Raw genomic sequence first — 576,716 nt, 5'->3', positions numbered from 1 at the left:
AAAATGCTATGAAATTAAAAATAAATACAAATGCTGCCTGATTAGCCCAGTTTAGATCTCTAAATTAAATAACAATGCACTTCAACTGGGAAAAGGTCATATTTGACTCTCCACTGTCATTATAGACTATTATCATTCTTATCCCTTTTCCTTTTAGAAAGTTATCTTAATTTTATTTCTCTCATACACTTTTTTATTTTATATATCTTTTTACACTTTTTTTATTTTATATATCTTTTCATCATTTAATTCACAATGAAACATGAGTGAATTAGACTTAAGAAAGATAATGGTAGGGAATACTCATATACACAATAGTATAGTAAGAGTGGTTAAATGCTTTTTTAGCTCAATTATCTTCTATCATCTAATTTTAGATTTTCCACCCTTACTCCAAAGTAAACCTCAAGGAAAGTACAGATTCCTTCTGTCTCCTGTTAACTGAATAGAACTAAAGATCAGTGCTCCATCACTCCCACTAAGAAGGCAATTCAAACCCCTAATATATCTCAGTAAAACTAGAAACACAAAATATACACATACAAATATATATATAGACACAACCCTCAGGATATCAGTTGAAAAACATTTGAATTCTTATCTTTTCTATCATTCAAAACCTATATATAGACATTCACAAATCTGATCTATGGATTACATGTCTAAGATGCCCAGATATCAATCCACTTTGCTCAGCAGTCCTTTCTGCCACCAGACAAGACAATGGGTGGAAGGAGAGTGGGCCCCCTAATAAATGCTCAGGATTTTGATTACAAAGAATAAGGATATCTTCCTGATAAGAAAAGAGTCAAACACAGTGGAAGAATTAATTATTTTGTTATAATAAAAGAATTAGTAAATAATTTGGATCACATTGTGAACTTTCTATAACACATGCAATCGAACTGGTTGGCTTAAGAAAAACCTTTTATCTTTGGTTGGGGAGTCACAGGATAATGGCGTTACGAGACACAACAATTAAGAGACACAAAAACAAATCAATCACTAACCAAGAGAAAGAGGTGAACGTGCTGCCCCCAGGTCAGTTCAGTTCAGTCGCTCATTCGTGACCGACTCTTTGCGACCCCATGAACTGCAGCATGCCAGGACTCCCTGTCCATCACCAACTCCCAGAGTCCATCCAAACCCATGTCTATTGAGTCAGTGATCCAACCATCTCATCCACTGTTTCCCCATCTATTTGCCATGAAGTGATGGGACCAGATGCCATGATCTTAGTTTTCTGAATGTTGAGCTTTAAGCCAACTTTTTCACTCTCCTCTTTCACTTTCAACAAGAGGCTCTTTAGTTCTTCTTCATTTTCTGCCGTAAGGGTGGTGTCATCTGCATATCTGAGGTTATTGATATTTCTCCCAGCAATCTTGATTCCAGCTTGTGCTTCCTCCAGCCCAGCATTTCTCATGATGTACTCTGCTTATAAGTTAAATAAGTAAGGTGACAATATATAGCCTTGACTTACTCCTTTTCCTATTTGGAACCAGTCTGTTGTTCCATGTCCAGTTCTAACTGTTGCTTCCTGACCTGCATACAGATTTCTCAAGACACACCCCAATATAATTAAGAGATAGTATACAATATTCTCTAGTTGGACCTGACACTATATAAGAACTTAGTAAGGAATTATTGATTCATAAGAACAGAAAATTACAGACTAACAGCTTTTACCAACATAGATACAAACATTCCTGGCTAATTTTTAATGAATTTAATTCAATAATCAATAAAAAGATTTACATATCATGGCAAAATATAGTTTACCGCAAGAATGCAACATTTATTTAATACTAGAAAACCAATGTAATTCACCATACTAACAGGAAAAAAAAGAAATGACACCTCAAACAATCAGAAAATGCATTTAATAAAGCTCAATACTCATTCTGTTAAGCATTCTTAGAATAAAAAGAATAGAAAAAAACTTTCTTCAGCATGATAAAAGGCAACTGTTATGACAATATTTATAATTGATACTATTACCTAATAATATTAGAAACAACCTAAATGCTCATCCATGGGGTTTGATTGAATAAATATGTTATATTCAAAAAAGCAACCACTCCCTTGTGAACATTAGCTGGATATAGAAACTAACTTCCAAAGGATAGAATAAAGGAAGGAAAAAAGAGACTGTTAAGCACTGCCTTAATCAAGTAATCAAATTAACTAGTGATAAATCAGGTTGCTAACAAGTCCCTCACTATGATGCGATGAGAGGGGAACCTCATCTTTGTGGTATTCTTCCCCCAAACCTATAACCTCAGTCTAATCATTAGACAAACCCAACACAATGGATATCCCATCAAATACTTAACCAACACATCTCAAAAGTGCCAAGGTCAGGAAAAACTAAGAAATTGCCACAGAGCAGATGAGACTAAAGAGACATGATAACTAAAAGCAATGTAGTGTTTTTTTTCCATGGGATCCTAGAACCAAAAAACGACATTAGTGGGAAAACCAGTAAAATTCTAGTAAAGTCTAAAGTTTAGTTAACAGTAAGGCACTAACATTGGTTTCTTGGTTTTGAAAAATGTACCACAGTATTGTGAGATTTTAACCTTAGGGGAAACTGAATGATAGGAGAAATGGTAGGTATATGGAAACCCTGTACTATTTTTGCAGATCTTCTATAAATCTATATTTTGTCAAAATGAAAATTAGTTTTTTTTAATTGAAGCAGATAAGTGTGTGTAATATAATAGCTTTGTGAGGAAATAAGAACATAAATATATTTTTTCTTATTTACAAAAATGTAAAAATAACTAGAATTTGATAACAATAGCTTCTTATAGAAATGGGTAGCACTAGAGTGGATGGATATGCAAGGGAGCAAGATTTCCTGAATATATCACTTTCTATTGTTTTGATTTTTTGAAGCACATAAATGTCTTGCATATCTAAAACACAGAATTAAAATGAAAAGAATAAAAACATTGAATACAAAGAGAAACACATGATCCTAAGGTATCCTTCCTGGATCACTTTGCATTAAATCCTGAAGAAACAAAAGAATTCAGAATGTAGGTATCCTGCTAGACAACTGAACTCTAAAGGATCAGATATCAAGAGGAACAGAGTGGGAGGGTAGGGGAAGAACAGAGGTAGTGTGGCTGTTCCAAGGGACATTTGAGAGACATAAGTATCAATCATAATGTGAAACCCTAATCGGATCCTGAATCAAAAGGAAAAATCAGCTATATGAAATATTTTGAAGAAATAGGAAAATTTAGTATTTAGTGTGGTCTGTAGGGTGTTCTATAAGTAATGGTGATGTTCTTGGGTGTGATGAGCATGTGTGTTTGCCAGAAGATGTCCCTGTTCTTGGCAGATACATGATGAAGTTTTAGGCATGAGGTATCATGATGGCTGGAATCTACTTCCGAATGATTTGGCAAAAGGGAATTGTATATCTATTTATAGAGAGAGGGGGATCAGACTTGGCAAGATGCTAACAGTTGGTAAATCTAGGTGTGGGATACACTGGTGTTCATTATACTGTTTTTTTCTAACGTTCCCATAGACTTGTCATTTTTAAAATACAAATTAAATTTCAGAGTCAGATTACTGTTTTTACCTTCTTTTTCCTTCTGATGAGCATGCTCCATCAGGCACTTTGCAATTTTGTCAATTATTTTATACTCATTTTATCTATACTTTTTTACCTACTCATGTTTTCTATGTCTCTTATTAATTTTGCTTATTTGAATTCTTCGGAGTTCATCTATGTATGTCACCCATATTTTCAAATTCTTTAGCACCTTTCAAATCTTAAAAGCACATACATGGAGTGTTGTGTAAGTTATTGACATGCCACCCAAAGAATGTCTCAGTTCCTTTCATATTTGTCATTTTATTGTTTGATTCTCATACAAAAGCTAACTTCAGTAAGACAGACATGAGCAATAGTGGCCCAACATAGTCAGTTTCAGTTAATATACTATATATGGACTATAGTGGTACCAGTTAGGAAAAAGTAGTGGTCATAACTCTGACTTATGAAAGGAAAAGTGGAGTCTAATATCGTTAACCGTTAAATATACTAATGAATACTTACGATTTTAACCTCTCTTTTTCTTGCATGCTTTTCTTTCTCATGTATTCAGAACTACAGGATACAGAGTCAAACCCATACACACTGGTCGCAGGCCAGTGACACTGCTGGGATATCTGGCAGAACCAAAGGCTCATCACACAGCAGGAAAAGATTTCCTCAAGAGACTTTTTCTAACCAGGACTTTCTTATTTTTAAGTTCATTCTCTATACAGTAAATGTTGAAGACTTGCTCTCTGAGTTATAAAGAAATTGAAGACAATGTTTTTTTGTTCTTTTAACTTCTTAGCCTTGAAATATTAAAACTGAAAACTTTGCCAAATATGTACTTTAAGGCCAGCTCATGTGCCCATACATAATACAAAATGAATATTCACCTGGACTTTTTAATGTCTTTGATGTGATTCCCTAGAAGTCATTTCAAGATTATTCATTTAGAGAGCTAAATGTTTCTCCTATATTTTAGCTCTTTTTAGTTTTACTAGAAGAGGATGATAATTTAAAGGGTTCTCAAGGTGAAGTTGGGGGACTGAAATCTCATGCTAGGGTGAGTGGCTAACTGCATGGACTCTCTGAGCTAAACTCTTGACTTTGCCACTTCATAGCCACGTGGTGGTGTGGGTGTCACTTTTTGGCCTGATTTCCTCATCTCTAGAACAGAGTGAGCAAACCTTCCAACATGGGACTGTAATAGAATAACCTGAAAACTGGAAACAAGGTGGACTAAGCAGAACATAAACTGATACTGGATAAAATATAACAAACATATTTTAAAATGAATCTCCCAGGAGAAAAAAGGGAAAAAGCTCAAAAGACAGAAACAAAAGGGAAAATAAAGCCATAGCAATAAGGCCATGTCTGCTTCTGCCATGGCTCCTTTTATTTAATTTTTAAAGGTTACTTTCCATTTGCAGTTATTATAAAACATTGGCTATATTCCCTGCGCTGTACATTACATCCTTGAGCTTATCTTACAGCCAATAATTTGTTATCTCCCACTTCCTCACCCCTATATTGCCCTCCCTCCACTCCCTGCTGGTAAGCGCTAGTTTATTCTCTATTTCTATGCATCAGTTTCTTTTTTTATATATTCACTAATTTGTTGTATTTTTTTTAATTTCACATATAAGTGATACCATACAGTATTTTTCTTTCTCTTGTCTTTTTTCGCTTAGCATAGTATACCATATCTCCTCAGTGGGGAAATGAGATTATCAAAATTGCTTATAAATAAGAGTTCAGATTAACTATAATTTTGAGAAAGGATTGGGGCTATAAGAGGCATGAAATTAGAAAGAGCACACCTTAATTCCTGAAACCTTCAAAAGACTCTGTCTTCAGTAAAAAGATCTTGGAGGGGAAGAAAATCTGTCTACCTGCTAAGGGGAAATGAAGTTTGTTTCTATCTAAACTTTAGGTGAGAAAAAAAGTCCCACACTGAGAATATGAAAACACAGATTTTACCTTTCAGAGGTTTAGAACCTAAATATCTAGTATATGCACGGTATAGTCAAACTTATGTTGAATATTTAGAATAAAAATTGAGAAAGGCAAAATTTGGACTTCCTCAGTGGCTCAGTGGTAAGGAATCTATCTGCAATGCAGGAGGTGCAGGAGATGCAGTTTTGATCCCTGGGTCAGGAAGATCCCCTGGAGAAGGGCATGGCAACCCATTCAAGTATTCTTGGCTAGAAATCACATGGACAGAGTAGCCTGGCAAGCTACAGTCTATAGGGCTGCAAGGAATTGGACATAACTGAAGCAACTTAGCACACACACAAGCAAGGCAAAATTTAGGAACACAAACTGATACGAGGTACTGATTGATGCTAACAGCTCTCAGAGCAGATCGGTGCATGACTGTACTAATCCAACAAGGAACATTTACATACAGAAGGACATACATGGAAGAGTAGAAATTGAGGTATTGGAAAGAAAGGAATTCAGCTAAGAAGCTGGAAAGTGAAACTATTTGTGTGATGCTAAGAAAGTGAAGTTGCTCAATCGTGTCCAACTCTTTGTGACCACATGGACTGTAGCCTACCAGGCTCCTTCCTCCATGGGATTTTCCAGGCAAGAATACTGGAGTGGATTGCCATTTCCTTCTCCAGGGGATCTTCCCAACCCAGGGATCGAACCTGGGTTTCTTGCATTGCAAGCAGACACTTTACCGTCTAAGCCACCAGGGAAGCCAAGAGATAGGAAGCGATAAGATGGGCACAAAAGCTCTGGGCATCATGATGATTTCAAAACAGGTGTAGTGGGGAAAACAGCGAGATATCTGAAAGGTTATGTGGCTCCAAGTCACAAGCAGAATGGAAGGAGGAAGAGAGAGTTGTGACATGACCTGACTTTCCTTACCAGGTAGGAAAAGTAGAGAAGAGACCAATTCCTTCTGTAACAATTCTTGAAGCAGATAAAAATAAGAGAGGGAGGGAAGTGGATGGAGACAGAAGGGAGGGAAGGGAGAAGAATGATGGGAGGGAGAATAGAACATAACATAAGAGGGATGGGAGAGAGAAAGGGTGAGCTCCACTGCCCATTTTGGGGATCGATAAGAACACCCAGCAGAAAAGCAAAACTTTGTCAGTAAATATCAAGGTCTTCTCAATTTTACCGATATATTAGGTATTCCTTCTCATTTAGGAAGACACAAGCAGGAGAAGATTCTCTCTACAACTGCCCCAACCCCAATAGAAGGGAGAGCACAAATCCCACCAAAATTTACACATCTTCCTAGTGATTGAGACAGTGTGTGGGTCATCTGCATGTATACCATTGTTATTCATGGTGCAGGTATAGTTTAAAGAAATATGGTAAGGCTGTGTATTTGCAGATTTTATCATGTGTCAAAGAAATTTTATTTGCCAGATTATAATTCTAGACTATGCACTTCCAAGTCTTTCAGTAGATCAAAATCCTAAAGTAAATGGTTTCCTTGGGCTACTCTATGGCTTTCTTACCTTAGCAATGGTCGTGGGAAGAGACAGATGAAGATGAAGCCTAGTTGTTGCCTGTGGCTGGAACCTAAGAAGGTCAGTGTTGTTCACTGTTACACTTAAATTCCTAATCTATCATATTACCATAAACATATTTTGCAAGTTTCTACCTATGTAAGTTTACACACATACCACTCTTTTTTCAAATATGTTGAACTTTCTAGTCAAACTAAAACAGTTATGATCATTTCTCCACATTACCTATGTATTTAAAATGTACAATAAAAGATTCTTATTCCAACACATCCATTAAAGTACCATAAGCTATGTTTTAAATTCCATTGCCTGTTCATACTTAGTCTCCAACTCAGCTACTCTACTATCTGGCATCTATCCTTGTTACCCAAATCTGTCATTCAACTGCCTGATTGATTTTTGTGTTGCAGGTTCTTGCCTCTTCATCCATTACCAATCTCTCACCTTATCTCCTCAACCTGACCCACAGCCCAGTGAGATAGAACAGGCAAATTGCATGGGCATTGGATTGGACTCAGACAAAACAAATGGTTCAAATTCCGGTTTTACCAGCCACCAGATGTATTGTTGTTGTTCAGTTGCCAAGTCATGTCCAACTCTCCAACCCCATGGACTGAAGCGCGCCAGGCTTCCCTACCTTTCACTACCTCTCAAGAGTTTGCTCAAATTTATGTCTATTTAGTCAGTGATGGCATCCAACCATCTTATCCTCTGCCCTCCCCTTCTCCTCCTGCCCTCAATTTTTCCCAGCGAGTTGGCTCTTCACATCAGGTGGCCAAAGTATTGGAGCTTCAGCTATTACAGATGTATAAAACATCTAGTCTATGTTTAAGTCTCCTTCAATATTAAATGTATTCAATAAAACTGCTACATAGGCTTATATAGAATCAATGAAATAATGTAAGAAATATTAAAATATCCAACCAGTGCCTGGGACAGAGTATACACTGAATAAATGTTAGTTCACCTTTCAACAAAATGTGGGTACCATTTATGAAAAATTGTCAGCTCCTGTCACCACATCTGAAAGTCATTTCATGCTGGCCTTGCCAGTTATTTTGCTTTTGGGACAAAAAATATATATATATTTCCTAGATTTCCACTGCAAACTTCATTTCCCAGGTGCCATCACCTACTAGCTCACAGCTAAATTCAGCCCATAAAAGACATTGACCAGACATAGAGGGCAGAAGGAAAGGAGAAGCCAGAGTATAGCTCACCTGTTCTCTCTCTTCCTCACATGGCATTTCAAGCAGCAGCAGCCCCCCTGGACAGGCTCTCCCTCCATGTCCCAGCTTTCTCTTATGAGGGTTGTGAGGAAGAATCTGTCCATTCCTTCCACAGATCCTGGCAGCTTGGTGGCAATCTTTGACATTCCTTAGCTTGTAGAAGCATCACCCCAATGTCTGCCTTTATCTTCACTTTATGTTCTCTCTTTCTTCATGTCTTCAGTATAAAACTTTCCCCTTTTTATCTGGACACCAGTGGTTAGATTACTGGACCACACTCCTCCAGTATGACTTCAGGTTAACTTAACTAGCTGCATCTGCAATGACCATATTTCTAAATAAGGTCACATTCTTAGGGACTGAGGGTAATGACTTCAATATAATCATTTTTTGAGGTAGACACAATCCAACTCATAAACATAGGCTAAGTGCACATTGGGAGAACATAATCTTTTAAAGGTTGCTGCAAAATCTAATCACCTTTTTGAACATAATCTTCACTCTATAAACACAGAAAATCTGAAAGCATCTTCCTTTCTTTACAGATCATTTCAACAGAAAAGGGAGATCATTCAAATGTAATCAAGTCTTTTCTATATTCATAATTTTAGGTACCATGTGATTTGTGAAGATATCAGTTTATGTTTCACTTACATTACAGTATTGAATGACGTAACTGTATATAATTTATGATGGGTCTTCCAATTAGTTGCGTTCCTTAAAAGTCAGGTCACCCAGAGAGGGTCTGGAAGCGTATTAATTAGAATCAAGTAAGACAGATTGGCATTACATGTCACCACTATAAAAGGCACAGTAGAATCAGAGAAAGAAGAGATTTGCTACAAGCTGTTACAGAAAGAGAAGGATACCATACCAGGAGAAGAAGACAGGATAGAAATAAACTGAAACTGATGCCCTACAATCCAAGAAAGCAGCAAAACCAAATATTGCTTAAGACAGCCTAGTAAGTAGAAAGAAATAAAATGTTATTAACAGAGAAATAAAGCTTAAATCAAGAGGAAATGATCTGATATGAAAACCTTAAAAGCAAAATTGCTAAAGAAGTATTTTTAATTTTTGCTTGCATTTTGCTTGCAGTAAAGAAAGTGCTGGCTTTATATTTGGGAAGGGTAAGGCAGGTTGCCTTCTACCATCCTTTCAAGACTAAACTCTTATTTATTATATCGGTGCTTGAGAGAAACAGTTTTATGGAAAAGACTTCTTGGGGAGAAAAAGCACAAATTTCTTGAACTCTAACCAAATTTGCTCCCCAAATCTTTGAATTTTGAATGGAGATAGTGGAAGTTAAAAGATAATCATATTCAAAGGCTAAGAAAGAAGGGGAGACTTGAAATCACCTAAGAACCATGCTTTCTTTGATTTTTAAAAACTACTGTAGTAAGTATTTCTAGTCAAGAAAATGCGAAACAGTTACTCTTGTGAAATGAAGGAACTTGCTGTGCTCTATGAAAATAATCTGCTCTGTATGATTATGTGAAATAGCGGGATTTTTTTGTGGGAAATAATGCTTCTCTAGGTCCAGTATCGTTCTGAAAAATACTTAGAATAATGCAGAGGCTGAGATGGTTGGATAGCATCACCGACTCAATGGACATGAGTTTGAGCAGACTCTGGGAGATAGTGAATGACTTAGGGAATCCTGGTGTCCTGTAGTCCATGGGGTCGCGAAGAGTTGGATATGGCCTAGTGACTGAACAAGAGCAACAACGATGATCTATAGTGCAGTTCCAGAAAATTTTGCTTGTTAGTATGTGTGAGTTTGTGTGCATGCACACCCTATTTTTTGAGAAATTGACGTCAAGAGATTAAGAATTAAGACTTTGATGACTACAAAATCTCATGCAATCTTTAAGTTAGAGGACAATCTATAAGAACAAATAGGTCTTCATTTGATCAGGCTCAGTTTAACAAGAATGGTTTGTGGTCAAATGAGGCTTACCACCAAGCAAAATAGCTCAGATCTTGGGCAATACACTAATGTCAGATTATGCATTCTGAGTGCATTGCTGTTGTTTTTGTTGTTGTTCAGTTGCTAAGCTGTGTCTGACTTTTCATGACCTCATGGACTATAGCATGCCAGTCTCCTCTGTGTCCCCGAGTTTGCTCAGATGCATGTGCACTGAGACAGTGATGCTATCTAACTAACCATCTCATCTTCTGCCCCTTCTCCTTTTGCTGACAATCTTTCTCCAAATCAGAATCTTTTCCAAAGAGTCGGTCCTTTGATATGAGTGAGCCATTGGATATTAAGGATTAGCACAGTTTCTTTGGATCGGGGATGGGTAGTTAGTGAATATCCTTAAATGAAGATCATTTCAATTTCAGAAACTGAGAACTTGATCTTAGACTGAAGTTGAGAAAGCACCCTCCCACTTTGGAGGCTTTAGATGTGTGCAGAGGGCTGGCACTACTCAGTGCATGGATATATACTCAAGACTTCCTAAAGTGTTGGTTTAATAAATATTTCTCTTTAAGATGCACACAAGACCTTAAGGAGTCATCTGTTGTGTTATCATTGTCTAGTCACTAAGTCGTTTCAACTCTTTGTGACCCCATGGACTTTAACTTGCCAGACTCCTCTGTCCACGAGATTTCCCAGGCAAGAATACTGGAGTGGTTGCACTTCTCCAGGGGATCTTCCTGACCCTGGAATTGAACCCGCATTTCTTACATCTCCTGCACTGGCAGGCAGATTCCTTAACACTGAGTGACCTGGAAAGCCCAGCCTAATACTTAATCCAGTTTGTGGCGTCCCTAAATTGGGTAGTCTTCTGTTATCCCTAAGTATTAAAAACAATTTGTTAAATGCTATAGTCTGGTCTCATATGTGTTTTGGAGAATTAAGAGCAGAACCTATGTCCATGTTTGGGACGAAATAGTAAAGAGGGAATGGCACCCCATTCCAGTATTCTTACCTGGAAAACCTCAGACAGAGAAGCCTTGCAGGCTACAGTCCATGGGCTCACAAAGAGTTGAACATGACTGAGTGACTGAGCATGCACACAAGCAGTAATGAGGAGAGCATCCTTATCCTTCCTCCTAAAGGCTGAACATTGACAATAGCATCTTCCCAAGGGATGGTCAACCTAGATAGCATATTGAAAAGCAGAGACATTACTTTGCCAACAAAGGTCCGTCTAGTCAAGGCTATGGTTTTTCCAGTGGTCATGTATGGATGTGAGAGTTGGACTGTGAAGAAAGCTGAGTGCCAAAGGATTGATGCTTTTGAACTGTGGTGTCGGAGAAGACTCTTGAGAGTCCCTTGGATTGCAAGGAGATCCAACCAGTCCATCCTAAAGAAGATCAGTCCTGGGTGTTCATTGGAAGGACTGATGCTTAAGCTGAAACTCCAGTACTTTGGCCATCTCATGAGAAGAGTTGACTCATTGGAAAAGACCTGATGCTGGGAGGGATTGGGGGCAGGAGGAGAAGGGGATGACAGAGGATGGCTGGATGGCATCACCGACTCGATGGATGTGAGTTTGAGTGAACTCCGGGAGTTGGTGATGGACACGGAGGCCTGGCATGCTGCAGTTCATGGGGTTACAAAGAGTCATACATGACTGAGAGATTGAACTGAACTGAAAGGACAGTCAGTTTTTCCAGAACTACAAGAAGTGATGAACAGTGAAGCAAACAGAAGGTCTTACCAGCCAAATACCAGAGTAAAATCAGGTCTAGAAAGAGCTTTATTGGAAATTATCAGAGGGGCTAATTCATCTACTATCCAGAAGGAAAAGAGTATCTAAGGAAGATGGGAGTTTGGGGATAAAAGGCCTATTACTACTTGTAAGGTAGGAACTAAGTGAACAACAGGTATTTCAAGCTATGTGCACTTAGAAGACTCTCTGCTTTGTATTTCATTTTCTGAATAATGCTATTTGACTCAACTTTGATAAATAAGCTAATGTATGCTGTTCTTATAAAAACATGTTTTTTAAAAGTAAAGGTAGCAGTACATTCATCTTTCCTTTCAATTCCTCTCAATTTCACTTGAGATGAAATTTCTGAGTAGTAAAAAAGAAGACCTCATTTCCATTTATAGTTTTCCTTTCTTTCGTCTTAACTACCATTCCTCCCACACTTAAAACTTTTAACCAGTCCTGGAAAATGGTAGAAAATGCTGATTTTCACCTCTTCTGCCTGCCCACTCTTTGATAAGCTTGTTAATGAGTAACAAACTAACTAAAAGGTGAGGAGAAGAAGGAAAAAGAGGAGAGGTTATGAGGCCTGAATAATCAACACACTAATTAATCTCCTCTGACTAATCCTTGATTCATAAAGGAACATGGAAAATGTTCCCAAATATTAACATCATTCTGACCAGATAGACTACTGATGGTCTCTCAAGGGAAAGAGAGAAAAAACACCTGTGCTGAAATTATTGAAGAGGAAATGTGCAGAGAATATATTTCAGACATAAAGAATAAAAAAAATTCGAATTTCTTCAGGGAGTTATCTAGTCATAACATAAATAGGTGGCTTCACAGATGGCACTAGTGTTAAAGAACCTGCCTGCCAATGCAGGAGACTCAAGAGATGCAGGTTCAATCCCTGGGTCAGGAAGATACCCTGGAGGAGGGCATGCAACTCACTCCAGTATTCTTACCTAGAGAATCGCATAGACAGAGAAGTCTGATGGGCTACAGTCCATGGGTCACAAAGAGTTGGACATGATTGAAGCGACTTAGTACACACGCAAAACATAAATAGCAATAAATCTGGAAAGGGTGAATAAAGGGTCATTTAGTTCATGGTTCTGTCTCCGGACAGAATAACACTTGCATTTCCAGCCTGACAATTGGCAAGTCTATCAAAAAACAGAAAAATCAACTTTGTTTGGTAAATATAAGCAGGTACCACATTCTTTCCAATAAATGAACTCTTGTACATCTTGTTTAAACAGATTGTATAAGTTTTTATAAATGTCATTTAGGATTTAATAATTACTTTATATTTTTAGAAATTAAGGTTTTTTCAGTGATTTACCAAATAAGTTAGTGTAAAGTATTTCTTCTATCTATACTCCAAAAAAGAAAAGAAAAGGCTAACTAGAAATTTTGTGGGCTGATAAACTTGAGGTATTTTCTAATAAGATAATTTACCATCTTGGATAAAAAATTTCAGTCTCCTTCAAACACTTGTGCTTTCCATGCTTTCCTAAAAGAAAATACTTTTTCTCACTTAAATGTTCCTCCTTGTCTGAGGCCACAGCTAATTGGTGGTCAGGGAGTTGCCTTTGGTTCCTTACCCACTATTTTCTCAATTGCACTATATTGTTTGTATTCAACACTGTTTTGTTTTGAACCCTGAGCTCTGAGTACTCCCTGTCCCCATTCTTTTGCTTTTTTACCTTCTGCTCTGGTTCTTCGCATCCTCCCCGTTTGTTATTATCCAGGATGCAGCCTGATAACATCTTCACACCAGTGACCTTCAAGAGAAGTGGTTAAGGTTATACCAAAATGAATACTGGTAACCAATCTTAATTTCTCATTTCTTGAGGAAACAAATGTAATTTCTTTTATTATCAATAGGTCCAGCTCTTTAGGAGAAACAATATTGTCATCAGTACCAAAGGCCAGAAACCCCAGGAAGAAAAATCTTTCCTGAAGAAAAACTCAAAATTAACTTAAAAAATTGGTATAATACAGAGATGTAACTTTTCTTTTTTGTGCCTTTTGTTGGTTTGCATTTTCCTATGTCAAGTGGAGAAATTCAGGTTAAATTATGTGCACCCACTAAGAACTGAACTGACTAGTCTACATATGTTAGAAAGAAATTTTTATTTCAAATGAGTAAAAATCTTCTATTATTAACTCTGTTTTCTTTATCAAGAGAAAAAGAAAGAGAGGGAGGAGGGAAAGAGGGGATAGGAAGGAAGGGAAGAAGAGAGGGAGGAAGATAAAGTGATACCAAATAGAGATCTCAGAATTTATATGGACTTTACTATTAAAAAGTGGAATATTATATATAGCTTTACAAAGAAACCTTATTATTAGACTTTTATTGCATTTTAATTTTTTATATGTCTGAGAGAATAAAAATATTCAGATAGCAAGATGAGATGTGAGCACAAGCTTCAAGATAAAACAGGTTCCATTTGACTAAGGAGAACTAGATGCTCTGGTTCTTTTGTGGAAAAGATATTTAGTTCTCCCAAACCAATCAAGAAACCAAATTATTTCTCTTGTTAAGAGGAATGGAAGGACAGAAGAAAATGAGAAATCATTTGTCATACAAGCCCTATTTTAATGCTTTCTGGGACCTATTTCTCTCTTGCTTATTATGCAGTCGGTATAGAAAATACAGTGTCTAAAAGCTGTCCAGCAGCTCTGGGAAATAGCAAAATGTTGTATTCCATGGACCTCACAGAGACATCAGTCTCCCCCTTGGAATCAGGTATGGCTCCCATGGCTACTCAACCTTAGAAATTCGTGAAGTGTCTACGGTCCAGGAACTACCAAGGTAATTGTGCTCTGGATAGAGCTCAGAGAGGAGCTGTTCTTCACATGCTATTGATCACAGATGGAAATATATCTTCCTTAACTGGGTATGCTGCCCTTTAAAGTCTCCCACTTCAATGTAATGGGACAGATTGAATATTTTTCTATGTTAGTGGGTGGAAGTTTTTCCGATGCCACCCAGTTGCTCTTTTCTTACAGAAAGCAAAATACAGATTTTCTTTGGGTGAAACAGACATCAAGAAATAAAAAATAACTGTTTCACATGCAATGCAAAATGACATCCAAAGAAATCACACATCAGAAATCACACATGGCAGGAGTAAGCTTCCTTTTTGAAATATTTTGGCACCTGACACATGAGTAAAAGAATTGCATACACCACCTGAAAAAAAAATTGTTATAAAAAATAAATTAAGTAATATATTCCTTACAGGCTTGTCCTGAAAATACAGATTGCAAACTACCTGTTCAAACATGATACTTTGAGAAATATGTTTAACAAACTAAGAAATAGTAGTCAGACCTGTAAGAACAAATTGTAACTGGTTTGCGTGTCTCCATAATACAGAATCTGATTTAGTTACTATAACCTAAGCAAATCACATATACAAAGAGATTCAAACCATTATGGAAGTTTTCTGGTTGAAATAGTCAAATCAGTTCCTAAGGGTTAAAAAAAGACTCCCAAACAGAGAAAGATTCTGTTAAGTTCTAATTCAAAAGTACTCTAATTCATTTTTTAGATATAAACCCTAATATAAAATTGCAATGGCTAATCATTTTTATTTTTATTATTATTTTTTTTTGCTGGATAATGCGGTAGTTCAATTTTTTTTAACTTTATTTTACTTTACAATACTGTATTGGTTTTGCCATACATTGACATGAATCCACCACAGGTGTACATGCGTTCCCAAACATGAACCCCCCTCCCACCTCCCTCCCCACAACATCCCTCTGGGTCATTCCCATGCACCAGCCCCAAGCATGCTGTATCCTGCATCAGACATAGACTGGCGATTCGATTCTTACATGATAGTATACATGTTTCAATGCCATTCTCCCAAATCATCCCACCCTCTCCCTCTCCCAGAGTCCAAAAGTCTGTTCTAAACATCTGTGTCTCTTTTGCTGTCTCGCATACAGGGTTATCATTACCATTCTAAATTCCATATATATGTGTTAGTATACTGTATTGGTGTTTTTCTTTCTGGCTTACTTCACTCTGTATAATCGGCTCCAGTTTCATCCATCTCATCAGAACTGATTCAAATGTATAAAGCCATTAGTTCCTTTTGAAAATTTCTCAATGTTTCTTCCAAATATAATAAACTTCTTGCCGAAATAAATTAGAAGGTAACGCCTGGAAGCAGAATCAGGAAAAGCATGCGTCTCATTCCTTGAAAAGGTGCACTGTTATATGTCTGCAAATACTAAATACCACAAAGCTTAAGAACTGAAAGTCATACAGTATACCTGTGGGAAATATTAATGAGACAAGTTCCCAACCTGTGTGTTACTCAGTGAAAGACTTACCTACACAGGGAAACTGGCTTAGGAACATCTAATATATTGGTTGAAATGTTAGAGGTGATGTTTGAAGTTTGTAGTCTGTCAATGCAAGTAAGAATATGAGCTAGTTCACTTGCTGCAATAGCTTACATCTTTTTCTAGATTTCTGTTGATAGCTGGACAACTAAAATAATTTCAGCATGTAAAGTTCTCTAAATTATACACTGGTGTCATTGTATGCTTCTTGGGTTTTCTTCTAAGGTGAGTTTGCAAGGAAGGTACAAAATAAGCAAATTCCCTTCTGATTCTTTGCTTTTATTCTGACTATAATATGACCTGAGCCCTAGGCTTTTAGGTAACCCATTGTTATGTGTACTCATACAACTTTTTAAATTCTATACTGAAAATTTTCACATGGATATTAATGTGAATTTTAAAATACCACAACACAGACGAGAAAGCATAATTCTGCCCAGAGAGATTTAGAAGACTTCACTAAAGAGATGATGACATTTGCGTTCTAAAGCATGCCTAGGAATTTTCCAGGTGGGAAAAAAAAAGAAAGGAAAAGACTCTCAAGTTTGAGAAATGCCATTTGGTCCTACAAGAGTCTAACGCGGTGAGGAAATGACAAGCCTTTCTGACCAGCTATGGAATAGCATACACGAGGACAAATAGTGAATAGTGTGAGCATGATTACAAGCCAATATGAATTTATTGTATTTTAATTTTCCAAATGACAGCATTATGAAAATCTCCATTTTTAAGGTGATCCTGTTTATGCCTACCTTCATCTTACTCTGCCTGATAATCTTTCTCAGAATGGCACAAAACATATGCTGACAGAGACTACTAGCTGAATTGACAAAGAAAACTGATAGAATACACATTCTTAAAGAGAGGCACTGTATCTTAGTTAGAAAGGAATAAGAAGAAAATTCTTAAAATGGAATAAAATAAAACAAATTTTATAGCCACAAAAATAAAGCATTATAGAGAAAAGATATATAGAAAAAGAAATATTACCTGGAAATAGCATTGGATGAATTAGATTGAGTTGATTAAACTATGTTGAAGTAAGAAGATGGACACAATAGCAGGTATTAATATTAAAAAGGGAGGGATAAGAATATAAATGATAATTTTCTTCTGTATCTTGAACTTAAATACAAAGGCTATTGGCTGTTTTTCCCATTGCTTAGGAGGGCTGATATAAAACTATATAAAATCTTTGATAGACTCCAGGATTTTATTCTAAGATTTGATTATTCACTCAGTTAGGCTCAGTCATTGGATAATTTTTCTGCAGATGAGAAATTCCCACCCTACATGAGACATCATGGGAAGCTTTTAAACATTGGGGTAGTATGACCAGATTCATTTCTTAGAAGGTAAACACTGGTGACAATTTAAAAAAGGACGTACACTGGAGAGAATCACTAGACTCTATGAACATAGAGGATGAATGAAAATTGGCATGATTTAGATAGCAGTTTATACAAGAAACAAAATCGTGAGTGAGAAAGTAATAACTGGTTCTGCCTCAAGCTTGACCAAAGCCAGTGAAAATGGATAATAAACTAACAACAGCCAATACAAACTACTCTATCAGTCTGAATTACTCCTTCACAACATCTGCCAGGATATGATGGAGTTTGTGAGGGGTCCTAGAAGAAGCTGAGTTTGGTTAGAGTGAGATTTAATTGTATAATTCTGTAGGAAGTGTTTGGAAAGAAAGGAGAGCAAAGCATTGACTTATGGAAGGAGAGATGAATTTCAAATAGCCCTTTGAAAAACAGATGTAGTAGAATACAATTTAGAAAATTATCATACCAGAAGAAAAATAAAGGGAGTTTGGGTGAGAAAGTATTTGAAGAGAAATACTTTTAGAGAAAATTTTTGAAGAAACATCATATTGGATTGATGACTAGCCTTTCAAATTCTTCCTCAATTGGTAATGATTAACAGTTGTAGCATAAATCAAGATCATTAAGGCCTTCTAAAATCATGTACCTAGACCTATGCCTTTTATAACAGGTATGCTTTTTAGATATTTCTTGAACATCATAAATGTTAAATCTAGTACTCTTAAATGTCATAAAAGGAAGCTCGTTATTTAAAGATATCCTGTGATAGATGTTTGGTAAAGAAAGGATCCTTTGGTAACATGAATAATTCCCCCATATTTATAGGTTAGTCACTTTGAATTTTCATGTACTGAATTATGCTTCCTTAAAGGGAGTATATCCTGACTGGCAAAGATTTTATGTTACAAAGTATATATCTTATACTAATTTCAAATTTCAGTGCAAAATGAATGCAAATATAATTCCAATCACCTTTACACCATAAATATGCCAAAATATCTTAGCCAATGAAAAACTCCCCACTGCTAAATACATGTTTTCATGAAAAACAAATTAGATACATTTTCCTAAGGAAAAAAATTTAAATGTATTCTTTGAATCATGCTCTACATTTTTTTCCAACACAGCTTATGCTGTTCCTTACAAAGTCAATGTTTACCAGTATATTTATATGATTTTCTTTCTTTTGTTTTCCCTCTATTTGGCAGAACACACAGTACTATATAGGCATGTGTCTGAATATTTAGCCATACTATGCCAGGAGTCCACACAATGCTTAGGACTGTTTAGTTTAACAAAGAATGTGTGGCTTTTGCATGTGCTGGCACATTTGTATGAATGGGTCCAAAAACTCTATTAATGGCAGAACATACTTGTCATTTAAAATTTACAAAAGTGCAGTGAGTTTAAACAAACCACCACCATCTTTATAAATATTTCTTTTTTTGACTTTATGCTAAAAAGAAGGAAGAAACAAACAGACCAAAAAAAAAAAACAAAAAACAAAAAACTACATTCTTACAAGTATTGGAAGTATAGGGCACTACATCAGAATTCAGGGAAATAAATTTTGGGGTTACCTCATTGTGGTTGCCTTTTTCCTTTTTCTGTCTTTGGATTTTTATGGATAATAAGGAGAATTTCTAATATTGAAGCAGCTGTTTGAACCATTCACCGGCAGAAAGAGTTTTGTAAATGCCAAACAAGCTATTTTACCTGTGCAGAGAGATTTGCTTTGTCATCTATACTAGTGCTTCTCAAATTTTAATGAAACATCTGTGATGTTGTTAAAGATGCAAATTCTGATTTAGTAAATCTGGTTTTGTGGCCAGAGAATCTACATTTCCAAAGATCTCACAAGTTATATATATTTCTGAGAATTGTACTTTGGAAGCAAGGATATAGATGGGGGTTGAAATTTGGGGATTTAGTCTGAATCTAACACTTGCTGACAGGTCAGTTGTCTTTTTTGAACTTTACTTTTACCCAACTTACTCAGTAGTTTTTTTGCAAACTTGCAAGGAGGGAGCATAAAGATAACATAGTAGTATGCATATACATAAGATATATTCCAAAGGTCTGTATTCGAGTTACAATTCCTCTGTATAGAATTGTACAGCATTCCCAGGTAGCTCAGTGGTCAAGAATTCACATGCCAATGCAGGAGATGCAGGTTTGATCCTTGGGTCAGGAAGATCCCCTGAAGAGAAAATGGCAATCCACTCTGGTATTCTTGCCTGGGAAACCCCATGGACAGAGGAGCCTGGTGAACCACAGTGCATGGGGTCACAAAAGAGTTAGAGATGACTTAGTGGCTAAACAACAACATACAGAGCTGTATAGTCTGCTTAGCTGACCTCTCTGAGTCACAGTGCCTTCTGTAATTTGGAAGTACATCAGCTATTTCATAAGGATGTTGGAAAATAAGTGAGACAATATATATGAAAACTATATACTTTAAAGCAATAACCTTTTAGTTGATGAAATTATTATTGTTACATCACTGAGTTCTTGGTCAACATCAACAATCAATGTTAATTATTATTCTGTGTTTTACAAAGTGTTGTGATGTATTTTGTACTTCTCCTAGTCACCATTCTGAGCCTTCTAACTTTCTTTCAAATTTCAATTTAAAAAAATTATGAGTTCACAGTTACAACATTGCTGAGTCAGACACGACTGAGCAACTTCCCTTTCACTTTTCACTTTCATGCATTGGAGAAGGAAATGGCAACCCACTCCAGTGTTCTTGCCTGGAGAATCCCAGGGACAGGGGAGCCTGGTGGGCTGCTGTCTATGGGGTTGTGCAGATTCGGACACGAATGAAGTGACTCAGCAGCAGCACAGCAGCAATGTATATTTAGTAACCCTTCCCCACGTGCAGATGTTATTTAGGGGTAAAAACAAAAACAAAACATGAATTCCAGAATCACCACTTTGTGTTCCTGGGAATTTTAAAAGCAGGCAGATAGATTTTAAGAAAGAACGCGCGTTGAAAATCAGAAATTTTGTTTCTTTCTAAATATCCATATCTGAATACCTCTTGAAAATTATTTGTGCACCTTCAGGGGAGCTCAAAGGCCTTCCTATTTGACATGGATTACCCTTCTCCCTTAATTTATTTCCACATGTAATATGTCTTCTGCTTTCAAGACTTAAGTCCAGAAGTATCACTTTGATGAAGTTTTCCTCAACTATGTCTTATCCAATGATCCTACCATACAAACACATAGCTAGATATAAACTTTTCCTCTTTTGAAACCTTATAATAAGATTTATTTGAAAGATTCTTTCAACAGAACATGCCTGTGGTATAGATATGTTTCATTTTCTAAATTCCTCTAATAAGTAGTAAACTTGTTTCTGTTGTCATTTAGTCACTTAGTGTCTGACTCTTTTGTGATCTGATAGACTGTCACTCAACAGGCTCCTCTGTCCATGGGATTTCCCAGGAAAGAATACTGAAATGGGTTGCCATTTCCTTCTCCAGGAGATCTTCCTGATCTAGGGATCGAATCTGTATCTCCTGCATTGGTAGATGGATGCTTGACCACTGAGCCACCAGGGAAGCCACAGTAGTCATGTATGACCACAGATATTCTGTGACCCTGAAATATTTAGCACACTGTTTTGTATATATCAGGTATTCATATAGTTTTAAGCATCCATTTTAAAAACATATTTATTTATATATATATATACTTAGTATTGCATTGATATAACATGCATGTGAATTGAAACATTGGAATTGACACATATACACTGTTGATACTACGCATAAAATAGATAACTAATGAGAACTTCTTGTATAGCTCAGGGAATTCTACTCAGTGCTTTGTGGTGACCTAAATCAGAAGAAACTCCAAAAATCAGGTTATATATGTGTAGCTGATTCGTTTTGTTGTACAGTAGGAACTAATACAACATTGTAAAGCAACTATACATTAATAAAAATTCATTTTAAAAATATGCACATATAAAATATGACCAAAATTAAAAGGTGTAAAGGATAATATCATCCAAATACAAAACAGAAGCTCTAACATTCTCATTCCGTACCCTAAATTCACTCACTGAAGTTTGAAACTTTCTGCCTCAAAGAACATAAAAAATTGACTTTTATGTTGTATGACTGAACAATTGTCCCTCTGTACCCTTGGGTGACTGCGTCCAGGACTGACCACAGAGACAAAAATCCGCAGATGCCTAGTTCCCATAATCAACCTTCTTTATCAGTGAATGTGGAGGACTGGCTGTATACCTAGTGTCACTATACTTTATTGAGATGCTGTTCTGTGTATGTTCTCTGTGATTTTTCTCCTGAGTTTAGGAGGCAGAAAGAGGAAAAGAATCTGAATTGGGATCTCTTCTTATTTTCTTTGAACCTGAAGTTCAGGGAATAAAATGATGTCTGATGCTTGGAAAAGAGATAGGTAGGAAAGAAGGCAGAGATAGGAAAGGAAGAGAGGGGAGGAGAGATCAAGGAAGAAAGAGAAGGGGGCATTCTGGTAGATTTCTGGTTGGAGAAGAATGGGAAAATCAGCTGGTCCCAAGATTGCTAAGGACCTGAACCTCACTCCCTCTATGTCAGATAGATGAGTTAGCAGTTTTCAGAAAGGAAACCTAAATAGTGAAAGCAATATTCCCAAACCTGGCAAAAACCCTCCTAACCCTTGTCTGGGATCAAAGCAAGGAACTTTCGGATTTCAAGGGACCACCAACAATTGGACCCGAGTATACCATCAATCCTGTAACAGTCTGTTGGTTCTGGGCACTGCACAGTGCCCTCCAGTGCTTAAGGTTTTGATGGAAAACAGGAGCCCTAATAATTACTGAGATGAAATTTCATGCCATTCAGACTGGATGGGATTTTAGGATCAAAACAGAGGTGATTTTGAAAAAGAAGAAAAATCATTCTTGCACTCCTGAGTATATGTGTTCTGATGTGTATACCCACTTCACATGCTATCTTGAACCTACTACTGCTTTGAATCATTTTTCTGCTCTTTTGATGATACTTCTTATTTCTCCCATTAAGAAGTGTAGCCTTTTATATGTATTATGTTATGAACAAAAATGTTTAAGGGATGAATTCACTTTGTATAGAGTGCTATTAGTCATGCAAATTATAGGTGTTTATCTTTTTTGTAATTATACAACATTTAATTGATTTTTATTACAATTTTTGTTTGTTTCATAGACACCAAAAATGATAGTGATGCCAACTCATGGTGACTAAAAGTAACAAGCACTATCCCATAATGGCTAAATACCAAGTGGTTAAAGTAATTACTGTACAAGTAATTACCATGGAAATAGGATCCTATTTTATAATTACAAGGTTATTTTTTTTTTCCTTCTAGAGAAGTTCTGATGTGCTCTCCATGCTGCCAAATGTCTTTGCTAATAATAACACTAAATGTGTCTTTCAGTTTATCATTAAGCAAAATCATCTTTCGAGGTGAGACTAACACTAATGAAACTAATTACTATTTTAATAGGAATGAGATTGGAAGGACTAATGCTGAAGCTGAAACTCCAATACTTTGGCTACCTCATGAGGAGAGTTGACTCATTGGAAAAGACCCTGATGCTGGGAGGGATTAGGGGCAGGAGGAGAAGGGGACGACGGAGGATGAGATGGCTGGATGGCATCAATGACTCAATGGACATGAATTTGGGTAAACTCCAGGAGTTGGTGATAGCGCGCTGTGATTCATGGAGTCGCAAAGAGTCAGACACGACTGAGCGACTGAACTGAACTGAACTGAGAATAGTTATGGTGCACTTTGAAAACTTTGAAAATAAATTGATTATTGAATAATCATCACACTCCATATAAAGTTTTGGTCATTCACACAGGTAACTCCTATCTAACCCAGTAATTAAATCCTTTGATGCAACTTAAGTCTGAATCTAGTCACTGCATACATACCCTTTAGTATATTTTTTAGTATGGTCCACTACTCCAGAATGCTCAACACAATTAAATCTTCCCATATGAAATCTAGTTCTTCTGCTCCAAGGACAGTGGAATACTAATCTGGAATATCGTTATCTCTGATAAGATACAATTACTATCTGCTTCTCCCAGTCAATAGTCATTCTAATCCTACTTAGATATTTAATAGAAATGAAATGACACACCTTGTGTATGTCTATTAAAATCTACTTGAGTTTTTAATTACCCAGAAAGCCAGATACATTTTATAAAAATGTCTTATAGGAAAAAAATGTAGAAACCACAGATCTGGAAAAAATAGATACTAGTTGTCACAAAAGCAGTGAAAAGAGAGCTCATGGATTGTGGAGAAGATTAGGAACAATTGAAACATGTATCTTATCTTCATTTTTATCACCATCTTTGTAGGACTCAGTTCTGGCAGATCTGTGTCTTCTCTTCCCCTCCAAAGTTTCTCCTATCTTGTTTACAAAGCCTTAACTATTAAGAGGAAAGAAGAGAAAAATGGGATGGTTCATTCTAAGAAAAGATCTTTATAACTATTGTTTTCCTAAGTGTTGAAAATATTTGAATTTGTGTGAAGTATGTTTTTTATAGTCAAGGCACAATAAATAAAGAACACTGAGTCACTCATGAAATGATTAATAACCCATAATCCTTTTCTAAGTTTTACCAGGAACTGGGTGATAATTTAATTTCATACTCTACTTCATTAGAAAAGTACATCATTTCCTACCACATGAGCTCACTGGATCACAAAAATGTTCATTTTTGAGGCTTTGTTAGAAACCCAATATACAAAGAAATTGTTTGTCACATGTATTCCCAAAAGCCATGTTTTATTCAGACAATTAAATTTTAGGGGGAAAATAACTTCTCATAACCTTGATCACCTTTTCTCTCTGTTGGAGAGCAGCATATTTTACCCACAGCACATCTAGGAATCACGATGAGAAAATTTTAACCAAACATGGGAAAAAAGTTGGTCATGCTAAGATTAAAGTGGGTCAAAAACAAGCTCATGGTAGAGTATTGGGCTCAAGCTAATAAAGACATTCCTCTCATGGACTGCTTGATCCTGTACTGCAGAAGCTAAAGCCTAAAGAAGAGACTTAATTTCTTTGCCACATTGGAATATGTTAAAACCAGCTCCACTCTGATTCCAGTGGGTAATGGGAATATTTACCTGGCCCGTTCCATAGTTGATCTGGTTAACCACCAATCATTGTCACTGAGAAGGATAACATAAAAACCTGTTTCAAAGAATTCAGTTGTCTGAGTTTCATACATTGGAGGTTCACTCTGTTTGCAGATTCCTAGAGGATTAGAACCTGCATTATCTACAGCTAGGCTTGCATCAAATAATATGACCAAAATCATGTAAAGAGTTAAATGCTTAGAATATTAAGTAAAAATCTTTTTTGTTGCCTATTTTCTACCAGAAGAATTCATCTGTAATTCAGTATTATTAGCCAGTTATAATGATTAAAACCACATTGTTTATTTGTTGCCTGAAACTCTTACAAATAGCAACTATATCCCTTTTTGAATATTATACATAATTAAACATATACTTTAAAAAATCTAGTATCTTACTATATTTATTAAGTGTTCTAAAGGAGTTTTTAATAAGACATAAGACATACCACTTCTAAAGACTGTGAATCCTTAAAAGAATGCTTGCAATTTTCTAAGGCTTCATACAGAAATAACACTTTTATGTGAAAATAATACAGCACTGTCACAAGACATGGTCAGTCTAGTGATACTTTTTGAAGTCCACAGCACTGTTAGCTATAATCATGTTTTATATTACATTACTAGTATTTATTTATCTTATAACTGGAAGTTTATACCTTGACCACCTTCCTCCAACTTCCTATCCACTCACTCTTTGCCTCTGATAACCACAAATATTCTCTCTCTATTCATCAATTTTACCATTTTGTTTTTTAGATTCCACATTTATATGAGATCATACAGCATTTATCTTTCTCAGTTAAGTTTATTTTACTTAACATAATGCTCTCAGGTCTATCCATGTTGTTGCAGGTGATAGGATTTCTTAATGTTTGCAGCAAAATTTTATCCCACTGTGTATATATCTTGTATATATCCACTGTGGCCTGCTGAAGGGTTGGGGGCACTGAGTGTGGCACTGTGTACCCAGGACCTTTTGAAGAAGGTCCCCATTTTATTCATTATCTTCATGATAGTTTGGTCTCAGGTCAAACAACAGGGAGGTAACAGAGCCCTGCCCATCAACAAAAAATTGGATTAAAGATTTACTGAACATGGTCCCAATTCAGACTCAAATTGAAGAAAGTAGGGAAAACTGCTAGATCATTCAGGTATGACCTAAATCAAATCCCCTATGATAATACAGTGGAAGTGAGAAATAGATTTAAGGGCCTAGATCTGATAGATAGAGTGCCTGATGAACTATGGAATGAGGTTCATGACATTGTACAGGAGACAGGGATCAAGACCATCCCCATGGAAAAAAAATGCAAAAAAGCAAAATGGCTGTCTGGGGAGGCCTTACAAACAGCTGTGAAGAGAAGAGAGGCGAAAAGCAAAGGAGGAAAGGAAAGATATAAGCATCTGAATGCAGAGTACCAAAGAATAGCAAGAAGAGATAAGAAAGCCTTCTTCAGCAATCAATGCAAAGAAAAAGAAAAAAACAAAAGAATGGGAAAGACTAGAGATCTCTTCAAGAAAATTAGAGATACCAAGGGAACATTTCATGCAAAGATGGGCTCAATAAAGGACAGAAATGGTCTAGACCTAACATAAGCAGAAGATATTAAGAAGAGGTGGCAAGAATACACAGAAGAACTGTACAGAAAAGATCTTCACTACCAAGATAATCATGATGATGTGATCACTAATCTAGAGCCAGACATCTTGGAATGTGAAGTCAAGTGGGCCTTAGAAAGCATCACTATGAACAAAGCTAGTGGAGTTTTTTCAGTTGAGCTATTTCAAATCCTAAAAGATGATGCTGTGAAAATGCTGCACTCAATATGCCAGCAAATTTGGAAAACTCAGCGGTGGCCACAGGACTGGAAAAGGTCAGTATCGTTCCAATCCCAAACAAAGGCAATGCCAAAGAATGCTCAAACTACCGCACAATTGCACTCATCTCACAGGCTAGTAAAGTAATGCTCAAAATTCTCTAAGCCAGGCTTCAGCAATACGTGAACCGTGAAGTCCCTGGTGTTCAAGCTGGTTTTAGAAAAGGCAGAGAAACCAGAGATCAAATTGCCAACATTCGCTGGATCATGGAAAAAGCAAGAGAGTTCCAGAAAAACATCTATTTCTGCTTTATTGACTATGCCAAAGCCTTTGACTGTGTGGATCACAATCAACTGTGGAAAATTCTGAAAGAGATGGGAATACCAGACCACCTGACCTGCCTCTTGAGAAACCTATATGCAGGTCAGGAAGCAACAGTCAGAACTGGACATGGAAAAACAGACCGGTTCCAAATAGGAGAAGGAGTACATCAAGACTATATATTGTCACCCTGCTTATTTAACTTCTATGCAGAGTACATCATGAGAAATGCTGGACTGGAAGAAACACAAGCTGGAATCAAGATTGCCGGGAGAAATATCAATAACCTCAGATATGCAGATAACACCACTCTTATGGCAGAAAGTGAAGAGGAACTCAAAAACCTCTTGATGAAAGTGAAAGAGGAGAGTGAAAAAGTTGGCTTAAAGCTCAACATTCAAAAAATGAAGATCATGGCATCTGGTCCCATTTCCCCATGGGAAATAGATGGGGAAACAGTGGAAACAGTGTCAGACTTTATTTTGAGGGGCTCCAAAATCACTGCAGATGGTGATTGCAGCCATGAAATTTAAAGACGCTTACTCCTTGGAAGCAAAGTTATGACCAACCTAGATAGCATATTCAAAAGCAGAGATATTACTTTGCCGACTAAGGTCCATCTAGTCAAGGCTATGGTTTTTCCTGTGGTCATGTATGGATGTGGTTGAGAGCCAAATAATTGATGCTTTTGAACTGTGGTGTTGGAGAAGACTCTTGAGAGTCCCTTGGCCTGCAAGGAGATCCAACCAGTCCATTCTGAAGGAGATCAGCCCTGGAATTTCTTTGGAAGGAATGATGCTACAGCTGACACTCCAGTACTTTGGCCACCTCATGTGAAGAGTTGACTCACTGGAAAAGACTCTGATGCTGGGAGGGATTGGGAGCAGGAGGAGAATGGGACAACAGAGGATGAGATGGGTGGATGGCATCACTGACTCGATGGACATGAGTCTGAGTGAACTCTGGGAGTTGGTGATGGACAGGGAGGCCTGGCGTGCTGCAATTCATGGGGTCGCAAAGAGTCAGAAACGACTGAGAGACTGAACTGAACTGAACTGAACATGGCCCTGCCCATCAAAACAAGACCCAGTTTCCCCCACAGTCAGTCTCTTCCATCAAGAAGCTTCCATAAGCCTCTTATCCTTAACCATCAGAGTGCAGACAGAATGAAAACCACAATCACAGAAAACTAATCAAACTGATCACATGGACCACAGTCTTGTCTAATTCAATGAAACTATGAGCCATGCTGTGTAGGGCAATCCAAGACAGATGGGTCATGGTGGAGAGTTTTGACAAAATGTGGTCCACTAGAGAAGAGAATGGGTTTCCCTGGTGGCTCAGAGAAGGGAATGGAAAACCACTTCAACATTCATGCCTTGAGAACTCCATGAACAGTATGAAAAGGCAAAAGACAGGATACTGAAAGATGAACTCCCCAGGTCAGTAGGTGCCCAGTATGCTACTAGAGAAGAGTGGAGAAATAGCTTCAGAAAAAATGAACAGATGGAGCCAAAGAAAAACAACACCCAGTTATGGATGTGACTGGTGATGGACATAAAGTTTGATGCTGTGAAGAACAATATTGCACAGGAACCTGGAATGCTGGGTCATGAATCAAGGTAAATTGGAAGTGCTCAAACAGGAGATGGCAAGAGTGAACATCGACATTTTAGGAATCAGTGAACTAAAATGAACTGGAATGGGCAAATTTAACTCAGATGACCATTATATCTACTACTGTGGCAAGAATCCCTTAGATGAAATGGAGTAGCCCTCATAGTTAACAAAAGAGTGGCAAGTACAGTACTTGGATGGAATCTCAAAAATGGCAGAATGATCTCTGTTTGTTTCCAAGGCAAACCATTCAATATCACAGTAATCCAAGTCTGTGTCCCAACCAATAATGCTGATGAAGTGGAAGTTTAATGGCTCTATGAAGTCACAAGATCTTCTAGAACTAACAGCTAAAAAAGAGGTCATTTCATTATTGGGGACTGGAATGCAAAAGTAGGATGTCAAGAGATACCTGGAGTAACAGGCAAATTTGGCCTTGGAGTACAAAATGAAGCAGGGAAAAAGCTAACATAGCATACGCCATCTTCCAGCAACACAATTGAAAACTCCACACACGGACATCACCAGATGGACAATAGTGAAATCAGACTGATTATATTATTTGAAGCAAAAAATGGAGAAGATCTATACAGTCAGCAAAACAAAATGGGGAGCTAACAGTGGCTCAGATATGAACTCCTTATTGCCAAATTCAGACTTAATTAAAGAAAGTAGGGAAAACCACTAGACCATTCAGGTATGACCTAAATCAAATCCCTAATGATTATACAGTGGAAGCGAGAAATAGATTCAAGGAATTAGATCTGATAGACAGAGACCCTGAAGAACTATGGATGGAGGTTCATGACATTGTACAGGAAACATGAAGCAAGACCATCCCCATGGAAAAGAAATGCAAAAAGTAAAATGGCTTTCTGAGGAGGCTTTACCAATAGCTGTGAAAATCGAGAATCCAAAAGAAAACGAGAAAAGGAAAGATATAAACATCTGAATGCAGAGTTCCAAAGAATAGCAAAGAGATAAGAGCATTCCTCAGCAATCAATGCAAAGAAATAGAGGAAAACAATAGAATGGGAAGATTAGAGATCTCCTCAAGAAAATTAGAGATACCAAGGGAACATTTCATGCAAAGATGGGCTCAATAAAGGACAGAAATGGTATGGACCTAACAGAAGCAGAAGATATTAAGAAGAGGTGGCAAGAATACACAGAAGAACTGTACAAAAAAGATCTTTACGACTCAGAAAATCACGATGGTGTGATCACTCACCTAGAGCCAGATATCCTGAAATGTGACTCAAGTGGGCCTTAGAAAGCATCACTATGAACAAAGCTAGTGGAGGTGATGAAATTCCAGTTGAGCTATTTCAAATCCTGAAAGATGATGCTGTGAAAGTGCTATACTCAATATGCCAGCAAATTTGGAAAACTCAGCAGTGACCACAGGACTGGAAATGGTCAGTTTTCATTCCAATCCCAATGAAAGGCAATGCCAAAGAATGCTCAAACTATCACACAATTGCACTCATCTCACACTCTAGTAAAGTTCAAAATTCTCCAAGCCAGGCTTACCAATATGTGAACCATGAAATTTCAGATGTTCAAGCTGATTTTAAAAAAGGCAGAGGAACCAGAGATCAAATTGCCAACATCCGCTGGATCATTGAAAAGCAAGAGAGTTCCAGAAAAACATCTATTTCTACTTTACTGACTATGCCAAAGCCTTTGACTGTGTGGATCATAATAAACTATGGAAAATTCTGAAAGAGATGGGAATACCAGACCACCTGACCTGACTCTTGAGAAACCTATATGCAGGTCAGGAAGCAACAGTTAAAACTGGACATGCAACAACAGACTGGTTCTAAATAGGAAAAGGAGTATGTCAAGGCTGTATATTGTCACCCTGCTTATTTAACTTCTATGCAGGGTACATCATGAGAAATACTGGGCTGGATGAAGCACAAGCTGGAATCAAAATGCTGGGAGATATATCAATAACCTCAGATATGCAGATGATACCACCCTTATGGCAGAAAATGAAGAAGAACTAAAGAGCCTCTTGATGAAAGTGAAAGAGGAGAGTGAAAAAGTTGGCTTAAACTCAACATTCAGAAAACGAAGATCATGGCATCTGGTCTCATCACTTCATGGCAAATAGATGGAGAAACAGTGAAAACAGTGACAGACTTTATTGGGGGGGGGGGGCTCCAGGATCACTACAAATGGTGACTGCAGCCATGAAATAAAAAGACACATACTCCTTGGAAGAAAAGTTATGACCAACCTAGACAGCATATTAAAAAGCAGAGACATTACTTTGCCAACAAAGGTCCGTCTAGTCAAAGCTATGGTTTTTCTAGTAGTCATGTATGGATGTGAGACTTGGACTATAAAGAAAACTGAGCGCTGAAGAATTGATGCTTTTAAACTGTGGTGTTGGAGAAAACTCGAGAGTCCCTTGGACTGCAAGGAGATCCAGCCAGTCCATCCTAAAGGAAATCAGTCCTGAATATTCTGTAGAAACTACAATACTTTGGCCACCTGATGCAAATAACTGACTCAATGGAAAAGACCCTGATCCTAGGAAAGATTGAAGGCAGGATGACAAGGGGATGACATAGGATGAGATGGTCGGATGGCATCACTGACTCAATGGACATGAGTTTGAGCAAGTTCAGTAGTTGGTGAAGGACAGTACAGCCTGGCGTGCTGCATTCCATAGGGTCCCAAAGAGTAGGACACAACTGAGCGACTGAACTGTACTGAACTTTTTATATATCTATAAACACACACAGAGTATATGTGTATGCCATAACGTCCTTATCCATTTATCCATCGTGGACACTGAAGTTGTTTCCTTGTCTTTGATATTGTGAATAATTCTGTTATGAACCTGAGAGTGAGGATTTTTTTGTTTGTTTGACCACACTGCACAGCTTGTGGGATCTTAGTTTCCTGACCAGGGATTGAACCTAAGACCCCAGCAGTGACAGTGTGGAGTACTAACCACTGAACTCTCAGCATATTCCCCAAATATCTTTTGGAGTTATGGTTTTCATTTCCTTTGGATATATTCTCAGAGGTGAAATTGCTGATTCACATGGTAATTCTATTTTTAATTTCCTGAGGATCTTCAAAACTGTTTTGCACAGTCGTTGTACCAATTTACAATCCCACAAATAGTGCTAAAGGGATCCTTTCCTCCACATTGATGCCAGCATTTGTTTTCTCTAGTCTTTCTCATGATGACCATTGTAAAAGATTTGAAGTAGTTTCTCACTGTGGGTTAGGTTTACGTTTTCATAATGACCAGTGAGATAAGAGAATCCCAGGGACAGGGGAGCCTGGTGGGCTGCCGTCTATGGGGTCGCAAAGAGTCAGACTCAACTGAAGCGACTTAGCAGCAGCAGCAGCAGTGCAATAAGAAAGCCTTCCTCAGCAATCAATGCAAAGAAATAGAGGAAAACAACAGAATGGGGAAGACTAGAGATCTCTTCAAGAAAATTGGAGCTACCAAAGGAACATTTCATTCAAAGATGGGCTCAATAAAGGACAGAAATGGTATGGACCTAACAGAAGCAGAAGATATTAAGAAGAGGTGGCAAGAATACACAGAAGAACTGTACAAAAAAAGATCTTCGTGACTCAGATAATCACAATGGTGTAATCACTCACCTAGAGCCAGATATCCTGGAATGTGAAGTCAAGTAGGCCTTAGAAAGCATCACTATGAACAAAGCTAGTGGAGGTGATGGAATTCCAGTGGAGCTATTTCAAATCCTAAAAGATGATGCTGTGAAAGTGCTGCACTCAATATGCCAGCAAATTTGGAAAACTCAGCAGTGGCCACACGACTGGAAAAGGTCAGTTTCATTCCAATCCCAAAGAAAGGCAATGCCAAAGAATGCTCAAAATACCACACAATTGCACTCATTTCACACACTAGCCAAGTAATGCTCAAAATTCTCCAAGCCAGGCTTCAGTGATACATGAATTGTGAACTTCCAGATGTACAAGCTGATTTTAGAAAAAGCAGAGGAACCAGAGATCAAATTGCCAACATCCGCTGGATCATTGAAAAATCAAGAGAGTTCCAGAAAAACATCTACTTCTGCTTTATTAACTATGCCACAGCCTTTGACTGTGTGGATCACAGTCAACTGTGGAAAATTCTGAAAGAGATGGGAATACCAGACCACCTGACCTGCCTCTTGAGAAACCTATATGTAGGTCAGGAAGCAACAGTTAGAACTGGATATGGAACAATAGACCGGTTTCAAATAGGAAAAGGAGTATGTCAAGGCTGTATATTGTCACCCTACTTATTTAACTTCTATGCAGAGTACATCATGAGAAACGCTGAACTGGAAGAAACACAAGCTGGAATCAAGATAGCTGGGAGAAATATCAATAACCTTAGATATGCAGATGACACCACCCTTATGGCAGAAAGTGAAGAGGAACTCAAAAGCCTCTTGATGAAAGTGAAAGAGGAGAGTGAAAAAGTTGGCTTAAAGCTCAACATTCAGAAAACGAAGATCATGGTATCTGGTCCCATCACTTCATGGGAAATAGATGGGGAAACAGTGGAAACAGTGTCAGACTTTATTTTTCTGGACTCCAAAATCACTGCAGATGGTGATTGCAGCCATGAAATTAAAAGACACTTACTCCTTGGAAGAAAAGTTATGACCAACCCACATGGCATATTGAAAAGCAGACATTACTTTGCCAACAAAGGTCCGTCTAGTCAAGGCTATGGTTTTTCCAGTAGTCATGTATGGATGTGAGAGTTGGACTGTGAAGAAAGCTGAGCACTGAAGAAATGGTGCTTTTGAACTGTGGTGTTGGAGAAGACTCTTCAGAGTCCCTTGGACTTAAGGAGGTCCAACCAGTCCATCCTAAAGGAGATCAGTCCTGGGTGTTCTTTGGAAGGAATGATGCTAAAGCTGAAACTCCAGTACTTTGGCCACCTCATGCGAAGGGTTGACTCATTGGAAAAGACTCTGATGCTGGGAGGGATTGGGTGCAGATGAAGGGGACGACAGAGGATGAGATGTCTGGATGGCATCACCAACTCGATGGATGTGAGTCTGAATGAACTCCAGGAGTTGGCGATGGACAGGGAGCCCTGGCATGATGCAATTTCTGGGGTCGCAAAGAGTCGGACACGAATGAGCAGCTGAACTGAACTGAACTAATGACTAGTGATGTTGAGCATCTTTTCAAGTACCTGTTGGTCTTTCAAATATCTTCTGTGGAGAAATATCTATTCAGGTCCTTTGTGTATTTATCAATTAAATTGGGGTTTATTTTACTGTTGAACTTTATGATTTCTTTATATATTTGGGAGATTAAACTCTCATAAGATATATTGTTTAATATTTTCCCCACCCCATAGGTTGTCTTTTCACTTTGCTGATTTCTTTTGCTATGTAGAAACTTTTTAGTTTGATGTCATTCTCAGTTGGTAAAGAATCTGCCTGCAATGTGGAGACCTGGGTTCAATCCCTGGGTTTGGGAAGATCCCCAGGAGAAGGGAAAGGCTACCCACTCCAGTATTCTCGCCTGGAGAATTACATGGACTGTACGTATAGTCCATGGGGTTGCAAAGAATCAGACATGACTGAGTGAATTTCACTTTCAGTTTCATCCTACTTAATTTTTTTTTCATTTTGTTGGTAAGGATTTTGGAGTCATATTCAAAAACCATTATTACCAAGACTCATGCTAAAGAGTTTTATTTTTATGTTTTTTTCCAGGAGCTTCATTGCTTCAGGTGTTAAATTTAAAAATTTAATCCATTGTGAGTTAATTTCTGTGAGCAGTGTAAGTTATGGGTCAAGTTTTATTCTTTTACATATGAAAATCTAATTATCTTAGCTCCATTTATTGAAAAGACCCTTTTCACACTGAATATTTTTGAACCCTTGTGAAATATTATATGACTATATATGCTTGTGTTTATTTCTGGATTCTCAATTATGTTCCATTACTCTATTTGTCTCTTTTTATGCAATACCATACTGTTTTGATAACCATAGCTTTATAGTATACCTCAAAATCAGAAGTTTGTGGCCACCTACTTTGTTCTTTCTTATGGTTAATTTGGCTATTCTAGGTCGTTTGGGGGAGCGTTTTTTCCTACATCTGTAAAATAATGGCATTGGAATCTTGACTGGCTTTGCATTGAATCTATATATGGCTTTTCATAGTAATGATATATAAAGAATAGTAATTCTTCCAATTCATGAACATGGACTACCTTTCCATTTATTTCTGTTTTCTTCAATTTTGTTCCTCAATGTCTTGAATTTTCAGCGGACAGCTCTTCCACCTTCTCAGATAAATTTATTCTTACTATTTTATTGTTTTTAATGCTATTATGAGATTGATTTATTTCTTTTTTAGAAAATATATTATTATTGTACAGAAATGCTAATTTTTGTGTGTTAATTTTGTATCCTGCTATTAATATTTAGCTCTGTATTGATTAGTTCTAACCATTTATTGCTTGAGTCTTTAGGACTTTCTATATATAAAATCATATCGTCTGAAAACAGATACAAATTTTATAACTTCCTTTTTAATTCTTATACCTTTTATTTTATCTTTTTGCCTGATTGCTTCTTGTACTATGTTAGATAGGAATAGGGAGAATGGCACATTTGTCTTGTTCCTGATCTTAAAGAACAAACTTTCAGACTTTCATTGTTATATAATGTTAGCACTGAGCTTGTCATATATGGCTTTTATCATTTTGAGATATGTTCCTTATTTGCCTGATTTGTTGGGTTTTTACCATGAGTGAAAGCTGAATTTTGTCAAATGATTTTTCTGCTTCTACTGGAATTATGATTCTTTTCTTTCATTATCGTAATGTGTCACATTTATTGAAATCCATTTGTTGAACCATTCTTGTGTCCCCGGGATTAAGCTCACTTGATTATAGTGCGTGAACCTTTAATGTGCTTGCTGAATTTAGTTTGTTACTATTTTACTGAGGAATTTTGCCTCTATATTCATCAAAGTTAAGTGGTAAATTCACCAGTGAAGCCATCTCGTACTGGGCTTTTCTTCATTGAAACAAAATTGGTCTTTTCAGAATTTTATTTCTTCCTCATTTAGTATTGGTGAATTGTTTGTTTCTTAGAACTTTTCCATTTCCTCTAGGTTGTCTAGGTTGTTGATATTTAGTTGTCCATAGTAGCCTCTTATAATCTTTGAGTTTCTGTTGTATTAGTTGCAATGTCCCCTTTTCATTTATAATTTTGTTGATTTGGGTTCTTTTGGTTTTTTCTCTCAGCTATTCTAGCTAAGGATTTGTCAGTTTTGTTCCTCTTTCCAAAGAACTAACACTAGACTTTTTGTTGTTGTTGTTCTCTATTTCATTTATTTCTAATTTGATCTTTACTATTTCTTTTTTTTTCCCCTAACTTTGGGCTCAATTTGTTCTTTCTCTAGTTTCTTAAGGTGAAGAGATAGGTTGTTTATTTGATATCTTTCTTGCTTATTAATGTAGACATTTTTGGCTATAAACTTCTCTCTTGAAACCGTTTTTACTGCTTTCCACAAGTTCTGCTCTGTTGTATTTCCATCTTTATTATTTCAAGCAACCTTTTAATTTCCCCTTTAATTAATTTCTTCCTTAATCCTTTGGTTTTTCAGAAGAGTATTGTTTAATTTTTTTGTGTCTATGAATTCTCCAGTTTTCCCCTTGCTATTGATTTATAATTTTATGCCATTTGGTAAGAGGAGATACTTAATATGATTTCAGTCTTCTTGAATTTACTAAGATTTGCCTTGTGGCCTAACATATGGTGTACCATAGAAAATGTTCCATGAACACTTGAGAAGATGTGCATTCTACTGTTGTTGGACAGAATGCTCTGTATATATTTGTTCACTTCATTTGTGTTATAGTGTTCTTCATATCAACTATTTCCTTATTGATTCTCTGTCTAGATGATCTATTCATTATTGAAAGTAAGGTATTAAAGTCTCCAACTATTAGGGTATTACTGTTTACTTTTCCTTTTAGCTCTATTTGTATTTAGGTGTTCTGATGTTGGGAGCATAAATATATACAATTGTTATATCTCCTTGATGTATTGATCCCTTTATTATTACATATATTTTTGTAATTTTTTAAAGTCTACTTTGTCTGAAACAAATATAGCTATCCTTGCTTTTTCTTTTTCTTTCTTTCTTTTTTTTTTTTTTTTTTTTTGGTTATCATTTGCTGGAAATATCTTTTCCCATCTCTTCACGTTTCTACTATGTGTGTCACACTTAGTCTTGCAGGGATTGTATAGTTCGATCTCTCTCTCTCTTTTTTTTCAATCTATTCAACAATTCTGTTTTCTAATGAAACAACTTAATTTATGTGTAAAGTAATTATTGATAAGTAAAGACTTCCTTTTGCCAATTTGTTAAGTGTTTTCTGGTTGCTTTGTAGATCTATTCTTCCATGTTTCTTATCCTGCTGTCATCTTTTGTAACTAACAACAGATTTTTGTAGCTATGGTTAGTTTTATTACATTCATTTTTTAAGTTTTAAACTAAAAGTTGTAAGTAAGTGAGGCATTAGTATTATTATATTGCAGAATATAGCTCTGACTATGTTTACCACTGCCACTAAGATTTATGCTACCTTTTTCTGCTTTTATGATATTAATTAATATTCTTTTCAGTTAAGTTCAGTTCAGTTCAGTTCAGTCGCTCAGTCATGTCCGACTCTTTGCGACCCCATGAATCACAGCATGCCAGGCCTCCCTGTCCATCACCAACTCCCGGAGTTCACTCAGATTCACGTCCATCGAGTCCATGATGCCATCCAGCCATCTCATCCTCAGTCGTCCCCTTCTCCTCCTGTCCCCAATCCTTCCCAGCATCAGAGTCTTTTCCAATGAGTCAACTCTTCGCACGAGGTGGCCAGAGTACTGGATTTCAGCTTTAGCATCATTCCTTCCAAAGAAATCCCAGGGCTGACTTCCACTCAAATAATTCTATATAGCTTTTCATCTAAGACAGGTTTGATGGTAATGAACTCCCTCAGGTATTTTTTGTTTGTAAAAGTACTTATCTTTCTGGCTTACTTCACTCTGTATAATCGGCTCCAGGTTCATCCATCTCATTAGAACTGATTCAAATGTATTCTTTTTAATGGCTAAGTAATACTCCATTGTGTATATGTACCACTGCTTTCTTATCCATTCATCTGCTGATGGACATCTAGGTTGTTTCCATGTCCTGGCTATTATAAATAGTGCTGCAGTGAACATTGGGGTACATGTGTCTCTTTCAATTCTGGTTTCCTCAGTGTGTATGCCCAGCAGTGGGATTGCTGGGTCATAACACAGTTCTATTTGCAATTTTTTAAGGAATCTCCACACTGTTTTCCATAGTGGGTGTACTAGTTTGCATTCCCACCAACAGTGTAAGAGGGTTCCCTTTTCTCCACATCCTCTCTAGCATTTATTGCTTGTAGACTTTTGGATCGCAGCCATTCTGACTGGTGTGAAATGGTACCTCATTGTGGTCTTGATTTGCATTTCTCTGATAATGAGTGATGTTGGGCATCTTTTCATGTGTTTGTTAGCCATCCATATGTTTTCTTTGGAGAAATGCCTATTTAGTTCTTTGGCCCATTTTTTGATTGGGTCGTTTATTTTTCTGGAGTTGAGCTGCATAAGTTGCTTGTATATTTTTGAGATTAGTTGTTTGTCAGATATATACAGAATTTAGAAAGATGGTAGTGATGACCCTGTATGAGAGACAGCAAAAGAGACACAGATGTATAGAATGGACTTTTGGACTCTGAGGGAGAGGAAGAGGGTGGGATGATTTGGGAGAATGGCATTGAAATATGTATACTATCATGTAAGAAAAAAAGCGCCAGTCTATGTTCGATACAGGATACAGGATGCTTGGGGCTGGTGCATGGGAATGATCCAGAGAGATGATATGGGGTGGGAGGTGGGAGGGGGATTCAGCATTGGGAGCTCATATACACCCATGGCAGATTCATGTCAATGTATGGCAAAAACAATACAGTATTGTAAAGTAAAATAAAGTAAAAATAAAATTGAAAATAAAAGTACTTATCACTTTATTTCTGTCTTGCCAAGTATTAGAAATTTTGGTTAACAGTTACTTTCTTTCAATATTGATCTTGGTCTCTGTCATGACGGAGTGCTTCAGCCTCACCCTGAAGTTCTAAAATTCTCTAGGTTGTATCTTATTCTTGAATAGTTGTTAATTCTTTTTCTTGTGACGGGGAGAGAACACAGGAGCAACTGTTGTTAACATCTTTGTGATGTCACTCCTTCATTAGATTTTTTTTTTTTTTAGATACATGATTATGTGCAAAACTGTGTGGAAAAAACTACAAATGGTGTGGAATCCTGAGTATGGAGATGAAAGTTAACTGGGAAAGCCAAAGAAGAATTTAAGAAGTAAAATTTTACCTGGCCCTCAAAGATTGGTTAAGATTTGGATGAAGGAAATTATGAAGATCACGCTCATTAAAATGAATTGGTCTTTGCAATTCCTATTTGCTGTCTGGAACAAAGAGCCTCATCAAGAAGCCCTAAAATTCCAGGAATGGGTAAGGAAATTATATTCTCCATATTAGGGAACTTTTCCTTCAAAAAAGAATTGTATCTAAATACTTTGCTTAGCAAGAAAGGAAGACTAGATAAGTTTCATTAAAAATAAAAGTATAAAGGGACTCCCTTGGTCATCCAGTAGTTAAGACTCTGTACTTCCAGTGCAGGGCATGTGGGTTTGATTCTTGATTAGGGAACTAAGATCTTGCATGCCATGTGGCCCCCACAAAAAAAAATAAAAATAAAGTAATAAATTTTAAAATAAATAAATGTATCATAGTGGTTTAGTCTCTAAGTCATGTCCAACTCTTGCAATCCCATGGTCTGTAGCCTGCCAGGCTCCTCTATCCATAGAATTCTCTAGGCAAAAATACTGAAATGGGTTGTGATTTCCTTCTCCAGGCGATCTTCCCAACCCAGGAATCAAACCCCCGTCTCCTGTATTGCAGGCAGTTTCTTTACGAACTGAGCTACCAGAGAAGCCCCCAAAAAGTGAGAGTCGCTCAGTCCTTTCCGACTCTTTGTGACCCCATGGACTATAGATCCATGGAGTTCTCCAGGCCAGAATACTCAAGTGGGTAGCTTTTTCCCTTCAACAGTGGATCTTTCCAACCCAGGAATTGAACTGGAGTCTCCTGCATTGCAGGCGGATTCTTTACCAACTGAACTATCAAGGAAGCCCATATATGTATAAATAAATGTATGTATAAATATATATATGCATAAATAAATGTAAAAAGACATGTCTATACCAAAGGCATAATCAAGCATGGATGGAAAGCATATTGCATCTGTTTATTTTATTTTTTAATTTTACTTTATTTTACTTTACAATACTGTATTGGTTTTGCCAAAACACGTGTAGAACAAAAATTTACTTCTAAGAAAAGGTTAAAAATCCAGGCAACAGGTATCATAATACGTGTTAGCTAACTGTGAAAACAGAAATACAAAATAACCATTTTTAAATGCCAGCAAAGATTAAAAATCATTAAAAGTTATTTTTTTAAATAAATCTTCTACTTCCTTCTACATTTCCTTTTTATTATTTTTACACAGTTTAGATAAGAATTATGAAGGCAATAACTTGTTGGAATTTTGATACAGATGTTTTATATGTTCCTGACAAGGCACACAAAGTAACTCTCTATTGTTTATAATTTTTTTCTTTTTATGACTCATATGCTCAATGAGTAGTTTAATTTTTTGTTTTGGAGTCTTAGACGATGGCAAGTTTTATTAAAGTTAAATATGACACAGCATTCTCTTTAACCAAACATGAACACAGACCCCTCAGTGAGAACGAGGTATGAATAAGCATTAAAGGCTCTTAAAATAGAGCATAAGGATGTGAAGGTATGAATTGTAGTATGTTTCTAGTACAATGTAACAGCAAAGCCTGGATAATTTATTTTTTTTTCTCCACTATTGTAAACCAACAGCATTGATGACAAATGACATTTATCAAATTCTAATAACTGAAAAACATCATGTTTTTTTGAAACAGTCTCCTACATTTAATGCCATTGGATACATGCGAAATGCTTTTTGGTAGGACTTTCAAAATATCTTCCATATTCAAAAAAAGAGGCAAAATCATTGTCATATATATGCAGTAAAATCTGACTAGAAAGTTTCTTGTAACCTTCATAATAGGTTGGTATTTTCTTGCATTTCTTCTCATGGTACATTTCAACAGCTCTCCTTACCCTTCTCTCTCTCTTTCAGCAATAAAAGCTACTCATTTTTCTTTATGTAAGAGAATTTATTTGAAGATTTGAGCTGAGTACTTTACCTAAACCCCACAGATGTATGCCATACAATTGTTGCCACATTCTTGATTATCTATAAGATACATTGCACGGATAACTTGAAATCCTTGACAAATTTCATGGACATTTTATATAGTGTTTGTTGACTGGAAAATGTCAAGCAAAAAAAGTCAAAGCAACATAGTCTATATAAGCTCTCCACTCAATATGAAGGGCTGCCTAAGACACGTAGCTCTGATGGCCAGGTTTCTAACTACAAAGCTAAATGACTCTGGTGTTATCAAATGTATTTCTTCCAAATACTCAAGTACTAAAATGACAAATCATAGCGGTGGCTGTTAGCCTGAAGACACTCCTGTTCTATTATTTAAAGTCTGTTTTTTTTTTAATGTCTGAGATTTCTATATGGGAAAAATAATGAACTTTAAGAAATGTCATTTTTACTAACAGAAATTATGGCTTGAACACCTGAATATGAATATTAAATACAAAAAAGTACATTTAAATGATGTTAAGGTTGTGACACAAACTGACAAAAGCAGCAAAATTCAAAGTTAAGGATGACACTCTACCTTAACTCACCCTGTTATGAGGGGGAAAAGGGCACCAGAGTGGACAGCTGGAAATGCTATCTTGGCCTTCATTCTCCATTGCCTGATGGAGTCACATAGTGTGTTACTCTTCATATTATTTAATTGGTTTTTGGCATTTGGTTCTCTCTCTTTAGCTTGAGAGAATTTTTGGTGCCCATTTATAAAATGTTACTTGCAAACCTACACATATTGATATGTGCATTTTGCTGTCACTCAGGAGAGAGATCATTTGAGTTATTTAGAGAATGTGTTTATGTGTGTGTCTGTTGGGAGAGAGGCATTTATCAAACAATATGAGTACTTTATGTAAGACAGAAAATACAAACTAACAATTTGGGGGCATTGAATCTGTACCAAGCATTATTCTAACTGTTTACAGGTATGAACTTCTTCAATACACACACACACACACACACACACACACACACATCTATGAGAAAATTATCATTTTCATCATCGTCATCACCATTATATTCATTTTACAGGTAAGGAAACTGAGACTCAATGACTCTAGCTGAGACCACATAGCTAATACCCACCAAAGTCAACATTCAAACCTGGACTCCAAGCAGTCAAGTTCTTAATCACTATGACCAAAAGATATGAAAGCAACAAGAATGTCACAAATACCCTTCTACAGCAACTAGTACACAGCTATAGCCAAAGAAGAATTTCTAGGTCCCATCAAGTAAGCATCTGTTTTGTTTAAGCACCTGTTATACAGAAAGCATTAGAATATGTGCTTTGGATGAACAGAAGGAGGCAAGAGGAGCTAACAATTATAAGGAATCTGCCATGTGCTAGATGTTTCACTGAGGAGCATTCAAGTGCTGTATCTTCTAATTGCTTTATGTGTGTGCGCACTCAGTCATGTCCGGCTCTGCAGCTTCATGGGCTGTAGCTCCCCAGGCTCCCATGTCCATGGAGTTTTCCAGGCAAGAACACAAGAGTGGTTTGCCATTTATTACTCTGGAGCATCTTCCGAACGCAGGAATTGAACCTGTGTCTCTTTGCATTTCCTCTGTTGGCAGGCAGATTCTTTATCACGGTGCCACCTGGGAAGATGCTTGTTTTAAAAACCACTCTAACTGTATTCTAATTCTGGCTTTAAAGATGAGTAAACTGACACTAAAAAAGATTAAATAATTGGATAAAACCACTCACAAATTCTGGTGTTGCTGAAGCTATGCACACTTTTTCAAGACACCTAACTTTTCTGATGCTTGCTTTTCTTTGTATAAACAACCTTCATAGGATTATTGTAGTTTACTCTCTTGCATTTTCCAAGGGAATTCTATTACCAGTCTATAAGTTAACAAATATTTGCTTGAAACCAACATGTCAACTATGTTTTCTTGGGATTGAAATATTTAAGGATAAATTCACATTGGCCACAGTATAACACCTAGGCTTTGTTGGTAAAAAAAAGAGAAAAATGGGGATTAACAGCAGACAACTCTATCTCATTTCCACTTCTACAAATGTTCATCTAATAATTAAGCAAATGAGACATAAAAGTTTTGCATTACATTACTAAAAAGAATCCTAAAGAGTATCTCAACCAAACTTCTTATTGAAGTGTAAACTGAGTTCTCCCCACAATTGAATAACCTATACTAGACCTAGGGTTAGAATTATGGTCCCTGACTCCCAAGTGAATACATTTGTACTTTGCCATTCTTTCAGTCATCGACGGTAGAAGCTATCTTTGCTTTAGAAATTGGGCTCTATTTTCTGATAGTTTTCATCCAAATATATTGAGGCAAAGTTGACTGACACTGATGAAAACGGTATTCAGTTATACTAAAGTGACTGAGAAATAAACACTCATATAATTCAAGATAATCAGAATTATTTTAACTCAGAAGGACATCAAGTTTTTATCAGTTCAGTTCAGTTGCTTAGTCATGTCCAACTCTTTGCAACCCCATGAATCGCAGCATGCCAGGCCTCCCTGTCCATCACCAACTCCCGGAGTTCACTCAGATTCACGTCCATAGAGTCAGTGATGTCATCTAGCCATCTCATCCTCTGTCATCCCCTTCTCCTCCTGCCCCCAATCCCTCCCAGCATCAGAGTCTTTTCTAATGAGTCAACTCTTCACATGAGGTGGCCAAAGTACTGGAGTTTCAACTTCAGCATCATTCCTTCCAAAGAAATCCCAGGGCTGATCTCCTTCAGAATGGACTGGTTGGATCTCCTTGCAGTCCAAGGGACTCTCAACAGTCTTCTCCAACACCACAGTTCAAAAGGTCAATTTTTTGGTGCTTAGCTTTCTTCACAGACCAACTCTCACATCCATACATGACCACTGGAAACAACATAGCCTTGACTAGACGGACCTTTGTTGGCAAAGTAATGTCTCTGCTTTTCAATATGCTATCTATGTTGGTCATAACTTTTCTTCCAAGGAGTAAGTGTCTTTTAATTTCATGGCTGCAGTCACCATCTGCAGTGATTTTGGAGTCCAGAAAAATAAAGTCTGACACTGTTTCCACTGTTTCCCCATCTATTTGCCATGAGGTGATGGGACCAGATGCCATGATCTTCATTTTCTGAATCTTGAGCTTTAAGCCAACTTTTTCACTCTCCTCTTTCACTTTAATCAAGAGGCTCTTTAGTTCCTCTTCATTTTCTGCCATAAGGGTGGTGTCATCTGCATATCTGAGGTTATTGATATTTCTCACAGCAATCTTGATTCCAGCTTGTGCTTCTTCCCACCCAGTGTTTCTCATGATGTACTCTACATGTAAGTTAAATAAGCAGGGTGACAATATACAGCCTTGACGTACTTATTTTCTTATTTGGAGCCAGTCTGTTGTTCCACGTTCAGTTCTAACTGTTCCTTCCTGACCTGCAAGTTTTTATAAAGGAATACAAAAAAGTTTATAAAGTTGAGCATGACAATACAACTGAATGAGGCCTATACAAAACACAATGACCTGTGTTACTTCTCAGCCGGCCTCTATTATGTTCTCTTTCCCCTCTGCTATGGTGACAAGTAATGTCATCAGCAGGCAACAGGCATCGCATCATCAGCCTGAGTCCTATAAAAAAGAGAACTGCAACTCATCCACAGTAAGTATGTCTAAAATGGACATGCAGCATGACCTGGAAATAAATATTTTGGGATTCTTTTATTTGAAGTCATTTATTACCATGGAATAACCTAGCCCAGTGATTATCAATTTTTAGCATCTACCAGAATCACCTAGTCCCACACCCAGAGTTTCTCATTCATAAAATGTTAGTTGCTCAGTCATGTCTGACTCTTTGTGGCCCCATGGACTGTAACCCACCAGGCTCCTCTGTCCATGGGATTTCCCAGGCAAGAGTGCTGGAGTGGGTTTCCCTTCTCTTCTCCAGGGGAGCTTCCCAACCCAGGAATTGAACCTAGGTCTTCCACATTGCCGGCAAATTCTTTACCATCTGAGCCACGAGGGAAGTCTTTCTCATTCATACATCTGGAGTAAAACTTGAGAATTTGCATTTTTAACAGATGATACTGATGCTGCTAGTCGAGAAAGCAAACATTAAGAATCACTGAGCTAGTCCATCTGAGTGATACAAGTGTAATGTTTTTATGTTATTGTTAGTCTCTTGTAGCTTTCATCACCTTTTATTGCTTCTCTGACCTTACTAATACCTCTGTACAGACTGATTTGGTTAAATTCTCTTCAGTTGAAACCATCTAACTGGAAATTCTCTTTCATGTTAGAAACCTGACTGATACATCCTGTATAAAATTGCACTTGACATTATCGAAAACTTATCAATGTATCTTATCTCATTATCCACATAACTACCCTGAAAATTGATGTGGTTTAAAAAAAAAAAACACGTCTAATGAGGTGGTTGAACCTAGAGCCTATTACACAGAGTGAAGTAAGTCAGAAAGAGAAAAACAAATATTGTATACTATTGCATACATATGGAATCTAGAACGATGGTACTGATGAAATTATTTTCAGGACAGCAATGGAGACACAGATATAGATAACAGACTTATGGACACAGGGGCGGGGAGGAAGGAGAGGGTAAGATGCATGAAGAGAGTATCATGGAAACTTATGTTACTATATGTAGAATAGATACTCAATGGGAATTTGCTGTCTCATTCAAGGAACTCAAAGCGGGCCTCTGTAACATTCTAGAGGGGTGAGATGGGGAGGGAGGTTCAAGAGGGAAGGATCATATGTATATCTATGGCAGATTCATGTTCTGTTTGGCAGAACCCAGCACAATTCTGTAAAGCTTTTATCCTTCAATTAAAAAAAAAAATTCTTATTTTCAGAAGGATACACACAAAAAAAGAAAAACAACAACTTAGTGTGTAAGGAAACTGAGTTTTAGACAAAGTGAACCCAGACCTTCCTTTATGGCTAATTTGTTTCAAATCTCAAGCTCTTATTTCATATATTTTTCCATGATGGTATGTTATAGTGTTGGGATATATTCTATGAGTTTCTTTTTGGTTTTCCTCATAATAGTATGTTGCATTCTTAATTACATTACTGCAAAATGACAGAAATTAGTTTCCATTTCCAGAGAGGACAATAGCCACATTATAAGCTTTCTGAAAGATGCACAAAATAACATATGTTCTAGGAACAAAGTCTATTAACCAATAGTGATTCATCAAAGAATAGAAAGGCACTTAGTAATGGAATTTAACTATACCTGAATTTTTTTTCGGTTTCAGATCATTAAAAACTAGAAAAATGCAGTACTTTTCCTAGTGCTTAACACTGAATTAGATGTTTCAATAATAATCCTGAGTTCCTCCCATCGGGAGCACTATTCAAATAAACAAAAACAGTAAATTATAAACTTGAAAAGGAAACCCTGAAACATTTCACTTTTATGGGAGAATATTTAAAGAAGCTTTCTAAGTTTACTAGATTTCTTTTATCGTATTTTTTTTAATTTTTATTTTTACTTTATTGTACTTTACAATACTGTATTGGTTTTGCCATACATCGACATGAATCCACCATGGGTGTACATGCGATCCCAAACATGAACCCCCCTCCCACCTCCCTCCCCACAACATCCCTCTGGGTCATCCCCGTGCACCAGCTCCAAGCATGCTGTATCCTGCATCGGACATAGACTGGTGATTTGATTCTTACATGATAGTATACATGTTTCAATGCCATTCTCCCAAATCATCCCACCCTCGCCCTCTCCCTCTGAGTCCAAAAGTCCACTATACATATCTGTGTCTTTTTTGCTGTCTTGCATACAGGGTCATCATTGCCATCTTTCTAAATTCCATATATATGTGTTAGTATACTGTATTGGTGTTTTTCTTTCTGGCTTACTTCACTCTGTATAATCGGCTCCAGCTTCATCAATCTCATCAGAACTGATTCAAATATATTCTTTTTAAGGGCTGAGTAATACTCCATTATGTATATGTACCACAGCTTTCTTATCCATTCATCTGCTGATGGACATCTAGGTTGTTTCCATGTCCTGGCTATTATAAACAGTGCTGCGATGAACATTGGGGTACATGTGTCTCTTTCAATTCTGGTTTCCTTGGTGTGTATGCCCAGCAGTGGGATTACTGGGTCATATGGCAGTTCTATTTGCAATTTTTTAAGGAATCACCACACTGTTTTCCATAGTGGTTGTACTGGTTTGCATTCCCACCAACAGTATAGGAGGGTTCCCTTTTCTCCACACCCTCTCCAGCATTTATTGCTTGCAGATTTTTGGATCGCAGACATTCTGACTGGTGTGAAGTGGTACCTCATTTCGGTCTTGATTTGCATTTCTCTAATAATGAGTGAAAATATAAACAAGGTGAAAAGATAGCCTTCTGAATGGGAGAAAATAATAGCAAATGAAACAACTGACAAACAACTAATCTCAAAAATATACAAGCAATTTATGCAACTCAATTCCAGAAAAATAAACGACCCAATCAAAAACTGGGCCAAAGAACTAAATAGACATTTCTCCAAAGAAGACATATGGATGGCTAACAAACACATGAAAAGATGCTGTTTTACCATATTTTTGTTAAAAGTTTCAAATACAAAGAATTTTTATACAAATATTAAAAGTGTATATAAAAAACATCCAATAAAAAAAGTGCAATGAAAAATGAAGATAATCTAAATGCTTGTCAATAACAGATTAAGTAAATTATGGTATATCCATTCAATAAATGTGCATACTATAAACTTAAATAGAAGAAAAAATTGAATAATAGTGCACAAGGTATGCCTTATTTTTTTTCCAAAACAGTGTGTGTGTAGCATGTGTGTATATACATAATTATAGAGTAAATATTTAGAGAAAATCCTAGTATCTATAACAAGATCATGTTTGGATAATTATAGGTTATATTCATTTTCTGTATTATAATTACATTTTTCATTTGTGCTTTTCTACATTTATAAATTTTCTGAAATTTTGGCAATAATAAAAATTACCTTTATAATATTTATATAATAGTGTTTGAGGAGATATAATATTGCTATTTCAAAATACAAAATAGTATAAGAGATACAAATATTATGAGGAGCTAAAAGAAACAATACAGAATTAATTTGTGGTCCACAACTTTAGAGAAGACCCTAAGATAAGGAAAAATAGTAATGATAATCATCATACATAAATCATCATTAAAATTTATGAAGTATATTTTTCATTATGTCATAACTCTCACTGCAGAAATTGCAAATTATATACAAGCTCAAAAAGAAAATGAAAATTAAAACCTTTAATAAGTTCTGTTTTATTTTTTAAGCATATACTTTTAATTAATATTTTAAAATTAAGCTATCAGATTAAAATATTTAACTATAGATTTCAGAATTTTATTGTTGAATAAATATTCCTTTTGTCAAGGTCAAATAGAACATGTTGAAAAATAAAGATACTAATAATACAGTTGCTTGTACTAAAGTAGAGAGAATGCCAACAACACAAGAGACAACTCTATACATATACGTCACCAGGTGGTCAATACTGAAATCAGATTGATTATATTCTTTGCAGCCAAAGATGGAGAAGCTCTATACTGTTGGCAAAAACAACACTGGAAGCTGACTGTGGCTCAGATCATGAACTCCTTATTGCAAAATTCAGACTTAATTGAAGAAAGCAGGGAAAACTACTAGACCACCCAGGTATGACCTAAATCAAATCCCTTACAATTATACAGTGGAAGTGACAAATAGATTCAAGGGATTAGATCTGATAGACAAGAGTCCCTGAAGAACTATGGACAGAGGTTTGAGACATTGTATAGGAGGCAGTGATCAAGATCATACCCAAGAAAAAGAAATGCAAAAAGGCAAAATGAGGAGGCCTTACAAATAGCTCTGAAAAGAAGAGAAGTGAAAGGCAAAGGAGAAAAGGAAAGTTATACCCCATTTGAATGCAGAGTTCCAAAGAAGAACAAGGAGAGATAAGAAAGCCTTCCTCAGGGATTAACGCAAAGAAATAAAGGAAAACAATAGAATGGGAAAGGCTAGAGATGTCTTCAAGAAAATTAAAGATATCAAGGGAACATTTCATGCAAAGATGGGCACAATAAAGGAAAGAAATGGTATGGACCTAACAGAAGCAGAAGATAATAAGAAGAGATGGCAAGAATACACAAAGAGCTATACCAAAAAAAAAAAATCTTCATGACAGATAACCATGCTGCTGTGATCACTGTACTAGAGCCAGACATTCTGGAATGTGACGCCAAGTGAGCCTTAGGAAGCATCACTATGAACAAAGCTAGTGGAGGTGATGGAATTCCAGTTGAGCTATTTCAAAAGCTAAAAGATGATGCTGTGAAAGTGCTGCACTCAATATGCCAGAAAATTTGGAAAACTCAGCAGTGGCCACAGGACTGGAAAAGGTCAGTTTTCATGCCAATCCCAAGGAAAGACAATGTCAAAGAATGTTCAAACTACCACACAATTGCACTCATCTCACATGCTAACAAAGTAACGCTCAAGATTTTCCAAGCTAGGCTTCGACAGTACATGAACCATGAACATCCAGATGTTCAAATTCGTTTTAGAAAAGGCAGAGGAACCAGGGATCAAATAGCCAACATCTGTTACAGCATAGAAAAAGTAAGAGAATTCCAGAAAAACATCTACCTCTCCTTTATTGACTATGCCAAAGCCTTTGACTGTGTAGAGCACAACAAATTATGGAAAATTATTCAAGAGATGGGAATACCAGACCACCTTACCTCTCGCCTGAGAAATCTGTAAGCATGTCAAGAAGCAACAGTAGAAACCAGACATGGAACAACAGACTGTTCCAAACTGGGAAAGGAGCACATCAAGGCTGTATATTGTCACTACTTATTTAACTTATATGCAGAGTATATCATACGAAATGCCAGGCTGGATGAAACACAAGCTGGAATCAAGATTACTGGGAAAAATATCAATAATCTCAGATATTCAAATGACAACACTATGGCAGAAAGCAAAGAGGAAGTAAAGAACCTCTTAATAAAAGTGAAAGGGGAGAAAAAAACATTCAGAAAACTAAAATTATTGCATCCAGTCCCATCACTTCATGGCAAATAGATGGGGAAACAGTGGAAACAGTGACAGACTTTTTATTTTGGGGGGCTTCAAAATCACTCCAGATGGTGACTGCAGCCATGAAATTAAGACGCTTACTCCTTGGAAGAAAAGCTATGACCAACTTAGACAGCATATTATAAAGCAGAGACATTACCTTGCTGACAAGGTCCGTCTAGTCAAGGCTATGGTTTTTCCAGTAGTCATGTATGGATGTGAGAGGTGGACCATAAAGAAAGCTGAGCACCGAATAATTGATGCTTTTGAACTGTGGTGTTGGAGAAGACTGCTGAGAGTGCCTTGGACTACAAGGAGATCAAACCAGTTCATCCTAAAGGAAATCAGTCCTGAATATTCATTGGAAGGACTGATGCTGAAGCTGTAACTCCAATACTTTGACCACCTGATGTGAAGAACTGACCCAATGGAAAAGACCCTGATGCTGGGAAAGATGGAAGGCAGGAGAAGAGGATGACAGAGGATGAAATCGTTGGATGACATCACAGACTCAATGGGCATGAGTTTGAGCAAGCTCCAGGAGTTGGTGATGGACAGGGAACTGAGGGGTGCTGTAGTCCAGGGGGCTGCAAAGAGTCGGACACGATTGAATGACTGAACTGAACTGAGAGAGAATTACAGAGCTTCCCAGGTGGTGCCGGTGGTATAGAACCTGCCTGCTAATGCAGTAGAAATAAGAGACACACATTTGATCCCTGGGTCATGAAGATCTCATGAAAGAGGGCATGACAACCCACTTCAGTGTTTTTGCCCCAAATCCCATGAACAGAGGGCTATAGCCCATAGGGTCGCAAAGTGTTGAACACACCTTAAGTAACTTAGTATGCATGCATAGAGAAATATACTTTCAGATTGCCAGGGAAGAAGTGACTGGGGCATCCCTTGAGCTTTCTTTTTGGTTATTAAAAAACTATGAGGTTTTTTTCTTTTTAATGTAAAAGCAAAAGAAATGAGTCAATACACAAAAATTGTTTTTCACTTAGAATTTGGCTGACTACTTTATATGTGGAAGACCAAAAGCTGCCATCATCCAATTAACCAAAGAAGCAGAGGCATCATTGAAAAGGACAAAAGTAAAGCAATGTGCAGAGAACTTCTAAATAAGACTGACTTTTTGATTTTTTCCTATGTACTAAGCCCCCTTCCAGGGTGCTCTAGGAAGCAACTGGCTTGTTCATGCAGAAGGATTATCAGTGGTGGACACAGCTGTGTACATCTGGCATACAGTGCGTGTGTGTGAGTGTGTGTGTTTCCCCAGTCTTGCCAGCTCTCTAACCTCCCTCACCCCACAGTTGTTGCTCAGAGTCCTCCAATCCTCCTCTGAGAACACATGATTTAAGCCTGAACCCTGCCTCTCCCACCCTGGCTCCCATAGAGAACCTGCCATTACATTCAGTTAAGAGCGTTTTCTCTCTGCTGTTTTCAAACAACATTTGGGGGGAAATGGAGAAAATAAATAGTAACAAAACTTATTTAGTTTCCTTTTGTATGAAACCCATGTCCCCTGCTGCCTTTTGAAACCTTGGCCTCTATTATGACTTTTATAGGCTAATGCAATATTGGAGAAAATATCTGCAGCCCATTGAGAAGGAACAATATTGGTTTCAAGAGCCTACGGCATTTATCTAGATGAGCTTAAAGAGTCCCACTCAAAAACAGCAACAAATACCCAAGTAATGTTTAACTATACAAGGACTTGACCTGTGAGGAATTTCATAACTTGCCTCTTTAAAGAAAAGCTAATGAAATAAATAGCTGGGTTAAAGCTACATTTTTCTATCTTGTAAATCACTCATTTGTTTATTTAAAAATGATCTAGGTTGATGAATTTTGTCTTCAAACAAGTGGGAAATCTTTTTCTTTGACTATCTTATCCATTCATGTACTCGTTTGGCCAACAAATATTTCTTGACCATCTGCTATGTGTCAGCAATGTTCTAGGTGTTCAGAATACAGCAACGAACAAATGATGCCAAACCCTACACAGACGTATAAAAATCCTGGACCTCACGAAATTTAAATTCTAGCAGAGGAGACAGATTATAAACAAGAAACATAATAAATATGTAAATGTGTGGTATTTTAGAAAATGATATATGCTGTGGACAAAAATAAAGCAGGATAAGGAGGACTGGAAGTTCTCGGGGGAGCTGCAACTTTAAATAGCTGGTCAGGGTAGGTAATACTGTGAAACTAATACTTGAGCAATGACTTTAAAGAAGTGAGGGAGTTAGCCATGCATTATTTTGAAGGAAGATTGTGTCATTTGGGGAGACTGTGAGACAACAAGGTTAGTGTGACTGGATAAGGAGAGTAAAGGGGAGAGTGGTAAGAAGTGAGAGGGAATGAAGATGTAAAGTACTGTGTGTGGCCACTCAGTCATGTCTGACTCTGTGACCCCGTGGAGTGCAGCTCACCAGGCTCCTTTGTCCATGGGGATTCTCCAGGAAAGAATACTGGAGTGAACTGCCATGCCCTCTTCCAGGGGATCTTCCCAACCCAGGGATTGAACCCAGGTCTCCCACATTGCAGGTGGATTTTTACCATCTAAGCCACCAGGGATAATTCTGGTGAAGATATAATAAGGAATAACAAATTTGATTTCTATATAGACCTGCTTCTTTTACTTTAATCTTTGTATTTTATTGTTTTTGCTAAACGGCGTTGCCTATAGCTTAAACTATACATAACGGCCTATCTCAGAGAACCCTGCATCACCCCCTCCCATGCCTGAATGTAAGACTAAACTACCTCCGTTTAGCTCACAGCAAACATCCTGACCCAGCCCACCTGTGATGGGTGCAACAAAGAAGAAATTAAGACATTACCTTCAGGAGCCTGGCCAAAACCAGGAAATATTTGCAACAACCTATGTCCTTTTTACTTTACCTCCTCACTTCCCATCACCCCCTACCCCCACCCCCCACTTTGTTCTATAAAAGAAACTAGCATCCAGACCCCAGTAAAATGATTCTCTAGGACAGATGCTGGTAGTCCACCACCATCTCAGACTCCTGGCTCTCCCAATAAAGCCATTACTCCTTGCCCCAACACTCTGTCTTTGGATTTACTGGCCTGTTGTGCGGTGAGCAGAATGAGCTTGGAATCAGTAACAAAGGTACCAGGCTGTGTAGGGCCTGGTTGAACATGTGAGAATTTTGGTCTTTTTCTCTGAAATGGGGAGGCATGTAAGGGTTGTGGGAGAAGGAAATGGCAACCCACTCCAGTATTCTTGCCTAGAGAATCCCTTGGACAGGGGAGCCTCGTGGGCTGCTGTCCATGGGGTCACACAAAGTCGGACATGGCTGAAGCAACTTTGCATGCATGCATGCATTGGAGAAGGAACTGGCAACCCACTCCAGTATTCTTCCCAGGAACAGAAGAGCCTGGTGGGCTGCTGTCTATGAGGTCGCACAGAGTCGGACACGACTGAAGTGACTTAGTAGCAGCAGCATAAGGGTTGTGAATAGAAGAGCAAGTCACCTATTTTACAAGGGTCCCTTTAGCTGTGAAAGCCCTTTAGAGATGGGAATATGGGTGGATACATGGAAAACAGTTATGAGACGTTTGTAGTCATTTTAATGACAGATAATAGATACTCTTACCATCCAGCCTGAAAGCAATTTAAGTATTTTTGCTGAAAGAAAAATGTTTGTTCTGTTTTATGCCTACTTGATAAAATACTGCTAATTAAAATTTCTGCAGTCATGGTCCTCAAAGCAGGGTAAGCTGATGATTTAGGCTAAGTTGTGAACGACATGAATCTTGGTATTGTAGTTCTGAAATGCCTCTTCCTCCTCCAGGTCTCTAATGGTTTGTGATGGTCACTTGGTGACCCTACAAAGTCACTATGAATATGCTCAGTACCTGGGAGGGAAGATAGAAACTTGCTAATAATGTAAATTCCATCTGTTTACTTGATAGTATTTCAAACTGTTTAGTCAGAATCTTCTAAATGAGAAATATGAGGAAAAGCAATGCATCCACTTTGGTTATAAGGAGGTAAGTAAACAAAGCTCCAATTGTTAGCTTTGGCTGTTGACATGTAAGTCAAGGAGATCCTGCCTTGAGGTATCTGTTTAACTAGGCCTGTACATAGGAGATGGGAGGTGTGGGGGGTGGGAAGAGGTGGTTTGAACTAATGTTATTGTAGCCTAGGATTTCCTAAAGTCTGTCAAATAGAGGTTGCTGGAGAAACTAACAGTTGGGTTCTTTTTGTTTTGTTTTTACCAAAGAAGAGTCCTTGGGAATTTCTATCTTCAAGTTAAACAAACACATTGCCATCAGAGCTTGCTACAACCTTTAATATGCTACCTTTCATCATAAATCTGCAAGAATGTAATGCAATATGCTTAGTTTCCCAATGCTTTTTTGAGACCCAATCTACACTAAAAATTTTTTTCTTTCTTCCTTGTATCTTTTGTCATCCTAACACCTAGCACAATGCTTTGAGTAGAAAATTTAAAAAGTAAATTCATCTGCCTAATTCCTCAGATAAGTTACATTTCATGAAGGCTAAAAGATGCATGGCTTTACCTTAATATCAGAAAAAGATAGCATCCTCTGTCTTTAGACGTTAAGTGTGCTCTAGTCATTCCACTTTCTTTTTCTTTATAGACTCCAGATTGCGTAATATATGAAATCATTTTCAGTAGTTAGTCCATGAATACTAAATACTAATGTATGCATATATATGTATACATGTACACATATACACACACATTCTTAGAATTATGACGTACCTTTTAGAAATGTGCTCTTAACTTCAAGGTCTACCATATACTAATATACTGTGATTGCTTTAACATATCCCTCTTCTGAATAACAGGTAATTTTTGAAGCAATTAGAATACTTGTTCTCTGTCATCCACTCTGCAAGGTAAAATGAGTAGGAATTTAACCCAGCATATGCTAAGTCAAAGCCAATGTTTTATCTACTTTTTAAAAATATAGAATGAAGACAGAATATGAAACAGGCTAGGTACTAAACTATTTTTACAACACACTTACAACAAGTGACCTGAAATTCCTATTACCATACATTTTTAGTCCATTAAGTAGTTTTGTTTCAAATAACTGAATAACTATAGATATCATTAAAAATCTTAGAGCCAATCATTTGGAAGCTTCTGCATGCCAGTAATTCTGTTCTTCAAGAACACACATAGGTGCTTGTCATTGCAACTAATGAATTTATATATATATATATATATATATATATATATATATATATATATATCTGCAAGGGGTGTTAAGACCTTGTACACATACATACTACAAAAGTAGGGTTTTCTTCCTGAATATCCTTCCTCTGGTATGAAGATTGCAATAAACATATAGGAAATCTTTTTCTTTGTATAAAACAACAGCAAAAGTTTCCCATTGTACACAATAAGAGCCATCATCCTTCCACCTATTATGTCATGTTCATTCTAAAATGAACAGTAAAAATATCTTTTACTATGTAATTAGAAACAGATTCTTTGAACAGGTAAAATAATTTTTAAATTAAAAACATCTACCCAAAATCTTGCCTTCTAAGAAGAAAAAGAGTTCTTGAAACTTTTTGAAACCTTAGCCAGCCAGGTGGCCAATATACTGGTCACATGAGGACTTAAAAAATTACATGAGACTCTATACAGGAAAGGTCCTAGAAAACCCTCCTGCAAAAGAATGCCCCTTCTCCACTGTGGCAAGAGCGTCTTCCTCTAATACACAGTGCATTATTTCATCAATGGGAGACACCCAATCACATAAGCTTGAATGTGCACAAAGAAAAAGCAGTGACTTTTGATATTTAATGACCCTTTATATTACTACAGTTGACAGTATTTTGTACCTTATGGCTACAGCTTATGGAATTTAAGAACATTATGAGTCACTTATAACAATTTCCCAAACTCCTTAAGGTGAAAAATACTTTAATTAAAAAAAAAAAAGAAAGAAAATGAAAGCCCTTCTTTTCTCCTGATTTTGAACAGATGCACTTTGGAAAAATGTTGATGTCCTTTTAGTACATCAGAATGTCAGCTGAGCAAAGAAATATAAATGCCTGGACTTCTTCTGTAAGTTAAAATGATTTAAGTAAATTTAGTCAAAGTAAATGACATCTAGTGAGGAATACAAGAAAACTGTATTTATTTATAAATACATTCACTTAAATTCTAAACAAGTAATTTTACTAAGCTATAATTTGAGAAATTATAATGCAATTCTGACCAAAAAATATCAAGAATTTCAAGTGGTGAAAAGGTGAGGGTGGATAAAAGAATATAAATTGTTAAAAAGATTAACCCACAAGCCCATACATCTTAACGTTACAATCTATGGTTATGAGTAATCATTTGGAAACAAAACCTCCTCTAAGTGTCTCTTATCTTTATTTCTGCCTTCATGACAGCTAACCAGCTATGGCTGACATCAGTTTAGGATTAAGTCACATTTCTACAAATCTGAGGTTGTAAAAAGAGATATACGTTATCAGCCAGTCAACTAGATTTTGATGGAGTTTTGAGAAGACAGCATTATTACCTAACAGAGACTAAAGTTAGTTTAATTATAGTTTTAAACAATTATTGAATTTAGCAGATCTTTGTTGGTTAGTCACTAAGTCGTGTCTGACTCTTTTGTGACCCCGTGGATTGTAACCCACCAGGCTCCTCTATTCCTGGGATTTCCCAGGCAAGCATACTGGAGTGGGTTGCCACTTCCTTCTCCAGGGGATCTTCCCAACCCAGGGGTCGAATCTACATCTCCTGCATCAACAGGTGGATGTTTTACATTTGAGAAGCATATTTTTAAATAAAAATAAATAAAAGTAAAATGAATATGAAATACAAAAAGGAAAAATCACAATGTTAAGTAAGTTATTAAGAATTAAAACTAAATGCACCCAAACCAGTTTGTTCCCAAACAACTCTGACATCAGAGTTTACCAAGATTAATCAGTGGTCATGGATATTAATGTCATAGATAGAGGAAGTCTGATCTGGTACCAGACACATAATTCATAACTTTTCAGCATTTTGTTTTAAGATTAAGTTTGATTGCTTGGTTATAGTTCTTCATTTCTTTAAAACTTGAGGAAAGATTCTTTGCCTTTGAATGTCATCTTAATAATACTCAAGATTCAGGTATTTAGGATACTTGTTTGTTGTAAAGAAAAAAGATTGTTCTATCATACATTTATGAAGCCATTTACTAACACCAGATTCACTTCCTTCACTCTTTAAACTCTAGAGCACAAGGTCCATTGTCACTTTCCCCAACATTACTTTTATGGGTCTGAGTTAAGTTAGTATCCACACTAATGGCTCTTTCAACACTCAGGCTCTCCATTCCTTGATTTCCTCTCCTTTCAATAGTCTTGTATTCCATCCTACTTCAGTGACTCAGGCTCATGGACATACTACAGACCAGCGGATGGCAAATTATGGACTTGGGCCAGGCCAGTCACTTGTTTTTTTTTTAATATGTTTTATTTTAAAAAGTAATTTCAGGTTCACAGAAGAATAATTTAAAAATATAGAAATTTTTCATATGTTCACATCCTGTCCACATATACAGAAACTCCTACTAGCAACTTTACTCATCAGAGTGGTACATTTTTTACAGTCAATGAACCTACAATGACATTAGAGTTTACTCTAGGTGTTTTGCATTATGAGTTTTGACAAATGCCTAGTGACATGCATCCACCATTGTAGTACTGTGCAGAATTCCTTCACTGCTGGAAGGCTTGTGTGCTTTGCCTATCCATCCCTCCCTCCCTGCTAATCCCTGGAAACCACTCTTCATAATTTTGCCTTTTCCAAAATGTCATATAGTTAGAATCATATAGTTTACTATTGATTACTATATCATATATATTGATTACAATGCAGAGCCCATGCAGATTTGGTTCTTTCACTTAGTAACACACACTTAAGTTCCCTCTGTCTTTATATTACAAGATAACTCATTTTTTAATACTGAATACTATTGCATTGTTTTGATGTACCACAGTTTATTTACTCATTCATCTATTGAAGGATAAGGGCCTCCCAGGTGTCTCAGTGATAAAGAATCCATCTGCAATGCAGGAGATGTGGGTTTGACCCCCAGGTTGGGAAAATCCCCTAGAGAAGGAAATTAGCAACTCACTCCAGTATGCTTACCTCCCAGAGGAGAAGCCTGGCAGGCTACAGTCCGTGGAGTCACACAGAATTGGACACAACTTAGTGACTAACAACAACAACAAAAATTGAACGATATCTGTGTTGCTTCTAAATTTTGGCAATTATGAATAAAACTGCTCTAAGCATCTATGTGCAGGCTTTTTTTTTCTGTAGACATAGTATCAACTCATTTGAATAAATATCAATGAGTGTAATTATTGAATAGAATCATATGGTAAGAGTATGATTAATTTTGTAAAAAATTACCAAACTGTCTTCTAAAGTGGTACCATTTTGTATTGCACCAGAGATAAATGGGAGTTATGGTTGCTTCACATTCTTGCCAGAATTTAGTGTTGTCAGTCTTCTGAATGTTGGTCATTCCAATAGATATACATTGATATCTCGTTGTTTAAACCTGAAATTCCCTGATGACATATGATGCTGAACATCTTTACATATGCTTATTTGCCCTGTGTATCTTCTGTGGTGAGGTATCTGTTCAGGTTTTTGGTCTGTTTTGTAATCGAGTTGCTTGCTTTCTTATTATTGAGTTTTAAGCATTCTTTATATATATTGGATAACAGTCTTTCATTAGACATGTATTTTGCAAATATTTTCTCCCTGTCTGTGGCTTGTCTTCTTATTCCCTTGACATAGTCTTTCACAGAGAAGTTTTTCTGTTTAATGAATTTCAGATAATCTATTATTTATTTCATGGATCCTGCTTTGGAGTAGAAGTTAGTCTCTTCCAAATTCAAGGTCATCTAGTTTTTCTCCTATGTTAACCTCTAGCGTTTTATACTTAGATCTATGAACTATATTGAGCTAATTCTGATAAAGGGTGTAAGGTGTGTGTCTAGATTCATCTTGTTACATATGAATGTCCATTTGCTCTAGTACCATTTGTTGGAACCAAGACCATCTTTGTTCCATTTTATTTGCCTTTGCTCCTTTGTCAAAGAGAGTTGACTAGGTGTATATTGACTTGGTCCTTTATTCTCTTCCATAGATCTATTTTTCCTTTCCTTTGCCAATATCACATTATCTTAATTACTACAGCTTTATAGTAAGTCTTGAGATTGGGTATCATCAGTCCTCCAACTTTGTTCTTTATCTTCAATATCGTGTTGGCAATTCTGGGTCTTTTGCATCCTTATGTAAACCTTAGAGTCAGTTTGTTGATATTCACAAAATAAGTTGCTGGGCTTTTCATTGGGGTTGCATTGAATCTGTAGCTAAGGTAGAAAAGAACTGACATCTTGATGATATTATCTTCTTATCCATGAACATGAAATATCTCTTTTATTTAATTCCACCTTTCTTTCATTGGAGTTTTTAATTTTTCCTCTTACATATCTTGTACATACTTCATTAGACTTATACCTAGTATTACATTTTGGGGATTGCCAATGTAAATTGTATTTCTTTTTTATTGCTTTTTTCTTTTTTACTGATAAATTTTAATTTGTTAATAAATTTATTCATTTTAATTGGAGGCTAATTACTTTACAATATTGTAGTGGTTTTGCCATACATTGACATGAATCAGCCATGGGTGTACATGTGTTTCCTATCCTGAACTCCCCTCCCACAGCCCTCCCCATCCCATCCCTCTGGGTCATCCCAGTGCACCAGCCCTGAGCACCCTGTCTCGTGCATAGAATCTGGCCTGGCAATCTGTTTCACTTATGATAATATACATGTTTCAATGCCATTCTCCCAAATCATCTCCCCCTCGCCCTCTCCCACAGAGTCCAAAAGACTGTTCTATACATCTGTGTCTCTTTTGCTGTCTCTCATACAGGGTTATCATTACTATCTTTCTAAATTCTATATATATGCATTAGTATACTGTATTGATGTTTTTCTTTCTGACTTACTTCACTCTGTATAATCGGCTCCAGTTTCATCCACCTCATTAGAATTGATTCAAATGTATTCTTTTTAATGGCTGAGTAATACTCCATTGTGTATATGTACTACAGCTTTCTTATCCATCCGTCTGCTGATGGACATCTAGGTTGCTTCCATGTCATGGCTATTATAAGCAGTGCTGCGATGAACACTGGAGTACACATGTCTCTTTCAGTTCTGGTTTCCTTGGTGTGTATGCCCAGCAGTGGGATTACTGGGTCATATGGCAGTTCTATTTCCAGTTTTTTAAGGACTCTCCACACTCTTCTACATAGTGGCTGTACTAGTTTGCATTCCCACCAACAGTATAAGAGGATTCCGTTTTTTCCACAGTCTGCTTAGTTCTTTGGCCCTTTTTTGATTGGCCATTTATTTTTCTGGTATTGACCTGCAGGAGTTGCTTGTATATTTTTGAAATTCACTCTTTGTCAATTGTTTCGGTTGCTATTATTTTCTCCCATTCTGAAGGCTGTCTTTTCACCTTGCTTATAGTTTCCTTCATTGTGCAAAAGCTTTTAAGTTTAATTAGGTCCCATTTTTTTTCTTTTATTTCCATTACTCTTGAAAATGGGTCATAGAGGATCCAGCTGTGATTTATGCTGGAGAGTGTTTTGCTTATGTTTTCCTCTAGGAGTTGTATAGTTTCTGGTTTTACATTTAGATCTTTAATCCATTTTGGCTTTATTTTTGGTATAGTGTTAGAAAGTGTTCTAGTTTCATTTTTTTACTCGTGGTTGACCAGTTTTCCCAGCACCACAATCTCTTTAACAAGTGGTGCTGGGAAAACTGGTCAACCACTTCTAAAAGAATGAAACTAGATCACTTCCTAACACCGCACACAAAAATAAACTCAAAATGGATTAAAGATCTAAATGTAAGATCAGAAACTATAAAACTCCTAGAGGAGAACATAGGCAAAACACTCTCAGACATAAATCACAGCAGGATCCTCTATGATCCACCTCCCAGAATTCTGGAAATAAAAGCAAAAATAAACAAATGGGATCTAATTAAAATTAAAAGCTTCTGCACAACAAAGGAAAATATAAGCAAGGTGAAAAGACAGCCTTCTGAATGGGAGAAAATAATAGCAAATGAAGCAACTGACAAACAACTAATCTCAAAAATATACAAGCAACACCTGCAGCTCAATTCCAGAAAAATAAACGACCCAATCAAAAAATGGGCCAAAGAACTAAATAGACATTTCTCCAAAGAAGACACACAGATGGCTAACAAACACATGAAAAGATGCTCAACATCACTCATTATTAGAGAAATGCAAATCAAAACCACAATGAGGTACCACTTCACACCAGTCAGAATGGCTGCAATCCAAAAATCTGCAAGCAATAAATGCTGGAGAGGGTGTGGAGAAAAGGGAACCCTCCTACACTGTTGGTGGGAATGCAAACTAGTACAGCCACTATGGAGAACAGTGTGGAGATTCCTTAAAAAATTGCAAATAGAACTACTGTATGACCCAGCAATCCCACTGCTGGGCATACACACCAAGGAAACCAGAATTGAAAGAGACACATGTACCCCAATGTTCATCACAGCACTGTTTATAATAGCCAGGACATGGAAACAACCTAGATGTCCATCAGCAGATGACTGGATAAGAAAGCTGTGGTACATATACACAATGGAGTATTACTCAGCCGTAAAAAAGAATTCATTTGAATCAGTTCTGATGAGATGGATGAAACTGGAGCCGATTATACAGAGTGAAGTAAGCCAGAAAGAAAAACACCAATACAGTATACTAACACATATATATGGAATTTAGGAAGATGGCAATGACAACCCTGTATGCAAGACAGGGAAAGAGACACAGATGTGTATAACGGACTTTTGGACTCAGAGGGAGAGGGAGAGGGTGGGATGATTTGGGAGAATGACATTCTAACATGTATACTATCATGTGAATTGAATCGCCAGTCTATGTCTGACGCAGGATGCAGCATGCTTGGGGCTGGTGCATGGGGATGACCCAGAGAGATGTTATAGGGAGGGAGGTGGGAGGGGGGTTCATGTTTGGGAACGCATGTAAGAATTAAAGATTTTAAAATTTAAAAAATAAAAAACTAAAAAAAAATAAAATAAAATAAAAGAGGGAGAGTTGTTTAAAAAAAATAAATAAATAAAGAGATTGTCTTTTCTCTTTTGTATATTCTTGCCTCCTTTGTCAAAGATAAGGTGTCGTAGGTGTGTGGATTTATTTCTGGGTTTTCTATTTTGTTCCATTGATCTATATTTCTGTCTTTATGCCAGTACCATACTGTCTTGATGAGTATAGCTTTGTAGTATAGTCAGAAGTAAGGCAGGTTGATTCCTCCAGTTCCATTCTTCTTTCTCAAGATTGTTTTGGCTATTCGAGGTTTTTCATATTTCCATACAAATTGTGAAATTATTTGTTCTGGCTCTCAGAAAAATACCTTTGGTAGCTTGATAGAGATTACATTTAATTTATAGATTGCTTTGGGTAGTATACTCATTTTCACTGTAATGATTCTTCCAATCCATGAACATGGTATATTTCTCCATCTATTAGTGTCCTCTTTGATTTCTTCATCAGTGTTTTATAGTTTTCTATATATAGGATTTTTGGCTTTTTAGGTAGATATATTCCTAAGTATTTTATTCTTTTCATTGCAATGGTGAATGGAATTGTTTCCTTAATTTCTCTTTCTGTTTTGTCATTGTTAGTGTATAGGAATGCAAGGGATTTCTGTGTGTTAATTTTATATCCAGCAACTTTACTATATTCATTGATTAGCTCTAGCAATTTTCTGGTGGAGTCTTTAGGGTTTTCTATATAGAGGATCATGTCATCTGCAAGCAGTGAGAATTTTACTTCTTCTTTTCCAATCTGGATTCCTTTTATTTCTTTTTCTGCTCTTATTGCTGTGGCCAAAATTTCCAAAACTATGTTGAATAGTAGTGATGAGAGTGGGCATCCTTGTCTTGTTCCTGACTCTAGGGTAAATGCTTTCAATTATTCACCACTGAGGATAATGTTTGCTGTGGGTTTGTCATATATAGCTTTTATTATGTTGAGGTATGTTCTTTCTATTCCTGCTTTCTGGAGAGTTTTTATCATAAATGGATGTTGAATTTTGTCAAAGGCTTTCTCTGCATCTATTGAGATAATCATATTGCTTTTATTTTTCAATTTGTTAATGTGGTGTATTACATTGATTGATTTGCAGATGCTGAAGAATCCTTGCATCCTTGGGATAAAGCCCACTTGGTGATGCTGTATGATCTTTTTATTGTGTTGTTAGATTCTGATTGCTAGAATTTTGTTAAGGAGTTTTGCATCTATGTTCATCAGTGATATTGGCCTGTAGATTTTTTTTATGGCATCTTTGTCAGGTTTTGGTATTAGGGTGATGGTGGCCTCCTAGAATGAGTTTGGAAGTTTACCTTCCTCTGCAATTTTCTGGAAGAGTTTGAGTAGGATAGGTGTTAGCTCTTCTTTAAATTTTTGGTAGGATTTAGCTGTGAAGCCATCTGGACCTGGGTTTTTGTTTTCTGGAAGTTTTCTGATTACAGTTTCAATTTCAGTGCTTGTGATGGGTCTGTTAAGATTTCCTATTTCTTCCTGGTTTAGTTTTGGAAAGTTGTACTTTTCTAAGAATTTGTCCATTTCTTCCATATTGTCCATTTTATTGGCATATAGTTGCTGATATTAGTCTCTTATGATCCTTTGTATTTCTGTGTTGTCTGTTGTGATTTCTCCATTTTCATTTATAATTTTATTGATTTTATTCTCCTCCCTTTGTTTCTTGATGAGTCTGGCTAATGGTTTGTCAATTTTACTTATCTTTTCAAAGAACCAGATTTAGCTTTTTGATTTTTGCTATGGTTGCTTTTGTTTGTTTTGCATTTATTTTTGCCCTAATTTTTAAAATTTCTTTCCTTCTACTAACCCTGGGGTTCTTCATTTTTTCCTTTTCTATTGCTTTAGGTGTAGAGTTAGGTTATTTCTTTGACTTTTTTCTTGTTTCTTGAGGTAAGCCTGTATTGCTCTGAACCTTCCCCTTAGCACTGCTTTTACAGTGTCCCATAGGTTTGGGGTTGTTGTGTTTTCATTTTCATTTGTTTCTATTCATATTTTGATTTCTTCTGTGATTTGTTGGTGATTCAGCAGTGTGTTGTTCAGCCTCCATATTTTGGAATTTTTAATAGTTTTTCTCCTGTAATCAACATCTAATCTTACTTCATTGTAGTCAGAGAATATGCTTGGAATGATTTCAATTTTTTTGAATTTACCAAGGCTAGATTATGGCCCAGGATGTGATCTATCCTGGAGAAGGTTCAATATGCACCTGCGAAAAAGATGAAATTCATTGTTTTGGGATGAAATGTCCTATAGATATCAATTAGATCTAACTGGTCTACTGTATCATTTAAAGTTTGTGTTTCTTTGTTAATTTTCTGCTAGTTGATCTATCCATATGTGTGAGTGGGGTATTAAAGTCTCCCACTATATTATGTGTTATTGTTAATTTCCCCTTCATACTTGTTAGCATTCTACTTATTCTTTGCTAGTATATAGGAAAGCAATTGACTATTGCATATTCATCTTGAATTCTTCAATCCTATATATTCTGCTTTCTTAATAAATAAGTTTTACTGGAACACAACCATGCCCACTAATTTATATATTGTCTGTGACTGTTCTTCAGCCACAACAGCAGAGTTGATTACATGTGACACAAACTTTATGGCCTGAAAGCCTGAAATATTTATATTGCTAACAATAATTGTACCCTTTGCTCATAATCTCAATGTAGGCATTCACTGTCCTGACCTCTGTCTCCTAAATTTTCAGTTTACTTCCTGTAGACTTCTGACTCCAAAAATTACATGACTTTTGGGAACTTTCAATCCATTGATATATCACATCATTTTTTTCTTTCTTTCCTCATCTACCTTATATTCTATGTTCCAGTATTTTAATCATCCTTTTTCATACTTCTTTTTCTTTTGAACACATTTATTGAAAACAACATCAAATCTCAGTTCAGTTCAGTTCAGTCATGTCCGACTCTGCTACCACATGAATTGCAGCACACCAGGCCTCCCTGTCCATTACCAACTCCCAGAGTTCACTCAAACTCATGCCCATCGAGTGGGTGATGCCATCCAGCCACTTTTGGATGGCATCCTCTGTCATCCCCTTCTCCTCCTGCCCCCAATCCCTCCCAGCATCAGAGTCTTTTCCAATGAGTCAACCCTCAACATGAGGTAGCCAAAGTATTCAAGTTTCAGCTTCAGCATCAGTCCTTCCAATGAACAACCAGGACTGATCTCCTTTAGAATGGACTGGTTGGATCTTCTTGCAGTCCAAGGGACTCTCAAGAGTCTTCTCCAACACCACAGTTCAAAAGCATCAATTCTTTGGTGCTCAGCTTTCTTCACAGTCTAACTCTCACATCCATACATGACTACTGGAAAAACCATAGCCTTGACTAGACAGACAGGAGCTCACAAAACTACAATTCAAATTCTCTCCTGTAGGGTGGAAGCATCACCTGGTACCCTTTCCCAACTATGATTCAAGATTGCTGTTAACATGGGACTTTCCCCAGCTATTCAAATCTGGATGTAGGTTGTCAATTCAATGCAGTGATATATACACTGTTACTTCTCTCTGTTGTTAATGGCAACCCACTCCAGTACTCTTGCCTGGAAAATCCCATGGGCAGATTATCCTGGTAGGCTACAGTCTATGGGGTCACAAAGAGTCAGAGATGACTGAGTGACTTCACTTTCACTTTAATGACTGTATATTGAAATGAAGTCAAATAATCTTCTATAAACATTGAAATTATTTATTTGTGTGTAACAAGGGGTTTCTTTCGTTAATGAATCCTTTGACCCTAAAACAAATGTAAAACTTTCAGCGAAACTGTAATCAGAAAAGGAATTTCACAAACTCCTACCACATCTACTCACTTATCCAAACAAGTCCTTGTTCTATTTTTACTTTGGTTTCCATAGATAACTGTCCATGTTCCTGCCAGCTTGTCCCCTTATTCTCTGCCCTTCTAGATAAGTGTATTATTCTAGAAATTACCTCTTCTTTTTCATACATTATTTCACACTGCCTACTGGATCAGTCCCATCAATACAGACATGCTATAATTCTTATCATGTTAAAATAAAACAAGAAACTCTCTTGATTCTATATTAGTTTCCAACTACCTTCCTGTTTCCCTTTACTATAAAACTCCCTTAAATAAGTAGAGTATAATTGATATTTCCACTTTATTTCCTTCCTTTCTTCTTTGAAGGTAATTTACTAAAACTTTGAATCTACAACTTTGAATCTATTCTCAAGGCCACTAATTCTAACTCCAAGGATAAAACACTGTTCTCATCTTCCTTAACTTTTCAGCAACAATAGTTTGGATTTTTCCTGATGCAGACCCTGAGAGAAGGGTGCAAATGAAAGTATTCTTTTAGAAATTTCAAGGAACACTAATAGGTTAGTAGAAAGTGGCACAGGAAAGGAAATCTAGCCAATGAAAGGTAATTATTTAAACAGCCACCAGTGAAATTTATTTCATTGGGGAAACTCATAGAAACATTACAAACATTCACATATCAGTTATCACTTATCAGTTTAGAGCTGGTTTATACACTGACTCCCTCTAGTCATTGATTAAGGGCATCTGAGTAGGAGGATTGTATTAATTACTCATCATTTCTGGCTCCTGCTCGTGCAGAGTTAATTTTCCTTTGTTTTAGAAATAATTCTTAGATATGGAGATGTTGTTATCAATAGCTACAAGTTGGCAGGAACATTCAAAATAGGAAGGTCCAAATGATGTGAATGAGGCCGCAACAGCTTCTATTAAAGCACACACTCCTTCTTCCAATACTTCTTCAGTTGGCCTTAGAAATAGCATAGATGGTTTTTCTGTTATCTTTCTGGGCTCACTTTTCAGTCTTCCCTACCTCTTTTCCTCATCCTTAACCACTAAATATTCTCCTTGTTAGTTACACACACTCCCAAAATAATCTTATCCAGTATATGTTATTTCCAAAATAGATAACTTTAAGCTAGATTTTTTTTCCTTGAAATTCAAACTTATAGATCAAACCATCTAGTTGACATCACCATTTAGTTGTCCAAGAAGTATCTCAAACATATTATGCCTAAGACCTGATCTCCCTGTAGTCTTCCTTATCTTAATGGAATTTCCTTTTTTCAAATTCCTCAAACCCATAGGAAACAAGTTTAAGTCATTTCTCTCTCTCTCAAATTCATATACAATCCATCAGTGAATTCTATATAATCAGCATATGATATATATCTAGAATCCAATTACTTCTTACCACTTCCTTCATTAATAACCTGGTCCCATATTTTGTCATATGTCATATGTCCCATATTTTTCATGTAACTCATTTGAAAAGACCCTGATGCTGGGAAAGACTGAAGGTGTGAGCAGAAGGGGATGACAGAGGATGAGATGGTTGGATGGTATCACTGACTCAATGGGCATGAGTTTGAGTAAACTCCAGGAGTTGGTGATGGACATGGAGGCCTGGCATGCTACAGTCTGTGGTGTCACAAAGAGTTGGACATGACTGAGTGAATGAACTGAACTGATATTTTGTCAACAAATTAATTACAGTAGCCTTGTATTGTGGCTCCGTCTTTTCACCCTTACCACTCTCTCTCTACACACATATGCAAACAAACAAGTCTATAATAAATACAGCAGCTAAAGTGATCTTTATAAAACAATAGATCATGTGACTCCTCTCACAAGTCATATGACTTCAACTCATGAATGGTTTTCTATCAGATGTAAATAGTACATGTCACAAGATTGGTGCTCAATAGAGGAAAATGTATAAAGGAATTAAGGAAGAACAATTAAAATTTAACAATTAACATTTTGCTATAGTACTTACTCATATTACCCCATTATAACTTGTGCTGCAAGAAGATCAAACCAGTCAATCCTAAAGGAAATCAACCCTGAATATTCTTTGGAAGGACTGATGCTGAAGCTCTAATACTTTGGCCACCTGATGCAAAGAGCCGACTCATTGGAAAAGATCCTGATGCTGGGAAATGCTCAAAGCAGGAGGGGAAGGGGACAACAGAGGATGAGATGGTTGGATGGCATCACCAACTCAATGGACAGCTCTTGAGCAAACTCCAAAAGACGGTGAAGGACAGGGAGACCTGGCATGCTGAAGTCCATGGACATGACTAAGCAACTGAACAACAATAACAAAAGAAAAGCAGATGAAAAGGAAAAGTACAACCCTGTTTGAATCTCTTCATTTTTTATATATATAATTTTTTTTTAGTGGAAGTTCTCTTTTATGAAAAAAAACAGATCTAACCAAAATACAAGATGTGAATGTTTGCAAACATTTTATGAATTTTTCATCAAATTTATATATTTTTATAATTTATAAATTGGGAAGTAAAATATAAGCAGATGACAAGCTTTATAACCTGTAATTATGTATGTAGAAATGTTTTAAATAAAGTTCCTAGAGCTTTAATCTTCTGTTCATTACTGCTTCATAAATTTTGCAATTTCTGAGTATTGTGAATATCATGCTTTGGTATGTGATGAACATGTAATTTCTATTCCTTGGATTTTTTTCATCACTTACACTACTTTGCAAACAATGTTGGCTAGAGTTAAATTAACAGAGGGCAATATGACAAAATTAAATAATAATTCCTTCGCTCTTTAAATTGTCCAATTCTTTTTTCTTTGTGTTTCACACATGTGATATCTTGTTCATGACTACAAACATGGGAATGTTTTAGTTTGGCACTTATCATCTCTTCCGCACGCACTCTGATATCTACTCTCTGTATGTTCCAATCCCCCAGACACATACCAGAACAATGTGTTTTCTATCTTGTTAACTTCTACAGGTCATTTAATGCCTATGTTAAACCTCAGATGTATATTGGCCTGCTTCACTTATTTTGATGTTTCATATTAAAAACACTGATTTCACATATTAAAAACTAAAGGAACACATTCACATCTTTCTTTTTCTATTACCATGTTCTCTTAACATCCGCACCAATGTGTCTTCTTCCTTTATAGTACTTTGCCTAATTTCATTCTTTTTTTTTTTTTTCTGTTAAACTACTGCCTAACTATGACGGTCTATGAAAGGGCTGCCCTTTCTTATTTTATGCTTATTTGTGTGCTAAGTCACTTCAGTAATGTCCAACTCTATGTGACTTATGGACTGCAGACTTCCAGGCTCCTCTGTCATGGGATTCTACAGGCAGGAATACTGGAGTGGGTTGCCATACCCTTCTCCAGGGGATCTTCCTGACCCAGAGAATGAACCCAAATCTCCTGCATTGTCAGGTGGGTTCTTCTTTTTTTTTTTTTTTTTAGTTTTTTATTTTTTTAATTTTAAAATCTTTAATTCTTACAGGCGTTCCCAAACATGAACCCCCCTCCCACCTCCCTCCCCATAACATCTCTGTGGGTCATCCCCATGCACCAGCCCCAAGCATGCTGTATCCTGCGTCAGACATAGACTGGCGATTCAATTCTTACATGATAGTATACTTAAGCCTGCTCAATTTTGTTAACTGGAAATAAAGTGAAACATTAACACAATTTTCAAAGTAAATATCTTAAGATACACAGATTTTTCTTTTTAAAAAGTAGTGTTTAAGCAACTTGGTTCAAAATCTATCAAAGTATTTCTTGGACAAACTCTATCATCACTAAAAAATTGATGTAAATATAGTTAACCATTTGTTGGCTTTCAAGTATGCTTAGTATTTCTGGAGGATGAAACACACAGTCTCACTGAAAAAAAACAGATTCAACAGAGCAATAAGATACACTTCATGAAGACTCTTAAAAGAGTATCCTCATTTAAAAAAAAGAAAAGAAAAAGAATATCTTCTAGCAGGAAACTATGTGTTAATGGAGAATCTGCTGCTAATTCTCATATGTATATAGAATACGAGAAAAACTCTATTTCTGCAATCACTCAGTAGTCATATAAGTTATGAATAAACACCAAAGAGTATTTCATAATCATTGAAAGGAAAAAATTAAAAAATTAATCCCACTTCTCTATATATATTATTTACTTTGCAATACTTACAGCACATTCAAAATGGACCAAACACTTTCATAATACTGTATTTTAAAATTCTTATAAAACAGCTCCATGAAATTGGTACTTTTGTTGTTGTCATTTTACAAAGAGGAAAATAAGGCACAAAATGTTTAAGTAACTTTCCGAAGATCACAAATCTTAACCACTCTGTCATAAAGACTCTCTCATAACCTCTTTCTATACGTCTATTCTTGCTCTTTTATTAAAGTACATCTATTCTGTCTTTAAGGCTTCCCCGGTGATGCTAGCGGTAAAGAACCTGCTTGCCAATGCAAGAGACAAAAGAGACACAGGTTCAATCCCTGAGTCAGAAAGATCCCCTTGAAAAAGGCGTGGCAACCCACTGCAGTATTCTTGCCTGGAGAATCCCATAGAGACTGTCAGGCTACAGTCCATGGGGTCACAAAGAGTTGGACACAACCCACGCAGCACACATTCTGTCTTTATCAAGTTCTTCCATGATTACATCATCTGCTACAAATTTAATAAAATTCAGAAACTTTATCAACACCTCCCAAACAAACACATCACAAAAGTAGACATATGGATAGCCAATAAGCACGTGAAAAAGTGCTCAAAATCACTCAGTTCAATTCAGTTCAGTTGCTCAGTCATGTCCGACTCTGCAGTCCATGGACTGCAACATGCCAGGCCTCCCTGTGCATCACCAACTCCCAGAATTTACCCAAACTATTGCACGTTGAGTCGGTGATGCCATCCAACCATCTTATCATCTGTAGTCCCCTTCTCCTCCTGCCCTCAGTCTTTCCCAGCACCAGGGTCTTCTCATCAGGGTCTTCTCATCAGGGTCAAATGAGTCAACTTTTCGCAAGAGGTGGCCAAAGTACTGGAGTTTCAACTTTAACATCAGTCCTTCCAGTGAATACCCAGGACTGATCTTCTTTAGGATGGACTAGTTGGATCTCCTAGCAGTCCAAGGGACTCAAGAATCTTCTCCAACACCACAGTTCAAAGGCATCAGTTCTTTGGTGTTCAGCTCTCTTTACAGTCCAAATCTCACATCTATACATAACTATTGGAAAAACCACACCTTTGACTAGACAGACCTTTGTTGACAAAGCAATGTCTCAGCTTTTGAATATGCTGTCTAGGTTGGTAAAAACTTTTCTCCAAGGAGTAAGTGTTTTTTTATTTCGCAGCTGCAGTCATCTGCAGTGATTTTGGAGCCCAAAAAAATAAAGTCTGACACTGTTTCCACTGTTTCCCCATCTATTTCCCGTGAAGTGATGGGACCAGATGCCATGATCTTCGTTTTCTGAATGTTGAGTTTAAGTCAACTTTTTTACTCTCTTCTTTCACTTTCATCAAGAGGCTCTTTAGTTCTTCTTCACTTTCTGCCATAAGGGTAGGGTCATCTTCATATCTGAGGTTATTGATATTTCTTCCAGCAATCTTGATTCCAGTTTGTGCTTCATTTAGCCAGCATTTCTCATGATGTACTCTGCATAGAAGTTAAATAAGCATGGTGACAATATACAGGCTTGACGTACTCCTTTTCCTATTTGGAGCTGGTCTGTTGTTCCATGTCAAGTTCTAACTGTTGCTTTCTAACCTGCATACAGATTTCTCAAGAGGAAGGTCAGGTAGTCTGGTATTCCCATCTCTTTCAGAATTTTCCACAGTTTATTGTGATCCACACAAAGGCTTTGTCATAGTCAATAAAGCAGAAATAGATGTTTTTTCCTGGAACTCTCTTGTTTCTTCAATGATCCAGCAGATGTTGGCAAATTGATCTCTGGCTCCTCTGCCTTTTCTAAAACCAGCTTGAACATCTGAAAGTTCACAGTCTATGTATTGCTGAAGCCTGGCTTGGAAAATTTTAAGCATTAATTTAATAGCCTGTGAGACGAGTGCAATTGTGTGGTAGTTTGAGCATTCTTTGGCATTGCCTTTCTTTAGGATTGGATGAAAACTGACCTTTTCCAGTCCTGTGGCCACTGTTGAGTTTTCCAAATTTGCTGGCATATTGAGTGCAGCACTTTCACAGCATCATCTTTCAGGATTTGAAATAGCTCAACTGGAATTCCATCACCTCCACTAACTTTGTTCGTAGGGATTCTTCCTAAGGCCCACTTGACTTCACATTCCAGGATGTCTGGCTCTAGGTGAGTGATCACATCATCATGATTATCTTGGTCATGAAGATCTTTTTTGTACAATTCTTCTATGTATTTTTGCAACCTCTTCTTAATATCTTCTGCTTCTGTTAGGTCCATACCATTTCTGACCTTTATTGAGCCCATCTTTGCATGAAATATTCCCTTGCTATCTCTAATTTTCTTGAAGAGATCTCTAGTCTTTCCCATTCCATTATTTTCTTCTATTTCTTTGCACTGATCACTGAGGAAGGCTTTCTTATTTCTCCCTGCTATTCTTTGGAACTCTGAATTCAAATGGGTATATCTTTCCTTTTCTCCTTTACTTTTTGCTTCTCTTCTTTTCACAGTTATTTGTAAGGCCTCCTCAAACAGCCATTTTGCTTTTTTGCATTTCTTTTTCTTAGGGATGGTCTTGCTCCCTGTCTCCTGTACAATGTCACCAACCTCCATCCCTAATTCATCAGGTACTCTGTCTATCAGACCTAGTCCCTTAAATCTATTTCTCACTTCCATTGTATAATCATAAGGGATTTGATATAGGTCATACCTGAATGGTCTAGGAGTTTTCCCTACTTTCTTCAATTTAAGTCTGAATTTGGCAATAAGTAGTTCATGATCTGAGCCACAGTCAGCTCCCAGTCTTGTTTTTGCTGACTGTATAGAGTTTCTCCATCTTTGGCTGCAAATAATATAGTCAATCTGATTTCAGTGTTGGCCATCTGGTGATCTCCATGTATAGAGTCTTCTCTTGTGTGTTGGAAGAGGGTATTTGCTATGACCAGTATGTTCTCTTGGCAAAACTCTATTAGCCTTTGCCCTGCTTCATTCTGTCTTTCAAGGCCAAATTTGCCTGTTACTCCAGGTGTTTCTTGACTTCCTACTTTTGCATTCCAGTCCCCTATAATGAAAAGGATGTCTTCTTTTGGGTGTTAGTCCTAAAAGGTCTTGTAGGTCTTCATAGACCCATTCAGCTTCAGCTTCTTCAGCATTACTGGTCGGGGAATAGACTGGGATTACCATGGTATTGAATAGTTTGCCTTGGAAACGAACAGAGATCATTCTGTCGTTTTTTTGTTTTTTTGTTTTTTTTTTTTTTTTTTTTAATTTTTAGTTTTTTATTTTTTAAATTTTAAAATATTTAATTCTTACATGCATTCCCAAACATGAACCCCCCTCCCACCTCCCTCCCCAGAACATCTTTCTGGGTCATCCCCAAGCACCAGCCCCAAGCATGCTGCATCCTGCGTCAGACATAGACTGGCGATTCAATTCACATGATAGTATACATGTTAGAATGTCATTCTCCCAAATCATCCCACCCTCTCCCTCTCCCTCTGAGTCCAAAAGTCCATTATACACATCTGTGTCTCTTTCCCTGTCTTGCATACAGGGTCATCATTGCCATCTTCCTAAATTCCATATATATGTGTTAGTATACTGTATTGGTGTTTTTCTTTCTGGCTTACTTCACTCTGTATAATCGGCTCCAGTTTCATCCATCTCATCAGAACTGATTCAAATGAATTCTTTTTAACGGCTGAGTAATACTCCATTGTGTATATGTACCACAGCTTTCTTATCCATTCATCTGCTGATGGACATCTAGGTTGTTTCCATGTCCTGGCTATTATAAACAGTGCTGCGATGAACATTGGGGTACATGTGTCTCTTTCAATTCTGGTTTCCTCGGTGTGTATGCCCAGAAGTGGGATTGCTGGGTCATAAGGTAGTTCTATTTGCAATTTTTTAAGGAATCTCCACACTGTTCTCCATAGTGGCTGTACTAGTTTGCATTCCCACCAACAGTGTAGGAGGGTTCCCTTTTCTCCACACCCTCTCCAGCATTTATTGCTTGCAGATTTTTGGATCGCAGCCATTCTGACTGGTGTGAAGTGGTACCTCATTGTGGTTTTGATTTGCATTTCTCTAATAATGAGTGATGTTGAGCATCTTTTCATGTGTTTGTTAGCCATCCGTATGTCTTCTTTGGAGAAATGTCTATTTAGTTCTTTGGCCCATTTTTTGATTGGGTCGTTTATTTTTCTGGAGTTGAGCTGCAGAAGTTGCTTGTATATTTTTGAGATTAGTTGTTTGTCAGTTGCTTCATTTGCTATTATTTTCTCCCATTCAGAAGGCTGTCTTTTCACCTTGCTTATATTTTCCTTTGTTGTGCAGAAGCTTTTAATTTTAATTAGATCCCATTTGTTTATTTTTGCTTTTATTTCCAGCATTCTGGGAGGTGGATCATAGAGGATCCTGCTGTGATTTATGTCTGAGAGTGTTTTGCCTATGTTCTCCTCTAGGAGTTTTATAGTTTCTGATCTTACATTTAGATCTTTAATCCATTTTGAGTTTATTTTTGTGTGCGGTGTTAGAAAGTGATCTAGTTTCATTCTTTTACAAGTGGTTGACCAGTTTTCCCAGCACCACTTGTTAAAGAGATTGTCTTTACTCCATTGTATATTCTTGCCTCCTTTGTCAAAGATAAGGTGTCCATATGTGTGTGGATTTATCTCTGGGCTTTCTATTTTGTTCCATTGATCTATATGTCTGTCTTTGTGCCAGTACCATACTGTCTTGATGACTGTGGCTTTGTAGTAGAGCCTGAAGTCAGGCAAGTTGATTCCTCCAGCTCCATTCTTCTTTCTCAAGATTGCTTTGGCTATTCGAGGTTTTTTGTATTTCCATACAAAGCTTGAAATTATTTGTTCTAGTTCTGTGAAAAATGTGGCTGGTAGCTTGATAGGGATTGCATTGAATTTGTAAATTGCTTTGGGTAGTATACTCATTTTCACTATATTGATTCTTCCAATCCATGAACATGGTATATTTCTCCATCTATTAGTGTCCTCTTTGATTTCTTTCATCAGTGTTTTATAGTTTTCTATATATAGGTCTTTAGTTTCTTTAGGTAGATATATTCCTAAGTATTTTATTCTTTTCGTTGCAATGGTGAATGGAATTGTTTCCTTAATTTCTTTTTCTACTTTCTCATTATTCGTGTATAGGAATGCAAGGGATTTCTGTGTGTTGATTTTATATCCTGCAACTTTACTATATTCATTGATGAGCTCTAGTAATTTTCTGGTGGAGTCTTTAGGGTTTTCCATGTAGAGGATCATGTCATCTGCAAACAGTGAGAGTTTTACTTCTTCTTTTCCAATTTGGATTCCTTTTATTTCTTTTTCTGCTCTGATTGCTGTGGCCAAAACTTCCAGAACTATGTTGAATAGTAGCGGTGAAAGTGGACACCCTTGTCTTGTTCCTGACTTTAGGGGAAATGCTTTCAATTTTTCACCATTGAGGATAATGTTTGCTGTGGGTTTGTCATAGATAGCTTTTATTATGTTGAGATATGTTCCTTCTATTCCTGCTTTCTGGAGAGTTTTTATCATAAATGGATGTTGAATTTTGTCAAAGGCCTTCTCTGCATCTATTGAGATAATCATATGGTTTTTATTTTTCAATTTGTTAATGTGGTGAATTACATTGATTGATTTGCGGATATTGAAGAATCCTTGCATCCCTGGGATAAAGCCCACTTGGTCATGATGTATGATCTTTTTAATGTGTTGTTGGATTCTGATTGCTAGAATTTTGTTGAGGATTTTTGCATCTATGTTCATCAGAGATATTGGCCTGTAGTTTTCTTTTTTTGTGACATCTTTGTCAGGTTTTGGTATTAGGGTGATGGTGGCCTCATAGAATGAGTTTGGAAGTTTACCTTCCTCTGCAATTTTCTGGAAGAGTTTGAGTAGGATAGGTGTTAGCTCTTCTCGAAATTTTTGGTAGAATTCAGCTGTGAAGCCATCTGGACCTGGGCTTTTGTTTGCTGGAAGATTTCTGATTACAGTATCAATTTCCGTGCTTGTGATGGGTCTGTTAAGATTTTCTATTTCTTCCTGGTTCAGTTTTGGAAAATTGTACTTTTCTAAGAATTTGTCCATTTCTTCCACGTTGTGCATTTTATTGGCATACAACTGCTGATAGTAGTCTCTTATGATCCTTTGTATTTCTGTGTTGTCTGTTGTGATCTCTCCATTTTCATTTCTAATTTTATTGATTTGATTTTTCTCTCTTTGCTTCTTGATGAGTCTGGCTAATGGTTTGTCAATTTTATTTATCCTTTCAAAGAACCAGCTTTTGGCTTTGTTGATTTTTGCTATGGTCTCTTTTGTTTCTTTTGCATTTATTTCTGCCCTAATTTTTAAGATTTCTTTCCTTCTACTCACTCTGGGGTTCTCCAACTCTTCCTTTTCTAGTTGATTTAGTTGTAGAGTTAGGTTATTTATTTGACTTTTTTCTTGTTTCTTGAGGTATGCCTGTATTGCTATGAACTTTCCTCTTAGCACTGCTTTTATAGTGTCCCACAGGTTTTGGGTTGTTGTGTTTTCATTTTCATTAGTTTCTATGCATATTTTGATTTCTTTTTTGATTTCTTCTGTGATTTGTTGGTTATTCAGAAGTGTGTTGTTCAACCTCCATATGTTGGAATTTTTAATAGTTTTTCTCCTGTAATTGAGATCTAATCTTAATGCATTATGGTCAGAAAAGATGCTTGGAATGATTTCGATTTTTTTGAATTTATCAAGTTTAGATTTATGGCCCAGGATGTGATCTATCCTGGAGAAGGTTCCATGAGCACTTGAAAAAAAGGTGAAATTCGTTGTTTTGGGGTGAAATGTCCTATAGATATCAATTAGGTCTAACTGATCTAATGTATCATTTAAAGTTTGCGTTTCTTTGTTAATTTTCTGTTTAGTTGATCTGTCCATAGGTGTGAGTGGGGTATTAAAGTCTCCCACTATTATTGTGTTATTGTTGATTTCCCCTTTCATACTTGTTAGCATTTGTCTTACATATTGCGGTGCTCCTATATTGGGTGCATATATATTTATAATTGTTATATCTTCTTCTTGGATTGTTCCTTTGATCATTATGTAGTGGCCTTCTTTGTCTCTTTTCACAGCCTTTGTTTTAAAGTCTATTTTATCGGATATGAGTATTGCCACTCCTGCTTTCTTTTGGTCTCTATTCGCGTGGTATATCTTTTTCCAGCCCTTCACTTTCAGTCTGTATGTGTCCCTTGTTTTGAGGTGGGTCTCTTGTAAGCAGCATATGGAGGGGTCTTGTTTTTGTATCCATTCGGCCAGTCTTTGTCTTTTGGTTGGGGCGTTCAACCCATTTACATTTAAGGTAATTATTGATAAGTATGATCCCGTTGCCATTTACTTTATTGTTTTGGGTTCGGGTTTATACACCCTTTTCGTGTTTCCTGTCTAGAGGATATCCTTTAGAATTTGTTGGAGAGCTGGTTTGGTGGTGCTGAATTCTCTCAGCTTTTGCTTGTCTGTAAAGCTTTTGATTTCTCCTTCGTATTTGAATGAGATCCTTGCTGGGTACAGTAATCTGGGCTGTAGGTTATTGTCTTTCATCACTTTAAGTATGTCTTGCCATTCCCTCCTGGCCTGAAGAGTTTCTATTGACAGATCAGCTGTTATCCTTATGGGAATCCCCTTGTGTGTTATTTGTTGTTTTTCCCTTGCTGCTTTTAATATTTGTTCTTTGTGTTTGATCTTTGTTAATTTGATTAATATGTGTCTTGGGGTGTTTCGCCTTGGGTTTATCCTATTTGGGACTCTCTGTGTTTCTTGGACTTGGGTGATTATTTCCTTCCCCATTTTAGGGAAGTTTTCAACTATTATCTCCTCAAGGATTTTCTCATGATCTTTCTTTCTGTCTTCTTCTTCTGGGACTCCTATAATTCGAATGTTGGAGCGTTTCATATTGTCCTGGAGGTCTCTGAGATTGTCCTCGTTTCTTTTAATTCGTTTTTCTTGTTTCCTCTCTGATTCATTTATTTCTACCATTCTATCTTCTATTTCACTAATCCTATCTTCTGCCTCCGTTATTCTACTATTTGTTGCCTCCAGAGTGTTTCTGATCTCATTTATTGTGTTATTCATTATATTTTGACTCTTTTTTATTTCTTCTAGGTCCTTGTTAAACCTTTCTTGCATCTTCTCAATCCTTGTCTCTAGGCTATTTATCTGTGTTTCCATTTTGATTTCAAGATTTTGGATCATTTTCACTATCAATATTCGGAATTCCTTCTCCGGTAGATTCCCTACTTCTTCCTCTTTTGTTTGGTTTGGTGGGCAACTCTCCTGTTCCTTTACCTGCTGAGTATTCCTCTGTCTCTTCATCTTGGTTATATTGCTGCGTTTGGGGTGGCCTTTTTATATTCTGATAATTTGTGGAGTTCTCTTTATTATGGAGCTTCCTCACTTTGGGTGGGGTTCTATCAGTGGCTTGTCAAGGTTTCCTGGTTAGGGAGGCTTGTGTTGGAGTTTTGGTGGGTGGAGCTGGGTTTCTTCTCTCTGGAGTGCAATGGAGTGACCCGTAATGGGTTATGAGACATCAAAGGTTTTGGGATAATTTTGAGCTGCCTGTATATTGAGGCTCAGGGGAGTGTTCTGTGTTGCTGGAGAATTTGCGTGGTATGTCTTGTTTTGGAACTTGTTGGCCCTTGGGTGGAGCTTGGTTTCAGTGTAGGTATGAAGGCATTTGATGAGCTCCTATTGCTTAATGTTCCCTGAATTCAAGAGTTCTCTAATGTTTTCAGGCTTTGGGTTTAAGCTTCCTGCTTCTGGTTTTCAGTTTTATTTTCACAGTAGCCTCTAGACTTCTCCATCTATACAGCACCGATGATAAAACATCTAGGTTAAAGATGAAAAGTTTCTCCACCTTGAGGGACACTCAGAGAGGTTCACTGAGTTACAAGGAGAAGAGAAGATGGAGGGGGTAGTTAGAGGTAACTGGAATGAGATGCGGTGAGATCAAGAGAGGAGAGAGCAGGCTAGCCAGTAGTCACTTCCTTATGTGCGCTCTATAGTCTGGACCGCTCAGAGGTATTTACAGAGTTATACGGGGAAGAGGAGAGGGAGGAAGTAGACAGAGGTGACCAGGAGGATAAGAGAGAGGAATGAGTAGGAGAGAGACAAATCCTGCCAGTAACCAGTTCCTTAGGTGTTCTCTACCGTCTGGAACACACAGAGATTCACAGAGTTGGATAGAGAAGAGATGGGGGAGAAAAGAGACAGAGGCCACCTGGTGGAGAAAGAGGAGAGGCCAGAGGAGGAGAGAGTGGACAAGTCAGTAATCTCGCTCTCAGGTAAACTTGGGTAGTGAAGTTTGGGTTTTTAAATGTACAAAATTGACAACAAAGATTAAAAATCTGGAGTAGAGGTTGGATTTTCAAAGATACAATATTAAGGAAAAGCAGAAGGAAAAAGGAAGAAAGAAAAAAAAAGAATTATTAAAAAACAAACAAACAAAAAAAAACAAAACAAAACACCAACAACCATCCAAAGAGTATATATGGTGTTTGCCTTAAAAAAAAAAAAGTCTTTTTTTTTAAAAAAATAGTAATACTAGGTTATAGAAATAAAAATTAGAGGAGAAATAGAAGACTTAACAATTAAAAAAAAGCTCGGAAAAAAAAGAAAAAAAAAAGCAAAAGGCAAAAAAAAAAAAGAATGATTTTAAAAATATTAAAAAATTAAAAATATATCTGGCTCTTCTCTGATGTTATGGGCCGTGTGGGCTCACTTCCAAGGTGGTTCCCTCTGTTTAACTTCTTCTGTTTGCTGGTTTTTAGACTCACTAGTTCAGTCGCGCTGTGGGGAGGGGGGATGCTGCAAACAAATAGCACTGTCGTGTGTACACAGTATCTCTGCCCCGCTTGACCTGTCCTTTCTCCCGGCGTACAAACCGCTCCGGCTCTACGATGCTCAGCCGGGAACCGTCTGGGGCCGGCCCTAGGCTGCGTGCACTTCCCCGGTCCAAGCCGCTCAGGTTCGGCCCTCAGGCAGCCCTCAGAGGCACAAATGCGGCTGGGACTGCGCTTTGTGCCCTTCCCAGGTCCGAGTAGCTCAGGAGTTTGGCGAGCGCGATCGCCGGGGCTTGTCACCTTTTCCGCCGCTACCGCTCAGCTCTCTGGGTGGACCGCTGGCGCACCCCGTGAGGCAGACTGTGACTGTCCAGCACCCCCAGAAGTCTTAGCAAAGGAGCCTGCTTGCAGTTAGGTAAGTAAAGTCTCTCCGGGTCTGCAATTGCCCCTTTCCAGTCTTTACGGCTCTGGCTGCCTGTCCCCGGCGGGGAATGGTCTGCAGCCGGCTTTTTCCGCTCCGTCCTTTGTTCTGTGCTCAGTCCTGGCGGTGTCTTATGTTCGAGCTTTTCGCGTGGTAGCTATCCCACAGTCTGGTTTGCTAGCCCAAGTTAGATCGTTCTGGTTGCGCGTGGGGCGTTCCTGCCCGATTCTTACAAAGCTCTGCAGCCCGCGCCTCCCGCGCGTCCCTGCCCTGCCCCCACTTCCCAATGGCGGATGCAGGCGTCTGTGCTGCTTTTCCGCTGGGGGAGTTACTGGTGGGCTTGTAATCTCTTGGTTTTAATTATTTATCTATTTTTCCTTCCTGTTATGTTGCCCTCTGTGTTTCCAAGGCTCGCCACAGACTCGGCAGGGAGAGTGTTTCCTGGTGTTTGGAAACCTCTCTTCTTAAAATTCCCTTCCCGGGACGGAGCTCCCTCCCCACCTCCTTTGTCTCCTTTTTCGTCTTTTATATTTTTTCCTACCTGTTTTTGAAGACAATGGTCTGCTTTTCTGGTTGCCTGATGTCCTCTGCCAGCCTACAGAAGTTGTTTTGTGGAGTTTGCTCGGCGTTGAAATGTTCTTTTGAGGAATTTGTGAGGGAGAACGTGATCTTCCCGTCCTATTCCTTCGCCATCTTTTTCTGTCTCCATTCTGTCGTTTTTGAGACTGCATCCAAGTACTGCATTTCGGACTCTTTTGTTGACCATGATGGCTACGCTATTTCTTATAAGGGATTCCTGCCCACAATAGTGATATAATGGTCATCTGAGTTAAATTCACTCATTCCAGTCCATTTTAGTTTGCTGATTCCTAGAATGTTGACATTCACTCTTGCCATCTCGTTTGACCACTTCCAACTTGCCTTGATTCATGGATCTAACATTCCAGGTTCCTATGCAATATTGCTCTTTACAGCATCGGACCTTGCTTCTATCACCAGTCACATCCACAGCTGAATGTTGTTTTTGCTTTGACTCCATCCTTTCATTCTTTCTGGAGTTATTTCTCCATTGATCTCCAATAGCGTATTGGGCATCTGCTGACCTGGGGAGTTCCTCTTTCGGAGTCCTATGTTTTTGCCTTTTCATGCTGTTCATGAGGGTCTCAAGGCAAGAATACTGAAGTGGTTTGTCATTCCCTTCTCCAATGGACTACATTTTGTCAGAACTCTCCACCATGACCCATCCATCTTGCGTGGCCCTACACAGCATGCTTAGTTTCATCGAGTTAGACAAGGCTGTGGTCCATGTGATCAGATTGGGTAGTTGTCTGTGATTGTGGTTTCAGTCCATCTGCCCTTGATGCCCTCTCTCAGCACCTACTGTCTTACTTGGGTTTCTCTTACCCTGGAAGTGGGGTATCTCTTCATGGTTGCTCCAGCAAAGCGCAGCCACTGATCCTTACTTTGGACGTGGGGTATCTCCTCTCGGCTTCCACTCCTGACCTTTGACATGGGGTAGCTCCTCTTAGTCGCGGCTCCTGACCTTGGATGTGGGGTATCTCGTCTCGGCCACTCTCCGCATCAGCACCACGCACCCTCCACTCGCCAGCATCAATGAAATTAAAATTCTGTTGAGGAGACACTTCCACTAGGAAGGCTAAAATTAAAACAGATAACAATATCAAATTTTGTTGGACAGCTCATATAAACTAGACCACCCATATAAAACTGGTCCATGTGTAAAATGCTTTCAGTTACATTGCAGAAGTGTTTGGTGGTTTTTTAGTAAAGTTAAACCTGAGCCAATCTCACAATATTTCAGTGAAACTATCCCCTGGTATACTTTCCCAGGTACCCTGCCCACTCATGGATAACTGCTAGGAAAAGTGACCCTGCTCTGCCTCAGCCCCTCCCTCACTTTGTGTGTTACAAACTGAAGGGTTTTAGAGCAATTTCCAGTTTTCAGAGTATTTTACTGAAACTATTTCTATGAACTTGTTAGCAAGTTCCAGTTCCAGTCAAGGAGGAATAAACAATTCCACTGTTTCTCCTCCCTGACTATAACTAAAAACAGCAGAAGTAAACAGTTGAGGGAATAAGGGAAGGAAACTATTAATAGAAACTGAATGCCACTGAACTGATAGTGAATTTAACATAGATTTTCCACCAGTATCCCATATTCTGGACTTAGAAATAGCATCAAATCTGAACCTGTGAGCTAAATATGAACAGAAAATGTGCCAAGAGACAATACATATTTTGGCGCACACTGTAAGAAAGGAGGCTTCAATGGGTTAGAGACAGTGTGGGGAATATCATGGGGTTTTTCATTTGTTTTTGCAATTCTCCCTTCCTCTAGTCTCCAGGAAATCCAGTAGCTGTAGTGGTGTTGATGACAGCAATAGTGGGCAGGTGTCTAAAGTCTAAAGGAGAGAATCTTTCTCACTGACCAGAGAAAGTGTTCTTCTAAGAGCATGGGGGGAATCCTGTTATGTTTTTTTCTCTCCCTCCAACTTCTCCATTCCTGTACCATTTTCTTTTCTCTGTCTCCTTACTGCTTAGCCCCAGAAACAGACATAATCACATCAGATGCATGTAAAAGCAGGGAAACTAAAACCTAAGATTTCCAGCTGAAGAGGAGAAATGTGTTAGAGAAATCACAGAGAGTTGGAAGTTCAAGAAAGTGATTCCATAAAGCTGTGTATGAACTACTGGTTCACCACTAAGCTGAGCAAGCATCGATCTGACTGGGCTAAAACAAACAAAAGCAAGTGACATTCTCCATAGGAGTAAGTAAGACCTAGTGTCCTATAGGCAGGGAGGCCTGGTATGCTGCATCCCAAGGGGTCGCAAAAGAGGCAGACATGACTGGGTGACTGAACAAAAACAGAGTCATATAACATAATATTAAAATATAAAGATACAAAGATACAATCCAAAATACCCTGACAGATAATACTGAAAATTTTTAACTTCTCACATGTAAGATAATCAATACATGCCAAACTTAAGATGACATCAATTTTGGAAATAACAAAGCAAAATTTTAAATCAGCTATTAAAACCATGCTGTAAGAAAAAACTTGCAAAAAGTTGTTTTCAAAGCAAACTGTTTTCACTGTTGATTTCTACCAAACATGTAAAGAAAAAATTATAACAATTCTGAACAATTTCACCAGCAAAATAGAAGAGGATAGATTGCATCCCAACTCATTATATGTAGCCAACATTACCAACAAAACAGACCAGAACAGAAAAGGAAACTTAACTACTAGCCAATAATCCTTATGGATATTTATCTACAAAAGTTACCAACAAAATATTATCATATCAAATCCAGCAATAAATTTAAAAAATACTTCATCATGACCAAATGGCTTTTATCACAAGAATGCAAGGCTAGTTCAATACTGAATATCAATTTAATAATGCATTAAATATCATTAATATCCATTAAAATCCATTAAATATCATTAAAATCCATTAATATCAATTTATAATCCATTATATTAACTGATTAAAGAAAACAAACTATGCAATTATATTAACCAGTACAGAGAGAAATCTGACAAATTTTAACATCTATTCATGATTTCTAAAAAACTCTCAACAAATGAGGAATAGAACTATATTTCTTTAGCCTTATGAAAGAAATTTTAAGACAAAAATAAAACAAGACATACATCACAAAAATTATTTGTAATGGTAAAGAATAATTGCTTTTACCTTAAAATCAGGTATAGGGTAAGAATATCATCCTCATCACTCCTATTCAATTTTTTATTGGAAATTCTAGCCAGTGCAGTAAGATAAATGAAAATGAATATAGTTCAGAAAAAAAGGAAATAAAACTACTCCTATTGGTTGATAACATGATTATCTATGCAAAAATTCCACAAAATGAAGAATAAGTTCCTATAACTACTAAGTTTAGCAAGTTCATAGCAGGATAAAAGACTAACATTAAAAAAATGAAAATTTATGCTCACACAAAAACCTGTACCTGAATATTTATAGCAACTCTGTTAATATTATCCTAAGACAGTTAAACTGTCTTTCAAAGTATGAGTGAAAAACAAACCAGTACAGCCATACAATGATGTTACAGCTGTAGAGTGAAGTATTATTAAGCAATAAAGAGGAATATTTATAGTTGCACACAACAAGGATGAATCTCAAAAGCAGTATGCTGAGTGAAAGAAGCCAGTCTCAAAAGATTATGAAAGTGAAAGTGAAGTCATGTCTGACTTTTTGAGATCCCATGGACTGTAACCTACCAGGCTCCTCCATCTATGGGATTTTCCTGGCAAGAATACTGAAGCAGGTTGCCGTTTCCTTCTCCAGATCTTTCCAACCCAGGAACTGAACTCAGGTCTCTGCATTGTTTAGTTAAGTTCAGTTCAGTTCAGGCACTCAGTTGTGTCCGACTCTTTGCGACCCCATGATTCTCAGCATGTCAGGCCTCCCTGTCCATCACCAACTCCCAGAGTCCACTCAAACTCATGTCCATCGAGTCAGTGATGCCATCCAGCCATCTCATTCTCTGTCGTCCCCTTCTCCTCCTGCCCCCAATCCCTCCCAGCATCAGGGTCTTTTCCAATGAGTCAGCTCTGCGCATGAGGTGGCCAAAGTATTGGAGTTTCAGCTTTAGCATCAGCCCTTCCAAAGAACACCCAGGACTGATCTCCTCCAGAATGGACTGGTTGGATCTCCTTGAAGTCCAAGGGACTCCCAAGAGTCTTCTCCAACACCACAGTTCAAAAGCATCAATTCTTTGGCACTCAGCTTTCTTCACAGTCTAACTCTCACATGCATACATGATCGCTGGAAAAACCATAGCCTTGACTAGATGGACCTTTGTTAGCAAAGTAATGTCTCTGCTTTTCAATATGCTCTCTAGGTTGGTCATTACTTTCCTTCCAACGAATAAGCGTCTTTTCATTTCATGGCTGCAATCACCATCTGCAGTGATTCTGGAGCCCAAAAAAACAAAGTCTAACACTGTTTCCACTATTTCCCCATCTATTTCCCATGAAGTAATGGGACTGGATGCCATGCTCTTCATTTTCTGAATGTTGAGCTTTAAGCCAACTTTTTCACTCTCTTCTTTCACTTTCATCAAGAAGCTTTTTAGTTTCTCTTCACTTTCTGCCATAAGGGTGGTTGTCATCTGCATATCTGAGGTAATTGATATTTCTCCCAGCAATCTTGATTCCAGCTTGTGCTTCTTCCAGCCCAGCGTTTCTCATGATGTACTCTGCATATAAGTTAAATAAGCAGGGTGACAATACACAGGCTTGAAGCACTCCTTTTCCTATTTGGAAGCAGTCTGTTGCTCCATGTCCAGTTCTAACTGATGCTTCTTGACCTGCTTATAGATAGGCAGATGCTTTACAGTCTGAGCTACCAGGGAAGTCTCAAAAGATTATGAACTAAATAATTACATTTGTATGACATCTGTAAAAGGCAAAACCACAAGAATGGAGAATATCAGTGGTTGCCAGAGATTAGAAAAGAGGGAAGTGCTTGACAAAATGTAGGCATTGCAAAGGAACAAAGGAACTATTCTTTATCCTGAATGCTGTCGTGATCACACAGATCTGTATACATGTGGACATTCATAGACCTGTACACAGAAAAGCAAAAAGTTAATATAGTGTGTACTAGAACATTTAAGTGTGTAAAGTATATAAACTTTCAAATAATTTTAAAACAAATTATACATCTAACCTGTGACCCAACAATTTCACTCATAAGTATTTACCAAGATAAGTGAAAACATGTGTCCACAAAAGGCTTGCATTTAATTGCCTTATTCATAGTAACCAGAAATTGGAAACAGCCCAAATACACTATAATAGAATGAATAAACAAGTTGTGGTGCTTTTACATAATGAAGTACTACTCTGAAGTAAAAAGGAGCAACACAAATGAATCTTAAAAATATTATTTTCAGTAAGAGGAGCTAAATACAAAGTAGAACATATACACGCTATATTATTCCATTTATAAGAAGTCCAAAGACAAGTACACACACGTACGTATGTATATATATATTTTTTTCTTTTTAAACCATATTCCATTACCTATATACACATATTGATATTAGAAATCAAAACATTGCCTATGGACATCAGGGAGGAGTCTGGAGTTAATTAATTAAAAGAAGACTGAGGAAACTTTCAGCATTGATAGATATGCTCTATATCTTGTTTGGGTTATGGTTACATAGGTGTATATAATTCTGAAAATCCATCAAACTGAACATGTGAAGTATAATTCAGTATAAAATAAAATAACACATAAATTTTGAAATTAAACTGGGGTGCCATAATTATTTCATTCCCACAAGACCACAAACATAAAATGGAGCACCTGTGGGGGAAGGAGGATCAAAAGGTCAGCCTTAGACATGAATTCCCTGCAAAGTCATTCATTCTCAAATGTAGCTTACTAAAGTAAAATCACCCTTGATTAGTTTCAACATCTTGCACTAATAAGAGCTGAATTGTATTTTAGACATCTGATAGTACCTTCTAAATTATGTCTTTGATAAAGATAAACATCTCTCACTTTATTGGCTTTAAAAGGGCAATTCTGTCTGGATTCTAAACAAAATATTTCCTTTTTTCCCCTCCTAAATTTAAGGGTGTAAAATGTTTACATCCTTAGGCATGAGATTTTAATTTCCTTTATGTTACCACAGTTTGTCCAGGTACTTTTAATTCCTTGGTTCACAAAGGAAATGAAAATTATTTGGAAATAATAAATCTTTGTAGTGTCAGTGCTTTCAGTAAATGGACACCTGCTCCATAGTACCACTACCCTGTTTGCTCCCAGTGGTCTTAACTTGCCAACACCACTGCTGTGCCAGTGGGGTCAATGCAGACCTGGCACCTCTAGTGATCAGGCTTCCTCAATACCACTCCTCTTGCCCATCAGAAATCTCCCTGAACTATGTAAAGTTCTGGTAAGACAAACATGTAGAAGAGAAAATTCAAAGAAGAGCAAAGACAAGTTACAGAAAAAATTAATATAACAGATAAATATGAAATCTATTTGGGGGAAAAACTATAGAGGGCATTTAAAAAATTGGTCCTCATGTATCTGGGTTTAAAAAAAAAGATGTGCTCTCTGCAAAAACCCAGATGGCATCAATTTTAAATTTGAAACTTGAGTGTCATGAAAGGATTTATCAGACTTTGTTATATTAATAATAATGAAACCACTCTCCACCTTTCACCCCACAATCAAACCACAAACCTCACCCCAGGATCTCTAACCCAGTATTCTTCAAGTCAACACACTAAAACAATGTGGAATACATTGTGGTCTCCAAAGTCCCCAAAAGTGAGTATTAATGAAACAGTTCATTTAAAAGCATACTTCAGCTACTAGAAAATGTTAGTCACTAAGTCTTGTCTGACTCTTTTGAGCCTCTATGGACTATAGCACAGGTGCCTCTATTTGTGAAATTCTCCAGGAAAGAATATGGAAGTAGGTAACCATTCCCTCTCTAGGGAATCTTCCCAACCCAGGGATAGAACCTGGGTCTCCCACTTTGCAGACAGATTCTTTATCATCTGAGTCACCAGGGAAGAAGTTGTTCCCAATTGCCAATGGAGCCATTCCCATTGTCAGTAATGGAAGCTTTTCATATAATCAAACAGCTTTGATTATATGTAAACTGTACATATAATCAAAATGAGCATCCTTAGGTCTAAAGACATTAATCAAGACTCAAATGGATCCATTAAGTCAACATTTAAAATTATACGACTCTTCCAGTTCTACAAACAAAATGTCCACTATGGTTTATGTATTTAGGCTTCTCGGGAAAATTCAGATTGATATTATTTGTTAATTTACAAAATACTCTGATTTCAAGAAAATATAAAAGATATCCATTGGATGTGATGTGAGAAAGCAAAGGTTCAACGGAAGATACACAAATTATAGTTTTAATTTCCAAACCACCACAAATTCATCGTGCAGCATTTTCATCTCAAATACATCAGGAAATTAAAGATTATTTGGCTCACAGCAATTAAACAAAAGCACAGCCATTATGGAGGCATTGCTTTTCACGCACGTAGACTATTTTTAAAGATTTGTTTATTTTGTTTTGTTTCTAAAGCAAAGGCATTATCTTGCTCAATTGCCCAGCAAGAAGGTTTTACAAATTTTCTCTCAAGTTTCCATAGAAATGCATTGATTAGAGCATAATTTCTGTTAATATCTTCTTCTTCTTCAGACTCCTCTGCTCGCTTAAACTAACGGCGCACCTGCCCCTTGCAGTCGTTTTCATCTTTTGTTCAGCTCAGTAGGTTACCTAACTGGTGGATTTTATTGAGTTAAATCAAGCTGTCACTTCATCTGCCTGAAGGATGACTCAAATACTACACATAATAATAAAAGAAAAGTAGGATAAAATAATCTTGTCAAGCCAGAAAAACTGATTGCTTGAAGTTGTAGCCTTCAATCAATACCCTAATTCCACAATTTATACCTTTTTCAATTGAAGAGGAAAGAAACTCTGATATGGTATTTCTTGGCTCACTGACCAACTTTGACCTTCTATCTATGTGAATGTAGGATTAACAAGGGCTTCTGCTTAGTGAAATCATCTATGAAAATAAGAAAACAAATGTGGGCATTTGTGGCTCCAAGTAACTATTAATTTCAGAAATGCAAGGAACAGGTAATATTTATTTAGCATGTCCACTAAAATTAAGATTTTATTTAGCTTGAGGTAGATGGTCTTTCCAATTTAGAAATAATTTGAGACTAGAATTGGAACATAAAATGTTTCAGAATATGGCATAGTATAATCCTCTAAAGATTTTTTTCTGTTTGATCTATCCATTAAAAGCTTATGCAAAAGAATAGGTAACTAAGCAATATACCACTCTTTCTTTCAAATTGTATAGTTAGTTGCCTTTTATGAAATCTGTCATCTATGATAAAACAGAGTTACATGCTTCTATTGAGCTAGAGCTATGATTTCTTATAAAGTATAATGAACTATTTTTTCACCTGTTATTATTATTTTAAAATAATCTATCATTTTCAAACGCTTAGGTTTGTTTGTAAATTGTAATTAATTTGCATACCTTTTAAAATCAATAAAAACACTTCATTTCAAAACTCTGGACTCTCTTTAGCTGTCAGATTTCTGCTTTCCCTTCATAATTTCTCCCCTGCAGGCACCAACCAGGAAATAAAATTCTTTGTTTAGCAATCCTTTTATGTTTCACTAGGCCACCTGCTTACCTTGAATTGTGACATGCAATCAAGCAGGGTCTCCACAACTAGTACTCTTCTCCTACCCCATATCTCAAATGTATGTGGGCTTGTGCATACTACAAAGCAACCTATAAACTGGGTCATTAAATTTTTGGTTAAAAACATTTTCAATTACAAAAGCTAACATGCAATTTTTCAAATAGTTTTGGCTTTAAATAAGTCATCTTCTTACATTATTAAGCAGTAACATTTTCATCAAAATGAGAGCTATTTAAACATATCATATATACTAATATATATACTTATGTATTTCTGAAATAAACTTCCTTAGATGTTTAAGGAATGCTGGCTGCTGTGGAAGCACTAGACTATCTTTATCCTTCTGATATGTTTAGTCACATCTTGCTTCCAGTTTCGGCTTCTTAAGTCCATATTTGAACTTTTAAAACACTGGGTGAGACCATTCTGTCATATAAAGCATCTGAACAGACTGAGATCATTGAATGAAGTAGAACAGAGATCTCCAAATGCCGCTAGCCTTTAAGAGCAATAAATCAGAGTCAGAGATGGGTAAACAAAAAACAAGGGGCTTGTTTGTTTTCTTTCAGAGCAAGAATATTCTTTCCTAACCCAACACGTACCCCTCAAACAAGACCATGTGCTGTGCTCTTCTGTGTGCTGTGTCTCTCAGTCGTACCCAACTTTTGGAGACCTCTTAGACTATAACCCTGGAGAAGGCAATGGCACCCCACTCCAGTACTCTTGCCTGGAAAATCCCATGGACGGAGGAGCCTGGTAGGCTGCAGCCCATGGGGTCGCTAAGAGGCGGACACAACTGAGCGACTCCACTTTCACTTTTCACTTTCATGCATTGGAGAAGAAAATGGCAACCCACTCCAGTGTTCTTGCCTGGAGAATCCCAGGGATGAGGGAGCCTGGTGGGCTGCCGTCTATGGGGTCGCACAAAGTCAGACATAACTGAAGTGACTTAGCAGCAGTAGCAGCAGCATACGGTCAGCAGTGGGCTAAGTCACTTCAGTCATGTCCAACTCTGTGCGACCCCATAGGCGGCAGCCCACCAGGCTCCTCTGTCCATAGGATTCTCCAGGCAAGACTACTGGAGTAGGTTGCCATTTCCTCCTCTAGGGGATTTTCCCAACCCAAGGATCGAACCCATATCTCCTGGGTCTCCTACACTGCAGGCAAATTCTTTACCTGCCTCCTACTGCTATATCATTTGGATTTGTTATAAGAGATGCAAAGGGGGAAATAAAGACAAAGAAAAAAAAAAGATTTTTAAAAATCTTAAAAGCTTCTCCTCTCTACCCATCAATGACACACATATACTATACCACAAGTGCACACACACACACACATACAAACCACTTCTTATCTTCAATAAGAATTAAATCATCTCTTAGAAAAGTTTACATTTACACATACAGAAACATATATTCATTTTTTAATGGGGAAGAAGCACATTCAAATCAGTACCAAAATTATCCAGCAAGTAAATTCCAGGACTCAATTAAAGGCCATCAATGGCTTTCTGTTTGCACAATCCAATGAACTTGACTCACTGTTATTCTCTATGGTGTTTATGTAGAATATCATTCAGTTAACTAATCTCTTCTTCATGATAATATTTATTCCCCTTTATACTCTTCCACCTTTCTTGTGTCTTGTATTCCTTTTTTTATTCTCTTCCTTTCCTCTACTTTGAGCATTTCACAAGGTTTGACTCAGAGACTTATATTAGTACATATTCTCCTCTCTTTGATAATTCATTTATTTTAAAGGCTTCCATCTTCTGACTGAACTGTGGACAGCAGTCAATCTAGGATTCAGGCTTTAGTTCCTAAGAGTCACAGAGAGGTCAAGCATTAAGCACAGGGTCAGCTAAGCAGACAGTCTGGAACCAAGTAGAAACAGAAATCAGCTGTCAAAGGCCAATTGGAAGATCAAGGCAGAGTGAAATGAAAAGAAAGGGATCATGCCTCAGCCAGATGTCAAGCTAGCAGAGTGGGTTTTAAACTGGGACAGGTGGCAGGGTCCAGAAACACACATAGTTTCATATACCAAGCACCTTAAAGAGGAAAATCCTACCTGTTCTACCTTCATGCCAGGCTGAAACCAGGGACCAGCTTTCCCAGAGCTTCAACATCCAGAATCTGGATATCCTCACTGTTGTTAAGTCATCTGAAACAATGGAAAGATCCCAATAATTCTATCGTCTGTACAAATAGCTCCCAAGTTTCTATACCTTTTTCTTTCTTTTGGTCACACCACGCAGCGTACAGGACAGTTCCCCGACCAAGGATTGAATCCTCACCACCAGCAGTGGAAGCATGGAGTCTTAATCACTGGACTTCCAGGTAAGTCCTCCAAATCTCAATATCTTATCTGACTTCGCTACAGTCTCATATTTTCAAAAAGCAGTTCTCCCTGGAAGCTGTCTTGTCCCTTCAATTTGGCAGAAGCCAATTACCTTTTCCCTCACATTTCTGTCCACTCATTCATTTATTCAACAACATGTATCAAGTGACTACATTGTAATAAGCAGCATTCTGGGACACAGCAGAGTATTCTAGGAAACTGCAGAGAACAAAAATAACAAAAATGTCATCCTTTATGGAGCTTGCCTTTTAGGGGTTAAGGGAAAGAAACAAAAACAAAATGAATGGGGAAATTGCATAATATCTTCTATTTGAATATGATGCATAAACAAGAGAACATGGATATAGCATTAAGACAGACAAACAGATCAGTGGAAGAAAATAGGAATTCCAAAGATAGATCCATATATAGAGAGGCAATTGATTTTTGACAAAGAGGAGAAAGCAGTTTGGTAGAAAAATAATAGCATTCTCAATAAATAGAGCTGGAATAATTGAATATTCATATTATTCAATTATTCAAAAAAAATCAACATCAATTCATACCTCATGTCATACATAAAAGTGATCCTCAAAAAGGATCATAGACCTAAGTGTAAGCCCTAGAACTGTAAGATATTTGAAAGAAAAACACAGGAAAAATATTTATGATTTTATTTAAGCAAAGATTTCTTAGATACAACACCAAAAATAAAATCTGAAAGAAAGTGGTAGATTGGATTTCATCAAAATTTAATACTTCCGCTTTCCAAAAGGTACCATGAAAATACAAGCCACAAATCAGGAGAAAATATTTGCAAATGATATATCTGATAAAAATACTGTATCTAAAAAAAAATACTGTATCTAAAATATGCTTTTTAAAAATTTCTCACAACTAAACAATAATAGAATAACCCAATAAGAAAATGGGAAAGATTTTAAAGATGATTCATCAAAGAAGATATAGAGGTGACAAATAAGCATATGAAAAGAAGCAAATTAAAATCACACTGATATACCACCACAGACATGTTAGAATGGCTAAAATGACTGTCCACTCCAGGTGTTACTAAGAATGTGAAGGAACTGGAGCACTCATATGCTGCTGGTGGGTAAGTGAAGTGGTGCAAACATTTGGGAAAATGGAAGGCTATATCCATGAAAAGACTTGCACATGAATATTCAGAGCAGCTTTATTCACCAGTACCAAAAATTGAAAAGAACTCAAATATTTATTAACAGACAAATGGAAAAATAAACCATGGCATATTCATATGATAGTTGAACCACATAGCCTAGAAATACTGAAAAAATTAAGAAAAACTTAAATATGTCATGAATAAATAAAATATATGCAGATACTAATATATCTTTACATAGGCAAAAGGTGAGTGATATTTAAGATAAAATTAATACTGTGTTAGTTTATTTACTGTTTTATCATTTTACTTTCAAAAAATTACATTATTGCACCAGCCTATTATCACAGCTAAGTGGTTTTTTTAAGTAACAATTTTTCCAATACTGTATTATAAATATGACTGCTATTTGTATGCTGTAAAAATTTATAATGATTCATTTATTAGTGTATAGTCTAGACTACCATGAAATAAGAGTATTGATAGCAGTAGGCTCCCTTAAAGCAATCATAATATGGATTCTTTATTATCAATGCATTAACTATTATATCTGTAAATAAGTATGAATTTTTTTCACATTATATTTTCACCTTTCATGTCTATGTTAGGATAATATGTATAATATCCATAGTTTTGTACCACAGAAGACAGTATCAATAATATCTATGTAAGTATTGACAGAGACAATTCATCTTATAAACAAATGTAATTTTTTTATATCGATAAATGCTGCTAAGTCCCATCAGTCATGTCCGACTCTGTGCGATCCCATAGACGGCAGCACACCACGCTCCCCCGTCCCTGGGATTCTCCAGGCAAAAACACTGGAGTGGGTTGCCATTTCCTCTCCAATGCATGAAAGTGAAAAGTGAAAATGGAATCGCTCAGTCGTGTCCGACTCTTCGCGACCCCATGGACTGCAGTCCACCAGGCTCCTCTGCGCATGGGATTTTCCAGGCAAGAGTACTGGAGTGGGGTGCCATTTCCTTCTCCGATTGATAAATACAGTACTATAAATGTATTTTCTTCCTTATGATCGTCCTAATAACATTTCCTTTCCTCCAGCTTACTTTATTGGAAGAATATAGTATATAATACTTATACAAAATATGTGCTAGTCGGCTGCTTATGTTATTGATAAAGCTTCCAGTCAACAATAGACTTTTAGCAATTAAGTTCAAGGGGAGTCAAAAATTAAATCCAGATTTTCCACTCTGTGGGGGTTGGAACCCCTAACCCCTGGGTTGTTTAAGGTACAACTGTTACAGGAAAGGAATAACAAGTGATAAGAAGATGGAGAAAAATGAAGACTAAGTGACCGAGCTAAAAATATGCAAGCAATGCATATAGTTTTACTAGATTGCAAAGGCACAGAACCACTAAGATAATTCTATGAGCAATTTTAAACCTGTATCTAGTACCAAAATGTCAGGTATTGAGCTATGTCCTGGATGATACAAAAAATATACAGCAGAAAAAGTCCCTGAAATTGGAAATTGGACCTTTCAGTGGGTGGGGAAAGAAAAGGGTAAAGAGCAAAAAAAAAAAAAACAAAAAAAAAAAAACAAAAAACAAAAACAATACAGAGCTGTCGTTTACCTCAAATTGCTAAAAAATGTTAAAATAAAAAGAAATAGATACTCAAAGGCAAATGTGACAAGAGGTATGTAAGTAAAAGTGAAAGTTGCTCAGTCATGTCCAACTCTTTGCAACCCCATGGACTGTCCATGGAATTCTCCATGCTAGAATACTGGAGTGGTTAGCCTTTCCCTTCACCAGGAGATCATCCCAACCCAGGGATCAAACCCAGATCTCCCTCATTGCAGGCAGATTCCTTACCAGCTGAGCCATATGTGCACACAAACGCAGATTCCATGAAAGTGCATTTTTTGGAACTGGGGAACGTGGCGGGGATGTGCTGGAAAGGAAGGCAGAATTCTACTCATATTCTCTCACAGAACACTTATTAAGCACATAATATACACAGAGGATACAAATATATAGCTGGCTTCTGTCATGCCATAGCAACATACTGTGTGCGTTCAGTCGCTTCAGTTGTGTCCGCTTCTTTGCAACCCTAGAGACTACACCCCATAGTTTCCTCTTTCCATGCAATTCTCCAGGCAAGAATATTGGAGTGGGTTGCCACGCCCTCCTCCAGGGGATCTTCCCGACCCAGAGATCGAACCCGCATCTCCTGTGTCTCCTGCACTGAAGCTGGACTCTTTACCTCTGAGCCACCGGGAAAGCCCTGGCAGCATACTACACTCCTATACTTTCTTCTTTTATTAAGTCACTTAAAAAAATAGGGATTTTCATTTTAGCTTTAAATCATTGACATAAATTAAAACCAGTAACATTTGTCAGTATACAAAACACAAATTCAAATAATGCATATCACAAAATAAGTTCCTTGATGAAAAGAGTAGAATTATTTATGACCAGCTGCTAATTAGTGACTATTAACCACCATGTCCACACAGTAAAGGCTTTGGCATAGTCAATAAAGCAGAAATAGATGTTTTTCTGGAACTCTCTTCCTTTTTCCATGATCCAGTGGATGTTGGCAATTTGATCTTTGGTTCCTCTGCCTTTTCTAAAACCAGCTTGAACATCTGGAAGTTCACGGTTCACGTATTGCTGAAGCCTGGCTTGGAGAATTTTGAGCATTACTTGGCTAGCGTGTGAAATGAGTGCAATTTTGCAGTAGTTTGAGCATTTTTGGCACTGCCTTTCTTTGGGAATGGAATGAAAACTGACCTTTTCCAGTCGTGTGGCCGCTGCTGAGTTTTCCCAATTTGCTGGCATATTGAGTGCAGCACTTTCACAGCATCATCTTTCAGAATTTGAAATAGCTCAACTGGAATTCCATCACCTCCACTAACTTTTTCATAAGGATTCTTCCTAAGGCCCACTTGACTTCACATTCCAGGATGTCTGGCTCTAGGTGAGTGATCACACCATCATGATTATCTGGGTCGTGAAGATCTTTTTTGTACCGTTCTTCTGTGTATCCTTGCCAGCTCTACTTACTATCTTCTGCTTCTGTTAGTTCCATACCATTTTTATCCTCTATCGAGCCCATCTTCGTATGAAATGTTCCCTTGGTATCTCTAATTTTCTGGAAGAGATCTCTAGTCTTTCCCATTCTATTATTTTCCTCTATTTCTTTGCATTGATCGCTGAGGAAAGCTTTCTTATCTCTCCTTGCTATTCTTTGGAACTCTGCATTCAGATGCTTATATCTTTCCTTTTCTCCCTTACTTTTCACTTCTCTTCTTTTCACAGCTATTTGTAAGGCCTCCCCAGACAGCCATTTGGCTTTTTTGCATTTCTTTTCCATGTGGATGGTCTTGATCCCTGTCCCCTGCAAAATGTCAGGAATCTCCATCCATAGTTCATTAGGCACTCTATCTATCAGATCTTGCCCCTTAAATCTATTTCTCACTTTCACTGTATACTCATAAAGAATTTGACAGTGTGAATCACAATAAACTGTGGAAACTTCTGAAAGAGATGGGAATACTAGACCACCTGACTTGCCTCTTGAGAAACCTATATGCAGGTCAGGAAGCAACAGTTAGAACTGGACAGGGAACAACAGACTGGATCCAAACAGGAAAAGGAGTATGTCAAGCCTGTATATTGTCACCCTGCTTATTTAACATATATCCAGAGTACATCATGAGAAATGATGGGCTAGAAGAAGCACAAGCTGGAATCAAGATTGCCGGGAGAAATATCAATAAACTCAGATATGCAGATGACAACCACCATTATGGCAGAAAGTGAAGAGGAACTAAAAAGCTTCTTGATGAAAGTGAAAGAAGAAAGTGAAAAAGTTGGCTTAAAGCTCAACATTCAGAAAACAAAGAGCATGGCATCTGGTCCCATCACTTCATGGGAAATAGATGGGGAAACAGTGGGAGCAGTGTCAGACTTTATTTTGGGGGGCTCCAAAATCACTGCAGATGGTGATTGCAGCCATGAAATTAAAAGATGCTTACTCCTTGGAAAGAAATTTATGACCAACCTAGACACCATATTGAAAAACAGAGATTTACCTTGTCAACAAAGGTCTATCTAGTCAAGGCTATTGCTTTTCCAGTGGTCATGTATGGATGTGAAAGTTGGACTGTGAAGAAAGCGGAGCGCCAAAGAATTGATGCTTTTGAACTGTGATGTTGGAGAAGACTCTTGAGAGTCCCTTGGACTTCAAGGAGATCCAACCAGTCCATTCTGGAGGAGATCAGTCCTGGGTGTTCTTTGGATGGAGTGATGCTAAAGCTGAAATTCCAATACTTTGGCCACCTCATGTGAAGAGTTGACTCACTGGAAAAGACTCTGATGCTGGGAGGGATTGGGGGCAGAAGGAGAAGGGGACGACAGAGGATGAGATGGCTGAATGGTGTCATGGACTCGATGGACGTGAGTTTTGGTGAACTCCAGGAGTTGGTGATGGACAGGGATGCCTGGCGTGCTGTGATTCCTGGGGTAGCAAAGAGCTGGACACGACTGAGCAACTGAACTGAACTGAACCGAACCACCGTGTCACCTAATTTGGTACACCATGAAATGCTATGTCAATAAGATTATTCACTCTTTTAGGTTCACTTTTAATCAGTGCTAAGAAATATCAAATACCTGTGGGTATATAAGAGAAAAGTTTAAAAACTTTTCTTCCTTCTCTGAAAAGTAAAATGCTGAGAATTAATTCCTAGTCAAATCGTGTGGCCTTGCTCAGTAAATAAAGAAGCTATGTAAAGTGATCTCCAGCATTTGTTCTTCTGAAAATGTTAAATACCTTGAAACAGTCCAAAAAGTGGTGGGAAATGGTTTATTATTCATTCACAGCTGTCATTTCATTTGAAAAATTACTACAGTTAGCTTTTATCAAGTCTTTCAAAACATTTCTACTGAATATTCCAGATGTCTGTATACTCCTGATGTTAAGATGACCAAAAGTTTTTAACATCTGTGTGTGGCTTAATATGGAAAATGAGGTTAGGAGTCTCAGTGCCCCAGATGTGTGATGTCTGAACATAATAATGAAAATAGCTATCATATCATATACTGCTAATTATGTATCAGACACTATTCTTATTTAATAATATTATTATTAATTGTGAGAATTACTGTTATTCTCACAATAACCATAGAAGGTAGATATTACTATTATCACCAATTACAATTAAAGCAAATTGGTTTCAGAGGAGCAGACTGAAATGCCCAAATTCATACAGCTGGTATGGGCTACCCTGGTAGCTCAGCTGGTAAAGAATCTGCCTGCAATGCAGGAGATTACTGGGTCAATTTCTTGGTCAGGAAGATCCGCTGGAGAAGGGATAGGCTATTCCACTTCAGTATTCTTGGGCTTCCCTGATAGCTCAGTTGGTAGAAGAATCTGCCCAGACCTGGGTTCGATCCCTGGGTTAGGAAGATCCCTTGGAGAAAGGAACAGCTACCCACTCCAGTATTCTGGCCTGAAGAATCTTGTGGACTGTACAGTCCATGGGATAAAGAGTCGGACATGACTGAGCAACTTTCACTTTCACTTCATTTAGCCCGTAGGTTGTAGAGATATGATTTGAATAGAGAATTGCTTCCAGGCTGTCTCTTTTCAGGTACTTGATCACTGTGGTCCTTAAGAGCATTCCTGGGAAGTCCCATGTCCATTCTCTATATCTACATCTCTACTCCTGCCCTGCAAATAGGTTTGTATCATTTTGCAAGATTCTACATATATGTATTAATATGAATGTGAAAGTGTTAGTTGCTCAGTTGTGTCTGACTCTTTAGGACCCCATGGACTGTGGCCCACCAGACCTCTCTGTCCATAGAATTTTCCAGGCAGGAATACTGGATTTCCATTTCCTTCTCCAGGGGTCCTTCCCCACCCAGGAATCAAACCCGGGTCTCCTGCATTGCAAGGAGATTCTTTACCATTTGAGCCACCAGAGAAGCCCTGTGTATTAATATACAGTATTTGTTTTTCTCTTTCTGACTTACTTCACTCTGTGTGATAGACTCTAAGTCCATCCATATCTCTACAGATACCCGATTTCATTTATTTTATGGCTGAGCTAAGTAATAACAGGCATAGTGCTATGTCCTGGATGATAAGCCTATTGGACTTTGGGAGCAATGAGCTAAGAGAAGCTGTCTCTCAGCAGGAGAGTATTCCACATGTTTATGAACTGAAAAAAATACATCCTTTAATACATTTTTTAAAACTAGTTATCCTAAGTGATAAATCTAGGGATTTATCTAAGGATTGCACTGTAGAAGGTAAACAAAAAGAAAACATAAACAATAAAATGTGGAGAAACTATCCAGGAAAGTATTCTGGGGTTGGGGAGGTTTGGTACTAGGTAGGGTTGACATGCTGGCATTAACACATTTTATGTTACAACATAAATATCTGTATTCTAAGACATATACAATTCATCCATTTAAACTATATGATTTAAGGGTTTTGGGTATAGTCACACAGATACACAGCCATAACCACAATCAACTGTAGAACAGTTGATTTTCATCATCTCAGAAAGAAACTCTGTACAACATAGTGCCTATAGTTAACAGCAACACAATACAATTTAAGACCTGTTTAAGCAGGAAATAGATGGCGAAACAGTGGAAACAGTGTCAGACTTTATTTTTGGGGCTCCAAAATCACTGCAGATGGTGACTACAGCCATGAAATTAAAAGACATGCATTCCTTGGAAGAAAAGTTATGACCAACCTAGATAGCATATTCAAAAGCAGAGATATTACTTTGCCGACTAAGGTCCGTCTAGCCAAGGCTATGGTTTTTCCAGTAGTCATGTATGGATGTGAGAGTTGGACTGTGAAGAAGGTTGAGCACCGAAGAATTGATGCTTTTGAACTGTGGTGTTGGAGAAGACTCTTGAGAGTCCCTTGGACTGCAAGGAGATCCAACTGGCCCATTCTGAAGGAGATCAGCCCTGGGATTTCTTTGGAAGGAATGATGCTAAAGCTGAAACTCCAGTACTTTGGCCACCTCATGCGAAGAGTTGACTCATTGGAAAAGACTCTGATGCTGGGAGGGATTGGGGGCAGGAGGAGAAGGGGACGACAGAGGATGAGATGGCTGGATGGCATCACTGACTCGATGGACATGAGTCTGAGTGAACTCCAGGAGTTGATGATGGACAAGGAGGCCTGGCGTGCTGCGATTCAGGGGGTCGCAAAGAGTCGGACACGACTGAGCGACTGAACTGAACTGAAATGAGTAAACAATAACAACAAATGTAAATTTTACTTTTTTCTTAATTATGTGTAATAGTTATCTATAGCTGTGAAAGAAAAAATTATTCCAAAATAAGTAGCTTAGGAAGACAAGAAATATTTTATTTTTTTAAGGCTTAATTCTTATTTTATTTTATTTTTTTAATATAAATTTATTTATTTTTAAAATATAAATTTATCTATTAAAAAATATAAATTTATTTATTTTAATTGGAGGCTAATTACTTTACAATATTGTATTGGTTTTGTCATACATCTACATGAATCTGCCACAGGTATACACGTGTTCCCCATCCTGAACCCCCCTCTCACCTCCCTCCCCGTACCATCCCTCTGGATCGTCCAGTGCACTAGCCCCAAGCATCCAGTATTGTGCATCGAAACTGGACTGGTGATTTGTTTCATATATGATATTATACATGTTTCAATTGCCATTCTCCCAAATCATCCTACCCTCTCCCTCTCCCACAGAGTCCAAAAGACTGTTCTACTCATCTGTGTCTCTTTCACTGTCTCTCATACAGGGTTATCATTACCATCTTTCTAAATTCCATATATATGTGTTAGTATACTGTATTGGTGTTTTTCTTTCTGGCTTACTTCACTCTGTATAATCGGCTTCAGTTTCATCCACCTCATTAGAACTGATTCAAATGTATTCTCTTTAATGGCTGAGTAATACTCCATTGTGTATATGTACCACAGCTTTCTTATCCATTCATCTGCTGATGGACATCTAGGTTGTTTCCATGTCCTGGCTATTATAAACATTGCTGCGATGAACATTGGGGTACATGTGTCTCTTTCAATTCTGATTTCCTTGGTGTGTATGCCCAGCAGTGGGATTGCTGGGTCATAAGGCAATTCTATTTCCAGTTTTTTAAGGACTCTCCACACTGTTCTCCATAATGGCTGTATTAGTTTGCATTCCCACCAACAGTGTAAGAGGGTTCCCTTTTCTCCCACCTTCTCCAGCATTTATTGCTTGTAGACTTTTGGATAGCAGCCATTCTTACTGGTGTGAAATGGTACCTCATTGTGGTTTTGATTTGCATTTCTCTGATAATGAGTGATGTTGAGCATCTTTTCATATGTTTGTTAGCCATCTGTATGTCTTCTTTGGAGAAATGTCTGTTTAGTTCTTTGGCCCGTTTTTTGATTGGGTCATTTAGTTTTAAATCTTGGATTTTCTCAAGGCTGAAAATTCAAAAGCAGCTCAGCTGGGTCCCTCATATTGCAGTCAAGATGTTGACTTCGGATATGGCCTTGGACTTGAGCTGGAGAATCATCTTCTGAAGTAACTCACTCATGTGGCTGATGATTTGGTGCTGGTTGATGGTGTGAAACAGTTACTAGGCAGGTGGGCCTATCCATAGGACTGCTTAATTGTCCTCATGTTTGTTGATCTCCAGAATGAATGATCCAAGAGAGAGAGAACCAAGTAGAAATTCTATCCTTTCAATGGTCTAGCTTCAGAAGTCACTTGGCGTCCCTTCTGCTACCATCTAATCATAGAAACAAATCATTAAGTCTGAAATTTTTCAATTGAACAGAAAGCATATATTGCTTCATATAGTGGCCTAATAAACAGACTAATTATTTAGAACTAGTTAGTTAGAACATGGCTTCCACCTTTTAAAGGAAGAGGGGAGTCAGAGATTTTATAAACATATTCTAAAATCACCATCTTATATATTCAGCTTTCAAGGTGAAATACTTTATTTGAACAATCAAAAAGTCTTGATACTGAGTACAGTTTCATTTCTCAAAGTATTTATATATAATTCAACTGGCTCTAAGCCTACTTATTTGGATAACAGATGAAATGGAAGATAACGGAAAATGATGTTTGCAGGAATCTAAAGTAACCAGGATTTGCAGATAGTTTTGTGATTAAAATGAAGCAGAAAAAGACCCTTGCAAAATAATCTTCACAAAATCACCAACCTCATTGACTTTTGAGGCTTTTCCAACCTGGTCTCATCCTTGTATAATTTCTCTAGTCATTATGTCAGACATCACATTTTATAGTTGAATTTTAATTATGCAAACATTAGTTCATGGCATATCAATCAGCTTTTGCTAGTGACTTAAAACAAAAACAATTTATTGCTTCTCATTTTTCTGTGGGAGGTTAGCACTTCTGGTCTGGGGTGGTTAAAATGAGGACTGGCTGATCTAGCTTGGCTTTACTCCAGTGGCTGGAACTGGAGCATGGATGGCTGGAATGTTTGTGCTTCTCTCTAACCACTGTTTTTGTAGGGAGAATAGAACATTTGAGCCCCTCCCTCTGGTTTCTCTCCTGGACACTAGCCCATGCTTTTCACTTGATGCTCTAAGTGTTCTTAGCAATAAGAGAGAATAAGCCCCAATATTAAGTCAGGATTCTCCAGAGGAAAAGAACCAATAGGATATATATACATAGATTTGCATAAAGAAAATTTATTATAGAAATTGACATGAGGTTATGGAGGCTGAGAAGTCCCACCATCTGCCCTCTGCAAGATGTAAAATTAGGAACGCTAACAGTGTAAGTCAGTTGGCATGAAAAGGCCCGAGAAGGGAGATGGAGAAAGGAGTTGATGTAATTTCCAATTAGCCTGAAAGCTAGAAGTAGAAGAAGATGGATGTCTCAACTCAAGCAGAGAAAAAGATGGGGAATTTGCCCTTATTCCCCCTCTTTCTTCGATTTGGTCCTTTAAGGTATTGGTGATGCTAACCTACATTGGGGTGGCATCAATTTCCTCTCACCAATTCAAATGCTAATCCCTTGTGGACACACCCAGAAATAATGTTTTCCTAGCTATCTGATCAACCCACTCCAGTATTCTTGTCTGGAAAATTCCATGGACAGAGAGCCCTGGCAGGCTATAGTTCATGGGGTCACAGAGTCAGACACAACTGAGCACATGGCACACTGGGCATCCCTTAGCCCAGTCAGTTCAGTTCAGTCGCTCAGTCATGTCTGACTCTTCGCAACCCCATGAACAGCAGCACCCCAGGCCTTCCTGTCCATCACCAACTCCTGGAGTCCACCAAAACCAAAGCCCATTGAGTCAGTGATGCCATCAAACCATCTCCTCCTCTGTCGTCCCATTCTCCTCCTGCCCTCAATCCTTCCCAGCATCAGGGTCTTTTCAAATTACACATAAAATTAACCATCACTGGCACCAGTGTACAAAGACTTTTCAAGCCTATGCTTGAATTGTTTGCTAATGTTCCATTGACCAACGGAGAAGGGAATGGTAACCCACTCCAGTACTCTTGCCTCGAAAATCCCATGGATGGAGGAGCCTGGTAGGCTACAGTCCATGGGGTCATGAAGAGTCAGACATGACTGAGCGACTTCACTTCCACTTTTCACTTTCATGTATTGGAGAAGGAAATGGCAACCCACTCCAGTGTTCTTGCCTGGAGAATCCCAGGGATGGCGGAGTTTAGTGGGCTGCCGTCTATGGGATCACACAGAGTCGGACACAACTGAAGCGACTTAGCAGCACAGCAGTAGCATTGACCAAAGCAAGTTACATGGGCCAGATACAGTGGGTGAAGAAATAAAGTTCACTGCTTAAGATGACCAGCAAAGTCACATTTCAGATGAATATACATACAGGAATAAGAAGAGTTTTTAATTGTCTACCACATGTTATTTCTAACAGTGATTATTACAATTTTTTATATTTTCTATTATTATATTTATTATAATATACATCTATTATTACATATTATTATATTTCTATTCTATTATTACAATATTTTTATATTTTATATTGCAGTATAGTCAATTAACAACGTTGTAATAGTTTCAGACTGACAGCAAAGGGACTCAGTCATACATATATCCATTCTCCTCTAAACTCTTCTCCCATCTGGGCTGCCACATAACATTGAACAGTTCCTGTACTATACCTTACAACTTCGTTGGTTATCTTTTTTAAACATAGCAGTGTGTACATGTTGATCCCAAACTCCCTAACTATCCTTTCTCCACATTCTTCTCCCTTGACAACCATAAACTTGTTCTTGAAGTGGGTGAGTCTGTTTCTCTTTTGCAGATAAGTTCATTTGTATCATTTCTTTCTATATTCTGCATATAAGAAATATATGATATTTCTCCATCTGTGTCTCACTTATTTCACTCAGAATAACAATCCTTAGGTCCATCCATGTTGCTGAATATGGCATTATTTCATTCTTTTTAATGCCTGAGTAATATTCTATTCTATATGTACCGCATAGTCTTTATCCATTCTTCTGTCAATGGACATTTAGGTGCTTCCACATCTTAGCTACTATAAATAGTGCTACAATTAACACTGAGGTACTTGGATAGTTTCAGACCATGTTTTTCTCTGTATATATGCCCAGGAGTGGAATTACTGAATCATATGGTAGTTCTATTTTTAGTTTTTAAGGAACCTCCATACTGTTCTTCACAGTGGCTATACCAGTTTACATTCCCACCAACAGTGTAGGAGTGTTCCCTTCTCTCTACACCCTCTCTAGTGTATATTTTTGTGGATTTTTTGATGGGTGTGAGGAGTTATCTCATTATATTAATTTCTATTTGCATTTCTCTAATGATGTTCAAGCTGGTTTTAGAAAAGGCAGAGGAACCAGAGATCAAATTGCCAACATCTGCTGGATCATAGAAAAAGCAAGAGAGTTCCATAAAAACATCTACTTCTGCTTTATTGACTATGCCAAAGCCTTTGACTGTGTGGATCACAATAAACTGTGGAAAATCCTGAAAGAGATGGGAATACCAGACCACCTGACCTGCCTCTTGAGAAACCTATATGCAGATCAGGAGGCAACAGTTAGAACTGGACATGGAACAACAGACTGGTTCCAAATAAGAACAGGAGTACGTCAAGGCTGTGTGCTGTCACCCTGCTTATTTAACTTATATGCAGAGTACATCATGAGAAAGGCTGGGCTGGAAGAAGCACAAGCTGGAATCAAGATTGCCGGGAGAAATATCAGTCACCTCAGATATGCAGATGACACCACCCTTCTGGCAGAAAGTGAAGAGGAGCTAAAAAGCCTCTTGATGAGAGTGAAAGAGGAGAGTGAAAAAGTTGGCTTAAAGCTCAACATTCAGAAAACAAAGAGCATGGCATCTGGTCCCATCACTTCATGGCAAATAGATGGGGAAACAATGGAAACAGTGTCAGAATTTATTTTGGGGGGGCTCCAAAATCACTGCAGATGGTGACTGCAGCCATGAAATAAAAAGACGCTTACTCCTTGGAAGAAAAGTTATGACCAACCTAGATAGCATATTGAAAAGCAGAGACATTACTTTGCCAACAAAGGTCCGTCTAGTCAAGGCTATGGTTTTTCCTGTGGTCATGTATGGATGTGAGAGTTGGACTGTGAAGAAAGCTGAGTGCCAAAGAATTGATGCTTTTGAACTGTGGTGTTGGAGAAGACTCTTGAGAGTCCCTTGGACTGCAAGGAGGTCCAACCAGTCCATTCTAAAGGAGATCAGCCCTGAGTGTTCTTTGGAGGGAATGATGCTGAAGCTGAAATTCCAGTACTTTGGCCACCTCATGCAAAGGGTTGACTCACTGGAAAAGACTCTGATGCTGGGAGGGATTGGGGGCAGGAGGAGAAGGGGACGACAGAGGATGAGATGGCTGGATGGCATCACCGACTCAATTCACATGAGTTTTGGTGAACTCCGGGAGTTGGTGATGGACAGGAAGGACTGGCATGGTGCGATTCATGGGGTCGCAAAGAGCAGTACACAACTAAGCGACTGAACTGACTGACTGACTGACAGCTGCTTCAGATTAACCATTCCTTCTATGGGGGCAACCATATGGAATTCTTAGAACTGGTGCATGGGACTTGACCAGCTTCATAGGTTTAAATGAGTTTGACCATTGGCACTTGGTGTTGGAGCACCAACCTACAGATGTGTTTGCAAAAATTGGGAAATTGCCTCTCATATTACAACAGCACTGTTAAAGAACTTTTGCTTCCATGTAAGAATTTTCTTAGTTGATGTGAGACCACAACGTAGTAAACTTGGAATTGTTGATAATATTCAAACTGAATAAGGGTGAAAAAAAAACTCTCAATTTCCTCAGTTCTCATATTTCCATAACATTGTTTATGTTACCATCAACCAAAGAGTTGGGAACAGAATTATTATTGTCCATGAAAGCCTGCAGTAATGAATTTTTACACCCTTAAAAGAGGCCATTGGAGGAACTGGAGATTATCCAAAAAAAGGTAATTAGAGAAAAAAAAATTAATGCTGGGAGTTTTCTGAGAAGTTAAGACTACTTAACCTAGAGGGGAAAAGAAGTCTGAAAGGTTTCTACATTAATGAATTGAAATTATGAAAAAGGTGTTGAGCAGCTGTTCTCTGATGCTATAGAGCACTGGCCTAAAGAAAAATATTCTTGACAGGTAACATTAGATGTATCAGCTGAAATGTAATTCCAAAAATCTTGACTCTAAGTGTTGTTAATCAGTGAATGGTACTAAATCTGCTTAGGATGTCTCAAAGAATAAAACCGAAAATCAACTTTCTGAGTTTCATAGCTTGTAATTCTGCCCCAAGGATGGTGGCTGGACTCTGTTTCTTCATTTATCAATCAAAATAGCAATTGTTGAGCCTCTGCTACATGTCAGACAGTGTTTGTGTGAGCATATAAAGAAGATGTTGTCCCATTCCTCGGGCTTCTTCCTAGAGCTAGGATGTCTCCTACACCCAGCTCTGTGCTCTGCATTCAGTGATTTCTAAACTACTTCTGGGTCAAACATTTTTCTGACTTCTTGGCTGGAATATAATTTCAGGAATTTGTGCCTTGATGGTCAAATGAAAAGTATGCGTAGAATTACCTGCAAGGCTCTGGCCTGTGGGCATGTTACAATTTATTTTTCTGTCAAAAAATACAGAGGGAAATTGGTGGGTTTGTTTTCTTCCCCATGAAATACCAATGAATTGGAATAGACTACCTTATATCTTTGGCTGCTCATTTCAGTTAATTTAAAACCCTGAGCTTTGGTGATCAAAACTGATGATTTTTTTGCCCAGCAAGGTCACTTGTTTTCTAACTCTGGCCAGCAGACCTGTAGGTATTCCTGATACCAGCAAGATTGAGTGAGAGAGAAGGAATGAGCTCAGGCACAGCCAAAATCTTTCATTTAGGCTGAATTTCCTAGGCAGAAATACAAGCCAAAATATAAGGATACTGATAGAAAATCATTAGGATTACATTAATCTACAAATCTAAAAATACAGCATTTCTGTTCAAGTAATAGAACCACCCTCTATTTTTTAGTTAATATACACCAAAGAAAAACTCAAAGTTATAAATTCAGTAGAGCTATTTCAATAATCCCAGCCTTATGCAAAGGAGGCAAATTTTACCATACTCCTTAACAGACTTTTATTCAAATTCTAGTGTAATTTATATATTATTAATAGATTATAGTATAAAGTGTTAGTCAAAATATGTTTTGAAATAGTTGAACTTTATCCTTTTAAAGAACACTAAAAAGTGGACTTAACTGAAAACATTTTGTTCAGGAATATCAATATCTTTCTTCAAAATATCATGTAAGAAATTCTATTTCTGACTTTCAAATAGAACATGCAGTCTCATTTTAATTCAGCAACTGTTTATCAAATATTTTACTAATGGACTACAGGAAATCAGTGGATTAATACCATGTGAAAGGTAAACATGAGTATAAGGCACAGTCGCTACCCTCCAATAGCTTATAGTACAACAGATTAAAATTTTCCAAGATTAAAATATGATAAACGCCATGTATTGCAAATGATACAATACATACTCAACATTGATACTCAACATTGCCAATGATTAAAACTGGCCTAAGAGGGGCAAATGGTTTTGGGAAAGGAAGACTATATTGCTTCACAAACTGCAAATTTTGCAAACATTAATAAGTCCAGACCCAACTGGATCCAGATATTCAAACCATGCTGATAAAAATCTATCTTTGGCTAATTCTTAGCTCCCCTTGATTCAGGATTGACTCAGGCAGGCTCTCTGATGTGTTAGTAAAATAACCACTAATAGTTTCAGTTTGTATTCCACCAGATTATCAAACTGAGAGATAGGCAATTTTCCCTGTAAGTTTTTATAGGCCAGTGCCACTGATTTATTCAGTCGTTTAATGAATATTAAGTGCATACTAAATATTAGGCAGTATTGCGGGTTTAAGGGCTTGACTAATGAACAAAATAGATGAAGCTTCTGCCCTCATGTACCTCATATTCTAGTAGGGGAAAATATACATTAGACATACAGACATAAACATGTAAAATTATTATGCTAATGGCTGTAATGAAAAGTAAAGTGGGGCAAGTGATACAAAGTGATTCACCTGCCAAGTTTGTGTTCCCTGTTCATCCCTGAAGCATTTAAGGGGCTGTTTCGGCAGGCCTAGAATCTGTAACCATCTCTGTTAACAAGATGAAGCCCTCAACACCACCCAGATCATCTGGAGAATATGGGATAAATGGTCCCCCAAGAGAAATTCAAGCTGTTGTTACTAGAAGACATAGCTTCTCAACTGACAAAACTAACTCCTCCTCTTACAAACCTTATCTCAGCAAATACCAGCTTCGTTTTTCCAGTTTTTCAGACCAAAAATTTTGAATCATTCCTCACTCTTCTTTCTTAAGATAGAGTACATAACCCATCATCAAGTCTATCGCCTATGCTATAGCCTATTCTGGATGTTGCATATAAATTGAACTATACAATATATGGTCTTTTGTGCTGTTTCTTTCACTTAGTATAATAGTTTTCATAGTTATCCCATATTAGCATGTATTGATATTTCATTCCATTTAGAGGCACCACATTTTCTTTATCCATTTACCCATTAAGGGACATTTGTGTCACTTCAACCTTTTGGCTATTGTAAGTAGTCATGCTCTGAACATCCACGGACAAGCATAGTTTGAATACCTGTTTTCAATTCTTTTGCATATATACCTAAGAAGAGAGTTGCTGGATCATACAGTAATTCTATACTTAATGTTTTGAGGAACTGCCAGTTTTCCACAGTGGCTTCACAATTTTACATTCACGGTGGCACTAGTGGTAGAGAACCCACCTGCAGTGCAGGAGATATTAGAGACCCAGGGTCAACCCCTGGGTCAGCAAGATGCCCTGGAGAAGGGCATGGCAACCCACTCCAGTATTCTTGCTTGGAGAATCCCATGGACAGAGGAGCCTAGTGGGCTATAGCCCATGGGGTTGCAAACAGTTGGACACAACTGAAGTGACTTAGCACATCAGCAATACAAGAGTATCACTTTATTCATGTCCTGGCCAAAGTTTCTTATTTGGGGGGTTTTGTTTTATCTTTTAACCATCCCTAGTGAGTATGAAGTGGTATCTCATTGTGGGTTTTATTTGCATTTTTCTAATGACTAATTGCTTCCCGGGTGGCTCAGAGGTTAAAGCGTCTGCCTGCAATGAGGGAGACCTGGGTTTGATGACTAATTATGTTTAGCATCTTTTCATATGTTTTTTGGTCATCTGTTTATCTTCTCTGGAAAAATGTCTACTGAAGTGCTTTGCCCATTTTTTGACTGAGATGTCGGTGTTTTTCTTGTTAAATTACAATTTTTTATTCTACTATGCATACTCGACCTTATCAGATACATGATTTACAAATATTTCTCCCATTCTTTTGATTGTCTTTTCACTTTCCTGACAGTGTCCTTTGATGTGTGAGAAGTTTTAATTTTTATGAAATCCAATTATCTAATTTTCTTTTATCACTTGTGCTTTTGGTGTCATATATAAGAGTCCCTTGCCTGCACCAAGATTCTGAAATTTTAATGTGATTTCTTCTAAGTTTTACAGTTTCAACTCTCACATTTTAGTTCTTTGATCCATTTTGAGTTAATGCTTGTACATAGTTTGGGGTAGATATATCATATTTTGTAATTTATTTATTTATTCTGCTTATTGTCGATGCTTCCCACTAGAATGTAAGATTCACCAGGGCGGAAAAGCATTTTGTTCACTACTCATACACATTAGCTAGCATAGCTAATAGTGACTTTCACATAGTAGAGGTACATTATTTGTGAAATTAATAAATTAATTGGCCAAAAGTATTCCATAAGAAAGGCAGCTAAAATGCTCTTACATCAATACATGCGTGTGTGCTAAGTTGCTTCAGTCATGTCCGACTCTTTGCAAACCTGTGGGCTGTAGCCCGCCAGGCCCCTCTCCTGTCCAGGGGATTTTCCAGGCAAGGGCACTGGAGTGGGTTGACATAATCTCCCTCAGGGGATCTTCCTGACCCAGGGACTGAAGCCATGTCTCATGTTTCCTGCATTGGCAGGCAGGTTCTTTACCACTAGCAACACCTGGAAGCCCTATATATTACTATTTAAAAGGTTATCTCTGATGAGAAAAAAAGTTCAAAAAATTTTACCAGTCCTTCAAAAACCTACTGTAAACACAATAGCTCATTTGATTTTTGTTCTGTAATGATCTAAGTCACTTGAAGTTTTTTAAAGTTTCTTTTCCTTTATAATTTTAAAACCTCATGCAATATTTGGAGATTGCTATTAAAAAGATATACATCAAATTACAATTACATTTTGATCATCTTGAACACCTTGAATCTTAAAATCCCCTAGAGGAATCAACTGGCCAATAACTAAATGAAAATCTGATGTTCAGAATCATGAAAGACAAATATGTAATTCTGGAATTTTACCTACTCTAATTTGTTCATTTACTGAGAATGTGTCAGATACTACACTAGGTGCTGGTAGGAAAATAAAATTATAATAAGTTCTCAACTTTTCACCATAGGAAAATGAAATGCCCACAAAATATTGTTACACCCTTAATATTAGAAAGAATAAAAACACAGTCCTGTATACAAAAGCATTACTATTGGAGAAGCAAGCAAAGTGTCCAAGAACTGATGGAAAATATACAATTGTGCCAGCAGTTGCCTGTCAGCCATCTTGAGTCTGTTTCCTATGAACATTAAGGGACAATTTCTCTCTGACCTCTCCTCTCCAATTCTCCAAAATTTCCTTGCACTTTATTCCCTCTGAGGTCTGACAAGTTTCTGAATCTCTCTACACTGCGCTTTTGGCCCATGTAATCTTTCCTCTAGCAAGTTGAGGTGAAAGGATGATCTGATGTCCAGATTCTGTGGAAGATAAAGGAAAATTGTCCTTCCAAGTTTAGCCTCCATGAAAATAATTTATAAAATAAATAAATTCCTTTCCTGCTGATTTTCTTCATTGCCTAACTAAGAGGAGTGCTGTGAAAATATCTTTCTCTTTCATCTTCATCCCCACATGAAATACAGAACTAATAAGTAAAATAACTCTAACCTAGTTGTACATGGCCCAGGACCTCAGAAGTGGTGTGGTTACCTGCTTTCTTCCTAAAAAATGAAGACAGAGTGTATTACTAAGCTATTTTTTATAATATCACCTTTTAATATTACTAGTATAACTATAATAAATGAAAAATCAAGCTCCCTATAAAGGCAAACTTTTGGATTTTTGGATGTCATTTTCTTTCTCAACAAAGCTTGGTTTTTAATATTCTTGTCTCTTTAACTTAAAGAGACTTACTTAAAGTCTCTTTAACTTAAAGTCACTTAAGCCTGAAAAGCTTCTTTATTTTTTCTGAGTAGCAGATGGTCCCTGGGGATGGTAGACTCACAGTCCAAAATGATTGCTGGGATATAAAAAATAAATAAGGTATATTTTTAAAAAATAATGTGTTTTAAAAATATTTTTATATTAGACTTTAAACTTCTTAAGGATACTGTCCATGACAAGTTCATTTTGGTATTACCCTAATTATATATATATATAATTATATATATTACCCTCAATTAGTGTTTGAGTGAATTAAAGAAGCATGTCTTTTCTTAATCAAGTTCAGATTCCAACTTAATAAAGACTGAATATAGAAAGAAGTTACTTCTCAGTCAAATGCTGTGGAACCTTAGTGTTGTGCATTTGGATATGAACCTTGAGCAAGAGAGAGAAATTCCATGTGAAATCCAAGAAAGAAAAGACACTCTGGTACCCAAGACATGCTGATTCCAGAGAGAATGAACAATAAGAATAGAACTTAAAAACCAACTATTTGTTCTTCCTCTGATCTTGCTAGATCTCTAAGTAGACTAGACCTTTGCAGCTGAAGGACTGCTCTTGAGACATGGCTAACAGGAGTTCCCTTTTATTTTCATCAAACAAACCAAGCTTATTTGTACTAGTGTTTTCATAGCTCATTGATACTCATCCTACAGGTCTTCTCTCAAATGTCACCTCCTCCCAAATCCTGCCCTAACAACCTGATTGACACATTATAATCTCTATCCTCCTGCACCGCTCAGTCACATCACCTATGTTGATTTTTTTAACATGGACTAATTTTTCATGTACTTGTTAACTGTGCTTCAACCCTCAACTCCTACCCACATCATTTACTAACTATATGACCTTGCTGATTTAATGTTTATGCTAGTCTCTTCATTCTGTAAAATGTGCATAAAAATAGTACTTGTCTCAGAGGGTAGTTTAGAAGACTTAAGTGAGATAATAATAATACATGTAATATAATTAGGATAATATCTGGCATACAATAAACTTAAAAAACAGCTTCTGTTAAATGAAAGAATAAACATATGAGCAAACAAACTCTTTGAAGCAAAAAACCATATCTTGCAAAATTCTATGTATTAAGTATTGTGTAAAATCTTTAAATCTCAAGCCAATTTATTAATAATATCTCACCTTAGAGTCTAATCTACACAAAATGATTAAGAAGGCAAAACTGTGAAGTTATTTCTTTTTTCAGCAATTAAACAGGTTCTTCCTTTGCATACCACAGGGCTTAAGACCCTGTCCTTCACCAGTTTTCTCCCCAGCCCCCATACCTTTGCTGACTTCAAATGTTAATGCCTCTGTTAATGACCATATATGTTATCCTCACAGGGCCTTCTAGGAATAATGAGCTAATGATAAGGTGGCTCACTTGATGGGAATTATGGTACTTGTTTCAAGAGACTCTGTGATAAAGGAAGTTTTAGTAGGTCCAGAGGGCCTTTTGGCTGCCCCTCAACGATTACACGCAGACACCTGCTCATAAAGTCAGTCCAGATTAAACTGCCTGGGAAATGTGAAAATAATTCACAATAAGCTGAAATATAATACCTTATCTAAAACTCAACACTAATCTTATAATATCATCTTAGTTCCATATATAAGATATTCCAAATGCGAATAAATTTTGACCTGAGATAATTTAGAAAATTAAAAAGTGCAGTACACTACCAGGTTTGGCACAATTTAGAAAAACCCAATGACTTGCAAAAGAGAAATGCTATATATTTGTAATAGTAGATCAAGAAGGAATTAAGGAGAATCATTTAAAAGCCAGATTTATAATTCTGAGTATGTTCAATCATACCAAGATCACAGGGATTTAACTGTTGTCCCAAAATCTAGAATTTTGAAATTCTGGTAAAATAGTGCTTAAAATTGTGATGAAAGACTATCTTATTTTTGTTAGAAACAATGTTATAAATTCTTTATCAGTTGAGCCACAAGGGAAGCCCGGAATATAAATATAAAGATAATTTCTTTTTTCAGTAGTAGGTTCCAAAAGACAAAGCAAATTTAAACAAGGCAAAGTTTCTAAACAAAAGTATAAAACAAAAGATTTTATTCACAAATTATGTTAAATGTAAATGAATTTATTCTAGATGTCAAAATTTTCAGATGCTATTTTTATATCCATTAAGTCATGTTAAGAGTCTAAAATAAATACTGCTTGATGTTACTGATGAGATCTTATACTTGACTATTATTTTAGCTAGCCTACTGAACCTCGTCTATGTAATCAGTTTTCTCCATTTTCCATTCTCACTCAATAATGTAATCTTATTCTTCATGTTAAAAATAATGTCCTCTGGGGGTAGGGGGACTCAATGTGGTATGAGCAATAAACATATGCCCCCAGCTAAAACATCTCTTCTGTAGAGAAAATGTGCTACCTCCGCTCATCCCCAGCTTTGACTCTCGGTTCCTTCAAAACCAAAGTCCAGATGTAATTAAAAATAGGAAAGCCTGTATATGCTGGTTCCTCTCCTAGTCTGACCAGCATCAAAAATAATGTGTTAACCACATTTCTCAACTACAGGACGAAATATATTCTAAAATATTTTGGTACACCTAGATCTTTAGTAACACTCTACAGTTTTTGGTATAATAACTGGATATAGCCTTTGAGAAAAACTTCAGTTATTTAATAGATATGATTTCAGAGTTTTCCTAGGTTTTCATTCTTTGTAATTCTTTTCATTCTTCCATTTTTGTCTGCACTTCTTACAATGTCATCTATTATTCCTGTCACCCCAAGAGCCATTTTTTCTTTTAGCAATATAATTTAGTTTCCTAGATAGCCATCTTTTTTTCCACTCAATTCTTGCGATTCAGCTTATATTAATCCTACTCCTGACTCCAAGCATTAGACAGAGGACCCAAGACTTCACATCCCCCTGGCAACATGAATTAAGAAAGGGCATGTGATCTGGACATTACAAATATATATTCCATTTATCTGGTCAAAGTGTTTGGGTGAAAAATAGGCACAAGACCCAAGCAAGTCAAGGAAACTTCAACTCCAGAACCTTGGGTGAATATTGGAATGAAGATTCTCTTTCCATTAGATTGAGTTTAGTAATAAAGAAGCTTTGAGTTGCTGAGAGCCATTTAATCTTCCTGTGGAAAGAGCTACTTGAGTAGGAAACCAACACAGAGGAAATCATAGCCAAAATATAAAATCTGAATTCTGATGCAGTTATTTTGAGCTCTTGTATCTAGCTATGTTTGAAGATCTTCTACCAAATTTTTAATTATGTTAGTATATGTAAACTAATATTTTTTTCTGTAGTCTATTCCAGTTGAGTTTTATATTACATGGAACTGAAATAGTTCTCTCAATATATTTCCCTTTACTTTTCCAGGATGTCAGAATCTCTTGTCATAATAGTCAAGCAGATAAAAACAAAGATTACTAAATTATTTTAACAGAAAGTTAGGTCAGCTATTTTACCTGTTAATCTAAAAAGATTGTTGAGAAAGCAAGTACTTCAAGTGTCTCATGGCTCCAGAGGAAGACTATTACCTACAATGTTTCTGGGTAAAATGATGTATATTAGTGACATTAATACAATTAAATAAGTAGTCATGTGTGATTAAACTACATGCTTGTTCTTCAAAGATAGTCTCTCTATAAAGCAAACCAATGTATTGCAGCAAGTTTTGAGAATTATAATAATTTCCAGATTTTAAAAATGCATAGTTGAGTCAGTCCATAATTCAGTTATATTTTCAATTCTTTGTTTATTCATTCTTAAAAATATTTGTTGAGAATCAACTCTAGGCCAGTCATTTTGCTTCTTGCTGGGTACACAATATGAACATAGACTAATAAGGACTTATTTTGCCTCTTGACCCTAACCAGTTATTTTAGTATTCATTGGTACTTCTTTTACAAGATGGATAAGAAGGGGAAAAAAAGAGATGAAAATCTTTTCAGTTAAATGTCATCACTTGTAAATGATTTTACTGGTGGCTGAGTCGAAATGCAGTTTTATAAATGAATGAACAATGTGAAATTTGGAGATTATTTGTCATTTCCATTTTCTTCTAATTTCCTTTCACCTATTCTAATAAATCGTTGATAATTGACCATATTCCAAGTGAATAGATTTGTCAGGAAGCCCAGGTTATAATGTTCATTATAAATAATTCAAAAATTGTCATCTCTCAAATATTTTTGTCTACACAGGATTGGAAAATGGACAACTTTATAAAACTGTCTGCATAATTCAAGTCAAGTGTTCTAATTATTGGTGCCCTGTGAAGATTTGATGATAATAACATCATAACAAGTTTAACTTTGGGAAATTCAATAAGATCAAGTAGTTTGAACATCACGTTATGAGCCATGGGTCCAGGAATCCAAAATTTGAATTTCCACAACTTTGTCCCCAACCATTTAAGAGAGGGAGTCATTCAGTGCTAATAGTTGTAATCATTATGTTTAAAGGCAAAGGAAAAATACTGTAAACAAAGCAGGAAAATATTTTTGGTGTGTAGCATAAACACGCAAACAATTATCTTAAAATGTAATCTTCATGTGACTTATTAAAGTAGATTACATTTTAATGTGCATTGCAATTTGCACATTATAGAGAGCACTCTATATGCAGTGTTAACTGTGTGACCAGCCTGACAACCTGCACAACTGAAGATATAAAAAAAGAAAAAAACCCTCTGCTATCTTTCTCTAAATGGATGTATTTGGTGTTGATAGTCAGATACAGTTTTCACCTTTATCCCAGCTTGTTTCTGACCCAGTGGGTTAGTGTTAATCACCACTGTGGGCACCAATAATTTCCCCATATGTGGAATTTGATAAGTTAGAGCACCCACTTCAATTCAAGAAGATTCCAGCTGACTATCCAGTTATCGCTATGGACAGCTTCAAGCACATCCATGGCTGGCCTTGTATTCTTAGCTTTATCAAGCGCTTTGCACTTTTTGTCTTTTATCTCTTAATTGAGACCTGACTGCAAGAAATGCCTATCTCTTCAACTGGGTTGCATTAAGTATTAACTTTAACTGCTTTGGGTACTTGAGGTACAGAAGAGGGAAAAAAAAAAGCCTTAAGAAGCAGTGTAGAGTGGAAAATCTTCCCAAATCTCTATTTATAAATTGTGTAAATGCTATAGCTTTTTTTTTAAGTAAATAAATCTTTATCTCTTTTCCAGATTTAGAAAAAAAAAAGTGTTTATATTACCCACTGGAGGAAAGTTTATGAATCTTCCGTCATATTTAGCAGTAATAATAATCCTACAATTCTGGACAAAAGAGATAATATTTAGGAAAAGTAAATAATTCAGTAATAATAAATGAGGAATGGCTTTGTCCTTCATGTCTCTGGAAGGTCAGTGGATTGACTCTAAAGGATATGGAAATAGGTTTTTGTTTGTGCCTATCGTGTACCAATCAAAGCATTCAAGATAGCTTGTGTAGGTTCCATGGCTTGCAATTTCTTTTTCTAAATATTTCCCATTTCTAAATATTACACAATATTTACTATTTGGGGAATTCCTTAAGGGCTCTGTGCCTTTTTCATTCCAGTTTCCTGCACATAGTAAACATTCAACTAACACTCATTAACTTAAGTGACATTCACATGAGGTCTAACTCAGCATTTACAAAACCTCCCCATGACGCTTCTTTGTTTTCCTCTGTAAGAGTCTAATTCTGCCAGGACAGTAGCACTTATGACAGGTGTTCCTCCAAGAATAATATAGAAGCAATATTTGGAAATGTATGCCATAAAGAAAACAATAGCTTTAGATAAAAGCACTGAAAACCAAAATTCTAGAAAAATGGCAATTTACTAACGGGAGAGGGCCCTGATCATCACTAGTTGAAATGGCACTGCTTAATTTTTATACCAATATCTAAAAACTCAGAATAAATGCTACATGCTAGTATTTAGATATCCCTTCAGTCAGAATATCTCCAACTAAATCCAAGTACAGACAAAAAATCTCTCCATAAGAATCAGATGAAAGATAAAGTTCTAAAATAAATTCAAAGCTAGGAAGATTCAATACAACATAGACTAACAAATAAGACTACTAACAAACTCATAGTGGTTATTGTAAAACAAATTAATGTTCCGAATAATGAAAATAAAGTTTCCCTCTTGTATGTAATTTCAATTAAAAGTTCAGCAATGAACCATAAATTGAAAGGCATGTATACTAGCAGACATTATGTCTGAGATTTTGATATGTAGCAAAATAGTACTCAAGTCCATGTTCCAAGACAAAGTTTGGTTACCAAAGAGTTATCTAGATCTGAGAAGAGAATGAAAAAGAAAAGAGAATCATAATTCTAAAGGCAAACAGAATATTACGTCCAAATGGGAAGAAATTCTACCCCCTACAACTCATGTGGTACCAGAGCACCACCAGATAAGCTAATGTGTCAATCATTCTTTCACTCATTTCACAAATTTTGGAGGACTTTCTAAATGGAGACACCAGAGTCGCAAAACAGTTTTTTTTTTACTGTCCCCTGGGCATGGTTGGCAGAGCACACAGCTTTATAAGTACAACTGTGAATCATTAAAATGTGCATCAAAAAGGCTTTATAAACAGCATTTGTTGACAGCAAATAACACAGTCTATTCATCACCTCTACCACCTATAATGGAATTGAGATTTTCCTGCAAGAACCCTACTTCACTTGTTGGTCAGGTGCATTCATCCTCCTTGAACCCAGGCCAAGTCCCAATCTCTGCAAGAATTACAGTGTAATATCCTAATGTTCACTAGTAAAACCTGTACTTGTTATGAGGAGAAATAGTAACATTGATAAGCATTTAATACTTAACTTTTCTGTAATCATGGGGAATATACAAAAAGAATTTTTGATTAGTTTTGATTGGAGTTTTTGTTGTCATTGTTCAGTTGCTAAGTCATGTGCGACAGGAAGGCAGGCTTCACCTGGATTTTGCTCAAACTCATGTCCATTGAGTTGGCATAGTTTCTTTACAATGTTGTGTTAGAGTCTACTGTTCAGCAAAGTGAATCAGTTATATGTATACATCAGTTCAGTTCAGTTCAGTCACTCAGTCGTGTCTGACTCTGCTGCTGCTGCTGCTGCTAAATCGCTTCAGTCGTGTCCGACTCTGTGTGATCCCATAGACAGCAGCCCACCAGGCTCCCCGGTCCCTGGGATTCTCCAGGCAAGAAACTGGAGTGGGTTGCCATTTCCTTCTCCAACGTATGAAAGTGAAAAAAGAAAGTGAAGTCACTCAGTCATGTCTGACTCTAGCGTGGGCATCATCAAAAAACCTACAAGGAATATATGCTGGAGAAGGTGTGGAGAAAAGGGACTGACTCTTTGCGACCCCATGAATCACAGCACACCAGCCCTCCCCGTCCATCACCAACTCCCAGAGTTCACCCAAACTCATGTGCATTGAGTTGGTGATGCCATCCAGCCATCTCATCCTCTTTCGTCCCCTTCTCCTCCATCCCATCCCCATCCCATTGTCGTCCCCAATCCCTCCCAGCATCAGGGTCTTTTCCTATGAGTCAGCTCTTCACATGAGGTGGCCAAAGTATTGGAGTTTCAGCCTCAGCATCATTCTTTACAAAGAACACCCAGGGCTGATCTCCTTTAGGATGGACTGGTTGGACCTTCTTGCAGTCCAAGGGACTCTCAAGAGCCTTCTCCAACACCACAGTTCGAAAGCATCAATTCTTCGGCGTTCAGCTTTCTTCACAGTCCAACTCTCACATCCATACATGACCACTGGAAAATGTATGGACTTCCCTGGTGGCTCAGTGATAAAGAATCCACCTGCAATGCAGAGATGCAGGAGATGCAGTTTTGATCCCTATGTCGGGAAGATCCCCTGGAGGAGGGCATGGAAACCCACTCCAGTAGTCTTCACTGAGAAGATCCCATGGAGAGAGGAGCCTAGCGGGCTGCCACTGGACATGACTGAGCACACGTGCACATAGCTTGTATATGTCAATCCCAATCTCCCAATGCATTCCACCCTCCTCTCCCCGTTGGTATTCATGTTTGTTTGCTATGTCTGTGTCTCTATTTTTGCTTTGCAAATAAGATCATCTATACCGCTTTTCTAGATTCCACATCTGTGCATTAATACACAATATTTGTTTTTCTCTTTCTGACTCGTTTCATTCTGTATGACAGTCTCTAAGAGGTCTATTCACTTCTCTGCAAATGGCACTATCTCACTCCATTTTATGGCTGACTAAAATGTCATTGTATATATGTACAATATCTTCTTTATCCATTCCTTTGTTGCTGGACATTTAGGTTGCTTTATGCAGGACATAACTTGTTCTGGTTATTGTAAATAGTGCTGCAGTGAACATTGGGGTACATATATCTTGATGAAATATGTTTTTCTCCTGATAAAGGCCCAGGAGTGGGATTGCTGGGTCATAGGGTAGCTCTATTTTTAGCTTTTAAGGAACCTCCATACTATTTTCCATAGAGGCTGTACCAATTTGCATTCATATCAACAGTGTAAGAGGGTTCCCTTTTCTCCACATCCTCTCCAGCATTTATCATTTGTACACATTTTGATGATGGCCATTCTGACTAGTGTGAGGTAATACACCATTGCAGTTTTGATTTGTATTTCTCTAATAATTACTGATGCAGAGCATCTTTTCTTTTTTTTTTTTTTGGCCATCTATATGCCTTCTTTGGAGAAATGTCCATTTAGGTCTTCAGTTCACTTATTGATTGGGTTGTTAAGAATTTTTTCTTTTATTCTCTTAACTTCTAAAAATCCCCCTTCCCACTTAAAAAGAAAGAGAAAATACCCACATTTTATTGTTTTCTTATAGGCTCATAAAATTTTAGCTTTGTGTTAGTTTTTCAAAGACTCTATTAAACTTGATACATGAGATGGGTAGACTGCCACAAACTCATAAAAATCTTTTCAAAGAATTGCTGCCTAGCAGTGGAAATTGAATAGCAATTTCTAAGAATCAAGCTAATGGCTTAAACTATAGAAAATGTGAAGCCTACTAATAGATAATTTAGGATTTCTCCCCCCTCTTCCCCACCACTGGCGAGAACAGAACATGAGCTTGAATAAAATTGTACCAAGATCTTATTAATCTTCTGTCTGTAAAAGCTCAATTTTCCTCCACAATGGGCTGTGTTACACATAGCACATTTAAATCTATGCTTAAAATGTTCTTCATATTTTGGAGCTAAAAATTCTGCACCTTTTGACTATATGGACACGTGTATTATGGTTAGTTTCAAGAGTTAAATATTCCAGCAGGATTTTGTTACTACACAACTGTACATAATGCCTGAAAACCCCCTGCACCAATATTGCTCTCAAATTGGCAGCAAGTGAACAAGGGACATGAAGGATGCTTCAGCACAGTAACCTATCCTTCCTTCTCTCCTGGGAGCCACTTGGCCAGCTTTCATCCTCATAATTATAATAAATTTGACATTTCATAGATAATATTGATTTCTGTATTTTAGCATTTCACCATAGGTGACAGTCTAGCGTCAAGAATGAAATTTCTATTGATCTCCTGCGCATTAATCTCTCATGTGTATGTGATCATTTTTATAAGACCTTTTACTGCACATAAATCAATATTTCATATTTCCAGCTATGCCAGAGGAGATGTCATATTTGTAAACTGTGAGTTGACACCTGCAATTCCTTCCTGTTCAGCTTCAACTGTTCAGTAACAGTCGATTCAGGGTTGGGAAAGGATCAAGCTCAAGAAACAAGGTAGATGAAAGGCATGAATGTAGACTAGAGTAATTAGCTTAATGAACAAAGAAACCAAGTAAGTGAAATAAAGTGAAATAATGTTCTTTTCTATAAAAGTTGCTTCTATGACATAAGAATCTGCAAAATAGTTTGGCTTTCCATGCTTGCTAGGGACCTGATGCTAGATTTAAATGTCTATACTAATAAAGAGCATTGAAATACTTTTAAATTACTGCTTTAAAAGAACTAACAAATCTTTTTGGATATGCAAGTCACTATAATTTCAACAATATTTAGCATATAAGTATATGAACTTCTTACCCATGACTCCAACAGGGTGCCAATACTGCTGAAATAGTTTTCAGGACTGTGATCTCTTTGCTAATTTAGCAAGCATTTTGGAAAATAAGTAAGCCATTTTGATAGTTTAATATTTAATGATTTTTCATATTTCAACAATAAGATCTTGGAAATACAAATGAATATTCTAATGAATCAAAATTTGATTATATTATGAACAGGATATGAGGTTTTCTTTATATAAATTATAATGCAGAATGGGAACTAGCAGGTATTTTTATTAGGTAAATTCTTCACTCTGAAGAGATACTACTCTTATAGCTACTTAGGGATCCACTAAAGTATTCACTTTGCCAATTTCAATGACATGTAAAAATTAGTGTTCATTTGTATATAATCTTATTGAATTTGTCTATGCTTTATTGTTTCAAAAATGTTCCTTACCTATTAAATAATTAGAACTTATCCAGGACATTTTTTAGAAGCTTTTGAAATAAACCAATGGACACAGCTGATCTACATGGATGTTTATGTTTCTATCTATAAATTTTCCCTGACTATTCTTACACTTTTCAATATAGGTTGTTAAATGCCAAAGTCAGTTTGGACAAGGTCTAATATAAATAAAAAGATACTGAGAGTAGAATGCTACCTCGAACAGCATTAACATTTATTCTTTACAAAATTGCTATTTCACATATTTAGAGATGTTCAGAACTCCAAATCTTTTACAATAAACATTTTCAGAATATAACAAAGATGCTTTTAATTCAATAAGATGTTTCTCTGGTTTAAGAAGAACTACATTTTCCCAGATAAAAGTAGACTTGGAAATGTCCACTTTCTAGCAATTTCCTATAGTCACTATTGACACACTATTATTTCAAATTATATGTCGTTTCACTAGAAGGAAACGCTACTCTTGCTTATTTTTTAAAGGCCAATCCTTTTTGCTGGTTTCTGAAACATGTTCATGGCCATAAAATATGTCAGCAAATGACTGTTTTAACATGATGACAGACACATTATCGGAGTGTGACTGACTAGTGTATGAGTGACTATATTTTGACAGTCGTGTCAGCTTTTGACTGAAAGAGCACAATTAAAAAAAAAAAAAAAAAAGGCCTAGACTGAATAGTAGGGTATTACTGAAGAAAAATCAGCAGGTGAAATGTATCTGTACAATACTTTCGTTTTCTTGAGTGTCAAAAGAATTAGTAGTGAGCTTTAAGCATTATAAAATTTATTTTGTTTGAGAACAAATTAACATTACAAAGAGCTGAACAGCAGGACTTTGTGTACTCAAAGCTTGAGAACTCTGACTTTCAATGTCCAGGTTCACTGGATCTAATGCTCTCATTTTGACTTCGTTAACTTTCATTGTACCTTCTGACATTTTATTTCTCTAAGGTAAAAATTTCTGAGCCCTGAAATCCCAAAGTTTAAATAACCACCGACATTCCTTACTAATATCTATTTTTAAGCAATGTAAAAAAATTAGGGGAAAACCTTCCTCTAATTTTGTGAGCAAAAACTTTTAGCAATAACAGAATATAAGGTTAGTGCTCTCAAAGTTATGGGAGGCATGTTTCAATGGTGTTTTAATTTACACTTGATTATTTTGCTATTTCTTTGTGTTTCTTTCCCTCTTCCCAAATAAAAATAGTAATATTCTTGGTAAGGCCAGATTGCATTATATCCTTGGTTCCTATGGGTCCCATAGATGCTTTTGTCATCATACTCAAGTATTATTTTAAGCATTTGTATTTCTTTTCCACAAGTGAAAAAACTGTTTTTCTTGTCAATATTCCCGCTGTCTTGTATGTAGTATATGTTGAGTAACAGTTAGATACATAAGCAAACCATTGGGTAATGAATAGTTGAATGAATAACTGGTGGTGCATTTAAAAAACATTTCGCAATGAAAGGAGTCATTAATACAGTCATGTGGATTATACAAAGAATCTACTTCCTTATCTTAGCAATACTGTAAATTTAAACTCATTAATACTTTTTTCCTTAAATCAAAAGGTACTTAGCATCTAGTATGGACTTAGTAAATAACTTGGACAATGTAATACAAAGATGTTTTAAACTTTTATCTCTTATATAAACAACATTTTAACTTTAAATGCACAAAATGTTGCCCCATAGCTTCAATATTTGAAAAATAAGCATGCTATTAGTATTTTACTATGATAAGAAATAAAGACTATGATGATTATGTTTCAAATGTATTTCTAGGATCTTCTTAATTCTAAAAGAGAAATTATTTTCAGGCTAGGATATCAAAAAAAATCTTATCAACAATTAATTGCTTAAATGTAAATATTGACTGAACATTATACATTTTTAGAAATAGTTTGGTTTAACTTTTCAAACAAATTATCTATTTCTTAAAATTGTATAAAATATAAGCCAAAATTTCAAATTCTAACTAAAAAAATTTAAGAGGAAAGTACATACAGAAATTAAATTTATGTTAAATCTCAAATTATATTAAATTGGAAATGCTTATAAAACAAACATATATTACAGAGTTTTAGAGCTGGAATGATTTTGTTATTTGGAACCAATTAGTTGCCTCTGTATATATTAAGCATTTGAAGGGATTAATAACAGACCAAACAATCCAATTTTTAAAATAAATTTGCTATTTTAGAATTAAGAGATTGGCAATGAAAATATGAACACTGAGTTAAAAATGCTTTCTAGAATAAAATTAGGAAAGGTGAAATTAATATTATGATATGTTTCATAATACATAAAATCAATTAAAGAATTCAATGAAATTCAAGAAGTTGAATGTTGAAACAGTAAAAATTCTCATGATATTAAATGACAAGTTATTGGGAATTTCTTCATTAACATAAAAAGGAGTTTATTAAATAAGTGCATTAAATAAATTGAAATATATATTTGCTATATAAATATTTTTACTAAGGATTCTTACAGGGTACATTACTTTCAAATTTACTGATTATTAAGTAATTAATACCAACCACACAAAAAAAATTAAATTCAGATTTTCAAAGGGTTTTTTTTAAGTGCTTTAAAATTAAAATATTGAAGCATGTTAGGATTAAAAAAAATTGATAAAGTGACAACTATATATAAATTAAGGGTTCAGTGGATATGTTTGTTGTATTACCAAGAATAATATGGAAATTTTCATAGTGCATAGAAATGAAGAAAAAGAAAATGATTTATTTACTTCATTTGCTCATACAGAACTAAAATTATAAGTAACAGGAAGAACATTTATTTTAATTCTAATTAATGCACAGTGTGGATTTTGTTCATGTTTTATAGAATCTTTAAGAAATCCTCTCATTAATTCTGGTTTCCCAAAATTTTAAAGTTAGAAAGATAATCAAAGAACATGAAAAATTTACCTAGTGAGCTCTGAGCTGAAAATACAATAACGGTTCTAGAGAGAACATGACAAAGTATGTATTACCATATAAATCTTGTGCCAAAATATAATTAAAAGTGATACTCAAATTTAAAATATAGAAGACTACCAAAAAGAATTACCATGTAATAAAGATCTCCTTTCTTCAGTTTAGCTTATGTCCTTCTTATTGACTATAGTTTCTTAGGAATGTTTTAAATATAAGTCTCCTTATAAAGTATTCTTTGATAAACATTTTTTATAAGATTTTTTTTTAGATTAGAGTATAATTGTTTTACAATGTTGCGTTAAACTTCTGCTGTACAACAGTGTGAATCAGCTATAAGTGCACATATATCCCCTCCCTCTTGGACCTTCTTCCCACCTCTCTAGAAAACTTTTGAGCAAAATTTTCTATAAAGAGTTAGGAATAACATTAACTGTTCCATTTTACAGAACTACTTAACAGAATTCCTTATTGTAAGACCAAAATTATAACCAAGCATGTTTTGTATTAGGAAAAAAATTATAGAATGCTCACATAAATCAGTAAGATAATACAACACAATGAAAATGGCAAAAAAAATTTGCAGTAAGAGAAAAATAATAAACATACGAGATGTTCAAACTCACTCACAATGAAACAATTAAAACAGAATACTAATTTTTGCCCATCAAATAGGCAATGTAATTTAGGTTTGTTGATAACTAGGAGAGAGAAAGGGAGAATCCCATATGCTACTGAACAAGTTAGTGTTACCTTTTAAGAGTAATTTGGCAATATCTTTCAAAATTAAAAATGTATATACAACTAGACTAAGAAAATCTACACAAATTTGCAGGATATTTATATAAAAATGTGCATACATGGGCACACACACCAGTTAATTTTGTAAAATCAAACTACTAAAACAACTGAAATAACAATCAATAAAAGACTGGACAACTAATATGTGATACATTCATACAATGAAATATTCTTTGTTTTCTTAAGAGTAAAATTTTAAAATGTACAATATACTGTCTTGATGACTGTGGCTTTGTAGTAGAGCCTGAAGTCAGGCAAGTTGATTCCTCCAGTTCCATTCTTCTTTCTCAAGATTGCTTTGGCTATTTGAGGTTTTTTGTATTTCCATACAAATCTTGAAATTATTTGTTCTAGTTCTGTGAAAAATGTGGCTGGTAGCTTGATAGGGATTGCATTGAATTTGTAAATTGCTTTGGGTAGTATACAAGACAGTATGGTACTGGCACAAAGACAGACATATAGATCAATGGAACAAAATAGAAAGCCCAGAGATAAATCCACACACATATGGACACCTTATCTTTGACAAAGGAGGCAAGAATATACAATGGAGTAAAGACAATCTCTTTAACAAGTGGTGCTGGGAAAACTGGTCAACCACTTGTAGAAGAATGAAACTAGATCACTTTCTAACACTGCACACAAAAATAAACTCAAAATGGATTAAAGATCTAAATGTAAGATCAGAAACTATAAAACTCCTAGAGGAGAACATAGGCAAAACACTCTCAGACATAAATCACAGCAGGATCCTCTATGATCCACCTCCCAGAATTCTGGAAATAAAAGCAAAAATAAACAAATGGGATCTAATTAAAATTAAAAGCTTCTGCACAACAAAGGAAAATATAAGCAAGGTGAAAAGACAGCCATCTGAATGGGAGAAAATAATAGCAAATGAAGCAACTGACAAACAACTAATCTCAAAAATATACAAGCAACTTATGCAGCTCAATTCCAGAAAAATAAACGACCCAATCAAAAAATGGGCCAAAGAACTAAATAGACATTTCTCCAAAGAAGACATACGGATGGCTAACAAACACATGAAAAGATGCTCAACATCACTCATTATTAGAGAAATGCAAATCAAAACCACAATGAGGTACCACTTCACACCAGTCAGAATGGCTGCAATCCAAAAATCTGCAAGCAATAAATGCTGGAGAGGGTGTGGAGAAAAGGGAACCCTCCTACACTGTTGGTGGGAATGCAAACTAGTACAGCCACTATGGAAAACAGTGTGGAGATTCCTTAAAAAATTGCAAATAGAACTGCCTTATGACCCAGCAATCCCACTTCTGGGCATACACACCGAGGAAACCAGAATTGAAAGAGACACATGTACCCCAATGTTCATCGCAGCACTGTTTATAATAGCCAGGACATGGAAACAACCTAGATGTCCATCAGCAGATGAATGGATAAGAAAGCTGTGGTACATATACACAATGGAGTATTACTCAGCCGTTAAAAAGAATTCATTTGAATCAGTTCTGATGAGATGGATGAAACTGGAGCCGATTATACAGAGTGAAGTAAGCCAGAAAGAAAAACACCAATACAGTATACTAACACATATATATGGAATTTAGGAAGATGGCAATGACGACCCTGTATGCAAGACAGGGAAAGAGACACAGATGTGTATAACGGACTTTTGGACTCAGAGGGAGAGGGAGAGGGTGGGATGATTTGGGAGAATGACATTCTAACATGTATACTATCATGTGAATTGAATCGCCAGTCTATGTCTGATGCAGGATGCAGCATGCTTGGGGCTGGTGCATGGGGATGACCCAGAAAGATGTTCTGGGGAGGGAGGTGGGAGGGGGGTTCATGTTTGGGAATGCATGTAAGAATTAAAGATTTTAAAATTTAAAAAATAAAAAACTAAAATTAAAAAAATAAAAAATAAAAAAATAAAAATAAATAAATAAAAAATAAAATAAAATAAAATGTACAATATATACATGCAAATTTGCATCTATTTAGTGATTTTTTTCCTGAAAAATTTTAAATTTTGTTTAAGAAAATCTCTTTTGTTTACAAAAAATTGGCAACATTTGATTAAAGTGAATTAACAAGTCTTTTTTAAGGAGAATAAATTTGGGATCTGTGGTGAAGGGAAAGGAATTTTTCATTTTACTTTTTTATCAATGAATGGTTTTATTTCTCTAAGCAGATTCAATTATTACTTTCAGAATTTTTCATAAAGCAACTGATTATTTAGAAAAGGTAACTATAGCTTCTCTTTTCCTTTCTTCTTAAAATTTGCGTCTAAAAGCTTATTTAAAACTAATAAATAATATACATAGACATACACAGATACACAAAGAATAAATAAGAATCAAAAAGATCATATATATAGTCAAATATTTAATCGATACAAAATTGTAATTTTGTATGTGTGGGTAAACGTAGATGTGTGTATATTCATCATGTCTGGGTTAACAGGCATGAAAGTAATGAAACAGCATCATCACAAATTTATATTTTCTCTTATTTAAAAATGCCTGTAATTAGCATTCCCCTCTTTATCTTGGGGCTCAAAATATGTCCGCTTCTCTTTTAATATTTAAGTTAACATATTTCCAAACCCCTATTCTTCAAACTCACTATAGCACAGTGAATTAAGAATGCAGGTTTTAAGGAATCTTACGAGGAGGTAGGAGGGAGGGGTGTTCAGGATGGGGAACAAGTGTATACCTGTGGCGGATACATGTTGATGTATGGCAAAATCAATACAATATTGTAAAGTAATTAACCTCCAATTAAAATAAATAAATTTATTTTCTAAAAAAAGAATGCAGGTTTTAGAGCCCACTTCTGCCCCTTAGTAGATATGGGACATGGCAAGTTACTTAGTTTCTTTGTGTTTTGGCTTCTCTTCTGTAAGGTGAAGAATATATCTTACCTCTAGTTTTCTGTGTTGCAAGGATGACATATGTTAATATAAGTAAAGCCCCAGAAAGATTAGCATTCTTCCTCCAGATGTTCCCAAAAATTCCCGGGTTGTTTATTTAGTCCAGTTTGATCATATCAAGTTATCAAAGGAAAGTCTGGTCAGTTAGCTAAAGAAACTCGTTTTCTCAATTTTGTTGATGTCATTATTGCACAGTATCTCTAACAAATATAGACAGCCCAGGTAATAGAACAGAATGCATTCCTTCAGTACATTTGTTGAGTGCTTTTTATCTACTAAAAATTGTATTCATAAATGAGAATACAGTAGTGAAAAAAAAAAAAAAGCCACTTCTCCAGATGAATAAAACAAAGCCACTGCCCTAGGGGAATGTAAGCCAAGCTAATATTCAAACCTCCACAATTTAGCAGTCTAAACTGAAATCACCAAGTAAGTTGACTTTTTCCTGAACTAGTCTCAATTTTCAATGATGTTGTGATGCAAAGCAAAAGAAAGAAGCTCTAAACAGTCTTCTGACAGCGCTTCCCCCAAAAAAGTGCCTGAAATTACTTTAACTTCACTTGAACATGTTCAGGTTACAAAACGAAGAAAAGACTATTACATATAAGACTGTGTATATTTGGGTATGTATGTATGATAAAACATATGTCCGCAGCACATGTTAAATGAAATTATACCTGCAGGCAACAATGTGAAGGAGGTTTCATTTAATTTTTCTTGCATTTAGAATTTAAATTCAAATCCTCTAATTCTCTATTTCCACTCATAAGAAACATCTTGAGAAACAAAAACACTTAAATACAACCAGGTAATAGTGGAACATTTTAATCACAGTCAATATTTTGTAATTGACGCTAAAACCTTAAGCCTAAGCACAAAAGTATACTATACATTTCCAGGACTTTTCCCTCAGGAAATGTAAACATATTGTACTCTGTCCATGACAACTATCCTTGAAAAACTGATTCTACATGCCAGTGAAGTAATTTCACACAATTCAAGGAACAATGCAAACCCACTAGCAAAACTCTAACCAGGCCAAGTTGTTACATAATTTCATCACCATAGAAAAATGAGGAATACAAAATGTCAGTGCATAGCTATACTTAATCAACTTTGCATTCCTTGGAAAGAAAATCTCAGTTCCATGAGAGAGAAAATTCCAAGCAGTGCAAAAAGAGATATCTATCTATCTCCTAAGTTGAAAATTCTCTATGAGCACAACCAGACAGAGATTACTCATATGCTTACAGACTCTTGCAATCTTTTCCCAAGTGGGATCACATTTCCCATTTAAAAAAGAAAGAAACACAAACCTGCATTCATCTGGAAAACAGTATACTATGATTCAGTACATTCTACTACCCCAAATGAAAGTTAGTCCAACATCCATTTCTGTATTCTACATATTTCAAAGCAAGTGTTTTCATATTCTACACTCAATGTTTTAGGAATTATTGGTTCTTACATGAGAAATATTAGCACCTGAAATCTGAAATCATGCAAAGTTCACTACTTTTAACTTCAAATTTGCATGTCAATATAGTATATATTTATTTATTTAAAATATTATTGAATATATCATGGGGTAGACATGAGACTACATATAGCAGCATATAAAACACATGTGGTCTTACTCTCATGTAGCTTAAAGTATTATAGGGTGAAAAGTAAATGCACTAATAAATATCTAACTACAAATTCTGATGGATACATATAAATAATAATGAATCATGAAAAAAGAGGACCTCTTCAGATTATGTGATCAGGAAAAGTCTCTAGAAGGAAGAGTGTTTTTGAAAGTGAGACCAGAAAGATGAGCTTTTTAGCAAATAGCTTGCGTGAAGGTCTTACTGAGAGATTTTTTCATTTATTTATGGAACTAAAAGATCAATAATTTGAAGTTTGGTGAGAAATGGAGAGAACAATTCCAGGAGAAAATGGAGAAGAAGTCATTGGATGGAGGTCCTTAAGGTCACTTGTTTTAATTAGAGGAATAACATTTTCAATTTACAATGTTAAACAATCATACCAGAGAGAATTCTGAGTAGGGCAAGAGCAGAAGGATAGAGAACAGTGGAAACAATACCAGGGTACAGCTCAGTTCAGTTCAGGCGCTCAGTCGTGTCCGACTCTTTGCGACCCCATGAATCGCAGCACGCCAGGCCTCCCCGTCCATCACCAATTCCCGGAGTTCACTCAGACTCAGTCCATCAAGTCCGTGATGCCATCCAGCCATCTCATCTCTGTCGTCCCCTTCTCCTCCTGCCCCCAATCCCTCCCAGCATCAGAGTCTTTTCCAATGAGTCAACTCTTTGCATGAGGTGGCCAAAGTACTGGAGTTTCAGCTTTAGCATCATTCCTTCCAAAGAAATCCCAGGGCTGATCTCCTTCAGAATGGACTGGTTGGATCTCCTTGCAGTCCAAGGCACTCTCAAGGGTCTTCTCCAACACCACAGTTCAAAAGCATCAATTCTTCGGCGCTCAGCTTTCTTCACAGTCCAACTCTCACATCCATACATGACCACTGGAAAAACCATAGCCTTGACTAGATGGACCTTAGTCGGCAAAGTAATGTCTCTGCTTTTCAATATGCTATCTAGGTTGGTCCTTTTCTTCCAAGGAGTAAGCGTCTTTTAATTTCATGGCTGCAGTCACCATCTGCAGTGATTTTGGAGCCCAAAAGAATAAAGTCTGACACTGTTTCCACTGTTTCCCCATTTATTTCTCATGAAGTGATGGGACCAGATGCCATGATCTTCATTTTCTGAATGTTGAGCTTTAAGCCAACTTTTTCACTCTCCTCTTTCACTTTCATCAAGAGGCTTTTTAGTTCCTCTTTACTTTCTGCCATAAGGGTGGTGTCATCTGCATATCTGAGGTTATTGATATTTCTCCCGACAATCACAAAATACTATAAGTCTTGGTTTGGGTATTGGCAACTCTGGACACTGACTTGGATTGATTTCTAGACAATTGTTGTTGTTGATCTTGAATCACTAAGTCCTGTCTGACTTTTTGCAATTTCATAGACTGCAGCACATGAGGCTTCCCTGTCCTTCACTATCTCCTGGAGTTTGCTCAAATTCAAGTCCACTGAGTCAGTGGTGCCTTCCGTCTCATCCTCTGTCATCCTATTCTCCTCCTGCCCTCCGGCTTTCCCAGCATCAGGGTCTTTTACAATGAGTTGGCTCTTCACATCAGGTAGTCCAACTATTGGAGATTCAGCTACAGCATCAGTCCTTCCAATGAATATTCAGGGTTGATTTCCTTTAGGGTTGACTGGTTTGATCTCCTTGCTATCTAAGGACTCTCAAGGGTGTTCTCCAGCACCACAGTTTGAAGGCATCAGTTTTACAGCACTCAGCCTTCTTTATGGTCCAGCTCTCACATCCGTACATGACTACTGGAAAAAACATAATTTTGACTAAACAGAGCTTTGTTGCCAAGTGATATCTCTGCTTTTTAATATGCTGCCTGGGTTGGTCATAGCTTTTCTTCCAAGGAGCAAGCATATTTTTAAGTTCATGGCTGCAGTCACTGTCCACAGTGATTTTGAAGCCTAAGCAAATAAAATCTGTCTCTGTTTCCACTTTTTTCCCATCTATTTGCCATGAAGTGATGGGACCAAATGCCATGATCTTAGTTTTTTGAATGCTGTGTTTCAAGACAGCTTTTTCAGTCTCCTCCTTCACCCTTATCAAAAGTCTCTTTAGTTCATCTTTGTTTTCTGCCATTAGAGTGATGTCCTCTGCATATCTGAGGTTGTTGATATTTCTCCTGGCAATCTTGATTCCAGCTTGTGCTTCATCCAGCCTGGCATTTCACATCATGTATTCTGCATAGAAGTTAAATAAGCAAAGTGGCAATATACAACCTTGACATACTCCTTTCCTAATTTTGAACCAGTCCATTGGTCCATGTCTGGTTTTAACTTGCTTCTTTACCTGTATACAGGTTTCTTAGGAGACAGGTAAGGTGGTCTGGTAGTCCCATTTCTCTAAGAATTTTCTACAGTTTGTTGTTATCCACACAGTCAAAAGCTTTAGCATAGTCAATGAAGCAGAAGTGGATGTTTTTCTGAAATTCCCTGGTTTTCTCTATGATTCAGGGAATACTGGCAATTTGATCTCTGATTCTTCTACCTTTTCTAAATACAGCTTGTACATCTGGAAGTTCTTGGCTCACATACTGCTGAAGCCTCACTTGAAGGACTTTGAGCATTACCTTGCTAGCATGTGAAATGAGCACAATTGTATGATAGTTTGAACATTCTCTGGCATTGCCCTTCTTTGGGATAGGAATAAAAAGTGACTTTTTCCAGTCCTGTGGCCACTGCTGAATTTTTAGAAATAAGAAAAAATTTTCTTTGGAAAACCTATTCTGAATTTTCTATGTATATTATGGGTTTATATGGGTTGTCATAGACCCCTAACTGACATCTGTCACATTTTCATATGGGAGATATATGTCCAGTGAATGTATCCAAAGACTCTATCCAAAGCAGGAATCCATTCTTCATCTTTGTTATAAAGAAATGAAGGTTCAGAGTTGATAAATTTCTAATTTTGCAAGATAAGCTAGAAATCTGAATTGTGATGTGAAATCTTTCAATGTTTGATACTGGATGAATTTTTTTAAAAATAAAATAAAATTTATATTAACTTCCAGACCTTGTTATGATTTAAACTCTTTATCATTATAAGGCTGTCTGGCTTGAATGGTGAGGTATAAAATGATGATTTCATAATATAAAAGGAGAAATCTGATTAAGCAACAACATAATGCATAAAATCCCTTTCTAATTCTAAATTACTCTAAGAAATCCTCAAAAGTTAATAGTTTCCTTCAAATGCAAAAATATGTCTTTTCTACAATTGAATTCTATGAAAAATTTTGACATTTTCACAAATGTCCACTGTATTCAACCTCTTGGAATAGAGATTAAATGATTTTAGTACACTCAAATAATCATTAATTTATTCATTCCTTTATTCAACAAATTCAGTGGGTCAACCATTGTGTTTGGCATTGGCACAGAGTGGATTCAAGATAAAATTTTTGTTCTCATGAGACCTGAAGTCAGCGAACAGGGAAGAAAGTCAATAGATAGCTATAGTAGTGTGTTGAGTAGTGTGTTGAGTGCTTATTTAACTTATATGCTGAGTACATAATGCAAAATGCCAGGCTGGATGAGGCACAACCTGGAATCAAGATTGCTGAGAGAAATATGAATAACCTCACATACAGGAGAGTGAAAAAGTTGGCTTAAAACTCAACATTCAGAAAATTAAGATCATGGAATCCGGTCACATCACTTCACGGCAAATACATGGGAAAACAATAGAAACAGTGAGAGACTTTATTTTGGGGGGCTCCAAAATCACTGCAGATGGTGATTGCAGCAATGAAATTAAAAGACGCTTGCTTCTTGGAAGATAAGCTATGACCAATCTAGACAGCATATGAAAAAGCAGACACATTACTTTGCTAACAAATGTCTGTCCAGTCAAAGCTGTGGTTTTTCCAGTAGTCATGTATGGATGTGATAGTTGGACTATACAGAAAATTGAGCATTGAAGAATTGATACTTTTGAACTGTGGTGTTGGAGAAAATTCTTGAGAGTCCCTTGGACTGCAAGGAGATCCAACCAGTGAATCCTAAAGGAAATCAGTCCTGAATATTCATTGGAAGGACTGATGCTTAAACACTTTGGCCAACTAATGCAAAGAATGGACTCCTTGGAAAAGACTTTGATGCTGGGAAAGATTGAAGGTAGGTGGAGGGTACAACAGAGGATGAGGTGGTTGGATGGCAATGCCGACTAGATGGACATGAGTTTGAGCAAGCTCTGGGAGTTGGTGATGAACAGGGAAGCCTGGCTTCTATGGGGTCACAAAGACTCAGACACAACTGAGCGACTGAACTGAACTGAACTGAACTGAATGCTTTACTATGGGAGGGCACAGGATGATGTGGGATAGTACAGAAAGAGATCACAACCCACACTGGAAAGTGGGGGATGGAAGAATGGGCCAGAGAGAGATGTTCCTTACAGAAATGCCTTATAGCAGAAGGGTGAGTATGATTTACTTGTGTGTGTATGAATAATCATATTTAGAGAACCAGTAACTACAAATAGTATAATGCTTTCAACAAGTAATCAAAGGACAAATGGAAATAAGCAAACTATAAGAAAGAGGGAATCAGAGCATAAGCCATACACAAAAGTAATAGCTTCAGACAACATGGCATTTGCTGAACTTTTGGAGCAAATAACAGCACAAAGATCTTTAAGATAAGTAGCTATGAGAAATGGAGAAGTTCTTTTTATACCATCACTCTAGGCAACAACACATTTTAGAGTTAAGACAGTATGAAACAGAAGATTCTTCAGTCCTGAAACTGAGCACCAGTTTCTCATGTATAATGTGTAATAAGAAATACTCACTTTTTCACTGAAACCTTGCACAAAAAACCCCAAAGCATCTTCAAAGGAAATGGACCAGAATTTACATCAAAAAGGAAAGGCCTTTAGGTAATCACCACTACCTCAGAGATACTCAACCATAGTAAACCAGCATCCATTTTTTACTGAAAATCTGAAGAACTCAAATCTCCCCAGTAGAAATGCCCATAACTTCTGTGACTGGTTAAACAATGTTACGAAATTTTTGTCTTCAAATGTTCTATGAACCCCCTTCTTGGCATTTAGGCAAGAACACTTAATATGCAAAGGAAAAAATGTCAGACATAAATTTTGAAAAGGGTATTCATTCTTTGTTTATTTCTAGTGGGGAGATGTCATAAAGGAAAAGATGATATGAAAGCATGGTTGGATAGAGAACAAAGCAGAGGACTAGAATGCCAACTGCAGAAACGTTCTGGTGAGGAAGGGAGTAAAGGACTCCCTAGTCCTGGGGAAGACAGTCCAGAGAGGCAAGAAATGAAGAAAGAAAGAAAAGTTAAGATGGAGTTGTGAAATTAACTTGCTCTATATACAGTGATTTAGATATCTACCAGGATATATCCGTTGAGTCTTTTTATTTATAAAACTCAATTTAAACTTTTTTACCAAAAATTATCTACTGATTCACGTAACCAAAAGTTCCAATAAGTATACTGGGCTTCAGGCACAGTAGAAGTCCAAACGATGTCCTTGAAACCAGTTTCTTCTCTTTTCCTTGCCTTCTAGCTTGCTCACCTTAATAACTAGGCACAACGTGTGACTATTGACAGTTTCAAATTGCTGTCTTGTGATAGTAAGATATTTAATTTGTTTTTCAGTTTTTTTGCCTTTATAACAGTACTTGATTTTACAATCTCATTTGACTTCATCTTTTCCAATGTTTTTTAATTGTGGTAAAATACATATAAATTTACCATCTTCACCATGTGTACAAAGCCAGAGCTGTTAAATATATGATGCTGTACTATCATCACCACCATCCATCTCCAAAATCCAAAATCTTGTAAAACTTAAATTCTACACCCAATAAACTATAATCTCCCTTTCTCCATTTTCCCCAGCCCCTGGTAACCATCACTATATTTTCTGTCTCTATGGATTTAAATACTCTAGGTGGTGGTTTAGTGACTAAGTCATGTCTGACACTTGCGACCCCATGGACTGCAGACTACCAGACTCCTCTGTCCCTGGGATTCTCCAGGCAAGAATATTGGAGTATGTTGCCATTTCCTTCTCCAGGGGATCCTCCTGACCCAGGAATCAAACCCCAGTCTCCTGCATTGCAGGCAGATTCTTTACCAACTGAGCTATGAGGGAGGCCCAGAAATACTCTTAGCACCTATATAAGTGGAATAATGCAGTATAGTTTTGTGTGACTGGTCCACATTTAGCATAATGCCATCAATGTTCATTCGTGCTATAGTATATACCAGGATTTTTCCTTTTCAAGGCTAAATAATATTCCATTATATTTATTTGTACATATAAACCACATTTTGCTTATCTGTTTATCCATGGATGACTTGGGTTGTTTCCACATTTTACTTATTGTGAAAATGCTACTATCAACATAAATACACAAATATCACTTCAAGATATCGCTTTCAATTCTTTGGGTCTATACCCCAAAGTGGAATTGCTGGATCATATGATAATTATATACCTATTTTTTTAAGGAAAATATACTGTTTTCCATAGCAGTTGTACTATTTTCCAGTTTTGCATTTCCACCAACAGTTCACAAGAGTTCCAGTTCCTCCATGTTCTCACCAACACTTGCTTTCTGTTTGTTTTTGATAGTAGCCATCATAAAGGGTGTTGTAGGTATCTCATTGTTTTGATTTTCATTCCTCTAATGATTAGTATTGTTGCACATTTTTTCATGTGCTTGTTGGTCATCTATATATCTTCTTTGGAGAAATGTCTATTGAAATCCTTTGCCCATTTTTAAATCAGATTGGTTGTTTTTGTTGTTGTTGAGTTTTAAGAGTCTTATATTCTGGATATTAAACCTTGATCAGTATATGATTTGCAAACATTGTTTCCCATTCTGTGGGTTGCCTTTTCATTCTGTTCATAGTGTCTTTTAATGTACAAAATTTTTAAATTTTTGTGAAATCATATTTGTCAATTTTTTTATTTTGCTATCTGTTGTCTGTGCCTTTGGTATCATAAGGTGTTTAATTTTGAAAGAAAAAATACAAGAGACTCTTTCCTAACATTTTCAAGAAATGCTTCATTGTCTCCCTGCCTCTGATTAGGTGTCATGCACATATCTAGAGTAATCACTGTGACCAGATCTATATTAAAATTTATACAGAAATAGGAAGCATTGAAAGAAAAAAAGGCTTGGGGAAATGTCCTTTATCTGAAAAGTTCTGAAATAATAATGCATACAACCCACCCTATTTCACAAGTTTATTTCAAATAAGAGTTTCAGGCTATTTTTTGTACAAGACCTGTAAATATTTAACCAAAAAAAAAAAAATCCCAATGATGAAAACTTCCTCTGCTACAATCTAAAACATAGTGGAGTATCTACTGTGCTACACTTTGATCAACTGACCAGTAGACATCAAGAGATACTAAAACAAAACACAAACATTTAAAATAATTCAGTTATACTGAATATTCTTCTAGAACACTATCTTTCCACCTCAAGAATGATGTTGTGGAACCAAAATATTTTCAGAGACCAATTAAAGCACAAATTGAAAAGGGGGAAAGAAATATGTTTTAGTCTATTCAGATGGTTATGACAGAATACCATATAGTGGGTAGGTTATATACAACAGAAATTTATTTTTCACAGTTCTAGAGTCTGGGAAGTCCAAGATCTGGTGCCAGTGTGGAGAGATCCACTTCCTGGTTCATAGATGGCTATCTTCTCACCAAGTACTCACATGACAGAAGGGATAAGAGAGGTCTCTCAGGTCTTTTTAATAGGGCACTAATTCCATTAGTAAAAGCCTCACTTTTATGACTTACTCATTTGTCAAAGGCCTCACCTCCATCACAATCAGAGTGGGGATTAGGTTTCAACATTTGAATTTGTGGTGGCAGGTAGGGTGTACAAACAATATGTCTATAACAAAATCAAGCTTAAAAAGTTATATATTTTTGTTTAGATTAGTGGTGACTAAAGGAATGCACTAATAAAATCTGTTAACTCATAAAATATATAAAGATAAAAATAAATTTAGACTTATTAAGTGTAAACTGTAGGGTTTGTTGAAAATAGTTATGAACTCTCCTCTAGTTGGTAGTCAAGATTTCTGTATAATTCAGAAATAATAGGGCAAAGGATATCCATTGACATTCCAGCCCAATAAATTTAGAATAAAATAAAACGAAATTGTACTTATCCCCAGTAACTACTAAATATAAAGAGCTTAGCCCACCAGGCTCCTCTGTCCATGGGATTCTCCAGGCAAGAATACTGGAGTGGGTTGCCATTCCCTTCTCCAATTAGAAGCTCAAGAAGTGGTAAATCTGAAAATCTACATGAATCAGAAAGTATTTTCCTTAATTATGAATTACAGAACCTTTAAATGAAACTGGTATGAACAGAAATATAAAGACATCAGAGACAGTAGTAATCATATGTCCTCTTAATTTCATGCCCATCTAGGTCTGTATTATTCACAAGGCAGCATGCTGCTGCTGCTGCTGCTGCTAAGTCGCTTCAGTTGTGTCTAACTCTATGCGACCCCATAGACGGCAGCCCACCAGGCTCCCTCCTCCCTGGGATTCTCCAGGCAAGAACACTGGAGTAGGTTGCCATTTCCTTCTCCAATGGATCCATTACAAAATGACTCAAGGTTAGAAAGTTCTTCTTCTATTTCAACTAAAAGTACTGGTTACTTCCATCCTACCTTAGAATGACTCAGAAATAAAAGAAATTTTGAAGTGTTACACTTGGAATTAGAATCACTGATCTTTAAGTGCTCCGACGAATACAAACTACAACAGAAATATGGTTTTCTTTTTTAGGACACATATCTTCTGTTAATGCCCCAAAGTCAAAATCCATTAACTTTATTGACAACTTAGTGTTACTGAATCTGTACCGGATACAAATTACATCATAAGTAAGTAAGTAGGTGACGTCGCTCTGTCGTGTCCGACTCTTTGCGACCCCATGGACTGTAGCCTACCAGGCTCCTCTGTCCATGGGATTTTCCAGGCAATAGTACTGGAGGGGATTTCCATTTCCTCCTCCAGCGGATCTTCCCGACTCAGGGATCGAACCCAGATCTCCCGCGTTGTAGACAGACGCTTTACCGTCTGAGCCACCAGGGAAGTCCAAATTACTTCATAGCCCTTATTTAGTTTCAGTTCTTCATATGTTCTCCCTTATATTGCTGAATAGTACCCCCTCCTGCCACCTTCCATTCCCTCACCTCCAGATACCCAGCTCCTAATGTCTGGGACCTGTGAGTGTTACTTTATATAACAGAGACTTCGCAGATGTTATTAAGAATATTTAAGATGGGGAGATAATCCTGGATTATCCAGGTTGACCCTAAATGTTATCATAGATATCCTTATGAGGGAAGCAGAGGAACATTTGAAACACAAGGAGAAAAAGGCAGTTAGTGAACCAAGGAATAGGAATATTCTTCAGAAGCTGGAAAAGTCATTTATCCCTAGAATCCCTGGAAGAAGTGTGGCCCTGCCAACACATTGATTTCAGCCCAACGAAGCCCATTTTAGACTACCTCCCTCCAGAATTATGAGAGAATAGTGTACATTGCTTTAATCCACCACAGGCTTGATAATTTGTCACAGCAGCCACAGTAAATTGACAACCTCTCTTTGTTAGGAACATGAACATGAAGTTTGGAAGATGGAAGAGAACCCAAACTATTATTATTCTTCCAGCAGTAATGTACAGGCTCAGGGAATCTGGAGGAAGCTCCCAGGATTTCTCCTATATTTCATCCCCTGTCATACTGAAGGCAACTGAATCATTGGCAGTGGGTATCTACAATTCCTGCAAATCTGATTTTCTGAAACCAAGCAACTGCTTTCCATGAGTTCCACCACATCCTCAGTTCTTCCAATTGATTTTTAACTTCTTAAATTTAAACTTTTACTTTAAAATAACTTTTTAGTAAATAAACCCCTTCTGTTTGAAACACCTAGAGTGCTTTCTGTTTTCTTGACCTAACCTTGACTTATTAGTTCTGAATATCTTGCAACTTACTTAAAATGAACATAAAATATTTTATTTCCAAAAACATCAGAAGGTTCTTATTTCTACAATTAGGAGTCATGAGGAAAGTTATACATTTTCCAAAGCAATATAGATAAATGTGCATAAAACATTTAATATTTACTTATTCCCTTAAGTCAACAAATATTTATTGAATACCAACTCAGTCATAAATACAATACACAATGTTAGAAATTCAATGATAATCAGGCTAGATGTGATTCCTTCCAACGTAGAGTTGATAGAGGAAAATAAAGGAAAATATATGAGATCTTCCCTGTAGTTCAGATGGTAAAGAATCTGCCTGCAATGCAGGAGACCTGCATTCGACCCCTGGGTCAGAAAGATCCTCTGGAGAAGGGAATGGCAATCCACTCCAGTATTCTTGCCTGGTGAATCCCATGGATAGAGGAGCCTGATGGGCTACAGTTAGTGTGGTTGCAAAGAGTCAGACACGACTGAGCGACTAACCCACACATACATAGGCAATTGAATACAGAACAACATTCTATGAAAGGGAAGTACAGGTGCTACAGAAGCATACAAACAGAGCAGGATCAAAGAATGGTTCTTCAGGGAAGTTACATCTCAGCCAAAATCAAAAGCACAAGTGTTAATAAGGCATTATGTAGATGGAAGAAGAAATAATCTTTCTTTCCTCAACCTGCCACATCTGCCATTTGTCCCTCCCCCTACATCAATGAATTCCCACGTCTCAAGTCATTTCTCTCTCCTTTCCAAATGCACTTACACATAGAAAATTATACAGCAAGAAAGATAAAATATTATTGAAATATAATAGTGTGCCTCCAACTATGAATTTCTGAGATAAAGATCTAGGAAACAGGGTAATCATTTAAAGGGAGAGATTAGCATAAATCACGGGACGCTCCAGATGTAGACAACAGGTCCCACAGATGTTTTTTGTCTTGCTGCTGTTGTTATTTGAATTTTATTATTGGCCTGCATGGGATTTTAAAATTTTCTGAAACTGAAGGTCTTTATTCAGAATCCTGCAATTTACCAGAGTCTTACATTTGGACTTCACATGCCTGCTTCATTTATCAGGCCTCCCTAAGAATTTACTCAAGAATCCTGTATAAAAGAAAAAGTATGCAGACTACAGTCAGACAAACCTAAGTTTAAAGCTAAGTTCAGCTCTTATTGTATGTGTAATCTGGGACAAAGACTTAAATTATCTAGTTTTTCTTTCTTCATCTGTGAAGTGACTATAATAATATCTACTTTGCATAGAAATAATGTCTGTGAAATGTCCAGCCCAATAGCAGACCTGTCCTTCCTTTCTCCCTTACCTCTGTCTTTCCTACTTTCCTTTATTCCTTTCTTTCTTTTTAAATAGTGCAGTATAAAATCGTATTGTAATAGCTATGCACGGGCATCTTTGATATAGATTAAAACATTTTTTCTATCTTGAATATGAGCTATAATCTGCAAGGTCTCCAGACTTTATATTTGAAAGAGTTTCCAGGTGGGAACACTAGAGCCCAACTTTCCTTCTTCTACCCTCAGAGGGGTGTCTTCTCATTTAACATGACCCTCTTTTTTGAATTAATGGTGACCAAAAAAAAAATTCTTCCTGGCAAGGGCCTCTCTGGTGACCCAGCAGTAAAGAATCCACAAGGTAGGAACTACAGGAGATGCAAGTTCTATCCCTGGTTCTGAAAGATCCCCTGGAGGAGGGCATGGCAACCTACTTCAGTATTCTTGACTGGAGAATCCCACGGACAGAGGAGCTTGGCAGGCTCAGTCCATAAGGGTTGTAAAGAGTCAGACACAACTGAAGTGACTTAGCACATTATCAGTAAACCCCAATTCTCTATTGCTCATGTCAAGTATTAAGCCAAGCTCCAAATAATGATAGCATTATATCAAAGTAAAGGACAAAATAGTCTATATAATGCAAAATTAAAATGTGAATTAATTTCCAAAAGAAACAATATTTTAAATTTTATTATTTATTGTTATTGACTACTGGGAATTAAAAAACTGGGAATTTAAAAATCTGCTTTCAAATTATCTGCATTTTCATTATCTGCTTTGTTTTGGAAGAACTTTTTTTTACTACTCACTAGATGATGAGAACCCAATGAATGAACCCTTTTGCAATTTTGTGATCTGACAGATTTCCTAGCACAATGCTTTTTAAACAAAATATATGCATGTCAAATGTAATGGGATCAAAAGCCAGAGACAATGCATGATGTACCTCATTGAGTAACAAAGTTTTGTCAGTTGTTCATGTAGTTGGACAATGTGTTTGTCCAGGGAAATTTTTAACGTTTGGGAAACACTAATTTTAATTTTCTTTAAACAAAGTCTTAAATAACAAAGAAACAAAGTAGGTTCCAGACTCCAGACCCTGAAGCAGGACAAGAATAGAAAGTAGTTGGTTGAAAATTAGAGAGTACTACATATGACCCAACAGTCACAGAAAAATTGGACTTCAGAAGACTGTCCCTTCCTGCCCTTGGACATGGTGTGCTGGGCAGCAGGGCAGCAGGGGAGCGCACCGTGCCCTGAGGAGGCAGCCAGACGAGGACAAAGACTGAGGGCGCTGGGCTGTATTGTTTCTCTGAAGAGTGACATGGAAACCACAAATGGCAAATGATAAAATGAAGGCAAATTATAAATACCAGGGCTATTCAGTGTTAGGGTAATTTTTCTCCAATGTGAGGCTGGAGAAAATAGCTACCAGTTGGACTTTTCAGAAGCAATTGTTTCTATTCAAGTTACCATGAGATATTCATTTCCCCAAATCAGCTAAAAAGCCAGGATGAACAATCAGCACCCTTTTCTCCACATTAGTATCACTCAATCCTTCAGATTTAGGAAAGGAAGTTTATGCACCAGATTTTCAGACAACTTTGATACTTCAGTCTATCAAAAAATACAAGAATTTTTTAAGTACATAAGAATTTAGCTTTAGGTTGGGGGTGATTTTTTTTTTTAATGTGACTGTCTCCTTTGCTATAGCAAAAATCCCTTCAGAGATGCATGCGTGAGAGCGTGCTAAACCGCTTCAGTCACTCTTTGTCATTCAGTTGTTATTCAGTTCTTTGCCATTCAGTCCAATTCTTTGTGTCCCTATGAACTGTAATCCACCAGGCTCCTCTGTCCATGGAATTCTACACGCAACAATACTGGAGTGGATTGCTATGCCCTCCTCCAGGGGATCTTTCCAAACCAGGGATAGAACCCACGTCTCATATCCCCTGCATTGGCAGGCAGGTTCTTTACCACTAGCGCCACCTGGGAAGCCCTTCAGAGCTCCACTTTGATATAGTAATATTTGGTTTTGTAACCCTGGGTACGCTGCCTGGCATATAGAAGATATACAATGTGTGTTAGATGCATGGATGGGTAAGAAGATGAATGGATAAGTAGATTTTCATAGAGGAGGTATGGCAATGGCAGGTACTTAGAAATATTCTATAATTAAGAGAAATGACTTACATTCTTAATTTCCCATGCACTTTCTTTCCTGAAGCATGAAAATTTCTAAAAGATTTTCCTTATTGGAGAATGGAGAGTTTTCTGATGTCCAGACTCACCTACAAAAATACGTTGGGGCCAGATTACAAACTTAAATACCAGAACCTAAAGCACCTAAAATGAAAAAAAAACTAGAAATGGTGAGAGTGTACAGTGTATGAAAATGAGCTAAAAAGTAGCAGAGCAGTTTTGTCAACGTTAAGTGCAAAGTAATACCATTAATGAACTTCTCCTGTGGCTCAGTGGCTAAAGAATTTGTCTTCAAAGCATTAGAGGCAGGAGACGCAGGTTCAATCCCTGGGTCAGAAGATCCCCAGGAGGAGGGCATGGCAATCCACGCCAGTATTCTTGCCTGGAGAATCCCATGGAGAGAGGAGCCTGCCGGGCTATAGTCCATAGGCTTGAGAGTGTCACACACGACTGAAGTGGCTGAGCATGCATGCAATGCAGTTAAAAATTTAAAGTATAAATAAAAGCATTAAGACCTCTGATTTGGGGCCCTAGTGCCCTTGCCTCTAAGAGTCATCAAGTTCTTCCCCCTCTCATGAGATAAATGGGGTATTTAGGTTCAATAATTGTCTTTATGTGGAGGATAATGGTTTAGATTTTATTTCTCTAAAGATTTATTCTCATTTCAGGTTGGAAAAATTCTTCCTAGAAAAATTAACAGGAAATTAAATGTTCAATATCTTATGTGAAAGAGGACACATATACAAACACTAGCTGCTTAAGTCTGATGAATTGAAATGCGAACATTAAACTTTAGCCTTTATAAAGTATAAAATTGTGAAATTTTACTAAAACAGTGACTGTCTGGGTTTTTACACACACATACATTTTTACATTCACTGTCACATGGTCTAACCATGTCACTGTCATCTCTAACCATGGTGTATGTGTCACTAAGATCCACCCTGCTTAATCTTGCTAACTAATTATAGTTACATACCACAGACAATGGAGGAAGGAAATTATTCTAAAGAGCTAATCAAAATATAAAAGCCACATGTCATTAAAAATGCAAAATTAACGCATAAAGAGCTATTCTCAGAGTCGGAAAAAAAAACTGTTCTAGAGATAGTCATTTGCTTCATATTTCAAAGAAACACTGCTGTGACCATAGGCATGTCAGTAAAGAGATGTCTGTGACTGTAACCGCCAAAGCATGCTTTTCTTCCATAGACAAAATGAATTACAGGTTAATCCATAAGATAACTATTTGAATGGATTTATATCTTATTCACCCTAAGTGGATTTTTTTTTTCCTTGAGAATATTGCTATTTCATCCTGAAACTTTTGCCAGAGCTCACTGTTGTTTGGGTTTTCATGTGTTTGCTACAGAGACACATTTTTAAGAATTATTTTCTCTTAATAGTGAACATAATCACTTTTCCTTTCATTTCAATGGCTGAAATATGTTCTCCTGTTGGTAAATGTGGCTCAGGAAAATGACTGACCTTTTCAAACAAAATTTATAATTTTAGAAATGTAAAACTTAACATTCTTTAGTAATCCAATATTAAAATACATTTAGGTTGATCTATAAAATGCTATGATTTCAACTATTCTTTTTTGAATGTGCAATAGAAAAACATTAACAATGCGTGTGGTTTAGAAAAATTCATTTATATAGCCGTTTGCCATGTCATGATGTATCTTAAACAAAAGAGGTACAGACAAAGGTATTGATTTTAGGGACTTAACTAAATAAACAGTATGTAAATTGTGTCTTTTTCTATAAAATTAGATCAGGACACACATATTACACTGCCTTTTTCTATAAGAATGACAGCTATTGAATTTGGCAGACATTGGAATTTGGTTAAAGAGTTACAGACCTTTGATCTTTGGATTACAATTAAATGAAACCATTGTAAAAGGACAGTAGTGGGCCAGCCAATTTCTCAAGCACGCCACAGCAGCCAGGAGGCGTTATGGCTTAGTGCTGTCAAGAAATCCACTCTGCATTAGGTTCTAGCCCCGTGTCTTCTAGTAGATGAAGAGGACAGTGATGATATCCTCATTAGAACACACAGTAACACCTTGAGAACACAGTTTGGTGTTTTTCCTCCTTTTCAGTTTGACCAGCTATTCATGCTGATCTATTATACTTCCAAGTAATGATATTATACCCTGGGGAGAAGTTGGCTCATTTATATATTTTTTCCTAAGACACTACATGGGGTTATTTTTAGAGGGAGTGGAGAAAAACTCTAAATCTCAGATTCAGAATTCACTGGAATTTAAGGAAAATAAGTGCAGGAAAGGAGCATAGGGTTAACATTCATTCCTTCCTTATTTGTGGGAATTTTTGTTTTGGTTTTGTTTTTCCTTTTTTTTTTAATAACATTTTCTTAATCAACCGCGTTGCTAATAAATTAACTTCTAGAGTCATACCCAAAGGAATCATTCCCTTTAAGTCTGCTTTTTAAGCTAAATTCTCCAAGTTACAAATAATGCCATTACACCATAATGACAACATTTGACCACCATTTTTTTTAAAGATGTTTATTTATAACCTTGTGATTAGAAATAATGCTTGGTCCCCAAGTCCCCTATTAATTCACATTCTTCTCATATAATTAGGACTAATTTTAACCAAAGGTTCCCTAATAAACTGATGATAAACAGTGACTTAGCAAGTTTTCTTAATCTAAAATTATATATTCATAGCAACAAATAGGCAAGTTAGATCTCTCTTAGGTGTTTTTATCCAGCCCACCAGATCTGTGTTCTTTTTTTTTAAACCTTCTTTGTTATGTCATTCTGCAGACAGAGCTCAGGCTGTTTCCTGTCACCCACTGGAGCAAACTGCTCAACAGAAAGCACAGTTGGACAGCCCTTAATTAGTGCTACTTGGGATAGTCAGTGTGTGAGCTTGTGTCAGCATCTCACTTAAACAGGAATAGAGCAGTGAGAATCAGCTGACAGTTTGAAATGCAAGACACCAGGTCTTCCACTTCCACCTACAGTCATACATTGCATGCTGCATGTCTGGGAATGTTATGAAAAATGTTAGAAATAATGTTCTGTATGTAAATTGGACTCAAATTATTCCATCACTTTTTACAGGGTGTTTATTTCTTTAAGTTATCCAGGTACATATTCTCCAGTCAAATTCTGATGTGCAAAAATAATAAATCTTGAAAACAATTTTCTGAAAATTAATTTTCAAAAGTTAACTAGACCTGACATAATTTTCAATATTAAAAAACAAAGAATAGTTTTATACTTAAAAGGAGCAATAGCATGCAATTAACTTAAAATCAAGAGAACAACAGCCTTTCTTATTTTATTTTGTGTTTTATTTTACATTGGCATTAAATGTGCTAGAATGATTACATCCTAACACATCTCTCACAGGATGAAAACCTGAACACAGAGCTCTATCACCTACCTGCACCCCTAAAGTTAAAGCGACTAACTATTCTGATATTTTATTACAATTTCGTCTCTATAGCCAAAACCAAAATTCTGTACAGGTTTTTGCTCAGCTTTGTGACAGTGGGATTTTCTTTGTTATGCAGCCGCCACTGTTTAGTCTGGGTGAAAAATGAGATCAATATATTCTAAACCTGTAACTTATTATAAACATAACCTCCCCCCAAAGTGTTTTAAATTAATATTTTTCTAGTGGCTAATAGAGTCCCTTTAGGTTAAATGTAAAGGGAATCTACCATGTATGCTTTCAGAGGGTAAACAGCCACCACTACCTTTTTTTCCCCCCCGCTCTGGAAAGTAGCTGTTTTACTTTATATGGTAGACATTTTCAGAAACTGTCTTTACTTTTTGTTGTTGCAGTGCAGAGGCAGGGTGGCGTTTCAGTGCTGGTGGCAGTACAGCCTTCTTTATAAGGATGAATGAAGATGAAAAGCAAGACAAATAGAAGCGAATGAGACACTGCTTTATGTGATTCATGATAGCTTGCCGTAAGCCTGTTAGCCTCTGCCTGGCTCTCCTCTCTGAGAAAATAATGGATAGTTACAATGTGTATAGTGACATTGTCAAACCATCAGGAATTGCTGATTATAGTGCTAAATATTGATCTCTGCTTCACATGTGTCAAAATTCTTTCTTCCCTTAATTAGAACTTCCCTAAGCACCATACAAGAACAAACTGATTTCTGTGAAAGGGAGTGTGATACTAGAATATAATTGTGACCTCTTGTCTTCTTTTCTCTTGAGTTCTGAGATGACTTTGGCTGTCTCTCCTGCCCTTCCCAGCACATGTGATCATCATGCTCATTTTTCCCAATCTAACCATAGGAAGATTTCTCCCAGCCTCTGCTTTTCATCATTTTGAACCACTAGGGTAGTAGTCAGATGGCAATGAGACTTAAAGTGCCAGAAGGTGCCTTTTTCTATTTGTTTGTTTCATGGTACACCGCACCAGGCAATGACCTGTGGCAACAATGTCATACAAAAGGGAGACCAGTTCACCCAATCAAAGGGAGGTTTAAAATTAATACAGATCCCTTCATTTCTTCATGTGAGATCTGGGAAGGCAATTGCAGGGTGTCATCATCTCCCTGATTATCAGTCGCATTCACTTTAAAAAAAATTGTTTTAAAACATATTATTACGGAAATGCTCCTCTTTTAGCTCCATATTCCACCATCAACAAAAGCAGGGTAAATCTCCTACTAATTTGATATTACTATTCAATCAGCTTCCGTATTCTGTACTCTAGCAATAATGTAATATAATGAAAGGTTGTGATATATGGTTTCAATTTGCACTGCAAACTGAGCACTTAACTCATTTATCTTAGTTTACCTGTAATATATTGTTATTTTTTAATCATGACACTATGGTGTGTTTGCCTTTAGTTTGATGTGCTTGATAAAAATCAATATTTCATTAAAAGATTTTCAAAAATTGTTTGTTTCAAACACAGAGCGAGACCAATTTGGTGGCCATTCCTCATAAGCAAACATCTTGCCTGAATCTGCAAGTAAATGTCTCCATGAGCACCACTCACTCCCAATACCTTGTGTGAAGAATCTTGGTCTGCAGTTACCTCTCTGGTAAACTGGAAAGGTCCTTCCTCATAACATGTGATGCAGAGAGTTTATAAATAACAAACTCCAATTTTGACCTTTCCATCATAAATCTAGAAGAGGATGATGAAGGGAAGGTTATTTAGCCTCCTCACTTTTTTGAACAATTCAGACAGGAATCTCGATCCCCACACAGAGAAAGCTCCAAGGGGCCTGCATTCATGCAGGTCTCTTTCCACTGCTGCCAAGTCACCTGGCTACATTGCACTACAGGTGATCTGCGGCAGTGGTAATGAGCAAGTTCGCAAAGTGCAGAGAACTAAACTTTAAATTGGACCGAAAAACCTCAGACTGCAATGGAGAGGTGCCAGCCTTTCAAACATCCTGGTGCACAATGATGACACTGATTGCTTGTTTTAATGTGGCATCGTTTTCGAGTAGAGCTACTTACATGAGAAATGTTAACTAATGGCAACCGTCGACTTTTTCTTCCCTAGCTCAGGGATGTAGGAAGAAAAATGATCATTGGGCTGCCTGGTTAAAACACACATTACCCACTTTCTGGAAGCTATTCAGCTCACAGAAATAATACTTTTGCCTGTTTTCCCCTCCATGTTACACATAAAATATATATTTATCACTATAAATCAATATCTAGCTATCTTCACAGGCTACATTTATGCCCTTTGGAGATAAATATAAAATGTGATAACTGAAGCCACTATAACATCTCTGAATAGATACTTAGCTGTTATAGGAAACGCAAAGAACTTGATGAAATATAAGCTTATATTTGCAGATTTAAGTAAGTTTTTCTATAATAGAAAAAATGGTCTTTGATAGAGCTACACATAATTATTAAAATCCTGTTCATTCTACTTTAAGGGGACAGCAATTTTGTAAGTCCCAAAAAACTGATGCCTAGGATGAGCACATTGACAACGACATATAGAGCTTTCCATCAAAAACAATTACAGGTTGAAATGACTAACTTGCCTTCTTCTTTGCTAATAACTGGATGGAGCAGGATTTCCAAGGGCAGGTGTGCATAATTCTTTACTAGCCAATAGCATCTAAGGACTCCTAGCTCTTCTTTAATATGACCACAATGGTGTATCACTCAAAATCTGGAATAAATTAGTCACTCTTCTATAAGAAATATTCATGACAATTCACAGCTGGGGCACATAGGATATGATCAATAAAAAGCCTACTAGTCTTTAGTACTTATGTCCTTCCCATGAATCTTAACCAAAAGAAGTAATAAATAAGTGGCACATATGAATAGTACCTTTAAATAAGCAAGTGAGCCTTCCCCAGCAATAAGCAACATTCTCTGAATATCAAAAATAATAACTGGTTTTGCAGCAATGCAGCATGGAAACACGAGGGTATAAGATATACTGTACTTTAAGCTCTGTTTGATGAATCTGAGCACAGTTCCTGGGGGATAGATTACTTTAAACCATGCTCTTTTACTTTCTAATCCTGACTTGATTTGATTTGTACTTTAATACAGCTGCCTGGCAATTCAACAGCAAATAGAGACTATTTATGTAATCAGATTGTAAGTAGTGGGACAAGAAGAAACTCTCTAGAACCTTTTTGGAAAATAGTTTGTTGTACTTTTTATTTATTGAACAGCAGGGCTCCGGGCTTTCCAGTGCTCATTATAATTGGTTTTCTGCTTGAACTTTCAAAAACTGTCATGTCAATACTCAAACAGAATTTTTTTTGCTTACTATATGGCTATGGGCTCTATTTTCTCATGTGCAACTTGACAAAGTTCTTGTAATACCTTGGAGGCAAAGTTCTAGAGTTTCTCTTGCTATTTAAGAAAACTAAGCATCAGAGGTCTTTAGTACTTTGCACACTTGTGTTCTCATTTTGCTATTAAATGCCTTAGACTAAGACATTTCCTTTTCTGCCTACCTCTGCTTATTCATGTGTCTCTATTGTTCTATGGGAGTAGTCCCTCTGCTTTCATTCCACCATCCAACAATATGAGCCTTAATTCTATCACCTTGAGGCATACCTACTGGTAAGAAAGGTCATTTTTCCACAGATGTGTTCATAATCACATGTCACATTCCAAGTTGCAATTTGACAAAAAAAAAAAAGTACCCTTTTCCTAAAGTTTCATTTCCTATACCACTGCCAAGAGTACAAATGTGAATTTTACATTCCGTAACCCTTTTCCTTTGGAAACCCTAAAAATCTACCCAATCACTTAGACACAAGAACCACAGATGAATTTAAGACAAAGTAAAACATGTGACTTAACTGAAAAAGAATTTTTAAACTCCATCCGTGGAAATAACCTTTTGACTAATATATTTAGCCCTATCATATTCTATTTTTAAACTAGAAAGAGATCTCTTGTGTATTGCACATTATTTATAGTAATTTTCTATGTGGTCAGAACAGAGATAATTGCAAGACAAAGGATTTGTGCTAGAAATTACTGCTCTATATTTCATTTTATTTCCTATTCTTTTTCATTCCATCCTACTTAAAGCAATCATGTCTTAGGAACTATACAATGAGTGGATATTTTCTCTTCATAATAAAAATATAGTACTAAAAAGAAAAGAAGGCCATTGATAACATCAAAATTTTAATTACTTTTAAGGTACTATAGTAGCCTTTGCTTCAAGTGGACAGTAGACCACATAGATTCCATAGCATTTTACATTGAAGTTGACCCCTGTTGTTATCAATTATTTGGTGGTCTTTTTTAGAGATTATTTAAGAGACATTGAACCATTAAACTATAACTGTGCATTTGGTTTGTTTCAGTTTCATCCTCATTTTGTTATGGCTGTGGTCAAATGTGTGATTATGAAGCTGAAAGCGTTTTTCTCTTAAAATCAACCCAGGTGCTGCCTTTTCAAAATCCAAATGTTCACTGACAAAGCAGCCATCCACAAGCACAAGCTTAACTTTAAACTCAAAGAAAAGCATCTGCAAGAAAAATATGCATCATTGAAATGCTATAGCTGCTGATCAAACTTGCAGCCATATTCTCAAGTATGATCCTTATTAAACAGAATGATGCAAGCTGCAGGTTATTTTAAAATGTATCTGTATTCTTTTAACACTTTTGTAGGAAAAAAAAATAGGTATCTCTGGGGTTAGGAGAATCGTTATGCAGTATAGAAAATATCACTCCCTTCTAATACCATGAATTCAGAACTTTTCATATTCAGTATCCAAAAAAAGATTTCCAAAACATTGGTGGGAACTAGGTTGTAACTAAGAATAGAAGGGATAGTTCAGCATAATGAAAGTGTAACTCGGACTGAATTTTTTTAGAAATTCAAGATATTGAAAAATTCCTGACAGTGCTTACTTGAAACGATAATAGACATGGAGGCTTTTGCTGGACTCTATTATTCATTTCAAATATTTAATTGGAGTGGATTTGTATGCTTATATAATCATATCTGTGAGAGTAGTCATATTTAACCGCAGTATGACTTGCGGCTTGATCCTGAAAATACAAGTTTGCTGTGCTATACTACAGGTTTAGGGTGACCATTGGAATGAAATAAAAATACTAAATCCATTAAATTCTCAGGTTAAAACTCATTCTCTGGATCTCAAATTAAAAATTGCTTGTATACAGCAGCCTTTTACTTTCATAATTTTATGTCTATGCTGCTCTCTGTGTGAGTGAAAATTTGTTATATGTGAACTGAAAAAAAATCTATCATAATTTTTTGAAAAAGTCATTGAAAGATAAATACACATTTATCATACATATATATGTATAAACATCTATATGTATGTATAAACCAACAAATCTGGTTTGCTGATAATTAGTAGAAAATTTGTTTTATGTTTTCTTTATAGAATATGCACAGATCTTTTAAGAATCTATATGGCTGTATTTTCTATTCTATTATGTATTTCCCTATCAGACAGCAGGGATGAAACTAAATGTCTTAGTTTCATCACACAAAACTACTGGCTGAGATTTGCTGTTCCTATACACTAAATTCAGAAGACAGATCTGTATCTGTCTTCTGTGTCTTTAGCTCCCAAAACTACATCAAGGCTACTCTTTTAGTCAACTTGGAAATTTATATACTATACACTAACCCTTCTTTAATATCCTCTCTCTCTTTCCTCTGGGCATTTATTGCTGTTCTTTCTAGTTCAGTAACCAGTGAGCAGAAGGTTCATTAAAACTAATTGAATTGGAAACTTGTCTGCCCTGGGAAATATTAACTCTTTGTTGTTATCTGTAGGAAATTCCTTTTGTTATGTTCCTTTGAATTGAATTATTGGATCTTAATGTTACAAACGCTGTGTTAAAAGCAATTTCCATCATTTTGATGGTCTAGACAGCAAGTTTCAGGAAAATGTCCTTATGTTGGATTGGATTTTACAAAATAAAGCAGCATTTTAGCCAATGATGTAAACAGTAATATTACACACTGTTCAGAAACTGGAACGATGTTGTCCTGTTAACTCTTGTAGTTCTTCTAGTCACTGCTACACCAACTGGATTAAAAAAAAAAAAAAAGAGGTCTCTATTATGGCTCATTCTCACTTAGTAAAACAAATAACACAACTTCAGGTTAGCAAGTCAATGGCAGTGGAATATAGATTATCAGAGAACATTAATCCCACAATTGCTGCCATTCTATCCATTTGAACAAATGTCAAAATTAAAAGATTATAATTATTCTTAATGATATAGGGAACCTCACTTTAACTTGTCATTTGTAATCATTTGGAAATTGTGCTGAAAAAGTACATTTGAAATAGGGTTTAGGGGGCTATGTGAGTCCTGGAATTGTTTAGAGCAGAGAAATATTGACAAAATTGGGAACATTTGATAATACTCACAGTGGTAGATTTTTGCCAGCCTTAAAAATCAATTGAAAATAACAGGCAACCCACTGTTGCTAATAAAAGTAAATATTTATGACTGATTTGACTGTGCTTCAATACTAGTCAATCACTTCCTAAAGGATCTTTGCAATTCATTAACCTCTTTTTACTGGTCTTGTCCCTGTTGGTATCAGCCATTAAAAAAGAATAAGGGAGGGGGTTTGATGTTTCTGTTCTCATCATTCATAGCTTATTTGTTCTTTCCCTTCATTCCCATACATTGCCACTAAATTGATTGTCTGTTTAGTCATATGAATGATAAAGTAGCAATGCCAGCAAGATTGAAAACCTCCATTAATTTCTGAGGAAGGTGAGTTCCTCTGTTTCAACCACAACTGAAAACAAACCTACTTCTCGTCATGTCTTGTATGACTAGTAATTTTTGTTGTGATAGAGTCCACAGAACTCTCAGAGCTCCTTTTTGACTTCCCCCTGGACAAACTTTAAGAAAACAGATATTTATCAATATCATCTCAAAATTGCCTATTCTTCTGTGCTTTTGACCTGAGTATAATATTTACGTACAAAAAAGCCAACATCTGCAAATTTGTTTCTGAACAATATGGAAACCAATGCTAAATACGGATTTTTTTTTAATGTTACAAAATTTCTTTCATTCAGTAATCAGCATAGGCAAAGGTAAGTGTTTTCATGCAATGAGAAGCATCTTTTTTTATTAAAAGAGCTTTTTAGAGTTCTTCCATGACACAATTTTAGATTTCTGAGATCTGTGCTTAAAAATAATGGCACCACACTATACTGCTTTTTTTTACTTCTTAAAATATTCATAAAATCATAACCATCTAAGATTATCTATACCAACTGTGTTTCCTTACAAAGGTATTCTGTGATGTATTATAGTGATACATTAAGTTCCTTTAATGCCATTGTAAGTACATATTTTGTCACTGAATAACATACTTAGCAATGAGTGAAAACTGCATAACTAACATGTATGTCTAAGTTAAAGCCACCTCTAGGTAGCCTTAATGGAGAAGGAAATGGCAACCTACCCCAGTGTTCTTGCCTAGAGAATCCCATGGACAGAGGAGCCTGGTGGGCTGCCGTCTATGGGGTTGTACCGAGTTGAACACGACTGAAGCGACTTAGCAGCAGCAGCAAGTAGCCTTAAACTATAGTCCTTTATGGAGGCAGATTTATTTTGCTCTTACGTTATTTCATTCTGTTTATTTAATGGTACATGTATCTTATCACCCCATGGGCTTTGTTTATAATAATAGCTAATATTTATCAAGCTATAAGGTGTGTTATGTGGCTGGCACTACGTTTAAAAAAAGAAACTTTAATATAAATTATTGTAATTATTTATAATAGCCAAGATATGGAAGCAACCTAAGTGTGCATCAATAGATAAACAGATAAAGATGTGGCATAAAATACAATGGAATATTACCCAGCCATAAGAAATTAAGTCTTGTCATTTGCAACAACATGGATGTATCTAGAGGGTGTCATACTAAGTAAAATAATTCAGACATAGAAAGACAAATATCAAATGATCTCGCTTATATAAGGGATCTAAAAACCAAAATGAACCAAACAAAATGAAATGAATGCAGACTCATGGGTGGGACAAAAGGATGACTTCCAGGGGGGATGAGGGTAGGAGTTTGGTTGAATAGGTAAAGGGGATGAGGAGGTACAAACATCCAGGTATAAAATGAATAAGCCATGGGGATGGAGCATAGCATAAAGAATATGCTAGATATACAGTAATAACTTGGTATGGGGAGAGAGGGTTACTAAACTTACGGCAGTGACCGTTTCATAATATGTGTATATGTCAAATTGGGTATAGTACAATTGAAACTAACATAATACTCTATGTCAACCATATTTCAATAAATATAAAATAGTAAACAAAAAGGAATTTTAACATAAATTATCATGTTTAATCTGCTCAACAACTCCATGAGTAGCTTTTACTCATTTTAACTACAATTTCTCAGATGAGGAAACTGAGGCTTCCAGAGATTAAATAACTTTCCCAAGATCACATACATATTAAGCTATAAAACCTGAATTTGCATGACAATCTGAAACCAGAGCCCATGCTCTCAATGCTGAACCTTGCTTCTACTGGACTGTTCAGCCTGATCTACCCTGCACAAGATATGCTTTTAGATTTACTTATTTCACCATCCCAGCTTATAATATCCCACAAAGGCTGGGGTCGCTGCTGCTGCTAAGTCACTTCAGTCGCGTCCAACTCTGTGCGACCCCAGAAACTGCAGCCCACCAGTCTCCCCTGTCCCTGGGATTCTCCAGGCAAGAACACCAGATTGCCATTTTCTTCAATCCATAAAAGTGAAAAGTGAAAGTGAAGTTGCTCAGTCATGTCTGACTCTTCACGACCCCATGAACTGGGGTATGCTATTCTATTTTGAACCCCCCCTATGGCTTAGCTTGGCATTTTGCATAGTGAGTGTTTCTGAATTGCTAGAAAGACAAATTCTAATTATTTAAAGTTTTTAGCTTTCTTTCTTTGTGATGTCTTCAAGCACTACACAAAAAATACTGCTACAGAGGCTAATTTCAGAGAAAGAAACAGAAATGCACACACACCAGCACACACCAGTACACAAGAGGAGTTGATGAGCGTGACACAGCCAGCAATACAGCAGGATTTTGAAGCCTTGTCCCTGAGCCTATCCCGGTCGTCATATTTAGAGTTCTGGATGTGGACTGTGGCATAAGAACTTATCTAAATGTACCGCTGCATATGTTTCTGCATAAAAAGGAACAAGCCTAAGTTATTGATTTCATCCTCACTGGCATCTTGTTCTCCCAAATGAACCAAGAATTTTGAAAGTCCCACCATTAGCCTTTCAATGGAGACTTAGCTTCATCGAAGTCAATTAGAAATGAAAACATGGTAGAATTTGGTCTTCCAAGTTTGGAAACCTCCCCTCCATGGATTGGCATTTCAATTTACTGTGGCAGAGAAGACTAACTTTCTGTTATTCTCAGTAATGGATGCACACAGGATGCTGTCTTCATGCTTTCAGTAGTGCACAGCAAGGTCTTTGCGTCGCAGCTAATCTGCAGTAGGCCTAGCATGGTTCCATGCATTTTATGAGATAATGAAATGATGACTTTAAGGAAAGTAATACAAATACCAGTAACACATGAACATATCACTGCTGGCAAGAATGGGAGGAAGTGAGAGTCATTCTTCACAGATATGGATCTAAAGCAGAAAGTCCATGACTTCATTTGATAGGTTTTAAAATTTTTATTCTCATTGTACGCATTGGTCTTTTCACATGTTATACTATCCATAAAAAAGAAATATTGAAGAAGACTTCTGAAAATGAGTTCCTGATTATTTAAATGATATAAATGGCAGATAGTGGCATAGCAAGTAGAAGGGGTTCTTCTGTGAAGTTATGTTTTCTAAATCACTGTACTTGGGAAGAGAAACGTACACTCAGAGAAAATATGGCAAAAGCAAGAGGACTGAGTGGTCTGGTTCTCTTACTAAGGATTGTAACATTAGCCAGCAATTTATATGCTGGTCTTTTAAAAAGGAATATTAAAAATAAGTATAAGATATTTATTAAATCATTTTTAAAAATCACATGCTCTGCTAATGTTTAATATTTTCTTCAGTGTTACTATTTCTCATTATGTTAAGAATATGTTTTAAACTACTTATAGAAAATGTTTTAATGTTGTTTTAATAAAATTGGTAACTTTTGACATCTAGGAGGAAATGTAAGAACATCACAAAAATTAGACCATCTACTTTAGCACTAAATTATTTTACTGGGAAATTTTAATATATACAATGATTCATCATTTATCTAAAAGACTAACAATTTCTTTTCCACACTGAAAGCCTATCATAACTCTCCATGGCAAAGTTGACAAAATAAATTTGAGGAGACCAATTCGGCAAGCAGTGAAACCTTTACAGTGGGAACAAGGACGAGGTGATGTCAGTGTGTTAATGATAAAAGATTCCACTGAGGTTGTCTGTTTGTAAGATTTCCCATGTCAGTGGTTCTACAGAAAAGCTAAAGTTCATTTGGCAGGTAGAAGCCTCGAGGGAACCGTTTTGCATCAAACAGGGTTACAAAAATGTGTTGAAGATGGTAATAGCTGTCTTGAGTAAGACTAATAGCACTTTAGGATTCAAGGCCAGATGCCTCTGCCTTCCAGTCTATTCATCCTTGCATGCTGACCTGGAGAAGACTTCTACACCCTTAGCCCAAGAAGCAAGTAAACTTGATTTTTCAAAAGTCCACCTGATGCTTGTGTTCATAGTCTACAGTAAGTAAATCACTAAGGTCTCACTGTTAGCTCACAAACTTATTTTGTATTTACTTCTTATTTGATCTATACTCCTTACACAGAAGATATTTTTATTTTCATAGGTTAAAATTGTCAAAATTGTAGCAAATAACTCACATCCCAAATCTTTTTGTTAATAAGTTTTAAAAATGAAAGATAGGAGATGATCAATATATTTAAAGACATTTGAATTATCATGAAACACAACTTCATTGACACTTTGATATCTGGAAATGATAGGCGGTACCAAATTAAGATTTTGTGGCCTATCTGTGAAACCATTTAATAATGATTCCCCAACATCGATAGCTAACTCAGATGCCTTATAGTGAAATCATCAAGAGGATTTAAAGTATATTTTTAGGGAAGTCATTAACCTCTTCAGATCTTGGTTTTCCTCTTCTGAAAATGAAAAGACTGAATGATTTGATCTCTTTAAATCCTTAACAATCCCAAACACTTTGACAGAGGAAGAAGGAGGAGGACTTGAGCTACCAAGTGGGCAGGTAAAAAGGGAAGACTGGAAAGGTCAGTGATAACAAAATTCATAATTTGGTGCTGAGACTTGGCCTGGTAAGCAGTGCTGAAAACTGGTAAATGTTCTGAGCTTATCTTCAAGATTAGGTGACAGAGTCAATCAAAAGGATTAATTTTTGTAAGTTTGAAGGCCCCTAAAGAGAGGCAGGAAATTCAGCCCACTGATCTTGAGACCCCCTGTTGCCCCACGATGGTATCTGTCTCAGAGGAGGGGCCATCTCCGACCTTTTGTGGAGGAGTCTTCCCTGCATGCGTCTCTCCTACAGCCAGACCTTTGAATTTCAGGAGAAAGGGGACCTCTGGCCTTAAATAGGCCATCTTGAGAGCCCAGCCACAGATTTCTGCAGCATGCAGCAACTTCTCACACAAAGAATAAGCCCCTCACCTAATACCCCTTTGTACATGGTGGAAGCAAACTTGGTTTGAAATTCTTACAAAAGAGTAAATGGGAATCTTACTTTTTCTTAATCCCTCTTATCCCTTTCAACTCATAATATGGAAGCAAAGAACCTGGAGTTTGTGAGGTTCACTCAGGGAGTAATAGAAATAGAGTGACACATCAATCCATTCACAGATACATTGGAGAAATTCGTATGACCTTTAATACCTGGGAAGATTTTTGCCAAAGCCAAGGTCATCTAGAATTTCTCCCTTAAATGTGTTTCATAAAGGTAATCTTGTTCTCGCATCCCCTTTCCTTAACCTGCCAAGAGACTTTGCTATTTGGATCATCTTTCTCAAGTGTTTGGTGCTTCCTTCAATTTCCTAGGAGGAAAGATGAACATTTCAATAAAAATTCACATTCAGGATATTTTTTCTTTAATAAATTTGGGTGAGTTCTAGATACACTTCTCTCTCTTTTTAATATATTTATTACCTATTTCTCATCATTTTAGTGAATAAACTAAATGATTAATTACATTATGACAAAAAAAATTTTTCTAAGTTTATTCTTCCATACTCTCCATTATTGGGAATAATTATCAATATTTATTAAATGTTAAGGCTGGGAAAGGCCTAACAGATCATAAATTATAACACTTAATTTCCAGGGGAAGAAACTGAAACTCAGAGAACTTAACTGCCATCTGAGATTGTTAATACAAAACACTTGATCCTTTAACTCCTAGTCCAGTGCTATTTCATTACCAAAAAAAAAAAAAAAAGTCTTATTTTAGATGAAACCATGGATTGCCAAAGCTAATAGGAAACTTAGAAATGAGCTATGTGATGCTCCTCCTTTCCCAGCAACGAGGCTAAGGACTCCCCAAGTGCTTCTCGGGTCCCCTTTTGTAGTCACCAAGCAAGACATACCTGACTGGAGAAGGAGATACAGACCTTCAGTAGAAGATAACAGCCATGTGAACCCAAGACGACCAAAGGAGAGCTGTCTCATCATCCCATTCATCTTCACACTCCCAGAATGCACCTCTCCTCAGTGTATCTTCACTTTCAAAGGAGTATTTAATATCACTGTGGGAATCCTGGCACAGTATAGGCGAGTAGGGTAGCAATCTTTAAGGTAAGTGATACCTCAAGATTCTTCAGGGGTTTCCCTGGTGGTCCAGTGCCTAAGACTCCATGCTCACAAAGCATGGGGCCCATGTTCAGTCCCTGGTCAGGGAACTGAATCTCGCATGTCACAACTAAAGATCCCACATGCCACAGCTAAGACCCAGAGCAGAGGAATAAATATTTTTAAAAAAAAAGATTCTTCAAACCACCTCATGCAAATCACGCCTAGCTCCATCTTTGTGAAAGGCCTACCTGGGTACAACCACAACTGCTTACCTAACCCTGAGCCATGCCAAAAACAATAAAACAGTCAAAATCAATATTGTCAGTGAAATATATGAATCGTGACTGCCTGTGGGTAAATGGCTAGAGACAAGACTAACTTTTTATTTGACCATAGTAACGCTTCCAAAGTATAAATCTATAGTCCTATAGACCACAACTGATGCTATGCACAATACAGACCTACTTTCCTCATTCTTCCATTGGTGGCTATAGCTACTTCCCTTCATTTGTTCAGAAAAGAAATATACATGATTTATCCATATGCCACTAAGCTCAGTGGTTGGTTCTGGAGTACAGCTTTGAATAAGATAGATTTGATTCCTGAAATATTTGTTAGAAGGGAGAAATTCAGAATAAAAGAAAGCACATTAGAGAGGACAAAACCACTGGGGACTCAAGGAAGACTTCCCTAAAGGAGCAACATTAAGCTGAAACTTTGAAAGAATTAATAGGAGTTAACAAGTCATTGAGCAGGAGGAAAAGTATTTTGAGCAGATGAAATAGCATATGTAAGAGCCCAGAAACAAAAGGGAATGTGGTGTGGTAAAAGAAATACAAAAGATCAGAGCAACTGACACAGCTGAAGTGAAAATGAACTATCCACAGATTATGACTACCTAAGAGAAATATTTTTTAAAGAGGAAAGAACCTAGATGGGCAACTGGACTCAATGCTGCTGATTTTGCTACATGAAGCCTTTTGATTGGCCTGTGCACAAACCTCGTGCTCCCTGGATAGCTGGGGTGCAGCCCATCCCTACTTCAACAATACCTGATGTAGAAGACTTGTCCTGACTCAGTGCCTTCTAACTCCTTTTGGAAATAGACCTTCCTCCTTGCTTCTTGCAGCAGGATCGTTCATCCAGTCCTCTTAGGTGGGTTTTCAGCCAACTGAATCAGGTCTGGTCACTTTGTACAAACCACAGGAACCCACAGGAACAAACCACATCAGTGCCACACCAAGCTGCAGCTTGTGGGCTCCTCTTCTCTCTGCCTGACATTTTTCTCTAGCTCTCTTCTCCTGCCCAAGTAGTCACACAGATCGGATTAGCAGAGGTCTAAATAAGGACCAGGATGTCAATCTTTGTTTCTTGCAGGGACCATCAATTTCTAAAAATAATTATTTTGAAGGTCTCTTATTTAACTTGGATGAAGAATACTTCCCTTCCCTCTCCTACGGTAAGAAAAGGATAATAAAAAGGCTCAACTCTCTCCTCTCCCTAGATTAACAAATGACTCCACTTCCACGTATCTCCTCTGTCCCCACAGCCCTTTCTCTTCTCTATCTTCCTGTGCTCCACCCCCCAAGTCTACAGCTTATAAATTAGGAAAAGGGAACATGAGTTATGCATACATAACCCATAGAAGTATAAGAAAAGGTCTGATTACAGAAATAAATTTCTTCCCTATCACCATTTCCCCCTGTTCTATTACCAAAAAGAGAATTTATCAAACATACATTCTTAAATCCTGAAACTCTGAAGGAGGCAACACTTGACAATAAGCTGTTCCTTTAAAACCTCTTGCTTCAAGGACCACAGAGATCCATGCTCAACCATTTTAAAGCAATCTTGATTCCAGAAGATGTTGACCCCTGGAATTAGTTTCCTTTTTAACTCCCCTTCTTCTGCCCCCTCATTTGCCTCTGATGTTTCCTGACTTTGATCTGTCTTCAGATTCCAATTCTGGTATCCACGCCATTCTGCTCCTAGTGTCTTTTGTCCTGACACCCTGTAATTGAACTTGGCTTAACCCTCCAACTCCTCTCCTGCCTCCAGGCTTCATGTTGATCTTCTCTTTCCCTGATCCTGGCCCTCAGCATATCTCTGGTTTATATTTTAGCCTTGTGGATTCCTAATATTAATCTTCATAATTAGGACACAAGAAACTCTCTGGAATTCCCAAAATCAAAGCATTCTGCATTGCTCATAACATTTAATTTTTTTAATAAAAATGAATGATTATAATAATACACAGCAAATCATTTTTCTGATAGAGATTTTTCTATTGAACTTTCACATGTTTTTTGGTAAAAAAACGAATAATAAATAATAAACTCATGATTTGTTAATATTGCTGCCAAGGCACTTCCATTGTGTCCGACTCTGTGTGACCCCATCGACGGCAGCCCACCAGGCTCCCCCGTCCCTGGGATTCTCCAGGCAAGAACACTGGAGTGGGTTGCCATTTCCTTCTCCAGTGCATGAAAGTGAAAAGTGAAAGTGAAGTCGCTCAGTTGTGTCCAACTCTTAGCGACCCGATGGACTACATCCCACCAGGCTCCTCCGTCCATGGGATTTTCCAGGCAAGAAAATTTTCCACCTGGGGTGGGGTGCCATTGCCTTCTCCATTGTTAATGTTAGGAAGCAATATATATGTATAATTCACTAACATAAAAATGATCTCTACATGATAGAAACATTTGATAATTGAAAACATTAGAAGGAATCAATACAAAAAAGGAAATTAAAAAACATTCTAAAAATTAAAAGATAATGCCATAAAGATGTAAAATTTAAAGCTGTTTTACTTAAAATGAAATTTTAAGCACATAAAGCATTAATGACCCTATCAAATAGTCTTAACCTTTGTTCTATGACAAATACTCCAGATGTTGAAAAGTTGTTTTCATTTTGCTTTGTTCAGAATGCATTCAAAAACATTCAAGCTAGGTGTTTGGGCACAAATTGCTTCATATGAACAATTGAAAATATCTTGTCTGAAATGTCTGCTTGCTCTGAGTTTGGCTTTGCTCTTGAAATTAATATTACTTTTGCTAATATAATTTTAGATTGGTTTTTAAATTGTCTTGAGTGTTGAATGCACTTCTTTGTATTTTTTCTGTCAAAGTACTTTCAAAAGACTGTTGTCTTCATTGAATATTCAAACACTGGAAAACTTCAGGCACATTATTGGGTAGTATTCAAATAAGGTAACATTTGAATCATGTAGCGAAATTAGCACTATGTAGACGTGAGTTTGAGTAAACTCCGGGAGTTGGTGATGGACAGGGAGGCCTGGCGTGCTGCAGTTCATGGGGTCACAAAGAGTTGGACACGACTGAGCGACTAAACTGAACTGAACTGAACTGAGACTCATACTTCAAAATTTCCAATTTAAAAAGTTCTTTTCCTCCAAAACTTGTTATCCCAGCAAGCACACATAGAAATTGTATAAAATATACTCTGTGCACAAACTTATTAATATTTGTTTTATTTGCAAAAAAAATGTTATGTTACCGATAGAGCAACAAACACACACTTATAACTGGGCAATAACTACAAGTAAGACTGATGAAATGGTGACCACTTCTCTCCTCCTTGTTCCAGATTAGTTTCTGGAGCCTTCATTTGCATATCAGTATTTCCTGCTCTTGCAGTGGATTCCTTCAAATCAAGAAGCTTCTTGATTATTAATCTGTCATTCTCATGGAAAAGTTATAATGCTTTTTCTCATTTTCCTCTATTCCAAACTGATTTTTTCTGAGGATTTGTCCTGGCAAAGTCCATTAACAATTCCCAGGAAATAAAAATAGAATCTGGGTAATAAAATAGTCTAACCTTTTTTTCCCCTCTTTGCTTAGTCTAGCCACGTTTCCTCCTGGGGGGGCCACATGAAGAGGTCTCACACCTGGTCCTTCACAACAGAGTTCTTAGTACCAAATGGTTGCTCCCATCACCTCAGCTCACTGGACATGTGCGGAGGTGCTGCTCATAACACCTTAATTCCAGATGATGGCAGTGGGCCACCAGCACTGTGATGTGGTGCCCAGCCGAGACTGACACTACTGCACCTGCTCAAACCCGTGAGCGCCCCACCCCCTTTCCTGCTGGCCAGAACCCTAAAACAGAGCCGAGGGAGAGCATCTATCTAGAGCAGGAGCTCCCACCTCTCCATCTTTGGTGAAAGAATCAAACTCTGTCTCCTTACTTTGCTTCTCAACTGAACTCTGTCTCCTTCTGTTGGCATGAGTGACACTGGGTGGCAGGACCTTTGTTGGGGGTCCAACTGGAAAGGGTCTATAACAGATTCACGATTTTGAGAAACATAAATTTCCTGAGACCTGTTGGAAAGGAATTCCTTCATGGAAATCAGGTCTCATTATGGGCCCATGCATGTCAAGATTTAAACGATAAAATAAAATAGAGAGGTTTGTTTTCTAATGAATAGAATTCACTATGTGGAAAAATAATACAGTTTTGGACATGAAAGCATATTTCTTCCAAACTGTTTCATGTCATGGAATACATAGAAGAGATCATATTGGCAGTACACACTGAGGTACCCCTGTGGCTCAGCTGGCAAAGAATCCGCCTGCAATGCAGGAGACCTTGGTTCAATCCCTAGGTTGGGAAGATTCCCTAGAGAAAGGAAAGGCTACCCACTCCAGTATTCTGGCCTGGAGAATTCTATGGACTGTACAGTCCATGGGGTTGCAAAGAGTCAGACATGACTGAGCAACTTTCACTTTCACTTTGTTCTGAGGTACCAGAGGAGGCTGCCCTCTGGCATCTGCCACCACAAGGACAACCAGCCTTCCTGGGGACTGAAATCAAAATCTTAGCACACCAGTCAGCCCCCTCTGCCTTGTGACCTAGATGTTTGCCTTTGGGAGCATGGGGAGTACAGGACACTGACAGGCCTCAGTGACCAGACTAAAATAGGCAAGACCCACGGTTCAAAACCAAGCTCTGGCCCTGAGAAAGGAATCAACAGCATAGGAAAAGGGAAAGGCAGTAATTTTGTAAGGAGTGAGTCTGAAGGAGAAGGAAATGGCAACCCACTCCAGTACTCTTGCCTGGAAAATCCCATGGACGGAGGAGCCTCGTAGGCTACAGTCCATGGGGCCTCAAAGAGTCGGACACGACTGACCGACTTCACTTTCACTTTTCACTCTCATACATTGGAGAAGGAAATGGCAACCCACTCCAGTGTTCTTGCCTGGAGAATCCCAGGGACGGGGGAGCCTGGTGGGCTGAGGTCTATGGGGCTGCACAGAGTCAGACACGACTGAAGTGACTTAGCAGCAGCAGCAGCAGCAGTGATTCTGATGTGAACTAGCCTCCTGCTTACTCATCCAAATGTATACTACCCAGGTGTTAATGAATTGCAAAGGTTTTGGTTTGGTTAGGTTTGGCTTTTTCATTTTTTTTTTTTACATGTAAACTCATTATACTGTTAACAATTTATATTGGCCACACCTGAGCAACTGACCAACTGATGTTGGTCAGACTTAACTGCCAGGGGGAATCCTTGAGAAATACAAGATGTCCTGTACCCTGGGGTTATAGAAAGAGGTATCTGCAGGATTGTATAAGGGGAAGAACTGACCTACAAATTCTTTTCTCTTGACTCTGTTCTGACACTAAAACTTGTGGGAGTCCAAACTGATTTCACTCCATTCCTGGGAACCTGAAGCTAGAAAACAGTTCCCTTGGGGTAATCACAGATTTCTGTTTGCCCATGAATTGCTTTAACTAACTGGTCAGGTCAGTTCTTTGGCAGCACACACAGAGGTTGTTTCATACCCCAAGGTGTGCTTTGTGGAACTGAAGTACCAGGAGCTCATAGCTACTCCTCAGGAGATGCCCTGCTAGCAGAAAAAATTGGCACCAACTTACACTCATAAAGAAAATCATTAGAGCTAAGTTCATATTTTTCTAACTAGTGGTTCTCAGCTCTGGCTGCACATTAGAATTCCTGAAGAGTTTTAATGCTGATGCCTGGGTCCCCTTATCCCCCAACTTCTCAGAGATTGATTTAATTAGTTTGGGGTGACACCAAAGCATCACAATTCTTTCAAAGCACTCTAAGTGATTCTATTATATTAATACAACCAAGATTAAGAACTGCCACACTGATAAGGTCTTTACAAAGTGATGCTAGTCTTTCCTATTACCCAGGCAACTGTATATACAACAAAAATATTTCACTTCTTATTTGGTTCACACCAATGTATTTAAAGGAAATCCTACTATTACTCTCACAGGGCTTCCCTCATAGCTCATTTGGTAAAGAATCCACCTGCAATGCAGGAGACCCCAGTTCGATTCCTGGGGTCAGGAAGATCCGCTGGAGAAGGGATAGGCTACCCACTCCAGTATTCTTGGCTTCCTTTGTGGCTCAGCTGGTAAAGAATCCACCTGCAATGCGGGAGACCTGGGTTCGATCCCTGGGTTGGGAAGATCCCCTGGAGAAGGGAAAGGCTACCCACTCCAGTATTCTGGCCTGGAGAATTCCATGGACCATATAGTCCATGGGGTCACAAAGAGTCGGACACAACTGAGTGACTTTCACTTCACTTCACTTAATATATGTCAGTGTATCACACAGTTACATAAAGATGCATTTAATCAGTGGCAAATTGGAGTCAGCAATAGGTTCCAAAACAAGAGATGTTTAGATTAGATGTTAGAATTTCTGGCCAACAAATTTTCTAAGATGCTGAAACACCTTAGAGAAGAGCCTTAGAAAACATCTTAGAAAAGATATAAAGACATCTTTACAAAAAGAGCCCATGGGAACTTCTCTCTCCAAATTGTAGAAAAAAGGCTATGGACAATTTTTTTCTATCAAGATTTGGGAGAAGGTCCACCTGAAGAACAAAGACATGAAGAGGTCTAACATGCAGCACTTCCCAAAAGGATCTGGCCATGGAAGATTCCTTTCCCCCAGAATATCCCAAAGCTGATCTGTGTATATTCGGAGAAAGGTGTCAAATCTAACGCAAATAAATGTCCAGACATCTTTACTTCTTCACTTAAGAAGCCTTCCCCCTTTCGACAGCAGAGCCCCCAAAGTCATGTGTAACACCAGTAACTGTTTAACCATTAAACTTAGAATAACTAGTGCAATTTTGCACAAAATCAGACAGATTCAAGAAAGAGCAGATGACACAGGTTTAAGAAAAACTTATAGAAGGAAACATAAAATTGAGAAAGTATAGACATCACTCTTCTGCCTCCACATTTATGGGACAAAAGTCTAGGGGCTTGTTGAGCATGAAAACAAAGATGCTAGAAAGGTCAAGGTAAATATAAGAACTAAGAACTTTAGGGAAGCTATGTACAAAAGTTCTGAAATGATATTACAGGCTTAAAGAATAAGGGACACAATTTCATTCCAGAATTAGGCTGATAGTACTTAAGAGTAGTTCTGGCTTTATATACTCATTGGGAGAAGAAAAAACTTTTAATGACATATTCAAGAAGAACTCAGGTTTACACAAAAGATTTGTTGAGAGGAAGATTCTCCTAAAGGTAAGTGCTGTGGGGTTAAAGTCAACCTGTAGATACTTTGTATGACTGCATGGCCAGCAAAAGCAGGAGGAGAACTCGAGGGGGCACAGAAGGTTAATATTTAGTGTAAAAAAAAATTGGATAATTTTTTGGATACCAAGTATATTCTATAAAGATGATGAGGGAAGACAGAAGCAGGCAGTCAGTCTAGGGCCTTAAGTTGTGGTCAGAGGGGGAATAGGGAAGATAAGGCTGAAATATACTCAAGCCTCAGACTCAACAGTCCTCACTCCCTTCAGAAACCAAAGTACCAAGAGCAGGCTCAGGTTTGATGTACAGTATAACCTTGGAGTTGCAAGGAAAGATAGAAAACTTATGAAAATTGGAAAGTTTCTGCTACAAATATGAATTTACTAAAAGTCTATTTATAAACTTCAGTGCTAAAAAGAATAATCATTGTTGATTGAAATAACTGAATTATTTTACATCAAGGATGATAATTCTCATTAATCTGTCCCATTAGTATGTGTATCACACAGTTAAGCTACTAATACCCTCTCTTGGTATACAAAATTGTGATGAAAGGCAAAAATTCAAGATATTTGGGCTTGTTAATACAATTTTCCTCAATAAAATCTGTAGAGTCAAATGGAAATTGGAAATCAGCATGTATCAGGTCTATTTCTGAAGCTGAAAAAGCCACTAAAATTTGGATTTTTTAAGGTCCTAACCTATAAGATTGTAATAATAGCATAAGCTTCCCTCTTACATTGCCTGGAGGAGTGAAAATTAATGGGTTAAGTCTACAGTGCTCTATAAGGTTTCTTAAAATAATTATTAACATTTAAAACATCACAGATAGACCTAGAGATTATCATACTAAGTAAAGCAAGTCAGACAAAGAGAAGTATTATATGATATCACTTACATATGAAATTTTTAAAACAATAAAAATGAACTTACAAAACTGAAACAGTTTCACAGACATAGAAAGACTCTTACAGTTATGAAAGGGGAAATAGGAGGGGAGGGGTAAATTAGAAGTTTGAGATTAACAGATACACACAGCACTGTATGTAAAAAAAATAACCAAGAATTAACCATATAGCACAAGGAACTATAGTCAATATGCTGTAATAAGCTACAATGGAAAATAATCTGAAAATATACTTGTATGTGTGTGTGTATGTGTGTGTGTGTATATATATATATATATATATATATATATATATATATATAACTGAATCACTTTGCTGACTTCGCTGTGTGCCTGAAATTAAAACAATATTGTAAATCAACTATAGTTTAATAAAAAAAATTAAAGCATCACCAAAGCTTAATAGCAATATGCAATGATTCTTTTCTCTTAAACTAAAAACAAATTTCCACAAAATACATACAAACATCATAGCAATATACATAAACATATATACATAACTTTTCCTTTGGTAAGATAGCAAGAAGAGGAAGAGGAAAGACAGCATTCCTTCCAGAAACTCCTGTCCAAATTTGAGCAATGGGGATGGTTAGTTCAGTTGTGGAAGTTTTAATTAAAAGGAGATATCTTGACATTATAATCACCACACTATCAATCTATCTGAAAGAATGTAGAACTCTCAAACCCAGAAGTTTAGAGACTATGGGTCTTTTTGCTCTTCTAGTTCAAACTGAACGTGACAAATTAAAAGTATAAGGATCCTACAGATGACCCAAGGTCACAGAAAATGGGCGAAATCAGTTTAATCCAATCCTCTTTCTCTCTCAACAAATAACCTTCTCATAGCTCTGATATCACATAATAATAAAAATGATTATCAACACACAAATGACACCACCCTTATGGCAGAAAATGAAAAACTAAAGAGCCTGGAGTTAGGTCCATGAATAAAGGCAAATTGGAAGTGGTCAAACAAGAGATGGCAAGAGTGAACGTTGACATTCTAAGAATCAGCAAACTAAAATGGACTGGGATGGGTGAATTTAACTCAGATGACCATTGTGTCTACTACTGCAGGCAGGAATCCCTTAGAAGAAATGGAGTAGCCATCATGGTCAACAAAAGAGTCTGAAATTCAGTACTTGGATGCAATCTCAAATGTGACCGAATGATCTCTGTTCGTTTCCAAGGCAAACCATTCAATATCACAGTAATCCAAGTCTAAGCCCCAACCAGTAACACTAAAGAAGCTGAAGTTGAACGGTACCATGAAGACCTACAAGACCTTTTAGAACTAACACCCAAAAAAGATGTCCTTTTCATTAAGGGGACTGGAATACAAAAGTAGGAAGTCAAGAAAACCTGGGGTAACAGGCAAATTTGGCCTTGGGATACAGAATGAAGCAGGGCAAATACTAATAGAGTTTTGCCAAGAAAATGCACTGGTCATAGCAAACACCCTCTTCCAACAACACAAGAGAAGATTCTACGTGGACATCACCACATGGTAAACACCGAAATCAGATTGATTATATTCATTGCAGCCAAAGATGGAGAAGCTGTATACAGTCAGCAAAAAACAAGACCAGGAGCTGACTGTGGCTCAGATCATGAACTCCTTATTGCCAAATTCAGACTTAAATTGAAGAAAGTAGGGAAAACCACTCGACCATTCAGGTATGACCTAAATCAAATCCTTTATGATTATACAGTGGAAATGAGAAATAGATTTAAGAGACTAGATCTGATAGAGTGCCTGATGAACTATGGACTGAGGTTCGGGACACTGTACAGGAGATAGGGATCAAGACCATCCTCATGGAAAGGAAATGCAAAAAGACAAAATGGCTGTCTGAGGAGGCCTTACAAATAGCTGTGAAAAGAAGAGAGGCGAAAAGCAAAGGAGAAAAGGAAAGATATAAGCATCAGAATGCAGAGTTCCAAAGAATAGCAAGAAGAGATAAGAAAGCCTTCCTTAGTGATCAATGCAAAGAAACAGAGGGAAACAACAGAATGGAAAAGACTAAAGATCTCTTCAAGAAAATTAGAGATAACAAGGGAACATTTCATGCAAAGATGGGCTCAATAAAGGTCAGAAATGGTATGGACCTAACAGAAGCAGAAGATATTAAGAAAAGGTTGCAAAAATACATAGAAGAATTGTACAAAAAAGATCTTCATGACCAAGATAATCATGATGATGTGATCACTCACCTAGAGCCAGACATCCTGGAATGTGAAGTCAAGTGGGCCTTAGGAAGAATCCCTACGAACAAAGTTAGTGGAGGTGATGGAATTCCAGTTGAGCTATTTCAAATCCTGAAAGATGATGCTGTGAAAGTGCTGCACTCAATATGCCAGCAAATTTGGAAAACTCAACAGTGGCCATAGGACTGGAAAAGGTCAGTTTTCATCCAATCCTAAAGAAAGGCAATGCCAAAGAATGCTCAAACTACCACACAATTGCACTCGTCTCACACGCTATTAAATTAATGCTTAAAATTTTCCAAGCCAGGCTTCAGCAATACATAGACTGTGAACTTTCAGATGTTCAAGCTGGTTTTAGAAAAGGCAGAGGAGCCAGAGATCAAATTGCCAACATCCACTGGATCATGGAAAAAGCAAGAGCGTTCCAGAAAAACATCTATTTCTGCTTTATTGACTATGCAAGCCTGACTGTGTGGATCACAATAAACTGTGGAAAATTCTGAAAGAGATGGGAATACCAGACCACCTGACCTGACTCTTGAGAAATCTGTGTGCAGGTCAGGAAGCAACAGTTATAACTGGACATGGAACAATAGACTGCTTCCCAATAGGAAAAGGAGTACGTCAAGGCTGTATATTGTCACCCTGCTTATTTAACTTACATGCAGAGTACATCATGAGAAACATTGGGCTGGAAGAAGCACAAGCTGGAATCAAGATTGCTGGGAAAAATATCAATCACCTCAGATATGCAGATGACACCACCCTTATGGCAGAAAGTGAAGAGGAACTAAAAAGCCTCTTGATGAAACTGAAAGAGGAGAGTGAAAAAGTTGGCTTAAAGCTCAACGTTCAGAAAACGAAGATCATGGCATCTGGACCCATCACTTCATGGCAAATAGATGGGGCAACAGTGGAAACAGTGTCAGACTTTATTTTTTGGGGCTCCAAAATCACTGCAGATGGTGACTGCAGCCATGAAATTAAAAGATGCTTACTCCTTCGAAAGAAAACTATGACCAACCTAGATAGCATATTGAAAAGCAGAGACATTACTTTGCCAACAAAGGTCCGTCTAGTCCAGGCTATGGTTTTTCCAGTGGCCATGTATAGACGTGAAAGTTGGACTGTGAAGAAAGCTGAGCACCAAAGAACTGATGCTTTTGAACTGTGGTGTTGGAGAAGACTCTTGAGAGTCCCTTGGACTGCAAGGAAATCCAACCTGTCCATTCTAAGGAGATCAGTCATGGGTGTTCTTTGGAAGGACTGATGCTAAAGCTGAAACTCCAGTACTCTGGCCGCCTCATGCAAAGAGGTTACTCATTGGAAAAGACTCTCATGCTAGGAGGGATCGGGGGCAGGAGAAGGGGATGACAGAGGATGAGTTGGCTGGATGGCATCAACTCGATGGAGTGAGTCTGTGTGAACTCTGGGAGTTGGTGATGGATATGAGGCCTGGTGTGCTGTGATTCATGGGGTCGCGAAGAGTCGGACAGAGTGAGTGACTTGAGTGACTGAACTGAACTGAACTGAAGATCATGGCATCTGGTCCATCACGTCGTGGCAAATAGATGGGGAAACAGTGATAGACTTTATGTTCTTGGACTCCAAAATTACTGCAGAAGGTGACTGCAGCCATAAAATTAAAAGATGCTTGCTCCTTGGAAGAAAAGCTATGACCAACCTAGACAGTGTATTAAAAAGCAGAGACATTACTTTTCCAACAAAGTTCTGTCTAGTCAAAGCTATGATTTTTCCAGTAGTCGTGTATGGATGTGAGAGTTGGACCATAAAGAAAGCTGAGCACCGAAGAATTGATGAAACTCCAATTCTTTGGCCACCTGATGCAAAGAACAGATTCCTTGGGAAAGACCCTGATGCTGGGAAAGATTGAAGGCAGAAGGAGAACGGGATGACAGAGGATGAGACATGGGATGGCATCACCAACTTGATGGACATGAATTTGAGCAAGCTCTGGGAGTTGGTGATGGACAGGTAAGTCTGGCGTGCTGCAGTCCATGGCATTGTAGAGTCAGACATAACTGAGTGAACTGATCAAAATGCATAGGATATGTTAGAGTAAATTAAACCCTTGTAAATCCCTCATTGCAAATTTCCTTCACAAACATTTGCCTGAAGAATTGTGCTAGAGAAAAGTTATATTAGAAGACTAGAGATGCATTAGCATCACACTTGTAAATGATATTATTTTAAAAGGTGCCCTTTAATTTTATTTTATCAGTCATTAATTCTTACAGCACTTTTTAATCTAAGGGGTAAAAGTCTTCAATATTGTATCTTTTGGTCTTATGACACCACACATCAGTATCACGCTCCCATTTCTTTGAAATAATACGCTTATTCAGTTTTCATGCACTAAATCCAGAAAGTGCTTTTCACAAATAGGTAGTAAATAGAATCTTTGAAACAACTATTATTAATGAACATCTGTATTCAGTGAGTTCTCCAAGAAGCAGACACCAAGATGCAAGGATTTTATTAAGAGAAACATCTGTGGAGAATATGAGGAGGGAGCCAGGAAAGGCTGGGAGAGCCTTCAGACCACGATATAAGTGAAAGAGAAGGAAGCAAGGGAGAGTCCTAGACTGCCCTGCAGAGTAAGGAAGCCTCAGACAGGACAAGGCCATCAAGCCTTGTCCTTGAGCCAACGTGACCGTTCTGAGGAGACCCCTGTCTTCCAGGAATGAACCTTCATGACTTTTCCCAGTCACCTGCCAGGAGCAGCCTACACAAGCCTTGGTTGCCAGTGCTTTGGTAGATTCCAGATCGCAGAAATTGATGTCCTTGGTCGGTCATGCTCCCTGAAGCTGGAGGTCTGAAAGTCACCTGCCTGGAGCCAATATAGCACCCATCATGCACCAAGCCTCAGATCAAGCAGTTTATGCACATACCTTTGTGCATCACAGCAACCTTGTAAGGTTGTATAATCATCCCATCTTCACCCTTGAAGAAATTAATATTCAGCAAGGTTCACTAACTTTCTTCCTAAATGAAAGTTAGTATGGAGTGGAACTAGAATTCAACTTCAGGTCTATGTGGATCCAAAGCTTATGTATTTACTGAGTGAATGAATTAATGTGTAAATAAATGAAGGAGAGTAGTCTAGATGTATGGGAGGCTTAAAGATTTCAAACTAATGCACTAAAAGGTAAACTGAGTAAAAAGTCACTCAGCTAGTAGGTACTAAAAAACAAATTTGAAAATATGAATTTCCCATCTGAATTTTCCCTCTACTAGGTTCTACTGTTCTTGTGTAATTTGAGTTTTTATTATACCTGTGTGTGAGTATGTGCTCAGTGGTGTCCAACTCTCTGCGACCATGAACTATAGCCCACCAGGCTCCTCTGTCCTTGGGATTTCCCAGGCAAGAACACTGGAGTGGGTTGTCATTTCCTTCTCCAGGGGATCTTCTCAACTGAGGGGTCAAACCCACATCTCCTGTGTCTTCTGCATTAACAGGTAGATTCTTTAACATTGCACCACGTAGGAAGTCCTTTTTTTTCATACCTGTAAATTAACTCCGGGAGATGGTGATGGACAGGGAGGCCTGGCGCGCTGCGATTCATGGGGTCACCAAGAGTCGGACACGACTGAGTGACTGAACTAAACTGAACTGATACATATTTTATGAGCAAAAGTGAAGATCTACCTCACTGGAAGCTCAACATGTTAATGGTTTCAGTCTTACTTATAAAACTGAATAATTAAAATTATGTGCAAATTCACCTGCGTACTTCAGGAGAGGAAGAGTTCCTTATATTATGACCTTTATTTGTTCAGCTCCATGGAAACCATTTCATTCCATTATCCACACAAAATTTACATAAAACAAAGGGGGGCAAGGTAAGAGATGCAAAGCATCACAACCTGAAAGGAAAACAATAGGGCAATATTCATTACTGAGAAGTGAAGGGGAACCCAGGGGTTTTTCCCAAACCTGTGCTATGAAAGACCTATCCATTTGTAATTGTGACTGTCTCTAACAGTCACAATTATGAAATGAAAAATCCACACTGCTCCATTCAGCAACAGGCATCTGGACAATTCAGGTCTCCTTGATTAAGTCGCTGAACCTATTTACACAAAAACAAGCTTTGTTAAACTGCAAAATAATAATAACAATAACAATGATAGACACACACACACACCCCCAAAAAAGCACATCATCTGTTACTCAGTCCACCAAAGGAAAGTTTAATCTAAATGACTAAGTCCTTAATCTTACTACTGCTTAAAACACTGTAACTGAAGGAAGTCATGGAATATTGCTTGAAGTATATAGTTACTTGCTTCAATTGTTCACTTCCTTGTGCCATAGGAATCTGGCCATCCCACAAATAGACTGCCAGCCGTGTGCTCAGGAAGGTAAGCCTAGTTTGCCACCCCCAATAGTTGATTGTTCCACAAATACTGATTGTGTAATACCCTCTCTTTTAAAAGAAGTGGTTCTTTGAATATTTTTTCCCATGGAGTTTACTGTTCTGAAGCATGAATGAGTTCTATGCCTCTGTCAGAACAAGAAAAATGGTTCTTGCAGTGGAAAAATAAAGAGCACGTACACTGACCTTGAGAATGTTTGCTCTGTGTGTGTATTCCACTTGAAGCAAAATGGTCCTGGGTTTGGGTATCACTGAGTTGAGAAACACAGGCACTCTGTGCCCTTAGAGTAAAGCTGATTTAGCGCTGACACTTCCCTATTTGCCAAGCCAGGGCTGTTGCATAAATCACACACTCTATAAAGGGGAAGGGGGAAAAACTGCTTTGTCCAGTTTTTCTGCCTCGGGGCTGAATCAGATATACCTCTGCTTCAACAGTAAACCTCTCCCAGGATGTGAACTCCTGGCTGTGACATCAGTAACCTTGTCTGGGACAAGTACATTTTCAAAGAGTGACGGCTCGAGGCAAATATTCCAACCCATTGACCAAAAAGCATAGTGAATTACCTACTTCATGGAAATTGGTTTAGAAAAGGCTTCCTTTCCTGGTCGTATTTCTAGTTTGTCTGGTTAGGAAATTTAGTGGATAAGGGAGTACAAAACCTGTTGAAGTAACAGTGATTGTTGTCTTTTCTAAGCAACCTCCATAGGCACTTGTTTTCTAAATAAACAAAGAGTAAAGGCTATATGTGTCTATAAACATTTTCTAGCTTTTGAATTAGCAGATTATTAAATGCCAATATGGCAGTTATCAAAATCATAATTTATTCTAACTAGCAGAAAAATTAGCTGACTGTAATCTATGACTTTCTTATTGTTAATTCTCCTGGGAAAAAAATAATCATCTCAGCTATAGTTTCCATTTTGCATGAAAACAACCATTCCATTAGAGCAAAGGATATTCTGCTTTTATACTTGAAAAGAAATTCAAATAGTTACTATAGCAATAAAATACAGGCTGTGGTTGAGGGCAAATAATAAGAAAACTTGCCAACTACACTGATAAACAGTGAAGATTTCTACCAAACTGACATCAGTTGCAAATGAAACTATAACCAGAGGTTTCATTAAGTATTTCAAAGCAGAATTATGACAAATATGGCACATAAATGAAGAGAGCAAATACTTCCAGTCAACTCATCTTGTTTTCCTGATTTCATGGTGGATCAGTTAATCTCCTAAGGACACTTAGGAAGTATTATTCTCTCCCACTCCAGCAAGAAAGGACAACTTTGATGCCAAGATAAAGGGTTTTCAATTACACTCATTGTGTAACAAAGGTCCATCAGAACTTTTAATGTGAAACAATAGTTTAGGGATCTAATTTGATTAGAGTAAAAAATTAAATTAGAAGGAAAAGAATAGGTAGAAGGTAGAAAGATTATTTAGCAAACTAGTAAAACAGTTCCAATTTTAATTAAAAATGCACCAAGAGTTGAAGGAGATGATGGGAGAGAGGCAGTGAAACTATTGCCAGTCTAGGTTTGATGCAGGATACAGGATGCTTGGGGCAGGTGCACTGGGATGACCCAGAGAGATGGTATAGGGAGGGAAGTGGGAGGGGGGGTTCAGGATTGGTAACACATGTACACCCATGGCAGATTCATGTTGATGTATGGCAAAACCAATACCATATTGTAAAGTAAAATAAAGTAAAATTTAAAAAATAAATAAACTAAAAAAAAAAGAGGAAGAAAGAAACTCTTGAGAACTTAGCAAATGATTGCATATAGAAACTGAGGGTGCCAAAAATATGAGAAAATTTGGGGAAATAGAGAAGAAATTGCATTTTTGTTTGAAACATGCTCTATTTAGAGATTTGCGGCAGGCAGCTGACAGCATAGGGCAGAATCTTCAGTAAGATATAAAGTTGGCAACAACACTATTACCAATGATGCACCTTGAGGTAAGAGTTGAGTGTACCAGGTTATTGACAATATGAAGAAGTAAGGAGATTCGTGATGACAAAGGACTAAACCTGGAAAACATCTGCTTTTAGAAGGTTAGAAAAGGAAAATGTATGAAACCGAATAGTTAACAAGTATGTGAAAAACCTAGGGTGGTACCCTGTACAACTTTATTTGGAGAAGAGTAAAGAATGTTTCCAATCAGTCAATTCTTCACATGAGGTGGCCAAAGTACTGGAGTTTCAGCTTCAGCATCACTCCCTCCAAAGAAATCCCAGGGCTGATTTCCTTCAGAATGGACTGGTTGGATCTCCTTACAGTCCAAGGGACTCGCAAGAGTCTTCTCCAGCACCACAGTTCAAAAGCATCAATTCTTCGGTGCTCAGCTTTCTTCACAGTCCAACTCTCACATCCATACATGACCGCAGGAAAAATCATAGCCTTGACTAGACGGACCTTTGTTGGCAAACTGAAAAAATGTTTGAATGATAAAGTGCTGGAGGCTGAAAACTTCAAGAAACGAGTGAGAAAAAAGACAAAGTGGGTTTCCTCATAGCTCAGTTGGTAAAGAATCCGCCTGCAATGAAGGAGACGCCAGTTCCGTTCCTGGGTCAGGAAGATCCACTGGAGAAGGGACAGGCTACCCACTCCAGTACTCTTGGGCTTCCCTTGTGGCTCAGCTGGTAAAGAATCCGCCTGCAACACGGGAGACCATGGGTTCATTCCCTGGGTTGGGAAGATCCCCTGGAAATGGGAAAGGCTGCCCACTCCAGTATTCTGGCCTGGAGAATTCCATGGACTGTAGAGTCCGTGGGGTCTGAAAGAGTCAGACGTGACGAGTGACCTTCACTTTCACTTTCAGCTTGAAGAAGTTTGAGGGAAGATGACTGGAAACAGAAAGTGAAAGTGCCAGTGCCCTGGCAGATGCACTCAATGTGGCATTGAAGATACAATTAAGGGGGAGAGCGGAGAACATTTGTTTTCAGAGTCAAGAAAGAGCAGGAGGAAAGTTCACACGAATTTCAAGAGTGTAAAATTGAGAGAGCTAGAGATGAAATGTCTAAGGTAATCTGTAGAGGAAATAGAGTTGGGCAAAGCAGAGAACACAGTCTGAGATCTTGAAATAAGTGAAAAGGTTTAGAATATGCGTTATGGGAAATGGGGAGACTATAAGCAATCACTGTAACTCTGTGCTTTTTTTCATGTATTCTCACTGTTAGGAAGACATTTTCCCCATGCATTTCCTTCATTCAATGAAGACCCTGGTTTGCTTTCAGAATCATTGGATAATTAACATTCTGGGTCATAAGCTAACCCACTGAAATGTATATTCTGTAAGCACAGACTAACTTGGGTCCATTCTTCTTCTACAAGTTAAAAAATTGAAAGCTCTAACCAGTTGCTACATTTTAAAGTAAAGGAAAAATTCAGCGTCGTCATTTCTTGCTTTATTTATTAATAAACACACTACCAGTGTATCAGGAAAATCAGTGCTGACTTCTCAGAGACCAAGTGCCTTAGCAAATTACATTTGGCCCCTTCAAATTGCTTCTAGCATGTCAGACTCTATTGTAGTACAATATATACCATTGTTTTCTTGCCCTAAATTGTCACATCCTGTTGCTCTGCAGGAGTTTCTAAGTGCCAAGTTACGCCCTAAAGAGGGATGTTTTCCAATGGTGGGTCTGTGGCACAGTTTCTTAATAAGAATCTTAGTTCCAGATGAAAGAGCAGATCTAGGAAGTAGGCTTCTAGAGCATGCAAATGCCAAAGAGAACATTTTAAGTTAAAAATGGAATAGAGGTGGATTTCGAAGTTCCGGCACATGACTCTATGAGCATGTGTGATTTGAAATCTATCTTTGGAAATGTACAATGAAATCACTTTATCCAGAATTTAAGTCTTTAATATTAAAAAGATACCAACTGTTTCGTTAAAAGTGTATTCTATTACCTACCTGAAAAAAATACCCAGAATGAGAAGATTTCATTGATGCCAAAAGAAAGAAACTATATACATATTTCTGGACAGGAATAAGGAGAAATCTTGTGTCAAATAACCTAATTGGAAAGCATAGGAACTATACTAAATCCCTCAGGCTAGTTAGGGCTAGCCAGCACCTCTTTTCTCAAAAGCACTAATTTCCTGGAGTGATTACAAGGGCCAGAATGGAGATATTAGTTTAACTCAAATACAAGTCACAATATGTGTGCTATATTTCTCTCTCTTCTCTGCGCCGCCTACCCATTTCTTCTTTTTCTTATTCTTCTGCTTTCACCATCTTTTCTCAGCGATAATCCACTCTAGTTTTTATCGCCACAATATGCTAATATTTCATTCAAACTTAATTTTTAAAAGTATCCACTCTAGAGGCCCTCCCTGATGGCCCAGTGGTAAAGACTCTGCCTGCCAGTGCACGAGACACAGGTTCAGTCCGTGGTCCTAAAGATCCCAGATGCCACAGAGAAGCTAAGCCTGCGCTCTCCAAGCATTGAGTCTGTGCTCTAGAGCCCGAAAAGTGCACCTGAAGCCTATCTGCCCTAGAGCCTGTGTTCCACGAGAGACGCCACCAAACGAGAATCGCCAGAACTGCAACTAGAGAGTAGCCCCCGCTTCCCGAAACTAGAGAAAGCGAGCGAGCAGCAGCAAAGACCCAGCACAGCCAAAATAAGTAAATGAATATCCGCTCTAATAGTTACATAAGTGTTACAGTTTAGTTTTACATGGGAAATAATTTTACATCCTCACCTTTAAAAAACTAAAACTCCTTTATATAGCAAAAGATATTTACTAGCTAAGTATCCAAAGATCTTTTCATCTGCTTTGGGGAGCCTGTTTCCTTCTTCTGAAATGGTTTTTGCTATTTCCCTCTAGGCAAGCAGTGTCTTCTCAACATACGTTTAGAAGGCAGTAGTTAAAACCAGATATGCTGTGCTATGCAAGACATTTGAGTCATTTCCAGCTCTTTGCAACCCTATGGACTATAACCCCCCAGGCTCCTCTGCCCAAGGGATTCTTCAGGCAAGAATACTGAAGTGGGTTGCCATGCCCTCCTCCAGGGGATCTTCCTGACCCAGGGATCAAACCCATATCTCTTACAGCTCCTGCATTGGCAGGCAGGTTCTTTACCACTAGCGCCACCTGGGAAGCCCCAAACCAAATTAAAATTGTAATCAATGTGAAAGTGTCACAATTATTCACTTTTGAGAGCTGCCTCAGGCTTGCAGTGACTTTCTCTAAGCCTGTAGCCTACAGGTGACTCTGCACTGAATTCTGAGAAGACACAGGAGCAGAAGCTGCTCCAAGGACAAGACAGTTTTTTCCACAGGTATAACAAGCTGACACAGATCATCGATTCTCAAACTATAAAAGAAGCATAATTTATAATTCATTGAAATGTGTGGCAGGGAACACTAGTAATCCACCAACATCTGGCAGGTTTTCCTTTCATAAGAACAAGAGAGATGACTGGCATGGTCAAGTGGTGATGCATTGCCTTGGAGATGACTATGCGTGATTGGATTCTCATAGTATCTTCACATTTGCTCACAGATCAAAACGCAAATCTTTGTGAAAACTGGCCATCAAGATCGTCACCCTGGAGGTGGAGCGCAGTGACATCATCAAGAATGTGAAAGCCAAGGTACAGGAAAGGAAGGCATCCCCCTGATCAGCGGAGACTCATTTCTGCAGGCAAGCAGCTGGAAGATGGCTACACTCTTTCCTATCACAATATCCAGAAAAGGTTGACCATACACCTGGTCCCGGGCACATGATTAGATCCTATTTTCCAGCCCCTCCTTGAACTTAGAAGTGGCTACATAACTTTTGCCTCTCTGAAAGAAAAGTGGAAGAGATGCCTCTCATTTCTGAACCTGAACTTGAAAGAGAAGGAATTTGCCTCTTCTGTGCTGTGACTTTCATCTCTACTTGCTGAAGACACATGGCAACAAGGCCCTTGAGTAGTGACTATTTTGTCTACTCAAGAACATCTAGCATTGACTAGAGACGTTTTTGATTGTTACAAGGGGTAACAGGGAAAGTGCTACTGGTTTCTAGTGATTAGAGACCAAAGATACTACTAAACATCCTATGAGCCCAAGACAACCCCTCAAACAATGTGAAGACTGAGAAGACCCATTCTATGGTATGATGGAGCTACAGTGTTAAATAAGCCCAGGGTCTTTGAGCAACTAGATAGTGCAGTGCTACCCCGCCTGCCTGAATGGTGCACAGGACCATCAGTAGAGCAGATACCAATTTCTACTGTGTTGCACCTAAGACATTTTCAGTCCATTTGTTACCAAAAATCAGTCTACCCTAATAAGGAATCTAAATAACATAAACAATTTTCACTATATAAATGATCTTGACCACCAACACCTATAGGTCTCTATCAATCTTTATCCCTTTTTTTGCTTTTTCATGGATATATTGACATTTTAAAATTCTTTTTTCATGTCATTGTTTACTTCTGCAGGGTGCACTCATTGTTTTCAGTTCTGTTTGGGTGCGTTGTTCCTTGTGAACATAAACCCCATCAAGCCAGGAAATCATGCTTCTTGTGCAACAGGATACGTATATATTTCTTTATATATATCTTAGTATTATGCTTGTTGTGGAACTGGACTTAATAAATATGTGTTACATAAATACTTGGATTGTAGAAAGAAGACTTGAATAAAGGAAGACAGGCTACAAGTTGAGTTTGAGATATTTCCAATAAATTAGCTTAAAGTGATCAAGCATTCATCTTCTAAACACAAAATTATGGTTGAATAAGTCACTCTAGAATTTTGCTTAGAAATAAACTCACAGTCAACATATTATAATCTATAGGATTTGCCTTCTTGTTTTAGAAAAATCAGACATTAGGTAATGAAATCATCTGATCCCTGCTGTTAGAAAAGCACTGATTCTCCTATTTTGAGGCAATATATTGCAAGTCTTACAAATGAAAGCATTATCCTGAGCAACACCAACAGTTCTTGACTCTTGAATGAGGAGACAGCTTTAAAAAGAGTGTAATAGTCCATAATCAGCATCCTTTTGTAGCGCTGAACAAGGACTCACCTGTAGAAAAAAGAGAACAATAATATATGTGTCACTTTCACAGAACCTTTAAATGGCAATTAAGAGACACACCTCTGACTGGTGATTGATGGCTGGCATAATGTGCAGTTAGCTGTGGAATAAAACAAACACCACAGCCAGCACTGTGTACACAAGACACCTTGGTGAATGGAGTGGTGTGTTTAGACAATGATTACTTGAGAACAGGGTACCCACAGTTGGCTCATTCCTGGGAAGGATACACTATCAGGGTTTTAGATTAGGAAAAGTAATTTCATTGTTGTTTCTTGCTGACACAGAATCCTAGCTTAATTTAACTGAGTGATTTTTGTACTTTCTCTGAGCCTGCATTCCAATAGGAAAAGGAGACATTGACATGCATAGGTTACCAAAAGAACACAAGTAGGCATAGAAAAATCTGAATAATCTTCAGCAGCTCAGAATTGAATAGAAGCTAAATGCAAACTCCTTCGTTTGTCATTCAAGGTCTTCTACAGTCAGAATCCAACCTACTTTACCTGAATTAGCTTCACAAATTTTTCACCACTATTGAATTCCTTTTTTCACTGTCCTCCAACCAGACAGCACAATGTCACTTGCTCAAGCTGTTCTGAAATAGAAAGGCCACTCTTCTCTACTTCACCTATAGAGAATCCACACATTCTTCAAAAGTAAACTTAAATCCTATCACCTTACATCAATAAAATTGCCACCATAGCCTAAAGTACTCTCTCTCTCTGTCTCTTGAAACCCTATCATTATTAAACTTGTCTTACTTTGTCACATTTCTTGCTTTGTCACCTTAACGATGATATTAAATAATACATTAAAAATTTTTTAATGTTCTTTTTAAAATTTATTTTTCTTTGGAACATAATTGCTTTACAATACTGTGTTGGTTTCTGCCATATATCAACATGAATCAGCCATAGGTATATGTATGTCCCCTCCTTCTTAAATCTCCCTCCCACTTCCCACCCCATCCCGCCCCTCTAGGTTGTCACAGAGCACTGGATTTGAGCTCCCTGCGTCATACAGCAAATTTCCACTGGCTATTTAATTTTACATATGATAATGTATTTATATATGTTCCAATGCTACTCTTTAGTTTTTCATGGTATATATTTTTTCTCCCCAGTTATTTAACTCCCTAATTAATTTCACATATGATAATATATTCATATATATTTCCATGTTTCTCTTTAGTGTTTCATGGTATATATTTTTTCTCCCTAGCTACTGTTTAAGTCGTGAGCAAGTTTTATGTGCTACATAATCTATGTAACATATACATAGGGTAAGCACTCAATAAATAATTGAAGAACTTATTGAAATTAAAACATTAAGGAAGACACAATTCCTCACACTGATGTCGTTTAAGAATAATACAACTTAAAAGAACCCCAATTTGAACCCCAGCTAAGGATTATGAATATTATTGCTACAACTTATTCTATTAGTAGTTATTAATGTTATTAATGGGCTTCCCTGGTAGCTCAGCAGTAAAGAATTTACCTGCAATGCAGGAGCTACGGGTTTGATCCCTGGGTCAGGAAGATCCCCTAGAGGGGGCATGGCAACCCACTTCAGTACTCTTGCCAGGAGAATTCCATGGATAGAGGAGCCTGGCAGGCTACACAGTCCATAGGGTTGGAAAGAGTTGGACATGACTAAAGCTACTTAGTATGCACACATTATATTAATATTCATTGGTATACTACTTTCATGGCTGTAAATCATGTCAAAAGGGCATGATCTGACCATAAATAGATAATTTAATGGGTGTGGCTCCGATTGTGTTTGTTTAACCAACTTGGTGCAATGCCCAGTAGAAAAACCAGGATGATGTTGGAGCCTAAGTACCTGTCACCTAATGCTGATGGAGCTAAAACCTAAATTAACCTTTGCTCCCAAGTGCTTCCTCACCTTTAAATGTTGGATTGAGTTCTCTACGGAGCTCCAACATTGTCCAAGATAAAGTCATTTTAAAAAAAAGGTCTTCTCGTACCTTTGTTGTTGTTGTTGAGTAGCTAAATCATGTCTGACTCTGCAGCCCCATGGACTGTAGGCTGACAGGCTCCTCTGTCCATTGGATTCTCCAGGCAAGAATACTGGAGTGGATTGCCATTTCCTCCTCCAGGGGATCTTCCCAACTCGGGAATAGAATCCATGTCTCCTCCGTCGGCAAGAGGATTCATTACCACAGAACCACCAGGGAAGCCCTCTCATACCTAACATGAGCCATAAAGCATTCTGAACCATGGCCCTCATAAACCAAAATTTTAAAAGGAGTTTTTGAAGGTACTTAAATTAAAAAAGAAAGATTGCATCTGGGTTCTCATGCTGATAAGCCACACTGAACTCTGTTTCATGTTAGACCACTGTATGATGTGGTATTTGATCTTCCAATATCCTTAGAAGAAACTTCCTTAATAAGATATTGAGGAAATTACAGTGCTATACTATAGCACCATCATTTAATATTTATACTCATCAATTTCTGCACAGATCAAGCATTGTAAATCCATGATTTACAATCAGAAACTAATATAGAGAAAAAATTCCCTGAGTGTAGCGCCAAATAAGTACTTCCAATCCACAATGAATACATCTCATAGTAGAATGCATCCACTTCAAAATGTATTTACTTACAGCCTTTGTCCATAGTCAGTTTGTTTTAAAATAAGTTTACTACCTTTTATTATTCTGATGATCAAAGTTTACCTATTTATGAGTCTAGGAGCCCTCAATGAATTGTGACTATACAAACTTAAATCACATAATCCTCTCTCAAGAACACAGAAATGTCGAGGGTAAGAAAATATTATATTAATAACACAGCAGTCCCTTCTGCCTTGCCCAACCCCCATGGCAAGCAGTCTAGAGAACGTGACTGTTCAAACTGCACAAGAATAGAGAGTCAGACATGACTGGCAACTTCTGAAGAAAGGGAGATTGAGGATTAGTTTATGTCCGGTTCTTGTGTAATTTTGTCATGGGAGAAGGCAAATTTGCATGTTTCCAGAGTAAACTGCAGGAGCTACTGTCGCCCTGCCCTTCTGTTCCACACACAGGTTGAGAATGCAGAGAGATGTCAGCGCACCTGAAAAGAGACCAGCTTTAACTCTTTATTGCTGTGCTGTACTTAGTCGCTCAGTCTCTGACTCTTTGCAATTCCATGGACTGTAGCCCACCAGGCTCTTCTGCCCATGACAGTTCTCCGCGCAAGAAGACTGGAGTGGGTTGCCATGCCCTGCTCCAGGGGCTCTTTCCAACCCAGGAATCAAGCCCAGGTCTCCCCCATTGCAGGTGGATTCTTTACCATCTGAATCACCAGGGAAGCCCAGTTCAGTTCAGTTCAGTTCAGTCGCTCAGTCGTGTCTGACTCTTTGTGACTCCATGAATCGCAGCACGCCAGGCCTCCCTGTCCATCACCAACTCCTGGAGTTCACTCAGACTCACGTCCATCGAGTCCATGATGCCATCCAGCCATCTCATCCTCTGTCATCCCCTTCTCCTCCTGCCCCCAATCCCTCCCAGCATCAGAGTGTTTTCCAACGAGTCAACTCTGCATGAGGTGGCCAAAGTCCTGGAGTTTCAGCTTTAGCATCATCCCTTCCAAAGAAATCCCAGGGCTGATCTCCTTCAGAATGGACTGGTTGGATCTCCTTGAAGTCCAAGGGACTCTCAAGAGTCTTCTCCAACACCATAGTTCAAAAGCATCAATTCTTTGGTGCTTAGCCTTCTTCACAGTCCAACTCTCACATTCATATATGACTACTGGAAAAACCATAGCCTTGACTAGATGGACCTTAGTCAGTAAAGTAATGTTTCTGCTTTTGAATATGCTATCTAGGCCGGTCATAACTTTTCTTCCAAGGAGCAAGTATCTCTTAATTTCGTGGCTGCAGTCACCATCTGCAGTGATTTTGGAGCCCCCAAAAATAAAGTCTGACACTGTTTCCACTGTTTCCCCATCTATTTCCCATGAAGTGATGGGACCAAATGCCATGATCTTAGCCCAAGGAGCATATAAATGAGACTTCAGGGTAATAAAGATCAGATCAGAATTTCCTCATTAAAAAAAAAGAAGCCGCACTGCTCTTTTTTTTCATTATGTACAAGTTTCCTTTATAATTAAACCCAAACTACATTAAATACCATATAAAATAAGATATGTGTAATTTAAAAGAAGTTTTTTTAAGGCAGAAAATTCAAACAAAGGCAGAGCTGGATGTCAAGAGAGTTGCAACTCATCTTTGGCAAACAAAAGAAGTGAAAAATCTGAAAATCATCTCTCAGTGTAGAGAGGATGACCCCAGGAGCCCATTTTTGTGTAACAATAGAATAAAAGGACAAAGGAAATCTTATGCCCCAATATCCCACACCAGGTCTACAAACAGGGCAGTTGCTATATACCCCACTAGTGATTAAGCGGCTCCCTTTGAAAGATATTACACCTTCTCATAAAGCCACACAAATGTCCAAATTGCTACCATAGGATGCATGAATATCCTAAAGAACTGTCTCAAACTTTTTCAGTCATGATCCTTCCAAGATTCTGATAAAGCTGTGAACACCTCTCATTGAAAAGCTCTTAAATTTGCATATATATCAATCTTGCACACCGAAACTCCAATACTCTGGCCACTTCATGAGAAGAGTTGACTCGTTGGAAAAAACCCTGATGCTGGGAGGGACTGGGGGCAGGAGGAGAAGGGGACGACAGAGGATGAGATGGCTGGATGGCATCCCCGACTCAATGGACATGAGTTTGAGTCAACTCTGGGAGTTGGTGATGGACAGAGAGGCCTGGCGTGCTGCGATTCATGGGGTCACAAAGAGTTGGATACGACTGAGTGAACTGAACTGAACACATTTCTTTGGATTCAGAAACTCCCTGAAATTCCACATGTAGGTCCATGAAACCAGATCAAGAACCAAAGCTTTATAATAGGAATCCCCTACTCCCATGGACTGGTACCAGTCCATAACTTGTTAAAAGCTGGGCCATGCAGCAGGAGTGCGGCAGCAAGCGAACAAAGCTTCGTCTGTATTTACAGCCACTGCCCGTGGCTTGTGTGATCACCTGAGCTCTGCCTCCTGTCAGTCAGATCAGCAGAGGCATAATAAATGTAATGTCCTTGAATCATCCCCAAACCATTCCCCTCCCCTGGCCTGTGGAAAAATTGCTTCCATGAAACCAGTCCCTAGTGCCAAGAAGTTTGGGAACAGCTGCCTTAAAGGATGACAGAAGTGGGAAATAAAGGGCCACAACAGAATTACTGATCGTGAACAGTATAAATGATTCTCCAAAAGAGGCCTGACATCTTCAGAGCCCCTTAAATTTTCTCCATTTCCCATTTTGTTTCTTTAGTTTCCTCATTCTTACAAAGAGGGTCAAAGATTCAGATACTGGACTTTCCAAAAGCCACCTGGAGAAACCATTGCACCTACCAGAGGGGGTCACTATGCAGCTAACTGTTCAGTTACCCTCCAAAAAAAGCATACCTTTGTTCTTTTCCATAACTGCACTCAGAAAAATTACTCTAAAATGCATTTTCCACACTATAAAGTGTGTCCTAACAAAGCACAATAAACTCAACAGCAATGTGATTACTGTGCTTGTAAAACAGTTGGTGTTTTAGCAATATGCCCTTAAAAAAAGTATGCTTGGAAAAATGGATTCTGTTTCAACGTTAAAAGGACATAATTATTTTTCTGCTGCATAACAATTTTTAAATGTTAATGAGTTAAAATACAGCACCAAAACAGCTCCCATGCAACAATACTGTGTATCATTTGGCTGCCTGGTTGGTTCTCTTCTTGTGTTTTCCCTTAACTGGTCAGATAACATGCAACAATCTATGTTAAACAGAGGTATCAAGCATAACCATCACATGAGACAGTTTGCTGTTCACAAATTTTCTCTGGATTTATATAGACTAGAGTTTCTCAACCTCAGCTCCATAGATATTTGGGGCCTGATGAGTCTCTGTTGTGGGGTCTACACGGTGCAATGTTGACTGTTAAGCAGCATCCCTGAGCTCTACTTACTAGAGACCAGCAGCATCTCCATGTCCAACCCCAAAGCACAACAATCAATATGTCTCCAGATATTACCAAACGTCCTCTGGGGGATAAAATTGTCCCCAGCTGAGACTCACTGCTGTGGAGCACAGTTACAGGAAAGTAATCACCAGTAAGGCAGAATGCACTAGGTCAGCAGTCCCAATTTTTTTGGCACCAGGGATCATTTTCATGGAGACAATTTTTTCCTGGACTAAGAGAGGGGGGATGGTTTCAGGATGATTCAACCACACTACATTTATTGTGCACTTTATTTCTATTATTATTACATCCAACCTACCTCAGGTCATCAGGCTAGATCCTGGAGGTTGGGGACCCCTATACTAGATCACAGTACCTAAACAGTCTACCTACTGGATGAGGGCTAATCTTCTGAAATTGCATTTGTCTAATATAATGATCAGGGTTTCCCAGGTGGTTCAATGGTAAAGAATCCTCCTGCCAAGCAGGAGACTCAAGTTTATTTCTGGGTGGGGAAGAGCCCCTGGAGAAAGAAATGGAAACCCACTCCAGTATTCTTGCCTGGAGAGTCCCATGGACAGAGGAGTCTGGCAGGCTACAGTCCATGGAGGCGCAAAAGAGTTGGACTTGACTGACCCACTAAACAACGACAATACAGTGATCGGCGGCAGCTGCATGACTCATATCCGTTAGTAGTGTTAGCAGGCCCATTGAGTAAAAAGTAATTGATTTGCAACCTCCACAATTTCATATAGCAGATAAAGGAAATCCCAAAACTTCATGAAACACTTTCTTTTATTTATTCAGTGGGTGTCCATTAAAAGCCTAGACTATGTCAGACACTGTGTTAGAAGCTGAGTTCCAGGGCAAAAAGGGCAGAAACATTGCTGCCTTCATGGACTCTCAATGTCGATGGGATGTCAGGTAAGGAAATGGACAACAATGGTAGATGGTAGGTGCTAACATGAGGAAAGTAGCTGGAGCGCTTTAGCTAGATTTGAGAGCTTGAAAGAAATTCCTAGAAGACATTCTGTTTAAGCTAAGAACTAAAGGATGGATTGAAATAAGGCAGACGAGAGACAATGAGAATATGACTAGAAGCTGGAACAGTATGAGAGGTGGCTCAGAGCAGTGTTTAAAAAATATAAATATGATAATTATGGAAATAATACGGGAAATGAGGGAGATATTAATGATGTAGAAAGCCATGTGAAAAAGTTTGAGGTTTATTTGCAAGGCATTGGCAACTCACTAAATAATTCCAAAAAGGAAAGCAGAATTACTAGATTTTTACAGAGATTACTCTCCCCGTAGTCATTGCATTAGTCACGGTTCTCCAGACAAACAGAACCAATAGGAAAGAGAGAGAGAAAGAGAAAGAGAGAGACAGCCTGATTATAAGGAATGGGCTCACCGGACTATGAAGACCAAGAAGTCCCACAGTCTATCGTCTGCACACTGGCGACCCAGGAAAGCTGGTGGTGTAGTTTTAGTCCAAGTCTAAGACCCTGAGAACCGGGAGAGCCAGTGGTGTGGTTCTAGTTCTGCTGCGACTGCTGCTGCTAAGTCGCTTCAGTCGTGTCTGACTCTGTGCGACCCTGTAGACGGCAGCCCACCAGGCTCCCCTGTCCCTGGGATTCTCCAGGCAAGAACACTGGAGTGGGTTGCCATTTCCTTCTCCAATGCATGAAAGTGAAAAGTGAAAGTGAAGTCGCTCAGTCTTATTCGACCCTCAGCGACCCCATGGACTGCAGGCTACCAGGCTCCTCTGTCCATGGGATTTTCCAGGCAAGAGTACTGGAGTGGGGTGCTATTGCCTTCTCCGTTCTAGTTCTAAGGAAGGTGGAATTCTTTCTTACCTGGAGGGAGGAGGAGAGGAGCCTCAGCCTGCTTATTCTTTTCTGGCCTTCAACTGATTGCATGAACCTGATCCACCTAGGAAGAGCAACCTACACTGAGAGCAAACTACCCAGTCTACTGCTTTAAACATTAATCTCTTCCAAAAACACTCAGAAACACCAGAGTAATGTTTGACCAAATCTCTGGGTACCCCATGGCTGAATTAAGGTGACACACAGAATTAACCATCACAATGGTCAGTAAAAAAGGAACACAGGATCCAGGAAAATATGAGAAAATTTGATGTAATAAACTAGGCAAGATATTATAATGACTTGAACATGGAAATTTTGCCACCCATTCTTGTAATGGATAGCACAACCTGGCACACAGTAGGAGCTTATTGAATACATAGGTAATATCTGTCAAAGTAGTGAATGAATGTAAGTACATGAAGTCAAAAGCACTTTTGAAGAATGTATTTAATTTAAAAGGTTGGGAAGTAGTCCCACATGTCAGTGATAACATGCCTCCATAAGAATAATCTCATCAGCCCTGTTCAAATCAGAAACCATTTAGTGATATTCCAAACCTTGAGTGCTGTTAACAGCCAATATCAGTTAAGGTGCAATGGAAAAGATACTCATACACTCTTGATGGAATTCCTGGATAGCAATCAGGCAGCATTATAAGCACTAAAATTGTTCTTAACTTTTGGCTTAGTAATTCTCCAAGTTTCTATTCATTGCAGTGAAAAAAATGAAAGAAACTTAATTTCTAACATGGAAGAAAGCACTAATTAGTATCCACCAACTGAAATTCTTGTTTTCAATGTCAGCTGGATGAAATAGACAGCGCTTTTACAAAACAGGTTAACAGATTAGAATACAGAGCTTTCTATATAATGGAGCCCTTAATGCTCATCTCCTTTGTTCCAGGCTTATCTGCATTAACTGAGATGCAAAGCTCAGCTCTGGACAAATGAGGGCAATAATCATAATTTATTGTATGTGCATATACTTAATTGCATGTGCTTGGAAAATTTTAGTTATTCATTTTTTTACTGAAATTAGTCAGATTCTATCACTTCAATAGCCACTCAAAACAAATGTTAAAAAGAAAAGGAATAAAAGAATGGATGAAAGAATTGTTGCTCTTAATTGCAAATGACCAGATGTCTGCCTATGAACTGTAGACTCTCTATTTGGCTCACAACAGAGGAAAGTAACAAGCCTCTGAAGACTGTCTTCCCAGTGATCTTTGCATATCCTGACTGTTTTGAGAGGACTTTAAGACCCTGGGTTTGGAAAGGCAGAACAGTTTACCAGAATTTTTTTGTTCTTGGAGTCGCATAATTCAATTCAGTTGGTTTTCAAATTTCTATAAAACTGTGAAGGGCCTCAAAAGGTCTTGCAGCCTGGTCTCTGTCAACTGAGAACAACAGCTGACTATGTGTGTGTGTGTCAGGCAACAAGGACAGAACTTCCTTTCATATGTGTTTCCAGTACTGAAGAACCTCCTTTGTCAATTCTTACTTCAAGTTCAGTTCATTCTTTCTTGTCTGAACTTCATAAAGTATAGAACAGCTGGGTTCCATACTTTTTATATAATCCTTTAACACTATCAGAGAGTTACTTGTTCATCTATTAGTTCTCAACTCTTCCCAACCCCATGCCCTGCAGAATTGTTTTATCCTCATTGTCCTGATACCCATGCTTCTCCCATCAGTAAGGTATCTGTCCCACACCTCACTTCTCACCTCTTCTTGAAAGCCTTTCCCAATTATAAGGCTCACATAGAATTCAAGGCTATACTAAGCATTACTTTTAAAAAAGTCAGTTCTTGAAAACTGACTATAGAATGAGAATAAGGAGATACATCCCTGGTATATGTTTCCTAGGATTCTTGCCTCATGGGAAAGAGATGAAATATATTTAGTGTGTTTGATCATTTGCCTAAAGCATTACCTATAGAGAGTTCTTATAAGAAGGTGTTTTGAAAATTTCATTAAAACACTGTTTTATTAACCTAAACAAGGCTTGTTCATAAACTAAAAAAAAAAACAAGTTACAACTTAACAGAAGTCCCATGTTTCTCTCTGGCGTGGATCATCCATTAGAAGGATCAAGCTCATTGAGTGCCCCAATTCAATCCATAAATTTATTGAGGGGGCATACAGGAGAAACAATTCAATGGCAGTCTTTAATTTTGCTAATTTAAAGTATGTTTAGACCTTGTGGCTTAATTTGGCTATAGAAATAGGAGGGAAGAGCTGTAGAGACTGAGGACACTCCATGCTATGGCTATAGTATGTAATACTAAAGCACCTATGTAGTCTTGGAAACACAAATAAAAAAGTATCACTGTTAACTGCTTAGTAGTTCTATGTTATTGGAATACTTACTCTTAAAAAAAAAAAAATAATGGACTTCCCTGATGGCTCAGATGGTAAAGCGTCTGTCTACAGTGTGGGATACCTGGGTTCGAGCCCTGGGTTGGGAAGATCCCCTGGAGAAGGAAATAGCAATCCACTCCAGTACTATTGCCTGGAAAATCCCATGGACAGAGGAGCCTGGTACACTACAATCTATGGGGTCGCAAAGAGTTGGACACGACTGAGCAACTTCACTTCACTTCAATCTTAAAAATAGGGAACATATTTCTTCCTCCTTTGGCATTCTACAGACTGATTTTTTTTTCCCTTTATCAGTGATTGCTAGAATAAAGTGCTATTCAAAAAGCAACTGATAGGAATAGCTTCATATTCTCTCTCTCACACACACACATACACACACATTCACATACACACAAAATTTCAAGATAAAATTAATAGTCTTACTCTTTGAACATTAAAATGCTTAACCATCATTGCCAGCATAGTTTATCTTCAAAATTTCAGCAAAGAATTCAAACAAAACTGTTAATTGTATTATTAGTTGGAAATGATTAAAATTGAAAACCTTTGTAGTTTAATTCTAGTCTGTCTATGTGATTGTTAGTTCATTAAATGTGTATTTATTATCAATTGCCAAGAAGTTCTCCATATAAATAGACATTAGCCTAGGTGGATTTTATATCATTAACAAAATTTTTTCTAAAAACCTATCTACAAACAATTAGGTAGGCTTCTGCTTTCCAAATGAATACTGAATCCATTTTTTACTAGATATTAAAACTGTGCTCTTTCAGTGTCATTGAATATTAAGTTTACCTCATATGCAAAGTACATTTGATTCTGGCTAATTGTAAAACTAAAGAAATTAATGGTCTACATAAAATTTTCACTTTTTTTTTACTTTGTCAGTAAAGTGTCATTTTCAAAGCATAAAATTGTGTAAAATAAAATATTTTACCTGTGGGAGAACACAGCCAAAATATTTTGTAAGAATTGGAAAGCTAAGAGGGCTAGAAGACTCTCTGGGGCTGCCAGAGAGACTAACTCTGTAGATAGGAGATAGGAAAAAAGTAGGAGTCAATGGTTTTCCATAAAATGTGAGTCCCCAAAAGCTCTCAGTCCACTGCACTCATAAGGAGGGATCAATACAGACTTGTTAATCACAGAATGCCTGGTGACCACTCCAACAGTATATTTTACTATATATGGTTGACTAAAAAAGGATAAAGTGCTCGTATTTTTTAAGCAAGATTTATAAAATTTTCTTTAAAACTTGGATTAAATAGACATTTCCATAGTTCTCTTCAAATAAAGATTTTATTTTTTCAGCTTTTCTATTTTTTCCCTTTTGACAGCTGCAGTCCCCAAAGGAACAAATGAGAATAACATTTCATAGATGAGAAATCATATCCCCTTCATCAAACATCTCACCTCTTGACATTACTTGCAATTGGATAAACATGGAGGATAGTCCTATTGAATTGATTCCAACTTTGGCTGGACAATTGCAATTCATCTGCTACATTTCTGAAGCAAAGTGATTCTGCTGCCAGCAGAGTCTTTGAAATGCTGAGCATGGTGGAGACATACTCTTATCAAATGAGACATTACAATTCAATAAATATTTATTAAAACCCATACTCTTCACAGGGTAATATTTCTTTTCTTTGAACAAATGGTTTTAACTTAAAGGAATATGACACATTTTAATCGGCTTATTTGCATTAAATTTTTTCCAGGTCTTTTACATATTCCAAATGAGACCGGCACCAACACCTTATTTAATTTTGCACTGATGACCAGAACATTAACTGAATCTTGAGTAAAATATCTTCATCCAAACCATTTCTTTGCATAAGGAGTGACTGTAAAACAAATTCCATTATTGCCAAATTAAAAGGTTACTGCTCTTCAAGTATATTTACCTTTTTATCATTTCATTTACTGCATGTTGTAATGGTCAAAAAATCAAATACCACTTGTGGTTTTATTTTAAAAGACTAAATGAACACTTAGTCTTATGTGAGGAAGAGAAAGGAATGTCTGGTTGTTTCTACAACCTTCCAACCAAGAAGCTATAGCCACACTGCTAACTACACTTCTCACTCAAAGAGGTGGCTCCCAGGAAAAGAGTCATGTCTTAACTTCGGAAGATAGAAGTAAAACTTCCTACAACAGGAGGAGAAGGTGAAGTGTGAGAAACAGAGCATTTCCGCTCTGCTCAGGAGGTAGGAGGTGAGCAGAGATGCAGCTATGCGACTGCTAACTCAGCAGCCACTGTGTGTCAGAGCCATTCTGCCGCAGCTATAATAACAGCTACAGCCAGAGGTCGGAGTCCTGCTGAAGTTATCTCAACGTGTTAAATTTAAGACTTTAGATAGAAAACAGTATCATAGACAAATGAATTCTTCTTCATGACTTATGAACTCACTTGTTTTCCACTCCATCTGATTTGGGAAGTACTCAAATCATATTAATATATCATATTCACAACATGACATCTTATTAGGTAGGGTTTGAATAAGAAAAAATTGCTATCAGTAGATTGCAATGACTGGCATGAGGAAAGAAAAACCCCTCCTATCAGTTTTTACAAGACTTTATTCCACATCAACAAGCAAACTCAAATATACAACTTCCATATGCATAATGTAGTAGGTATAGAACCTTGTGCAATGGACACAGATTTTTTTTTTTTTGGCCCATTTCTTCTATTTTGATGGAAGCCATTAGAATGCCATCAACATACCTCTCCTTTTAAAGGTTTATATTTTGAAGATGCGATTTGAAATGCATAAATGTCTTTTAAGTAAAATCACTAATCTGCATTGTGATAATTTATCATTTTCTTTAACTGTTCTGCTAGTATTTCCATAGTCTAGCTCTCCCCCTCACCATCATTTTCTCCTGTATTAATACCACTGAACTTCTCAAAAGGTCAACTATATTCAGTGGTGCAGCATCTTTAGTGATTAGTCATTGTGAATTGAATATACTCATTCAAAATATATAAAAATTATTATCCATCCCGAATGCACATACAAAATATCAATTTTAAATACTTGAATGTCTTGCCCATCCCTCCATCACCACTGTGGCCTGAGTGCCCAAGAGCATTCAGACTATATACTGAAGAATATGATGGACAATTCATTTCTAGCTAATTCAGTATGAAACAAGACCAAGCCTTCCTCATAAAAATGTCTGGCCCAGCAAAACTCATTTTGATCTAAAGCCAACAGGGCACAAGTGTCTAAGGAGTTAATTGCTGTAAATACAGTGATACACCCTGGGACTTCTTCTCTGCTGAAAGAAACCAAAATTGCACACACCCATTATTCAAGAAAACGCCTCTCTTCTATTCAAGCTGAAAGGTTCCTATTTTGAAACTACACAGGACTGACTAATTACATATCTGGGCTTCTCAGATGCGTAAGACAAAAGAATTGTTTATCTTCTAAAGAAATTCATTTAGTGAGTTTCATAGTAATCATGTATCTGAAACTTGTGTTTTGTTAAATGACTCTAGAACCATGAGGAACAATATTTTATATTCCACTTTTTCGTGTGTGTGTGTGTGTGTGTGCTCAGTCATGTCCAACTCTTTGAGACCTCATGGACTGTAGTCCACCAGCTTCTCTGTCCATGGGATTCTCCAGGCAAGAAAACTGGAGCAGTTTGCCATTTCCTACTCCAAGAAATCCTCCAGACCTAGGGATCAAATCCTCACCTCTTGAGTCTCCTGCATTGGCAGGCAGATTTTTTACCACTGCCCCACCTGGGAAGCACTTGATGAATTTCATTCTAGAACTATGGAATTCAAACAGAGAACCCAGTTTGAAACAGAGAAAAAACAATCATCTTGTTACATAGGTTTTCTGTCATCTGAAAACTTATTCAGGTTTAAAACAATTATAGTTTGTAGGACAGTAATCATGGGCTTCCCAGGTGGCTCTAGTGGCAAAGAACCCACCTGCCGGTGTAGGGGATATAAGAGATGCAGGTTCGATCCCTGGGATGGGAAAATCCACTGGAGGAGGACATGGCAACCCACTCCACTATTCTGGCCTGGAGAATCCCTTGGACAGAGAAGCCTGGTGGGCTACAGTTCATGGAGTCATAAAGAGTGGGACACAACTGAAGCAACTTAGTACACAGACCCAATCATTAATGACTGAAGTGGATTTCAACACAAATGGACATGCTATTCTACATGTCCAGACCTTTTTTAACTAACTCAAAAACAATGTGCTCCCAAGATCTAAAACAGCAGATTGGAAGAACGATATTGTCTTTTTTCTTTTAGAAGGGAGGAAGAGAAAGAAAGAAAATGATCCTTGTTTTCTGTCATTGTATACTTTACTCAAACTAAAAATGCTTTGTGGATAATATAATTTTTAAAGAATAATTGGCCCCATGAGAAGTGTGTGTGTGTGTGTGTGTGTTTCCATTCCCTCTTCACATTTAGCCTGCTGCTGCTGCTGCTAAGCTGCTTCAGTCGTGTCCGACTCTGTGAGACCCCATAGACGGCAGCCCACCAGGCTCCCCCGTCCCTGGGATTCTCCAGGCAAGAACACTGGAGTGGGTTGCCATTTCCTTCTCCAATGCATGAAAGTGAAAAGTGAAAGTGAAGTCGCTCAGTGGTGTCCGACTCTTAGCGACCCCATGGACTGCAGCCCACCAGGCTCCTCCATCCATTGGATTTTCCAGGCAAGAGTACTGGGGTGGGGTGCCATTGCCTTCCCCATACATTTAGCCTACAGAAGGGTATCCTTCACTGAATGCAAAAGGGCTTCCACTCCAACTCTGAATCCCAAGGTCAAGATTTTGCTTTCCTTTTAATATAGTATAGAACCCTGAAGCTGCTGACTCTGTATTTGAAAAGTGTCTGTAGCTAAATTTTCCATTATAATCTGCTGAAAAAATTAGCTCCTCACATCTTGCTGACAAATTTCATGAGAAATTTGTTCTCTGATCACTAGCACTGAGATTCAGCATAACCGAAGTATCCCCAACCATAGAGGAGCTGATCCAAAAGGCAAGTGCTAAATCTGTTATTTTGAACTCAAAACTGATTTAGCCAAAAATAAAAAATAAAAAAAGTGATGTTTTCATGACAGCTAGGCTCATGCTCTCTCTGTAACAACCTACTTAGCCTATTACATAATATAATGTATAATACCCTGGAATTATTAAGTTCAGAAAGTAGAAGATGTGGGGGACAATACAGGAGGTACAAGAGGGAATGGAAACGAAGCTTCCTTCAAACTTGTAAGAAGAGTTCATGCTAGGCAAAAAAAAAAAATTACTTATTTCAAAGTAAAATTCTTCTTGCTTGAACCTCCTTTTGGTGCTCCTTTTCAATCTCTTAATTTCTCTGGCTCAGTCTTTCCAGTGCCTAGGATCATGTTCAACCATCGCTAAGCACCTCATCCAACAGGTCCCTGTAAGCAAGTCCTCAGTCTTCAAGAAGGCTAAGCCCTGAACTGACTACTGCCCTTTCCGCTTTAGATAAAATACTCACTCACTCTATGCAATGCTCCTCAACTGGGTTTTAGAAAGAAAACAAATAACTGGCCATTTTCATTAACTTGTGAACTATTTTTATCTTCTCAAGGGTTCCTTGACTAATTTTCAGAGGCTCTCTTTATTCATCTGCTTTGTGTGTGAACTTTTTAAAGAATTCTATCTTGATTAAGCCACAGATGAAATACTACATTGAGATGTATCTCTAGGCAATATTTCAGTAGTTGTTTCAGGTATTACATTCTTTCACATGTATAACTTTCACAGCCTTTTCAGCGTTGATATTTTATCAGTGCAAGTGGCATATTGACGCTTGTCTTTTTTAAATCCATAAACTCTCACTCATTCATAATTGTCTTAAATATTTCTTATATATACATTAAGAGCCACATCAAAAATAATTTATAAAACTAAGAGAAAAAGGAATATCAATTGCACAGATCCACGTATCCATATTTTCGATCTTTCCCTCGTCCTTTCTTCCTTTCTGATTTTCTAAGATACCTTCTTATATCATTTCCCCTCTGTTTATAAAACTGCTTTCAGCCATTATTTTATGGTAGTTCTTGCAACCAGTTCTCTTGGTTTTCCTTCATCTGAGAATGGCTTTATTTTTCTTTGTTCCTGGAGGATGTTTTCAATAGATATAGAATTCTTAGTTGGTAGTCATTTTCTCTCAGCACTTGAAAAATGTCGCACTTTCTTCTGATCTCCATGGTTCCTGAGAACTTCTCTGTCATTTGAATTCCTTTCCCCTATAGGAAAAGTGTCATTGTTCTCTTACTGCTTTTAAAGTTTTTCCTTAATCTTTAGTTTTCAAAAGTTTGGTCAAGATTTCTTTGGTTACACTGTTTAGGGTTTGTTCAACTTGAATATCTAAGTTTATGAAAGTGTGTTAGTCAGTAATGTCTGACTCTGTGACCCCATGGAAGCTACCAGGCTTCTCTGTCCATGGGATTCTCCAGGCAAGAATACTGGAGTGGGTAGCCATTTCCTTCTCCAGGGGATCTTCCTGACCCAGAGATCAAACCCTAGTCTCCAGCATTGCAGGCAGTTTCTTTACCATCTGAGCCACCAGGGAAGCCCATCTAGGTTTATGTCTTATGCCAAATTTGGGTAACATTTAGCCACTATTTCTTCTAACATTTTTCTAGCCTTACATTTTTTTCTCCTCTCTCCTGAGACTCTGATGACACAGACATTAGATCTTTTGTTACAGTGTCAGATGTACTTGAGGCTCTTTTTTATTTCCCCATTGATTTTCTCTCTGATATTCAGATCAAATAGCTTCCTTTTTTTTTTTTTTAATCTTCATATTCACTGATTCTTTTGTCCTCTTCAACCTAATGTTAAACCCATCCCATAAGATTTTTGTTTTGTTTGAGTGCTTTGTGTTACTATACTTTTTAATTTTAAAATTTCAATTTGTCTCTCTAGCTTTTATTTCTCTATGGAGACTTTCTACTTTTTTATTTGTGTTAACATAAAGCCTGTTTATAATTGCTCCTTGAAGCAGTTTTAGGATGGCCATTTACAGTTTTTCATAAAATAATTCTAGTATTTGTTTCATCTCAGTGTTGACATCTGTTGATTATCTTTTATCATTCAAATTGAGGTATTTCTGGTTCTTGGTGTGAAGAGTACCCTTCTCATAGCTGGACCCTGGTGAAGCTCCTGGCTTTCCATTGGGCAGAGAGGGAGAGGGGTGATCCTTATGGCTTAGTGGCTATAAGCCGGGGATCCTGCTCAGGCTTCTCTGATACCACTTCTGTCTGCCCCAGTCCTGAGATGTGATCAGCCATGCTTTTCTTCTTCTCAGATGTTTTCTCTTCCTAGCCTCTGAACTCACAGATTTTCCTTAGGGTCCAGGATTTACCACAGAGAATAGTAAAATCAGATGGGGGAAAGGTGGTGATCAGTTTTGTCACTGGTTTTTCTTTGTGCATATGAAATATTTTTTAAGATAAGCAACTTTTCATAAAGTATCTATCTATAGAGCATATTAAAGAAGTAAATCTGCTTATTTTTTTTTTTCTTTCTGAACACAGGTTCCCATTTAGGAGAGATTTAGGGGGAAATACATGTGTGTGTGTGTGTGTCTGTGTCTGTGTTTAGATTAAATAAGGCAACAGAAAGGACAAAAATGATAATGAAAGTGAGAAAGAAAAGAGAAAAAAGGAAATATTTTCTAATAATTATTCTTGTTCTTCTTATCTCGAATTTGGGTTTCTGGGTGTGTTGGGCTTTGATTTATTTGACTCCTAGTCTTTATTCTCTCCACCTATAATTTCTCCAATGACCTGAATTTATTCAGAGTCCAAAGATTAAGGAAATTAAGTCAAAAGAAAAAATAAACTTGTTTTCACAGCAGATATGCAAAGTGTCTCATGTAACTAAACAAATGGCCAAGATACTTTTTTTTAATTCATGTTTTTTTCTAAAATAATAAAAAATTATTTATTTGTGAAAATAAATAAACAAACAAGTAATGGATAAATAAAAAGTATTTACTGTCAAAAAACTACATTACTAACTTAAGTCTGTAAAACCCACACAGTTACTTCACTTCACATTATCAGAAGGGAGGAAAAATGAAATGATTAGCTTTCAAACTCTTTTATCCAAGTGCTTCTCATAAACAATTTCAAAATTAAGAAGACTAAGCAAAACAGAATCATTTCTAACCTTTACTTTTACTTCTCTTTTAAAACCAGTGCTTTTTTTTTCAACCCTAATTTGAAAAATAAAGTAAAGTTGGGTAGAAAACAAAGTGGAAGCAATACTTGCAAAATCTGTGGAAACATGGCTGTACTTTATAAAATTCAGTTTATAACCTTTTCTGGAACATGCAAAAGAACCAATCACAAAATTATCAGCATGGTTTTTTAAAGCTCATGTGCCATGGCAATTAAATATATTCACTACAAATGCATATCATTTAAAGCAACATCATGAGAAGCATGCCGTGATCCCCAGATAACTCAGACAATCAAACATCTTCTTCTCTCTAAATTACCCTCTCAGGTGTGACCCCACTTAACATGCCAAGAAAAAGAAGATTATACGACCTCAATAGAAAATAATTATAATGACTTGCCAAAAAATAGAGCAATGTCAAATCTTACCAAATATAGAAGGTATCTAGTCATTTTCCCTTCCTGTCTTGGGCCCTCCAAATATGGGTTTTTCAATAAAATAAAATAAAATTTTTCATTCAGTGCCTTCATGTCAATTGAACAATTTATATTTAAAATAGAATGCTAAGAGATAATTTAATCCAATCTTTCATTTTACAGATGAGAAGACAGAAATGAGCTTCCACAGTTAATCTCTTGAAGTTTCTTTTGTGTGTTTTAATGTCCATAAAGTATATATTCACCCATGATTTCTCTGTACCTGGAAGGAATAGAGAAGAAGGGACAGCTTTCTTTGACATAGTAATACTACAGTATATATCTCAGGGATAGTCCTTGGGCTGCCTTCTGGCTTCTGTCAAGTCTGCTGACCTGATGATTTCTTTCACATGTTTGAAAGACAGAGAACCATTCATTCACCTGAAACTGTCACAACATTGTTCTTTAATCATTTACACCCCAGTAATAAATAAAAAGTTTTTTAAAAAAGAGAGACTCAGAGAGCTCCCTACTCCCTTCTGCCATGTGAGGATACAGGGAAAAGATAGTCATCAAAAAAAAGAAAGAAGAGTCAGTCTTGGAAGTGCTTCTGACTCAGGAGCTTCTTGGGTTTGAGGCAAGATGTTAACCAGCCCAAGTCACAGTTTCTTCATCTTATCTTAAAAAAAATAAATTTGTATGTGTGTGCAAAGAGTTGACTCATTGGAAAAGACTCTGATGCTGGGAGGGATTGAGGGCAGGAGGAGAAGGGGACGACAGAGGATGAGATGGCTGGATGGCATCAGTGACTCGATGGACGTGAGTCTGAGTGAACTCCGGGAGTTGGTGATGGACAGGGAGGCCTGGCGTGCTGCGCTTCATGGGGTCGCAAAGAGTCAGACACGACTGAGCGACTGAACTGACTGTGTGTGCACACGTGTGTGTGCTCAATCATTAGGTCATGTCCCACTCTGCCACCCCACAGACTGCCCCCACCAGGCTCATCCGTGGGACTTCCCAGGCAAGAATACTGAAGTAGGCTGCAATTTCCTCCTCCAGAGGATCTTTCTGACTCAGTGATCAAATCCATAACTCCTGCACTGACAGGCAGATTCTGAGACACCTGGGAGGCAAATAAATACATATATGAAAGAGGAGAGTAAAAAATCTGGCTTAAAATTCAAACTTCAAACAACTAAAATCACGGCATCCAGTCCCATCACTTCATGGCAAATTGATGGGGAAAAAGTGGAAACAGTGACAGATTTTATTTTCCTGGGCTCAAAAATCACAGCAGATGTGACTGCAGCCATGAAATTAAAGGACATTTACTCCTTGGAAGAAAAGCTATGACAAATCTAGATAGCATATGACAAAGCAGAGACGTCACTTTGCCAACAAAGGTCTTTATAGTCAAAGCTGTGACTTTTCTGGTAGTCATTAGAAGCACTGATGCTGAAGCTAAAGTTCTTATACTTTGGCTGCCTTATTATATGAAGAGCCAACTTACTGGAAAAAACTTTGATGCTGGGAAAGATTGCAGGCAAATGGAGAAGGGGGTGACAGAGGATGAGATGACATCACTGACTCAATAGACATGAATTTGAGCAAACTGCAGGAGATCTTGAAGGACAGGGAAGCCTGGCATGCTGCAGTCCAAGGGGTCACAAACAGTTGGACACAATTTATCTACTGAACAACAACATCAGTTCAGTTCAGTTCAGTCACTCAGTCGTGTCCAACTCTTTGCAACCTCATGAATCGCAGCACGCCAGGCCTCCCTGAATATCACCAAATCCTGGAGTTCACTCAGACTCACGTCCATCGAGTCAGTGATGCCATCCAGCCATCTAATCCTCTGTCTTCCCCTTCTCCTCCTGCCCTCAATCCTTCCCAGAATCAGAGTCTTTTCCAATGAGACAATTATTCGCATGAAGTGGCCAAAGTATTGAAGTTTCAGCTTTAGCATCAGTCCTTCCAAAGAAATCCCAGGGCTGATCTCCTTCAGAATGGACTGGTTGGATCTCCGTGCAGTCCAAGGGACTCTCAAGAGTCTTCTCCAACACCACAGTTCAAAAGCATCAATTCTTTGGCACTCATCTTTCTTCACAATCCAACTCTCACATCCATACATGATGGCTTTCCATACACTGGAAAAACCGTAGCCTTGACTATGGACCTTTGTTGGCAAAGTAATGTCTCTGCTTTTCAATATGTTCTCTAGATTGGTCATAACTTTTCTTCCAAGGAGTAAGCGTCTTTTAATTTCATGGCTGCAGTCACTATCTGCAGTGATTTTGGAGCCCCCCAAAATAAAGTCTGACACTGTTTCCACTGTTTCCCCATCTATTTCCCATTAAGTGATGGGACTGGATGCCATGATCTTCGTTTTCTGAATGTTGAGCTTTAAGCCAACTTTTTCACTCTCCTCTTTCACTTTCATCAAGAGGCTCTTTAGTTCTTCTTCACTTTCTGCCATAAGGGTGGTGTCATCTGCATGTCTAAGGTTGTTGATATTTCTCCTGGCAATCTTGATTCCACCTTGTGCTTCTTCCAGCTCAGCGTTTCTCATGATGTACTCTGCATAGCAGTTAAATAAGCAGGGTGACAATATACAGCCTTGACGTACTCTTTTTCTTATTTGGAACCAGTTTGTTGTTCCATATCCAGTTCTAACTGTTGCTTCCTGGCTTGCATACAAATTTCTCAAGAGGCAGGTCAGGTGGTCTGGTATTCTCATCTCTTTCAGAATTTTCCACAGTTTATTGTTATCCACACAGTCAAAGGCTTTGGCATAGTCAATAAAGCAGAAATAGATGTTTTTCTGGAACTCTTGCTTTTTCCATGATCCAACAGATGTTGGCAATTTGATCTCTGGTTCCTCTGCCTTTTCTCAAACCAGCTTGAACATCTGGAAGTTCATAGTTCATGTATTTCTGAAGTCTGGCTTGGAGAATTTTGAGCATTACTTTACTAGTGTGTAAGATGAGTACAATTGTGTTGTAGTTTGAGCATTCTTTGGCATTGCCTTTCTTTGGGATTGGAATGAAAACTGACCTTTTCCAGTCCTGTGGCCACTGCTGAGTTTTCCAAATTTGCTGACATGTTGAGTGCAGCACTTTCACAGCATCATCTTTCAGGATTTGAAATACCTCAACTGGAATGCCATCACCTCCACTAGCTTTGTTCGTAGTGATGCTTTCTAAGGCCCACTTGACTTCACATTCTAGGATGTCTGGCTCTAGGTGAGTGATCACACTATCGTGATTATCTGCTGGGAGGACCCCATGCCCAAGGGGCAGCAGCCAAGAGGAGCTACCCCACATCCAAGGAGCAGTGGCTGCATGGGCGTTCAAGGTCAGGAGGGGCAGCAGTGAGAACATACCCCCCGTCCAAGGTAAGGAGCAGCAGCTGTGCTTTGTTGGAGCAGCTGTGAAGAGATACCCCACTTCCAAGGTAAGAGAAACCCAAGTAAGACAGTAGGTGTTGCAAGAGGGCATCAGAGGGCAGACACACTGAAAACATACTCACAGAAAACTAGTCAATCTAATCACACTAGGACCACAGCCTTGTCTAATTCAGTGAAACTAAGCTATGCCCGTGGGGCAACCCAAGACGGGCAGGTCATGGTGGAGAGGTCTGACAGAATGTGGTCCACTGGAGAAGGGAATGGCAAACCACTTCAGTATTCTTGCCTTGAGAATCCCATGAACAGTACAAAAAGGCAAAATGATAGGACACTGAAAGAGGAACTCCCAGGTCAGTAAGTGCCCAATATGCTACTGGAGATCAGTGGAGAAATAACTCCAGAAAGAAGGAAGGGATGGAGCCAAAGCAAAAACAATACCCAGCTGTGGATGCGACTGGTGATAGAAGCAAGGTCCAATGCTGTAAAGAGCAATATTGCATAGGAACCTGGAATGTCAGGTCTATGAATAAAGGCAAATTGGAAGTGATCAAACAAGAGATGGCAAGAGTGAACATCAACATTCTAGGAATCAGCAAACTAAAATGGACTGGAATGGGTGAATTTAACTCAGATGACCATTATATCTACTACTGTGGGCAGGAATTCCCTCGGAAGAAATGGAGTAGCTATCATGGTCAACAAAAGAATCCAAAATGCAGTACTTGGTTGCAATCTCAAAAATGACAGAATGATCTCTGTTCATTTCCAAGGCAAACCATTCAATATCACAGTAATCCAAGTCTATGCCCCAACCAGCAATGCTGAAGAAGCTGAAGTTGAACGGTTCTATGAAGACCTACAAGACCTTTTAGAACTAACACTCAAAAAAGATGTCCTTTTCATTATAGGGGACTGGAATGCAAAAGTAGGAAGTCAAGAAACACCTGGAGTAACAGGCAAATTTGGCCTTGGGATACAGAATGAATCAGGGCAAAGACTAATCGAGTTTTGCCAAGAAAATGCACTGGTCAAAAAAAAGAAAATGCACTGGTCATAGCAAATACCCTCTTCCAACAACACAAGAGAAGACTCTACACATGGACATTACCAGATCGTAAACACCGAAATCAGATTGATTATATTCTTTGCAGCCAAAGTTGGAGAAGCTTTATAAAGTCAACAAAAACAAGACCAGGAGCTGACTGTGGCTCAGATCATGAACTCCTTATTGCCAAATTCAGACTTAAATTGAAGAAAGTAGGGAAAACCACTAGACCATTCAGGTATGACCTAAATCAAATCCCTTATGATTATACAATGGAAGTGAGAAATAGATTTAAGGGCTTAGATCTGATAGATAGAGTGCCTGATGAACTATGGACTGAGGTTCGTGACACTGTACAGGAGACAGGGATCAAGACCATCCACATGGAAAAGAAATGCAAAAAAGCAAAATGGCTGTCTGGGGAGGCCTTACAAATAGGTGTGAAAAGAAGAGAAGTGAAAAGCAAAGGAGAAAAGGAAAGATGTAAGCATCAGAATGCAGAGTTCCAAAGAACAGCAAGAAGAGATAAGAAAGCCTTCCTCAGTGATCAATGCAAAGAAATAGAGGAAAACAACAGAATGGCAAATGCTAGAGATCTCTTCAAGAAAATTAGAGATACCAAGGAAACATTTCATGCAAAGATAGGCTCGATAAAGGAAAGAAATGGTATGGACCTAACAGAAGCAGAAGATATTAAGATGAGGTGGCAAGAATACACAGAAGAACAACAACATACATATATACATATAAAGAGCTGTGATGATTAAATTATAATAATAATTACAACTTAGAGCACACATTTTTTATGAGGTTTACATTGTGGATAACACTTTTATTGGTATAACCACTATGCAAAGCAATTCAGCAAACCAGCAACTCCACTTCTAGGAATTTATCTTACACTTCCACATATATAGATATTCACTTCATTGCTATCGGTCAGAGCCAAAGATTGAAAACAAATCAAAGGTCTATCAGTAGTGGACTGGTTAAGTTTAATAATAAAATAAAAAGGCAATTTTTGAGCAATTTTTTAAAGCATTGTTTTGGAATGTTTTACATGATATATAGATGATAGACAGAAATGTATATAGGTGATAAATTAGATACAGAGACAGATGATAGATCAATTGCTAGATAGATGTTTATGCTTATATGTGTACAGAAAAATTATGGAAGAAAAGAAACTAAAATAGTTGCTCCTGTGAGGAAAGGGACTAAGTAGCTGGAGACAGAAATGGAAGGGAAACTTACTTCTTCCTTATACTGTCTTATATTTTTTACTTTGTTCTGTGTGCATTATCCATACGTTCAAAAATAAATTTAAAAAACATTAGTTTGGGGGAAGCTGATAAAGAATGTAGGGTTGTTTAGTTTGGGTTTTTTTTCCCCCTTTGTTTACTCTTGGTTGTTTTTTAGACTTTCTGACAGATTTCAAGGATAGGAGTGGTGGGACTTCCTTGGTGGTCCAGTGGCTAAGACTCCACGGTCCCAGCGGAGGTGGCCCAGGTTCAATCCCTGTTCGGGAAATATATCTCACATGCCACAACTGAGAGTGCTCATGCCACAACTTAGGAGATCCCACATGCTGTAACAAAGATCAAAGAGCCCACGTGCTGCAACTAAGACACGGCACAGCCAAATAAAAAATAAAAAGAATAGGAGTGGTCAATTAAGGGCATGCTTTCAAATAATAATTCAAGGCATTAAAACCAGCATCAACAGTAATATTAACATTTTGCACCAAAATTGACAAACTGATTCACTGAACATAATTGTAAAAGAAGTTGATCACATAGCTAACCACTTTGTAATGTTGGCATCTAGCAGTTATTCTTAGGATGACTGAGAGAAGGAATATATTAAAATGTGGTTGGTTGGGGCAGTTTGGTGGAAGGCTTCTTTCAAATACGCACACACAAGAAGATGAACACATACACAAATGACGTGTATACACACACTCATGTGCGCATGAGAAGTTTAATCTCATCCCACTCAGCCAGTGTGAATCACTGACTTAGAAGTATGAGCCAAATATAAATAGCATTCAGAAACTGAACATAGATACTAATTAAATAGTCCCATGGTTCAGTTATATAAAATAAAAATCTTATTCAGTGATTTTTCTCAAAAATTGGCATGAAATTGATTATATTTTATTCCACAAGATATTTATGATCATTTCATTTTTCTATCTGCTTCCTGGCACCAAGAGGTGGTGGAAGGCATCACCTTCTAATGACTGTCAGCCACAACCCACTTTGAGATAGCTGTCAGCAGGCAAATTTGTAAACAGAAGAAAAGAATCAGCCCAGTTAAGCAATAGCAGAGTGTCTGACTAATGGTGTCAATATCTCAAGATGGGAATGACAGATTCCTCTGTGACATTTCATGTTCATATATTTGTAACACATGAGGGAATCAATAGAACTAACTGAAATCTCTTCACCTCCAAAGAATAAGCATAATCCCTCTCTGGAGTAGATAGCCTTTTGTTTAGCAAAACACCTTGACAGGCCACTAAGATCTCAATGCTGAGGTCCCCAGGGCTTGGTTTGGAAAAGGGCAATGAAACTAAGACCAGTCTTTCTTGTCCTATATTAGATAATGAAAGGAGTAGGAGTGATTTGGAACATCCAGAAGTGAAAGAGAGCCTTAACAGAAATATTTGGAAAATCAGAACTACTAACTTGAAGGCCAGAGAAAGAGTGAGGCCTGTGTACCAGGTAACACACAGGACGTTCTCTATAGCCAAATTTTTGGTTGTTGCCTAGTTGCTCAGTCATGTGTGACTCTTTGGGACCCCATGCACTGTAGCCTGCCAGACTCCTGTGTCCGTGGGATTTTCCAGGTAAGAATACTGGAGTGGGTTGCCATTTCCTCCTCCAGGGGATCTTCCAGATCCAAGGATTGAATCTGTGTCTCCTGCATCTCTTCCATTTCAGGCAGATTTTTTACCCACTGAGTCATCTGGGAAGCCCATTAATTAGGCTAGAGAATGTTAAACATTGGTGAGTTTGGAAGCAGACATGGGGAGAATGGAAAAAATTAACATTTGAGTAAAATATACACTGGGACTTCCCTGGTGGTTTAGTGGTAAAGAATCTGCCTGCAATACAGGAGACCTGGGTTCAAACCCCAGGTTGGGAAGATCCCCTGGAGAAGGAAATGGTAACCCACTCCAGTATTCTTACCTGGAAAAATCTATGAACAAATGAGCCTGATGGGCTGCAGTCTATAGGGTCACAAAGAGTCAGACATGATGGAGCAACTAACACTTTTGCTTTCAAATACACACTATAATTACCAGCAATATTTCACTATAGTCATCTACCCCCATAAAATTACCTCTTCCATTCTCCATCTCTTTGATCATCAGCAAAAACAAATATTAAGTTTTCATGTATATTTGAATGGTCTAGATGAATTAAAGCAAAATCAAAGTCTTTGAAGACCCCATCTGGGTAGTAGCTTGATTTTGGAATTTTGTTTTGCATGAATATGTAGATCACAAATGGGTTTCTTTAATTACCACCTGTATCACTTTTCAAATGGTTACACAAAAATCATCATATTTAAAATTATACCAGGCTATTATTTCTATCTAAGTATATAAACCTGGGCTCTAAATCTAACAGCTTAACCTAATATTTGAAATTATTTTTTAAATGCACATTTAGGTATCTGATGTTATTCTCATGAAATGTTTCATCAAAAGGAAAGACAAAACCAAAGGCATACCAATCTAGTAGCAGTGACAGATACTAGATATTAGAAAGGCGTATAGAAAATCTCTTTCATTGCAAACACTCTGAATGACATCCAAATCAAGATAAATATCAGATGGATCTGAATTTTTTTTAAAGGTCTGAAATTCATTAAGTGAACAGGAATTTTTTCTTGCAGTGGATAAAAAGAAAAGAGAGAAACATAGAACAATGAGGATAAAGAATAATCTAACTATATAGGCTAGAAATTCTCAGGCTCAGTATTTTATTACAAGCAAAATTAATTTTTCTGCCTACTTGATAGAAATATTAATTGAGAAATCTCTCCAACAATAAGTTATAGATTACTCTCAATTACTCATATTCACAGAGTGGCTCAAAAGTTTGATAATGTTGAGATTGTTTATATCTGACTCATATTAATTTCCAATTAAGACTTTGCTTGACCAATCTAAACCTACTTCAAGGTATATTCAAGGTATATTCCTTGAATATACCTCATCCAGTGGTCATGTATGGATGTGAGAGTTGGACTGTGAAGAAAGCTGAGCACCAAAAAACTGATGCTTTTGAACTGTGGTGTTGGAGAAGATTCTTGAGAGTCCCTTGGACTGCAAGGAGATCCAACCAGTCCATCCTAAAGGAGATCAGTCCTAAGTGTTCTTTGGAAGGAATGATGCTAAAGCTGAAACTCCAATACTTTGGCCACCTCATGTGAAGAGCTGACTCTTTGGAAAAGACTCTGATGCTGGGAGGGATTGGGGCAGGAGGAGAAGGGGAAGACAGAGGATGAGATAGCTGGATGGCATCACTGACTTGATGGACATGAGTTTGAGTAAACTCTGGGCATTAGTGATGGACATGAGGCCTGGTGTTCTGCGATTCATGGGGTCACAAACAGTTGGACATGACTGAGTGACTGAACTGAACTGAACTGAAGGGTTAACGATTGTTTGGTGTATTTTGTATGGGTGGCAGATTAAAGAAATTATAAAAGTCTGAGAAGGTTCTATTAGAAAGGAAAAGCACATCTGACTTTAAGTACATTTTAATTGAAGTATAAAGAGGAGAAGGGGGTGACAGAGGATGAGATGGTTTGATGGCATCATCAACACAACAGACATAAGTGTGAACAAACTCTGGGAGATAGTGAAGAACAGGGAATCTGGCATGTTACAGTCCAGGGTTTCATAAAGAGTCAGACACAACTTAGCAACTGAACAACAACAGTATTTAAAAGTTCCCTGATCATAAATGTACAACCTCATGAATGTTCACAAGGCAATACAATTCTTAATGTTAACCCAGATCAACATATAACATATTCCTTGCACCTTACTGTTATCTTATTGTTGTTGTTGTTGTTGTTTAGTAACTAAGTTGTATCCAACTCTCATGCAACACCAAGGACTGTAGACTGCCAGGCTCATATGTCCATGGAATTTCACAGGCAAGAATATTGGAGTGGGCTGCCATTTCCTTCTCCATGGGATCTTCCCAACCCAGGGATCAAACCTGCATCTCCAACATTGGCAGAAGGATTCTTTACCACTGAGCCACCAGAGAAGGCTTATCTTATCACTTGGTTTGTCCGTTTCCCTATTCCCCAAGGTAACCATCATTCTGACTCCAAACACCGCACAACATTTTTCACCTTGTTTTTGAACTTCATGTAAATGGAACCACACAGTGCCTACTCGTTAGTGTCTGGTTCCTTTCATTCAATATTGTTTGTGAGACTCACTTATACTGTTGCTTGTATTAGTAGTTATAGTACCCTCATTTGAATTGTTGTACAGTGTTACTACACCACCACTTATTTATCTTTTCCAAGATTGATGGGCATTTGGGTAGTTTTGTCATTGTGCCACATTATAACATTGTAAACAGTCTAGTTCATGTCTTTTGTGAAACTGATGTGCATATATCTTTTGGGCATGTGCCCAGGACTGGAATTATTTCGGTCACATATACAGCTTTAGAAAATATTAATATAGAATTTTCCAAAAGGGTCAGGCCACTTTACACTTTCTCTGTCAGTATATGGCAATTCTGAATACACCATATCCTTGTTAATATTTATAGTCAGGTATGGATTTTTTTCTTTGTTGGTTGATTGGTTTGGTTTTTAATTTAGTCATTCTGCTGGGTGTAAAGTGATGTATCATTGTGCCTTTATTCTTCATTTTTCTGAAAGTTAATGAGTAAGGCTGGTGTTTTGGACATCATCATTTTTGAAGTACTTATTCAAGACTTTCATCCACTATTCTATTATATTCATCTCATACTTGTTGAGTACAGATGCTCAGTATGTATTTTCTTTAGGTCCTTTGTTGAGTACATTCATTGCAAATATCTTCTTTCAATTTATGACATCTTCTCTCTATCCTCAAAATCTTATATTTTAATTGATATTTTAATGCTACATGGATAACCAAGAATTTATTTTTCCAAGAAAATAGAGGTAGATGATGAATGCAAAATATGGCCCTTCCCCATTGAGAAGACTAAAATATGTAGCTTAGTATATTTGTTAGTAGTAGATTAGTAGATTGTTATAATATACCAATTAATCTAACTGTTTCTTAGTGTTCTCATACTGTGGAAATAAGTATTTGCTTTACACAAGATCTTCCATAATATTAAGCTGCTTTTGATAGCAAACAAAAAAGGAATAAAAAGAATCCAGATTGAAAAAGAAGAAGTAAAACTCTCACTATTTGAAGATGACATGAGCCTCTACATAGAAAACCCTAAAGACACCACCAGAAAATTACTAGAGCTAATCAATGAATATAGCAAAGTTGTAGGAATAAAATTAACACATAGAAATCCCTTGAACTCCTATACACTAACAATGAGAAAATAGAAAGAGAAATTAAGGGGAAAATTCCATTCACCATTGCAACAAAAATAATAAAATACTTAGGAATAACTCTACCTTAATGGGGAAAACCACTAGACCATTCAGGTATGACCTAAATCAAATCCCTCATAATTATACAGTACAAGTGAGAAATAGATTTAAGGGACTAGATCTGATAGACAGAGTGCCTGATGAACTATGGATGGAGGTTCGTGACATTGTACAGGAGACAAGGATCGAGACTATCCACAAGAAAAAGGAATGAAAAAAAGCAAAATGGCTGTCTGAGGAGACCTTACAAATAGCTGTGAAAAGAAGAGAAGCAAAAAGCAAAGGAGAAAAGGAAGGCTATAAGCATCTGAATGTGGAGTTCCAAAGAATAGCAAAGAAAGGTAAGAAAGCTTTCCTCAGCGATCAAAGCAAACAAATAGAGGAAAACAGCAGAATGGGAAAGACTAGAGATCTCTTCAAGAAAATGAGAGATAACAAGGGAACATTTCATGCAACAATGGGCTCAATAAAGGACAAAAATGTATGGACTTAACAAAACCAGAAGATATTACGATAAGATGGCAAGAATACACAGAAGAACTATACAAAAAAGATCTTCACGACCCAGATAATCACGATGGTATGATCATTCACCTAGAGCCAGATATCCTGGAATGCGAAGTCAAGTGGGCCCTAGGAAGCATCACTACGAACAAAGTTAGTGGAGGTGATGGCATTCCAGTTGAGCTATTTCAAATCCTGAAAGATGATGCTGTGAAAGTGCTGCACTCAATATGCCAGCAAATTTGGAAAACTCAGCAGTGGCCACAGGACTGGAAAAGGTCAGCTTTCATTCCAATCCCAAAGAAAGGCAATGCGAAAGAACGCTCAAACTACCACACAATTGCACTCATCTCACACGCTAGTAAAGTAATGCTCAAAATTCTCCAAGGCAGACTTCAGCAATACATGAACTGTGAACTTCCAGATGTTCAAGCTGGTTTGAGAAAAGGCAGAGGAACCAGAGATCAAATTGCAAACATCCACTGGATCATCGAAAAAGCAACAGAGTTCCATAAAAACATCTATTTCTGCTTTATTGACTATGCAAGTCTGACTGTGTGGATCACAATAAACTGTGGAAAATTCTGAAAGAGATGAGAATACCAGACCACCTGACCTGCCTCTTGAGAAACCTATATGCAGGTCAGGAAGCAACAGTTAGAACTGGACATGGAAAAACAGACTGGTTACAAATAGGAAAAAGAGTAGGTCAAGGCTGTAATACTGTCACCCCGCTTATTTAACTTACATGCAGAATACATCATGAGAAACACTGGGCTGGAAGAAGCACAAGCTGGAATCAAGATTGCTGGGAGAAATATCAATATGCTCAGATATGCAGATGACACCACCCTTATGGCAGAAAGTGAAGAAGAACTAAAGAGCCTCTTGATGAAAGTGAAAGAGGAGAGTGAAAAACTTGGCTTAAAGCTCAACATTCAGAAAACGAAAATCATGGCATCCAGTCCCGTGACTTCATGGGGAATAGATGGGGAAACAGTGGAAAAAATGTCAGACTTTATTTTGGGGGTCTCCAAAATCACTGCAGATGGCGATTGCAGCCATGAAATTAAAAGAGCTTACGCCTTGGAAGGAAAACTATGACCAACCTAGACAACATATTAAAAAGCAGAGACATTACTTTGCCAACAAAGGTTCATCTAGTCAAGGCTATGGTATTTTCAGTGGTCATGGATGGATGTGAGAGTTGGACTATAAAGAGAGCTGAGTGCCGAAGAATTAATGCTTTTGAACAATGGTATTGGACAAGACTCTTGAGAGTCCCTGGAACTGCAAGGAGATACAACCAGTCCATCCTAAAGGAGATCAGTCCTGGGTATTCATTGGAAGGACTGATGTTGAAGCCAAAACTCCAATACTTTAGCCACCTGATTCAAAGAGCTGACTTATTGGAAAAGACCCTGATTCTGGGAAAGATTGAGGGCAGGAGGAGAAGGGGACAACAGATGATGAGATGATTGGATGGTATCACTGACTTAATGGACATGGATTTGGGTGGACTCCAGGAGTTAGTGATGGACAGGGAGGCCTGGCATGCTGCAGTTCATGGGGTCGCAAAGAGTCGGACACAACTGAGTGAGCGAACTAAACTGAAAGAAACAAAAGACCTATATATAGAAAACTAGAAAACACTGATGAAAGAAATCAAAGATGACACAAATAGATGGAGATATATACCGTGTTCATGAAGAATCAAAATAGTAAAAATGAGTACACTATAGATTCAATGCAATCTGTAGCTTCAGTGCAATCCCTATCAAGCTACCAATGGTATTTTTCAGAGAACTAGAACAAATAATTTCACAGTTTGTATGGAAATACAAAAAATCTTGAATAGCTGAACCAATCTTGGAGAAAGAAATATGGAACTGGAGGAATCAACCTGCCTGATTTCAGACTATGCTACAAAGCTACAGTCATCAAGACAGTATGGTACTGACACAAAGACAGAAATATAGATCAATGGAACAAAATAGAAAGCCCAGAGATCAATCCACACACCTATGGACACCTTACCTTTGACAAAGCAGGCAAGAATATGCAATGGAGAAAAGACAACCTCTTTAACAAGTGGTGCCAGGAAAACTGGTCAACCACTTGTAAAAGAATGAAACTAGAACACTTTCTAACACCATACACAAAAATAAACTCAAAATGGATTAAAGATCTAAATGTAAGACTAAAAACTATAAAACTCCTAGAGAAAACATAGGCAAAACATTCTCTGACATAAATCACAGCAGGATCCTCTATGACCCACCTCCCAGAGTAATGGAAATAAAAGCAAAAATAAATAAATGGGACCTAATTAAACTTAAAGGCTTTTGCACAATGAAGGAAACTATAAGCAAGGTGAAAAGACAGCCTTCAGAATTGGAGAAAATAATAGCAAACGAAGCAACTGATAAAGAATTAATCTCAAAAATATACAAGCAGCCCTGGCAGCTCAATTCCAGAAAAATAAATGACCCAAGCAAAAAATGAGCCGAAAAACTAAACAGCCACTTCTCCAAAGAAGACATACAGATGGCTAACAAATACATGAAAAGATGCTCAACATCACTCATTATCAGAGAAATGCAAATCAAAACCACAATGAGGCACCATCTCACGCTGGTCAGAATGGATGCTATCCAAAAGTCTACAAACAATAAATGCTGGATAGGGTGCAGGGAAAAGGGAACCTTCTTGCACTGTTGGTGAGAATGCAAACTAGTACAGCCACTATGGAGAACAGTGTGAAGATTCCTTAAAAAACTGGAAATAGAACTGCCTTATGATTTAGCAATCCCACTGCTGGGCATACACACCGAGGAAACCAGAATTGAAAGAGACACGTGTACCCCAATGCTCATCACAGTACTGTTTACAATAGCTAGGACATGGAAGCAATCTAGATGTCCATCAGGACATGAATGGATAAGAAAGCTGTGGTACGTATACATAATGAAACATTACTCAGCTATTAAAAAGAATGCATTTGAATCAGTTCTAATGAGGTGGAAACTGGTGCCTATTTTACAGAGTGAAGTAAGTCAGAAAGAAAAACACTAATACAGTATACTAACACATATATATGGAATTTAGAAAGATGGTAATGATGACCCTATATGTGAGACAGCAAAAAAGACACAGATGTAAAGAACAGACTTTTGGACTCTGTGGGAGAAGGCAAGGGTGGGATAATTTGAGAGAATAGCATTGAAACATGTATATTACTATATGGGAAATGGATTGCCAGTCCAGGTTCAATGCATGAGTCAGGGCACTCTGGGTCGGTGCACTGGGGCAACGCTGAGGGATGGTATGGGGAAGGAGGTGGGGATGGCGGGTTCAGGATGGGGGTCGCATGTATACCCACAGCTGATTCATGTGAATATATGGCAAAAACCACTACAATATTATAAATTTATTAGCCTTCAATTAAAATAAATGAATTTTTTTTAAAAAAGGAAAAGGAAATGGGAGAGAGTAATAAATGTTAATTTGTGAAGTAAAGTAGTTTTACTTGTCAAAATACACTAGAGTTGGTCTTTTAAGCAGATGCACCTTGATATGTCTTTCTATAGAACTAATCTTTGTAAAGTGCTACAGTAGTAGAAATTGTGTTAAAATCCACTTGAGAAACAATTATCCTCAACATATGATGGCAGTATATAGACAAAAGAGAAAATTCAGTGAATAATCTGAGCAAGTTAACCAACCTTCACATTCTTTCAGGAACAAATCATGTCTGGTGAATATTTGATTAATCACACTGTCAGAAATGTCAACTTCAAAAGCAAAATATGCAAAGAAAATATGGCAACACAGTTTATCTACAGTTTAGTAGAATGATGTCGTATTTAACAGGGTAGAGAGGATGACTTTGACTTCAGGCAGACTTGAGTTTAAATCTCAAAAAATCACTTACTAGCTAGAAAATCTAGGAAAAATTATTTAACTTCCTTAACCTCATTTTTTTATCCTAAATGGGATTAATATCTTATCCTTGTATGAGTATTCAAAATAATTAGCTGATAGTTCCTGACACATATGGGAGGCCCAATAATGGTAACAAAGTCATACAACATTTTTCAAAGGAAAGATACAGCCTTTTGATGGAGTATGATTATGACCATATAAAAAACATTTAAATGATCAATAAAATGGATTAGCTATTTTATTATTGGGGAATATTTCCCTATAGGGTAAGTTTGTAACATTTTAACTAGTTACTAAACATATTACCATTTTTGAACTGAGGAACACTTGTTGTAGAGGTAAAAACAATTGATTGATTTAACCAGAAAATTTTGGTACAACTAGAGAATATTCATTCTGATCACTCCAAATAACAATCATTTAATTAGATTAATTAAATCTACTTTCCTTGACTACTGTCTTTTAAACTAATTGGCTCAAAAAGCTGGTTCTTTGAAAGGATAAATAAAATTGACAAACAATTAGCCAGACTCATCAAGAAACAAAGGGAGAAAAATCAAATCAATAAAATTAGAAATGAAAATGGAGAGATCACAACAGACAACACAGAAATACAAAGGATCATAAGAGACTACTATCAGCAAGTATATGCCAATAAAATGGACAATGTGGAAGCAATGGACAAATTCTTAGAAAGGTACAACTTTCCAAAACTGAAACAGGAAGAAATAGAAAATCTTAACAGACCCATCACAGGCACAGAAATTGACACTGTAATCAGAAATCATCCAGCAAACAAAAGCCCAGGTCCAGATGGCTTCACAGCAGAATTCTACCAAAAATTTCAAGAAGAGCTAACACCTATCCTACTCAAACTCTGCCAGAAAATTGCAGAGGAAGGTAAACTTCCAAACTCATTCTATGAGGCCACCATCACCCTAATACCAAAACCTGACAAAGATACTACAAAAAAAGAAAACTACAGGCCAATATCACTGATGAACATAGATGCAAAAATTCTCAACAAAATTCTAGCAATCAGAATCCAACAACACATTAAAAAGATCATACACCATGACCAAGTGGGCTTTATCCCAGGGATGCAAGGATTCTTCAATATCCGCAAATCAATCAATGTAACTCACCACATTAACAAATTGAAAAATAAAAGCCATATGATTATCTCAATAGGTGCAGAGAAGGCCTTTGACAAAATTCAACATCCATTTATGATAAAAACTCTCCAGAAAGCAGGAATAGAAGGAACATACCTCAACATAATAAAAAATTATATATGACAAACCCACAGCAAACATTATCCTCAATGGTGAAAAACTGAAAGCATTTCCCCTAAAGTCAGGAACAAGACAAGGGTGCCCACTTTCACCACTACTATTCAACATAGTTATGGAAGTTTTGGCCATAGCAATCAGAGCAGAAAAAGAAATAAAAGGAATCCAAATTGGAAAAGAAGAAGTAAAACTCTCACTGTTCGCAGATGACATGATCCTCTACATGGAAAACCCCAAAGACTCCACCAGAATATTACTAGAGCTAATCAATGAATATAGTAAAGTTGCAGGATATAAAATCAACACACAGAAATTCCTTGCATTCTTATACACTAATAATGAGAAAATAGGAAGAGAAATTAAGGAAACAATTCCATTCACCATTGCAACGAAAAGAATAAAATACTTAGGAATATATCTACCTAAAGAAACTAAAGACCTATATATAGAAAACTACAAAACACTGATGAAAGAAATCAAAGAGGACACTAATAGATGGAGAAATATACCATGTTCATGGATCGGAAGAATCAATATAGTGAAAATGAGTATACTACCCAAAGCAATCTACAGATTTAATGCAATACCTATCAAGCTACCAGCGATATTTTTCACAGAACTAGAGCAAATAATTTCAAGATTTGTATGGAAATACAAAAAAAACCTTGAATAGCAATCTTGAGAAAGAAGAATGGAACTGGAGGAATCAACTTGCCTGACTTCAGGGTCTACTACAAAGCCACAGTCATCAAGACAGTATGGTACTGGCACAAAGACAGAAATATAGATCAATGGAGCAAAATAGAAAGCCCAGAGATCAATCCACACACCTATGGACACCTTATCTTTGACAAAGGAGGCAAGAATATACAATGAAGAAAAGACAATCTCTTTAACAAGTGGTGCTGGGAAAACTGGTTAACGACTTGTAAAAGGATGAAACTAGATCGCTTTCTAACACCACAGACAAAAATAAACTCAAAATGAATTAAAGATCTAAATGTAAGAAACTATAAAACTCCTAGAGGAGAACATAGGCAAAGCACTCTCCGACATAAATCACAGCAGGATCCTCTATGATCCACCCCCCAGAATTCTGGAAATAAAATCAAAAATAAACAAGTGGGATCTAATTAAAATTAAAAGCTTCTGCACAACAAAGGAAACTATAAGCAAGGTGAAAAGACAGCCTTCTGAATGGGAGAAAATAACAGCAAATGCAGCAACTGACAACTGACAAACAACTAATCTCAAAGATATACAAGCAACTTATGCAGCTCAATTCCAGAAAAATAAACGACCCAATCAAAAAATGGGCCAAAGAACTAAATAGACATTTCTCCAAAGAAGACATACGGTTGGCTAACAAACACATGAAAAGATACTCAACATCACTCATTATTAGAGAAATGCAAATCAAAACCACAATGAGGTACCACTTCACACCAGTCAGAATGTCTGCAATCCAAAAATCTGCAAGCAATAAATGCTGGAGAGGGTGTGGAGAAAAGGGAACCCTCCTACACTGTTGGTGGGAATGCAAACTAGTACAGCCACTTTGGAGAACAGTGTGGAGATTCCTTAAAAAACTGGAAACAGAACTGCCTTATGACCCAGCAATCCCACTGCTGGGCATACACACCGAGGAAACCAGAATAGAAAGAGACACATGTACCCCAATGTTCATCGCAGCAGTTTATAATAGCCAGGACATGGAAGCAACCTAGATTTCCATCAGCAGATGAATGGATAAGAAAGCTGTGGTACATATACACAATGGAGTATTACGCAGCCATTAAAAAGAATACATTTGAGTCAGTTCTAATGAGATGGATGAAACTGGAGCCGATTATACAGAGTGAAGTAAGCCAGAAAGAAAAACACCAATACAGTATACTAACACATATATATGTAATTTAGAAAGATGGCAATGATGACCCTATATGCAAGACAGCAAAAGAGACACAGATGAGTAGAGCAGACTTTTGGACTCAGAGGGAGAGGGAGAGCTGGGATGATTGGGAGAATGGTATTGAAACATGTATACTATCATGTAAGAAACAAATCGCCAGTCTATGTCCGATGCAGGATACAGCATGCTTGGGGCTGGTGCACGGGGATGACCCAGAGGGATGTTATGGGGAGGGAGGTGGGAGGGGGGTTCATGTTTGGGAACGCATGTACACCCGTGGTGGATTCATGTCAATGTATGGCAAAACCAATACAGTATTGTAAAGTAAAATAAAGTAAAAATAAAAATTAAAAAAAATAAAATAAAATAAGTGGCTCAGAGGTTAAAGTGTCTGCCTCCAATGTAGGAGACCTGGGTTCGATCCCTGGGCAGGGAAGATCCCCTGGAGAAGGAAATGGCAACCCACTCTAGTATTCTTGCCTGGAGAATCCCGTGGACGGAGAAGCCTAGTGGGCTACAGTCCACGGGATCACAAACAGTCGGACACAACTGAGTGACTTCACTTGAACTTAATTACTTAGATTTCAGAGGTCTACTTTCCAATGGTAGTGATTTAGTCGCTAAGTCCTGTCTGACTCTTGCAACCCCTCAGACTGTAGTCTGCCAGACTCCTCTGTCCATGGGATTTCCCAGACAAGAATACTGGATTCCATTCCCATTTTTTTTTTTATCCAGAGGATCTTCCTGACCCAGGGATCAACCCGCATATCCTGCCTTGCAGGCAGATTCTTTTCCATTGAGTCACCAGAGAGTTTCTGAGGACATTAACAAACTCCATCTCTCTCAAGCCTCAGGACCGGCATGAGTCCCACTTCTCCACAAACTCTTACCACATTTGGCAACAGGTAGTTGTCCTATTCAGCAATTTGTCTTCCTCTTAAAATACTATTTTGCACATTTTTATCAGTGAATTTGTGTCATTTCCATACCACCAAACAATCCTCAAGGGCAAGACATATCTATGCCAAGGCTGTGGAAAGCCATGTTACTGTTCACATTTACTTAGTTTCTCTTCCTGTAGGAGAATTATAGCTCCCTGCCCCATTGAATTCAGATGTGAGCTCGCAACTTACTTGGGCAAATAAAATGTGAAGTGTCATGTATCGCTTCTGGGATGAAACTGTAAGAGCACATCCTCTTTCCCTCACCCCTGAGGTGGTAGAAGTGTGTGTCAGGTTGGCACTTCCATCAGTCTGGGTCCCTGAGTGACTATTGAACTGAATGTGGAGCATGACTAGGAAGTAAACTCTGTTGTTGTAACCTACTAATATAAAATTGCTTGTTTCCACAGCATAACCTCGCGCGTCCTGACTGATGGAATTCACAAGGCAAAAAAAAAAAAAAAAAACTTGCCTGACATAAAACTATGCTCTGTAAAATATCAGGTTTTGTAAAGGAGATAATCAAATACAAGAGAGTTTAGAGTTCAGTAAGGAATAGAAAGAAATTGATCTCAACTATCACTGATAAAGGTGCTGTAGCTCTCAGTCTCCTTATAATGACCACCTTCTTAACAACAAATATTCTACAAATCAGTGGAGGGAATATTTTTAAAGGAAAATTATACATGAAGTGAAAATTTTAGAAGATATCTGTGATCATCACTTTATCCAGAAAGTGTTTTTAACAAAGTTGATGAAGTTTTTTGAAACTTTAGAAACAGCTTTCTTTAGAGTGATGATGCAGTCCATGAGGTTGAAAGAGTCAGACATGACCTAATGACTAAACCACACCACACCACAGAGTGATGATGAAATGATAATAATAAACAAAGCAACTAATATTTACTTTGCAAGTTAAAATTAAGGATTGCCAATCACTATAGCAAATAATGATCCTGACAATGAAAAGCAATCATTTACTAAAAACAGTGTTAAGAATCTTTCTCTAGTGCAATCTAAGCAATACACACAGCAAAATAAACTATAGAATTGATATAAATTGCTTTAGAGAATTATAAATGAAACATAAAACATTCTTCTGAAAACAAGTTCTTTTTACATTAAAATTACCATGATCAACTGTGCTCTACTGCATACAAATCACTCACCAGAACAATAATAATTCAGGCATTTTTACATTCTAGGAAATAACTTTGTCAGTGACTATAGCTCAGAGTAGACCATAATTATTCAAAGAAAATTTTCTTTCAGTGAATTTGGTACAGTTTCTGCAGAGAGACAAAATATTTTCCCTCTGTCTTGAAGGGGTTATGGCCAAGTTCTGTCAATCCACCTTAAACGAGGAATGCATTCCAGAAATAAAGAGTTCCATAACAAAAAATTGAGATAGTAAAGTATAAAGAAGTAGGAAACAAAAGGTAACCAGGTTAGCAAAAGTGTGGGTAACTTGTATAAATTAACAGGAAAACAAAAACTAGAAAATTCTGTAGGAAAGGCTGATAGTTTTACTACAACATGAACTGTTGACATTTTCCTCAGAAACAGAACATCCACCTCAAGTCAAGAGTGAATATCTCAGACTTCCTTACATTTAGGTGTGGCCATGTGTCTATATTCTGGCCAATGACTCATTGTTGGAAGTAATGTGAACAGCTTCCAGAAGTGTCCTTAAAGGGAGTAAGCAGACTTCTACAGAACAGAGGAGCAACAAAATACAAGGAGCCTGGTTATTGACACTGTGGAAAGCCACATCATCTCAGAACCTCCTATGGTTACATGAAAGAGAAATAAATCTCTTTTTAAGCCATTGTTATGTAGGGTTTTCAGTCACTTTCAACTGAGCCTGATCCTAAATAGTACATGTTATGGACTACATTTTGTCCCTCAAAAAACCATATGGTGAAACCCTAATTCTCAAAATGATAGTATTTGGAATTAGGTCCTACTGGAGAAAAATAAGGTTAAATGGAGTCACAAGGGTAGAATCCTAGCCCAATAGGACTGATGCCCTTAAAAGAAGACAAAGAGTCACTAGAGATACCTCTCTCACTCTTTCTCTCTCGGGAGACAGGTCATATGCTGACATAGTGTGAAGGCAGCTGTCCGCAAGCCAGGAAGAGAGGGATCACTAGAAACCAACTCTGGAAGCATTGTAATCTTGGACTTCCCAGCCCCCAGCACTGTGAACATATAAAACTCTATTGTAAAAGACACCCGGTCTCTGGTATTCTCTTGTGGCAGCCTGAAATTACTAAGCCAGTACAGATAGTATAGAACCACAATATCCAAGGATTTTCATGCCTTATTGTGGAATTCAGATGTTACAAAACAGAGGTATTGGGAAGCAAAGTTGAAAGTGATAAAGGTAGTGTATTCAGAAAATGAATATAATAACAACGATGAAAGGAAAGGTTGAAATCAGTAAGAATGTCATGAGGTGATAAGACTTGTGTTATACGAAATTTCATAAGAGACATGAGGAACTAAATGGGACTTGGAATATTTCCTTGTTCAAATCCATGATAACTCTTCTCAAAATGTCAACTTCATGAGTTGTGACAGTCTTCAATATAAAATCTGAAAGAATTGAAGAATTCCAATTGAAATAGATAATTCAACAATAAGAACTGGAGGGAGGGGTCCTAAGATGGCAGAGGAATAGGACAGGGAGACCACTTTCTCCCCCACAAATTCATCAAAAGAACATTTAAACGCTGAGTAAATTCCACAAAACAACTTCTGAATGCTGGCAGAGGACATCAGGCACCCAGAAAAGCAGCTCATTGTCTTCGAAAGGAGGTAGGAAAAAATATAAAAGACAAAAAAAGAGACAAAAGAGATAGGGACGGAGCTCCGTCCCAGGAAGGGAGTCTTAAAGAGAGAAGATTCCAAACACCAGGGAACACTCTCACTGCCGAGTCTGTGGCGAGCCTTGGAAGCACAGAGGGCAACATAACAGGGAGGAAAAATAAGTAAATAATTAAAACCCACAGATTACTAGTCCAACGGTAACTCCCCCATCAGAGAAGCAGCATAGACACCTGCATCCACCACTAACAAGCAGGGACTGGGCAGGGAGGCGCGGGTGCATTGCTTAGAGTAAGAACCGGGCCTGAATGCCCCAAGGGCAATCAGAGCGAACTAACTTGGGCTAGCAAACCAGACTGTGGGATAGCTACCATGCGCAAAGCTCTAACATAAGACACCGCCAAGACCGCACACAGAACAAAGGACTGAACAGAGCTAACTGGCTGCAGACCATCCCCCTCCGGTGACAGGCAGCCAGAGCTGGAAGGGGGCAATCTCAGCCCCAGAGAGACATTATCTACCAAACTGAAAGCAGGCTTCTTTGCTAACTAAGACTTCTTGGGGTTCTGGACAGTCAACATCTGCCTGAGAAGGTGCGCTGGTTGTACATCCAGAAACCCAAGCGGCAGGGACAGGGGAGGAGATAAGTTGCAGTGACCACACTCACCAAACACCCCATCACCTGAGCTGCTTGGACCTGGGAAGGGCACAAAACGCAGGCCCAACAGAGTCTGCGCCTCTGAGGACTACCCAAGTGCCTGAACCCGAGCGGCTTAGACCTGGGAGGTGCATGCAGCCCAGGGCCAGCCTCAGATGGTTCCCGGCAGAGCAACCTAGAGCCTGAGCAGTGTGGGCAGGAAGGGCACATGCGCTGTGAACAGGGGCAGGCCCAGTGTGGCTGAGACACTGTGAGCACACGCCAGTGTTATTCGTTTGCAGCCTCCCTCCCTCCCCACAGTGCGACTGAACAAGTGAGCCTAAAAAAGAGTGTCCACCACCACCCCTCCTTGTGTCAGGGCAGAAATCAGACACTGAAGAGACCAGCAAACAGAAGAAGCTAAAACAGAGGGAACCGCCTTGGAAGTGACAGGTGTTATAGATTAAAACCCTGTAGTTAGTACCGACTACATAGGAAGGGGCCTATAGATCTTGAGAAATATAAGCCAGACTAAGGAACTATCCGAAAATGAACTAACCCCACACTGCCCACAACAACACCAGAGAAAGTCCTAGATATATTTTTACCATTTTTATGATTTTTTTTAATTGTTAAGTCCTCTATTGCTTCTTTAATTTTCATTTTTATAACCTACTATTACTTTTCCCAAAAAAATACCCTATTTTTTAAAGCAAACTTCATATTTTTTTAAATAATTTTTTGACTTTTTTTTTCTTCTTTTCTTTAATATTGTATTTTTGAAAATCCAACCTCTACTCTAGATTTTTAATCTTTGCTTTTTGGTATTTGTTATTAATTTTGTACCTTTAAGAACTCAATCTTCAGTACCCATTTTTACCTGGGAGTGAGATTACTGGCTTGACTGCTCTCTCCCCCTTTGGGCCCTCCTTTTTCTCCACCAGGTCACCTCTGTCTCCTCCCTCGCTCTTCTCTTCTCTACCCAACTCTGTGAATCTCTGTGTGTTCCAGATGGAGGAGAACATTAATTACTGGGTGGATCTAATTACTAATTACTGTCTCTCTCCTTTTGATTCCCCCCTTTTATCCTCCTGGCCACCTCTGTCTCCTTCCTCCTTCTTCTCTTCTCTGTATAACTCCATGAACATCTCTGAGTGGTCCAAACTGTGGAACGCACATAAGGAAGTGATTACTGGCTAGCTTGCTCTCTTCTCTTTTGATTCTACCTCATCTCATTTGAGTCACCACTATCTCTCTCCTCCCTCTTCTCTTCTCCATGTAACTCTGTGAACCTCTCTGGGTGTCCCTCACTGTGGAGAAACTTTTCATCTTTAACCTAGATGTTTTATCAATGGGGCTGTATAGAAGGAGAAGTCTTGAGACCACTGTAAAAATAAGACTGAAAACCAGAAGCAGGAGGCTTAAGTCCAAAACCTGAGAACATCAGAGAACTCCTGATTCCAGGGAACATTAAAAAATAGGAGCTCATCAAACGCCTCCATACCTACACTGAAACCAAGCACCACCCAAGGGTCAACAAGTTCCAGAGTAAGACATACCACACAAATTCTCCAGCAACACAGGAACACAGCCCTGAGCTTCAATATACAGGCTGCCCAAAGTTACTCCAAAACCATTGACGTCTCATAACCCATTACTGGTCACTTCATTGCACTCCAGAGAGAAGAAATCCAGCTCCACCCACAAGAACACCAACACAAGCTTCCCTAACCAAAAAATCTTGACAAGCCACCCACACAACCCCACCCACACAACCCCACCCACAGCGAGGAAAGTTCATAATAAAGAGAACACAAACTGCCAGAATACAGAAAGGCCACCCCAAATGCAGCAATATAAACAAGATGAAGAGACAGAGAAATACTCAGCAGGTAAAGGAACAAGATAAATGCCCACAAAAACAAACAAAAGAGGAAGAGATAGGGAATCTACTTGATAAAGAATTCTGAATATTGATAGTGAAAATGATCCAAAATCTTGAAATCAAAATGGAATCACAGATAAATAGCCTGGAGACAAGGACTGAGAAGATTCAAGAAAGGTTTCACAAGCACCTAGAAGAAATAAAAAAGAGTCAATAAATGAGATCAAAAACACTCTAGGGGCAACAAATAGTAGAATAATGGAGGCAGAAGATAGGATTAGTAAAGTAGAAGATAGAATGGTAGAAATAAATGAATCAGAGAGGAAAAAAGAAAAACGAATTAAAAGAAATGAGGACAATCTCAGAGACCTCCAGGACAATATGAAATGCTCCAACATTCGAATTATAGGAGTCCCAGAAGAAGAAGACAAAAAGAAAGACCATGAGAAAATCCTTGAGGAGATAATAGTTGAAAACTTCCCTAAAATGGGGAAGGAAATAATCACCCAAGTCCAATAAACCCAGAGAGTCCCAAACAGGATAAACCCAAGGCAAAACACTCCAAGACACATATAAATCAAATTAACAAAGATCAAACACAAAGAACAAATATTAAAAGCAGCAAGGGAAAAACAACAAATAACACACAAGGGGATTCCCATATGGATAACAGCTGATCTTTCAATAGAAACTCTTCAAGCCAGGAGGGAATGGCAAGACACACTTAAAGTGATGAAAGAAAACAACCTACAGCCCAGGTTACTGTACCCAGAAAGGATCTCAATCAAATATGAAAGAGAAATCAAAAGCTTTACAGACAAGCAAAAGCTGAGAGAATACAGCACCACCAAACCAGCTTTCTAATAAATGCTAGAGGATATCCTCTAGACAGGAAACACAAAAAGGGTGTATAAACTTGAACCCAAAACAATAAAGTAAATGACAACAGGATCATACTTATCAATAATTACCTTAAATGTAAATGGGTTGAATGTCCCAACCAAAAGACAAAGACTGGCTGAATGGATACAAAAACAAGACCCCTATATATGTTGTCAACAAGAGACCCACCTCAAAACAAGGGACACATACAGACTGAAATTGAAGGGCTGGAAAAAGATATTCCATGCAAATAGAGACCAAAAGAAAGCAGGAGTAGCGATACTCATATCAGATAAAAGAGACTAAAACAAAGGCTGTGAAAAGAGACAAAGAAGGACACTACATAATGATCAAAGGGATCAATCCAAGAAGAAGACATAACAATTATAAATATATATGCGCCCAACATAGAAGCACCACAATATGTAAGACAAATGCTAACAAGTATGAAAGGGGAAATTAACAATAACACAATAATAGTGGGAGACTTTAATACCCCCACTCACACCTATGGATAGATCAACTAAACAAAATTAACAAGGAAACACAAACTTTAACTGAAACAATAGACCAGTTAGACCTAATTGATATCTATAGGACATTTCACCCCAAAACAATGAATTTCACCTTTTTCTCAAGTGCACATTGAACCTTCTCCAGGATAGATCACATCTATCTAGCCTTGGTAAATTCAAAATAATTGAAATCATTCCAAGCATCTTTTCCGACCACAATGCAGTAAGATTAGATCTCAATTACAGAAAAAAAAATATTAAAAATTCCAACATATGGAGGCTGAACAACACGCTGCTGAATAACCAACAAATCACAGAAGAAATCAAAAAAGAAATCAAAATATGCATAGAAATGAATGAAAATGAAAACACAACAACTCAAAACCTGTGGGACACTATAAAAGCAGTGCTAAGGGGAAAATTCACAGCAATATAGGCATACCTCAAGAAACAAGAAAAAGTCAAATAAATAACCTAACTCTACACCTGAAGCAACTAGAAAAGGAAGAAATTAAGAACCCCAGGGTTAGTAGAAGGAAAGAAATCTTAAAAATTAGGGCAGAAATAAATGCAAAAGAAACAAAAGAGACCATAGCACAAATCAACAAAGCCAAAAGCTGGTTCTTGAGAGGATAAATAAAACTGACAAACCATTAGCCAGACTCATCAAGAAACAAAGGGAGAAAAATCAAATCAATAAAATTAGAAATGAAAATGGCGAGATCACAGCAGACAACACAGAAATGCAAAGGATCATAAGAGACTACTATCAGCAACTATATGCCAATAAAATGGACAATGTGGAAGCAATGGACAAATTCTTAGAAAAGTACAACTTTCCAAAACTGAAACAGGAAGAAATAGAAAATCTTAACAGACCCATCACAAGCACGGAAATTGAAACTGTAATCAGAAATCTTCCAGCAAACAAAAGCCCAGGTCCAGATGGCTTCACAGCAGAATTCTACCAAAAATTTCGAGAAGAGCTAACACCTATCCTACTCAAACTCTGCCAGAAAATTGCAGAGGAAGGTAAACTTCCAAATTCATTCTATGAGGCCACCATCACCCTAATACCAAAACCTGACAAAGATGCCACAAAAAAAAAAAAAAAGAAAACTACAGGCCAATATCACTGATGAACATAGATGCAAAAATCCTTAACAAAATTATAGCAATCACAATCCAACAACATATTAAAAAGATCATACACCATGACCAAGTGGGCTTTATCCCAGGGATGCAAGGATTCTTCAATATCTGCAAATTAATCAATGTAATACATCACATTAACAAATTGAAAAATAAAAGCCATATGATTATCTCAATAGATGCAGAGAAGGCCTTTGACAAAATTCAACATCCATTTATGATAAAAACTCTCCAGAAAGCAGGAATAGAAGGAACATACCTCAACATAATAAAAAACTATATATGACAAACCCACAGCAAACATTATCCTCAATGGTGAAAAATTGAAAGCATTTCCCCTAAAGTCAGGAACAAAACAAGGGTACCCACTTTCACCACTACTATTCAACATAGTTATGGAAGTTTGGGCCACAGCAATCAGAGCAGAAAAAGAAATAAAAGGAACCCAAATTGGAAAAGAAGAAGAAAAACTCTCACTATTTGCAGATGACATGATCCTCTACATGGAAAACCCCAAAGACTCCACCAGAATATTACTAGAGCTAATCAATGAATATAGTAAAGTTGCAGGATATAAAATCAACACACAGAAATTCCTTGCATTCTTATACACTAATAATGAGAAAATAGGAAGAGAAATTAAGGAAACAATTCCATTCACCATTGCAACGAAAAGAATAAAATACTTAGGAATATATCTACCTAAAGAAACTAAACACCTATACATAGAAAACTATAAAACACCGGTGAAAGAATTTAAAGAGGACACTAATAGATGGAGAAATATACCATGTTCATTGATCAGAAGAATCAATATGGTGAAAATGAGTATATTACCCAAAGCAATCTACAGATTCAATGCAATCCCTATCAAGCTACAATGGTATTTTTCACAGAGCTAGAACAAATAATTTCACAATATGTATGGAAATACAAAAAACCTCGAATAGCCAAAGCAATCTTGAGAAAGAAGAATGGAACTGGAGGAATCAACCTGCCTGACTTCAGGGTCTACTACAAAGCCACAGTCATCAAGACAGTATGGTACTGGCACAAAGACAGAAATATAGATCAATGGAACAAAATAGAATGCCCATAAATAAATCCACGCACCTATGGACACCTTATCTTTGACAAAGGAGGCAAAAATATACAGTGGAGAAAAGACAATCTCTTTAACAAGTGGTCCTGGGAAAACTGGTCAAACACTTGTAAAAAAATGAAACTAGAACACTTTCTAACACCATACACAAAAATAAACCTGTGGCAGATTCATGTTGATGTGTGGCAAAACCAATACAATATTGTAAAGTAATTAACCTCCAATTAAAATAAATAAATCTATGTTTTAAAAAATAAACTCAAAATGGATTAAAGATCTAAACATAAAACCAGAAACTATAAAACTCCTAGAGGAGAACACAGGCAAAACACTCTCCGACATAAATCACAGCAGGATCCTCTATGACCCACCTCCCAGAATATTGGAAATAAAAGCAAAAATAAACAAATGGGACCTAATTAAAATTAAAAGCTTCTGCACAACAAAGGAAACTATAAGCAAGGTGAAAAGACAGAATGGGAGAAAATAATAGCAAATGAAGCAACTGACAAACAACTGATCTCAAAAATATACAAGCAACTCCTGCAGCTCAATTCCAGAAAAATAAATGACCCAATCAAAAAATGGGCCAAAGAACTAAATAGACATTTCTCCAAAGAAGACATACGGTTGGCTAACAAACACATGAAAAGATACTCAACATCACTCATTATTAGAGAAATGCAAATCAAAACCACAATGAGGTACCATTTCACACCAGTCAGAATGGGTGCTATCCAAAAGTCTACAAGCAGTAAATGCTGGAGAGGGTGTGGAGAAAAGGGAACCCTCCTACACTGTTGGTGGGAATGCAAACTAGTACAGCCACTATGGAGAACAGTGTGGAGATTCCTTAAAAAACTGGAAACAGAACTGCCTTATGACCCAGCAATCCCACTGCTGGGCATACACACCGAGGAAACCAGAACAGAAAGAGACACGTGCACCCCAATGTTCATCGCAGCACTGTTTATAATAGCCAGGACATGGAAGCAACCTAGATGTCCATCAGCAGATGAATGAATAAGAAAGCTGTGGTACATATACACAATGGAGTATTACTCGATATTAAAAAGAATACATTTGAATCAGTTCTAATGAGGTGAATGAAACTGGAGTGAAGTAAGCCAGAAAGAAAAACACCAATACAATATACTAACACATATATATGTAATTTAGAAAGATGGTAATGATAACCCTGTATGTGAGCCCGCAAAAGAGACACAGACGTATAGAACAGTCTTTTGGACTCTGTGGGAGAGGGAGAGGGTGGGATAATTTGGGAGAATGGCATTGAAACACGTATAATATCATATAAGAAAGGAATCGCCAGTCCAGGTTCAATGCAGGATACAGGATGCTGGTGCACTAGGATGACCCAGAGGGATGGTACAGGGAGGGAGGTGGAAGGAGGGTTCAGAATTGGGAACACGTGTACACCCGTGGCAGATTCATGTTGATGTATGGCAAAACCAATACAATACTGTAAAGTAGTTTAGCCTCCAATTAAAATAAATAAATTTAAATTTTTAAAAAAAACAGTAAGAACTGGAGAATTTAATGCCCTATCTACAATAATTGTCAGAACAAATAGGCAGAAAGTGAACAAGGGTATAGAAGACTTGGACAACACTGCAAATCAATAGGACCTAAATGGACATTTATAGAACATAACATTCATTTTTTTCTCATATGCCAAACTATTTTATAACATTTTCTCTATTTATGGAAATGTATTCATTAATGTTCTTTGAGAGATGTCTGCCCATGAGTAAACTCTGACCAATAAAACTTTATGGATGTAGATCTAAGAGAAAGTATTTTGATTGTGTTTGCCTACATAATCAATTTTCATTATATGGATTATTCACAGTGTTTATTTTCAGTGTGCCTGTCTGAGATATTCAGCTTGTGTTCTAGGGTTTGTGTCTTGCTGTCTAGTCATATGCATGAATAAATAGGACACTCATTTTAATATTAGTTCAGATCAGATGTAATGACAAAGACAAAACTGTGGTGAGTAAAAATAATTCTAAATCTTAGTATATGTGAAAACTGGTTTGCATGCTGCTCAGAATTCACCATACTATTGATCTTTCCACTTGTGAGCAGAATTGAGCATCAAGGTGCAATAATATCATCCTCCAAAAGAACCACAAATATATGTCTCATAGTGTGTTTTAAACATTCTAAAATATCAATTTAGGAACTAGACACATTTTGGTATGCTTGACTTATTAAGTTAATAAGTATTATATCATTCATAATACTTGTATTATTTCTTCTAACAAGAAAACATCCATTAATTGCATCCAAAATATCAAATATTTACAAATTGCATCTTGTTTAGTCCTCATACTAATACTATGAGGTATTATTATAGCCATTTTACAGACTAGAAATTTAAGTTCAAAAGAGTTAAGTGAACATCTTTCTATTCAGTGCTATTCAGTTCAGTTCAGTCGCTCAGTCGTGTCCGACTCTTTGTGACCCCATGAATCGCAGCACGGCAGGCCTCCCTGTCCATCACCAACTTCCGGAGTTCACTCAGACTCATGTCCATCGAGCCAGTGATGCCATCCAGCCATCTCATCCTCTGTCGTCCCCTTCTCCTCCTGCCCCCAATCCCTCCCAGCATCAGAGTCTTTTCCAGTGAGTCAACTCTTTGCATGAGGTAGCCAAAGTACTGGAGATTCAGCTTCAGCATCATTCCTTCCAAAGAAATCCCAGGGCTGAAGACATTCCACCTCAAATATACAAATAATAATTGTTGGATATAGAAATAACACCTTTTATTTTTTATTTTAAATGTGAAGTGAAACCAAAGATGATAATAATTAACCAGATAATTGAGTAGCTTGAAATATACTAATTCAAATGTGAAGGAGTTATTGCTCCAAATGATTCAAATTAGTCATCAAAATTCACTATTCAATAGTATTTCCAATTATCTGTTTACTTTGTCTACATGGACTAAGCCTAATTTACAAGTTAACACTTCCTGTTTAATGGTATACTTTTTTTAATGTGTATTCAATGTGTCCAACTCCTTGCTACCCTCTATGGATTATAGAGTGCATGGAATTCTCCAGGCTAGAATACTGGAGTGGGTAGCCATTCCCTTCTCCAGGGGATCTTCACAACCCAGAGACTGAACCCAGGTCTCCCACATTTCAGGTGGATTCTTTACCAGCTGAGCCACCAGGGAAGTCCCATTTGTGATTACAGGGAGTGGTACTTTTAGTTATTTTATTTCTGTGTTTATTTTGAGCTGCACTGGTCTCCACTGCTGTGTGGGTTTCTCTAGTTGTGGCAAGCAGGGGCTGCTCTCCAGTTGCAGTGCACGGGCTTCTCATTGCAGTCGCCTCTCTTATTGCAGAGCACGGACTCTAAGGCGCATGGGCTTCAGTAGTTACAGCACATGGGCTCAGTAGTTGTAGCTCCTGGGCTCTAGAGCACAGGCTCTATAGTTGTGATACACAGGCTTAGCTGCTCCACAGCACGTGAGATCTTCCCTGATCAGGGATCAAACTGGCATCTCCTGCATTGGCAGGCAGATTCTTTACCACTGAGCCACCAGGGAAGCCCCAAAGAGTTGACTTTGGAAGTCAACTGTAGAAGAGTTCAACTTCCCTTAGGCCTTTGCTGCTCACAAATTAATAGTCTGATGCTCCTCTTTTGAAGATTCAAGAAAAATACTCCCATTGATTATTTTAAAATAATCTCAAACCTTATGGTCATAAGAGTATCCCAAGTGTTTTATGCCTTTAAAATGTACCAAAAACTCTAAAAAAAAAAAAAATGCTTTATATTATGTTTATGTGCGCTTGTACTAAACATTCATTTTGATGCAGTTGACATGAAGATAAATGACTTTTATATTTGGTAGGCAAATATTATGTACCCAAATAATAACTAATTCCTTTCACTCTTACTGTTCTGAGAAACTTAGTAAGGCAGTAGAAACTATATTGTATTTCTATGAAATTGTATATAAGCTATTTAAATTGCTATGAAAATTCCCTCCATTGGCTGTTTATTTTTTACCTTATTTTCATTATCTATGAAAATACATGCCTTATTTATATGTAGCATAACTATCCCTTTTTAATCAGATTCATCTAGATAATCATCTCACAATTGGTGATCTGATAGTTACATTAACAAACTTTCAAAACTTTTTATCGTTTAATCTTTCATATTAATCCTTTAGTTCTCCTAAAATTTATTTTATTCCTCTTTTAAAAGAAAATTTTGTATTATTTTCTTATTTGACTCTTCTGTTGGTTAGGATTCTTTAGCTACAAGAAACAGAATCCTCTTAGGCTAACTAAAACAGAAAAGGAATTTATTGAATATAAGAGTTCACAGGATTGCTGAGCTTTGAGCTTAAATTTCGAGGGATAATAAGGGACGAAATCATGCCAGAAAACTGGTGAAAAACTGTCCCCAATATCTCTTCTGCCACCAAGCCACCAGGCACCAGCCTAGAATTTACAGCCATCATTGTGCTTCTGGCACTGATGCCACTTCTGCATCAGGAAACTCATCTCACAACCAGCATCAGACACCAGAAAAACAGAAGCTCCATTTTCTCCAACTCAAGTTTTGTGTGCCTGCATGAGGCTAGGTCTCCAGCTATGAGAGCACCTGAGAGTTTGAGTTCTGATTTTCACATCAGGGGACAGGGCTCATAATTGAAAAGTTTCCCCCATATATGCAAAAGGAGGGAAACTGCATATGGAACAAATGGCTACAAGTTAAATTTAGCAAAACAATCCAATATTTCTTCCAAACTGTCATCCTTATTTTTAAATTATTAAAAATGAATCTAGGTTAAGAGCCCTATAGGGTATAAAGCAGGGAAATATGATTCAAATATTACAGTTTTGTCTGAGTCCAGAAATTAAAAGCATGGACTCTAACAACAGACTTCTGCTGCTGCTAAGTTGTTTCAGTTGTGTCCGATTCTGTGCGACCTCATAGATGGCAGCCCACCAGGCTCCCTCATCCCTGGGATTCTCCAGGCAAGAACACTGGAGTGGGTTGCCATTTCTTTCTCCAATGCATGAATGTGAAATTGAAAGTGAAGTTGCTCAGTCCTGTCCAACTCTTTGTGACCCCATAAACTGCAGCCTACCAGGCTCCTCTGTCCATGGGATTTTCCAGGCAAGAGTACTGGAGTGGGTTGCCATTGCCTTCTCAGAGCAACAGACTACTTGGGCTCAAATTTCAGCTTGATCTCTTACTAGGCGTGTGACATAGGCAAGTTAACTGCCTCAGTGACCTCATGTATAAAATTAAAATAGTTAAATACCTACCTCAAAAAATTATCTTGAGCATCAAATGAGCTAATGGATATAAAATTTTTAAAAACAGTGCTAGACATGAAATAAACACTATGTGTCCAGTGATTTTTTTTCAGTCTTCTTCCCCAAGGTATTCCTTGTCCTGCTTGGAAATTTTCCATTTACTTCTACCCTTAACTTCTGCCCTTAGCCAGTTTTCAGTATAAGCTGTCAACTTCTGTTTTATTTCACAACTCTGCACCTTAGACATTTGCTTGTGATGCGGAACTCTGTTAAATGCTATCTGAAATGATTTGTAAACTGTGGCTTGATTGTCCAGTCCAGTAGGGCACATCAGCAGTGCATAGGTAAAAATTACCTCCAAGAATCACAGACAGACATTTAAAAAAGTGGTACTGAGCCTCTTTCCAAACTATATAAAAAGCTACCTTAAAATAACTGTGCTAATTAAGCATTTCACATGTGCTATATACTTCAAAGAGATTGTATCATCTAAGTTTTGAAATAGGATATTGAAGTTATTGTTTTGGAGGCAGGTATTACAAACCTCTTTTTAGACTGAAGGAAAATAAAGCTCGGAGATTTTGACTCTTATGATTTGGGTATCCCATTACTGCTGTATCAAACTGCCACTAACTTATTCACTTTGTTGTTCAGTCGCTAAGTTGTGTCTGACTCTTTGTGACCCCATGGACTGCAGCACACCAAGCTTCCCTGTCCTTCACTACCTCCTGGAGTTTACTCAAACTCATGTCCACTGAGTCGATGATACCATCCAAACCGTCTCATCCTCTGTCACCCCCTTTTCCTTCTGACCTCAATCTTTCCCAGCATCAGGGTATTCCAATGAGTTGTTTCTTTGCATCAAGTGGCCAAAGTATTAAAGCTTCAGCATCAGTTCTTCCAATGAATATTCAGGGTTGATTTCCTTTAGGATTGACTGGTTTGATCTCCTCACCGTCCAAGGGATTCCCAAGAGTCTTCTCCAGCACCACAATTCAAAAGCATCAGTTCTTCAGTGCTCAACCTCCTTTATGGTCCAACTCTTATTCACTTAAAAATAACCCAAATTTATTATCTTAGAGTGTTATAGGTCAGAAATCTGAAATGGATCACACCAAGCTAAAATTAAGGTGCTGGCAAGATCACCTTCTTACTCTCTTCTAAGAGCCTCGTTCCTTCAGAAGCCTTTTTCAGCTTCTATAAGTACCCATTATACCAGAATTACAACCCCCTGCCTTCATGTTCAAAGCCAGCAACAACAGTTGAAGACCTTCAAATGTGCCATTCCTCTATCTCACTTTATTTCCTCTTTCAGTTCTAAGGACACTTGTGATAGATTGGGTCCAACCAGATAAAACAGGACAATCGCCCCATCTCAAAATCATCTCATTAACACCCTATCAGCAACTTTCATTCCTCTTTGCCACATCAAGTAACACGTTTCCAGATTGGAAGGATTACGACTTGGACATCTTTGGGAATATTCGACCTGCAACAGTTTCTCAGCATTTATTATTCCCTGGCTTTAACCTGGCTAGAGTTTCCTCTTTCTCCTCACACTTGTCTAGCCACAGTACATCACAGCATTTAAACTTATCTTTATACAAAGGACCACCTGAAACTCTAAATTTGGTTCTAGCCAGATACAGTATAAAAATACCTTCAACAATTCTCTAGATTAGATTAAAAAAATTAATCCTGTTGTTGGCTGTTCTCTCTTGATGACTCAGTGTCCCAGGAGACTTGTACTTTCCTACAATCTCCATCTCCATCCTAATACCTGAGTTGTTGCCCAATGCCTCTATGAGCTGGTCTATCCAGTTTTGGTCTTCTGTAACTCAACTTGTTTTATCACTACCTTTGACCAAAAATAACTATTCTCAAAATAACTACACTACAGGAAATACTACATCTTTCTTATAAACACCAAGTCTCTCTCAACTGTATACCCTCTTAATAGCTAATATACAGAGATTTGCATAGATTAGGCACTCAAAAAAAGTTTATTAAGTGAATGAAGAAATATTTTTTAAATAAATAAAATTAAGTTTAATATTTCTTTATCTCCTTGTTTGGAAGAGCTTAAAATCTTTACAGCTTTTTTTAGGCCCAAATATTTGCATAAATTTCATGGCATGTCTCATGTATAGAGGAATGTATAGAAAGGAATTATTAGCAAGTTTATGTAAATATTTAATATAAGGATAAATATTTAAATGCATGTAAATATTTTAAGTATAAATAAATATAAACATTCAAATATTACGTATTTTTAAAATAAGATACCAGGTCTAACAAAACCTCTAATGCAAAACACAGGTGAAAGTTCACAAAATCTTGACTGTGAACTTCATGATTTTTGATTTCTATTCCAATCTAATTCAGGCCAAAAGGGATCTTAAATTGAAGCGAAGTCACTCAGTCGTGTCCAACTCTTTGTAACCCCATAGACTGTAGACCACCAGACTCCTCTGTCCAGGGGAATTCTCCAGGAAAAAATCCTGGAGTGGATTGCCATTTCCTTCTCCAGGAGGTCTTCCTGACCCAGGGATCAAACCTGGGTCTCCCACATTGCAGGCAGACTCCAGACCCTCTGAGTCACCAGGGTCTTCCCAAAAGGGATCTTAAAATCTACCAATAATAAATACAAAATTTTAAAATGTAATACACTTGAGTCTTTAATTACCTAATTCTTATCATATTACATCTTTAGTCCTCCCATATTATAATCTCAGGCTGTTTGAGGAATACAGAGTGGTACTTGGTTTATGTGGACTACAAGAGCTTGCAACTCAAAGATACTTTCTTAACCAAACTTTGTGATGCCTCCCTCATTCAATCATGAACCTGAGTTCTATGATCCAAGCAATAATGAAATCACAATTCTGATTAGTATGTAGAATAAATTTTGTACTTCTGCCCTCATGATTAGGAGAAGACAATGACATCCCACTCCAGTACTCTTGACTGGAAAATCCTATGTACGGAGGAGCCTGGTAGGCTGCAGTCCATAGGGCTGCTAAGAGTCGGACACGACTGAGCAATATTTTCACCTTTTACTTTCATGCACTGGAGAAGGAAATGGCAACCCATTCCAGTGTTCTTGCCTGGAGAATCCCAGGGATAGGGGAGCCTGGTGGGCTGCCATCTATGGGGTCACACGGAGTCGGACACGACTGCAGTGACAGCAGCAGCAGCAGCCCTCATGATTTAGATTTTTGAGAATAAATCTCAATATGTTCTGTAATTCATGAATTTCCTCAGAAAAGGCTAAACCATAAAGCCATGATTGATATCTTAGCATAGTATAGAAGGAAAACCAGTGAAAGTCACTTAGTCATGTCCAACTCTTTGCGACCCCATGAATCGCAGCACACCAGGCCTCCCTGTACATCACCATCTCCCAGAGTTCACTCAGACTCACGTCCATTGAGTCGGTGATGCCATCCAGTCATCTCATCCTCTGTCGTCCCCTTCTCCTGCCCCAATCCCTCTCAGCATCAGTCTTTTCCATGAGTCAACTCTTTGCATGAGGTGGCCAAAGTACTGGAGTTTCAGCTTTAGAATCATTCCTTCCAAAGAATACCCAGGACTGATCTCCTTTAGAATGGACTGGTTGGATCTCCTTGCAGTCCAAGGGACTCTCAAGAGCTACTACTTGGCAGTTTATTACTTCCCTTAAGAATGTTCTCTCCTTGACTCCTCTGGTGGTCCAGTGGCTAAGCCAATGCTCCTAATGCCAGGGGTTCATGTTTGAGCCCTGGTCAGGGAACTAATATTCCACATGGCACAATTAAGCCCCAGAGCAGCCAAATGAGTAAATTGAAACAAACAAACAAAAAAGCATGCTCTCCTAATGTTAAAGTTTCCTGCCCTCAAGCAATGAGCCCTTTGTGTTTTTCAAAGCTTCCTTATCTTCTCTGTACTTGTTTCTCTCCCTTTCCTCCATTATAGCTCTCCTGTTTCTGCCTGTCTTTAAGCCAGGTGCTTAACTGATCTGATAAGTTAAGTAGTGCCAGTGTAATAATAGGGGTTATGGTTTACTAGATGAGCTTTCACATAGAATTTAAACTATACTATGAATTCACATAGAATTTACATAGAATAAATTCACATAGAATTTAAATTATACTATGATACTATGTAAGCATTCAATGTCATAACCCCAATATGTTATTAATTGTGAATTTTTTAGATATTGGGTCAGACCAGTAGTGGAGGCAAGCAGGACTTCGTCACATCATCATGCAATGAGCTGCATACTCAAGGCCAGCTGTAATTACAAAATTGTAGTCCCATTCTTGCATAACCATTGACTAGAGACCTTAGAAGCATACCAAAAGCATTCCATTTGTTCTTATTGTAAGGATCCTTAGAAAAATATAATGTTGTACAATACATTAGCTAGGACACTTAAATCCTCTTATTAACCAACAGCAAATGAGTTAATTCTGAATTGCTAGGTTTCTTGCTTTACACTAGAGCCCTCCATTTATTGTTATGTAAATGTTTGGATTCCATTTCTTTTCTTTAGTGTATCTTTTGAGTGAAAGTTTAAATAATATTCTCCATACTTCATTAATTGGTTAAATTCTTCTTTTACAAGTACTTGGTAATTCATAACAGATAAATCTACAAAGCCATCTCCCTTGGACTTAAGCCTAAACGAAGATCACATAGCCAGAAAGAGTAAACAAAGGTGAGCATTCTTTGCTTTGTACGAAAAGTTGAAATTTTCAGTTTCTGAAAGCTCATTAAACAGTTTCATCCAATTTTATGGAAATCACAGTACACTGCAAATGTTGTATAAATGACAGTATACTTTTTTAGGTTCAGAGTCCAGCTAAATACCTTTGAAAAAGTAAACATATGCAAAATAAGAGTGACAACATTGTAAGAATAGTAGGAAAATAATTTGTGTGCTATATAATTAATCATTATTTTCTCCTTGATTCCAAATATTCAGTAATTTTTTGAGAAACAGATTAGTAAGATGTTGACAATTATTTTAATTGGATGATGGACACATGGGATTCATTAAAGTAGCCTCTAGTTTTGCATATGTTTAATATGTTTATAATAAAAACTTAAAGAGAAAATGAATAAAGTGTTACTAGATTACAGTGATTAAAATGACTTCTCAGAAGAGGGGTTTTCAGTAGGTATTAATGACAGTTCATTAACACTCCTCTGAATTAGTAAGCAAATGTTTATCTACTTAGCATATAAATTCTTTGGTGAAAGAATTGGTGGGTAACAAGAGGAAATATCAACCAAACCTGGGAACGAAAACCAAGGAAAGATTTAGGCTGGAACAATGTAACTGAAATTCTCTTGTTTTCATATAATTCTGATAACATATTTTCAAAATTAGTGAAATGATTGACCAGCTTCCATTATATGGAACTAAATTTAAAAAGTGTAATTCTATAGAAGAAACAAGAATATGGTAAAAGAAAAGTAGAAAATCTGAAGATTTAGAAAAGAAACCCATGTCAGGAACCTGAAAGCTGTGAGGCAGTTTAAAAACACGTTTCCCAAATGGACATAGAGGTTGAGGATTCAAATAAAATATAAAAGACCCTGGGATAGGCATCAATGACTAAATAAGCATTTATGTCTAGAACTCTGCCTCCAGCATCTCTCCTTCTTTGTTCCACTGTAAGTAGACAGATATCCATTAGCAAGACTGCTCAGTTCTTTAAACCACGAGCATCAGGATATTTTGATAGCACACAGATTGTAGAGTCAGATGTACTTACTAGTTATATGATCTTTCCTTATTATAAAACAAAGATAATAGCGAAAGTGAAAGTTGCTCAGTTGATTTCGACTCTTTTCAACCCTCTGAACTGTAGCCCATCAGGCTCCTCTGTCCAAGGAATTCTCTAGGTAAGAATACTGGAGTGGGTAGCTGTTCCCTTCTCTAGGGGAATCTTCCCAACCTAGGGATCAAATCCAGGTCTCCCGTGTTGTAGACTAATTCTTTACTATCTGAGCTACCAGGGAAGACCCTGTCATTATTAGTATTTTATTATTTTTATTCCATTACAATGTTCAATCACTTGATAATGTGATGATCGAACAGTCTCTAGACACTTAGATTTCACGGAAAACTTTAAAGGCAAGAAATAGCCCTGATTAGTAACCTTCTGGAATACAAATTTTACGCTTAATTTTTAATAGTCTTAAATCCAACTAATTATTACATGCTAAACAAATGTTGGGACATGAAAGTTGTTTAATTTCATAACCATGTTTTCCTGTCTTCAAACAGGTATGCAGTTTCTAAGAATAACTCTAGAAATGAGACATCTAATCTTATTTCTTCATCTCTAGAGAACTCAGTATAAAGTAAACTGGAAAAGACAAGACACTTTTCAACCATTTAGTTTTTGCCATCATTAATCATAGCTTGCTTATTTAACTTCTATGCAGAGTACATCATGAGAAATGCTGGGCTGGAAGAAGCACAAGCTGGAATCAAGATTGCTGGGAGAAATATCAATAACCTCAGATATGCAGATGACACCACCCTTATGGCAGAAAGTGAAGAGGAACTCAAAAGCCTCTTGATGAAAGTGAAAGAGGAGTGTGAAAAAGTCGGCTTAAAGCTCAACATTCAGAAAATGACGATCATGGCATCTGGTCCCATCATTTCATGGGAAATAGATGGGCAAACAGTGGAAACAGTGTCAGAATTTATTTTGGGGGGCTCCAAAATCACTGCAGATGGTGACTGCAGCCATGAAATTAAAAGACGTTTGTTCCTTGGAAGGAAAGTTATGACCAACCTAGATAGCATATTGAAAAGCAGAGACATTACTTTGCCAACAAAGGTCCGTCTAGTCAAGGCTATGGTTTTTCCTGTGGTCATGTATAGATGTAAAAGTTGGACTGTGAAGAAAGCTGAGCACCAAAGAATTGATGCTTTTGAACTGTGGTGTTGGAGAAGACTCTTGAGAGTCCCTTGGACTGCAAGGAGATCCAACCAGTCCATCCCAAAGGAGATCAGTCCTGGGTGTTCATTGGAAGGACTGATGCTAAAGCTGAAACTCCAATACTTTGGCCATTTCATGCAGAGTTGACTCATTGGAAAAGACTCTGATGCTGGGAGGAATTGGGGGCAGGAGGAGAAGGGGACGACAGAGGATTAGATGGCTGGATGGCATGACCGACTCGATGGACAAGAGTTTGGGTGAACTCCGGGAGCTGGTGATGAACAGGGAGGCCTGGTGTGCTGCAGTTCATGGGGTCACAAAGAGTCGGATATGACTGATCAACTGACTTGAACTGAACTGAACTGAATATTCTATAATAAATACATAACAAATCATCTTTAATTCATTCCTCTGTCGAGGGACATTTAGGTTGCTTCCATGTCTTGACTATTGTAAACAGTGTTTCAATGACCACTGGGCTGCATGTATCCTTTCAGATCATGTTTTTCTCCAGATATATGCCCAGGAGTGGGATTGCAGGATTATATGGTAGCTCTATTTTTAGTTTTTTAAGGAACATCCACATTGTTCTACATGGTGATTGTACCAATTTACTTTCCCACCAACAGGGTAGGAGGGTTACCTTCTCTCAACATCCTCTCCAGCATTTACTGTTTGTGGATTTTTTGATGATAGCTTTTCTGGCTGGTGTGAGGTGCTATCTCATTGTAGTTTTAATTTGCATTGCTCGAATAACTAGCAATGTTGAACATCTTTTCATGTGCGTACTGGATATCTGTATGTCTTCTTTGGAGAAATGTCTGTTTAGGTCTTCTGCCCATTTTTTGAGTGGATTGTTTGTTTTCAGTCTGTTAAGCATCATGAGCTGTTTGTAAATTTTGGAAACTAATCCCTTATGGGTCACATCATTTGCAAATATTTTCTCCCAATTTGTGGACTGTCTTTTCATTTTGTTTATTGTTTCTTTTGCTGTGCAAAAGCTTTTGAGTTTGAGTAGGTCCCACTTGTTTATTTTTGTTTTTATTTCCATTATTCTGGGAGATACATCAAGTTCTGCCTATGTTTTCCTCTAGGAGTTTTATAGTGTCCAGTCTCACATTTAGGTCTTCAATTTATTTTGAGCTTTTTTTGTGCATGGGGTTAAAGAATGATCGATTTTCTTTTCTTTCTTTCTTTTTTTTTTACATGCAGCTATCCAGTTTTCCCAGCACTATTTGTTAAAAAGACTATCTTTCCAACATTGTGTAGTCTTGCCTTCCTTGTCATAGATAATTGACCATGGGTTTAATTCTAGGTTTTCTATCCTGTTTCAACAAATAGACAAAGTTATAAAAATCTGTTTTACAAAGTCTCCCATTATATTCTCATGAATAAAGTAGACATGCAAAATGGAAAATGGTATAGTTAGATTTAAATCTTTTTTAGCTAATAAACTGAAGAATAAAAACTGACTTATTAATTACTTTATCAGTTACTTAAACATTAACAGATTCCAGTACCTCTAAATGACAGTTTATAGTAGCATTTGACAGCATTTCTAATCTTGTCTCTGTTCCACCCAACATTTTATTATTAAACTTCATATAGATAAGTTGGTATATTCAAACAACATGGAAATGTGCTGAAACTGGAAGGCTCAATGAAGATATTTACAAACGCATATCCACAGACTAAATCAAAGAGAAATTTGAGTTAAAGTCTTTTAAATTCCAGATATAAATTCTTTCTATGAAGTTACAGCTTTAGAAAAAAATGGCACAAAATGGTCTGGGGAAGAAAACAGCTTTTCAAAAGTTAATATGAAGAAAGCTTACTTGTTTTTGTTGGCTGCCTGTTCAGTTTGAGGCAACTTGGTGATAAGGTCTCTTTCAGAATTTTCCACAGTTTATGGTGATCCACACAGTCAAAGGCTTTGGCATAGTCAATAAAGCAGAAATAGATGTTTTTCTGGAACTCTCTTGTTTTTTTGATGATCCAGCGGATGTTGGCAATTTGATCTCTGGTTCCTCTGCCTTTTCTAAAACCAGCTGGAACATTTGGAAGTTCATGGTTCAATATTGCTGAAGCCTGGCTTGGAGAATTTTGAGCATTACTTTACTAGCCTGTGAGATGAGTGCAATTGTGCAGTAGTTTGAGCATTCTTTGGCATTGCCTTTCTTTGGGATTGGAATGAAAACTGACCTTTTCCAGTCTTGTGGCCACTGCTGGGTTTTCCAAATTTGCTGCCATATTGAATGCAGCACTTTCACCAATACCAGACCACCTGACCTGCCTCTTGAGAAATCTGTATGCAAGTCAGGAAGCAACAGTTAGAACTGGACATGGAACAACAGACTGGTTCCAAATAGGAAAAGGAGTATGTCAAGGCTATATATTGTCACCCTGCTTATTTAACTTCTATGCAGAGTACATCATGAGAAATGCTGGGCTGGAAGAAGCACAAGCTGGAATCAAGATTGCTGGGAGAAATATCAATAACTTCAGATATGCAGATGACACCACCCTTATGGCAGAAAGTGAAGAGGAATTAAAAAGCCTCTTGATGAAAGTGAAAGAGGAGAGTGAAAAAGTTGGCTTAAAGCTCAACATTCAGAAAACGAAGATCATGGCATCTGGTCCCATCACTTCATGGGAAATAGATGGGCAAACAGTGGAAACAGTGTCAGAATTTATTTGGGGGGCTCCAAAATCGCTGCAGATGGTGATTGCAGCCATGAAATTAAAAGACGTTTGTTCCTTGGAAGAAAAGTTATGACCAACCTAGATAGCATATTGAAAAGCAGAGATATTACTTTGCCAACAAAGGTCCGTCTAGTCAAGGCTATGGTTTTTCCAGTGGTCATGTATGGATGTGAGATTTGGACTGTGAAGAAAGCTGAGCGCTGAAGAACTGATGCTTTTGAACAATGGTGTAGAGAAGACTCTTGAGAGTCCCATTGACTCCAAGGAGATCCAACCAGTCCATCCCAAAGGAGATCAGCCCTGGGTGTTCTTTGGAAGGAATAATGCTAAAGCTAAAACTCCAATACTTTGGCCACTTCATGCGAAGAGTTGACTCATTGGAAAAAACCCTGATGCTGGGAGGGATTGGGTGCAGGAGGAGAAGGGGATGACAGAGGATGAGATGGTTGGATGACATCACGGACTCGATGGATGTGAGCTTAAGTGAACTCTGGGAGTTGGTGATGGACAGGGAGTCCTGGCGTGCTGTGATTCAGGGGGTCACAAAGAGTCGGACACAACTGAGTGACTGAACTGAACTGAACTGAACTGGTGAAAAGGTGGGTAAGTAATCAACACTTCTTTAGGTTGTACTGACAAAAGTGCAGCCACTAAAACCAGGTGGGTGATGAGCCCTATTATACTCTTTGCTGCTTATACTTCAACTAAAGCCTCACAATCAGTTCTTGGTGTCACACTCTCATAGAGAAGTCAACCATCAAAAGATATTCAGAGAAGAGGCATGGGTGGGGAAGAATCTTTAAAATATTAAGCGTGAGAAACACCCAAATGAACCAAAGTTGTTAATTCTAGGTGAGAGAAAAGTTTTTAACTGTTCTAAATACTAGCTAGATGTGAAGAGGAAGAGAAGCATTGAGAGGGAAAGAAAGAGGATGAAATCTAAAATTTCATAAAATGCACCAACTGGTCCATTCATTTAGAAAATACTTATTGAGGTCCCACTATGTGCCAGTTCTTATACTAGTCACTAAGGATTCCTGGGTCAGGAAGGTCTTCTGGAGGAGGGCATGGCAACCCACTCCAGTATTCTTGCCTGGAAAATCTCATGGACAGAGAAGCCTGACAGGCTGTAGTCCATGGAGTTACAGAGTTGGATACAACTAAGCAACTAAAACTTTTCAAGGATTCTGAAAAAACAGATACAGTCTCCACCCTTAAGTTATTTACAGTCCTTCAGAAGAAGTGACTGCAATAAGATTGACTTAGTGCTGTGAGAGCATATAGGAGACATGCCTAATCCAGCGCTGGATGGCCCTGAGACTTCCCAGATATTATGTCTGAGCCTGGCACTGGGCCGCTTATGGCATTTCATTTATTCATCTCACTTCATATGGCTATAATGAACAGGATGAAATCCTTGATTAAGAGTTATATGGAGATATTTTAGGCTAATGTAAAAGAAATATTTTCAAATTTGTGGTTGTCCAAGAACAGAATGGATGCCATAAGAGGGATATGTCTCTTGTGATTAGAAGAGTTTAAAAAGAGAACTTATTAATTCTCTCTATTAGTCTATGTATTAGGCAGCATTATATGCTATTTCTCCCAGCTCTAACACCTTACTTACTTCTAAGTTAACACTTTGTCCTGCACTGCAATCTGTCTCCTTCACTGGATTCTGAATTCTTTCTATACTCCAAAATCACTAGGCTTGTAAATTGGCAGGATAAAAAATTCTAACTTATTTACCTTCATATCCACAAATGTTTGCTGAATTATTTGATATAGTATTATAAAGTGAATTAATGCTTTCAGTAGAAGGTTAGACTTAATCAGTGAAACCAAAATACATGTCATTCACCTGAGAAGCTATTTTTAAAATATAGAATACTGAGAACACCATTTAAAATCTGATTTTAATAAACTAGAGATGAAAACAAGGAATCTTTATTTTTTAAATGCTCCCCAAATTTGTTTATGGCCAAGTTTGAGAATCACTGGACTCAATGACTTCTAAGATTTTTCCAGATTCTACTACCTCCTCATTTCCATTGCCATTAAAACATACTTTGATGTAATCTACTTCTTTAGTAAATCTAACGTACTTATCCTGTTATGCAGGCAGTCTGAGATGAACCAATGTCTATAATGAGTAAAAGATATGATATCCTATAAACCTATCATTTAAAGACATGGTAAATGTAGGGGAAATGAGTCAGAGGATTTGAGAGATATGCCTCTGGAGAATGAAACTAAGAAAATGGAAAGAGGTGAAGTGAAGGTAAAGACACTCAGTCGTGTCCGACTCTTTGCGACCCCATGGACTGTAGCCCACCAGGCTCCTCCATCTGTAGGATTTTCCAGGCAAGAGTACTGGAGTGGGATACCTTTTCCTTCTCCAGAGGATCTTCCCAATCCAAGGATTCAACTCGGGTCTCCCACATCATAGACAGACAATTTATCATCTGAGCCACCAGGGAAATCCCATGCAGAGAGGTAGGATACTACAGACTCTTCAAATTATTGGACCAAATTATTAAATGGCTGATCAACAAGTTGGTTCTTGATAAAGCACTATCCTACCTTCAAGCATCTTAACAAATTAGCTTTAAATATATGGGTACTTACAATTGTATAGACATTGTAGAATATAAATCACGTAATTATTGTATGTAGATACGTACCACTATTTAAGATTCATACTTATTCTACCATGTATTCCCAAAACTAAATTGGAATCATTAATTAGTATAGCATATACTCCATGAATATACCATTCATCAGCTGAAATTTTTATTTCGCCTTTACATGAAAAGGTCATGAGAAGACTTTCACATCTCTATATTTCATGCAGTATTGTAGCACATTAGAAACATAAAATAATAAATCCTTATAGATTTAAGTCATGTATAAGCTCAGAATGGGCTTCCCAGGTGCCGCTAGTGGTAAATAACCCACCTGCCAATGCAGGAGATGTAAGAGACATGGGTTCAATTCCTGGATCAGGGAGGTCTCCTGGAGGAGGGCATGGCAACCCACTCCAGTATTCTTGCCTGGGAAATCTCATGAACAGAAGGGCCTGAAAGGCTACAGTCCATAGGGTCACAAAGAGTCAGACATGACTGAAATTGACTTAGCACACATGCACATAATCTCAGATTATCCATCTTCTAAAATATGAATTATCTTATTATGTTTTAACTACTGTCAAGCACAGGATGAAGCAATATTCTTGAAATTTGTTGAAATTCCTTCTGCTTCTGATCACTCACAGCTAAGAGATGTAATTTTCTCCAATAACAATTGTATGGAAATTACTTAACTGATTTTGTTTAAAATGTTAGAAAATTCACATTGCTTTAAGTAAACCAGGAATTGATTGGCTCTATAAAATAGGCATAAAAGAAGGCTGACCACCAAAGAACTGATGCTTTCAAATTATGGTGCTGGAGAAGATTCTTGAGTCCCTTGACCTGCAAAGAATCCTAAAGGAAGTCAACCCTGAATATTCATTGGAGGGCTGTTGCTGAAGCTGAAGTTCCACAACTTTGGTCACCTGATGCTAAGAGCCAACTCACTGGAAAAGATCTTGATGCTAGGAAAGATTAAAGGCAAAAGGAAAAGGAGGTGGCAGAAGATGAGATAGTTAGATATCATCACCAACTCAATGGACATGAATTTGAGCAAACTTCAGGAGATAGGGGCCAAAGTTGTTGATGGACAGGGAAGCCTGGCATGCTTCAGTCCATAGGGTCACAAAGAATTGGACACGATTTAGTGACTGAACAACAATAGAACACAAGGTGATACTAGAATGGGTTCAAGTTTGTTTCCTCTGTTCTATTTGTGTTGGTTCAGTGCTCAGGCAGTTTCTTCCTTTCAGGTATCCATAGGACTGCTGGCAGCTTCAAGCTTACATGCTATTCTCCCACCAACCCCAGAGGATAGGATATAACTCTTTCCCAGTCACTCCAGCAAAAATCCCTAGGTTAAACCTGATTGGAAGCTTTGGGCCATGTGCCTTCCTCTGAACCAGTCATTGAAGTCATGGTTGTAAATGCACTCATCCGCTCTAGTCTGAGCCAGGGGTTGCATGGTAGCAGGAAGCAGGTCAGCAAAAAAACACAGGAGTAAGGGATGTGGGGAGTGGTTCACCAGAGAAAACTGGGATTCTGTCTCCAAGACAAGCAGAAATGGATTCTAAATGGACCAAAACAACATTTGCAACTCAACTCTGTTAATTCTGGTGCCTCTGATCTGTTCATGAATTCATTCAACACATACTACTATGTGCCAAGGGCCCTGTTGTGTTGAATGAACTCTCTCTGAGGAACATCTGGTTTCTCTAACTCCTCATTAAAATGTTAACCATCTATGTTACTGCTGCTGCTGCTGCTGCTGAGTCACTTTAGTAGTGTCCGACTCTGTGTGACCCCATAGATGGCAGACCACCAGGCTCCCCCTTCCCTGGAATTCTCCAGGCAAGAACACTGGAGTGGGTTGCCATTTCCTTCTCCAATGCATGAAAGTGAAAAATGAAAGTAAAGTTGCTCAGTCGTACCCGACTCTTCACGAACCCATGGACTGCAGCCTACCAGGCTCCTCCGTCCATGGGATTTTCCAGGCAAGAGTACTGGAGTGGGGTGTCATTGCCTTCTCCATTAACCAATTATAACAAGAGTTTAAAAGTATATTAGAAATCCCTTAGCTCTGATATTCACTACCTAATTTTGATTTACCCTCTTGGTTTCTGATTTTCTATATCTGTGTACACCTATATCAATATGACCTAATTCTGTATGCTACTAAGCCCCTCTTGACTTTCTTGCCATGCCTGAGTTCTTATAATATAGCTGTGGAGCTATAGGATATTAATTTTCTAATTCATATCATTATGAATTAGAATATTTTCTTAATTAAAAAAAATCTACAGCATAATGCCAAGATAATTCTTTTCCTCCTCCCCCCTTTTTTTATTCTTTGCTATTCTTGAGAAGAACCATTTTCAATCAAGATGTCTTTTAATGAAAACTGCATCTGGTCTAAGAAACAGCTGCCAATTTCCAACCTGTTGTGAATTATAAGAACTAAATTTGAAAACCTCTTAAAATCAAGGTATAGAATGGAAAGGTTGCCAGACACTTCTCTGAATAATAACTCTGGCCCTTTTCTCAAACTCTAATAACCATGTTCTATTCTCCCCTGGGAGAAGGTAATGGCACCCCACTCCAGTACTCTTGCCTGGAAAATCCCATGGACAGAGGAGCCTTGTAGGCTGCAGTCCATGGGGTCGCTAAGAGTCAGACATGACTGAGCAACTTCACTTTCACTTTTCACTTTCATGTGTTAGAGAAGGAACTGGCAACCCACTCCAGTGTCCTTGCCTGGAGAATCCCAGGGACTGGGGAGCCTGGTGGGCTGCCATCTATGGGGTCGCACAGAGTCGGACACAAGTTCAGTGACTTTAGCAGCAGCAGCCTTCTCCTCTGATTGGCCCAATTTCGTTCAGATCTGCACACCTCTGCACACCTCTGAGGTTTTACCTTAACATTAATCTGGCATCATGTAAAGTCAGTCGCATTCCTTCAAAAGCCAGATAGGGAAAAGAGCTAATGTTAATATTGTCTCATGAACTCAAACAGCCCCAAAAGAAAGGATCTGTCTGCTCAGTCTGTTTTTAACTATGGCACCAATTCTGAATCATCCTTCCTTTAAAAGAACTCTATTTTATGTGATGGAGAAGGAAATGGAAACCTAGTCCAGTATTCTTGCCTGGAGAATTCCATGGACAGAGGAGCCTGGTTGGCTGCTGTCCATAGGGTTGCACAGTCGGACATGACTGAAGTGACTTAGCATGCATGCATGCATTGGAGAAGGAAATGGCAACCCACTCCAGTGTTCTTGCCTGGAGAATCCCAGGGACAAAGGAGCCTGGTGGGCTGCAGTCCATGGGGTCGCTAAGAGTCCGGCACAACTGAGCGACTTCACTTTCACTTCTCACTTTTATGCATTGGAAAAGGCAATGGCAACCCACTCCAGTACTCTTGCCTGGAAAACCCCATGGACAGAGGAGCCTGGTGGGCTGCCATCTATGGGATCGCACAGAGTCAGGCACGACTGAAGCGACTTAGCAGCAGCAGCAGCAGCATTTTATGTGAAGCCCCCTTGTGGCTCAGACGGTAATGCAGAAGACCCGGGTTCGATCCCTGGGTTGGGACAATCCCCTGGAGAAGGAAATGGCAACTCACTCCAGTGATCTTGCCTGGAAAATCCCATGGATGGAGCAGCCTGGCGGGTACAGTCCATGGGGTCACCAAAAGTCGGACAGGACTGAGCGACTGCACTTTCACTTTCTTTCTATTTTAGGTAATACATTCCACTGATCACCTCACTCAACTTCAGCCACTGCATTTCTTTCCTCCCTCCTTGTTCCTCCATTGTTCTGTTTCATCCGGATTCCTCTCTTCCTCCTTTTTTTTTTTTTATTGTTCATTACCCACTTTTCTTTCTTCCCTTTCTTGATCGTACACCCACTTACTTGTGGTCCTCTGTTTTATTCCGTGATTAATAAAGCATGAGCAAGAGAGTATTTATTAAGAATCTATTATTTGCCACAGAATGAAATAGGATCTAAATCCATGTGTTTCTGAGTCCTTATCTAGAGAAGAGATCAGAGTCTGAGTCTCAGATTTGATTCCAAAGACCACCGTTTCACATCACCCCACTCTATCTTTAGTCTAAAAATTATTTTTTCACCCCATCCACTGATTTCACATTCAAAGTACATCAGACCTCTCCAGTCACTATCAAACAACCTGTTTTACTCTTTTCAGAGTATGTGTTTCTACAGGAAGTTATCTTTTTCCTTTACTGGTTTTCTTATTTACGGTCCATCTTCCTTCACTTAAGAGTCACTCTCTTATAATTAGAGAGTTTGTCTCATTCACCACTGTATCACAGCTACTCAGAAGACTATCTGTCTCATGGTGGTCTGTCAATATTTATTTCTTCAATAGCTGAATTAATGTATAAATACTTTCTATATTTGAGCTTCACAGGTAATCATCATAGCACCTGAGAGCTCTATTGATGCAAAAAAAAAAAAAAAAGCCCCTAATTTTTAGTATAGTATTTTTCAAACAAATAGCAGAAAGAATAGCATGAAATCCATATAAACTTCTAGTGGATTCATTAATTGTTAACATTCTGTCATATTTGTTCTCTCCCATGCTCCTTCTCTCTCTTTAATTCCCACTTTATTTTATGAGATAAGCAAATCAAAAATCAATTTGTACTTAGAAGATCAAAGGGATTCTTGAATCAATAAGGACAAGATGAGAAACCCAAGAGTACCCAACAGAAACCCAGTTGTATGAAGAGAAGAGCAACTACACTAGTTTTCATATAGACGGAAATTAAGGCATGAAGCTTCCCTTTCTACCAAACTATTTGGCAAAAAATTGAGAAATGTTAGTGAGAATATGGAGGAAAAGGAACATTATGGATCACTGACAGACAGGAGGAGTGGTGGGGCCCTTCTGCCTGGCCATGCTCAGGATACTGCAGAATGTATATACCCTGTGGCCCACAGTCTTCCTAAGTACATGCCCCAGAGAAATAGGGACAGAGATGAAGTAGGTGTGATGTGTGATTGCGTTTATCACACCACTGTGTGTGGTAAAATGAAGTCAGAAGCAACTTGGCTGCACTTGGCTAGGGAAATAAACAAATAAAGCATGGTGGATGTGTCCTATAGAATACGAGGCTCAGAGCTTTGTTGTTTAACATAGAACCATATGCATCAATACTAAAAGCATAGTGCAGAAAAGGAAAATCAGAAAAAGAGATTGTAATACACTGTCACATATAAATTTAAAACTTACAAATATAGGGCAACATTCTGTAGTTTTTCAAATACAAACATATCCAAATGCAATAGAGTGGGCTTCCATTTGGGGGGGGGGGGGGCGGTGAGAGAGGAAGAATGAAAATAAAAAGAAGAAATAGAAAAAGAGGGTTCTCTCAGGGATAGAAGATAATGGCATACCGTGAACAAAGGAATATGACTGGCCCAATTTTCTGTACATTACTTTTAAAACTTTTTAATAAAATAAAGTAAAAACAAGAATATCATTAAAAAGACTCTTCATTCATTTGAAAGTGTTTATTTCTTACTAACATTATGTCATCAACAATGTGAAAGGTTTGTAGTGGTTGATCATCTCTCCATATAATTGGGTACCATTTGGTTTTTCATCATTAATTCCAGTGTTTATAGGCACTCTGTATATGGGCATGTCAGATCAGTAAGAATATCACATTTTATACTCACAAAACTGGGTTGGAGAAAAGAAAGAAGCATTACAAATAACAGGATAAACTGAAATCATGTATACCTCTTGATGTGTGATGCACTGAAACAGACACAACACCACCTGTATACGTGCCTGGAAAAATGACTAACATGTATTTAATAATGAAGAAACAATCAGACTAATCTGAGTTTGACATTCAACATGACAATAGGCCTGGACTCTTCAAAAATGTCAGTGCCATTAAAGACAATAAAAAGGTGAGAAGGTTGTTCTAGATCAGTGGTTGGCAAACTATAGGCCACTGGATAAATGCAATTTGTTTTTGTACATCCCACAAGCAGACCATGTGATTATACTTTTTAATTGTTGGGGAGAAAATCAAAAGAAGAATAACATTTCATGAACCATGAAATGTATAAGAAATTCAAATTTCATAGTCCATAAATAAAGTTTTATTGGCACACAGCCACAGTCATCAGGTTGTCTATGGCTCTTTTTGCACTGTAATAGCAGAACCAAGTAGTTGCAGCAGAGACTACATGTGACCCAGAAAGCCTAAAATAATTGCTATCTGAGCTTGCCCAGAAAAAATTTGCCAGCCATTTCTCCAGATTAAAGGAAATAACTTCAAGCGATGAATGATCCTTGATTGACTCAAGGATAAAACATTACTTGGACAACTAGAAAATTTCAATATGGGCTGCATATTAGGTTAATAGCATTGTATCAATGTTAAATGTTTCTGGTTTTGTGCTCCTGTAGGAAAATTTCCTTTTTCTCAGTAAATACATGTTGAAATATTAGGGATTCAGTATCATGATGGGTGCAACATACTTTCAAATGCATCAGAGGGAAATATTTTCCCAAATGCATCAACTCAATCTCTTTCCTGAGGACATACTTACAGTAAAAGGGATTTCCCAGCTTAATTGAAATACCTAGGGCCCATCCTTAATTCCTCTCTTTCCCTTACCCACATGAACTCCACCCACATTCAAACCTCTACTTTCATGGGACTTCCTTGGCAGTCCAGTGGTTAAGACCTGAAGCTTCCTTGCAGGGGGTGTGGGTTCACTCCTTGGTTAGGGAACTAAGATCCCACATGCTGCAGGGTATGGCAAAAAACAAACAAACAAACAAACAAAAAACAACAAAAAAAACTATACACTTCAGAATATACCCAGAACCAGAGTTCCCCTCCACTGCCACCATCCCAGCTCAAGCCACCATCATCCCTCACTTGCTGCAGTAGCCTACTTGCTGGTCTCTTCACCAAGAAGATTTTGTTCAGTGACCTTTTAATCCTGTAAATGAAATTATATGATTTTCCTGTTCCAAACTTTCCCTTGGCTTCCATCACATCTAGGTAAAATTCAAAATCCTTAGCATAATCTATAAGACCTGCACGATACCACCCTTGCTCATCTCCCTGATAGCATCTTCTACCCTCTTTCTCCCTCAAATGCACAAAACATGCTCCATGTCAGAATTGTTATACTATCTGTTACTCTTGTGCTGTGTGCTCAGTCACTCAGTCATGTCCGACTCTTTGTGACTCCAAGGACTGAAGACCACCAGGCTCCTCTGTTTGTGAGATCTCCCAGGCAAGAATACTTCCGTGGGTGGCATTTCCTCCTCCAGGGGATTTTCCCAACCCAAGGATCAAGCCCACCCATGTCTCTTCAGTCTCCTGCATTAGCAGGTGGAGTCTTCATTAGCAGGTGGATTTTGCACTCCACCCTCTGGGAAACCTGCTATTCTTGCCTACTCCCAAACCTCTTCATGTCCAAAATTTTCACTCACTTAATATTCTACCCAAAAATATATCCCTAAAGAGGACTGTCCAGCCCACTCTCTCAAAAGCAACCAAAACACCTCCTATCAGTCACCTTCTATTTCCTTACCTTGATTTATTTTTCCCATAGAACAGTGGCAGTCTGAAATTATATTTGCTCACATTCCCAGTGTCTGGTGTTTTGCCTTTTCCAGCTCTCACATGCACACTAGAATGTAAATTCCATGAGGAAAAGAGGTTTTTAATCATTAATTGTTATATTACCATATAACAATATAATTGTTGAAGAATACCCAAAGACCTCATTCATTCAACTGTAGTTATTCTAAAAGAGGCACTGTTCTGGTTACTTGGTCCACATTAGTGAGTAAAACAAAAATCTGTGCCTTACACGCTATCAGGGAAGAATATTCCAGAGTGTGTGGAAGGTTGAATGTGTGCTTATAATACTGGATATGTGTGTAAGTGACTCTCCAAACCCATCAGTAGGCAAAATGTGCACATTACAGCTCAATTAATGACTAATGTCTTCAGCATTAAAGATGAGGGAGACATTTAAAGTGGAATGCAAGCTGCAGTTGGAAGCAAGGTTTGGGGAAAGAGGGGTTAGGAGACTCAAAGCAAATAGTACCAGGATTCGGAAGTAGGAGAGTCTACATTTTCTGACAGTGTCAAAAACAACAGGAATATAATGGAATTAGCTGGTATCAGGAATCCACCTGGATCACTGACAAGATGCTGTTTCCATTCCAACATAGATCACTGTGGTGTGGTGAAGCAGAATTTCACCAACAATTTGTTGTGCAGCCTGAATGGCACTTGCATAAGTGTCTATTAAGACAACTGAAGAAGTGCTGTCTTGGGTCTCATCAAAATTAAACCTATGGAGAATTGTATTATATGTAAATTTTACCTCATTAAATCTGGCATTTATAGGAAATCTGTCCATAGTGGAAAAAGAAATCACAGTTGGAACAGGCACCAAGAGTACCTTTTTGGTGCTCGTATCCACGACAACATACTTTGCTGTTGTTCAGTCGCTCAGTCATGTCTGAGTCTTTGTGACCCCATGGGCTGCAGCATGCCAGTCTTCTCTGTTCTTCACCATCTCTCAGAGTTTCCTCAACTCATGTCCATTAAGTCGGTGATGCCATCCAACCATCTCATCCTCATTCTTTTCACCCTGCTTTCAGTCTTTCCCAGAATCAGGGTCTTTTCCAACGAGTCGGCTCTTCGCATCAAGTGGCCACTGGTGCTTCAGCTTCAGCATCAGTCCTTCCAATGAATATTCAGTGTTGATTTCCCTTAAGATTGACTGGGAATCCTAATTCCCTTAGGATCGAGAGTCCAAGAGAATCTCAACAGTCTTCTCCAACACCACGGTTCAAAAGCATCAGCTCTTCGACACTCATCCTTCTTTATGTACCCATCCTATCCATTATAATAGAAACAAATTTGTTATTTATTTCAATTATTTGCATTTAAAGCCTTTACAACTAGCAGTTTGCTTCCAATGTGGAGACGTTCAAACTTCCCTAAGCCAGTGTTTGAGAAATATCAGTGTCCCTGAGTGGGAACTGCTTTGGGGCAAAGGGTTTCAGTTTAGAATTAGAAAATACATCTTTTCTAATCTTTATATCAGGACAGTCCTAATTTATGATCATTTGACTAGCGATGTTGACTTTATGATGGTGCCAAACCAATACACATTGAAACTGCGCTTTGAATTGTGAATTTCGATCTTTCTTGGGCTATTGATACATAATATGACACTCTTATGATGCTGGCTGGCTTCCAGACAGCCACACAATCACAAGGGTAAGCAATCAATATATTTACAAGCATTCTGCACCCATACAGCTATTCCTTTTCACTTTCAGTACAGTATTCAATAAGTTATACGAGATATTCAACTTTATTTTTAAATAGGTTTTATGTTAGATGATGTTACTCAGCTGTATGCTAATGTAAGTGTTCTGACCAGGCTAAGCCAGGCTAGGCTAAGCTGTGATGTTCAGTAGATTAGGTGTAGTAGATACATTTTTTATTTAATGGTATTCTCAGCTTCCAATGGGTTTATAAGGACATAATGCCATTGTAAGTTGAGGAAGTTGTACAGTTAGTCTCTCCTTCCCTGAAGTCTAACCTCCTCTTGTCGTGGGAGATAAATTAAGCCTGGATCTGCTCAAGACCAATGAACTGTGAACTGTTGGATGTTACACGTGCTCTGCTGACACCACTGTCCTCATTCAGTTGCAAATGGTATATCTGGACTTTGAGCAAAGACACCAACCTACACTTTCCTGTTTCAGTAATAACTGTGCTCTCAGTTATGTCCAACTCTTTTGACCCCATGGACTATAGCCCGCTAGGCTCCTGTGTCCATGGGATTTCCCACACAAAAATACTGGAATGGATTGCCATTTCCTCCTCCTAGGAATCTTCCAGACAAGGGATCGAACATGCAACTCATGTGTCTTCTGCACTGGCAGGTGGGTTCTTTGCCCCTCCACTAAGAATACAATGGGAAGCCCCTCAATAATATCACCTCTTCTCTTATATGTGGGCCCCAAGATTCTCAGATCTTACTCTGCCTCCCTCATCTTCTACACTCTTGGCAAGAGTCTCTACCCCATATCCCTGGCCAGCCCAATGGTGACAAATCCATCAATTGGTATCCTACTCCAAGCCTTCACCATGCCCCTCTCTCTCCCTAGACAATTACAGCCTCTTGGCCTGGAATTTCTCCTGGCCCTGAGTCTGCACCACCACTAGAGGCAAAGTGTGTAGAGAAGCTGAACAGGCAGCTGAAGGACACTCTTGTAAGTACTTGAAATTAGACTAATAGAATAACAACAATTCCTTCTCTGGTTTATTGAATCTCTGCAGTGTTCCAGATCTTAAATTAGATGCTTCTTTACTACCTTATTTTGTTGTGAATCTTCTGTTCACAACAACAAATAAACAATATCCATATTCACTGAGGAAGTAAATGAAATTCAGAGAAGCTGTTTTGAAATTGAGATTCAAACCCAAATCTAAAAATATACCCTAGATTCTGGTGAATTTAGAAGAGAAAATGCCAAACACTGGGATTTTATTAATTTTTAAAAAATTAATTCTTTTTTGTTGAATATCTTAAAAGTTATGCCAGATTCAGGCCACATTTTTATGCTTAGTCTTCACAGTTGCTTACTCATGGGAAAGAATATTCTGTTCATACAACTAAAAACAACATAAAGAAAACATTATTAGAATTTCAGTGCTGAATGTTGAAGCCTCAAAACTGTAGACTAGCAAAATTATGGAATGCTTACAGAACTGATACCTTGCAAGCACTTAGCAAATGATGGCCATTAAATATCAACATGGATTCACTAATAATACATTATCGTCTATGTTTAGAAATTACAGTCTAATGAAAAAATATCCAACAAGCCAAATTTCCATTTTAATAGAACTACTTAAGCCCTTAGATATGGAGAATAACAAATGATAGTGTATTTGCTGTAGCGAGAGATTGGACAGACACTGTTCTTTGGACCAGATGGGAAAATGTACACCAGATGATAACACAGTTTCATGCATATTCAGCTGATTTCCTAGATAGATCTAAAGAATGTGGATTTCTAGAAAACAAAAGTTTTAACTTCATCATGTCTTTATCTACCCTGGATGTACATAGAAATTCCCATAATCCTGAATCCACACGTAATCTCCCACAAATATTAGGGCATTTAATAACTGGCCTTTGTAATCAGTTCATATACTTTGAGAAAAGGATATGTTGCACATTGTGCAATTGAAAAGTATACAATAGACTTCCTAATTCCTTTCAGTAGAGTAGTAAGTACTATGTAGAATGACCAAAACAAGCATCTGTCAACTAACCCAAGAAATTAGCCATAAAAATATGAAAACGTTAACTAACAGTTACATTTATTTGGATAAGGCCAATCTGTCAAATTAAAAGCAAAATTTTTTCATATTTAGGTCTACCTCTGTAGGGACTCTAGAATATTTATCATTCAGTACCACTAACCTAGACAGCATATTGAAAAGCAGAGACATTACTTTGCCAACAAAGGTCCATCTAGTTAAGGCTATGGTTTTTCCTGTGGTCATGTATGGATGTGAGAGTTGGACTGTGAAGAAAGCTGAGCACCGAAGAATTGATGCTTTTGAACTGTGGTGTTGGAGAAGACTCTTGAGAGTCCCTTGGACTGCAAGGAGATCCAACCAGTCCATTCTAAAGGAGATCAGTCCTGGGTGTTCTTTGGAAGCACTGATGCTAAAGCTGAAACTCCAGTACTTTGGCCAGCTCATGCGAAGAGCTGACTCTTTGGAAAAGACTCTGATGCTGGGAGGGATTGGGCACAGGAGGAAAAGGGGATGACAGAGGATGAGATGGCTGGATGAGATAGTTGTTTAGTCACTAAGTTGTGTCTGACTGTTTGCAGTCCCATGGACTGTAGCCTACAAGGCTCCTCTGTTCATGGGATTTCCCAGGCAAAAATACTGGAGTGAGTTGCCATTTTCTTCTCCAAGGGATATTCCCAACCCAGGAATCAAACTTGTGTCTCCTCCTGCATTGGCGGGCAGATTCTTTAACACTGAGTCATTAAGACCTCTGTTAGAACTATAAGCATTCAATTCCCCAATTCTCTTAATAATTTCTTTTAATAATATTTCTATTTATGAAAGATTTATTATCTGCCTGGTATTGTGCTAAGTGCTTTCCATATATTTCCCTGCTTAGTCCATACAAAACAGTATAAGGTAAAGGCTTTTATACCATTTCATGGATAATGAAATTGCATTTATGAAGTCAATTCTCAAAGTAGAAAAATAAGCTTTCAATGAGAAGCAATATTATAGAGTTGATACATTTTCTTGTGTTTTTATTATTTTAAGGCCCAGAATGTTGGTTTTATTCCTAGAAAAAATAATACTAGCATGCACACACATATATACATGAATATACATATTTGAGTATATCTGCATTTTTTATGTATGTGATTGTGACTGTGTTCTTATATAAATTTTAAAATCTATATGGACTAATTTTATATTTTATAAATGTGGTCAATGTTTCTCCCAGAATTTTAGCACATAATTGGTTTGCAGTTGAAATAAAGATTCCCCTTTCCTTGCTTTTCTTTATTAAAAATACTGAAATATTCTTGAGGATGTTTTTAGGATGAAGGAATTTTTGTGAAATTCATTTAATCAACATACATTCCCGTCCTTCAACTTTATTTTTATCAAGACGAACTGACGTTTCTTCTACATTATGAATTCTAAGCTTTTTCATAAATATGAAAATTTTCTTTAGTTTTTGATATATAACTCACAATTCTCATCTCTCATCTCCACAGATCTAATTTAGATTTGTCAAATGTCCATTTTCTTGACCTTTATGGTTCTATATTTGATAGTTACTATAATATCTTTAGTCCCTAGCTCTGTGATTCTTTTAGTAGTTTTAATCCCTTATTTTTGTTTTGTTATTAATATTATGTCTAATTTTTCATAATTTTAATAACTTTATAGTATGTTGAGAGTTTAAGTGAATTTTTTTTTAATTGGAGGATAATTGCTTTACAATGTTGTATTGGTCAGTGAATCTTTCATTTGCTTATGATGCTGTCTCAACACCAAAATTGAAAATTGCTGTTCTAATTATTATCAATCAGAAATAGTTCATAAGATCAGCTTGGTCAATCACCATTTCCCATTTTTTTATGTACATTCAAATTTCTTTTGCTTGTTGATCTACCTATGTTACTTAATTTGAGAGAAATCTAACATACTGAGTGCCTTTCAAAGCAAAAATAGACTGAACTGCATGAATACAGGCTTTTCTGCATTGATGATCCATTAGTGTTATATTAAAATCAATTGGGTATACAGTATGTTTAATTTTTTCTTCTCTAATTATCTGTTCATCTTAAGCCTTACTAAGTTACCTAATTCTTTAATTTTCTACATTCTCCATCTTTGTGACTTTCAGGGACAGACTTAAAACAGTTTTAAATTATTATATCTGATTACTTAAAAGAATGAATGCATTCATTTATTTTTTAATAATGCATAAATCTTGCTTTTCTTTTGGGCTAACTAGTGAACATTTCTTCCTAAGGATAGCCCATGAAATAAGATCAGAAGTAAGAGCAGTCTATAAAGTGAACTACAAGGTGATTAGAAAATAAAGGTCAAAAGTTAGCAAAAGAAAGATTCAAAGTGGAAACAAATTTTCTTGTAAATACTGTATGAATCAAAGGAAAATGACCCCCAAATAATTAACTGAACCCTGATAGTTATTTATTGATATGAAACTTTTACTCTATTTTTGATTATCATGTCAGTATCTCTCAAGTTTCAGGAAGAGTTTTTTGGATTAATTGATTACACTTTCTTCAATTTATTCCACACTCTTCAAAATCAGATAAAGACTAACCCTTTCAAGATATTATCCTTCACACACATCCTCAGGTGATTTCAAATTTGATGATGTGATGATGAGACACTCAATATTCACCAGCTTTCATCTTATTTATCATACTTGGTTCATTTCCAAGGACTAAAGGCCTGAGTCATTAAAAATTATATGCCCCATTTAAGCAAGTTTTCTGCATACTTTACTCAAGGAAAAAATGTTGAATCCATTTTCCCCCTTATAAAATATGCATTTTTATGATTAAACAACATTTAAACCTGGTACATAGCTAGATGCCTCTCAGCCTTATATGCTCATGGTGCATAATTCTTGAGAAAAGCAAACTTAGGTAAAGATATACTTGCACAAGGTCCCATCCCCATCTCTAGGTAATTATTTTGGTGGCGGGGGGCGGGGGGGGGGGGGGGGGAAATCCCAGAGCTGTAAATGCCTTTTATCAGCCTATGCATTTTAACCTGCTTTCATTTAAATACAGTAAGCCCCTCCCTTAGGGTAAATTTAACCAACTGATTATTTCAAAAATATGATTTAGTGAATGTTTATTTTAAAAGTTTCTGAGAGGTATTATTCCAGAAAAGAAAAGATGAACTATACCAATAACATTCCCCAGCAAATAAAATAATAGCTATGAAAGATAATAGATACAACTAACATTTATGGTAACATTTAATCCATACAACAATCCTATTAGTCATGTTACAATTGTTAGTATCCCCATTTTACAGGTGATGAAGCCAAAACAAAGGAAAGCTGATAACGATATCAGAGATCCCGCAGCTGCGCTAGCTAGGAAATAGCTGACACAGTGTTCCAGGCATTGGCTCTCAAGACTTCATCTCCATGCTATTCTCAATCCATTTTTTATTTCTTCATTTTGGAAACTCCCATATTTTTGTTTCTTCATCACTACATTAACATGGTCTTCAAAACAAACACTTTAAAGTCTTGCTTAATTAATATTTGTAATCATTTACATGTTCCTCGAGGGTTGAAGTTGTTCTTTTACTAGGAAGGGTGTTCTGTGCTTCTTAGTTCTTAAGCTGGGGCCTGTGTAATTTTAAACAGTGGTTTTTGATACAACCCTCTACTCAGTATCCACATCTCCCATACCACATTCTCCTTCAGTTAAGACAGCTACTAAACCTGCTCATGTAGTGGAGTATATGATGAGATCTGTGAGTGCACGATACCAGTATATTTATTCAAATGAAGAACAATTTACTAGAAGAAATTAAATTTACTATATCGTAGTGTGTGGAAGGCTTCAAATTAGAAAGAGGAATCTGGGCGAGGAAGAGGGCTTATTAAATTTCCTCCTTATATCCCCCAAAAGTACCAAAACTATGCACTCAGCACAATATTCTTTAAAAATAGAAGGAATAGAGGTAGTGGACAAGGAGTCATGTGGCAACTTATTCTACCAACAGGTGCCAGGGCATGGCACTGTAGAGTCAAGTATTTTCCCTCTGGGGATATGTGACTGCTGGTGGAGGTCAAGATTTGGTTAGATTGCCATTTGTGAGCATCATTTTGACAGACAAATATATGCCCCTACTTTACCCAAGGGCTTTATCCTCATATAATGCCTCTATCCTGAAAACCCACTCATCCAGCCAAGTAGGATCCAGCCTTCCCTCACATATCTACCCCTAAGCTGTAGCATTAGAAGTAGAGCCTATGATCTCATAGCTTGCTTCTCCTTAACACTCACTCAGAAAAGTAGAGAAACTAATCCCTACTGACCTGACTACTTCAGCTTCTAAAAAAGCTTAGTAAACACTTTGCAATTGAAATATTATTATGACCAAGTGTTATTGCCCAATACAGTGTTATTTTTCATTAATACACTCCAACAGAGTATTCAGTAAAAAATGTACATTTCTTCCTTCTCGAGGTGGGAGGAAGAAGTTACCTCCCACCTGTAGGAAAGTGTAAGAAAGTCCATATACCCATTCTGATACCGGCTCATCTTTCCTTCTTTGACTTAAAAGAAATGTGTATTTTAAGAACTTTAAGAAATCCATTAAATGGCATGTGATAAAAAATAACATGAGGCAAGCACATATACAAACATATTCAGAAAATATGTGATACACACAATAAATATACAAATTATCAACTGTTTCTAATGTTTCTTATTGATCTTTACTTGCTGTTTCCTCACTGATTTTGTTTTCTGCTATCAATCACAGGTAGACATAAGAAGTGGGAAAGTGACTCAACATTTACTGAGTTCCTCCATGGTGAATGTGCTCAACTTTATATTCAATACTTCATTTCAACTTGAAAACAACATGATAGGATATGTAAGCAGGCAGTGTTCTCATTTTTTCAGGGAGATGACTATAGGACCATACTTCCTTTACTGCATAATGATGACAATAAAAAATTTAATATATTGGCCAAATTTTTCAATAAAGAGAATTATATTACATTATTTGTGTTCTTTTTATGGAAGTATAATTGGTTTACAATATGCACAGCATAGTGACTTAGTATTTTTACAGATTATACTCCATTAAAAGTTACTACAATTTTTCTTTCTTCTTAAAAAGGAAGGATTCCACAGGGAGATGACAAAGGCTACAAAGAGGCTTTCAAACGGGAAAAGAAGTTCTTGGATAAATTCATGGGGAAACTGGTATTTAGGGAGCCTCTCAAATTCAACATCTTATTTAGGTTTATGAAAACAAAGACCATGATTCCTAAATTATCATTCTGAGCCAAGAGTGTACACTGATGCCTCACTGCCTACTGAATCAAGCCAGACTTCTCTTACTGATATACTAATCCTTTTATAATGTATGTTTATGCAATCTTATTTCATCATACCTTCCAAATCACCTTTTCTACATGTGTCTACTTCATTCTCACTTCCCTGAAGTTTTCATAGAAATTACTTCCTCTTCCTCTCTACTATTCCAAATCTATACTATTCCAAATCTATACTATTCCAAATCTATACCATGTTCAATACACCTGTTCAAACCCATTCTTTCCTCACAGAACTTTTCTTGATAACTCTTCCATTTATCATCTTTTGTTCTCTCATATAGTTAATCCTTAGTCATAAAAAAATCTTTTATTGCACCCCAACTCATTAATTTCTATCATTTTTTCTCATCAACAAAGCTGAGGACTAAGGCCATACATTTTCCTCCTCTTATACCTTCTTCTTCACTCAGTAATCTACCAAAAGCGAAAGTGAAGTCACTCAGTCATGTCCGACTCTTTGCAACCCCATGGACTGTAGCTTACCAGGCTCCTCCATCCATGGAATTTTCCAGGCGAGAGTACTGGAGTGGGTTGCCATTTCCTTCTCCAGGGGATCTTCCCGACCCAGGGATCAAACCCAGGTCTCCAGCATTGCAGGCAGACACTTTACCATCTGAGCCACCAGGGAAGCATAGATGAATTTGATAAATTTATGTAGACTTATTTGTTGACTTATTTATTGACTTCTGATATGAACATAATTACAAAACATACAATTACATTGGATGCCAAATTATTATTTCTAGAGAACCCAGTAAATAAGGTTATGTATGCTTAGATTTTATGTTGATTTTAGGTTATGTTTCTGAATATTAGGGATCTGAAATAGGAATAATATACAGAAATCATATCTCCAAATGGAAATCTAGATAATGAGTACAACTGAACAATCTCTTGATGTGTGGCAACAGTGCAGAGCAGGAGGAATGACTGCCTACGCTTACATCCTGACTCAACCACCAGTGAGATTTGTTGTTTTGGGCAAGTTAGTTAATGGCTCTTTTCTCACTGGTGAAATGGGAATAATAATAAAACTGGCAACATAAAGTTTTAATGTGACTTAAATAAAAGAACATAAATAAAATATGTCACACTTGGCACTTATTAAGCAGCCAATAAATAGTCTGTATCTTGATTATAGGCTTCCCAGGTAACACTAGTGGTAAAGAACCCACTCACCAATGCAGGAGATGTGACAAGGGGAGTTCGATCTCTAGGTCAGGAAGATCCTCTCAAGGAAGGCGTGCCAACTGACTCCAGTATTCTTGCCTGGAGAATCCCCAAGGACAAAGGAGCCTGGTGACTATCACCCATAGGGTCACAAAGAATCAGATACTGACTGAAGTGACTTAGCAGGCATGTTCTCGTTTGATTATGGTGGTAGTTATAGCACTATATACACTTGTCAAAAGTCATCAAACAATATATTTGATTTTTACTGCATGTAAACACTACAATAAACCTGAAATTTATAATAATGATATTTTAAAATGAATAAATGGGAGCTAGGCAGCCAAAACTCACAAGCAAACTCATTTCACAGATTCCAGCTGCTGAAGACACTGCCGCTGATGAAGCTCAGCGTAGGACTTTATGTGCCGCTAGAGACAATACTTGAGCTGCCACATTACCAGAATAAATCCTTATCTTTCCCTGCTTTTTCACATTCAGTTCAGTTCAGTTGCTCAGTCATTCTGACTCTTTGCAGCCCCATGAATTGCAGCACGCCAGGCCTCCCTGTTCATCACCAACTCCTGGAGTTGACTCAAACTCATGTCCATCAAGTCGGTGATGCCATCCAGCCATCTCATCCTCTGTTGTCCCCTTTTCCTCCTGCCCCCAATCCCTCCCAGCATCAGAGTCTTTTCCAATGAGTCAGCTCTTCGCATGAGCTGGCCAAAGTACTGGAGTTTCAGCTTTAGCATCAGTCCTTCCAAAGAACACCCAGGGCTGATCTCCTTCAGAATAGACTGGTTGGATCTCCTTGCAGTCCAAGGGACTCTCAAGAGTCTTCTCCAACACCACAGTTCAAAAGTATCAATTCTTCGGTGCTCAGCTTTCTTCACAGTCCAACTCTCACATCCATACATGACCACTAGAAAAACCATAGCCTTGACTAGATGGACCTTTGTTGGCAAAGTAATGTCTCTGCTTTTCAATATGCTATCTAAGTTGGTCATAACTTTCCTTCCAAGGAGTAAGCGTCTTTTAATTTCATGGCTGCAGTCACCAGCTGCAGTGATTTTGGAGCCCCAAAAAATAAAGTCTGACACTGTTGCCACTGTTTCCCCATCTATTTCCCATGAAGTGATGGGACCAGATGCCATGATCTTTTTCACATTACCAGCTCCCAATTTAGAGTCCCAGATGGATACAGCTGACTTGCTGCAGTAGAGCACATGACCACCATAATTGCAAAGGACCTTGGGAAAGAGTATCCTAGTCTGTAGGCTTCTGGAGTAGAAAGCCAGCCAGAACACAAACGAAGGAGAATTCCCAAACAAAGCAAAGAAAACAGACCAACTACACTGCAACACTGGAAAGTCTTTCAAATTAATGTGAAAAGACAAACACATCAATACAACATTGGAGAAAGTATTTAAAATGTCCCTCTAAAAAATAAACATTTGATGATATTTAGTATTTAACCTCACTAGTGAGCAAATTATTTAAAAGTATAATATATTTTTAAAATAAATTTGGTAAATTATTTTTAATATATCCAGATTTGGAGAAGGTTTGAGGAAATGAGTATTTTATAAACCAAGATGAGATGACATATTGTTATTACATTATTTCTAAAGAGCATTTGGCAATATCTATTACTAAATGGTGATATTACTAAATGGTGAGATCATAAGAGGTTTAGGAGTTTTCCCCATCTATTTTCTGAGAATTATTTAATAAATATTGTCTTTTATAATGAGATAAACAAAAAACTTATTTTCTCAAGTTAGAAATTGTCCCTTCAGCCTACAAAGACTCATTTCCCTTAACTAAACAGTACATATCTATCATCTCTTGATTTATCCAAGTCTGTTTTGAAGCTAATTCTACATTTACACCAAAACCACCCCTTTCAATACAAAATTTCATGTTTACTACCTATTTCAAATTTTATTTCTTTTTATTTGTGTTAAAAATTTCCTCTTTTAAATTTCCAAGTAAGCTTTCACAAGGAGAGCATTAACATTTATTGAACACCTACTATGTGCCAGGAACTATTTAAATCCCATTCACATATGTTCGTTCATTTGCAGTTAAGTCTGGTTCCAATTATACATAACTCTCATAATTTGACAGACATCAATCATCTTTCATTTTAGCCTGCATATTGCCAGACAGATGAGAGCAAATATTTTTAGATTGTCCTCAGATGGCAGTGCTCACACTCTCTTGATTCAGTTCAGGTGCCTTTTTCTGGACATTCTCTAGCTATTCCACTGGTTGCAACATCCGAAATTCCACACAATGATCATCTGACTCTAATATCCTTTATGATAATTCCCAGAAATAGCCAGCATTTTGAAAAAACATGTCATTTTCCTGTGGGAGCATCTACTCTTTGAAATCTCTCAAGTAATCCCCAGTTCTTGGGAATGAAAAGAGTAGCAATATATTTTATCAGTATCTTTTGTTGTTGCTGTAATTCTCTTTTTTAGTATTTTTAAAGTATAAATTAAACCTACTTGTCATACCTCTGAGGCCTTGTTAATGATGTAACAACAAATGCTTCTACGGTAATATACCTCTAGGTTTCTATTTTTTATGAGGTTTCTGCCTTTGGGGAGATGATCTTATTCATTGTTTTTCTGTGCTTTGTCTGGACAAGAAAGATACAGTTCTATCCCAAATTGATCTGGAAGCCCCAATCAACATAATTATTATTAAGCAACACTTTTGCTTCTGGGGTCAGAAAAAAACCCAAGGATAGAAAAATAGAAATGGAATCTGTTCTTTTAGTTCAACAGTATAGTAGGTTGGTATTAAAAGGTTCTTTCTAAGTGAGCACAATTTCTCTCCATTTCACTCTCTATTTCTCTCTATCCTTCTGTCTCTCTCTCTCCTTTCCTCCTTCTCTCCTGCCCTTCCTTCAGCAAAACACATAAGGCCATTAGAGCTATTGCCTTAAAGGTTCCTTGAACTATGACTGCAAAGTATGGCAGTGAGTCACAGAGTGACCTTGGTAACCCTATGGAGCAGGTCTCTCTACAAGATAGACCTAAAAACATTTCAGTTTCTATTCTCTAGGAGCTAATGAGCTAAGGAAATTTGATAACTAACACATGATTTTATATCTCAGTTTTAAAGCTTTATTACTGCAATGAATATGGGTACTGGTCCATAGAGCCAAACCCAAAAGGAATCCCAAGTGGAGCTAATGAAAATTATGGGGCAGACGAAGAGGAAATCAAGCAGAAGTCCTAAAACAAATCAAATACTCTATAAAACCATACATGAATGCCAGTGTCTGTGAACAAGATTACCATATGCCTTATAGACCATTCACAATATATGAGGCTTTTAGTATAAGACTCATAGAATCTAATTGATTCTCAAAGTTTTAACGGAATTAGAGTTCACCTAGCCAAAACTCCACCATATTTATAAGATCCTTCTTCAACACAACCATCAAGGGGCTTACGTTTAAACTTGCCCAGTGATAGAGAGCTTATGCACTTATGAAACAATCAATTTTGGCTCCAGAGAGCTCAAATCACTGGAAAGTTCTACTCCTACTAAATTAAGAGCTGCTACTCTGGTCCCTCTACACCCATCCTCTAGGAAGAAGGCATACCTAGGGTTTCCTAAATATGTATGCATACTATTCCCAAAATTTCCTAAAATATATGCATATATGTAATATACAAATACATACATGTATATATATATAATGTATGTGTGCATTTTTCTGCATCAAATGCCCAAAGCATTCATCAGATTTACAAAAGTGTCTATGACTCATAAAATTTAAGAATCACTGTTCTGCGGGTAACACAGAATAAATCTAAACCCCACTCTGCATGTATGATATTTGAAGACAAAAATCATACAGCTGTGAGTCTTCCACTTTCACACCAACCGTATGTAATTCCTTAACCTGTTTCACATTTCATAGCTTATTCAGCTCACTCATTTCTTCAGTATGTTAAATATCACCTGTAAAACACAGCTTCCCTGGTGGCTTAGACAGTAAAGAATCTGCCTGCAATGCGGAAGACCTGGGTTCAATCCCTGGATTGGGAAGATCCCCTGGAGGACGGCATGGCAACCTTATTCCAGTACTCTTGCCTGGAGAATCCCCAGAGACAAAGGAGCCTGACAGGCTACAGTCCATGGGATCACAGAGAGTCAGACAGGACCGAGAGACTAAGCACCCACACACACAATATGCAACCCCGAAACCAGGCACAATGCTCTAGATATTCTGCTGCACAAAGGGAGCAAGTTTGTTTCCCTCCCCCTTTTCTGGGTGCTCTACTTCTATGAATGAAACCTAAGAACTCCAGTTACTTCGGTGAATTGGGCAGTTGCTGGTTGCAGTTACTGAGGCCTTTATATTGTGCTACACGTGATGGCTACAGGAGATCATAGCCCAGTCAGCATAGCTCTTCAGCTCTTGGCATGATGCATGTCCAGAACAAGGAAAGTCTTGAGAAGTCAAGTCACAAAGATTTCTCTATATAGGTAAGCAGACACCCTTACTGTACTTGAGAGCTGCAAGAGATTTCTAGGTACCCTGACTTAATACCATCTAAGATTATCAAAATACCAGGTTACATTTATCAATGGACTGTGTCTACCAGACATTTAAGAAAAAAGAATTCTATTCTCCTCTCCATTACATAAACTTAATACATTACATAAACTTAAACTTCCTTACCATAATCTTTGCTGGAGGACAAGAGACAGATGTTCATTACATAATAAAGACGTGTTCTTTATTAACACAACTATTCTGTGTTAATATGGAGAGACAATGAGGTTGAAGAGAGGCACCCAGAAAGGTATATCAACCGATGAGCAAGTAATTATTCCAACTCCTCTCTCTTGAACCACCTCCCATGTTAGCTCCCCATTCCTAAAATGTGCTAGTCAGACTGGTCCATGCTCCATCCCTATGTCTGGAAGATCCCCTGGAGGAGGGCATAACAACCCACTGCAGTATTCTTGCCTGGAGAATCCTTTGGACAGAGGAGCCTGGCGGGCTACAGTTCATAGAGTCGCAAAAAGTCAGACATGACTGAAACACCTCAGCACGCATGCACAAGACTTACATCATATTAAAACTTGCTAGTGGACTAGTGTATTCTCAAAAACATGAAGCTGTAGCGCCAACAACACAGGTTAGTGCTTGCCAAAGGTTAGAGGTGGGGACAGGTGTGCTAAGTTGCTTCAGTCGTGTCCCACTCTTTACAACCCCATGGACTGTAGCCCACCAGGCTCCTCTGTCCAAGGGACTTTTCAGGCAAGAGTACCAGAATATGTTGCCATTTCCTTCTCCAGGGGATCTTCCTCATTGAAGGACTGAACCCACATCTCTTATGTCTCCTGCATTGGCAGGTGGGTTCTTTACCACTAGTGCCATCTGGGAAACCAGGATCTATAAAGGGATAGTAAGAGAGAATGTTTGGAGGAAGAGAATTATTCTGCATTCTAAACATGGTGATTAACAGGTAAAGGTACATGTGTTAGACCTCATGAGCTGTACACCCAAAAAAAGCCTGGTTTACTTTATATTAACTTTATAAGTTTTTTTCAAAGGAAAGAAACAAACCTTATCCTGAACTCCTAACAACTCTGAGAGAGAATGAGAGAGAAGGGACTATTAGCTTGAATTAAATCTTATTTTCAGTTCAGTTCAGTTCAGTCACTCAGTCATCTCCAACTCTTTGCGACCCCATGAATCACAGCACGCCAGGCCTCCCTGTCCATCACCAACTCCCGGAATCCACCCAGACCCATGTCCATTTAACTAGAATTAAACCTGCTGTTTCTTATCCCTGCTTCTTACAACTCTTTCTCAAAAAAAAAAAAAAATGGACATATGGACTCTGGTGGACCTCTCTCTACAAATCCGGGAATCAGATCCTAATTTAATCCTAAGTAATACATGAGTGGGAAGCATTCTTGGGTCAGAATTTTTGCTGAGGCCTAAATTCAGTCTCTAATGAACACAGCCTCTAATGATTCAAAACTGAATTCTAAGGTACAATACTGTTAATCCACTGACACCATAGATACAGCTCTTGGTGCCTCGTGTGCCTGGTTTGTGTCCCTGTGGCAATGAGAGAGTTTGTGGCAATCAGAGGGTTTGAGCTCCTGCTCCAGAGGTGATGCACCAGTTTTCAGACTTTTTTCTGAATATAAGAGTCTGCAAAATGCAGGCTGATTCATAAGTCAAGCACAAGAAAATGAAAAAGAGATGGGTTATATGGCTATGAAAGGAAAGCAAGCTCTATGAAAAATCAAGCCAGTTACCAGTACATAAGCATGGGTTTTTCTTGAACACAAGTGAGAATTAGCAGAGAAGGAAAAAGTAACGCAGATCCAACAAAGATTTTTGTCAAAGCAACTGTTCGGTCCTGGGAGGCTCCGCCAGCTGTCTGATTGAGTGAGGAATCCACAGCCGCGGCTCGCTGGTTGCAAAGCTGGGAAAGAAGTCAGAACTGAAGCCTCATTGCCATAGGAACACTAACTGCTGCATTTTCCTTTTCCTCGTAAAACCACACATGAGAACTGCTAATAAGTTTCACATTTCTTGGCTTTGTAAGAGAAAAATCTTAAGATATGCACAACTTGGCAATACTCTTAAAGCTTGGAAGCTTGCTGAAGTTTTCAGAGCATTCCTATGGCATGTGTCCCTTTTTTTTTTTTTTGTAAGTAAACTTGATTGTATTAAAGAATATATGAGACATGTATCCCATACCTCTTCTGGATTGATACCTATTTTCTTTCTATCTTTGATATTACCAATACTTTATTATGAAAGGTTTCAAACATACCAAAAAGTCAGATTGTTCACAGAATACCAAACTATCTACAATTCTACGGTTGTTAATTTTTTGCTGTATTGATTTCATCACTTTTCTATGCATGTAGGTGGGACATTTCCTTCTTATTCACAAATAACAAAAAAAAAAAAAAAAGGAAAGACTTGAAGGAAAGTCTCATGTGTTCTAAACCAGTGAGAATTTATTAAAAATAAAATAATCCTTTTTTATCTTAAAGATTTAAACAGAGGGTTATAAAGCCACATCTGTCTAATGCATTTGTTGTCATGAATCCTTCAAGATGTTTAATCATATCATGTGTGTTGATCCACATTTCCTTATCATTTCTGGGTATTATAACAATCTTTTAAAAGTAAAGATAGCAATTTACATGCTTTTGATGCAGTAAATTGTATCAACATCTACCTTGTACAATGCCAAAAATTGTTCTAGGCATTGGCGAAAAAACAGATGTCTAAGATAGAGTTCTTGCTCTTGTCTTCAAAGTGTTCACTCTAGTAGAGGAGACTCTCTACTAAGGAAGACGCCCAGACAAAAATACAGGGAGGCAGACAGAACTATTCACAAGTCTTACACAAGGACTGATCAGTCTTGTGCGTCTGTGTGCTCAGTTGCTCAGTCATGTCTGATTCTTTGCAACCCCATGGACTGTAGCCTGCCAAGCTCCTCTGTCCGTGGGGTTTCCCAAGCAAGAAGTCTGGAGTGGGCTACCATTTCCTCCTCCAGGAGATCTTTCTGACGCAGCGGTGGAACCCAGTTCTCCTGCTGCTCCTGCGCTGGCAGGCAGATTCTTTATCACTGTGCCACCTGGGAAGCCAGGTCTTAAAAAGTCTCTTCACAAGAACATTAAAAATTTATAACTACATGAGGTGATGAAATTACACTGAAGTTACTCTGGTAATCACTTTACAATATATACACTTGTCAAATCATCATGTTGTATACTTTAAACTGATACAATGTTATATATCAATTATATTTCAATGAAACTAGAACAACAACAACAAACCCTATGGGGAAGCAGAAATTGAGAGACGGAGTCTCTTCCCTGAGACTAATAATTACATTTTCTAACAACAAAGCTTGAGTTAGCCAGTAGGACAAGGTGAGAAAGAACAGTCTTAGCAGAGACGAAAATATGTAAACAAGAACCAGCTCACCAATTTAGTCAAAAACCAGGTGAACCTTCATCTTGCCAAGAGTAGAGTTTAATGGCTTCTAACATAATAACCCTTCACAAACTAAAACAGTGATCAGACTCCAGCTTGATTACATTTAAATATAAGTGAAAAAACTCAAAATGAGCTTCTTACAGGCTCTAAGTAACTACCATAGATCTTTCTTTACCATGTTATTTGAATGTAGTATATCGATTTAAAAGAAAATAACAGACATTGCTGAATCTATTTGATGACAGCTTATCCAGAAAACAACAAAAGTGCCACAGTAATTATCACTTATCAATAATTCATATTTTTAAAACATTTACATATCAACTTTTCTGAGTTTCCCATTCCTCCATTAAATGTTATCTTTTCATAGAACTGGTATGACAACTGTATTGTTGGTTAAGATGCCATATATGCTATTTCTATAAATTGGGAATTTGTTACCTGAAGTTTTTCTTGTGATGTCACTTTGAATGAATTAACACCAAATGTTACTATCTTCGGTAGCCTCGAAATTAGGAAACTACACATAGATTTATGACAAAATCACCTGTGAGTCTTGAAGAAAAAGGATTTCTGGTGTGTTACAAAGTAGACACAAGTCAAAAACTGCAGGGTAATTAGATGGCTATAATTAGATGACAAAAAATAAATAAAATAAAAATCTATAGTAAAATTTTGTAATAAAAGAAGTAGTCTAGACTAAATTTGAATTCATTATTAAATAAGAATAGATGTGTCTTGTAGTAAAGAATGAGCATGTAGAGAGTGGTAAAGCCAATATTCTGATAGTTCTCACTAGCTAATGAAAACAGGTTTACTCTAAAGGGCTGAATTGTGATGAAACCCATTTCTAGGAAATTCCTCATACTGAGGCTTCAGAGAAGCTTTAAATAACTGATACCAAAGAAGGAAGAACTGCTCTAAGTTGGAAATCCAATTACCTAATTACTATTAAATCTGCCAGAAAGAATCAGTACCACCCCTCTTATAATGATGAAGCTAAAATGGCAAAGCTAGAAGGAGTTCCAGGGTTTTCATTAGGTTATCTAGTCCACAGTCTTTGGCATGGAGGTCTGCTCAAGAATGAATATCTTACTTAAGGTGACTCTCTCCAAGCAGGACGAATGCTACATTAAATTGAATGCTATGTTAAATAAATATGAATTTGCAAAATCACAATTATAAAAAGAATCTATACTATTTTATATCTTATTATGTACCATCATTGACTAGGTCTAGTATCTAATTTATCTTAATTTGTTTTACTATTAACATTATTTTGATAATTTTATAGGCATCTTTTCTACATTATAATGTATAAAAATTCTATTTTTCTAACATTGGCTTTCTTGGTTAAAAATGACTTCAAAGTAATTGTTTAATTTATTCATGTCAATGCTACTTTGATGGTTTGTCTGCAACATCATTGAAACGGAAGGATTTTATTTTGACAACCATTAAATATACTCCTGTCTATGCACAGCTAACACAGTAAGACACAGCTCTTTGCTTGGTGCCTCAGCCCACAAAAGAGAAGTATGTCAAGTGCTCTATTTGCCTTTTCTCCTCTATACAAAGTGAGGAAAGACATTCCAACTTCAACTTTGCAGCAGTTACCACCACGTCGTGGCATGACTGGCAGAGCTGACTATTTTTTAGGAACTGCCAGTTAAACAAGAAACCATTTCACTAGAGTAAAATAATAACTCTAGCAAATAGACTTAAAATATCGGGCAGTTTGTTCAATATGGTTAAAATAGTCATTGAACTATTGATCATTTGCTATTATGCTAAAATAACTTGGGACTTATCAAAGAAATTGAACAATATTTATAAGCCTATTGATTAAACTTACCACACAATGTCATCTTGTGGGATGTATATCTGTGAAGTGAGTTGGCAATCTCTAAGCATTAAACCATGATATAGCAAGTGGTAAATCTACTCATTTATATTTTAAGTTAACCATGGGATTTTCAGGCTGATAAGCCTTAAGTATAGACATGTCTTTCACTTTTGCTTATTAAATCCTTCCCTTTTGATCTAGGCCAACTTGACAAATAGATGTTCTCTGTTTTGTTATATGTGGGGTCTCCTCATTGTAAATTCAGTACCATTTTCTCATCTGACTTGGAGGCTTTCTCCCTAGGCGGGCACAGTTCTCTGTGTATGGCTCTGCATCACATGTTCTCCAAGGCCAGTGTGCTCTATGGACCCTGATCTTCCCCACTAGGTTGTACCTTCTAGCAGGATGGGAATAGGCAAGTCTTTCTTGACTTTGTGTCCTCAGGGCTTAGACCAGTGCCTGAAATAGTATTCACTCAATAAACACTTGGTAAGTCAGTAAAACAACAAACTCAAGGGGAAATAAAAGTGAATATGATGTAACTCAACACTAACAATTTACCTTTGTCTTTGCCTTCATCAACATCCTTTCTTTCCATCTTACTCATTGCTCTTACCCTTCTCTTGCACCTCCTCCCTTCTTCTACCTCTCAAAATGCTACCTAATATGTTATTGTTCAGTCACTGGGTTGTGTCTGACTCTTTCCAACCCCATGGACTGTAGCATGCCAGGCTTCCCTGTTCTTTGCCATCTCCCAGAGCTTGCTCAAACTCATGTCCATTGAGTCAGTGATGCCATCCAACCATCTCTTCCTCTATCATCCCCTTCTCCTTCTGCCTTCAATCTTTCCCAGAATCAGGGTCTTTTCTAATGAGTCAGCTCTTAGAATCAAGTGATCAAAGTATTGGAGCTTCAGCTTCAGCATCAGTCCTTTCAATGAATATTCAGGACTGATTTCCTTTAGGATTCACCTCTTTGTCCAAGACACCAATTGACTTTGCAGTCCAAGAGGCTTTCAAGAGTCTTCTTCAACACTACAGTTCAAAAGCATCAATTCATTAATGTCCAGCCTTCTTTATGGTGCAACTCTCTCACCCATACATGATTACTCGAAAAACCATAGCTTTGACTAGATGAACCTTTGTCAGCAAAGTAATGTCTCTGCTTTGTAATATGCTGTCTAGGTTGGTCATAACTTTCCTTCCAAGGAGCAAGCATCTTTTAATTTTATGGCTGCAGTCACCATCTGCAGTGATTTTGGAGCCCAAGAAAATAAAGTCTGTCACTGTTTCCATTGTCTCCCCATCTATTTGCCATGAAGCAATGGGACCAGATGCCATGATCTTCATTTTTTGAATACTGAGTTTTAAGCCAGCTTTTTCAGTCTCCTCTTTTTACCTTCATCAAGAGGCTCTTTAGTTTCTCTCTGCTTTCTGCCATGAGTGTGGTATCATCTGCATATCTGAGGTTAGTGGTTATTGATATTTCTCTCGGCAATCTTGATTCCAGCTTGTGCTTCATCCAGCCTGGCATTTCACATGATGTATTCTACATATAAGTTAAATAAGCAAGGCAACAATCTAGAGCCTTGACATACTCTTTTCCCAGTTTGGAATCAGTCCATTGTTCCATGTTTGGTTCTAACTGATGCTTCTTGACCTGCATACAGGTTTCTCAGGAGGCAGGTAAAGGGTCTGGTATTCCTATCTGTTTAAGAATTGTCCACAGTTTGTTGTGATCCACACAGTAAGGCTTTACATGGTCAATGAAGCTGAAGTAGATGTTTTTCTGGAAGTCTCTTGCTTTTTCTATGATTCAATGGATATTGGCAATTTGGTCTCTGGTTTCTCTGCTGCTGCTGCTGCTGCTGCTGCTGCTAAGTAGCTTCAGTCATGTCCGACTCTGTGCAACCCCATAAACGGCAACCCACCAGGCTCCCCTGTCCCTGGGATTCTCCAGGCGAGAACACTCTACCTTTTCTAAATCCAGCTTGAACATGAGGAAGTTCTCAGTTTACATACTGGAAGCCTGGCTTGGAGAATTTTGAGCAATACTTTACTAGCATGTGGAATGAGTGCAATTGTGCAGTAGTTTGAACATTTTTTTGGTATTGCCCTTCTTTGGGGTTGGAATGAAAACTGATTTTTTCCAGCTGGCCACTGCTGAGTTTTCCATATTTACTGACTTTTTGAGTGCAGCACTTTTACAGAATCATCTTTTAGAATTTTAAATAGTTCAACTGGAATTCCATCACCTCTTTGCTAGCTTAGTGATGCTTCCTAAGGCTCACTTGACTTTGCACTCCAAGATATACAGCTCTAGGTGAGTGATCACAGCATCGTTGTTATCTGGGTCATTAAGATGTTTTTTGCTTTTTGGATAGCTCTTCTGTGTATTTTTGCCATCTCTTCTTAACATCTTCTGCTTCTGTTAGGTTCATACTACTTCTGTCCTTTATTATGCCCATCTTTGGATGAGATGTTCCCTTGGTATCTCTAATTTTCTTGAAGAGATCTCTAGTCTTTCCCATTCTATTGTTTTCTTCTATTTCTTTGTGTTGTTCACCTAGGAAGGCTTTCTTATCTCTTCTTGCTATTCTTTGGAACTCTGCATTCAGATGCGAATATCTTTCCTTTTCTCCTTTCATGTATCTCCTTTTTTCAGCTATTTGTAAGGCCTCCTCAGAGAGCTATTTTGCCTTTTTGCATTTCTTTTTCTGGGGAATGGTTTTGATCACCACCTCCTGTACAGTGTCACAAACTTCTGTCCATAGTTCCTCAGGCACTCTCTCTATCAGATCTAATCCACTGAATTTATTTGTTATTTCCACTGTATAATCATAAGGGATTTGATAGAGTCCCTTGGACTGCCAGGAGATCAAACCAGTCAATCCTAAAGAAAGTCAGTCCTCAATATTCATTGGAAGGAATGATGATGAAGCTGAAACTCCAATACTTTGGCCACCTGATGCGAATAACTGACTCTGATGCTGGGAAAGATTGATGGCAAGAGGAGAAGGGGATGACAGAGGATGAGATGGTTGGATGGCATCAGAGACTCAGTTGACATGAGTTTGAGCAAGCTCAGCGAGTTGGTGGTAGACAGGGAAGCCTGGTGTGCTGAAGACCATGAGGTCATAAAGAGTTGGACACAACTGAGCAACTGAACTGAATTAATACCTTAATGACCTAATGGTTTTTCCTACTTTCTTCAATTTAAGTCTGAATTTTGCAATAAGGAGTTCATGATCTGAGCCACAGTCAGTTCCCAGTCTTGTTTTTGCTGACTGTGTAGAGCTTCTCCATCTTTGACTGCAAAGAATATAATTTTGGTATTGACCATCTGGTGATGTCCATGTGTAGAGTCATCTCCTGTGTTGGAAGAGAGCATTTGCTATGACCAGTGTATTCTCTTGGAAAAACTCTGTTATCCCTTTCTCTGCTTCATTTTGTACTCCAAAGCCAAACTTGCCTGTTACTCCAGGTATCTCTTTAATATAACTATTTTTAAAATGTAAAGACTACATTATCTAGTATCTAGTACATAGCCTGCAGTATAGTACAGTCTTAATAAGTTCTGAATAATGGATAGGAGAGAGCTAAGGGAGACGAAAGGAAGGGTAATAGTAAAAAAAAAAAAATTTTGGAGGTTTATTTTTAAGGTTTATCACAGAATTTTTAAAAAGTTATTGCCCTTTGCTCTTTTTCCTTTAATATTTATTGTCAAGTTAGGGCAAACCATCTACATGTTTTCACAAGGCAACAGTGATTATTACTTATTGGTTGAGATATGACACTGTTGATATTCAAATATTTTTATTAACACAGGCAAAACTGTTTAGATATTATATACATCTCGAGTTTTCTCTATAACTCATCTCACTATAATTTCTAAATTAAATTAAACATAATTTAAATGAAAGAAATAGATTTTACTTGAGAAAGATTGGCCCTGGTGTTCCAGATTATAGCCCATTTCTCTGACAAAGAAATAAATATGCTTCTTGTCTATCGGCCTGTCAGTTAGTAGGGAAATCAATTATATCAAATGATGCTCAAAACCCCGGGAGTGTAAGAAAAGTCAAACCTACACTCATCCATCCACTTCAGGTGAGGAAAAAACAAACAGCATATGGAATCTGGATTATGGGTTCAGTTTAATGTAATCAATGGCTGAATATTTGTTTAATCCAATCAATGTCTGAATATTTGTTTCTTGGATGTTTGTTAAATATTTGCATGGGGGAATCAGGTTAATTAATGCATAAAATTAGTCTGACTTCAGAGTAACTTTCCATATAATTAGGAAAGAGGGAAAGCTGAAGATATTGGCTCTTTATGGAAGTCGATTTCTCTTCTGTGCTGCCCAAATAATAAGAAAGAGACAATTTTTGGTACAAAGATTTTTTTATTTGGGGGATTTAAGATATATATGACATTTTCTGTGCATTTTTATAATTAGTTTTTCTAGGCTAAACAGGTACTAGAATATATCTGTGCTTGTATTCAATGTACCCTTTTAAAATCTATTTTTACTATTGAAATCATCATTGTTTTCATTCAAAAGTCTATGTAACTGTAACAAAATAGAGATATGGTACTGGTGACTTTGTCCTTTGATATACTTTCTCAAAGAATTGAATCTATATAGGAAAAATACTTCATCTGGGAGATGATTTTAGAAGTTTCATTTATTAATGGTAAAACTCACCCAGTCTAGGAAAATATTTTCAGTGAGCATACTCTATGAATTACTGATTCTTGTCACTTAGGGGTGTTTTCAGACTGTCACAGTGGAGTAGTATGTAAGACAGACAACACATCTTTTATCTTTCCTATAAACAAGAACTTCACAGTGTCTCTAAATAATTGCTCTCTGAAGTCCAAGGTAATGCACATCTGGGACCAGAGTCCATGGAATAGGTGATTGTCTGTGCCGTGCTATGCTTAGTCACTCAGTCATGGTCCACTCTTACAACATGTGGACTGAAGCCAGCCAGGCTTCTCTGTCCATGGGGATTCTCCAGACAAGAATACTGCAGTGGGTTGCCAGGCCCTCCTCCAGGGGATCTTCCCAACCCAGGCATCAAATCCAGGTCTTCCACACTGCAGGTAGATTCTTTACCATCTGATTTGTCAACTCTAGTAGTAAACCAAGGCCCAGAAAGTCATCTGCTCCATCCATAAAATATTTCCCTTGTCCCCATGTGCCATCAAGCTTGAAATTCTCCCTTTATAGATTCATTCATTTGGGTTAAACATTATTCTCTGATTTTAAAAATGCAAATAAATGGAATAAAATGTTAAGCTACCAACCCATAAAAATCATAAATCACAAGACTGAAACAAATTTTGACATCGTGTATTCCCATCTCTGCTCCATAGAATCCATGTCTGATGATATCCCTGGTTAAGCCATTTTTAAATGGCAGGAAGGAAGAACAGGAAACAGAGAAGGCCGTGGGGATCAAAGACAAAGGTCATCTTGGTCACCATTGTTAGGCACTGGTGCTGATCTACTTAGCAAATGCTGCTACATTACCTTGACAGAGTATCAAGAAGATGGATTTTGAAGACAAACAGAACCACTATGTTCTGGCTATATAATGTAGGCAAGATTTTTTGTCTTTTCATCTTTGGTTCCTCATTCTAAAAAGAATAATAATAAGACCTGCCTTTAACGGTTGTTTTAAAGAGAAAAAGAGGTAAGATTTGTGACAAGGATAAATTTATCACTTTTTTTTTTTTTAAGTATCTTCAAACTGTCCAAAACATCTGATACCAGACTTCACGTGAGGATACTCATTGTTTCTAAAGTCAGGTCATTGAACCACCATATCATTGGCAGTTTACAGTATCACTTTCAAAACTGTGGAAATTCTACTCAATTTTATATTAATTCAGGCTTTTTTTTTTTTAAGAGCTAAACCTATGTGATTACTCATAACTACTAATATATATGCTCCATAGGGGTAATTTTGTTCATCCAATGTGTAGAGCACTGTCCAACCCATTATTGTAACTGCTATTTAGTTGCTAAGTCATGTCCAACACTCTTGAGACCCCATGGACCATAGCCTGCCAAACTCCTTTGTCCATGGGATTTCCCAAGCAAGAATACTGGAGTGGGTAGCCATTTCCTTCTCCAGGAGACCTTCCCCACCCAGAGATAAACATGAGTCTCCTGCTTGGCAGGAGGATTCTTTACCACTGAATCATCTGAGAAGCCCCCAGCACATAATGGGGACCACAAAGGTCACGGAATAAATAAATGAATGACTATCACCATATTTCTCTACATAACAGAGAGAGACTTTTTAAGGAAGGAAAGGGCATTATGTCCACCAACAAGCTTGTCTTAAGTAGACATACAAAGATTGCAATAGTGAAGAGAAAAGGAAAGGAAAATAAAGGGCGTCTGCCAATATTTGTTGTGTACTGCTCATGCCAGAGATTTTATGGATGTTACTTTCACTTCTCACAGAGTCCTCTGAGATAGATTTTACAACTTCCGTCTTGAGATAGGGGGCTTCCCAGGTGGTTCTATGGTAAAGAATCTTCCTGCCAAGCAGGACCCCCAGGCTTGATCCCTGGGTAAGGATGATCCCCTGGAGAAGGAAATGGCAACCCACTTCAATATTTGTGTCTGGGAAATCCCATGGACAGAGGAGTCTGGTGGGCTACAGTCCGTGGGGTCAAGAAAGAGTCAAAATGACTTAGCAACTAAACCACCAGCAAACCTGGGATGGTTTGATGTGAAAATCCACATTTTTTTTACATCTTATGTCTCTTCAGATTTGAAAAATAGGAGAAAAAAATTTTGACAAGCCGATACGCAGAAGTGGGATGGGAGAATAAGGGCAATAGAAAACAATTTTGTCAAAAATGAATATAAATACTTCTGTTTTAAAAGCTGACATGAGTCTAGAAAAGTGTACCAGAAATACAGAAATGAAAATTCATGTCCAAATTTCATTGTTTTTAACTTTCTAAACAAATTTTTTGTTAAAATACAATTATATCATTCTAGGTACAATATATTTACAAGCTCATTGAATTCACACACATTAGTGATCACACCAACCCGAAAACCTTCACTAGGCAACTCTGGTATGTTTTTCCTATTAGAATTTTCAGATGACTTCACGTATTCATTTCAATGGTTATAATTAATTTCAATAGCTTCTGCGTTAACCCCGTGGTTAACTTTTCGGGAAAAGTGCACCTGATTATTCAGTAAATGAGTAATTAGGTAAGGTAGGAGACGAACAGGGCTACATATTGGCAGCCCCTGCTGTAACTTAACAGTAGGAGAACTGTTGAGTAAGGTCTTCTGGGATGCATTAACTGCTGTGGAATCAGAACCTTACCTCAACAAGTTGGTGAAACTCGTACTGCACCCTGGGGGGCAGGGGGAGGATAAGCTAAACTGAACTGAATTAAAGTTTATTAGATTGATCAGACGGTATGCTAACTAGAAATCTGGTTCCCAAGTCACATTATCTAACCTGATTGGAAGGGGCATGGATGACAATTGCAAGTGAATGTTAGGCACTTGATATATGAACACAGAACACATTTGGGCAAATCCAAACTGAACCAAACTAAGTCAAGCTAATGTCTAAGTCACAGTAATGTTCACTAGAACAGATACACAGAACCCAATGTGATAAATGCAGACTGGTGTGATATGTATATATACATGTATACACTGTTAACTCTCTCTATACACACACACACACACACACACATAAAGAAATTAGTTTAACAATCATCACCAGATCAAATTGTATGGAAGGATTGAACCAAGGGAAAGTTGAACTGGGTCACTGAACTTACAAAATCAAAAATGAAATGGACATAATAAAATTAGGCAAACCTAACCATAAAGCACAAAATGGTGAAATGACAAGAAGAATGTCTGTATCCCTTTCCAATCTAAACAGAGATTGTCTCTAACATTTGCAGGGTCACACTTACTCAGAACTTTGAAGGATAACTGCTTACCACAAACTCTTTTGCCTACAAGGCATTTTGATAATATGAGCAAAAAAATTCAAACAAGATAATGGATTAAAATATATTGATGGTTTCATAAGATAGTTGTAGTTCTGTAAAATTCAAACATCATTTCCATTTTGTTTGTATAAGAAAACATCAATTGTCTACCAACATGACAACTTACCTTTGCTTTAAATAGCTTTACTGAAATTTTGGGCTTCCCTGGTAGATCAGCTAGTAAAGAATCCACCTGCAATGCAAGAGGCCTGGGTTCAATCCCTGGCTTGGGAAGATCCCCTGGAGAAGAGAAAGGCTATTCACTCCAGTATTCTGGCCTGGAGAATTCTATGGACTGTATAGTCTATGGGGTCACAAAGAGTCAGACACAACTGAGAGACTTTCACTCTCACTGAAATTTTATTTATAGACTATTATAATGGTAAAATTGAATTATTTTTAGTGAACAGGTACAATCGCGCAGTTATCATCACACTTCAGTTCAGTTCAGTTCAGTCGCTCAGTCGTGTCTGACTCTTTGCAACCCCATGAATTGCAGCACACCAGGCTTCCCTGTCCATCACCAGATCCCGGAGTTCACTCAGACTCACATCCATCGAGTCCATGATGCCATCTAGCCATCTCATCTCTGTCGTCCCCTTCTCCTCCTGCCTCCAATCCCTCCCAGCATCAGTCTTTTCCTATGAGTCAACTCTTCACATGAGGTATCCAAAGTACTGGAGTTTCAGCTTTAGCATCATTTCTTCCAAAGAAATCCCAGGGCTGATCTCCTTCAGAATGGACTGGTTGGATCTCCTTGCAGTCCAAGGGACTCTCAAGAGTCTTCTCCAACACCACAGTTCAAAAGCATCAATTCTTCGGCACTCAGATTTCTTCACAGTCCAGCTCTCACATCCATACATGACCACAGGAAAAACCATAGCCTTGACTAGATGGACCTTAGTCGGCAAAGTAATGTTTCTGCTTTTGAATATGCTATCTAGGTTGGTCATAACTTTTCTTCCAAGGAGTAAGCGTCTTTTAATTTCATGGCTGCAGTCACCATCTGCAGTGATTTTGGAGCCCAAAAAAATAAAGTCTGACACTGTGTCCACTGTTTCCCCATCTATTTCCCATGAAGTGATGGGACCAGATGCCATGATCTTCGTTTTCTGAATGTTGAGCTTTAAGCCAATTTTTTCACTCTCCTCTTTCATTTTCATCAAGAGGCTTTTTAGCTCCTCTTCACTTTCTGCCATAAGGGTGGTATCATCTGCATATCTGAGGTTATTGATATTTCTCCCAGCAATCTTGATTCCAGCTTGTGTTTCTTCCAGTCCAGCGTTTCTCATGATGTACTCTGCATAGAAGTTAAATAAGCAGGGTGACAATATACAGCCTTGACGTACTCTTTTTCCTATTTGGAACCAGTCTGTTGTTCCATGTCCAGTTCTAACTGTTGCTTCCTGACCTGCATACAGATTTCTCAAGAGGCAGGTTAGGTGGTCTGGTATTCCCATCTCTTTCAGAAGTTTCCACAGTTTATTGTGATCCACACAGTCAAAGGCTGTGACATAGTCAATAAAGCAGAAATAGATGTTTTTCTGGAACTCTGTTGCTTTTTCCATGATCCAGCAGATGTTGGCATTTTGATCTCTGGTTCCTCTACCTTTTCTAAAACCAGCTTGAACATCAGGGAGTTCACGGTTCATGTATTGCTGAAGCCTGGTTTGGAGAATTTTGAGCATTACTTTACTAGTATGTGAGATGAGTGCAATTGTGAGGTAGTTCGAGCATTCTTTGGCATTGCCTTTCTTTGGAATTGGAATGAAAACTGACTTTTTCCAGTCCTGTGGCCACTGCCGAGTTTTCCAAACTTGCTGGCATATTGAGTGCAGCACTTTCACAGCATCATCTTTCAGGATTTGAAATACCTCAACTGGAATTCCATCACCTCCACTAGCTTTGTTCATAGTGATGCTTTCTAAGGCCCACTTGACTTCACATTCCAAGATGTCTGGCTCTAGATTAGTGATCACATCATCATGATTATCTGGGTCATGAAGATCTTTTTTGAACAGTTCTTCTGTGTATTCTTGCCACCTCTTCTTAATATCTTCTGCTTCTGTTAGGTTCAGACCATTTCTGTCCTTTATCGAGCCCATCTTTGCATGAAATGTTCCGTTGGTATCTCTAATTTTCTTGAAGAGATCTCTAGCCTTTCCCATTCTGTTGTTTTCCTCTATTTCTTTTCATTGATCGCTGAAGAAGGCTTTCTTATCTCTTCTTGCTATTCTTTGGAACTCTGCATTCAGATGCTTATATCTTTCCTTTTCTCCTTTGCTTTTCACCTCTCTTCTTTTCACAGCTATTTGTAAGGCCTCCCGAGACAGCCATTTCGCTTTTTTGCATTTCTTTTCCATGGGGATGGTCTTGATCCCTGTCTCCTGTACAATGTCATGAACCTCATTCCATAGTTCATCAGGCACTCTATCTATCAGATCTAGACCCTTAAATCTATTTCTCACTTCCACTGTATAATCATAAGGGATTTGATTTAGGTCATACCTGAATGGTCTAGCGGTTTTCCCTACTTTCTTCAATTTAAGTATGAATTTGGCAATAAGTAGTTCATGATCTAAGCCACAGTCAGCTCCCGGTCTTGTTTTTGTTGACTGTATAGAGCTTCTCCATCTTTGGCTGCAAAGAATATAATCAATCTGATTTCGGTGTTGACCATCTGGTGATGTCCATGTGTAGAGTCTTCTCTTGTGTTGTTGGAAGAGGATCCCTCATGCCTGCTTATTGTCAAACCTGCTCCCACACTCAAACCCAAGCCACCACTAATCTACTTTCTGTCTCAATAGTTTGGCCTTTTCTGAAAAGTATACTTAAATAGAACCAAACAAATCATAGTCTTTTGTGTCAGACTTCTTTCACTGACCATGTGTGTGGGGTACATTCACGCTAGTATATGTCAGTGGTTTATTCCTTTTTATCTTAATCTAACTTGTTGTTGCTTAGTCGCTAAGTCTTTTGTGACCCCAGGAACTGTAGCCTGCCAGGCTCCTTTGTCCACAGGATTTCCCGGACAAGAATACTGGAGTGTGTTATCAGTCATTTCCTACGCCAGGGGATCTTCCCAATCCATGGGTCGAACCCACCCATGTCTCCTGCTTTGGCAGGCAGATTCTTTACCATTGAGCCACCAGCAAAGCCCAAGCTAATCTGTATTTAAGGTTATTATTGATATGGTTGAATTTATAGCTGCCATTTGCTATCACTTTTCTATATATGCCATTTTTGTTTTGCTGGTCTTTTTTTTTATATATATACTGCTTTCTTTTGTAACTAATCAATATATTTAGTGTATTGTTTTAATTTTCTGTTTATTTTTAACTACCTATTTAAATTATTTTCTTACTGGTTGCTCTGCAGATCACAATAGGCATCTGAACTGTTCATAATCTGATTTGTGTTAATATTGCCAAATTCCAGTAAAATAGAGAAATTTTGCTGCAATATTACCCGATTTATTCCCTCTTCCTTTGTGTTATTAAACGTATATATTCTACCTATGTACATTATCAAATAAACAATAGTGTTATAAGTATTGTTTTAAAAATCTTATCTTTCAAAGAAATTAAGAAAAGAAAAATATACAGACTTTTATATTTGCCAATGTGTTTACTGTTCATGGTTCTTTTCATTTCTTTCTATAAGTTCAAGTTACCCTTTAGTGTCATTTCCTTTCATCCTAAAGAAGTACTTCCTTTAGTATTTCTTCTAAATACTAAACACTGCTGAATACTATGGCAGGTCTAGGAACACATTCTCTTACTCTTCGCTTAGGATAATCTTTAATTCTTCTCCATGTATGAAGAATAGTTTTGTGGAATATAACTTTCTTGGTTGACAAGATCTTTTACGTCTTTCTCACTTTGAACATGTCATTCCTTGTCCTTCTGGCCTCCATTATTTCTGAAAAGAAGTCACTTATTAAACATGCTGTAGTTCCTCTGTATACAATGAGCTTTTTTCTCTTGCCACTTTCATCAGGTTGACAACGATGTATCCAGATGTGTATATATTTGTGTATCCTACTTGAGTTTCATTGAGATCCTTGAGTCTGTAGATTGTTTTTTACCAAATTTGAACATTGTTCAGCTATTACTTCTTTAAGTCTATTTTCTAAATTGTTCCCTCTATTCGTCTCTCCTAAAATGTCATTACACATGTGTTAGTGCATTTAAATATTGTCCCATGAGTCTCTGATGTTCTGTTCATTTTTTTCTTTTTTTTTTTTCTTTCTGGTCTTTAGATTGGTTAATTTCTTTCACCATATCTTCAAAGTCACCAATTTTTCTGCCATCTCAAATCTGTTGCTTAACCTAACCAGTGAATTTTTCATTTTGATCTTCATACTTTCCAAATACAGAATGTCTACTTGGTTCTATTTTATAGCTTCTATTCTTTATTGATATTTTATATTTATTGAGTCATCATCACCATATTTTCTTTGAATCCTTTAAACATAATTATACAGTTGTTTTAATTCTATTTATAATAGTTGCTTTGAATCTTTTTTGCTAAATCCAACATTTGTGCCAATTTGTATTGGCTGTTTGTTTTTTCCTGAGTAAAGGAAAAATACTCAGGAAACTACTTCTCTGTTACTCTGAATTTTCCATCAATTTTTGTTGAAAACTGGCTATCAAAGTTTAGCAACTCTGTATTCTGTTCCACTCCTGGGGGTTACTGTTGCTATTTTTTGTGTGTTTGTTTTATTTTGTTTGTTTTTCTTTTTAATGACTTGCTTGGAGTTAATCTGTGGAAACTTTCTTTGCCATGCAGTGTGGGAACTGATGTCTCTGCTCAATATTTTTTTTTTTTTTTTACTTTTTAGCCTAGTTTCCCAGGAGTCATCCTGATTGCATAGCAGCTGTACAGTGCTTGATCAGAGAATATATCCAAACACCTTGAGCTAATATGGCTTCCCCCCTCTGCTGATGGAGCTGTGTGTGGATCAAGAGCTTCTTTCAAGTCTTCCTAAGCTTTTACTTTATACAAGTCTCTCTTTGGTATTTCCTGCTTATGTGCGCAGCCTTTCACTCAGCCAGCAAGGTATAGAGCTTATCTAGTTCAAGAGTTACTATCTCATTTCCGGGATCTCCCTATTAAATATTGTACTTGTCAGCTGGTCTGTTTCTTGACCTAAAAATGGCTATCATCTTAGCCTAGGAGAACTTTACGTTTTCTCCATTCATTTTCTTCCAAGTTTTCTATTTTTTTTGACAACACCAATGAGCTTGGCTTTTTTTTTTTTTCTTTCCTCTCTGAAGTGAAGTCGCTCAGTCATGTCTGACTCTTTATGACCCCATGGACTGTAGCCTACCAGGCTCCTGTGTCCATGGGATTTCCCAGGCAACAGTACTGGAGTGGATTGCCATTTTCTTCTCCAGGGAATCTTCCTGACCCAGGGATCGAACCTGGGTCTCCCACATTGTAGACAGACGCTTTACCATCTGAGCCACCAGGGAAATCCTACTCTCCCCTCTAAGTTAAGCCAGTCCTCTCTGGCAGTGAAACTGATGTTTTTCACAGCTAGCCCTGCACTGGTTTTATTACTGTATTAACCAGGCAGAAGAATAGTGCGGAAGGATGGCAGAGAAGAGAACAGCCCCAGGCATGAACATTAAACTCCCATGGTTTACCTAACATTCAGCAGTTTTTTATAAACAAATATTTCTCAACTCATCACCTGCCTTTCATTAATTTCAGGAGACTGTTTTTGAGAATTTCATCCAGCTTTAAATAATTTTTTTAATTGTGGGAAGAAAACAACATGATTTGTAAGTATACAATACAGTATTGTTAACCACAGGCACAGTGTTGTATATCAGATCTCTAGAACTTATTCTCTTGCATAACTGAAACTTTTATGCCATTGATTAGCCGTTCTTCATCCCCTCCTCCCCTACCCTACCAGTCCCTGGCAACCCTAATTCTATTCTCTATGTCTATAAATTTTACTATTTTTAGATGTATGAGTGGAATCAAGCAGTATTTGCCTTTCTGTAACTGGTATTTTCACTTGGAATAATGTCCTCAAAGTTTATGCATGTTGTCACATATGGCATAATTTCCTTATTTTTGAGCTGAATAATATTTCACTACAGGAATAAACCACATTTGCTATGTTTATTTATCCACTGATGAATATTTAGATTGTTTCCACATCATGGATATTTCAAACAGTGCCGCAATGAACATGGAAGCACTAATATCTCGTCAATATCCTGATTTCAATCCTTTTGGGAAATACCCAGAAGTGAAATAGCTAAATCACATGGTAGTTCTATTTTTAATTTTCTGATGAACTTGCATACCTTTCTCCAGAGACTACATCATTTTGCACTCCCATCAAAAGTGTAAAAGGGTTCCAACTTCACAACATCCTTATTGATACTTGTTGTCTTTTTTTTTTTAATAGTAGCCATCCTGACCCATGTGTAAAATGATATCTCATTATAGTTTTGATCATGTGTGTAGAAAACCCCAAAGACTCCGTAGAAAGAGCTGTTGGAACTAGTAAACAAATTTAAACAAGTTGTAGCATATGTGATCAATATGCAAAAATCAGTTACATTGCTATACACCAACATGAACTATCTGAAAAGGAAATTAGTAAATCAACCTCATTAACAATTGCATCAAAAAGAATAAAATACTTAGGAGTAAATTTAATCAAGGAACTAAAAGGCTTGCATACTGAAAACTATAAAACATTGATGATAGAAATTAAAACAGACACAATAAGTGAAGAAAAATCCATGTTAATGGATAAAATGTTAATGATAAAATGTCCATATGGCCTGTTTTCCAATTTTTCCATCTCTTCTTTTTTTATGTTATTTCTCAAGTCTTTATCAAGCATAGTAGAAAAGCTCTCATATACATATATAAAAATAATATGATAATATATATTTTAGAAAACTTATGAATTTTTGCTTGACTAAAAAATTTATGATATTTTGATTCCACTTGTTTGACTTAACTTGAATAGAATTCTAGATTTCTAATTTTTAAAAATATATATGCAACAAAGTTTTACTATATAAAATGGGATTATAGTCAATATCATCTAATAACCTATAGTGGAAATTTTCAAAAACAATAAATGTATATATGTATAAATGAATTACAAAAAAAAGAGTTCTTTTTTTAAAATTTAGTAATGCTTATCTTTTTGCCAGTTTTTCTAAATGTCCTATGGATGTCTAATAACAACATATGAGATACAAAATTTTAAATATATTTGTGTAGGATATAAGATTAATACAAGTTAATATAAATAGAAATATATTTAAATTATTAATGACATCATTTAAAATGCTTCTATTCTTATTTTTTCTGTACTTGGTAAACTATTCTCAGAGAAATGTTAATATGTCTCACTGTGAATATATTTCTCTTTTCTCTTATATTTCTTCTGATTTTTGCTTTATGTATCCTTGTTTCTTTGGTGTTATTTGTCTGTTGGTTTACAGCATCTATTTTCTTTGTGAATTGCACCTTTTATCATTACAAATATTCATCTTTGCTTCATTTAAAAATAAATTAATTTAAAAATTAAGGTGATCAACATACTCAATGCAATCTCTATCAAGATTCCAATGGTTTTTTAATAAAAATAGCAAAAATCTCTAAAATTCATATAAAATCATAACAAATCTGAAATAATCAAAACAGTCTTGAGAAGAAGAAAAAGCTGAAAGCATTACACTTCATGATTTCAAAATATATTATTACAAGGCTACAGTAAACGGTATGATACTGACATAAAAACAGACATATAGAACAATGGAATTGAGGAGTCCAGAAATAAATATACACATATAAGCTCAGCTGACCTTCAACAAGGACATTAAGAATTCACAGTAGGAAATGGATAGTCTCTTTAAGTGGTGCTGGGAAAACTGGACACCAAATGCAAAAGAATGAAACTGGGCCTTTATCCTACACCATACACAAAAATCAACTCAAGATAGATGGAAGACTTAAAAGTAAGACCTGAAACTGTAAAACTCCTAGAAGAAAACATAGGGAAAGCTTAATGGCATTGTTCTTAGTGATGATTTCATGCATACAACATCAAAAGCACAGATAGTAAAAGCCAATAAACAAATACATACAACAAGTAGAACTACATCAATCCAAAAAACTTCTGTGTAGCAAACTGTCAAGAGTGAAAAGGCAACCTACAGAATGAGAAAAAAAATTTGCAAATCACATATCTGATCATAATTTCTGAGTTACAGTGACTCTTGAACAACACAGGTTTAGATTGTCCTGGTCCAGTTATACATGGATTTTTCTTTCGATAGGAAATGCTACAGTACTACACAATACACAGTTTGTTGATTGCATTGATGGGCAAATGAAGATAAGGAGGGCCATCAATAGGTTATGCTCTGATTTTTTACTGTGCAGACGGTTGGAGTCCCCAGCATTCACATTGTTCAAAGGTCAACTTTCTATAAGGAACTCCTTCAACTCAATAGCAAAAAGAGTTCAGCTGGATTTGAAAAAAGAGGATTTGCTAACACCCTTCACTTTCCATCACCGAAAGTGCCATCTAAACCTACCTCTCTTTTGTTTCTTCTATGATACTCCCTGTTTGTTGGTTTGGTTTTTTTGTTTGTTTTTGTTTGTTTGTTTTTGCTTAAATCTTCTGAGCAGTTTCAACTATTTTCAGGGTTTTGTTTTTTCTTCACCGCATTTAGCTAATGACATTATGCTTTTTTTCTCTCTAGAATGTATTTTCCTTTTCTCATTTTTATATTTGTTATATATGTTTGCATATTTTTCTTTTTAAAAACGACTTAGCATTTAGAAATAATTTGCTTCAGACTATTATTTCACACGTACTCAGTTGTTCAATTGTGTCCAACTCTTTCTGACCCCATGGATTGCAGCCCACCAGGCTCCTTTGTCCATGGAATTTTCCAGGTAAGTATACTGGAGTGAGTAGCCATTTCTTACTCTAGAGGATCCTCCTGACCCAGGGATCAAATCCTTGTCTCCTGCCTCTCCTGTATCTCTTGCACTGGTGGGCTGATTCCTTCCCACTGTGCCACCTGGGAAGCCCCTTTATTAAAATCCCTTTCATTATCCCTTTCAGCTTGCCACTTTTTTCTAAAACAATTATCAAAATGATAGGAACAGATTTAAAATTTTGAGAAGTTAAAAATGTGTACTATATCATTTCTTTCATTTAAAAACTATGCATTATATGTTTTAAAAATCTATGCATTATATTTACAGAAATGTAATGCATAGTTTTTAATGGAAGAAATGGTACAATACATATTTTTAACCTCTCAAAATTGTAAATATGTTCCTATCATTTTGATAATTGTTTTAGAAAAAAATATGGCAAGCCAAAAGGGGTATTCAAAGGGATTTTAATAAAGGGACCACTGATAAGCTTTTAAGACAGGGGTCCTCAACTGAGGATGATATATTTTTTTTCCCCTCAGGAGATATTTGGTAATGTCTGGAGACACTTTTGCTTTTCAGAACATGAGACGTGCTACTGGAATTTAATGTGTAAAGGCAAAGGGTGATGGTAAGCATTTTACACCACACAGGAAAGTCCATATGACAAAGAATTATCCAGCCAAAATGTCAATGTGCCAAGGTTGAGAAACCAAAAAAGACGATGAATTCCTCAGGGAATCATAAAATCAAGAAGGGGTTACTATCGTTCCTACCCTTGGACTTTCCTGGTGGCTCAGACAGTAAAGAAATTGCATGCAAGGCAGGAGACCAGGGTTTGATCCCTGGGAAGATCCTCTGGAGAAGGGCATGGCAACACACTCCAGTATTCTTGCCTAGAGAATCCCATGGACCAGAGGAGCCTGGCAGACTACAATCCATGGGGTCACAAAGAGTCAATAGGACTGAGTGTCTAACATTGATTACCGTTAGGCCCAAAGGGTCAAGGTGAGAGAGCTATTATCAGATCTCAGTTAGAGCTGTGGTGTGGAGAGGGGCCATGCTTCAGGTTTTACAGGGCTCCAGTTTACATAATTTAAAGTACTCCTTTTAGAAAAAACTTAAGTAAAATTACAAGTGTAAGATTAGGAATGAATGTAAATATTTCAAAATTTTAAAAAAGCTCAAATTTTAAAAATCAAATAAATATCATAAACATAGTAAAATCTAGAAAATAATTATTTTATTAACTACCAGAAACAGTTCTGATACATCTTTTATCTGACTTCTTTTGTTGCACATTCTGATTGCTTCTTCATATAATTTTAAGATCAATTTTTATAAGGAGAAAATAAGTATTTTCTCTAACATTATGGATTGAAATTTTTCATCATTGTGAATTTAGAATCAGCTATTACAATATGTAGCTTCACAGTTCCTATTATTACTGTCATGTAATTTTTTTGTTTTGTATTCAAATTTTGGGAACCATCTATTAAGTGTCTGACATATCTAAGCTATAAGATTTCAAGTTTTCTTGTGTAGCAACTAATATTAAATACTATTTGAGTTGACAATAGTCATTAACTAGTTTGTCCTAACTGTCCTCATTATAGGATATTATTGTGAGTTTTCTATTATCTTTGTCCATGTCTTCATGCCAAACCATCAGCAGCTTTATATCTTTCTCCAATATGTCTGTATGATTCATTTCTCTTTGTTAATTAGATTATCAAACAATTCAAGAGCAGTTTCATTCTTTCCATTCATAATTTATCTCTTCCTCTTGATGAATTATAGCTTTTAGTAAAATCTAAAAATAAATTTTATTTTATTTCTCATTATCAAAATAGCTTCTGCTAATTTAATCATTCAATTTACCATTTTTGTTTCATATTTCATTGCTTATCTCTCAGTTTTTTAAATAATATATTTAGAGATGATAAAAGGAAGTATCCTTCATTTGTCTCCTAATCAGGAATCTATTTCTTGCTTGGATTTTGAAAATCTATGATGTATTATGGAAATATTCTAAAATTTCTTTTCAAATATCCTCTTTAATGTCAGAACATTTTTTTCCTTTTAACAAAAACGTACAACCATGCAAATATTGTTGAAGCCACGCCCTAGGCCTTGGAAAGAGCCTGAATTTGTGAGTGGTTCTGAAGCTTAAGCTTTGTTCATTTCATGGAAATCTTCCTCCAAATGCAGTCACCGCTAAATCTTGGTCCACCATGGAAGAAGCCCAGGAAAACTGATACCTCTACCTCTCCCCACCGCTGGTGCCTCCAATGGGCCAAAGCCAAGCGGAAGGGCAGACCTCGAGGGGCAAACAGTATAAGAAGCCTAGCTAATTGTGTTTGAATAATTCCTGTCTTCCAAAACTTGTTTTACAGTATTTATTTCTTATTTTGGCCTTTTGTGCTTGTGTTCATAAGGAAGACAAGCAAAATAAAGAATGTGTTTGACATTTGCTCAGAGAAATCACTTCCTCAAGAAGCACTTGCTAGCCTAAGTATTCCTGTGAATGCTGTACAATCTTGGTTCAGCAAAACATATTCATCCCATAATGCATTCACATATCATAATCATTTTGAAAGCTTCAACACATGTCTTCTAATGGTGTCACTCTATATAATGAGATATGCAAATTAGAGTGTTATAGAGAGTCTTAATTGCATTATATCATTCAGAGTTGTAAATGTTCAGCTAGTTACAGCCCAGGTAGGGCAATCAGAAGAAAAGAAAAGAAATAGTCTTTTGGCTGTTTGACCCAAAAATGAAACAGACTTACACTGCCAATAGGCATATTAATATGCTCCTCAGACATCTATAGTAACAGGGGATTAACAGAGATGGCCTTAAGAGCTGTATCAGCCTTTTCTTATAAATGCTTTATGAACCTTGTCTTCAGTGTTTTGGGATCCCCAGGCTCTATTTCATATATTATTCTCAAGCTTATTATAAACTGCAAGGAATTAAAAAAGAAAATATGGCTTGTCAGGTAAAGAGTGTAGTAGCATATAGAATATCTGCAGAAAAAAAAATATGTTCCCTTTCACATAGTTTCCATGTAATTAAATAATGTCCATAATGTTATTTTCCAAACTCTAAATTCTATCATGATTTGACAAGATAAGAAAATAGAACCTGGGAACCTTTGCCCATCTCAGGGTAGCTGGTATCTTTCAGCTATCATCAACTTCTAAATAAGCAAGGGATCTCTAACAGATTGTTCCACAAGACCACAATCATATGCCACTGATTTTCACATCTGTTTCTACTGTGCATTATTCTAGGCATCCAAGGTCAGCAAGATCAATTGAGCAGCAAACTATTGAAATAAAGAAAATATACCAGATAGATCCATTCTTCATTTACTACACCACCACCATCCTTTCCAATATCCACATCCACTCCCTTGTACCATCAAAGCCCTATCATGACCAAGACCATTACAATCCCTGTCACAGAAGACTACTGCGCAGAGCCATGCTTTTTTCAGAGTTAGCTTTGTCGTGTTCATTTACTGCAGTTGTGGATGAGCTGTCTGGAATAACTTGCCTTCAAAATCACATAGATATATTTAATCATGCTGGGATAAATAAAATTTAAGGCAGAAAATCACAATTTTCCCTAACACAATCCAACTCTCTCATTTGATCCTTGAGAAAAACATCTATTCATTTATCTAATGAGCAGTAACACTTTAGTATTTCACCATTGTCTCACACTGAATACATTCAAATTAGAAGCTTAACTCTCCAAAACAAGATTCTTGAATTGAAATTGTGTCAGATTTCTGTCAACAGCATCATTTTCCCATTTATCAAGTCTCTTAATTTGTTGGTTGCTATTTCCTCCCTGTTATTCATCACCAATTAGTTCCCAAGTTACATTGGATTTTCTCTCTAAACATTTCTCATATTCTATTCCCTTCTCTATCATTCTCTTCCAACATCATTCCCTTCCATATAGCCAAATAGCTCTGGCTATTTCATGCCTAGTTTATGACATGAGCTCCATAAATAACTTCCACTCTAAAAATTGCTTCCAAACTAATTTTCCAAAAATATAATTCTATCATGTCACCCCTTTGTTGAAAGTCTTTTATGGGTAGTCAATAGTAAAAACAATAGTTTAAACTTGCCAGTTTGGAAAATCTTTCATTTCACCAAAATTCATACCACATAAGTTTCTCTCATTTTCCCAAACCTCCCAGGACCTGTATGAGCTACCTCTACCAGAGGTCAGTCAGAGTAAAATACAATATACTCAAATTCAGTAAATAGTAGATTCGAAGGGGCAGGAATCAAGGTCAAATATACTAAAATTTAGAGTTTAAGTCAGTGGAGATCACTGTAAGTGGATCAGAATCAAGGAACAGAGTAATAAGGACAGTTCCTAAGAAATCCCCTCACACATAGGATCACCATTTTGGGCCACTGAAAGTTTTCAAATCTTTACTTTCATATACTACTCAATATAAGCTCTCCATAAGTAAGCTTTTTTACTAATGGTTCTCAGACCATACTGCCCATCTGAAGTATGCATAGAGTTTGTTAAAACAGACTTCTGGATTCCATCCTCAAGGGTTCTAAGTCAGTAGGTCCAGAGCCAGAAAAGGCATATTTTAACAAGTTCTTAAGTGAGGCTAATGAAGCTGATCTGGGGATCCCACTTTGAGAATCAGTTCCCTACGTAAACACATTCATCTTGCTGTCTGAAATACGAAAGTGAAAGTCACTCAGTCATGTCCAACTTTTTGTGAGCCCAAAGAATTCTCCAGGCCAGAACACTAGAGTGGGTAGCCATTCCCTTCTCCAGGGGATCTTCCTAAGCCAGGGATTGAACCCAGGACTCCTGCATTGCAGGTGGATTCTTTACCAGCTGAGCCACCAGGGAAGCCCAAAATATAAATCTGTATTTTCAAATCCTACAAACTGGCTAGAATGGTCACTGCACTCCAGTCAACATACAGTCCACACAGACTACATTACCACACAAAACTCTCCCTTCCCCTGATGCTTATACTTCATTGTCTCTGCTTATAGCACTGGTTTGGTTTCTTTTTTAAGGAAGAGATTCATTTGAAAATAGACTTGGATTCTAAACCTGCCTCCAACTGTGTGATTTTAAGCAAATTACTTAAGTTTTTGAGCTCTCTTTTACTCATTTGTAAAACAATAATAATAAGACCTATTTTTATTTTGTGTGAAGACATCAACATTTTATCAGTTTTTCCACCTGCCCTAGTTACTTTCCAGTTTCTGATCCTCTACTATTTAATAAGCATTTACCCTCAGCCTTCTCAATTCTACAGGCCAAAATGGTTACAAACGTTCATTTTTATGGGATCTTTATAAGTCTAATCATAAAATTTCCAAGGTGAAAATGCGGTTTTTAAATGTAACTCCTTCATTTGAGCTCATTGTCAGAAACTACACATTTGGTAGATGATAGATCAGGCTCAATTCCCTTTGCGTGATTTCCACCTTCTCAGGTAAAATCTTTTACTTAAGTTAAAAGATTGCTGACATGATGTGAATTGATGTAGATAGTTAAGGAAGGAGGTAATTCAGCAAAGGGGGTGTGGTTGGAGAAACAAGCAACACATAGGAATTCTTATTCAAAAATATCCATTTCTTCATATCATTATCACACAGTCATTTTTCTGAATTTTTAAAGTTAGTGTCTCGGAAGTTTACTAAGTGAAAAAAGCTAACCTCAAAGGGTTACATAATACAGGATTCCATTTTATAACATTTTTGAAAAGATAACATTATAGAAATGAAGAACAAATTAGTGGTTGCCAAGAGTTAGGAACACAGGTTGGGGAGAGGAAAGGTTCTATTAAAAGACAGCACAACAGACTTGCGTTGAAGCAACTGTTCTCTATCTTGACTGTGGTTCTACAAATCTGTACATGTGGTAACACAGCATAGAATAAAATACACACACACACACATACACAAAGGGATTTATGTAAAACCGGTGAAATCTGAATAAGGTCAATGGATTATATATTCATGTCCATTTCCTAGGTGTGATATTATACCATAGTTATGAAAGATGTTACCAAAGGGGCAAATTGAGTAAAGGATACATGTGATATCTTACTCTTAATTTTTATAACTGCATATGAATCTAGAAATAAACTCAAAGAAAGAAATTTTACTTTTTTTAAAGCATAGAAGCATGGGGTTATTTGTTGGTTTTAGGCTGATTTCCAAATACCTGATGTCCAGTTTAGAAAGAAAATCCTTTTAGGATAGTACCAGAATAGTCCTGAAATATGTTTGTAATTCCTGGAAGAGAAGAAAGCTTGTGAAGTTACAAAGAAGTGTATCTCCTATATCAGTTTTGCCTACTTTTGACTCTAAACATAAGTGTTAAAGTTGGGAACTCATAGTATTATTGAACTGCACTAAGTTTTCACTGGCTTAGACCTTACCAGGTAAATCTGATACATGTCTCATAATTGTCACTCAACAAATATTTATTAAACTCTTACAATATGTCATTATCACTGACTTTACCTTTTTTTCTATTTTATACTTATAGTCAAATGAAATAATTTTAAAGATCCCCTAATCTTTTTGTGACAATCATTATATCATGGTCAATGACAATCAAATCTTTATAGTTTAGAACTCTTGATATTTAAATTTTTCCCTTATATACAATGGAATGTTTATACATTAATTCATGCTGGAGTCAGTATAGTGTATTGATTCAGAGCAAAGGCTCTGGGGCCTGGATACCAGGGCTTAAATTTTGGTTTCAATTTGTTGGCTGTATGAGTTTGGGCCGGAGAAGGCAACGGCACCCCACTCCAGCACTCTTGTCTGGAAAATCCCACGGACAGAGGAACCTGGTGGGCCGCAGTCCATGGGGTCGGTAAGAGTCGGACACGACTGAGCGACTTCACTTTCACTTTTCACTTTCATGTGTTGGAGAAGGAAATGGCAACCCACTCCAGTGTTCTTGCCTGGAGAATCCCAGGGATGGGGGAGCCTGGTGGGCTGCCATCTATGGGGTCGCACAGAGTCGGACATGACTGAAGCGACTTAGCAGCAGCAGCAGCAGCATGAGTCTGGGCAAGTTACTTAACCTCTCAGTGCTTCTGATCCCTTTTCAATAAAATGGGGAATATAAGATCCTCTTCACATGGTTGTTCTGATGATTAAATGAGTTACTGAATGTAAAGGATACATAGAAAACATTCATCAATGACAGTTGTAAATATTTATTCATTCATTTGTAACTGGCTTGTTCCCAAAAGGTTTAAACAAGCCAACTGAATAAATAAGATATTATATATGTAAACCAATTCCATATTTACGATGTTATTGTTTTAGGAATAAGAAACGAAGCAGGTTGCTCCTGAATGAGAAAAGACAGTATTACTCATTCACAACCACTAATTAGTATCACCTCAAATCAGATTTTGAAACAACTCAATACTGAGAAGTGACAACTATCAGTGAAGAGGAAAATGTTCACCAACTAGAAAAACACAACAATGTGAGGTTGACTGTCTAGTTATCTATGTTTCCCACTAGATTGTATTTTCTGAAGGAGCCAAGACTATGTCTTTCTTTTCCATTTTGATCCCCAGCCCTAGCATATTGCCTGATACATACTAGGTACTCAATACATTTTTTAATGAATTAACACTAAAAGTCTTGAGTAACAGAGCAGATAAATCTATATTTGTCTCAGCAATTTCTTCTGTGGAGGGATTTGCAATATAGTCATTCTATACATCAAATTATACCGAGGCCTAAAATGTTTTAGGCCAACTCAGAACAATGAATGTGTCAAGCCCATATCAAGTTCACTTGTATAATATTTTTTGTAAGTAAGAAAAGGCTTACACACCTTTGAGGATTTCATACACACACACACACACACAAAAAGTATTTTTAAATAATTTCTATAAGCTTTATGTGTAAAGAAAAACTATATATTTTCATAGATTTTTTTCATTTCCTAACGACTTGAAATAAACATGTGTCCTTGCATTCCTGTGACACAATGGGCATACATCTATTCCAGCACTGCTTACTATATAGCATATTTGTTGCTTTTTGTTACGGTTCCATTAGACTAAGCATCTGTGTTTTTCATTTTTATATCCCTCATGTTATCTGGTACTAATAGAAATCTAATAAGTATTTGCTTAATTAATTAATGAATACCTTATCTTTAGGCACTTTTGACCCCAGAGAAAAGTCTTCTTTAAAGAAGCCATCATCTTCCAATAAGAATGATAATATCTACTGGTAATTTATATTGCTGGGGACCCATTGCCCTCAGGATAAGGATAATGCCGCTTAAAGATCCTGGGTGATCCAGCTCTTGCTTTTGTCTCCAGACCCATATCCTATCATTCTCTGCCTCACAATGTCCCAAGTGAGCTGCATTTTATGAACTGGTTAACCAGGAAATCTTCACAAGGATTAAAAACAAAAACTTCAGGACTGCGTGCTCAGTCACTTCAGTTGTGTCTGACTCTTTTCAACCCTTTGCAACCCTATGGACTGTAGCCCGCCAGGCTCCTCTGTCCACAGGACTCTCCAGGCAAAAAAACGAGCAAGTTGCCATGCCCTCCTCCAAGGATCTTCCTGACCCAGAAATGGAACACATTTCTCTTAAGTCTCCAGTTCTGGCAGGTGGGTTCTTTACCACTTAGCACCAACTGGGAAGCCCCAAAGTGAAAGTCGCTCACCTGTGTCCAACTCTTTGTGATCCCATGAACTGTAGCCCACCAGCCTCCTCTATCCATGGAATTCACCAGGCAAGAATACTGGAGTGGGTTGCCATGCCTAGTTAATCTACAATTGGAAAAATGTATATTATTTTAGGTAAAACTTATTTGCTTGGTTGGAATCAGTAAAAAAAAAAAAAAAAAAAGCAGTTCACTCTTCAAGGGCATCTGCAGTGATGGTTCTTTTGTCTGATTTTTGATTGTTAAGTTCTGAACATGATAGTATCTTGTCCTTGAATTATAATTTATTTTGATTACAGAGTGAGTCTTTTTTTAGTAAATATTTGTAACCTTGAAATAGATATTTGGGAGGCTACAAGCATGATTTTTTAACAATAAGCAATGCGTTTGATTTTTACCCCTAAGTTTTCAGTAAAATATACCCAATATGTAAATAAAACATGAAAGTATGTTTTTTTCATAGACATAGTTGCATCTTTCTAGCAATACATGGGTGCTTTACACTTCTGCATGAAATTATGATATATACAGACCTATTGTTTTAAAGGATGAAATCCTAATTTTTGCCAAATCTATTGTATTAATTCTTTGTAAAAACAAATGCTCATTTTAATGAGTTGTATTTTCATATGCATCAACATTTGTACACCTTTCCCTTAGCATAAGAGCTCATAACTTAAATGTACAATTTTTGTCTTACAGCTGTGTATTTTTCTTCTTTTTTTTTTTTCAAAAAGATTGAGCATTTACATCACTCTACTTGAAAAGGAGGTTTTGCTGGTGGCTGATTTGGTAAAGAATCTGCCGGCCAAGCAGGAGACATGGCTTCAATCCATGGATGGGGAAGATCCTCTGGGGACGGAAATGACAACCAACTCTAATATTCTTGTCTGGGAAATCCTATGGGGAGGAGCCTGCTGGGCTACAGTCCACAGGGTTGCAAAAAGAGTTGGACACAACTTAGCAACTAAACAACAACTCGAAAAAGAAGAATGGTATAAAAGAGACATTTCTTGACTTATAAATAAAATATTGTTGGAATAACAATGACTCTTCTCCCCAAATAGTCCACAACCCTGATTTTTTTGCTTACCTTTGTAGGAACTTCAAAGAAATAATCACAGCAAAAATTTTAAAAAAGAAGTCGTATTCCACAAACATCTGTCCATAGAAGAATTCGTAGCTTTGGAGTGGACCATGCAATCTGATGCTTTGAAATGTGACCTAGACACCCAGAAACTGCCTTTAAAAATAGAACACATCATCACTTGTGATGCTGGGGTTACTCTTTGCATAAGATTTGTCAGCAACAAGATATAAGGCAAACCTGACTCTGAACTTAGAGTCTGAAGCTGAGAGGTGATACAAAGAACCCCGAATAGGTCTTTTCTGAAGGGAACCAGGAAACATAGTATATTTTCAAAGAACCTCCTGTTATTCACAAGTAATTTGCAATGAGAAGAAAGAATACGAGTATATACTTATTTTGCAAAATATTCACACATCAAATAATTATGTTGTATACCTGAAACTAACATAATGTTTAAGACAACAACAAAGGACACCAAGATCCATTAAAATTCTTGTCTTCCTGATACATGTAAGTCACGAAGAACAAGTATTTTTTTCATAACCCATTAAAACAAATTTATACTCTTTGCAGCAGTATATATTTTTAATTTAAATACTGCTCCTCTTTAAATGAACAAATTTTACCCTTAATAAAGTTTCCAAGGATGTTACAAATCTGAAGTATTCGTGTGCTATTTATCTTTCTATAGTAGAATTATAATTAAAAAAAATAAAGTCATTCACATAGAAGAAAAAATAGAACTCTCAATCCTAGATTGACTCACATATATGGTAACAGATTTATTCTTCTTTGCTTCTCTCTTCTCTCTAATGAAAACTAATTATCAGTCATTTCTTGATATTCTCACAGCCAAAGGCTATTGTGATAATCTTGATAGATGAATTTTTTGGTACTCTATACATTCTTTAAGAAAAGCAAAAAATGTTATTAAGTAGTAAGTGACAAATATGTCTTTGATAACATATAAAACAATCAGAAATAAAACACAGCTTGCTAGATGATTATAAAATTATTTTCAAGTTAAGATAGTCACAAATTTCAAGGTATACATTTCAGTGACAGAAAACATTTCAAACCCATAAGAAAACAATGAGGAGTAGGTGCCTTTTGGTTAATTTTATTTGGTAGTGAGAAAATTTTGTCAATTTTTAAAATTTATAAAACTCACCAATGAGTACATGGCACCTGGGTGTGTGTTGGGGGCGGGGGGGGGTGGAATTACCAGTGCAGAAATACATATAATAAAATGGAAAAAAATTTTTCATCCTCTCTCAATACTATTCATCTCCCCATAAGCAACCACTTTCAAAAGAGTAAGGAGAGTGACACCACCAAGATGGTGACACAGATTCTTCCTGAATTTTCTCCCCCCTCACAAGAATGGCTAACATTTGTTCAAGAACAAGACACCACTGAAAGAATTCTAGAATGGAGGAGGGGAGCCTGAATCACCCCTGCACCTCAGAGACCAAGACAAACTGCATGCCAGTCTCCTTTGCTGTATTGCCTTAATTCAGAGACCCATCTTTTCTCTAGATATATGCTGCGGCTAAGTCACTTCAGTTGTGTCCGACTCTGTGCGACCCCATAGACGGCAGCCCACCAGGCTCCCCCGTCCCTGGGATTCTCCAGGCAAGAACACCAGAGAGGGTTACCATTTCCTTCTCCAGTGCATGAAATCGAAAAGTGAAAGTGAAGTTGCTCAGTTGTGTCCGACTCTTAGCGACCCCATGGACTACAGCCCACCTGGCTCCTCCGTCCATGGGATTTTCCAGGCAAGAGTACTGGAGTGGAGTGCCATTGCCTTCTCCGTAGATATATGCAACATTCTCTATTTCTTAAAGCAACTTCTCACCCTCAATCCATCCTCCATGTCTACGCAGAGTGATCTTTATGAAAAGTTAATCCAATGATTTCACTTCCTAGTTGAAGTTTCATGGATTGACAATTAGTCAAAGTATAAAATATAAATTCCTTTGTATGGCTTTGCAGAACCCAGGTTCTAATTATCAAATCTAACTGCATCTGCCAATATATACTGATTTTATATGCCAGCATTTCCCAGAAAACCCTAAGACTTTTCGTATTTCTAGGTCTTTAATCTTACATTTCCTTTTGCCTTAGAAGTAAATTCTTACTTTGTCTGCAAGAGATGCTCCCAGGAATACTTGAGTACTCCATCCCAACACATGGCTTGCTGCTGCTGCTAAGTCACTTCAATTGTGTCCGACTCTGTGTGACCCCATAGACGGCAGCCCACCAGGCTCCCCCGTCCCTGGGATTCTCCAGGCAAGAACACTGGAGTGGGTTGCCATTTCCTTCTCCAATGCATGAAAGTGAAAAGTGAAAGGGAAGTCGTTCAGTCGTGTCCGACTCTTAGCGACCCCATGGACTGTAGCCTACGTAGGCTACTGCGTAGGCTCCTGCGTCCATGGGATTTGCCAGGCAAGAGTACTGGAGTGGGGTGCCATTGCCAGAGCCATTAACGCTGTGCTGAAAGTGTTTGTTTTCTTGTGCTGTGTGCTGTGCTCAGTCGTGCCACTCTTTGCCACTCTATGGACTGTAGCGCACCAGGCTCTTTTGTCCGTGGGATTCTCCAGGCAAGAATACTGAAGTGCATTGCCATGCCCTCCTCTAGAGGATCTTCCCGATCCAGGGATCAAACCCACATCTCCTACATAGGCAGGCAGATTCTTTACTGCTGAGCCACTTGGGAAGCCCTGTTTTCCTGCATGTCCTTCTTATTAAACTGTAAGAGACTTGACAGAAGTGATATGGATTTTCTTCTTTGTATTCTCTGTGTTCCTAGAGTAGCAGCATAGAGAATTTGCTGTCAATTAAAGAAACACAAAAATGGCCCTTCAGATTGAACAATATTACAAACTACCAAGTACAACTATAAAAAGAATGAGTGGAAGATGAAACTGAAATTAAAACTGCTTATATTCTCAGGACCTAATGAGATGGTGGCAATAGAAGTAACCATACCTTACTGGGAATTCATCATATGCCAGACTACTTTTTGTCACAATTACAGAAAAGGAAACTGAGGCATAGATAGGCTAGGTAAATTTGCTCAAAGTTAAAACAGCTAGTAGTCTGCATCTCTCAGCCAACTTAAGTGTTTGGTTACTTACATCGATTGCTACTTTTATTTCAATGCTCACAGGAAGTGCCAGGAATCTCACTCTATCTTGTACATGATACAATGCATTAAATTATTGAGTGATGGAATAACAATCATCTTGTATTCAGTCAACTCTCGCATTTATATCCAACTGTTCACAACTATTTCCCAGGGTACTCCTAAAGGATCCTAAAGCTATCATTTCATGGGAGAGCGCTTCTTCCCTTTGTTTTTCTAAAACAGAGAGCTTTAAGCAACTAATCTAACTCCTGAAGGGCTCCTGATATCAGCATAATATGGGTTCATTCTTCCCTTAAAAACTCTAAATAGAAATGAACATGGGGAGCAAGATAGGTACGGATAATCTTATATACACTGATGGAAAATAAAAAGCTCGCAGACAAGGATTGTCCTGTTAAATATGTTAACACTTCCTAGTTCCACAAGGCTCCAGATCCTAGACTCTCAAAGGGAGTTCAGTGCACTCAGTACGACGAACAGCTGGGCACTGTGCATACGTCTACTAGCTTATGTTTTGTCTAACTGACCTAGACTGCTTTAAACATGAACTTTGAACCTGTGAAGAAGTAAATTTTACTTTAATGACTACACAAATGTTTTGCTTGCCTTTGGTTAGGTATGCCATTATTTATGCCCTAATTAGTGTCAAAGCAATCGGGTCTCTGTATATGTAGCAGTATATGTCTACTGCCTCAAGCGTTTCCTCTGCACTGTGCGCATCTTTAGAACATAAGCCCTTATTTATAAATCCACAAAGAAAGTGTTAAGCAACAAAGCTTACCATTGTCAGGAACTCTCATGTTCATACCAACTCAAATCTTATTCCTTGGAAAAAAAATCACTGGAAGTTATTCACATATGTTAAAGAATCATCTCAAAAAACTACTTTTTCTATAAATAAATACATTTTGTATAAGTAAGCCAAATGTACATAATGTAATTTAGATACTCTTGGCATCCTAAAAAACACTTGGGAGAGTATTCACAAAATCATTCACTAAATGCTATAATATTCTGTCACTGTATCATAATATTTTATATGCAAAATATGCCCTTCCTAAAGTGGGCCTAAAAACAGTCATTTCTGAAACGTTTATCTGGAATATAAATGTGTTAATGCACTATGGGGTAAAACACTTGAGTGCCTAAGGATTTTCACTAGGTCCCAGAAATTTATCAAAAGATAAATCTTTCATTGCTTTTAATGGCATATTCAAAGTAGTTAGCATCTAATATTAAAGTGCTCATAAAATTCTTTTCAAAATCCCCATTCCATGATAAATCCCTATGTGTACTTAGATATAAACTAGAATATTGTCTTTGACATGCAAGGGAAACAGGACAAGACTGGCCCAGAGAAAGGTGGCCTTAGATAACCTTGTGGGACCACTTTAAGTTCATTTGATAATTCTATAAAAAGACAAGCGCTTATCTTCCTAAGAAGACAATAAATGTTAACCATCTCAAAAATCCATCTAATTCACAAAATAGACATTATAAATATTGCATGCCATGTCATGGTTAATAATAATGTTCTTGTACCCAAAGAAAATTTACATGTTGTGCAATGATCTAGTGAATTTGTAAGGATCTAGACAATTCATTTATACAGTGTCATTGCCCCTCAGCTTCCTTAACATGACCCCTCTGGCCTGGTTGGACTTATCCTTTGCTTTTAAACGACAGACAGAAAGGAACCACAAACAGCACAGGAAGAAGAAAAATGCAGAGATTTCTCTGGTCACCCAGTGGTTAAGAATCCACTTTCCAATGCAGGAGGTGAGGGTTCGATCCCTGGTTGGGGAGCTAAGATCCCACATGCCTCATGGCCAAAAAACCAAAACATAAAACAGAAGCAATATTGTAAAAAATTCAATTAAGACTTTAAAAATGGTCCACATCCAGAAAACTCTTTTAAAAAAAAAGAAAAATGCATGAAGAAAAAGAAAAATTCATGAAGTTTTGTGGTCAAAAACCTGAGCTCAAAATCATGTAAAAAGTAAACTAAATGAAAGGTTTAGCATGCAAATGGAAGGGTTAGGACTGAGATTCTACTTTGGAGCCATTACAAGATTAAAAAGAAAAAAGAAATGATTAATTCATTAAAAAAACATTAATAGCACTTAGAACAAATTCTTGGCTATTAAATAAATTAGAATAATAAACAGACTTTGACATTAGTTGTAGAACCTAGGTTAAATAGAATAATCTAAAATTCAACATTCCTATAAATGATCAGAAGAATTAAGAGTATTTGAAATAAGCTTATCACAACACTGAAAATAAAAATCAACCCCTCCTTTATCCACAGTGGTATTTTTAAATGCACAGTTACAGCAGAAATGTTCCTTGTTAGAAAAGTTTATCATTAGTTTTACAAGAAAAGTCAATAATAGCAGCTTTATTTACTTTAATTAGTTTTTTGTGCAAAAGTAAGGTCATTTTTTCCATTAAATCATTAGCACAGTAACAAAAGTAAAGCAGTTTAGTGATAATAAATGTTTGCTTACAGAATACTCTACCTGTCTAATCTCTTTTCTATCACTTTTTAAGGCAAAAATGATTAGCTTAAGTCTCTGGGCTGAGTTTGCTACAATAAAAACAGAAATTATGACCGTTTACAAAATGAGTTTAAAAATATACTGAAATCTTATAGCATCCTCTTCACTTAATAAAACTGTCCAGTAAATATAGTTCATTGACTTTCATAAGGGGAATGTGTTTTTTTAAACATTTTAAAACAAATAATAATAATAATAAAGAAAAATAGTTGGGATCCTCTGCAGCAGACTAAGAAGGTACCACACAGACATTTTATATGCTATCTTGAAATTAAAATCATGTGGTGAGTTTTGGTATAAAAGATACACTTTGGAAATGTAAAGGTACTCCAGATAAAACCAACCCACTATAATTGACACAAACTATCACGTACTGGATATAAACATCTCCAAAAATGTAAAAATAAATGTTAGCCTTTTTTTTCCCCTCCAATCAGCACACTAAATGCACCAGATTTCAGGCATCAACATTTACGATGCAGCTTAAGAGAAAATACCTGTGTGCTCCCAACATGATACCTTAGTGTCAGAAGCTTAGGCATATAGGAACTATCAGTTCAAATAAAGACAGACTATAAGTCAGTATTATCATGGAATCATATATAGGATCCTATCCAGAAATAATTACATGCAGCCTTCTGCAGCAGGCACGCCCTGGAAGCCTGCATATGTTGGCTTCTCAGCAGCCTGACAGCAGGCAGTTTCAAAGTGCATGGGGAGTGGAGAGCTCATGTTAATGAGATTCTCTTTCTGCATCTCTGTCTACTTCACAGACTGCATCTTTCAGCACAGAAAAATCACTCCCTTCCTATGGCAGGGAAAGCAGACGATCCTTTTGAGTCTTGAGTTACCTTTCTTCTTCTTTTTTTTTTTAACTATTAATGTTTTTAGATCTATTTATACTTCTTATTGATGCTGGAAGAAATATTTTCCTTTCTTGGCTTCTAGAGCAGGATGCTTTGTAATATTCTCTCCCTCACTTCCTTGCTTATTATAATTTAAAGTGGCTACTTCATTCCATTCATGCTCTTCCCTTCCAAGCTGCACCAAATTTCAGAGGGACATGCCAGAAAAAATACTAATAAAAGACAAAAGAGAGCACTTCTTGCTTCTTTTATGTATTTGTGGGTTTAGTGCGCTGTGTTCCATCAACATTGCTTCCATTATAAGGGGAAACAATTCCATGAAAGGAATATTTTATTAAAATCCTCTTATTCCTTTGACCAAGGTAAGATTACCCTAGTCTAGAATACTATAAGAAGAGTAAATCAGCTACTGCTCAGAAGACCTCTGAAAGTAGGAAAGATTCTATTTTTAGGATAGCTTCATTTAAGATTCACTCTGACCTTTATTCAAATGTGTCATATTTCATTTAAACTACATTTAAAATTCTTCCCATTCTAAATTGAAGTAAACTATTGTTTTTTTCTTCTCATCTCAAAGTTTTCCTAGTAGTGAATAAATGATCTTTTTGCATTAAAATAATAATAATGCAACACAGTTTACTAATTCCTCATAATTGGTCCCATTATTTTACAAATAACACTATGCAAATTATTTTTCTAAATCCCTCTTTACTTATTTCCTTCCTCTTATCTCAAAGTTATCCCCACCTTGGACCAATCTAAACAGTTCATCTTCTACCTTGATATTTATACTCTTCAAATAATCATACATGGTTTTCTTGTGTCTTCTCCCCAGTCTACTGCTTGTCTTGTTTGGATAAGCAACACATAATTGGTTCTTTTAATCTTTTCTCTAAAGTAAATTGCTCCAGCCCTTAATCATTTTTGTTGTGGTTCTTTGAAATCTGTCCAATTTGTCAACATCCCTCTGGTGCTGGGAGGTTCAGGACTGCATGCAGGATTTTGGCCTTGCCTCCTCAAAGCTTTCTTCAGGAAAAGATTAGCACCTCTCTTGTTCTGATGGTGAGAAGTCCCTGGACATGCAGCTTTAAAAGCATATATGATTTTTCTTTTTTTGCTCTAATTTTATGTGGACTATTTTTTCCAAATTTTTTATCTAGCCTTCACTCCAAGCATTAGCGTTTTACAAATATTTCCCTTGCACTCATAATCTGTATTTCAAACCCGTTATGTTGAGACTTGTAGTGGATATATTTGCTTTTATCTTTCTCAGCTGAGAAGTGCTTCATTTTCTCCGTGTATGTCTGACCTCTCCTTGTGCCTCGGTATTTCTCTGGCCTCACCAAGTGCTCCATTCAGTACATTTGTGACTGTAATTAATCTGATCTTTGCCCATTATAAGGATTATTAATAATAAGGTTAAATAAAAACCTTATAACACCACCTCCACTGAATCACACCACACAAGTCAGCTTATTGCCAGACAACAGTTCATTTTATTTATGTTCTTTCAGTCAATGTTCAGCACATGTGACAGTGCTCACGTTAATCTGAATAATATTTCAAAAAAGATTTTGTGAAATTGTATCACAGGTATCATGCTCTTTTTAGTCATCAGTTTTGTAATTTGATCATCGGGTTGTTAAGTTTGACGACTGCTGTTCAGTGTTCAATTTTGGAAGTTACCGTTATTAGCTAGAGGAAAAAAATGATTAGGTTGTTCATAACAGTGGGAGATTGATTTCTCTAAGTAAAAGCTATAGGAACATAGACTTTTAAAAATAATAAGCATTCATTGCTAAATCATATACATTTAATAATATGCCTAGTTTCCATATTTATGGTCCTGTTTCACTAAGTTATCATCAAAATTTATGAATATGTCTACATAATACAAGTATTTGCATTCTAGTTACAGAAAGGAAAAAAATGCTTATTTACAGCTTCCTGTTTAAAGTACCTTGCCTTTTCTGTATCATACATTGCTACTTGCAATCTAATGAGTGGTGCATTTCTCACTCACAGCAACTTTCCTATCATCATCAAATTCCACAACTATTTTATATTATACCACATTGGAATGCTTACTTTGAATACATGTTAAGGGAAATTACCTCAAGGAAAGACAAGCACTTGATTTTCTTTTTCTTGCTTTTTTTGTTAAGTACATACAAGATATGTAATGAATGAATCAACAATACATATTTTGATGGAAGCAATGTTAAGCATACAAAACACTGCACATTGAAGATGAGCGTTTCACTTTTTTCCTAACTCATAACATTGGAAATGAGATTCATAATCTTGTTAGTGTTACTCTGTCATCCACTTTGCTCTACAAGTCAAAATACTATTTTTAAAAGAACAGCGCTTCACCTTTCATGTTAAAGTTTTCTGTTGTCTTGTGTTTTATGAGAGAAATTTTCCTCAGAAAAATCCTCAAGGGATGTGAAAGACCTAAGGCTTTGAGAGTCCTGAGGAGAAACTGGAAGATCCCGATAGATAACAGATAGTGTGCAAGTTGGTCTCTTGATAGTACTTGAATTGCAAGATGCAACATTAAATACTTGTGCTAACCAAAAGTAAACTTATGGTATTCTTGTCAAACCCCAGGCCACAATCGTTGTGCGTGCCATGGAAGTGACGTGCTAGTCCCCAGGGAGAGGGAACATAGGAAAGTGCACATAAAACTTCCACTCCAAAGGAAAAGCAGCAGTGACACCCTGGACAGAGGAAGTTGCCCCTTTGTCCTCCCCCTGGAGGTACAGTGCGATCCTAGCAGATGACAACAGGTGAAGATTAAGAACAGGAAGAATATCTGGGACAAAAAAATGTCAAAGCCTTAGAGTCAGTAACAGTCTTAAAGAGAATAACATTCAAAGGGAAGTCACATTATTAACAACATCAGCTTTAGAAGGGGAAAAAGTAATTAGAGATTTATTAGTTCTAAATTACAATACTTTCAGCCAAATCCAGCCATCCTCTTCAACAAGTCTGAACAGACATTAGAGCAGAGTTTGCATAGCACCCATGTTTATCACATAAGGTGAAAAGTGGTAACAAAATCTTTTCAAAGTTGTTGCCTTTTCCAACACTCAAAAAAAATGCAATTCTTTTCTCAACATGGTATTCATAAATTTGAAAAATGCCTCGCCAAAGATTAGCTAAGTCTTTTGAACTCATTTACTCAGCTCTACCTGCAGAACTAACATAGAAGATACAAAGGAAAGATGACCATGAGTATCAAACCTATATCTTATTCAGAGAATGTTATCCAAATCTTTGATTCTCTCTATATTTAAGTATGTAGATTATTTTTTAAAGTATACTTACTTAAAGGCTACCTAAATTGCTCATTTCAATTGGTAATTCCCTACTAAGAATCCTTTACATTCCTTCCAAAAATAAACAAATAGAGGACAATTTTAAATGCTTCTCAGACAGACTTCAAAACCTCTATTCATTACACCAGATTCTGGCATACAAATTCCTCAGCTTCTGAAAGCATAATCATCCCATAGAATAGCTTTTCCTTATGTTATAATCCAGGACTGTAGCAAATTTGGTATGTTTGACATATATCAAATATATTTTTTCTTTAAAAACTAAAAATCAAATTATCTCTTCTTTATATGGCTCTCTTTTTATGGCCATAGTAAAGAAAGTAGTTTTAACCTAATTCATTAAAACATGATTTGCATAAATAAGAACAAACCATCCAATAAGGAAACTTATAGAAGCCAAATATAAACACCAAGAGCTGCATTTTAGTAGGAAAGCATGCATTATTGGGGGAAAAAAAATGCAAGACAGACAGAGCAATACACCATACATAAAATGTCAAACATGTCAAAACACTCATGAATACCAAGATCTCCCACCATGCCACGACCAATTTTAAAGGTTATTTAGGGCTAACACATCTGCAAGTGCAGATTTTACAGCAACAGACTTTATTTTGCTCCAATATATTAAAAATAAGTCACTGATCTGTCAAACGTTTTTGATGTTTCCACACATGTGGCCCAGGCACATTCTGCCCAGTGCTACCAAGAGTGGGACAGTTACACAGAACACAGATCCGTGGCATCAAATAGATTCATTATGGACTTCTGGAAGCTTGTTTTGAGCTCTATCAATTCACTGTACAGGGTGGATAATTCAGCAAAAGACCAGGAAAGCAAATGTAGCTATCTTCATTCCTCAAATATAAAACCCTCTGTTAGGGTCTCCATAATTCAACTTTTCACAACTTCATTTCAGAAAGCCACTTTCAGAACATGTCACAAGGCTTCCTTGTCCTAAGTCATTGATTGTGAATTATTTCCGGACAGCTTCAGACAGGCAAGTTTTATAAAACAAGAAGCAGAACACATGCAGAACATACTTATCCTATTCCCAGCCCTCAGATAAGCGAAGTTTAAATTAAATGTCAAAGACAAACAAAATCTATTGTATAAGCAAACAGCTGATCTAAATCCACCATATTTTGTTTGTCAAGTGCTATATTCTAATAAATTGTGTAATAGAATAAGACTGTTTTGGCAGCCCTTTGACCATGCCGAGTTGGATACAGATAGTCTTCTGGAGAAATACCATGCTACACTGGACACTCTAAGCAAAATCTATTCTTGCCATTTGGTGGACTGTGAGAGAAGCTTTTAAGAAAATGTTCATCACAGTTAAACACAGCAGACCACAATACAGGAGAAGAAGGAGAAAGAGTGAATGGCTCTTGCATAGCCCATTTCTACAGAGTGGTCTGCTTCGGGCTGTGGCTGCAGTGAGCTTACTGATGTGCAGTTTGGTTTTTCTGAGTGGAAACGTAGAAGCTGGCTAAAAATCAAATGACTAATAAAAGGAAATTCAAACAACTTGAGGAGCAAAAACGTTTTTCCTCTTTACTACCTTTAATATGACTTTCTCAGTGACATAAACAAATACAGCAATCATTCCTATTCTTTTCATGGGCAGCAAAGCAAACAGCTCAAAACTCCTTCACACATTAACTATGAAAGCAATCAAAACCTAGTCAGAATAATCCAAAGAGATTATTCTCATAAATAGGGAAGAAGAGCAATGCACTATTATCACTACCCCACTATGATTTAGTCAGTTCTCCCCTGTAGAAGTCTAAGTACAATATCTTCAACTCTCAGCAGAAATTCATAGTTTTGTTAAAAGTTGCTGAGGGAAATGGTACAATCCTTCTCCCCAGGTAGCACAAGAGCAAGGCAGTTGGGACTACAGTCTTGGTTCGGAGTTCAAATTGCAGCTATTCCAAGTACTTAGAAGCCAAGATACTTAGCAATATCTTTGAGCCTTATCTTTTTTGTAAAATGGAAGCAACAATTTGAACCTCACAGATTGGAGTTGAGAGGATTACATGAGCTGAGACCTAGCCTTGCAGCAAGACAAGCAGTTATGCACTGTGATTGAGGAATCTCAGTAACCCTGGAAGTTACTCATCTGCCATTTGGTTCTCCCTCATCTGCCATTTGGTTCTGCCTTTCACGTTGGCCTGAATCTTCAAAAGAATCCATATCCCCTCAGCCTGGAGATGGCAGCACCCCTTTGGAAACAAGCCTGCCTTTGAAGCTCCTTAGTTAGAATGAAATAACAGGGGAAGTACTTTTCTGTGCCAATGTGTTTTTTTTTTTTTCCTTTTTAAATTTCTTTCTGACATAACTTGAAACTGCTGTGTGGTCCCCATTAACCCAAGGTTTCCCACATCTAGCCACCCTCCTCTTACATATTCCTTTTATTATGGCTTCAACATCCAACTTTCATCTTGGATCTGCCCACCTCACCCCACCCCCAGCCTCCTTTATGTGCCCTTTCTGTTTGCTCTTATTGATCACTTCTTTTTCCTCCAAGCCCATCCACATTATTGTTGGCTCCCTGGCATCCTGCATTTCTAGGGCATTCTAGTCCTCTCCTTCCCATCTCTACTGGCCTTCAGTTCTAGTACTCTGATTAAATAAATCCTCACACTTCCCTTCTTCTTCCATCCACTCAGTCCAGTCCCCACTTATCTGATCTTTCTCAATATTTTCACTATCTTTACCCATCCTTGTCTCTACCTATTTTCCTCAAAAGCTTTGCTTCTTTCCTAGTGTTGGGCAATAAGTGAAAAGACCAGGCACATGGTGAATGGACAATTCGAGGGTCACTCCCCTACCCTCTCTCTGGCTTCCCCCAGGAAGCTTCATTGTTCACTCTCTTCCCAGGTGCTAAATGGCAGAGGGAAAGGAAAAGGGAGTGGCTTTGTGGGCCTGTCTTCTGGTCCTCACAATGCCCCAACGGGGCTCCAAGCTCTTAGCCAAGCCAGAGGGTAAAGAAATGTGGAATCTTGGTGCGGCTGGGGAGGAGATGTGGAACAAAAAATAAGATACACAGAAAAGTGAAGACTAACCACAAAACCACAGTGCTGAAATTTCCTTATCAGCATCTCTCAGTAAAGGCAACACCCCTCCTTCACTTCTGGCATAGAAGGGTCCCTCAGCAGTGGCTCTCAGACTTTTTGCCTGAGACCCACATTCATGAATACAGTCTATACTTGTGGCCTATCCAAAGTTTCAGCCAACAGTGCTTAGACATTTTACCCTTCGGCTATTCTGTGCAAAGCACTCGCGGTTGCTTGTCTGTTGTTATATTTCTTTGAAAGAAAATTCTGATCGCAACCCATTATATTGATTTTACAAACCACTAACGGGTCAGGACCCTCAGTTTGAAAAACACTGACCTACTTGTAGCTTACTAAAGTCCTCTCTACCTCTACCTCTTACCCTTTTCAAAGGTCTGAAAATCTGAGCTCTGTAACACGACCTTCTCTTAGCAGTAGTCCCTATAGAAGCCCTTCTAGCGTCCGATGGAGTTCCCACACGCGCAGCTGCCCCTCGACCACCCTCTGCTACCCTGGGGAATCTATCAGAAACTCTGACATTGTTTGTTAGGACAGGTGGCACGTACCCTGGAAATTCAAGTTGCTCTAAAAACAGGTTTAGATAGAAATAGGAGTAAGAGAGATCAACCGGGGGAAGAAGAAACGCGACGGGAAGCGTGGAGGCCAATCTCTCCAAGTATCCGGGTCCCTGCTCGGCTCTATGTCAGGTCCAGCTGAGCACGACAGAGCTCGGCTAAACCGAGCAGAGGGCAGCCAGCACCCCGCAGTCGCAGTCTTCAGGGGAGGAAGAAGGGCTCCCGCCGCAGGCAGACAGGTGGACCGGCTACCCTGAGGCCCCTTCAGGCGCCGCAATCCTCTGGCCACCTGACGACTCGCATCCCCCAGCGCGAGGGCCCGAGGCTCATAACCTGTGGTGCCAGGAGACCTGTAAGCAGAGCCGGATGCGCACAATCACTCTTCCGAGCTTCGGAATTGAGAGCACACGTGCGGGGCACACAAGTGCGGAGGGTGCGGGGCGGGGGAGGGGGATGTTCCCGCGTCCTGTGGCTCGCAGCGCGGGTGCGCCTCTGACTCGCGCCCCGGCTGCTCTGCCACGCCTATTTGTGCGCTCCACAACTAGGTGAAAAGGTTTTCCCCAGTGTGAGGGTGAATGAACGCTCCAGCCCCGCTTACAACTAGGGGAAACCCAAGGCTGACCACTGATCTGTGGGTGCAACGAAAGCCGGGGGGCACGCTCTGCCGCACGTGCTCTCCCCCGATCGCACCGGACCTGGCCACGCGGCGACTGGAACCTGTTGCGGTCTCCGGCCCTGGGGGGACACGAACAGCTGGGAGAGAAGGTGGGAGCAGCTGCGAGCGCAGGTCAGGAAACGGAGGAAACAGTTAACCCGGGCGAGTTCGTTCTAATTGGTCCAGGGCTCCCAGGACAAAGTCTCCTGGTGCAACCGGCGGAGTCAAATCCTGTCTCCAAAATGCAGCGGGCAGAGCTGGAGCGCGTGCCTACCCACGTTGGCATCCCCGAACCACAAACAGACACGCATCTCTCCAGTAATCCTGGGACCTCAAAATCAGACCACGCTGGGAGGGGGGCCTAGTGAGAAGGCGTGGGGTGGGGAGTAATCGGCTGGAATCTCGTTCTTCGGAGTTCTCCCGCCTCTGTCTGTTAGGCAGGGAGCGCACGTCGCGGCTAGGAGATAGGGGTGCAGCCACTTCCTTACGCCCGTGGCGTGGGGTGGGGTCCCTCTGTCATGCTCTGCGAAGCGCCCTCGGACGGAAGCGGGAATTTCCCTAAAGAAGCGCCAAATTAAAGTCGGAGCAAAGATCCTGCGAGCCCCAGCTGTCGTCTCCAGCCGTGCTCAGGAAACGGAAAGACCGAGTGAAAATGGATTTAAATGACAGCCTCACCATCCTAGATGGTTATGCGTAATATCCAATTTGGGATTTCTGGTAAAATTCAAAAGTAAAAATGAAAATAGGGTTTGCATGTGTTTGTTTTATTATTAAAAACGAATTACCAGAAAATGACGGCCCTGTTTAAAATTCTTATCTCGCTTCACTAGTAAAGTCAGCCAGTACCGACTGAACTGACTGAACCCAAAAAAACGCAGCTTCGCAAAACGCGGTCCCCTGGTTGAGTTCTGCCAGATGCACAGAGCTAGGAAGAACGTTTCCTCGAAGACTGTTGCAACCGGATGCGCTCCTTTTAGTCCTGGCTGAGACTCATTTCGGGGTGGGGGGATGGGTGGGTTGACTGGGCGTTGGCTGGGACCCCAAACTCCATCCCTCCCCCGTGGGACTCTAAAACCGAGTCAAGTCCCACTCGCGGTGTGCACAGGAGACTTAGACAGCTGAGAAATTTCCAGGCGCGCCCACTCAGTGACAATTCTATTCCCGAATGAATAGCGGGCACAGGTGTGGCTGGAGGAAGCCTTAAAACCCCTTTCGGAGGAGAATGTTTGAGATACTTACTCTCAGACCTCTTGTTCAGCCGACAAAATAATACTGGGGGAAAAAAAAGTTTTTAGATCCGCAGGACTAGATACCCTCTCTCCCCCCCACCCCAACCTTAACAGAATCTGTCTCCATTTTTGAGGTGACGGCGGGCAACACGCCTTGGAGACAGAAACAAGCACCTCTCTCACACCGAGAAGCAAGGCCGGCCCGGGGAGACCCCAGCCCTCACTCTCTGCGCGCTGCGGCGCGGCGGATAAAAAAGGAAACCCACGCAAATACGGAGTTAAGCGGGGAGAAGGTGGCGCACAGATGCGCAACTCTGGAGAAGCTTGGAAAAGTGTCGTGGTATCGCTATCCGGGATAGGGCCCGCGGGGATGGATATATACTCTTAAAAGTTTGACCAAAATATGACAATGAAATGAAACTTTTCCTTCACAGACTTTGTATCTTGAAAGTATTCATTGCCGATGCCTAGGTTTAAAATAAAATTAGATAATTGACTATTAGCGTTGAAGCGCAAATAAAGCCAAGAGAGTCTCATAGCAAAGTGAAATTGAACCTTCAAGCGACATTCTTAAGTTGGCAGGAATATCTGCTTCTCCTTGTCTAGCTCCTTGCACTCTGAGAACCAGTGTCCAATAAGACTTATTATAAGTTTTTTTTAGTGGAGGGGGCACATCGACTCTCGAGGGATGGAGTGGAGCAGCAAAAAGAAATACACAGGATAAGGTCGTTGGGTGCCGCTGTCACTGCAGGGTGCTATCAGCTTCCGGGACCAGGCTATCTCTCTTGTTAGAATCAGGACCAGAAATTCAAACACTCTTTCCCTCTCTTGATCCCTTTCCGAAAGTGCAAGGTCGGATCGAGAGACTTCAGCAGTCGCCTGGACGGTAAAGAAGCGGAGCCCACCAAGTAACTGGCTGTAGCACTGCTCATCCGTGTTTGGTATTAAGGGCAACTCTCCATAAATTCAGGACATTCTAAGCAACCCCTCACCGTGGGTCTAGAAACTGTGAAGACTAAACAATTAGACCTTCTTTCAGAGCTGAGAAGTGTCTGGTCTTGTCTTCTAACAATGATAAAACGTTTTTCACTGCTGAAACGACACACAACAACTGAAATTCTTAAGGGGACTTGGGAAGGAGAGGGCAATACGAAGCCCCCAGTGTAAAGTTCTCATCTCTTTCTAGAGAAGTTCCACACAACTTCTGTCTCTGGCAAAACAGCCTGTCTGTTGATTTTCCTGGCCTTTACTCCTAGCAAGACCAAGACAAGCAAGTCCTCAACCTCACGGATCCCGGAAGCAGCGGGAGAGATACCCCCGAGGCTCCCCCCGCACACCCCGGTGCTCAGCGGGGAGTTGGAAACCGACTCGGTAACTGTGAAGCAGAAAAAGCACTAGCCACTTTTCAGTTTAGGAATTACGACTAAATATACGCGAAGCCGGTTCAGTCTGCAAGCGGACATGGGAGAGAGTCACCCCTTCCTCCTTTCACCCCAAATTCTCGAGAGGCGCACTACCTGATACCACATTGGCCTTGGGTGATGCGCAGCCGCTGCCTTAAGGGAGAACCTGCAACAGAGTTCGTTTCTGGGTTCAACTCTGGAGGATTCCGAGTCGGGATGTAATTGTCTCCGGGCTGCAGACACCTGGGGGAAGATTGCTGACGGCTCGGTAAACTCCTAGCATTTCTAAAGAGCTTTCTCTTTCTCTCTGCTTATTAGTGGGCAGAAGTTGTGAAAAATAAAAGGAAATGGCAAGCCTCATCTTTTCAAGAAAGCAAGGGCGTCAAACATTTCGCTTATTTTTTAATCTCTTTATGTGGCCACCAACTTTTGCCTCTTAGAGTTACCTGTAGAGAAGCGCATCACGTGAAAATAACCTCAGATTACCACGGAGACCTGCCTTCTCTCTATTGCTCGACCCACAAAACGTGTTAAAAAAAAAAAAAAGTAAGCAAAGGTAAACTAAAAATAAAACCTGAGAACTCTCCTGGCAATTTACTAACTCTGCATTTTAAAAACAATAACTCCTTTTGTCAATTTCAGTGACCAAGAGGCCATCTGTAACTCACTAGGATCAAGAAAGAAAATCATCCCCATCCTACACTTTCCAGAATTTACGACTAGCTGGACCTCCAGGTTACTGAGAGGAAGCTGAGACCAAAAGTGATCTTACTACTTTTTTTGCCAAAAGTTAGTGCTAAATGGAAGCCTAGATACTGTGGCACAGTTTGTTCGTACCTAAAAAGAACCAGGATCTGACAAATCGATATTTTATTCTTTATCCGAGAAACTTTTAAGACAGCTATATTATTCTAAGACAGCAAACTGAACCTCAATCACTATTCACTGAAGTAGGAAAAAAGTTGTAAGAAATGTCTTTCCTGAGTTCTGCTCTATGCCAAAGACCACTGACCCAAAGGGACCAAAATGCTTTACTTTTCCTCCAAGACCTTTTACAAGGAATTGGAAAAAACCAGAGGTTATATACAATACACTTCAAATCCATGTAGACTGAGTCTTAAAAAGATACTTTCTAAACATTATGCAAGACAAAAAAACCCAACAGGACTTCAAAACTGGAAAAGTTCAAATGCTATTGAGTCTTTTGAACTTCTATGAAAGCTGCACTTTCAGAGCAAAGTTAATAGAAGAGTTTGCTTTCAGAGCAAAGTTAATAGAAGAGTTGAGATATTCTCACCTGATTCTGATAAATGCATGCTGCCACACTGGAAAGTTCTGGTTAAGGAAAAATGTTGTTCTGAATTCTCTGGATAATTAGTTCAATTTTCCAGTTCCTTTTGCCAGAATAGGTCTAGGTTGTCAGTTTGAAACTCAAATGTTGAATAAATGACCTATCCCAAATCAATCTCCAACTCTGTCTATTGTATACTGCTGTTTAGTAATCATTTTTACCTAACTCAGAAAGAAGACAAAATTCTGTTCATTTACATAGTTTATTGTTGTAAACATTAAAATTGTCTTTCTCAAAGAAAGAATTTATCAGGAAAAAAAATCAGCATCTCTAACTGTCATACACCATAGAAAAAAAGGCAGTGATTCATATCATGTGCCATACTGGAAATATACAAAGAAAAATACTACAGAATATGGCAATATTAAAATTCTTACTCAAACATAAAATAATATATTAACTGACAATCTTAGACGTTAAAAAAAAATTCAAAGTGCTCAGTAATTTCCAGGGAGTTATGTATATTATAAGCACTCTGGAAACGGTCAAAAGCTGCTGCATGCAAGTTTTGTTTAGCTTTAGACAACAAAATAATCCAGATATAAACTTTCTTTTATCAACATCAACGGTACATACAACACTTACAAACAAGGAATGTTGGACGGTGTTACAAACACTATGTGTCCCTTTTGTCAGGATTTTCTGATGTGTAATACTTGTGCCCACCTATTTTACAATTGAGAAAATGTTTAAGCTCAGGTAACTACCAATCTTTATAAAATCTAACAGACTACATAGTGTCTGAAATACTATTTATATAATATAGACATTACTGAAGTAGCAAGTGCCTATAACATTTTCAACCTAGAATCAACATGCTTGTCCCTTTTTTGTGTTTTTTTTTTTGCAAACACACTTATCTTTTAGAATTTGTAATATTTATTCATAAATAGGCACAAAATAATTTAAAAAGCCAAACTGCATTGGATAAATTTACAAGCCTTTGCCTTCTTCAACTCATGCCACCCACGTAACATTTAGTTTTACTATATATTACAGCTTTCTTTACAGCAGAAAACTTTGAAATCTTTTAAAGGGCAATACTTGTGGGTCCTCTTACAATGTGTGTGTGTGTGTGTGTGTGTATGTGTATTACATTTATTTTAACTGCAACAACCAAATGTGGCCAAATGTTTTCCATCACACATTAGCAATCTTCCTTCTGAACAATAAAATGATTTTTAAACTAATAATAAAAAGTTTATACCACAGTACTGTGTGTAGTCCGTGTTCTAAATCCAAGATGCCCGGGAGCCAAAATGCCCTTTCAGGTTCTGCCTGCAGGTTAGGAAATAGCAACAGTTTTTGTTTTTTTTTTGTTTCTGTTTTTTTCTTTAGGAATCAAGGGTCAGGATGTATGGAAGGGGAGGGGCTGACTAGAGCTGAGACAGCTCAGGGGGATCTCTCTGCCCTTGTCACTTGTCCCCTCTGGACAGTTTTAGGTTTCTTTCCAGTTTCTCTGAAGTGCATGGAAGGAGGTCTTAGAAAGGTAAAGTGTCCAGGAAAAGTTTGTCAATTATTGCTGGTGGTGGTACCAAATCTTCCAGTTTCAGGTAGAAAATGCGCTGTAGCCCCTGTGTGCAAAGTGTACGGAGTTCTGGGAGCTTCCCCAACAGTTTGGACAAATAGTTGGGGCGGTTCAAGCCCCCATTATTGAAAGTCACATGGTCTTTGAGACAATTTACAATCTTGTTTTGCAGCTCCTCCACTCTCTTGGGTTCCTTGAGACCGTGTCTCTCTGCAGAAAACACAATCAGAAACAAAAGAGGAATGCACTAAGCAGTTAGCTAGCTGACAGGACCAGGGAGGATCGGCGGCAAAGGAAAGTTCAGGAGGAGAAATGCCCTGTGCCTGTGGTACTGACCTGTGACCATAGCCAGGGCAGCAATGCAGGAGAAGGCAGAAATGTCGATGTTCATATTCTGCAAGTTGGAGGAGAATTCAACAATGGAATCAATCCATTCCCCAAAGCCACGAACACATTGCAACCTGTGCAAGACCACCCCATTGCAAAAGATGAGTTTACCCTCCACTGGGTTGGACCTGCAATTAATACCAAAGAGAGAGAGGGGAGAAAAAGAGAGAGAGAGAGAGAGAAAAAAAAAAAAGGCTAAACAACTAATTACTTGAAGAGCAATAAATGAGGGATTTAAGAGGCACCTAATTACCCAAGAGTTAATAAAACGTAGACCAGTGGACCTTGAAAGGGTTTAATTTCATAACAATCAAGAACGCCCCCTATCCCACCTCCATTCTATTGATACAAGGCTTCTATGCTCACTGCTTCCCTTCTCTTCCTTTTATCTATTCCCCTTTCCTTCCTATCTTCTCTTTTATTTCACATCTGTTCTCCTCTCTTTCTTCCTCCACCCCTTTCCCCCCTTTCCTCTCTCTTTTCCTTGATTCCTCTCTTCCTTCATTCCCAGCCTTCCATTACCTGTAGGCTAATCGCAGCACAAATAGTTCTAAGAAAGCCGATTCAAAAAGCAGGTCTTGGTCGGCTTTGGGCAGGTCAGCGAAGCCCGGGATCTTCTCTGCCCAGCCCCTGATGATTTCCATGGAGCCAGTCAGGAGATCATAGAATTGCTGGATATGCTGGGTGTCATCTCCACTCATCTGATAGTCAGGGTTCGCCTGGAACTGGAATTTCATTTTAAAAAGCACTTAATGAGGTTCTCTAAAATATATAACCCGTGAAATTGCTAACCTCATTTCTAGTAGGGGAGCCAGGTTTTTATAACAATTAAACCTCTCTCTGACCAGTAAGGAAATTAGATGTTCCGGGGCAATTAATTCAATTAGGGATGGTGCTATGAGGTCGCTGCTTTAAATATGTAAATTACCATTTTCATACAGACTAAATACAGTGCCAACCAGCCCTGGGAAATGTTCACTCTTATCTCCACAAAACAATTGACACGTTAGTATTCATGCCAGTCCCGGAGTGGGTCTTGAGCAGAGTCACCCTTTGCAAATCTTCATAAAATTGCAGTGCCGTCTAGGTTGCCCGGCATACTTCCTCCAATTAAAGTCCACACATACCTCATAGCTGGGGTAAAAGAGGAATCTGACCACTTGATTCCCCCACCCACTGCCATTCCTGACACCCCCTCGCTTCCCTTTCCCCAACCCCAAGCAGGTGTCCCTCTCCCTGACAGCACCAGAGAAGGTGGGGGTTCAAGCTTCTCCTTGGAGGACTGGGGTAGAACCCAAACGGGGGCTTTTGCATCGCCTCTGGTTTGGGCATCAGAGGCACTAGTGTGAGTATGTGTGTGCACCCAGGCACTGGGAAGGGGCCTTAAAGAGACCTGACCACTGCGGCCCATCTTCTTTTCCTTCCCTTGCCCTGTCCTTATGTCCACACCCCAGCAGCACCATCTTCTGTGGCCCTGCCCAGAGCAGTGAAGCTGGAACCTTGCATGCCTCCTCTGTCCCTTGGGTCTGAGGGGCCTGAGGGGTTACTGACAGGTGTGGGGAAGGGGTCCTGCCCATCTGTCGGTTTGTCCAAATGAAACCCCCTCCAGCTTCTTACCCTGGAATAGTCCAGGCTGGTCATAGCCGGGTTGGAGTCGACATGGGCCCTGACGAGGGCACTGATCAGACTCACCGGGGGCGAAGGGGGAGAGGGCTCCTGGGGGCTCTTCGGTTTGGAAGGTAAACGACCTCTCCGGCCTTTTAAACTGTCGGTGCGAACCACTGCAAAGGAACAGTCGGGTGAGCTCGGCTCCCCCAAGCGGGACCCAGCTGCCGCCTGGACCCCTCCCCAGGGAAGGCCACAGCCGCCGGGGGCGCCCCTGCATCGGGCAGCACAGGGGCCCACTGCTTGTAAAGCCTTTACTGACGAGAAGCATAAAAAATGCGGGGTTGTTTTATGTCTTCTTCCAAATGGGTCGTATAGTTAAAGGCGAGGAGGTCCCGGCGGCTTTCTCTTGGGCAGAATGGGCTGGCATGCAGCTGCCTGGTCATAGAGGCCAGAGGCGGGTGGGAGAAAGCCGGAGAGACCCTCCACTTCCCCTCACCCGGCTCTGGGAAGTAGAAAGCGGGGTTAGGATAGGGGCAGCAGTTTCCCAAAGGCGAATACTGGGGAGTGGGCTGTTTGTCCCAACCTACCTTCTTTGACCATCCCAACAGCCAGGCACTTCTGAAACCGGCAGTACTGACAGCGATTTCTGCGCCGCTTGTCCACTGGGCAGTTTTTATTTGCTAAACACACGTATTTCGCGTTTTTTTGCACCGTGCGCTGCAAAAGGAGACAATAAAGGCCGGGAAAAAAATTTTTTTCTCTTGAAAATCCAACAATTCAGGGAATCCAGGGACAATTTCTGAGAGGACAGGGTCCACACTCCCTCACCATAAACAAACACATACACAACTCCTTCTTATTTTTCCCTTTTTCCTTTCTCTCTCTTTTCTTTCCCCTCCCCCAGGGCATTTAACAGAAGAAAATTGATAGCGTTAACATTTGAGCTAACCTTCCGCTCCTTGCTGTGTTTTATATGCCAAGAGAAGGAGAAGGAGACGCTCAGTAAATACAAATTCGTGGGCATTCATATTATTTACATTCCTTAGAGACCTTCTCTATTTAAAATGATAAGATTATTCAATCAGGATGGCGAAATAAAGAGATCACTTAATTTGACCACAGGGAATTCTGTTCCACTTGGTTAGCTCAGACACGGTTCTCTGTCCTAACCAATTTCAATCTGAACCAAGAAGACAGCTCCTAGCACATGCAAATGACCCTCTTCCAGCTCAGCTCCAGCAACTTCAGGCGGGGGGCGGCCAGGGTCGGCCTCGTGAGGAGATGCGACCCCGGGTCTCCCCGCCTTCCTACTTGCCCTTCTCAGGCACCCAGAAACCCCTGCCACAGCCCAGGAGCGGAGGCAAGGCAGCTTCCAAGGACCCAGGGAGTCGCCAGGGACCAGTGAGGGTCCACAGCCTGCGCCCCAGCGGAGCAAGCACTCTGAGGCGCTGGGCAGTAGGGGGCCCCTACCTGCCTCCTCCGCCCCCGACCTGGCTCACCTTAAAGAACCCTTTGCAGCCCTCACAGGTGCGCACGCCGTAGTGCTGGCAGGCCGCGTTGTCGCCGCACACAGCGCACAGCCCTTCGTTGGACGGGGAGCCCCGCGACGGCGGGGAGGGCACCTGCGTATCGAGCAGCTGCGACGCGTGGCCGATCTGCAGGCCAGGGAAGCCCATGGATGCGGGCTTTCGGATGGGGTTGGGCACGGCGAAGGTCTGCCCGTCCACCACGTGGTGGCTGCCCGCTGGCTCCGGGTTCATGGGGACGTGCAGGGGCCCATCGAAGCGCATCTGGCAGCTAGACACGGGGGTGCCGGGGGGTGACTGCTTAAAGGAGAAGAGGGAGAGGCGGGAGACCGGCGTTTTCCTCTGTTCGATCATGTGGGTGGTGGCCACGTAGTTCTGGTGGAAGTTGTGGAGGGAGCCTGGGTCGTCCCACATGGGGCTGTGCTGCACCTGGAAGCCCGGGGTGGTGGGCGTCGGGGGCGAGGAGGGCTTGTAGTAAACGGACCCGGAGTGCGGCATCATCTCCTCGGACTGGGGGGGCAGGTGGCTGTGTTGCTGGTAGTTGTGCATCTGAATGTCTTCTACCTTAATGGAGGACTGCTGTCCGGACAGGGGCATTTGGTACAAGCAAGGTGGCTTGACGTCGTAGCCTGTGCTGTAGTTGTCCATAAAGGTACTGAAGCTGGGGAGAGAAGTGGTGGCAGTGATTTCAGTGTTGGTGAGGTCCATGCTAAACTTGACAAACTCTGGAGTTAAGAAATCGGAGCTGTATTCTCCCGAAGAGTGGTAACTGTAGCTCTGAGAAGCGGGGCTGGCTCCTTGAGGCGAGGACCCATACTGCGCCTGAACACAAGGCATGGCTGGAAATGAAACAGGGTAATATACACTCAGCCTGGTCAAGTGAACACTTTCTCCCGGGCTCGGGTACACCTGGAGCTACACCGGCAGCCCGCAGCGGTCAGAGAGCAAGAAGGGGCGCGAGAGGAACGGCGGAGAACGCGATTACTGCGGATCGGAACAGTGCGGGGCAAGGAAAGGCTGACCCAATAAAGACCCTGAACTGGAAAGTTATTAGGGTCTCCATTCCCGGATATTTCCAACGCCCCCCCTTCACCCCTTTCAGGAGTATTCCCGTTCCCAGGAGCCTTTCCTCTGAAGCTCGGGTTCAGCAAGCTCAATCCAGAAATGAAGTTGAATTGCACAATGAGAAACTTGTTCCCGAAGGCGATGGGTTGGGGAAAAAACTTAAGTTGCAGGGTTTGCGGGGAAAGATCGCTCGCATTGCCCTGTTTCTTGATGTTTAAGGAACTCAAGGGAGGGGGAAAAAATGAAGTGGCACTAACCTTCAGCCGAGTTACAGGCGTTTTGGAGAAAATTAAAGGTGGACAGTGTCGTAATTCAATGAAGGACAAAGTTTCCAAGATTTTTAGAAGAGCAGTGGAGAGCCCAGCCTGTCAGATCTCCTCCCTGAAATGAAGACACAGGAAGCCTTAGGGTGAATTTCTGGACTGATTTGGTCGGACATCTGTATCACTAGGCAGGCCGTCTGTGCCCTTCTTGATTGTTTAATTAGAAATTACTCTGTAGCCTTTATCAAACTTAGCAGTTAAAATGAATGTGTAAAAGAGATGGCTGGAAACAGAAATGTTCACCCATGGACTGTGTTAATCTTGGCAGAGAGAGGATTCTAAAGGAGGAAAGTTATTCCATGTACTTAGTTAATACTTATGATGAAATAAATTAGCCCCTTTGCTGGGTATGTGTGGGGCAGTGGGAGGGAGTGTCATTTCCATTTTAGTTTAATTCAGAACTAAATAAGAAGAAACTAGGGTTTAATAAAACACAGCATTGGAACCTTCTCCTGATTTTTTTTCCCCTGCGGTGAAATTGGCTTTTCATCTAGTAGAAGTCAAGAATATAAAATGTAAAAACAATCTCTCTCTCCACCCTTAGGAAGGTACAAAATGTTAGTAAGGCCTGGGGAGCCCTGAAGGCAATCTGAATAGAAGCATCTGGATTTCCTAAGAGCTTCTGACTGAGCACTGGGTTTGGGGATACAGGTGAATTGGCATTCACTTTTCCAGGAAATGGCTTTCATCTTTAATGGCCAAGGGGTGGAAAGAGGGGACCATATTTTGTCAAGAGCATCTTAGGTGAGTTGCAGAGAGAGGGAAATACTGCTTATCCAATATTGGCACCAGTGGTAGAAGCACCTCTCAGCATAGCAAGCTGAGCACCTTCCCTATCCAGCCTTGCACAATCTGCCTACTTGCTGGAACAAGGCATTCTTCTGTCCTAGTAATTTTCAGATGTTCCCACTTGGAAGGCATTCTAGAGCATAGACAATTTTATTACTAATGAAACAGAAAGCCAAACATCCAAGTCTCTTTTCCTCCCCCACCCCCCACCCCCGTCATAGTCTTGCTTCATGGAGGAGGGAGGGTAACCAGAAAAAGTGGGAAGAAAGGGACTCTTGACCACCCCCCACCCCCAGCCCTTGACAGATATGCCTGTGCTGGATATTAACCCTCTGGTAACTCCGCAGCTTCATAACTACTCTAAATATTCTGTCTCTCTCTCTGTCAAACTCACAAACAAACGCGGCACACGTGGAAACCAGAAATTTTCAAGCAACTTAATAACAGGTCACTCTACCAACCACCTCTCCTCACTCAACAATACCCAGGAAACACGGGCACGCTTGTCCAGCCGCGGTGACACAGTTCCCAAGCAACACATAAACTGAAGAACTCTCTCTCCCTGTCACCTTCTGGGCCGCATCCAGGCCCCTCTTATACACAGGACTTGGGAGTCTACGTGTCCAAAGACCTAAATCAATTCCGCACCAAGAGCAAACTTTGCGCACATTTCCGCGGGCAAGTCCGCAGCTCCCCAAATTGTGCAAGCTCCCTTCACGTCCACCAATGAGGAGCCAGGAAGCCTCTGCGGGGTGGCAAAGCAGGAGTTCCGACAAATGCCCTCTGGAGCTGCGCACACCTACTCCCCATCCTCCGGCCCTAGTCGCACTCCGAGCCTCCGGCGCCCACTTCCAGAGAACCTGCACCAGACAAACGGAAAGAAGAGACGTGCAAAAGAAGAAAGAAGGATAATAGAAGGCGAGCTGTGCCAGCCGCACCTACTCACTTAGGAGTTCTCTGCGTCTCTCTTCATTCATTCAACTCGGCCGAAGTGTAGTTCCCTCCGGGAGTCTGGGTGGCAGGGTCGGGGAGGGGTGGGCGAGAGGGGCGAAGGGAATCGCGGCACCGAGAGCGGGGAGGGAGCAGGAGAAAGCTGCCGGCTGGGCAAGCGAGCGGGACCGCGGAGCTTAGCGCGAGCCACGGGGCGGACTGGCCCTGGCCGCCAATGTGCCTTTGTTTATGTGGCTCGCGCTGCCGCTGCCAACATTCACCTAAAGTCTCCGCGCGTCAGCGCGCGTCAGCGGCCCGCCGCCCAATCGCCGCGCGGCCGCTCTCCCCAGACTCCTGGCCAGCGCTCGCTTTGGTATATTTCCGACCTGACGTCACGAGCAGGGCCGATTTTAAGGTGGGAACTGTTCAGGGTTCACCTTGGTAGCCAGCTAGGTTTTTTTCTTTTTCCGAAAGAGGTGTGACCTCTCCACTCAGGTCCGCGCAACCCGCAGCGCCTCGACATCTCACCTCACCTTCCCCCCACCACCCCCCCCGCGCCATCGCTGCCGCCCAGCAGCTCACACGTGGGGGAAGGTGCAACAAAAGCCCGGCGGAAGGGAACCCAAGCGTGGGCCAGGTACCCGCACCTGGAATCGCACGAGATGGGGCGTGCCTGGCAGCGCCCTAACCTCATCCACCCACGACTGCCACCCCCGTTAGCGGAAGTGAGTGCAGATGTCCCATGACACGAAACGCTCAGAGGGCTCCTACAATTGGCGTGGGATTTCCCTAGTCCAGTGCATCCCCCTTTTCTCTCTTTTCCTGTCCCTGGCCTTCTCCTCTGGCATATCGCACCCCCGCGCCCCAACACACACACTCTCCAAAGTGGAAGAGTAAGGAGGGCCTATTTTCTGTGTTCCCTTCTTTCCTGGCAGGGCTCACGTGCGAGGGAGGACGTGGTGCGTGGGGAGGGGAGGGAAAAGGAAAGGGTACCCGTGACCCAGCCCTTCAGGGATCCCAAAAGTCAGAGTGAAGCGTCGCCCTCTTTCCTTTCGCCGACAATGCAGCCGAGCAACGGGCAACAGGTGTGTTCTGCAGAAAGGTGCTTTAGTCTCACCTTTTACCAACTCTCATACTTCGACACTCCTGGGTGCCCATCAACTCGTGCCTTTTCACGAGTTTTAGGAAAATAAATCGACCCTCTTCTGAAGCACCAGGGCGCTGGAAGCCACAATCTGAGAGCCAAGGGGGCAAGATTAAACCCGGGGACACACAGGACGAAGCTGGCTGGATCTCTCCGAAGCGCACTTTGTGTGGTTTCAGCTCTCCCAGGAGAGGGCCCGGCAGGCGGCCGGAGCTCGCCGCACCCCCGTGGTCGCCCTAGCTTCCGCCGACTCCCATTCGCAAGGCAATCCACCCTCCAGACTGAGGGCGCAAGGCGCTCTCCAGCAAAGAAACAAGATTCTCCCGGGAGTCAGCCCGCTTCCTGGTTCCTGGACCCGAGCTGGCCGGGCTTTGGGACTTCTCCAGTGGAGCGGGGGGAGTCACCCGGGGAGGGAGGGTTCGGAGGCGTCCCCTTCATCCGCCCGCGAAGATTTGCAGCCGCCCCTCCCTCTTGGTGTGGCTGCGGGACCCCTTTGTACCCCTCATCCTGATGTTCCCAGTACAGGCGGGCCGAAAGTGCCTGGGAACTCTCCAAATCCCGGAGCCGCTCAGTCCTAATCTGCACCCCCAGCCCCCGCCTTTGCCCGCTCCCGCCGCTCCTGCTCCTCGGCGGCCGGAGAGGCATTGCCATCAAGTGCCCCGAGAAGCCACAGGCTCTTCCGCGCTGCAGCCTCGGGAAAACCTACGTGACCACCTTAAGTTCCCCCAGATGTTGCGACTGCCGCTGCTGCCGCCGTAGCGGCTCGGCGGTGCCCTAGCGGGCAAGAGAAAAAATAAAACCAGGAAGTGTGTGAGAATGTGTGTGTGTGTGTGTGTGTGTGTTGGAGGGGGCGTGTTGTGGTGGCGGGTGAGGGTGTGCAAGTAGGGGGATGAGGGGAGGAGGGGGAAGAATAGCTTATTAGCATGAGCTGGGTAGCGTCAGCGCCCTGTGGGCAGAAGCTATTCCACGCGAACGAAAGGGAAAAAGTGAGAGTTTGGAGAGCCGGAGAGAAGGAAAGGGGTGGGGGTGGCGGTGACGCAGGGGCGCAGGCATTGACGCACCCGCCCAGCTGGGCCCAAAATAGCAGCAGCGCTAGCTCTGTGGCGCCCTCCCGGGTTCCCTTCCCCTTCCGCAAGGGAGCAGGGCGCGGCCTGAGGGTGCTTTCCTTGATCCCAGCGGTGGGCCAGGCTCCCAGCAGCTATTTTCAGGCAGTTGGAAACTCAAGTGCAGCCATGCTGGGGTGGCAGTTATTATTTTTTAATATATTTCTAGGAAGGCGGGGGCCAGGAGAACTTTAAGGTTGTAACCACCACTCTCCAAACACAAATATGCAGATCTTAAGGAGGTGCATTCCCTCCACACGCTCCTCCTCCCTTAAACCATTTTTAAAAACAATTGGCTTTAGCCCGGGGTGAGTCTGCGGACAGTTTGAAAATTCTCTCCCAGTGAATGGAAAAGGTGTGCTGGAGTTTCTTAAAGTGAACTCAAGAAGACAAACACTGTAATATGAAGCATTATTCTGTCACAGCAACCTGTCGAGTCTGGCTTCTTGGTAACAGCCTTCGCTCAAGTCTTTTATGCGCCCAAGATCGAAACGCAGTTCTCACAACAGCTTATTGTTAACAATTATTAGTAACTGGGAATGAATCGAATATAACATCAACATGCGAGGGGAAAGAAGTGGCTTTTTGGCCTTCTTTTCTACAATCCATATGAGTTCTCTCCTCCTCAATCCCTATTCTACAATAGCTGCTAGGAAGTGCGTCTTCTTATTAAGACACATCAGAATCAAGACCGATACTCTCTTAAACCACTTACTGGGTAAGCTGTTTTTTGGGTTGGCGTTTTTGGTAGGGCTCAGATGTGCTCCGGGTGGAAAGGATCCGGTAGACATTAGAAAGTGTAAAAGAGAACCACCATGCTCAAAACACCAGACTCTTGTGTCCCCAACAGATTCTCATGAAAGGAACAGGTCTCAGTAGAAGGGCCAATGTCTGTAATTGACTGATGCTGTCAGTAGGGGGCCTGACTCCACAACATTCAGGATGATCCATCACACAAATACATGCACAAGCACACACACACCATCACACAAACACACACACAAGCACACACCGTCATACAAATACACGCACAAGCGCGCGCGCGAACACACACAAACACACACACCCCTAGCTATTTACTACTTAGTCAAGCTCCAGGAGATCCTGCAGCAGGCCCAGATATTCATATTCTGCTGGAATTCATAAATAACTACAAATCTTTGATTCTCTTCTATTTTTCTCAAAAAGGGAAACAGTTTAACACTGGAATTGGGTTCACAATAGATTTTCTTTATTTCCACCCACCCGTATTTAACTCACTGTCAGGTCACAGAGGAAAAAAAAATCAAAATGTTAATAAAATCTTTCATTTTATCACCAAGCAGTTCAAATTGGCATATAGTTTGGAAAAATGAAAGCATGTTTTAAAATCCTATGATTACATGTTTAAATAAATTATAGTTTAGAAGAGGATTCCTGTGGGTGTATTTGCTAGTACATAAGAGAATGCTTTTGTGCATAGAGGTTTAATTACACATATAATGGAATCAAAATGTAGAATTGAACAACCTTTTAGAAAATGTTCAAATGATGCTCTAGGCTAAAAGAAACTGAAATGCTGCATTTATATGACTGCAATCCTACAAGATTCTTGAATGTAAATAGATTCTTGAATATAAACTACTTTATAACTCAATTAAAATGACAACAATGTTTCTTTCAGGGCCCAGAATCTGATATCTTTAAATTATTGCCACGTATAAATACATAAAGTTACCCCAAATGAAGGTCAGTATTTTTAACAATTTAAAATAAATGGGAATAAAAACTGATCCTACCTGTAAGAGCTCCTTTTTTTGAAACCAACTAAAATTACAATATTATTATTTCTGTCAATATACAGTATTATATGACCTCAGAAAAAGCACATAGGAAAATAATATTATCTTTTATGATATTAGCCAGTATGAAGCAGAACATATTGGTGTATATATATAACATTTTCATAAAAAACAATGTAAATAATACATACTCAAATCTAAATCGAAGCGTTTTATTTTATGCAAGGCTAAGCAGATTATATTTAATAAAACTGAGATTTTTGGTATGATTTAGAAAGCAAACATGGATTTAATTCTTAATTCTATGGAATCCTTAATTCCATAAGGATTCTCTATCATAATTCTTGGGAAAGGGATCTTCAGGGATTTATTTCACTATTCTCCCCAAATGTACTCAGAGTAGCCCTTAGGTCTCATGGTTAAAATATAGTAAACAGACACAACTGTTATGCTATAAGAATCAACTTGAAGAAATTTCATAACATTAGTTAATGGAATCTATGTTAAGCATAAAAATGAAATTATTTTAGGTTATATTTGGACAAATTTCATGTCATTTGTTGTCATTCAGTTTTATATTAGTGATAGAAATTTTCACTTTGAAAAAAAATCTCAGTTTCTGAAAATACAAAATCATTTTTTAATATGGAAGGTTTCTGGTTATTTACTTTGCCATTTCACTAGCATTAAAAAGATATTAATCAACCAATTATTTTTTCCTTTTCTATGAGATGCCTAGAGAATAAGTAAAATGCTTAGCTGGTAATTTACATTTTGGGTAGTTGTGGCTTTCACTCAGTTTTACCCAGCCCATTTTTCACCCCAAATCACTTAATCCAAAGATTTTAAAAACTGATTCTTACTTTGATACAGAACTCAGTTCTAGAAATGTATAAAGATGTGCAGAAGAAAACAGCTCTCATTTTTTCTAGAAGCATCTACTTGTAAATTAAAATTATAAAACTGAACATATGGTAAAACCTCATGCCACTCAAAAAGTATTTTGCATAATAAAAATCCTTCATCTTTTCTCTAATTCCTGACTCTCAGTAACTACTCCTAAATACTTTTAAATTAACCACTTAATACTTTTTTTTGTTACTGTGGTAAAACACAAATAAAAATTACCATCTTACGATTTTAAATGTACAGTTTAGTCGTGTTAAATACAGTCATCCTGTTGTGCACCCATCACCACTACTCACCCCCATAACTCTTAATCTTATAAAACTCTAACTCTGTAACCACTTAACAATAATTCTCCATTCTCCCCTCCTCCCACACCTAGCAACCTCCAATATTTTCTTATGTAAGACTTCTTTTTGATTAAGTAAGGAAGGGTTACTTGTGGTTTTAGATTTTATTGCTAATTTCACTAAACATGGGAGTCATTAAAAAGTACAAAATCCTGAAAAATGCTTTAACGGTTTTGAGAATAAGGTGCTATATGCTAAGAAAACACCAAGGGCATTTGAAATTGTAACAGTAGCTAATAACATCAGTAACTATCATAGTACTATGTAGGATTTTCTTTTAGTAGATAAAACACATACACTTTGCAAGATTCTTCATTGTATGTAACAGCTAGCTAGTTTTTAATTTTACCTTTAATGTTAAAATAACCACCTTTTTTTCCTCAGCCAGTTCCTGGCTTATAGGAACTTTTCAATTTTATAAAAACTGAAGACATGTTATTGATATATTATGACAAAGACATATATGCCCTCTTCTTCAACATAATTCTGCAATTAACAAGCCTACAATTTTAACATTACAAAAGTAACTTATAGAAAGGACCCTTATAGTGATAAGTAATAAATCTAATTACCATATTCTTTGAATAGATGTAATATAAATTTCATTGCTCACTTAAAAGTTCTAAAGTTAACAGCATAAACTTGAAGTTGAGTAATTAAGTAATCCTTATATAGACACTTATTAAAGTATTTATACATATTATCTTAAATCTACATCTATCATTTTGCCAATTAAAATTAGGACTTTAATTGCAATTAAGTAATTTAATTGCCAATTGAACAGCAAAATTGCTAAGTGACTAATTTTAATGCCTATTTTAATTACCAATCATGACTGGGGAGGGAGCTAATCAAGTTACATCAAGCAGTACCAGAGTAATGATGTGAAGAAAAAAAAAAGTAGAACAAACATTCAAGGCTACATGCTTTAAAAAAAGAAACATAAATAAATGCAAACACAATCTTATAAATGTATAAAAATACTGTATTTCAATATCTGAGTACAGAACATGAAATAGAACAAGATTAACTAAAGAAGCCTCTGTCAATCTTCAAAGTAAGGAAAACCAAATCAAATTTTTATGTATTTACATGGCCCTCACACTAACCCAGATAAAAACAAAGCTGCATATAGTTGAGAATAAAAGACTGTTTCCTGCTTGGCTGGTTAAATATTTACAGATTGACAGTTTTTATTTTTTTTAATTTAAATGAAAGGTTATAAAAGAGAAACAAGTTTCCAACACAGCAATATGGGTTTTAAATTTGAAAAGCAAACAGGGCCAGTGCAGTGGGCCTGTATACTCTTTCCTGAGGGTCTCCTCCCCACCCCCACCCACTCGAATGACGTGTTCTAATAGAGGCCTAATGCCTATCCATAACTTGTTCCATATTACCTTGAGAAAGGCGTAAATCTGTCCTATCTTAAATAATTTAAAATACATTCATAAGTAAAAAAGATAAGAAAGCACTGAGGATTACATCACAATTAAAATTACTCAGAGCATGGGGAATATACCTTGTCCTGATAGTATTTCTTCACTTTCAGTTAAAATATACTTGCCAGCTCAAGATAAACCAGCAGGCAACCAGAAATACTGATGAAAATCTTGGCCAATACAAACACATTTTCAAAAGTTTTCACATTCAAATTCTCAGATTAGCAGTATGGAAGGGCCATATTGAAAGAGGGAGGTGAAGTTAGGAGCTTAAAAATTAGAAAGTGATTCCCTGATAGACAATAACAATGCCAGTACTTTCAAGCTAGAGGGATCGCCTTGGCAGCCAGCCACCTCATCTAGAGTAACAATGGACATCCATCAAATCTTCACTTCAAATAAGTCATGATGCAAGATGCACATCTTGTTTTTGTTACTATATATGTATACCAAATACACACATAGTTTTTGTCCACAAGTGGGCCTGAAATTATGAACAATGTATGTAATATTTTAACTTGAGAAAAGGCAAATATTGCTGCTTAGGATTTTATGTACTAATGGATTTGAATTGTGAAATAAAGCACAGCAGGACTTTCAGCCTGGCTTTTGAAGAACGAAAACGTTAATAATCACTGGGCTTGACAAAAGCCTGCAGTATCTGCTCATGACAATAACAGCTTTATAAGGTGAGTTCTGTGTGACTGATTAAAGGACACACTAACAACCTATTCAGAAGTCATGGAGATGTAGTCATGATTAACAGCCTCACTACAGATCAAGGTTAAAACTCATTGAATGCTGATGCTACAGAGAAATACAATTTCAGCCATTAAAAGATTACCCAAAAACAGTCTCCAGTAAGGGTTGTCATAACTCAGATATATCTTATTTTGTTCTGTATAAAATTTTCTATTTACATACACAAAAGATTATTTCATAATTATCAAAATCGTTGCCCAGACTCAAGCAAATCACTTATTACAAAAAGAAAAAAAAGATGTTATCTTGTAATTTAAAAATGAATTATGAAACTTGTATGACTGAAAATGTTTTCAGACTATGTCTATTTTGTGTATTACCCTAGTTTATCAGTTCACATGAATTAATGTGGTTTATGTATTGTTGGAAGCAAAATCTTTTAAAAGATAGTACGCCCACAGCTTTCATATATCCCTTAATAGGAAAAAGTTTTTTAAGAGTTGTAGCATTTTACTTTGTTTACCCTTGTTTCTTGTCTTGCAATGTTGCCTTTCTGTATTAGTGAAGGAAAAAGGAGGGATACAGGAAAAGACAACCATGTTTATAATCTGAAATTAGAGCCAGTCAAACATTTTATTAATCACCAGGATATTTTTTAAAAGACCTGGGAAATATTACAGAATCATTCTACTAGGATCTAACAGTAACTTCAGTATGCTGTCACTGACATGTACGGAAGAAAAAAAAAAACCACCAGTACCACCACAGACAGAATTCAAGTTCAGGTACCCGCATAGTTGAGGGTGTGGATTGCCCGGGAGGGAACAGAAACTTTGCTAAGGAGGTCCCTATATTTCATATTTTTGAGTACATTTTTGTAAGTTACTTTCCTAAGAATGAAGTATTAAAAAAACAGAATTTCAAAGAGTTAATAAGTGGATTTAGGAGTTATAGTGGAACGATTCACAAAATAGATTTTTCTTGGGAGAACTTTAATTTGGGGAGTTATGAAAATATGGTGTTCCTGATGATTGCTCTTAAGTAACTAGCTCTGGAAATCGTATTTCCTATTTCTCCATAATCTCTTCAATTAGTATTTGGTCAGTTGATTGGCAATTACCAAGACAACAGTTTCGCTAAACTTTTATAAACTGTAAGGGGGGGGCGGGGGAAGAAGGACAATACAGAAAGGGATTTTTCAGCCAGAATGGTTTCACAGAGCCCCTCACACTACAAATAGATGTTATAAAATTTGAAATGTAGCTCTGAAGTTCAATTCATACCACAGAAACTGTGGGATGCTATCTTCCTGTTGTTATAACGTATCAGGTCAAGGGATATAAATTGTACCAGGTAATTCATTTTGCCGTTCAGAGAGTCATTAAGTTCCTCCCTGAATATATGTGATTGATATCCCTGGAGGTGAAAGGCTAACGGAACCATATGGCAACATGTTGCATTCCGTATGCTATCTGCCCATCCGTGCTTAAGCTGCCATTAGCAACATCTGTACCTAACGGAAATCCAGCTGCGCCGACGCCGGCTGACGGAATTGTACTTGGGGGGAAATCTAGCTTAGCGCCATTAACTTGAGACTCAGAGTCTATCTACCAGGACGGATGGAAGCTTTCACAATTAGACGAGACGACACAAATGCTTTATTAAAGTTTAATTTTGAACTCCCAATTAGCGAAACTGCATTACAAATCGATTGCAATTTCCTAGAAGGCACAGCAAGTTCTCTGCCTGCCTGCCACGTGCGAGAGGCTCCAGAGCTAGCTTGCCCAGCTCCCGACGGCTGAAAGGGGATGGTTCAGAGCCGGTCTCCGTGTCCCAGGAAGTCCCTAAAATCCTCGCCAGCCCCTCCTTCCGCGGGGCGGGGGCGGGGAGGGCGAGGGGAGGGCTCCCAAGTCCCCGGCGAGGAGGAGGAGCGGGAGGGGGAGGGGCGGCGGCGGATGGGGGGTGGGGGCCTCTAGCGTCCTGGCCTCTCGAAGGAGCCTCAGCTAGTCACGCAGAAGTTTCTCTTTCGCTTCTCGCGCCACACACCCAGGTTGGCTTCCTGCGCGCCGGCCAGCGGGGCGGAGAACGGGGAGTGGAGGGGAGACAAGGGTCCCAGAAGGGCTGCCCGGCGTCCACACCCACCCCAGCTCCCCTCCCCCGACCCAAACAAAGCCCCCGCTCCTGGTCCAGGATACGTTACCTGCCCGGCGCTCCCGGCCCCTCGGTCACCGCGTCCCCCGCTGGGCGCGCCTTGGGCGGGTCCCGCTCCCCGGGACGCACAAAGCGGTCGCCCCCGGCCGGCTAAAGCCCCCTGTCTCGTCATGTTGCGGGGCCAGAAGGGAAAGCGGGGGGGGGGGGTGGGAATGGAAGCGGTTGGGGTGAGGGAAACTTACTGATTAAATTTTTTAAAAAGAAAAGAGAAAAGCAGCTGGCGGGGCCCGGCCAGGGGCAGAAGAGGCCGGTTACCTTTCGGGGGGTCGCGGGCGAGAGGAAGGGGGGGTCGGGGAGCGGCTGCCCGCCCCCCTCCCCCGGCCCCCAGCGGCGACGGCAGCTGCACACACAGAACCCCATTGTCGCCGGCGCCCGGCGCGCAGCCCCGCGGACTCGGCCCCGCGGCCAAGCGCGTCAGCGGTCCCGTCAGTCGGGCCGGGCTCCGTGACGCGCGCGCAGCCCGCGCTATAAATAACCCGCCGCTGGGCGGCCCGGGCTGCTTTCCAGTGACGCCGGGGCGAGGCGCGGGAGGAGGAGGGCGAAAGGAAACAATAAAACCGCCCGCCGCCCTCCTCCTCGGCTTCCCTCCGCCCTCTCTGACCGCCCTCGGCCCTTCCCTCCGTACTCTCTTGTCCCCGCCCCGGCCTGCCTAGCCCGGAGCCGCGCGCGCTTGTGGGAAGGACCTAGCAGAGCCAGCGGGAAGATCCCGGGGTCGAGACCCATGCCTCTCCTCCCGGGCAAGAGGAGGCCTCCTTCCACACCCGGGAAAGGGCTGGCGCCGGGAACTTGGCAACGAGTTAACAGGTCGCTGAGTTACTCCCACGTTGATTTACACAACTTGATGCTTGCTCCGCTTTCTCACACCCTTTTCTAGTTCAGGTCCGGTGTGTTTATGGCAATAAACTCTTTATTCAAAACAAAGACTTCCCCGTTAAACGTCCTCATCTAGCGTATTTTAAAGTATATGCCTATGTTTGCATCTCATTGAGTCCTGCCTACATCCTATCTGGACAGTATGCTTTTTTTCTTAAACTCCACCGGGATTACTTATATAGGTTTTTATGGGGCCAGGCCTGTGTTACTGTTTTCATTTGGGTAGTTGTATAAAGTGTGCAGTAGAATCAGCGTGGGCGTGAATTCCATGACTCATGCATTTAGTCCTAGAGCCTTCGTACTCTTTTTGGCCTTGAACATACCATAGGCCTTGAACACTGAACATTTGAATTTTCCAGTCTATAATCTTTCAACGTCCTAGCTTTCATCAGTGCTGCCATTTAAAGGGGGCTTTCTCTATAAGTAATTTTTTTTTTTTTTGGCCCTTGGGACTTTCTGTTCTAGCTACCATATTTAGGCCATTCTGTCCCACATCCGGACACTCCTGCTTTCTATTATGGTGCGCATATACAACTGGAGGCAGTCTGTTTGTTCCAGGAACCACCATTTAGTCTATTAAACAAGAATAGTAGTTCTTCTTGAGCAAAAGATCTCAGGTGTATGAACTCCACATTTTCTGGGATGGTGATACGTAATTTGCAGAAGCCAGCAAAGTTTTGAAGTGACCAGGCATGGATAGAGTGAATTAAAGGGGCTGAGAAAGTGGTTCTTGGCTCACAATCAGGACAAAATAATATAGTGAAGAATTGCCTGAGCCGGTTTTCAGGTTTTAGTTATATTTTCATTGCTTCTCTCTATGCCTTCTTGCAGAAATTAGTCTGTCTCTGCTTCAGATTCCTCATCTCCAAAATGAAGGACAAGTGGTTTCTAAGCCCCTTTCAACACTAGCATTGTAGGATTCTAAAGGCTATAACTGGGTTCAGGTGTAAAGTTACTAATGTGTCTTATGGAAAAAAGGTAACCAAATACAGAATTATTCAATCTTCCTGTAGTTTATTATGTCGTACATTTTTCAGAAAGAAAATATATTAGGACTACTAAAGAAAAAGAATGAATTCATCTCTATCATTAAAACTATATTAAGAGGAAAAAATAGTTGTCACTATTTGCTTTGTACAAATGACAGCAAACACAGTTATGGTCTGATGATGTCTTAGGCCCTTTCCAATGTCATATTCACCACATGAGTGAATAAATTATGAGTAGCAAAATATTCAAGGACCACTTTCTCCAATTTTGCCCCCAAACCTGGCTTGTATGGTCTTTAGGAGGAAGTTTTCAATTGAAAGACATTAAATTGTTTATCCATCAGCAGTATTTATGAGACAAGCAAAAGTTAGCTCGTTGACCACCAGAGAGTCAAAATTTACCTCATTCTCCTGTATTCAGGTTGGGGAAAGGCAGAAAACATAAAAGCAGAAGAAACAAGTTTAGAGCCAAAGCATTTGCTTCACAGAGACACCACCAAAGTGTGATCGCAACTAAAAGTTAACCAGTATTTTCCCGGTTCCAAAAGCACATCTGTCTCCCGTTTCCATAAAATGTTCTGTATCTCTGATTTAATTTCATCTTAAAGTTCTTTCTTCTGGAGCTTATAAAGAGGTATTTTTCTTTCACTGCTACTTTTCTGAAACTTTCAATTTCTCACATAGTTTTAAACTCTTTTGCTTATTTCTTATCCTTTTTTCATGCAGCTGTGGAATGTAACTTAAACTTTTAGAGTAAGAGAACAGATTTGGGGGCGTGGGGGGATGGGACAAATTAAGAGAGTAGCATTGAAACCTACATCCTACATTCAGTTCAGTTCAGTTCAGTCGCTCAGTTGTGTCTGACTCTTTTCGACCCCATGAATCACAGCATACCAGGCCTCCCTGTCCATTATCAACTCCCGGAGTTTACCCAAACTCATGTCCATCAAGTCAGTGATGCCATCCAGCCATCTCATCCTCTGTTGGCCCTTTCTCCTCCTGCCCCCAATCCCTCCCGGTATCAGGGTCTTTTCCAATGAGTCAACTCGCATGAGGTGGCCAAAGTATTGGGAGTTTCAGCTTCAGCATCAGTCCTTCCAATGAACACCCAGGACTGATCTCCTTTAGGATGGACTGGTTGGATCTCCTTGCAGTCCGTGGGACTCTAGACAACACCACAGTTCAAAAGCACCAATTCTTCAGTGCTCAGCCTTCTTCACAGTCCAACTCTCACATCCATACATGACCACAGGAAAAACCATAGCCTTGACTAGATGGACCTTTGTTGGCAAAGTAATGTCTCTGCTTTTTAATATGCTGTCCAGGTTGGTCATAACTTTCCTTCCAAGGAGTAAGTGTCTTTTAATTTCATGGCTGCAATCACCATCTGCAGTGATTTTGGAGGCCCCCAAAATAAAGTCTGACACTGTTTCCACTGTTTCCCCATCTATTTCCCATGAAGTGATGGGACCAGATGCCATGATCTTACATTACCTCCTGTAAAATCAGCCAGTGGAAATTTGCACTATGATGCAGGGAGCTCAAACCTGGTGCTCTGTGACAACCTTAAGGGGTGGGATGGGGTGGGAGGTGGGAGGGAGCTTCAGGAGGGAGGTGTCATGCCTATATGTATGGCTGGTTCATGTTGATATATGGCAGAAACCAACACAATATTATAAAGCAGTTATCCTCCAATTAAAAATAAATAAATTTTAATTTTAAAAACAGTTTAACAGACTGAGAATTAGAGTATCCAGACTAAAACAGGAACATGCCCAATTTTAGAGAGGTGAAAAAAACCTTAGTTCTAGGACCAGTAGAAGTGAAACAATCAGTTTTCTCAAAAGCAAAAAAAAAAAAAACCAACAAAACAAAACAAAAACAGAACCATCATGCTTAAATTTGTAAAAGTAGGAAACTGAAAAATTTGGAAATCTTTTGTTTGGATCTCTTTGACACCACACCATAAAGGTTGTTACATTTTTTTTTTAACTGAATGTTTTAGCATGTGGACATTTCTCAATATTTCCAAAGTTTCTGTGTACCTGAAGTTAAATCCTTTGAAAAGACTTCTCTAAGGTAACAGTATTGAAGAATTTATTAGAGAAACTATTGTGCAGTCTTGCCTTATTACTCAGTTAATCCTGATCTATGTTTAGAGAGGTCTGCCAGCCAGGTTGAGGCTTCAAAGAAATGAGCACAAACATTTGCTGTTTCCTGTGCAGTAGTGCAGTAGAGATGGAAAATAGTTTGGGTGATAGAAAATTCATTTTGGACACTATCATTGAAGTCCTAAAATAAGCAAATGCAATAACTTTTCAATGGATAAACAATAAAAAGCTACTGGATTCTCAGTATTCCAAATGAAAAGGGGCAAGCAAGATTATAGAGCTAGGAGCTTTCTGCATTTAAAAAGCCAAGAAATAAAGGTAGGTGGTGTTCTTAAAAGAAGGTTGACTAAATTCAGCAAAATTAACGGCTTCCAACATTGGTTCAAATTATGAACATACATATATAACCGGTTCTTTTTTTTTTCCTCCTGATTTCAATGATTTATCCCCAAGTTGTAGAGCCTTTGGTAACTCCTTGATGGGACCCATTATAGACAACTTTGTTTTTCCTGCATAAATTATAACATCAAACCTGGATTTGTTAACAGTGAATTTCTAAAACTTCTTAGTGGAGGCTTTAGGATCCCAGGCCTGTGTGCTCTCTGATTCATTCCTGGCTCTTCTCTCCCCATCTCTGGTTTGTAATCACAGAGGAGCTGATCCTGCAAGCAGTGAGCAGCATTGCCTTGCCTTCCCTGAGGAACTAGTGCCAGCTGGGTGTGACCAGTGGGAAGCAGGAAAGGAGAGAACTGGAGGATGGGGCAAGCATAATATTCCTCATCTGCCCCCTGCTCTGAAAAGTGAAAGTGTTAGTCGCTCAGTCCTGTCTGAATCTGTGACCCAATGGACTGTAGCCCACCAGGCTCCTCTGTCCATGAAATTCTCCAGGCAAGAATACTGGAATGGGTAGCCATTCCCTTCTCCAGGGGATCTTCCTCACCCAGGTATTGAACTTGTCTCCTGCATTGCAGGCAGATTCTTTACTCTCTCGGCCACCAGGGAAGCCTGAATGCCTTGTGACCCTTGACCCTGGGCTCCAGTAACATCGCCTTTTCTCTTTATTCCTCCCACTTAAGAATTATAGTTGTTTTATCCTATTTTTCAGGATAGTTGTTTTATCCTAGAGTCACTGCCTTCTTTGAGGGCTCTCTTCTCCCTTTTGTCACCTATTTTTACAAATTCCTTGAGTTAAATTCTCCCTGTGTTGACTTCTTAGAGCAGTTTCTGTTTGGAGCCTGACTCTACATCCTGTTGAAAGGCATCAATGATATACATGAAAAACTCTGTTACTCCTTGATTTTCTTTTGCTGGAAATTCTTTATTTTAAATGTGCTATTTAAAAGTGCTAATGAAGATTCAGTCCTCAAAAAAGCAGAAACCCCACACATTTAAAAACAATTTTCCGTGGTCACAATATTCAAAACTGTAAATACAAAATAGTATAAGCTTATATAAGTCAGATCGGAGCTATATTTAGCTGAGACTGATATATAAATTCCATCCTAAAAAGAAAAGTAGCATGTGATACCTGTCAGGACAATTACATCACACATTCTATATAAGGGCTACTCATTTACCAGCTTATTTGCCAGTGGTCTGTTTTCTCATATCAGAGAGAAAGGAGGGGGAGAGAAGGAAAGAAAAAAAAACCCAGAACTTTCTGTACTACCAACTGGAAATGCCATGTGAGTCCTTGAATAATATTTTTAAATCTTAATTATGTTTACACTTTTTTTCCTCGTATTTTCTGCTATTGCTTCTCTCCTCCCCACGTCTGTAAGCAGGTCTCTTGCTAAACGTTCACTGTCCCAAGACATGGGGAAAAAAAGGCAAAACAAAAGTAATCTATGCATGCTTCTGGCTTTGTTTTATAGAATCCTGAATTCTCAGGGAAAAGGGTTTCTGGACAGGACTAAATATCCTGAAGGAGCTTCAGAGGCAGACAGTGTTTCCTTGAAAGTAGGAAGAGGATACCCACAGGCACATAGAAGGGGAGAGAGAAACAGCGTGATGGATGTTTCCTGAGGAAGATACAAGGAGCTGGGAGCTGATACTGGAGGAGTTGTTGAAGCACAGAATCAAGGGTAGATGGCAAACCAGTCCCTTGAGGTCATGGTTCTAGTATCCAGATGTGTCGTGGCAGATGAATCATCACACAAATACCACCTGGACCTCATTCATCTGTACCAGTGCTTACCTTAGTTCTTCCTTATGTTGGCCAGTCAGCACGCCAAGTAGCCACAAGGACAGTCAGGATATGTGTGGGAGCCACCAGGAATGATCTCTTCGTTTTTTGTGTTCTTAGCACTTCAGCATGAAAAGATGAAAACCATCACAAATGCAGCAATGCCACAATGCCACAAAACTGCTAGCAAATGCAGCTGACACAGAGAAAATGGATCCAAGAGATGGAGGGGAATTGGGAGTTCAAGACATTTGAGCCTGGATCAAACTATTCCTGAAGCTCATGAGACCTATCAGATTCTCATGTGAGTAAATCAGTTCTCTTTTAGCTACAGTCAATTGGGACTGAATTTTCTGCTATTTGAATTGGAAAGAGATATACTTGTCTCTAATACCTACCTGTTCAAGGCCTTAGTGCTGGGACAGAAGTGCACGTACAGAACTTACTGGATGACTAAATTTGATGAATACACATAGTATATAATTTATTATGTTACTGTTACTAGGCAGGGGGGAGGGAACATTTCATATTGTTACATAGGGAGTGGCATGTCAAAATCAAATAGGAATGCCCATTTTGGGTTAAACGTCTTTCCCTGGGGGGCAGAAGGTAAAGAATCTGCCTGCAGTGCAGGAGACCTGGGTTCAATCCCTGGGTGAGGAAGATCCCCTGGAGAAAGGAATGGCTACCCACTCCAGTATTCTTGCCTGGAAAATTCCATGGACAGAGGAGTCTGGCGGGCTACAGTCCATGGGGTCGCAAAGAGTCATACATGACAGCGACTAACTCCAGGGAGGATGAAACTCTTCTTGTCACAGAGACATTAAACCCTTCTACCATCACAACAGAGAGTATAGTGGTAAAAGCTGGAGACAGGAAACTCGGCAACCTTTTTGGTCTGTGTGTATCTCCCACCTTTTTACTGTCGATGCACCCAGCCTCAGCTCCCTGTCCTAGTCAGTGAAAACTGGTTCCCCAAGTTGCCTGTGTTGCTTCATGTATTAGTACCTTTGCACAAGCTCTTTCCTCAGGTTGGAATGAACTTCCCATACAGTCTACCCTTCAATACTCAGTTCAGAGACTTTAGCTTCTGTGAAATTTTACCTGACACCAAAACACTGCCATGCTCCCTACATCTCCCACCTACACACTCTAAAATTGATCAGTTACTTGTCATACTCTGTTGTGACCCATATTCAATTTTTTGTTTATTTCTCTATCTCCCCTCTTAAACTGACCTCTATAAGGGCAAAAATTCTCTCTAATTTATCTTGAAATTTTTAGGACCTGGCCATTGGGCTATCTACAGTTATTTGTAAATAGTGGAAATCATAGACTACATTAAATAAATGAATGTGGAAGCAGAAATAGTCATACATTTTTACAGCTGAGATCTTAGAGTCCACCTTATCCTTGTGAATGAAAACATTTACCATAGTAACAAGAATAACAAAGAAATAAATTCTAAGAGACTGATTTTATTGGAACCCATCGCATGATAGCATTCTTTATTCTTGAGCAAATTGTAACCATATATTACAAAGTTTAAGAATTCTCACTTTTTAAACTTTGGCTAAGTTACTTCTCTTTTTTAAATTTTAAGATGTTCTTTTCCTTTAAGTATTTTATACCTATAAGTATTTTATACCCCAGGGTATAAAATTGCTCCCTAGAACTATGCAATATTTGTGATTACAGAATATTTTAGTATAGCCAAGAACCAAAACATTAATTCAGATAGCAAATGAAATCAGATACTTAAAAGAGCCAAGTTAATTATACCTGGAAAAAGACCCTCTACTCACTTTGCACACACACACACACGCGCGCGCACGTTCGCTCGCACACACAAACACATGACATTTATATCTATATTCTTTAATAATTCCATGATTTCAACATTTTTGTGTAGGAAGGGAGGTGCTGTCACTTGAAAAGGTTACTGTGATGCATCCTGTTTCTTACAGACCTATAGGAATCTGGGCATGGTTAGAAGCAGGAGGATGAACAAAGTGAGAATCGACATAACTGAATAAAAATGTAGCCAGTTATCTCCATTTACGGTAGACTCGGTGCAGGTTATGTTATATTTAGGGAAATTTTTCTCTTCCTTAACATGAACTGTCTTTGATAATTATTATTTGCCTTTGGGAGATATGCTTGTGTAGAATTCAGTGGATGACCAAGAATAAGGTGGCAAATCTTCACTGCTACCAGTGGGCACAAGTTGAAATGCAAACTCTACAAGGGGCTGTGCTTTTAGAGACCCTCTATAGTGTTATCTCATAATGCTTAACTCAGGCTTGGGAAAAGTGTTGCTGCAAATATACAAATATAATAATATCCTGTGGGTTGCATTGATTGGGAAGAGGGCTGGATCTTTCATGAAATTAAACTACCATGAGTAGGGCAAACCGTGGTAAAGATGTATAGTATAGAGACCTGAAGACAGGCACTCCCTGACGGTTCAGTGGGTAAAGAATCTGCCTGTAAGGCAGGAGACACATGAGGTGTGGGTTTGATCCCTGAGTCAGGAAGATGGCAACCCACTCCAGTATTCTTGCTTGGTGAATCCCCTGGATTCTTCCGTTTGTTTCTCACCTTCAGTCAGTATTAACATCTGCACAGACTTGAGTGGTGGTGGGGGACGGGGGAGTATGAGACAATCAAAGCAAAGAAGAGCACCGCAAATTATAACCTTCTGCACATCACACTTCCCTGAGGCCAGGAGTGTGATCCCAAGGTCTGGCAAGTAGCAGGTGAGTGAATGGTGGCCTCTGAAGGCAAAAGAGGAGAACAGGGCCCTGAAAGAGCTGTAGATGCACAGACAACTCAGGAGAGGGGGCAGAAACTTTCTTTGCCAAAGCTGTCAGAGCTTCTTGTCCATTCTAACTCTAAACATTGTATCCCCTCACCCCTATTTCCTTCCCCTCAAAATCTGACTATCTCCTCCCTCTTCCTTCACTTTTTATCATTTTTTACTTGAATTCTGACAACAGCTGCCTGTATTGTTTCCTACCACTAGTGCTTCCTTGCCCTGGTCAGGTTCTGCTCCACACGACTGCCATGGGACTGCCATGCTTGTCTTTCTAAAGAGTGTTGGCCCTTGACCTTCCCCAGTGCTTGGCCAGTACCTCCAGTAAAAACCTTCCTTCTGCTTGTTTACTGTCCTTGGGATTTCTATTGAAAGTTGCACTTTTCTTTCAGAGACGTAGGTTTTTCAAGCTGGTAGCCATTTGTTCATTAAGAGATGCCATTAGAGTCATTTGTCAAGATGATTTCATTTAAAGATTTACCCACTTAAAGATTACTCAAGTTTTCAGTATTGAGACAGATGGCAACACAGCAGAAGCTTGATGTGATGTCTTGGAGAATCTGTCAGTTTTGTTTGGGAAAGTAAATGTTCATATAGTCAAAGGCTTTTTTAGATAATTCCATAATCTCATCAAATATTTTTGGTCCTAGATGAATCTGTAGATGGTAATGTGGGCCGTGCTAGAGACCATGGTGGGGTCTTTGAACACAGATTTGGAATACAAATAGACCAATTTGGGGGCGCAAGGATCTTTACCACTGCATCTTGTCTTTATCACATTACATCTGGGGCTTTATTATACACAAAGCTCACTTAATTTCCTGGAAGTTAGTTATTTATAGCATTTTCAAAAGTCTTCTATGAAGTTAAATTCATACCCACATTTCTAATATGTGTGATGGTTTATAAAAACTTGGAAGAGGAAGGAGGAAACAGAAAATATGCTCCTTATCCCAATAAGTCATAGTATTGAAAAGCGACCCAGATATAGCTTTGAAATCCAGTCTGGAGCTCCCATTATCCCTCTCTTTTCCTATCTTTGGTCTTTTTTTTTTTTTTAACTATGCTGGGTCTTTGTTGCAATACTCTAACTTTGCATAGGCGCTGGAGAGCTCAGGCTAGGTAGTTGCCCCACAGCATGTGAGATCTTAGTTCCCTGACCAGGGATCAAACCTGTGTCCCTGCTTTGGAAGGTGGATTCCTAACCTCTGGACCACCAGCAAAGTCCCTTTGGTCTATCTTGAATGGTCTATCTATATCTTAGAGAAGTATATCACTGATGTCTTCATAAGTGACATTGGTATAAAATTTCTCCTTATATTAACAATGTTGTTATAATACATTCAACGTTGGTATTTAGTTTATATGCCTTAAATCCAAAAGCTCTTCTTCACCCACTGCTGCCCACGTATGCTGACAACTCTTCTGATCCCAGCAGGAGTAACAGATTTCATTTCTTAAACATTGCAGAACTACAACCAGAGTGTTATTATTAGATGAAAGATCTCATACTGGCTTTGCAATAGGGAAAAAAGAAAGAATCGAGATGAAAAGAATCTAGGCTATTTAAAAATGCCCCACATTTTCAAAACTAATTCCATTTTGTTTTCAAAGGTAACATATTCAAATGGCTCAAAATTCAAAGGGTAAAATTACATCCAGAGAATAATTTCCATCATATCCCTGTTCCCCTGCCATGAAGTTCAGGCTAAACCAATGTTTTAAAATGTTTGTGTTTTCTCCCAGAGATAGTCTACATGTATACAACCAAATGTGAGTTCGCACATTTGTTTAAGTATGTTTGTTATCTGTTTTCCCTTAACAGCTTATTTGGGAGATAGTATTGTATCAGTACATAAAGGGCTTTTATTTTTTTCTGGTTGCATACTATTCCCTTGCAGGAATATCCATAATTTATTTTATCAGTACCTAGTAAATGAATATGTAAGCTGTTTCTAAAGTTTTGCTAACACAAAGAAATCCCTGCACCTACATCATTTGCTTTAAGGATAGAGATTTCTTTAGTATAAACTCCTAGACATTGAATTTCTTGCTTAAAACTATAAATTTTTAAAGAATGTAATTTATTCATTTTTTTGAATTGTGATAAAAATTTGAAAGGAACAAAAGGATGAATCTTGAAAAGTAAGTTTTCCTCATGCCCCCTTTGCCCAACCCCACACTTCCTTTCCCCAGAAACCAATATGTCACCAGCTTCTTATATATCCCTTCAGAGACTTACTCACACACCTAGCACACACATGTACAGACTCCTATGCAGGAGAATGTCCACATGAGAGAATTTAATGTATTTAGGCAAATACGTATTTTCTTCTAAATTGTAGTCTGCAGAGATCATAAGACTCTTGCTAATATGGCTGACAGCATTCAGTGTAACCATTTAAGTCAGGGACATATTTTTATTGCCTCATGCACCATCAGCATTTAGAGTAATTCTACCACTTTTATCTGTGCACAGCTGTTCTGTGTGGAGGGAAGGAAGCATATGGAATAAAGAGCCTTGCACTGTCCTCAGCCAAAAACTGTCTAAGGAGATCTGGTATGGAGTTTGACTTGTGCGTATGGTGAGCCATAGTTACCCTGTAATTCTGTACTCTTATTTAGGGCTTCTCTACCCCTTTTTCTGTGTTGGATTCTCTGTTCTCTCTGCCCATGTACTCCTCTTTCTCTTAGTGCTCTCCCCCAAATTCTCCTCCCTGCCAACATACATTTTCTTTCTCTCAGAGTATATTTTCCAGTAGACTCAGAGCAAGAGTATATAGGAGGTAAATTTTTAAAGATCCTACATTTCTGACAATCTCTTTATTCTTTCTTATAACCTAATTAACAGTTTGGCTGATGATACAGTTTTAGGTGGGAAATACTTTTTTTCAGAAATTTAAAGTCATTGCTCCAGTCCCAATCTTACTGTTAAGAAATGCAACACTATTGTGATTCTTGACCTGATATTTTCCTCTCTGGAAACTTTGGGGATCTTTCCTTTGTCTTCATTATTCAAAAATTTTCCAGCGTTAATGCTTGGATGTGATTCTGTTTTCGTCCATCATATTGAACACTGAATAGGCCTTTCAGTTTGGAAATTAATATCTTACAGTTATGGGGAATTTTCTTGGATTATTTCACTAATGATTTCCTCTTGTATGTTTTCTTTTTTCTCCATTTCTGGAAATATCTTCATTATACATTATACGTTAGATCTTCTGGTCTAGTACTTTAATTTCTTATCACTTTTCTACTTGTTTTTATTTAATTTTGTTTCTGTTATATTTTTAAAGAAAATTCCGCCCCTGTATTTTCCAATTGATAGTCTCATAAACTTAATTTTTAACTTATTTTTATGGTTGGAAAATATATATAACATAGATTTACCATTTTAACCAGTATTAGGTGTACGGTGCAGTGGCATTAAGTAAGTTCACACTGTTGTGCGACCATCACTACCATTCACCTCCAGAACTTTCTCATCTTCCTAAACTGAAACTCTGTACCCGTTAAGTTACAGCTCCTGTTCCTTCCTTCCCCAAGTCTCCTATCCCCTCTGCATTAGAGATTTTCTCAGATGTCTTATAATCCTTGATTTTCTGCTTCCAGGTAAGAATGAAAGGCTAAAAGTTGATTGGGAGCTCTGAATGCATACACCCATATGGAACTCACCGATCATGAGCTTTACTTCAAGGTGATCTGGAAAGACTATTTGTTGGATATCCTGGTTAGCTATAGTTTTAGATCTTTCCAGGTGGAATGGCCAGGTATTAGGGAAAAGTCCACCTTTCTGCTTTGTGGAGGGTCAAGATTTGGCTGCCAGTGTCCTGGGAGCTGAGTGGAAAAGGGGCTTGAAGGGATGTTTTCAATAGAATATTAGGTCTTCAAATGTGCCTGGCTTCTATACGTCCAGAATAACACGAGGGACTTATTCCAAAGTGGGGAGAGTTGATCTTCCTTTGGCATCAGTTTGAAAAGGAATTCACAGAGAGAACTGCTTCCTGGTCAGCTTTCACCCAATCCTCCAGGACACTGTTCCTCCTTCATTTTCAGTTTCAGAATTCCCTAGAGCTGTCATTTCTTGGAAGATTCTGTTGTGTTAATGGAGGTGTTTCTCAGCTTTCTCCCTAACTAATTTAGTTTCCTCTCTTTGAGATCTGCTAAGTCTGTCAGATTTCATTCACCTATTTTCCAGTTTTCAAAAGTATGTTGCTGTCATCTCCTCTCTTTCTCCTTGTTTGTTTTTTTTTTTTTTAAGCTTTTTATTTTGTATTGGGGTATATAGCCAATTGACAATGTTGTAATAGTTTCAGGAGAAGGGACTCAGCCCTACACATATATGTATCCATTCTCACCCTACACCCCCTCCCATCCAGGTTGCCACATAACATTGAGCAGAGTTCCCTGTGCTATACAGTAGGTCCTTGTTGGTTATCCATTTTAAATATAGCAGAGTGTACATGCCAATCCCAAACTCCCTAACTATCCCTTTCCCCCCATCCTTGTGTGTGTGTCTTTAAAAAGATTTCTTTCACCGGATTTCCTGAAGTGTTGGCAGTTAATGTGTGTGTTCAGTCCTTACTTCTGCCCACCCTGGCATAGCATATTTAATGCTTGCCTGGAAAAAGAGGATAAGGATCTCCTTGATTCAACAAGCTTCTAATAAATACGTTTTGGAAATAAGTTTTATACTACTAACTTAATATTGCCTCATTGAAAATTCTCTCACTTCCTCATTTTAAGGAAATATTTAGAAATTGGTTTATTTCTCCACCACTAAGTTACTCACCCTGGACCTAAGTCATGAAGTGGCTATTCTACTTAGGCAGTTGACATGTCAGGAAATAAATCTCCTTTTTGATAGTGTAATCAGTCCATAGACACTCTATTAGGAGGAATAATCATTAAGAGAATTATATTTACTTATGGTGGATTTTAAATTATTTGGGTAATTTGGTTCCCATTTATCAATACAGGGGCTCCTCTAGTTTTGGGTTTTTTTTTTTTTTTAAGATTCACATATTTTCTTTGAGGTCATTGCAGTTTGTCAAAGTAGTGTCGCACCTAATGGAAGTGAAATAAACTTAAAAATAAAAATAGCACCTGTTTATTACTCAGATATATCTGTTCCCTCTGCTTCATTTTAGTCATAGCTATTTAATTTCCTGAAACAAAAAACAAACAGATTTTTCACTAATGTCAGTACTGCAGAGCTAGCATGGGACAGAAGAGCCAGCTGTACTCGATTTCATCTTATGCATCATCAACAAAATTGGCAGCTAGGTTCTGATTTCAGAGCCTTTATGGTTAATGATGATGTACAAGCTGTGCTTGATTTTTAGATATAAGCCTAGTCTTTGCTGACAGAAAAATCTATTTTTGATTTGTAAATTGAGCAAATTTGATCCGAAATTATTTATGTAGGATAAACGCAGATCATGAAGATAGCATTTTTAGATTCACATTTCTAACCCTAAAACCACTCCAGTTCATTATTATTATCATCACTGTCATCCTTATAAATATTAGCACTACAATGATGGTAACTAAGTATTTAACTAAAACTGCAGTTAAGTTTTGTGAATGAGTCATATATTGACGAGTATACTAACTTAAGAATATGACTGCAATGAAAAGAAGCAACCGAACTAATTAGCAATCTATTCTCTTAGCATCCCTATTCTGTGTATAAGACTAATTCAGATCATGTTGCAAGAGATTATGGGTAACATCTGATATTATGTAAAGAATGGTGAAGCAAATAGGTGTGAAAGAGGGAAAAAATGCTTCTTTGATTATAAGCTCTTTGACAATAGCAATTATAACTCAGTCATTGCTTCAAGCAACTACTATAGTTTTTGAATTCATACAAGTCAATTTTTATCATACTTGCTAATGTAATGCTGTTGAATTTTTTAATAGAAGCAGCAGTATTGGCCTACTGCAAATTATGGAGCTATGAAATCTTGTCTTAGATGTTCTGTTCTCTTGTCCCTAGTTAGGAGCCCCCCAACACACACACCATCCACCCCTCCACTCCCATTCTTTCATGCTTCCCTGTTTCCTGGTGGTACTGCTCCCAAACCTCTGCTCAGGCTTGCTCCTCCCTTATTCCATACCTGTCACTCCTCAACCTTATCAAAACTTATCTGCCCTTTGTCCCATTCTTTTAAGATTTTGCAAGGACACACATGTTAAGAGCTTAAAACTGTTTATTTTCTTACTATGTTATCCTTCTAGGAGTACAGATTTGCATTTTTAAGAGGAACTCTTGAAGACCTATTGCCAGCAGTAGAAATGTCACATCCTTCTGTCTGTCAAGAGTGGCAAAAATCCATATCCTACAATAACCGGCTTTTACTTATTGATTCTACCCAGCCTAAAATGTGTGTTTTTGAAGCATAATGAGATACAGATTAAGAGCAAGGGCTTTGCAGTCAAATGGATCTAATTTTGAAACTAAGCTCTGACACTTATTAGCTATTGGTCATAATTTACTTGTCTTTAAGATGGGATACCAATAGCTACCCCTTAGGGTTGTAGTGAGATGTAAGTAAATGAATGTAAGTGAGATGTAAATGAATGTAAATGTAAGTGAGAAGTAAGTAAATGAATGCATATAAAATTATCACTATAATGTTGAGAAATAGTGGAAGTTCAGTAATTGGGACTGCTATTATTATTTGCATAATTCATTTATTAATATATAACATATTCTTCTAAATTGTTGATTTTTCTTAATCTCAAATACTGGTTCTATATAAATATACCTAAATAAACCAAGAATATGTAAGGCTTTGTTTCTTTAAGACTTTGCCTATAATAATCATTAAACAAATATCAAATTTTATTTAATTCACCATGAAATGTCTTTGCTTACAATATGTATTTCCTATAAGGAAGAAATGGTTTAACTGCTATATTTAAAATGGATAACCAACAAGGACCCTCTATAGCACATGGAACTCTGCTTAATGTTGTGTGGCAGCCTGGATAGGAGGGAGGTTTGGAGGAGAATGGATACATGTATATATAAAGCTGAGTCCTTTCGCTGTTCACCTGAAACTATCACAACATTGTTAATTGGCTATACCCCAATATTAAATAAAAAGTTCAAAAGAAAATATAAAAGAAATGGTTTAAATAAAGAAAAGGATAGGTTTTCACATCAATGTACTTTAATTGAACCAAACCATTTTTTGTGGTTTTCTTCACTAAGATCAAGTGAAATATGCACCATCTCTTTTCTTATCAGTAAAACAGAAACCTTACAAATTATAAGCAATAAACCAGTATCCTAGGGCCCAATTTACTATTAAGAAGCACATTAGATACCTTTAGATTACTAGCAAGGTACAACATATTACACTCTGGGATCCTAAAGAGTTAATTTATCCTTATAAAGTGCAACCTGGCTTATTATCAAGGAATAATTTAAACATACCAGGACTCAGTGACCCCACAGAGACTGAGCCAGAATTGTATTTGAGTGTCTCCTGCAAAGGTACAGGTCAGCAGTGGTCTGATGCAGGGGCAGGGGCTCTGGTGCAGCAGACCCGAGTAAGGCATAAGCCCTCTTGGAGGGCTTTCCTGGTAGCTCAGACGGTAAAGCCTATAATGTGGGATACCCAGGTTCGATCCCTGGGTCGGAAAGATTCCCTGGAGAAGAAATTGGCAACCCATTCCAATATTCTTGCCTGGAAAATCCCATGGATGGAGGGGGTCACAAAGAGTCGGGCACGACTAAGCGACTTCACTTTTACTTTCACTCTTGGAGGAGGTCACCATTAACTCCACCATAGAGCCACCAAAACTTACACAGGACTGGGAAACAGACTCTGGGGGGGCACAGACAGAACCTGGTGCACACCAGGACCTAGGAGAAAGGAGCAGTGACCCCACAAGAGACTTATCTAGACTTGCCCATCAGTGTCCAGGAGTCGTGAGTGTCTAGGAGTCTCCAGCGGAGGCGTGGGTCAACAGTGGCCTGCTGCAGGGTTGGGGCCACTGAGTGCAGCAATGCATGCATGGGACCTTTTGAAGGAGGTCACCATTATCTTCATTGAAGTGAAGTGAAGTTGCTTAGTTGTGTCCAAGTCTTTGCAACCCTGTGGACTGTAGCCTATCAGGCTCCTCTGTCCATGGGATTTTCCAGGCAGTAGTCCTGGAGTGGATTGCCATTTCCTTCTCTAGGGGATCTTCCCAACCCAGAGATGGAACCCGGGTCTCTCGCATTGTAGACAGATGCCACCAGGGAAGTCTATTATCTTCGTTACCTTTACCATAGTTTGGCCTCAGGTCAAACAACAGGGAAGGAACACAGCCCCAGCCATCAACGGAAAATTGGATTGAAGATTTACTGAGCATGGCCCCACCCATCAGAACAAGACCCAATTTCCCCCTCAGTCAGTCTCTCCTATCCAGAAGCTTCCATAAGCCTCTTATCCTTATCCATCAGAGGGCAGACAGAATGAAAACCACAATCACAGGAAACTAACCAAACTGATCGCATGGACCACAGCTTTGTCTAACTCAATGAAACTCGCCCCTGTGGGGCCACCCAGGACGGGTGGGTCACAGTGGAGAGGTCTGACAGAATGTGGTCCACTGGAGAAGGGAATGGCAAACCACTTCAGTATTCTTGCCTTGAGAACCCCATGAACAGCATGAAAAGGACACTGAAAGATGAACTCCCCAGATCGGTAGGTGCTCAGTATGCTACTGGAGATCAGTGGAGACATAACTCCAGAAAGAATGAAGGGATGGAGCCAAAGCAAAAGCAATACCCAGTTGTGGATGTGTCCGGTGATGAAAGTAAAATCTGATGCTATAAAGAGCAATATTGCATAGGAATGTGGAATGTTAGGTCCATGAATCAAGGCAAATTGGAAGTGGGTCAAACAGGAGATGGCAAGAGTAAACATCGACATTTTAGGAATCAGTGAACTAAAATGGACTGGAACCAGTGAATTTAAATCAGATAACCATTATATCTACTACTGTGAGCAAGAAACCTTAGAAGAAATGGAGTGGCTCTCATAGTCAACAAAAGAGTCCAAAATGCAGTACTTGATGAAATTTCAAAAATAACAAAATGATCTCTGTTCCTTTCCAAGGCAAACCATTCAACATCACAGTAATCCAAGTCTATGACCTGACCAGTAATGCTGAAGAAGCTGAATGGTTCTATGAACTCCTACAAGACCTTCTAGAACTAATATCCAAAAAAGATGTCCTTTTCATTATGGGGGACTGGAATGCAAAAGTAGGAAGTCAAGAAACACCTGGAATAACAGGCAAATTTCACCTTGGAGTACAGAATGAAGCAGGGCAAAGGCTAACAGAGTTTTGCCAAGAGAACGCACTGGTCATAGCAAACACCCTCTTCCAACAACACAACAGAAGACTCCATACATGGACATCACCAGATGGTCAATGCTGAAATCAGATTGATTATATTCTTTGCAGCTGAAGATGGAGAAGCACTATACAGTCAGCAAAAACAAGACTGGGAGCTGACTGTGTCTTAGATCATGAACTCCTTATTGCCAAATTCAGACTTAAATTGAAGAAAGTAGGGAAAACCACTAGACCATTCAGTTATGACCTAAATCAAATCCCTTACAATTATACAGTGGAAGTGAGAAATAGATTCAAGGGATTAGATCTGATAGAGTGCCTGAAGAACTATGGACGGAGTTTCATGACATTGTACAAGAGGCAGTGATCAAGACTATCCCCAAGAAAAAGAAATGCAAAAAGGCAAAAGGGTTGTCTCAAGAGGCCTTAAAAACAGATGAGAAAAGAAGAGAAGCAAAAGGCAAAGGAGAAAAGGAAGTTCAGTTCAGTTGCTCAGTCGTCTCCGACTCTTTGCGACCCCATGACTGCAGCACACCAGTCTTCCCTGTCCATCACCAACTCCTGGAGTTTACTGAAACTCATATCTGTCTAGTCGAAGATGCCATCCAACCATCTCATCCTCTGTCATCCCCTTCTCGTCCCGTCTTCAATCTTTCCCAGCATCAGGGTCTTTTCCATTGAGTCAGTTCTTTGCATCAAGTGGCAAAAGTATTGGAGTTTCAGCTTCAGCATCAGTCCTTCCAATGGATGTTTAGGATTGATTCCCTTTAGGATAGACTGGTTGGATCTCCTTGCAGTCCAAGGGACTCACTAGAGTCTTCTCCAGCACCACAGTTCAAAAGCATCAATTCTTCAGTGCTCAGCTTTCTTTATAGTCCAACTCTCACATCCATACATGACTACTGGAAAAACCAGAGCTTTGACTAGACGAACTTTTGTAGACAAAGTAATGTCTCTGCTCTTTAATATATTGTCTAGATTGGTCATGGCTATTCTTCCAAGGAGCAAGCATCTTTTAATTTCACAGCTGCAGTCATCATCTGCAGTGATTTTGAAGCTCAAAAAAATAAAGTCTGCCGCTGTTTCCACTTTTTCCCCACCTATTTGCCATGAAGTGATGGGACCAGATATTCATTTGAATTCAGAGTTCTGAAGAATAGCAAGGAGAGATAAGAAAGCCTTCCTCAGTGATCAACTGAAAGAAATAGTGGAAAATAATAGAATGGGAAAGATTAGAGATCTCTTCAAGAAAATCAGAGATAACAAGGGAACATTTCATGCAAAGATGAGCACAATAAAGGACAGAAATGGTATGGACCTAAAACAGAAGTAGAAGATATTAAGAAGAGGTAGCAAAAATACACAGAAGAACTATACAAAAAAGATCTTCATGACCCAGATAATCACAATGGTGTGATCACTCACTTTGAGCCAGACATCCTGGAATGCAGAGTCATCACTAGGAACAAATCTAGTGGAGTTGATAGAATTCCAGTTGAGCTATTTCAAATCCTAAAAGATGCTGCTGTGAAAGTGCTGCACTCAATATGCCAGAAAATTTGGAAAACTCAGCAATGGCCACAGGACTGAAAAAGGTCAGTTTTCATTCCAATCCTAAAGAAAGGCAATGCCAAAGAATGCTCAAAGTACTGCATAATTGCACTCATCTCACATGCTAGCAAAGTAATGCTCAATATTCTCCAAGCCAGGCTTCAACATTATGTGAACTGTGAACTTCCAGATGTTCAAGCAGGATTTAGAAAAGGCAGAGGAACCAGAGATCAAATTGCCAACATCCAATGGATCATCAAAAAAGCAAGAGAGTTTCGGGAAAACATCTACTTCTGCTTTATTGACTATGCCAAAGCCTTTGACTGTGTGGATCACAATAAACTGTGGAAATTTCTTAAAAATGGGAATACCAGACCACCTGACCTGCCTCCTGAGAAATCTGTATGCAGGTCAAGAAGCAACAGTTAGAACTGGACATGGAACAACAGACTGGTTCCAAATAGGAAAAAGAGTATGTCAAGGCTATATATTGTCACCCTGCTTATTTAACTTATATGCAGAGCACCTCATGCAAAATGCCAGGCTGGATGAAGCACAAGCTGAAATCAAGATTGCTGGGAGAAATATAAATAACCTCAGATATGCAGATGACACCACCTTTATGGCAGAAAGTGAAGAGGAGCTAAAGAGCCTCTTGATGTAAGTGCGAGAGGAGAGTGAAAAAGTTGGCTTAAAACTCAACATTCAGGAAACTAAAATCATTGCAAATAGATGGGGAAACAATGGAAACAGCAAGAGGCTTTATTTTTTTGGGCTCCAAAATCACTGCAGATGGTGACAGCAGCCATGAAATTGAAAGATGCTTGCTCCTTGGAAGAAAAGCCATGACCAATCTAGACAATATATTAAAGAGCAGAGACATTACTTTGTCTACAAAAGTTCGTCTAGTCAAAGCTCTGGTTTTTCCAGTAGTCATGTATGGATGTGAGAGTTGGACTATAAAGAAAGCTGAGCACTGAAGAATTGATGCTTTTGAACTTGATATTGGAGAAGACTCTTGAGAGTCCCTTGGACTGCAAGGAGATCCAACCAGTCCATCCTAAAGGAAATCAGTGCTGAATATTCATTGGAAGGACTGATGCTGAAGCTGAAACTCCAATACTTTTGCCACCTGATGCGAAGAACTGACTCATTTGAAAAGACCCTGATGCTGGGAAAGATTGAAGGCAGGAGGAAAAGGGGACGACAGGGGATGAGATGGTTGGATGGCATCTTCAACTCGATGGTTGTGAGTTTGAGTAAGCTCCGAGAGTTGGTGATGGACAGAGAGGCCTGACGTGCTGCAGTCCATGGGGTCGCAAAGAGTTGGACACGACTGAATTGAATTTAAACATTTGGAGAATCTGTTTTAATAACCAACAGCATCAATAATGTTTGGTCCAGTTCTATAGGGTACAATTAGTGAGCTGGGAGTTTTAGAAAATCTTTTAGAAATGAGGGTGAAGACGTTGTTCAAGAATCATTAGAAATGATCATCCAAGCGACCATTTCTAGGTAAAGTATACTTGTTATTTGCAGTGAACTTCAGTCCTGGGAATTTTTTTAAAGTATAGCTGAGTTATAATACTGTACTAGTTTCAGGGGTATAATAAAGTCAGTCAGTATCTATACATATAATATTCTTTTCAGATTATTTTCAATTACAGTTGTTATAAGATATTTATATAGTTCCCTGTGAAAAGTGAAAGCGAATGTTACTCAGTCGTGTCCAACTCTTTGTAATCCCGAACTTTTCCAGGCCAGAATACTGGAGTGGGCATCTGTTCCCTTCTCCAGGAGATATTTCTGACCCAGGACTGAACCCAGGTCTCCGGCACTGCAGGCGGATTCTTTACCAGCTGAACCACTAGGGAAGCCCAGTAGTTCCCTGTGTTATACAGTAAATCCTTGTTGATTGTATATTTTTTATATATAGTACTATTTGTTAATCGTGTACTCCTAACTTATTCCTCCCCCTTTTCCCTGTAGTAACTAATTTTGTTTTCTATTCTGTGAGTCTGTTTCTGTAAATAAATTCACTTGTAAATAAATTCACTTGTACTATTTCTTAGATTCCTCATGTAAATGACATCATATAGTATTAGTCTTGTTCTGTCTTGCTTACTTCACTTAGTATCATAACCTCTGAAAGTGAAATGAAAGTTAGTCACACAGTCATGTCTGACTTTGCAGTTCCATGGACTGCAGCCTGTTCCGCTCCTCTGTCCATGGAATTCTCCAGGGAAGAGTACAGAAGTGGGTTGCCATTTCCTTCTCCAGGGGATTTTCCCAACCTGGGAATCGAACACAGGTCTCCCACATTGCAGGCAGATTCTTTACCAGCTGAATCACAAGGGAAGCCCATGATGATCTCTAGGTCCATCCATATTGCTTCAAATGACATTTCTCTTTTTTATCAGGCCAGGTATCTTTTAAAATTGTTTCTACAGATTGAGTTCAAAATGCTGTCATAATGAGTGACTGATCAGTAACTCTAAATGAGTCTGTTGCAAAATACCAGGCCCTCAAAAATACAATTTGATGTCTAACAAAATCTAAAAGCCTGCCTGTTTGGAAGCTGCTGGATTATCTTTAAGCAGTGAAGAACCCAGGTTAACCTACTTAGTGACTGTGTTGGGGATACAGACATGAATGGAGTAAGAAAACCTTGCCCATCCCCATATTTACCAATGACTATATCTTCTTTCTTCAAAAACTCAGTGTGTTTCTACCCAAATGAAGCCTTGCTTTGTGCTTTCTCTTTGAATTGGAGTCAGCTCACTGGAGTCCACAGCGCAGAGCATACTGGAGAAGAGGGAGTCTCCAGCTTCTAGCTCCAAATGAGATCCATTCACCATCCTGGATTATACTGAGGTCACTCAAAAGCAGTGTCCCTACCAAAACTAATGCTTCTTTCCTATCTCAGCAGTTCCAGGACAACTTCTCTTATCCCTGGCTGGCACACCTGGGAGCTCCGTAGCGTCACAGCTCCCATCTTAAAGTATCCTCCTTCTGTAGGAAGGTGTCCAACACCTATTCTGACCCACATTTTTACCTCTTACCTCAAACATCATCAGGAGCTCAAGCTCACTTTATTACTTTCTCCTTTTATTACCCATGGGCGAAATCCAGCCTGCTGCCTGGTTTTGTGAACGGTTTTATTGGACTCTAGCAGTGTCCATTTCTTTACAGATTGTTTATTGCTGCTTTCACATGAAAAAGGCAGAGCTGAGTGATTGTGAGAGAAGCCTTCCGGCCTGCAAACTTAAAATGTTTACTAGAAGGCTCCTTAAGAAAAGTCTTCTGACCCCTAGCCTAGACCATCCTCATCTGACTCTGTATATCCACTCGTCCTGCTCTTTCAACTTCTGCTGCCATCACGTCTATTCTGCCACTTGGAGCGAACAGTTTATATCAGCAGCCTTGTCTGCATCCTCAGCTTCCATCTCTTTGCTTTTTTTTTTTTTTTTAATTTATTATTTATTTATTTTGGCTGTGGTGGATCTTCATTGCTGCATGCTTAAATTCATAATACGTTGATGGCATGTGTTTACTGTTTTCCTCCCCCCAGTATTACATAAGCTCTGTGAAAGCAGGTATTTTCTCTGTCCTTTCACCTTCATATTATCAGTACATAGGACAGACATAGAAGATCCTCAATAATGATTTCTCAAATAATTGAAATGAATGAACTATTTCCTTTTTTTCTGTCTGTTTCTAGACCATAAGATTCTCAGGAGCAAGGACTTTATCTTTATATATGTCTTTGTAATTTATTTCATAAACACTTGTTGAATGAGTGAGTGAATCATTGATATAAATGAGCAATAACCTAAAGATAAAAGTTATTAACATAATGTTCTACTTTTAAAATTTGCATTGGCATTTTTACTTAAAAAAATCAGAATGATTTCTTTTAGGTTTATACTAATTCCTTTAGAACTAGTGCTAATTTGTGTGGCTTACCCATATGCATCTAAATTAATTTTTCTAACTTTAACTAAGACTTATAAATAAATAAGTGTACATATATGTATGTAGATGAATGGCTATATATACACCTACCCACACATATATAAAACATATGTTAGTCCTGTTCTAAGAATCTGCCAAACTTTCTTGGTAAGACTTGCCAATTGCAATCATGTGACAGGATGACAGTTCTCTTCTCTGGGAGAAGTCCAGACTTCCAGTGTCTGGGACAGAAATAATATAGACCAAGAAACATATATAGCTGATGATGGATGATTTTTGGCTCCCGTAATGTGAGGTTTGGTCTTCTTATTGTGAGACTTTGAAAATCATTAGATGAGAAATTTTTTTTTAATTTCTACTCAGCTAAAATTTTTCTTTCTTGTATTTCTGTATGCAGGCATACTGCAAAGATGGTTTGCCTGGTCAGTTTGGATTTATATTAAATTCTACCGCTTAATGAAAGCATGAATCTTTTTTGCCAGTGTAGCTGCTGTATTTTTATTGGCATTGTAAGTATGTGTCTGGGCTTCCCTGATGGCTCAGTGGTAAAGAATCCACCTGCAATGCAAGAGACACGGGTTTGATCCCTGGGTCAGGAAGATCCCGGGTGAAGGAAACGGCAACTTACTCCAGTATTCTTGCTTGGGAAATCCCATGGACACAGGAACCTGGTGGGCTACAGTCCATGGGGTCACAAAAGAGTCAGACATGACTTAGTGACTATGCAACAAAAAAATGTGTCCAAACATACTCAAATGACAGATGCTTTCCTGTCATCACTGATAGAGTACTACTATAGTGACTGTGTTTTCACTCTCAGGTAGAACTAATTCTAAGGAGATGATGGGGTCACTTCATGAATCACGTGTATACACACAGAAAAGGTAGCAGTTAGGGATGCTCTCAGATGCAGGCAACAGAAGAACCAACTAGTAGTGGCTTCAATAAATTTTGGCTCAGTAGCTCTATGACATTAAGGCTGCTATCTCTGCAATGTTACTGACCTTCCTTTCAATGTCAAATGATGGCAGCAGCATAAAAGTGTTCTGGCACCCTTGTCCCAGCAAAAGCATGTTTCAAATGCAGGAGGCAGGAGGTGTGTGGGCAAGTGACTTTCTGCTTGGATATTATCTTCTGATGAAGGAGAGGAAACACTTCAACAGACTTTTCTTTACATCAGCTTGCTCCAAATTGGTCCCACAATAGTCCTTGGCCTGCTGCTGAAGCCTCATTTCCTTAGAACTAGAGATTGTGACCTAATTTGTGAACAAATTTGGGGCTCCATTTGAAAGAATAAACAGAGGAATCACCTTTGTCTTAGCAAGGAATAGTGTCTCCTGCAGAAGCTACCCAAGAATACTCATGAGGCTTCATGGCGATCATGTCTATGTTGAATATGGAATTCTAGTAGAAGTTGGCCAAGTGAATTAAGTTGGAAAGGTTAAAAAGGCAGAAGAAATTGCATCTGCAAGTGCATGGAACAATCAGGGAACTGCAAATAATTAGAGCTGCACATTCTATATATGAGGAAGAGTGAGAGAAGAGGCTGTTCATGGGGTTCTCAAGGCAAGAATACTGAAGTGGCTTGCCATTCCCTTCTCCAGTGGACCATGTTCTGTCAGACCTCTCCACCATGACCCGCCCGTCTTGGGTTGCCCCACAAGCAGGGCTTGGTTTCATTGAGTTAGACAAGGCTGTGGTCCTAGTGTGATTAGATTGACTCATTTTCGGTGAGTATGGTTTCAGTGTGTCTGCCCTCTAATGCCCTCTTGCAACACCTACCATCTTACTTGGGTTTCTCTTACCTTGGACGTGGGGGTATCTCTTCCCGGCTGCTCCAGCAAAGCAAGCGAAAAAGTTGGCCTAAAGCTCAACATTCAGAAAACGAAGATCATGGCATCCATCCCATCACTTTATGGGAAATAGATGGGGAAACAGTGGAAACAGTGTCAAACTTTATTTTTTTGGTCTCCAGAATCTCTGCAGATGGTGACTGCAGCCATGAAATTAAAAGACGCTTACTCCTTGGAAGAAAAGTTATGACCAACCTAGATAGCATATTCAAAAGCAGAGACATTACTTTGCTGACTAAGGTCCGTCTAGTCAAGGCTATGGTTTTTCCTGTGGTCATGTATGGATGTGAGAGTTAGACTGTGAAGAAGGCTGAGTGCCGAAGAATTGATGCTTTTGAACTGTGGTGTTGGAGAAGACTCTTGAGAGTCCCTTGGACTGCAAGGAGATCCAATCAGTCCATTCTGAAGGAGTTCAACCCTGGGATTTCTTTGGAAGGAATGATGCTAAAGCTGAAACTCCAGTACTTTGGCCACCTCATGAGAAGAGTTGACTCATTGGAAAAGACTCTGATGCTGGGAGGGATTGGGGGCAGGAGGAGAAGGGGACGACAGAGGATGAGATGGCTGGATGGCATCACAGACTCGATGGACATGAGTCTGAGTGAACTCCGGGAGCTGGTAATGAACAGGGAGGCCTGGCGTGCTGCAATTCATGGGGTCGCAAAGAGTCGGACACGCTGAGCGACTGAACTGAACTGAACTGAGAGAAGAGGCTGCAGAGGCTGGCAGGAGTCACGTCACGAAGGCAGCATGAAAGCAGGGACACCTTCAGGCATCAATTCTGAAAGTGAAAGTGAAAGGCACTCAGTCGTGTCTTGACTCTTTGTGACCCCATGGACTATACAGTCCATGGAATTCTCCAGGCCAGAATACTGGAGTGGGTAGCCTTTCCCTTCTCCAGGGGATCTTCCCAACCCAGGGATTGAACCCAGGTCTCCCACATTGCAGGCAGATTCCTTACCAGCTGCGCCTGGAGGGAAGTCTAAGAATACTGGAGTAGGTAGCCTATCCCTTCTCCAGAGGATATTCCCAACCCAGGAATCGAACCGGGGTCTCCTGCATTACAGGCAGATTCTTTACTAACTGAGCTATCAGGGAAGCCCTTATCCATTCTGAGGTTGTTAAATTTGCAAATAAATACCTGTTTGAGCTTCCCCCAACTCGCTTATGGTTGAGAAGATCTAGATGGTACTGTCATTTCCCTGTTGCAAAGAGGAAAGAGCAGTCATTACACAAGACTACTTGCTCTCTCTCTTTCTGTCCTTAGCCAAATCTTGCTTGGGGGTTTTTCAGGTGTTTGTTAAGCCAGACTACTCAGTGAATGATGGAGCCTCAGATTTGCCAGCTATAGTTCCTGTGCTAAAACCTTTGGAGAAGAGAAGCTGAGTGCCTAGAATGAAACCAGTGCTACTAGCGTGATCATTATTGAATAAACCAAGGGATCAGTCAAAAGCTGACCCAAAAGCTCCCCAACAGGAATGTACATTATTAGGTAATGAGAGACAAACATAATCACATCTCCTCACTTTGGGAAGATTAACAGCATGAGGGACAGATGCCAGAAATATCAGTAGCAGAGGCAGGGTGCAGAGAAGGGAAGAGAGAGAAAAAGGGCTAGAGAGAGAATAAGGGAAAGGGAACAATAGCTGAACTCTAGAAATGAACATAAGTCATCATCTTGGAAACTGGTGGAAAAGGGACATGAAAATGTTAACTATTGAACAGTTATTTAGGGAGCTGAATTGTGTTATCACCAGGCCATGAGAATGACTGAATCTGTTTTCAAAACACAATGTAATCCCATCCTTCCAAAGAATATGATATATCCAGGTAAAATTATTGATTAAGGTTGCAATCATAAGTTATTTTGGATCAGGTTGAACTGATGTTCACCTTTCAGGGTAAGTACCTAATGTGTGAGGTCTCAGAAAATAGCCATGCCACTATTTTCTTTCTGTGAGCTTTGACTAATGGTTTATAGAGGTCCATCAATGGTTCTTACATCCTTTCTTCCCTGAATAGTTCTGAATAAGAAAACAATCATCAAAATGAAACCAGGTAATCTCTGAGGCAACAAGAGAAAGAGAAATGATGTTAGTTATTAGAAACTAAGGGCCAGAGGAGACCTGATTCATGGATCTGCAAGGCTGAGGAATATAGCTTGAAATGCAAATAGAAGCAGACTGGAGAACAGGAAAGATGCCTGTGGGGAAGCAGGCAATAGGGCCCTGTTCTCGTTGAAGAATAGCCTTCCCAGGTGACACTAGTGGTAAAGAACCTGTCTGTCAGTGCAGGAGACGTAAGAGATGTGGGTTCAATCCCTAGGTTGGGAAGATCCCCTGGAGGAGAGCATGGCAAACCACTCTAGTGGTTTCTCTTGTCTGGAGAATCCCATGGACAGAGGAGCTTGGTGGGCTACAGTCCATAGAGTAGCAAAAAATCGGACACGACTGAAGTGACTTGGCATGCACACACTAGTTGAAGAAAACCAATGTCTCCCAGAATAGAAATTCTCCACCAAGACTAGTCACAGAATTACCAGGAATACTCTGGAAAGGGCTTCCCTGTTGGCTCAGATGGTAAAGAATCTGCCTGCAATGTAGGAGACTCGGGTTTGATACCTGGGTCAGGAAGATGCCCTGGAGAAGGGAATGGCAACCCACTGCAGTGTTCTTGCCTGGCAGGGTCACAGAGAGTTGGACATGATTGAGCAACGAAGCATGCATGCATGTACAGTTGAAAAATCCCATTTCCAGACCTCAAGTCCTGCTGACTGAGAATATGACATTTTATGCAACTGGTCCAGAACCCACCCATGATGAAGCTTTCACCTGCTGCAGTGAAAATATTCATGTCATGATGACAACAGCCCTTTCTTGAGAAAGACTGTCATTTGTTTTCAGACCATTGGCTATCTTAATTTTTACTGGGGTGTTCTTCCTTTTTTGAAATTATAATAAAACATGGCACTTTAAAACAATGTACTTAGCAAAATTAAAATGAGCAAAACTATTGTTGGATGTTGACCTTGGATGATCTACCAAATTCCAGTCCTAAGGAGACTGGACCACCCCTGAGCTAGTGACTATCACCAGGGAATGCCATGCGTTGATTGGCTCAGCCATGATTCGTCTGTTCCTGAACCAATGCCATTGCTAAGGGAAATGGGATTATCCTAATCAATTTAACACACAAAGATCAGTCCCTGAAGCTGGAGATGCTGCAAATACCATTAAAACCAACAGGCTGCCAGGCAATGTGCTGGAGGAGAATTGAAGTTGGAGGAATTACCCCAAGTCCCCTCCATAGTTATTTCTAAATATACTTACTATTGGCTACTTGCATACAGCAGTTGCCTAGACTTACCCTTACTGCTTGCATTAAAGTAGTTTGGGTTAAAATGAAAAAAGCTTCCAGCATTAAATGTTATTTGTGTTATTTACTTAATACTGAAAGTACTAAAATGTTACTGAAGGTTTAAAAATATAGAAAATTAGAAGAGAGAAAAGACTTGTTTCTCCAGCGAAGATAATTGTCCCTAAAATTTAATGTTATCAACATTGTCTTTCTCTTATGTGTGTGTATATTATGTTATATACAGAATTTTGTATATTATTTTAGATTGAGTTTTAAACTAATATATGCCTTTCTTGATTACAAGAGAAGTATCTAGTTATGTTTTTAAAATGGGAAAATACAGAAATGTAAAATAAAAAAGAAGGATGGATGGAAGGAAGGAAGAAAAAAATAGAAATCTCATTAAATGCATTCTCTAAGTTTTAGTATGCATCAAATATTTGTTTTATATAGTTGAGGTAAAGCTATTTATTCTTGTGTTTTAAGCATAATTAACAAAGAAATGCTCATTTGTCTTAGATGATGGATAATATTTACCACTGGATGGATTATTAGTCTTTCCCAATTAAAAAAAAAGTGACTCAGGTAATCAATATGAGTTTTAAAGATGTGGAAACTCATAACTCAAGTTTCCTAGCAATAAAAATGATTACTCTTGCTCTACGTAGCTCTATTTTATGGAAGGGGCTTACATATAATAATTCTCTCAGTGTGGCTCACAATTTAGTAAACAGTTTAGCCATTTTTTATTTTAATTTTTAAAATCAAAGTTGTATATGCATATAATTGTAAAAGATGAATACAAGCACAGAAGTTTTCTGCTCTGATTTCCTAGTAGATCCACTCCTAGCGCATCTCCCTTGAGATAACCACTCTCATTTCTTTTTGCTGTATCTTCTGGACTCTCCTGCTATGTGTCTCAGTGCTTTTAATGCCATTTGTAGTTATGGTACTGAACATGAATTATTACCTCTCAACTCTGGAATATGAGTATTTAGCAATCTTCCACTCTCCTTCTCATCCTCCAAATATTACTATATCACAATTTTTTGTTAAATCAGCATAAATTGTATTTGTGTGTCCATATAAATATTGTTTATAGATGAATATGTAATTTATTTTGATTACACTTCCTTTCTTCTATAACTTTGCCTTCCAGAGTTGATTACTGTCTGATTTGGTTGTTGTTATTACAAGTTTTCTTTATTTTCTATACACCTAGCGTTATTTAACCACTCCAAATTTTTAATATGAATTTTTAAAAATCAAACTCTCACTGAAGTGAAAAACATATCAACAGAGGCAAACATATGAAGTTGCTTGCTGGCTTGCTTGCTTATGTTCCAGGGACACAGACTGACTGCTCTCCAGGTCCTCTGCATAGCTGTCATTCTGGGATTCTCCTCACCACTCTGTGTTGACCATTCTCTGAACATTTTTCCCTCTTTCACTGTACTTATTCATTCAGTAGAGCAAATCAGGCATTGGAAGGCCATTTTTTTTGAGAACTTGCTTGTCTGACAAATATTTATTCACTCACATTCAATTGATAGTTTGGGTAGGTAGATAACTCCAAGCTAAACACTTTCTCTCGGAATAATAGAGGCATTGCTCCACTCTTGTGGCATCCTGTGTTTGCAGTTCCCTTTACTTGAAGGTGGTCTCCGCTTTCTCTCTGGAAGCTCTTACCTCTGTCTCAGGTGTTTTGAAATTGTATCATGAGCTTTGATGTCTGTCTCTTTTCATTCATTGTACCAAGAACTCTACAGAAACATGTTCTTCAGTAACAGGATATTTTCTTATATTGTTTCGTCTATCATTTCCTTTTTATCAATGTGCCCTTCTCCCTTTCCCTTCTCAAATTCTTACTGTTCTGATTTTGTATTTCCTGTTGGCATGCTTGATTTTCTTACTTTTCCTCTCCTATAGCTCATCTTTTTGCCTTCTAAATTATTTTCTTGGGGTGACCTCTCCAAATTTATGTTCTAAGCACTCTACTAATTAAAAAATATATTTTTTAAATTTCTTCCTTTATTTGACTGTGTGGGGTTTTAGTTGTGGCACTCAGGATCTTTAGTTGAGGCTTGTGAACCCTTAGTTGCAGCATGTGGGATCTGATTCCCCAACCAGAGATCAAACCCGGGTCCCCTGCATTAGGAATTCGGAGTCCTAGCCACTGGACCACCAGGGAAGTCCTTAAACATTCTACTAATTTAAAAAACTTCTGCTGACTTGTTTTATAATTTCTATGTACTTTAAACTTTTTCATTCTTCCTCACCACTACTTTTTCTTCGATAACACTCTCGTTGATTTACAGATACAGTGTTACTTGTCTTTCGGATTATATAAATTATATACTTTAAACACAGTTTTTCTGTCCTCCACATTTCTGTTTCTTCAGCATTCGATTTTATTTTTAAAAAAATATTTATTCCTATTTTGTATTTTGGAGGTTGCATTCACATTCCTGGGGATAGTGGGCTGTCTCTCAGGTTCTAGATGGAAGCTCTGTATGCTGATTGGAGGCTCTGTGCATGTATATGCAGGGGCAGAGGACAGTGTGCAGTGAGAAGGTTGCAGCTGCTTTGAGGCTTCACTGCTGCAGGGTGAAAGGAGAGGGACCAAGCTGTTCAAATGTCAGTGTTGTTCACCTTTTATTTGGGCCAGACCCTCTTATTAGCTTTCTATGACTGCTGTAGCAAATTGCCACAAACAATGACTTAAACCAACATAAATTTATCTTATAGTTCTGTAGTTCAGAACTCTTAAACCGGCCTCACTAGGCTAAAATCAGGGCTGTGTTTTTTTGTAGAGGGTCTACAGGAAGTTGGTTTTCTTGCCTTTTCCACTTTCTAGTGGCTGACCGCATTTCTTTCTTCATGGCCCCCTTCCATGTTCAAAACCACCAACGGCAGCTCAAGTCTTTCTCACATTTTATAACTCTGACTCTGACTTCTACTTTTCTACCTCCCTCTTCCGCATTTAAAAGACACTCTATTTTGGGCCACTCAAATAATCGAGGATAATCTTCTTACTTAAAGGTCAGCTGATTAACAGCCTTCATTTCATCTGCAACCTTAATTCCCCCTAGCCATTTAACATAACATATTCTCAAAATCAGAGGATTAGGAGATGGCCGTCTTTGGGTGGTGGTCACTATTTTGCCTACCACACGTTCCAGGTTCCTATCTAATGATCCCTCCTAGTTACGGAACAGGGAATAGAACTGAGACTTCTTGATATTTCATAGCAATTTCATATATTCGCTGTGCTTTCTGTTTTCTGCAGGAGTTCACTTCCCATTCTCTGATATCTTAGTGTGGGTTCCCTATAGTTTAATTTGTCTGGAAAATGATTCACTGATTCATGCCAAATATAGAAAGAAATCCATGCATAAGCCAGGAACCTGCCTGAGAAGGTAATAGTTCCTTGAATGGGGGTGGTCATGTGCATGGGTAGCTATGTTGCTGGGTAGTGTGGCATGAAGATGTGAGAGGCTAATGGCTCTTGTTTCTATTTTCAATTCCAGCCACTACTCTCATCATTTTAGGTATCCAGTGTAATCTTAAGCCTTCTCAGCATTCATCCATCTGCATTCTTTCTTTCAAATTTGTCGACATCCTCTTTTTGCTAATTTCTTCTCACATGATTCTTCCTCCTGTGAGTTTTTGTTGTTGTTGTTGTTGTTGTTGTTCTTTTATATTTATTTTACTGAGATTTTTAGAAGGATCAGAGATAAATATAATCATTAACCAGAAGTTGTTTATCATTTTTAAACAAGTTATAAAACTAGAGAACAACAGATATTATTTTATATTATCACTAAACATGGAGAGAGGTTCATTATAAATTGAGAGGTACAGATTTGCAAATAAACATTTCTGTTCAGGTAGTTGGAAAAGAGAAAGGAAAAAGGAAAGAACAGGTTAAAGCATCACTGAAGATTAAGGTTGTTTCAAAACTTCAGAATTCATCTGATATCACATTTTCAATGGGATTAATGAAAGAAAGCCACACTGAGTAAGAACTATGCAAGTTCTTTCATATCACTACTGCATTTTGAATATCTTAATTTTGAATCATCTCTCAGTTCTCCAGAATATAACTGCAGGACATGATATTTTGTGAGACAATGTGTTCCTAAGAATCTCTTCCTTTTCCCTCATGCCTGAAAGAACTTTCCAAGTGTAAATATTTTTGGTTATTTTTTTCTTTAAATCTCTTCAGATGTTTCTCCATTGTCTCGGGACGGTGTTGTAAGGCACATGAAGGTGTGATTTTTGTTCCTTTCTATAGCCTGCCTAGATGCTTCTGAGAGTCTGTTTTTTAGTTTTTAAAATCATAAATGTATACAAATTTGGATTATATACCACTGACTGTCTAAATAAACAGTGGAAGGTACTTACACATATTGACACATTTCTGAGATTAAGGTAAAATATGGAACAAGGGTTCTTTGAATGGAATACAGATGGTCCTACTTAATGATCTGTCCTAATTAACTGCTGTATTAATTTTTAAATCAGATTTTCCATGGATCCATGAGTGGGATTATAAATTAAAGGCCAGTAAAAATCTGAGTCACTTAATTATCTGGAAATTTCTTACTTTAAGATCTGTGTAAATCTATATAACTACTTTTACCCTCCTTATTTCAGAATGTCAAAGCTATAAAGGCTAGTGTTTACCCTTTCTGTAGGAGCTGACATATATGTAGAGCTTTAGTTTTTATTACATAGTGGACTTGGTCATTTTATAGGCAAAAAACTATTTCAGCTGATTTAATTGTCATTTAATTGTGGCTCAGCTGGTGGGGAATCTGCCTGCAATGCTAAAGGCCTGGGTTAGATCCCAGGGTTGGGAAGATCCCCTGGAGAAGGGAAAGGCTACCTACCCACTCCAGTGTTCTGGCCTAGAGAATTTCATGGACTGTATAGTCCATGGGATCGCAAAGAGGCAGACACGACTGAGCGACTTTCACTTCATTTCACTTAGTTTTTACTACATAGTGGACTTGGTCATTTTATAGGCAAAAAACTATTTCAGCTGATTTAATTGTCCTTTCACCTCGCCCCCCTCCACTTTTTTTCTTTTTCTTTTTTTTCACTTTGACAATAGACGTCCTCTAAAGAGTCAGACATAACTGAGCGACTTTACTTTCACTTTTCACTTTCATGCATTAGAGAAGGAAATGGCAACCCACTCCAGTGTTCTTGCCTGGAGAACCCCAGGGACAGGGGAGCCTGGTGGGCTGCCGTCTATGGGGTCTCACAGAGTCGGACACGACTGAAGCGACTTAGCAGCAGCAGCAACAGATGACAACTGTCATCCTGAAATGACAAGTGCTGTTTTGTTTCTTTCTAACCCTGTTGTCTCAGAATGTCGGTTTTGGGGGCTATTCCATCCTTAAAGGTAGGGTCAGATACATCCATTTCTATATTTGCAGGGCCAAGCCCAACAATTAGCTTGAAGGATGCAGAGTGCTGGTGAAGTGTCGGTTGTGCGTTTACACTAGAGTGTATGTTTAAGCAGGGAGTCACAGAGGCCTTCCTCTTATCACTGCTCTCAGCCTCCCAGAGCAGATAGTCTGCCCTCTGGCCTTAGCTGTGAACCTCCTCTCTGGAGGCATAGACTATAGTTGAACATACACAGGATGTTTGCCTTTGGGAGGTCTGTTGCCCATGCCACCCATGGCACTGCCAACAGCATATCTGATGACATCTGAGAGGTTGAATGGAGGCTAGGATACCTGTTGTAAAGCTGTACTACAGTTAAATGAACAGCCTCATATAGTGCAAGTGTTGAAGGAGATGAGAAAGAAATGCAAGTCCTGAAACCTGCTCAGGAAGGTAAGATTTACCTGGATGGCAGAGCTGGAGAACAGAAGACAGCAAATGAAGAATAGCTGAATTCCTGGGCACAGAACATAAAGAATTTGAATTCATATATCCCAAATGAGTCTTCATCATTATTTAGGCACTGAATTTTTAGGGACATCACTATTCTCTTCATATTCACAGGCATGTACATCTGTATAGTAAATATTTTACCCACACCAAAGAGTTAAATCTATTTAATCTCCTTTCTCTAGTGAATTCTTAAATCATGGTCTCTGACCATTCCTTTAATGAGCAAGTGAAAACTTGTGAATAGCTTGAGTAGTTCAACAATGGTCAAGTAAGCTTTATAAGCACAAGTTTCTATGCAATAGCTGGATCATTGCCTTTATCTAACCAAAACAAGGTAAATCAAGAATTAATCATCCTAAGTTACACTCTAAATATTTGTTTCAGTTTTCAGCCTTGTCACAAGTCTGTGGGAGATCTGGTTAGTGTTTATGGATGACCTTCTTGATGGGTGAGAGCAAGCAGCCTTCCTGCCCTCTGTCCCCTGCAGACTTTCCAGTCTTTTCTGGTACCTTTGTTATAGAAGAATTCCAAAGTCATAATGGCTCAGATTAGTCACAATCATTTGGAAAGGGTTGCATTCAGATCCTAACCCTATCATGAAATGGATATCAAAATGGAATATGATCACAGTAATAGCCATAAAGGACTGAGTCCTTAAATACCTCCTCTCATTATTTCTTTATGAGGCAAGTTGAAATCCAAGGAAATAAGTAATATTCCTCAAGGCAATAAATAAATAAAACAATAAAGTAAAAATTCAAACCATTAAGTTGAAAATGAGAAACTTTTCACAAATACCTCTCAGAATTTTCCTATGTATGTATCCCAGAGATCTTGTGTGTCCTCCAAATTCTATGGTTCCTGTATTCCTGGTAACTGATCTCTGAATTTTATTCTATTTAATTCAGTTATATAAAAATGGCTAATATTTATTACTTCTCTGTGGCAAGTTGACTTCTAAGAGATCTGCATGTATTTACTGCTCAGTTTCCACTTAGCTTTTGTTATTCCTTTTAGAAACAGGCACAGGAAGGTTAGCAACTGTCTCAAGGTTTTTCATATAGGAAGTAAGAGAACCAAGATTCAGTCCCAGGCAATCTGATTCCAGCATCAAAGTGCTTAATCACACACAATAATATCTGTCTAAAATTCTTACTTTGTTACACATATTTATCAAATCTTGATTTCAAATAGACTTCTGAGCGGAAAGAGGAAGCAAAGGACAGCTGCTCAAAAATGTTAGAAGCAAATATCCTGCTGTGTTCACTAAAAAAAATTTTTCACTACCTTGACAAGTACAAAGAAATGTGTCCCCATCCAAATATAACACCAAACTGGGTGTTCCAGAAATGAATTTGAACTCAGAATCTTTGATTGATCGTAGAAAAAAAGACTTGGGAGAGCCTAACTGGAAAAGGTCAGTTTTCATTCCAATCCCAAAGAAAGGCAATGCCCAAGAATGCTCAAACTACCGCACAAGTGCACTCATCTCACACGCTAGTAAAGTAATGCTCAAAATTCTCCAAGCCAGACTTCAGCAATATGTGAATCGTGAACTTCCTGATGTTCAAGCTGGTTTTAGAAAAGGCAGAGGAACCAGAGATCAAATTGCCAACATCTGCTGGATCATGGAAAAAGCAAGAGAGTTCCAGAAAAACATCTGCTTCTGCCCTATTGACTATGCCAAAGCCTTTGACTGTGTGGATCACAAGAAACTGTGGAAAATTCTGAAAGAGATGGGAATACCAGATCACCTGACCTGCTTCTTGAGAAACCTGTATGCAGGTCAAGAAGAAATAGTTAGAACTGGCCATGGAACAACAAACTGGCCCCAAATAGGAAAAGGAGTACCTCAAGGCTGTTTATTGTCACCCTGCTTATTTAACTTATATGCAGAGTACATCATGATAAACGCTGGACTGGAAGAAGCACAAGCTGGAATCAAGATTGCTGGGAGAAATATCAATAACCTCAGATATGCAGATGACACCACCCTTATGGCAGAAAATGAAGAAGAACTAAAGAGCCTCTTGATAAAAGTAAAAGAGGAGAGTGAAAATGTTGGCTTAAAGCTCAACATTCAGAAAACTAAGATCATGGCATCCGGTCCCATCATTTCATGGCAAATAGATGGGGAAACAGTGGAAACAGTGGCTGACTTTATTTTTGGGGGCTCCAGAATCACTACAGATGGTGACTGCAACCATGAAATTAAAAGACGCTTGTTCCTTCTAAGAAAAGCTATGACCAACCTAGACAGCATATTAAAAAGCAGAGACATTACTTTGTCAACAAAGGTCCGTCTAATCAAGGTTATGGTTTTTGCAGTAGTCATGTATGGATGTGAGAGTTGGACTATAAAGAAAGCTGAGTGCCGAAGAATTGATGCTTTTGAACTGTGATGTTGGAGAAGACTCTTGAGAGTCCTTTGGACTGCAGGGAGATCCAACCAGTCCATCCTAAAGGAGATCAGTCCTGGGTGTTCATTGGAAGGACTGATGTTGAAGCTGAAACTCCAATACTTCAGCCACCTGATGTGAAGAGCTGACTCATTGGAAAAGACCCTGATGTTGGGAAAGATTGGGGGCAGGAGGAGAAGGAGACGACAGAGGATGAGATGGTTGGGTGGCATCACCGACTCAATGGACATGAGTTTGTGTGAACTCCGGGAGTTGGTGATGGACAGGGAGGCCTGGCATGCTGCGGTTCATGGGGTTGCAAAGAGTCGGACACGCTGAGCAACTGAACTAAACTGAACTGAATTTAAACAAGTGGATTTGAGCTAAACACAAAGCTCAAATTAATGGTACAACCTAGAAACACTCACTGAAAGGCTAAATCTTTGGATTTTTATACTATTTGGAAGAGGAGTGGGTTCTGTTAATAGGACAGACTTTGTGCAACATATGTTAAGAAAAAATTTGGAAGCACTTAAAAAATACAAGTTGGAAGCTCGATTCTGTGAAAAGAAAAAAAAGAGGAGGGAAAAATCCTTAAAATATTTTGAAGCTTTTAGGAGAGTCAATATTAAAATTAGTACGAATATAGAGAAAGGGCTTTCTGAGTCTAGTGGCTGTTGTTTTCCTAAATGTCAGCATGGAAACCCAAACAGACAGAGGTGAGTTAGGTCCCTGGAAAGACTGACTGGGAAAGCTGAGTGTTAAGTTTGTGACGTGGCTGATGGCAACCAAAAATTGTCAAGTGCATGATGACAAAGTGTTTCCTGGAACTAGGGGCTGCTTCAAGGCATATAAACAAGGGTAATGTTGTGGGGGCCCATGCTTTAAATCAAGACAGGATCTATATGTGGCAATATCACCAGCTGTTTGAACAATGTTCCCAGAGAGGTTTCTGGAATTAAGAAACCATTCATAGATAGTTTGAGCTGAGCTTTATACTGAATTGACAGTCTTTGCATATAGCAAAGGAAAACACCCAACTTTAAGACATAACTTGCTCTCTGCTTCTATTTTGACATAATGGAAGATAACCAATTTTAAAACATAACTTCCACTCTGCTTTCATTTTAATGTCATAATCTTGAAAATATAATACTTGGCTCTTAACAGAGAGTAGGACTACTTAACTTCATGACAGCTTTTAGAATTTACCCTGAAAATCATATTTCATTAAGCTCTTAACTTTAATTCAAGACAATTCCCTCTAGAGGTATGACCACCCACTCCAAGGAAAGCAGAAAAGTGTGTTTGAGTTCAAAGTTACCATCTGATCTGACCCTTGGTTTTCTCATCTATAAAAAGGAACGTTTGGTCTAAACCCCCTGTAAGAGTTTGTGGGGTTTTTTTGTTTTTAATCTTCATAATCAAATTCGGATGTTGTTGATATGACCTCCCTAGAGTGACTATCAGTTTCAACAGAAGAGAAGAGAAGCCTGGGGGATAAGAAAAAATATATGTGTGTGTATCAGACACACCTACCCATATAATACTTTTTTTGGTAAAGCAATATTTTATTATTCTTTTAAAAAATATTTATTTATTAATGTGGCTACAGTGTGTAATAGTTTCGGCATGTGGGATCTTTAGCTGTGGCATGTGAGCTCTTAGTTGTGGCACATGGGATTCCCCAACTAGGGACAGAACCCTGGCCCCCTGCATTCGGAGTGCAGTCTTAGCCACTGGACCATTGGGGAAGTCTCTATAATGCTCTTAAGTGAATATGATGCTCAAGAAATTTACAACACTGTAAACTAAATAAGAAGACCTCTCTGTAAAAACCAGAAAAGAAACTTACCTAGCTTTCCAAATATGCTTCCCTAGAACATTATTCTCCCCATAGAGTAAGAAAAGCACTTTGCAGACTTCCTAAAACATCAGCCTAACCAGAGCTGTGGCTTCTTCTAAAGTCTTGAGTATTTATGGCTCACATGTCACCATTTAGGTTACCATTTACCAGAACAATGAAGTGTTTTTGTTTAAAAGTCTTTCCCCTCAAATTAAACAGAGATGAAACTGAATCAACAATGGAGTTCTAGAAGCTGACAAACTGAAAATATCAATAAGCTATTAACAACATGCTCTGTCTAAGGATACTAGGAAGTTGCATCCATCCTGAATTCTTAAGAGAAAAAGACCTTTAGATCAGAATGCAGGCCTTAAGAGGGCCTGAGAGATCTGCCCTCTTAGCACAGTAGGCAGCACGTCAGTCTCATAATCTGAAGAGGGGCTGAGAGGAGCCTTAGCCTAATCATGTTTTTTTCCCCTTACAAACACTTTCTGATCATGCTCAGCAACTTGGCCATGCAACAGTTGCATGTTGTCTGTATACTATCTCCTAACCCTTTTGTAAAATGGAAATTTATTTAGTGAGGGGCCATTAGTGCTCAGAAAGTAGACCAGCACAGCAGTCTGATGGCATGCAAAAATTATTCTATTTGTCATTATCTGGGGGTAGGGGAGGGCCCTTTATACTTGGGCCCACAGAACAGCCACTTCCATGAAACTTTTAACTAACCCAATTAGACTTTAGATTTTATGGTGATAATTGTGCAACTTTGTGAATATACAAAAAAACCAATGAATCGTACACTGTAAATGGATAAACTGTGTCTCAACAAAGTTGTTCTAAATTTTTTTTATAGTGTGTAGAGTCACACTTGAATACAGGTTCTTGAATCTTAGCCCAAAGGGCCGAATCTCTGGATGATGAGTTCAGGCAACTCTGCTTTAAACAAATATTTCAGGTGACTCGGATGAGATGATTCAAGGGCCACACTTTCACGGAAATCTAAAAGAAGTGATGTATTTTGGTATTTCCTCTAAACAAGAAAAGAAATCCCATGAAAGTTCAGAATGATCAATAATCAGTAAACAAGTAGTGTAACCATCCTTAAGCAATTGTAAATTTGACTCAGTTCATAACTCCCCATTATGAATATGAATATTATCAGTACTATAGTGACTGTGATAAATTTTTATTGGAACTAGGTCAAGAAAACTTATATGAGCATTTGTCAAGTCACAGAAGAATTTTCAGTACATATCCTGACTGAATCCTCACAAAAACCCTACTGAGTTGTAGGAGCTATAAAAGCCATCTGTCTTCTACAGATGAGAAGGTGGAGATTCAACAAAGTTAAATGTTTTGCCCCAGATACCTAACTGATAACTGACCAGTCTGCTTGGATACCAGGTCTTCTTTTTTTTAAATTAATTTTTATTGGAGTATAGTTGCTTTATAATGTTGTGTTAGTTTATGCTGTACAGCAAAGTGAATCAGCTATATGTATACATATATCCCCTCTTCTTTGGATTTCCTTCCTATTTAGGTCTCCTCAGAGCACAGAGTAGAGTTCCCTATGCTATACAGTAGGTTCTTGTAGCTGCTGCTGCTGCTAAGTCACTTCAGTCGTGTCCGACTCTGTGTGACCCCATAGACAGCAGCCCACCAGGCTCCCCCATCCCTGGGATTCTCCAGGCAAGAACACTGGAGTGGGCTGCCGTTTCCTTCTCCAATGCGTGAAAGTGAAAAGTGAAAGTGAAGTCGCTCAGGCATGTCTGACTCTTAGCGACCCCATGGACTGCAGCTCACCAGGCTCCCCCGTCCCTGGGATTCTCCAGGCAAGAACACCAGAGTGGGTTGCCATTTCCTTCTCCAGTGCATGAAAGTGAAAAGTGAAAGTGAGTGAGTTATCTATTTTATACATAGTGGTGTATATATGTCAATCCCAAACTCCCAATTCATCCCACCCTCCCTTGCCCACTTTGGGGATACCAGGTCTTCTGACTCCTGTTCAGCACTCTCTTCAGTATAAAAATCTGTCTAAAGATGCTTCTTCAGCATCTACCAGCATGGCCTGCATCTAACCTTTAGAAGCTATTTTTTATGAAGTTTCTATTGTTAATGATGCTAAGAAACAGTACATCATTTTTTTCTGTTTGTATCACTAAAAGAAATTGCAGAATTTAACACATTTACCTCCAATTTCTGTAACTGTGCTGTGCTTAGTCACTTAGTTGTGTCTGGCTCTTTGTGACTCCATGGACTGCAGCCCACCAGGCTCCTCTGTCCATGGGAATTCTCCAAGCAAGACTGCTAGAGTGGGTTGCCATGCCCTCCTTCAGGGGATAGTCCCAATTTTTGTAACATTTTTGTCTAAAAAACTGGATTAATGTATATCTGCAGTGGGGAGCATATGTAAATGTGTGTGTGTGTTTGTGTGTGTGTGTGTTGAAAGAGAGAGAGAAAAGGGGCAGATATTTATTGTGTTTTCGTATGTTTGTGGAAAGAAACATGAAATATTCTAATGTGAAATTACAAAATAGAACTATTACTTTATATGTGAACTGTTTAAAGAAACTAATATTTATTGGATAACTACTATGCTATAAATCTACTTCCTTCCCATCACCAACCCTCAACCCCCAACCCCTTGTTTATAGTTGTTTATTTGACCAGACTGTGACATACTGGATCTTTGATCTTCATTGTGGCCTTTGAAATCTTAGTTGTGGCATGGGGGATCTAGTTCCCTAACAGGGATTAAACCTGGGCCCCCTGCATTGAGAACTCAGCTCTTAGCCGCTGGACCACCAGGAAAGTCCCTCCATTTCTTAAAGATATGCATTGGGCTCACTGCCTACTTTACCCAGGCCTCAGCCTTCTTCTTGAGGTGAATTAATGTCCCTGTGGAAGCCCAAATATTTCAAGTCTTTCAGTTTCTTGAACATCTCATCTTTATTAACCACTCTTCACTCTTTTATATCTTTGTCATCTCCCTCTTTTCTGACTCCATATTTTCACTCAAACATACTGAATCTTCTTCTACCTTAAAATAAGAAACAAAACAAAGAAACTTTCTTATCCCTGACTCTCTTTAGTCTACCATTCTTTCATTTAGTTGCTCAAGTAGGAAACTTTGGCATCATTTATTCCTTTCTTTTCCTTATCCCTACTGTCCAGCTGATTATGAAAGTTCTGCCAAACCCACTTCCTCAATATCTCTTTATTAATTCAGTTTTCTCCTTCTCCATTTCCAATACAAAGTCTCAGAATCAGTGTTGTCCAATAGAACTACTAATGAAAAAAGTAAAAAGTGAAATTAATTTTAATGATGTATTTTACTTAATCCAGTATATCAAAATATTTTCAACATGTAGTCATCATGAAAAAAACTTCTAATGATATATTTTACCTTCGCAATTTGCATTAGCCATATTTCAATAGACATATGTTGCTAGTAGCTACTATATTGTAGAACGCAACTCCAGATCATCATTTCTTGCCTATTATTCCATTGCTTGAGGCCAGAAGGAAGCTTCCAGTGGTTTCCTTGTTTCCTGCTGGGACCCACTCCATATGCTCTATAATCTAAGGCCAAAATGCTTTTTCTAAAAATAAAACTCATGTTTTTTCTCTCTGTAGAACTCTGCATGGTTTCTCACAGCTCTCCATGCTCTTAGGATATTTACAAGACCCTGTGTAAAGTAGACCTGTCTGCTTTCCAGCTTCCTCCTTGTCATGTTCCTCAACACAGCACACACACCCCGCTAAATATATTCCATCCCTGAAAGGTTTATGATCCCCTTGGCTTCGAGGTCATTTTGTACTCTGTTCCTCCTGCTTAGTTTGTTCTTCGTCTTCCTTATCCCCCACCCCCATCCACACTAGGCTAACTGCTACTCATACTTAAAGTCTCCACAGAGATCTTCCCTGATCCCTGGTCTGAACTGTGTGTTCCTCTTTTGTGCTCACATGGAACTCTTAGTTCCTTCTCTCATAGCCTTTATTGTATAATCAATGCTTTCTTTATGTTTGCTGTTGCCTCAGTTATTACCTCTAAGTACAATTAGCTTGGGGGCATTGCTAACTTTGTCACTTTTTTAGCCCCAGTTCCAGGCATAGTGCCTGACATATGGTATGTGATCAATAGATGCTCACTGGGTCAATGAATACGAAAATGAGTAAATGTTATCTTTTTTTAAGACCAGAAAAGAATAAAAGAATAATCTTTCCTATTTGCAAACTTTTTTGTGATTAAAGGTAGTTGTGTCTCTTGTCCTTTCTTGATTCCTAGGGTCTCATGAATTTCCAGATGAATTTGCTTCAAAAGAAATAATTTCTTTAAGTTTAGGTATTAAAAGTAAAGAACTTGACAGAGCTCTTTTCACTAGAAAACAAGAAAACTTCCCAGAGAGAGTAACTGTGAATCACATGGCATATATTATAAAAATTAACATTTGATTTCTGTGAAATAACTGTTATTAAAGTTAACCAATGACTTCCATGTCACTAAATCTGAGGGACATTTTATATCTTCGAAATTTTACCTGATTTCTCAGGTGCCAGTATTTTTAAACTTAACTCTGTATTGAAACATTCTTTTCTCATTGGGATCCCTGAAATCTTATTATGGCTTTCCTCTGTATCGCTGGCCATTCCTTTTCATTCTCCTTTCTCAGTCTTTACATATTAGGGTTTCTCAAAGCCAGACCCTCAGTCCTTTCTTGTCTTATTCTCTGCTCTCTCCCTAAGTAGTCTCATCCAATCCATGACTTTGTTTTGTCTATACTAGTGTTTCTCAAATATATATTTCAACACAAAACCTCTCTTCTGTCTCCAAATTCATCATCTAAGTGTCCATTTAAAATTCCATTTGAGAGAGATGAATTATCCCAATTTGAACAGAATAAAAATGGAATTAATGACTACCTATAAAGTTCACTCTCCCTCCCATGTTTTCTGTTTCATTGAATGACACCATGATGCATGTAATTTTTCTAGCCAGAATACTGGGAATTATCTTTGACACCTCCTTCTCTCATAATCCCAATTTTCAATATGTCTGTAAGGAAATCAGTAGTGAATTAATATCAGAGATGCTTTGCATTAACAAATATGTACAGAGTCCTTAACACATATATTATATATTTTATATTATTATTGTATTCATGCAATGTATACATCTATATTTGCAACACTATGGAATTATTTCTGAAGCTCCGCATAACATTTATCTAAATGCTATTCATTCCCTATCCTGGCAACAGTTATTGGAAACATTAGTTCCCTATCTGTGTAACAACTGTTTGTTCCTTTCTACATCACAGGAAATCATTGCCTTTCATTCTCCACTTTTCCTCTTTTGTGCATCTTTTTCTTTTTCCGATCAGTTACGCAATCTGTATGTATAACTTCTTATTGTCACATTAATCCTATTCCATTGCTGCTGCTGCTGCTGCTGCTAGCCCATTCTATTTCCTTACACCCCCTCTTTTAAAGCTTTATTGAGGTCTAATTTACATATCATAAAACAACCGTTTTAACTGCCAAACTAAGTATTATAATTTTGGTTAATTTTATTGAGTTGTGCAACAGTCACCATCATCCAGTTTTAGAATATCCTTTAGAATATCTTCATCAGTGCAATAGAATCCTTTATGTCCATTTACCCTTAAACACCCTTTTTACCGATTTCCCACTTGACATTGTAAAGCCAGGATGTATTATGTGCCTCAGTAGAACCCAGTGAGTGCTTGATGCTATGGGGAGTTCATATAGAATAAAATATGATACCTAATCTCCAGGGGACTAACTAGTTGATAAACTAAGACCTCAGTCAGAGGCCTCCACAAGCGAATATGTACCCTATTTCCAGCTTTTGTGAATAGGCCAGTATAAGACTACAGGGATTCCTATGGTTAAGCAGATAATTTAAGTTTGGAAAAAATCTTTCATATCCCATACAGATAATTTTTTTTTCTCCCTATAGGCCTATAACACCCTTTCTGAAACTGACCATTGAGTTTCCAGAAGTATGGGCTTTCTGTAACATCTTTTCTCTCTTAAATGTCATCTTAAATATGTACCTCCTTCTGTTTCCATCTATTTGTAACCAGAATCTAAATTATAGAATGTGCATCTTTCCAAGTAGAATCTAACACTGTTCAATAAATACTTCTAATTCTAAATGCAAATTATGATCACTATAATTTTTCACATTAGGGGTACTTATTGAAAAGACTAATGTTTATTAGCTGTCTCTGAATTAAATGTAACCAGTAGTTTTTTTGGCCCTTAGGTTGTTATTGATGATAATTAACTGTGCTGATGAAGAATTACTAATAGTTATGACCCTGAGAAGCAAAAGAATGTATTTCAAAGAGCTGCCTGTTCCTTTACGTATTGAGTAAAGCACTCCTTTTTCATCCAGGAAGCCACAAGCACAGGGCATTCCCAGGTGCCAGGTGTAGATTACTCCACTCCTATTCTTTCTTAGTCTCATCTTGAGCCCTTCTAATGGCCAGCAAATCAGCAGGGACAGCTGGTTGGAAGAACTCATTCATGTGATGTGGAGGTGGTTAGAGGAGACAGGATATGCAAGGGTAAGGCATGTTTGTTTTTAGCACTTGAACACCTGCCTCCACCAGTTTTATTTTATATGAAGGAAAATAGTGAGAAGAAGTTGGACTGAGATAGTTTCTTTCATCCTCTAGCAATGCCAGCTTCCCAATGTGGGAGCCCCTGGGCAGTGAGTAGTCCTCTTCTGTCAGAATTTTAGCAAGCTTGGCTGCTCACATAATTGGGTGAAGATCTTGAGAAAGCATGTACTTGAACACTATGGTTCTCTACCTTGGCTGCATATTAGAATCACCTTTTAAAATTCCTATGCCCAGACCACTCTCAGACCAATTAAATAAGTATATTTAGGAATGGAATTCAAGCATCAGAGTTTTTTTTAAAGCCTGCCACGTGCTTTCAATCTACTGCCAAGTTTGAGAATCACTGGACTGGTGACAGGTATCTCTTGGGTTTTTCCCTGGTTTTATTGAGATACAATTAACATATAATATTGTACTAGATTCAAGTGAATGACATGATTTGATATATGTGTATCTTGTGAAATGACTAACACAGTAATGTTAGTTAAAACCATTACTAGACATCTGTTGTCATGAAAAAACAGACCTTAAGTACTAGCTCTTGGGCTTGGCTGCACCTTGGAATAACTTGAAAGTTTAAAAAGGTACTGTTGCTTACACCCATTCCTAGCAATTCTGACCTCATTGGTTGGAAGTGGGCTAGAGCAAGTATCAGCATTTTTTCCAAGACTCTTGTAAGTAATTCTAATGTGCCGATAAGAGTAAGAACTGCTGCTTGGACTGGGAACAAGCATCTTAACTTGTTGTCAACTTAGAAGGAAAGATGCTTTATACCTGCTGGACAAAGATTGCCAGGAGCTGAAACAAGAATGTGAAAGGAAATATGGAAATCGTACCAGAGATAAAAGTCACCTGCCTCAAAGTGGGGGTGTAAGGTCGATTGTTGTGAATGGGGGGGAGGTGTGCACGATGTGTGACAGAGAGACTGAGAATGGGGAAAATTTGTCCCCCACCAAGAGAAATGTGGGGAAGGTGGAAGATAGAAGTGTCTTTTTAATACTCCATGGTTTTGGACACTTGGTCAGCCTATCTTCATCTGTAAGCAGAGCATACAGAATAAATGGGATCCAAGAAGTAGTCCCTAATTTAAAGTGTGCCATTTCTCTCACCTTTCCCATCCACTACAGTGGCTGAAAAAGCCAACTTTCTCTTGGGTTATGCCAGGCCAGTAAACTGATTTCACATCCTCTCTTGGATTTAGAGCTTGACTTCAGAGCTTGACTTCATTTTCTTTACCCAATTCACCAAGTTATGTCCTGGACTCGTAGAATAAATAGGAGGAGTGACCAGTTTAGAAGGAGCCTTCTTGAGGCTTAGCTCTGAACCTTAAGAACAAAGTTCTTGCCTAAGAATGAAGTCCCAGAAAGGAAGTGCCTCAGATAATGGAGAAATGTCTTAATATGAGGAAGGGATCCTAAAGAGGATGTCAAGGTGCGGTCACCAAAGGCAAACATGCTTCCTTTACAACTAACTGAATACTACACTTGTCATTTGCACTGGTGAAAACCCTGGTTGGTGAAAAATGGTTCTCTGTTTCTTGACTCAATCAGCTGAAGAGGTTCATGTTCTAGTGACTCTGGATGGAAAGCAGGGGTTGGTTTGGAAATGTTTCAGTTTGGAGCGGGGCTCCTTAATGATGGTTCAGTGACGTGGCTTTTATCTTTTTTTAAAGACATTCTGCATTGAAGTTGCATTAAATCAGTATGTGACTTGTTCTGGCTTGTTCTCATTAAAAACAAAATCTGATTATGATTTTGCGCCATTATTTGTTGAAATTACTGTAAGCAAACACAGTAACTTATTTTTAATCTAGGACTTGATTATGAAACTTGTGGTTTACCCAGAGTTATTTTGAAACTTCTGCTTTTCTGCTCTGGCTGTTGGCCTGCTGACTTTTCAATTTACGAGGGGCGCTCTGCTGCAACGGAAAACAGTGGAAATTCTAGGCCCTCACCGTGTGCCCTTTGGGTCAGCCTTACAGGTCATCTGGAAGAGAAGGTAGCCCAACTACCCCGACAAAAAATCGCTCCCCTGTTCTTTCCCATCAGGGCACCCGAGGCTTTTCCCACTCAGCCTTCACTTCCTTGGGGTGGTATCAGTTTAAACTGCACTGGGAAGGCTCAAACACATCATTTCATTATAAGGGTAAGTTAGTTCAACGTATTACCCAGCACTCATATTTGAGAGAGAGAGAGGTTATTTCAAGGAAACACGACTGGAGTACATTTCTTCCTTTGGGGCTGGGAGTAGGCTTAGCGGTTACGAAGAGTTCAGAGGACACAGTGAAGTAGTGTTAAGTGCCTTACGTGTTTCTATCACAGCATATCAGTCAGATGGGTCCAACGTGTAAATACCGGCGAGAAAAGTGCATCATGAGAAGGTACCTCCCATCAACCTTATCATTTATGTAAAATTAAGCTACAAAGAGGGTGTCGGTGTCATTTTCTTTCAGTTTGGACCCCACATAAAAAGCATGCTGTGAAGTCATTTTCTCCTTCAAGAGTTGGCTGTAAGCCCTACAAAGCCAGTTTATGGGGATTTGGCGTGAACATGTTTTTCTGAGATGTGGGTTTATTTTGGTGGGGGAGGGGCGGCTGTACAGGTAAATCCGAAAGGTTTTCGGCTGTGCACAGAAGGTCCCCACCGCTTTGCTTCAGGAGCAGACCTCCTTTGGCGCCAGGACAGTGGTCGCGGCGATTCCCGCCTGCTCCCTGGTACCGGGTACTGGGGGCTCCTCTCCGCAACAAAGCGCCGGATGCACCCCCACCTCCGCGTTCTGCAGCGCCTGCGCAGTAAGCCGACGGAGGAGTCGGGCTCGGGCTGGCACTCTGCGCTGGGACGTCCCGCCCCGCCGCCTGGCAGGGTGTAGGGTGTCAGTTCGGGGTCCAGGCGCCCGGCAGGAGTGCTCGAGAGCCAGTCAGGTTTGCGTCCCACAACGCTGGCTGCATGGAGTTTTGGTACATCCCAGAAACAGTTTCTAAAGGAAGTGGCAAAGGTAGAAAAGAGGATGCCGTGGGAGCTCTCACCAAAATAAAGTCTTGAAACTTAACCAGAGCTGTCGGTCTAGCGCTAGCCTGAATGAATACCTGTAACAGAAAGAGACTTCTCGGCTGGGGGATGTAGCTCAGTGGTAGAGCGCGCGCTTCGCATGTGTGAGGTCCCGGGTTCAATCCCCGGCATCTCCAAACAGCCAAGGGTATTTTTTTTAATTTTTAATCCATATAATATAGTAAATGTATGTCCCATTACATTTCACATGTGTACTCTAGGCGCCCTAAAAATATATAAAAGAAAGTCTAGAAAAATAAGGCGCGCCTCAGGGAATCAGCCTTTAATTGCTCCAGGAGAAACTCAAACGGGAAATTATGCTCGTCATCTTTATTTGCATAAAATGACCACTCCTAACTTACTAATGAACTAGTTTTGAGGAGCTGGGACGTGTGGGGAAAAGGAAAATATCTCATTGCATTGGCCGGGAATCGAACCCGGGCCTCCCGCGTGGCAGGCGAGAATTCTACCACTGAACCACCAATGCTCTTCCTGAAAGTGGTTTTCCACATCTTACTAGAGTAGATTTGTCAATGTGCAATGAGTCTTCTGCTAGAAAAAGTGTGAAGTCCTTAATTCAACATCAGAAAAAGCAATGGAGTTTTTAAATTAAATAACTATAAACATTGAATTAACATTTACCCAAAAATCTCATTATACTTAGTTCTGTTGAACCTTGAGAGGAGGTTCTGTCTTCTGAAGTCGTCCTCGGTAAATGAGGCAAATAAAAATTTTATTACTATGTAGACACAAAATTACACAATTACTTAGTTGTGTGTTCAGATGTTTAGATGTTTTAAAACAACCACTCCTGTTTTACTTTTCTTATCTAATTCAGGCAAATACATGGGGTATTTGTCAGGGGTTGGGAGTAGGATTGACGGATCAGTGAAGGCGAACTGGCACTTAGATCCAAGTATATTGGCAACCCACTCCAGTACTCTTGCCTGGAAAATCCCATGGATGGAGGAGCCTGGTAGGCTGCAGTCCATGGGGTCGCTAAGAGTTCGGCACTACTGAGCGACTTCACTTTCACTTTTCACTTTCATGCATTGAAGAAGGAAACGGCAACCCACTCCAGTATTCTTGCCTGGAGAATCCCAGGGACGGGGGAGCCTAGTGGGCTGCCGTCTATGGGGTCGCACAGAGTCGCACAGGACTGAAGCGACTTAGCAGCAGCAGCATTTTGGAACTATGAGGTGTGAGCAGGCATCTTTGGAATGTTGGTGATTCTTGACAAGTGCCCTAGAATCAGTAAGATGTCACTTCTTTGATAGTGAGAAACTTGATTCCAGGACTCTTTTATACTCCACAGTATGAGTTACCCTTCGTTTCCACGGAAAGCAAAATTGCAAACCATACAGTGAAGTTATATGAGGGGGAGAAAGTAAAGTGAAGGAAATGCACTCATGGAAATGAATCTAAACATAAGATAGAAGACTCTGGATTTAGGCATTATTGCCCCTTTATCTCTGAGAGGGAAGTTCCCAGCAATTTATAGGATCTTTGAAGGCCAAAAAGAATTTGAGGGGAAGAGGATGACTGAGAAATAACAGTAAACACATAGCAGTTGCTATGTGCTGGGGTATGTAAGTACATTACATATGAAATTCAACCCAGTGAAGTAGGTGTTATAATTACTTCAACTTAACAAATGAGAAAAAGTGAGGCTGTTAGAGTCAAGGTTGGAACACAAGTGGTATCATGCTTAATATTTCGTTGCTTAGCCACTCGCCTGCCTACAACAGAATAAAACACTGTGTAGTTACACCAGAAATACTTCCTGTGTAGCTCAGGAATATTGTGTATCAAGACTGGGGTTAAAGAAAGAACATAACAAACTGCTGAAATAAGGTGAGACTTCTATATGAAGATTTACTTTTAAGGATTTTTTTTTTAAGTGGGTACATACAAAGCAAAATTTGAAGCAAATACAATACAGAATTATAAAGATGTAAGAGATACAAAGAGATTAAGGAATAAAGAAATCTAGACTACAGTCTTAGTAACATATGGGGGAGCAAGTGCAAATCATTTTACTTTTTAGGACCTCAGTTCCTTAAAATAAGAGAACTAGAGGAGAAATGAGGTTTTAAAATTGCATTCCAGAAGTGTCTCAGGGCCACTAGCCAGCAGCAGGCGGGGTGGGGTGGGGGTGGGGCAAGTGAGGGGGATGGGAGGAGCTCACCTTCTTTACCTGGCTTCCACACTTCACCAGCTCATTTATAACCTCTCCCATTTATTTACGTTTGTTTGATGGCTTACAAGTCTGGAATAAAAAACATTGAAAAGCCCTAACTGGATGACGTAAGTTCATCTGAACTCTGAAATGTTATGATTCAAAATAAAAAGGCAATCTAAAACTTCTTGAGAAACACTACAAATTTAAAAATTTAAACAAGTGGCAGGAATCAAATAAGAAGTATGATCTAATGGCAAACATTATTAGTGACCCACCAATGACTACTTTGCTTTTTTTCTTCCTGAAAGGCTACCTAGCTCCAGGGACAAATTGTGTGCATTAAGCCAGTTATTCCATTCCCCTTTCCAAGGATTGAGCTGGGATGGGTTTGTGACAGTTCCTGCCAGTGACAGAAAGAATGGTCACCTAGGGGCTTCTGGGAAAGCTGGTGTCTCTTTTGCCCTTTCTTTCCTGCTTGTAACACCATCTTGTGAGGTATAATGCTTAGAGCTGCCCCAGTCATCTAGTGACTTGCAGGGAGACAGAGGATGACCCAGCAGAAAGATAAAAAGAGACATTGTGCCATCCTGAAATTTTCTCCACTCAGATTTTTGGTTAGGTAAAATAAATCAGGCTGTTTATTGTTTAAGCCCCTTTGAATTAGGTATTTTGTTACATGCAGCCAGGGCATGTAGGGGGTGTGTGTGTGTGTGTCTCCCAACAGTTTATACCCTTTCTGGTACAAGTCTTCTACTCTGTAGAGAACCAATACCTTGAGACTTGAGTAAGACAACTTGGCCCTTCATCTCCTTTTCTCACAGTGATAAGTCTACCCAAATGTTTTCCTCACCATTGTGCTTAATTAAAGACAATATGTAACCATAGCAAGGGAAATCAAATCCTTACCAGAACTTTCTTTCTAGAGTTGTAAGCCGAGACTTTTTTCTTCTAGGGCGGGGAGCGGGGGTGGTGTCAAGCAGGTTGAATGTTTAGCTGGTATTGTTGGTTATAGCTATCTTGCTTGTACAAAAGAGGAAGAGAGGCCGACCCTGGTATGACAGTCATGCCTTACTAGAACAAATTCTGGATTTTGCGTTTATATGAGTCAGTAAGTTGTCCTTATGCAATAAATTGCCTTTTATTTTTTAAATCAGTTTAAGTAGTATTTATTTTGCTTGCAAATGAAAAACACACGTTGAGAAGCTATTTTACCCCCAAACAGTAAATTTAGAGAACTTTTTACTCTAGAATGTGCTATAAGATGCAAATATGAAATTTTAAGGAAAATGTAGAGAAATTCATCATCAGTGGTTGAATCACCAATAAAAGCCATATGAAAAATTTGAAGGACCCATCCTTAGGTTGTTGGACTAGTATTAATTCGGTAGCAAGGGAAGCCACCAAAGATTTTTTTGAGTAAATAAAAGATCAGAGTATCTGAAGAGTTGATCTGGCAACAATGTGTCAGAAAAGTGGAAGTAAGAGAAACTACAAGTAGGGGAGTTCACCCAGGAAGTGAATACAATGGGAGCGGTGAAGCAATGAGTTCTTGAATTAGGATGAGGTCTCTAGCATGAGGCAAGGCAGGAAGAAGAAGGAAAATGAATCTGAGAGATTAAGGAATAAAGAAATCTAGACTACAATCTTAGTAACCTATGGAAGAACAAGTAATTTAAGTGACTGGGAGGAGTGGTATAGCGTAGGGAAGTCAGAAGGAGAAAGGATGGGAACTGAAGAGTGGAGTCAAGTGTTCACTTCTGGAAATACTGACTGAGATAACTCAGAGGAGAACCTTACTAGGTATCTGTCATCCAGATCTGAAGAAATCAAGGCTCCAAGGTGACTTGGGCTTCAGCTGCTCAGGAGTGGAAGGTAAGAATATAGATATGGAGGCAATCCCAGAGAGTTCAGAGCAGAGCCTTGGGAAGGTCTATTTTAGGGAGCAGCAGGAATTGAGGGGTCAAAGACAGACAGAAGTGAGGTGTCTGGAATCTGGAGACACGGCTTATCAGGCAGGCAGAATCCTCCTCCTTTGCTAGCTGTTAGTGACACATCATGACAAATATAGTTATCATTTTGTTCCAGAGATATGCTCTATATTAACCCTGTTTCACATCAGAGATGCTGTGGTAGGCTGTGATTTCCCCTTTGGTATGGTTAAGCATGGAAAAATCACCAGATGGCACACCCTGACACTTTCCCTAGTCTACCATGCTCCCAAGCTCTGATGAGCAAGCCCCAGTGAGGGTGGCCGAGAGGAAGAAAGCAGGGAGTGCCGTGAGAGGTTACACAATCATGTCTCTTAGGAAACCTGATCTTTGTGACAGCCCCATGGGGCAGGCAGGAGCTTGTAATTTGCATCATGGCACCTTGGGACACTTGCTCAAGGCACCTAGTCCCTGGTTGATGCTGGCTCACTGTGGAAATCTGGCCAAGCTTAAAGCTGAAGAAAGCAAACCATTAAGAAACAGAAATAGTTCATAGGATGCATAGCCACCAAAGCAACGACTTTTTTTTTTTTTAACTTGTGAGTGATTGTATTGATTTAATACACACAGCTTATTTCTGTCCCAGGTTACAAACTAGCCCTGGGGAAATGGTGGAGCCAGTCATTTGGATTGCCCTTTACTGGCTGGGAATTAAATCATTACTTACTCCATTTTAGAATCACAAGTAGTACCCCAAGGCCTACTTTCCTAAGGATTAAAATCAAGGCATGGAAATGAAGAATCCAGGTGTAATTCTCAGATGCATGCAGATGTTGAGAATGCAGCAATTTTTCCTGGAAAGCTGTCACTGCCAAATCCTCCTGCTCGCGATATGCTTAAGCCTAGTCCTCCAGCATGTCCAGTCAGTCACCACATCTGATTCCCCCCTTTTAAAATGGCACTGATTCTTGCTCCCATCCCTCTCTCCTACCTCATGCAGACCCTTATCAGCACACTTCTTGGGTTACCTGGGAAACCCCTGGTTTCCTTGGCCATCCTTCATGCTGTTGCTGCTAAGTCACATCAGTTGTGTCCGAATCTGTGCGACCCCATAGACAGCAGCCCACCAGGCTCCCTCGTCCCTGGGATTCTCCAGGCAAGAACACTGGAGTGGATTGCCATTTCCTTCTCCAGTGCATGAAAGTGAAAAGTGAAAGTGAAGTCGCTCAGTCGTGTCCGACCCTTAGCGACCCCATGGACTGCAGCCTTCCAGGCTCCTCTGTCCATGGGATTTTCCAGGCAAGAGTGCTGGAGTGGGGTGCCAGTGCCTTCTTTCTCCCTCCTTCTCCTCCTCCCTCTGTTTCTTATTTCCTTAATATTTGAAAATAAAATTGTTCCTTTATTGCTGATTCAATAATTGAATTAATTTCAAATCCATACCGAGTCCTCAGGTTCATGGGTGGGAATTCTTTATCCTTTTCTTTTGACAGCCATCTCTGGGAGCAGCATTTATTAATATATTCTTGACCTGTGCCACTTGGCCACCTACTATCTAATGGCAAAAATGGCTTTCTCTTCCTTTCTCAAGGGCTCTCTTCCTCCTCTCAAGTCAATTTGTTTCTTAAAATATATATATATATTAGAAGTAACCCATGAATATGGTAAGAAATTTCAAAAGGTATAAGAATATGCATTAAAAAGTAAGTCTTTAAAAAAACTTAAGTCTTCACCCCACTGTGATCAGTTTCCCGGTTTCTCATTCCTACAGGCAACCTGCTGTCATTCGTTTCTTGTGTTTCCCTCCATAGATATTCTATGTAGATATACATATAGCATTTTACTTTTATGCACAAATGGTACTTACAATACACACTATTGTGCTCATTGTCTTTTCTCTCTTCTTTCTTTTTTTTCAGAAAAATTTATCTCAGGAAAATTTCTTTGCAAGTACATGGGAAGATACTTCTTTCTTTTTAATGGTTCTATCATATTTAACTGACTTTTACTGGTTAGGAATTAAAACTTTATTTATTCCATCTCAGAATCACAAATAGTGCCCCAAGGCCAATTTTCCTAAGGATTGAGTCAAGGCAGGGAAATGAAGACTGAAGCTGTAATGCTAGATGCATGAAGATGATGAGAATGTCCACTACATGAAGGAGCCATCATTACCTTAGCCAGGTCATTAACAGAGGACAGACTATCTCTGATCTTTTGTTAGTGGAAATTTGTTAGTGGAAATAAACTGCAGTGAATATCCTTGAACAAATACCATTTTGCTCATGTGTAGGACATGTTACAGAATAAATTCCTAGAGGTGCAACTGCTAAGTCAAAGGGTAAGTGCATTTAAAATTTCCATACATATTGCAGAATTACTCCCAAGAGAGGTCTATATTTTGAAAAACACTGATTTCATTCCATTACTCTTTTGTTCACCAACCTCAGTGGATCCCAGGTGTGACCGCATTTTCTAAACCTTGCTAGATTCAGGGCCAGCTTCATAGAAGTGTGTCCTGTGTAGTCGCCCAGAGCCTTGGACTTGGATGGTGATGGGACACACCATGGCTTGTATGCAGCATGTAGAAGGCATTGGGTCAGATGTATTACAGAGTAACATGGATGCTCTCAAAAACATAGTACATAGTAAATAATGTAGGGGCCTTCCTGATGGCTCAGTCGGTAGAGACTCTGCCCGCAATGCGGGAGACCCGGCTTTGATTCCAACCTGGCTTTGATTCCAACCTGGGGTTGGATCCCTGCGTTAGGAAGATCCCCTGGAGAAAGGAATTGCAACTCACTCCAGTATTCTTGCCTGGAGAATTCCATGGGCAGAGGAGCCTGGCAGACTACAAATGTAAGCTACAAAGATGACAATATTATATGAGTTTAAAATAATGTAAGCAAAATGATACATCTTTTGTAAGGTCACATATAAACAAAAGATGTATATTTAGCACAATATAGTGATGGCTTATGGAGAAGGCAATGGCACCCCACTCCAGTGCTCTTGCCTGGAAAATCCCATGGACGGAGGAGCCTGGTAGGCTGCAGTCCATGGGGTCGCTAAGAGTCAGACAAGACTGAGCGACTTAGCAGCAGCAGCAGCAGCAGTGATGGCTTATGGGGAGGCAAAGGAAATTAAATAGGATATGGGGATAAAAGTGAATAAATACATGAACAAAACAATGTAGAGGTGTGGTCTGATAAGAATAATCATGAACAGAAAGTATGAATAGCTCAACTCTAGACTACTGAGCTCTCCCCAGCTCAAAAAATCATAAAAAGTAAAAAGCAAAGCATATATGTTATAAAAATGCAAACAACACAAAAAGATACAAAGTAGGAAGTAAAATTTTTCCTCCATTCTAGTACAGTCATGGGAGTGGTGGAGGCTGGGAGAGAGAGAGACAGGGAGAGAGAACATAATGTAATCAATCCTCTATTGATGGACCCTGTTTACTAGAATGTTTCTCATTTTTAGATTGATTTCTAGGTTATTTGTATATAAACAAACCTCAATTGTATTTTACTTTTCTGAGCTCCTAGTATTGAAGAAGCACCTTTTCTGAGCTCTTGCTAGTCCCTGTCAAAACTTACCTCTTAAATATTTACCAAAAATATTTCATTTTTTACTGTACTCATACCTTCCTCTAACATTATACTTTTGGTCAGAGAAAGTTTTATATAGTTGTTCTGTTTGCATGAAAACTGACCTTTTCCAGTCCTGTGGCCACTGCTGCAGATTTCGTTTCAGTAGTCCCTAAAGCAATGTTGTATGTAAAGTCAGTGTTCAGATATTCTGACTGATACTGAAAATTGCATGTGGAAAGTAACCTTCTCTCTAGTTTCGAACAAACAAAGATATCTGGCCATATAATGTATGTAAATCATAAGGAAAATATGTTATATGCAGCAGAAATGATCTCCTAAGCAAGCAGCTGAAGAGCTAAAACCAGCTGTCACTTTATCAAGGCTGTTAATGTATAAAAGAAAACAAAAGTGTGTTTCTGGTTGGGGATACTCAGTTTGGAATAGGGAGGAACACAGCTTTATGCAACTCATCTACGGATAAGAAGGGCTCAGACTGTAACTTCTAGGTTACATTTAAAATAAGAAAGCCTCTATGACCGGGAGTGAATTATCTTTCAAGCATCTTTGTTCAAAACTAGAGCACACTCATGACAAATTTCGGTACAGCAGGTTCACAGAAAGATCTGAATTTCTTGTTTTTGAACTAGCACATCCTATGACAAACCCTGCAAATGCTGACACACCACAGAGCCTCTGCTCTCAAATTCTAGATGTTTTTCCTTTTTAAACATCACAATCCAACAAACACACATATATAATATATTGTTGTTGTTTAGTCACTAAGTTGTGTCGGACTCTTCTGTGACCACCCCATGGACCGTAGACCGCCAGACTCCTTTGTCCTTGAGATTTCCCGGGAAAGAATAGTAGAGTGGGTTGCCATTTCCTTCTCCAAGGGATTTTCCCAATCCAGGGATTGAACCTGAATCTGTTGTGTCTCCTGCAATGGCAGGCAGATTCTTACCACTGAGCCACCAGGAAAGCCCTCTGGCTTTTTTTTTTTTTTTTTTGATGTGTATTCTATTGTGTCCTTGTCCCTGTGGCCTGCAGACATGCTCTTGGAAATGACTCCCAGCTCCCTTGCCTCCTGGTATTTCTTTGGGGCATTTACCTCCTTTAAGTCAGTACTCAGAAGGCTCAGTTAATCTAAGTCCCTAAGGCCCCAAGTTAGATGCCATTGGCCTATAGAATAGGGCCAAAGCAACATCTTAATTTTGTGTCTCCTCAGCATTTTGTACAGATTTAATTTTCTGTGTGTCCTAATATAATAGACAAATCTGTTTTTTGAACTGTTTGTAAATACCTTGAACTTTTTCCATCGAAGATTGAATCATCTCAGCACAGAAGTTATAAAAGTGAGTAAGGTATCTTAATAGAAACTTACAGATTTAACTTTGAACACTAAGAACCATTAACACATTTTTCCTTATTTTTCTTTACCTTCATTTACTGTAAGAGGCTGTATTGCAAAGTCATGTACCATTTGACTTTGTTTTGTTCCTTAACATTCATGAACCATCTTATCTTGAGTTTATGCTTAAAATGTTAATACTGCTATTAGTCACTTGGAGACCTCTTCACTCTTCCCCTTTCCTCTGTTGTGTATACACAATGTTTACCCAAAAAGGGTATTGCACTGGTGAGAGGAGTATTCGATTTGGTCAATTAACTGAATGTCTAACAGACAAATTATTTCCATTTTAATGTTTTTTTTTTTTTTACACTTCTAACACTAACCTTATGCAGTGGAAGAAAAACAACAGGGTAGGTGAAAATAACTAAAACTGCATGCAGTATTTTTAGGAAATTAGTCTTTGTTCAGCTTGAACTAACAGCAAAGTAATTACATAAACTAGAACACTTTTAGTTAACAGATGGAAGAAATTAAGGTTTAAGTAACTGCTTAAAATCCTTTAAAAAGTAAGTGGAGAATTGGAAATATGACTCTAGAACTTACACTCTTTAAAAAAAATAAATAACTAAGAGATTCCCTTCCAGAATATCTTTTATTAAATTTTAATTAATTTATTTTTGGCTATGCTAGGTCTTCGTTGCTGTGCACAGACTTTGTCTAGTTGTGGTATATAGGCTTCTCACTGAGGGGGCTTCTCTTCCTGCGGAGCGCAGGAGCTAGGATGCATGGTCTTCAGAAGTTGTGGCATGTGGGCTCAGTAGCTGTGGCTCCTGAACTCTAGGACACAGACTCAGTAGAGTGGCACATGGGCTTAGTTGTACGTGGGATCTTCCCAGATCAGGGATCGAACGGTGTCTCCAGCATTGGCAGCAGAATTCTTTACCACTGAGCCACCAGGGAAGACCCTAGAACTTACATGCTTGACAACTGGTCTATAACAGACCCACAAGAGATTTACTTTCTATTTCATTTCTATACATTTCAGTTAAGTTCTATATATTAAACGATTGCATCAATGGATATTACTAGCAGTTTTTCCTTTAGCACCAAGTAGCTTCCACTATGATCTTAAGGGTCATTAAACCTGAAGTCCCTCAGAAGGGTAAAAAATTCCAGATATAATTGGAATATTCTGATGTAATGTATATATTATAAAATATAATATTCTGACTTAATGATCCCCTATTACAGAACTAGTACATACTGTTAAACTAACATTCAAATGTTTGGATCACTGATAGGAATTCTTCCTACAGAATCCTTCATGGTTTTGAGGAATATTATACCTGACCAGAAAAACTAAGTCTGCTCAGATACTAAGTAGTTCCTCTGGCTCATTTTGCCAGCCTGAGTGAAACTGCTTGCCCAAGTCAGTTGAGAGCACTGCTAAAACAGAACACCTGAAGCTTCTCCTAGCAGTGTTGAGTAATAAAGAGGTAAGCTTTATCCATCAGCCTTTAGACAGTTGTTTTGAACACTTGTCTTAGATCAATAAACGTTAGTTATTAATACTAAGAAATGAAAGTCAAGATCACAACAAACTGTACAAAATTCTTAAAGAGATGAGAATACTAGAGCACCTTACCTGCCTCCTGCGAAACCTGTATGCAGGTCAAGAAGCGATAGTTAGAACCAGACCTGGAACAATGAACTTGTTCAAAGTTGGGAAAGGAGTACATCAAGACTCTATATTGTCACCTTGCGTATTTAACTTATATGCAGTGTATATCATGCAAAATACCAGGCTGGATGACGCACAGGCTGGAATCAAGATTGTGGGGAGGAATATCAATAACCTCAGATATGCAGATGACACCACCCTTATGGCAGAAAGTGAAGAGGAACTAAAGAGCTTCTTGATGAAAGTGAAAGAGGAGAGTGAAAAAGCTGGCTTAATACTCAACATTCAAAAAACGAAGATTATAGTATTGGTCCCATCACTTCATGGCAAGTAGATGGGGTAACAATGGAAACAGTGAGAGACTTTGTTTTCTTGGGCTCCAGACTCACTGCAGATGGTGACTGCAGCCACGAAATTAAAAGATGCTTGTTCCTTCTAAGAAAAGCTATGACCAAACTACACAGTATATTAAAAAGCAGAGACATTATTTTGCCAACAAATGTCTGTCTAGTCATAGGTATGGTTTTTCCAGTAGTCGTGTATCCATGTGAGAGTTGGACCATAAAGAAGGCTGAGCACCAAAGAATTAATGCTTTCAAACTATGGTACTGGAGAAGACTCTGGTCAGTCCCTTGGATAGCAGGGAAATCAAACCAGCCAGTCCTGAAGGAAATCAACCCTGAATATTCATTGGAAGGACTGATGTTGAAGCTGAGGCTCCAATACTTTGGCCACTTGATGTAAAGAGTGAACTCGTTAGAAAAGACCCTGATGCTGGGAAAGACTGAAGGCAGGAGGAGAAGGAGATGACAGAGGAAGAGATGGTTGGATGGCATCACTGACTCAATGGACATGAGTTTGAGCAAGCTCCAGGAGATGGTGAAGGACAGGGAAGTCTGGCATGCTGCAGTTTGTGGGGTCACAAAGAGTTGGACACTGCTGAGCGACCAAACAACTAAAACAATTATAAAATATCCTTATAATCAGGATAAAGATGAGCAACATAGTTATAAGGACCAGTAAATATAAAACTAAGAGAAGAAACTACATACTACTCTACTACATAGTAGTAAAGAAGAAACTACAAAAACTACATATTTTTGCTGCTGCTGCGTTATCAAAAAAAAAGCAGTTTTTATTTCATCAATATTTTGTAATCTTTGCTTATACTTTTTCTGGCTCTTTTGGTAGAGATGATGTCAAAACTACTACTCTTCATGACCTTTTATATTTATAGTATAATTATAACATGAAGCACTTTCACAGTGATTTTCCTTTGCAACAATTCCGTGATAGCTAATATTTGTTTGTTTTAATAGTTGAGAAAGTGAAGGTTAAAAAATTAAAGCTACCATTTTAAATAGGCAGAAGGTGTTTTAATTCTAAATTCCTGAATTTTCTTCCATAGGAGTGTGGAGAATGCAGATTAAGTGATTTATCTATTTAACACAATTAGTGAATCACCAGGAAGTATTCAGTTGGATTTAGTTTGCCTCAAAAATTCAGTCACTTCAACTTAAATAATTTGCAGTGTTAAATTTAAAAGTTTAGGTGCAAATGCACAGATTACTTTGAGACAAATATTGATTTTCCTTGTAATTGAAGGAGAGGGTCTTGATGTCATTCTTGTGTGTGCTTATTCCTTCAGTCATGTTTAACTCTTTAAGGCCCCACAAACCAGGGGCTGCTCTGTCCGTGGAATTTTCCAGGCAAGCATACTAGGACAGGTTGCCATTTCTTCTTTCAGGGGATCTTCCCGACCCCGGGATTAAGCACTCGCCTCTTATGAGTGCTTCCTACCTTGGCAGTCAGGTTCTTTACCTCCTGGGAAACCCCTGATGTCAATCTTGCTGTCACAAATTTTTAAATGGTAATAAAAAATATAGAGAACCTGTGTCATTAATCTACTTTCATTTTAACATTTTAAGTGAAACTGCTTTCAAAACTGACATTTTAAAGCAGACTAAAACATAAATAACGTATAATGTACTACTTACCTATGTTTTTAATTCTTCAAATTGTATATAGACTGAGTTAAGTTCAACAGTTCTGTAATAATTAATGCTAAAGCACAAGTACAGATAGTCAACATGTGAGGTCAAACATTCACCTTAAAACGTATGGAATAGATCTATTATGTGAAAGTATTTCTAATGCTTCTTATAGATATATCTAAGTGTGTTTCTATCCTAAGAAATGCGTGTGTGCTCGCTCATGTCCGACTGTTTGCAACCCCATGGGCTGTAGACCACGAAGCTCCTCTGTCCATGGAATTTTCCAGGCAAGAATACCGGAGTAGGTTGCCATATCTTAATCCAGAGGATCTTCCCAATCTAGGGATCAAACCTGTGTCTCCTGCATCTCCTGCATCTCCTGCATCGGCAGGCAGATTCTTTATTACTGTACCACCTGAGAAACCCCATCCTAAGGAATACTTGGATCCTAAATAGTCTAGATGGGCTTCCCAGGTGGCGCTAGTGGTAAAGAACTCGCCTGCTGATTCAGGAGACACGGATTCATTTGATCCCTAGGTCAGGAAGATTCCCTGGAGTAAGAAATGGCAACCCACTCCAGTATTCTTGCTTGGGAATACCCATGGACAGAGCAGCCTTGTGGGCTACAGTCTATAGGGTCACAAGGAGTCAGACACAACTGAAGCAACTTAGTTCAGTTCAGTTCAGTCCCTCAGTTGTGTCCAACTCTTTGTGACCCCATGGACTGCAGCATGCCAGGCCTCCCTGTCCATCACCAACTCCCGGAGTTTACTCAAACTCATGTCCATTGAGTCAGTGATGCCATCCAGCCATCTCATCCTCTGTCATTCCCTTCTCCTCCTGCCCCCAATCCCTCCCAGCATCAGGGTCTTTCTAAATGAGTCAGTTCTTCGCATCAGGTGGCCAAAGTATTGGAGTTTCAGCTTCAGTATTGGTCCTTGCTATGAATATTCAGGACTGATTTCCTTTAGGATGGACTGGTTGGATCTCCTTGCAGTCCAAGGGACTCTCAAGAGTCTTCTCCAACACCACAGTTCAAAAACATCAGTTCTTCAGTGCTCAGCTTTCTTTATAGTCCAACTCTCCCATCCATTCATGACTACTGGAAAAACCATAGATTTGACTAGATGGACCTCTGTTGGCAAAGTAATGTCTCTCCTTTTTAATAAGCTGTCTAGGCTGGTTATAGCTTTTCTTCCAAGGAACAAGTGTCTTTTAATTTCATGGCTGCAGTCACCATCTCCAGTGAGTCTGGAATCCAAGAAAATAAAGTCTGTCACTATTTCCATTGTTTCCCCATCTATTTTCCATGAAGTGATGGGACCAGATGCCATGATCTTAGTTTTCTGAATGTTGAGTTTTAAGCCTGCTTTTTCACTCTCCTCTTTCACTTTCATCAAGAGGCTATTTAGTTCTTCTTCGATTTCTGCCATGAGGGTGGTGTCATCTGCATATCTGAGGTTATTGATATTTCTCCCGGCAATCTTGATTCCAGCTTGCGCTTCATCCAGCCCAGCATTTCTCATGATGTACTCTGTATATAAGTTAAATAAGCAGGGTGACAATATATAGCCTTGATGTACTCCTTTCTCGATTTGGAACCAGTCTGTTGTCTTATGTTCAGTTCTAATTGTTGCTTCTTGAACTGCATACAGATTTCTTAGGAGGCAGGCCAGATGGTCTGGTATTCCCATCTCTTTAAGAATTTTCCACAGTTTGTTATGATCCACACAGTCAAAGGCTTTGTCATAGTCAATAAAACAGAAGTAAAGGAGAAGCAACTTAGCACACACACAAATAGTCTAGATATGCACATGCTTGATGGAAAGGGTATGAAGCAAATTATCTCAAGTTAATTTCTAGCTCTGTAGCTCTGTCACATTTCTGTGGCTTTATTGGCATCATATTATTGGTAAACTTTATTTTAAAAAATTAACTTTTACATTCAAAGTGGACTTCCCAGGCTGTCCAACAGTTAAGACTCTGCACTCCCAATGCAGGGAGCACAAATTTGATTCCTGGCCAAACAACTAAGACTACACAGCATGGCCAAAAGGAAAAAAAAAAGTGGATGACATATTGAAAACTTTTTCTTAGGTTATTTAGTACCAGCATTTCTTTAATGAGTACTTACTCTTCAAATGATTATAATTTCAATGACATTTGCATTTTTTAAAACAAGGGATACCATCAGTCTTTTCATATATATTCTAAATAACAGTGACAGTCCCAGAAAGGATCAGTAGGTATTTAATATATGTTGTTAAATAAGAACATGAAGATATTACATCATATCTATCTAGATATAATGATGACAAGTTAATATGCTGCTATTTCTTCTGTCTTTTAGACAGTATAATGAACATACATTCTTCTATTTAACTGTGGAAGAATAGAACAAGAAGAAAGCCTAATTCAAAGTCTTTACTTTTCATTAATTGGTCATTCATGAAATATTTTTTGAAGCTTTTAAATCATGTGCCAGATCCTCTTCAAGTCACTGAGGATACATCCTTGAATAAAAGAGACAAAAATCCCTACCCTCCTGGCACTAACATTCTAAATGGGAAGATTAAAAAAAAAAAAAGATGCAATATAAGAAGACAGTATATAGTTCTATAAATAGTTGTAAGAGCTGTGGGGAAAATAGACCAGGGAAAGGGGTTATATAATGTTCGTGTGTATGTGCTCTGTCGTGTCTGATTCTCTGTGACCCTTTAGATTATAGCCTGTCAGGCTCCGCTATCCATGGGATTTTCCAGGCAAGAATACTGGTGTGGGTTGCCATTTCCTCCTCTAGGGGATCTTCCTGGCTCAGGGATCAAACCCTCATCTCCTGTGTCTACTGCATTGCAGGCAGATTCTTTACCTGCTGAGCCATCTGGAAGGTAAACCATAATGTTGGTAAGAGACTAAAACTGTTAATAGTGTAGTCAGGGACGGGTCCCACTGAGGAAGTGACATTCCAGGGAAGATGTGTCAAGGGGGAAGGGTATTCTTTGAGAGAGAATAGAAAGTGTAAATTCCAAAGTCCCTGAAGTGGAAGGTGATTTTTTAAGGAAGCAGCAAGGAGTTCCTGTGATTGGAATGAAATGAAGGTGGATGAAAGTGATGGAAAATGAGATTAGGGAGACAGGTGGGCAGGTGGTGGCTAGGCAAGGAATTTGGATTTTACTCTGAATGATATGGAACACCACTGGAAGGTTTTCGGCAGAGGAATGGTTTTACTTAATTAACAGTACTTAGCAGGAGTAGTCTGGCTGCTGAGTTGACAATAGGGTAAATGGGGCCAAGAAAGATAGCAAGGAGTCAAGGTAAGAAATTATTTCAATAATCCATGCAAAACATGATGGAGGCGAGGACAGATGATAGCAATGACAATGGTTAGCATGTATTTTACAACTACAACTCAACGTTAGGTGCTTTCAAAGGTGAAAAGCATTCAGGCTCAGAGAGGCTATAGTTGACTAGGACAGGAACTAGTTAACTGGTAGAGCTGATATCAGATCACAGGTCTTCTACTCCATTTTATACTTTCCCAATAATCTCACTTGTATAAGAGTTAAAATAACTTATCTTTTGAAATCAAATTGGAAAATGAAAAATATTACTTAAATATAATTGGGATTATGTGTATTAGGATTCATTGTTTAAAATTAAATGAGAATATTTCAAAGTCTCCACATATTTTATATCACTTTATTCTAAAGGTGAAACTAATTTGCCTGGCATACTGGACAGCTTAGATCTGCACTGATTTTTTTTTTTCCCGTGTTTATCCAAGTGGTCAACATTTGACTCTGTTCCTTCACTGTTCATGAGTTTTCTGAATGATTCGTGAGTGTCTTGTATGGTGCCAGATACTGGAGCTTATCTAATACCTGACTCCACTGAAACCTCACCTTGGGTGTCCTCAGGCACTGTTGGTCACTCACTCCTCTGCATATCTTTCTTGTAACATTTATTGCACTGAATGACATTTATCTGTTTAACTGACTTGTTTTCTCATGAAATGTTAAGCGATCTGAATTCAGGATTAAGTCTTATTTGTCTTTCCATTTTCAGAAACTAGAACAATGCCTCATGCGTTGTAGGTGTTCACTGAAGGATGAATCAAACAATTTTACTCAGAATTTGGTTTAGGATCACTTTCTTTTTCTTTCCTTCCCTTTAGATCTCATTCTTTGCAAGGTGAATGATCAATAGAAAGGAACACTGAAAAGTTAGAAAATAGTATTTGATTAATACCAGTAATTAGGTAAGCTCTGTGAATGGTTGTATAAAATTAAACAAATGACAGAAGATGAAAATTATGATTGACTTGATGATTTGGAGCAAAACCCTGATGAATGGGCAATGATTTTCTATTTGAATCTGTACTTGTTTATGTATTCAAGTTCATAAGCAAACTATTAATAATAAGATTGTTCCTTAACTTACCAAATATTTATTGAGGACCTATTACATCAGGGTTTGCTGATGCTCTTGGTTCATGAAATGCTTTTAGGTGCATATGGACATTTAATTTTTAAAATTTGTTTATATTAATATATAATTCATGAAATTTATTTCTTAGGAAGAAGTTAAACTTTTAAAAAAGTAAACTGAAGAAAAATGTAACAAGGGAAGTATAATAGTGAGGGACATGTACAAATACTAAAACTTTGAGAAATATAATACAGTGAGCCATAAAGTGACAACAAAGAAATTTCTAGAGACTATTCAAATGGCCCATGAAGTATTATAGCTGATAATAAAGTTTAGTTTCAAGAAAAATAGCATTTCTTTAATGAGAAAAGAGCTAGCTCTTTTTTAAAGCTTTTTTTCCTTCTTGTTACTGTTGGCTTTAAATTTATATATCTGAATGATATAAAACCTTCTTACTGACTGATTTCATGTGGATTTCTCCCACTTCCATTCTGCTTTTCTATTTGTCTTGACCTCTTTTATTTTTTTTAAATCACCCTTCTCGTTATCATCAACAAGAACAAGTATGAAGAGACAAAATGTGGTTGAATTTGCATAAGAGAAATTTTAGCTGAGTAGTTTTATAGTGAAACATGCCTTGAGACATATGCTTTTGAGTACTAATCAAAAACTTGTAAATAAGCGGTCTATGGCTCTATGGTTAATTGTGTCTGTCTGCCTCTCTTCTTTGGTTAAAACCAAACATTTCCTTATTTAAAATAAACTTATAAGATAAGGACAGCCAAACTTCTTTGCATCTTTAAGGTTTAGCAAACTTTGAAGCTTTTTTCTAAGTATATTTGAAAAACAAGAAATTTGGAGATACAAAATTGTTACTTGATCCAACATATATTTTTCTTTTTGGATTTGTTCCAAATCCCACCTATCTGAAATGTCTATCTGAAATAATTATTTAACTATTCAGTAAAACTTTCAACATCCTAATAAATTTCAGTTTTGGTTACAAGATGGTTGTCTCCAGCCAGATTCCTATATAAAGTGTTAGTCACTCAGTTGTGTCCAACTCTATGCAACCCCATGGATCGTAGCCCTTCAGGTTCCTCTGTCCCTGGGGTTTTCCACATAAAAATACTGGAGTGGGTAATCTTTTTCTTCTCCATGGGATCTTTCCGACCCAGGGATCAAACCCAGTTCTCCCACATTGCAGGCAGTTTCTTTACCATCTATTTAGCCACCAGGGAAGCCCTATAAGAGATTAGTACAATGACATTTGTGATTCAACAAGATGCATTTCAACCAATTTTGAACCTCTTAAAATATCAATTAGCAATGCTAAATAAAAATTCCAACATTTCTTTTATTTGCTTCTGATTTCAGCTGCATAATTTTATAATTTGAAAAGTTCTTCAGTAGAAACTGACAAGAGAAATAAAACCAAAACCAATTTTATTTCATTTTGCATCTATTGATGATACTTGTAGCTATTTAAATGCTTCTTGCTGCAACTCCCTCATAAAGCCATTCATACCTAGAAAAGAGTTAGGAATTGATATATACATAGAGGATGATAACTATGAATAAATCATTTAGATCTCATTTTTCCTCATCACTTTTCCTGAAATGTTAGTGTTGGATTCTTACATGCCACTGGTTTCACTGATTTATCCTTCTGGGATTTTTTCCCCAGATTAGTCACTGGAAAAAATGTGAGACACAAGGTTTCTTGATACATATTCTCAGTATTCAGTAGTATATGAATTTTAGGTCTTCCCCAAAACCAAACGGATGGGTCTTCTAACTTTTCATGGGACAGTTTTTCTTTGTTGGATCTACTCAGTTTATTTATTGACACTTAACCTAGAGAATAGGATTTATTAAAATTGAATGTGCCTGTAAATCATCCGGGAAAATATATGAAATGCAGCTTCTGTCTAGTAGGTCTCAAGTGAGGTTTGAGAGTCTGCATTTCTATGCCAACAAAGGTCCGTACAGTCAAATCTATGGCTTTTCCAGTAGACGTGTATGGATGTGAGAGTTGGATCATAAAGGAGGTTGAAGACCAAAGAATTGATGCTTTCAAACTGTGGTGCTGCGGGAGACTCTTGAGAGTCTCTTGGACAGCAAGGAGATCAAACCAATCAATCCTAAAGGAAATCAGCCCTGAATATTCATTGGAAGGACTGATGCTGAAACCGAAGCTACAATACTTTGACCACCTGATGCAAAGAGCTGACTCATTTGAAAAGATCTGATGCTGGGAAAGAATGAGGGCAGAAGGAGAAGGGGCTGACAGAGGATGAGACGGTTGGATTGAATCATTGACTCAGTGGACATGAGTGAGCAAACTCCAGGAAACGGTGAAGGACAGAGAAGTCCGGTGTGATGCAGTCTATAGGGTTGCAAAGAGCCAGACATGACTTAATGACTCAACAACAATAACAAGTACCCAGGTAATGCTTTTGCATAAGTATATACTGGAACTGCTTTCTGAGTGGCAAGGGACTATACCAGAGATGCTCAACATGGTGGAATTGGAGGACTCCCTAAATCCAGACTAGCGGGGTGCTCATTAGAATGCAAATCCTTAGTCCTCAGCCTGATTTTACAGAGACAAAAATCTATGTAGGTATCTTTTACTTCTACAGAAAAGCGTTTTCAAATAAGTGGCCCAGTTTGTTTTTACATTGGTGTTTAGTCGCTAAGTCATGTCCGACTCTTTTTCAACCCCATGGACTGTAGCTGGCCAGGCTCCTATTATGCATGGGTTTTCCCATGCAAGAATACTGGAGTGGGTTGCCATTTCCTCCTCCAGGGGATCTTCCCAACCCAAGGATCAAACCTGCGTCTCCTGCCTTGGCACGCAGGTTCTTTACCACTGAGCCACCAGGGAAGACCTAATTTTACATACATTAAATTTTAAAAAGAGCAAACAAAAACCCAACAACTTTGTATCAAGGAGCCTTGTAGTTCTATACTTTTGTTGGGAGCAGAAAGAGGATTAAGTGGGCATTGGAAGAGTGGGCTAAGAGGTAACAATGGTTTTCCTTCCTTGAAAATTCTGCCTGGTGCTGTGGATCATGAAAATGTTCACATTAGCATTCCAGAAGATGTTCCAACTGTCTGAGTGACTTCACTTTCACTTTTCACCTTCATGCATTGGAGAAGGAAATGGCAACCCACTCCAGTGTTCTTGCCTGGAGAATCCCAGGGACGGGGGAGCCTGGTGGGCTGCCGTCTATGGGGTTGCACAGAGTCGAACACAACTGAAGTGACTTAGCAGCAGCAGCAGCATATTCTTGAGGATTGAAAGGAAAAAAAAAAAACAAAACTTGTCCTTTATATACTTTAGATTAGTCACTCTTTAAAACTACTATTCCTTATTATTTGTTTAGTCCCCAAAGATGCCTGGTTTAGAGTATGACCTCAGATTAACTGAAAGATAATGAGCTCATTCCTACTGACATCATTCTCTCACTTTTCTTCCCTATTCTCTTCTGCCTAGTCTTTAACACCCAGCTCTAATATCTCTTCTACTTGAAAGCCTTCCTTGTACAAGCTAATCATAGGGTGTTAAAACATTTTTATTTGTTTATCAAATTTGGCTCAATAATTCTACTTTAAAAATGTATCCTTAAGAATCATTTGGACATGAATACAAAGATATTCGAAGCATGAATACAAAGATATGCATGTTGTCTGTAATAGATTGGAAGCCACATCTATAGGCTACACCATGTGGCTTGCAGGGTCTTAGTTCCCAGACCAGGGATCAAACCCTAGCCCCTGAAGAGAAATAACCAAGTCCTAACCACTGGACTCCCAGGGAATTCCCTGCAGGTCCCTGAACAGGTGATTGACTGAATAGATTCATCCTACTGGAATATTATACAGCCAATAAAAAGGATGATATAAATCTACATCCATATATTTATTTTCATGAAAAGATGTTCTCTATATGTTGCTAAGTGAAAGAGGATTTACAGGATATACTAATTATAATATTTATTAAAAATTAGTATACTTAAATATTAAACTTAGTTCTAAGTGCTTAATATCAGTACAGTTCAGTCCCTCAGTTGTGTCCAACTCTTTGTGACCCCATGGACTGCAGCACGCCAGGCCTCCCTGTCCATCACCAACTCCTGGAGTTTACCCAAACTCATCTCCATTGAGTCAGTGATGCTATCCAACTATCTCATCCTCTGTCATCCCCTTAACCTCCTGTCTTCAATTTTCCCAGCTTCAGGGTCTTTTCCAATGAGTCAGCTCTTCGCATCAGGTGGCGAAAGTATTGGAGTTTCAGCTTCAGCATCAGTCCTTCCAGTGAACACCCAGGACTGATCTCCTTGCAGTCCAAGGGACTCTCAAGAGTCTTCTCCAACACCACAGTTCAAAAGCATCAATTCTTCAGTGCTCAGCTTTCTTTATAGTCCAACTCTCACATCCATACATGACTACTAGAAAAATCATATCTTTGACTAGATGGACCTTAGTTGGCAAAGTAATGTCTCTCCTTTTTAATATGCTGTCTAGGTCGGTCATAGCTTTCCTTCCAAAGAACAAGTGTCTTTTAATTTCATGGCTGCAGTCACCATCTCCAGTGATTTTGGAGTCCAAAAAAATAAACTCTGCCACTCTTTCCACTGTTTTCCCATCTATTTGCCATGAAGTGATGGGACCGGATACCATGATCTTAATTTTCTGAATGTTGAGTCTTAAGCCAGCTTTTTCACTCTCTTCTTTCACTTTCATCAAGAGGCCCTTTAGTTCTTCTCCACTTTCTGCCATAAGGGTGGTGTCATCTGCATATATGGAGAGCTCTTAATAAATATTTTTTGGATGAATGAATATGTTGAGTGCTTTATATGCCTCTGAGATTATAGTTCTAAGAATTATACTTTTTCTGTCTTCTCATTTATCTTTACAACAACCCACCAAGGTAGGTATTGTTACCTGTTTATTATAGATAAGAAAACCAATTCTTAGAGAGAGTATGCAGATTGCCCAAAGTTATGACAGTAATAAATTACAAGACCTTGGTTTGGAACAATCTGACTCAAATCCTTTATTTTCACATGTTTTTTGGGTTTGAGAAAGTTGTGCACATATATATATATAATAGAAAATTCATAATATGTTTATAGCAGCCTACTAGCAAAGTTTGTGATCTGAGTAGTGGGATCATAGGCATTTCTTTCTCTATTTTGTCTGTATATTTTCATGTTTACAAAATGACCATGGATTGCAGTAGTAGTCCCTCTTATCTAGTTTTGCTTTTCACAATTTCAGTTACGTGCTGTTTTCTGAGGTTCTTGAATAGTAAATGGGAGATTCCAGAAATAAACAATTCATAAGTTTTAAATTGTGCACTGTTCTGAGTGATGTGATGAAATCTCAAGCCATCCTTCTCAGTCCTTCCCCAAGCATGAATCATCCCTTTGCCCAGTATATCCTGTCTGCCTAGTAGTCATTTAGTGGCTATATAGGTTATCAGATTAGATAGGCTGTTGCATGCTTGTGCTCAAGTAACCCTTTTTTTTTACTTAATATTGGTCCAAAAGCTCAAGAGTGATGGTAGCAATTTAGAGTTATCAAAGAGAAGCCACAAAGTAAGTTGAAAGTTCTGGACCTAATACAGAAAGGAAAAGAAATCATGAGCTGAGGTTGCTAAGATCTGCAACCTCAAGATTCCTAAGAAGGAAGCTTCTTTGTGAGCTTATGAAAAGAGAAAAAGAAATTCACGCTGGTTTTGCATCTCACACTGAAAAAGTTACAGCCATGGTGTATGGTAAGCACTTAGTTAAGATGAAAAAGGCATTAAATTTGTACCGTAAGATAGTTTGAGAAAGAAACTATATTCATGTTACTTTTATTAAGTATATTTTTATAACTTCTATTTTAGTGTTAGTTACTTTTGTTAATCTCTTACTTTACCTAAATTGCAGGTATGCATGCATAGGAAAAAACATAGTATATATAGGATTTGGTAATATATCTGCAGTTTCAGGATCCACTGGGGAGCTTGGAATGTTCCCTCGCTGATAAAAGGGAATTACTGTATATTCATAATAAAATACCTACATTAAAAAGGGACTTTTTTGTTCACTACACCAACATCACCAACAAACAAGCCTTTGGGGGAATTTTTCTTTCTAAACAAAATAGATCACTCCATTTCCTATGCTATGTCCAAACCCAGTTCCACATCTGCTGTTTACTGTTTTCACTCTTTAATAGTTATTATTGTTTCAATTTTCTTTCGAACTTAACAAGGTTGGAGACTGTATTTCATTTATCTTTTTAATTTTAGGGGTAATACAGTGCTTGGTGCACCAGACATATAGCCAAAGAGATTTATCTAATGAAAAAAGAACCTTAATATAAAAGAATATAAAAGAACCTTAATATAAAATCACTGTCCATCATTGTATTTTTCTTTGCCCCTTTCCTGGTACTGTAAATATTACGTATTTGTTCCTAGTCTTGGCCTTGACAAAGCCTCTCTACTGCCTTTTTATCTCCTACTGCTAAAAGCAGTAGCCACTAAGTGTAAAAAATCAAAACAAAGCGCTTTCCCATCTCCCTGGTGGAGTAAAAGCAGTGAAGCCCAAATAATGCTTAGTTACCAAAAGCCACGCCAGGTGTCTAATCGAAACAGTATTGATTTTAGCTAGTAAATAGCCCTTAATATAGTTGGAACCTGGGTTGAATATGCAGCCTGGTAATTAGCTAATAAAGCAAACAAGGCCTGGAGAGAACATGGTGTAGTTGGATAAACAGCAGCCTGTCATCCAGGAAGCTTGCCTGCATATAATATCTTCTCCTACAGAGGACTCAAGTTGCCTTTAGGACTCCATGCCTAGTATTTTTAGCCATTAAATAAGGGGCGGGGGGAACCTGTAAACTTATCATAGGATCTGAGATATAACTAAAAGCAGTTGTAAATGTTTTACGAATATTACATGTACTAGAAATGCTTCCTGAAGACAGATGTTACAATTTAATAACCTTAAGTGGGAAGGTTTAATAACTACTTTAGATCATTAGGATAATGTTTAATGCCCTAGGATAATTATTAAACAATTCTCCAGTTTGCCAAATCATCCAATATGCTAGAGAAATCCATAGCTTGATTCATTCTCACATTATCCACTAACTGCTCAATGAAACTACAAAGTGGTAGAGACCAGTTGGGAAAAAAAAAGAGCAAGGGTGAGAAAAGGACTAAGTTAGCTAGATGCCACTTTGAGAAAGAAGAAAATCAGAGGCAGAGGGTCAGAGGCAAGATGTAAGGATTAAGGTGCAAAGGATCTGAATCAGAGACGGTGATAAGAGCTTAGAGCTTCAGCATCCAAATACATTGTATTAGGCCTGCACAGAAGCTTTGTTGTTGTTGTTGATGTGTTTTTAAAATTGGTTGCTGATATTTTCTTTTTTTAACTATAAATTTATTTATTTTAATTGGAGGCTACTTACTTTACAATACTGTATTGGTTTTGCCATACACCAACATGAATCCGCCATGGGTGTACACATGTTCCCCATCCTGAACCCTCCTCCCACCTCTCTCCCTGTACTATCCCTCTGGGTCCAGTGCACCAGCCCCAAGCATCCTGTATCCTGCATTGACCCTGGACTGGAGATTCGTTTCATATATGATATTATGCATGTTTCAATGCCATTCTCCCAAATCATCCCACTCTCTCCCTCTCCCACAGAGTCCAAAAGACTGTTCTATATATCTGTGTCTCTTTTGCTGTTTCGCATACAGGGTTATTATTACCATCTTTCTAAATTCCATACATATGCGTTAGTATACTGTATTGGTATTTTTCTTTCTGGCTTACTTCACTCTGTATAATCAGCTCCAGTTTCATCCACCTCATTAGAATTGATTCAAATGTATTCTTTTTAATGGCTGAGTAATACTCCATTGTGTATATGTACCACAGCTTTCTTATCCATTCATCTGCTGATGGACATCTAAGTTGCTTCCATGTCCTGGCTATTATAAACAGTGCTGTGATGAACATTGGGGTACACGTGTCTCTTTCAATTCTGGTTTCCTCAGTGTGTATGCCCAGTAGTGGGATGATATTTTCATAAGTGGGAGAAGCATTACAAAAAATTCCAGATTTCAGGCTTCTTTTGAAAATTCAGAATATCTAGTAATGCTGGGCCTAATTCCTCCATGATAGCAGTGGGCCAAAGTTGTGTAAAAACTGCCCCATTTATTTTTTCTCAAAATTTTGATTATGAAAATCTTAAGGCTAGAAATACAAATAAATATCTATTCACCTACTTCTAAATTCAACAATTGTTAATGTTTTCCAATATTTATTATAAAATAAATGCTTATATCTATACATTTATACTTTGCTGAATCATCTGAAAGTGGTTATATTGTGCAGTCGTGTTAGACGCTTTGTGATTCCATGGACTGTATAGCTCCTCTGTCCATGGGGATTTTCCAGGCAAGAATTCTAGAGTCAATTGCCATGCCCTCCTCCCAGGGATCTTCCCAACAGGAATCAAACCCAAATCTCCTGCACTGCATGTGGATTCTTTACCACCTGAGCCACCAGGGAAGCACATGAATACTAGGGGGGGTAGCCTATCCCTTCTCCAGGGCATCTTCCCAACCCAAGGATAGAATCAGGGTCTTCTGTATTGCAGGCGGATTATTTATGAGCTAAGCTACCAGGGTAACCCATGGTTATATTATTTCATCCTTAAATATGTTAACATGTATTTCTAAAACAAGGATAGTTTCCTACATAACTGCAATATTATCACACTGAAGAAAAAATCAATCATAACTCCCTAAGGTCATCTTTCTGTTTTTCATCTTTACTCAAGCTATATTCAGATTTTCCCCATCATTCCCAAAGTTTCTTTCACATTCATTTTCTTTTCAAGCCAGAATCCAATTAAAACATACTTACTGCACTTAATTATGTCACATGTCACCTTTATTCTAGATCAGTCTCTCTCTCCCTAGCCCCCTTTTCTTCTATGACATTGTCTTAAAAGGGTCAGTTATCTATTGGACTAGGATCCAGATTTAAAGGCTTGACTAATTTAGATTAAACACTTGGGGCAAAAATAATTCTGAGATGATAACGCAGACTTCATATTGTATCACAGAAGGGAGGATATAATATCTGTTGTTCTAGCTGGTAGGACAAAGTTTGACCACCAGGCCTAGGCAGAGAGGTAATCTCTTTAGCATGTGGTATGCTCTCTCTGATTTTCCCCAGACCCATGACTCCTTGTTTTATATCTAACCTAATTAATTCACTTTACCTTGCCTGGAAGAAAGGTCAACTTAGAGTCGATAATGTGCTACAATCTGAACTGTGTGATAAGAGCACCAATACTGGTTATTGTTCTGTGACTCAGTCGTGTCCAGCTCTTTGAGACTCCATGGATTGCAGCATGCCAGGCTTCCTTGTCCTTCACCATATCCACATCCAATCCATGGAGTTAATGATGCCATTCAACCATCTCGTCCTCTGTCATCCCCTTCTCGTCTCACCTTCAATCTTTCCCAGCATCAGGGGCTTTTTCAATGAGTTGGCTCTTCACATCAGATGGACATATTGGAGTTTCAGCTTCAACATCAGTTCTTCCAATGAATTCAGGGTTTATTTCCTTTAGCATTGACTGGTTTGATCTCCATGGGACTCTCCAAGGGACTCTCAAGAGTCTTCTCCAGCACCACAGTTGAAAGGCATCAGTTCTTCGTGGCTCAGCCTTTTTTATTGTCTAGTTCTCATATCCATATATTACTAATGGAAAAACCATAGCTTTGACTAGACGGACCTTTGTTGGCAAAATAATGTCTCTGCTTTTTAATATGCTGTCTAGGTTGGTAATAGCTTTTCTTAGAAGAAACAAGTGTCTTTTAATTTCATGGCTGCAGTCACCATCTCCAGTGAGTCTGGAGTCCAGGAAAATAAAGTCACCACTGTTTCCATTGTTTCCCCATCTATTTTCCATGAAGTGATGGGACCAGATGCCATGATCTTAGTTTTCTGAATGTTGAGCTTTAAGCTAGCCTTTTCACTCTCCTCTTTCACCTTTATCAAGAGGCTCTTTGGTACCTCTTCAATTTCTGCCATGAAGGTGTTGTCATCTGCATATCTGAGTTTATTGATATTTCTCCCTGCAATCTTGATTCTGGCTTGTGTTTCATCCAGCCAGGCATTCCGCATGATGTACCCTGCATATAAGTTAAATAAGCAGAGTAACAATATAGAGCCTTGACATACTCCTTTCCTGATTTGGAACCAGTCCATTGTTTCACGTTTGGTTTTAATTGTTGCTTCTTGATCTGAGTATGGGTTTCTCAGAAGGCAGGTTCCCATCTCTTTAAGAATTTTCCACAGTTTGTTGTAATCCACACAGTCAAAGGCTTTAACATAGCCAATGAAGCAGAAGTAGATGTTTCTCAGGAATTCTCTTTCTCTATTATCCAGTAGATGTTGGCAATTTGATCTCTGGTTCTTCTGCCTTTTCTAAATCCAGCTTAAACATCTGGAAGTTCTCGGTTCATGTGCTGTTGAAGCCTAGCCTGAAGGACTTTGAGCTTTAACTTGCTAGCATGTGAAATGAGTGCATTTTTGCAGTAGTTTGAACATTCTTTGGCATTGCCTTTCTTTGAGACTGGAGTGAAAATTAACCTTTTCCAGTCTGTGGCAACTGCTGAGTTTTCCAAATTTACTGGCATATTGAGTGCAGCACTTTCACAGCATCATCTTTTAGGATTTGAAGTAGCTCTGCTGGAACTCCATCATCTCCACTAACTTTGTTGGTAGTGATGTTTCCTAAGGCCCACCTGACTTCACACTCCAGGATATCTGGCTCTAGGTGAGTGATCACACCATCGTGATTATCTTGGTCATGAAGACCTTTTTTGTATAGTTCTTCTATGTATTCTTGCCACCTCTTCTTTATATCTTCTGCTTCCGTTAGGTCCATACTGTTTCTGTCCTTTGTTGTGCCCATCTTTGCATGAAATGTTCCCTTGGTATCTTTAATTTTCCTGAAGAGATCTCTAGTCTTTCCCATTCCATTTTTTTCCTATGTTTCTTTGCATTGATCACTTAGGAAGGCTTTCTTATCTCTCCCTGCTATTCTCTGGACTCTGCATTCAGCTGGATATATCTTTCCCTTTCTTCTTTTGCCTTTTGCATCTCTTCTTTTCTCAGCTATTTGTAAGGCCTCCTCAGACAACCATTTTGCCTTTCTGCATATTTTCCCTTGGAGATGGTTTTCCTCAGAGACGGTATCCTGTATAATGTTACAAACCTATGTCCATAGTTCTTTAGAAACTCTATCAGATCTAATCCCTTGAATCTATTTGTACTTCCACTGTGTAATCATAAGGGATTTGATTTAGGTCATACCTGAATGTCCTAGTGGTTTTCCCTATATACTTCAATCTTAGTCTGAATTTTGCAATAAAGAGTTCATGATCTGAGCCATAGTCAACTCCGGGTCTTGTTTTTGCTGACTGTATAGAGCTTCTCCATCTTCAGCTGCAAAGAATATAATCAATCTGATTTTGGTGTTGACCATCTGGTGATGACCATGTGCAGAGTCATCTTTTGTGTTGTTGGAAGAGGGTGTTTGCTACGACCAGTGTGTTCTCTTGGCAAAACTCTGTTAGCCTTTACCCTGCTTCATTATGTAGCCTGGGGCCAAACTTTCCTATTACTCCAGGTACCTCTTGACTTCCTGCTTTCACATTCCAATCTCCTATGATGAAAAGGACATCTTTTTTTGGTGTTAGTTGTAGGTCTTGTAGACCTTCTGCTTCACTCAATCACAGAACTGTTCAACTTCAGCTTCTTCAGCATTACTGGTCAGGGCATATTGAATGGTTTGCCTTGGAAACAAACTAAGATCATTCTGTTTTTGAGATTGCACCCAACTACTGTATTTCAGACTCTTTTGTTGACTATGAGGGCTACTCCATTTCTTCTAAGGATTCTTGCCCATAGTAGTAGATATAATGGTCATCTGAATTAAAATTACTCTTTCCTGTCCATTTTAGGTCACTGATTCCTAAATTGCCGATGTTCACTCTTGCAGTCTCTTGTTTGATGACTTCCAGTTTACCTTGATTCATGAACCTAATATTGTAGGTTTCTATGCATTATTGTTCTTTACAGCGTTGGACTTTAGTTTCACCACCAGACACATACACAACTGGGTGTTGCCTGTATCCCTAAACAATAGCCTGGTGATGCTCAACAAGTATCCACTGGTTGTCAAAAATTCTTTGGGGAAACACACTGACTGAAACTATGCATCCTGGCCAAGTACCAGAGTAACCATTTGGTGAGTAATTTTGTCACAGGAGGTCCCAGTAAGAAACATGAAAATAATAAGCCACACCAATCAGAAGAGTTTGGTAAAGGTCAAAAGGAGATGTCACATGTCTACCACCCCCCAGAGTCCTCGCTGGCATACATCTTGGCTGAGCAATGCATGCGCCACCAGGAAGGACCCTGAGCCAGAATGATTGGCCAGTGAAAACCTGGAAACTAAAACCATCACCATTAAACCCGAGACTGTGAGCCACATGGCAGAGCAGTCCTCCTGGATTCCCTTACCCTCCTGCTCTCTGCGTGGGCACTCCCTTCCCAATGAACTCTCTTACTTTGTCAGAATGTGTGCCTCCTCGGACAATTCATTTCTGAGTGTTAGACACGAGCCCTCTTTTGGTCCTGTTAGGGGTCACCATTCCTGCAAAAAAAATTAGAAACAAATAAATTAGAGAAACTTGAAAGGACGTATGGTTTGGGGGGAAATTGGGCAACTCATACTTCTAAACTCTGTGTGCTTCAGAGAAGCCTTGTGCCCTTGAATGTGTAGATGTCGTCTAGTCACTGAGGCATGTCCAGCTCTTTTTGCGACCCCATGGAGTGCAGTCCCCCAGGCTCCTCTGTCCATGGGATTTCCCAGGCAAGAATATAGGAGTGGGTTGCCATATCCTTCTTCAGAGGATCGTTCTGACCTTGGGATCGAACCCGCATTTCCTGCTTTGCAAGAGGATTCTTTATCTCTGAGCCAGAAAGGAAACCCTTGGATAGCCTTTGGATATGCAGATATGTAGAAACATTACAAAGGCTCCTGGCTCTGGGGAATGGTTCTTTATTTGAGATAGGTAGAAATGTATAGTCCCAGGGGAGAAATCTGATTAAGAAGAAGGAATGAATTAAAAATTCTGTGGAACTCAAGGTTTGGGTTACCTGTGCCTCCTATTTTTGAAGGTCTCTGATTCAACTTGACATGCATGTTATTTTTAGGGACACTTGTAATAAGGAGAACACAGAAGCAGAAGTGGGCAGAGGAAAATGTGAATTGTGATGCAAGGCCAACAAAACCTCCTTCACCCGCTAAGGGAGTTCTGGAGTATGAACAGTCCATTAGTGTTATCTCCCAATTATTTAGCTGGGTCTTTATACTCCTGCTTCACTCAATCTCATGGTAAGGATCAGTTCAGGAAAGGGATGGCCTTAAATGAGGCTGCTCTTTGCAGTAGATGCAAATTCTAGAGGAGTTGCCAGCTGAAGATGCTTCCAGCAGCTGGTGAAAGAAGATCTGCTTAAAGAAGAATCTGGGCGGCACAGCAATCCGTCTGGTACAGACTTCATGTTAAAATTTTTGCTCTTATCTCTAAATAAAGCTAAAAGGGCAATTACTGACATCCTTCTGCTAAACGTTAGTTGCCTAATTGTAACATTCAAACTATGAAATAATTTTTTAACCTTGTTCTGGTATTTCTTCACTTGTTAGAAAGCTAAAACAAAACAAGGCATTTCTCAAATTTTTAAAGTCTGTAGTATCAGTTGAATGTCCCACAGGACAGAAAATTGAGCTCATTTACATTGTTGTAAATTGCTTTGTCATTGCAAATAAGCGAATAAAGAGTATGTTACAAATGTCAGTGATGTACTGAAGGGCTAGCTCTACAAAGATAGACTGGAGTTGGTGTCAAAAGAAAATAAATGAAGGAAGTGCTGAAGGAACTGTTATCAGTTTCCTATTGCTGCTTTAACAATTAAACACAAGTTGGTAGTTTAAAACAAGAAATACAGTCTCCCATAGTTCTGGATGGCATCACAGACTCAAAGGACATGAGTCTGAGCAAACTCCAGGAGGTAATGAAGGACAGGGAAGCCTGGAGAGCTGCAGTCCATGGGGTTGCAAAGAGTCAGACACGACTCAACAACATTTCTGCAGGTCAGAAGTCCAACACTATTATCACTGGACTGAAATTGGGGTTGGCAGAGCCAGCTCTCTCCAGAAGATCTGGGAGAATTCACTCCTTGCTTCTACCAGCTTCTGGTGGCTGCTGGCATTCCTTGGCTTGTGTCTGTATTACTCCAACCTGCATCCATGATGACACTGTCTTCTACTCTTGTGTCTGTATGCTGCTGCTGCTGCTAAGTTGCTTCAGTTATGTCCAACTATGTGCGACCCCATAGACGGCAGCCCACCAGGCTCCCCCATCCCTGGGATTCTCTAGGCAAGAATACTGGAGTGGGTTGCCATTTCCTATAAACCCTCCCTATTACTGCTCTCTTCTATAGATATGTGAAATGGAATATTTCCTGCCACATCAATAAACAAAGGTGTCACAGCGATTTTGTGCCTTCAAAGTGAATTTTTGAGCCCAAGAGGGAGAACAATGCTTGCAATCTAGTAGCTAGTGCTGCTCCCTGCAATAAGCAAGGAACTAAGGATGTGAAAAATCAGGAAGCAGGATGCTGATCCCAGTTGGCTGACATGCGTATGAAAGGGATGACTTCAGTTAGACCAGACTCTTGCACCTTCCTAAACACAGAGGAGTGCCAAATTCCTTAAGTTGAGATATTTGGATTTCCTTAATTAACAATAATCTTTTGATGTTGAGACTACGTGCCCCTTGCTGCAAACCTCTATATAGCCTGGCTCCTCGCCCCGCCTCCTCGGAACTGTTCTCTCAGGGTCACTTGAGATGCTGCCTCCTGGGCTTGTGGTTCTAAAAATTCCCGCCAAATAAAACATACCTCTCAATTTCTACGTTGTGACTATTTTTTAAATTGACAGATACATGTGACTGTATTTAGGGTCCCTCCTGATAACTCAGGATAAACTCTCCATCTCAGAATCCTTGGTTAAATCATATCTGTTAATACTCCATACCTGCCATGTAAAGTGACATTCAAAGGTTCCAGGGAGGTCACTATTCAGCTTATAAGTCTTCACTCTACCTCATTAAGCCTAGGGACAATTTGCTTTCACATAGCCCCAAAGCAGGAATGTAAATTATGTCCGGGTGAGGAAAATGATGGAAAAGCTAGAATTCCACCCCACCGCACTTTGAGACCCACTGGAGGAAGGCCTCTTTGTGAGGACTGGATTTCTCTATTGCAAAACCCCAAGAGGATCAGGTTGAAGAACACGTGCTCAGGAAAAAGTGTCTTCCTCTACATTTGACTATTGAAAGATATTTTTAGAACACATATACTCTAAATTTACTAGGAAAAAAATATTTTTTTTCAGATATCCTGACACCAGTTTCTAGCCTTTTTTTTTTTTTTTTTAATCATAGGTCAAGTTATCTCAGTTCTCAGAAATGACCAGGGTTAAAAATTAGGTGGAAAGGAAATAGGATTATCTATTTACAGTGTGGTCTAGAGAATGTTAATAGACTTTTCATTAAGATTTCAAATTCTCTTTGATGAAGTTTACATTATACCATTCTCTTCTTTTGCCTTATGACCCCTAAAAAAGCTATTTAAAAAAGTATTTTAAAGACTATTTTAAAAAAAGCTATTCAATAAGTAACTCAAAGATAACAGAACAGAGTCTCTGCATTTCCCTGGTTCATTTCTTGGCTTTGCTTGATGCTTTTACTGATAGAGGAGGAATGCAGGAGATTCCCTTTTGAGTCCAAGCTATTTATTGAGGGAACAGCACCTGTCACTCTGGCCTATACCCTTGTGTGTAGAGGGCCCCCGTCTTGGCTTGGCAGAAAGTAGGTCAATGCCCATGTGTTTCAAGGCTGCTGAATTAAGACACAGTGTTCTTCTTATTTTAAAGGCTAAACATGCACAGGCATAAACCCTGTCCTTTGCTATTGTTGCTCTATTTTTTGCTGTTCAGATTCATTCATTTAGAAAAAAAATCGCATCAAAATATTACAAACTGTGGTCAAGTTTATTTTAAGTATTTACTGATGAGGTTGAAATCATCTCCATGTTATGTAACAGGTTCTTAGACATGGAACTGAACACATCTCCAGTTTCCTGGGCTGGTTACTTTTGGCTCAGTCACTTCTTTAACTGAATCATAACCAGAGTTGCTCTGAAGGGTCCAGTCCTCCATTTTGTTTCAGCTCCCACATCAGAACCAAATACTTACTCATGTTCTCCAAATGAGTTATTTAGGACTTAACACTTGCCTGCAACCTTCCTCCTGCTATTAAATGAGAGGCTTTGTTCCAGAGACACTGTTACTCAATTTACATCACAAACACTTGTTTTCAGTGCTGTCTTAGGAAGAGAGTGGATGCCAGCCCAAGGAGGAGTTTGAATTTCCTTTACCTTAGAAACATTTACTTCTAAGAAAGTTTCCTGGTGTCACTTTTTATTGATGTCATTTTTTCTAAATTTTATTTTTATTTAGAAGGTACTTTCCCAGAATTTTTTTTAATGTAGACCATTTTAAAGTCTTTATTGAATTTCTTTCAATATTATTTGTTTTATGTTTTTTGGTTTTTTGGTTTGTGAGGCATGTTGGATCTTAGCTCCCTGACCGAAGAGATTGAACCCTTACCCCTCTGCAATGAAAGGTGAAATCTTAACCACTGGACTGCCAAGGAAGTCCCCCCACCATCCCCAGATTCTTATAAAGCAGAGATAAAACTTTAAGTACCCATTAAAAATATACTTAGCATTTTCATCTTTTCAAGATGAAGATCATATCCTGTGTTTTTACCTCATTCTTGATCCTAACTCTTTGAAAATCACTGATGTGGGAAGATTTTCTGTTGGATATTAGATGTCTATAATTCTGGTTTTAAGAATTCAAGTAACAAGGAGGTAGAGACCACCTAAATGATAAATGACCTGGTCTAATCTCCAAGCCTCAAAGGTACTGAACCAGTCCAGATCAAGAATTTGTTTCAATTTTGAAGAATTTGTTTAATTTTTCTGGACAGAGTTTGCTAATCTAGAAACTCTATATTAGTTTTTTTTTCTTCTTTTGTAAGTGGTAAACTTGTAGTCTTTGTTCAATGTTTGATTATCTTCTTAATTTGTAACTATTGTTAACAATGATTAAGATTATTGGGTGAATATATTAATAGTGCTTCCCAAATTATGTAAACTACTAAAATAATAGAATGGAAAAAAAAGATGTGAGTATACATAGCATTCAAAGCTCAGAACAAAAGTGTCTTTGCCCAATATTGGACCGCGAGTCAGAATGTGTGGGCCTCAGGGAAGGGAAACGACATTGGTGATAGTTTTACAGATAGCCTATAAGTCAGGCATTTTACATATATTATCCTATTCAATCCCAGTGTGGCTGTTGCTAGCTGTGTTGTGTTGGGCATGTTGCTTAGCAATTGTATGCCTCAATTCCCCCATTTGTAAAAGCAAAGCCAAGAAACCAAAAAACTCATAGTTATTCTGAGGATTAGCTATTACAAGTACTTTGTTAAGACTAGTGCCTGAAAGAGAGTTAGTACTGAGTGTGCGCTAGTAACATCCTCCCTGGATGAGGAAACAGAGGCTCTGGGAAGTTACAGGTTAAAGCACTTAGAAGAGGATAGATTTGAAGCTCCTACACTGATCTCTGCACCAAGCAGTTTCTCATTTTAGTCTTAACACCATGTCAGGCTGGGGCTTCCCAGGTAGTGCAGTGGTAAAGAATCTGCCAATGCAGGAAACACAAGAGACATGGGTTCAATTCGTGGGTTGGGGAGATCCCCTGGAGAAGGAAATGGCAACCCACTCCAGTATTCTTGCCTGGAAAATCTCATGTTCAGAGGAACCTGGTGGGCTACAGTTCATGGGGTCACAAAGAGTCAGATTTGATGGAGGGCATCTGTACTACATGCATTAATGTTAGGCTAACTCTGGCATCAGAGTTAATGGACATGAGTTTGAGCAAGCTTCTGGAGATGGCAAAGGACAGGGAAGCCTGGCATGCTGCAGTCCATGCGGTCGCAAAGAGTTGGACATGACTGAACAACTCTGTAACTTTAGGCAAAATACTTAATAACTCTGAGCCTTGGTTTTATCATTTTTAAAATAAAAATGAGAGTTAATAATATTTATGGCCCCTTTCCTTTGTATGACTTTGTATGACCCAGGTTCTGATTATCAGTCTAACTGCATCTGCCAATATCTTCTCCCTCAGATTTTTTATGACAGCATTTCCCAGAAAACCCTAGGCCCTTTTGTATTTCTAGGCCTTTAATCGTATATTCCCTCTTGTCTTAGAAGTAAGCTGCTACTTTCTCTGCAAGAGATGCTCCCCGGAATACTTGTATGCTCCATCCCAACACAGAGCTTTGAGGTCCCCGTTTAGAGTTATTAACATACTGTGCTGAAAATGTTTGTTTTCATGTGCTGTCTTATGTACTGTGCTCAGTTGCTCAGTGGTGTATGACTCTTTTTGACCTCGTGGACTGCAGCCTGACAGACCTCTCTGTCCATGGGATTTCCTTAAGAATACTGGAGTAGGAAGCCATTTCCTACTCCAGGGGATCTTCCTGACCCAAGGATCAAATGTGCGTCTCTGGTGTCTCCTGCATCGGCAGGTGGATTCTTTACCACTGAGCCACCTGGGAAGCATCATATGGGCAAAGTACTGCAGCTGAAGCTCCAGTCCTTCAGCCACCTGATATGGAGAGCCAACTCACTGGAAAAGACCCTGATGCTGGCAAAGATTGAGAGAAGGAAGGGAAGGGGTGGCAGTGGCTGAGGTGATTAGATAGCAGCATTGACTCAATGGACATGAGTTTGAGCAAACTCTGGGAGATAGTAAAGGACAGAGAAGCCTGGCGTGCTGCAGTCCATGGGATCACACAGAGTCGGAAGCAACCGAACGACTGAACAACAAAGGCCCCATTCAGTCTTTCTCGTCCATGAATTTTATTATGAGCTTTGGTAATCAATGAACACTAGCAGAAAGTGTGTTCCTCTCTAGAAATGGGCAAGGACTAAAAGAGTTGACCCTGCGCAGGTGATGAATGATCATAAAAAGTGTGTAACAGAATCAGCAATGGAAGGTTCCCCATGCTCGAGAAAGGTTATCCCCAGCAGCTGGGTTTAAGTTGTCTAAGCAGCCGACTGAGGAAGGGAAGAACTTCTTGCTTGTATTGTTATACTAGAATATAGAGAATAACCCAGATTTACCTGACAGCACTATACAAGCAAGATAAATTAATGGCAGGCAAATTTAGATTTTGTTTGGATAGGAAGGAATGAAAAGGGAAAAGCTTTTCAAATTTCGGTAGCTAAGTGAGCCTGAAAACCTATGATAGTCCTGAAGTTTTCACAGGCACAGGAGCAAAGAGGTGGCACTAAAGTTACTTGACACCTTCAATCTGAAAGACAGTAAACACAGTTTCATTCCAAATGCTGAGTCATGTTTATGATGACAAGGAGAAACACTTAAGACTCTAATTCTCCTGAGGTGCTGGTCAGATGGGTAGATCGCCTTCTGCTGAAATAATTACTTCATGTTTTTAAATGTAGTTCTAAGTGCCACGCCCTTTATGCTCTCAGTTTTCTCCCTTTTTAACCCTCAGCGTGTTTGTTTGGTTTTAATTCCTTGAGAAGCTGTAGCAAGTATATGTGTATAGGAAAGATGTTTTTAAGTATTGTTTGTGTATCTAACTTAATTCCGAAGAGTAATTCCTAAATGAATGATTATTGCCCTCCTCCCCACAAAATTATCTTAAAAATGAAAAGAAATTGCTTAGGCATATGGGAAATTACATTGTATTAGATACCACAATCAGCAGCCGAATTCTTTCAGTGGAATTCTTATCGTAATAAAGAAGACACAAGGGCAGAGATAGAGAGGTGGAAAGCTACTTTAGGTACCCATAAATAGTAACTTAAGTTTTAAAGCATTATGTTTAAGGCTAAAAGGAAACATTATTTTTATACTTTATTCCTTCTAGAAGATACTGATGGAGTAAATAGGGAATAATTGTTGATTCTGTAAGTCTGTCCATCTTAAAGCAGAAAGATCATAAAACTCTGCATTTGGAAATTATCTAGTGCCTGTGGCTCAGAAGGTAAAGAATCTGCCTGCAAAGCAGGAGACCAGGGTTCAATTCCTAGGTCAGGAAGGTCTCCTGGAGAAGAGAATGGCAACCCAATGCATTATTCTTGCCTGGAGAATTCCATGGACAGAGGAGCCTAGTGGGCTACTCCATTGGGCCACAAAGAGTTGGACATTTCTGAGCGACTCACACTTCTCTTTCAGTGTTATCTTTAAGGATTAATTTTTTTAACCACTTTTGCCTTGAATAAAAGTAGATGTGTAATTTATGTTGAAAAACTACAAATCAGCTATGTTTTGATGCAGTAATTGGAAGTAATTATTTCACAACAATTTCTAATTATTTTTTTGTCAAGGCTGTTGCTGAGTTTAGATGTGTATGGAGCATGGGGAAGAGGAGGGCTGAGGTGGGTTGTTTAGAAAAAGAAGATCCAGAGTAAGCTGAATGCTTATCATGTTACCTTTTTATCTCTCCTCTCCTAACTGCTCCCATACACACTTTTTCATCTGATGCCTTTCCTGAATTCCACTGGTGCCTAGGGTCCTGCTTTCCTTTGATTGCTTTGGGCCCCAACCTTGGCAAGTGAAAACATATCTGAGACTTCTGAGTTTTCTCACCTCAAAATTCTCTGGTGGTGGTGGTTTAGTCGCTAAGTCATGTCCAACTCTTTGCCACCCTTGGATGTAGCGCACCAGGCTCCTATGTCCATGGGATTTCCCAGGCAAGAATATTGGAGTGGGTTGCCACTTCCTTCTCCAAGGGAATCTTCCAGACCCAGGGATAGAACCATTGCAGATGGTCTCTTGCATTGCAGGAAGATGCTTTACTACTGAGCAACCAGGGGAAGCCCCAATATTGTCTCCTTCCTCCCATATCCTATTCTATCAGGTCTGACTTGGATCAGACCATCATGGATAGTCGTGGGTTACTGATGAGAACTGAATCCCTGCTGGCTTGTTAGCTAGCAAGGTGACCAGAACTTGTGGGGAACATAAGTAGCAGACATAACAGGGTTCACAACAAACTGTTCACCTAAGCATTCATTTCATATCAGTGAACAGTTATCAAACATCTATTATGTTATAGGCACTGTGCTAGGTACAAAAGTGAATAATAGTAGGTGGTCTTCATAGTCCAAGCAGTGAACTATCCTGGGAGAATTAGTAGAAAATAAATCCTACTAATGGCACCTCAGTGCAACCAGATTTTTCCTTTTCTGTGTATCGTGTTGCTCTTCTAGACAAATGTTTAGGATTTTTTAAAAATGAGAGAGCAATGGTCTATTACAGAGATTCTCAACCCTGCTTGGGTGCACACCTGAAGCGTCTGGAGGTTGGGTGGCTTTCAACAATAGCTCTCAAGCAGTAGCCTGCATCTGGATCGCTTGAAGGATTTGTTCAAAGCTCAATTCCTGGTCCCAGAGTTTAAGAAGCAGATTCTCCGGAGATGCTGACTCCCCCGCTACACTCTGAGACCAACAGTTTCAAAATATAGAAATTTCCAGGTTCCATCCGCAGACTGATTCAACTGGTGTGGGTATGGGAACCTGGCATTGATCATTTAACAGCTTCCTATCGGCCCCGGGGCTGCCCTGGTGGCTCAGCAGTAAAGAATCCACCTGCAATCCAGGAAACCCAAGAGAAAGAGTTCCATCCCTGGATTGGGAAGATCCCCTGGGAAAGGAAATGGCAACCCACTCCAGTATTCTTGCCTGGGAAATCCCGTGGACAGAGGAGTCTGTTGGGCTACAGTCCACGGGGTCGCAAGAGTTGGACACGACTTAGAAGACTAAATCACCACCACCACCACCCATCCCCCACTGCAATGTGTATCCAAGGCTGAGAACCACTGTTCCACTGGAATGACTACCTATTGGGTAGGCTGCTTTCCTGTTACTACAAGTGTGGGACCCAGTGAGTCTACACATTCCTCTGGGTCAATTATAATTATTTGGTATTTAAAGAAATTAGTACGTGAGTTAATAAACAATTGGCTGAAAAAACCTACCCCTGCGATTTTGATTCAAACTAATTCGGCTACCTTTTTTGGAAAGGCCTTTCCAGCTGTTCCCTGCCTGGGTATTTTGTAATGCCACGGTAGAAAAGTTGTGTGTAAAGCTCCCAGAGATCTTCGGAGGAAAAGACCTTAAGGAAATGGGTCCATTTGAATCCCATCTGTCCCTTCCTTGGGCCCCCTTGGCCTCGCCTAGCCCTTGCAATTCCAGCAAGTGAGCTGGGCATGCTCAGTGGGCAAGGTCGCGTTTGGGGGTGCAACCGGGAGGCCTGCTGCTTTGCTGCCCGGGCTCTCCCCTCCCCCCACCTGTAGGAGGCTGGGCCAGAGGAACGGGTGCTCAGCATCCCACCCCCTGATGCTTGGACTTGGTCTTCCCTGCAGGTCTCCTCGCTGACATTCAGGCAGGGGTCTGGAGGCCAGGCGGGCCTCCAAGCGCCCGGGTCGGGGGTTGGGGTGGGGGGAGCCGGGGCAAGGCTTTGGGCTCTGTCGGCCGGTTCCAGGGGTCCTACAGCCTCCCAGACGCGTCTCTAGGCCCAAGGAAGCCTGCCTGCCGAGCAGGGGAAGCCAGTTTCAGGCCGGAAACAAGAAATCAGGTATGCCAGCCCCGCCGGCGTGCAGGCGAACGAGTGTCTCCTGTCTCCTAGGCAGGTGGAGTGAGCGGGCCGCAAGGGGGAGGGCCGAGGAAATCGGACACCTCCACCGTCTTCCCCCGGCCTAAACCAGCCGAGATTGGGCCGAAGATACGGAGTGTGGCCAGGCGAAGACGCAGGGTAGAACCCGCAGCTCGGGGCCAGGGCCAGGGATCCGCCGAGCCGCGGCCCTATCCGGCTGGCCCTGCGTCCCCCGAGTCCCCGTCTAGTCACGTTCACTGGGAGGCGGAGACCTTGATCGTTCTCTGCCTGCTGGTTCGCAACGCTTCCCCGCCCCCCCGCCCCCCCCATCTCTTTCACGGCAGGGTCCCCCGCCTCCACTTCCGTATTTCCCTGCTGGGCCAGAGGAGCCTGGGCGTGAGGTCTACCACTGGATGTGGCGGCCGAGCCGCCGGGGCGGCCCTCGGGGCGGGGAGCGGGAGGAGCAAGTTGCTCGGGAGGCGGGGCGCGGCGGCGCTGGGCGCGTCGGGTTACACTCGCCCTGCCTGCCCGGGGGTGACATCCCGGCGCGCCTCGCCGCGAGTACCGGGGCTGAGACTCTGATTCGGGGGAGGCAGAGACTCCGCCCCGGCCGGAGGAACCCGTGCTCCTGCCCTCTCTGTCCTCGTGCGAGAGGATCAATCTCAGGTGTGTGCTTCCTGGGAGACCCCCCCCTCCCCCCCGCCCCCTGGTTATAGCGGGGAGAGGTCCCTCTCTGACCCAGTGGAGTCGGTGTTGGGGTTGGTGGCGGATCTGGGGAAAGATTTAAAATTTTTCCCCACCGACAGAAGGTGGGCTTGTTCCTATGGGGTTTAGCTATATACATTTTGGAGGATGGTTAAGTGGTAGGACTTTTGGGTGAGGGTTGTTACCTTATTGAAAGTTTGCTGCAAACTTTTGGTTTGTGGATGCCGCTCGTCTGATAGGAAGATCTGTTGCTCCTCTCTGAAGCAAGAGAGGTAGAGATTCTAGAAGGGAACTGGGGCTACTTTGAGATCTTAGCTGCTGGAGTGTGATAGTTCTCGGAGGAAACAGGTTTACAATGATGAACTCGAAACAGCCCCCACTCCCCACGTAGTAACTTGTGAGTAAAAATTGATTTGCAGGGTGCTTTGGCGGGAAGGTATAGCCCTGTGAATGAAGTGCTGATCTTAGCTCTTGGTCTCTAGACTGACTTCCACCTTCTGAAAAGGAGCCTTCACTCCAGGAGCTGTCCTCAGGAGTTCCGAAGTAATTTACAAATGCAAATCCTCACTATATCTTAGTGACAGGGGTCAACCCACATTATACAACACTATAAATACCATGGGAGGGGGTAGGGGCAGCTATAGGAATAGTAATTTGGTTGACTTTTATCCTCGTATGAATAGGTGGGGGATGGGAGAGTTCCACTGAATTCTCATTACTAAAAACAAAACTTAGAATTTTGCATATGTTCCAAGTGAAGTTTGTTTTGAAAGGTGGAGGGTAAGGGGAACCCACATTGGGGCCAGGCACTTCCTGAGAACTGCTGACCACTCCATAGAGTATGAGTGCCACAGTTCTTGCTGGCCATGAACTGGGACTGAGTGCTGGATGCCATTGCTCAAGGGGTATCATGTGCAGTGAGGGGGAATCTTATGATGAGGATGTTGAAACCCTCCTGTGTTTCTCATAGGGGGATTATGTCAAATTACAGCACTCCCTTGATATTTCCAAATCAACTCCTCAAATAATGCATCGTACTTTAGTAATAATGGATAAAGATGGAATTTGGGGTTTGAGAACCAGCACTGTTGGAGCTGCCCATTCTTATATCTCACATAGTCACTTTATTTTCAAAGGACTTTGTGAGCAGTTTAAATACTCTGCTTCCTTCTCTCTCCTGCTTTATTAAAAGATGCAGTGGGTTAGTTAAGTTTGACGAGAGGGCCACAGTATTACCAGTGGTCAGTGTCCCCCCCCACCTTTGTTTTTGTAACTATTTAATCCCATAGATATTTAGAATATTTGACTATTATTGTACATAAGTCATATTGATAAACAATTATAATTCTCAGATTATCCTGTTTGGGTATAAGTTTTCTGCTTTCATCACTAGAATGTAAGTAAGTTCTATGAGAGGGCTTGGTCTGTCTCACACATCTTTGTATTTCTAATACCTAGAGTGATGACTAGCTTATGATAAAGTCTCAATAAATGTTTTCTCATTGAGTGACTGAACTGTGGGACAAACTCTAGCTGGATATAGTAGGGGAGAAAAACTCCAGAATTTTTGGCCTTAGGTAAGCTATTCAATTTCACTGAGCCTCAGTTGTCTCACTGACAAAATGTAGGTAATATGTGATATCACACAGGTGAAATCACTGCTGATGTTCCTGTTAGTAGACTTCAAAATACTGCTTTCTTCTTTCTTACATATTTTACTTTTTTATATTCAAAAGAGGATCACTTGGGTAAAAAATGCAGTTAGTTGGATAATTTATTCTTAAATGTTGTGAATGAATTATCTAGGCTTTTCCCACATAAATTTGGTGTGTCTGATGGAGGTGGGGAGAAGGGGAGGTTAATGGCAGCTATGGTTATGACAGAAGGGAAACAATTTCCAGGTCATTATCTAATTTCTCCTCTTTATATTTTTAATGTGATAAAATTTCAGCTCAGGTTTTCCAAAACTTTATTCTTTCTTCTTGTCAACAGCCAGACTCACTAGGTTGTCCTAAGTGCATAAATAGCATTTTAGTAAGAGCATTAGAAATTGAATATCTGTAAAGCTTGACTTCTTAAATGAAAATTTCTGTAGCTTTGTGTAGCATTACAAGTCCTAGGTAAAGAAAAAGTATGGTCATCCTAATTTTGAGAAGATGAGAATTCATTCAACAAGGAAAAACATACAAATGCCAAACAGAGACCAACATAAGATCTTGCCTAGTCCATACCCCATGGCAGAATGTTGGCTGGAACTGTTGTGGTTATGGAGGGAGAGGTTAACATGGGCTCAAGTAGTTGGAGACCGTTTTGTGGTGAAGAGAATGTCACTTCAGCAACAAAGAGACTTAGAATTTCTTGAAGACTACAGCAGATCGTCTTTGTTTTAAGAATGTTTGCTATTTTGTACTTCAGTGTATTAAAAAACCAGCACAATCATATGCTTTCAAAAATAAACTATGGAAAAGCATATGGAAACCTACATTCTGTATGTGAACTAAATAATACTTTTCACTGTGTTTCTCAAGTTTTAAAGCTCAGGATTCAAGTTAAAAATTAGAAGTCTTCATTCTTGCCACTTCTAACATGCTTGCTTTAAAAAAAAAAAAGCGTCAAATGGCCTTTCTGTTACTGTACTCTGTTGTGTACAATAGTATATCGTTTTCATCTGAAGTTTTTGGGGAAATTATTAGTCATTAAGTTTGGGACCCCCACACTGGCTGATTTTAGACTGTTATTTTGGGAGATAAGGAGGGATGGAATGGAACTAAGATGGTGTAATGAAAGTGGTTTAGATACTCTTCAAAATACTCAGGAGTTCTATCAGGGCTCATCACCTGGAGTTAAGAAGGAAACTTGGAAGTTGTTTTATAGAGAAAGCAGAATGTAATAAGGGCATGTTGTGTATTTCCTTGTTTTACAGTTGTTGACATGATGGGAGAAAGAAATGTAGGAGGGAGAGATGATCAGATTCAACTCCCAAGTGAGAGAGACAAAGGCCAGCATGGCTACAAGCCAGGAAACCTCAGACCTCTTCCTGTATTACCTGACCAGAGATTGATCTCAGGAGCATTTTAGGGAAAGGAAGAACAAGGAGCAGATGGTTTGAATACCTAAAGACGATTGTGATCCGAGTTTGTCCAGAACTCTAATTTTGTGCCCTGACATGAATGTGTTTCTTTTTTCATATTTTCCAAGATTTTCCTCTTTTGCTGGCAGTTCTTACTAGTTGTTTGGGTTAAATATTTCTTCCTACATCATATCTGTATTCTTGTTTTCCATATTTCAGTTGGAAATTTTATATTGATTATTTCAAAATAAGATTTCTGATTCATGCAGCAGACAAAACATAGTTTCTGATTTTAATTAGATCAAGCTCTGGTTCTATTAGTTTGCTAAAATTACTGGGAAAAATTAATTAAATTGTTGCTCTCCTAAGTAAAAATTTATTGTGACAAAATGTGTTAACAAAATTAATTACTTGGGGCTTTTACTTTTTTCTGACAAAATGAAGTGATTACTAATGTACTTTATTCTGTAACAGTCAGACTATTAATGGATGAGCAACAACTGTTTCATTTAGATGCTTCTAGCCTCATGTTCTTTAAATAGTGATATGTCTTCTGTGGAATTCCATATTTGATAATCCACCTATATGCTTCAAACCCCACGAATTATAACAGATAAACTGTTTCTGAAAATGAGATTTCTGGAAGCTACTACTGTCAAATGACATGGCCTATAACTGTGGGTGATACATGCATAGAAAGCAGTATCACTTTGCCTTATATGCACCAGTGATGGCTAAGTCTGGTTGGTTATTCACAGTAGGAACAGAAGTTGATGTTCAAGGTAAACATTTTAGGAAAATTTTCATTACGATTTTATGAGTTTCAGTAAAACGCAATAAACTTCTAAATGTATTTGGAAAGTGATAAAAACAGTGCGGCTCAGAGTATTAGGTTCTCAAAAGTTGTTTTCCTTTTGTTTCTACTGAAGAAAGAAAGGAAGTTTTGTGTTTCTCTGGAAATAACCAAACTGCTTTGATCATATCACTGCTTGCTCCACCCTTCCGTGGATCACTTTGTTCTATTGCGTTCAATTCTAAATATTTGTCTTTGAATTCATGGGCCTTTCCAGTCTTGCCCCATTAGTAAAGTTCTTCCCCTCTCTTCTCTGTGAAACAACGTAGAATTCCCTAGATGTGTTTTAATCCTAGTGCTGCCCCTAATGCTATTGCTCTTCCTTCCACTTCACCTGTTTGAAATCCTAGCAGTTCTTGAATGTTCTGACCAAAGGCTACCAGTTTGTGACGCTTTCCCTCCCTGCCCCAGTCAGAAGTGCTTTGCACATGTCCTAAATCCTTCAACTACTCTTTTAATGCCACCCTTAAATGTCTCTTTTACTCCTGTGTATGGTGATTATTTGAAAACATGCATCACTTCCTTTCATGCAGAAGGTCTTGCAGAGCAAGGGCTGGATCCTACACAATTTTATGGCCCTCACGTGCCCAAGCCAAGTCCCTGCGTGTATTTGGAAAGGGGACACCTTTACTGGGGGACACCTAGTAAATAGTTGTTGAATTAGTGATTGACTCATAATTCACTCATTCCTTAATTACCAAGAGTAAGTGATAGATATGAGTGGGGTGTGATTGGACAGCAGGTGACACACAGGCAGATACATTTCAGCTAATGAGTTTAATGGAATCTTTAGCTTTTTCTCAGGCATCCTCTTTATACATTTTGGCAGATTTTGTATCTAAAGCATTTTAGTTTTAGGAACAAGAAAGGGAAATTGCTGAATTTGAACCAAAGTTATAAAAGTAATCTCGAAGAACATCAGTGGAGGAATCTGCAAATGGGAAGGTCATACACTAACCACTGAAGAGTCACCTTTGTCAGAGCCCTTAGGGCTCCTTTCTCTGCACTAACTTCTCCCTTCTTCTCCACCTGCCCAACTAATCCAGTCTCTTTTAAGAAAGAGTCCAGCAATTTAATTTATAACAAGAAGATTGATAAAACTGTTGTTTCTCGTTGCTAAGTCATGTCTGACTTTGTGACCCCATGAACTGTAGCCTAACCAGGCTCCTCTGTCCATGGGAATTCTCCAGGGGAGCATTCTGGAGTGGGTTGCCATTCCCTTCTCCAGGGGATCTTCCCAACTCAGGGATCGAACCCTCATCTTCTATATTGGCAGGCGGGTTCTTTACCACTGAGCCACCAGGGAAGCCGACTGATAAAAATTTGCTTGTCACTATTTCCAAAGTCTCTGGATTCTAAGGGGATAAAACTTTTGAAACCATTTATGTAGGATAGGTAGAAGGAGCTTTTGGGCGGTGGTGTTTAGTTCTGTGCATCCCTGACATCATATTATAGCCACCTACCTGTGGCTGTGGTCGCTCTCTGCACCTGTCAGTATCTTGCTCTGTAAAATAAGGTGACAGAACTACATGAATTTAAAACCATAAAAGAGAGAGGTGTTTTTATTTCTCTTGTCATGTCTTCCAAGGGGAGCACACATGGGCTCTGTTCTTCACTGGACCTGGTGTAACTGTTCCTCTTACTTCCCGGAATTTGGAATGTCCTTTCAGCCTTTTCAGATGTAGTACTCACAGCGGGAGGATACTACATTCCCTGTATCCCCCTCCTGGCTTGTGCACATAGGATCTGTTAAAATAGATATCTTTTCACTTCTCTCTTTCATTATCTTAGTCTTTCCCCTATCCAAAAAACTGTGATATTTATCTAAAAAAATATTGATTCACAGAATTTTAACATAGGAAGGGGGTTAAAGATCTAACCCAACCCTGTCTTTTTATTACTGATAATAAATAGTAATGGTAATGTTAAGTATCATTTGGAGCAATCACCCTTTTCTAGGCCCTGTGCTAAGTACTTTGCACACATTATTTCATACATCAGCAGTGAACTCTGTTACATCAATGAGGAAACTGAGTTCCAGAGAACATCAGTGACTCACTCAAAGCCACAGCAAAGTTCTGATCGGACAGAAACTCCCTTTAAAACTGTGTAAAGAAAATAGTAGACTCAAGAGATAGTCCCGCTTATATTTCTGTAATATATTTCCTGTTTTTTTGCTACCTTGGATTCCTCTTCTCAACTCACTGAACTTTGCCTTTTGTACTTCCTAATAGTTGATGCTGTGGTTCAACAGTTTCTGCCAGTGATGCTAAACTTGTTCAGACATTGAATGCATAGCACAGTATGTCTGCCTAAGACGATATTCCTTTTGACTTATCTTCTGGGAACCATGATGTTGTTGTTGTTCAGTTGCTAAGTTGTGTCTGACTCTTTGTGACCCCATGGACCACAGCACGCCAGGCTTCCCCTATCCTTCACTATCTCCTGGAGTTTGCTCAAACTCGTGTCCATTGAATTGGTGATGCCATCCAACCATCACATCCTCTGTTGTCCCCTTCTCCTCCTGTGCTCAGTCCTTCGCAGCATCAGGGACATTATTAAAATCCTTTTTAGTCTTAATGGCTGTGGAAATAACCTCCAACTTGATATCAGTCTGCTTTTTCTGCTTCTACACCTGGGCTTGTAAAATGCTCTTAGGAAAATGAACACAGTCGTGCAAACTGGAGGCACCCACAAATTTATGTTCTCCAGTTTTAGCCACAGGGCAGTTCTCTTATCTTTACCTGTTTCTAGACAGCTCCTTTTATGATTTTTCCCCATAATTTTCCCAAACTTCCCATATTTTCTGTTTTCTTTAAGCCTCTTACCCCACTGTGCATTTCCTTACCAGAAGATGATCGTTAGTGGTTAGAACAGACTAAACTGTTCTGACAGATCTGAAAATAGATAAAAGCACAGACACAGCAGACGTTCATTTCTCAATCATGTTATATTCTTGGTTGGTGGATGACTTCCTCTAATTGGTGACTCAGGCACCCTGGACCCTTTCATTCTGTGATTCTGCTGTCCCTTAGGGCTGTGTTTTCAACTGTCTTCAGCTTCTCTAAAAGAGAAGAAGCCTATTCACTCTCTAAATAGTTAGTCTTGAAATGAAGATAACAGTTCCACTCACATAGCATCAGCCAGAAATTAGATGCACAGTCACTTATGAATGAACGGAGACTCGCAAGTGTAGCCTGGCTGCGAGAAGAAGAGACTGTGGGTTTTTGGTAAAAAGTTAGCTGTCTCCATTACAGTGTCCTTGCCTCCTGTTGTACTGAGAACACAGAGATATCACATCCACTCTTAAAATTTTGTCCTCCTTTCCACATCTTCCCTGTATCTGAATCCATTAATTATATTATTAACAACCAACTTAGAGTTTTCCAGAGTTTATGCTTTCCCCAACATTCTGGATCCCCCATTTCTTCAGGAAACTTACTCTGTGAACTTTCTCCATGTTCACTTGCCTTTCATTTTATTTTGTATTGTTATTATTATTGTTATTTTTTCTAATTTTGGCCATGCCGAGGAGCATGCAGGATCTTAGTTCCCCGACCAGGGATTGAACCCATGCCCTCTGCACTGGCAGTGCAGTGTCTTGACCACTGGACCTCCAGGGAAGTCCCTTACCTGCATTTTAAATATTTACAAGAATGTTCAGGATTCTCCCATCACAGTAGTAAAAAGACCAAAACCCCAAATTATTCATTCCTCTGATCTGCCCTCCTCTCTTGCTTGTGCTTATTCTCTCCTTTCTTTTAAGCTATGCTTCCTGAAAGTTTTTTATGTTGTTTTTCTATCTCCTGGTCTTCCATTCACCCCACAACTGTTGAAAATTTGGCTCTACCTCAGAGGAATCTGTTCTTTTTACAATTACTGGTGTCTTCCTGACTGGCAAATACATGGGATCTTATTGCTTGAAACATTTGTGATTCTGCTGATTTCCTCCTTTGTGAAACTGAGCTTTCACTAGGCTACCATGACACTTGGTTCTCTGTTTGGACTAGTCCTTCTGGGTCTCTTTGCAGGTCCTTCTGCTTGATACGTTGTAGTTCCCAGGGTCTGTTCTTAGTTCACTGTCTTCTTGCTGTAGATTTTCTCTGTACTATCGAGTACATCTGTGTATTTGCTTTTGATAATTTCAAGTCAGCGTCCCCAACCAGACCTCTTCCCTGGGTTCAGACTCAATAGATATTTCACTTGGATGTCCCGCAGTCCAGACAAGATTGATAATTCCTCTTCAGCACTCCTCTCTCATGCTATTTATCCTCTCATTGAAGAGCACCACTATCCTTTCTCCCATCTATATCACTAACTCATTCATTATCAGTCACCTACTATGTGCCAGACATTTTTCTACAAATTAAAAAGTATACTGGTATACAAAACAGATACAGTCTTCTCTGGTAGAGTTTGCATCTCTAGAGCTCTTGTGGCTGGACTAATAATAAAATTGACATAAGATATTAACAGGAGATAAATTTTAATTTGTGCATACAGAGGTCTCATTGAAATGTGACCTAAGAAATAGCCAAAGCAGGCAGCTTTTGTACTTTTTAGACAAAGAAACAATAAATTTGTGAGAAATCAACAGGGCAAAGAAATTTAGGTTTTGATGCCCAATTAGTAAGGAACCTAAACAGTTTGTGCCTGAGGTAGTACTAAAGAAGTAACAAGGGTTATTCACATAGGAATCTCTGCCAGAATTCCTATCTTTGTCCAAAAGGGTGTCCTACCTCTAGATGTAAGGAGTGTATCTTTCCTGAAAGCAAGAAAAAAATCCCTCATGAGATTTATTTATTTATTTTTTAGAGAGACAAAAGGGAGAGTTAGACTGTCCCTCTTGCATTCACCATTTCTTAAGTAACTTGACTCCAAAATAATCAATATGCCATTTTATATGTTCTGGGGATGGCCTGTCCTGAGCCCCAACAGCATTCTAGGTGGTAGAGGAAAGAAATAGTAGTGATTAAATAAAGATGAGACATATGAGCTGATGGAAGCTATATGATTATTTTGAATGTGGATGGTTTGGGAAGGCCTCTGAGGAGCTGACATTTGAGCCCGGCCCTGAGTGAGCAGAAGCCGACTTGTATAGAGATGAGCTAAGCATTCCAGGCAGAGGAGACAGCCGGTGCCCAAACCCTAATTGTATTCTTGATGAATCTGATGGGCACGAGAAGGTAAATATAGCCAGAACTTAGTGAGAGGGAGAGGTATTAGTTTATTACTAGTTACATATACTAATACATATTAGTATATGTATTAGTTTCCAGTGGCTGTTAAACATATTAACACAAACTTGGTGACTTAAAACAAGAGAAATGTATGCTCTCTTAGTTCAGGAGGCCAGAAGTGCAGTTACTCTGCCCCCTTCTGAGGCGCTAAGGGAGAAGCTGTTCCTTGCTTCTTTCAGCTGCTCGTGGCTCCCAGCATTCATGAGCTTCAGGCGGCATTACTCCAGTCTTCACCTCTGTGGTCATACTGCCTTTCTTCTCTTCTGTGTGCATCAGATCTCCCTCAGCTCCCCTCTTGTGAGGGTATATGGGATTGCATTTAGGGCCTACTCTGATAATTCAGGATAATCTCCCCACTTAAGAGCCTTTATTTAATCGCATTTGCATAGTCTTGTTGTTGTTGTTGTTGTTGTGTAAGATAATTCATCGGTGCCGGGATTCAGGATGTGGCATCTTTTGCGTGCCAATAGGGCCTTCCCTGGTGGCTCCCCCTGCCAATGCAGGAGAAGCAGGTTCAGTTCCTGCGTTAGGAAGGTCCCATGGAGAAGATGGCACCCCACTCCAGTATTCTTGCCTGGGAAATCCCAGGGACGGGGGAGCCTGGTGGGCTCTGGTCCATGGAGTCACAAGAGAGTTGGACATGACTCAGCAATGAAACAACAAATTCAACCTATCATAGTGTCCAAGAGAAGCTTTAAAAAGTAGGCAAGGACCAGATCTTATACAGCTGTACAAGCCGAAATAAAATATTTAGATTTCGTTCTAAGGGTGTACAAGCCATTGAAGGATTATGTGCTGGTAAATGAAATATTATGGTTTGGCTATAAAACAGTCTCTCAACTTTTTTTTTCCATTATATCATTCCAAGAAGCAAAATTAAGTTGAAGTTAATTAATTAAAATTTTAAATTAATTTTTCTCTGCTACTGCTGCAAAGTTGCTTCAGTAGTGTCCAAGTCTGTGCGACCCCATAGACGGCAGCCTACCAGGCTCCTCTGTCCGAGGAATTCTCTAGGCAAGAGTACTGAAGTGGGTTGCCAGTTCCTTCTCTAGCAAGAGTATATTCCTTAAATATTAAAAAATAAGATTTTGTTGGTCAAAAGTGAGCTTTGGAGGACCACACTCATGGAAGACTTTTCTTTGCCTCCCCCTGTCCCCCAAGAACCAACTTTGTCTCTTGTAGGTGTTGCTGTTCCCACTGAGCATGGGGGCTATCAAAGACTGACCTGGGTGCACACAGTGGATTGGATTGTGGTAGGGGGGAGAGGGAAGATTAGAAGCGGAACTCTAATTAAGAGACTATTTTAGTAGCCTAACTAAGGGATTACAGTTGTATAGACAAGCATGTGTTAAAGATGGAAAGAAGTGCATGGATTTAGGATTTGTCTTTGCAGTTGAGTTAGTTGACTGAACTTTCTGACAGATTATCTGGAGAGAAGAAACACGAATCAAGACAAAGGCTTACATTTTTAAACTGAGCTACTGGACCATAAAACCAAGAAGAGGAGATTTGGGAGAGAAGCAATTTGTTGAAGGAAGTGGTAAGATGTTCTGTTTTGGCTGTATTAAATTTGAGATGTTTCTTAGACATTCCTCTGGAGATGTCAGTTAGACAATCAGATAAATGGAATCTGGAGATTCTAGGAGGGGTTTTGGCTGAAGATGAGGAGCTAAAAGTTATTTACATATAGGCTGTATTTGATGCTGGATGGAATTACCTGTGAAGAGTGTGCAGGTAGAGAGGACCCTAAGAGGGCCATTGGAATACAGTATTATGTGAAAGAGAAGGAGTTGCCAGTGGATATGAGGAAAACCAGGAAAGTGTGGTATCCTTAAACTTAAAGACATTCCTGGTGGTGCAGAGGTTAAAATCTGCCTCCCAGTGCAGGGGACCTGGGTTCCATCCCTGGTCGGGGAACCAAGATCCCACATGCGGTGGGGTGACTAAGCCCATGTCCCGCAGCTACTGAGTCTGGTGCCACAGGGAAGTCTCAAAGCGAAAAAAAAAGTTCAAAGTGTTTTTAAAAGGAGTGGTTAAAATGTTTTTTAAAAGTTTATAGGATTGAGTTGTGAAAGTAGAGACAGTGCATAGAGACAACTCTTTCAAGTAATTGTGTCATGAAGAAAAGCAGAGCAACGGAAAAATTCCTGGAAGGAGTTACTGACTAAGGCAGGGCTTCTTAGAACCAGAGAGTAATAGGATGAGTTTAAGTAGAGAGGAAATGATATTAATAGAATGATTAACTAGAGAGGAAAAACTAGTGAAGGCAGGTGAGAGTGATGGATACCTGCTGGAGTATAATTCTTGAAGAGACAGGAAGGGAGATTTAGGGACAAATAAAGAGGGTGGTTTTCACTAGGGTCAGGGACATTTCATTCAGGAAAGGATGAATGAAGAAAGGAAGGAAGCTCTGCAGAGAGAATGCATAGAGAGGCTGAGAGGTCTTAGTTTGGGTGGTGGGAAGATGAAGTTCTTACCTCATGGGTTCTACTTTCCCAGTGATGTGTGATGAGGTTGTGGTGGGAAAAGAGCTGATGTGAAATGGCTATTTCGAAACATCCTGGGAAATGAAATGATAGGATTGCTGGTCAATATGTATTGTCCATTAGAGACCTGTAGCCACAAATTTAACTGAGCTATTTGTAGATGCAGTTTTTTTCTCCAGGCAGTTTCTTTAGCTGTTTAGGTAGAGGTGTGGAGCAGGCAGATAGTTGGGCTTCATCAACTTGAGGATTTGCCTGGTAAGTTAGAAGCAGAAAGAGAGGAGCAAGGGAGTTAAGAGTACTTGTAAGGGAAAGTTTACAATGATGGACCTTGACCATAAGCTGGACAGAAAAGGAAGAGAGTATGTAACTTGGTAGTGGAAATTGCCAATGGATTGGAAAACCAGGTAATGCCAAGAAGATGTTGGAATGGAAATACCAGAGTAGATAAGCTGGAAAAAGAGGAGGTATTCACATGTAAGATGCTTGAAGCTGAAGTCTCAGAGCTGGTGCAAGTAATAATGATGCTAAAATGAAAGGTTATGACAATGAGAGCAGGTGGCTGAGGCAAGGTAAAAGAGGACACTATCAGAGGTGGAGGGCTTTAGGAACTGGGACCTCCTTGTATATACAGGAGACAGAAGACATGAAGACAGTTAGGAGCTTGGGAGGGGAAACAGCCAGGTGCTTATGTAATCAGCGAATGAAAAGAAACAGCAGTAGGTGGGTAGATGGCAGCAAGAAGGGATGAAGGGAGATAAGTCTAATGACATGAACTTCAGAACAGGTAAGAGAGGATCGAGAGAGGATCGAGGAGAAATCGGAAGATAAATGGGGAGACGCTGGATCTTCTGGCTGTGAGATTTGCAGAATGGAAGCAGGAGTCTGACTTAAAGTATTTCCAACTGAAATGGAGTGGCTACTGCAGGTCCAGATTTTTAGCCTGGGCAGGGGCCCTGGGAGCCTTCTGTGAGCCTGGACAGTAACCCTTCAGTCACTTAATCAATGGAGGTTCCCAGGAAAGGGGCTAGTTATCACCTGGCTCAGGGATGTTTCGGTATTTTAGCAGTAGTACAGCCATCCCTGTTTATACTGGCTGAACAGTAGACTTAAATATGTGAGTATAAGCAACCTCCCCTTGAGGGATGCTGTGAAAGCAGCGTTAGTAGGCTTCAGCCTTCAAAATTCAGATTAAATCTTGCTTTCTCCATGTTTTCAGGATATTACCTGGTGAAAGGAACATCTGGAGAAGAAAAGGATAGTTTTGAGTTCTAGAAGGCTTAACTGGGAAGGAGGGAGGGCTGAGGAGGTGAGAGATGGGGCAGATTTGGCTTCTGGTGATGACTGAGGTAAAGGGGATTAAAAAACATGCTGGGATCAGTGCCAGTGGTGTCCTAGAAGAAGCTTGGTGCAGACCTCTGGCAGCTCCTGGTGCAGACCTCTGGCAGCTCCTGTTGAAGTGGTGGCCAAGGGTGAACAAAAGCCTCCTTGGAGTATCTGTAGCCCTAGGGCATCTCCTGTTGGCTTGGTGGCCAGTTGGAGTATAAAACCCTCCTAGGGGACTGCTTTTAAGTGGCCAGAAGCATCAGGTGCTCTGAGGGCCTGTTCTCAGCCAAAATGATGGTGCAACCCCTGGGGAAGATGCTTTCTCCTATTTGGCAGAAACTGAGGAGTGCTGCTTCTGGGGACCACTGTCAGAGTCCAGTGTATTTAGACTGCTCTCCGCTCTGTTGTCACTGGCTTAGTACAGACCTGTAGAAGTCTGTGTCAGGGTGTTTACAACCAGTCTCTTGATTTCCCTTCTCCCAGATGCATGTCCTTTTAGTTTATCTTCCAGCACTGCTTCTGGGAAGGGAGGATGGGCTTTTAAATTTAAATATGATTCTATCATGCTGATTAGGAATATTGTGAGGATTATCATAATGTGTGTCAACTAATTAGCACAGTCCTTGTAACACAGTAGGCAGCCAAGAATATGCCTAAAAGCCTTCATTGGTGATCTATTGTTTACTGGACAAAGACCAGAGTCCTATGAAATTGTGGGTAACATCTCCTTGCCTGCCTGTTCAGTCTCCTCACTGCCTCACTTATGATCGCTGTATACCATCCTGTTCTCTAGGCATACGTTTCACACCTCCTTGTTCTGGAAAATGCAGTACTCATTCATACAGTCATGACTTCCCTCACATTCCCTTGGATCTGTTGAACCTTCAACATTCGAGTTAATTATTGCTTTCTCTACAAATCTGCCCTGATGATGTTTCCTCCCTCCTCTTAACCCCATATGTAATTACTCCCTTAGCCCCTACTCCAAATTTTACTTGTATCACTCATGTTTGTTTTAGAATCCTCTTCTCGAAGTAATAAGTTCCTTAAAGACAGAAACTGAAGTATTCGTCTTTGTTTACTCATAGTCTAACACCGTAGGTGCTGGATGAATCTGTTGAATAAATGAAAATCAGGCACATGTTTAAGTTTTCATATTGCCTTTCTGTTATGAAATATAAACTATATTTTGTGCACATTCTTTTTCTTTAATAGTGGAGGCAAAGTTTTTGATGAGGTGGAGGATGAATGCAGAAGAAAATGGGTAACCAGGTGGGTAGTTAGTATGGGAGGCAGACTTAGACCTGTGTTCTTTTTCTTTTACCAAGTGGCTTTTGTTTATTTTGTTCACCATTGTCATTGTTTTATGTTGAGTTGTAATCGTTAACTTTTCCAGTTATTCGCCCAAGGGAATACAAACATCAAACAAATGTGGGTTTCTGGTATTGGTTAGGTATGCTTGAGTGGGCAGCTTGCAGGTCCTGCCTCCAGGTGCAGGATTGGTGTGTGGAACCTTTTAGAACCTTGGTGTTAACACACTCATTTCCTTTTAGGTCTCTTCAGACCTTGGTTTCCTTGATCCTACGTGGATGAACTGATTAATTATACCTAACAAGGAATGACATCAGCAATCAGAGTCTAGTCAGAGAAGGGTGGGGAGGGCAAATGTGAGATGAGGCGGCAGGAGTGAGTCACTCCTAGCTGTCGGTGGCTTGGGAGTGGTGGTAAGGGGGCGAGGATGGGTTGAGGGCTGGTGGAGGTATCTGTGGGGAGCAGCGGGGATTGTGTGGACATGGGTAAAGGTGGTTTGGGGGACACTGTAGACTATTGGCTAGTGGTTGGCATGCATTCCTCACCCTATCTGAACTAAAAATAAATACCAGGAAATATTGTGAAGAGAGGACAAAAAAAAAAAAAGAAATCAAACCAACACTCTTACGGCTCAAAGTCGTCACAGTGACTTGGGTTAACTCAGGACACAAACCTTACATCAAACCTCTCATGGGGATTGTTTTCAATCTGCTGACTAATTGAGGTACTAGAGATAGGCTAGGGACAATTGATCCTGTGTGATCAGAGTCTGGCCTAAAGCAAAAAGTCTGCTGTCTCCCTGTGACCTCTGGGACAGGTAACCTGTGGCCTAGAGTGAGGTCTGTTTTAGAGGAGGGGCTTTACTGGATTTTTATTTTTGATAGAACACTCCACAAATCACAGTATCCATTCTGTGGGAGCCCGTTGTAGTTATATATGAGCAATGGGAGCTGTTGACGCAGATATATTTTTATGTCTTATTTGTGTGCCTGCTCAGTCACTCAGTTGTATCTGGCTCTCTGCAACCCTGTGGACTGTAGCCCGCCAGGCTCCTTTGTCCATGGGATTTCCCAAGCAAGAATACTGGAGTGGGTTGCCATTTCCTTCTCTAGGGGTATACCTTATTTACATGATCTATAAGTTGTGAACTAGATGAGATTTTATGTATGAGAGGATGGAAACTCACAGTCACACACTAGTAAGTGGCTGAGTTGGAGTTCAGTCCAGGGGTATCTCTGATGACCTCTACACCGACTGCCTCCCACAGGGAATGGTCTGTTGACTGGTCAGTGTTGGTGTCTGAATTTGCCAAGGACAGCACCCTGTGATGAGAACATTCCCAGCCGTGCCTAGAGAAGTGGCTGTGTTCCTGTGTATAAGCACTGACTTGTCACAGGGCAGGCAGAGGGAGAGAGTGCTGGCCTTCATCTCGGATGGTCTGTCCTTTCTCCCTGTACCTGTGGGCTTCCTTCAGGGCTGGCACAGCGGAGGGGCCCCGAGTGCATTGCTGGCTGCAGCGTTTTTATGTTTATGGAGTTGAAGCCTGGGGAACGCTAAATTCCAGTAAGTTCGATCAGCTTTGCAGTCATTAGTTTGATTAGTTGTTGGGATTTCGGATGTTGTGTTAAACTTTAAATCCCCGAGACAATATAATGTGAAATTAACCATATATCCATAACTAGTTCGGGGGTAGTTTAGTTCAGGCTTAAGTAGTTAATTGTGTCCAATGCTTGAGGCACATTCATCCTAGGTAGGGTAGAGACTGTACTTCAGAATGAAGTAGACAATTCTGTGATATTTTCTAGTTCTTATTCCAAGATTTGTAATAAATTCTACAGGCACACTATTCTTTTCCTGTCTTTGTGTGGGTTTTTTGACTCTGTCTAGTTCATTAGAGGTGAGAAAAGTTGTGTAACAAGAAAATCACTCAAGTAGTGGTCAGATGGTAGGGGATTTAGTCAAATGTCAGCTATCTATCTGCACTGTGCTCTTCAGAGTCCTTTTTTTTTTTTCTCCACTTTTCTCTCACTTGCATATTCACACACTAGATTGGTTCTTTTTTCTTATTATAAGAATAACACATGCTCATTTAAAAAATTTAAAAAATAATATACATAAAGAAGATAATAAAAATGACAGCCCTTCCATTCAAAGATGAGATTTTAAACATTTTCGGGTGTTTCTTTCTAGCCTTCACACTCATGTGCACGTGTGTGTGTGTGTGTACACATATGCTTTAAAACAGAAACACACAGATACCATTTTATTTACTTTTGTTCTCTTCATGATTAATTTTCTACTGCCTGGTACCTCATCTCTATGTAGAGTGTAATTAACCCAAAAAGAATGAATTCCCAAGCAGTCAAGAAATTTTAGAATGTGTAACTTATTTAAGACTGTCCACTAATTTCTAGACCTTTATAATTACTACCAGCATAAAAATGTTGCTTTTCAAGTCTGAATGGGTTAAGAGGATTGCAGTCATTTGGACCCAGTGAGTGACCTATGCCTGTGGTCCAATTTAGATGGGAAGAATGTCAGGAGGCTCTGGGGAGCAGAAGGCCAGGGTTATGGGATCTAGCAATACCTCGAAAAAGGAACAGTCCAGATGATCTCCATCTCTTATGTGAGGACTTTGAAAGGACAGGTGGCTTTGTTGAGGCTGAGATTGTCACGGAGTAGGGGTCTGGCTCTGGTTGCTGACTGCCTGTCCTGTGATGCTGCAGAGCCTTAGGAGACAGCTTGAGAAGCAAACCATGCTTCTGGCTGCCGCCAAACTAATGACTAAGGAGATGGGCGCAAGTGAGGTGGCTGAGGTCATGCCTGGAGGTCGCTGTGTTGATGTCGGAGGCTGGAGTTTTAGGAGACCTATTAGAAATGCCATTTTGGAAGTCAGTTTTGTAAGTCCTAATGGCCTCGTGGTAAGATCACAGGCTCAAACTATGGGCTAAATTTTTTGGATTAACTTGGGGTTTCACTTCACATTATCTCAAAACTTACGGTTGAGAAGAGGCTGTTTAGTATAAATTGCTAATGTGCTCTGCTGATTTCCGTCAGTTGTGTGCTTTGACTGACAACAGTGCGAGCCTAGCCCACTGGGGTCTGGTGAATTACATGTGCTCAGCCAGAGTGTTTCTTGAGCTGGAATTGAAATGCATGGCCCTTTAGTTTCCAGTATGATGCCAACACTCAGGCAATTGACTTTTGCTCTTCAGTTCCAGCAGGGGGAAAATTATGAAATAAAATGGGGAGAGGCCAGGCATCTTCAAGATTCATACCCATAAATATAAATAACCATAATTAATCATATGCAGTCTCTCTTGTCTTTTACGTCTATACTCAGTGTGGCAGTTAAGTTTCACACAGCTCCTTAACGCCCTGCTGTGCGGTTGGTGGGGAATATTCTGAGTTCCTCGGCGTGTTGAGATGTGACCTGGGCTTCTTTTCCAATATGAGTTCAAAATCAGTTCAAGATATAATGAGTTGTGAGGGGGAAAGTCACCTGCAACATACCCTAGCCCTAGGGAGAAGAGAAATATAAAAAAGACTTCTGCTGTTGACATTTGAGAGCTCTCTCAGTTGACACTCTCTGTTCTTTGTTACCACCTTATTAGACTGAATGGGCTAGAACAGCCTTTCAAGTGTGTTGAGTTCAACAGATATTTATATTCAGGATTATCACTGAAGTGTTTGTTTTCCTATTTTTTATTGTGGTTTAGAGTTTTTACTATTTTCTTATGTGGTTTATTAATTCTCCCCCCATCTCTCCACATTACATCCTTTTTTCATACTTTAACCTGCTTATTAATGGTGTCCTGAAGAAAAAGCAACTGCTGTTACTCTTATTTCCTTGGGAAGCATCCTCTATGCTGTAGCTAGGATCCATCTTCTTTCCTTCCTCCATCTGTATGAATTCCATCATATCATTGCATTGATTAGGACCTTCCATTGATTTTTGTGTCTCTGTCATGTCAGAAGAAACACCCTGCTGGAAGGAAGTCATATGTGATTTGGCACCTGTCTGGCTCCCTGACCTGATCTGGAACCCAGTGCCCGCATCATTCACTGCTTTGCCCCCACAGTGGCGTTTCAGTGTCCAAGAGAGGCCAAGCTTACACACCCTGTGTGTCTTTGCATGTCTGTCCCCTCTGTGTGGAAGGCCCTTCTCTTAGGGCTCTACCCGGTAGCTCTTCCTCTTCAATTATATTTGTGCCAAATAACCTGCGGGGACATCTTGTCTAAAGTAGATCCCACCTACTCACAGACTTAGAGAATGCGCTTATGGTTGCTGTGGGGGAAGAATGAGGGAAAGGGATAGTTGGGGAATAGTTAGTTAGTGGACGTGTACACACTGCTGTATTTAAAATGGATAACCAACAAGGGCCCACTGAATAGCATGTGAAACTCTTCTCAGTGTTACATAGCAGCCTGGATAGGAGGGCAGGTCAAGGGAGAATGGATACATGTATGTATATATGTATATATATACGTGTGTATATATGTATATATATATATACGTGTATATATGTATATATATGTGTATATATGTATATATATGTGTATATATGTATATATACGTGTATATATGTATATATATGTGTGTATATATGTATATATATACGTGTATATATGTATATATATATACGTGTATATATATATGGCTGAGTCTCTTCCTTTGCTGTTCACCTGAAACTCACAACATTGTTAATCAGCTATACCCCAATACAAAATAAAAAGTTGAAAAAAATTATGTAGATCCCCAAGTCACTCTCTGACCTAATTAAATTCTTCATAGCACTTATCAAAATATTCAATTTTTAGATTTGTTTATAGGTTTCTCCCAATCCATGGGAGCAGAAAAATTTCCAGCCCCTAGAGCAGTGCTGAGGATGTAGCAGACATTGTCAGTCCCAATCAAACCCATGTTGTGGGAATGAACACCCCTCTTTTCACCTTCCTTGGTTGGGCGATTCCTTCAGTGACACTGTCCTGAGGATTTTTTGAACTCTTGCTTTCGTTACTTTCTTAGAGTGTACAGTTTTTATTTTTCCCTTACCAATGTTAGGTGTGTTTTTTGTAAACCAGTTTCCATCAACGAATTTTGAAGTTTTTTAGGAGTGGCAGATAGCTTCTTTTTTGGCCCATTTATCTGTAAACTTTTCTTTAAATCCAAGAGAGCACAAATTTTCTAGTTGTTTCTAGAGCAGAAGCACACAGTTTTGCCATATATTTTTTTCATATATGCAATGTGAATTTGCTCAGATGAGGCAGAATTGAAGTAAGAGTTTTCTTTTTCTTATCTTGGACTATGTATTTGTATATGGTTTGAGATTCTTAATCTTCATGAGAGACTTGTGTGATTCGTTTCATCCACACTGTGTACTGCAAACTTCAGACATTAATCTGGTAAGATCCTCTGAGCTAGAACAAAGGAAGGAAGCAGGAAAAAGCCCTTGGATAGACAGATAGAGCCAGAATGTTGAAAATCCAAGCACTAGAATGCTAATAAGTTCCTCCTTTTGCCTTACTCAGAGTTATTTATTTGTATTGTAAATTCTGGTGTAGCTAACTTGGCTGTCTCTTTTCTGACCACGGTGGCAACAAGTTAAAGTGAGCTGGAGAGCTCAAAGATCAAAAGGGAAAATTACTATCAGCTTGAAAGTTTGGAAGAAACAGGAAAACTTTATAGAGCAGATACAAGTAGAATTCAAATGGGAACAGTCTGTGGTTTGGGGCTTGGAAGGCGGAATTTTGTTACGTTTGTCCTCGGGTTTATGTTTAGTGCCTGGTACATGTTAAATGATCAGCAAATAATTACTGGATGAAAGAATGAATGCAAGTCTTAAGCATCCCACAATGTTAAAAAAATAAAACATTAACATAGCACCAACTTTAATGCTGAAAGTCTTCACCCGCTCTCTCCACCCGCCTCCCGTGTGCCTATTGAATGAAGAAAAACCATAAAATAATAAAAATTTAAAGTTGAAATAGATCTGTACATTTTCTGAAGATGTTTCATTTGTAGCTGGAGTGAAGATTAGCAAATTCAAATGATTTGCCTGAAATCACAAAGCAAGTTAATGGTATAGACAGAATTACACAGCAAGTCTCCTTAATTTCTCCTTCTAGAATATCCACTGGTGATTTTCTTTTTAGCTTGGTATTTCAAGAATTAAAAGAATATAGTGGTTTTTGGAATGTGTGTACATTTTTTTTTGGGGGGGTGACAGTTTTAGCAAGAATGTTGAGTAAGAACCCTTGATCTTCTCTGCATGCTGTTTAAAATTTAGACTGTCAGGTGCTAGGGTATTAGCTGTGTAATGTTGGTACACAGTATCTCATGCTTAATGACTAGACTTGTTTATGATCTGGTCCTTGAAAACTTTGGGTATGTGCCAGTTCTTTTAAAGAAGAAAAGAAAAATCTAAAAAAGAGAGGCTTGCAGAGGACGCCTCATTCAAGTGGGGAGAATAAAATCTTATGACCAAGACTGTTTTAGCCAAGATGACTGAAATGGAAATACAGCTTTGTTTATTACTTCTGCATAGATGAAAGATCTACTATCTTTTCTTCTCCTTTTTTGAGGGGTCAGGGGATAGAGCATTTACAAAATGTTCTATGATATGTATTCCGTACTTTTGAAAGGAATGGTTAAAAATATGAATTAGTGCAATCTCTCCTGTTGTCTGATTCTTATTTCCTTCAGGGTGAGATTTTTAAGGAGTGTCATTGCTAAGCTTAATAATATGATATATGATTATTTCAAGGTAGTGCCTCTTAGATTTTCTTTGCAGCTGTTCTTTTTGTGTGTAATTTGACCCTTTATTGATAGTTAGATTTATACATGTAATAGATTATTAGATATGTAGGGGAGTGAATTTTAAATGCAAATTTCAGCAGGCTGTAGTGGAAGAAAAGGTTACAGGATGTAAAAAGTGGTTAGCTTTATTTCCTGAGGATCTTCTCCAGTTCAAGAAAGCAGAATAACTGGTTTCCCCACCCATATAATCTTTGGTCTCTGTTTTAACTGTCAGTCATGGCTTATGGATTGATAGAGCTGTAATAGAGCTGTAATTAAATATAGAACTTTTTTCTTTGCAGTGTAAGTAAATTAAATTAGCTAAATTATTGTGCTATAACTAATTATCATAAAAATTATGCATAGTTTTTTATGAGCTCAGGATTTCATAAATTATCTTCAACAAGTATTTCCTAAAATGCATTTTTAATGACGTATATAATACAATTGCTACTATAGCTTTTGAAAGAATTGGTACATTTTCCTTGTATTCGATGACAAAAATAATGAATAAGGCTGAGTTAACTCAATTGGCATCAACATTTTGAAGTTAAAAAGCTATTTTTTTCAAAGTTTTGTTTGTGCTTATAACATTTAAAGGCAGATGCTCAAACCTTCTACATCTGTGCTATTAAAAAAAAAGAGAGATTTAGGAATAATGATCTCAAGTTTCTTTAAGATTTTTTTGAGTCTTAGAAAAATGCCCATTTCTAATAGATAGCTTTTTCTAATTAACAATGCTATATTTCTTAAAAATATTTGATATTGGGTAACAATGAAATAGATCTCTGAGTAAGATCCAGGCAAATACAAGCTTAATTATCTTAAGTGTGTCTTTTTCTGAACATGCTAAATTAATTGAAATTATCTTAGGGTATAGTTCTTTTGATTAAAGTTCTTTATCACCTATTGTGTCTGACTTTTTGTGACTCCATGGACTATACAGTCCATGAAATTCTCCAGGCCAGAATACTGGAGTGGGTGGCATTTCTCTTCTCAGGGGATCTTCCCAACCCAGGGATTGAAGTCTCCCACATTGCAGGCATATTCTTTACCAGCTGAGCCTTGAGGGAAGCCCTAGAATACTGGAGTGGGTAGCCTATCCTTTCTCCAGCTGATCTTCCTGACCCAGGAATCCAACCAGGTCTCCTGCATTTCAGGAGGATTCTTTACCAACTGAGCAATCATTTGAATCACAGTGCTTGTGCACTATCTTAGAACATCTAAGACATTTTTAATAAAGTACATTTATTTATATGGTGAAATAGATGTTTTCTTATGAAATGTTTTAGGGTGTGTAATTAACAACCATGATTGTGATTACTTCATAACGGTTATGTTTATAATAAATCTGGTTGAGAGGCTTGATATATTTTAGTGTAAAGACATATTTTGAGCTCTGTTGTTTGATTTGCAGTTTATTCTGTAACAAAGTAAAGGATTTTTTTCTTGTCTTAATTACTTAAGTAGACTCTATAACAACATGTACAATCTAAAAAAAAGGTGGTTTGTGCTGCTAGAGAAATGTGAATCGTTTTCCTAACCCAACAACAGAGTCAGCAAAGGGTCAGAAAGCTTGCAAGAAGCACAGGATGAGTGTGGCCTGTTTGCCTAAAGAACTTTTTTTTTTCTGGTGATTGATTGATAACATTTGTTCTTCCTCAAGATAGAATTAAAGTTTTTTTTAAGTGAGGCATTTCTTAGTTGACACAGGATTGTTATTCCATAGTAGGCATCCTGTCTGCCCAGTTCCTTCAGCTGACTTGTGTCTTTATAAGGGGTGGGCATTTTGGGGAAGGAACTCTTTAGACTCTCCTGTAAGGGACATTTTATGTTATGCCTCTCAGGATTACCTTAAATTACATATTTGGTAAAGAAAGAGGCAATCGTGTATTTTTATGGAAAATCAATGATGGGATTTTACAGTAGTAAACAAAAATCCATTAACGTATCTAAGATGATAGAAATATATGTTACTTTTGGTTTTACACCGAATTTAAAATGGAAAACAAGTTCACCTACATGAAATAACTGTAGTTCTTTATGATTTTTAATAGCAATTCTATGGGAAGCAGATACACTAGAAATTATCCCATTATGAATTAAGCTATGATCATTTGCATTTAATGAATGTAATGCTATTGTTAGCTGAGATGGGCTTCATTGATTTCTTGTAATTCTGCAGTGAACCTTACGAAAATTAGAGAAAAGGGTCAAATTTATGACTCTGTAGTTTTGATATGCATTTTATAAATGGCAGAAGGCATAAATACACAATACGGAAGTTGTCTTGGAAACGCTATTTACTGTTTTTTAAGCCAGGTCTTACATAATAAGTGACAGCTTGAGTGTGAGCATATATCGTCTTGTTCCTTTGGGGCTCTCTTCCCTTTGGATATGTTTTTGTTTTAGAGGACTTTGTGAAGTAAATGCTTTAACTGGTTGTGGCATTGCATTTTAAATTAAAAAAAAAAAATTACACCAAAAGAATTCATGTGATAATGCTTTGAGTTTAATTTTTATAAACAGAGGTTTCTAACTGGCTCATTTTAAATGGTTGACCTTATTTTCTCTCTCTTTTTGGGAGAGGTGCTATTTGCTTACATTTCTTAAAGTCTGTTTTGAACCTCTGAAACCAGCTCAACCCCTTTTCTGTGCCAACTCCTCCTGTCAAGCTTCCAGGCACCTGCCCTTCTTTGAACCGGAGGGGTGGTCCTAGGCTAACCTCTTCTGAGTCATCTGTAGCTGTGTGTTGTGTTTGTTCTAAAGTGTTATAGTTGACCTAAAGATGCCCCCGAGAGATGAGTAGAATCATTTTTAAAGTACCTTCTGGCAGCTCTCTGGACCAATATAGATATTATAGTGTTTGTCTTCTTTCGTTTTCTCTTTTGTTACCTGATCCCTCCCATCTCCCCAGCATGTGGGAGCTTAGTACCCTGACCAGGGATCAGGGATGGTACCTGCACCCCCTTGCAGTGGAAGCTCAGAATCTTAACCAGTGGACCACCAGGAAATCCCTCTTTGGTCTTTCTTAAAATACTCTCCCTTCATTTTCTTTTCCCATCTTTTGGGTTAGACCCCTTGGCGAGGGATTTCCTAGGGAAACTGACTGGAAATGGAACCTGCCCTGCCCTAAAGTACTCTGATAGGATGTGAAAGACAAGGGCCAAGCTAGGATTGGATGCTGTGCTAGGCATGTGAACATTGCCTGGGCTTACTCATCCACCATAGCCAAAATTTTGGAAACCCAGAGTCTGAAGATTCGTTTTATTTCAAAGTTTTCTGATGACTTTGACATGGTTCTTTCATTTATCTTGTTTTCCAGGAGAATGCTTTTCTCAGTGATTTCAGAAAAATCTTTTTGCTTGTCCTTTGATATCCTATTCAGTGTGTGTATTTTTTACAACTATAGTTTTTTCATTGTTATTGTTGTTTTTTGGCTTATGGAAAAAAATATATCTAACATTTCATGCAAAGATGGGCTTGATAAAGGACAGAAATGGTATGGACCTAACAGAAGCAGAAGATATTAAGGAGAGGTGGCAAGAATACACAGAACTGTACAAAAAAGATCTTCATGACCAAGATGACCACCATGGTGTGATCACTCACCTAGAGCCAGACAACCTGGAATGTGAAGTCAAGTGGGCCTTAGAAAGCATCAGTACGAACAAAGCTAGTGGAGGTGATTGAATCCCAGTTGAGCTGTTTCAAAACCTAAAAGATGATGCTGTGGAAGTACTGCACTCAATATGCCAGGAAATTTGGAAAACTCAGCAGTGGCCACAGAACTGAAAAAGGTCAGTTTTCATTCCAATCCCAAAGAAAGGCAATGCCAAAGAATGCTCAAACTACTGCACAATTGCACTCATCTCACACGCTAGTAAAGTAATGCTCAAATTCTCCATGCCAGGCTTCAGCAAAATGTGAACCATGAACTTCCAGATGTTCAAGCTTGTTTGAGAAAAGGCAGAGGAACCAGAGATCAAATTGCCAACATCTGCTGGATCATGGAAAAAGCAAGAGAGTACCAGAAAAACATCTATTTCTGCTCTATTGACTATGCCAAAGCCTTTGACTATGTGGATCACAAGAAACTGTGGAAAATTCTGAAAGAGATGGGAATACCAGACCACCTGACCTGCCTCTTGAGAAACCTATATGCAGGTCAGGAAGCAACAGTTAGGACTGGGCACGGAACAACGGACTGGTTCCAAATAGGAAAAGGACTGCGTCAAGGCTGTATATTATCACCCTGCTTATTTAACTTCTATGCAGAGAACATCATGAGAAACACTGGGCTGGAAGAAGCACAAGCTGGAATCAAGATTGCTGGGAGAAATATCAATAACTTCAGATATGCAGATGACACCACTCTTATGGCAGAAAATGAAGAGGAACTAAAAAGCCTCTTGATGAAAATGAAAGAGGAGAGTGAAAATGTTGGCTTAAAGCTCAACATTCAGAAAACAAAGATCATGGCATCTGGTCCCATCACTTCATGGGAAATAGATGGGGAAACTGGAAACAGTGTCAGACTTTATTTTTTTGGGCTCCAAATCACTGCAGATGGCGATTGCAGCCATGAAATTAAAAGACACTCCTTGGAAGGAAAGTTATGACCAACCCAGATAGCATATTCAAAAGCAGAGACATTACTTTGCCAACAAAGGTCCATCTAGTCAAGGTTATGGTTTTTCCAGTGGTCATGTATGGATGTGAGAGTTGGACTGTGAAGAAAGCTGAGTGTGGAAGAATTGATGCTTTTGAACTGTTATGTTGGAGTAGACTCTTGAAAGTCCCTTGGGCTACAAAGAGATCCAACCAGTCCCTTCTAAAAGGAGATCAGCCCTGGGATTTCTTTGGAAGGAATGATGCTGAAGCTGAAACTCCAGTACTTTGGCCCCCTCATGCTAAGAGTTGACTCATTGGAAAAGACCCTGATGCTGGGAGGGATTTGGGGGCAGGAGGAGAAGGGGACAACAGAGGATGAGATGGCTGGATGGCATCACCGACTTGGTGGACATGAGTTTTGGTGAACTCTGGGAGTTGGTGATGGACAGGGAGGCCTGGCACGGTGCGATTCATGGGATCGCAGAGTCGGACACAACTAAGCGACTGAACTGAACTGATGCACAAAATAAAGGCAAATCTAGAGAAGAAGGTGAAGACACTTAAGTATTCTCTGTTTTTTCAGGATTTTATGTATTCACTTATTTCCTCTGGGATAGTCTTTTGTGGATAACCTTTGCGTCCGTTTTCTATCCGGACTTGGCCTAAATCCTTTTCAAAAATGTTTAAAGCAACCGAAAAAAGAGCAATTCATTTTCAGTTTATAGGCTGGGCTCATCTTTGTTTGCAGAGGACAGGTTGATGGGCCCCTGATGTTGAGTGTGTTGTTCATTTATGTCTGACGGCTTTCAAGAAGGATGCCTGAGGGCTGCCTGTTTCTTGAGGGATCACAGGCTGCTCCGTGAGATGTATGTGTGCAGAAGTGCCTCTCTGCTTGGCTCGGGAGGATCTCTTTGTAGGCAGAGTGTTGATCATTCTCCTTTCTGGAAAGTCAACCTTGGGGAAAGAGGTGCTAGTACGTGATGTGCTTTGATTGGTACGCGTGGAAGTTCTTTATCAGTTTGTGCTTGGTGTACCTAAACCATGATGTTCTTTCTTATGGGAAAGTATGCACATTTGCTCTCACATCAATTGTAGAATAAAGGGCCTGCTTTGTTGAAACATGCCTAGTTCAAAGCAACCCTCCAAATCTTGACTTTTATAGTTAAAACTGCTTGGGTGGGAAGCACTCCCCCCCCCCCCACCCCCCGCTTCTTCCATTTGTGTTCACTCCCTCTTCTTCCATTTTGCTGTGGACTTGCTGTCAACTGCCATGATTCTAGACTTGCTGTGTAGGAGTTCCTCTGATGAGGCCTTATTTAGTAAGATGCATGCACCTTTCTCCCTTAAGCTACTGAATTTGTGTGCAGGTCGACCTTGAGGCCTGGCTCTCTGACTTTTGCCATCTGTGGGTTTGACAGAGTGTCAGGGCTCAAACGAGATGAGGGGGAGGCTTTCCATGCACAGCTACAATGTGGGGTGGTGGCTGCACAACTAAAGTGCCAGGAGCTTCTTGCTGCCTTTGGACCTGTATCTGCTTAACATGCTACATCTAGGTTACATGCTGGGAGTTTTATGTTTTAAATGCCTTGTTCATCTGAGGTTCTCTGTTCAGTGATCAGGGCATGAAATACCTTTATATCTTGTGAGAGAACATGTGTGCCAGGGACCACAGTGCTTGTGGTTGCAATGACTCTTCTGAAAAAAATGATCTTTGAGCTATCCTCTCCACTCCCCATCACCCGCACTGATCACTCTTAAAAGGGATGGAGAGAAGTATTCTTGCAACTGTTGTCGCCTAAGAGTGAAAACCCTAAGATGCCTCAACTTTTCTTAAATTAACGTAGAGCCTGGAGATTAGGAAGGAAGATAGGAGTTTTTGTAGACGTGAAGGGACTCAGGACTTCTTCCGTAGAGGAGGAAGACTCTCTTTGGAGAGATTTTTATTTATGCTAAATTAAGAGAGAAGCTAGGACTGGAAAACAGGGAGAGGAGTTTGAAGACTCTATTTTGAGAATTTAGGGGCCAGAAAGTGTGCTTTCGTTCTGGAATTAATTCTCTGGTGAGTAGTTGCCGAGAGGACCTACAACCTTTTTCATTGGATGGTTATTTCTTGTTTTTAAACCGCAAGTGTATGGTCAAGTTATTTAAATGCATGATTTCACTGGTGGAGTAGCCTTACCTCTGAACAGGAGGAGGCAGAAGTGGTGAGTGCTCAGGCTATTTAAGATAATATCTGAGCGGTTGTGTGCATTGTTGAAGTCACTCAACTGTCTATAATGGGAGTCCTACAAGGACAGCCAGGAATTCTGTGCCAGATAAGGTGCAGGGTTAGCTCAAAGCATGGGTCAGCAAACTTTGAGAAGTAGCAAGTCCAGTTTTTGTTTTGCTGGCAGTAAGTACATTATATTTTGTAGTGGATATGTCTGTCTGTCGGTTCTAGGCAGAAGATTCCCCACACCATAGTTTTAGCTCTGAAGACTCATATGAGTTTGAGACCCACCTATCTGTTTGCAGTTTTCTCTGTGTTAGGTGTTCTGTCCAGATCTTAGATATCATTGGTTCCAAATGAGCTCCTCTTCTCCCTTAAACTTGCTGCGCTGTCTGATTCTTAATGTTGTAATATTGGGGAAAGTCCCCAGTTACCCAGGCTAAAGCCCCTTATGCCATTTAGTTTTTTCCTGTTTCCTTCCACAATCCCTTGTCAGATTTCTGCAAAGCATCATTGTCTGCATTTGTATTTTTTGATGTTGTCAGATTTGTGCAAAGCATCGCCTGCATTTGTACTTTTCGATGTTGTCCTAAACCAGACTTTCATCTTCTCATGTGGGAACTATTACTGCCTTCCACTTGGTCCCTCAGTCTTCATCATATGCTTCAACACAACAATCTACTTCAACATTCTTCATGTCATGAGATGCAACAGCTAGCTTCACTCATCTGCAGTCTCAGCTCATGATCAACAGAATATCATAGAAAAATACCGTATTCACATGTATAGAGTCTTATCTCTTGCTGTGAGCTTTTTTTGGAAATCTCATTCCAAATGAACATCATCTCCAGGCAAACCAGATAACATCTTGCGTGCCTCCTGAATTTTGCCACGAGGTTCCTCTTTCTCCTCCAGATCTTTCTCAGTCCAGACCTGCCCATACTCACTCCCCTCCAAATCCTTTTTCTTAAAGAGCCTGTTCAAGTATCTTCTCTTCTGAATTAATTGACCATGTATGCATGGGTTTATTTCTGGGCTCTGTATTCTGTTCTGTTTACCAATGTATTTCTTTTTATGCCAGTACCATATTGTTTTAATTACAATAGATTTGTAATATAGCTTGAAATCAGATAATGGGATGCCTTCAGCTTTGTTCTTCTTTCTCATGATTGCTTTGGCTATGCAGTCTTTTGTCTATCAGAGTAGGATAACATTCAGTGTAACACAACTAGTTATAAGACAGATTTTGTTATTTAAGCTTTCAAATTCATTATAAGTTCCTTGACGGCAGTTGATAAACTCACAGATATATTTAGTTGAGTAACTTTAGTTAGGGTTTTTTTTTAGTTGGCCTAGTGTTCTCCTTGCAAGAATTAGAGGGCTGGCATTGATCTGTGCAAATACAGGAGCCAGATCTGAGTCAACATATATATGATTTATTCATAGGCTATTAAACCTGGACATCATGCTCTGATAACTAAGCTAATTTTATTTTTGGATGATTTTTCTATCTCTGGTTTCCTCACACTTTTAGTTGCAATAGGTGATTTATTGGCATTTTTGTTCTCAGTCTTTGCTGTCTTCCTGGTTGCAGCTTTTATGTAGAAGAAAGTAATCTTTTCCTCTTTGTAATCATTGTGAAAACTTTTTTTTTAATAATAGAATGTAAATGGGTACAAGTAGTTCACAGCTTATGATTTTTAATCTGGTGTTGCATTGCTTTCTTTCAACATTAAGACAGTTTTACCTTATCTGGCAGGTTACTAGTAGTACTAATACTAGTAGTGTTTTGTCAGAGTCTTTCTCATTGCCTTAGAGAAACCCTAATGTTGAGGCTCTGTACACTTTGAGTGAATGCTTGAGAATAGGGTCTTCTTGGAGGAATAATAGCAAAATATGGTGTGAGTCTTGGGGAGCAGTTACCTTTTCAGAGCAAAGGCAGGGCAGAACCACCTCGTGATTAACGACAAAAATTATGCTGTGGTTTTGTCACTTACTGTGAGTAGCTGATCTATGTAAAGAATGAAAATCATGGTACCTATTACCTAGCAAATAAGTCGGTAAATGGCAGCTATTGTCATTATAACATTAATAATGATGACAATGACAGTGATGGTTATCATCATCTTAGGAGAGCCAGGTAAAATCGATTGCTTCTATGTTTTTATTTTTGAATTATCTCTAAGAGTGACTTAATTTGTTACAAATTAAATCTACTACTTAGATTATCTTATGGATACATTTGATCACAATAGAAATAATATTACTTCAGCATAGTTATTTTATGAAAATACTGAAAAAAGAAACTTTTTATTATAGGCAATTATCACTAATTTGCAAAACAATATGTCAAAGCAGTTTTCCTGTAGTGTTTGTGGCTCACTGAGAAAATCCATGAAGATAATCCTCCTTAGCAAGTTTTGGTTTCAGGAAAATCAAATTGAAGCAATATAATAAGGTGAGCAGGGAATGTGAGGATCTACACAATTGGAAAAGCTAACCCCAGACTTAACTGGCTGAATGACCACTTCTGCTGAGACCCTTGATGACTGTGTTGTATAACATCCCTTAGTTGGCTGTTTTCATGTGTGGTGTCCTTTGTGAGGTCATCAATGACATTATCAAGAGGACAGAAGCAGTGATACTGAGCTAAAGTCAACCGCCTGTAAAACCCAAGCGACTGTCAGGCTGCTGTCTGTATGGGATGGGCACTGGCATTTTTCAGGTAAATAGAACTAGGTCTCTATTCTGTGTTTCTAATTGTTCAGTTCAGTTCAGCTGCTAAGTCATGTCTGACTCTGTGACCCCGTGAACTGCAGCATGCCAGGCCTCCCTGTCCACCACCAACTTCCGGAGTCCACCCAAACGCATGTCCATTGAGTCGGTGATGCCATCCAACCATCTCATCCTCTGTCATCCCCTTTCCTCCTGCTCTCAGTCTTTCCCAGCATCAGGGTCTTTTCCAATGAGTCAGCTCTTCACATCAGGTGGCCAAAGTATTGGAATTTCAGCTTCAGCATCAGTCCTTCGAATGAACACCCAGGACTGATCTCCTTTAGGATGGACTGGTTAGATCTCCTTGCAGTCCAAGGGACTCTCAAGAGTCTTCTCCAACACCACAGTTCAAAAGCATCAATTCTTCGGCACTCAACCTTCTTTATAGTCCAACTCTCACATCCATACATGACCACTGGAAAAACCATAGCCTTGACTAGACGGACCTTTGTTAACAAAGTAATGTCTCTGCTTTTTAATATGCCGTCTAGGTTGGTCATAACTTTCCTTCCAAGGAGTAAGCATCTTTTAATTTCATGGCTGCAGTCACCATCTTCAGTGATTTTGGAGCCCGAAAAAATAGCCACTGTTTCCACTGTTTCCCCATCTATTTCCCATGAAATGATGGGACTGGATGCCATGATCTTCGTTTTCTGAATGTTGAGCTTTAAGCCAATTTTTGACTCTCTTCTTTCACTTTCATCAAGAGTCTCTTTAGCTCCTCTTCACTTTCTGTCATAAGGGTGGTGTCATCTGCATATCTGAGGTTATTGATATTTCTCCCAGCAATCTTGATTCCAGCTTGTGTTTCTTCCAGTCCAGCGTTTCTCATGATGTACTCTGCATATAAGTTAAATAAGCAGGGTGACAATATACAGCTTTGACGCACTCCTTTTCCTATTTGGAACCAGTCTGTTGTTCCATGTCCAGTTCTAACTGTTGCTTCCTGACCTGCATACAGATTTCTCAAGAGGCAGGTCAGGTGGTCTGGTATTCCCATCTTTCTCAGAATTTTCCACAGTTTGTTGTGATCCACATAGTCAAAGGCTTTGGCATGGTCAATAAAGCAGAAATAGATCTTTTTCTTGAACTCTCTTGCTTTTTCCATGATCCAGCAGATGTTGGCAATTTGATCTCTGGTTCCTCTGCCTTTTCTAAAACCAGCTTGAACATCTGGAAGTTCATGGTTGATGTATTGCTGAAGTCTGGCTTGGAGAATTTTGAGCATTACTTTACTAGCATGTGAGATGAGTGCAATTGTGTGGTAGTTTGAGCATTCTTTGGCATCACCTTTCTTTGGGATTGGAATGAAAACTGACCTTTTTCAGTTCTGTGGCCACTGCTGAGTTTTCCAAATTTCCTGGCATATTGAGTGCAGCACTTTCACAGCATCATCTTTCAGGATTTGAAGTAGCTCAACTGGAATTCCATCACCTCCACTAACTTTGTTCGTAGTGATAGAGAAGGCCAATTAGTCCAATTACGGGATAGCATGCTATCTCTGGGCTGCTAGGATTTCATTGTGCAGTCGATTGGCCTTCATTTGAACATTTACAGCCATATGAGGAATGGTGATGCTCAGCTGTGACAAACAGATGCCTTCCAAATTGGTCAAGTTGTGGTTTTCACTGTCAGAAAATCATGGATTAGGTTTTGCTTAGGGTTGACTGAATGTTGAATGGAAGCCTCAGCCAGTATACAGCAACTCTTTTGCATAACTTGGGAGAGAGGGGACAGTTGATGCAGTGAAGGGGTGGAAAAGAAAAGACCTCCAGCTGCAGAGAACATACACATGTAAAATATTTTTCTGGTGAGAATCTTTTTTTTTTTTTTTTTCCTGGCGAGAATCTTAAAAATAAAGATGAGTCTTAGAATTTAGGAGTTTGTCAGGAAAAAAAATGAAGATTAGAGAAACAATAATACTTTAAGAAATGCCAGTTTTTTTCCCATATATAATTTATAGTATTCCAAAATGGATTTTACTGTAGAGTCATTGTTACCAACTGTACTGAAATTCTTTGATTTAAGATAGTTATGTTAATATTCTATTCATTTGACATGAACTCAAAACATTTTAATTATATCATAATTTACATTGAGACAGTGTATGTTTTTGACTCTCCTAGGTAAAAACTGGCCTCACATTAAATGCTTTGAGTCATGACACCTGTAGAGTAGCAGGTGCGAGTCTAGAGAGGTCGGAGCTTCACCCGTCTGGCCATAGGGCGGTGGCTCCACTGTAAGATTTGCATGTGCCAGCCGCTGTTGTAAGTGGAAGACTTAGGCGGGTCAAATTTGCTCAATATTAACTCTCAGTTAGAATTGTTTTTAAGTGGTCACACAGTGTTATCTTTTTTGTTTGTTTAGCACAATAAAAGGGAATAGGTTTTTCAGTGGAATTTTCATTTTTGTTTTTTTTGGTTTCTGGAAAATGTTAGACTGTATAAGGCCTGAAACAAACAAAAAAAATCAAGAAATTCCATCAATCCAAAAGAGCAGACAGAAAGTCGATAGGTAACACAATGCAAGACTTCATTTAGAAATATACAGCGAGCAGGAAGGAGAGCTGGGTCTAGAGGGTTTCCCCTTGAAACTGTGGTGCCATGCAAACTCTGACTAGAAGAAACCTTCTTTTCATTCTTCTAAAAGTTCCCTGAATGAAAGAAATTATAGCACTGTTGGATCTTTCATTTTGTAGAAGGGTCAAAGCATGGTTTTCCTTTACTTTGTAATCTCTAAAGTGTAGACTCTTCCAGGGCTAGAAATGTAAGTTAAGTGTGTTGGCTTTCAGATTTAGTGAGAAGTTTATTGGGAAGGGGAAAACTCGGGAAGAGAGTTGTACCAGGGTGGAATTAAACACTTGCCAAAGAATGCAGAGCAGGCTTGAGGCTCATTGTGATGCTGAATGACAGAAGACTTCGACTAGTTCTTTTTTGTGGAGGGGATTAGTGGTTGAACAAATTTGCAAGTACAGCTTGCAGTTTTGTCGGACACACAATGCCATTTCTTTTCACAGCTCTCTTGACTTTATACTCTTTAAATATCCTCAGTTGTCTCTGAGTTTTCCTTTTTGTAATTCCTATTGGACGGTAACTTTTATGTTGTCAGTTTCCTCGGATTTTTGTGTGCTGTTTTTGAATTGTGGTATACAAATTGGTATGTTAATAAATTCCTTATGGTTTGTTTTTCTTTCTAGTTTAACATAATTTCATAATCTATACAGTTTCTTTTTATTATTGGATTATTATGTGATAAAAATCACAACTTTTTTGTTTCCTTTTTTTTTTTTGCCTTTTAGGCTAAGAAATGGCATTTCAAAAGGCAGTGAAAGGGACTGTTCTTGTTGGAGGAGGTGCTCTTGCCACTGTTCTAGGCCTCTCTCATTTTGCTCATTACAAAAGGAAGCAAGTAAGTAATTATCCATGTATTGATTATAATATGAAACAAGTCTGTTAAAAGTACTGTATATGAAACGAATGTAATGGTATTGTTTAGAAATTGCTATCTCAGCTTGATCTGAAAGACACTAATTTAGAATATTGCCTTAATGATCATTGAGAACTCATGTGTATCTCATTTTTTAAAAAGTAGATTTCTTTATCAGAAAGAATTATATTACTTAGCCTCTGCTTTGGCTCTTTGCTTTTAAAAGACTGCTTCATTTCCGAGTGCCGTGGTTTATTCACTTAGACTTTCTTTGTCTAATTCATCCAAATGTCTGGATACCTTCTATGTTCCTGCCAAGAGTTTGTCTTATTAGCAGGCAGACAGCTGAGAAAGGAAATGGGAAAAGAAAGAGCCTACACAAAAGACCCAACTCAAAATTTTGGGTTTATTTCTGAAAGGTTTAGTTACTTATGTAGCATTATTACTTATACTGGGTAGAATTTTTAGTGGGAGAAAGCTATGAAAATGGAATTGGCATGAAGTTTCCAAATAATTCAAAGTGTTGGTTTCTTTTCTTTTTTTTCCTCTCTGCACTGCAACTATACCTTCCCATAGTTCAAGCTGATGCCAGGAAATAACTTTTGGTTTTGTTCTTTTCAGGATTGAAATACTAACTCAGTAATTAGTATTAATCTCCTGTCCCCTCTTCCCAGCGTCATTAGGACTTTTTGTGATACCAGCTGGTTGGTTCATTCCTGATTCAAAGACAAAGGTGAAGCAATTTGGGAAACTATTTGCAGTTGGGCCGTGAACTACTCGTATCCTATATTTTTGTGAGAAGCTTTCAGCCCTGCCTGGGTTGTCTTGTTCTTGTTTCTCTTCCTTTGTGCTCCAGGGTAGTAGTGCCAGCCACACTGCTTGGAGTCTCATGTCCTGAATGGGACTGCCATGTAAAAAACACATATTAGGAAGAATCAACTTGTTGGCTTGTATATTAAAAAAAAAAAAAAAAAAGAAGCTAATTTTTAGTGCTGCCTCCAAAAGATGGACAGTATTGGATATAGGTTGTGCTGTTTCTTTCCATTCTTAACTGTGAGCACATTACTCTTTTTTTTTTTTTTCCCTTTTAACTTTTTATTTTATATTGGGGCATAGCTGATTAACAATGTTGTGATAGTTTCAGGTGAACAGGGAAGGGACTCAGCCATACATATACATGTGTCCATTCTCCCTTGAGCCCTGCTCCCATCCAGGCTGGCACATAACACTGCACAGAGTTCCCTGTGAGCGTATTGCTCTTACGGTTTCCCTAAGTATACATGTTGCAGGTATTACTGGCTTTCTATTGAAGCTCATTCTCACTCCTGAACACACTTGATGTACTCTTTCTTTTAAAATGTTTCCTTGGTTCCTTAAAAATAAGTGTGGAAAGATGATGTTGTTTCTGCTGAGGCTATTTTAGAAGTGCAGTTCTGTTTGGGACATGGACTTTAACAGATTAGATTTCGTCTGCCATCTTTACCAGTACACTCTGAAACGATATTGGAAAATGCCAGTGCCAAAGTCCCGATATCTAATATGATGAGTTGTTGCTAAATTTGTCCATGGTTCATGTCTGTTAACCATAGTAAGCATGTTCTATTTCAGAATTTGTAACTTAACTTTGTACCCAGGGAATACTGTTGTTGTCTGATTTCTCTTTTATTTCTCAATAGAACAAGCAGTCGATGCTGCCTCCAGTCCATCAAGTTAGGAGTTAATTTTAGTCAAGAAAACCAAGTCAAGCAAGGGTCTGTTGATTCCTGGACATTTTGTCATTTTCTGCTTCCTAAGTTAGACATCCTGACCACCCTAATAGCCAGTTGAAACAGATACCAGCAGTTTTGAGTCATTTATAATTTTAATCTGACAAGTTCTTTTGAGAAAAATCACCATAGGCGTACTCTGTCAGTGAGTTGCAGGAGACACCCGCCCAAGTGCATGTGTTCTTCTGTGGCGATTCCTGTCCCTTAAAGCCACTGCCATGAGCATGCTTTTGGTGGCAGGTTTGGATCCAGCCATAGGGACTGGCAGAAAAAGAGACAGGGGTACGTGTGGAGGGAAGGCCAGCCCAGTTGACCATTGACATAAAATGACCACAGGCCTTAGCTGTCCTCTTTCAGAGAGTATCTGCCAGTCAGAGCCGTTCTAGGGGAGGAAATTTTCCTGACTTCAATAGTCAACAAAAAGCTGTCCCTTGATGCCCTTTATTTGGCTACATTTTATAGAAGCTGTGGCCTTAAATGTGACTAAGTGTGCTCTTATTCTTCTAGAGAGCAATGCTTAAAAGTATTGGCTTGTGTTTTTTACTTTTTTTTTTCCCCACTGTTTATGAGATGATGCCAACCAATAAACCGTCCTCCTTTAATGATGAGTTAGTGTTGAAAGCCCAAGGTACTGACGGTTGAGAAAGCAGTTGGCTGACTGTTGAGTTCAGGCACGTTTTGCTGGCAATCCTGCGCTTGAAGCACTGCTTCCCCTGGCCCACTGGCTCATGGCAGTGGCTTTAAGGGACAGGAGTCGCCACAGAAGAACACATGCACTTGGGCGGGTGTCTCCTGCAACTCGCTGACAGAGTACGCCTATGGTGATTGTTCTCAAAAGAACTTGTCAGATTAAAATTATAAATGACTCAAAACTGCTGGTGCTTATTTGATATTCCTGGTACAAAACTTCCTTCCTAAAATACAGACAGAGGTCGTATTCTAAATACACGTGGGCTGATTCAGCACCTTTGGTGGTGGATACTTTATTAAGTGTTTTGGTGCTGGGTCCGCTCACAAAACTCTTTGAAATTAGCTTCCATTTGCAAGGAAAAGAATAGAAGGAGAACTATTACATATACCGTTTTTTGATTAATTAAATGGAAAACAGTGAAATTCACTAAAATGTGATTCACTTCCCTTTTACTCAGTTGCTTGAATAAAAGCTGCTGTAGGTGAGGAAATAGAGATATTTGTGAAGATTGGCGTTTTCGGGGGCAGGTTGGAGGTTATAGGTGATAGTAAGGATTTTTTTGTTCCACCCTACTTTGTGGTATGACTTTTCTTCATGCAAGCATATTATTAACACTTATGTTTTTCAGTAGTGAATAGTCTCCACTGTTAACTCAAGTCAAGAGAATTTTTTTCTTCTTTTGAGATAAATAAGATCACATTTGGAAAAGGTGGAGATCATGGCCTAGGGAGAGAGCTGTGGTTGTTGTTATTATATTTCGGAGCTGGCAAACTTAATCTTCAATTCCAGTGAGAAAGCTGATGGGGGAAGAGAAGATGAATGGAAGGTTGGCCTCTTTTGACTGTGTCCACCTGCAGGGAAGGAGGTTTGTGACCACAAATGGCATCTATACTCCAGGCTGCTTCCAGGGGTGCATGCAGGATTTTCTTCTTCTTCTTTTTTTTAAATATTGGCTGTTAGAGCAGTGATTTATTTACTTTTTGTTTGCCCTGGGTAATCGCTACTGCACGGGAGCTTTTCTCTAGTTGCCGTGAGCGGGGACTTTTGTTTCAGAGCAGGGGCTCTAGGGTGCACAGGCTTCAGAGGTTGTGGCCTGTGGGCTCAGTTGCTCCTTGGCACTTGGTATCTTCCCAAACCAGAGACTGAACCCATGTCCTCTGCACTGGCAGGCAGATTCCTGTCCACTGTACCACCAGGGAAGTCTGTAGGATTTTTTGGAGTGGTCTTAGAGAGGCTTAGTCATTCCATTTCCCCTCTCATTTCCTCACCCACCTGTAGGTTACCAAGTTTCCACAAACCTTCTTGATGTTTCTCTCTCCCCAGACTAGCCATATACCAAGGAATAGGAGGCTGAGTATTGGGATATAAACATCCCAGCACTGTCTTAAATCCCACCAGTATGTAGCAAGTAAACACCCCTGCACTGGTGTGCAGATTTTCCAGAGCAAGGTATTTATCATTCGTTGTGTAGTATAGGGGGCTTCCCTGGTGGCTCAGAAGGTAAAGAATCTGCCTCCAATCTAGGAGACCCAGATTCAGTCCCTGGGGGGAAGGTCCCCTGGCGAAGGGAATGGCTACCCACTCCAGTATTCTCGCCTGGAGAATTCCATGGACAGAGGAGCCTGGCGGGTTTCAATTCATGGTGTTGCAAAGAGTTGGACATGACTGAGGGAGTTTAGTATAGGTCTGTTTAATAATAAACTTTAATTGGAAGGGACCTGGAAGACATCCAGTCTGCTTCTCAGGACAGTTTGCTCTTCTAGGGTTTCCTTGCTGTCTAGTGAAAGGTAAGTTGCACTTCATGGGACAGCTTCCTTTTCTAATTCCAAGCTGGAGGGAGAATGGAGTTTAAGTTATGAGCTAAAGAGGTGGTAACTAAGAGGTAGCTTAAGGAGCTCTATATTATATTATAGAGCATTATATTCAGGGCTGCAAGAGGGTTCTTCAGGGCAATGGGAAGAATGGGGGCTAAACTAGGGTGGGAATGCAGAGTTTTCACAGAGGGCTGCCTCGGACGTTTGTCTTTGCAGTAGAGAGTGAGGGTCTTTTTCTGGAAACTTAAAAAAAATTTAAACTCCACATTTCTTTTGTGCCTTCTAGGGCCTGGCTGGAAACTGGTGTGACAGTGTGGGCTTCTTTTTAACCCCAGCAGTGTGGCTGATGTAACAAAGATCTATTTAGGTCTGAGGGTGGCCCTCTCACGTACGCCGCGCTTGGGTGTTCCTTCCATTACCCGTTCTGGGGGTGTGTGGGCTTCATGAGCCAGCTCTGAGGTGAAGCCTGAGAACCACAGACAGCTTTCTCAAAGCCTGGATGTGAACTTTTTTTTGCACCACGCATAGGCAGGGAGTCTCTTTTTAGTGTGAGGAGTGATATTATTAGAACCCAGGAAATGAGAGATTCTCATTGATGTTCTGTTCATCAGCAACAGAAAGGACAGGAACACAATCTTGGGAATGTCTTTGCAGGCTGTCTGAGTCTGACTGCCAGCTCTGCTCCTGAAGAACTGAGTGACGGTGGGCAATTTTCTTAAATTCTCTGGGCCAACCACCGCCTGCGCTGCCCCACCATCTACAAGATGGGGGAAAACAGTGGTACTTTCCTTATAGGACTGTTGAAGACCATTAAAGCATGGGAGAGTTCCTGGAATATAGTAAACTTGTCAAAAGTTTTGGCTGTTCCCAGGTGATTTGATTATGAAGTGTGGTTGTAGCTGGCAGGAAGGTTGCTCTCATCGCTGGAGACCCTTGGGTTCAGGGACAGCGTGTTAAGACTTTGAGGTTTAGTAGCAAGTGGCATGATCTTCACCTGAGCTTGTAGAATGGGTGAAAACAGTCACACAATCACCCTTCTGTTTTCTCTCTTCCTTGATTCCTGATCTGAATATGAGCCAATATCAAAGTAGACAACCCCAATTATTGGCTTAAACTCTCTTCCTGTGATAAGTAATAAATTCTGTGACGTTCCCATCATTTGTTTGTTTGTTTTTTTTTTGGTATGTAAGCTTATGTCAGTTATGGCAGACTTGATTTATAGGTGATATGTTCCTAAAAAGTTACGCAAATATAATATTTTTGATAAATTGATGAATATAAAATACGACGCTATTTGTTACTCCATAGTGAAAAATTTTAAAAGCTCTGTTTCTTTTTGGTAGGGGGAGAATCAGATTTTGGGGGATAAATGAGAATTTAGCTAGAAGGGAATGCAATTGGACTCATATTTTCCCAAAGCTAATGATGTAGTGTGTGCATGTATGCTAAGTCACTTCAGTCGCGTCTGACTCTTTGTGACACCATGTACTGTAGTGCTCCAGGCTTCTCTGTCCATAGAATTCTCCAGGCAAGAATACCGGAGTGGGATGTCATGCCCTCCTCCAGGGGATCTTCCCGACCCAGGGATGGAACCTGAGTCTCTTATCTCCTGCATTGGCAGGTGGATCTTTACTACTAGCACCACCTGGGAAGCCCAGTGATGTAGTAGTGTTGGTTAATGACAGGATCTTCATGCTTTGCAAAATAACCTCTCACTTTGTAAGAAATGAATTATACTTTAAATGAATTGCTGAAGGCTATAGTTTACTTTGTTATGCAGGGTTAGTTGAGGGAATAAGATAAAAATGATAGTGGTGATGTTAGTGAGCTGATAGTGTTAGGTGAGTTGAATTAGAGGTAAACCTGTACTACCTTTGTAAGTAAAAATACTTATGCTAATGATAGGCAAAGCAATCTATCAATAGTTAAAATCCATAGGAATTTTGGAATTTTGAGAACACCAAGATTAAAATCTCCCTCTCAATACATTACTTGTAAGAGATTTTATAGACCAATCTTTTGACTTTTAGTACCAATGATTCAGAATTCAAAAGATAAGATTGAGGCAACAGTAGAAAATTGAAAGATTATGTCCAGTTGAAGTAAGATCTACTTTGGGTTTTATCTTAATAGATTCCCCAAATGAAAAGATACTTAATTCCCTGAATGTGTCTTTATACAAGTATGGTTGGGTTTTGATGAGTGTGTTATTATGCACAGGTTATGAAAGTTTCCAAAACTCTAGTTTCTTTATAAGGTAAGGATAATGTCTCTTTACTCCAAGCACTAACCAACTCAAAAATCTACAAGCCAGTCTTCACAGGACCTAACATGATAGCAGGTCTTTAGGGTTCAGTACACTTCTTTCTCTTCTCCCATTTACGATATAAAAGTTTGAAATAGACCTAGCTTTGTTATGAATAATAAGAAAGATACAACACCAGGTTTCTTTAAATAGCTGAGTTTTTGATTGGCATAATGCTGCTTATATTCACTGCTGGCCAGAGAAACTGGTAGAGGTTAGAGAAAGTTGAAGTTAAGATGAATATCAGTCAAGAAGAAATTAAAATTATGAGCACAGTCAAAATCATAAGCACACCAAATACTAGTAAGGATGTGGCGCAAAAAGAATTTTCACTTATTGTTGGTGGGAAAATGACACAGCCACTTTGTAACATCACAGTTGGGTGATTTCTTACAAAAGTAAACATATTCTCACCATATGATCCAGCAGTCACACTCATGATATTTACCTAAAGAAGCTGAACACTTATGTCCACAGAAAAACCTGTGCACAGATTCTTAATTGCCAAAACTTAGACACAGTTAAAATGGCCAACAGTAGGTGAATGAATAAATGAACCGTGGTCCATCCAGACAGTGAAACATTATTCAGCACTAAAAAAGAAATGCGCTATCAAGCCATGAAGGGACATGGAGGGACCTTAATGCATATTACTCAGTGAAGGAAGCCAACCTGAAAGGGCTGCATACTGTGTGACTCCAACTATAGGACATTCCAGAAAAGGGGGAACTGTAGAGATAGTAAAAAGGTCAGTGGTTGCCATGGATGTATGCAGGGAGGTGAGTAGGCTGATCACAGAGGATTTTTAGAGCAGTGATGGATACATGTCATAATATATTATCCAAAACCATGGAACGTTTAACTCCAAGAGTGAACCCTTAAGTAAACTGTTAGCTTTGGGTGATTATGCTGTATCAGTGCAGGTTTATCCTTGGTAAAAATTGTGCCAATCCGGGGATTGATGTTGATCATGGGGGAGGCTCTGCCTATGTGAGGGCAGGAGGTATGTAGGAAATCTCTGGAATGTCCCCTCAATTTTTCTATAAAACTAAAAGTGCTCTAATTTTTAAAAATTATACTTAAAATCATAAGCATACCATCCAAGACATGAAGTCAATTGAGAAAATGTCAGTTGCAAAGATTCTACTTAAGCATCACTTTTCAATAGTATCTTTGGTTGAATATAACTATTTTTTGCATGTGCTTACTATCTTTAAGAATTTAGCCTCAGTTGTAAACATACTTCTGTCTCCTAAGCTAAAGAGTATGTGGATTTGAAATCAGTCGAAATCTTACCTGAGCACTGATAAATAGCTGCAATTATCACATGATTCATTGGCTTTGTGCTTACCAGAGGCAATTCTGGCTACCAGACTTGCTTGTTCTGAGTAAATAGTCCTCCATCTCCAGAGGCATTCTTTATAGGTTCATGAACAACCTTTCTTTTTTTTTTTTTAAATCTTACAGAGTGCTGTAACAGCGACTGTCCTGAAACACTCTCAATTTTTGATTTTAAAGCTTAGGTGGGAACTGTAGTGTTGGATGGGCTTCCCAGGTGGTGCAGTGGTAAAGAATCCACCTGCCAATGCAGGAGACACAAGGGACGCAAGTTCGATCCCTGGGGTCAGGAAGATCCCCTAGAGTAGGAAATGGCAATTGGCTCCAGTGTTCTTGCCTGAGAAATTCTCTATGAACAGAGAAGGTGGTGTTAGACACCATATGAAGACTGTATATTTAAGAGGAGGAAGGACTAGTGGTTGGATGATAGGCTTCAAGCTTCACCCACCTGCTTAGAGAGCCACTAGCATCAGCATTATGGCAACCGGGAAAGCAGAAATACCTCTGCACCTTGGTTTGCTGGTGTGTTTGCTGGTGGCTCTCCTGGTGGCTCCCCTGGTGGCTCAGACGGTGAAGAGTCTGCCTGCAGTGTGGGGGACCTGGGTCAATCCATGTCTTGGGAAGATCTCCTGGGGAAGTAAAAGGCAACCCACTCCAGTATTCTTGCCTGGGGAGTTTCGTGGACAGGGGAGCTTGGCGGGCTGCAGTCCATGGGGTTGCAAAGAATTGGACACGAGTGAGGGACTAACTTTCACTTTCACTTTTCATGGTTTGCTGGGGCTTTCATTTGATTATCTATCCTTTTAGAGATTCATCTCTATGCACACAATGGACATGAGTTTGAGCAAACTCCAGGAGATGGTGAAGTACAGGGAAGCCTGGCATGCTGCAGTGCATGGGGTCGCAAAGAATCAGATACAACTTAGCAACTAAACAACAGTGACATCTCTATGGGTTATTTTTATATAAATGGTGGGTCCTAAGCCAAAGCCTTTGACTGTGTGGATCACAATAAACTGTGGAAAATTCTTCAAGAGATGGGAATACCAGACCACCTGGCCTGCCTCTTGTGAAACCTATATGCAGGTCAGAAAGCAACAGTTAGAACTGGACTTGGAACAACAGACTGGTTCCAAATAGGAAAAGGAATACATCAAGGCTATATATGCCTTGTATATTGTCACCCTGCTTATTTAACTTCTATGCAGAGTAAGTAAGTGAAGTCTCTCAGTCGTGTCCAACTCTTTCTGACCCCGTGGACTGTAGCCTACCAGGCATCTCCGTCCATGGGATTCTCCAGGCAAGAGTACTGGAGTGGGGTGCCATTTCTTTCCCCGGGGGATCTTCCCGACCCAGGGATTGAACCCGGGTCTCCTGCATTAGAGGCAGACACTTTAACCTCTGAGCCACCAGGGAAGATATGAGAAACGCTGGGCTGGAAGAAGCACAAGCTGGAATCAAGATTGCCGGGAGAAATATCAATAACCTCAGATATGCAGATGACACCACCCTTATGGCAGAAAGTGAAGAGGAACTTTTTAAAAAGCCTCTTGATGAAAGTGAAAAGAGGAGAGAGAAAAAGTTGGCTTAAAGCTCAACATTCAGAAAACAAAGATCATGGCATCTGGTCCCATCACTTCATGGGAAATAGATGGGGAAACAGTGGAAACAGTGTCAGACTTTATTTTTTTGGTCTCCAAAATCACTGCAGATGGTGATTGCAGCCATGAAATTAAAAGACACTCCTTGGAAGGAAAGTTATGACCAACCTAGATAGCATATTCAAAAGCAGAGACATTACTTTGCCAACACATGTCCATCTAGTCAAGGCTATGGTTTTTCCAGTGGTCATGTATGGATGTGAGAGTTGGACTGTGAAGAAAGCTGAGCACCAAAGAATTGATGCTTTTGAACTGTGGTGTTGGAGAAGACTCTTGAGAGTCCCTTGGACTGCAAGGAGATCCAGCCAGTCCATTCTAAAGGAGATCAGTCCTGGGTGTTCATTGGAAGGACTGATGCTAAAGCTGAAACTCCAATACTTTGGCCACCTCATGTGAAGAGTTGATTCATTGGAAAAGACCCTGATGCTGGGAGGGATTGGGGGCAGGAGGAGAAGGGTAGGACAGAGGATGAGATGGCTGGATGGCATCACCAACTTGATGCACATGAGTTTGGGTGAACTCTGGGAGTTGGTGATGGACAGGGAGGCCTGGCGTCCTGCGTTTCATGGAGTCGCAAAGAGTCAGACACGACTGAGCAACTGAACTGAACTGAACTGAACCTGTCAGAAGATGATTCTGAACAAAGTATGGGAATTGTAAATACTGAGTTGCAGTGCTAAACGTATCTCATATCTGTGTGTTAAGCTAACTGGTATATTAAGCATCTCCCAAAGCTCAGTGGCTTATCACAGTGAAAGTTTCTTTCTTGCTCACATTACACTTCAGAGTAGATAGGTGGGCAGTTGTTTCTTGCAGTTATTCAGGGCCCTGTATCCCTTTATTCTAGTAGTTTTGCCATGCTGTGTAGCTTGTTGACTCACTAGATCATTTCTGGCTAACTATAAGGAAGGTGGGAAGTGTAGTCCGGTAGTGTTCTCAGGAAGAAGAGAAAAGTTTTGATAAGCATCCAGTCATTAAATCTGTGTCCTGACTTTAATTTCTAATCTGGTTTTGACAAATGAGCTGTGTGCTTTTCTTTTTCTTTTTGTGAGAGTTTTATCCTTAGAGTTTATGTCAAAGACTGTATCATCTGTTTTCTTCTCTTGTTTAGAATCCTGTACGTAGATTCCTGTACATAGATTCTTTTTCTCTTAAAAACACAACCAAATATGTTGGGACTGTGTCTGATATATCTAAAGTTTGATGAGGATTCTCAGTACACTATATTTTCCAGGAGGCCAGTTGAAACTATTCTTAACTCTATATGGTTAACCGTGTCTCAGAGGCGTGTTTCATTAAAGCACTGAAATTATGCAGACAGAGCTGGAAATGTTCTTTGAAGTGCATCCTATCATCTTCCTTTTAATTTTGGTTTTTATTTAACACTTAGCTCCCAAAGTGGGGCCATGGCGATATCTTTGAGTTATAACTCACATCAGGCCTTCGAGGAGTTTGCGATGCTATTTTATTGCTGGCATACAAAATCCGAGAGGTTAACTGTACTGTGGTAGGTCACACAGTGAGTCAACGACTGAGCTATGATTAGCGTTGACAGCTGGTGAGCTTCTAGGCTGTTGCTCACTGAGCGACGTTGACATTCATTTTGATTTGACTTTGCATTTCACTTTCAACTATTTATCCATTTTAAGGCCTCTTTAAGAAACTTTTTAGGAATATTGTGGGACTGAGGAAACTTTCTGTAAATGCTTTGGGAGTCTACTAGCTCCCCTCTTCCCATTTTCCAGCTTAACAGTTAAATTGTGTTAATGCTAGGTAGGCCTGCTTTTGGTAGAGATGCTTTAAGATATTAGGCAGTGTTAGGCAAAATAATTTTGCTTGCTTTATTTCAAAATGTGTGATTTTTTTCAACAAAGGAGTTCTGAGATCCAATTATATGCTTGTGAGTATAAACTAGAAAAGTTATAAATATGTATACATCTGATGAAATAATTCACAGAGAAATGGAAAGCGTGCATCATAAATTATACCCCAAAGTATTTTGAACATATAATTAAAATGCAGCCCAGGGCCATCTGGATTGTGAACTTGGAAGCGGTCCTTTGTGTCATTGGGTCAGCATTCGATTCACCTGAGAGGGATGGGGGCCAGTGAGTCCCGTTTTGGTTCTGGGTCCATTTCCAAGTGTGTGTGTCAGGGAAACGTTTAAGGAAAAATGCTGTTAGGTGGATCCTTGGGTGTCACTGCCCAGTGTGGCTGGCCCTGGGTAAAGCAGCTTCCCTCGGACTTCTGTATCCTCCAGCTGCCATCCGCAGCTCCCTGCGTTGCTCGTGTCAGTGAGACTGGTGATCTAGCACCCTCGGTACCTCGCGCGTGTAGGGAAAGATAACTTAGCAAAGATGAAGACCGGTGATTTGGAGTCCCACCTGTGCTTGGATTCTGATTCTGTCAGTTACTTGCCCAAGGAATAACAAAACTCAGTTTCGTCATTGGTCAGAGGATGTGCCCTGCTGTGTCATGGTGAGACCCAAGGGACCTGACTTACTAGTATGTGGGCTCGCAGCGGCTCTTCTTCCCTTCCTGCTCTCAGGCTCCCTCTCCAGATCCTTTTATTGTCAGTACGCTATTGCAACTGAAAAGCAATATCAAGTTTGCGTGTGTGTGTGTGTGTGTGTATGTGTCCACGCGCACGCTAAGTCACTTCAGTCGTGTCTGACTCTTTGCTACCCTGTCGACCATAGCCCGCCAGGCTTCTCTGTCCATTAGATTCTTCAGGCAAGAATACTGGAATGGGTTGTCATGCCCTCCTCCAGGGGATCTTCCCCACTCAGGGATCAAACCCATGTTTCTCAAGTCTCCTGCATTGACAGGCAGGTTCTTTATCACTAGCGCCATCTGGGAAACCCAATATCAAGTTTGGACACCTCTGAACACATATTCTGTGTCTTTAAAGTACTTAACAGGTAAAACATATCCCTCAGACCTCAGATCATGTAGTGATGTGATTTTATTTGAAGTAGATTCAGACAGAGCCAAGGGGTGTTTTCCCTGCTTTTCAGCTATAAAAAAGTGTTGTAATTTAATGATTTGGCTGGTTGTGATTGGTATTAAAATAACTTCTCTGTGATTTCTCAAAGGAATCACGTCCACTTAAGGGCGTGATAGCACCTTCAAGGTGAGCCAGAGCTCTTTTCTCAGCTCCCCCATGCCCCGAAAGATGCACTTGTCTTATTTTGTCTTGTGGTCCCCAGTGGAGATGAGGGGCCACCCATTAGCCACTCTTTCTATAGAGTAATCATGAATCCCTCACCCAGTTCGTTTACATTGAGAAACATGAGCAACATCATTGTTTAGAATCACAAAGTGATTCAGGAGGTGAAAGGTCATTAAGACATCTTAAGAGTCACTCTAAGGAGATGCTTATTGCATTTCCTTTCCAGGAATATAAAAATATAGTATTTTTCAGTGACAACAAAACATGAAGCAATTCCCCTTAAATCTAACAGTTCCATTATCAGGATAGAACTGAACCACAAAATATGAGAGTGAGAGTGATAGTTGCTGTAAGAAGTGATTTGCATGAAACCCTACTTTATTCTCCAATTATTACTCTACATGATTACAGGACAACCTCGCTGTTAATTGCCTGTGGTCTTTACATATGCACTTCTTTCAGAAATAGACACTAATTATTAGATCTTGTTTTCTGTCTCACCTGAAGTTGCAAATGTCTGGGATATATATTTTTTTAAATTTGCAAGTCTAATTGTGTACAGATATAGTAAAATCGATCTCATTCTGAATCCCATTCTGTTCTCTGAGATGTAAACTCTCAAAGATTATGAACTTGGCTTTCAATTCTATATAAGTGTTTTATGTGCCCGTCTCTTGACAAAAGCTATGTGTTTGCTATCAGAATGCTTGAGGAATTTTATCTTTTTAACATGGAGAGGAATCTTTGCTTATGAATTAAAAAAAAAAACTACCTACTTCCCCATAGCCCATCATAATTAAGTATAATCAGAGATAACAACATAAAAATAATATTAAATACTACATATTCTCCTAATTGTACCAAGATAAGAATTTTTTTCTGTTTGGGAGCTGCGCTTGGACTTAGGCTAGGCACAAGACGGTTTGCTTTGTGTCTTGGGCTCTCATTTCTTCAGAAATCAGGGGCTGAATTAGGTAATAGATCCTGAAGTGGTGCTGGGCTTGTCCTGTCTTTAAGCCAGGGTTGGCAAGCCTATATGCCTGAAGGGATCAGACTGGTAGGATGAAAGTGTCAAGCGAGTGAGTGAGAATCCTGGGCTAACAAGGGTGCATGAGCCCTGCCTAAGGGCAGCAGCCACTATTCAGTTTCAGCAGATTGATCTCAGATAGAAATCTTAATGTCTATATGAAATATAACAAATTTTGTTATTTATATCATTTTTAAGTTGAAGTATAGCTGACACAATATTATACTAGATTCAGGTATACAACATAGTGACTTGTTGTAGATTATGTGCCAAATAACCGATGTATGCCAACATACAGATTATGTGCCGAAATTGTTACAGTATTGTGTGTCATATACAGTATGCCCATATTCTCTGTGTTGTATATTGCATCTCTGTGACTTATTTGTTTTATAACTGGTAGTTTTTACCTCCTAGTCCTTTTCACCTGTTTCTACTATCCCCCCACCTGAACTATGGTGACCTGCGTATTTATCTGAAGGAAACAAAAACACTAATTCAAAATGATATATGCACTCCAGTGTTAACTGATGCATTATTTAAAATAACCGAGATATGGAAGCAACCTGTGTCTACTGACAGATGAATAAGGAGGATCTGGTGTGTCTATATATCTATATCTATATATGTATACATACATACACACACACAGTGAAATATTAGCCATAAAAAAAAGAATGAAATCTTCCCATTTGTGACAACATGGGTAGACCTGGAGAAAGAAAGTGGAAGTCGCTCAGTCATGTCCAACTCTTTGTGACTCCATGAACTGTAGCCTGCCAGGCTCCTCTGTCTGTGGAATTCTCCAGGCCAGAATACTGGAGTGGGTAGCCATTCCCTTCTCCAGGGGATCTTCTTTTTTTTTTTTCCAGGGGATCTTCTGACCCAAGGATTGAACCCTGGTCTCCCACAGTGCAGGTGTATTCTTTACTGTCTGAACCACCAGGGAAGTCCCAAAGACTTGGAGGGTATTATCCTAAGTGAAATTAGATAAGGACAAATAACATATATTTTCAATTATATGTGAAATCTAAAAACATGAACAAATGTAGCAAAACAGGCTCATAGATATGGAGAACAATTTTTAAGTATTGGATTGTAACTCTTGCTTTTAAGAAAGTAGTGTGCTGACCAATTCACTGTGGTGACTTATGATTCTATCACATGCTGTGTCTACTTCCATATCTGGTATTGTCATCCAGCTAATGCCTGTGAATCTTCCTTGACCTGATTTAGCTATGAATCCTTCTCAGGTCTGGATCAGGGGGGATGCCTCCTATGGCTCTTATAGCGTTCTCTCTTTAATCTACTAAGCGGTAGCATACTTTTCTCTTTGCTTTGTCCTCCAATTTCTAGACTCCTTGAGGGCATTCACTGCACACTGATTGCATGAGGAAGCATGGTGGTGAGTAAGGTGTCTTCTCAGGTGACTTAGGGCATATTGCTTTTCCAAGGCTTCTCCCAGAATCTCAGGAACAGTCTTCTAATGGAGTCTGTCTCCCAGATTTCTGTTTAATCAAGCTGTCTTGATTAAACAAGGCAGTTTTATTAGCAGGTCTGGGAAAATTTGGAGTCCAAAGACCTCTTTTCTTAAAACGTGCTGTTACTTACCGCTACTGTTTTATTCCTGCTGATTTTCTCTTATTTCTCCTTAATCAACATATTTCTAGGGAAGGTAGAGTACAGATGTGTTTTTGTGACTCAAAGCCATATGAAGCCCAAATGAGTCTTTCTCTTGTCATAATTATAAAGAGGGCCTTAGGCTGTGTTTACTGCCTCTAAAATAAACTTGGTGCTTAGCTTCTCAGTTGCAACACTTTCCAGCTTTTATGAAAAAAATAAACAAAAATAAAATGTTATTTTAAATGTAGTGTCAGAAATTAAATAAATTACCCTCAATAGTGCCGTATATTTTTTTTAAAAAAAAAGTATTTTTGGAAGGACTATGCAGCAGAACCTCCATAACAGAACCATACTGGAGAAAAAAAAAGCCCCCACGCTTTCTGTTTTTGGCAACTGGTAATATCTCATTGTATTAAAACTATTTAGTCTGTTTCTTTATTTTTTTCTCAAATTATATGTAGAATCACCAGTATTCTTGCCTGGAGAATTCCATGGACAGAGGAGCCTGGTGGCTACAGTCCATGGGATCACAGAGTCGAACATGACTGAGTGACTAACGCACACGCACACACACACTCCCACACACACACTCCCACACACACTAACTCACACACACACACTCGCTCACACACACACACACTCACACACACACACACTCACACACACAAACACACTCACACACACACACTATGTTGCAGCAACGTAAAAACTTAGTCTCTGTCGCCAGGCTGTGTAAGTTCAGTTCCTAGCTCTACCATGTACCAGCTGTATAATCACAGGCCAGGGACTTAACTTCTGAGTCTCGGTTCCTTTTTCTGTCCAATGGAGATCCTAGTAGTACCTAAGTCAAAGAGCTATTGAGAGGGTTGCTGCTGCTTCTGCTGCTGCTAAGTTGCTTCAGTCGTGTCCAACTCTGTGCGACCCTGTAGACGGCAGCCCACCAGGCTCCACCGTCCCTGGGATTCTCCAGGCAAGAACACTGGAGTGGGTTGCCATTTCCTTCTCCAATGCATGAAAGTGAAAAATGAAAGTGAAGTTGCTTAGTCGTGTCCGACTCTAGCGACCCCATGGACTGCAGCCCTCCAGGCTCCTCCATCCATTGGATTTTCCAGGCAAGAGTACTGGAGTGGGGTGCCATTGCCTTCTCAAATGAGTAAAAAATAAAACCTTTATAATAATGCCTGGCACGTAGTTGCTGTGTACATGGTTACTTATTTTTTAATTTCATTGAGGTATCATTTAGGGCATAATTTACGTGCAGTAAAATTTACTCTTTATAATACACAGTTCTGTGAATTTTGACAGGAGCATATGGTCATATAACCACCACTACTGTGAAGATATAGAACATTTCTGTCATCCTCAAAAGCATACTCTGTTGTCAATTCCCCCACCACCACCATTTCCAAACCCTGACAATCACAGGTCTGTTTTCTGATCCCATACTTCTGCTCTTATAGAATGTCATGTAAATGGATCGTGCCCTGTATAGACCTCTGAGTCTCACTTCTTTCACTTGGCACAGGGGTTGGCAAACTTTTCTGTAAAGGGCCAGGTAGTCTATGTTTTAGGTTTGCAGGCTTTATTGTCTCTGTTGTAAAAAATTCCATTCTGTCGCAGTCATGCATTGCACATGAAAGATTGTGGGTGGCCATGTTCCAATAAAACTTTATTAAAATAGGTAGTAGCCACATTTGGGTGGAAAACCATAATTTGGCGGCCTGTGACTTAGCATAATGCTTTCAAGATCCATTCATGTTGTTGAATCTATTAGAAGTGTTCTTTTTATTGCCAGTTCCAACTCATAGATGTGCTAGAGTTTGTTTAGTCATCACCAGTTGAAGGATATTTTTGCTAATTTTTGGAAATTATAAATAAAGCCATTGTAAATATTTGCCTACAGGTTTTTGTGTCAACACAGATTTTGATTTCTCTTAAGTAAACCACCTTGGCAGGGGGGTTGTATGGCAAGTGTATTTTTACCTTTATTGTGTGTGTTCAGTTTCATCTGACTCTTTGTGACCCCATGGGCTATAGCCTGCTAGGCTCCTCTGTCCATGGAATTTTCCAGAATACTGGAAAGAATACTGGAGCAGGTTGCCATTTCCTATTCCAGGGGATCTTCCCAACCCAAGGATTGAACCCGCGTCTCCTGTGTCTCCTACATTGGCAGGCAGGTTCTTTACCACTAGTGCCACCTGAAAAGTCCTTAGAAACTCTCAAATTGTTTCTAAAATGTCTAGATTATTTTGCATTTCCATCAGCAATATAAGAGAGTTCCAGTTGAGTTGTATCACCACCAACCCTTAGTATTGTGCATTTCTTTGTTCGTTTTAAGTTGCTCTAAAAAACTATGAATGATCTTAGAAAGTAGCATGAAGATGCTTTACCTTTAATCTCATAGTGAGTTGAAAGCTTTTGAAGGGTTTTACACATGGAAATGATGGAAATGACATGATTTGGGTTTTCTAATGATTACCCCAGCTGCAGTATGGAGAATGATTAGGAGAGAAGAATGGTAACTGTGTGAAGACCTGTAGGAGAATATCATTATAGTACAGAGGAAAGGGAAGGTACCTGGATTGAAAGAGGGCAGTGAAGATGATGTCACTAGATGTGAGAATTCTTTAGGAGCTGGAATTTATAGAACTCAGTGACTGATCAGATAGGAGACTTAAGAAAGTGGCACAAACAACTGGACGTATAACGGTGCCTTTACCGAGATGAGGAAAACTGATAGGGAAAAAGGTTTGGGGAGATAAACTGTATCAGTAGAATTTTGAGATATATGTGAGACATTGAAATGGAGGTTCCATCTATGTAGTTTGGTATCCAGGTTCTGGAACAGAGGAACACAGCTGAGAGTCAGTGTGGTATACAGCATACCTGATGATACGGAGAAAGATGAGATTCCCTAGATAGAGTTATCAGTGAACTGAGAAGAGTAAATAGGCAGACCCAAGAGGAACGTCAGTGACTAAAGTTGCACAGAAGACAGACATTCAAAGGAAACTAGGAGAGAGTGGGTTCAAGAGCTGGAGGGAGAGAGAGAGAGAGAGAGAGAGAGAGAGAGAGGGAGAGGGAGGGAGAGGACGGTTCATCTCAGGTAACTGTCTTCCAGTTGATGAAGTGAGTGAATGTGCTGAGATGACGACTGAAGTGAGGGGTGACAAGTGCACATGGGACTTTGCAGCATAACGGATATTGGCCAGTGCTGGTGGTGGAGGCCGTGACAGTGGTGCTGATGTGCGCCTGAAAATCCACGTTAAACTGAGACGGGGAGTGAGCAGGAGGTGCTGTGCCAAGTTGCTTCTACAGGGTGTAGCCCACCAGGCTTGTCTGTCTATGGGATTCTCCAGGCAAAAATATTAGAGTGGGTTGTCATGCCCTCTTCCAGGAGATCTTCCAGACCCAGGGATCAAACCCATGCCTTTTAGGTCTCCTACATTGACAGGAGTGTTCTTTATCACTAATGCCACCTGGGAAGCCTGAATAGAAGGTGAGGTGGTAAAAAAAGCAAGGGTATACAGATATTTCAGGAATTGTTAGGCTAAGTGATAGAACCATATGTAAAAGACATTTTTTACTGTTTGTTAAGATGAGACAGGTTAGAGTGTACCCTTGAGAAGGATGAGGCAGGGGATGAGGCCAGGAGAAACAGCACAGTGGAGAGATGGGCAAAAGGAATGTCCATCTGATCTAGTGTACTTGCTGAAGAGGTTCAGCTGACTTTAACATTCACTTGTTAGCAGAGTAGAATGGGGACTTTTCTAATGAACTCTACCGTAGTAGAGTCCTTACTTTTATTTTTCAGCCATTTCTAGGAAACTTACCAAGCAGCAAATGTCAGCACAATTCTTCCGATGTGCGAAAATGCTCTAGCAGTTTAGTCACTTGTCAGTCTCATGTCCAAGTCTTATCCATCTGTTATGGCCCAGTTGAAACTCTCAAATGAAAGACTCTCCCTCCCTGATCTGAATGGTCATGGCGTGGTGCTTCCCCCCGCCTTCTCTAGTTTGTCAGTTGCTCTTGTGTGTATTAACTCTGTGTGTGTGTGTGTGTGTGTGTGTGTGTGTCGGAGAAGGCGATGGCACCCCACTCCAGTACTCTTGCCTGGAAAATCCCATGGACAGAGGAGCCTGGTAGGCTGTGGTCCATGGGGTCGCGAAGAGTCGGACACGACTGAGCGACTTCACTTTCACTTTCATGCATTGGAGAAGGAAATGGCAACCCACTCCAATGTTCTTGCCTGGAGAATCCCAGGGACAGGGGAGCCTGTGGGCTGCCGTCTATGGGGTCACACAGAGTCGGACACGACTGAAGTGACTTAGTAGCAGCAGTAGCAGTGTGTGTATATATTATTCTCCTTAGATGAAAGGAGGCAGAGACAATGACTGAAAGGCATTATGTTCTCCCCAGCACCTAGCCTAGCTGGTTACATTTATTTAGCTTGTTACCCTAAGTGCAAGTAAACGTGAGCATGGGGGAATGGTTATTAGCAGACAATTAGGAGCGCTTAAGTGAGGAAGCAGAAGAGTTTTGTGGCTTGGAATCTGAATTAGTTACCTGAAAAATTATGGAACCTGATTATAACCTTTTGTTTTTATGATACCTAGTAAAATATGTTTTGAAAGTTTCTTGTTCCCTGCTACTAGGAATCTATTTAGCAATAATCCAACTCCTCTTTGGTGTAATTAATAGTTTACCAACTACTTTCATTCATTATATTATTCAGGCTGAGAGTAAATCAGAGATACAGAGAGAGAGACTTCATAGGGGATTTAGTCCATGTTGCAAAGGAAAAAAACCAAGGTCAGAGAGATAGTTAGTTAAAAATCCCTTTACTAGTAAACACAAGTGCTAAGACCAAAGGCAGGACTCTCCAGTTCTAATCCAGGTTTCTTTCAATGTACTCTGTGGCTTCTAGATTTATTTTTATAAAAATCCAATTGGCCTGATAATTATTTAATAAAATTGTAAGGAGCAATGTGGTCTGCTTTATTTAAATGAATTAAAAAGTCACTTATCAGAACAATCTCTTGATCAGAGCTAAGATCACCTTTTATGGAAGAAGCTTGGCCTTGTGGCTCAGAGCTTCAGATGTAGCCCCTACAGCAGAATGAAAAGAAACATACCCTTATGAATTGTGCTGCTGCTATGATTTAAATAAAAGAGGATAGGAGTTACGTAGCTGTGGATAACTGTTAGAGCAACAGTGGTGAGCACTGTTCAAAACAGTGAATGAACCTAGTATCAGCATTTTGGAGGAAGAAAACAGATATTTACCTGTTTTTCTAAGCTTTTGACTCTGACAACTTTATTTCTTAAGACTAGTGTCATTCTTATGGACCACAGCCTTGTCTAACTCAATGAAACTATGAGCCATGCCATGTAGGGCCACCAAAGATGGACACGTCATGATGGAGAGCAAACTGTGGAAAATTCTTAAAGAGATGAGACTACCAGACCACCTGACCTGCTTTTGAGAAATCTGTATCAGGTCAGGAAGCAATAGTTAGAACTGGACATGGAACAACAGACTGGTTCCAAATAGGGAAAGGAGTATATCAAGGCTGTATATTGTCACCCTCCTTATTTAACTTATATGCAGAGTACATCATGAGAAATGCTGGACTGGAAGAAACACAAGCTGGAATCAAGATTGCTGGAAGAAATATCAATAACCTCAGATATGCAGATGACACCACCCTTATGGCAGAAAGTGAAGAAGAACTAAAGAGCCTCTTCATGAAAGTGAAAGAGGAGAGTGAAAAAGTTGGCTTAACATTCAGAAAACTAAGATCATGACATCTGGTCCCATCACTTCATGGCGAATAGATGGGAAACAGTAGAAACAGTGACAGACTTTATTTTGGGGGGCTCCAAAATCACTGCAGATGGTGACTGCAGCCATGAAATTAAAAGATGCTTCTTGGAAGAAAAGCTGTGACCAACCTAGACAGCATATTCAAAAGCAGAGACATTACTTTGCCAACAAAGTCCGTCTAGTCAAAGCTATGGTTTTTCTGATAGTCATGTATGGATGTGAGAGTTGGACCTATGGTTTTTCCAGTTGTCATGTATGGATGTGAGAGTTGGACTATGAAGAAAGCTGAGCGCAGAAGAATTGATGTTCTTGAACTGTGGTGTTGAAGACTCTTGAGAGTCCTTGGACTGCAAGGAGATCCAACTAGTCCATCCTAAAGGAAATCAGTCCTAAATATTCATTGGAAGGACTGATGCTAAAGCTGAAACTCTAATTCTTTGGCCACTTGATGTGAAGAACTGACTCATTTGAAAAGACAGACATTGATTCTGGGAAAGATGGAAGGCAGGAGGAGAAGGGCATGAAAGGGGATAAGATGGTTGGATGGCATCACCAACTCAACAGACATGAGTTTGAGTAAACTCCAGGAGTTGGTGATGGACAGGGACGCCTGGCATGCTGCAGCCCATGAGGTTTGCAAAGAGTTGGACATGACTGAGCAACTGAACTGAAATGAGCATCATTCCTGATTTAGGATGATAAGTTATAGTCTAATGAAAGAACTATTACTAGAAATAAGGAAGGTCATTATCCTTTAGGGGGACTATGGTCAGCTTTAATTATATTATTGTTAAAGCTTTCACAAATTGAAATAGTGTATATTAAATATATAATCTATAATTTTATGTTAAAGCATTTAATAGTGAAACCACTGACTAAAATCTTTATATACTATTATTCCCATTGGCCATAGCTGTTTATTAAGCTGCAAAGTAACTTCTGTTGAACAGATTCTTTTTAATTGTACTGACTTAGAGATCCCCAAACTCTAGAATGTGTTTTTGTCAGGGAAGTTAAGGAATTAAGAACATATACCTTTAAGAAATTGCAGAAAGGCATAAAGTGTTTTTTCTTCCTCCTTTCTACACTTTTAAATGTTATCGGAATGAATGGCTGCTACTAGGTAAAACATTTCCTTATGTTCTCCTATAAATTGTCTCAGACAGGGTATTTGGGAACTGCTGTGCCCTGTGCAAAGTAATTGAACTTGGCTGGGTATGGAATCAAAACAATCAGTTGTGATAGCAAATCTGAAACCAGGTGTTCCATGGTTAAATAGCTATGATTCATGGGGAAAAAAACCCACAGAATTTTAAAGACTTTTTTTTTCTCCAAGGCAGTTGATTCTATCATTCCATATGGACTATGGACTCTGGTCTAGCTCTGGTTATCATCTTCATTACAAGTCGCTCTCTCTCTCTCTCTTTTTTTTAGTGTAATGTAAAATTTATTAAATTGGCGTTCCAGATGAACATCTGAAAATGGTCTCCTTTTATCTCAGGTGAACCTGGCCTTTGTTGAAGCAGCAGACTGCGTTTCAGAACCTGTTAACAGGGAGCCTCCTTCCAGAGAAGCTCAGATACTGACTTTGAAAAACACATCTGAGTTCGATGTACTTGTCATTGGAGGAGGAGCAACAGGAAGTGGCTGTGCCCTGGATGCGGTCACCAGAGGTGAGTCTTGGCGTGGATGGATGTAACACAGGTAGAGGTTTCATCTTTCCTCCCGATGTAGACACAAATGTGCACTCAGTGCTGGAAAATCACGTTACTACTGCATTTCTTCATTTTCCATTCTTTGTGAAGCAGCTTCTCATTTTTAAAATATAGGTACTTAGAAAATTCTAAAATTAAATATAGCTTGTCTTTCACATTGAAATGGGTTTATCTAAAAAGAAAACTTTATATTCCTGTGATTTCGTTGATTTGATGTTCTGGTTAGTGTTTTTTTACATAATAAAGTACATGTACGTGAAATAAAAATATCTATGTATCATTTAAAATCACATGTCAGTGATTTATCTTTAATAAAAAGGTTTGTTAAAATGAATTAATCTATTAAAATCTTTTTGTTTCTCTATTAAAATCATCTCTTCCAGTGAAATATGGACCACCGTTTGCAAAACTCTAGTTTATGTGTAAAAAATGAAAAAGACCTGTAACCTGTAGTTCTGTCACTCTTTTGGTCAGTTTTAGGAAAGACTTTATGAGAAGTTCTTTCAACATGGCAACAGGATATATAAAGAAATAAATTTAAGTAGGGAACTCCAGTGGTCTTACATATGATATATTTAATGATTTGATTCTGTTGCCTGTGGTTATTAGTGTGGAGTTTGGAATCAAAGAAATATGTGCCGGGGGCCAGCGTAAGGAACTCCGCCCATGGCAAAGGTCATGAGGAAGGAGGCTTGGCATACGCAAAGGCGTGATCAAGCCTCAGGAAACCCCCTGTTCCCGAGCATCCAACCCCAAAACCAGAGTCTGTTTTATGCTCTCACATACACCTCTGACTTTACGGGAGGCTCTCCCCCATAACTGTTTCTCTTGGAGAAGGAATAAACATGCAGCTCCAAGTCAATAAAAATTCCTGGGCGTGACAAGAGTCTTTCAGCTTAAGGACTCCTCTGAAGGTTATCTAGCCCACCTGTGTAGGTTCGTCCGGCCACATGTGATTGTTTACAGCCTCCCAATCTGAGAGGCACGAGATGTTTTAGACTTACTAAAGGCAAATTCTTTTGGGGAGTTAGAAATTATTAGTATAGTGGGTTGGTTAGGAATTATATTGGTGAAGGGGTTTTCATTTGTTGTATCAATAATTGCTGCTAATTCCCTGCTCTGGGTGGGACAAGGATGTCTCAGGTCAAACCTCTCTGCTGACAGATTAGCTTGTGAGACAGGATTATCCATACTGCTGCCACTACCGCACATGATTGTTTACTACCTCTTAACCATAAACAGCACAGAGAGTTTTGGAGTATTTTGAGAGTCTTAATTAGCATAGGGCTTTTTCTTCTTGTTGAGTCAATGATTGCCGCCAGGCCTCCATATCCTTAGGCACCTGGGAATATATTAATCAATGTATTTGGAATATAGAAAAGGAAATACAGTAGTTTTTGATATTAGCAATACTAGACTTTTTGAGTTAATGGATTTTCTCTTTTGTAATAGATCACTGTGCTTTGTTATAAATCACTGTGTCCTTGTTATGTAAAAATGTAACTTTATCACTATCTTAAGACTAAATAGATCTTAAGGGGAACATTGGTGAAAGGATTTTCATTTGTTGGGCTGATGTTTGCTGCTAAATCTCCATGTTCCCTACCCTTATAATGAATATAACTAACATATAGGAGAAATAAGTATTAACCTTTAAGACTAATCATGTTCCAATAAATTCCTTTCTTGATTGTAACTCACTATACCCTCACCCTATAGGAATGTAACTTTATTTGGAGGGTGGTGCCTGGTTTAAGAAAAAACACCCTTGGAAGAAATAAGTTTTTTGGTTATCAGAAAGAAAGGATCATAAAATGTCAGTAGGTCTCACTCATGGCCAGAAGATGATGTACCTTTTTTATACATTTATGTGAAGCACCTGATTTTGATAAAGGTCAGGACTGCTGACTCCCGCGTGACTCTGTATTCATCCCTGTGTGTAACAAAAGGTATATAAGCAAACCCCAAAATAAAGAAATCGGATCAGTTTCCCGAAAGACTGATTCCCCCATGTCACTTCTTTCTTGCTCCTGTTTTTCTGGCTGAATTCCCATCTGGAGCATGGATGCTATTCCACGTAATCCAAGTTATTCAGCCTCTTTTTCTCCACTAATCTTCCTACTACACTATCCATTTCTAATCTCTCTATATCTGTGATTAAATATGTATTTTTCCAAAGACGCCGACTCCGTCCCCACCTTCGAATTCCCTGGATCCACTGGGGCTGGACCCCAGGAAATATGAGCACATATTCTGGCTCAGGTGCTTTATCAGATGTATTAAGTGTGTGTACACATACACACATACACACACATACACTTAAGTGAGTTACTTAATTTCGCCAAGTTTCTTCATCTTTCAAATAAGAAAAAAATACCTTCTGTTGATGATTGTTTTGAAGATTAAATGCATAATGAAGAAGATTTAAAACAGGGCTTGTCACACAGAGCAAAAAACAATAAATTGTAGGCAGTATGATAGCTGACAGTAATGACATAAAGGCAAAAAGACTTTTAGAACCAATCGTCCTGGAGAAATCATCCTCTGTGGTGTTCTTAGATACAGCACGTTGGGCTGGGTACTGCTGCAAGAAATTTTGACTCTGGATTATTTTTTTTTAGATACTATGTAAGGTTCAATATTCATTGCAGTTTCATACTCAATGGTGATAATTTGTTACATGGAATAATTTTTATTAGATGAAGTTACTACCACATCTACTCCGGACTTACTTTGCATATCTGATAGATTTCAGTCTTACATAAATTAAATAAATTTCATGAGATTAGGCATACCTAAGCAAAAAGATATCCTAGATTTTACTAGGATTGCATGGGACCCTCACTTGAGATTTAATCCATGTAGACATCATAGCCTAGGTCCATTTTGTCACTTCCAGATAATGATAAATTCACAATATAAGCCCTGGATCCTATTCTGTTGCCTGGCAGACCCTAATTTTTATATAATTCTGTCTCCATCCATGGTTTATAATTTGAATTAGATTATCCTGGGGCACAGTATGTCAGAGGGAAAGAATGGTTGAAGATCCCTCAAGGGATCTGAATTCAACTCTCTCCCCTGGAGGCCTGGGAGAAAGAGTGGAAAAAAGGATGCATTCCCTTGTCATGGGAGATCTTGTTTGGGACTGCCCCAATTGTCCTGGGACTACCGCAGAGGTTAGAAGTTACCAGATGCCAATTTTCTGTGTCCAAGGGTGTCATTTTCCCAGTAGGATTCAGAAAAATATGTTTCTTCAGGTTGCCACTTATATTCATGCTATGTACTGAAATATATAGCAGTTCTTTTTCTTTCATTTCAGACAAATATTGGCTGGGTATTATGCATGCAATATTCAAGGTACTACATGTGAATACAAAGATGGTTGATCCAGGCAGCACACTGAGGTTGCTCCCAGTTCTGTAGTTCTTGTTGGTGGAGACTGAGTTATCCTATGTGCCTTGCAGAAGCTTGGGGGGCACTGTTGTATCTGGATAAAGCAAGCTGCTATTTAGCACAGGTGGAATTGTAATAGGCCAAACTTGCTTGCTGAAAGTGTGCCAATCTGAGGGAACATGTGAAGGAACAATGTGTGTGGGAAACAGCCGATGTTTCAATTGGGAGCACCCAGGCTGTGTGGGGGAGGGTATGCGAGAATCGTGGACAGGCAGGAGTGGACCTGACCTACCAGGGAAAGGCCTTTGGACTTCACTCAACAGGCCACTCTGAGACTCTGAAGAGTGTTAGTGTTGGGGAAAGGGTAGGCAATAAGGAAGAGGCATTCATAGGTATAACCTTTAAGAGATCTAGACATGGGACAAAGGATGAAACTTGCTGATGTCATAAGATATGAATAAGGGAGGCAATATGTGCAAGAATTGTTTTTTTTTCTGTCTTTTACTTGTTTAAGATAGGCACAATTTGAATATTTCTATAGATTCAGAAGGGAACCTTGATATTCAAATAATAGAAGGCTGCATGTGGACAAGGTCTTAGAAAAATACAAGATATGGGCTAAGAAAGATGTATCTTAGCTTTGGCAGGACAGCAAGAAGCATTTCTCAGAGACAGAAACAAAGTCGAAGATAACATTGTGGGAATAGGGGTTGCTTTGCTCTGGTTAGAAAAGGATGTATGTGTGTGTGTGTTCCCTTATGTGTCAGAGTGGGGGCAGAGAAAACACATGATAGGGTAGAATCCCAAACTGAGAACTGACTGGGTATCAATGATGAGAAGAAAATGAGAAAAGATTCTGTGAAGGCAAGAAATTGTTTAAATGGAGACCTAGAACTAGAGGGAGGAAAGGAAGTTGTAGAGTCAACTTCTCAAAGAATTAGGGTGCATTGGCGGATCTTGAGTGCAGTAGTAAAAAGGCAGCTACTGATTAAGTCCGTTTTGTACTGTACCTCCTTTTGAAAACTCTCACCTATATTTGCTTTTGTGAAATTTTTATATTTATATCTTTTAGAAAACATAGACAAGATCATACTGTAGTCATTACTGTGCAGTGTGTTACTTTCAAGTATGTGTATGGTATTCATTTTTTTTATGAATTCATTTTTTTATGATTCTTTAACTTATTTCCAGTGTTTTGTTCTGCTCTTGGTAATAATACTACTAGTGAGTCAACCACTAAACCAGTTCTGGGAATATAAAAACTAATACGATGTGGCCTTGCCCTCAAGGAGCTTGTTAATATTTGCTGAACAAACATTTTTCCTGTGGACAGTAAGAACATTGACTAGTACGTTAGCATTTGATTGTGGGTGATGGTAGTGATGATGATGATGATTTTGAAAAGGTAAGAATTTTCAGAGCCAGAATGTTGGCAAGATTTTTAAAATAGTAGCAGCTAAGAAAATTATTTCATTTAATACCTCCTAACATATCAATTGCTGTCTTTTTAAATAATCGACTGAATGTCTTTTGTGTATGAGGTTGCAGTTTATAAAAGTGATGGATAAATCATAGTCTGTGTCTGTGTATGAAAAGAAGACAAGTGAAAAGCAAAGGAGAAAAGGAAAGATATAAGCATCTGAATGCAGAGTTCCAAAGAATAGCAAGGAGAAATGAGGAAGCCTTCCTCAGCGATCAGTACAAAGACTAGAGATCTCTTCAAGAAAATTAGAGATACCAAGGGAACATTTCATGTAAACATGGGCTCGATAAAGGACAGAAATGGTATGGACCTAACAGAAGCAGACGATATTAAGAAGAGGTGGCAAGAATACACAGAAGAACTGTACAAAAAAGATCTTCATGACCCAGATAATCATGATGGTGTGATCACTCACCTAGAGCCAGACGTCCTGGAATGTGAAGTCAAGTGGGCCTTAGAAAGCATCACTATGAACAAAGCTAGTGGAGGTGACGGAATTCCAGTTGAGCTATTTCAAATCCTGAAAGATGATGCTGTGAAAGTGCTGCACTCAATATGCCAGCGAATTTGGAAAACTCAGCAATGGCTACAGGACTGGAAAAGGTCAGTTTTCATTCCAATCCCAAAGAAAGGCGATGCCCAAGAATGCTCAAACTACCACACAATTGCACTCATCTCACACTCTAGTAAAGTAATGCTCAAATTCTCCAAGCCAGATTCAGCAATATGTGAACCGTGAACTTCCAGATGTTCAAGCTGGTTTTAGAAAAGACAGAGGAACCAGAGATCAAATTGCCAACATCTGCTGGATCATGGAAAAAGCAAGAAAGTTCCAGAAAAAACATCTATTTCTGCTTTATTGACTATGCCAAAGCCTTTGACTGTGTGGATCGCAATAAACTGTGGAAAATTCTTCAAGAGATGGGAATACCAGACCACCTGACCTGCCTCTTGAGAAACCTATATGCAGGTCAGGAAGCAACAGTTAGAACTGGACATGGAACAACAGACTGGTTCCAAACAGGAAAAGGAGTACGTCAAGGCAGTATATTGTCACCCTGCTTATTTAACTTCTGTGCAGAGTACATCATGAGAAACACTGGGCTGGAAGAAGCACAAGCTGGAATCAAGATTGCCAGGAGAAATATCAATCACCTCAGATATGCAGATGACACCACCCTTATGGCAGAAAGTGAAGAGGAACTAAAAAGCCTCTTGATGAAAATGAAAGAGGAGAGTGAAAAACTTGGCTTAAAGCTCAACATTCAGAAAAACGAAGATCATGACATCCAGTCCCATCACTTCATGGGAAATAGATGGGGAAACAGTGGAAGCAGTGTCAGACTTTATTTTTTCTGGGCTCCACAATCACTGCAGATGATGATTGCAGTCATGAAATTAAAAGACACTTACTCCTTGGAAGGAAAGTTATGACCAACCTAGATAGCATATTCAAAAGCAGAGACATGACTTTGGCAACAAAGTCCGTCTAGTCAAGGCTATGGTTTTTCCAGTGGTCATGTATGGATGTGAGAGTTGGACTGTGAAGAAAGCTGAGCGCTGAAGAATTGATGCCTTTGAACTGTAGTGTTGGAGAAGACTCTTGAGAGTCCCTTGGACTGCTAGGAGATCCAACGAGTCCATTCTAAAGGAGATCAGTCCTGGGTGTTCATTGGAAGGACTGATGCTAAAGCTGAAACTCCAATACTTTGGCCACCTGATGTGAAGAGTTGACTCATTGGAAAAGACTAATGCTGGGAGGGATTGGGGGCAGGAGGAGAAGGGGACGACAGAGGATGAGATGGCTGGATGGCATCACCTACTCAATGGACATGAGTTTGGGTAAATTCCGGGAGTTGGTGATGGACAGGGAGGCCTGGCATGCTGCGATTCATGGGGTCACAGAGTCGGACATGACTGAACTGAACTGATGCTTAGTCAGTCGCTAGTGTCTGGCTCTGACACCTCATGGACTGTAGCTCTCTTGGCTTCTCTGTCCATGGGATTCTCCAGACAAGAATACTGGTGGGTTGCTGTTTCCTTCTCCGGGGATCTTTCTGACCCAGGAATTGAACCTGCGTCTCTTGCGTCAGCAAGCATATTTTTTACCACAGTGCCACCTGGGAAGCCCAAATCCATAGTTTATATTTCCTTTATTATGCTGGTAGCCCTCTGAGGGTAGCATTTGTAATTAAAATGTATAGAGATGCTGAAGTTAATCTATATTTATTCTTTTACAACAATTTCTGATCATATCAGTAGCCCTCTGAAGTGTGAAATGATTGTGGGCATTTGGTTAATGAATTGTGCATTGTTGCTGTTCATTCAAGGAATTTGCTCTTTTATTATATTTGATGCTTCACTTAACAACAAATTTTGCTTTCTCTGCATTTGATATGTTTTTACCAAATTATTCCTGATTGTATCCATTAATCTTTAGTCACATTTGACAAAAATAAATTACTGTGATCTTTTAAAGTTACCAGTAATAATTAGATTTTTCAGGACATCAAAGTTTTGGGGGAACTGCTAGATGTTATAGGGCTTGTATAAAAATGTTTGCACAAGCTTTTTGATGAAATACTGTGCGCAAATGTGATTTTGTTAATGAATAAACAAAGACCATAGAAGGAAGAGAAAAAGTCTTGAGGTTTTCATTATGAACATTTATTTGCATTGTTACCATCTGCATTTTCTTGGGAATCAATTTTCATTTGTTTCTTTTGTAATATTATTTGATAAACATAATATGCACAATTCTCCTCACGTTCTTGGGCAGGTCTCTAGGATCGATAGAAATTGCTTCTCTGTTTAACACCTCCGTGGCCAGTCCCTGAGCAAGAGCACAACCTAGAAGCATGGGGATACAGGCTACTGAAATGATGAGAATCTGATACAGTCACCCCCTCAGGGGGCTTCAAGCTGTTTCTCTTTCAGCTCTTTTTGTTCTTTTATGTGACTACCTGCATATATCAGGGATCAACTAGTCCCGTTCTGATTTAACATCTTGTTTGTAAACTTAACTTTTATGACTTCAATTCAAATTCCAAAGAATACTGCCTCTTGATAGATTGTAGTTCTCCTGTTTAAAAATGTATATATACATCTAGCTTATGAATGATGTCTGGCTAATAATTCCTGAATTCTCACTGCAGCCCCTTGAAGTCTAAGATAGTTTGGGATAGCGAGTAAGGATGAAGGCTATGAGAGTAGAACTGAGCGGGATCAGTCAGCTTCATCATTTACTAGCTCCATGAACTTCAGTTAAGTGTCTTAACCTTGTGGAGAGCCTTAAGGTTCTCAGACATAATGGAGGATAACAACACTCTTCTGCATAAATAAAGATTTGTGAAAAGCATGAACTATGAGCATTGAATTAAAAAAAGATGCAGAATAGGGAGGGCCATGGAAAATAGCGCATTCTGGGAATTCCAAACCTGCACCCCTCACCCTCTTCCACCACCGCCCTATTTTAGGGCAGTAGAATTGCAACAGATGAAAGTTTGCTATTTCCTGGACATTGCTAATTAGACTATGTTGCAATTGCTACTAATCTGTAAATTTGATGTAATTCAGTGATTACATTAGAGTGACTGTCTTTGTCAGGAGTGGGGTGGGGTGGATTAGAGAAACTGTGCCAGAGGTATTTGGAAAAATTAGACTTTGAGATTTGCTAGATTAATTTTGAAGAAAAATAATGATAAAGGAGATAGCGGTCTGTCAATATTAAAGTGTAGAGCCTGGTAGGCTACAGTCCATGGGGTCGCAAAGAGTCGGACACGACTGAGCGACTTCACTTCACTAAAGCTACTTTAAATAAAATAGTTTGCAAAAGAAACAAGAGAGACCAGTGGAACAAAAGTAAGAGGCTAGAAGTAGATCTGAATACATAAAATTTAGGATATGATAAAGGCAGCATTTATAATTATTGGTTATTTAATAAGTGTTGTTGAAGTGTCCACTTTCCCAAATTTATGTTTATATTTACATATATATTTATGTATATTTATATTCTATTTATCATGCTCTCTGTGAACCAAGGGTTTAACAATAAAACATCACAAACCTATCAGAAGAAATTTTTTAAAAATGGAGTAAGAAAGAATGTTTTTAAGCATGACATCAGTGAAACAATTTTCTTTTGGAAAATCCTGTTTAAACTTGATTTCATAAAAGTTAAAATTTGTGTAAATTTAATATATATATGTTATATTAAATGTAATATATGATATTAATATAAATGTAATTTATATATTATATTAAATATAAATATATTTAATAATAATGTAATATTTTTACACTTCCCTGGTGGCTCAGATGGTAAAGAATCTGCCTGCAATGCAGGAGATCTGGGTTCAGTCTCTGGGTTGGAAAGATCCCCTGGAGGAGGGCATGGCAACCCATTCCAGTATTCTTTCCTGGAGAATCCCATGGACAGAGGAGCCCGGCAGGCTGCACTCCATGGAGCTGCAAAGAGTCAGACATGACTGAGTGACTAAGCACAGCAATATATTATATATACAATAAATATAATAAGCACCCATGAAACTGGAAAAATACCATAACAGAGAGAATTTGTTTCATATTATTTTTAGCTTTTCTATATCCTTTTGTTTTAGTATGTCTATGATAAAATACAAATAGCAGGATTTTTCTTTATTTTTTTAGTGTTTGATAGAATTTATGTTTCAGTAGGTATGTTTGGTCCATCTCCATTGATTTGGATGTCATGTGTGTTTAGATTGTGTTTTTTACCTTACAGCTTTTTTTTGTTTTGTTTTACTTTTCTCCATTTCCTTCTTTCCTTCCCCATTTTAAATCAGCTTTGCATCACTCTCTGTTTCCATACATTAAACTCTACAGATATAGTTACTGCCCACTTCAAGTCCCCCCAGAGATTTTTCTCAGAACCAAATCAAGGCTTCTGCCCTGTTATGATCTTGGACATCCTGCAGACCAACTCCCAGACAGCTGGTGGTGCCCTGGCTCAGGTCTCCCCTCCAGGCTGGGTCCCTCTTCCTGCCTCCTGGGCATGTCACAGTAGACGGTCCACAGTACCAGGCAGTGGTCAGCAGCCCCTTCTTCAGTCTTGGCATTCCAGCACTGGTCTGCCTTCTTCCCCTCTCCCTACCTCTTGCCTTTCAGGAACTGAAATCTTGGTTACTTTTGTCAGTTTCTAGACCCAAATCCCACCAAGACAGAGGCTTGGATCTAACTACTCAGCTCTGAGTTTCACTACATCTGTGGTTCATGAGGTGTTTATTTTTGAGGCAACCATGACTTAAATATGTGTGTGGTGGGTGTGTACATACGTATATGTATATATACACATACATTGAAAAATATATATATGTAAAATTTTCTCTATGTTTAGAGAAAAGTGTAAAGCTAAACTTACAGTGCCATATTGATCAAAATTTTACTTAGAGCAGTATTTATTAGCAAAATAAGTGTAGTTTGGTTTAATAAATTGGGGCCATTCAGTTATCCAGAGAGGTTTATAAGTATTTACAGGGAAAATGGCTAAAATGTATTATAAATTGAAAAACAAGTTGTGAAAAATGAATTTGTTAATTGTATTTGTTCTTGAAGCAAAAAAGCACATAGGTTTACAAGCATAGGAAGATTTTGGAGAATATATGGTATGTTTTTAATAGTTAAAATTAGTTATGTCTGAATTTTATAAATAGGAAACCAGCAGTGTGTTATTCTCTCTTTTCATAATTTTATATTGTTTGGATAGTCCTTCTCTCTTTGAACATTGGCTGGTGTTATGATAAAATAGTAAAAAGAGAAAGCAACATCAGCAACTTCCTTATTCCCCTGAAATTGTATTGCTATTGTTGTTGAGTTGCTAAGTCACATCTTGTCTCTTTGTGACCCCGTGGACTGCAGCATGCCAAGCTCCTCTGTCCTCCACTGTCTCCCAGTTTGCTCAAATCATGTCCATTGAGTCAGTGATACTATCTAACCATTTATGTATAACTATAATTAATGTTATAGCTTAATACATTTTTGTGCCTCCATAATCAAGTGTGTGTGTGTGTGTCTGTGTGTGTGTAAGGAGCACAAAGTATGTTAATGACATGTTCTAACTTAACAAATAGTTTCATTAATGGTGTATCTGTTTCTAACATAAAAATAGAAATAGGTATAATAACCAATCCAATGTTATATAGCTCTGTATAATGTTAGCATTTACTGTTAGAAAACACTAAGCTTAAAGCATAGGATCCTGATCATGAGGAGTAACAAGCCAGGATTGCTTTACAGCTTTACAGAAGTGTTACTTTTTAGAGAAATTTATCCTTCATATAAAATATGCAGCCTTTGGGTTGGTCACTTTTCTTACTAATTTCAATGGCTTTCTGAAATCCAAAAGTAAGTGCCCAAAGCTTTTCTAAAGAAAGATAAACTTCCCTTTCCTTAAATGACATCATTTTTCCTTCATGGGGCATGTGGCTTTAATAGCTATGTTTATGGTACTAATGTACAGAGTGTCTGTACTTTTTGATTTGTGTGTTATTACCTGGGTGCCTCTGATAGTTATTTCATAGCTATTAATCTGCCCTTTTTATATAAAAATAGTTAAATAATGCCATATCTGAAAACTTACTATAACGAAATAAAGATGCAGAGAGTTTAAGTGAAAATATAATCTTGCAGTGCTGTGATATTGAAGGTAGGAAATAACCCAAATGTTCAGAAAGAGGGAACTGAATAAATAAATCATTGTAAATATTTAATGTATTACTATTCACACATTAGAAATGAAATTATAGAAAAATATGTATTGACATGGAAAGATGTTTACAATAAACAATGTTACATGAATAAAAGGAATGTATTATACAATCCTGTTTTGATAAAAATGTGCATATATGATTATATACATGCACAGAAAATGTGAACATTTAAACACCCAAATGTCAACTGTGGTTATCTCTGAATGGTGTGATTACAGGAGAGTTTTATTTTGTTCTCTTTACTTCTCTGCATTTATTATATTGAGCATGTTTGCATGTATAATAAGATAATCAGTAAAAGGTATTAAAATGTACTTCTGTTCTGTTTCATGTTGTGAAAGTTAAATGTCATACCATTCTTCCCCTTAGATGGTAATTATCCCTCTAAATTCATCCAACTGTCTTGATCCATGAATTGGTTTAGTTGGAGGTGCCTAGTAGCTAGACATTCTCACTCAGAGTAGAAAAGGCAAATCTGTAATGAGCTGTGTTTAATTCATATCCCTGGCCGTACCTCGAAGATACAATTTTAACTTCAGAGATGGGCAAAGATGACTGAAAGGTAGATTTCAAGTTCACTTTTTTCTACTGCTGTAACTAAGCTTATTGTTCCGCGTAAGAGTTTCAGAGTAATCTCACTCCCAATGTTAGTACTTTACCACTACCATGAAATTCACGTGAATACCTACTTAGAGCAATCAATTATGAAAACAAAAAACTGAATAATCATACCACTCCCAAATGTTCAGGTTCATCTCAGCAGTGATAGACTGTATTGGTTTCCATAAAAAGCAACTTCTGGAAAGAGACCAAAAAAAACTATTCCTCATAAAATCTTGAACAAGTTTAGCTAATTATTGTAAATGTACAGAGGCCAGCCCTTCACTGCTGCTCATTCTTTCCACTCGGAGAAAAGATCTTCCCTGGTGCTTTAGATCCACAGCCAGGCACAGTTACTGGAAGCCTGGGTGCATTATTTTTGACCTTCTTCAAATTTAATTATTTTACCTAAGATCCAGAATGTTAGCACTGAATGTCGCTTATAAGTAGTGTTCATTCTCTCTGAGACGATAAAACATCACTCTCTCGTCACTTTCTTGCTTTACACTGGGGGAAAAAAAAACTAGTAAAATTTTTTATTTCAGATTGGTGGGGGAAAAAAGTTTGAATTTTTGAGAGGTGAAACAAAAGGAACACCTTAGGTAATGGAACCATGCAAGATCATTATAAGGCTTTACAAGATTTCATTGTCTTTGCTGCCATCAGCTAATCAAAGGAAGAAGCAGTTCTAACTACTAATAATGTCTTGATTTTGCATTACTTTCCTCCTTCCTCATTCCATCCTTCTCTTGCAACAAAAACGAGAAATCCAGAACATTTAGCATAAAAGCAGTTGAAAATGTTGAAATGTTTTCTTAGAGTCTCTTTTTTCCCCTTGTTTTTGAGGTTCTGAAAACTTTTGGTAATACTCAGGTTACATGGTGCTTTAATATTTATCAATTTGGCTGTAACTTCATAGATATTAAATTTTTTGTTGTTTGGAGTATTTTGGGTTTTTTGCTCTGGAAGGAGCAGTATCATTTCTCTTCAGAGATTCCAGTAGGTAGTTTGATGATATGCCACTGGAAATAATGGAATAAGATAAAAACAGCCTATTTTGACAGAGAGCCCGTTTTAACTTTTGTTGGTATTCACTAGGGTTTCTCACATAAGTACATGTGAGCAACTTTTCTAAATGTCCAATTCTTGCAAAAGCAGTTTTGAGGCTTTTAAGTGTTAGCTGTCACTTAAAATATCCTGAAATATCCTCCTGAGATGGCTTGCTGATTTCTAGAGTAGTTCCCTGCCTCACACTGTGTCAGTTTGGGAAAGAAAAAAAATCCATCCTGATAACACAGCCCATAAAATTCTCTCTTCACATTACTCTCCAGTTACCATCTTCTGCCTTGTGAGGCAGACTCTATATCGCCCCGCTTCTGCTGTGTGGTCCCTTAGATGGTCCCCTGCACTCCAGCCCCTCAGTGAGAAGCAGACCCTACATAAATTGGGCTGTTTCAGTCATCCGAATTCTTTTGCTTAAGCTGATCTCTGCTGATGATAATTCCCTTCCACCTCCTTCCACGCATTTGAACACGTCCTCCCCTCTAGACTCAGTCTTTCTCCAAGATCCCTCCCCTGACACAATTTAAAAAAAAAAAATCCACCTTGGCTGTAGTTATTGTTCACACAAGGAATTGTTGTGGTGACCCAAGGATGAAAGAGCAGAGGCACACTAGCTTTTGCCAAAAGCAGGGAGAGGACTCGGAATCTCCTTACACGCAGTCCTTTGTGGCCCTCAGTCAGAATCCGGACACGAGGAACTCAGGCCACTCACGCCACATGTGTCTTTCTGTTGCCTCCTGTCCCCCTCTGTCTCTCTCCATCAGATTTCCTAGACAACCCATGCTTGACCTTTCATAGCCACACGATCTCTAGGAAAGGATTCTGAGGTTCCCTTTGGTCCCGGTCTTTCTCTTATATTCAAAAGCCTGAAGGATCAAAAACTCTCCTAACATTCTAAATAATTCCTTTCTAACTATGTTTATCTCTCAGGTGGGGAGGGAACCAAGCTTCCCCAATTCCTACATCCTACAGAATTCCCTTCTAACTACTCTAACTTCTCAGAGTGGGGAAAGACAGAGCTTCCCCAACTCCTGCAAATTCCCTTAACCCTTCAGATTCTTCTGATGGGACAAAGACCTTACTTTGCACCAAAGGGAAAATCCAAGATTTTTATCAGTTGATCTGCCCCTGATATCAGAGTCAATTTGAGTGCTATTTGGTCTGTATTTTAGCTATAAAACTATGACTAAGGAAAGGAAAGATGACTTTTTGACACAGGATGGCCGTGATACTCTTTAGACTCTGGAGAAAACTGGTTAAAGTGAAATTTTTTTCTTGGAAACTGCAAAACCAGTTCTTTTAGCATATGCAATTAAAAACAACTAGCTTCTTAAAAGGCCTGCCTGGGGAAAAGCTCAGAGAAGGCCATAGCACCCCACTCCAGTACTCTTGCCTGGCAAATCCCATGGACGCAGGAGCCTACGCAGTAGCCTACGTAGGCTGCAGTCCATGGGGTCTCGAAGAGTCGGACACGACTGAGCGACTTCACTTTCACGCACTGGAGAAGGAAATGGCAACCCACTCTAGCGTTCTTGCCTGGAGAATCCCAGGGATGGGGGAGCCTGATGGGCTGCCGTCTATGGGGTCCCACAGAGTCAGACATGACTGAAGGGACTTAGCAGCAGCAGCAGCAGGGAAAAGCTTGAAGTTAACCCTCTTCATGTCCTTGTTGCCTGAGACCTCAGCCTTGGATAAATTCAGTTCAGTTCAGTTCAGTGACTCAGTCATGTCCGACTCTGCGACCCCATGGCACCGGGTTTCCTGGTCCATCACCAACTCCTGGAGCCCACTCAAACTCCATCCATCGGTGATGCCATCCAACCATCTCATCCTCTGTGGGCAAATTAGAATTTCAAAAAAAAAAAAAAAACAACCGGTGGAGGATCACAGAGACATTTGAAATCTCAAGCGGAAAACTATGAGATCTCTGTCTGTCTATCTGGATTTATGTATGTCTCAGTGTGTGTCTTTTGTGTTGTTGTTGTTGTTTTTTAATAATATTGCTGAAGTTGTAAATGAGTTCTAATTTAATTGGCCTAAAGAAAAGTAAGTGCTTAGAAATCAGACAATTCTAAATACAAGAGAATTAACCTAAAAGAATTTCAGATTCACATGAACTGGGAAATATTCAGTATTAAATATCTAGTATTAATGTTTGGTTGCTAGTCTAACAGAGACATGTCTAAGAGTCATTAAGCATAGTATTTTCATTGTACCTAGGTTTATTACAAGTTAAATATTGTTATATTATTGTATCTGTTACAAGTTTGTCATCAAGGAAAGTACCTCTAGTGAAGAGACTTCAAAAGAATATATAAATGAGATATGAGCTTTTAGATAAACTCTATTAAGAGTAATTATACTTTAGAAATTTCTATCTAAAACAATCTCTAGATTTTGGTAACCTAAATTTCTATGGATGTGCTAAACTAAGTGACGGAAGTTTATTGAATAGCTAGGTCATTTTCAAATATAATAAGATTCTGAAACATTAATTACTGAACACTAACTTCCTCTTGCAGAGAAACTAGAGATTTAAAACTATTAATGAGTAATGTTTGATGCCATCCGGAGATGTTCTCTAGAATTTTTTTTTTTTTTAGAAATTATCACTGGTATTTATGCTCACCAATCAATAGAATGCTAATATAAAGGTCAGTTCTTGGTTGCTTAAGGAAAGTAGGATGTGTGTTTTCAGTAAAGAGAGTATGAGAAATGAAATTACATTTTATGAGGGAAAAGGAAGTAGGCCTGACTTACACGTGGCTGTTTCAGGATGGGGGAACAAAGTAATGGGGACTGAGAGTGATAAGAAGGTTTTATAGAAAGTGGACCCCAAAGGAAGAGTTTTGTGCATAAATACAAGTTTTCTCGAGATGCTGAACTGCCTTCAATAATGGATATCAAGTTTCTTTACCTCTGAAGTGATCTGTTCTGTGTTTACCTTTGAAATCTTTTGTTAACTTTAACTAAGTGAATATATTGTTTCACTGTGATCTATATGATCCTATCTGAGTGTTATAAACCTTCTTGATGTTTATTGAAAACACTTCCTAAATCATTTGACTTCTAACTAACTTTGGGATACTTCACAGGGCCCCTGAAACATCCCAAAGAGAGATATTAAACTACCCGAGTTCATTTGACATGTTAAATTACATGGAAAGTATTGTTGGAGGAGTGATGTATCTTCTCAGATTATATTGTATGGTTGATGTTACTAATACAGATATCCTAGAAATTATGTGAAATTCATGAAAATCTGATATGTTCTGGTAAAATGTTGTCAGTTATAATTCTAGTTATCATATTAAAGTGTTCAGTATCACAGCTATGACCAGCCTACATTGCTAATTGCAATTTAATCAGATTTTAAACATGCCTTCTATGGTTTCACTCTGATGCCTTTGCAAGAATACTGCTACTTCAAGATTTATGGAAAAGACTTCTAAGATTAAACAATAAACAAATTTTTTTAATCTGGTAAACTGATAACAGACTGGAATTTAGTCTACTGTCTATCTTAAGAGAACAAAGTTTTCTTAGAATGCAGCTTTTGATAACACAATGAATTTCTTTGCTTTTAAGTGATTTATATTTGTTTTTAAAATCTTTCGTTACTTTGGTAAAGTAAATAAACATTATTTAAGATTATGGTACATGTAGACAAAGCTCATTTTGCTTCTACAAAAAAATAAGCTCTTGTGGTTAGACTTTTGCTATCCTGATGTCCTTAAAACCTGGCAGTCAGTATCAGTTCAGTTCAGTCACTCAGTGGTGTTTGACTCTTTGTGACCCCATGAACTGCAGCACTCCAGGCCTCCCTGTCCATCACCAACTCCCGGAGTTCACTCAAACTCAACGTCTATTGAGTCAGTGATGCCATCCAACCATTTCATCCTCTGTTGTCCCCTTTTCCTCCCCGCTTCAATCTTTCCCAGCATGAGGGTCTTTTCAGATGAGTCAGTTCTTTGCATCAGGTGGCCAAAGTATTGGAGTTTCAGCTTCAACATCAGTCCTTCCAATGAACACCCAGGACTGCTCTCCTTCAGGATGGACTGGTTGGATCTCCTTGCAGTCCAAGGGACTCTCAAGGGTCTTCTCCAACACCACAATTCAAAAGTATCAATTCTTCGGTGCTCAGCTTTCTTTATAGTCCAACTCTCACATCCATACATGACTACTGGAAAAACCATAGCCTCGACTGGATGGACCTTTGTTGACTAAGTAATGTCTCTGTTTTTTAATATGCTGTCTAGGTTAGTCATAGCTTTCCTTCCAAGGAGAAAGCGTCTTTTAAGTTCTTGGCTGCAATCACCATCTGCAGTGGTTTTGGAGCCCCCAAAAATAAAGTCTGACACTGTTTCCACCTCTATTTTCCATGAAGTGATGGGACTGGATGCCATGATCTTCGTTTTCTGAATGTTGAGCTTTAAGCCAGCTTTTTTACTCCCCTCTTTCATTTTCATCAAGAGGCTCTTTAGTTCCCCTTCACTCTCTGCCATAAGGGTGGTGTCATCTGCATATCTGAGGTGATTGATATTTCTCCTGGCAATCTTGATTCCAGCTTGTGCTTCTTCCAGCCCAGTGTTTCTCATGATGTACTCTGCATAAAAGTTAAATAATCGGGGTGACAATATACAGCCTTGACGTACTCCTTTTCCTGTTTGGAACCAGCCTGTTGTTCCATGTCTGGTTCTAAATGTTGCTTCCTGACCTGCATATAGGTTTCTCAAGAGGCAGGTCAGGTGGTCTGGTATTCCCATCTCTTTCAGAATTTTCAATAGTTTATTATCCACACAGTCAAAGTAGTTTACTCCTAAATCAGGGAATTAAAAATGGGTGAACAGAAGCTGTTAAATCAGAGTCAGGGCTATGGGAGACCCAAGACATCCCTTGGCTTTTCCCTGACAAACTCCATTTTTTGATGGGCTAAAGCCTTCCCTAACTACAGGATTAATACGAAAAAATTAAGTGTCACTGAATATTAAGTTTTGTTAATTTTTAAACTAAGTTTCTAGTTTTGTTAATTAGGGTCTAGTGTTTACTAACACTTACTTCTGAGATAGTTCCTTGTTGTTATGGTATATTGCTGAAAGATAGAACTAAGTTATTAAAAAGGACACTCTAAGTTTGTTTCCAAAGCTTATCTCAGTAAGCAATCTTCAGATAAAGATCAGATGCTCCATGATGTACAACCAGGAGATTAACACCTGGCTATAATCATTTAACTAAGTCAGATGACCTGGGGTATACTGGGCCTACACCTAAGGAAAGTTCTTGACTTAAATTCTTGCTTGTGACATTACTCATAACTGCTAGCTATATTATTTTCTATGTCGCTCGTTTCAGAAGATTATTTCTTATGTTACTAATTGTGTGACTGAGCCTGTGATAAAATGCTGATATGCAGTTCCATATGAGATCAGTGATTGTAGTAATGTAACTCTAGATATGGGAAGAAGCAACAAGAGGGAATATTTTCCTGGACCAAGAGGCTAGTAAGACAGGTATGGTCCAGAGACTTTTGCTGCTTGCAAGGCCTGTTCTAGTAACAGCACACTGAGTGGAATCTTCCCTGGACCTGGGAATGAGACTGCCCAGCACTGCAGATGACAATGGCCATGAAATCCCCCCAAAACATGGTCAAATATGTGGCTGTGAAGGGACCCTGCTGACTGGAAGTTGGCACTTGGCAGCTGCCTCTACAAAGATTACATCATGACCACTGCAAGCTGCTGACCTTCAACACCCCCTGAAAGGAGTTTAGGGTGGAGATCAGAAATAAGGCACTCTGTGCTCTGGAATAAAACCAGAAGAACTGGCCTTCAGATAGTCAGATGTTTTCAGGTAAAGATTTTATGAGCCCAAATCCTTGTACCTTCTCGTACCCAGAGAAACACTAATGTCACGACCCACTGTCTGGGCCTGGTTCTCCTGGCTAGCCCCTGAGCAGCTTTCTACTTCTATTCATCTTTGGGCCACGTACCTTTAACTTTCTTGTTAAGTTTGTTTCTTCTAGAATACAACAAATCCCCAAGTGGTACTACAACAAGAATATTCCCTGACCAACACCTAGACAATGCTGAAACAAATCCCCCTTATCATTCCATGGCCTCTCATCTCTCTGCATAAATGCACCTGGACAGAGACCAGGCCAAGGGAACCCAGAGCCCCACGACGCCCCTGTACAGCCTGAAGAAGTCAGAGAGCTTACTGCCCCTTTTCCTCTGAGGCTGGGTTCCCAAATGCCTGAGAAGGGAAAAAGTTAGACATGAGCAGGGTATCAAAAGGGGCCAAAGAATTGGCCCTAAACATAAAGAGAGGGAGGAACGTGGTGACCCAAGGACAAAAGAGCAGATAAAACCAAGGAGGGTCTTGGAATCCAGGAATGGAAAAACCAGACCCTTATCGTCCTTCCCTCCCCCATGTGGTAACTATTAATGGGACAGTATAACCTGTCTCCCCTCCTACCCCATAGGGAGAAGGTATTTATTTGCCCTGGTCTTCCCCTACCCAGTATTCGTGCCTCGTCCAATCAGCAAATGACCCACAAGACCCCCATCTCACTCCTTGTACCCTGGGTGTAAAAGTGGACTAAGGACCTTTGTTCCACGTTGCTTCTCCCTTGAGCTGGCCCACTGTAGAACAGCATCTCCCACTGCAATAAACTTTATTTCCCTCTCATTCTGTCTCATGTCTGGAAATTCTTTTCCAACCCGTGCCGGGACTGCAACAATTGTGTCATCCATAAAGAAAGTGAAAGTGTTAGTCACTCAGTTGTGTCCAGCTCTTTGGAGCCTCATGGACTGTAGCCTGCCAGGCTCCTCTGTCTCCATGAAATTCTCCAGGCAAGAATACTGGAGTGGGCAGCCATTCCCTTCTCCAGACCATCTTTCTAACCCAGGAATCAAACCCAGGTCTCCTGCATTGCAGGCAGATTCTTTACCATCTGAGCCACCAGGGAAGCCCCATCCATAAAATACCCCCCAAATTTTGTGACCTCAAACAAAAATATTTTTTTCCCACACAGTGTCTGCGAGTCAGGAATCTGCCTGGGCCCTCTGACTCTCAGTCTCTCACAAGCTGACAAGGTGCAGTGCTTTCTAGCAATTGACAGGGATGTTGACATGATTCAGAGCCGTACAAGTTATTGGACTGAGGCCTCAATTCCTTGTGACCTGTTGACTGGGGGATCCATGGGTTCCTTAACTCAGAACAAGACAGCTTGCTTCATCTGAGAGGAGGTCACAGTCTCTCATAATCTCATAATCATAATCACGGAAGTGGCCAGCCATCATCGAGGCTATAGTCTGTTGATTAGAATAAGATGCCCGGTCCAGTCCACACTCTAGGGGAGGGGGTTACATACTAGGAAGGGAGGCTGATTGGGGACTAAGCATCTTCTCCCACAGCCTGTGGGTACCTTTGGGTAGGTGGGAGCCAGGGGCTGGATGGAAGACTGCTTCTCTTCTCTCAGTCTGATGTCCCTGCCTCTCATGGTGTGGGCATCTTAATGCCACGACTGCTTCTAAGACTGGAAGAGAGGTGTGTTTTAAATAATCTGGCTCTTAAATGCCATTTGAAAGTCAACTCCCTCATCTGATCTTCAACTGAAGAAAAAATGGTATATTTTAGTGCTGGAAGAAGAAGTCTGTGTTGGATTTACTAAGTAAAGTTGATAGAACTCATCAACACAGTGCATTCTTAAAGAGATTGCAAATGTAATCGCCACTAAGCAATTTGGGGTTTATATTCTGAGTTTAATTTTTGACCGCCTTTAAGATAAGAGTCCACTGCATTTTCAAATGAAACACCCATGAAACTTTGCTTCATTTTGTTCACTTGCCTCTCTTTTGGTTGGGAGCTACTAAACAGCTTGGTCCATGTCTATTTCATTTCTAACACCAGGACTTTCGCTGGCACTTAGGCTCTCAAAAATATGTACTAATATGAAATATTTTTATGTGTTTAATACATCCTGTACCAAATTAACTAAATATTGCTAGCATTTTCATAGTTGAGAACTCTACATATCTTTTTCTGGCATAAATGCTTAAAAAGAGTGATGTGGATCTATGATACCTGTAATTTCTGTGTTATTTTGCTAGTTCATTAGAGCATTAACAGTTTTGCCCTTGAATCAAAGTTCTCTACTTTTCTCTCCACAGTTTCCAAATATTTTGTCCTTTTGAGTCAAGGGAATTGCCCTGATTTTATGATGACATTTGGGTACGATATTTAAACTGTTAAAAAGTTATAAAAACGACCCTTTGGTATTAAATGTAATAAATGGCTCTGAATTGAATGCATGCGCAGGTTCTCTTATATGAGCTTTGTGAGCCCAAACTGCTCCAGTTACATATTCTCATTGTAATTGGACCCTATGACATTCTCTCATCCCCCAAGAGTATGCCAAGCCATGAAAATTCCTCCTGGCTTCTTGTTGATGTATACTTTGGGTCTTTTGAAGTTTTGGATTTCATTTGTAACTAGCGTATGGGACTCATAGTACTTTTGGTCCTCCCAATCCTGAAGAGGCAGAGGTGTGTCTGCAAGAAAACAAAACAAAACATTTCATTCCTAAGAGATTTATTGCAACTCTCAAAGAGAAAGGAGGGTGGAATGACTTGTCCTTAGTCAGCCTCGCCTTTCCCAAGAATATTGTCTTTACTCATGGATACTCTGTACTGGGTTCATTTGTCCTGGCATGTATTTTTCTTTGTAATTCTACAGTATTGTGCTCACATGTCTTCAGTTAGACTGTAAACTCAACATCAGAGTTTATCCTCTTTTTCTTCTGTTTTGATGCCTTTGATCTCTTTTCCTGTTTTATACCCACTCTCACACCACTCTGGCAAGAGGAACGTGCCTGTGGATGGCTAGTCTAGATCCATGGTTGATGCGTTAGAGTTGGGGCTTTCCAGGTGGCACTGGTGGTAAAGAATCTGCCTGGCAATGCAGGAAGTGCCAGAGATGCGGGTTTGGTTCCTGGGTCAGGAAGATCCCCTAGAGGAAGGCAATGGCAGTCCATTCCAGGATTCTTGCCTGGAGAACCCCATGGACAGAGGAACCTGGTGGACTGCAGTCCATAGGGTCACAAAAAGTCAGACATGACTGAAGCAACTTAACACACGTGCATGAGAGTTGACTGAAGTTGAGAGGCTGGCACATGTCTGGGCTCTTGTAGTGAGGAGTTAAATGTCAGTTCCAGAAGGCATCGTAACAATACTGAGTTAACTCTACATGGATAAAGATGGGTGCCAGTCTTCCCTTCAACCCTCGAAACCCACCAGAGTATATTACTGCCATGAAATTGCACTGTAATATTTTCTAGTTGTGATTCATTCACAGTTTAATATGCTTCTAGTTCTGGTTTGACTTTTCCCCCAGGAAGAGACTAAAATCTCTTCATTATAATATAGACAGTGTACTGCACTTTGAATACAAATTTATCCATGTTCAGAGTAATTTTTCTTGTGATTGTCTCTACCCTGGAGAAGTGCCTTTAATGAATTACATACAAATTGTGTAATTTAAGAAGTTAATTTGGTTTTCTGGTTACACAGGACTAAAAACAGCCCTTGTAGAAAGAGATGATTTCTCATCGGGGACCAGCAGCAGAAGCACTAAATTGATCCATGGTGGTGTGAGATATCTTCAGAAGGCTATCATGAAGTTGGATATTGAGCAGGTAATTGTGTATGCTGGTTGTTAAACAAAAATTGTTACTATGCTTTTTTTCTACCCAATTAAATCAGGTTTGTTTTTTTTTTTTTAATGGCCTTTAACATTTCTTTCTATTGGAACTACCTAGTTAGTATATTCTGCTGGAGTGTCTTTCAGGAGAGGTATGTCAGTTTTTGTTGTTGTTGTTGTTTTTTCCTGTAGCAACACATTCATGAGTAACCAGGGTCCTTTTCTACACAGACATGTCAAAGTAGCAGATTTACAAAATCACTTTTGGATGTGTTACCTTTTAACAGTTGTGATTGTTTTTTGTTGTTTTTCTGACCAATGGCCACCAAATTGCTACTTCCCAAGCAGGTTCAGGGGAGCTCTGTTGTAATACATGAGGAGTATTAAATTGATCTTAACTGCAAATGCAGTCACGCTGCATATTGTCACTGACATATTCTGAAGGAAAAGATGATCTGAGTCATGCTTTTTTTTTTTATGTCACACTTTGTTGTGTCCAGTCTGCCACCATTTGAAAACTGCCAAGGCAGTGTGGAAGATGACATTTCCCAGAGAGGGTAAAAAAAAAAAATCAGCTGAACTCCCTATCTGCTTTTCGTCCATGAAAAACACAGCAGCACTAACTTGACATTGTCAGTTTTGACTCTGTCCCCTTTCCTTACATGTCTGTTTAGGACCTTGATGGACGTAAAGAAAAGAGCATAAGGTTTAGAATCAGATGCTTGTGATGTGCTATAACTTATGTATTCAATTTCTATGAGCCTCAGTTTTCTCATTTGTAAAAATTAGTATTATGATAGTAATGCTAGGTCTTCAGAGAGGGATAATGATAACTAAAGACAAAAGCTTTTTCATGATCATTTATAAAATACCATGCAACTCCTAAGTACTATGTCTGCTTGGGCTAGTGGAGGCAAGAAGAAACGTTTAACATGAATTTGAACAATCTGTTATCTCTTACATGAGAAAATATTATGGGGGCCTGAGAAAGGGACAATACAGACAATGCAAGATAAATTGTTACAATAATCTTATAACTCAAGTCAGGAAAATATCTTACACCTGGGAACTCTGACAGCATGTTTTTCTCCTATGCAAATACAGTTAAGATTTCTAAAAAATCTTTCAGTTTGACAGCATGATGTATTATTAGAAATTTGATTAGGAGGGAGCCATCCTCACTCAGAGGTAGAGAGGTTTCTGTGTATCAATCAGTTGGCAGGGTGTCTATTTGCCATTTGAAAATATTATGATCTGTTACTGCCAAACTAATTTTCTCTGTTTTGCTTTTCAGTACAGGATGGTAAAAGAAGCCCTTCATGAGCGTGCCAACCTGCTGGAAATTGCTCCCCATTTATCAGCTCCATTGCCTATTATGCTTCCAGTTTACAAGTAAGCCTTTTGGTATCATCAATATACTCTTTGCTTATCCGAGGCCAATAGAACAACCCAGTTTTAATGGCAGAAGTTCCTCAATGTGTATTTCTTAAAGTAGTTGTAATTGGTCCTAATCTTATAATCCTTTAAAAATATTTTCCTTTGTTGTATTTTAAAAAGTGTGACTTTTTCTAAATTACTCTCTGCCAACTCACCTCTGAGGGCTAGATCTTGAAGGCACAGTGGCTTGTGTTCTGCTTATATAATCAGTCATTTTAAACTCCAGTTTCTGAGAGTATATAGAGGAACAGCTGCACTTGCACTGGGGAACATAAGAGGGCCATTCGCAGGCTAAAATGCAGAGCCAGAGTGAGTCCTGCTGCAAAACCTGAGCTGACATATGTCAACTCCAAACCCTAAGCCATTTTGTGTCATTTTACATTTCTGAGTTAACCACACCTGAAATTTGGTTTGTAGGTGTCAGATAATTGTAAATTATTAAACCCAATTTTCTGAATATTGTTAGAGCTATCCATCAAGTTGACTTAAACTGGAATACAGATAATAGGACATATAGGATTATGTAGCTCTGTTAGCTGCATGAGTGTTGTGGAGTCTAGAAACAAATTTTATCATTTTTGTCTGTATTTTGTCATAGGTGGCTTGAGATATCTGAAGCCAATGAGTCTCTACCCTGGATGTACACTAGAGTCACTCTGGTCTTTACCCTAGTCTAGTTCAGTTGATCTCTAGGAACATAAGATCCAGGCATCTATGTTTATTTTTGATGCTCCCTAGAGAGTCTAATATGCAGTCAGGTCCAGAACCACTGCCTTCGAGATGATTCATTTATGTATGTAATTCAGCTGGGCTGGTCTCAGAACAGAAAGGCACTTCTCTTGTTTCTTATGCAGTATACTTCTAGATATATTTGGCTTTTCTTAATAAAAAGTGTCATATAAAGTGACATTCTGTACCCTGTTTGTAAAGAAACCTTTTCCCCTCTTTATGCTGTAGGTGGTGGCAGTTACCATACTACTGGGTAGGAATCAAGCTATATGATCTGGTTGCTGGAAGTAATTGCCTGAAAAGCAGTTATGTCCTCAGCAAATCAAGAGCCCTTGAGCATTTCCCAATGCTTCAGAAGGACAAACTGGTGGGAGCAATTGTCTACTATGATGGTACATGATTTTTGTTTTTTCGAGATACTCATGACTGTTACAGTATATTCTTAATGAGATAGTTTTGCATACTAATTAATGCTAATCTTACACAACACACAAACACACATGTGCACTCTGCAAGTAATGTTTTGCTTTTAACATCACTCGGTCTTGAATATTCCTTCGACTTTGAACCTCATGGTTGGATTGGTCTGTTTTCCATCATTGTGCATTTTGGGCCCCAACCTTCATGCCATTTAATTTGTTATATGTTTGCCAGTGAACGCTTGCCTTATGAATATATTATAATGTTGAAAGCAGCTGAGGATCTGTTAGGTTTTCTAGATGAAACCTCTATTTTCAAGGGGTTATAAGCCTAGAGAAAAATGCCTCTGGGCTGAAATGGACATGTTCATATTTTGCACAGGACACAATTCTTGAACATATAATTTATGTGATGAAGGTAGACGAACATTGCATCTGTTAAACCAGTCTGTTTTTTTTTTTTTTTCCTTCAGTCCCTCAGTTTTTAATGCTTATTTTATTGTTATTAGATGTTTTCTAACAGTGACATTATCTAGTACCCATTTGCCTTGTGTTCAGTGTTAATTCATTGTGTTTGTGTGTGTGGTAACAAATACAGTTTCGTACACTTTTATTTGAAGGAACTAACCACTTAACATAGCTCCAGATGAACCACAATACAACACAAAACATCACAGGAAAAGCTGTTTGTGACATTTTACTGCGTTTTTTAAGGGAGAATGGAATTGGAAAATAGTCCAGGAATTTCTGTTTATAAATAAATAGCTGGACACAGATAACTGTATACGTTCAAAAAGTCTTAGAAATTTTGTGACACGAAGGATAGCTTAGGCCCTATAGCTCAGTGAGTTTTTAAAATCCCACTACGTGATCTTATGTATTTAGTGTTAGATATCTAAACTCTTTGTATGAAGATGTATTTTGTTTTTTTCTTTTTTCAGGAAACTTTGATATTTATGCTTCGTAATACGGGATATCTTTTAGGCTACCGCCTTTGTTTCTCCTCAGCGTTAGGTTTCTGAACCAATTTAGCTATCTGTCAGGCTTTCATGTATGAATGCAAAATGTATGCATGAAGATGGGGCAATGGAGACAAACTCAAGAAGATATGTTAGGAGCAACAATGTTAGAAAAATGTTAAGGGTCTTTGACAAACGTTAAAAGCCAGAAAATGCAGTTTACAGTGCCTTGCAGCATCTAAACACCACAGGGGTCCACTTAACTACTTTTTTGGTGCCCCTGATTGAATCTCATGTTAAAGGACAATCTTAACTGAATTTTCTTTCCCTTCTTCAAACCCTTAACGTTAATCCATTGTAGTTTGTTGGGTGATTACACTAAAGAGGTTTTTGGTGCAGGAGGAATCAGAAGGCATTCTGCAAATGGACCCCTGCCCATCCTGCCGTGGAAATGTTTGTGCCCTTTGCCTCTTAATTTTAATCCCTCCCATGCAAACTCTCTCAAGTACTTGGCCATTTTCTCTACCACGTGACCTATTGAACACAAACTACTTTTATTTGTTATTTTTATTTTTTAGCTTGTGAATATCTGAAGCTCCTTGAGGGGAATATTAGTGGATGTCATATCTGAATTTGTGGTGTCCTATCTTATGTTGGTTTGATATTGTTATGAATTATAGATTCTTATTGATTCTACATAGAGAAACCAAGGGAAATCTATGTCACATAATGCAGGAGAAACATTATCATATTAAAATCAGAGGAAGGAGAATTTCTTTAATCTACAATTGGCTTTTATAGCTTGTTACAGATTGCAAAATTATGAGTTTAGCAAAGATTACTGAAAAGTTTAAAAATTATTTTTAAAAAGAATTTCAAATTGATATTTGAAAATTGATTGTGAAACCCAAGTCTTGAAAAAGTAAAAATCATTCTAGTCACTGGAAATAGTTTCTTTTTTAATCTTGTTCTGAAATGATGTAGGTCCAACTATGTCATGCTTGAGGCAAGACAAAACAGCCATGGGAAACAGTGTAGCTCTCCAGTTTCACAGCTGTATTCACAGGTAGGGCAACTCTTGCTACAACTAATGGTGTGATGAGCAAATTAAATAACAACATGCAAATAAGGTAGAAAGGAGCATATAGAAAGGAATTAAATGTAATAAATGTGTGCTCAGAGCAAGGAAAGGAGGACTTACTCTTTAACCAGAAAAATAGCATTATTATCCTGCTACCAAAGTACTTCAGAAAGGAAAAAAATACGTAAGCATATACCATTGCAGTTGAATTCTGAACACTGTAATTTATAAGATAAACCTTTCTTAACAATAACAACAACATTACCATGCAGGAAACCCCAGTTCAATTCCTGGGTCGGGAAGATCCCCTGGAGAAGGGATAGGCTACCCACTTCTGTGTTCTTGGGCTTCCCTGGTGGCTCAGATGGTAAAGAATCTTCCTGCAATGTGAGAGACCTGGGTTGATCCCTAGGTTGGGAAGATCCCCTGGAGGAGGGCACGGCAACCCACTCCAGTGTTCTTGTCTGGAGAATTGCCATAGACAGAGGAGCCTGGTAGGCTACAGTCCATGGGATCCAAAGTGTCAGACTAAGCACAGCACAGCACAACATGCTATATATTACATCTCCAGAACTTATTTATCTTATTACTAGAAGTTTACATCTTTGACCACATACTTTTTTTTTTTCACATGATTCATTTATATGAAATGTTCAGATTAGGCATATTTACACAGATATGGAAACACTCTGGTTGCCAAGGAATAGGAAAGAGGGTAGGATTCGAGTTTGATGGCTGTAGGGCAGAGAGTATCTTTTACTAATTTTTTAAATTAGAATATAGTTGGTTTACAGTATCATGTTAGTTTCAGGTGTAGAGCAAAGGGATTCTGTTAATGTTGTAATTACAGTGGCTATTCTGTGCTTGCCATATGTTATTAACCTCTGAAAAACAAACTCACATATGTGGAGGAATAACCACCATCTTTTTTCAGTATGCTGTGCTATGCGCAGTGGTGTCTGACTCTTTGTGACCTCACAGACTGTGTAAACAAAGTAGATGTCAGATTTTTCAGTAAAATCCCTCTGAAGTGAAAGTTGGGGTAGGAAGTGACATACCAGGTTATATTTTCTTTTTCGTATTACGTTAGAGAAAGCAGTACAGCCATCTTACTGGTTTTCTGCCTGAGACTAGTCCTAGTGTTTTTCCTCTGTCCCTGTTCCGGTCCTACCAGAGAGTGACCAGCTGTACCGGCCTGTGGCCATTACCACTGACCGTGGGTTTCCGTGTGTAGGTTGGTGACTGTTGGAACTCTTTCCACAGCAGCAAGAAGTGCTTAAGGCACGGCAGGCTCAGGTGACTTGGCGGGCTGTGAGGTTCTTGAGCCAGCTATGATGATTTGCCTGTTTCCTCGGAAACTTACTTGTCTTCCTCTGTCAGCTTTACTCTGCTTGATCCCAGAGATCTTTGCTGCCATTCTAGTTGAACTTCACTCATCCAATCCAGTACACAGAAAATGAGATATAATTAAAAATCATTAAATATTTAAAACCATAAGATACCCCCATTAAGCTTCTGTTAAGATGCAACTGGAGAACAAAATTACAGCTTTAAATCCTTCCTTCTGAGAGTCCAGGCAGTGACAGAGAGAGATATGTTATTTCATACTCAATGATGCCCTTAAGTATTCCTTATGCACATATGAAAATAGCAACCTACGAGAAATTACATTGGCTTTCCTAATGTAAATAAAAGTTGGTTACAGCCATGTTTCAAAGGGGGAATTGAAACCCAAGTTTCACTAGAATATTCATTTTTATTCCAGCCTAAAACTCACAGCATACAAATAGATGAATTCAGCTTGTGAGAGAGCAAAGCCAATTTAATCTCTGGCTTCCCCGAGGTAAATGTAGTTCACGGTCCTGCCCCCACCCCAACCTCAGCTATAATCCTTGGCTCCTGGAGGTAAAAATGCACTGAAGTGAGGAAAATTCTGCAGCAGGATATAATGATCCAAAATGACAGGGACAATAATGACAATGAATTTCATGTCTCCCAGTCATGAGCTGGAGATGCTTGACTAGGCTGACTTATACAATTAAATTGTTACAGGTACAGCAGGAGATGCAGTTAGCTGTGTGCTTTGGGGAACGATGCCTCTGGCTAAAGGCATATTGTGGAATCCAGACTCTTTTGTTAGGAACAAACTATTATTCCTCTAGGCATGTACCCACAATTGTATACTTTAATAAAAGAAAGCCTGGGTTAAAGACAAGTCTTTTAAGGTGTTGGTTTTATCTAGTTTGAAAGCTTTAAAAAAAAGGAAAGAAAAATCAATTACTCAGTAACACAAAGGTGATCTTTTTTTCTTTTTTTTGGTCTTGTGTTTTCATTTTTGTTTCATTTTGTTCTTAGAGCATAAGTCAAACCTAAAGATGGTACCTTTAATCCTCATGTACATTATTTGTAAAACAGTTGTTGAACTATAATTGGGTGTTATCTACTTTAAATCTGACAGATACATTGATTTCCTCAGAACAGAAATAGATACAATAAATAACCAACTAGTATGGATTTACAAATGAAATAGCCATGCCATTATGCAAGTTTGTCTCTGTGCTTCTTAATACAGTTCTTGTGAGGTTGTTATAGTGATTCTAAAGTGGTTGTGTAAACCTCCTGGGTTGCACAAGACCTCGACTGGGGGTAAGGAAGAGTATTTTTGGACTTTTACTTAGACCTGTTTCTATCAAATTCGTTAGAAATGTCTTTTTTTACATATAGTTTAAATGGCTATTATATATATATATATGTACAATAGTACAAGTATGCAATTTATAAATAAATGTCCATATTGGAGTTATGTGTTGACATTTACTCTACTTCTGGATTACTCAACTTGATTTTTCTTTTTTGTACCACTGGGTTAGTAATTTGTCATCATTTAAAGTATAAATCACAGAGAAACTCTTACATGTGGCAACCAGGAGATATGGACAAAAAGTTTATTGCAGCACTGGGAATAACTTCAAAAAGCAAAATAATTCAAATATCTAGCAAGAGACAAATGAGTAAGTAACCAATAGTGTAGTCACATAATGGAGTAAAACAGAGCATTGAAAGTGAATGAACTAAGCTAAGCTGAACAACAGGGATGAGTCTCAGAAAATATATGTTGAAGACGGTATGATAACTTGTCTTACATTTGTAAGCAATCATACTTGTAAAATGCCTTCCAGATTGTCATGGTGGCTCAGCGGTAAGCAACCTGCCTGCCAATGCAAGAGACGTGGGTTCAATCCCTGAGTCAGGAAGATCCCCTGGAGGAGGAAATGGCAACCCACCCACTCCAGTATCCTTGTCTGGGAAATCCTATGGACAGAGGGGCTTGGCAGGCTACAAGTACATTGGGTCACAGAGAGTCAGACACGACTGAGCGACTAAACAACGAAGTGCAATTGAAGCAGTCAATACTATGAAAGTTAGATGGCTTAAGTTTACAAACCTTATTGAGTTTTGAGCTGCACATCTATGAATTTAGTTTATAATGTGTTGCTCATGAAGTGTTTTGAGCCTCAAATAATAAATATAAATTAATAAATATTAATAAATATAAATAACTTTTAAAGTATAAAATTATTTATATTTATTTATTTAAATTTAATTGTTTTATTTGGGTCAATTTTATGCATATTGTATCAACCATCAAACTTCAGCTTTTCACAAAAATATTCTAAAGCAAAGCATCAATTCCACAAATGTCCTCGTATATATTTATATATGTATATTATATATATATATATTTAAAATCTGCAGATTCTTCCAGAAAATTTGCAAAACATTCTTAGGAAAAAGGAAAATATTGTGCACATACATATGTTTTACATAAGTATATATTCTTTGAAATTTATTTGAAATTTAAGGGTTAAAGAACACTTTTTAAAAGAACTTACTCTAAAATTATCTACTTCTTAGATGTTGATTTAAAACCTATTAGTTTTAATATTTTCCCTGTCTATATGAAGTTTTACACTTAAATAAATTTAGTGAATAATTTTTATCTTGGTTTCCTCCTGTCAGCTTTTCCATTGTATTTCTCTTCTTGTTTTTTGTGAGATACATAAATGAAACTGACATTATTGCTCATATAGCAGTCATATATTTTGCCCCGCAATGCTGCCTTTTTGCTATTCAGTGTATCTGGATACCAACTAATGCTAAATGAAGTTTGACATGTACCCCTAAGAAACAAAACTTATAAATTGTGGCTTCAAAGGAAACCTTGAGTAAATAGGGCACATTTGTGTCCACCCAGGCTAACATCCAACATATGCTTTAGCTTCCTGATGGTGAGACAGAGCAAAATAGCCCCTAGGAAAGCTTGCAATTGTTTACTGCTCACTTGACCATCATGTATTAAATACCATCATATATTAAATTTATTCTCTTATAATTAGGTTTTTTTTTTTAAGAAAATCAAAAGCACACAAAAGTAGGTTTGATCAGGTGTAGCATACTGAGATAGTAATTCATTTTGAGATAGTAATTCATAACTCTGCATCTAAAAGCTTAAAAACAATGCTAAAATTCACCAGTAGAAGGATATATATGCAAATGTTGTTTGAACAACTACTTCTGGTGGGGTCGCAGAAAGATAACTTCTCTCTCACATTCTGTTGCTTAATTGAGCTTTTAAAAAAGATGCAGGATCAAAGGTAAAGCAAGTGTATCAAAAATTTCCACGCCCTCTTTCCTCCAGTTTACTCTTTCATCCAAAAGATCTTCCTGAAGGTTCTGTTTTCCTAGCACTATGACTAGTATTAGATCCAAATGCATTAAGGACAGAGTTCTGAGCTTACAGATTTTGAGAGGGCTCACTGCATATATTCCAAATATCAGGGCAAACATGTGGTCTCCACTACCAATAATGTTTTGCATTTGCTTAGCAGAGTACGGTTTTCAAAAGATTTTTTTTCCCATAAATTGTCTTAGTTGATCAAACTCAGCATATATTGGAATATGGAAATCATGATTCTTGTTTTCCAGACGTTCAGAAGCAGAGTTAAATAGCTAGATCAATATTTTGGATATGCAATGATGTGAAAATAATATTTTTTCTTGGCTAAACATGAAGAAGTTTACAAAAAGTTATAACATTATGTCTTCTTTCAGCTATCATTAGGTTTTAAGTCAGTTATATGCTTTAACAAAACATAGCCAAATAGTTGCATTTTTAACTAAAGGAAACTTCAGACATATGCAAAATAATGAGAGTAATAAAATGAACTTCTAGTTTCAACACATAAACTCATGGCCCAGCTTCATCTATCCGCCTATTTGCTGCCCCCAGATGACAAATATTTATCCTTGGATATTTCAGTCTATACCTTTAAAGTTAAGAGTTTTCTTTAAAATATAGCCACACTTAAAATGTTTAACAGTAATTCCTTAAGATCAAATATCTGATCATGATCCCATATCACCTATAGTATCAAACCTTAATTGGCTCCCAATTAAAAAATAAACCCATAAAATAAACAAAATCCTAGTTAAGGTTTCTGTATACCAATTCATTCTTTTTAACTAATACTTTCCCATCCCTTCCTTTGTTTCCTTCCTCATGGTTTTGTTTAACAGTTCCCTTGTGTTTCCTGTACAGTGGTTTTAGGCCTGTCCTATTAATCTGTTGCTGCAAAAGAAACAACACCCAAGCTTAGTGACTCAAAATATCAATGGACTCTCTCAGAGTTTTGAGGATGGATGGGCTCACCTGGGTGTTACTCATTTGGGACCCCTCCTATAAGCAGTGAGGTGCTGGCTGAGGCTGGAGTCTTCCGAAAGCTTTCTTACCTACCTGTCTGGCTCCTGGGCTGAGAAGACTGGAATAGCTGGGGGCTGGTCCCACATCTTTCTCTCATCGTGGCTTTTCCACATGGCTGAGCTGGACTTCTAGGTAATCAGACTTCTTATGTGGTGGCTGCCTTACCCTAGTGAGAACCAAGAGACCGAGTCTTAAATGCAAGACTTCTTCTGCCTTAGCCTTAGAAGGCACACAGTGTCACTTCTACCATATTCTGTTAATTAAAGTGAATCACAGAGGCATCCCAGATTTAAGAGATTGGTTGTTGTTGTTTAGTCACTAAGTTGTGCCCAGCTCTTTTGCAACCATATAGACTGTAGCCCACCAGGCTCCTCTGTCCATGGAATTTCCCAGGTCAGAATACTGGAGTGGGTTGCCATTTCCTTCTCCAGAGAATATTCCCAACCTGGGGATCGAATCCATGTCTCCTGCTTGGCAGATGGATTCTTTACTACTGAGCCACCACAGTGCAAGAAAAACAGGAAGCATGGTTTATTGGAGGCGGGGAGGTGAGACACCTTTAGTGATTAGCTACAAGGAGACTGGATCAAATTGTTTTGTCATAAATAATTTTTAGGTGGTGGTGTGAATTTCCATCACTGGTCTTCTTGCCTCTTTTGTAATGATTAATTTCTAGATTGACTTCAGTATGTCATTAGAGGTTAGAGGGTTAAAATCGCACTTTTCTAACTCTGCCATTCCAACTTCATTCATTAGTTAGAATAGTTATAATTTCCCAGTATTAACTTTTTGGCTACCTTGTGATGCATTTTTTGTATAAAATTTCTGGATAAATGCTAGATTCTTTCACTTATATGTTAGTTTTCAATAATAATGAGTTAGTTTTCTAGTATACTCCAAATGTGGTGAGTTTTTTTAGATTATTAATTAAACTCATGGTTCTAAACATATTTGAAATGTATCAGTCTATTAGAGTTGCTGATGTTCAAACTACCCTTTTTCTGACATGGGCACCTCTTCACGTTGGCTTCTGATCCCTCTTGATGAGCTGTCAGTGGTGTATGATGGCTTCTGTGTTATCTGCTATGACAAAATAATCCAGCCTAATCTCAGAAACTTTTCTGACCTAGATCTGACCTAAAGCATTCGTTTCTCCAATAAGGTTTGACTTCTTCCTGTGGGAAATGATCATTAAAAACCATAATCTATTTGTTAGGGATATTCATTGCTACTTGGTCATTTCTAGGCTTTTCTATAGAAAGAGTTAAGAAAAAATTTTTGTTTAAAAAAGAAAAATATGATGAATTCTCAGACACATATGCTAAGTTGCTTCAGTTGTGTCTGACTCTTTGCGAACCTATGGACAGTAGCCCACCAGGCTCCACTCTGTCCATGGGATTCTCCAGGCAAGAATACTGGAGTGGGTTGCCATGCCCTCCTTCAGGGGGTCTTCCCAACCCAAGGATCGAACTCACCTCTCTTATGTCTCCTGTATTGGCAGGTGATTCTTTACCACTAGTGCCACCTCGGAAGCCCTCTTAGACATAATTAATTATACTTAAATTCATGTGTACATGACTTTATTTAATCTCATCAATCACACCTCCAGAAATTTTATTCTTGAAACCAGTTTAAGGTTTTAGTTGTTGCAGTTCTGTTGTTTTTGTTGTTCTTAGAGTATATGCCAATGGGAATATATGAATTACTGTCTTTTAAAGCTACTTTACATAGTTTCTATCAGTGTGGCTAAGCCATCAGCTTGATACAACAAGTCATTTTAATTTTGCTTTCTATTTTTAGGGATTTCTCTTTTTAAAAGTGTGCTTTTAAAAAAAGTTTATAAGATACAGGGCTTCAAAGTCAAAGTAGACACAAAAACTATTCAAAATAAGGTTAGTCTCTCTCCCTTCTCACCATTTCCTCGTTTTCCTTAAAGATAACATTTAAAAAAATAGGATTTTGGCTTATCCTCTCCTTGTGCGCATGTGTGTGCATATGTGTCTATATTATGTGCACTTTCATTTGCTTCTCTTCCCATTCCTTAGATAATAGTCATGCCTTTCTCTTTTCATCTAATATAATGAATATTTCATTCCATGGTAGTATAAGGAGCCCCGAAGTGTTGAAAAGGTGAATTTAAAAAGAATCCAGGAACCAAATTTCATGGAATTAAATATTGTAGTCATGTTCACTGCTTAGATCAAAATATATGCATTGGTACATACAGCCTTAGTCATCATCAATATTTTCAAGTTAGTTTTCTTTGTTTACAAAAATTATTTATTTATTTGGCTGCGGTGGCTTAGCTGCTGCGTATGGGCTTCTCTCTAGTTGTGGAGCACAGAGATCTATCCCAGATCTATCTCAGATCTATCCCAGAGACTCTGGATAGAACCAGAGTCCCCTGCATTGAAAGGCAGGTTCCCAGATCTATCTCAGATCTATCCCAGAGACTCTGGATAGAACCAGAGTCCCCTGCATTGAAAGGCAAGTTCCCGTCCCTAACCACTGGACCACCAGGGAAGTCCCAAATTATTTTTCTTTTTATAAGTGAAAATGAAATTTTGTTTCTTTGGACACCACAAAACAATGGCACATCCACTATTTTTATCTGTATAGGGATATTAAAATTAGGCTGTGAGTCTCAAATGCTTTTATTGTCATCCTCTGATTTGTTTAAATTTGCTAAAACCTAGTACATATCATCTGTTTGTGTTTAAAGGCAATCTTCAGACTAAATATTCATGTGAAGTACAGTCTTTTTAAATAGATGGATCTGTTTTATGCTAATACATGAAATTATACACTTCTTAGTAAAATTTTATTTTATATTCTTTATAGTAATAGAATTAAAATTTTTAGACATGAAGCTAATTCATTGTAGTTTATGGTTAAGACTTTCAATTTTTATTTTCTGCTTCTGTTTTAGAGACCTTGGGAAAACACACTCCCAAGAAACAGGAGCCCTGTTTAAATGTACCATGTATTGAAGCTTAAAGTAACTATCCCCCAGTATGTTTGTCTCAAAGTAGTTCTCCTTCAAAGATACGGTCTCTTAGATCATATTTGGAAAGAAATAATTACCATTGGAATGTGGATAAATAAATAGGAAATAAAAAAAGCCGGAGTAATTGGTCTTTAGAACCGTGTTTTCTTACTACTTTACTCTATGGCAGTGTCTGTTGGCACTGTCTACTGGCAGAGTCCCCAGGTGTCCACTGATCTATGCACTCTAGCATGTTTTCTAGAATTCTTTCAGGGAGATTAAGAGCCTTTGCCCAGATAAATGCTCAGGAAAAGGAAGAAAGAGAGAGGAAAAAAAAGTCAAATCAATATTTAGCTGTTCACGCAACACACAGTGGCTTTCTTAGTGTAATGGAAGGCCAGGCTGGTATCTACCCTCACAAGAAATAGCAGTAATAAAAATATCACTTCACTTAAAAAGCCCCTATGGCAGTTGCAACTAGAAATTCTACAACCAAGCTCTGCTAATATAATATAGAAAACTGAAAAAAAAGTCATTCTCATAAATGAAACTAACACCTTGGTAGATTATATTCTCTAGCGCCAAATAGACCACTATTTTAGAATGTGAATTTCAAACTGGTTTCATTATTACTGTTAATACTTACTCATATCACTCTTCATATTAGTAAAACGCTTCTTACATCATTATATCCATTCACAGAAAATATGAACCATATAACCATTTACTTAAAAAAAAAAAACTTGGCCTTGCACATTAAATACACACACACACACACACAACTGAATTCTCACACAGTTTGTATAACTGCTGCTTCTCTACTATTGAAAACCAAAGAGATAGTCTTGCATTCACTGAAAAAGTATTACCAGTGTGGTAATTTACTGTCTATTCAGAAGAATAAGACTTTGATGAGAAAATGGTCAGAGAACATAGGGGTTAGATGAACAACTATCAGGTTAAGAACAAATCAAATAACTTGTATGTAATGTCTTTATGTCAAAGATGATTAATATATAGCTGAATTAACTTGGGATAGGTAACTCTAACTCCCACTTCAGTACTCTTGCCTGGAAAACCCCATGGAGAGAGGAGCCTGGTAGGTTGCAGTCCATGGGGTAACGAAGAGTCAGACACGACTGAGCGACTTCACTTTCAGTTTTCACTCTCATGCATTGGAGAAGGAAATGGCAACCCACTCCAGTGTTCTTGCCTGGAGAATCCCAGGGATGGGGGAGCCTGGTGGGCTGCCGTCTATGGGGTCACACAGAGTTGGACACGACTCAAGCGACTTAGCATCAGTAGCAGCAGCAGGTAACTCTGAAGTCTCTTAGTATACCAGGAACTTCCTATTTTCCAGGTGTTTTAAATTCTTCTCAATTTTAACCTGAGAAATACTTAGCATCAGTAGCAGCAGCAGGTAACTCTGAAGTCTCTTAGTATACCAGGAACTTCCTATTTTCCAGGTGTTTTAAATTCTTCTCAATTTTAACCTGAGAAATAAAATAATGAGTGGGCTTAGGAATTCATGCCGTTTTACTTTTCCTTACAGAGAACAAACTGACTGAAAGACCACCATGGAGAGGCTCCAGAGAGTTCTCTCTGCCTCTCTCTCAATAATCTTTTGTGTGCAAAGTGTTATACTTCAGTACTCAGATCTATTTTTGGCAAAAGAAAGGGTGTAAATACATTATTATTTTAAACAGTAATCTAAATACAGTCAGAATTTATAAGTCAGACCAATTCACTACTCCCATTTCCTTCAGTTCAGTTCAGTTCAGTCGCTCAGTCGTGTCTGACTCTGTGACCCCATGAATCGCAGCATGCCAGGCCTCCCTGTCCATCACCAACTCCCAGAGTTCACCCAAACTCATGTCCATTGAGTCGGTGATGCCATCCAGCCACCTCATCGTCTGTCGCCCCCTTCTCCTGCCCCTAATCCCTCCCAGCATCAGGGTCTTTTCCAGTGAGTCAACTCTTCGCATGAGGTGGCCAAAGTATTGGAGTTTCAGCTTCAGCATCAGTCCTTCCAGTGAGCACCCAGGACTGATCTCCTTTAGGATGGACTGGAGGGAATAATATAAACCCAAATTATCTTTTTTAATAGTTGCCTCTTCAAAAAACATTAAAAAAATAAAAGTACATGGGAGTTACAAGAAATATATTTTGTGTAGAGCAAGATTAATACATATTTTTATCTCTTTCCCTCTAGCTTCTTTTTGGATATTTCTTTTCTCATCTCTTTTTGGGTAAATCTCATGTCTTCATGATCCTTCAATATGAATAAAGAGGGAAAGCCATTCAATTATGTCTGGTTTTTTTTAAGTACTAAAAGATCCTATTTAAAAGGAGCCAAGTGTAAACATGATTAATACAAACACAATGAAGCAAACATACAGTTTAGAGTAACATTTACAGTATATAAACACCTGTGTGTGAGTGTGCTAAGTTGCTTCAGTCACGTTCAACTCTTTGCAACCCTGTGGGCTGTAGCCCTCCAGGCCCCTCTGTCCATGGGATTCTCTGGGCAAAAATGAGTGGGTTGCCATGCCCTCCTCCAGGGGATCTTCCCGACCCAGGGATCGAACCCACAATATAAGTACCTAGGTGCAGTTAAATACTTCATTTGCTGAAGATTAATTATTTTAATTTGCTACCTTTGCTGTTTAACGTAACTTTGGTTCTTTTCTTCTGTCATCCTCCTCAAGTGTGAATAGAATTAATTCAATCCATACATTTTGATTTAGACTTTTGTCTTAAAGTTAGGGCTCTCCTGGTGGCTCAGACGGTAAAGAATCTGCCTGCAGTGTGAGGGACACCAGGTTTGATCCCTGGGTTGGGAAGATCCTCTGGAGAAGGGAATGGCAACCCACTCTGGTATTCTTGCCTGAAGAATTCCATGGACAGAGGAGCCTGGCAGGCTACAGTCCATGGAGTCACAAAGAGTCGGACACAACTGAGCAACTTCACTCACTCACTGAAACTTATCCTCCCCTCTTTTTGTTTCTTTGAGCCTTTGATTGCATCTGAGTTCCTTGGAGTTCCTGGGAAGGCCTTGTGTGTGCTGGGTGGCACACACCCCTCTTTCCCATAGTTGTTCTCCACTATCCAATTTTGAAGACATGGTCTTCCCTCACCATGAACACTTTCTGAGCTACAAATCTCAAGCTATTTCCTCCTCTGAATTCTGTTTGAATTTCACACATACTGAACTTGAAATTTCTGAGACACCACAAGGGCCTGATCTTGTCATCTCTTATTGAAATCATTCTTCCGGCTGTAATAACAGTTACAAAACAGAGAACAGGGCCACCCGGAAACAAGGTGAAACCAAGTCGCAGGAATCTGAAGCAGAACCAACAAAGTGACAGGGACATAGAAGGCTACTGAGTAGCAGAGAGCTGGGGAGAAGAAAAATTCCCTAATTTCCACCTCTGCTATCTGATTCAGTGTAAAAATTGTGCCTTGCTAGGACTGGGCAGAAGCATGTGTTAAAACAAGGTGTCATAAATGTTTCCCTAACTCACGAGAGACACATAGCACTTAGTGTAGGGTGGTCAGTCTGCACGAGAAGATCTCTGTCAGCATGTGAGGCCTGAAGTCAGCCTTTGGGATGGTTAAGTTACCCAGACCTTCAAAGCCATCCTCTGCCTCCACAGGAGGGGACGCTTGCAAGGGCAGGGGGGAGCAGTGGCCACCGAGGCACTGAGTGCCTCTCTCCCGTCCAGCGGGCTGTGCCCACTTCCATTGCTTTTAGGTTTCCTTATGTCCAGAATCCTTGTGTCCAAAATGAAACAGGAGTCCTCCGGAAAATTCTGTACCATGGTAGCACTGAGGACCCCTTGGATCCACCTGGGTAGTCTCTGTATGTACACTTGATTAATCTATGAAAGGGAAACTGGGAAAAGCCTGGTTTTCCCTCATCAATGCGTGAGCTATGAGAGCTTCTGAAGAAATGTTGGGAAATGGCTTAAAAAGCAGTAGTTGAATTTTCACTTCATGTTTTCTGCTGAAGCTTTGCCTCCCAAAACTTCAGGACTCGTTGACCAGCCTACATTTCACTTCACACCTTTGAGTCCATCCAGAAATCTGATTCCATCAGCAGGGCTTCCAGTCTGTACTTTATCAATCTTAGTAGGTTTTAGTAAATCTTCTTCCCAGAAGTTTGTGAAAAATCCCAAGATGTGAAAAAACAGAAAACAATTTCCATGTAAACACTGGTGAGCTTCCTAATTCCTGATTCTTGGAAAGGAGTTGACTGGATGTTGACCTGTGTTACTTTGGAATTGAAGTGTGTCTGTTATAGGTCTAGGCCTACACTGTGTTATTGCCATGTCTGTGTAGACTGTAAAAATGTGTATCAGCACTTTCTAAGATTTTCTTTTCTTCAATTCTGACTTTCTTCATCAGGATTGGCCTTAATGTATTATTAGTCTTGAGATATTTGGAAGGACTGAAAAGAAAGCATTTGTACAGCAAGTTGAAATAAAGTGTTGATTCATACCTTTCTAGTTAGAATAGTATTCTTAGTTTTTTTTTTTTCCTGTGACTAGCAATTTTATTTATTTATATATCTATTTTTGTTGTTGTTTATTGCTAAATCACGTCTGACTCTTTTGCGACCCTGTGCCTGCCCTGCCCCTCTGTCCATGGGATTTTCCAGGGAAGAACACTGAAGTGGGTAGCCATTTCCTTCTCCAGGGGATCTTCCCAACCCAAGGATTGAACCCAGTGTCCATTGCAGGTGGAATCTTTACCACTGAGCTACCAGGGCTTCCCTGAGCCACATATTGCTGCTGCTGCTGCTAAGTCACTTCAGTCGTGTCCGACTCTGTGCGACCCCATAGACGGCAGCCCACCAGGCTCCCCCATCCCTGGGATTCTCCAGGCAAGAACACTGGAGTGGGTTGCCATTTCCTTTTCCAATGCATACAAGTGAAAAGTGAAAGTGAAGTCGCTCAGTCATGTCCAACTCTTTATGACCCCATGGACTGCAGCCTACCAGGCTCCTCCGTCCATGGGATTTTTCTAGGCAAGAGTACTGGAGTGGGGTGCCATCACCTTCTCTGGAGCAATATGTTAGCACCATGTAAAAACCAGGCAATTTGATAGATCCTGGAGATACACAGAATAACACAAAATGTTTCTTTTCCTCCAAAAGCTCTGTGGAGAATGCAGACAGTGAAGTCAATGGTTTGCAGTATATGTGAGAAATTCTATAAGAGGCATATACCTAAGGTGGTTTTGGGGATTGAGAAAAACTTCCACGAGGAAGTGATACTTTTCCAAATTTTAAAAGAGCAGCATAGCTAGCTGAGGCCAGTGGGGAAGGATATGGGGGAACATTGTGGCGAAAGGCAAGAAGGCACACAGGAGTACAGGAAGCCATTGTAAGGAAGAGTGAGCACCGGGGGAGTGGAGGTGTGGAGTGACAAACACTGCCAGGGTCTGAAGGATCAGGTATGCCCTGCTAAGGAGTTCACTTTGAAATGTGTGGGCAGTGGGCATCTAGTGAGTGAAAACAGCATTTGATGCAGGGAACTCAGATTCTAGGGACCATATTTGGTTAGTGGCTGAATCTTGAATGGGCTTCCATGTGGCTCAGACGGTAAAGAATCTGCTATGTTAATTTGGAGGAACCCAGGCTGAAAGTGAGGTGAAGGCATAGGAAAGAGAAGGTATAATGCATGTAGCAGTATCCATCTCTTTGCTCGCAGTTCCCGGATACCTCCGGTATTCACCAACTAGGTTTTATTACATTTTTGATAGTTGTCTTGTGGCTTGACCTTTTTATTTACTGTGTGCCAACTCTTTCTGGTCTTTTGTTAAATTGTCCTCAGTTTGGAAGTGAGTTAATAAACCAATGTCAAGTGTTTTACAAATTCTGTTTTAAGAAAAATCTCGAGTTTTAAAAACTCAAGTAACGTGGGCTTTAAAAAATCTGTAATTGTCCAACTGGCTTATGTCAACATTTTGGAAAGAATATCAGTCTTTAAATCAGTGTAAGAGATGTAAACCCTTGGGGGAGTGAAGGATGCCTGGTGCATGCATGCTAATTTTGTACTTCCCCAGGTGGAAGAGAGAGGAATAGCCAAAGCTATAGATAGAACAAAGGGATGTCGACTGCAACCTGGGCTCAGTTTGGGCTTAGCTTGCCTCACTAATCCCATGTCAGAACGTCAGTGGTTTACTTATTTATTTCTAACCTGTATCATATTAAGATCTTACTTTGACAAATCACATTTTGATTTATAGTCTATGCTTTTGGCGTGTGCTTTAATGGTATTAGCCAACTCTAGACACATACTGAATTCATTATGTACCTTATGTATGTACGTAGTAATTCTTCCTTTTAATGAACATACGGTCACGTCAAAGTGCTGTAAAGGTTGTTTTACAAAAGCGTCTCTGTGCAGTGCTCCTCAGAAGTTTTGAGACGTATGTTAAGTTGAAGCCTAATATGCTGCATGTTAAGTTGTATTTTAATGGAGTAATATATTATAATTTGACTTCTCCTTAAGGTAAAGAGTCTGTTTGGGTCTTTGATTCTTAGCCTTAGGTTTGTAACTAGAATTGAATATTTTTGACATTTGAAGTTTTTATTTGTGACCAGGTGAACCTAAAGCCCATAAAGTAACATTGACTTTGAATTTGCATCCTGAACTATGGTATTGATGAAGGGTGGATGAGTGACTTTTCCTTATTCTCTATGGGCAGTAAGAAGAATCTACTCTTAGAGATAGCTTTATGTGGCAGCACTAAACCTTGGCTAGATCTGCTAAACTGATACCCTCAAATAATGAACACCCTTCAGTAACTCGAGGGCAGGGCCAGGTTGGTAGGAGAAGAGAAGCGAACCAGGAACAGGCAGGCTCAAGGTCTAGCCTCTCCGTGAGCAGTCTTCTGAGGGGAGTGCTCATAGTCCTAACCACCTGTCTCAGCTGGTTTGGCAACCCCAGAAATCCCAGTCCTCATCAGTGTGCAGGAGACTGATGGTGAGTCTGAGCAGGGAAGCAGTTTTCTCAGGAAAGTGATTCTCCATAAAGTCAAGTGCATTCTGGGGATTCTTTGGGAGAATGGGTTTCTATGGAGGACACTAGGCATCTCCTCGAAATAGAGGGAGAAAAGTGAGTTCTTGAAAGAAGGGCTAGACACAATGTCAGAACTCCAGGGAAGCAAGCTGAGATGAGTGCAGAGGTCTAGTCCAGGTAGGAATGTAAGGTCCAAGTCAGATACTGGGCCGGGACTCTTGTGTTTGGTGTATGTGGCGTAAGAGACTACAGCCCAGAAAACACCATAATTCCCTTGTCTAGGGATTCCTGGTAGGCAAATAACAGTTTGAGGGCAGATTCTATTTCTGGAGGACTGGAACTCCTCATATATTGGCAAGTACCATCGGGATTAACTCAGGGACTGCTTAGGGCTGAGCCTGCAAGTTGATCTACAAGGTTATGAGTGTATAGTTGGGTGAGGGTAACTTGACCATCTCAGATGGAAACTAGTATGACCTTTCTTTGATGGTAACCACTGTCTAGCATTTCCGGGAAGACTTTGAGAACTGCTAGGAATATGGGCAAGAAACTCTTCTCACTGGAGCATGGTATTCTTTTTAATTTCCATTTTAAAATGAAAGTAAAAATATTAGTGACAGTTATGGTATGTCCCAGCCCTGTATCTAAAAGTTAAGAGTAAAACTAATAAATATATTTTCAACTCACTGTGGTAGTGTATAATATCTAACTTTATTTTTTTTATATTACAGGAAGTGATTAGAGATGTGAGGGTGTGGTTATTCGTTTTTAGTTTTGTTTTGTTTTGTTTTTTTTTTGCATGTGAGTCTTGCTTCATGTTACCATGCTCCAGAATTTCAGAAAGCAAGGGAAATTTTTTTGACATTCATTGAAACCTTTTTGAAAAAAACTATTTTAATGGTACTCTTTAATTTTAATTGATATAAGAGTTGATCAGAAATGAGGCTATAGCCTATTTATTGAGTCTTGTTTAAGCTCTTAAATATTTATTGAGTGCAGGTGTGAATCAAACTGTGTAGGATATTGGAAATGCCTTTTTGTACTTGATTAAATCTATAGTCAGTTTGTTCTTTCCCCCAGAGAGGGCATTCTAAACAACCAAACAATGTTTAGAACAACCAAATGTTCTAAACAATGTTTTATTGGTGTGGCAAGTTTGATAACATGTGGCAAGGTAAAGGAAACTTCACATGAACCAAATTGACTCTAGCTTTGTCCCTGGGAGCTCAGTCAGCATAATGGTGGTGGTGGCAGCAAAAATCAAATCTTCCTTTCCTTCCCTCCTTCATTCCTCCCTGCTTCTTCCTTCTTCTTTTCCTCCCTTCTCCTTTCCTAAAAACTTTAATTCATTCCCAAGCTTTATTTAAGTATTTGTTGTTGTTTAGTTGGTCAGTTATGTCCAATTCTTTTTAACCCCATGGACTGTAGCCTGCAGGCTCCTCCATCCACAAGATTTCCCAGGCAAGAATACTGGAGTGGGTTGCCATTTCCTTCTCCAGGGGATCTTCCTGACCCAGGGATCAAACCTGGGTCTTCTGCATTGGCAGGCAGATTCTTTACCCTCTGAGCTACCAGGGAAGCCCTTGTATAGGTATACTTGACAAATAAAATGGTTAAGATATTTAAAAGTATACACTGTGATGATTGATATACATTGTGAAAGGAGTCCCTTCATTGATTTATAAATTTTAACTCTTTATTATCAAAACATGCAAACATACACAAAGAAAAGTAGGGTTTTGAGCTGATATGTACATCTCTAGCTATAACAGTTATCAACTCAAGGGTATTCTTACTTTATCTATTCCCTCTCTCTCTTTCTCTCTCTCTCTCCCCTCTCTCCTTTTTGCTTTTCCGCCTAGAGCAGAGGTTAAGTTCCTACCTGCCTCTTATTTTGTATGCTGAGAATTGTTTTTACATTTTTAAATGGTTAAATTTTGTGGCATGAAATTATATAAAACTTAAATTTAAGCATCCATAAAATAGAACTTTATTGGGACACAGCCTCGCTAATTCATTTATGTGTTGCCAACAGCAGAGTTGAGGAGGACAATAGAGAATGAGTGGCCGATATAGGAATGAATGGCCTATATAGGTATGGCCATACCTAGAAGATTTAAAGCATATTTAACAGACAACAATTATTCTTTGTTTTAAAAACAATTTAAAGCTGCCACCCCATTATTACTGATATATCCAACTAATTTAAAGACAATTTTTTAAATATCATCTAATCCAATGTCCAAATTCAAATTTTGTATGAGATGTAGGTTGGCCAGCTGGAAGTTGAAGGTTAGAGCAATGAAACAAAACTTTTCTATGCATGTGTCAGGAAGTGGATTGTTGTCTTTTACATTTTCAAATTAGATAATAGAATGCAGTTATCTAATTTATTTTTTAGTCTTCTGAACAATCATCCTGAACTATCAATCAGTTACAACTCAAGTTACTTTCTCAAAGTAGATCTTTTTCTTATTGTGTCTAGTCTTTTTTTTTTTTCTCCTTTGTGTTCATCTTTCCAGAAGAGCAAATCTGTTGGCTTTAAAAATATGGCTGAGCATCTGGCATAGTATTTGATGTATGCAGTTGCAAAATTGACATAATTTCACTGATGACTGTTAATACATTGTGTATAAACTTCCTGTTTTTTGTTGTTGTTGTTGTTTTTTAATCTGAGAGATGTCAGATATTCTACTAGCTGTTAGGGAGTAGGTAGTGACATTAAAAGAAGAGCCCTGTCAAGCTGTTTCTCACAGTATTTGTACTTTAGCCTTCTGCCTCAGCACATGATCTTGGCTGTAAAGAGTCACAGTATCTATTTTTTCACTTCTCTCAGAGTGATAAGACTCTGCTATATTGATTGGCACTAGGACTATGCCTGCAGTGCAGGAGACCAGGGTTCAATCCCTGGGTTGGGAAGATACCCTGGAGAAGGGAATAGCAACCCACTCCAGTACTCTTGGACTTCCCTGGTGGCTCAGACAGTAAAGCGTCTGTCTACAATGCGGGAGACCTGGGTTCAATCCCTGGGTCGGGAAGATCCCCTGGAGAAGGAAATGGCAATCCACTCCAGTACTATTGCCTGGAAAATCCCATGGACAGAGGAACCTGGTAGGCTACAGTCCATGGGGTCGCAAAGAGTTGGACCCGACTGAGCGACTTCACTTTCCAGTACTCTTGGCTGGGAAATTGCAGGGACAGAGGAGCCTGGAGGGCTACATGGGGTCACAAGAATCAGACATGACTTAGCAACTAAACCATGCTCTAACCCGATCATTTCAGGGTAAGTGGCAAAAAAGTTGGTGTTAACTCTGAGATGTGCCCAGCGATCACGTGGGTCTGTGAGGTGGTGTGTACTGGACTTGGGCGTTCTGGGTCTCCAGGCCCAGTGTTCTGCCTGGGCTGAGAGTTAGCCTGCTTTTCATGCTCACGTGAGAGTGCACATTCTTTTCAATCAGGACGTTGTGCCCTGGTCAGACTGATTTGATAACAACTTGATAAGGTGTGTAATCTTCCTGTGATTAGAGGGAGGAATCCGATAAGATACACTACTCACTTGCAACAGATAAAGCTTCTCAAAAGACTGCTTCCAGTTAGAATTCCCCAGCTGGTCCTTTGGACACGGTTCATGTATTTATTATGTAGCTCACACTCGGAATCACCCCTGGGGCAGGTGGAGCTGTTTCAGCGGGTTTGTGAAAAGTTGTGTGCATGTGCTCACACGTGAATGAGGAAACAGAGCCTGGTAGGCGGTTCTGGGTGAGCGAAAGGATTTGCTTACTCACTTTGGCCAATCCTTTTATGAGAGGTCGATTGTTCCCCCTTGAAGCTTTTCCTTTCCTTCCTTACAGAATTTGGTTCTTAGTTGGCTTATTTGACATTTTGTGATGGCAGCTTATAAAACTGGTAGAGCTGGAAGGAACCAGAGAGATCCTGAAGTGCCACTCTGTGGTTCAAGCAGTGAGGAAACTGAGGCACAGGGCTTGGTACTAGGCCCAGGCTCTTAGTTACAAGCAAAAAACTCAATTGGTAAGGAATCTGCCTGCAATGCAGGAGACCTGGGTTTGATTCCTGAATTAGGAAGATTCCCCTGGAGGAGGAGGAAATGGCAACCCACTCCAGTGTTATTGCCTGGGAAATCCCACAGACAGAGGAGTCTGGCAGGCTACAGTCTGTGGGGTCGCAAGAGTTGGGACACAACTTAACAACTAAACTATCAAAAGAAAAAGAAATTGGGCTGACTTAAGGGGAAAAGAATTTTTTGAGGACCTTGAACAAGAGGCAGAAACCCTGGGAAAGCTGCTGAAGACATAAATAATTGCAGCAATCAAAGCTACAGGCCAAAACCCTATCCTAGAACTGGTGCACTGAAGATGTTCAAGCTGATGACTACCCCTCGTGCAGTGCGTCTGCCATCACTGTTCACATCTCTGTCTTTTTCCCCTGGAAGAGGATGTTGCTGCTATTATTTTGCCTCCACCATCAGATTGGATGCTCCATGTCCAGTTCTCTGTGTCACTAGCTCTATGTTGAAATCTGTGTGGAGAGCATCTGATTGGTGGAGCGGCATTAGAAGTCTGTGTCCCTGGGAGGAGGTATAGACTCTGCCTCTTACAAGGCCTTTGTAATGGGGATGGGTGGATGTAGGAAAGCAAAAGCAAGCAAAACCCAATATCTGTTACACAAACACATCCAGTTAGTAACTCTCTGAGGCATTAGAACTTGGGCCTTTTGACTTTTCTCATTTTATAGCAAGAGTTGACTTCCTTTGCAAAAACTGGCAGAGGCTCCCCATTTTTAAAGGGAAATTAAGTCCTCTGGATGAAGACTTGGTGATTCTAATACTTTAAAACACTCTGTTATCCTGTCAATGCAGTTTTTCTTTTGGATTGAAAACCATTCTCCTAAATTCCTGTCCTTTGTGGCACCCAGAAAGGAATATTTGCTCATTAGTGGTAAAATGTGGAGAGAGAGAAAAAAAGAGAAACAAAAAGCATTGTTCAGGAAATGCAGAGATTAGAGATTAGTTGACACATTTCAGAAAAAGTTTGCCGGGTTGATGAGCAGAAACTATTTAGAATTAGAAAATGTACTGAGCTTTTTGTTTTTATTTTTTAAGAATTTTGAACAGTAGCAATACATTTCAATTAAGGTACAAAATGGTCTTGACTTTTCAGTACATTTTTTAACCTTTTAATAATAATAGTTAATATTTACAGAGAACTGTGATGTCATGTAGAGTAGGAAATGGCAACCTACTCCCATGTTCTTCCCTAGAAAATTCCATCAACAGATGAGCTTGGCAGGCTATAGTCTATGGGGTCACCGAGAGTCAGACAGGACTGAGCACATGATGTCATAACATGCATTCTACCTCACTCCTCACCCTCTGTCAATCCCACTGTTATCCGCCCCGGATAGTGACTTGAACCTTGGATGAAGCAACTAGCATGAGGTCTCACGGTTGGTAGAGATGAGGCTTGAACTTAAGCCCACTCCTATGCAGGAAGCTTTGTGAATCTTCCTGTAACATAAAGAGAGGAAAGGAGGTGTGTCTGGAGCACTATGCTGGGTGATATTGTAGGAAACCTGCAGAGGAAAGAGAAAGGGAAAATGCTAAGAAATGGAGAGAGTTTTTGGAACTTGCAACCTTTCCAAGTTAGATTGTAAACTTGCTCTTGTTCTCAGAGTCTTGGGGCAGTCTTGGGCCAATCCATTTCAGTCTGCTCCTCACAATGATATTTAGCTCACTGCCTGGTGCATAATAAGGTGTTTAATAAATATTTGTTAAAGAAATGAATCTCAAGCATCCTCAAGTCAGTTACTTTGGGTTAAGATTCCGTGCATGCCACACTGCTACTCTCAGTAAAGAAAGACCCTTATCCTTGGAGGTGCTTATCAGTGACTTTGGTGCATGTCACAAACAACCAAGGAGGATGACCTGTGGCTTTAGGCCACATGATTATGTGGTCTGTCAGAGTCTCCAGAGTGTCGTGCTTCCTGACTTTTCAATTGCATTTCAACCATTTTTTGTCACATTTTCCCTTTTTCTTCCTTACAAGTATAAAAACTTATTTTTGACTTGTGCGAGAGAGAATTAATTGGTATGGATAGGCATGGGAGGTGAGGGGCTTCTGCAGCATAAATGGATGTATAGACGTTTTTGTACAGATGAGAGCAAATGAATCCCTGGAGCTTTCTGTTGTTTGCAGTTTAAAAGTGGTTTATTTTCATTCAAATCCAGCTAGATTCCTAAGTATCTGAAAAGTACAAAACTTACTCTTCATTAAATTCATGTAAAACTTTTCCAATAAAGGAAAGCCCTGAGGGTATAGAAACTTTATGTACTTAAATATGTCATGTGAAGGCACTTCACAGTGTTTCGTTTACATGGGGCCAGAGACCGCAGATCCATGCTGATTGCTAATTATTCAGATTGTAAATAGCTTATTTGAGAACCTAGGGTGAGACAAAAGAAAGATGAAGGAACAAAAGGCCCACGATAATGAAAAGGATATTGCAATGAGAAAGGCTGGGTAGAATTATGATGTAGGTCACATCCTGTGCCTGTATTTAATTGTACCTTTGTATTTAATAATAACAATGATTACATGCTTACGGCTAACAGGTGTCATTTGCTGAGAACTCTAGTATGGATAAGTGACAGCAAATTATTTCAATTCATAAACTTTGAATATAATGCTTTTGTTTTGAATTTCACCAGTCTATACTAGAAGATATTTCCTGCAAAAATGTATATCAGCCTAAGAACATTTTTAAACCTAATTCCTGATAAGTATATACGAAATATGAATAAAGTATAATGAAAAAAATCACTTTGCAGAGATTAATTAAATGTGGTGGTCCTAATACCGCAGTCACATTTCCGGGAGTTGGTGATGGACAGGGAGGCCTGGCGTGCTGCAATTCACGGGGTCGCAAAGAGTTGGACACAGCTGAGTGACTGAACTGAGCTGAACTGAACTGAATGTGCAATTATATCCGAAGCTTATATGAAGCTTATATGAAGTTCAGTTCAGTTCAGTCGCTCAGTCGTGTCCTACTCTTTGTGACCCCATGGACTGCAGCACGCCAGGCTTCCCTGTCCATCACCAACTCCTGGAGCTTGCTCAGACTCATGTGCATTGAGTCAGGATGCCATCCAGCCACCTCATCCTCTGGCGTCCCCTTCTCCTCATGCCTTCAATCTTTCCCAGCATCAGGGTCTTTTCCAATGAGTCAGTTGTTTGCATCAGGTGGCCAGAGTATTGCAGTTTCAGCTTCAGCATCAGTCCTTCCAATGAATATTCAGGACTGATTTCCTTTAGGATTGACTGGTTTCATCTTCTTGTAGTCCAAGTTGTGCCACAAACTAATCACTAATCTGTTTATAGTATTTCTATTAATAAAGGAAAATAAATTGTATTCTTAATACCATCTTAGAATGTGGTCTCAAAGATTGACCTGCTTTTAAGCTGGGACTAATTTTTTTAGAAAATTGGCTATATTGCCTGTGTAAGTTATGTGTGTTCACAATTCCACATAAAATTATAAAATCTGAGTAGCATGAAAACAATTAGGAATTATTACGCATGCACTCTAGAGCCCGGGAACCACAGCTGCTGGACCCACACACTGCAATTAGAGAGTAGTCCCTGCTCTCTGCACCTAGAGAAGAAGCCCATGCAGCAATGAAGACTCAGCACAGCCAAGAATAAATAAATAAATAAAATGATATTTTAAAAAAAGACACAGCTAGGAATGACGTGCCCAGGCTAACCTGCTTGGTACCAGGAGAATGATGAAGGCCTGTGGGGAGTCATCCCAGCAAAGCCATCCTACACCAGCTGATAGGAGAAGAGACCAGAAGAATCGCTCACCGAACCCCAAACAAGAACCACCTAGATAAAACACTCCAAAATCACATCTGCTAACATGCCCTTGACCAAAACAGTTTCACGTGTCTGGGTCCAGAGTCAGAGTGGGAATCAACACTGTGAAGACTTTTTGACAATGGGCATGGATACAGGAGGGGTGAAGAATTGGGAGAACTTTTGCAATATAGTATGTGGCTCATAAAAGCTAATCAAATCAAGATTTCCTTATAATTCTAGATCTGATAGATGAATATGATTTTTCCCTTCATTTTTCTGGTGTCTTTATAAAACACTTATCTTTTGGTCTTTTTTAATCCTATGCTTTTTCAAAGCAAAGTCGGAGAAATCACAAATGAGGATAAAATTGAAGTGAAATCTTGAGATAGGTAGCTATTGAAGAGTAGCTATTACCTGGTAGGCTCAAAAGTTCATTCAGGTTTTTCCATAGCATGTCACAGAAAAACTTGAACAAACTTTTTGGCCAATGCAATGCATGCATTGTGTAATTTCAGAGGTACCCACCTAGCTTCTCTTTGTTTATAGGATGCTGAAACCCAGAGGAATGCAGTGTATCACCTGCATCCCTCCAACCAGGTTAGTGATTCACTCAAAGCTTGTTAGCCCATTATCCCAATCCAGAGCCTTCTCTGCCATATCTTTTCTTTTTTTAAAATCATTTTATTTATTTATTTGTTTTTGGCTGTGCTGGGTCTTCATTGCTGCCTGGGCGTTTTCTCTAGTCGCAGAGAGCAGGGGCTACTCTCTAGTTGCAGGGTGTGGGTTCAGTAGTTGTGGTTCCCAGGCTCTAGGGCACAGGCTCAATAGTTGGGGCAAATGGACTTAGTTGCCTCCCTAGCATGTGGGATCTTCCCAGGTCAGGGATCGAACCTGCGTCCCCTGCATTGGCAGATAATTCTTATCCTCTCAGCCACCGGGGAAGGCTCTCTGCTGTGTCTTGTAAGGTATATTCTTCCTAAACTGCTTCATGTGTCTCTCTGACCCCCTCCACTTCCCACACAAATAACCATTTTTATAAATAATTTACTTTGGGGGGAGATTGCACTGTTGTTATAATTTACCTGAAAAGTATGTTCTCATTTGACTTTTTCTTTGCAAGCTTTCTCATCCTACATACTTAAATGAGAATTTAGTAATCACTTTTCACACAGATATACACACACACCTATTTTGCTCTGCCTCTACTTCACTCTTCCCATGAGAAAGGGGTATTTTAAATATAATGATTCTATTAAATCAGTTTGAGTTTGGTACCTTAGCCTTTAATTACCTTTGCTGGACTGTTAAAAAGCTTCCTGAGAGAGGTCATTGTATCACTGTCAGTTTGCGACAATGAAGCATATGCCCTGTGGATTTTGTTAGAGATGGGATTAATGCTTCAGGGAGGTGTTCTTTTTCCTTCTGCGTCCTTTTTCCCTCTGCTAGACTAAGTCACCTGAATGCCTAACACCCAAGTCAGGGCACAGGGAGGTGGAAAGAAAGACTCTCAGCACATTTTTTTTTTAATTGATAAAGTTATGATCACATTATTTTAATAAATATTTAATTATTTTAAGTAATCAGAGTGTTTTTTCCCTAACAATTAGACTGTATGGATTTCTGGCTCCATGGATAGGTCAGTGACCGTCTATGTAAATGACCATTTAACAGTAGGCTGTACAAGAAGATTGTATGTAGAATTTCAGGGCATCATGGAATTTTAGATCTGAAGGATCAGGAAAATGCCAGGTAATTTGTTGGAGTTTTCTCATATTTATACATTCTTCATACTCTTTGCACATTCAAAGCTTGTTTCTCTCTCTCTCTCTCTCTCTCCCCCCCCCCCCCCCCCCGCCTCCTTTTTTTACCAGCTATTTTTCATGTTAACTTAGTTGCCAAACTTTGAAACCCTCTAAGGAGAACAATATTGCTCTGTCTCCAAAATATTTATATTTGAGGCCTATCTTATACTAGAGAATTATATCTTAAAAATGTTTTTCACTTTAAAATATCTCTCATGATCCCGGGTGCAAGGCCATTGTGAACTAAGGCAAAATCCTTCTCTGTTACTACTGACCTCCATTCTCTTTGGTGGGTAGATTTTACATTTTGTTTTCCTAAACAAGGAAAAGCAGTTATAGTCCCACCTCTTATGTGCTTCCTCGCATCTGAGTTGTAAGTTCAGTATGTGCACATATGTAAGATTTCAAGTGCAAAAGGAGAACAGAGTAGGAAACAGATTTTCACAGTCCCAGTCTGGTCCTTGCGTAAGTGCCAACGTAAAGCGATTCAGTGATCAGTGAATAGTCTCGTGTTGCGTGGCTCTGAGGAAAAGGATTTGAAAATCCAAACTTAATAAGCAGATCAATTGGCTGGGGGAGTTGATATTATTGTTTTGCATTCCAGTAACATGCAGTGTTATCAAAAACTTTCTTCTTTAACAGTAAAATTATAGGAGCATATAGATACCTTTCAGAATGTCAGGAAAAGGAGATGGGGGAATTTAGTTAAGAATAATGAACATATACCGCATATCACAGGAAGCATACACTGTGAGCCTCTGGGTATCTCAGGATAAAGGGTGAATTTAATATGGGTTGAGGAGTGGGAGGTCAGCCTTGAATCAAAGCAGGTACTTGAATTAAGCTTAATGACTGCAGAGATGAGGACTCTTGGGTAGAGGTGTGAACTCTTGGGCCCAGAAGAAAGTCAGGTTACTTAATTCCTCAGTTTTTATAATAACTGTGTTTGCATTTCCCAGTGAAGCATGGGGCAACTTGTGGGTTAAGTCTAGAGGGAATCATTCATATCTATTTCTCATTCTGTCTCACTTATTCAACTTAAATATGAGGGCTAGTTTGGGTTTAAGTTTAGATTTTGCACACTTCTGGGGTTTCTCTGCTTCCCTTAAGTTTATTGCCACCAACTTACTGATAAACTGATTTTTTTTTAACTTTAGACAAAGCATTCTGTTTTATAGTTAGAGATAATACTATAAATCTATAAAGGCTATAAGATTTATATAAATCTGGAAGACTGTAAAAATCTAAGACTATAAATAAACCTGTTTATTTAACACATTAAATGGAATTTGGCTAAATTTAACACTTCCTGAATACCTGTTCTGTGCTTGGTACTAATGAGAAAGAGAAAAAGATGAAAAGTAAGACTTCCTGCCTTCCCGTGACAAGGCCGAGGAGACATGGAGATCACATGGTAATTACAGTGGAATGTTACTTCCAGGAGAACAGAAGCATCCCTGTATCTTTCTCACCATTAGGTTCCTTGCGTTTGTCACAGTGCCTGACTCATAACTAAGGCTTACCATTTTCTCAAGTTGATGGATACATGGATGACTAGTTTCATAAAGACTGTAGAAATGGTATGTACAAGGTACAATATGGATTCAGAAAATGGGATGAACAACTTGGCCTTGGAGGGGTTCAATACAGATAAAGTCTTTACAGGGAGATATTTGAATCAGCTCATGGGAGAGAAATAGGAGTTGTCTAGAGCTTCCAGAATGGTTTTCCAGCCAAAAGAATTCATGTGGACAAAGGCAAGGAGATATGAAATGACATGGATGTTCAAGAAGTTGTAAATAATTTTTTTCAAGAATAAAGGGAGTAGAAGATTGCAGGGAGAGCCTTCATAAATAAGTGACATTTCTGATTCGAGTCAAGGCATGCTGCTGGGTATCAGGGTAAGCATGCAAAATAAAGAGCAAAGAGACTTGTTTCCACCTCACATTTTTAGCTGAGGTTCATCTTATTTACCTTCAAAAGTATTGGTGTTTGGAAGCTAACAGGAGGTGTGTCTTAGTTTAGGAGGTATATCTTAGTATAGAAACAATAGAGCCTGATGAACTATACAAATATTGTTCCAATAAGATTCTATAATTGGAAAATATATTAAAAGAAAAATTGTGTATTTTCAAAAGTTAGTTTCATTACTGGATGATCGTTAAATAGATAAACAGTATATCACTTTACAGGGGCTTCTCTGGAGGTTCAGTGGTAAAGAGTCCGCTTCAATGCAGAAGATGTGGGTTCAGTCCCTGGTGTCGGAAACATCCTCTGGAGAAGGAAATGGCAACCCACTCCAGTATTCTTGCCTAGAGAATCCCATGGACAGAGGAGACTGCTGGGCTACAGTCCATGGGGTTGTAAAGAGTAGGATACTACTTAGTGACTAAACAGTAACAACAATATGTCACTTTACAAAGGGACCTATCATTTAATAAATGAATTTCTTCCTGGTTCCTAGGAACAATGATGTCATACAGGATTTAAAATAGTTGAGTTACATGTGGCTTTCTCACCCTGTGTCTAAGTTGAGGCACACTTGCATTGGTGAGAGTTTTCCTACCTTAAGAACATGACTTGGATTTCTTGTACTACCCCTTAAATGTTTCATTGTTACGTACTAGAAAGATTCGGTGGGATGGGTACTTTTTAAAATTTAGATGTATAATCTGTTTGCATGCTTTTGACTTTATGGATCATATTTTCCAATTTTAAATGGCCACATCAATAAAAGTCAGTTTCTTAAGCTTAATTTTAAATATACCTGCTATTTTAATTGCACCATTAGGGTCATGCCAGGTGAAATTGATAGAAATGCTGCCCCTCTTCTCTTTCAACTTAAAGTTCAGCTGCCACTGCTGTTGTTTCCTTTCTTCTCCTTTCATTCTATTCGTCTTTGGATAAAATAACTCCTTATTTTGCGTGTCGAGGTTTAATGTATGTTCCTAACTTGATAGAGACTTTAATTTTGAGGGAAGGGTCTTGGCTGATTGCATTAGTTTAGCAGTTCTAGAATAAGCTGTCTGTGGGGAGGGGCGGCAGGGTCCTGTCATTGATTCTCTCTTTATAACTGTGCCCTTTTAGCTACAGCCGATTACCAGTGGTGCTTCTGACCCGGCACAGACTGAATCACAAGGAAGAAACTTTACATAAACCATTTATACTAAATGCTTGGTATGCCGGCAACATAAATCAACAACAATATCCATTATAAATTCATCCCTTTATCAGTATTATCTTGATAGAACTGATCCCAATGTGTGGGAATTTGAACTCTGCTTCAATACATCTAGTCCCGTGTAATTAATTATTCAGGGCACAGAGAACCTGGCCCCTGCGATGTAGAGTAATTCTTCCTGGTCAGCGTTAACTCCACTGGCAATAATAAATAGAAAAAGTCTCTAGTGATGCCAGTATTTTAAAGTGATTAATCATCTTTCCCCACTTCACCTCCCCCTCAGTTTTCTTTAACTAAGATTTTTCAGCAATAAATCTTTAACAATACAGGTAGGAATTGTTCTGTAATTAAATTTTGCCCTGCCTAATTTCTTACCTTTTATGTACGACGAAAAACAAAAAGTTAACATTTTAAGGAGCTCTGATCGAAATTCAAACCCAGAAAACTCCTTTTATAGAATACTGAGTGATTCTCTATGGAAAATTAAGCTCTTGATTTTGAATATTAGATAGAGCACGTATTCATAAAAATTGTTAATCAACACCAGTTGGGGTGTCAGATATTCTGAAGTTTTGAATTACTTCGCTTTCACATGTACGGGTTGTCTGTATTAGGAAAAGCCTGACATATGCATATGTTCCCAAACGGAGAGAATAATTACTTATCTTAACTTGCAGAGAATTGACGTGAGCTCTGTAGGAAAGGGAGGCTTTGCATCGTTTTGTGGTACACAAAGTACAGTTGTGGAAGTGGCAGGTAAATGCCTGACAGAGAATGACCATGTATTTCCAAATCGTGCCCAGTAGAGCTGACCAGCCATCAAGCATATCCCACGTGACAGGGGCAGATGTGACCTATCTCTGGTGACACACTTCTGTACCAGCAGTCCGTGGCCTGAGGTGACTCCTGTCCCTCCTCTGATGCTTTCTCCCGCTGCAGGACAACACAACGACGCACGGATGAACCTTGCCATTGCTCTCACCGCTGCCAGGTATGGGGCTGCCACGGCCAATTACATGGAGGTCATGAGTTTGCTCAAGAAGACAGACCCCCAGACAGGGAAAGAGCGTGTGAGCGGTGCACGGTGTAAGGATGTGCTCACAGGTATGCGAAGGCTCCGGCAGGGCAGATTTCTTAGCATCTTGCCTTGTCTGTACAATGACTGAATGATCATTTCTCTGTCACTTCTCTTTTATTGAAGCCAGATTTCAGAGTCCTATTACCTATATTCCTTATTGTCAACGACATCTGGTTTCACATGAAAATTTTCCTTTGTGGAACCTGGCCATTTTTTTTCCTTTTTGTGTTAAACATTAATGATGATCATGATAATAATGTCTGCAAAATTCCCACAGCTATGAATGCTTTATGTTTTCTTTACAAAAACATATTATTAAGAAAAGTCAATAAACGTGGCAAGTTTCAAAAAGTATCCTTTAGGTGACAGAGGCAGTGTGTTTACATGCCATTCAGGTCAATCACTTTAGCTTTGGTGAGATTTGCTTGCCTGTCCAGTTTTGTGGCCATGTGGGCGAAGTTTCAAAATTATGTCATTTCCTTCAAAACCACTGCTCACACTTTTGAGTTTTAAGGAGAAAGCAGCTCATTTACTCACTTTCTCATTTGGCACTTTAATGCCAGGCATATTGCAAACTAGAATGAGAGCTGAAATGAAAAAGCAGAGTGCTTTTTTTCCTGCAGTTTGGACTTGTTTTTGGTTAAATGTACTCACATGCAGGCCTGTTGTGTGGCTTCTCAATGACTCTGGTTGCCTGTATCACTTAAGTGATAATGTATACTCCACCATAAGTTAATAGATGAATTAATAATCTAAAGCATCAGTGAGCAGAGAAACAAATGGGGTGTGTGACTGACACTGCTTTCTTTCACAGGGGAGGAATTTGATGTGAGAGCCAAGTGTGTTATCAATGCCACGGGACCTTTCACAGACACCGTGCGCAAAATGGATGATAAGGACACCACAGCTATCTGCCAGCCGAGTGCTGGCGTCCACATCGTGATGCCTGGTTACTACAGGTACCCGTGTTCCCACTCATGCATCGTCACCAGAGAAGGGCCGCAAGAAACTGACTACACGTATTCTTATAGCATACCTTTCTTAATAATAGATGGTCTAGCTCACTGTTCAAAATGAGGAGAAATGACTGGAAAAAAAGCTCTTCCAAAACACAAACTGCAAACCAGGCTTGAGAATTTCGTAGTTTTTATGGCAGTACTCCTTTCTATGAGTTAGTGATTTGGAATCTGTTTTTGTACTTTTTTTCAGTGTACTCATCATCAGAGGCTAAGTTTTAGTATTTTTGAATTTTAGTTTTCATAAAAACTCTAAAATTAATTTTTCAAAAATATCCATAAGACATTTACATGAAAACACTAAAAAGCCCATTTTATAAAATACCCAGACTTGATTCTGAAGAATCTGAAAATGAGGACCAAGTATTATGTTTATAATTTTTGAAATATATTTTGAAAAATAATTTGTAATTTCTGATTTATCATTTTGGCAAAGATAATCAGAGGTCGAGAAATGGGCAGGGGTAGAGATGAAATAAGAACAGCTATTAATTGAAAATCCTTTAAGTGGGGTGATGCACATGAAACTGCAATTTTTATGTGCATTTGAATTTTTAGTATTTTTTATTTTTAATAAATTTGAAAACAAACATGTATGATCCCAAGAAACTGATAATGATTACCCCTAATGTACATTTCAAGATATCTAGGGAAAAGTTCATGTGTCCATAATGAATATGGAACATTTTTATTCCCATATGTGGTAATCTAATAGGCAAACTAATACATAATTTGGTGAAATCATGATTTATGCTCAAGGTATTCATTAAGACATCATTTGTAGTTGAGAAATATTAGAAACCACATCAGTTTCTAACCTTAGGAGAATGGATAAGTAAATTATGGTGTATCTGCACAGGGAGTATTATATGGCCGTTAAAAATTCTGAATAATTTTAGTGTCCTAAGAAAACCCTAGAGATACAGTGTTAATTTAGAGTGGAGGATACAAGATTGTATGTGTAACATGATCAAACATTATATAAGTATCTAGAAAAAGATGAAAAGAAGTATTTTAAATATCAATGGTGATTGCCTCTGGGTGATATGATTATGAGTAAAAGGTTATAATTTCTAGGTAACATGGTTAGAATGGGAGTTATCACTTCTATATTCTAATAATTTTCCATAAAAGACATATTTTTAATATTTGATAAAACAGATATACAGATCTATGATATTTCATTTAATACCTGCATTCTTCTAAAATGCCATCCCACTATGTAATAGATGATGCTGCCTTATTAGTTTTCCACTAAGTCTTCTTGAAGAGAGTCCAAGATATTGTACCAAGCACACTTCTAATGAAAGATATCACACTTCTACCAAGAAGAATATTAACAAAATTTCGTATCCACCAGCTTCCAAGGTTTCTTTGTCGTTTTCTAAATGTCTACATATAATTAATAGATAGTCATTAGTGTTTTCACTTAGAACTGTAGAGACCATGGTGCTTCGCATCTCAGTAATAAAAACTTATGCAGTGGTCCTTAATAGAGTTTTAAAAACTGTTAAGCAGAAGTTGAGTTCAAATGAAAAGGAGAGAAGTAAATATATGTACATGTTGCAAATGTTTCTTGTATATAGAGGTTTTCAAAAATAGTTTCAGACACAATTGTATGCATTTATTTTGTGTTGGATAAAAATTTGCAAGATCAGCTAGTTTGTAAGTTTTTGGAAGCATTTTTTTTTAACATCTGTTAGAGTACAGATGTAGTACCTAAAGTACAGACACACACACATTACCACAACCGTTACATTTGCTTAGATCTTACTTGAGCATTGTGTTTCATGTCTTCTTTACTATTGTCCCATGATATCAGAGGACACAGTAGTATTCTGTGTTATTCCCTATGTTATTTCTGCCACTTCATAATGACACTGTTTGGAACAAGCCATTTCATTCTGTAAACCTTAGTTTGCCTGTCGTTAAAATGTGAAGACATTCTACTCTTTGAAGTATACAGACAAAGACAGTATGAAGAGTAAGATAAGGTGATACCTTGGTAAAGAACTTCCTGGTTTGTTCATCACTTTACCCCTTGTTAACTGTGCAGCTTTGGGAAGCTGCTCATTTTCAGCTTCTGGTTCCTTATCTCATGGTAGTTCCTAATTTGTGTACATTTTAACGGTATTCCTTTATTTTTTCTTTATTTTCTTGACTGCTACATCTGCAGCTCTTTTAGTACATTGTCTGGTACATAATAATGACTAGTAAATTTTTGATGAGTTCTACTAACTTTTTATGTTAACTTGCCCAAATTGATATTGTTCCTTTTTCTAATTAAAATTTTAATCGAATACCTATAAGGGAATTTTAAATATATAGATATAAAACAAAATATGATTTATCTTTTTACTGCCCAGATAACTCCTGTAGACAAAAATAAACAAAAGTAATCACTATAGAAAAATAGATATAGAATGAAAAGTGAAAGTTCCCTCTTTTCCTCATGTCCCCAGCTTGTTTTCGATAATGCTTCCTTCTGATTTCTTCCATAAAATTTTATGTTTATGCTTGCACAAATGTGTATCCTTTTAAACTTTTTTTCATGAAGGAACTCATGCTATACATATGTTCTATACTATGCTTTATAATATGCTAACAACAGAGCAGATATGTGGTTTTTAAGAGATATAAATATATATCACCTGCATGTAATACTTTCAAAACAGAAAGTCTTTCTTAATCCTAAAAATTAGGCATTAGTTTCAGACCCATGCCTGTAAGTTGTAAAAGTGTTAGTCACAGCTGGGTCTGTTTAAGATGCAGTAAGTGATCTCGTTCTACTTGGGGAGAAATTAATATCTCCGTTTTTAGCACCTTGAACCACAACCACTAAACATCCTGTGGGGAACCATAGAGGAGTGGTCTGGCAGCCCAGTTCCTGTTCAGTCCCTGTTTGCAGATGAGTCCCTTGGTTTGGGATTACAGTCTGGGTTAAGTGTTTGGTCCCTCTTTCAGTACTGACTTTGAGCAGCTGTATCGCTGGCATCCGAGGGACGGTTTTTCTCTCCATATCAAATTGTTCTCCTGGGTGGGTGAGGTCAAGAGATCTCAGACTGAAATAGCTCTCTGGATTTCTCAGTCAGTCTTCACTCAACAGCTGTAACTCAAGGGTTCTACTAGGTCCTCAGAGATGAGTAAGACCTCATGGTGCTGCCCTTATAAGCCAGCTGATAATAACTTAAGGCCTAGCATTTCAACTAGAACCTGATCAGTTTGACAATACAGTGACTTCAGGAGCCACTGATTTATTTAGTGTAGGCAGCTAAATGGGGAATGAGGGTCAGGTATGCAGTCTTTCTGGCATTTATTCAGCTTATTATGACCCTAACTAACATTCCACATGTGGAATTATCTAATGCCATCGTAGCAGCTTTCTTTCTATCTCTGGATTGTTTTATTTTCAGAAAACTCAACACACAGAAATCATTTACTTTTGAAGGCACTCTTTACATTAAGAACTGAGAAGTTGCTGTATAACCCAGGGAACTCAACCAGGTGCTGCTCTATGACAACCTAGAGGTTTGGGAAGGAGGTTCAAGCAGAAGGGAACATATGTATAACTTATGACTAATTCACATTGTTGTATGGCAGAGACCAACACAACACGATAAAGCAATTATCCTCCAATTTTAAAAAATCTGGAATTTTCATCGGAGTTGTGGGTAGATGATCTTAAAAAGTAACTACAATACATCAAATAACTGAAATACGTGAAAATAGTTGTCTCCTCCTTTTAGCCTACAGATGCTTTTTACTAATGATGAGAGGTCAGTTTTTTTTCCCCGTAATATGTGTGCATACTGCTGGCTCCAACACTGATTGCTGAGTAGTTAGCAATAAATTGATTTCAGTTTAAATAAGGGTACTTCAGGATGGCAATGGTCTGCATGAGAAAAATTTTCATTACATCTAATCTTAGACACACACATAAATTAGCAGCAAGCTTCTTCTGCTGATGTCAAGTGAATTATACATACTGAGAAAAGACCTATGCCTCACCGCATTGTATATACCATCCCTATAGTTAACAGGCGTTTTCAAACTTTTGTGTGACCTTGCAGAATTAATTCTTTGTAAGAAAACAAACTTTTCCCTAAGGGTGAGTTATGAATTAGGTAATTTAGAACTGATGAGAAGTATTTCCAAGTGGATTCTTAAATTTTTATACCATTCATTAATAGCTTTGTCTTCCCTCTGTGCTTGTTAATTTTATGTTTGACACATATGTCTTCACTTAAGCAGTTGATTCTCTACAGGTTCCAGTTATGTGTGTGTTGGTAACTATCACGTTCACCCTTTAAACTGCTTTTTATTGCACTGAAAGGTTTTAAAAGATTCAGTAGTTGTGCTTTTCCAACAGCATTTCATGTCTCAGTTGCTGAATATTATAATTTTATGCTGAAGTTGATCAAGTCTATTGAGTTGCTTAGATACATCAGATAGTATCTGGCCCATAAAATGGTCATATATATATTATAACAACATGTAATTTGTTTCTTAAATTTTAGAATATGGAATTTATCCTTTTGTTTCAATATAGGACTATTTACCAAATTGAAAGTTTGAACTCATGAGCTAATTTCTATCACAAAGTGACAAGTTTAATCTAAGGGCATATCAACCCAGGATCAAATTAGGTGGATACAAACCATATTTTAACTAGTTTCTTTTAAGATCTTTAGCAAGTTTTATGGCAAGTGCAAAGGAAAACTTTAGGCATACAGAGACTGAAAATACTCGATGTTTATAGTTTTCAGTGTATTTTTTGAAAGTAAAATTACTTTAACCCTGAGTGAAGATGAGATCCTCACTGAAGGTTTAAATGACTGACGCACTTTGGGGTGATTTTTGCCTGGAGAAGGAAATGGCAACCCACTCCAGTACTTTTGCTTAGAAAATTCCATGGATGGAGGAGCCTGGTGGCCTACAGTCCATGGGGTCGCAAAGAGTCGGACACGACTGAATGACTTCACTTTGCATGTGCTAAATAGAAGAATTGAAGCCTACTCTCTCCTATGTCTCACGTAGACTACAGATAGTGATTTCTTTCTACAAAGGCCGTATGGACATGCCAGGCATTTCATGGGGCTGACGAGTCTTTGCAAAGAAATATTATTACTCCTTGTAGTTTCAGTGAAGAAGATACATTAACTAAATTGACTGTGGATTTCTTTTTCATAAAAAAGTCATTTTTGTTTGCTTTTAAACATATTCAGACTCTCATCCTTACACATTTGAATCTTGAGTTTCTTGGTTTTTATTTTTATTTTTATTTTAAGAGAAAGACAACTATGAATAGTTGACTGTATGTCTTTTAAAATGTGTGAGCATAACAGGGATTTTTGGAATTTGTTGAAACCAAATAGAATTATATTTCCTATTTAAGAAATATTATTAATAGAAGCTGAAAATATATTTACAGAAAATGCCTTTAACATTGGTTCCTTATGAGAATTCAGTCAAATTCAGCTATCTGAAGGTTTGTAGTGTTCAACTATTTGATAATGACACTTTGGGATTCCTCCTGCCATTTTAACAACGTCTCCAAAATTTTAGAATGGTTAGTGAATCCATTAAAACAACAGTTACTAATGAGTCAATAACACAACTGGGCAGGTTTTGTCAGTGTTTATTTTCAGTTGCCTCTTCTTGCAAGCGTGTTTTACAATTTGGTTTTAGAATATGAAGTAGGTATTAGAGAAATTCTTAATATTTTTGAAGATTTTGGTCTGGCAGAAGAGGCGTCCTTAAAGGTTAATTTAGTAGTGTAATACACTGGCATCTTCTGCCTATTTAAAGATTTTCGTTGCTAAAATATTTCTCTCCTTTTTGATCTTATCCAAGTACACTGTTATCCAGGTAGTAGTAGAAAACTGAGCCCTTTTCTCATGGATGCGTTTCTTGAGATTTCAGTAAAATTGAAATAAAGTAAGAAATCTCATATTTGGTGAAGTGGTATAAGCTTATTCAGGCACAAAGGAGTAAAGAACTTTTGAACTATATTTTAGCTTCTAGAAAGTTAGACCCTTCACTTTTCTCACAGACTTCTCAGACCTTATACTGAAAGATGTACCAAATGTCAGATGTTCCAGGAAAATACTTTCCATGGGCTTGAAAAAAGGTTGAAGAACTATTCTTAAGTGACCATCATGAAGGAAATTATAGGCATTTATCCTGCTGACATTATCTGATGTGAATGGTGCAAGGGATCTAAAAACCCAAACAATTGGAATTGAAGTCCACCTACTTAACTCACCTTGCATTGCTGGTTTGCTGTGGAATATTATTATAATAACACTTACTTGATTCCTTTTGTATTACCATTTTTTCCTTTTAGGAATTTCTAGATTAGGTTAGCGGCAGTCAAAGTAATAGTTCGTGTGTTCCTAGTTTGCTTATATGAGAATTAGTGAATAAAATGTTTTAGAATGCAGATTAAGATCAAACTCTGGCTGACTTCAGAAATATGTGACCCTTTCTTTTCACCCCAGCCCAGAGAGCATGGGACTTCTTGACCCAGCGACCAGTGATGGGAGAGTTATTTTCTTCTTGCCCTGGCAAAAGATGACTATAGCTGGCACTACCGACACTCCAACTGATGTTACACACCATCCCATTCCTTCCGAAGAAGACATCAACTTCATTTTGAATGAAGTGCGTAACTACTTGAGTTGTGACGTTGAAGGTAACATGCATTCCTTTAAGTTTACTCTCCCTCTTTTATCTCCCAAACCATCCCAGCTTTCACTAGGCAACTGCCATGCGCCCCCACTGACAGCTTCACAGCTGGCTGGCTCTGACTCAGGTGCTGACCACTTCTTCTAGAAGCCTTATTAAGGCTGAGGCATAACACAATAGGAAGAAGTTGCCTTTCTTTCCACCTCCACTTTCTATATCCACATGAAACGCATACCATCCTCTTCTGGTCATTTCTAATAGCAAGACTGGAGTGCCATTCCGGCACCCATGCTTTTCTAGGAGAGTATGAAATGTTTGCATCACCAGTTTCTAGAGCTTGAGAAGGTATGATTGACAAATCTAGGATACCTATAGGAAAGAATTAGTTTGAGAAATGAGAGGATAGAGGAATGTATTCTAAGAAATTTAGTGAGCTGTTACTATGTGGAAACTGGAATATTAACTGTGGATTTAGCTAATAAGTATGCTGTTTTAATTGAAAAAGATAAAGTTCACTTCTTTCCAGCGCTAACCTGAACATGCCTTCTTTTAACTTGGATGTCATAGTATTTTCTCCAGTGGATATATATGGTATAATGTATTTTTTTTAATCCATGGTAGTTTCAAAAGTTTTTCAACATTATTTCCTATCTCACTTAATAACCTCACCATCCATCTAGTCACCCAGGCTGGAAAGGCATGCTTATCTTTGCTGATCCTTCTCTTTCTACATCCAGTCCACTTCCCATCTCTGCTTACTCTGAAGTATCATGTAAATCCCCTCTCGCTTCCGTTGCCCTGGTTCAAACCTGTGTCATATTTCACTTAAACAGTTGCACTGACCCCCTAACTAGCTTTCGTGCATCAGGTCTGTGTCCTCACCTGGTCTGGTCCTTCCATCAGAACTCTATAAAACACAATTCTGATCATCACGTCCCTGCACAAAAATATCCCTTTGATGTCTCATTGTTAACTTTAGCAAAGTTATTAAACTATCTCATACGGAATCTAAGGCTTTTCATGACTTGTCTTGGCAGGTTTGCATTCAGCTATTCCACCTCTGTGCCTTCAATCATTTAATTATATATTTCCAAATCAGGTCATGCACTTTTAAATCTTCATGCCTTATTTATGTAGGTCGAAATCTTGCTCTTGGATAGTCTTTCCCCCAAATTCTCATTTTGGCAAAATATTATTTATACTTCAGAAGCTGCCTATCTTTTGTAGTCCCTTAGATCACTGAGCTAATATATCACAACAGTGTATAATAGGTAATAATGTAAGATATATTCTCACTTGGAGCTCCGTATGGGTAAGGATTCTTTATTCAGTTTCAAAGCTTGTGATATATATATGGTATGCTACTTATAATTATTTAAAATCAAAACAAATTAGGTACTTTCAAGGTTTTTGATGCTAGCAGCAATTTGAATGGCAACTCACTCCAGTACTCTTGCCTGGAAAATCCCATGGACAGAGGAGCCTGGTAGGCTGCAGTCCATGGGGTCACGAAGAGTCGGACCACGACTGAGCGACTTCACTTTGACTTTTCACTTTCATGCACTGGAGAAGGAAATGGCAACCCACTCCAGTGTTCTTGCCTGGAGAATCCCAGGGATCGGCGAGCCTGCCGGGCTGCCCTCTGTGGGGTTGCGCAGAGTTGGACACGACTGAAGCGACACAGCGGCAGCAGCAGCAATTTGAAAATCTTTTTATATGAAAGTACAAAATTTAAGATTTTTGAAAAATAATCATCATCTATTTATATCAGGAATCTCCTATAATGTTGGCTTCAATGGAGGCCATGCAAGGACAGTTTTTGTCTTAATGTGACTCACTAGCATCTGTGAATCCTTTTTCCCTAAGGAATTTTTTTCATTATATGATCACACATTTACAATCAAACAAAACAAACTGCTTTACAAAGTGGTTTAGTGGATTCTCCTAGTTTGATTGATTGATCCATATTATATAGTTTTAGTTTCTTCTAATTTCAAATAATGGTTGTAATTTCATTTTGAGTAGGGTCTCTTTGGATATCTGTAATAATAGCATAAATATATTAAGTACATGTAATTGAAATCTATGTGACTAAATTTATACTCTTTCACACACACACACTCACACACAGTTATTTAAGAAATAGTTATGCCCAGTTTAATATCCATTGTAATTTCAGCTTGATACTTTTCCCCCTCATTTTGTGAGACAGAAGGAGTTTTACCTGGGTATGACTGTACTTTAATGAACTGTTTACTATTACTGAATCCTGCTTCATTTCACATTTACCTGGATATATTTTTTAAAAGTGGGTTTATATTGGATTCCAAGAGAAGGAAGTTTAGATTGCTAGAGCAAGAAACAAAATTAATTCAAGAGCAGAGAGCTATAGTTGACAGGTTCCAAATTCTTAAAGTTCAGATGCACGAATGAGAAATCTAACTGCTTATATGTGCCCAGAGACTGGATGTGCTGGAAACAGGTATAGGTTCCAAGAAGCTGCTGTGCCCATATCATGGGTAGGGATTTCCACTAGTGAAATGAGCCTTGGGCTAGAACAGACACCAAGCCTATACCCCTCACTTTTATTCTGCTTATTAATAAATAGAGGACTTGGTAATACCAGCTAGGACCTCCTTGGTCTGTAGAAGGCTTTTCAGTTAACATACCTTTTGGTAGTCAGGTTAATTGGTGAAACTAACCAATAATTTTTGTCAACTTTGATTTTTTTGTAAAAATGGATTGAAATTAATATGTGGACACTATAAGTCACATTAACATGTGGACACTGTAAATTGCCTTTCCACTGGAGGTCTCAGGAATCTTGAGATTAAGAATTCTCTAGGTAGCAAACATCCAGGATAAAAGCAGAAGTGACAGCTCTTGCTTGTACTTCATTTATTTCCCCGTGCTCACCATCTATCACACCTTTCCTCCTTATCAGCTTATCCTTTTAAAAGCAGTTCAGCCACAATGATTCTTCATGGTTTCTTTTCATTCTTATTTATTGAACTGAAGTCCTCAGAGTATATGAAGAAGTACCCTCAGTCTTGGTAGAGTCCTAGTTAGCTAAAGTATGTCTATTTCCAAAGTGAAGACATTCTCATTTGTATTTTTTCTAAGGAATTTTGGTGAAACCTGATATTCTCTTCTATACTGATGAAATGTGAAAGTGAAACTCAGCTTCAGGCCCCATTCGGTGTTTTTGGCTACATGCTGTTGCTGCACATATTCTAATCTTATTTTTCCTCAGTAGGTAATGTGCGCTTTATTTTTAAAAACACTACCATCATGGAGAGCTTTTTATGCAAGACATTCTGCTAAGCCTATTGCTTATATTGTCTGATTCCTCATAACAACCTTATTAGTTTTATTTTGTAATTTCCATTTTATAGGTGAAGACACTGAGGCCCAGTGACTTAAGTTTCTTTCCATAGGTCATTCATGTTGGAGCCTGATATTGTGTATGTCAGTCTAGCCCTAATATTTATGCTTTTAAATATTGTGCATATTCCAGTTGGTAGTCCTGGGTTTGTTGCATGGTGTGATATTATATCCACTAGAGAGTGGATTACTTCTCTCAGTTCATTTCATGGAAGCTGGTAGACACCTTCAGAGTGACGGTGACCTTTGCTCTCAAGTGACTGGCCTTATTTGGATGTGACTGTTAAAGTAGAGGTTTCATTTCTCATAACCAGTCCCTTGGGCCAAGCAGTCTTTTCTACAGATTTAAAAAATTAGAAACTTTGTGTAGATCCCAGAGCCATGTTTTTGAAATGGTTAGTATTCACCAGGATTGAAACAGTCATTTAAGAACGATTTATTAGATGGATAAGTAAAATTCTGACAACAGTTTCTGAGCCTCCCCAAATGGCTATATCCTTAAGAAAAGAAAAAAAAAAAGTGTCAAATCTTAACACTCCATGCTGTTCACAGCAGCTGCCACACTTCTGCAAAATGCGTCGGAACAATTCTGAAAAGCATTTTGTCTGTTGGGAAGGAGACCATGTCTTCTTTTACAATTTAGAAAGCTCACCATTCACAGGCTGAATTTTCTAGATTACTTGTTTGTTCTTTCCTGAAATGGGTAATTGATAGTTGTGCGGTGTGTATTGGATTAGGAGGAAAAATGATCTTTTGAAAAATGTATCATTGAGTCTGCTGTGTAGAGGTTGATCAGGAGGATGCAGTGGCGAACCAAGCTGTGACTTAAAGGGGTGGCGGGGAACAGAGGATCTGCAGAGTGCTTTATCCATGGAGTTTTTCTGGAGTGCTTCTCTAAGCAGCTTCTCTGGTTGTACACAGGTTTTCACATATGCAATTAGTAGTGTTTATAGATTGCCTGTTATTCAATTAACAACGGAGCTGGCCGTATCAACTCACTGCAGACCTGCCTTTTCACTGCCAGAGATTGTACCAGGGTTATCAACTTACACAGGCTTGGATGTTTTCCAGCTGTTTAATTATAGTGTCACGCGCTTTGCTTTTTCTAGTTTCATTAGTTTATAAATGTAATATGGTATCTTATTTCTGTGATTAACACTTCATTTCCGCAGGTTAAACATGCTGGTAGAGAAGTATTGATTTCTGACGCTGTTTCCCTTGTGTTCATTTAGATATTTTCACATGCTTTTTATTGATTTTTTCGAAAGTGGCAAACATGAGAAAGAGCACCCCAAAACCTCACATTTAGCTCTTAATTATCACTTCCTGTGGGCTGCCTTTTCTATTGACTTTTAAAACCAATGCTTCTCTTGCCAAGTTTTTAAGAATAAAAATACTAATTATAATTGGAAACAATTGCACAGCACTTAGTCTTTTCAACCAGCTGTGAAAATGTCTATTCAACTTAAGTATTTATATTTTAGTCATTATATAATTTATACACTAAAACCTGAATGAGTTATTTACAATAAAAATAATATAATAAAAAAGAATTCTTAACCATGGTGGTTAGAAGGACTATGTTATTTCTTTACTATCCTGAAAATATTGACAAGAACCTTTATACACTCCAGAAGTACTTGCAATTGGCACTTAAAAATCAACTAGGTGCCATCTGGGTGAGCTACTCTCATAAGTGGTGTTTACCAAGAATTTTTTTTCAGTTTTAATAGTAGTGTTGTTTCCTCTCATCTTGCTTTATTAAGTGCAAGTCACCAGTCAGTCATATCCGACTCTTTGCGATACCGTGGACTGTAGGTCGCCAGGCTCCTCTGTCCATGGAATTCTCCAGGCAAGAATACTGGGGCAGGTTGCCATTCCCTTCTCCAGGAGATCTTTGTGACCCAGGGATAGAACTTTGGTCTCCTGCATTGCAGGTGTATTCTTTACTGTCTGAGCCATCAGGGAAGCCCTGGTGCTTTTTATTTACTTTATTTATTAAAGTTTTCAGTTATTCTAAAAGAGGGTATCCAGTTATTTAAATACATAATCATTAGAAACCTAAAGTGTAGCATATTGGCTCAGAGGCCAAAATGTTATTGCTTTTGATTTTGTAATGTCAGCTCTTGTTTGATATAAAAACTTCAGAGAATGTTCTAATATGCCATTGATCAGTATTCATGACTTCTACTTGATACAGTATTTGAGGTACTGAGAAATACTAGAATTGATGCTGCCAAAGACTTTCAACATGAGAAAGATGCAACACTAGTGCCATCTTGCTTAGCTATCTTGACAGCATGAGGACCGGGAAAATCAAGGTGAATAGAATCTTTGAGTTCTGAAGCATACAAGCTAGAGTTGAGGTTTTTCCTCACATATTGTACCATGGTGAGTTCTTGGCTACAGCCAAGATGACGTTCTTGGCTATAGTTGGAATGATAGGGTCAATTTCTGGGTAAGAGCTTGAGGGTAGGAGTACTTAGTTTAGTAAAAATATTTTCATTTCTTTGAATTGATGAGGTTAGTAGGAGAGAAGGATACTTTGAAATGGTAATTATGGAACATGCTGTGACAGTAAAGTATTTTGGAGAGTCACATTCTATTACAGCAGATTATATTCTCACTGTCAGATTTCACTGAATGGTGCTCCATTGGAGACATGGGCAAGGTGGCCATGGGGGAGTTACCCAGTTTGACAATTTGCCAGGACAAGTCTGAGATGTACTACTTGACAGTTTTGTTCTAGAACTGCCTTATGCAAAATTATAGCCTATATGTGTGAATATCATGTGCTTATTTAAATTTAAATTAGTTAAAATGAGATAAAGTTTGAATTTTAGTTTCTCAGTTGCATGGACCACACTTCAAGTGCTGCATAAACTCATGCAGCTAGTGGCTAGTGAATTAGTCAGTGTAGGTACAAAACAGTTCCATCCCTGCAGAAAAGTCTATGCAACAACTCTACAGAAGCTAGAGGTACTTACATAGACAATCTAGGAGCAAATACTCAATTTATTAGAGTCATTGAATTTGTATTTTTTGTTGTTATAAAATAAAGAATACATTATCTTGTAAAAGAAGATCTCCAGATATAAGAAGTCTCAAGAGGTGATTAATTTAGTGATTGAGCAAAATCTTCAGTGCAGGACCCTTATTGCTTTTCACTCCACCACCCTCGAGGTTGGCGTTGCCCTGCAGTTGTTTCCCATTTTGTTCCATGTGGCTGCAGAAGTTCCTAGCAGTATTGGAAGGTCCTCTATGCTATCTGTCCACTGCTCGTGAATCTGTTACCAAAGAGAACTTTAATTAGAGTTTAACAGTGTGCAAGGTTTCCATTGTGGGTGAATAAATAATGAAGAGAGAAACATGTTAGTTCAGTTTGCTGCTGTCTTTCCTATAAGAGGTTAGAATTCATGTTTCATGTGTTTAGCTATGCTGTTCCCTGTGGGCCTGGATTATACCCACAGCCCTGACTGGTCACTACTTAATTTAGATGGTAGAGAGGTAAAAAGCGCTTTATTCTTTATCAGCTTCCCCCGCCCCCTGCAAAATGGCATTTTGAATAATCCATACAAGTCATTAAATCTCAAGGTTGGGAGAAAACTGATAGACAGTAGATCCCCTGATCCAACCACGCTCTAATGTAATAATATAACAATGCTGTAGGCCATAAAACCTGATTCTTACTTTAAATGTGATCTAAAATTTGATTATCCTAAATGTATCTTTTTAAGTAAATTTTATCTCAGTATTCACCTGATATAATTCTCAGACTAAAAAACTGAATGCTAAGATATCAAGCAAAATAAATTAAGGTTCTTGACCTGTTATGAACTCTTCCCGATAATGTTTTCTTTTCCTTTTTTAGAGTATCAATTTCAAAAATAAGGATTAAAAATCATATCAGTATATATTGTGCTTCATTTAGTTTTCCTCCCTGAATGAAAAACTCAAATGTTTTAGGTTGGTCTTTTTGTTTCAGATAGTACAGATTCGTAGATGTGTTTTTCTGCCTGTTATACCAGAAATGGTAAAGCATTTGTCACAAGGATTATTTGCATGTGCTTTAAATTTACTTTAGAAAGTTTAGTTTTCCACCAAATAATTTTAAGATCAGTCAGAAGGCTGTGAGAGTTGAAACCAAATTCCTGATCAGTGTGGCTGCCTGAGGAATTTCAGAGACACACTTTGAGACTTTGCAGTGACCACAGTGACGTTCTAAGTGGTTGGCTAAGGTTTATTTTTGACTCAGAGGGCAGTTTGAACCCTAATGGAAAATAGTGGTAATTTCCTAGTTAAGATTTTGTAAAGATTAAAATATTGCATGATTTGTGTTGAGATTTTACAAGACTTTTGTGGAATTGTGTAGAGTGAGAATTAACCCCCATTCCATGGAAACCATCAGGATTAAACCTGTTAAGAAGATGCCCCCTTAAGGGGGCAAATCTAGGGATGATATCCCAGCATTAGGAAGCCCTCATGGTCACCAGTTAACAAGACTGGAAGCCTTAGGTTTTCCTCACTGGCTTATAAGTTTTATTCTCCCTTTGTTTAGATTCAGTGTTGGAATATGTGTTTAATTAAACACCCCTGTAGAGATGTATCAGTACCTCTTTCAGATTGTAGTCATATTAAGAGTGTGGCCCTTAACGAGCTATACCAAAATATGTCAGATTACCTTAGCCTTAGATGAAGTTATCTTTACCAGACATCTATCTTTCATTTGAGATCAAGATGGAGAGATTGTCTGTCATCCAGTATAACTTTTTAGGGTCTTTTCCCTGTACTTGGTTATGTGCTCTTTTTTTGGATTAGTCTAATATTTAGTCATTTCAAAGTCTTTGTGATTCTTTACACAAGAATTCGCTAGATGTATATTTAAATATTTTTCAAAGTCTGCTTTGTCTAAATATATAAAAGGTTCACTATATAAGAACGCACAATTCAGATGTGAATGGGATCTGAAATCCAGATTGCCCTCTTCTCCTAATAAGTATTTTTGTTTTTTCTGGGAAGAGATAGCAAGATATGTTCTTGGAGGAGTTATCACAACTCATAGATCTTTTGGCTGGTTTGGTCTGTTTTTGTTTCTGCTTGACTGTTGTTGTTCTTTGTAACTACTGCAGATTGTCCCAGCTGAGGGCTCCTTGCATTTATTTTGTTTTGTTTCTGAGAACCCATATCAGTGATTTTTCCAGTGTTTTTCTTTTTTTTCACCTCCTTTACCATTTTTCTGGCTGCTCTGCACAGCATGCAGGATCTTAGTTCCCCTACCAGAGATCAAACCTGTGCCCCTTGTGGTGGAATCACGGACCTAACCCCTGGACCTAACCAAGGGCCTAACCACTGAAATGCCGGGGATATCACCATCCCCGTTGTAACTTACCACTCATTTAGCTCTTATGTTTAAGGGCTTTTCCTCCCTTTTAAAGTACATGTTATGTGTTCCTTTTACTGAACTATTTTCTGCTTATTAACTCTTGTCATCCTTTTAACTCTTGGCATTGATCCTTTCCAGTGAGAAGAGGGGATGTCCTGGCTGCGTGGAGCGGTATTCGCCCCCTTGTGACAGATCCCAAGTCGGCAGACACAAAGTCCATCTCCCGAAACCATGTCGTGGACATCAGCGAGAGTGGTCTTATCACTATAGCAGGTACAGGATGCTACCTTGTTGGTTGATGTGCTTTAGATAGCAACTTGAGTTACATTCTCATATCAAAATCTCTTGTAATACTAATGAACAGAAGGGTTTTGTTGTCGTTGTTGTTATCGTTAATCATTCTGAGTAACATCTTACCCATGGTTTCACCACATTTGTTATAAACAACAGGTGAATTTTCTATTAATAAGTTGAGAAATGGTTAAGTATAAGAAAAATGGGTAGTAACCTGACAAGTGACTTATCAATGTATTTGTAGGTGGAAAGTGGACAACCTACCGATCTATGGCAGAAGATACTATAAATGCCGCAGTCAAGGCACACAATTTGAAAGCAGGACCAAGTAGAACAGTTGGGCTTTTCCTTCAGGGGGGCAAAGACTGGAGCCCCACACTCTACATCAGGCTCGTCCAGGACTATGGACTTGAAAGTGAGGTGGGTGTGCATTGCCACATCGTCTTACTCTTGACTTAATCTCACTGTTGCCAGTAACAGGATTAGCAACCATGGGGCCCCCGTGACTTCGAGTTTCCTATAGCTCAGTTTGTTTCTGACAGTGTACTGTGGGAGTGAACTAATGGGAAAAAATATTTTGCTTTAGTTGCTAAAAAGCAATGCATGTTTTGGTTTCTGTTTTAGAATCTAGGGTTTGTTTGGCTTGTTCTTAGCAGACAGGACCTCCCGAATTCTTTCTCCCTTGAGCATAAGGAAGGCTGTTCTTCAGAAGTGATATCAGGAGCAAAATGAAGCTGAAGCTTCATCAGTCACTGGTACAGTGATACATGTATAGTAGACTTTGTGCTGGCCTAAGCATTCAGAGCCCATGTGGTTTCCTCCCACGAAATCAAAATCAAATGCTCTCCTAGGATTATTAGTTACAGGCTGTTAAAAAAAAAAAAAAGAAAACCTGACGAGATAAGCAGGTACATTTTTTTGCTTTGTATCCAGAAGCTATTGATACTTCAAAGGACCTGCCTAATGCAGTTTCATTTCTTTAGGTGGCCCAGCATCTTGCTGCCACCTATGGTGATAAGGCTTTTGAGGTGGCCAAGATGGCAAGTGTGACGGGAAAACGGTGGCCCATTGTTGGAGTGCGTCTTGTGTCGGAATTTCCATACATTGAAGCAGAGGTATGTGAATGGCCCTGTGGAAGTTTCCCATCTGCCCTGGGATACTTTTCATCTGTTCACTCTTCGTCCTCTTTAGAAATTATACATAGCTAAGTGTTAATGCAGAAACATCACCTATAACCTGGAGCAAAATGTCTGCCCAGCACAGTTTCTTTCATTTACCTAATTTTAATTTCATCTCTGAAGTTATGTTGATAGTGATAACAATAATCATTGAAAATATGGATTCCTTTCTCCTCCACAGAGCTATCCCAAGTCTTACTGACTCAGTTGTTTGCCCCTTTTGAGAGTTTGTAGCTCCTCAAGTTTGTATTTTTTTTTTTTTTACATGGACCATTTTTCAAGTCTTTATTGAATTTTTCAAGTGTTGCTTCTGTTTTATGTTTTGGTATTTTGGCCATGAGGCGTTTGGTATCTTAACTCCCTGACCAGGGAACAAACCCACACCCTCTGCATTAGAAGGCAGAGTCTTAACCGGTGGACCACCAGGAAAGTCCCTGATGATGTGTCTTGACTTGACATTTATAATTCACTACATCTTAAACATGGGTGTCCAGTAAGCATTTTGTTGTTTATTGAATGCAAGACTTCCGTCATCTGATTACTCTGAGACATAAAACTATGGACAGCCTTCAGAGATTAGACTGTAACTTTTTAATTTTAACTTTAAACTTGTTCTTTGCCTATTCAGCTATGTGTATTAACATCCTTGTCATAAACAAAAGAAGTGATTACTGTGGATGGTAACTGAGAAGTGATGCAGTTTACATGTTTGGGCCAGTTTCTATTCAAGGAGAAGACATTAACTCTCATCCAAATTGTTCCAGTTTCCAAATCTCCTTTGGCAGGCAGAAAAATGGGGAACTTGTGTGATGTCACTATTTGCTTCATGCCTGCTAGAGGGAACCAGAGTATATGAAGAAAAATGTCACTGTACCTAAGCATGGATTTTAAGTGAAGCTTTATTTCCCTCCTTTTAAAAAAGGCCTAAATTAATCATTTCACTTTAATTCAAACCTAGGTGAAATACGGGATTAAGGAGTATGCTTGTACCGCTGTGGATATGATTTCACGTCGTACTCGCCTGGCCTTCCTAAATGTGCAGGCGGCAGAGGAGGCCCTACCCAGGATTGTTGAATTGATGGGCCGAGAACTGAATTGGGACGATTCTAAAAAAGAGGTATCATATAGAAGTCTCTAAAGCCACATTTGCCTTTGTAGACATGAAATGTCTTAATCTGTTAGTCGAGGCTAATGGTTATTTTCTCTTTTTTGATTGGGGGGCAGTGGCTTTACAACGTTGTGTTAGTTGCTGCTGCACAACAAAGTGAATCAGCGCTGTGCATACATATACCCCTTCCCTCTTGGATCTGCTTCGCAGCCCCCACCCCCTCCCAGAGCGCTGAGCTGAGCTCCCTGTGCCGCACAGCAGCTTCCCACTGGCTGTCTGTTTCACTCGTGGTGGGGTATATATGTCACACCTAACCTTCCAGTTTACCCTCCCCCTTAACCCTCTGCCCTCTCATGCCCACATATCTGTCCTCTATATCTGTGTCTCTTTTCCTGCCCAGCAAATAGGTTCAGAGGCTAGCATAGTTTTTGATGGTGACTTTATAATTCCTGTCAATTTCCGTGTGTGTGTAATACTACTAGGCCTTAGGAAACTGGAAAGATATTCTTGTAACAAGTATGTCATCATAACAAATTCTGGTAACAAATATCCTTGTAACCAAATATGCTTCTTGGTTGTTTTTGGAAAATCCCTTATAGAAAAATGTTCTAAAATTTGTGGTCATAATTCCTGAAAAAGTAAGATAATAATGATTGTGGGTAGAACCTTTTCTGGTTTTCATTGAAAACATTATTAGAATGTATTCTTCAGTGAAATTCACACTCCTGCAAGTTTGCCTTTGGTAGGAAATCGTGGTTTTATGGCCTGACCACAAATGCTTATTGATTTGTGTCATTTGAAACTTTATATCCAAATTTAAAAAAAGAAAGCCATCGATGCCCAGATGTCCACATATACAGCCCAGGGCCTCTTGTAATAAACAGATCATCACGATTTTTAATTAAACCAAAGTTTCAGGCAGAGACATTTTCTTTTACTTATTCAGAAACTGTTCCCTGTGTTCATCGGTTTAGGCCTCTAGCCCAGTCTTTCTTGAGCCTGCTCCATTTAGGCTCCTTTGCGGCCACTTTGCTGCTAGTGGCCCTGGCCACACTTGCCAGCCACCTCCACGTTGCTCCGTGTTCTTGGCTCTCGTCATCCTTTTAGTCAGCCAGGTGGTTGCCTTCCTATAGTTGATTCCTCCCTCTTTCCTAAACACCACCTGTCTCAGTCTATTCAGGCTGCTCTGACAGGATACCACAGACTGAATGGCTTACACAACATAAATGTGTTTCTCACAGTTCTGGAGGCTGGAAATCTGAGGTCAGGGTACCAGGGTGAGATGGTTGGGTTCTGGTGAGAGCCTTCCTCCTGGCTTTCAGATAGCTACTTTCTGGAGGAGATGCAGGTAGGGGGCACTGTCTGGTCTGTTCTGTTGAGTGTGCTAATCCCAACAAGGTTTATCTAAAATTAGTTACCTCCCCAATGTCCCATCTCCAAATCCTGCCATATTGAAGGTTAGGCTGTCAGGATATGAATTTGGGAGGATACAATTCAGTCCATGCAGTATATCCCAGGTGGCACTAGTGGTAAAGAATCCTCCTGTCAATGTAGGCGATGCAAGAGACCCAGGTTTTACCCCTGGGTTGGAATGATCCCCTGAAGAAGGAAATGCAACCCACTCCAGTATTCTTGCCTGGAGAATTCCATGGGCAGAGGAGCCTGGTGGGCTACAGTCCATGGGGTTGCAAAGAGTCAGACACGACTGAGCGACTAACACTTAGACTGTTAGAATCAGTCTTTGGGGTGAAGCCATAGCCCTACATTTAAAATATTCTCCATCAGTCATTTTCATGCCACATGTGTAGTGTACTGATGGTAGAAATCACTGAAAAGAACTTCTTAATCCTGGTCACAGTGCTGTCAGGCATAACCTTTACCCTCATTTTATAGATGAGAAAACAGACTCAGGGAGGAAGTCTCAGTGAGAATTCATACAACTAGTAGATTGTGGAACTGGGATTGAAGCCAGGTGTCCAGATCCCGGACACCCTTTTCCCACGCAGCCCTGTTGCCTCTGCCTTGGCAGGACTGGTTTATATAGCTCTTCTGGTTTTGAGTTTGGGTTTGGCCAGTTTTAAAGCTATATAGTGAGGCAACACTAGAGTGAAACCTACTCCTGTGCTACTGCCAATCATTTCTACCATGAAGAAGGATTGGGGGTAATGTGTTCCTGCAAAAATTATGGTGGAGTGATTTGAACATGCAGGAAGGTGCTTGGTGCCAGGAATGCAGGCTGTAGGAGGTAGGAAGAAGGAAGAAACCTCTGTGAACTGGCTGTGTTCAGCCCTCCCGAGGAAACTAGATTTACATGGGTTTAGGTTTTATGAGCAGATTTATGTACTCAGAAATATTCTCCCAGTCCCCTAAACAAACAAAATAACAGAAATAAGAAACCTGAAGTTATTGCTCAGCATCTGAGACATAGGAGTCTTCATGAGAACAGCAGATCGTCTAGAGAGAACAAAGGAAGGGGAGAAAGAATTAAAGGTTACTGGACTTCTAAGAAAAGGTTAAAAGCACTGGGATTATGTAACCTGCAAAAGTGAAAGAGGAGCAGCATGATAAATAACTCTCTGTAGATGAATTGTGGTTGTTTTTACCAGTCAGTACTTACTGAGTGACTTGAATCCTGAGCATTATACTAAATATTTTAGGGGAGTAATAAATAGCTCATAGTTTCAAGGATCTTCAAATTTAATCAAGTGTTACAACATATATATGTATAAATATACCTCAGAAATGTGTGTGTGTTTTCCAAAATTTATGGGATGATTTGGAGAACTGTTATTTAAGACCAAAGGCAGCCAACTTAGAACTGATTAAGGAGGGAGGCATTATCTAGGGGAGCTGGGGATTGATAGAGGAGTTGGTGAAGATGTTTAGGAATGCAACACTGCCAAGCTGTGTTTTACACAATTAAATATATATGTTAATATTTGTGTGTGCATGCTTAGTCGTGTCTGACTCTGCGACCCCTTGGACTATAGCCTGCCAGGCTCCTCTGTCTAAGGGATTCTTCAGGCAAGAACATTGGAATGGGTTGCCATTTCTTCCTGCAGGGGATCTTCCAGACCCAAGGATCAAACTCTTATCTCCTGTGGCTCCTGCTTTGGCAGGCAGATTCTTTGCCACTTGAGCCACCTGGGAAGCTCTATGTAAAAATAATACATAATTATAAATAAATAATCAGTGTCTAAATTAATAACAGTGAAAAGATGACTATATGGTCAAAAGAGTTTGGGAAATTCTGAGTTAAGCAAATGAAACCATTTTCTCTAGTGCAGATAATTTGGTGCCTTTAAAGTGCTTATGTGCATTGTCAGTTTTCCAAAGGCAGCTTATCTGGGGACAGATCCAACTCTCATATGTTGGAAGGGCTGATGGAAAGGGAAACTAGTATTGCTTTAGGATGTATTTTGGGAAATGCTGCAGTAATACTTGGTAATGTAGACTTTATAACCTGCAGACAAAACAGACATTTCATTGAGAGACTTTAAAAAGAAGACCACTTCAGTAGATTGAGGGGCTCTCCCAAAGGGAAATTATTTCAAAATTGATTCCAACAAGAATAAAGAGGAAGCAAGTGAAGAAATGGAGTGACCATGGACAGGGCAAACTGATAAGCACCAAATACCAAACAGAGGGAAGATAGGTACTCAGCAGCAGAAGAGTACCCCGGACAATAAGAATGCATATGAATAGTGTCAGCAACTGGCAGCAGTCCTAAAAACATTAAAAATAGCTTTTAAAACTAGAAAAGAGTACAAAGAAAGTCTAACCTAGATCCTTGCTCAAAGGTAGCTAGCACCAGATTTTTGATTGCCAGAGAAGGGAGGGAAACTTTCAACTCATAGTTCAATTCCAACTTGTTTTTCCTTTTTCTCCTATTTGTCAAGGAGAATGATCTTCATTGTGAGAAAAGCAAAATAAATATTGATAAGAGGAAATAGACATTTAAATAGGAGACTGCTCTAAATGCATTTTTATGCCAACTCAGAAGTTTTATATACCTCAGGGTACTCAGAGAATTTGCAGATGGGGTTTATTTAACTACTGTTGAGGTTTAAAATATTATGGCAAATAGAAATAGAATCAGAAGACAGAAGGTGGGCAAATGTAGTACCACATTCTTAAGTTGGCTGCTTGGGTCCTGAGTAACTAATGAAAGTGGAGAAATAAAGTTTATAACCTATAAGCCTGTGGTCTCGGCATTGGTCTTGGGCTGTTTTGTAGGTTATGGCATTTAAGTTTGTTTTATCAGTATTTAGCAAGAAGTAGTGATCTCTGGGGAGAAGGCAATGGCACCCCACTCCAGTACTCTTGCCTGGAAAATCCCATGGATGGAGGAGCCTGGTAGGCTGCAGTCTGTGAGGTCGCTAAGAGTCAGACACAACTGAGCGACTTCACTTTGACTTTTCACTTTCATGCATTGGAGAAGGAAATGGCAACCCACTCCAGTATTCCTGCCTGGAGAATCCCAGGGACGGGGGAGCCTGGTGGGCTGCCGTCTATGGGGTCGCACAGAGTCAGACACGACTGAAATGACTTAGCAGCAGCAGCAGCAGTGATCTCTGGAAGGTAATAATTAATCACTTAGAAAAAATCACTTCAGAGATATCCTTTCAGGAAAAGCACATGATTGTTAGAGTGAGGATATGTTATAGACATAACATATTTGGATTCCGTAAAGCATTTTATGAAGCCCCCTGTGATGTCTTTTTAAAATGGTGGATTTGTAACTAGGCAAATGATCATCTTTGGTGTACTCATAAGAAACTGGAGGAAGAGTAAATGCTTAGTGATAGATTGAAGCAATGGGTGAAATTGCAGTTACATTAGGTATAATTTAATAGAGACAAATGGCAGACCTTGTATTAGGTAGAAAAACAACGCCATCCATTCATGATAGATTTGACAAGACTTAACAGTAGCATCGGAGAAGGCAATGGCACCCCACTCCAGTACTCTTGCCTGGAAAATCCCATGGACAGAGGAGCCTGATAGGCTGCAGTCCATGGGGTCGCTAAGAGTCAGACACGACTGAGTGACTTCACTTTCACTTTTCACTTTCATGCATTGGAGAAGGAAATGGCAACCCACTCCAGTATTCCTGCCTGGAGAATCCCAGGGATGGGGGAGCCTGGTGGGCTGCCATCTGTGGGGTTGCTCAGAGTCGGACACGACTGAAGCGACTTAGCAGCAGCAGCAGCAACAGTAGCATATGCAAAAAAGAAATATATTTTTTGTTAACTGTAAATACATAGCAGGTAACAGTGGATCATGGCTGCCCCCAAGTGCAATTACAATCTTAAGCTTCCTAAAGACATCATATATCTAGACTAATGATGCTGATTGTTAACTTCTTCCTAGGTACTTGCCGGATCTCTGTTGGAGTATTGTGTTGTGTTCTGACCATTTTATTACATGACATACTAGCTGTGGTTTGGGAGAAATTATCCAGCATGGTGAAGGGATTTAAAATCATGTGTTATACAGGAGAGTAAGAAAATTGTTAAGGAAAGCTCTATTGGGTTGGTCAAAAAGCTTGTTTGGGTTTACTGAAACAGCTTAGGAAAAACCAAAACGAACTTTTTTGCCAACTCAACACTTGTTGTGCTGTGTGAGACAGGAAAAAAATCTTTTGACTTAAAAAAAATTACTCTCAGAAAGTTTCACTAATCCCATACAAATTGGTAGAATTGCAGTGTTCACAGCAATAGGTAGTATCAGTTGAGGCTGGGATCACTGAAAACAAGAAAAGTAACTATTCAATAGACTAGCATGTGTTTTTTTTTAAATCTTTTTCTCAAAGCTCTGTCATTTCCATCCAACTAGCAGCATCCAAGTCACAAAATGTTAGAATTGGTTAACCCGTGATGTCTGTCTTGATACAGCATGCCGCATAACAATAGTCATTTACTTTTAATTGCTCTTTGGTCACCAAACCACAAAGATTTGGTCCTGTAGATTTTGCTAGTCAATGCTGTGGAGGAATATTCAGCAATAAAAACAAACAATATTAAAGCATGCAACAACATGAATGACTCTCAGAGAAGACTACATACTATATGAACCCTTTAATATGAAATTCTAGAAAAGACAAAACTCTGATGACAAAATCAGATCAGTGGTTGCCTAGGGGTAGAGGTCAAGGGAAGGAATCAATTGGAATAGGAATGAGGAAGCTTTTTAGGGGATAGAAATGCTATCTTGTTCGTGGTAGTGTATACATCAGAATTTTATTGAATAAAATTATACTTCAGTAAAACTTGAGAAAATAAAAAATTGTCCTGGCCAGAAAAATGAGGATGAACTTTCTCTTTAGCAAACCAAGTGGAAAAAAAGGAGAAAAAAAATCAATAATTCTTTCCATAAATCTTTGAACTTTGTGTGTGTCTGTGTTTTAGGAAGAACTTGAAACAGCCAGGAAGTTTCTATATTATGAAATGGGCTATAAATCTCGATCAGAACAGTTAACAGATCGGTCTGAAATTAGCCTACTGCCTTCAGACATTGACAGGTACTTCTAATAAGTTTCTATGTCTCTCTCTCTCTTTTTGTCTTCACTTACCTAAGTATATTTTTCCATTATTTAACATTGTGTTCCAGGTACAAGAAGAGATTTCATAAATTCGATGCAGACCAGAAAGGCTTTATTACCATTGTTGATGTTCAACGTGTATTAGAGGTATTTTTTATGGTTCAATATCTTTGTTAGTAGAGGAATGTAAAGATTATCCTAGATAATTTTTTTCTCATCTAGTGCTATCTATAAGTAATATTTCTCTCTGAATTTTTGAAAGGCTAGTAATGTTAATAAAAGGAAATGCATAATTTTTAGTGAAACTTCATTATTTTGTGCTTTCCTTTTACTTAGAGTATCAACGTCCAAATGGATGAAAATACGCTACATGAAATTCTGAATGAAGTAGATTTGAATAAAAATGGACAGGTTGAACTCAATGAATTTTTGCAGGTGAGTTGTGGTGAAAGGAAACAAGTGTATTTTGCTTTTTATCTATTGGTCATCAATAGATGCTCAGGAATGGATTTCAAAGTCAGTACAGTTGTCACCTCATTCTGAAAAGGAAGAAAGCCTGAAGCCAGCGAAGGTTGATATGTCTTAAAGGATATGACTTTGCATGGTATGTGTTCTTTTGCTTTTTATAAGATACATTATGTTGTATTGGGCAATTTAGATTAAATCTAGGTTGATAATGGCTTAAAAGGATAAATCAGAAATGTGCTTTATAAAGAAGTACGCTGTGGGAGACCACTGCTGAACACTTCTTTACTTCTAAAGCACAAAGTTTATTTTTAATAGAGGAAGTTTAAAGAAATCAAAGTTGTGTTCATCTGAGAATCATGTTCAGTTGAGAACCCAAAATGCAATGGTTATATTCCTACATTATAACAAACCTGAAAAGCAAGAGAAAGGAAAGCTATATTCTAGGGTCAAGACCATGTAATCCAAGCATCTTTATTTCTAATTTTCCACTTATTCAAGGTTCAGTTGTTTAACAATAACCAGGAAGAAAGTAAATTTTGTTACTTCAAAATGGACGCTACACATGAATCCTTAAAAGTTCCTTAAAAGAAGGAAACTCAACAACCTCATACATTATTTGTAGCTGTCCATAGAACTCTGCTCTTATAAGAATGTATTGGTTTCCAGACAGGCCAGGTTTTTTCTGTAGTGCTTCTTGGGCAGGTATTTCAAATGAATGCCAGGTCTTGCTTGCACCATGGCAATGATGAATGCTGAACATGAAATAAATTAATGCTGGGGATTTTGGTCAATGTCAGCCCTTTCTTCACTGTGTCAAGTTAAACAAACAAGATCAAGGCAAAGGAAATGGTAATTGTCTCTCTGGAGATGAGCAGCAGATAAGAGCATTGTTGAATCTAAATGCAGAAAATTTTCACGGGTTGTGTCCAGCATTACAAAAAAGAATGTTACTTCTTTAGCTTACTGTTTAACTAGGTGGACATTTGAAATTGCGTTTAAAATGTATGCTTAGAAATTAGAAACCATTTCATACATCTTTTGTCTGGTTGTTTTCCTTGAGAAATTTTTTTGTCTGTCTCAGGATTTTAGAAAACTTTTCTTCAAATAAATAGCTAATGCTTCATTTCATATAGGTTGTAAATAAACAACAGCATTTAGGGTTCAAAGACCTGAGGTCTTAGAAACAATAAGAGTCTAATGTTATGGATATGGATTTGGGTGTCAAGTAATTTTCTTGAGTGCAGTAGAGCTAAACACATAGAAAATAATTTAAACCACCTGCAAGTTTTCTTATAGTCTTTTTAATATAATTATTTCTTGTCCAATTCTAAGTGAAAGAGACTATTCATGCTTTACTAAGTGCATACATAGTATAATTTTCAACTTAAAAATGCTGATTATATTTCTTATGAAATATATTCACCCCCAAATGCTATTTTTTTTTTGTAATATGGTTTTCAGATATATGTAATGTTTGAAGAAAACTTTGATTTGTTAAAAGTTGATATATCACACAACCTTTATGGATTAAAAGACTCCAGCTCTCTCAGTTCTGTTAGTGCTGCTAAACTTTGAAGGTGTTCATTGAATCAGACAAAACAGTAAACAAGACATTGCTGTCTTTAGATGTCAGCATTCTTTGTTATACGATTCATAGATGGAGAGTATCTTTTCAGGGTTTTGTTTCATTTTTATTAAAATAGTTTCCCTTTCTGAAGATTAACAGCCTGTGTGTATCCCATTAGACAGTTTTGAATATAGATCTTTTAAAATAATCCCCATGGAAAATCTCTGTAGATTCTGCATCATTACATGACTTTATTTTTAGGTTTGGACTCTAATGACGCTTCTGTATGTAGGAGTCCATCTCTAATAAACAATAGCCTGTGAAAGAGCTTTTAATAAGGTCATGAAATTCTGATCCAGCCCCTTGGCAGATGCCTCTGACCCTTATTCAGAGTCATTTTTAAGAAATGTATCTCTTTAGACTAGAAAATATAACCCTGAAAATATTTTGAGGATTTACATATATATATATATATATATACTCCTGATGAATGACTAAATCAGTTCTTTAAAAACTAGATAAAAAATATTGAAGAAGTGAGATCAAGAAAAGCAAATAGTTAAAACCATATCAACTCGAAAAGGAAAAAAAAAAATCCCCACGCTCATAATTGCACAGTGCCTTCCAGATTAAAGGCCTTTGCCCGCCGACTGCATGTAATTTCAAGACTAATTCTGATTTTATCCACTGGATAAAAATGAATTAGCTAAAATCTGGGCTGTGGAGTGCTTTTACTTCTTAAGGTAGATCTCTGGGTCCATTTTCAAGGACTTAAATGTAAATGATTTTAAAAAGTCTTTAAGGAATTTGGATTTGGGGGACTTGAAGTTGTCAAGTACAATAACACTAAAAAAGAGTAGTTAAATATGTCATGGTTTGTCTTTGTTCAATCCCTGAGATTCCTTTTTAAGATTTTAAAATGGAATTAAAGATTCAATATTTGAATTGCTCAAAAAAAATGTATATGTGCTGAGCTCATTAAGGGGCAAAATGTGATGTATTCAATCTGCATTTTAAAGGCAGACTGATTTGCTAGGTAGGTGTTAATTTTTGCAGCCCTGGCAAAATACCTGCCCCTTCCCCCCTTTTTGAAATGTTTGAAAATTGTAGTTTCTTTTGTGAACTGTAGTACCTGCTATGGTTTTTGATGGGGGCACTTGATTATCCTCACCTGCTGCAGGGTTACTATTAAAATGCTGTGAAGACCAGGAGTAAGCTGGTCGGCCTTTTGAATCTGTTACCTATTTTCTCTTTAAGCTGATGAGTGCTATTCAGAAAGGAAGGGTGTCTGGAAGCCGGCTCGCTATACTCATGAAAACTGCTGAAGAAAACCTCGACAGAAGAGTTCCCATCCCTGTGGACCGAAGTTGTGGAGGATTGTGAGTCTGAGCAGTGAATCCACAGCCGACAAACTTAGGAACAACAAATGATCATGTAACAAACCAGAGAGGACTAACACCACTCCAAAACAGTAGACACGGATAGCTGCCTTGCTTTAACACTGGGAAACATTCCAAAGCTTTAGGATGCCGATGTAGACCCTTTATTGGTATTTGCCATTCAGTCTAGCTTCTTAAAAGTGTATTTTATCATCTTTTCTCATTTTCAGTGCACACTGATTTAATGTTTTGCTTTCATTTTGTGATCTATTAGACTGGACATACTCCCTTTTTGTATATTCATTTATTCTAAGTCAATTTGAGCGACAGAATATTTTGGCAAAAATTGAAACGAGAAGCTGGAAGCATTTTGTGAGATGCACAAAGCTCTGGACATTAAGCTTGTTGATAGTATTTGTTCTTAAAAGAAATGGAGTGGGACCTATTAAAACAATGGCATTTCTGGAGACCTCTCAGCCCCCTTCTTCCTCCAGCTTGTCTGCCTTCTTTATCCAGACTTTATATCTAGAGCATGACTGGTAAAACTGGAGAGGGAAAAAAAGTTTAGATCTGGTTATAAGAGCAGGTCTCAAAGAGAATCTCTTAAAGCTTCCAGAATCACAGGTATGAGATATAAGGATAGCATTGACATTTGCTGGGAGATACAGTGATAGTTTCATCTCAGCAGTTCATTTTTCCCCAGTCACTGCTAGTTTTTCTTTGACTATTACAGTTGCCAGGAAGATCCCTGCTTTTCTTATTTTAAAACCAGCATTTAAGTGGCAAGTTGGATACAGTGGGATGGGACTAGATTTCTCAAATCTTTGCAGTTGTAATAAACTGAAGGATTAAAAAACCTGTGTTCATATATCCACATATATAGCACAGTTTTCAATTCTCAAATCCTAGATGTTGGAGTATGTGATACCATCGAACATGGCCTATTTTGCTTAGGTTATTGTATCATTCGGAGGGAATATTTATAAACAGATAGTAAAAGAGAATAGAAATAGCCTATTAGTTAACTTTAATTATAATTATTTGTAAAAAAGCACACAATTACAATGTTCATGGTCATTTTAATTGCTTAAAGCCTTTCTCCTAATGTACTGAATGGAAAAGTTCTCAACCAAAAAGAAAAAGAAAAAAAAGAAAACCATACTTGACACACACTCACACATGTCCACCATCACACACATACACAGTCACAGAAAGACAAAAAGATCAATCTGCCCAGAATTTAGTAAATACATAATATACTGAATTTAAAGGGCCATTTTGGCATCCTTTTGTAATACTTTGGTGGCATTTTAGCCAGTCGTCTGAATATGTCTTCTTCGTGCTTCCTCTTGTGAAGTTAACTACCTGCTTCTTCTGATGTTTAAGATCACGTTGTGTATAAAATAGGAAATGTGACCCTTTTTTAATGTCAGGTTTTCATTGTGCAGACTTAATTTTTCAAACTGGTACAGAAAACCCTTTTGTGCTGTTATTTCTATATATGCCAACATTGTAGAATATCTTTATGTCTCGTTCGAGGTGGGCATGAGCCTGTCTGTCATAATGTACACACTGGAGGTTAACTCACCTAAGGCCCCCCCCCCCCCTCACCTCGGAAACAGATAAGGTAGCATGGTAACTCATTTTGCTTTTAAAATGAAGTTTAGACTTGCCACTTCCTTAAGGAAAACCTACAACAGAGCAAGTGAGGCTCCCAAGTATCACTGTGAACTTTTTCTTTTAAGGTGTGATTTTTTTTTTTGCACTGGTTTCTTTTCCTTTTTCTTTTTTTTAAAATAATAGACGCATTTGGTTTTGTAATTTTGTTTTTCTATCAAGACAGCAATTTCACTGTTTAGAGCCCAGCGACCCTTAATAGAAAGCTGTCCTTTAAAACATCAGAGATGATGTACCACAGTATTATACATTTGTGCTCTCTCTCTTTCTCTTCATTTCTAGTTGAATCAAGATAACGATGGCTTGTATCCCCCCTGAATCCATTACAGTAGGGACCGGGCTTATGACCTGAGTGGCCTGGGCAGAACTGTGTTTGAAAAGAGGCCTTGTTTGTGCACGTTTTGCTTTGAGTGAAGTTCCTTTAAGGACAAAGAAAAGCACACTTTTCTTCCTTTGAGTATATCTGCCTTTGCTTAAAATCTGCTAATTCTAAAACATACGCTCCTTCACCCATCCCAGAGTCTCGTCTTGGAAATGAGCTGGTTCCAAGTCTTTACTGTGAATAAAGCACCCCCGCATTTTGTATAAAGTTCTTAATTAAACCTGTGCAGCTTCTTTACCTGATTTCAGAAAAGGAGAGAAGAAATGGGGGGTTGGGTGTAAGTGTGATTCAAAATCTATTCCAAGCGCCAAAAGAATTTTGTTTCTTTTTTGTATAATATAGTATTAGCTGATTCTGCTGGGCTGGGTGTGGGGTGTGTAGGAGACTGTCTTTTGTCGTCAAGCAGTTTGTGTAAAGAGCCTTCAATGGGGTTCAGGTGAAGGTACCCCCATCTGTGGTGGAGAGCTGAGTGTTCCCTTCAGTAGCCCTTCGCACAGTCATAACGATAGCGATAATGCCAGATTGTTAAGCCAAGGTTGTCTGCCTCATGGCCGTCTTGCTGTTTGCAATATTCTTGCTTTCAATCAGTTTAACTTTAGGATTTCCACTACTAAATGCATGCTCCCTATTCTGCTTTAGTTTCTAGCTTTGTATTGTCTTTTTTCCAAGTATGTAGTTTGCTCTTTTGTACAACAACAAAATTTCATTCTTTTACTGAAGATACTGTAAGAATGAACATTGATCGTATTTCCCTTTTTTATGTATTTGTAAAGATTTTTGGCATATGAATGTAATAACATTGAAGTCAGTGACACTAATAACTTGCACTGTTTTGCATTATGTCAACCTTTATAGGGAGTAAAAAAGCCCTACTGTGCTTTGAAAGAATATCAAGAATCAGCCCAGTTCTGGAGTCGATATACACACTGCATGTTTTCATATATGGCATTTTTTATGTATTGTGTTGGGTTATTGTTCTAGATTGGACTGTTAAATACTATGTTTGAGGCTGGGTTGTCATTTTTATAACTGTCTTGGTGTTTTATCGCCATTATTTATTACTTTCGATATACAGAATGAGCTGCATGCATTTATAGAGCAATAAGAGGATGTATTTAATGTGCCTTGTTTTTAACTGAATAAGAACTGAAAGCATGAATCAATAAAGCTGATTAAAATGGTCCATTTACTGGCATGTTGATGTACCTTGCAGTCAGAGAAATAACTTTGATGACTTGTAGTTTAAAAAAAAGTTTGGAAATATTTTCACAAACTGTATTTTTAATTGCATTCACACATTAATACTTTTCGCTTGCAATTTTATAATTTTATCTCAAAAGTGAATCCCTGCATAGACTGATGTAATTTTATGAGACTGCCAGATTTATTTGTATTAATTTGTTGCTGAAGCCTTTAGGGCATGACTTCTGTATTTGTGCAATCCTATTCTAAAATTACATGCATCCAATTACAACTCTGTTGAATTCTTTTTTCCTTTCTTTTTTTTTTTTTCCTTTTGTCAACCAGAGCCTTTTAGCCTGAGCATTCCCAGGCACACTGATGAATTTTATCATAACCAAAATCAATAGAAATGAATGGGAAAGATTACATAATCCATTTTGATCATCTTACATGTCAAGTTAGTGTAGGGTTGCCAAGTGTTGATAAATGCTCTGACAGAAAAAATGCTATATATTTTCATTGTCAGTAAATCAGTAAAGCTGTTACCAGTTTTAACACAAATTTTATAATGCCTATGTTATTTTATAGGTTTAAATTTACACATATATATAGAGCAGTGTCTCCATTTGTGGTTTTGAAGCGCTGCCTCTTAGTTTTGCGTGCTTAAAGGCCTGTGTGAGCTTCTGAGGTTCTTTGAAATCATATAGAATAACACAGAACACTAGTCCCCAGACAGACTTGGAACAATGAACTGTTTGTTCAAGGCCTGGAAAAAATATCTAACAGCTCAAAATGCTGTTTATTGATTTAGCTCATCACACTTCATAGCAGTTTAAAATTTGTCAACATAAAATTTGTCAAAATACATTGCTCCTGGTTTTCAAAATGTGTAAAATTTTGGGTAATCCAAGGAAGAGAAATAGATACTTACATCAACACTTGGCAATCTTGGTCAATACCGCATTATCACTCGTGGCAGATTTCACCTGATGACATTTGACTTAGGAAGGAAGCAGACAACAGAAATTTTCAATTGTTGTGGCACCCTTGCAACTAGAGAAGTTCTGTATCGAGAGCTGGAGTCAGCCCTCTGCGCCTGTGCCTTGTATTTTAGGCCTCTGATTAACTACCCTCTGTGTGAAACACAGGCACAGAGGAAAAGAGATACGCCAGCCACAAGGACACCAAAGGGAGCTCTGCAGGTCCTGTGGACCCTTGGCAAAAATCAGTAAATATGCCTTTGCACGTTGTTAGATACTTGATCCAGAACAGTAAGGTTTCTTTGACCTAAACAGAGTACGTTTGCAAAATGATCGAGGCTGTCTTCATCCTCCGCCCGCGGCATCAAATTGCATTGCTTAACAAACCCCCCCATCCGTTCCCTGTCATTCCATGTATTCACACGGGGGTTGCTTGAATCCATGTAGATTTAGGTGTGTATCCTGTAGTCACAGATAAAAGTTCATGTTTCAGTGGAGAGACGGGAGGATTGAGTCTCACTTGGATGGTAGAACGTGGCACGCTATGCAGCTGGTTCCATCCACTTCTGAGCCTTTCAAGCCCGCTGTGTTGAGTCTTCCTCAGGACTTCTGCGCTCATCCTCCAGGAACTCCTGTGGAGCCAGGGTTCACTCCTTCATTGGCTGCTTGCTGGAATTCCTACAGTGTGGTGTTTCAAG

The 576,716-nt window shown here is 38.6% G+C and overlaps 2 protein-coding genes and 2 non-coding genes across 26 annotated transcripts; 2 read left to right on the top strand and 2 right to left on the bottom strand.

Moving 5' to 3' along the window:
- Positions 1-321,091: 321,091 nt before the first annotated feature.
- NR4A2 (nuclear receptor subfamily 4 group A member 2) lies at positions 321,092-339,221 on the bottom strand. Of its 19 annotated transcripts, none has more exons than XR_011253995.1 (8): positions 338,951-339,139; positions 327,275-327,398; positions 325,926-326,791; positions 325,014-325,143; positions 324,436-324,599; positions 323,341-323,543; positions 322,768-322,825; positions 321,092-322,641 (listed from the first exon to the last, which is right to left on the bottom strand). XR_011253995.1 is itself a non-coding variant. In XM_069574390.1 (8 exons), the coding sequence occupies exons 3-8, from the start codon at positions 326,787-326,789 to the stop codon at positions 322,385-322,387; spliced, it is 1,797 nt and encodes a 598-aa protein (XP_069430491.1). In that variant the 5' UTR covers positions 326,790-326,791; positions 327,275-327,398; positions 338,951-339,221; the 3' UTR covers positions 321,092-322,384. The 19 variants fall into 19 exon arrangements, 15 of the variants coding, with proteins under 15 accessions (XP_069430491.1, XP_069430488.1, XP_069430490.1 ...); XR_011253994.1 differs by lacking the exon at positions 338,951-339,139 and adding an exon at positions 329,076-329,407; XR_011253997.1 differs by lacking the exon at positions 338,951-339,139 and adding an exon at positions 329,076-329,319 and having other exon boundaries at positions 325,926-326,613.
- Positions 338,409-575,037, top strand: GPD2 (glycerol-3-phosphate dehydrogenase 2). 5 transcript variants are annotated; one of them, XM_069574386.1, is made up of 18 exons: positions 338,409-338,534; positions 344,974-345,157; positions 462,399-462,508; positions 485,252-485,423; positions 508,322-508,446; positions 509,746-509,843; positions 510,846-511,009; positions 542,651-542,815; positions 543,604-543,748; positions 550,306-550,499; positions 559,398-559,532; positions 559,798-559,973; positions 560,537-560,668; positions 561,690-561,848; positions 568,250-568,362; positions 568,452-568,530; positions 568,720-568,818; positions 571,676-572,953. In XM_069574386.1, exons 3-18 carry the CDS (start codon positions 462,407-462,409, stop codon positions 571,799-571,801), a joined length of 2,184 nt encoding a protein of 727 aa, XP_069430487.1. In that variant the 5' UTR covers positions 338,409-338,534; positions 344,974-345,157; positions 462,399-462,406; the 3' UTR covers positions 571,802-572,953. The 5 variants fall into 5 exon arrangements, with proteins under 5 accessions (XP_069430487.1, XP_069430486.1, XP_069430482.1 ...); XM_069574381.1 differs by lacking the exons at positions 338,409-338,534; positions 344,974-345,157 and adding exons at positions 428,052-428,381; positions 573,757-575,037 and having other exon boundaries at positions 571,676-571,797; XM_069574384.1 differs by lacking the exons at positions 338,409-338,534; positions 344,974-345,157 and adding exons at positions 428,202-428,381; positions 439,006-439,123.
- TRNAA-CGC (transfer RNA alanine (anticodon CGC)) lies at positions 387,692-387,763 on the top strand. The gene has a single exon. It is a non-coding gene; the product is annotated as a tRNA-Ala (tRNA).
- On the bottom strand, positions 388,043-388,113 carry TRNAG-GCC (transfer RNA glycine (anticodon GCC)). The gene has a single exon. It is a non-coding gene; the product is annotated as a tRNA-Gly (tRNA).
- Positions 575,038-576,716: the final 1,679 nt, after the last annotated feature.

Source organism: Ovis canadensis, chromosome 2 (assembly GCF_042477335.2).
Source record: "Ovis canadensis isolate MfBH-ARS-UI-01 breed Bighorn chromosome 2, ARS-UI_OviCan_v2, whole genome shotgun sequence".
Classification (NCBI taxonomy): domain Eukaryota; kingdom Metazoa; phylum Chordata; class Mammalia; order Artiodactyla; family Bovidae; genus Ovis; species Ovis canadensis.
The sequence above is the reverse complement of the archived record's forward strand: the minus strand, read 5'-3'. Positions and strand labels throughout refer to the sequence as shown.

Excerpts from the sequence above, each read along its gene's own strand:
- NR4A2 (XM_069574390.1), bottom strand. The coding sequence starts at position 326,789 with ATGCCTTGTGTTCAGGCGCAGTATGGGTCCTCGCCTCAAGGAGCCAGC. Across the intron at positions 325,144-325,925 it reads GCTGCAAAGGGTTCTTTAAG|CGCACGGTGCAAAAAAACGC; the intron begins GTGAGCCAGGTC and ends CTCCTTTTGCAG. Across the intron at positions 322,947-323,340 it reads GTGCTGCGATTAGCCTACAG|GTCCAACCCAGTGGAGGGTA; the intron begins GTAATGGAAGGC and ends TATTAATTGCAG.
- GPD2 (XM_069574381.1), top strand. The coding sequence starts at position 462,407 with ATGGCATTTCAAAAGGCAGTGAAAGGGACTGTTCTTGTTGGAGGAGGT. Across the intron at positions 462,509-485,251 it reads CTCATTACAAAAGGAAGCAA|GTGAACCTGGCCTTTGTTGA; the intron begins GTAAGTAATTAT and ends CTTTTATCTCAG. Across the intron at positions 568,531-568,719 it reads ATGTTCAACGTGTATTAGAG|AGTATCAACGTCCAAATGGA; the intron begins GTATTTTTTATG and ends CCTTTTACTTAG.